The sequence below is a fragment of the Mobula hypostoma genome, chromosome 14, assembly GCF_963921235.1.
Source record: "Mobula hypostoma chromosome 14, sMobHyp1.1, whole genome shotgun sequence".
Taxonomy (NCBI): Eukaryota; Metazoa; Chordata; class Chondrichthyes; order Myliobatiformes; family Myliobatidae; genus Mobula; species Mobula hypostoma.
The window spans coordinates 43,793,149-44,338,167 of record NC_086110.1 but is presented as its reverse complement, the minus strand read 5'-3'; the positions used below and the strand labels follow the sequence as shown (position 1 = coordinate 44,338,167).

The 545,019-nt window shown below is 41.0% G+C and overlaps 8 protein-coding genes across 18 annotated transcripts; 6 read left to right on the top strand and 2 right to left on the bottom strand.

Annotated features, from left to right (window-relative positions):
* The first annotated feature begins 63,416 nt into the window (after positions 1-63,416).
* Positions 63,417-104,282, top strand: dpep1 (dipeptidase 1). Of its 6 annotated transcripts, none has more exons than XM_063067470.1 (11): positions 63,417-63,494; positions 75,827-75,942; positions 80,663-80,789; positions 82,275-82,407; positions 86,388-86,538; positions 91,343-91,412; positions 92,274-92,450; positions 94,486-94,570; positions 97,093-97,168; positions 98,847-98,988; positions 103,789-104,282. In XM_063067470.1, the coding sequence occupies exons 2-11, from the start codon at positions 75,839-75,841 to the stop codon at positions 103,954-103,956; spliced, it is 1,233 nt and encodes a 410-aa protein (XP_062923540.1). In that variant the 5' UTR covers positions 63,417-63,494; positions 75,827-75,838; the 3' UTR covers positions 103,957-104,282. The 6 variants fall into 6 exon arrangements, with proteins under 6 accessions (XP_062923540.1, XP_062923541.1, XP_062923538.1 ...); XM_063067471.1 differs by lacking the exon at positions 63,417-63,494 and adding an exon at positions 68,109-68,192; XM_063067468.1 differs by lacking the exon at positions 63,417-63,494 and adding an exon at positions 68,341-68,404.
* A 7,426-nt stretch (positions 104,283-111,708) lies between these two features.
* nip7 (NIP7 nucleolar pre-rRNA processing protein) lies at positions 111,709-124,842 on the bottom strand. The gene is made up of 5 exons (XM_063067038.1): positions 124,732-124,842; positions 124,285-124,371; positions 114,137-114,275; positions 113,503-113,643; positions 111,709-112,540 (listed from the first exon to the last, which is right to left on the bottom strand). The coding sequence occupies exons 1-5, from the start codon at positions 124,797-124,799 to the stop codon at positions 112,421-112,423; spliced, it is 555 nt and encodes a 184-aa protein (XP_062923108.1). The 5' UTR covers positions 124,800-124,842; the 3' UTR covers positions 111,709-112,420.
* On the top strand, positions 124,838-175,860 carry znf276 (zinc finger protein 276). 3 transcript variants are annotated; one of them, XM_063067036.1, is made up of 12 exons: positions 124,838-124,925; positions 125,348-125,525; positions 140,369-140,687; positions 149,159-149,229; positions 156,041-156,592; positions 162,612-162,693; positions 164,055-164,138; positions 166,363-166,452; positions 167,362-167,437; positions 170,211-170,328; positions 170,901-171,000; positions 175,598-175,860. In XM_063067036.1, the coding sequence occupies exons 2-12, from the start codon at positions 125,366-125,368 to the stop codon at positions 175,845-175,847; spliced, it is 1,902 nt and encodes a 633-aa protein (XP_062923106.1). In that variant the 5' UTR covers positions 124,838-124,925; positions 125,348-125,365; the 3' UTR covers positions 175,848-175,860. The 3 variants fall into 3 exon arrangements, with proteins under 3 accessions (XP_062923106.1, XP_062923105.1, XP_062923104.1); XM_063067035.1 differs by having other exon boundaries at positions 124,861-124,929; XM_063067034.1 differs by lacking the exon at positions 124,838-124,925 and having other exon boundaries at positions 125,244-125,525.
* Positions 171,495-300,105, bottom strand: LOC134356239 (Fanconi anemia group A protein-like). 2 transcript variants are annotated; one of them, XM_063067032.1, is made up of 45 exons: positions 300,019-300,104; positions 299,653-299,725; positions 293,288-293,397; positions 292,942-293,023; positions 292,284-292,426; positions 290,905-291,000; positions 281,319-281,392; positions 275,122-275,234; positions 273,180-273,262; positions 270,869-270,902; positions 263,084-263,153; positions 255,883-255,995; positions 254,413-254,489; positions 250,100-250,241; positions 247,254-247,387; positions 243,070-243,180; positions 242,002-242,097; positions 241,699-241,758; positions 239,863-239,951; positions 231,444-231,504; positions 231,254-231,303; positions 225,745-225,821; positions 224,206-224,313; positions 220,002-220,135; positions 217,791-217,861; positions 215,272-215,371; positions 214,397-214,581; positions 213,656-213,770; positions 210,970-211,140; positions 210,385-210,458; positions 209,552-209,680; positions 208,642-208,732; positions 207,760-207,929; positions 206,201-206,306; positions 203,788-203,847; positions 198,372-198,476; positions 194,072-194,184; positions 192,384-192,525; positions 186,749-186,811; positions 186,002-186,107; positions 182,417-182,492; positions 181,915-182,062; positions 179,887-179,979; positions 178,703-178,834; positions 171,495-175,230 (listed from the first exon to the last, which is right to left on the bottom strand). In XM_063067032.1, exons 2-44 carry the CDS (start codon positions 299,717-299,719, stop codon positions 178,724-178,726), a joined length of 4,353 nt encoding a protein of 1,450 aa, XP_062923102.1. In that variant the 5' UTR covers positions 299,720-299,725; positions 300,019-300,104; the 3' UTR covers positions 171,495-175,230; positions 178,703-178,723. The 2 variants fall into 2 exon arrangements, with proteins under 2 accessions (XP_062923102.1, XP_062923103.1); XM_063067033.1 differs by lacking the exon at positions 171,495-175,230 and having other exon boundaries at positions 299,653-299,720; positions 300,019-300,105.
* Positions 300,106-300,408: 303 nt separating this feature from the next.
* On the top strand, positions 300,409-404,476 carry spire2 (spire-type actin nucleation factor 2). 3 transcript variants are annotated; one of them, XM_063067031.1, is made up of 16 exons: positions 300,409-300,426; positions 312,819-313,250; positions 327,938-327,981; positions 344,714-345,067; positions 354,262-354,339; positions 362,664-362,828; positions 365,974-366,060; positions 370,067-370,193; positions 378,360-378,535; positions 380,575-380,788; positions 382,935-383,005; positions 388,724-388,861; positions 389,686-389,753; positions 390,421-390,448; positions 399,804-399,919; positions 401,616-404,476. In XM_063067031.1, the coding sequence occupies exons 2-16, from the start codon at positions 312,965-312,967 to the stop codon at positions 401,818-401,820; spliced, it is 2,157 nt and encodes a 718-aa protein (XP_062923101.1). In that variant the 5' UTR covers positions 300,409-300,426; positions 312,819-312,964; the 3' UTR covers positions 401,821-404,476. The 3 variants fall into 3 exon arrangements, with proteins under 3 accessions (XP_062923101.1, XP_062923100.1, XP_062923099.1); XM_063067030.1 differs by having other exon boundaries at positions 382,878-383,005; XM_063067029.1 differs by having other exon boundaries at positions 382,875-383,005.
* A 21,690-nt stretch (positions 404,477-426,166) lies between these two features.
* tcf25 (transcription factor 25 (basic helix-loop-helix)) lies at positions 426,167-471,161 on the top strand. The gene is made up of 18 exons (XM_063067028.1): positions 426,167-426,608; positions 429,444-429,629; positions 430,533-430,604; positions 430,839-430,957; positions 431,489-431,554; positions 432,001-432,083; positions 435,000-435,130; positions 435,748-435,847; positions 439,143-439,236; positions 444,905-444,997; positions 445,377-445,482; positions 448,158-448,317; positions 451,570-451,657; positions 453,472-453,630; positions 457,312-457,402; positions 458,807-458,886; positions 463,931-464,003; positions 465,766-471,161. The coding sequence occupies exons 1-18, from the start codon at positions 426,438-426,440 to the stop codon at positions 465,928-465,930; spliced, it is 2,037 nt and encodes a 678-aa protein (XP_062923098.1). The 5' UTR covers positions 426,167-426,437; the 3' UTR covers positions 465,931-471,161.
* An 11,588-nt stretch (positions 471,162-482,749) lies between these two features.
* LOC134356236 (microtubule-associated proteins 1A/1B light chain 3B) lies at positions 482,750-501,582 on the top strand. Its single transcript, XM_063067027.1, has 4 exons — positions 482,750-482,939; positions 493,603-493,658; positions 497,826-497,932; positions 499,376-501,582. The coding sequence occupies exons 1-4, from the start codon at positions 482,900-482,902 to the stop codon at positions 499,548-499,550; spliced, it is 378 nt and encodes a 125-aa protein (XP_062923097.1). The 5' UTR covers positions 482,750-482,899; the 3' UTR covers positions 499,551-501,582.
* Positions 501,583-511,718: 10,136 nt separating this feature from the next.
* Positions 511,719-523,453, top strand: LOC134356384 (thyrotropin-releasing hormone receptor-like). Its single transcript, XM_063067318.1, has 3 exons — positions 511,719-512,056; positions 519,244-520,003; positions 523,046-523,453. The coding sequence occupies exons 1-3, from the start codon at positions 511,719-511,721 to the stop codon at positions 523,451-523,453; spliced, it is 1,506 nt and encodes a 501-aa protein (XP_062923388.1).
* Positions 523,454-545,019: the final 21,566 nt, after the last annotated feature.

The window sequence follows — 545,019 nt, the reverse complement described above, 5'->3', positions numbered from 1 at the left end:
TTGCCGACTTTTACAGAAAGTCCATCAGGAACTTCAGCTCAGTGGTGAAATCCGCAGACCCTTTTGCTTGGACTACCAAAGTGGAGGCTGCTTTGCAGAATACAAGCCAGCGTCTTTTGACAACTCCCATTGTGGTGTCGGCTAATCCTGACCTTCATCGTGGAGGTGGATACAGGTGTCCTCCGCTTTTCGAACGTTCGCTTTACGAAACCTCGCTGTTACGAAAGACCTACATTAGTTACCTGTTTTCCCTAACAGAAGGTGTTTTCACTGTTACGAAAAAAGGCAGCGCGCCCCAGCAGCCAAGCCCTTCGCCAGGAACTGCATTCTAGCCGCCATTGTAAGGGTGTTACACTTAGCGTAAAACCAGACATAATTAAGCATTTCGATCGTGGTGAACGAAGTAAGGACAAAGTGAGTTTGGCTTGTGGAAGTTGATGAAGATGATGTGAAGAGCTTTTGGCATCCCGTGACCAAGAACTGATAGATGAAGAGCTGATGCAATTGGAAGAGGAAAGGATAACAATCGAAACCGAATGCAGTAGCGAACTGATCGAAAGTGAAGTCGTCCAGGAACTGAACATGAAGCAACTGCGTGAGATGATAGAAAAATGCACGAGGATAAGCAGTCAAGCATACTGTCGTTTTTCAAGCCTTCCACATCAGCCACAGCAGACGACGAAACTTGACCTTCGACATCGAGGCAGGCAGACATAGAAGAAGATGACCTGCCTGCCCTGATGGGAACAGACGACGATGAGATGACACCCCAGTGTCCCACCACCCCAACCCCCAGGCCACGGACCAATACATTGCCGCGGAGAATACAGCCGTAGCCGGGACGCACCCAACACATCTTTAAGAAAAAAGCCGATATAATCAAGCTAATTAATTAGGTGCCGTCCGGCATGTAATCAATTAGCTTGTTTACTTCAGCTTTTTTCTTAAAGATGTGCTGGGTGCGTCCTGGCTACCGCTGTACTGCTGCATGCTTCGCGGATCGGTATCGGTTCACTGCTCGGAGGTTGGGGACCACTGCACCACCCCAACCTCTGACGACTCAGCCTAACATACCATCATCAGTGCGCTCGGCGCTGTCCCAATTCCCGTAAATGATACTACACTGTACATACATTATTTTTACTTTATATAGGCTGTGTATTTTTATGTGTTATTTGATATGATTTGGCAGCTTCATAGCTTAAAGGTTACCGGAGAGAGTGTTTCTGCCGAGAGCGCTTGCGCTGCGTTTCTGCCGAGAACGCTTCCCCTGAGAGTGCTGCCGTGAGATTTTCACTGCGCTAGACAGTGCTGCAGAGAAGTATTTCTACTTTATATAGGCTGTGCATTTATCATATCATTCCTGCTTTTACTATATGTTACTGTTATTTTAGGTTTTATGTGTTATTTGGCATGATTTGGTAGGTTATTTTTGGGTCTGCGAACGCTCACAAATTTTTCCCATATAAATAAATGGTAATTGCGTCTTCACTCTACGACATTCCGGCTTACGAACTGTTTCATAGGAACGCTCTACCTTCGGATGGCAGGGGAAACCTGTATCAGAGTGGGTGCAGTATTGTCTCAACGGACAATAAGCTGCACCCATGTGTGTTCTTCTCTAGGCACCTGTACCTGGCGTAGTAATTGTGGATCGCTTTTTGAAAGCCTGTAAAGGGGAAGGGCTCCTGTTATGATACACACCCAAACGTGCCAGCCTCTGGGACTAAGACGCTCTGATTCTCCGGAGTATGGATAACTGGCATGGTCCCTTTAAAGATTCAGACGTATTCCGCTAATTGGTGGCAGTGTTTGGCGCCAAGATTTGGATATTCAAAGAGCACTTGAGCTCCGGTTCGGTGCTCAATCATCAGCTCAACTTTGACTTAGTCTATGATTGTGTTTAGGATTTCTGACTCATTTCGATTCTCATCCAGCATCTCGTCAAGAACCTGCTCTTGTCTCAGTTTTGAAACCGGATCTCAATTCTAGTCTTAGTTACTCCAGCACTTAGATCTTTACCATCCTCCCATAGGCCTCTCATCACAGTGGCCTTACTGTCAGATTGAACCAGTCTGGTGTTTGTCCTCTCACCTTTCTCATTAACAATGAATTTTTTGTCGATAGAGCTACCACTCATTGAATGTTTTTTTTGATTCTCTGTAAACTCTAGAGACTGTTGTGCATGAAGATCCCAGGAGATCAGTGACAAGTATGTGAAGAGCAAGAGGATAAGACGTGAGAGAATAGGACCAATCGAGTGTGACAGTGGAAAAGTGTGTATGGAACCGGAGGAAATGGCAGAGGTACTTAATGAATACTTTGCTTCAGTATTCACTACGGAAAAGGACCTTGGCGATTGTAGGGATGACTTGCAGTGGACTGAAAAGCTTAAGAATGTAGATATTAAGAAGGAGGATGTGCTGGAGCTTTTGGAAAGCATCAAGCTGGATAAGTCACTGGGACCAGATGCGATGTACCTCAGGCTACTGTGGGAAGCAAGGGAGGAGATTGCTGAGCCTCTGGCAATGATCTTTGCATCATCAATGCGGACAGGAGAGGTTCCGGAGGATTGGAGGGTTGCGGATGTTGTTCCCTTATTCAAGAAAGGGAGTGGAGATATCCCAGGAAATTATAGGCCAGTGAGTCTTACTTCAGTGGTTGGTAAGTTGATGGAGAAGATCCTGAGAGGCAGGATTTATGAACATTTGGAGAGGTATAACATGATTAGGAATAGTCAGCATGGCTTTGTCGAAGGCAGGTCGTGCCTTACGAGCCTGATTGAATTTTTTGAGGATGTGACGAAGCACATTGATGAAGGTAGAGCCATAGATGTAGTGTATATAGATTTTAGCAAGGCATTTGACAAGGTACCCCATGCAAGGCTTATTGAGAAAGTAAGGAGGCATGGAATCCAAGGGGACATTGCTTTGTGGATCCAGAACTGGCTTGCCCCCAGAAGGCAAAGAGTGGTTGTAGATGGGTTATATTCTGCAAGGAAGCCAGAGACCGGTGGTGTGCCTTAGGGATCTGTTCTGGGACTCCTACTCTTTGTGATTTTCATAAATGACCTGGATGAGGAAGTGGCGGGATGGGTTAGTAAATTCGCTGATGACACAAAGGTTGGGTATGTTGTGGATAGAGTGGAGGACAGTCAGAGGTTACAATGGGGCATTGATAGGATGCAAAACTGGGCTGAGAAGTGGCAGATGGAGTTCAACCCAAATAAGTGTGAGGTGGTTCATTTTGGTAGGTCAAATTTGATGGCAGAAAATAGTATTAATGGTAAGACTCTTGGCAATGCGGAGGATCAGAGGGATCTTGGGGTCCGAGTCCATAGGACACTCAAAGCTGCTGCGCAGGTTGACTCTGTGATTAAGAAGGCATACGGTGCATTGTCCTTCATCAATCATGGGATTGAGTTTAAGAGCCAAGAGTTAATGTTGCAGCTATATAGGACTCTGGTCAGACCCCACTTGGAGTACTGTGCTCAGTTCTGGTCACCTCACTACAGGAAGGATATGGAAACTATAGAAAGGGTGCAGAGGAGATTTACAAGCATGTTGCGTAGATTGGGGAGCATGCCTTATGAAAATAGGTTGCGTGAACTTGGCCTTTTCTCCTTGGAGTGATGGAGGATGAGCGGTGACTTGATAGAGGTGTATAAGATAATGAGAGGCATTGACGTGTGGATAGTCAGAGGCTTTTCCCCAGGGCTGAAATGGCTAGCACAGGAGGGCATAGTTTTAAGGTGCTTGGAAGTAGGTACAGAGGAGATGTCAGGGGTAAGTTTTTTACACAGAGAGTGTTGAGTGCATGGAATGGGCTGCTGGCGGCGGTGGTGGAGGCAGATACAATAGGGTCTTTTAAGAGACTCCTGGATGGCTACATGGAGCTTAGAAAAATAGAGTGCTATGGGTAAAGCCTAGGTAGTTCTAAGGTAGGGACATGTTAGGCACAGCTTTGTGGGCCAAAGGGCCTGTATGGTGCTGTATGTTTTTCTATGTTTCTGCGTTTCTAAGCTTTCTAGGTAAGATACTCAAACCATCCTGTCTGGCACCAACAACCGTTCCACTGTCAAAGTCCCTTAGATCACATTTCTTTCCCATTCTGATGTTTGGTCTGAACAACAACTGAACCTCTTGACCATGTCTGTATGCTTTTATGCGTTGAGTTGCTGCCACTTGATTGGCTGATTAGATACTTGTGTTAGCGAGCAGGTGCACCTGATAAAGTGGCCACTGAGTGTAGTTCTTTGCAGTAGTCACGTATCGCAAGGGTGCTGAATGATTAAATGGTGCGTGGAACACAAGAAATTAACAACGGAAAGCTTTTCTATTTGTATCGTAGAACAGCTTGTTGCTACGTAGCCAGCAAGTAAACCTCCAAAGGAGCATGCAGCCAACTCTACTCTGAGTACCAGCTCATTGAAAGAGGGGAAGTAAAACCAGAATGCCTTTTAACTAATGTTTGTTGCTAAGGGTCGCCTAAACCTTTGCAGTTGAATGGTCTCTAAATCGGAAGACAGAAAGGGGAAGCAGGGAATAGATGTATCCTATTCACAGTCTGTTAACATTAACCTCATATTCATATGGGCCTTACAAAGCCCTAACACCATCCCGCCCCACCAACATCCAGAGGTATGAGCAGCAATAAATTGAGACTGAGTTTTGCAAAGAAGAAACTATTGACCACATTCCTCTTAATCGGTTATTATATGAATCTGCAGGGTAGTGTTTAAGACATATTAAGTTGTGGAAGTGTTTAAGATAAATAGTAAAGAGGGTTGAAGTATAAACGTTGAGTTATCCTTTGTCTGATGCACTGTTGACCTGAGGAGAAGGGTCCACAAGCTTTAACTTATCAGACAAGGAATTAATGTTAGCACTTGAGACTCATCTAAATAGTTCTAGATTTCATAACAAGTTTTTATTCATAGACGATGAGGCAATTTACACTCGCTTACCCAAAGTAATAAGACAGGATCATTTTACACTCTAAATTTCTCCTGTGTTTGCTATTTGGGAAAGATGAGAGCATGGCCAAATAATGTTAATGATCAACACAAGAAAATCTGCAGATGCCAGAAACCCAAGCAACACACAAGAAAGGCTAGACGAACTCAGCAGTCCAGGCAGCATCAATGGAAAAGTGTAAAACAGTCAAAGTTTTGGGCCCGTCGTGATGAAGGATCTCAGCCCGAAACATTGACTGTTTTCTCTTTTCCATAGATGCTGCCTGGCTTGCTGAGTTCCTCCAGCATTTTGTGAATGTTAATGATAGCAATTTCTGATTCATTGTAGTAGGAAAAGGCCTACTGGTTTTGGTATATCTACAGAATTTTCCATGCATATTAGGACACCATAAGTTTAAAAAAATGATGGCTTTGAGAAAAACTGTTTATTTGTGATCATAACAATTATGGCAAAGTGGGACAGGGCAAATTAACACTTGAATCCTGAGCAGGAAGTGCATCCTAGGTTTCATTTATAGAACAAATTTATTCATTCTGGAACCGTGGTTATGTCCTAAAGTTTCTATAACTTCCTTCAGCTAATATGAAAAACACTCAATGCTCAAGTACAAGTTTAATTGTCATTCAACTATAAGCGAATACCCATGAATTCAGCCAAATGAAATGGCATTCCTCTGGGGCCAAGGTACAAAACACAATACCAGCAGTCATACACAGCACAAGGCACGTCTATCACATATAAGATAACAGTAAACATACAGTCACAAAAAATATAATATAGCCCAAGTCCCTGAGTTGATGGCTTTCGGCAGGAACAAGGTTGCAGCAGTCTGCAGACAAACGCGATCTAGCTTCTTTCCACCGGGCGAACGCTGCAGGGTAGAACCAAAGCCAGAGTAGTCACCACGCCACACCACACCACCTCAGGCATCACCTCTCCTGTGTGACTGCAGCAGGTGACACCCCTGCATAAGGCCCAATCCACTATACAATACAATTCAACTAGCAAAGCTACTGACCCAGCTGGAGACCACTGTGCCAGAACTGCTTCTTAAACTCCGGACCACACCTGAACCCGACCAACGAGGCCCACCACGTTCCCGGAGACCCGCGGTCTGCTACCGTGCTGGAGCGCTTGGAGACGCGGCTCATTCCGACCAGTACCTCTCCGGAGCAGACGACCACACAGAAGTGATGGCGGAGACCTCAAGGTGCCCCAGACGCTTCCCCGGAGCGACAACCGTAAAGCCCCATTGGTGGCCATCCACAGCTGCCAGAAGTGAGGCCTCCGCCACCAACCTCAGAAATCGAGCTCGAGGCTCGACTGGAGCGGAGGCCTCCGCAACCGTGACTCGGCTTAAGGACTTGTTTCAGCCAGGAGCCCGATCCTCCGGGATTAAGTGTCGGCTTCAGGGCCCGACCCAATCGACAGCCAGGGCCCCCAACAGCTGGAAGTGGCAGCGGAGCCTCGCCCGTTACTCGGCCCAACCTGGAGCGTCCAATGACGCGACCCGCCGAACGATTACCGCGGGACGCGTCCACCTACCTCAAAGAGCTGACAACATACTGCATCGATGAAGACCCGGAAAGATGCACTACTTACCGAGGAAGCGTGGGAAAAGAGCTGGGCTGCTCGTCAGATTGAAGCTGAGGGACCCCTATGCCCACCATCCGAACAAGGTGGATGATCTTAAAGGGAGACTCAGCTACTGCAGGGAGATGCAGAACTGCTGTGTATTCTGTTTCACCGAGACCTGGCTCTCCCCTGCCACCTCCGATTGTGCCATATGAACGGAGCAATTTTCGATCCATCGGATGGACTGCACAGCGTCTTCGGGCAAGACGAGTGGAGGTGGTGTCTGCCTACTGATCAACACTGCGTGGTGCTCAGACACAGTGGCACTGACAAGCTCCTGCAGCCCGGACCTGGAACACCTGTCGGTGAAGTGTCATCCCTACTATCTGCCACAGGAATTCACCTTGGTCATACTGACAGCGGTCTACGTTCCAGCCCAGGCGGATGTGGAGTGTGCTCTGAACATACTGTATGCCAACATCAGTGAACTTGAGACCAGGTATCCAGAGGCTTTGCTCATTACAACCGGGGACTTTAACCAGGCCAACCTCAGAAAGGCGCTGCCAAAGTTATACCAACATGTCTCCTGCCCAGGTATAGTTGAGGAATCCAGGGAGTGTGAAGCGCAGAATCAAATATTGCTGTGATGATTGTACATTCTAGTACCAATTGTTTGGCGACAATAAAGTATAAAGAGTATGTGGGAATAAATTGCTTCTGGATTTCCTTCTCTGAGAAAGGGTCATAGCCGCAATGCCTTTGGCCTAGGCTAAATTGAGGAAAACAATATATAAATAAACACAATTTGCTGTCTTCCTAGCATTCCATAGTGTTGCATTTACGTGTCAACTCTCGATATCAAGGCATTGCACTCATTAAGAGCAGTATCCAAGAAATGCTTTCTTTAACCTTAAATTGGTGCCAAGCTGTTCATCATATTTTCACAACATTAATGAGTTGTCATGATTTTGACAAGAGTTATCACCTTGTCTGATGGAATTTGTGCTATACTATGATAAAGCAATCATTTCATCTGAGTGTTATTTGCTGACTAAGGGCTCCTACTTTGAAGATTATCTGTAGAGATAACAGTGCATTAAACATTACCCTTGCAACTTAATCCTCATTAAACAGTCTTCTAGTATTTTGATCTGTACTTATAAAACCATAAACTTCTCTTTTGTTCACCTGGCAACATGCCCTTTTTGATGAAGGTTGCAGAAAGCCTCCTTGCTCCTTATTAAAATAACAGAATAAGACCATTAATGCCCAGTAGAGTAGACAAGGGTTTGGTTTAACACTGCATGTAAAAGTGGTAGTGTAGTGGTTAGTGTAATGTTTTACAGCGATCGGGGTTCAGTTCACTCTGCTCATTGTGTGTTCTCCCCTTGATTGTGTTGGTTTCCTCCAACTGCTGCGGTTTCTTCCCACATTCCAAAGACTTATATGGGATAGGGTTAGCTAGCTGTTTGCCTAGTAGAAGTTTGGCAACTCTTGCCGTCTGCCCCCAGCACACAATCGGGCTGTGTTGGTTGTTGACAAAAACAATGCATTTCACTGTATGTTTCGATATTTCAATGTACATGTGACAAATACAGTTAATCTTTAAAATAAATATAATTCTTGTCTCACATCTTTAGCAGCATGTCTATTTTTCATTGCTAGGAGCTCAGTCTGGAGCAGAGGTTCCCAAACTTTTTGATGCCATCAACCCCTACCATTAATCGAGGGGTCCACGGACCCCTGGCCTAGAGTTTTTTTTTTGTTGCTGTCTCTGGAATGGGATTTGAACTTGGAGCCTTCTTATTGAGGGAAAAATGTGCTACCAATTGATTCATTGAAACGTGAAGACACTAGATTCAGTTAAAATCACAGCAATAATTGGTAATATTATAGAATTGGTTGGAAAGTGTCCCGAGCTGGTCATTGAATTGGACAGAGAGTTGAAGAAGGACATTTCAAAAATGTGACAAGAAGCCTGGTTAGGGGGTGAATTTTTCAAAAGTTTTAAAGGAAGGGGAATGAAGAAAAAGTTTAAGGACAGTCTTTTATATCTCAAGGCAAGACAGCTAAAGGCACCTATGCTGAAAATGTGGCAAGGAGACCCCTTGAGTGTATTAGAGGCTAGAATTGGATACATCTATTTGTGGAAAGTGGTATTTTGGGTGGTGATTATAGAGGTGTGGCCAGACAAGGCTGGAGAGCTAATCATAGCATTTTACAACAAAAGAGTTGGTGGTTAAACAGGTGAACAAACACAATAGTGACAGGATACAAGACCTTGTGTGTTTAAAAAGTGGACAGTGTGGTTTTAGATGAGTATGGAGAATGGAAGATGTGATGCTGGCCTGGAGAATTTTGAAATACATCTGGAAGTTAACAAAAGCATGACTGAGGGTTTCATCAGCAGATAAGCAGAGAGATGATCTGAACAGGTGATGGTCAGATTTCCTTCTGTGCACTATGTTTCTAAGTTGTTGCTAGATATCTTGCATATAGAACTTACAGTATCATCCTTCAAATGTATCCGCAATGCAAGCAACATATGCAAGTTTTTAACTGGTTCTTGGGAAATTCACATCAACTAAGTAACGCTTGTTTCTTTAAACGTAAACAACAGGAATTCTGCAGATGCTGAAAATTCAAGCAACACACATCAAAGTTGCTGGTGAACGCAGCAGGCCAGGCAGCATCTCTAGGAAGAGGTACAGTCGACGTTTCAGGCCGAGACCCTTCGTCAGGACTAACTGAAGGAAGAGTGAGTAAGAGATTTGAAAGTGGGAGGGGGAGGGGGAGGGGGGGATCCAAAATGATAGGAGAAGACAGGAGGGGGAGGGATGGAGCCAAGAGCTGGACAGGTGATTGGCAAAAGGGATATGAGAGGATCATGGGACAGGAGGCCCAGGGAGAAAGACAAAAGGCGGGGGGAACCCAGAGGATGGGCAAGGGGTATAGTCAGAGGGAGAAAAAGAGTGACAGAAAGAATGTGTGTATAAAAATAAATAACGGATGGGGTACGAGGGGGAGGTGGGGCTTCCTCCCTTACCACCATTCAGGGCCCCAGACAGTCCTTCCAGGTGAGGCGACACTTCGCCTGTGAGTCGGCTGGGATGATATACTGCGTCCGGTGCTCCCGATGTGGCCTTCTATATATTGGCGAGACCGGACGCAGACTGGGAGACTGCTTTGCTAAACACCTACACTCTGTCCGCCAGAGAAAGCAGGATCTCCCAGTGGCCACACATTTTAATTCCACATCCCATTCCCATTCTGACATGTCTATCCACGGCCTCCTCTACTGAAAGGATGAAGCCACACTCAGGTTGGAGGAACAACACCTTATATTCCGTCTGGGTAGCCTCCAACCTGATGGCATGAACATCGACTTCTCTAACTTCCGCTAAGGCCCCACCTCCCCCTCGTACCCCATCTGTTACTTATTTTTATGCACACATTCTTTCTCTCACTCTCCTGTTTCTCCCTCTGTCCCTCTGAATATACCTCTTGTCCATCCTCTGGGTCCTCCCCCCCGTCTTTCTTCCCGGACCTCCTGTCCCATGTTCCTCTCATATCCTCTTTTGCCTGTCACCTGTCCAGCTCTTGGCTCCATCCCTCCCCCTCCTGTCTTCTCCTATCATTTTGGATCTCCCCCTCCCCCTCCAACTTTCAAATCCCTTACTCACTCTTCCTTCAGTTAGTCCTGACGAAGGGTCTCGGCCTGAAACGTCGACTGCACCTCTTCCTACAGATGCTGCCTGGCCTGCTGCGTTCACCAGCAACTTTGATGTGTGAACACTTGTTTCTTCCTGCTTACTTCCATTTCTAAGCTCTCAGCCTCGTTGCCATGTTCTCAGCCTTACTGTAGCTGCCTTATTTGATTGAGTCATAAAGAAATCAAATGTAATCAAATTATTTGCCATCCCTTCTTTTTGTTGGGGCATGTTCTGGTTACATGATTGTTCTGTGATGCACTTGGTTAAAGACAATATATAATGCATGTGTTTTAATTTATCCCTAGGGCTGGCACAGTGCTGGTAGTGTTGGTGCTTCATAGCTCCAATGAACCAACTTCTGGTGCTGCCTGGGTGGAGTTTGCATGTTCCCTCCTTGACTGCCGTGTTTTTGATTTCTCCCACATCCCAAATACTTGAGATAAATCGGTTATTGTAAATTATTCCTAGTGAGGGTAAGTGGTGAGCATACCAGGGTTTCAGGGAAATAAGTGGGGGTATTTTGAGTCATGAGATTGCTCTGAGGGGCACAGACACAATCAGCAAAATAACATCCTTTCTGTTAAGAAAATACGAATATATAAACTTGCGTTTCATTGCCTTCTGGGACTGTCACCGGACCCAGAAATCTTTGGGCCTAACAGCATAGTGTTGATGCCCAGGGACATCTGTTTGGAACCTCCAATGCCAGCCCTGGCACGAGAGAATTTGGACCGTGTGTTTTTATTAGCATTTCAAAGGTGTATACCTCAATGCTGTTACTTTTATAGAACAGTACAGCACATTACAGGCCCTTCGGCCCACAATGTTGTGCTGACCCTCAAACCTTGCCTCCCATATAACCCCCCACCTTAAATTCCTCCATATACCTGTCTAGTAGTCTCTTAAACTTCACGAGTGTATCTGCCTCCACCACTGACTCAGGCAGTGCATTCCATGCACCAACCACTCTCTGAGTAAAAAACCTTCCTCTAATATCCCCCTTGAACTTCCCACCCCTTACCTTAAAGCCATGTCCCCTTGTATTGAGCAGTGGTGCCCTGGGGAAGAGGCGCTAGCTATCCACTCTATCTATTCCTCTTATTATCTTGTACCTCATGTACCTGTCATGTCTCCTCTCATCCTCCTTCTCTCCAAAGAGTAAAGCCCTAGCTCCCTTAATCTCTGATCATAATGCATACTCTCTAAACCAGGCAGCATCCTGGTAAATCTCCTCTGTACCCTTTCCAATGCTTCCACATCCTTCCTATAGTGAGGCAACCAGAACTGGACGCAGTACTCCAAGTGTGGCCTAACCAGAGTTTTATAGAGCTGCATCATTACATCGCGACTCTTAAACTCTATCCCTTGACTTATGAAAGCTAACACCCCATAAGCTTTCTTAACTACCCTATCTACCTGTGAGGCTACTTTCAGGGAGCTGTGGACATGTACTCCCAGATCCCTCTGCTCCTCCACACTACCAAGTATCCTGCCATTTACTTTGTACTCTGCCTTGGAGTTTGTCCTTCCAAAGTGTACCACCTCACACTTCTCCAGGTTGAACTCCATCTGCCACTTCTCAGCCTACTTCTGTCTCTCTGCAATCTTCGACAATCCTCTACACTATCTACAACACCGCCAACCTTTGTGTCGTCTGCAAACTTGCCAACCCACCCTTCTACCCCCACATCCAGGTCGTTAATAAAAATCACGAAAAGTAGAGGTCCCAGAACAGGACCTTGTGGGACACCACTAGTCACAATCCTCCAATCTGAATGTACTCCCTCCTCCATGACCCTCTGCCTTCTGCAGGCAAGCCAATTCTGAATCCACCTGGACAAACTTCCATGGATCCCATGCCTTCTGACTTTCTGAATAAGCCTACCGTGTGAAACCTTGTCAAATGCCTTACTAAAATCCATATAGATCACATCCACTGCACTACCATCATCTATATGCCTGGTCACTTCCTCAAAGAACTCTATCAGGCTTGTTAGACACGATCTGCCCTTCACAAAGCCATGCTGACTGTCCCTGATCAGACCATGATTCTCTATATGCCCATTGATCCTATCTCTAAGAATCTTTTCCAACAGCTTTCCCACCACAGATGTAAGGCTCACTGGTCTGTAATTACCCGGACTATCCCTACTACCTTTTTTGAACAAGGGGACAACATTCGCCTCCCTCCAATCCTCCGGTACCATTCCCGTGGACAATGAGGACATTAAGATCCTAGCCCGAGGCTCAGCAATCTCTTCCCTCGCCTCGTGGAGCAGCCTGGGGAATATTCCATCAGGCCCTGGGGACTTATCTGCCCTAATGTATTTTAACAACTCCAACACCTCCTCTCCCTTAATATCAACATGCTCCAGAACATCAACCTCACTCATATTGTCCTCACCATCATCGTTCCCTCTCATTGGTGAATACCGAAGAGAAGTATTCATTGAGGACCTCTCTCACTTCCACAGCCTCCAGGCACATCCTCCCACCTTTATTTCTAATCGGTCCTACCTTCACTCCTGTCATCCTTTTTTTCTTCACATAATTGAAGAATGCCTTGGGGTTTTCCTTTACCCTACTTGCCAAGGCCTTCTCATGCCCCCTTCTTGCTCTTCTCAGCCCCTTCTTAAGCTCCTTTCTTGCTTTCCTATATTCCTCAATAGACCCATCTGATCCTTGCTTCCTAAACCTCATGTATGCTGCCTTCTTCCACCTGACTAGATTTTCCACCTCACTTGTCACCCATGGTTCCTTCACCCTACCATTCTTTATCTTCCTCACCGGGACAAATTTATCCCTAACATCCTGCAAGAGATCTCTAAACATCGACCACATGTCCGTAGTACATTTCCCTGCAAAAACATCATCCCAATTCACACCCGCAAGTTCTAGCCTTATAGCCTCATAATTTTCCCTTCCCCAATTAAAAATTTTCCTGTCCTCTCTGATTCTATCCTTTTCCATGATAATGCTAAAGGCCAGGGAGCGGTGGTCACTGTCCCCCAGATGTTCACCCACTGAGAGATCTGTAACCTGACCCGGTTCATTAACTAGTACTAGATCTAGTATGGCATTCCCCCTAGTCGGCCTGTCCACATACTGTGACAGGAATCCGTCCTGGACACACTTAACAAACTCTGCCCCATCTAAACCCTTGGAACTAATTAGGTGCCAATCAATATTAGGGAAGTTAAAGTCACCCATGATAACAACCCTGTTATTTTTGCACCTTTCCAAAATCTGCCTCCCAATCTGCTCCTCTGTATCTCTGCTGCTACCAGGGGGCCTATAGAATACCCCCAATAGAGTAACTGCTCCCTTCCTGTTCCTGACTTCCACCCATACTGACTCAAAAGAGGATCCTGCTACATTACCCACCATTTCTGTAGCTGTAATAGTATCCCTGACCATTAATGCCACCCCTCCTCCTTTTTTCCCCCCTCTCTATCCCTTTTAAAGCACTGAAATCCAGGAATATTGAGAATCCATTCCTGCCCTGGTGCCAGCCAAGTCTCTGTAATGGCCACTGCATCATAATTCCATGTATGTATCCAAGCTCTCAGTTCATCACCTTTATTCCTGATGCTTCTTGCATTGAGGTACACACATTTCAGCCCTTCTACCTTACTACTTTTACACCGTTTATTCTGCTTCTCTTTCCTCAAAGCCTCTCTATATATCAGATCTGGCTCTACTCCATGTACTTCTTTCACTGCTCTATTGCTCTGGGTCCCATCCTCCTTGCAAATTAGTTTAAACCCTCCCGAACCATGCTAGTAAACCTACCTGCATATAGACTGCAAAATGCCCATGCAGAAAGGCAACGAAGACCAGAATGGCCCTTTCAGGATCAGAACTATTCTGTAGGACTGACTGTGCTAAACTTTAGGCACTCTGTGCTTTTACCCACAGTGGTGTTAGCTGGCACTTACATCCACAGTGATTAAGTGTTTTGAGCGGCTGGTGTTGAATAAATCAACTCCTGTCTGAGTGGCAACTCGGACCCGCTCCAATTTGCCTAGCAAAGCAACAGGTCCACAGCAGATGCCATCTCACTGGCTCTTCACACAACCCTGGAACATCTGGACAGTAAAGATGCAAACATTAGGATGCTCTTTATCAATTACAGCTCAACATTTAACACCATCATTCCCTCAAATCTAATCAGTAAACTCCAAGACCTGGGCTTGAGTATGCCCTTGTGCAATTGGATCCTGGAATTCCTCACTCACAGACCCCAGTCAGTTCAGATTGGTAGAAGCATCTCCTCCACAATCTCCATCAGCAGAGCAGCAGCACAGGGATGAGTCCTTAGCCCCCTGCTCTACTCACTTTACACCTATGTGTGTATGGCTAAGTACAACTCAAATACCTTATACGAGTCTGCTGACGGTACCACTGTGTGGCTGTATAAAGGTGGTGATGAGTCAGCATACAGGAGGGATATTGAAAACTTGGCTGAGTGATGTAATCTCACTCAATGTCAATAAGACCAAGGAACTGATTGTAGACTTCAGGAAAGGGAAACTAAAGGTCCATGAGCCAGTACTCTTCAGAGGATCAGAGGTGGAGAGGGTCAGTAACTTTAAATTCCCGGGTGTCACTATCTCAGAGGACCTGTCCTGGACCCATCATATAAATATAATTGCAAATAAAGCATGACAGCACCTTTACATCCTCAGGAGTCTGCAGAGATTTGGCATGTCATCAAAAACCTTGGCAAACTTCTATAGATGTGTGGTGTAAAGTGCGCTGACTGGCTGAATTGCGGCCTGGTATGAGAACACCAATGCCTTTGAGAAGAAAATCCTACAAAGAGTAGTGGATTCAGCCCAGTACATCACAGGTAAAGCTCTCCCATGAAATATTGCCGTAGAAAAGCAGCATCCATCACCAAAGATCCTCACCACCCAGGCAATTCTCTTTTCTCGCTGCTGCCATCAGGTAGAAGGTAAAGGTGCCTCAGGACTCACACCATCAGGTTCAAGAACAGGTACTACCCCTCAACCACCGGGCTCTTGAACAAAAGGGGATAACTACACTCATTCTATTTCTGGTTGCTCCCACAACCTATGGTCTCACTTTAAGGATTCTTTATCTTGTTAGTTCATGGTCTCATTACTTATTGCTATTTATTTATATTTGCATTTGCACAGTTTGTTTTTCACTGATCCTGTTTACAGTTACTGTTCTATAGACTTGCTAACTATTTCCGCAGAGAAAATAATCTCATGGTTGAATGTGGTGACGTATGTACTCTGATGATAAATTTTACTTTGAACTTTGAATCTAACTGTTAGCTCATGACCACTGACTTTCCTGTGCTAAGATTAATTATAAAGTTGGCTGCAACTTTTCAAAGCCAACTGGAAGGACTAAAATAGCCTTCCACCACTTCGATCTGTATATCTGCTCTTTCTGTTTGTACCCAACAAACAAATAAAATGTCTTGAAAGACACAAGACAATGATAAGCAGCTGGGTTTCAGCCCAAAACAATAACTGTACTTTTTTCCCATAGATGCTGCCTGGCCTGCTGAATTCCTCCAGCATTTTGTGTGTGTTGCTCGGATTTCCAGCATCTACAGATTTTCTCTTGTCTGCTATCTTCATGGACACTTTACCTGAAGCCCAAAGCTATTTACAAACATTTCCTCTGGAAAAGCTTTCTTGGGAGTCTATCTCCCTGATTTTTGAGTTTATATTACAGCTTAGATTTATTTCCTGTTGTAGTACAGTATTAAAAATGTCTGGTATCTTCCAATACCAGACAAGGTTGGAATTGAGAACTACAATGATCAAAGTTTTAATAGAAGGGAAGGTGCATTGAAAGTAGCTGTAGAGGAAGTTCTTCTCTCAGAGGACCATTTCTCTTTGGAATTTGCTAGTCAAGGGAGCTGTAGAGATTCTGTCATTCTACATTGAAGGCTTAGGGTAATCATGGGTTATGAGGATTGAACAGAAAACTGAAGCCAAGATCAGATGTATTATGTTCTTATCGAATGGCAGAACAGGCTCATGAGGCCAAACAACCTACTCCTGTGCTCAGTCCTTTTGCTCTTGTACTTCTAATTTAGCTTAGGATACGCCAGTATAATAACACTTATGCATTAAAATGTACACCATGTTAATTGAGCCAGTAGGAATAACACTGACTTGAACCAATATCAGCTGAGAAGCTGCTACAACAGTACATCTTACACAACTGTAGATTAAAGTGAGAGATTTTACAGTAAAGCAAGAAAGATTACCAAAATGGACTAAAGGCAAGAACATAACAGTAGGAGTATTTTGCTCCCTGTGTTTTCCATTAGTCAGAGGAGGCTGACAGCAGATTAGGGTCATTCAGGACTTGGGCATGGCCAGGAACAGAAAGAGGCAGTAGTCTTATTAACCTGTACATAGAGAAGCTGCTTGGCATTGAACAATATCCATCAATCTCACATGACGGCTTTCTTCAGTTCCGATATCTGTGTTGTAAGCAAGTTTACAGAGTTTACCTCATCAGCAGCCTCTTCCCTTTTTGCAGCATTGTCATTTTTTGGGGAAAGTACTTGTAAATTTAAAAGGTACTGAGCTTCCCTTAAGGTATGACTAAGTAATCACCTGACGACTGTATCTCATTTGAACAGCTTCTCCTTTACAAGGGAGTAATTAAGAAATTTTCCAGTGTACTCCCGCCCTTTATGATAATGACTCAAATGTTCTGAAGCTACAGCTTTAGGTGAGACTACATAAAATTAACATCTACAAGTAAAAGGCAAGTTTCAGTTTTAACGCTTGATTAGAACTTATTTTAGATCGTTATAGTTGGCTCCAGTTATCTTTGAATAATGCGGGGATGGCAGTTATGAAAGTTTGCTAATTCATTGAAGGAAACTAAATTCACATTGTCAGCTGATATCACTTCTGATAAGTTCTTGAGTTATTTTCTGCAGACTTTAATAAGTTTCACTGCACATAAAGATATTGGTTGGAAGTCAGTAGCAGACACGATCTAATCTCGCTTGCATTGCATTGTAACTGAGGGACAAGGCTCAATGAACTGCCATAGAATGAAGCTAGCTTTCAACATACCTTACAGTAGGGATGATGTTATCTTGCTGATGTGCGCCACACATATCACTAAAAAAAATTGCCTTTCCTGTAAAGAATTCGCAGTGTCACTTAGAAGATATTATAAACATAAAAACACAGAAATCTACAGCACATTACAGGCCCTTCAGCCCACAATGTTGTGTTGACCATGTACCTACTCTAGAAACTGCCCAGAATTACCCTACCACATAGCCTTCTATTTTTCTAAGCTCCATGTACCTATCTAAGAGTTTCTTAAAAGACCCTATTTTATCCGCCTTTACTACCTTTGCTGACAGTGTATTCCGTGCACCCACCAATCTCTGTGTGAAAAACTTGCCTCTGAAATTCCCCTACTACCTACTTCCAAGCATTGTAAACTATGCCCACTCGTGGTAGCCGTTTCAGCCCTGGGGAAAAGCCTTTGGCTATCCACACAATCAATGCCTCTCATCATCTTATACACCTCTATTGGGTCACCTCTCATCCTCTGTTGCTCCAAGGAGAAAAGGCCAAGGTCACTCAACCTACTGTCGTAAGGTATGCTCCCCAATCCAGGTAACATCATTATAAATCGCCTCTGCACCCTCTCTATAGTATCCACGTCCTTCCTGTAATGAGGTGACCAGAACTGAACACAGTACTCCAGGTAGGGTCTAAACAAGGTCTTATATAACTGTAACATTACCTCATGACTCTTGAACTCAATCCCATGCTTGATGAAGACCATACACCTTCTTAACAAAACTGTCAACCTGCGCAGCAGCTTTAAGTGTCCTATGGACATGGATCCCAAGATCTCACTGATCCTCCACACTGCCAAGAGTCTTACCATTAATATTATATTCTATCCTCAAATTTGACCTACCAAAATGAACCACTTCAGACTTATCTTGGTTGAATTCCATTTGCTACTTCTCAGCCCAGCTCTGCATCCTATCGATATCACACTGCAACCTCTGACAACCCTCCAGACTATCCACAACACTCCCAACTTTTGTATCATCAGAAGACTTACTACCCACCCCTCTACTTCCTCATCCAGGTCATTTATAAAAATCACAGAGAGGAGGGGTCCCAGAACAGATCCCTGAGGCACACCAATGGTCACCGTCCAGCATGCAGAATATGACCCATCCACAAACACCCTTTACTTTCTGTGGACAAGCCAATTCTGGATCCACAAAGCAAGGTCTCCTTGGACCCCATGCCTCATTACTTTCTGAATGAGCCTCACATGGGGAACCTTATCAAATGCCATACTGAAATCTATATACACTACATCCACTGCTCTCCCTTCAGCAATGTACTTTGTTACATCCTCAAAGAATTTAATCAGGTTCGTAAGGCATGACCTGCCCTTGACAAAGCCATGCTGACTGTCCCTAATCAGGTTATGTCTCAAAGATGTGGGATAATGTCTTGTGGTTGTATGAGACTAAAGTGGAACTTTTTGGCCAGTAAGCGGCATGTGTGGTGTAAATCTAATACCTGTACTGCACATCAGCCAGGTTATACCATCCCTACTGTAAAGTATAGTGGAAGTAGCATCGTACTGTGGGAATGCTTTTCGGCAACATGGACTGAAAATCTGATCACAATTGACAGATGAATGCTGTTAAATGCAGAGAAATCCTGGATAAAATCTACTAGTCTCTGCCAGAAACCTTAAACTGGGGCTGAAGTTCGTCTTAAAGCAGGACAATGACATAGAGCACACCACTAGATCAACCATGGAGTGGCTTCAAAAGAAGAAAATTCATGTCCTTGAGTGGTCTAGTCAGAGTCCTGACCTTAAACCGATCGAACACCTCTGGCAAGACCTCAAGACTGGTGTCCACTGCCACTCACTCCCCAACTAACCAGTCACAGCTTGAGCAATCTTGGAAGGGGGAATGGGCAAGTCTCGCTGTATCAAATTTGTAAAGCTGATAGAGACTTATCCAAAAAGACTACTGGCTGTAATATTTGTAAGAGGTAGTTCAACTAAGTGCTGAGCAAAGGAGAATGAATATTTTTGAACTGCTGACATTTCAGTTTTGTGAATTTTTAGTTTTTCATGTTTTATAATTCTCCCATTTTGGGGGCTCAAATGTGAAAAGAGGAGCATGGGATTCACAAGTAAAGAATTTAATTTAAATTGATCAAAATCCCTAGTTGTAATACTCACTCATGTGAGCATATAAGGGTTGGGGGCTGAATACCTTTTCAGTGCACTGTATTCCAGCACGAAGGTTTGCTGGTGTAATGCCCTGGTTAAGATTTCTACTGCTCTGCTGTAGATATTTCATTTTTGCAGCTTTCTGTAAAACCAGTGTGTCCTGCTGGTTGGATGTTTTGATTTCAACTAAGGACAAGGAGCCATGTTGTTCAGCTTAGGAACGTTGTGCCAGCCAATCAGGATGGTGGGTTCAGGAGTAAGTTCTAGAGAGAGCTGAGTGGTGAGAGAATTGTGACCGACAGTGGTCGGGGTTGTGGTCTTTTGTCAGGAGATGTAGAGAGGAGAGTATCTGGGAGGAAGTCTGATCCTAATATCCAGTCGTTTCTTCTGAGCAAGAAACTGCAAAGGGTGGGGACAGGCAAATCCACTGTCCCCTGGACTCTGTGGTGTATCAGGGATGGGCAGGAATCGGAGTACAGAGGACTGGTGGACAAGTTTATGGAGTGGTGCGGAAGGAATCACCCGCTCCTGAATGTGACCAAAACAGGGAGGTGGTGATGGACTTTAGGAGGATGAGGACTGTGATGAGTCCTGTATACATTCTGGGAGAAATTATTGCAGTGGCGGTGGAATACAAATACTTGGGTGTTCACCACGACAACAGACTTGAATGGAAAACCAATACCAAGGCTGTTAACAAGAAAGGGATGAGCAGACTCTATTTCCTAAGGAAGCTGAGATCCTTCAGTGTGTGCAGCAGGATGCCAGAGGTCTCTTACCAGTCTGTTGTAGTGAGTGCAGTCTTCTTCGCTGCTTTATGCTGGGGGAGCAGCATCGGTGCTGGTGACACAAAAAAACTAAATAAACTCATCAAAAAGGCTGGATCCATCCTTGGCTACTACCCGGACTGTTTTGAGTTAGTGGTGGAGAGGAGGGCACTAAACAAATTGTTATCCATTATGGACAATCAGGCACATCCTCAGCATTTTCAACAGTTCATCCCTGCGCGACAGGAGATCACACATCACAGTGCAATAGCCTCTGTTTTATTGTTTTGTACATTATTTTTCCACATTGGTAAATTATTCCCACTTGGGATCAATAAAGTTGTTGTTCCTCCTGCTTCCTCCTCCCATGAGAAGATTACATGCGGGTGGTTTAACTAGAGTTGCAAGGGATGGGAACCAGAGCACAAGAACAAATAGTGAAGTGGTTGTGGAGAAAGATGTTACACCTGCATGCAGTCAGGAATCAAAATGTGGGAGTAATGTTCTAAGCTGCATAAATATCAATGCAAGGAGCATTATGGGAAAGGCAGATGAGCTTAGAGCATGGATCAGCACATGGAATTATGAGACTTGGTTTAAGGAGGGGTAGGACTAGCAGCACAGTGTCCCAGACTTTTGTTTTAGAACTGATAGAGCAGGAGGAATTAAATGGGGAAGGTAGGAATTACTAACCAAGGAAAATGTCATGGCAGTGGTCAGTTAGGAGAGACTGGAGTGCTCAGCTGGCGAGGATTTATGGGATAAGATGTGAGGAATGAGAAAGATATGATCACATTAGCGGGTTTATATTATAGACCAACAGTCTGGGATATTCTAAAAGGACTAGTTGTAAAATAATTCATTAAATGTGTTCAGGAAGGTTTCTTTAATCTGTACATAGAAGTCCCAATGAGAGAGTGTGCAATATTTGATCTGCTAATCGGGAATGGGACAGGGGAGGTGACAGAAGTTTGTGTAGGGGAACACTTTGCTCCTGGTGATCATCATGCCAGTAATTTCAAGGTAATTAAGGATAGGTTTAGTCCTCAGGTTGAGATCCGAATTTGGTGGTATTAGAAATGTACTGGCAAGTGTGGATTGGGAAAGGCTATTTTCTGGCAAAGGTGTACTAGGTAACTGGCCTTGTAAAGTGAAATTTTGAAAATACAAAGCTTGTATGTGCCTGTCAGAATAAAAGGTAAAGATAGAAAGTGTCAGGAACTTGGGTTTTCAAGAGATATTGAGGCCCTGCTTAAGAAAAAAAGAGGTGCATAGCAGGTATAGGCAGGTAGGAAGAAATGAGGTATATATGGAGTATAAGAAATGTAAGAAAACATTTAATAAATAAATCATGAGGGCTAAAAGAAGGCATGAAGTTGCCCAGGCAGGCAAGATGAAGGAGAATCCTAAGGGATTCTACAGATATGTTAACAGCAAAAGGATTACAAGGGACAAAATTGATCCTCTGGAATATCAGAATGGTAATCCATGTGTAGAGCCAAAAGAGATGGGGGAAATCTGAAATAATTTTTCTTGCATTTGTGTTTACTCAGGAACACAGAGTCTATAGAAGTGAGGCAAAGTGACATCACCTTCATGGACCCTATACAGATTACAGACGAGGAGGTGTTCACTATCCTCCGGGGCCTGACAAGGTGTTCCCTCGGACCGTTTGGGAGGCAAGTGCAGAAATTGCCAAGGGCCCTAGCGGGGATATTTAAATCATCCTTACAGGAGACGTAGCAGAGGATTGAAGGATAGCTAATGTTGTTCTGCTGTTTAAGAAAAGGCTCTAAATATAAACCAGGAAATTTTATGCTGCTGAGTCTGACATCAGTAGTGGGAAAGGTATTGGAAGGTATTCTAAGGGACCAGTTATGTAAGTATTTGGATAGGCATGGACATATCAAGGACAGTCAGAATGGCTTCATGCGTGTAAGTCCTGTCTAACCAATCTTATAGAGTTTTTCCGAGCTTGTCTTTCTGACTGGAGGCCTGTGACTGGTGGAGTGCTGCAGGGATCGGTGCTGGATCCATTGTGTTTGTCATTTATGTCAAAGATTATGTGGTTAACTGGATCAGCAAATTTGTGGATGACACTAAGATTGAGGTGAAGCTTTGACATTGTGTGCTGATCAGAACTGCTCAGAACTTGGTTCAACCAAAATTCTATACTGCTGCAGTACGACTTCCCAATTTTTATTCTTAATGCATCATTGAAGGAGAGCTCTGAGGTCTCTGTAAATTTACTGCATAATTGACCTTCTAAAATTCTTCACCTTGTACTTGCCATTTCTTTGCCAAAATTTGTTAAGATCTCTGTCAGAAACTTGTTAAAATTATTGACTTTCTGACCATATTTTAAAGTAGCCCTCAACTGCCAGTTCAGCTAAACATGGATGACTCTACAAGTATTTTGTCAGTGTTTTGCCAATATTCAATCCTCTGTACTATCTATCCCTGAAGGTTCTTGCAGTCTTTGATCTTAAATTTAGTTTGCTTCATCTCAATTGCTGAAGGTTCAATTGACAAGTTCCACATACTTTATACTATCTGGGGAAAAAAATGAGTTGTTTCTGATTTATCAGATTTACATTATAGTCTTGGCTTTGGTTTTCCCCACAGGTGAAACAATCTTTGTTGTTTGTTCCCTATTAAACCCACTTGGTAATTTTTAAAAATTCTAGAAATCAACATTCAGCCTGTTGGAAAAAGACTTACACCCTTCTCAGTTCTTTTTGGCTGTTTAAGCCTTTGAGTGCTGGTATACATATTCAACCAGCTTTGTTAGGAATATTGTCATTATCCAACGTCATTTGTTGTAACACATTATTCAAAGGGGGAACCACCTGTGATGAAAATAATTCCTCTTGCATTGTATTTCCTCCATTAAACAACAGAAATACATTGTTAACTTCTCTTTTGCTGATATTCACATTCTGTATGTCAAAAGGGTGGATAAATTCCAGAAATACAAAGAGAAATTTCTTGCCCTGTTTGTTTTCCTCAGTAAGAAAGGAGACCGTGCTGGAATATATTTTCAGGGAATGGAGTGAGGAGAAAGTTTCAAGGGCAGTAACTGAAAAACGGTAATCACAGTGTCAATGCATCTGTAATTATGGTGAAAATCCAAATGGAGAGGACTAATTTCTGGTGGGTTGAAAGGTTGCCAGTCTTGGTGCAATTAGAGGCTGTTAGATGGAAATGTAAATATGCATTGGGAGGCCTTTAAACAGCTCAGCTGTGGAGTGGATATATTTTCACAAGAAGACAAATATTGATTTGATATCTATAAAGAGCTAATAGTGAAAGAGGAAAGGGTGTTTGCTGATAAACATTGAGATAGTAATTTCAGAGAAACAAACCACTGTATACAGAAAAGTAGAGCAATCGTATGGGTCCTGTTTGATCATATTCTGGAATAGAGGAAGCTGTCATGATTCAGGAGCTGATTATTTAGTCAACTGTACTTTCTACAAATATTGATGCAACTGAAGGAGTAGTCAACCACTGAATACTATACAAAAGAAAGTATCAATATTAAAACAACAGTTATCCTTTACAACTAAAACTCCAAATAGAACGTAAGCTGAAGAAGAAATCTTCAATATCTCTAGGGCCAGGCCTCCCGCCTTGATTCAGCCCGTACTTGACCTTTCCAATTTGGCTCGGTGGTTAGATGGGTCAAACCTCAGGTCTCTCCTCAGTCTTGGGCCTGGGCCTCCACTGAACTCACCTCAGTTCTGCTGCATCAAATTGCCTCCAAGTCCACTCCACTAATGGCCAAACATTGGCTCATTCCCCGCTCTCAGACTGGGCCCTGCCCCCTCAATTACATTACAACTGTCCTGCACCTTCGAGACTTCAGTTCATTATTCAAAAGTGCCAGGTCGTGCAGGCAGTTCAAAAGCCCAACTCCGAAAGGGAAGTCACAGGTAATGATTGCAGTGTTCCCATCTGATAAATGTGGAATAGCAGCAGATTACTGGAAAATACTCTAAACAATACCTAGGGTTTTGATGTAATTTCCATTATTATCATTTACAGCGCTTTCCAATGACTGATGATTGGCCTTTGTGTTGAAAGTTCCTTGAGTTCTCTTATTTCTCTTTCCCTCTCACCTTACATAGCAGAGTCATATTTGCCACCTTCCAGTCTGCAAGAAGCATTCCAGAATTTATTGAATTTGGAAGATAATAACCAGATAATCTACTATCTCTGTAGGTAACTTTCAGTATTCTGAGACATAAATCATCAGAATCTTGACATTTATGAGTTTTCAGTGTCTATTACCCTGGTAGTATTTTTTTTAACTATTTCTGATTTCTGTTACTGTATTTCACAAAGGCAGACAGAAGTTATTTGTTTATTTTCTCTGTCACATCCTTCTTCCCATTGTATACTCCCCTGTCTCCACAAGGGACCCTTGCATATACTGTTCTTTTCCTTTAAATTTATGCAAAGGATCTCTTCCAGTCTGATTTTTATGTTTCTTGCTGTTGCTGAGCAACTTGGCAAGAAAGGGTGATTATCTTATGACTTCTGATCTACATTGTCCTCCTCCCCAGCTGTCTTCTAATTTCATCATTTAATCATGCTGGTGCAAGTATCAGATGATAGTGTCTGATTTGCTCTGTAGTAAAATAGCACACTAACAGCTTTAACTATACAATCTGCCCCAATAAATTCATGGCAAAGAGATAAAATGTTTTAAGACCAAGAAAAATATACAAGACCTTCAGTGATGACGTTTTATTGTGGCACGCTGTGAGAGGGAAAGAGAAATCTTCTCTTTGGTTGCAATTTCTTCGCATTTATTCTACACTACTTTAGCTCTGAGAATTATTAACCACCAAGTATTAAAAACAAGGCGGTAACTGTGACCAGTGGTGATGTTTTGCAGATATCTCACAAAACTGCTAGATATTCTGGTAGATATACTTCTGAACTGTGATCCCTGCAGTCCGCAGCCCTTTTAAAGATGTTCTTTTGAGCCAACTAAATGATCTGATGTTTTTGCAATTTACTGAGGGATTCGGTGAGTCTTGAGAGTACAGGGACAGCTGGGGCAGCTATCGCTGGGGGTGGGCGCTGCATTGAGGCCTGATGGCGGAAGACAAACACCTGATCTGCTCCATTACTCGGCGCCCATTAAAGCGTTGAGCAAGATTTCAATAATCCGGGCTGAAAATCAACAGGTGTTCAGTGCTGTCTGCCTGAATTTGACCAGTCTTCCTCTTTTCCCACTATTACCATTGGGCAGAAGGTGAAGGAGTCCTGTGTCCCATTCTGCCAGGTTTGGGAGCAGTATTGCCCTGCAGCCAGCCTCCCACATGGACTGGCTTCACTCACCTCCGCGCAGAATGGGCTCCACAGCTGTAGACTAACTTTTAGGGATCTACATTTCAAGTTCCATGTGTTTTTGTTTACTTTTTTAAATTATACGCTTGATTTCATCAAGGCGTCAAGGCGAAAGACAAACTGGTATTCAGCTCACTGCTTCGTGAGGTTTACTCATTTCAGTGCTGAATTAACTCTGAAGCTGTGGCCTGCAACCATCAGCACTCATCCCAGTGCGAAACTAGCTGCGTGGCTACAGCCTACAGCAATTGAGCTTCTGAACTGGCTTCATTCGCTTCAGCTCGATAGCTGCAGGCCTCTGCCCACATCCACAGAGCCAGTTCAGCACTATTGCCAATCCAGGAGTCCGATGGCTGCAGGCCACATCCACAGAGCCAGCCCAGGAGCCCAGTGGCTGCAGGCCCCAGCCATGGAGCCTGTTCAATGCTACAGCCAATCCAGGAGCCTGATGGCTGCAGGCCACAGCCATGGAGCCAGCCCAGGAGCCCAGTGGCTGCAGGCCCCAGCCATGGAGCCTGTTCAATGCTACAGCCGATCCAGGAGCCCGATGGCTGCAGGCCACAGCCATGGAGCCAGCCCAGGAGCCCAGTGGCTGCAGGCCCCAACCATGGAGCCTGTTCAATGCTACAGCCGATCCAGGAGCCCGATGGCTGCAGGCCACAGCCATGGAGCCAGCCCAGGAGCCCGATGGCTGCAGGCCCCAGCCATGAAGCCAGCCCAGGAGCCCGATGGCTGCAGGCCCCAGCCATGGAGCCAGCCCAGGAGCCCGGTGGTTGTAAGGCCACAGCTACAGAGTCAGTTCAGCATTGAGCGAGTGAAGTCTCACGGAGCAGTGAGCTAAGCACTGGTTCATCCCTTGACCTTGGCCTTGGCTCCTTGACCTTTTAATCTGGCTTGGCAGTTAAATTGATTTATTAGATTCATTACCTGCTTTCGGGCCTGGGCCCTGCTGTTTCAATCCAGCCCCAGGTCCGCTCCAGCAATGGTCAACGCAGCGGCACCTGCATTCTCAGGAGCCCAGTTCACCGAATACTTCAGGATACCACAAAAGCACTAGGTCGTTCATCCGGTTCAAAAGCACACTCCCAAAGGGAAATTACAGGCTGTAGATCGCAGTATTCTTACTCCAGAAAAAGTACATTTGTTAGAGCGGTTAGTAGTTCTGTTTGCTGCCCACAAAATGCCACCGTGTTTTGCCAGTGCCATCTTGGAACCAATGTTCTAAGATTCTAGAATTATTCCTATGGATTAGAGGTAGCAAAACAGGGAGCCACTGACGTATTAACTGAGTATCACTGGGAGGAAGATGCTGGAATCTATAATGACAGATGTGACAACAGAACGGCTACAAAAGAGTGATAGAGTTGATCAACCTGATCGGCAATGGAATTGATCAGCGTCCATTTCGAGAGGACTAGAATATAGAAGCAAGGATGAACTTTTGAGGCTTTATAAAGCATCAGTGATACTATGGAATACTTGGAACAATTTTGGGCATCATATCTAAGGAAGGATGGCTTGGACCTGGAAGTGGTCAAGAGAAGATTCACAAGAATGATATCAGGAATGGAGTACTTAACATGGAGAGTATTTGATATCTCTGGACATGTACTCAATGGAGTTCAGAAGGATGAGGGAGAAATCTCGTTGAAACCTATCAAATTTTAAAGACCTGGATAGGGTGGACAGGGAGAAGATGTTTCCATTAGCTGGAGAGTCTTGAATTGATTCAAGGTTCAAAAAACTTTATTGTCATTCTAACCGTACATCAGCTCTGCAGGGCAGAATGAGACAACGTTTCTCAGGAGCAGTGCAATCATAACATAACAAACGCAACACTAAATAATAAACATAACAATAAATAGTAAAACACAACAGCCACATGTCAGTTAAAATCAGTTATAAGTGTCCAGTGCAAGTTAAAAGTGTCCAAAGCAGAGTCAGGTAGAGCAGCTACTTAGCAGTCTGACTGCCTGTGGGAGGAAGCTGTTTAGCAGCCTTGTGGTTTTAGTTTTGATGCTCCTGTAACGTTTGCCTGATGGCAGAAGAACAAACAATTCATGGAGAGGGTGTGAGGGGTCTTTTATGATGTACCGTGTCTTCTGGAGGCATCGACTCTGAAAGAGGTTTTGGACAGAAGGTAGGAAGACCCCAATAACCTTGAGGGCAGAGCCTCACAATGAAGAGACCACCATTAAACTGAGATGAAGGTGTCAGAGGGTGGTGAATATACTGAATTCATTGACACATAGGGCTGTGGAGGCCAAGTCATTGGGTGATTTCATTTAAAGCAGAGAATGATAGGTTCTTATTGGTATGGGGGTGGGGAGTTGAGGGTTGTGAGGAGAAGGCAGAAGAATGAGGGTTAAAAGAAAATCAGCCACGATTGAATAGTGGAGCAATTTCGATGAGTCAAATGGCCTAATTCAGCTCCTATTTCTTATGGTCTCATGGAAAAGGAAATTGTATTTGATTGACCTTTTAGAGCTTTTGAAGATGTGACGTCAGATAGGTAAGGAGCAGTCAGGGACATTATGTACTTTCAGATGAGTTTCAGTGTGGTCTACGCGGGAGGATAGAGCACTTGGGGTTTCAGTAATATTTGGTATGGATTGGAAGTTGGCTACAAATAGAAAGTAAAGATAAATAAACATACACTTGGAAAGAGGGAGTGATTAGTGTTCATGTGTGGGAGATTGTCTCACAAATTTGATTAAATGGTTGAAGTAACTCAGAAAGTTGATGAGGGCAGGGCAGTAGATGTAGTCTGTGTGATAATATTTCGAAAGGCAGGCTGCTTATGGGCAGTTAGATCATGTGGAGAGTCAACTATTTGGATACAGAATTGGCTTGACGTTAGGACACCAAGGGTGAGGGTGGAAGATTGTTTTTTGGACTGGAGGCCTATGATTAGTGGTGTTCCCCACGGACTGATGCATGCTCCATTACTTTCTGTCACGATTTGTATGAGAATGTGTCATAAGAAAACTAAACTGAGGTAAAAGATCCTCTGTCACATAGATCAATGGCACTGCAGACTCAAAGGATCAGATGACCTCCTCCTACTCCTATGTCGTTACGTGGATTTCTTATAACTCTCTTTCAGCCTAGCTAAATAAATTCTTGTTAACTAAGGAAGCAAAATTATTCTCACCTGATGACCTTTAAAGGTCTGTCACAAAGTTCATCAAATACGATTTAATTTTAGTTGTTATTAATTTTAATTCACTACCAATTATATAAATAAATAAATATTAAATTTTATTATTGGACTCTGAAGTTAATCACTAATATCTTTTACTTTGTACTTTTTTATCCACAGTTTAATTATCTACGTTACTATATGTTCTTTCTTCTTTCTTTATCTTTACAACATCCTGGTTACGCCATGTGTGAAACATGTGGTAGGACTAATCAAAATAGGACATACATGGTAAATGGTAGGGCATTGAAGAATGCAGTAGAACAGAGGGATCTAGGAATAATGGTGCATCGTTCCCTGAAGGTGGAATCTCATGTGGTGAAGAAAGCTTTTGGTATGCTGGCCTTTATAAATCAGAACATTGAGTATAGGACACAAACACAAGGAAATCTGCAGATGCTGGAATTTCGAGCAACACACATAAAAGTTGCTGGTGAACACAGCAGGCCAGACAGCATCTCTAGGAAGAGGTACAGTCGACGTTTCGGGCCGAGACCCTTTGTCAGGACTAACTGAAAGAAGAGCTAGTAAGAGATTTGAAAGTGGGAGGGGAAGGGGGAGATCCAAAATGACAGGAGAAGACAGGAGGGGGAGGGATGGAGCCAAGAGCTGGACAGTTGATTGGCAAAAGGGATATGAGAGGATCATGGGACAGGAGGCCCAGGGAGAAAGAAAAGGAGGAGGGGGGAAGCCCAGAGGATGGGCAAGAGGTATAGTGAGAGGGACAGAGGGAGAAAAAGGAGAGAGAGAAAAAGAAAGTGTGTATATGAATAAATAAATAACAGATGGGGTATGAGGGGGAGGTGGGGCATTAGCGGAAGTTTGAAAAGTCAATGTTCATGCCATCAGGTTGGAGGCTACCCAGACGGAATATATCCGCCAGAGAAAGCAGGATCTCCCAGTGGCCACCCATTTTAATTCCACATCCCATTCCCATTCTGATATGTCTATCAACAGCCTCCTCTACTGTAAAGATGAAGCCACACTCAGGTTGGAGGAACAACACCTTATATTCCATCTGGGTAGCCTCCAAACTGATGGCATGAACATTGACTTCTCAAACTTCTGCTAATGCCCCACCTCCCCCTCGTCCCCCCTCCATTATTTATTAATATACACGCTTTCTTTTTCTCTCTCTCCTTTTTCTCCCTCTGTCCCTCTCACTATACCCCTTGCCCATCCTCTGGGCTTCCCCCTCCCCCTTTTCTTTCTCCCTAGGCCTCCTGTCCCATGATCCTCTCATATCCCTTTTGCCAATCAACTGTCCAGCTCTTGGCTCCATCCCTCCCCCTCCTGTCTTCTCCTATCATTTTGGATCTCCCCCTCCCCCTCCCACTTTCAAATCTCTTACTAGCTCTTCTTTCAGTTAGTCCTGACGAAGGGTCTCGGCCCGAAACATCGACTGTATCTCTTCATTGAGTATAGGAGTTGGGATGTAATGTTGAAATTGTACAAGGCATTGGTAAGGACAAATTTGGAGTATTGTGTACAGTTCTGGTCACTGAATTATAGGAAAGATGTCAATAAAATTGAGAGAGTACAGAGAAGATTTACCAGAATGTTACCTGGGTTTCATCTTCTAAGTTACAGAGAAAGGTTGAACAAATTGGGTCTTTATTCTTTGGAGTGTAGAAGGTTGAGGGGGGACTTGATAGAGGTATTTAAAATTATGAGGGGAATAGATAGAGTTGACGTGGATAGGCTTTTTCCATTGAGAGAGGGGGAGTTTCAAACAAGAGGACATGAGTTGAGAGTTAAAGGGCAAAAGTTTAGGGGTAACATGAGGGGGAGCTTCCTTACTCAGAGAGTGTTAGCTGTGTGGAACAAACTTCCAGCAGAAGTGGTTGAGGCAGGTTCGATATTGTCATTTAAAGTTAAATTGGATAGATATATGGACAGGAAAGGAATGGAGGGTTATGGGCTGAATGCAGGTCGGTGGGACTAGGTGAGAGTAAGCGTTTGGCACGGACTAGAAGGGCCAAGATGGCCTGTTACTGTGCTGTAATTGTTATACAGTTATATGGTTATATAAATTTGTATGATTGTACCTCCTTTATCTCCACTTGTATTACCCTTTTTGTCCTCTCTTTATATTTTATAACTCTGAATTATTACCTTGAACATTGAGCAAGTTTGAATCACAACTAACTTGATATTCTGACCCCTCAAGGTTCAGTTTACTTCTACCAGTACTTTCTCCACTGACCTTTGATGGAAAGTATTTTTCGGCTCAATATGTGTATATTATTGAATGTTGTCATATTCGGTCCCTTTCCCAGCCTGGTATATTTTGGAATAGTTGAAGGTATCCACGAATATGATGAGGCATTGCTGAAATGATGAAGTCACTAAACTAGCAGGTGAGATAGGCACGAACAAAACATACCAAAGACAAAGTACAAATCCAACAATGGCACAATGGAGTTTCAATTGAATTCAAAACCTGGATGTTTTATATTTTGGAAACGGGCTTCTCTTAATAACAATGATCACAAAAGTACTGTATTAAAAAAATCATCTGGCGTCCTTCTGACGGAGGAAATCCTTCATCCTTGCCTGGTCTCACTTGTCTGTTTTGTGTAGGGTGTTTGGCAAAGTTCCCCATGTTAGACTCATTCAGATGGTCAGGCAGCATGGGATCTAGGGAAAGTTGGCTGCATTGATTCAGAATTGGCTTGCACGCAGAAGCGGAGGGTGCAGTAGATGGAATATATCTACCTTTAGAGTGGTGAGCAGTGATGTTCCGTAGGGATCTGTTCTGGGACCCCTGCTCTTCATGGTTTTTATAAATGGCTTACACGAGGAAATGGATGGGTGGGTTAATAAGTTTTCAAATGACATAAACGTTGGTGGTTTTGTGGACAGTGTAGGAGATTGTCGTATGTTAAAAAGGTACATTGACACGATGCAAAGCTGGGCTGAGAAATGCCAGATGGAGTTCAATCCACAACAGGGTGAAGTGATACTCTTTGAAAGCTTCAATCTAAAGGTGGGATACAAGGTAAATGGCAGGATTCTTAGCAGCATAGAGGAGCAGAGGAATCTGAGGGTCCAATTCCATAATATCTCTCAATCTGGAGCATTATGGTCAGTTCTGGTTGTATTGTTATTGGAAGGCTGTGGAAGGTTTAGACAGGCTGCAGAGAAGATTTACCAGGATGCTGCCTGAGTTCAAGAGCATGTCTTATGAAGAAAGGTTGAAAGAGCTAGGATTTTTCTCTTTAGAACAAAGAAGGATGAGAGGTGACTTGGTGGAGGTGTGTAAGAGGCCTAGACAGAGTAGACAGCCAGTGCCCTTTCCCCCAAGGTAAGAGCAGCTAATATGAGTGGACAAACTTTTATGGTGATTGAAGGTAAGTATAGGTGTGATGTCAGAGGAAGGTGTTTTATACAGAGTTGGAAGTGCATGGAACTCACCGCTGGGGTGGTGGTAGAAGCAGATACATTAGAGTAGGGGTTTCCAACCCTTCCCAACATGGACCTCTACCTCTAACCAAGGAGTCCATTGTCTCCAGGTAGGGAACTCCTGCATTAGGGACATTTAAGACATTCTTGGATAGGAAGCAAAATGGATCGCTATGTGGGAGGTAGTGGTTAGTTTGATCTTGGAGTAGGTTCAAAGGTTCGCACAACATGCTAGGCTAAAGGGCCTGTACTGTCCTATTGTCAATGCCCTTCTCAGCTACAGTGGCTGAAGACTGACGTCTTGAGAGGAAGCCAAGATTGAAGAAAGTTCTAATAAAAAGGGCATCAGTCTGTAAGGTCAGCCTTCTTTCAGATATTACCAGGACTGGAGGGCTAGAGTAACGAGGAGAGACTGGACGATCTGGGGCAGTAGGAGGCTGAGAGGGTGACCTTATAGAGGTATATGAAATCATGGCGGACATTGATAAGGTGAATGATCATGATCTTTCCCCAAGGTAGAGGAAAACTAGGGGCATAGGTTTTGAGAGGAGAAGCATTTAAAGGGGACTTGAGGGGCATTTATTTCACACGGAAGATGGTAGGTATGTGGAATAAGCTGCCAGCATCTCCTGTAGAGACAGGTGCACTGAAGACGTCCCCAGACCATAATTCCTGCTACTGACCTCAATGGCTCTAACAACCTGGAGCAGATCCAGAATCCAGGCTCCACCACCATCAGTGTAAGTTCCAACGAGCTTGAACACTTTCAAAGTGCCAACTGTGCAACCCCCAACTCCAAATCCAGCCTTGACCGACAGCACCACCAGGCTGGGTCTTTGCAAGCTGCCGCTGGAACCCCCAACTCCCCTTCCCCCAACCACCACTCTGCAATCCCATGTCTCTCAGGTCCCACTGGCAGCTCTTGGGTCCTCAGAGACTCTATCTTCTTCTTACCCCATCTTCCCTAAACACCCCAAACCTCCCCTCCCCTCAGACACTGCCAATCCTCTTTCCCCCTCTGATCCTAGCACTCATCTCTCACCATCCCCTCCGACCTTCTCCTCTCTGAGGTAGAGCGTTCTGTCCTCAGTAAGGGCCTCACCTTAGAGAGTTCTACACCCACTACAACGCTGAGCTCTTCTTTCGCCGCCTTCATCTCTGGGCCTATTTCTTTGGCAAGGACTCTCCACCCTGCACCGATGACCCCTTCTCCTGTCTTCAGCCCTCCTCCTCTTCCTGGACACACCGCCCTGGTCTTCTGCCTGCTCTGGATGTTTTCAGTGCCAGCTGCCAATGGGACATCAACCGTCTCAACTTCACCACTCCCCTCTCTAAATCCAAACTCACTCCTACCCAGTGCTCTGCTCTCCACTCCCTCTGCACTAATCCTGACCTAACCATCAAGCCTGCAGATAAGGGGGTACTGTAGTAGTCTGGCGGACTGACCTTGCTGAGGCCCGGCGACAACTTTCAGACACCTCCTCTTACTTACCCCTCAAAAAGGGGTTTCCACTAAGGAGCACCAGGCCACTGACTCCCACACCATCACTCACCTTATTAGCACTGGGGATCTCCCATCCACTGCCACCAACCTCATTGTTCCCACACTCTGCACCTCCTGTTTCTACCTGCTACCCAAGATCCACAAACCCACCTGTGCAGGTAGGCCCATTGTTTCAGCTTGTTCCTGCCCCACTGAATTCATATCTGAATACCTCGACTCAGTTTCATCCCCCCTAGTTCAGTCCCTTCCTACCTACATGCATGACACTTCACACGCTCTGAATCTTTTCAAGGATTTCAAGTTCCCTGGCCCCGATCATCTTACTTTCACTATGGATGTCCAGTCCCTATACACCTCCATCCCCCACCAGAAAGGCCTTAAAGCTCTCCATTTCTTTCTGGACACCAGACTAAACTGCCATCACTCTCTTCCATCTGGTGGAACTTGTCTTCACTCTAAATTTCTCCTTCTGCTCCTCCGACTTCAGCAGAAGGTATAGCCATGGACACTCGCATGAGTCCCCGCTGTGCCTGCCTGTTTGTTGGCTACGTATAACAGCCTATGTTTCAAGCCGACATGGGTATCACTCCCCAACTTTTCCTATGCTGCATCGTCCACTTCATTGGTGCTACTTCCTGCACCCATGCTGAGCTTGCTGACTTCATCAACATCGCCTCCAACCTCCACCCTGCCCTCAAATTTACCTGGTCCATTTCTGAGACCTCCCTCCCCTCTCTTGATCTCTCTGTCCCTGTCTCTGGAGACAGCTTATCTACTGATGCCTGTTACAAACCCACCTACTCTCACAGCTACCTGGGCAAACATCAGAGGTGCAAAGGGACTTAGGAGTCCTCATGCTAGACTCTCAAAAGGTTATTTCACAGGTTGAATCTGTGGTAAAGAAGGCAAAAGCAAGGTTGACATTTATTTCAAGGGGAATAGAATATAAAAACACGGAGATAATGCTGAAGCTTTATAAGACACTAGTCGGGACGTATTTGAAATATTGACAAGAGTTTTATGCCCCTTATCTCAGAAAGAATGTGTTGTCATTGGCAGGAGTCCAGAGGAGGTTCATGAGGATGATTCAGGGAATGAAAGGGTTAACATGTGAGGAGCGTTTAGCAGCTTCGGGCCTGTACTCACTGGAATTTAGAAGAATGCATGGGGATCTCACTGAAACATACCGATGTTGGAAGGACTAGATAAGGTGTTAGTGGAGAGAATGTTTCCTCTGGTGGGGGTGTCCAGACCTAGAAGGCTGAGCTTCAAAATTGAGGGGCGATCTTTTAGAACAGAAGTAAGGAGGAATTTTTTTAGCCGAAGAGTGGTGAATCTGTGGAATGCTCTGCCACAGACTAGGGTGGAGGCCAAGCAGAAATTGATAGATTCCTGATTGGTTGGGGCATCAAGGGATATGGTGAGAGGGCAGGTGTATTGGATTGAATGGGATTCAGAATCAGCCATGATGGAATGGCAGAGCAGACTCAATGGGCTGAATAGCCTAATTCTACTCCAATGTCCTATGGTCTTATGCAATATACCTCTTCCCACTCTGTCAATTGTAAAAACACCATTCCTTTCTCTCAGTTCCTCCATCTCCGCCACATCTACTCTCAGGATGAGGCTTTTCATTCCAGAACTAAGGAGATATCCTTAGAAAGGGACTTCCCTTCCTCCACCATCAATGCTCCCCTCAACCACATCTTTTCCATTTTTCACACATTTGTCCTCACACCACTCTACCAGGGATAAGGTTCCTCTTGTCCTCAACTACCACACGACCAGCCTCTGCGTCCAGCACATAATTCTCTGTAGCTTCTGCTACCTCCAACGGGATCCCACCACTAAGCACATCATTCCCTCCCCCACCCCCACTTTCTGCTTTCTGCAGGGATCACTTCCTACGCGAATCCCTTGTCAATTCACCCCTCCTCACTGATCTCCCTCCTGGCACCTATCCTTGCAAGTGGAACAAATGCTACACCTCATCCCTCACTACCATTCAGGGCCCCAAACAGTCCTTGCAGGTAAGGTGATGTTTCACCTGTGAGTCTGTTGGGGCCATCTACAGTGTCCAGTACTCCCAGTGTGGCCTCCTGCATATTGGTGAGACCCGACGTAGATTGGAAGACTGCTTCGCCAAGTCCCTACACTCTGTCCGGCAGAAAAAGTGTGATCTCCCAGTGGTCACCCATTTTAATTCCACTTCCCATTCCCATTCTGACATGTCAGTCCATGGTCTCCTGTACTGTCACGATGAGACCACACTCTGGTTGGAGGAGCAACACCTTATATTCTGTCTGGGTAAACCTCCAATCTGAAGATATGAACATTGATTTCTTGAACTTCCAGTAATGCTCCTCCCCTCCTTCACCATTCCCCACTCCCATTCCTCTCTCTCACCTTATCTCCTTACTTGCCTATCACCTCCCTCTCCTGCTCCTCCCCTTTTTTTTCACTTCCATGGCCTTATGTCCTCTCCTATCAGATTCCCTCTTCTCCAACCCTGTATCTCTTTCACCAATCAACTTCTCGGCTCTTTACTTCACTCCTCACCCTCCCCCTGGTTTCACCTCTCACCTTGTGGTTCTTTCTTCCCCCCCACCCCCACCTTCTTACTCTGACTCCTCAACTTTTTTTCCAGTCCTGATGAAAGGTCTCAGCCTGAAACGTCAACTGTACTCTTTTCTGTAGGTGCCGCCTGGCCTGCTGAGTTCCTCTGGCATTTTGTGTGTGTTGCTTGGACTTCCAGCGTCTGCAGATTTTCTCTTGTTTGTGGGTGCACTGTGTTTGTTTGCAGACAACAGCCAAAACATCCAGATCTGAAGATTGGAGACTGTTGCGCCTTTGCACCTACATATCAATAAAATAAAAGCACGCAGACGGGAGATGGCTTTAACTGGTGTATTCACGTTGCAGCGAGAGAGAGAGAGAGTACAGTGTGCATGCATAGAACACAAATCAATGAGCACAGGTAAGTTATCAGTCCATGTGTAATGCTAAGGAGAGTCATTGCTGTAGAGAACTAGAGAACATGCATTACACTTCCTCGCCTTGAGATTAATGTAACATAAAACTGTATATGTACAAAACATTCAATTTCCCTTTCACAGACCATAGACCCTGCTGTACTGACTGTACACCCATGATTGTGTAGCCAAGTTTCCATTGAACTCAATATATAAGTTTGCTGATGACACCACAATTGTAGTCTGTATCTCGGGTAATGATGAGTTTGAGTATAGAGAGAAAATTAAGAACCTGGTGGCATGGTGCGAAGACAATAATCTATCCCTTAACGTCAGCAAGATGAAGGAATTGGTTGTTGACTTCAGAAGGAGTAGCAGACTGCACGACTCCATTTGCATTGGTGGTGAGCAAGTGGAACAGGTCAAAAGCTTTAAGTTCATCAGAGTCAATATCACAAGTGACCTGACTTGCTCCAACCAAGCAGAGTCCACTGCCAAGAAGGCCCACCAGCGCCTTTACTTCCTGAGAAAGCTAAAGAAATTTAGCCTGTCCCCTAAAACCCTCACTAATTTTTATAGATGCACTGTAAAAAGTATTCTTCTAGGGTGCATCACAACCTGGTATGGAAGTTGTCCTGTCCAAGACCAGAAGAAGCTGCAGAAGATCATGAACACAGCCCAGCACATCACACAAACCAATCTTCCGTCCTTGGACTCACTTTACACCGCACGCTGTCGGAGTAGTGCTGCCAGGATAATTAAGGACACACTTTTCGTCCCACTTCCCTCTGGGAGAAGGCTCAGGAGCTTGAAGACTCGTACGGCCAGATTTGGGAACAGCTTCTTTCCAACTGTGAGAGGACTGCTGAACGGATCCTGACCCGGATCTGGGCCGTACCCTCCAAATATCCGGACCTGCCTCTCGGTTTTCTGGCCTACCTTACTTTCCATTTTCTATTTTCTATTTATGATTTATAATTTAAATTTTTAATATTTGCTATTAATTTGTACTCCAGGGAGCGGGAAGTGCAAAATCAAATATCGCTGTGATGATTGTATGTTCTAGTATCAACTGTTTGGTGACAATGAAGTATAAAAGTATAAAGTATTCAAATCAACATGCTTTCACAATAACAGTCCCTAACTAGCTTCACTATACTAGAGATTCAGTCTTGTGCAAGGTGCTCTGTTTCTTTCAGGATAGCACCTCTGGATCTATGGAGTAACATCAGGTTTGGTAGCTGTCTTATCAATGATATGGTGCTTGTTGCGCCCCTGGACCTGTGGAGTGGCATCAGGCTTGGCAGGTGTCTTGTCTAAGACAACATTCTCGGTTGCCGGTGTCACGTTGCTGTCATGATCTTCACTGAGAGGAAAGTCCAGTGGCTGTAATGTGTTCATCTTGTTGGATGCACTTGACTCAGGTGTGCTCATCAGTTGAAGGTCCAGTATCTGGTCCACATGATGTCTCCATGTATGATCTCCAACATCCACTGTGTGTATCAGTGGTCCAGTTGTTGGAGCTATCCTACCAGGGTCCACTTGTGTTCTTGGTAATTATGTGCTATAACTTCCTGTCCAACCTTGAGTTTCCTTGCTGCTTCACTTGGCAGCTGGCTGAACCGTTTATTCTGCACTTCCCTCCATAGTTCTGGTTTCAGGAGGGGTATGAAAGAGCTCAGTTTCCTGCTTATGAACAACATTGCAGGTGCTTGATTTGAACAGAGGTCCGAAACACAAAAAGGAAGTTGTCTAGCTTATGCTGTAGAGAAATGTCCTCCTTGTCCAATGTTTTAATAGACTTCTTGAATGTCTGAATAAACCTTCAGCTAATCTGCTTGTTGCTGGGTGGTGAGGGGCTGACGTGAAGTATCTGATGCTATTTTTCTTCACGAATAGTCTGAATTCTTCTGACGTGTATTGTGGTCTGTTGTCACTCACAATTTGTTCTGGTAAGCCATTTCTGGCGAAGATATTGCTCAGAGCAGAAACAGACTTTCCTGATGTGGTTGACTTCATTGGTGTGACCTCCGAACACTTTGAATGAGCATACACAGCTCATCAGAAACATGGAGTCCATGAATAGCCCAGCAAAGACGATATGCACTCTTTGCCATGGTGATGATGGCCACTCCTCTGGGCGAGATTCTTCATCTTGACGCTCTGGTATGCAGTTTTAGAGGGAAGCACAACACGAGATCCACACATCAGCATACCTTGATGTTCTAACAGTTGGTCTCATCTCACTGAGAACTCTGGAAGCATCGGGTTGCCATGAGCTGGTGATCCTTGCGTGATGATGTCATAGACTTTTGACAATGTTGGATCATTCCTTGTTTCTCTTTGTATTTCAGAATTTGTTACTGGCAACTGGTCCACCAATGCTCTATGGAACACCGCGATGCGTCACAGTATGAAGACTTTTCTTCTTCAGCTGCCAACAGTGGAAGATGTGACAAGCCATCAGTGTTGCTGTGTTGCTTGGTGCCCTTGAACTCTGTCATAAGAGTGGGCTCCTAGGAATAGTGCCCAACGTTGTAACCAGGTGGCAGACATCACTGGAATTACCTTCCCGGGATTGAAGATGAACACAAGGGGCTGGTGCTCTGTCACTAGAGTAAACTTTTGTCCATAGAGGTAGTGGCGGAACTTTGTTATTCCCCATACTGGACTGAAGGCTTCTCAGTCAATCTGTGCGTAGTTAAGTTCTGTGCTTGTCAGTGATCTTGAAGCAAACGCAATCGGACGTTCAGATCTATCTTTCATAATGTGCGACAAAACGGCTCCAATGCCATCGCACGCCAGTCTGATGAGCAGGAAAAGGTCATGATGGGTGAGCAGTTCATCTGACGTTATTAGATTCTTTGTTTCCTTGAGCGCTCTTTCACATCTTTCTGACCATTCCCACTTTGCTCCAGTCTGCAACGATGTGTTCAATGGGTGTAGCACTGTAGCAATGTTTGGGAGAAACCGCAAGACCATAAGACATAGGAGCAGAATTAGGCCATCTGGCCCATCGAGTCTGCTCCGCCATTTAATCATGGCCAATCCTTTTTTCCTATCTCCTCCTCAATCCCACTTCCCTGCCTTCTCCTTGTAACCTTTGATGCCATGTCCAATCAAGAACCCATCAATCTCTGCCTTAAATACACCCAACGACCTGGCCTCCACAGCTGCATGTAGCAACAAAATCCACAAATTCACCATCCTTGGCTAAAGAAATTTCTCTGCTTCTCTGTTTTGAAAGGGTGCCCCTCTATCCTGAGGCTGTGCCCTCTTGTCCTAGACTCACTCACCATGGGAAATATCCTTTCACATCTACTCTGTCTAGGCCTTTCAACATTCAAAAGGTTTCAATGAGATCCCACTCCCTCATCCTCCTGAATTCCAGTGAGTACAGACCCAGAGCCATCAAACGTTCCTCATATGATAACCCTTTCTTTCCTGGAACTGTCCTTGTGAACCTCCTCTGGACCCCCTCCAGTGCCAGCACATCTTTTCTAAACTACAACCGGTGATAGTAGTTTACAGGGCTCAATTATGACCTGAGTTGTAACACATTTTCCCATTTGGGTGCCTATAGCACTGCTTCAGTCTTCTCTTGTGACGTATGTAAGCCATGCTTGTCAATGACATGTCCACAATATGAGAATTCATTCACAAAAAACTCACATTTCTCTCTCTTTGCACACAGACCATACTCACTCAGCCTGGTAAGCACTTTACCCAGGTTCCAGAGGTGCTCGTCCTTATTCTTGCCAGCCATGATGGTAACATTGTGTTCCCGGGTCCATTGCTCTTTGCCAAATTGCTGGAGCTGATGCAACGCCAAAGACGAGATGCTTATACTGGAACAGTCCCTTGTGAGTGTTGGTTGTGAGGGACTTCCTGCTTGATTCCTCAATCTCCATTTGCAGACAGGCTTCTGACAAGTCAATCTTTGAAAACACCTCCTCCTGTGCCGGCCCCTCCCCCACCAAAGATGCAAAAATATCTTCTATTTGTGACAGGGGATACTGTCCAGTACATAGCACCAGGGGTGATGCTTACTTTAAAATCCCCACATATCAAACGGCTCCAGCCTTCCCTTTCTTGATCACCGGGACAATGGGCATGGCCCAATTGCTCCACTCAACCTTGGAGAGAACTCCGGATACCTCCAAACTCTGAAATTTAGCATCCAGTTTAGGACATAGTGCGTGAGGCACTGGATGCACTTTATAGAATCCTGGTGTTTCCGCTTCATCCAGTTCATTTCTGGCCTTCGTTTCTTTGAGCTTACCAGGCCCCTTCTCAAACACCTTCTCATTAATATTAAGCAGCTGTGACGGTCTCTGGTTAGTGCTACTGTTTGGGCTGCGTTTGCCTGTTGATGACATATTGAGAGCTTTGATTGTGTGCCAGTCTAGTTGGATTTTTCTCAACCATTCAAATCCGAAAAGTGCTGACCGCCCACTTTTCAACACATAAAGCTCTAACTGTTGTGTTTTCCATCCGTATGTCACATTCACTTTCAGTTTGCCTTTGGGAGACCCTTTTTCACCTCTGTAGCTCTTTAATCAGTCTGTTGTAGTTAGTCTCTGAAATGATAGACAAAGTCATCCCTGTGTCCAGTTCCATTTTCAGGCATATCTACTGTGATCCATATGATTTTGTGATCTGCTTCAGTAATACTATCAGTTCTAGGCATAACAGCTCACCTTTGTCAAACTCTGTGTTGTTTGATTCTGTTGCACATTCAGTTGCTTTATGCATTTGCTTAGTTTTGAGTTTGAAACTTTTCATGGAGTGTTTTTTCTCTTAGTTCTTTTTGTCTGTCATGTACACTCTCTCTATGTGACCTTGTCTGTGACACTTTTCAAACTTTTTGTTTGAACCAATAGTCATTTGCATCATGGGCGGAGTTGCCATATCAATAATATTTTTGGCTTTTTGCACCATTCAGGGGCACTTTATGCATTTCACATTCTCAACTCTTTTTCTGAAGTTCTGCTGCATCCTTTTCTGCAGTCTCTAATGATATTGCAATGGTCAATGCCCATTCTAGGGATAGGTCTCTTTCTGACAGTAGTCTCTTTTGAGTGCTTTGACTATGCATACCACATAAAAGTCTGTCCCATCTGAAAGTCTGTCTCTAAAGTCAAAGTACTGGGAAAATTTGCACAGTTCTGCAATGTATTCAGAAATGCTTTCACTGTTTGATTGGTTCCTTTTGTGAAATCTAAATATCTCGGCTATTAACAGTGGGTTAGGGCTCATGTGATTTTGTAAAATTGTAACAATTTTGTCGAATGCCTTACTTGTTGGCTTTGCAGGAGTTACTAAGTTTTGTAGGAGTCTGATCATTTTAGCACCCATTAAGCTAAGAAGCATGCATACTTTCTTTTCCTCATCCAGCTTGTTCGTCTTACAATACAGTTCAACCCTCTTGATATATGACTCCCAGCCTTCATTAGCGCTATCAAATTCATCAACATTCCCGTCAAAATTTCTTGCCATGCTAGTTTCAGTTTAACTTTGCTAGTTGTGCATCTTTCACTGTGAACTATGCAATTGCTCATGCGTCCCTTTGTTAGCATCCATGACGGCTCTCTCCGTAGTGTTTAACCCTTTCCTCTCTCTGTCTCGTCCCATAATCATCCCGTAACTGTTGGTGCATTCTTAATATTTGTTGACATTCAGGTATGTACTCATTGCCAATTAGTTGTATCTTTCCAACTACATATCAATTAAATAAAAACACGCACAGGGAAGATGGCTTTAACTGGTGATTTCACATTGTAGAGAGAGAGAGAGAGAAGATCAATGTGCCTGCATAGACAACCAATCAATGCACATAGGTGAGTTATCTGTCCATATATAGTGCTAAGGGGAGTCATTTGCTGTAAAAGAAGTAGATCCGTACATTATAGTAACCAACAACCTACATCTACTTTTTTCTACAGATAGAATTAGAACCTGTCACCAAAAAAAGCAGGAGCCACAATCTTGTTTCTTTTCCTATTCTCAAATCTCCTGTGCATCCGTGCTTTTAATCTCAACTTTTTGTACGAAGTGTAGACTCACCCTGTCTTCCTTACTTTGATTTTGCTTTGAAAACATTTACTGAAACATTAAGAGCGATGGCTGCTATTTAGAGAGCAAATCCTGCTACCTGGAGTTCCCCCAGTCTGCTGTTAACCTGACCCAGGCCCTCCAGAGTGGATATGTTCAGTGATCGAACCTTCAGGCTTATATTTTACCAATTCTTGCCTTTCTCTTTTGCAGCTACAGAGTTTTCAGAGTGTCCATGGAAGAAAGCCATTCTTAATGACCCTATTCTGATTTTGCTGTTTCTATATGCTTCTCTCTGAAGACTGCTGCTATAATTTTTATTGCAAATAATTTCTGCCCTTGTCCCAAATATTGTGTTGTTACCAGGAGGAGAGCAGTAGCTATTACTCAGCCTGTACTCACTCTTCAGTGCGTCATGATTTACACTTTTTTTTGCAGGGTGTCCTTACATCACATGATGCTGAAACGCTGGCTTCACAAGCAGGGGTAGGGGGTAAACACAGTGATCACTGAAAAATAAATCAACCGTGTGAGGTTACGGATGTGAATATATGAGCATAAGTGCCTGTACACAGACACACACACACACACACACACACACACACACACACATACGAACACACATATATGAAAACACACACACACACACACACACACACTCACATATACATACACAGACACACACACACACACACTGACACATGCACACCAGACACACAGACACACACACACACACATACATACACACTGACACATGCACACCAGACACACGCACAGCATAACATTAAGGATGTACACATGACCTTCTTAAAAACTGGTAACCCCTCGTGCAAGCCCTTTTTGTTTGTTGTCCTCAGGAAGCAATTCCCTGGTTGTACTACAAATTCCTTTGTACTGTACTTGGAGAGTAATGAATTACAGGTATTTGACTGCAGTGGACTTTCAGACACAGCTGGAAAATCCCGCAATTGCTCTGAACCTTTATGGTGGATTATTATCTAAAGCTGGTAGTAGTTGCACTCATCGCCTAGTTACCTGTACTCTACACAACGGGATCATGACCTTTTGAAGCTGCAGCTCAGACACATAGGGTTGCTTCTGGTGGTGGGTAATGGGAAGTGATTTTACCAAGTAATTCCATACACGTAAGTTCCTGCACTTTAATGTCAGCATTGACCCATCAACTAGAGTGTTAGGAAGAGTTCAAATGAAAACTGGTGTTCCCCATCGGGAAGGATTGAAATTAAAAGAAGTAGGTTACAAATATTTTCACATTCCAAATGGTGATCACCTCAAGATTAACGTCCCACAAGTTTGATCAAGTTGCCAAGGAAATGACATGCAGGCAATAATATTACAAAGACCGCTTTGTGGAAGTGAAATTTATCTTGCACTGAGCTAAAAAAAGAATTCAGAGTCCTATAAACCCTTAGGAAATGAAAAATAACATGTGATATATGATGTAAAAAGCAAGTAAAAGGTAAGCATTTTCATGCAACAGGTCCTTTTATCTAAAATCGGTCAGATATAACGATGATTGATGGAAGGAAAACACTGACGCACCAGGCTATCCTTATTTTGTGATTTGTGCAAACTTACTTCCTTCCATTTTTTGCATTAAGTAGTTCACTTAGGTATTTGGAGGAAATGCTTACCAAATAAGAAACCTGTAACATATCTTACATTTGCACGCAGCTTTATGATCCCCACCACATTTCCCGCACCACCAAAGGAAGCACTTGAGATATTGGGTGCAGTGATTAGCAAGCAAGGAACGGCCTACTCTGAAGCCTTTCAAATCATTGTTGAGGCCTTCTGTCAGCCATGTTTGTAGAGATCTTTGCCCAGTCATCGTCATCATCTCACCTGCAGCACAAGGGGTGCCAGCACACCTGACCACTAGTATACGATGATTAGGAATGCCTACCTTTCCATCCCTTGACCACAAAAAATCCGATCAGCTGGTGGCTGACTTTCTACCTGCGTTCAGGCAGAGGCTAAAGAGCAAAGGTCCAGAGTTAAGGATAACAAAGAGGTGGTCATGGGAGGCAAAGAAGCAGTTATGGGATTGCTTTGAGATGGTGGAGTGGGCAGTGTTCAAGGACTCATTAGAGGATCTGAATGAATATGTCACAGTTGTCACGGACTTCTTAAAACCAGTCGTAAATGAGTGCATCCTCACAAAATCAGAGCCTTCCCCAACCAGACACCCTGGATGAACCAAGGGATCTTCAATCTGCTGAGAGCCTGATCAGTGGCTTTCAGGTCTGGGACCAAGTAAAATACAGGAGACCCAGGTACGACCTCCGGAAAGCCATCTCACATGTGAAATGTCCATTCCGGATTATGTGGGTAATGTCAGGATGCTGTTCATCAACTATAGCTCAGCAGTTAACACCATCATTCCCACAATCCTGATTGATAAGTTACAGAACCTGGGCCTCTGTACCTCCCTCTGCAATTGCATCCTCAACTTCCAACTGGAAGATCACAATCTGTGCAGATTGGTGATAATATCTCCTCCTCGCTGACGATCAACACTGGTGCACCTCAGGGGTGTGTGCTTAGCCCACTGCTCTACTCTCTATATACCCATCACTGTGTGGCTAGATAGCTCAAATGCCATTATAAATTTGCTGATGATACAAACATTGTTAGTAGAATCTCAGATGGAGACAAGAGGGCGTATAGGAGCGAGATACCAACTAGTGGAGCGGTGACATAGCAACAATGTTCACTCAACGTCAGTAAGACAAAAGATCTGATTGTGGACGTAACATAGAACATAGAACATAGAAAACTACAGTACATTACAGGCCCTTCGTCCCACAATGTTGTGCCGACCAGGTAACCTAGTCTAGAGACTGCCTGGAATTTCTCTAGTGCGTAGCCCTCCATTTTTCTAAGCTCCATGTACTTATCTGAGAGGCTCTTAAAAGACCCTATTGTATTCATTATTGTATGAGATGAAAATGAATGACTTCCAGAAGGGCAAGATGAGGGAACACAAACATATCCTCATAGAGGGATCAGAAGTGCAGAGAGTGAGCAGTTTCAAGTTCCTGTGTGCTAAGATCTCTGAGGACCTAGCCTGGTCCCAATATATCGATGCAGTTATAAAGAAGGCAAGACAGTGACTATACTTCATTAGGAGTCTGAAAAGATTTGGTATGTTAACAAAAACACTCTAAAACTTCTATAGATGTACCGTGGATAGCATTTTGACAGGCTGCATCACTATCTGGTATGGAGGGGTGGGGCTACTACACAGGACTGAAAAAAGCTGTACTAGCCTACAAAGTACCCAGGATATCTTCAAGGAGCGGTGTCTCAGAAAGGCAGCATTTATTATTAAGGACCCCCAGTACCCAGGGTATGCCTTTTCTCACTGTTACCATAAGGTAGGAGGTACAGAATCCTGAAGGCACACACTCAGTGATTCAGGAACAGCTTCTTCCCCTCTGCCATCTGATTCCTAAATGGACATTGAACCCATGAACACCACCTCACTTTTTTAATATATATTTCTGTTTTTGCACAATTTTAATCTATTCAATATGCATGTACTGTAATTGATTGATTGATATATTTATTTATCTTCTATATTATATACTGCTGCTGCTAAGTTAACAAATTTCACGACACGTGCCGGTGATAGTAAACCCGATTCTGTTTCTGATATAAAGACATGGATTGAGAATTGATTGGTAGAAAGCAAGGTAGGAGTAAATGGGCCTTTCACACGAAGGCAGATTGTATCAGCTTAGCTCTAACAATTCACATAATATATGGATAATTTGAATAAAATGAACAGAACATTGAATCTCTACATAAAGCTGGAAGGTATTCTGAGGAATATGCCTCAAAATTTGACTAAAAATAATTATTTTTTGGAATATGTCTTTCCCCATCTTTCTCTCCCCTCCTCCTCCCCCTCCCCGTTCCCCTCCTCTCTCCCTTCCCCCTCTGACCCTCTCTCCCCATGTCCTCTCCTCCCTTCCCCTCTCCCCTCTTTCTCTATCTCTCTCTCTCTCTCTCTCTCTCTCTCTATCCACCGCCCCCCCCCCCACCCCGCTGTCTCCTCTCCCTCCTGTCCATTAAGGTAATTCTGTGTGTAACTGTGAGCTTTTCAATAGAGCCTTTTGGCACTACATTCTTCTGTCCGTGTTTTGCATCTCCAAGCTGTTCAATTGGTATGAAAGAGCATCCATTGTGCAGCCCTAAGTGAGCTGTGGCATAGTCTAGAGAGCAAGAAGAGATAAAGAATTATTGATGTTTTGAATGGAAACACTCATCAGGATTGTTGAAGTTTTGGGTCCGTGAAGGTAACAGCTTGCTCTCCATGAATCCTCTGTGATCTAACCTTCCAATCAGCCTGCCATGCAGACCTTGTCAAGTTTTGTAAGATATGACCTCTCATGCACAAAACCATGCTGACTATTCCTGTTCAGGCCTTGACTATCCAAGTAATGGTAAATCATGTCCCTCAGAATTCCCTCCAACTAACTTCTCTACATCTGACATCAGGCTCCCCGTCTTGACCTTGCTACCATTTCTGAACAATGGAAGCTCATTAACCACCCTTCAGTCTTCTGGAAGTTCACCAATGGCTAATGACAATGGAAGTATCTCTACAAGGGCCTCTGCAATTTCTTCCCTGAATTCCCATAAGGTTTGAAGGTACATTGAGCTAGGCCCTGGGGATTTGCTCACTCTAATGCATTTCAAAGCTGCAATTACATCCTTCCTTGTAACGCGCATATATTCCAAGACCTTAATACTCATTGCCCTCATTTATTTACATCCTTGATATCCTTCTTAGTAAACATCAAGGAGAAATCGATTTTAAAAATCTTGGTTCTTCTCCTGCAGCCCCATGTGTAGATGGCCCTGAAGGCCTTTAAGAGGACCCAGTCTTGTCCTAGTCATGGTTACTGTTGAACTCATGAGTAAGTTCCTCCATCTATTGCATGAAGAAACTGCACCAATTCTGCCCCATCCAGGCCCTTTGCACTTTGGGTGGCCCAGTCAATACTGGGGAAATTGAAATCCATCTCCAGCCCTACCCCAATTTCATGCTATGGAGTTTCTTGACATCTAAACACTTGAAGTGAATGGTTTGGTTTGAGGTGTTCCCCGATCTTGGCAATGTACTTGCAAGTAAATCACCAAGACCAGAGAACAACTCAACCCACCATCAACCACTTGAGCAAAGCATTTTACAAATTATGTTCTGTTCATTGAGTGGTTATTTGTTGGTAGGAAAGGCCACTCACTGTTCTGAAAAATACTTTGAACCCAGCTTTATTATTTCACCCTTTTATGGCTTGCTAGAGTAAAGGAACTATTGATCATGCAGTTCTGTTGTGGTCTGTTGTGACATTCTAGTGTCTCATTGCTGTTTTTCTTTTAGCTCAACTCCAGGTTTTATGAATTGAATCCAAATTTACATTTTGATGGACTTTGGATTTGGCACATAGGAAGAAATTTGTACAATGGAATCCGTTGACATCTCTCAGAGAGCTGTAAGGCCCTGACTGATAGAATCTTCCCCACCAACTGGATAAAGAAGTCTATTGATGTCAGTAACTTGACTGCCTTCACAGAGAAATGGACGAAAGGTTCACTAGTTTGCATGACATTGACGCCAAGTTTGGGTTCCTTCTGGATGTCAAGGGACTGTGTTACGGCGCCGACAGTAACGACCTAAAGAAGAAGTGTGAAAATTTGGGCGAATTGTACAGCTCTGATGTTGATGGACAGCAGCTATATGAAGAAATTTTGGATTGCAGAATGTTGCTATCAAGGCGGGTCAACATGAAAATATCAAGACCTGAAGAGCTTCCTGAATTGAATGGTTCAGTATGGAGATGAGAGCATCTTCCCTATCTTTGCATTACTATTCAGATAATGCTAACCATCGCAGTTTCCATTGCCAGCTGTGAGAGATCATTCAGCAAGTTAAAACTAATACTTTCATATTTGAGAGCCTCCATGGGTCAAGGCAGACTCTGTGATCTTACTCTGCTGAGTGTAGAAAGAGAAGAAGCTGAAAAAACAGACTTTGATCACATCGTAGACCAATTTACATCAGTGAAAGCAAGGAAGGTGCAGTTATAATTTTCGTGTCATGCCATAATTTGTTAGTTAAAAGATTAACAAGCTTGACTCAAATTTTTGAGCTGATACTACGTAAAGTTATGTAAAAGATGGGTGTCAGGTGTTTGGACAGGGGCGCAATTTCAGTGCTTGCCGTAGGCCCTATTTTCCGTAGATATGCCCTTGTGCCAGGTATCGTGCCTTTTCTTCCTCATGTGACCAGGTATTCTGCCTTTTCTTCTGTACAGACCTTGAAGCTCTCCTTACATCTGTGCAGTTTTTTTTTCTTTTCCTCCTCAGAGCAGAGTTGGTAGAACACAAAGCAGAAGCAAAAATTCAGACCACCGGCCATCTGTCAACTGATAGCTGCAGAAGAGGAAGCACCAGACCTCAATAGAGATCTGATTGCTTGAATATTGAAGAAGGAGAGATGGAGACCAGGTGACTGTAATCCTGGGCCTTGACTAGTCCTAAAAAGCTGATAAATTTTACTTAGAATATGAATTTATAGACACAGAAGCTTCAGACTTCCTTTTTGTATTCAACTCGTACAGAAGGAATTTCCTAACAGTGGTGTTCACATCATATATGTTCACTAAATACAGTGTTGGAATTGTATTCATCAATACTCATTCTTATCAATGCCATGTCATCAGTGAGTGAAATATGATTATGTTTATGATATTGTGATTCCTATTAACACTCTAAGAGGCTGATTAGCTTGTTAAGTCCATGCTAGAAAATTACAATCACTACAATCGCATTCTCCCACTTCCGTCATTGTAACTTGCTCTCTCATGCTCATATCTTCATCAACACCCCACCCACCTACAACTGGTGCAATTTACTATAGCCAAACAAACTATCAACCAACGTCTGTGGAAAGAAACTGGAGCATTTAAAGTAATGCAAGAAGAACATGCAAACTCCACGTAGACAGCATTGGTTGTCAGGATTGAAAGTGGATTGCCAGAACGATGAGGCGGAATCACCACCTCTGCACCATTGTACAACAGTGAACAGCCAAGGCCAGGTTACTGTATACTGGATGACGGAATTGCTGACTTTGTGGTCAAGCTTGCGGATGATACAAAGATAGGTGAAGGGGCAGGTAGTGTTGAGGAAGGAGGGAGTCTGCAGAAGGACTTAGACAGATTGGGAGAATGGGCAATGAACTGGCAAGTGGAATATAGTGTAGGAAAGTATACGGTTTTGCACTTTGATAGAAGGAATAAAAGCATAGACTATTTTCTAAATGGGGAGAAATTTCTAAAATCACAGATACAAAGAGACTTGTGCAGGATACTTTAAAGGTTAACTTGAGATGGTGGTAAGGAAGGCAAATGCAATGTTACCATTCATTTCGAGAGGACTAGAATAGAAAAGCAAAGCTGGAATGCGGAGTCTATATAGGGTATTGGTCAGACTGCACTTGTAGTATTCAAGCAGTTTTAGGCCCCTTATCTAAGAAAGAAAGTTCTGGCATTGAAAAGAGTCCAGTTTACAAGAATGATCATGGAATGAAAGGATTAACATATCAGGAGTGTTTGATGGTTCTGCACCTGTACTCACTGGAGCTAAGAAGAATGAGGAGAGATCTCATTGAAACCTATCGAATATTGAAAGGCACACATGGAGTGAACATGGAGAGGGTACTTCCCCTAGCGGGGGATTCTAGGACTAGCCTCAGAATAAAAGGACATCCCGTTAGAATAGAGACAAAGAGCAACTTCATTATCCAGAGGGTGGTGAATCTGTGCAATTCATTGCCATGGAAATCTGTGGAGGCGAAGTCAATGGATATACTTAACGTAGAGGTTGATAGGTTGTTGATTATTAAGGGCGTCAAAGGTTCCAGGGAGAAGGCAGGAGAACAGAGTTGAGAGGGATAATAAATCAGCCATTGTGGAATGGTGGAGCAGACTTGATGGGCCAAATGGCCTAATTCTGCACTTATGCCTTATGGTCTAATTGAAGTTGAAGCTGCGGTACGAGGTTATTGGCAGGATTCTTAGCACTATGGAGGAACAGAGTCCAATTCCACAGATTTCTCATAGTTGACTTGCAAGATGATAAGATGGTTGACAAGGTGTGTGGTGTGCTGGTATGCATTAATCAGGGAGTGGTTTTCAAGAGCTGTGAGGTAATGCTGCAGCTCTATAAAAGTCTGGTTAGAATACATTTCAAGTGTTTGGTCACCTCATTATGGGGAGGGCATGGAAGCTTGAGAGAGACTGTGGAGGAAATTTACCAGAATGCTGTCTGAATTAGAGAGCAAGTGTTACGCAGAAAGGTTGAGTGAGCTAGGGAGTTTTTAAAAACATAGAAACATAGAAAATAGGTGCAGGAGTAGGCCATTCGGCCCTTCGAGCCTGCACCGCCATTCAGTATGATCATGGCTGATCATCCAACTCAAAACCCTGTACCAACCTTCCCTCCATACCCCCTGATCCCTTTAGCCACAAGGGCCATATCTAACTCCCTCTTAAATATAGCCAATGAACTGGCCTCAACTGTCTCCTGTGGCAGAGAATTCCACAGATTCACCACTCTCTGTGTGAAGAAATTTTCCTAATCTCGGTCCTAAAAGGCTTCCCCTTTATCCTCAAATTGTGACCCCTCATTCTGGAGTGAAGGAAGGTAAGAGGCAACTCAATAAAGGCATATAAAACTATGGGAGGCATAGAGTGGACAGCCTGCCCCCTTTTTCTAGCACAGCAATGACGAGTAGCAGAGGACATCTGTTTAATGTCAGTGGACGAAAGTTTAGGAGAGATATCAGAGGTAGATATTTTGCACAGAGTGGTGGATTCTGGGAAGCACTGCTGGGGTTGATGGTAAAGGCTGATATAATAGGGACATTTAAGAGGCTCTGAGGATGTAAGATAAATGAAGATTATGGGCTGCGTAAGAGAGAAGGCTTAGATTGACAGTGGAGTTGGTTTCTGCAGGTTGACACGACACTGTGAGCTGAAGACCCATATGGTGTTTTCTAGTTTATCTAGAAAGATAAAGAGATCCCTGAGGGAGTAACTTACGAGACCCCAGCAATGCTACAAGGCTGAGTATACTGTAAAGCAAGAAATAATGGGGTCTTGTAAGATGGTACGGCAATGAACTTAATTACCGTGTAGATAGGATAAATCAATTTGACAATCATGAGGGTAATTTCATGGAACATATTTAAGGATGATTCCTAACAGCAATACTCTGAAGAATCAAACCGGAGGGAGGGGGGCATATTTTAGATTGATTATCTAACAGTTAAGGATCCCAGGAATGAATGGTGGGGGGCTTTCAAATTCAGTTAAAGAGTGAGAGATTTGGGTCTGAAACTGGTGTTTTAAATGCAAAGGCAGATTGGATTAACATATCAGGTGTGTTTGATGGTTCTGCACCTGTACTCACTGGAGTTTAGAAGAATGAGGAGAGATCTCATTGAAACCTATCGAATATTGAAAGGCACACATGGAGTGAACATGGAGAGGATACTTCCCCTAGCGGGGGATTCTAGGACTAGCCTCAGAATAAAAGGACATCCCGTTAGAATAGAGACAAAGAGCAACTTCATTATCCAGAGGGTGGTGAATCTGTGCAATTCATTGCCATGGAAATCTGTGGAGGTGAAGTCAATGGATATACTTAACGTGGAGGTTGATAGGTTGTTGATTAGTAAGGGCATCAAAGGTTCCAGGGAGAAGGCAGGAGAACAGAGTTGAGAGGGATAATAAATCAGCCATTGTGGAATGGTGGAGCAGACTTGATGGGCCAAATGGCCTAATTCTGCACTTATGCCTTATGGTCTAATTGAAGTTGAAGCTGCGGTACGAGGTTATTGGCAGGATTCTTAGCACTATGGAGGAACAGAGTCCAATTCCACAGATTTCTCATAGTTGACTTGCAAGATGATAAGATGGTTGACAAGGTGTGTGGTGTGCTGGTATGCATTAATCAGGGAATGGTTTTCAAGAGCTGTGAGGTAATGCTGCAGCTCTATAAAAGTCTGGTTAGAATACATTTCAAGTGTTTGGTCACCTCATTATGGGGAGGGCATGGAAGCTTGAGAGAGACTGTGGAGGAAATTTACCAGAATGCTGCCTGAATTAGAGAGCAAGTGTTACGCAGAAAGGTTGAGTGAGCTAGGGAGTTTTTAAAAACATAGAAACATAGAAAATAGGTGCAGGAGTAGGCCATTCGGCCCTTCGAGCCTGCACCGCCATTCAGTATGATCATGGCTGATCATCCAACTCAGAACCCTGTACCAGCCTTCCCTCCATACCCCCTGATCCCTTTAGCCACAAGGGCCATATCTAACTCCCTCTTAAATATAGCCAATGAACTGGCCTCAACTGTTTCCTGTGGCAGAGAATTCCACAGATTCACCACTCTCTGTATGAAGAGGTTTTCCCTATTCTCGGTCCTAAAAGGCTTTTCCTTTATCCTCAAACTGTGACCCCTCGTTCTGGAGTGAAGGAAGGTAAGAGGCAACTCAATAAAGGCATATAAAACTATGGGAGGCATAGAGTGGACAGCCTGCCCCCTTTTTCCAGCACAGCAATGACGAGTAGCAGAGGACATCTGTTTAATGTCAGTGGACGAAAATTTAGGAGAGATATCAGAGGTAGATATTTTGCACAGAGTGGTGGATTCTGGGAAGCACTGCTGGGGTTGATGGTAAAGGCTGATATAATAGGGACATTTAAGAGGCTCTGAGGATGTAAGATAAATGAAGATTATGGGCTGCGTAAGAGAGAAGGCTTAGATTGACAGTGGAGTTGGTTTCTACAGGTTGACACGACACTGTGAGCTGAAGATCCATATGGTGTTTTCTAGTTTACTCATTTCCAGATGTTAGTTTTCTCTGGATTAATAATTATCAGAATTTCTAGTTCCTACGCTAAAAGATGATGAATTTAAAACGCTAGTGTCTAAAAGATAATGTAAAAGAGACCCAGCCAGTGCTGCATAGGTGTTTGAGGCTCCAAAGGCACTCCAGCGTTTCCTTGGAGTGATTGGTGCTTGGAGTATAGGCAGAGCGCTTTGGTGAGATAAGACTGACGGCGAGGGTAGTCCGAAGGAGCAACTCAGCAGCTGACTGGGGAGTAGCAGGGCAGCAGCAGCAGGTATTCAGGACCATGACATCAGAATTGAAAAAGCAGCATTGACACAAGGGAAAGGAGCTATCTCGTGAGAAGCTGGTGAGCTAATAACCTTCAAGTTTTAACTTTCTTCCAGCTACATTAGTAATTAGCGTGTTAATTTAACTACCAGAACCTGGTAGGGTGGGTCCTGAGGCTCTTGTACCTTTTTCCTGTTGGCAGCAGTGAGAAGAGAGTGTGTTCTGGATGACGGGGGTCCCTGATGATAATTGCTGCATTTCATGTAGATGTGCTCGGTGGTTGTGTGGGTTTTACCATATCCACTATTTTTTGCAGGGTTTTTCATTCAAGGGCATTAGTGTTTCCATACCAGGCTGTTATGCAGCCAATCATTATGCTCTCCACTACGTATCTATAAAAATCTGTCAAAGTTTTAGATGTCAGGCTGAATCACTGCAAACTCCTAAGGAATTAGAGACGCTTCTATGTTTTCTTCGTAATTGCACTTACATGCTGGGCCTAGGACAGGCCCACTGAAGTAGTAACACCTGGGAATTTAGGGAATTTAAAGAATTTAAAGATAACCAGTGCCTCTTCCCCAGGGCATCATTGCTCAATACAAGAGGACATGGCTTTAAGATAAGGGGTGAGAAGTTCAAGGGAGATATTAGAGGAAGGTATTTTACTCAGACAGTGTTTGCTGCGTGGAATGCACTGCCTGAGTCAGTGGTGGAGGCAGATACACTAGAGAAATTTAAGAGACTACTAGACAAGTATATGGAGGACTTCAAGGTGGGGGGTTATATGGGAGGTAGGATTTGAGGGTCGGCACAACATCGTGGGCCAAAGTGCCTGTAATGTGCTGTACTATTCTATGTTCTATGTTCTATGTTCTCCACCTCTGATCCTCCTGTGAGGAGTGGCTCATTGACTCTAGTTTCCTTCTCCTGACGTCTATAATCAGCTCCTTGATTTTGCTGACATTGAATAAGAGGTTGTTGTTATGACACCACTCAGTTAGATTTTCAGTCTCCCTCCTATAAGCTGATTCATCACCACCTTTGATTCAGCCTGCAACAGCGGTGTGATCAGCAAACTTGAATATGGCTTTGGAGCTGTGCTTGGCCACACAGTCATAAGTGTAACTGTTCCTGAACCTTGTAGTGTGGGTCCTGAGGCTCTTGTACCTTCTTCCCGATGGCAGCAGTGAGCAGGGGAGTAAGCACACAGCCTGTGCTGATGGAGATCGCAGAGGAGATGTTGTTGCTGATCTGCGTTGACTGGGGTCTGCAAGTGAGGAAATCCAGGATCCAATTGCAGAAGGATGTACTGAGGGCAAGGTCTTGCAGCTAATTGATCAGTTTTGAGGGGATGATGATATTAAGAGGCTGTGCTGTAGTTGATAAAGAGCATCCTGGTGTATGGATCTTTGCTGCCCAGATGTTCCAGGATTGAGTGAAAAGCCAATGACAGGGCATCTGCTGTGGACCTGTTGCTCCAGTAGGTAAATGGGAGTGGATCTACAGCTTCTCAGGCTGAAGTTGATATGTTTCATTACCAACCTCTCAAAACACTTCATCACTGTGGATGTAAGTTCTACTGGGCAAAAGTCATTGTGGCAGGTCACCACTCTCTTCCTCGGCATCATTATAACTGACGTTTGCTTGAAGCGAGAGATTAAAGATCTCAGTGAACGCACTAGCCAGTTGATCAGCACAGGTCAGTTGATCAGTACTTGGCCTGGTAACCATCTGGGCCAGGTGCATTTGCCAGAATGTCAGAAAATATAGAAAATATCATATCTTCATTGTATTATATAGAATGGCATCAGAAGCACATAAGACTGATTTGAAAGAAGTATTATTGAAATTGGGGAAAGAGGAAACTAGTTCTGCAAGGTGGAAAAAGGGATGAGATTCTGCAGGCAGAATTCACTGGGGCAGAAAAGGGACATCAAAGACACTAATTGTTGGATTGCAGCCATTATCACAGGGTGGTCAATACAGAAATATGTAGGCCTGGAGAATGCCTGCCTGAAGAAATGATGTCAGAAGTATGGCTTTAGGTTACCGAGGAATTGGGACCTCTACAAACCAGACATGCAGCAACAGGGTATTTGCTGGTGCTGCTAACAATGTTTAAACTCAGTTGACACAGGGATAGGAACCTAATGATAGAAGCAATAGGGAGAAAAGCTGAGCTGGACAGAGATAAATGGAGGGTAAAGGCAACTGTGCAAGGCAAGGCACAATAATTAGAATGTGTCAGCAAGTGGCAGAGCCTGCAAGCGTAGGAGTGAATCAGCAGAGGATGTGAAGGAAGAATGATCAGATAAAATTTTAAAACTCTTTATTAGAATGCAAGTATAATTAATACAAGATATATGGGTTGTCAGCACAAATAGAAGCGGATAATCTTGGATTGATATCCATTCCAGAGATGTACTTGCTAGGTTACAAGCTGAATATTCCAAGGTATTTGACATTTTGGTAGGGTAAGCAGAAAGGAAGTAGTACTGGCGTTGGTCTGTTAGTAAAGAGCAAGTTTACTGTGGTAGTGATAAATGGTACTGGTTCCAGTCCAGAGTGTAGACTCAGTTTGCATGGAGTCAAGGAATAAGAAAGATAAAGAGATCCCTGAGGGAGTAACTTACGAGACCCCAGCAATGCTACAAGGCTGAGTATACTGTAAAGCAAGAAATAATGGGGTCTTGTAAGATGGTACGGCAATGAACTTAATTACCGTGTAGATAGGATAAATCAATTTGACAATCATGAGGGTAACTTCATGGAACATATTTAAGGATGATTCCTAACAGCAATACTCTGAAGAATCAAACCGGAGGGAGACGGGCATATTTTAGATTGCTTATCTAACAGTTAAGGATCCCAGGAATGAATAGTGGGGGGCTTTCAAATTCAGTTAAAGAGTGAGAGATTTGGGTCTGAAACTGGTGTTGTAAATGCAAAGGCCGATTGGATTAAAATATCAGGTGTGTTTGATGGTTCTGCACCTGTACTCACTGGAGCTAAGAAGAATGAGGAGAGATCTCATTGAAACCTATCGAATATTGAAAGGCACACATGGAGTGAACATGGAGAGGATACTTCCCCTAGCGGGGGATTCTAGGACTAGCCTCAGAATAAAAGGACATCCCGTTAGAATAGAGACAAAGAGCAACTTCATTATCCAGAGGGTGGTGAATCTGTGCAATTCATTGCCATGGAAATCTGTGGAGGTGAAGTCAATGGATATACTTAACGTGGAGGTTGATAGGTTGTTGATTATTAAGGGCGTCAAAGGTTCCAGGGAGAAGGCAGGAGAACAGAGTTGAGAGGGATAATAAATCAGCCATTGTGGAATGGTGGAGCAGACCTGATGGGCCAAATGGCCTAATTCTACTCTTATGCCTTATGGTCTAATTGAAGTTGAAGCTGGGGTACAAGGTTATTGGCAGGATTCTTAGCAATATGGAGGAACAGAGTCCAATTCCACAGATTTCTCATAGTTGACTTGCAAGATGATAAGATGGTTGACAAGGTGTGTGGTGTGCTGGTATGCATTAATCAGGGAGTGGTTTTCAAGAGCTGTGAGGTAATGCTGCAGCTCTATAAAAGTCTGGTTAGAATACATTTCAAGTGTTTGGTCACCTCATTATGGGGAGGGCATGGAAGCTTGAGAGAGACTGTGGAGGAAATTTACCAGAATGCTGTCTGAATTAGAGAGCAAGTGTTACGCAGAAAGGTTGAGTGAGCTAGGGAGTTTTTAAAAACATAGAAACATAGAAAATAGGTGCAGGAGTAGGCCATTCGGCCCTTCGAGCCTGCTCCGCCATTCAGTATGATCATGGCTGATCATCCAACTCAAAACCCTGTACCAGCCTTCCCTCCATACCCCCTGATCCCTTTAGCCACAAGGGCCATATCTAACTCCCTCTTAAATATAGCCAATGAACTGGCCTCAACTGTCTCCTGTGGCAGAGAATTCCACAGATTCACCACTCTCTGTGTGAAGAAATTTTCCTAATCTCGGTCCTAAAAGGCTTCCCCTTTGTCCTCAAATTGTGACCCCTCATTCTGGAGTGAAGGAAGGTAAGAGGCAACTCAATAAAGGCGTATAAAACTATGGGAGGCATAGAGTGGACAGCCTGCCCCCTTTTTCTAGCACAGCAATGACGAGTAGCAGAGGACATCTGTTTAATGTCAGTGGACGAAAGTTTAGGAGAGATATCAGAGGTAGATATTTTGCACAGAGTGGTGGATTCTGGGAAGCACTGCTGGGGTTGATGGTAAAGGCTGATATAATAGGGACATTTAAGAGGCTCTGAGGATGTAAGATAAATGAAGATTATGGGCTGCGTAAGAGAGAAGGCTTAGATTGACAGTGGAGTTGGTTTCTACAGGTTGACACGACACTGTGAGCTGAAGACCCATATGGTGTTTTCTAGTTTACTCATTTCCAGATGTTAGTTTTCTCTGGATTAATAATTATCAGAATTTCTAGTTCCTACGCTAAAAGATGATGAATTTAAAATGCTAGTGTCTAAAAGATAATGTAAAAGAGACCCAGCCAGTGCTGCATAGGTGTTTGAGGCTCCAAAGGCACTCCAGCGTTTCCTTGGAGTGATTGGTGCTTGGAGTATAGGCAGAGCGCTTTGGTGAGATAAGACTGACGGCGAGGGTAGTCCGAAGGAGCAACTCAGCAGCTGACTGGGGAGTAGCAGGGCAGCAGCAGCAGGTATTCAGGACCATGACATCAGAATTGAAAAAGCAGCATTGACACAAGGGAAAGGAGCTATCTCGTGAGAAGCTGGTGAGCTAATAACCTTCAAGTTTTAACTTTCTTCCAGCTACATTAGTAATTAGCGTGTTAATTTAACTACCAGAACCTGGTAGGGTGGGTCCTGAGGCTCTTGTACCTTTTTCCTGTTGGCAGCAGTGAGAAGAGAGTATGTTCTGGATGACGGGGGTCCCTGATGATAATTGCTGCATTTCATGTAGATGTGCTCAGTGGTTGTGTGGGTTTTACCATATCCACTATTTTTTGCAGGGTTTTTCATTCAAGGGCATTAGTGTTTCCATACCAGGCTGTTATGCAGCCAATCATTATGCTCTCCACTACGTATCTATAAAAATCTGTCAAAGTTTTAGATGTCAGGCTGAATCACTGCAAACTCCTAAGGAATTAGAGACGCTTCTATGTTTTCTTCGTAATTGCACTTACGTGCTGGGCCTAGGACAGGCCCACTGAAGTAGTAACACCTGGGAATTTAGGGAATTTAAAGAATTTAAAGATAACCAGTGCCTCTTCCCCAGGGCACCATTGCTCAATACAAGAGGACATGGCTTTAAGATAAGGGGTGAGAAGTTCAAGGGAGATATTAGAGGAAGGTATTTTACTCAGACAGTGTTTGCTGCGTGGAATGCACTGCCTGAGTCAGTGGTGGAGGCAGATACACTAGAGAAATTTAAGAGACTACTAGACAAGTATATGGAGGACTTCAAGGTGGGGGGTTATATGGGAGGTAGGATTTGAGGTCGGCACAACATCGTGGGCCAAAGTGCCTGTAATGTGCTGTACTATTCTATGTTCTATGTTCTATGTTCTCCACCTCTGATCCTCCTGTGAGGAGTGGCTCATTGACTCTAGTTTCCTTCTCCTGACATCTATAATCAGCTCCTTGATTTTGCTGACATTGAATAAGAGGTTGTTGTTATGACACCACTCAGTTAGATTTTCAGTCTCCCTCCTATAAGCTGATTCATCACCACCTTTGATTCAGCCTGCAACAGTGGTGTGATCAGCAAACTTGAATATGGCTTTGGAGCTGTGCTTGGCCACACAGTCATAAGTGTAATTGTTCCTGTACCTTGTAGTGTGGGTCCTGAGGCTCTTGTACCTTCTTCCCGATGGCAGCAGTGAGCAGGGGAGTAAGCACACAGCCTGTGCTGATGGAGATCGCAGAGGAGATGTTGTTGTTGATCTGCGTTGACTGGGGTCTGCAAGTGAGGAAATCCAGGATCCAATTGCAGAAGGATGTACTGAGGGCAAGGTCTTGCAGCTAATTGATCAGTTTTGAGGGGATGATGATATTAAGAGGCTGTGCTGTAGTTGATAAAGAGCATCCTGGTGTATGGATCTTTGCTGCCCAGATGTTCCAGGATTGAGTGAAAAGCCAATGACAGGGCATCTGCTGTGGACCTGTTGCTCCAGTAGGTAAATGGGAGTGGATCTACAGCTTCTCAGGCTGAAGTTGATATGTTTCATTACCAACCTCTCAAAACACTTCATCACTGTGGATGTAAGTTCTACTGGGCAAAAGTCATTGTGGCAGGTCACCACTCTCTTCCTCGGCATCATTATAACTGACGTTTGCTTGAAGCGAGAGATTAAAGATCTCAGTGAACGCACTAGCCAGTTGATCAGCACAGGTCAGTTGATCAGTACTTGGCCTGGTAACCATCTGGGCCAGGTGCATTTGCCAGAATGTCAGAAAATATAGAAAATATCATATCTTCATTGTATTATATAGAATGGCATCAGAAGCACATAAGACTGATTTGAAAGAAGTATTATTGAAATTGGGGAAAGAGGAAACTAGTTCTGCAAGGTGGAAAAAGGGATGAGATTCTGCAGGCAGAATTCACTGGGGCAGAAAAGGGACATCAAAGACACTAATTGTTGGATTGCAGCCATTATCACAGGGTGGTCAATACAGAAATATGTAGGCCTGGAGAATGCCTGCCTGAAGAAATGATGTCAGAAGTATGGCTTTAGGTTACCGAGGAATTGGGACCTCTACAAACCAGACATGCAGCAACAGGGTATTTGCTGGTGCTGCTAACAATGTTTAAACTCAGTTGACACAGGGATAGGAACCTAATGATAGAAGCAATAGGGAGAAAAGCTGAGCTGGACAGAGATAAATGGAGGGTAAAGGCAACTGTGCAAGGCAAGGCACAATAATTAGAATGTGTCAGCAAGTGGCAGAGCCTGCAAGCGTAGGAGTGAATCAGCAGAGGATGTGAAGGAAGAATGATCAGATAAAATTTTAAAACTCTTTATTAGAATGCAAGTATAATTAATACAAGATATATGGGTTGTCAGCACAAATAGAAGCGGATAATCTTGGATTGATATCCATTCCAGAGATGTACTTGCTAGGTTACAAGCTGAATATTCCAAGGTATTTGACATTTTGGTAGGGTAAGCAGAAAGGAAGTAGTACTGGCGTTGGTCTGTTAGTAAAGAGCAAGTTTACTGTGGTAGTGATAAATGGTACTGGTTCCAGTCCAGAGTGTAGACTCAGTTTGCATGGAGTCAAGGAATAAGAAAGATAAAGAGATCCCTGAGGGAGTAACTTACGAGACCCCAGCAATGCTACAAGGCTGAGTATACTGTAAAGCAAGAAATAATGGGGTCTTGTAAGATGGTACGGCAATGAACTTAATTACCGTGTAGATAGGATAAATCAATTTGACAATCATGAGGGTAACTTCATGGAACATATTTAAGGATGATTCCTAACAGCAATACTCTGAAGAATCAAACCGGAGGGAGACGGGCATATTTTAGATTGCTTATCTAACAGTTAAGGATCCCAGGAATGAATAGTGGGGGGCTTTCAAATTCAGTTAAAGAGTGAGAGATTTGGGTCTGAAACTGGTGTTGTAAATGCAAAGGCCGATTGGATTAAAATATCAGGTGTGTTTGATGGTTCTGCACCTGTACTCACTGGAGCTAAGAAGAATGAGGAGAGATCTCATTGAAACCTATCGAATATTGAAAGGCACACATGGAGTGAACATGGAGAGGATACTTCCCCTAGCGGGGGATTCTAGGACTAGCCTCAGAATAAAAGGACATCCCGTTAGAATAGAGACAAAGAGCAACTTCATTATCCAGAGGGTGGTGAATCTGTGCAATTCATTGCCATGGAAATCTGTGGAGGTGAAGTCAATGGATATACTTAACGTGGAGGTTGATAGGTTGTTGATTATTAAGGGCGTCAAAGGTTCCAGGGAGAAGGCAGGAGAACAGAGTTGAGAGGGATAATAAATCAGCCATTGTGGAATGGTGGAGCAGACCTGATGGGCCAAATGGCCTAATTCTACTCTTATGCCTTATGGTCTAATTGAAGTTGAAGCTGGGGTACAAGGTTATTGGCAGGATTCTTAGCAATATGGAGGAACAGAGTCCAATTCCACAGATTTCTCATAGTTGACTTGCAAGATGATAAGATGGTTGAGAAGGTGTGTGGTGTGCTGGTATGCATTAATCAGGGAGTGGTTTTCAAGAGCTGTGAGGTAATGCTGCAGCTCTATAAAAGTCTGGTTAGAATACATTTCAAGTGTTTGGTCACCTCATTATGGGGAGGGCATGGAAGCTTGAGAGAGACTGTGGAGGAAATTTACCAGAATGCTGTCTGAATTAGAGAGCAAGTGTTACGCAGAAAGGTTGAGTGAGCTAGGGAGTTTTTAAAAACATAGAAACATAGAAAATAGGTGCAGGAGTAGGCCATTCGGCCCTTCGAGCCTGCTCCGCCATTCAGTATGATCATGGCTGATCATCCAACTCAAAACCCTGTACCAGCCTTCCCTCCATACCCCCTGATCCCTTTAGCCACAAGGGCCATATCTAACTCCCTCTTAAATATAGCCAATGAACTGGCCTCAACTGTCTCCTGTGGCAGAGAATTCCACAGATTCACCACTCTCTGTGTGAAGAAATTTTCCTAATCTCGGTCCTAAAAGGCTTCCCCTTTGTCCTCAAATTGTGACCCCTCATTCTGGAGTGAAGGAAGGTAAGAGGCAACTCAATAAAGGCGTATAAAACTATGGGAGGCATAGAGTGGACAGCCTGCCCCCTTTTTCTAGCACAGCAATGACGAGTAGCAGAGGACATCTGTTTAATGTCAGTGGACGAAAGTTTAGGAGAGATATCAGAGGTAGATATTTTGCACAGAGTGGTGGATTCTGGGAAGCACTGCTGGGGTTGATGGTAAAGGCTGATATAATAGGGACATTTAAGAGGCTCTGAGGATGTAAGATAAATGAAGATTATGGGCTGCGTAAGAGAGAAGGCTTAGATTGACAGTGGAGTTGGTTTCTACAGGTTGACACGACACTGTGAGCTGAAGACCCATATGGTGTTTTCTAGTTTACTCATTTCCAGATGTTAGTTTTCTCTGGATTAATAATTATCAGAATTTCTAGTTCCTACGCTAAAAGATGATGAATTTAAAATGCTAGTGTCTAAAAGATAATGTAAAAGAGACCCAGCCAGTGCTGCATAGGTGTTTGAGGCTCCAAAGGCACTCCAGCGTTTCCTTGGAGTGATTGGTGCTTGGAGTATAGGCAGAGCGCTTTGGTGAGATAAGACTGACGGCGAGGGTAGTCCGAAGGAGCAACTCAGCAGCTGACTGGGGAGTAGCAGGGCAGCAGCAGCAGGTATTCAGGACCATGACATCAGAATTGAAAAAGCAGCATTGACACAAGGGAAAGGAGCTATCTCGTGAGAAGCTGGTGAGCTAATAACCTTCAAGTTTTAACTTTCTTCCAGCTACATTAGTAATTAGCGTGTTAATTTAACTACCAGAACCTGGTAGGGTGGGTCCTGAGGCTCTTGTACCTTTTTCCTGTTGGCAGCAGTGAGAAGAGAGTATGTTCTGGATGACGGGGGTCCCTGATGATAATTGCTGCATTTCATGTAGATGTGCTCAGTGGTTGTGTGGGTTTTACCATATCCACTATTTTTTGCAGGGTTTTTCATTCAAGGGCATTAGTGTTTCCATACCAGGCTGTTATGCAGCCAATCATTATGCTCTCCACTACGTATCTATAAAAATCTGTCAAAGTTTTAGATGTCAGGCTGAATCACTGCAAACTCCTAAGGAATTAGAGACGCTTCTATGTTTTCTTCGTAATTGCACTTACGTGCTGGGCCTAGGACAGGCCCACTGAAGTAGTAACACCTGGGAATTTAGGGAATTTAAAGAATTTAAAGATAACCAGTGCCTCTTCCCCAGGGCACCATTGCTCAATACAAGAGGACATGGCTTTAAGATAAGGGGTGAGAAGTTCAAGGGAGATATTAGAGGAAGGTATTTTACTCAGACAGTGTTTGCTGCGTGGAATGCACTGCCTGAGTCAGTGGTGGAGGCAGATACACTAGAGAAATTTAAGAGACTACTAGACAAGTATATGGAGGACTTCAAGGTGGGGGGTTATATGGGAGGTAGGATTTGAGGTCGGCACAACATCGTGGGCCAAAGTGCCTGTAATGTGCTGTACTATTCTATGTTCTATGTTCTATGTTCTCCACCTCTGATCCTCCTGTGAGGAGTGGCTCATTGACTCTAGTTTCCTTCTCCTGACATCTATAATCAGCTCCTTGATTTTGCTGACATTGAATAAGAGGTTGTTGTTATGACACCACTCAGTTAGATTTTCAGTCTCCCTCCTATAAGCTGATTCATCACCACCTTTGATTCAGCCTGCAACAGTGGTGTGATCAGCAAACTTGAATATGGCTTTGGAGCTGTGCTTGGCCACACAGTCATAAGTGTAATTGTTCCTGTACCTTGTAGTGTGGGTCCTGAGGCTCTTGTACCTTCTTCCCGATGGCAGCAGTGAGCAGGGGAGTAAGCACACAGCCTGTGCTGATGGAGATCGCAGAGGAGATGTTGTTGTTGATCTGCGTTGACTGGGGTCTGCAAGTGAGGAAATCCAGGATCCAATTGCAGAAGGATGTACTGAGGGCAAGGTCTTGCAGCTAATTGATCAGTTTTGAGGGGATGATGATATTAAGAGGCTGTGCTGTAGTTGATAAAGAGCATCCTGGTGTATGGATCTGTGCTGCCCAGATGTTCCAGGATTGAGTGAAAAGCCAATGACAGGGCATCTGCTGTGGACCTGTTGCTCCAGTAGGTAAATGGGAGTGGATCTACAGCTTCTCAGGCTGAAGTTGATATGTTTCATTACCAACCTCTCAAAACACTTCATCACTGTGGATGTAAGTTCTACTGGGCAAAAGTCATTGTGGCAGGTCACCACTCTCTTCCTCGGCATCATTATAACTGACGTTTGCTTGAAGCGAGAGATTAAAGATCTCAGTGAACGCACTAGCCAGTTGATCAGCACAGGTCAGTTGATCAGTACTTGGCCTGGTAACCATCTGGGCCAGGTGCGTTTGCCAGAATGTCAGAAAATATAGAAAATATCATATCTTCATTGTATTATATGGAATGGCATCAGAAGCACATAAGACTGATTTGAAAGAAGTATTATTGAAATTGGGGAAAGAGGAAACTAGTTCTGCAAGGTGGAAAAAGGGATGAGATTCTGCAGGCAGAATTCACTGGGGCAGAAAAGGGACATCAAAGACACTAATTGTTGGATTGCAGCCATTATCACAGGGTGGTCAATACAGAAATATGTAGGCCTGGAGAATGCCTGCCTGAACAAAAGATGTCAGAAGTATGGCTTTAGGTTACCGAGGAATTGGGACCTCTACAAACCAGACATGTAGCAACAGGGTATTTGCTGGTGCTGCTAACAATGTTTAAACTCAGTTGACACAGGGATAGGAACCTAATGATAGAAGCAATAGGGAGAAAAGCTGAGCTGGACAGAGATAAATGGAGGGTAAAGGCAACTGTGCAAGGCAAGGCACAATAATTAGAATGTGTCAGCAAGTGGCAGAGCCTGCAAGCGTAGGAGTGAATCAGCAGAGGATGTGAAGGAAGAATGATCAGATAAAATTTTAAAACTCTTTATTAGAATGCAAGTATAATTAATACAAGATATATGGGTTGTCAGCACAAATAGAAGCGGATAATCTTGGATTGATATCCATTCCAGAGATGTACTTGCTAGGTTACAAGCTGAATATTCCAAGGTATTTGACATTTTGGTAGGGTAAGCAGAAAGGAAGTAGTACTGGCGTTGGTCTGTTAGTAAAGAGCAAGTTTACTGTGGTAGTGATAAATGGTACTGGTTCCAGTCCAGAGTGTAGACTCAGTTTGCATGGAGTCAAGGAATAAGAAAGATAAAGAGATCCCTGAGGGAGTAACTTACGAGACCCCAGCAATGCTACAAGGCTGAGTATACTGTAAAGCAAGAAATAATGGGGTCTTGTAAGATGGTACGGCAATGAACTTAATTACCGTGTAGATAGGATAAATCAATTTGACAATCATGAGGGTAACTTCATGGAACATATTTAAGGATGATTCCTAACAGCAATACTCTGAAGAATCAAACCGGAGGGAGACGGGCATATTTTAGATTGATTATCTAACAGTTAAGGATCCCAGGAATGAATGGTGGGGGGCTTTCAAATTCAGTTAAAGAGTGAGAGATTTGGGTCTGAAACTGGTGTTTTAAATGCAAAGGCCAATTGGATTAACATATCAGGTGTGTTTGATGGTTCTGCACCTGTACTCACTGGAGCTAAGAAGAATGAGGAGAGATCTCATTGAAACCTATCGAATATTGAAAGGCACACCTGGAGTGAACATGGAGAGGGTACTTCCCCTAGCGGGGGATTCTAGGACTAGCCTCAGAATAAAAGGACATCCCGTTAGAATAGAGACAAAGAGCAACTTCATTATCCAGAGGGTGGTGAATCTGTGCAATTCATTGCCATGGAAATCTGTGGAGGTGAAGTCAATGGATATACTTAACGTGGAGGTTGATAGGTTGTTGATTAGTAAGGGCATCAAAGGTTCCAGGGAGAAGGCAGGAGAACAGAGTTGAGAGGGATAATAAATCAGCCATTGTGGAATGGTGGAGCAGACTTGATGGACCAAATGGCCTAATTCTGCACTTATGCCTTATGGTCTAATTGAAGATGAAGCTGCGGTACGAGGTTATTGGCAGGATTCTTAGCACTATGGAGGAACAGAGTCCAATTCCACAGATTTCTCATAGTTGACTTGCAAGATGATAAGATGGTTGAGAAGGTGTGTGGTGTGCTGGTATGCATTAATCAGGGAATGGTTTTCAAGAGCTGTGAGGTAATACTGCAGCTCTATAAAAGTCTGGTTAGAATACATTTCAAGTGTTTGGTCACCTCATTATGGGGAGGGCATGGAAGCTTGAGAGAGACTGTGGAGGAAATTTACCAGAATGCTGTCTGAATTAGAGAGCAAGTGTTACGCAGAAAGGTTGAGTGAGCTAGGGAGTTTTTAAAAACATAGAAACATAGAAAATAGGTGCAGGAGTAGGCCATTCGGCCCTTCGAGCCTGCTCCGCCATTCAGTATGATCATGGCTGATCATCCAACTCAAAACCCTGTACCAGCCTTCCCTCCATACCCCCTGATCCCTTTAGCCACAAGGGCCATATCTAACTCCCTATTAAATATAGCCAATGAACTGGCCTCAACTGTTTCCTGTGGCAGAGAATTCCACAGATTCACCACTCCCTGTGTGAAGAAGTTTTTCCTATTCTCGGTCCTAAAAGGCTTTCCCTTTATCCTCAAATTGTGACCCCTCGTTCTGGAGTGAAGGAAGGTAAGAGGCAACTCAATAAAGGCATATAAAACTATGGGAGGCATAGAGTGGACAGCCTGCCCCCTTTTTCCAGCACAGCAATGACGAGTAGCAGAGGACATCTGTTTAATATTAGTGGACGAAAGTTTAGGGAGATGTCAGAGGTAGATAGTTTGCACAGAGTGGCGGATTCTGGGAAGCACTGCTGGGGTTGATGGTAATAGGGACATTTAAGAGACTCTTAGGATGTAAGATAAATGAAGATTATGGGCTGCGTAAGAGAGAAGGCTTAGATTGACAGTGGAGTTGGTTTCTACAGGTTGACACGACACTGTGAGCTGAAGACCCATATGGTGTTTTCTAGTTTACTCATTTCCAGATGTTAGTTTTCTCTGGATTAATAATTAACAGAATTTATAGTCCCTACGCTAAAAGATGATGAATTTAAAATGCTAGTGTCAAAAAGATAATGTAAAAGAGACCCAGCCAGTGCTGCATAGGTGTTTGAGGCTCCAAAGGCACTCCAGCGTTTCCTTGAGTGATTGGTGCTTGGAGTATAGGCAGAGGCTTTGGTGAGATAAGACTGATGGCGAGGGTAGTCCGAAGGAGCAACTCAGCAGCCGACTGGGGAGTAGCAGGGCAGCAGCAGCAGGTATTCGGGACCATGACATCAGAATTGAAAAAGCAGCATTGACACAAGGGAAAGGAGCTATCTCGTGAGAAGCTGGTGAGCTAATAACCTTCAAGTTTTAACTTTCTTCCAGCTACATTAGTAATTAGCGTGTTAATTTAACTACCAGAACCTGGTAGGGTGGGTCCTGAGGCTCTTGTACCTTCTTCCCGATGGCAGCAGTGAGCAGGGGAGTAAGCACACAGCCTGTGCTGATGGAGATCGCAGAGGAGATGTTGTTGCTGATCTGCGTTGACTGGGGTCTGCAAGTGAGGAAATCCAGGATCCAATTGCAGAAGGATGTACTGAGGGCAAGGTCTTGCAGCTAATTGATCAGTTTTGAGGGGATGATGATATTAAGAGGCTGTGCTGTAGTTGATAAAGAGCATCCTGGTGTATGGATCTTTGCTGCCCAGATGTTCCAGGATTGAGTGAAAAGCCAATGACAGGGCATCTGCTGTGGACCTGTTGCTCCAGTAGGTAAATGGGAGTGGATCTACAGCTTCTCAGGCTGAAGTTGATATGTTTCATTACCAACCTCTCAAAACACTTCATCACTGTGGATGTAAGTTCTACTGGGCAAAAGTCATTGTGGCAGGTCACCACTCTCTTCCTCGGCATCATTATAACTGACGTTTGCTTGAAGCGAGAGATTAAAGATCTCAGTGAACGCACTAGCCAGTTGATCAGCACAGGTCAGTTGATCAGTACTTGGCCTGGTAACCATCTGGGCCAGGTGCGTTTGCCAGAATGTCAGAAAATATAGAAAATATCATATCTTCATTGTATTATATGGAATGGCATCAGAAGCACATAAGACTGATTTGAAAGAAGTATTATTGAAATTGGGGATAGAAGAAACTAGTTCTGCAAGGTGGAAAAAGGGATTAGATTCTGCTGGCAGAGTTCAATGGGGCAGAAAAGGGACATCAAAGACACTAATTGTTGGATTGCAGCCATTATCACACGGTGGTCAATACAGAAATATGCAGGCCTGGAGAATGCCTGCCTGAAGAAATGATGTCAGAAGAACGCAGACATCCCAGCTCTCCCGAGAGTTCCGGGAGTCCCCCGCATATCGATAGCAGCTCCCTGATGCCCGCAAATTATATACAACATCCCGGAGATTGATTTTTTAGAGAGGGAGAGGGAAAAAAAAAGAAAGAAAATGAATGAATCCTGCTTGATCTCTCTTTGTGCTAAGTAGACCTATCAGTTTTCTCTGTGGGCGGGCTTTACAGTCGACCTCTCTCTCTCTTCCATATTCCATCAGTTCAGTTACTGCCGTCTGTAATGATGCTGAAATGATCCGGACGACTGTCGGTGTTAAAGTACAAAAGCCTGGGGAAGAAATTCGCAAGGCTGGCGGTGACAACCTGACGACACGAGGCTGTCCTATACGGGCGGGGCACGTTGGTGTCTTAAAGAGGATTAGAGCCAGGTTTAATTTGGAGCGAAATTCCAAAACATCCGCTAAAACATCCTTAAAAACGCGCTCGCAGCAGGCAAATTCTTCAGAGTTTTTTACCTGAAACACTTCACTTACAGGTACATCGAAGCCTGCGATGGGCTGGGTTTAAGCGCAGCCGTCTTCAGAAGATAAACCGATTTTAATAAAAACCCGGCCCCCACTGAGGTTTCGTCATTAGGACAGTGAACTGTTTATCACCTGTGCTGCGCTCTTTATATGCATTTTGAATTACACTTTGTTCAGTAATATATTGTTTTATTTGGTGTGCGTGATATATGTATTGTGGCTACACCGCGGACCGGACAGAGGTTGTTTCGTTTGTGGACAATCAGCCAGATGACAATAAACTTGAACTTGAAGATACAGAACTTCTAAATCACTCATTTAAAATCCCCCATTTCAATGTAAAAAAGTAAGTTCTGATCCCGACTATTTCAGGCAATATGTGTGTGTGACTACGGACGTATATGCGATCGGACATTGTCCAAATGGACGTTAAGCGGCGCACATCTGTAATAAGGATACACCTTATGCTTTTATTTCTTTTAGGGACCACAACATTTTAGGGAGGTTAAGTGCAGGGAAAACTGCTCAAGTATTTCAGTTCTTTTCCACAGAAAACCAAGGTCTGACAGAGAAGGTCACCAGAGCTGAGGTGTACTTTATATCTTTCATCATTGAGCATAACCTGCCATTCCAGATGTGTAAGCACACAGGCAAGCAATTCAAGAAAATGTTTCCTGATTCAGAAATAGCAAAAAACTATGCCTGCTCGTCAACCAAGACAGCAGCTATTAGAAGGAGGCGGAACCATGAGGGAGGTGATAAGCAGCTGGGGGAGGGGGCAGAGTGAAATAGGGGTAGGCGGAGTGATCCTGCCTATCCCCTCCCTGCTTCCCCTCCTCCACCCCTTTATCTTTCCCCTTACTGGTTTTTCACCTGGAACCCACCAGCCCTCTCTTTCCCACCCTCCCCCACCTTCTTTATAGGGCCTCTGCCCCCTCCCTCTTCAGTCCTGACGAAGGGTTCCAGCCCGAAACGTTGACTGTTCGTTTCCGCGGATGCTGCCCGACCTGCTGAGTTCCTCCAGCGTGTTGTGAGTTCAGCAGAGTAAGTGAAGGAAGAATGATAAAACAAAATTTTAAAACTCTTTATTAGAATGCAAGTGGAATTAATACAAGATATATGGGTTGTCAGCACAAGTAGAAGATAATCTTGGATTGATATCCATTCCAGAGATGTACTTGCTAGGTTACAAGCTGAATATTCCAAGGTATTTGACATTTTGGTAGGGTAAGCAGAAAGGAAGTAGTACTGGCGTTGGTCTGTTAGTAAAGAGCAAGTTTACTGTGGTAGTGATAAATGGTACTGGTTCCAGTCCAGAGTGTAGACTCAGTTTGCATGGAGTCAAGGAATAAGAAAGATAAAGAGATCCCTGAGGGAGTAACTTACGAGACCCCAGCAATGCTACAAGGCTGAGTATACTGTAAAGCAAGAAATAATGGGGTCTTGTAAGATGGTACGGCAATGAACTTAATTACCGTGTAGATAGGATAAATCAATTTGACAATCATGAGGGTAACTTCATGGAACATATTTAAGGATGATTCCTAACAGCAATACTCTGAAGAATCAAACCGGAGGGAGACGGGCATATTTTAGATTGCTTATCTAACAGTTAAGGATCCCAGGAATGAATAGTGGGGGGCTTTCAAATTCAGTTAAAGAGTGAGAGATTTGGGTCTGAAACTGGTGTTGTAAATGCAAAGGCCGATTGGATTAAAATATCAGGTGTGTTTGATGGTTCTGCACCTGTACTCACTGGAGCTAAGAAGAATGAGGAGAGATCTCATTGAAACCTATCGAATATTGAAAGGCACACATGGAGTGAACATGGAGAGGATACTTCCCCTAGCGGGGGATTCTAGGACTAGCCTCAGAATAAAAGGACATCCCGTTAGAATAGAGACAAAGAGCAACTTCATTATCCAGAGGGTGGTGAATCTGTGCAATTCATTGCCATGGAAATCTGTGGAGGTGAAGTCAATGGATATACTTAACGTGGAGGTTGATAGGTTGTTGATTATTAAGGGCGTCAAAGGTTCCAGGGAGAAGGCAGGAGAACAGAGTTGAGAGGGATAATAAATCAGCCATTGTGGAATGGTGGAGCAGACCTGATGGGCCAAATGGCCTAATTCTACTCTTATGCCTTATGGTCTAATTGAAGTTGAAGCTGGGGTACAAGGTTATTGGCAGGATTCTTAGAACTATGGAGAAACAGAGTCCAATTCCACAGATTTCTCATAGTTGACTTGCAAGATGATAAGATGGTTGAGAAGGTGTGTGGTGTGCTGGTATGCATTAATCAGGGAATGGTTTTCAAGAGCTGTGAGGTAATGCTGCAGCTCTATAAAAGTCTGGTTAGAATACATTTCAAGTGTTTGGTCACCTCATTATGGGGAGGGCATGGAAGCTTGAGAGAGACTGTGGAGGAAATTTACCAGAATGCTGTCTGAATTAGAGAGCAAGTGTTACGCAGAAAGGTTGAGTGAGCTAGGGAGTTTTTAAAAACATAGAAACATAGAAAATAGGTGCAGGAGTAGGCCATTCGGCCCTTCGAGCCTGCTCCGCCATTCAGTATGATCATGGCTGATCATCCAACTCAGAACCCTGTACCAGCCTTCCCTCCATACCCCCTGATCCCTTTAGCCACAAGGGCCATATCTAACTTCCTCTTAAATATAGCCAATGAACTGGCCTCAACTGTTTCCTGTGGCAGAGAATTCCACAGATTCACCACTCTCTGTGTGAAGAGGTTTTCCCTATTCTCGGTCCTAAAAGGCTTTCCCTTTATCCTCAAACTGTGACCCCTCGTTCTGGAGTGAAGGAAGGTAAGAGGCAACTCAATAAAGGCATATAAAACTATGGGAGGCAATAAGTGGACAGCCTGCCCCCTTTTTCTAGCACAGCAATGACGAGTAGCAGAGGACATCTGTTTAATGTCAGTGGACGAAAGTTTAGGAGAGATGTCAGAGGTAGTTATTTTGCACAGAGTGGCGGATTCTGGGGTGCACTGCTAGGGTTGATGGTAAAGGCTGATATAATAGGGACATTTAAGAGACTCTTAGGATGTAAGATAAATGAAGATTATGGGCTGCATAAGAGAGAAGGCTTAGATTGATAGTGGAGTTGGTTTCTACAGGTTGACACGACACTGTGAGCTGAAGACCCATATGGTGTTTTCTAGTTTACTCATTTCCAGATGTTAGTTTTTCTGGATTCATAATTAACAGAATTTCTAGTTCCTACGCTAAAAGATGATGAATTTAAAATGCTAGTGTCTAAAAGATAATGTAAAAGAGACCCAGCCAGTGCTGCATAGGTGTTTGAGGCTCCAAAGGCACTCCAGCATTTCCTTGGAGTGATTGGTGCTTGGAGTATAGGCAGAGGCTTTGGTGAGATAAGACTGACGGCGAGGGTAGTCCGAAGGAGCAACTCAGCAGCTGACTGGGGAGTAGCAGGGCAGCAGCAGCAGGTATTCGGGACCATGACATCAGAATTCAAAAAGCAGCATTGACACAAGGGAAAGGAGCTATCTCGTGAGAAGCTGGTGAGCTAATAACCTTCAAGTTTTAACTTTCTTCCAGCTACATTAGTAATTAGCGTGTTAATTTAACTACCAGAACCTGGTAGGGTGGGTCCTGAGGCTCTTGTACCTTTTTCCTGATGGCAGCAGTGAGAAGAGAGTGTGTTCTGGATGACGGGGGTCCCTGATGATAGTTGCTGCATTTCATGTAGATGTGCTCAGTGGTTGTGTGGGTTTTACCATATCCACTATTTTTTGCAGGGTTTTTCATTCAAGGGCATTAGTGTTTCCATACCAGGCTGTGATGCAGCCAATCATTATGCTCTCCACTACGTATCTATAAAAATCTGTCAAAGTTTTAGATGTCAGGCTGAATCACTGCAAACTCCTAAGGAATTAGAGACGCTTCTATGTTTTCTTCGTAATTGCACTTACGTGCTGGGCCTAGGACAGGCCCACCGAAGTAATAACACCTGAGAATTTAAAGAATTTAAAGATAGCCAGCGCCTCTTCCCCAGTGCACTGCTCAATACAAGAGGACATGGCTTTAAGATAAGGGGTGAGAAGTTCAAAGGGGATATTAGAGGAAGGTTTTTTACTCAGAGAGTGGTTGGTGCGTGGAATGCACTGCCTGAGTCAATGGTGGAGGCAGATACACTAGTGAAATTTAAGAGACTACTAGACAAGTATATGAAGGAATTGAAGGTGGGGGGGTTATATGGGAGGTAGGGTTTGTGGGTCGGCACAACATTGTGGGCCGAAGGGCCTGTAATGTGCTGTACTATTCTATGTTCTATGTTCTATATTCTCCACCTCTGATCCTCCTCTGAGGAGTGGCTCATTGACTCTAGTTTCCTCCTCCTGACGTCTATAATCAGCTCCTTGATTTTGCTGACATTGAATAAGAGTTTGTTGTTATGACACCACTGGGGGTGGGCATATTTTAGATTGTATAATGATACTGGATTAATTGATTATCTAATGGTTAAGGATCCCAGGGAAAAATGGTGGTGGGCTTTCAAATTTAGTTTAAGGTTGAGAGATTTGGGTCTGAAACTGATGTTTTAAATGTAAAGGTCAGATTCCATGGTATGAGAGCAGAGATGTATAAAATAAACTAGGGACAAACATATATCAGGGGTTCCCAACCTTTATAATGCCATGGACAACTACCATTAACCGAGGAGTCTGTGTTGGAACCCCTGAGGTGGATAAAGGGTAAGAGTGGAGGTTAGCAAAGGCAAGTAATTTGAGTATATATTGTATTATATTTTATCAATGAAGAGATATTGCAGTGAAGAAGAATGGCACTTTCAGAACAATGCACCTCCTATGATAGCTGACCTGCTGAGCGTTTCCAGTATTTTCTGGTTGTATTTCAGATTTCCTGCATTTGAAATATTTCTTGACTTTCATATAACAGACATGGATGAATAAAGTTGGAAATGAAAGATTTCAAGAAAGTGTTTCTTAAGGTACCACATAAATGGTTACACAACGAGACGGGAGTTCGCAGGTTGGGTTTGCATTGATAAGGGAATTAGCTCATAGACAGAAAATGGAGAATCTAGATAAGTGGGTTATTGTTTATTTTTGAGCTGCCCTTCACTAATTAGTGGGATACCTCGGGGATCAGTACTGTGATCTTGACTGTTTAAAGTCTACATTAATTACTTGGATAAAGGAACTGAGTGCACTGTAGCCAAATTTGCTAATGACAGAAAGGTAGGGAGGACAGGATGATAACAGCAAAGTGATATGGAGAAGATGAATAAATGAGCAGGTAGACTACAATAGGAAAAGATGTGAGGTTAGCCACTTTGGATGGTAAGAATGAGAAGGCAAGTTATTATTGAAATGGAGCCGGTCTCCTAGTGTATGAAACACAGAGAGTTGGCATGCAAGTTGAGGAAGTAATAAGGAATGTTGATTACAAAGGGGATGGGATTCTGATGCAATCTTACTGACACTGGAGAGTCTGCACATTTATGTATGCATGTTTACAGATATCTGCTTGCATTGGGTGCAGTGCAGAGAATATTCACCAGGTTGATTCCCAGGATAAAGATATTGATGCGTGAAGAAAGATTGAGAATGTTGAACCTGTACTTACTTGAGAAAGGAGATCATATAATATTCTGGGAGGGATTAGCAGGGCTAGTATGATAGAAGTTGTGTTTCCTAAAGGAGATATCTACATATGGAAGGCTTAATTTCAGAATAAGGGATTTATTTATTTAGATATGCTATAGCAACAAGACTTTTTTGCCCAATTACACCTCATGTGACCAATTAGCCTAATGACCCATATCCCTTTGGAATGTGGGAAAATCCGACGCACCAAAGGAAACCCACATGGTCTCGGGGAGAAGGTACAAACTACTTACAGACAGCAACAGAATTATGCATTTATAATACAATTGACAAGGGATTTCATTTTCCAGAAATGTGTTATTATGTTGCATTCTTTACCTAGAGAGCTCTGGGGTGATAGATCAGCCATGGCAGGGCAGGCTTGAAAGGACCAACCGTCTGACTCCCGTTGTTGTTTCTTACATTCTAATGTTATATCTCCGATATGCAAAGTAAGAGGAAGAAAACTGAATTTCACACGAAGTTACATCTCATCCACAGAAATCACAGAAGATGTGGATTGCTTTTTTTCTGTTGAGTGTTTGTGCACTCTGCTCTGCAGATCGGTATAGACAACGGGCAGAGGAGCTAATGAAACAAACTCCTCTTATTGATGGGTGAGTAAAACAAATTTCTATATGACGTTGCAAAGTTGTCACATGTAGATTTTCTCAATTGACATTAAAGTAGATCCATGAAATCACACATGAGGCAGTTAGGTTTATGGTGGATTCTCAAAGTTCAAAGTAAATTTTATTATCATGTCACCATATATAACCCTGAGATGTATTTTCCTGTGGGCATACTCAGCAAATCTGTAGATTAGTAACTATAACGGGATCAGTGAAAGATGCAGAAGGCAAAAAACTGTGCAAATCCAAACATAAATAAATAGCCAGAACATGGAGAAAAAGTGAGAAAAAAAGCCCTTGAAAATTCTGTGGCTTTCAGGAAAATTTTTTGCAAAGTTTGGTCTCTTTTTGTTGATATATCTTCTTACATCTGTACACACATTTCTCAATATTGTCCCCAATGCACAAAAGTAATTTCCAGTGTCAGAAATTACACCACAGAATTTCCTGAAGCATCAATAACAGACTCTGCTCTGCACTATGTTGTGTTTTCCTCTGTTCTCACTGAAGACGTGCCATAGAAATGGGGAATGCATACTGTATGCAAAAGGGCTGAATTTCATAGTGACTATTCAAATGTTAATGTGAACTTTATCCTGGCTGTAGGAATCTTATCTTGGATCAGACAAGTGTCTGGTCATAACAGAGATCCTTGAAGATGTGGGACAAATTTTTTTTTAAAAGCTTTCTGCTTTTATACTGTTTGAGAGCAGGAATATAGCAGACCTGAAATCAGGTCATGTGTAGTCACAGTGGGATTTCATGGTGTCAGATAACCTGGATGATTTCAGTTTGGTTGGGCTGATAGAACAACTTTTATTCCCTTGATAAACAGAGGAAGGTAATTCATATACATATGGAAATTGGAATCAAATAATATGGATGAGGCATCAGTACAATTAATTTCTCTGATGAATCCTGATGAAGGATCTTGGCCAAAAACGTTGACTGTTCATTAATCTCCATTGATCTTGCCTGCCCTGCTGAGCATTAGCTGCCTTAATGACTATCGTCCAGTAGCAGTCACATCTATGGTGATGAAATGCTTTGAGAGGTTGGTTATAGCTAGAATCAACTCCTGCTTCAGCACTGACTTGGACCCACTGCAATTTGCCTATCGCCATAATAGGTTTATGGCAGATGCATTCTCAATGGCTCTTCACACGGCCTTGGATCACCTGGACAATATTAACACCTGTGTTAGGATACTGTTCATTGACTATAGTTCAGCTTTTAACAACATCATTCCCACAGTCCTGAACAATAAGCTACGGAACCTGGGCCTCTGTACCTCCCTCTGCAACTGGATCCTTGACTTCCTAACCAGAAGACCACAATCTGTGCAGATTGGTGATAATATCTCCTCCTTGCTGACGACCAACACTGGTGTGCCTCAGGGGTGTGTGCTTAGCCCACTGCTCTATTCTCTCTACACCCATGACTGTGCTGCTAGATATGGCTCAAATTCCATCTGCAAATTTGCTGATGATATGATTGTTAGCAGAATCTCAGATGGAGACGAGAGACGTGCAGCAGTGAGATATAGCTGTTAGTTGAGTGGTGTCGCAACAGCAGTCTTTCACTCAACATCAGTAAAACCGAAGAGCGATTATGGACTTTAGTCAGACAAGGGAACACGAACCAATTCTCATAGAGGGATCAGAAATGCAGAGTGTGAGCAATTTCAAGTTCCTGGGTGTCAAGATCTCTGAGAATCTAATCTGGTCCCAACATATCCATGTAGTTATAAAGAAGGCAAGACAGCGGCTATATTTCATTAGGAGTTTGAGGAAATTTGGTTTGTCACCAAAATCTCTCAAAAACTTCCACAAATATATCATGGAGACTATCCTGACAGGCTGCATCACTGTCTGGTATGATGGGGGGGGCGGGGGTACTGTACAGGATCGAAAGAAGCTATAGAAAGTTGTAAAATTAGTCAGCTCCATTATGGGTACTAGCCTCTGTAGTATTCAAAACATCTTCAAGAGGTTTTGTCTCAGTCGGGCGTCCATCATTAAGGAGCCCCATCACCCAGTACATGCCCTCTTCTCATTGTTACCATCAGAAAGGAGGTGCAGAAACACTCAGCGATTCAGGAACAGCTTCTTCCCCTCCCTGCCATCCGATTCCTAAATGGAAATCGAACCTATGAACACTACCTCACTTTTTATTATATTATTTCCGGTTTTGCACTATTTTTAATTTAGCTATTTTATATATATACTTACTGTGAGTGAGTCGCTCATTTATTTATTTATTTTCTATATTATCGTGTATTGCTTTATACTGCTGACGTAAATCAACAAATTTCATGATGTATGCCTGTGAGATTAAACCTGATTCTGATTTCCTCCAGCATTTTCTGTGTTACTCTGGATTTCCAGCATCTGCAGAATCTTTTGTGTTGATTCATTTCCCTGTCCGTCTGGACCTTAACCAATTTCTCCTGCTGCTCACTGACCAAGCAAAGTCCCAATGAAGGGTGTTGACCCGTATTATCAAATTCCTATTCCCCTCCATAGATGATGCCTGACTGGCTGAGTTCCTTCAGCATCTTGTGTGGTGCTCAAGATTTCCAGCATCTGCAGAATCTCTTGTGTTTATGTATAGTTGAAGCTATTTTCAATGACAGAAGGATGTCTACTGCAGACTGGGAAAAAAATGGAGCATATTTTGTTATTCATTTTCTTGGTAGGAATGCTAAACATTGAGAAGGTGATGGTGAGACATTTACTTGCACTGCTATCTTCCTTCTGGTGCTTTTGGGCTGGGAATTCAAGATTTAGACCAATGATGAGGAAGGGATGAGATGTTTCCTAATCAGGATGGTATGTAACTTGGAAGAGCCACCTTCAGGAAATGGTCCTTCTGTGCCCGAATCCCTCGTCCCACTTGGCAGCAGAGTTCACAAGATTGGAGGTGCTTTTTGAAGTAACTTGGATTTTGCAGATGGTACTCATTGTATCCACAATACGCCAGTGGTGGAGTAAATGAACATTTAGAAAGGTGAATCGAATGTCTACGTGATGTCATTTTATCACCCTTTGGATTTGCCTTGTCAATAGAAAAAAGGCTTAGGGACATCAGAAAATGAGTCATTCAGCACTGGATTCTCAACCTTGTATGGTTAAAGCAACCAAGTTTCCGGACAATAATGATCTCTAAGATGTTGCTAATATAGGATTTGGGGATTCCCACTGAAGGTCAAGGTTTATGTGAGAAGGATGTTGTCTGCCTCTCTTGTGCTGTGAATTTTTCTTACCGCCTATCAGTCAGATGTTACCTTGGTTATGCTACATGCAAGTATGGGCTCCTTCATTTTCTGAGGAATTGCAAGTAAAATTACCCATGTGCAACCATCAGTAAAAATCCCCACTTTGACCTTATGAATAAAGAAAGTTTGTTGAAGTCATTGGAGATGGCTCGGCCCGAGGAATTTCTGTGGTGATGCCCCAGGGGTTTTGGGAATATAGTTGATGGGGCAGTGAGTTCCAACACCAATAGTTTGCAACTTAACCTTTTTGAGAAAGAGTTTAATGGAATGACAGGAAGGAAATTTATTTCCAAGCATTTGGAGATGGTCGCTCTCTCTTGGGTCATCCAGTATCATTTCATGGCCGCTGACGTTCTTTGTGGCAGGTCGAGCCCGATGGCATTTTCATAGAATCATTGCTGATCAACAGAATGGGGAAAATGGCCGCTTTCTCAGTCGAAGGCTTTGGGCTGGTCCCACAGAAGGCTTTTTGATTTAAGCTACAGCCTTGCTTTCTCATTGAATATTTTCTAAACTTGGAGGTCTGGGTTTAAGCACTCTTAAGACTGTTGGGTGGGGTGTACTCAATAGAGGAGCTGCAATTCCATGTGGATTTTGAAGGCTCTGGGTTGAGGTTGATTTCAGTGTCCTGAGGGAGAGTGCTGCTTAACCATATTAACATGCAGTATTCAGCGAGCAGATCGGGACCATGTCTGTCACCTTGCCATCAACTCCCCAGTGCTTACAAATGATGTTACTTGTTGCCCTTGTCTCAACTTGTAGTCCTACAAGGTTGCCAAGGAAAGATCGAACATCACACCAAAGTACTTCGGAAGAACAAGGTTCTAGCCTTGTCCATTATGTGTTTTTGCCAGGTGACTCAAGATTGCTGTGGTTCTAATGGAGCTTCCATTGCTGGAAGTAACCGGAGAGCATCCAGAAAATTGTCCTGACAAAGTGAATGAGCAGCCAATGCTGATTCATGGCAGCGAAATTAATATAGTTCCTTGGCTTTGTGGCTTGGATATTAACAAAACAGAAACTTCAGAGGCTCAACACTAACGAAAAGTGACACTGTGATAGAGTTTGTGCACTTTATATGATAATACCATCTTGTTTTCCAGCAAATAAAATGGTTTATCCTGTTTTCAGATCTTGTATTGTTGAATGGATTAGGTGAGAGCAAGCACAAAAATAATAGCTTCTCCACAGCTTTGTAAAGCACTTCCCCATGATAATCTTTCTTAGAATTGCACTTCAAAGCTCAAAGGTAAAAAGTTTCTGAAACATAAAAATCATGATTCATTCAAATGGTTTATCAAAATAAATTAGAAATTATACAGATTTGTACAGTCCCCTATATGTGAGGAATTCTGAGGGAAATGCAAGCTGGTGTGTCAGAACTCATTTTGTTTTTTGACATTTAAATGTTTTTCTTTCCAAAACTAGACACAATGATCTCCCCTGGCAACTTCTACTGAGCTTTCACAACCAACTAAGCAAAGTGGATCTGAACCAGCTAAATGAAACCCACACTAACATCCCCAAATTGAGAAAAGGTCTTGTTGGAGGACAGGTATTTAATTTACCTATTAATTGAATTGTGCGTTAATTTTCAGCATTCAATTCCAGATTGTATTGAAGAAAAATAAATTGAATGCAGCAAAGTGGGTAAGTATGATGAAAGCTCTTCAGTAGCAGGGAGGATATTGAAAACATGGATTAAGTGAAGAAAACAGCCATTTCTGAGATGTAATAAAGCATTAGATCTATATCAGGCAGGGAGAAAGGTAGAGCACCAAATATATTTTCTTCTGGTTATCCTCAAACTTAATAGATTATCTCATCAATGAATTTTTTCTAAGCAATCACTCATCATGTCTACCATTTAGGCAAACTCATGCAAAATTGCTGTTTACTGCAAACTAAAATCAGAGCCTTGGATGTTTTATTAATATCATTGTCAGCTATAAGTATTTCTCTTGAGAAGCATTTCATTGAATCATAATTTCGCATTTATTTCAGATGAGTGTACATTTGCCAGGTTCCATCCCAAATAATCTCAAAAATGTACATTTTTATAGCATTCTTAACAGTAAAAACAATGTAAGGGAAAAATAATACATGATAAACAAAGAGAATAAGCAACTACAAATACCGATCATGACTAGAAATCAAAATGCTCCAAGTTAGCAGACTAATAAAGTGCCTTACAGATCATCAAACTGTCTATAGTACTGGAAATTATTACAATCTCTCTCTGCATCTGTTGGGACTATCATTTATGGCATTTGAATTGTGTAAATGTTACTGGAAGATATTGCAGGATACCAGGAAAGTAAGCAGGAAGATAATTAGATGGAGTTTCGCATCAAGTGGAAGAAAGTGCTTTCTGCCAATTGAATCTCTGAACCTTTTAGTTGAAGAGAAGGAAACCTTGTAAAATAGTGGCACATGTCTGCTAACATGACGGAACAGAGGTTGCACTATCTCATATAATCTAGCTGAAGATTTCATATCCAACCCTCATGTCTCCTTTAAGAGTTGTAGAAACGTGACTCACCTCAAAATCTGCTAGAGATGTCTGAATATCAAAGAAACATCCACACACCTTTCCTAACCTAAACTAATCTCTATTATCCCAGAGCCTGACATGGAGAGCATGGTGTCAAGCCTACATTTGGATGTAATATCAACATTGTTTGGGCATAGCTGCTAATCAGATTTCAAATGATTTTTTTAAAGGTTACCCAGAATCTGCACAATCGTGCGAGGATCAGACATAAACAAGGAGCAGGGAATAGGACTGATTAGGTTGTTCCATTGAGAGCTTGTTATTGATTTGATTGGGTTAATAAGGTTCTAAAAGATAAGAGATCGAGGAACGGCCTTTCATCACATCCGCCCTTTTTATTCCAATTTATCATGCACAATATGCCCTGAAAAATAATTGCATGTATTTATTTTCTTGACACTGTTCTGTGACTGTCAATGCATTAGATTGTTCTTATACAGTAGCTTTAATTTTTCAAGTTCTAACTTGGAAATTCTGTTGTTCCAGTTTTGGGCTGCATATACGCCATGTAACACCCAGTACAAGGATACTGTGAGGCAAACCCTGGAACAAATTGATGTCATAAAGAGAATGTGTGTGAAGTATCCTGAAACTTTCCAATGTGTAGTTTCAAGCAAGGGTAAGTAATTTCTAATATTTGCTGCCAACAGTTACAATTAATCTGGCAACATGTTATGATGGTGCTTTCCTACTTAAACCTAACACTATTCTCTACCACGTCCTCTGATAGGGAATCATGGATTTACAATGGCAGAGGCCCAAATCCTTCCCCTCAACACAGCAGTCTTCTGTATATTCACTTGTATGATTCAAATCTCATGAAGTAGTTCAAAACTTTATGTTCTTGTTGTACAAACTAAGCAATGGAAACAAGCAAAAGTACTGGAGGAAGTCATCAAGTCAGGCAGCAACTATAGCAAGAATATGGACTTGATCCAGTTCAGTTCATATAACGTGCCTTGACCCAAAGCATCCACTGTCCACATCCCTCCATTGATGCTGCTTGACCTGCTGAGTTCCTCCAGTGCTCCGTGCGTTGCTTTAGATTCCAGCATCAGCTGTCCTGTGTCTACACTGAGCAAAGGAACCTTTACTGCTGAAGATCTAGCATCGTCCCAGAGTATTGACCAGCAGCAGTATGGTCAATGAGAAAATGCAATGCAGGTTATGATGGTGGACAGACAGCAGAGAGTATGTAATTTGCAGACAAAATAGATTCCTTTAAGGTACAAATGCCCAATAGAAAAATTCAATTGTGGAAAAATTAAAAATAACATTACATCCAGCAAAAAAGATTATGAAGTTGCCTAAGACCAGGGCTGTTGATGTAATAGGCCTTTATTCAGAACAAACAGATACACAGAAGGGACATGGTGGGAGACTCTTAGCAGAATCTCCTGTAAGATTTCTCAGAAGAAAGTAAAAGTTTAAGGGCACTTAGACAGCTCCTATTCCCAGAACTCCCATTGAAGTTGCTTCACAATCTCTAACATACTTTCCTCTGGATAGAAATCTGTCCCAGAGAGGTAAGTCTCTGAAGGTTTCTTGTTAAAAGGGCAGCAATGGCCCTTCAGTAAAAAATTGCCGCATCACCTTCCTCCACTGATGCACTATCAATTACTCCAAAAGACTGGAAGTAGAGTAAATACTGAAAGGCTTTTATTAACAGTAAAATGGACCCACGTCCATGCTGAATATATGTCCCAGACTGAGGGAGGAGCAGTGACACAATTGCCTTTATTCTGGGGTCTGTGGGAGGAGCCACAGGAGCAGTCAGCAGAGGGGCGTGTCCAGGCACGTCCAGACAGGTAACCCAGTTACAACCTATATACATGGCTTACCACATCCACCCCCATGGGTTACTACAAGAACATATCCCTATATGAAGAATGCAAGTAGAGAAATATCTCAAATCTAGCATGTTGCTCTAGGGGTTCGAAGACATTCTCTTCTGGGAAACACTCCTGGTTCTCTTTCAGTTTTTTTTGTGGATATACTTCACCTGCGAATCTGCTAGGGTTGTCTATTGTGTCTGGTGCTTCCTATGCGGCCTCCTCTACTTTGCTGAAACTGTCATAAATTGTCCTCCCCCTTCCTTCTTCTATTCCCCTCTCTGACCCCTTACCTCTTCTCACTTGCCTATCACCTCCCCCTGAGTCCTCTCCTACTTCCCTTCATCCTATGATCCACTCTCCTCTCCCATCAGATTCCTTCTTCTCCAGCCCTTCATCTTTCCAACCCACCTGACATCACCTATCACCTAGCTTGTCCTTCTTCCCCTCTCCCCACTTTTTTTTATTCCAGCATCTTCCCATTTCTTCAGTCCAGAAGAAGGGTCCTGACATGAAACGTCGATTGTTTATTAATTTCCACAGACACTGCCTGACCTGCTGAGTTCCTACAGAATTTTGTGTGTGTGACTACTATCTTTTTGCTTTCTTTGATGGGGAACACCAACCATGAGTGAAAAATAGCAATAGATTTTGCTGCTAGACTATCTGTCTCAATTATTTTTCTCACAAGTAATACTGTCAGAAGGATTTTTTCCCCCTTTTCCAATTCCTTATTAAGGTCTTTTTGATAACATTAAGGTATTTTATTCTTTTTCAGAACTGAGGTTTGTGAAATTAAATATTCGGCCTTCAAAATGGAAAGGGTGGTTTATTGGGAAATTGTGGCCAGATTGCTTGGGATTTTCTATTCACTGTGGTCAGCATCTGTCATCTTGATTATTTCTAACTTCCATATTGTGATGTAGGAGTGAGGAAAACACCTGAGATTTGTGATTAGTCATCTAAAGTGTACAAAGATTCACAGAGGTACATTAGAAAATGTGAGTATGTGAGGTTAAGGCAGAAAACAGTTATGAAATCAAACAGTACAATAAATGAATATTACATAAAAATATTTTACCTTGGTTTTGTGGTTCGGATCAGGGATGGGATTAGTGCACTGAAGCATGAATGAGAGGAAGAAATGGCTTAGGAATGAATGGTGTGTGAAAGGCAATGGCTTCACAATTGTATCTGTATTTTGAAATTAATACATCAACTCCATTTTACAGCCTGATCCCCATGTGCCTCAATTCCTGGCATATCCAGAAATCTATCAATCTCTGTTTTGAATGAAACCAACAACTTCTTTACAACTCCTCCCTTGGAGTGTCAGACACCCTGAGCCAATAGGCTGGTCCTGGACTTATTTCCTGGCATAATTTACATATTACTATTTAATTATTTATGGTTTTATTACTATTTAATTATTTATGGTGCAGCTGTAACAATAACCAATTTCCCTCGGGATCAGTAAAGTATGACTATGACTATGACTATAACTAGGCACCCAGAACCCACCAGACTAGAGAATAGCCAAGATTCCTCAGCTACTAGGTGAATTACTTGTCAACTCAGTCCTATCCTATAAACTCTGGTTTCATACTTCTCATCAAGGGGAAACATCCTGTCTCTATTCAGCCCTATAAGAGTTTTCTACATTTCAATGAGATCTCTCAAACTTCTAGACAACATAGGCCTGGTCTGCTCAGTCTCTCATCGTGCATATTCATCATCCCTGGAACCACCCTAGTGAATCTAGGGCAAGTCGAATCATGTTTTGCGGTTTGGAGACTAAACTGGGTCATAATTCTCCACGTGATGTCTCACCAAGGCCTGACATTATTTTCGTGCAATACATTTACTTTTATACTCAAATCATCTTGAAACAAAGACCAACATACCATTTGCCTATCTATTAGTTTGATGCATCTGCATGCTGGCTTTCAGTGACTTGTTTACAAGCACATCTGGGTTCCAATCTCTCACCAAGTAAAACAAAATAATTTGCTGTTTTGTGTATGAGTAAACAACTTCATTTTCCCCCGCAATATATTACACCTGTCATGTTCTTGCCTACTTACTCAGCTCATCTGTATCTTTACATCCTCCTCCTTATTCACAATGCCACCTAGTTTTATATCATCCGTACACTTGCTATTGCTACTGTGGTAAACCATATATATGTTGTAACTGGGTTAACTGTCTGGACATGCCCCTCTGCTGACTGCCCCTGTGGTTCCTCCCACAGATCCTGAACAAAGGTGATTTCGCCCTGCTCCTCCCCCTCAGTCCGGGGGGCAGACACTCAGCATGGAAGTCGTATTGTACAGCGAATAAAAGCCTTTCAGTATTTACCCTACTTCAGTCTTTTGGAGTTATTGAAGGTGCTTCAGCTACATTGATATCAATTATATACTGTTTTCTCAAGGCATTCTGCAGTTGTTTGTTTAATTCTGGCACCGCCTGTAAGGAGTTTGTACGTTCTGCCCGTGGGTTTCCTCCAGGTGCTCTGGTTGCCTCCCACTGTCCAAAGACGTGCTCGTTAGTAGGTTAATGGTCATTGTAAATTGCCCTGTGATTAGGCTAATGTTAAATAGCAGGGCTGCCGGGCAGTGCCACCCTTTGGGTCAGACAGTCCTGTTCCGTGCTGAATTTCTAAACATAAAATTAAATAAGGATGTCTTATAAGTATACATGTGTTAAGTGAACTCTGTTTGAATCCAAGTAAATGATTATACAAATCTTTGAACTCCTTTCTTGACAGAAATACGCGAAGCTTTCAAAATTGGTAAACTGGCCAGTTTAATAGGCATAGAGGGCGGACATTCCATTGACAGCAGCATGGCTACACTACGCCTCTTCTTCGAGCTGGGCGTACGTTACATGACCCTCTCACACAGCTGCAATACGCCATGGTAAGATGAAATTAATTCAATTCTTCCTTCGTTTAAGTAATCAGTATTATTTTTATGCATATTGAACACCACTGTAATTTCAGCATGAATGAAATTACAACAGTAAAGCAGACAGGGCAAAATAAAACATATAACATTTTTAGGACTTACCAATTTTGTACCAGGAAATAAAGCTGAGTCTCAGGATCATTATTTATGGAGGCATTTTTAGAATTTTTATCGGGCGCAGGTGAAGCGCAGAAGACTTAAAAGGACAGAATCCTGCTTCGGGTTTAATTCGGAGAAGGAAGTCTGAGAATCGGAGCGGGAATGCGGAGGAGGACATTTTAGAATTTTTCGTTTTTTTTCCATCGGCATTCAGAGAGGCGGGACTGCACAGGCGTGTGATGTCGGGCAGTGAAGCGCGGAAGATTTAAAAGGAACAGAGCCTTATACAGTGGGCAGCGTAGTTTGCGGGCGGCAGAGTGAGCCGGGAGCAGAGTGAAGGCTTAAGGGCTTTGGTTCAACAGGCTTAGGCGGAAATGGGCGAGGTGAGGAAGGTTTGGTATTCATTTTTTGTTGTTTTTTGAGGAGAGGGGCAGTATGAGTGTGAGGGCAGTTTGTTGTTCTCGGTGCCGGATGTGGGAGGCCCTGGAGTCTCCAAGCCTCCCGGACGTCCACATCTGCGCCAGGTGCGCCGAGATGCAGCTCCTAAGGGACCGCGTTAGGGAACTGGAGCTGCAGCTCGATGACCTTCGTCTGGTCAGGGAGAGTGAGGAGTTGATAGAGAGGAGTTACAGGCAGGTGGTCGCACCGGGGCCACGGGAGGCAGACAAGTGGGTCACGGTTAGGAGGGGGAAGGGGAAGAGTCAGGTAATAGAGAGTACCCCGGTGGCTGTGCCCCTTGACAATAGGTACTCCTGTTTGAGTACTGTTGGGTGGGACAGCTTACCCGGGGGAAGAGACAGTGGCCGTGCCTCCAGCACAGAGTCTGGCCCTGTAGCTCAGAAGGGTAGGGCAAGGAAGAGGAGGGCAGTTGTGATAGGGGACTCGATAGTAAAGGGGTCAGTAGGTGATTCTGTGGACGCAGTCCAGAGACCCGGATGGTAGTTTGCCTCCCTGGTGCCAGGGTCCAGGATATTTCTGATCGCAACCAAGATATCCTGAAGTGGGAGGGTGAGGAGCCAGAGGTCGTGGTACATATAGGTACCAATGACATAGGTAGGAAAAGGGAAGAGGTCCTGAAAGGAGAATATAGGAAGGGAGTTGAGAAAAAGGACCGCAAAGGTAGTAATCTCGGGATTACTGCCTGTGCCACGCGACAGTGAGAGTAGGAATGCAATGAGGTGGAGGATAAATGCGTGGCTGAGGGATTGTAGCAGGGGGCAGGGATTCAAGTTTTTGGGTCATTGGGACCTCTTTTGGCGCAGGTGTGGCCTGTACAAAAAGGACGGGTTACGCTTGAATCCTAGGGGGACCAATATCTTGGCGGGGAGATTTGCGAGGGCTACTGAGGTGACTTTAAACTAGAATGGTTGGGGGGTGGGAATCAAATTAAAGAGACTAGGAGAGAGGAGGTTAGTTCACAACAGAGGGATGGGAACAAGTGCAGAGAGACAGAGGGGTGTAAAATGAGGGTAGAAGCAAAAAGTAGTAAGGTGAAAAGTAAAAGTGGCAGGCCAGCAAATCCAAGGCAAAAATCAAAAAGGGCCACTTTTCAACATAATTGTTATAAGGGCTAAGTGTGTTGTAAAAGCGAGCCTGAAGGCTTTGTGTGTCAATGCAAGGAGCATTCGTAACAAGGTGGATGAATTAAAAGTGCAGATTGTTATTAATGAATATGATATAGTTGGGATCACAGAGACATGGCTCCAGGGTGACCAAGGATGAGAGCTCAACGTTCAGGGATATTCAATATTCAGGAGGGATAGACATGAAAGAAAAGGAGGTGGGGTAGTATTGTTGGTTAGAGAGGAGATTAATGCAATAGAAAGGAAGGACATTAGCCAGGAGGATGTGGAATCGATATGGGTAGAGCTGCATAACACTAAGGGGCAGAAAACGCTGGTGGGAGTTTTGTACAGGCCACCTAACAGTAGTAGTGAGGTTGGGGATGGTATTAAACAGGAAATTAGAAATGCGTGCAATAAAGGAACAGCAGTTATAATGAGTGACTTCAATCTACATATAGATTGGGTGAACCAAATTGGTAAGGGTGTTGAGGAAGAGGATTTCTTGGAATGTATACGGGATGGTTTTGAACCAACATGTCGAAGAACCAACTAGAGAGCAGGCTATTCTAGACTGGGTATTGAGCAATGAGGAAGGGATAATTAGCAATCTCGTCGTGAGAGGCCCCTTGGGTAAGAGTGACGATAATATGGTGGAATTCTTCATTAAGATGGAGAGTGACATAGTTAATTCAGAAACAAAGGTTCTGAACTTAAAGAAGGGTAACTTTGAAGGTATGAGACGTGAATTAGCTAAGATAGACTGGCAAATGACACTTAAAGGGTTGACGGTGGATATGCAATGGCAAGCATTTAAAGATCACATGGATGAACTACAACAATTGTTCATCCCAGTTTGGCAAAAGAATAAATCAGGGAAAGTAGTGCACCCGTGGCTGACAAGGGAAATTAGGGATAGTATCAATTCCAAAGAAGAAGCATACAAATTAGCCAGAAAAAGTGGCTCACCTGAGGACTGGGAGAAATTCAGATTCCAGCAGAGGAGGACAAAGGGCTTAATTAGGAAAGGGAAAAAAGATTATGAGAGAAAACTGGCAGGGAACATAAAAACTGACTGTAAAAACTTTTATAGATATGTGAAAAGAAAAAGATTGGTTAAGACAAATGTAGGTCCCCTACAGACAGAAGCAGGTGAATTGATTATGGGGAGCAAGGACATGGCAGACCGATTGAATAACTACTTTGGTTCTGTCTTCACTAAGGAGGACATAAATAATCTTCCGCAAATAGTAGGGGACAGAGGGTCCAATGAGGTGGAGGAATTGAGGGAAATACATGTTAGTAGGGAAGTGGTGTTAGGAAAATTGAAGGGATTAAAGGCAGATAAATCCCCAGGGTCAGATGGTCTGCATCCCAGAGTGCTTAAGGAAGTAGCCCAAGAAATAGTGGATGCATTAGTGATAATTTTTCAAAACTCTTTAGATTCTGGACTAGATCCTGAGGATTGGAGGGTGGCTAATGTAACCCCACTTTTTAAAAAAGGAGGGAGAGAGAAACCAGGGAATTATAGACCGGTTAGCCTAACATCGGTGGTGGGGAAAATGCTAGAGTGAGTTGTCAAAGATGTGATAACAGCACATTTGGAAAGCGGTGAAATCATCGGACAAAGTCAGCATGGATTTGTGAAAGGAAAATCATGTCTGACGAATCTCATAGAATTTTTTGAGGATGTAACTAGTAGAGTGGATAGGGGAGAACCAGTGGATGTGGTATATTTGGATTTTCAAAAGACTTTTGACAAGGTCCCACACAGGAGATTAGTGTGCAAACTTAAAGCACACAGTATTGGGGATATGGTATTGATGTAGATAGAGAATTGGTTGGCAGACAGGAAGCAAAGAGTGGGAATAAACGGGACCTTTTCAGAATGGCAGGCAGTGACTAGTGGGGTACCACAAGGCTCAGTGCTGGGACCCCAGTTGTTCACAATATATATTAATGACTTAGATGAAGGAATTAAATGCAGCATCTCCAAGTTTGCAGATGACACAAAGCTGGGTGACAGTGTTAGCTGTGAGGAGGATGCTAAGACGATGCAGGGTGACTTGGATAGCTGAGGTGAGTGGGCAAATTCATGGCAGATGCAATTTAATGTGGATAAATATGAGGTTATCCACTTTGGTGGCAAAAACAGGAAAACAGATTATTATCTGAACGGTGGCCGATTAGGAAAAGGGGAGGTGCAACGAGACCTGGGTGTCATTATACACCAGTCATTGAAAGTGGGCATGCAGGTACAGCAGGCGGTGAAAAAGGCGAATGGTATGCTGGCATTCATAGCAAGAGGATTCGAGTACAGGAGCAGGGAGGTACTACTGCAGTTGTACAAGGCCTTGGTGAGAGCACACCTGGAGTATTGTGTGCAGTTTTGGTCCCCTAATCTGAGGAAAGACATCCTTGCCATAGAGGGAGTACAAAGAAGGTTCACCAGATTGATTCCTGGGATGGTAGGACTTTCATATGATGAAAGACTGGATCGACTAGGCTTATACTCATTGGAATTTAGAAGATTGAGGGGAGATCTTATTGAAACGTATAAAATCCTAAAAGGATTGGACAGGCTAGATGCAGGAAGATTGTTCCCGATGTTGGGGAAGTCCAGAATGAGGGGTCACAGTTTGAGGATAAAGGGAAAGCCTTTTAGGACCGAGATGAGGAAAAACTTCTTCACACAGAGAGTGGTGAATCTGTGGAATTCTCTGCCACAGGAAACAGTTGAGGCCAGTTCATTGGCTATATTTAAGAGGGAGTTAGATATGGCCCTTGTGGCTAAAGGGATCGGGGGTATGGAGGGAAGGCTGGTACAGGGTTCTGAGTTGGATGATCAGCCATGATCATACTGAATGGCGGTGTAGGCTTGAAGGGCCGAATGGCCTACTCCTGCACCTATTTTCTATGTTTCTATGTTTCTATTGCCTATTGTAGACAATGCCAAATTATATTAAATGTTACCTTGTTTGTTTAAACCTGTTTGAGTCTATGAAAAGCAATTGCTATAAAGATTGACTTCACAAGGGCCAACTTGCTTGATTTTAACACTTCAGAAATTATAACAGAGCTTTTCAATGTTTCAGGGTTGATAACTGGCTTGTGGATACAGGTGAAGACCCAGCAGGCAGTAATGGACTGTCGGACTACGGAAAGGTTTGTATCTGCCATGTATGTGAAGGGTGTTTAAGCTAAAAATCTCTATGTTATACAATGCAAAACTTCATTAATTGTAAGTCTAAAATCTAATCTAGTTTACACATTGATGGAATTTTCCCAAAATATAAAGGGCAAAGTCTGCAGTGGAGATGAGCAAATTCATTGGTCATTTCATACAAACACTCTCCTTCAAACACATTGCCTGTCATGCTACTAAGACCAAAGTGAGAAGTGTTTTCAGATTCCTCTAACTGCAGAACCTGAAAAATCTGGCAAATAGTTAAAGTCATTTTGTATTCACAAGAAGGAACAACACTGAGCAGTTTTCTGAAAAAATATTCTATGGAAATATTGTTTTGTTTAATCCCTGGAATTTTTTTTAAAAACTTCAAAATTATAAACATTCACTTAATTTTTTGGGGGGCATGGATGATGCTTCATCTATTGACTCTCCTTGGTTATCGAAGATTATCAGGAATGTGTTTCTTGTAGTTCTGTCAAGGCGTTGCTAGTGGATCTTAAACTGGGGAAAACTTGGGGGAAATGTGCTGTTGTCTTGAGGCAAAGGCCTTCATGTAGAGTTATAGAACTCCTTAATTCAAGGCATTTGAGCTAAATTATTTACAGTTCTTCATTATTTTGGCGACAGTGGAACAGTTATGGTCACACAGACTAATATCCAGGGATGTCATGACTACAAAAAAGCTCCTATTTATTCATTGGATAAGCATTAAATGGGTATGGAACTAGTGGAACATTACAAGTTATCCGAATAACATAAGCTTTTAAAATAATTTCATAATATTTTGGCATGTTTTGAGTGAAATGTTGAAATTATTCTTTTTCATTGTATTGAAGAAAATTATTGGAGAAATGAACCGATTGGGAATGATCATTGATTTAGCACACACTTCCGTCAAGACAATGAATGATGTCCTGAAAATTTCAAAGGCTCCTGTCATATTTAGTCATTCAAGTGCCTATGCCATGTGTAAACATAGACGCAATGTACCAGATGACATTTTGAGAAAAGTGGTAAGATTTTGATCATGCTTTATGCAGATTTTGAAGGATCCTGTCATGTATTTACTGTTGATAAAGCTGCTGTAAAATTGTGAAGAAATCCTCCCCCTCCCTAGCCCTCATTAGAAAAATGCAGGTGCACAGAAGATTTGCAAGTGCTTTTTCAAATATATTTATAACTTGGAGTATTTTGAACATAATTTGTTTGATAAGAAAAAACTTTCATATTCTAAATGTTTTCATGAAATTATTGTTTTCATGTTAATACAGTATTTTAAGCCTTAAGTCTGCAGCATTCAAGTCCTGGCCCTGGCGGCATTCTAGCACCAAGTCAAGTCCTGGCCCTGGCGGCATTCTAGCACTAAGTCAAGTCCTGGCCCTGGCGGCTTCCCAGTTCTGAGTCAAGTCCTGGCCCTGGTGGTCTGTGATTCCTGTCCTACCCCCTTGTCTGAATCCCTTCTCTGCCCCTCTCGCCTCTAGCCCTCGTCTGCAGCTCCGCCTGCGCTTCGGTCTAGTTCCATCGCCAGAGCTAGATAGGTACTGTCTGGTGTTCATTCGTGTTGGTCTTGTCTTGTGTTGTCCTCGCCTCCGTGGGGTAGGTCAGGCCGTCTAGCCGTTGACCCGCGGGGGGTCATGTTCTGTCTTGTCTTGTTCTCACCTCCGTGGGGTAAGTCAGGCCGTCTTGCCATTGCCCCGCGGAGGGTCATGAGTCCCAGCCCTATGTCCTGTACCCAAGGAGGGGTCCCGGCTCCGTGTTCTGTGTATGTATCTATGGTTCCATGTACCTGCTCTCCCGAGACCGAGGCTTTGTTTTCCATGTTCCTCCTCTCCCTAGCCCATGTCACGTCCATGCCTGGTTCTGGGGTCCGAGCCCGAGGCAAGATCCAGGTACTGGGTCCTTGCCCAGTCTCTGGCTCGGAGTCCATACCCTAGCCTCTTCATGTCTCCTCTAGTTCTGGGAGCCGATTCCGAGTCCTAGCCCAGACCCTGGGTCCCAGCCTAGTCGTAGTCCTCAGTCCTTGTCCAGTTCGCTACTCCTGCTCCTGCCTAGCTCTCCTGATATCGAACAATAAACTAAATTTAATTAACCCCACAAGATGTGTCTTGCATTTGGGTCCACCCTTGCTCCCAATGCCCCCGCCATTGTGACAGAGCTCCTGTATTCAGAAAAGCTAAGTCAGTCCACATACAGCCCAAGACATGGATCCTCAAAGAACTACTTCAATCTGGCTCAAAAATATACAGACAAGATGGGAAGAGCAGAAATGCTTGCCCCAATCCCTCAATCACAACATTGATTGTGCCAATCCTAGTAAACTATCTGAGGGAAGTAAGCAGATTCCTCTGATATTTAAATGGAGTAAGTTCATGTCAGTCAGAGTTTAGCAGAAAGGCAGAATATGCTAGCAATGTTTAATCCTGTTCATCAGCTCCTTAAAGTTTATAAAAATCCACATGTAAGACAATGCAATTGAGCAGATGTAATATTTATGGGACCGGAGTTTCATTTTTTATTTAAATGATAGGACTGCTTATGTTTGATTATGCCAACATTTTGAATAACTAAGCGATATTGCTGTGCAGAGTTATTCTGGAAAGTGCTGAGCTCTTCATTTCGTGACACCTTGGGTGGGTGTTAAGAGGGTCTCAAGTATTTACTCATTAAAAGGATGTGAAAAATAGAATGATATTTGCTACAGGATGCAGTTGAGTTTCACAATGAAAGTTTAATTTGTTACCGTGAGACTGAGGACACAGCCTCATGCTCAGAAAAAATAGCTAAGGTTTGTATAATAAATACATTTTATTTCAGTAACTTAACAAATTGCTTTTTATTTTCAATATATCAAATGCTGGGTTGGTTATATTTCAGGGTTAATCATTGCATCAGTTTTTTAAAATACAATGCAATTATCATTTTAATGGGCCATGTACATTTGAAGCAATTCTGAAATGTGTATAAAATTTTTTTAAAGTATATTATTGGTTGTCCAGAGAGCACCAATAAACCAGCTAAAACATTTCTCTGAATGAATTGATCTCACAGAGTGAGAAGAATGGTATCGTAATGGTGAACTTCTTCAACGACTATGTTACTTGCAAGCCTACAGCTAACCTATTAGATGTGGCAGGTTAGTATCAGCAGCATTCACAAGCCAAACTGATGTTGGTATTCTGTTCTATAGTGCAACATTTTAACATGTCATATGAAGGAACTTCTTCAAAAGCAGGGTCAAATATTTTGTGTGAATATTCTGCGCGTCCATTTGATCCAATTCCATCCCCAGCACACCTCTTCCATTAAATAATTTTAACACAGATAAAAGGTGAAGAGCAAGGTCACAGTGGAATCAAAGAGTTCTTTGGTCCAGAGCTTCAAAACAATTCCATCATCCATCCAGTTGGCCATAACTTGTCTTTAACAGAATTTCACTGCATTTGTATAATTCTTTTGATTAACATTTATTGCAAGAAGACACTGACTTCAAGTTTGTTATGGTAGTTTGTGAGTTAACAGGAAGTATCACTGTTTTGTTAGAGAATACATGTATTAGTGTGAAGATCCAAATTTAGAGACTTAATTGGGTTCTGTTGTGTTTACTTATCTGATAGAGCAGAGGAAAATGTGCTGCTATTCTGGGTCATAACTGATGTCCAACAATGCTTAGTGTGCACAATAGCATAACAGCAGTAGATAAACACAGTCTTACACCACAGAAACGGGTCCTTCAGCAACTCATCCATGCGAACTAAGCTTCACATCTAAATTAGTACAATATGCCTCTAAAGCTTTCCTATACATGTACCAGTCCAGATGTCTTTTATTATTATATGCCTGCATCAACCATTTCCTCTGGCAGCTTGTTCCATATAGTGCCACTCTCTGTGTGGAAAAAGTTGGCCCTTAAGTTCCTTTTAAATTTTATCCTCTCTCTCCTTAAACCTATACCCTGTAGTCTTGATTCTTCAACCACTAGAAGAAGCATTCTCCCTATCTATGCCCCTTGGGACTTTATACACTTCGATAAGATCATCCCTTAGTCTCCTACGCTCCAAGAAATAAAATCCTAGCCTGTCCAATAACCAAGTCCCTTGAGTCCTGACAACATTCTTGTAATTTAAAGCACTCTTTCCATATTAATATCAACTTTCCTATAGCAGGGTGAGTAAAACTGAACACAGTAGTCCAAGTATACTCAATTGCAACATAACTTCCTAACTTGTATACTCAGTGCCTTGACTTATGAAGACTAATGTGCCAAAAGCAGCCGACATCACCCTCTCCTACCTCTGATGCTATAGTACTGTGCAAAAGTTTTAGGCGCGCATGCGCGTACACACACACTACACACACACACACACACACACACACACACACACATATATATATTGCTTGGGTGTTTAAGACTTTTGCACTACTGTATTTGTCAACATGGAGTGGAGAGTGAGTTTGTAAATCTGGCGGGAGCAAGGGATGTCGGGAATGTTAAGTTTGGAGCGCCACGGGAAGGGTGTGGGTGGGTCAGGTGGCAGAGAAGGAGTGGCAGGGATGGGTGCAGACGCACTTATCCCTGGGACACCAGACAAAGTCATTTGATTCCAAACAATTGGTTTACTGATTATTATAGAACCTCCCTGGTACTTCCCGCTCCCTCCCCTTTCCCTTCCTCTTTTCCGAACCACGATTCCCTCTCCCTGCCCCTTTCCCACTCAATCCACAAGAGACCCATGTCAGAATCGGGTTTATTATCACTCACATATGTCTTGACACTTGTTTTTAGTTTTGCAGCAGCTGTACAGTGCAATACATAAAATTACTTCAGTATTGTACAAAATTCTCAGGGCACCCTAGCTATATATATTGTTCTTAAGACTTTTTCACAGTACCGTATACACGTACTCCTAGGTCCCACTATTAAACAAAACTCCCCAAGACCATAATATTAACTGTGAAGAGAGGTAAACTCTGTGTATACATACACCCCTAATAAGAAATTAGGACAGGAATGCTGGTATTGGATTATTCTGTGGCCTAAACAGCATCCCTGGTTGGTTTGGAGCAACCACTGTACAGAATCAGGAAAAAAAACTGCAGAGGGTTGTAAATTCAGCCAGCTCCATGATGGGCACTAACCTCCCCACTATCGAAGACATCTTCAAAAGGCGATACCTCAAAAAGGCAGCGTCCATCGTTAAGGATCTCCAGCCCCCAGGACATTTCCACCTTCTCATTACTACCATCAGGGAGGAGGTAGAGGAGTCTGAAGACACACACCCAACATTTTGGGAACTGCTTCTTCGCCTTCACCATCAATGAACACTACCTCACTATTTCTGCTCTCTTTTTCCACTACTTATTTATGTGTTCCTTTGTCATTTATAGTATATTTTATGTATTGCACTGTATAGCTGTTGCAAACAACAAATTTCACGACATATGTCAATGATAATAAAGCTGATTTGGATCCTGAAATTACTTCTGGAGCCACCAACTAAAATTGAAACATTTTAAATCTAACCTACCTGATGGTGTCTGAATTCACCCCCACTATGTCAGGAAGAGAACTATAATACTACCAAATTAAGTATTGTAAAACAGTGCAATGAAATTTCAATATCCGTTTTAATTCGTATCTTTCAAATCATCCTGTAGATCATTTTGACCACATTAAAAACGTTGCTGGTTACAAAGCTGTGGGATTTGGTGGTGATTATGATGGCGTTCACAGGTAATATTCTGTACCTACCTAAGTTTGATTTGCAGTAATCCGTTAACCAAGAGAAATCTATACTATTCTGGTCTGTATCTTTGGAGAAGCAATGTAAAATTGGTTTTTAAGTTGCCTGATCTTCTTGAAGAAACATTTGTATGTAAAACCAGTGATTGAAAATCTTTTTGGTGTTCATAGTTTTTCGTTATTTTATTCAAATGCTTTTGTTAAGGAATTAGTGTAACACAGATGCCAGAAATTGAATACAGAATTTGAGTGATGCTGCATTGTGCAGTGATCCCATTCCTTGAAGCCACTGGTTGCAAGAATCAACGATGGTACAATGTTAAATATGTAGGTATGTTTGGAGTGCCTAAGGCTGTTAAATAGCCATCTGCACCACTCAAAATAATTTAGCACACCTACTCCTGCACCAGATAATATCAAGGTTCCTACCCTAAAAGAGAACTCGTAGCTGTTGGGCAGGTTGGGTGCATTCATGCAACTTAAAATGGCTGTAGTTAGGTCCTGGAAGAAGAGTATGTGTGCCCCCTACTCTTCCTAGCTTCAGACCCTGAGGTTTTGCAAGTGTATCAAAAGAACATTCAGGTTAAAAATGAAGAGGAGGTGACAGGAAGTAAAAACAGAGATGTTCTGTGGGTGTGATCTGCCCACAGAACACAGCACATTTGCAAAAACTCTCATGATCTTACAGGAAATGTTAAGGCACAGTAGGTGTTCTGAAACTTTTAGTTGTACCTCACAGATACAATTGGGCACAACATTCACACCTCCACTAACACAAATGGACACTGATCCCACTTTAGGAGCTGTGCTTCAATTGCTTTCTCACCCTTCCGATTGCCTTCCCACTGATCAACCCACACACTTGTACACAGGCACTTAACAAAGTAGCAACTCAGCTGGGATAACTGGCTGTCATCGCAGTTGAACGAGTTCTGAAGCGGAGGTAGTGTGCCACATCGTTGCACCTGGCACCTCACATTACAAGCTGCTAAACTGCAATAAGGCTTGAACAAGCCAGGTCACAGGTCCATGCTTCATGTAGAGAGACAGCAGGCATATGCTATGTCTGACCATAGCACATAGAACATAGAACATAGAAGGGATAGGCAAAATATTGTTTTAGTTTCCCAGTAGGAGTGATTGCACATCAGTTAAACACAGTTGGTGTGCCATTATGGTATATTACCTCGCAGAATGCACTCATTGCCTATAATGTGCATTCTTAGGAATCTCTGGACACTTGGCTTAGTTCCGAGAGAGCATCCAGAGAGACCATTCATCCGCAACCTAGCAAGATCCTTCTGCTCTGCCTGTTTCTCCTCCTCATGCATTGGCCAAGACAAGGACTGAGCTCTCTGTTGGTGAGCATTTACAGGAGGCAGTGCCTGACATCTTTCTGCAGGGTATTCTTGGAATTATGTAAGGAATGGAATTACCTCTTGAAATTCTCCCTGGAACTCCCGATGATCTCAAGAAGGTCCATGGGGATGAAATTTGTAAATAAAATACTTCTCTTTGAGATGCTATAGAATTGATGGCCTGAATGGCCACCTGTATTGCAACAATTCTTGTGACTTATTATTTCAGAGCCGTGGACAGTAAGTAAGGAATTATTTGAATCAACATTATCAAACAGAAGAGTTACAGATTATAAATTTTCTCTTTGAAGAGTTCCTGAAGGTCTGGATAATGTGTCCTACTATCCTGATTTAGTAGCTGAACTACTGCGGAGAAATTGGACTGATGAAGAAGTGACAGCAGCCCTTGGAGAAAATTTTCTACGGGTTTTTCAGCAAATAGAGGAAGTAGCGGTAGGTGGAAAAGCAAGTACCTGGCCCCTTTTCTGAGAAATGTGTGTGTAAAATACCTTCAATTTTGCCAACTGTTGTTTCACCTGTTCCTCACACCCAGCTAAAACTAGAGGGATAAATATGCAAACTTTGCAATTGTTTTTTGTTTTCATCCAAAACCTTCGCTTAAAACAAGTCACTGCGGACCAGACAATTTCCTTCAGTTCTCCGTTGGAGTGTTGCCAACTTGCACAGAACCTGGATTGCCTACATAACATATTGAAATCAAAGTGAAGAGAATTACAACCAAGGAAATGTGTGAAGTTGGGATACTGGGATACAGCTCCAATGATTGTGCTTCAATCCTGACCTCAGGTGCTGGCTTTTGTATGTTTTCCCTGTGACCACATAGGTTTCCCCCCAATGTAGGCTTCCCAGGCTGAGCCAGTATTTAATTGCTCATCCCTAAAGGCTCTTGAGAAGCTGGAGGTGAGCAGCTTTCTTAAAACTGCTGCTGTCCTTGAGGTTTCTTCCCCTAATCCATATAATTGTGGGTTAGTAGAGGAATTGGTCACTGTAAATATTCTTAAAGGTTAAGTGAGTGATAGAATCTGGGGGTGGGGTAGAGTTGATGGAAATGTGGGGAGAATAAAATGGAGTTGTGTAGGATTAGTGCAGATGGGTGTCTATGCTTAGAGCAGACTATGCTCTGTCTATCTCTCTACCTCTATGAAATAATTCCAAGGTATGTGACAACCTGTGAGAACGAGTTCCACCTCTCCTTTTCCCTTTTTCTAAAACTGTCATGTCCATGCATTGGAAGCAGAAATATTATATTAAGGTGAAAACATGAGGAAAAGTTGAGCAGTTGACCGTGTGAGGAGAGGTAATCTTATAGAAAGACAGAAGATCCCTGAAGGTTAGATGCCGAGAGGGCATTTCCGCCAGGAAGGGAGCTGGATCTGAGCAACCTTCTACACCTTACACTTGCGAATCACTGCCATTTCTACTCACTGAGCTATTTCTCACTGTTTATGCTTATTCACAGAACTTTTCATTCTTTATTCTCACTCAAAAACCTCATGCTCTTTATGCACACTCACAGATCTTTCATTCTTTATGTTTAGAAGTCACCCACTCCTTAAAACTCATTACATCCCGCTCGTACCACTGAAACTCATTACATCCCGCTGGTGCCACTGAAACTCATTACATCCCGCTGGTGCCACTGAAACTCATTACATACCGCTGGTACCACTGAAACTCATTACATCCCGCTGGTGCCACTGAAACTCATTGCATCCCGCTGGTGCCACTGAAACTCATTGTATCCCGCTGGTACCACTGAAACTCATTACATCCCGCTCGTAGCATTGAAACTTATTGCATCCCGCTGGTGCCACTGAAACTCATTGTATCCCGCTGGTGCCACTGAAACTCATTGTATCCCGCTCGTAGCATTGAAACTCATTACATCCCGCTCGTACCACTGAAATTATTGCATCCCGCTCATACCACTGAAACTCATCGCATCCCGCTCATACCACTGAAACTCATCGCATCCCGCTCGTACCACTGAAACTCATCGCATCCCGCTCGTACCATTGAAACTCATCGCATCCCGCTCGTACCACTGAAACTCATTGCATCCCACTCGTACCATTGAAACTCATTACATCCCGCTCGTACCACTGAAACTCATTGCATCCCACTCGTACCAGTGAAACTCATTGCATCCCGCTCGTACCACTGAAACTCATTACATCCCGCTCGTACCACTGAAACTCATTGCATCCCGCTCGTACCACTGAAACTCATTGCATCCCACTCGTACCAGTGAAACTCATTGCATCCCGCTCGTACCACTGAAACTCATCGCATCCCGCTCGTACCACTGAAACTCATCGCATCCCGCTCGTACCATTGAAACTCATCGCATCCCGCTCGTACCACTGAAACTCATTGCATCCCACTCGTACCATTGAAACTCATTACATCCCGCTCGTACCACTGAAACTCATTGCATCCCACTCGTACCAGTGAAACTCATTGCATCCCGCTTGTACCACTGAAACTCATTACATCCCGCTCGTACCACTGAAACTCATTGCATCCCGCTGGTGCCACTGAAACTCATTGTATCCCGCTCGTAGCATTGAAACTCATTACATCCCGCTCGTACCACTGAAATTATTGCATCCCGCTCGTACCACTGAAACTCATCGCATCCCGCTCGTACCACTGAAACTCATCGCATCCCGCTCGTACCACTGAAACTCATCGCATCCCGCTCGTACCACTGAAACTCATCGCATCCCGCTCGTACCATTGAAACTCATTACATCCCACTCGTACCACTGAAACTCATTGCATCCCACTCGTACCAGTGAAACTCATTGCATCCCGCTCGTACCACTGAAACTCATTACATCCCGCTCATACCATTGAAAGATTTCCCACACTTCCTGCTGATTTAGTGAGCTCCTGCTCTTTACATTCAGCAATCTCAGTTCTTCTGATTTTCACTTTGTCGGTTGTCCAACGTATCCAACAATGACAGGAGACCTGTGCGGGAGAGTTTTTAAAGTGGAAAAACCATTGCACTGTGGCAACTCCACTCTCTCAACCTAGAAATCTGGGTCCAGTGGTACAAGTAATTACATTCAGACTGAGGTCTTTCTTGGTTGTAGTGGATGACCTATCTCACTGGGATTTGAGGACCCAGCTACCTTCAATAGGTTTAGCGCACCTGTTGAAGTGGTGTACCAGGATATGGCTGCTGTCACATGCAAACAATTACTTGGGACCACAGGTGAGAGGTGAGTATGTGGTGGGGCCCACAGCTGAGTGAGCTGCTCCAGAATGGACATTGCAAGTCCCTTCGCTCAAGGTACTACCCCTCCCTGGATACCCTATTCACCCTGATTTTCACTTTAATTCTATTCTATTTAGGTATTAAATCAGTTTTAGTTTATTTAAAATTGATTATTCTATCTGTACTTTTTTCCTTTAATGTTCTTCATCGATTTCATCAGTTCATTTTATTTCAGTGTTGCCCTCCATTGTGGAGGGAGACCCTCTTTGTATCAGCTAAATTCTTTTTTGAATGGGAGCAGATCTAGATAATTTTTTATGCAAGTCAGGCCTCTTTGCTAAACAATTATTTTTAGATCAAATTATCCCTTAAAAAGTGTTGGTGCGTGGCCAAGTGGTTAAGGCGTTTGTCTAGTGATTTGAAGGTCGCTAGTTCGAGCCTTGGCTGAGGCAGCGTGTTGTGTCCTTGAGCAAGGCACTTAACCACACATTGCTCTGCGATGACACCGGTGCCAAGCTGTATGGGTCCTAATGACCTTCCCTTGGACAACATCGGTGGTATGGAGAGGGGAGACTTGCAGCATGGGCAACTGCTGGTCTTCCATATAACCTTGCCCAGGCCTTGGAAACCTTCCAAGGTGCAAATCCATTGTTTCACAAGACTAACGGATGCCTATATAAATCCCTTAAATATATAACATCAATTGTTTTCACATTTGGTGTCCTGGTAATACATAATTATCCTACATAAAGAACATGGTCTGAAATCTGTGGTTGTAAGATGGCGAGACACGTTGCGTTTACCATTGCCAATCACAGTTTAAGACTGACAATAACTTCTGATATCTATTAATATGGTGTTAAAAGCAGAATACTTGTAAGTCATTTTTAATGATTCCTTTTGATACCCATGCTATTGCCATAACTGCAGGTGCAATCAATGCAGAAACATTTATTCAATGTGAATTTCAAATTTCTACCGAGTACTCCATTTTATTTAGAAGAAGCTGAATTTCTAATGGTGCTCTGTCATAATTATTGTCGGGTAGCCTTCCACATTTTGAAAAAAATATTTTATAAATGTGGGGTCTCAATAATATCAAATAATGTGTCAATATTTATTACTTTTTATTGAATGATATTCAAGCCTTTTGCTTTTGTAATCCCATTGGTCTATACCAGTTTTTTTAGTAACTTACTGTGCACGTGAATTGCTTTTTGATTCTGGGTTGATGTGTATGAAAATCCCCTGAACTGATTCACTGGCTTGTTTCTCCAATAGTGGATGGTACAAATCCCCTACAGACCGTGCCAAAGTTTGATTGGTAAAAGAACCATATAAATCTGGGACGTGGGGCTCACTCAATCATTGTGGAAAGCTTATCTCAATGTCAGCAGCAAGTATTTTCGTTCAAATATCAGTGCCATTGTGATGATTTTGTGCCTTCTGTAAAACAAAGGAATGTCAACCTAAATTTATTAATACAATTGAAGATCCTTGATTCATATGTTAAATAATAAATTTCATACCATTTTAAAACGCTGCATATGGATTTTAGTGGTTAAATTACTGGACTAGATAGTTTTAACTATTGGCACAGATTTGTATCCCACCCTACATTTACTGGGGAACTTTAATTTGAGTAATTTGGATATTTTAAAATGTAGGTCTCAGTAATGGGTTGTTATTAAATACCATAAACTCCACGCATGCCATTCAGGGAGGGAACTCTGTCATCTGGCTTGAATTGTACAATCTATTAATGGGTTTGATTCTTTGATTCTTAAGTCAGACACATGAATGGGTTGGACCATCCAGGCCGGATGGCAGATTCTCAGTTCAGGGGAAATGGACAATAAACAGTCGTACTGGCAAAATACTATGAATGAATGTACAGTAGTTAAAACAGGAACTCATCAGCAACATCACTTCCAAACATCATTAGTTCAATGTGCTAATAAGACTGGAGGAGTTAAAATAAACATCTGTTTCTGTTCCTTTTCTAGAAGAACTCAACCTCTCCTGCAGAAGATGAGCCCATTCCATATGATCAGGTTCGGAATCAATGCAGGACTGGCTATGGTTACGGCGATCAAAACAATAATGGAAATCCACTGGTCTTGATGCCTGCAGTTATCACAGCAGCTTCTCTCACCTACCATTTATTAGTGTAAGGGCCAAGCAAGATAAAAGGAAGCTGCAGCCCCTGAGCAGAACACTCATTCAATAAAGACAACTTGGCTAAAAGGAAAAAATGTAGTAGAATTTTTGCTAGGTTTCTTCTCATCTTTCTGCAGAACTAGCAAAGATCCTGAGGATATGGGCATAATTGTCTATTTCTGCTCTTTTAACAGAACTCTTCAGTGTTAACGTCATGCACAAGTACACCTTTGCCTATAATATATCGCTTTAACACACAACCTAAACCAGCACCCAATGTTGTACTGTTAACCATTCTTAGAAGCCATTAAGTTTATAAGTAAGAACTCAAACTCCAAATTAAAATACAGTTTATACCTGAAGCAAAATTGAGGTGCTTCTTTGTACAAAATAAGTTTGTATTTTAAATATTCAAAACACATCATTGCCATATTATATACAATTCAATGCACTAGTATGTTTGGCGTTGCATAAGCTGTCTATCTATTGATAGATAGGTTGCTGCCTGCTGTTTTGAATCAGATTATTTCATGAGAAATTCATGAAAAAAAATTAAAACATATGAACAGGTCATTTAACTTAACAACTCCATGTTGATATACTTTCAGTCGCCATTCCCTGAACTGTCAATCTGATCTACTCTCAAATGTTAGCTTCAGCTTTGCATTAACTCACTCTAGTAATCAGAGTGAAGCCCTTGACCATGGATATTGCATTGAAGTTGGCTCTGTGATACGCAAGCCAGGGTTGTATGATATGGAGAACAAGCTGTTGCCTATGCAGCAAGCTCCCCCTCTCCACACAGTTGACGAATCCAAAGGAATGGCAGAGACTGATAGTTTGGCACTAGCAACATCACAGGAGTTGCCATTCAGTATTGAACTCAAAGTAGGGCAGCCTTAGGAATCCGGGCCGGGTTTTTCCTCAGGGTTTACTCCCGAAGCCTTCCCCATGAGTGGGTATAGCCACAAGACAGAGGAGGCTTAACATTAGAGTTTTCATTCTCCGAGATAATCTGCCAACCAAGGCTGCCTGAAGCAACTGTGTTTAAGGTGCCAGTAATCTGCCTTTGCCCCTTCTTTTAGGAGAACTACACAGGAGGGCCAGGAGCTGGACTTGGTGGTCAGAGGCTATTTGAGATGCACGCCATTTACTGTTGTTGTTTCAAATGGCAGGTGTTTTTCTCTTTACACTTCTAATTGATTTTTGTCAAGCCACTCCTCCTGAAGTGTGGGCCAGAAGAGGCAGATGCGAGTCTGTCCATTTAGGATACCATTGGGAGCATTTAATAGGGAGTGAGAACTTATCCCCACTATGCCCCTGCTATGACAACCTTAAGGAGCCCCAGTAATCAGAATTGTCTGTGTAAAATAAACTCTGCCTCAGCTATTACTGCTGAATTTATTTAATCTTTGGTCTTTGAATCCTCATTCCCGATCTTTCTTTACCAGGGGCTATCTGTTGCCTAACATCCTTCCATTATATCCTCAGGTTACCTGATCTAACATAGAATAGTACAGCACAGTACAGGCCCTTCAGCCCACATTGTTGTGCCGACCCTCAAACCCTGCCTCCCATATAACCCCCCCCACCTTAAATTTCTCCATATACCTGTCTAGTAGCCTCTTAAATTTCACTAGTGTATCTGCCTCCACCACTGACTCAGGCAGTGCATTCCATGCACCAACCACTCTCTGAGTAAAAAAACCTTCCTCTAATATCCCCCTTGAACTTCCCACCCCTTACCTTAAAGCCATGTCCCCTTGTATTGAGCAGTGGTGCCCTGGGGAAGAGGCGCTGGCTGTCCACTCTATCTATTCCTCTTAATATCTTGTATACCTCTATCATGTCTCCTCTCATCCTGCTTCTCTCCAAAAAATAAAACCCTAGTTCCCTTAATCTCTGATCATAATCCATACTCTCTAAACCAGGCAGCATCCTGGTAAATCTCCTCTGTACCCTTTCCAATGCTTCCACGTCCTTCCTATAGTGAGGCGACCAGAACTGGACGCAGTACTCCAAGTGTGGCCTAACCAGAGTTTTATAGAGCTGCATCATTACATCGCAACTCTTAAACTCTATCCCTCGACTTATGAAAGCTAACACCCCATAAGTTTTCTTAACCACCCTACCAGTGAGGCAACTTCCAGGGATCTGTGGACATGTACCCCCAGATCCTTCTGCTCCTCCACATTATCCTGCCATTTACTTTGTACTCTGCCTTGGAGTTTGTCCTTCCAAAGCGTCCCACCTCACACTTCTTCGGGTTGAATTCCATCTGCCACTTCTGCAACCTATCAATGTCTCTCTGCAATCTTCAACAATCCTCTACACTATCTACACCACCACCACCCTTTGTGTCGTCTGCAAACTTGCCAACCCACCCTTCTATCCCCACATTCAGGTCGTTAATAAAAATCACGAAAAGTAGAGGTCCCAGAGCAGATCCTTGTGGGACACCACTAGTCACAACCCTCCAATCCGAATGTACTCCCTCCACCATGACCCTCTGCCTTCTGCAGGCAAGCCAATTCTGAATCCACCTGACCAACCTATATTTTTCATGTCTTTCTTTTGTATTTCCAGTGGCCTTGGCCTTGGCGAATGTAGACTCTAACATTAAATATATATTCAAAATCTATTAAAATTAATCACTTATTTAAACTAGTTAAATGTCCTGAAAAAATCTAGAAAAACCTAAATATCTTAGTAAACAAAGTCCATTAAATGCATATAATTCAGACTGACCACGTTCAGGGATGCAGTGATCAAAAAGCAAAGTCTGTAAATATGGAAGTCTGAAATAAAACCCAAACTGCTGTAAATACTCAGCAGCAAAGGCAACGCCTCTGGGGGATTATTCTGAAGAATGATCATTGAACTGGCACTTTTAGCTGTTTCTCCCTTCACAAGTCATAGTCATAGTCATACTTTATTAATCCCAGGGGAAATTGGTTTTCGTTACAGTTGCTCCATAAATAATAAATAGTAATAGAACCATTAATTGTTAGATAGTAATATGTAAATTATGCCAGTAAATTATGAAATGAGTCCAGGACCAGCCTATTAGCTCAGGATGTCTGACCCTCCAAGGGAGGAGTTGTAAAGTTTGATGGCCACAGGCAGGAATGACTTCCTATGATGCTCAGTGCTGCTTCTCGGTGGAATGAGTCTCTGGCTGAATGTAATCCTGTGCCCACCCAGTACATTATGTAGTGGATGGGAGACATTGACCAAGATGGCATGCAACTTAGACAGCATCCTCTTTTCAGACACCACCGTTAGAGAGTCCAGTTCCATCCCCACAACATCACTGGCCTTACGGATGAGTTTGTTGATTCTGTTGGTGTCTGCTACCCTCAGCCTGCTGCCCCAGCACACAACAGCAAACATGATAGCACTGGCCACCACAGACTCGTAGAACATCCTCAGCATCGTCTGGCAGATGTTAAATGACCTCAAGTCTCCTCAGGAAATAGAGATGGCTCTGACCCTTCTTGTAGACAGCCTCAGTGTTCTTTGACCAGTCCAGTTTATTGTCAATTCATATCACCAGGTATTTGTAATCCTCCACCATGTCCACACTGACCCCCCTGGATGGAAACGGGGGTCACCGGTACCTTAGCTCTCCTCAGGTCTACCACCAGCTCCTTAGTCTTTTTCACATTAAGCTGCAGATAATTCTGCTCACATCATGTGACAAAGTTTCCTACCGTAGCCCTGTACTCAGCCTCATCTCCCTTGCTGATGCATCCAACTATGGCAGAGTCATCCGAAAACTTCTGAAGATGACAAGACTCTGTGCAGTAGTTGAAGTCTGAAGTGTAAATGGTGAAGAGAAAGGGAGACAAGACAGTTCCCTGTGGAGCCCCAGTGCTGCTGATCACTCTGTCGGACACACAGTGTTGCAAGCACACATACTGTGGTCTGCCAGTCAGGTAATCAAGAATCCATGATACCAGGGAAGCATCCACCTGCATCGCTATCAGCTTCTCCCCCAGCAGAGCAGGGCGGATGGTGTTGAATGCACTGGAGAAGTCAAAAAACATGACCCTCACAGTGCTCGCTGGCTTGTCCAGGTGGGCGTAGACACGGTTCAGCAGGAAGACGATGGCATCCTCAACTCCTAGTTGGGGCTGGTAGGCGAACTGGAGGGGATCTAAGTGTGGCCTGACTATAGGCAGGAGCAGCTCCAGAACAAGTCTCTCCAGGGTCTTCATGATGTGGGAGGTCAATGCCACCGGTCTGTAGTCATTGAGGCCACTGGGGCACGGCGTCTTTGGCACAGGGACGAGGCAGGACGTCTTCCACAGCACAGGAACCCTCCGGAGCCTCAGGCTCAGGTTGAATACATGGCGAAGTACTCCACATAGCTGAGGGGCACAGGCTTTGAGCACCCTGGTACTGACACCATCCGGTCCTGCAGCCTTGCTTGGGTTGAGACGTTTCAGCTGTCTTCTCACCTGTTCAGCTGTGAAGCCCACCGTGGTGGTTTCGTGTGGGGAAGTGGTATAGTCATGAGAGCAGGGTGGGGTCTGTGAGGAGGGGTAGGAGGGGAGAGTGGAATATGTGTTGGTTGGGGGCCGACAGCAGATGGCTCATGTGTGGGATGGGCAGGGGCCACAATGTCAAAATGTCAAAAGTGGTGTTTGATCAGATGAATAAGCTATTTTCTGTTTTTATTAATGTAAGTTGGATAAAGCATAACTTCTGGTTAATTACAAGACATTGCTGCTGCCTGTCTGGACTTCACAATAATTACTATAGAGAATCTATCTAGAAGTTTAGAATTTCAAACGTGTGAATCCCAAGTTTACTCATATTTGTGATGGATACACTGATAATCTTATGTGGAACTGTTACACTGCCCAAAAAAATTAAGGCCATTTAAATTTGACCCTGGCTATAGCGCTTCTGCAAAGTATATAGAAGTTTACAAAAGTAGTCTGGAGCCCTCATGTGGTAGAAGGCTGAAATGTTTTAAAATCATTTACAATATTACAGTACAAAAAAAACCTAGTTTAGAAATATTAGTCAAAATGATGCAGTTACTCACTAGGAGTGCCATTCACTGAGTTATTCTTGTGAATGGCACTTGAACTTTCTTACATCCATTTTTATACGATTCTTTTCATTATCAACTGGTTCTGTGCCTACACTTTCTACAATAATATCTCTTTAATCTTGCTTGCTTCCAATCGCTCTGGGATTGATTCGCTTTCAGTTTCTGAATCTAGTCCACCTCTCTTATTCATTTCTGAGACTAATAAGGTTGTTCTACCTGCAGTTTAGAACCTTTAATCCTTGTTCTCTTCTGTAATTATGCTATACTCAGAATCAGAATCAGGTTTATTATCACCGGCATGTGACGTGAAATTTCTTAACAGCAGCAGTTCAATGCAATACATAATATAGATGAGAAAAAAAAATAAGTTACAGTATATGTATATTGGATAGATTAAAAAGGTGCAAAAAACAAATACTCTATATTTTAGAAAGTGAGGTAGTGTCCGAGTCCATTTAGGAATCAGATGGCAGAGGGGACATGGGTTAAGGGTGAGGGGGGAAAAGTTTAAAGGGAACATTAGCGGGGGCTTCTTCACACAGAGAGTGCTGGGAGTATAGAATGAGCTGCCAGACGAGGTGGTAAATGCGGGTTCTTTTTTAACATTTAAGAATAAATTGGACAGATACATGGATGGGAGGTGTATGGAGGGATATGGTCCGTGTGCAGGTCAGTGGGACTAGGCAGAAAATGGTTCGGCACAGCCAAGAAGGACCAAAGGGCCTGTTTCTGTGCTGTAGTTTCTATGGTTCTATGGTTCTATGGGACGAAGCTGTTCCTGAATTGCTGAGTGTGTGCCTTCAGGCTTCTGTACCTCCTACCTGACGGTAACAGTGAGAAAAGGACATGCCCTGGTTGCTGGAGGTCCTTAATAATGGACACTGCCTTTCTGAGACACCGCTCCCTGAAGACGTCCTGGATACTTTGTAGGCTAGTACCCAAGACGGAGCTGACTAGCCCACCCCCCCCCCACCACATACCAGACAGTGATACAGCCTGTCAGAATGCTCTCCAAGGTACATCCATAAAAGTTTTTGAGTGTATTTGTTGACATGCCAAATCTCTTCAAACTCCTAATGAAGCCGCTGTCTTGCCTTCTTTATAACTACATTGATGTATTGGGATCAGATTAGTGTTCAGAGATCTTGACACCTGGGAACTTGAAACTACTCACTCTCATACCTGAATTATGATCACTGCCATAAAAAATTGTTCTCCCATTGATTCTCCAGTTAATTTTCCTAGTTTGGTGCCTAAATCCAAATTACAACTCCAATACCTATTGTTGGGCTTATTACCTGTAAACATTTTCCTGAATGTAATTTAGGAGTTCCATGTCTTCTGTGCTCTTCATACTGTCTGACCAAGGTAATATCAGGGCAATTGAAATCTTTCAGCATTCCTGCCATTGTGTTTTGGCACATTTGCTCTTCCACCTCAGATTTTGAGATCTATAGAATACTTCCAATGGTGTGATTTCTCTTTTACTGTTGTTTCGTTCAACTCATATAGGTTTATTTGATGAACCTTCCGACACCCCTTCTCCCTGAAAATGGCCATTGCAAATAGTTAAAGTGGTAAAGAAGGTGTATGGTATGCGTGCCCTCACTGGTTGGGGAACCAAGTAAATGAATAAGGAAATCATGCCACAGCCAAACACTCTTCAGTCAGGCTGCACTTAAAGAGTACTGTGTGCTGTTCTGGTCACCCCATTACAGGAATGATGTGAAAGCTTTTGGAAATTGTCCAGAAGTTTGCCAGAATACTGCCTAGATTAGATGATATGATGTATAAGCGGAAGTTGGGACACATTTGTTTTTTTTTTCTCTCTGAACTGTTGGAAGCTGAGGGGAGACTTGATAAAAGTTAGGAGAAGCACACAGTCAGAATCTTTTTCCCTGTGTAGAAATGTCAAATACTAGAAGACATACATTTAACGTGAGAGGGAGAAAGTTTAAGGGAGATGTGCAGGGCATATTTTTTAAACACAGATTATAGGTACCTGGCTCTCAGAGATAGTGGTAGAAGAGATATGATAGTAGTGTTTGAAAAGCTTTTAGATGAATGTGCAAGGCTAGATGGATATGGAGCATGTGCAGGCGGAAGGGATTTAGTTTAATTTGGCATCATGTTTGCCGCAGACATCCTGGGATGTAGGACCTTGTTTTAGGCTGAATATTCCATGTTCTCAAAGCTGCAATTAATTTCTTTAACCAGGATTTACGACCATGCTCCCTCTTATTATTGTATGGAGGCTGTACAGCAAAAGTTCACTAGATTGCTTCTTGGATGAAAGGGTTGATGTCTGACATCTAAACAGCTCTCTCCAACTATACTCCCTCTACAGCTTCTGTTCTATCCTCCTTCCCTTTACTGATAGGCATTTCTTAAGTCATAGAAGGGATTGCATAATGCCTTTCAGGTGCTGCTTCAAACTGATGTGATGCACTGGCCTAGTTTGCTGCACTTCTCACTGGATCCCTCGTCCCCCATCAACATTCAGCACAAATTCCAGTTAGAGTGCAAAATACCCAAACCAGCTACTGTTCTGTACGTCTGACAAGAAACCCCAGACCCTCCTACAATGTCAACTTTTGCTGTGTGGGCGTACTTTATCAACTAACAACATTATTGGAACAGGATCTGAAAGGTATAATATGGTTCTTACTTCAAAAATAGAAATTTACAGTAAAAATCAACATTCATTAATACCTTTATTATTCTCAGTATGTAAATGTCAGTGTGATATTGGCATTTTTTGTGCATTCTGCATTGTCAGGGCAAACCAGACAAGGACAGCAATAACAGGATAGTTTCACAATACACCGGGACAGAGTTGATTATCGATGACATTTAATATTTTGGTGTTCAGTGAAACTCAATAGAAAGGGAAATTTAGTTCACCTTCTTAACTGGATTTTGTTCCACCTGTCAAGCTCCAGCTAATATTTATTGTAAAAGTAAGATCTAAAAATCAGTTCCGATCACAAAATCTTCATTCATTTAACGTTTCAATCACAGTGATGAGAACAATGATCCTTTATGTATAATAAAATATGTAATCAAATTAGGACTCTGGTGCTTTCCAACTAGAATAGATGATAATTCAAACCAACATTATCTGAAAGATGATTTTAGGACGCAAGGAACAGTTTAAAGCCAAACAAAAAAAATCTAAAAAGTTTTAATTTCCAATAATACTTGTATACCTGTTAACAACCTTTAAAGTTCTGAAGAACAACTTGCTAGACTTACAAAATATAACTTAGACTTACAAAATATAACTTGCAATACTCTTGCAAGTTGATATTGTTCAGAAATTCATATCTTACATTTTCTTCAGAGAACACTAGAAGAAAAACAGAGGTCTATTCATAAGCTTAGTTCAATATTAATAGTTTTTTTTGGTGAATTTATGTCAAAGTATCTTCATGTCGAATATATTCACCAATATCAGCTTGATGAAACACAACGATTGCCATTGGGTCTACTTTCCGACACTCCTGAGTTGATTTTGCAGCAACTCCAAAACCCTTTAGGAACAGATAAAGAACAGTTTACAGAATGTGAAACTGGAAATGAACTTCAACATAGTTTATCAAGCAAATTGAATTATGCAATCTACACTGAAGGAACCTTTTTCAGACTCATTTCATTTAGCAGGTATTAACTTTAATGTGATTCAACAGATTCCCTTTGACTACCATTGCTGCTCCATATGAAATGAATACTGATAAAAATTTTCCATGTTACGGAAGTTACTGTAAAAGTGCTGTATTAACCACTTTGGTTCATGGATTTCTACTTAAACTAAAAAGAGAAAGGAAGAACACTAAACATCTTTAAATACCAGATACGTTTTTTTAAGAAATCCAAACTATTGAATTAGACCTTGATTACTATCAATGATTGAAAGCCAGAGGACAAAGATTAAATGTAAGTGCCAATAACGTTGAATAGCATTGCACAGTGGTGATACTTATAGTAGAGAAAAAAAAGACAAGGCTGAAAGTGAAAACAAATAGATAAATACCTTTAAAATAAGTACAAAAGGGATTATATTAACAAATAAAATAAATAAAACCCTCAGTCTTGCTAAAATACACCCACACAAATTCAGAATCTAGGGAAGAAACAGCAGAGACGTGGCTACAAATATTTAATGATTTGTTATAAAAAGATCTCTGCCAGAGGTTTGGTCAATAACTAACATAATGACTAGTTTTCGGGATGAGATCTAGAATAAACTTAAGGATTTTTAGCATTTTTTCCACTTCATTTTAGAATTCCAGAATCTGCAGTCTTCTGATTTTGTGTATTAAAAATACCACAGAAATTTATCATCTCAGCTCAATCAAAAGTGCTGATACATGTCAATGCATCCGTTGTGAGTAAATGTTGCTATTATGGTACCAATGTTTATTGAACAGCCTCCCCTTAGCATAGAGTATTGTTATATTTCAATAGTTAACAGCCAAGGAGTCCTTTCTCTTACCAATGGAACATCAGCCATGGAGTATACCACTACACCTTGGTACTGAGCTGTATTTTCCGTAATTCGACCCAAACCAGATTTCAATATATGATTTCCATACAAGAAAGATTGTTCTGAGCCAGGTTTCACCCACACTTTGTACTGAAATTAAACAAAAACATGATTACTTTGAATACCTGAACAATGATGAATGCTGTTCTTCAATGTATCACTTAAAAAAAACCATAAACACAATTCAGTGATCATGTGAAAGAGTGAAAGGTGAGGTTTAAGGAGAATATGAGCGGAGGCTTCTTCACTCAGAGGGTCATGAGAGTGTAGAACAAGTGGTGCACACAAGCTCAATTTCAATGTTTAAGAGAAGTGTGGATAGGTACATGGATGGTGGGGATACGGAGGGTTATGGTCCCGATGCAGGTTGATGGGAGTAGCAGTTTAAATGGTTTGGCATGGCCTAGATGGGCCGAAGGGGCAGCTTATGTTCTGTACTTCTCTATGACTATACCAGTAAAGTCACAAATCTTTATTTTCAAATAACAATCCTAATATTTAATAAAGACATTGTTCCATATTAAAATAACATAAATTTCCCTCATTATGCGCAATGATGCTTCAATCCAGTGCAAGAACCTACCTTAGCATAAGGAGCCAGATAGTCAAGTGCCGTAATATGAAGACGGAATTTTGAAGTTTTGGTGAATTTCCCAAAGCAGCTTCCAAGTGAAACAAGTTTATCTCGAGAAATATTTGTTGCCAATTTCAGAATTTTCTCACTGCAACAGAGAAGCCACATTGTCAGATACATCCTAAAAAAAAATCATTTTATACGGCTGCTGCTATTTCTTCATTGAAGTTTCCTTAATTATGTGGATACTTTTTCACAAATATCAATCTCATTCTTCAGAAGTATTTGTTACAAGGAGTTCCCTTGTAACCCATTGGGATTCTTTAGTCATCATACCATTCTCTCCACCTCCTTCTATTATGCTTAACTTGAAATTATTAAAACTCACAGCAAGAAGAAAATCATTTGGCCAATTGTATTCAGCTATGCCCAAGCAATAGTCCATTTCTAAGTTCTTGGTCTGATGTTACATAGGTTATGGCACCTTCAGATGCTTAACCAACTCCTTTATTTTGAAATATGATATTCTTAGACAGCAGTTGCAGATGCCTGTCATTCTTCATGCAAAACGGTTCTCCCATCTCTAATCCTACCAATTACTTTGTACCTTTGCCCAACCCTCACCAATGGACGAATTAAGATGATCTCATTCAACCCATCAAGGATTCTATTTTGATTATATCTCCCATCATTCTGTTTCATATGAAAGTAAGCCTTATCAGGTCGGTAATATCCTCATAAATCTCTGTGGCCATCACATATTTTCTGTAAAATGGTAACTGGAACAACATGAAGCAACAAATGTTTGCTGGAGGAACGGAACAAGGAAGTGTTCCAGATTGAAATTCTGCATCAGATTGGTTATTGCTCCAGATTCTCATGTCTACAGTTTCAGAACAATGAAAAGCATTTCAACTTCAACCTATATTATGAGTTATGGATTCAAAGAGATTTGCTACGTCACCAAAAGTCTCTTACAAATCTGTAAAGATGTACAGTGAAGAGCACTCTGATTAGCGGCATTACAGCCTGGTATGGAGGCTCCAATACACAGGACTGCAAAGGGCTGTAGACTCCCCATTATCAAGGACATCTTCAAGAGGTAGCAGTAAAAACTAAGGACCCCCACCAGCAAGGGGGAGGAGGTACAGGACATTGAAGACCCACACTCAATGATTCAGAAACAGCTTCTTTCCCTCTGCCATCAAATTTTTGACTGCTACACAAAACCATGAGCACTATGTTATTAGCCATTTTTGTAATTTATAGTAACTTTGTTTTTGCATTGTACAGCTGCCATAAAACTACAAATTTCATGCCAAGACACTGATAATAAATCTAATTCTGATATGTTTTTCCAGTCCTTATTTTCTGTGTGTCAAAAAATATCCCAATTATCTTCTTAACCACCTTATCTACCCTTTTTTGCTTCCCCTCACACACGCATACCAGGTACATAAGAAGATTAGGAAGATCTCTTGTCCTCTATCCATATCTGTGCTCTTCTATTGATCATATATTCCCTTGTCGTTTGCCTTATTCAAATATTTCAAACCTTTCAGGATTAAATTCCAATTAATACTTTGTCAATGTCTTGTATCCATAACACATGATTCTCTTCCCCACTTTATACAGCACCTTAAGGTCCTTGATTTTATTTTTTCAAATTTATGCATATATCCTCTTTGTCCTGATTTCCTTATTAATTTCACCTCTGCACTATTTATACCTCTACAGCCTTCATGATTTATTGTACCAGACCAACCAGTTCGAACAGACACTCAGTTGCTCACAGAAACCAAAACGAATCAGAAGTAATACAGATGACCTCCAACTCAAAAGGATAAACTGGATTTCCCATAGTCCTAAGCTCTGTTATCTTTCACAACTTTTCCTTTTCTGTTCTACTCCTCCATGCTTTCCCAACAGTCACACAGACTTTTGCAAAGCCTTTGACACAGTATCACTTAGAAGTTAGACCACATGGGATCCAGGTGGACTAGCCAATTGGATATGAGATTTGGCCTAATGGCTGGAGACAGTCTATTGAGCTGGTAAAGGGTGGTGACAGAGGTATTTTTCCACTGGAGGCCTGTGGTTAGGTGTGAAGCAGGAATTGGCGCTGAGTCTGCCATTTCTTATGATTTTGTGCTACCAATTTGGATGAGTCATATGGTAAGGCCCTGATGACTGTTGTAGAAGAGATCTAGGGGTGCAGCTAGATCATACCTTGAAATCAGTGACACAGATGAATGGGGTATTAAAGACTGTTTGAAATGCTGGTCTTCATCAGCGAAGATGTTGACAACAGGAAATGGGACATCATGCTATAGCTATGCAAGACACTGATAAATTTACATTTGAAATACTACACACAATTCCATCACCCTGATTTAGGAAGGATGTCAATAAACTGGAAAGGGTGCAAAAAGCCTTGAGGTTGTTACAAGGACCGGAGGATTTTAGTCAGAGGGAGAGTATGGATAGGCCAGGATATTTATCCCTTGATCATTGAAGGATGACCTTATGGAGGTTTATAAAATTATAGAGGCATATATAAAGTGAATAGTCATCGACTTTTCCTCAGGATAGGAAAATCCAAAGCTAATAAGCAAACATTTAAAGTGAGCAAAGAACAATTTAAAAAGCACTGGAGAAACGTTTTCACAGAGAGGGTGGGGCATATATATAGAACAAGGTACCAGAGGAAATGATAGAGGTAGGTACAATTATGGCATTTAAAAGACATTTAGAGAGATAAAAGTGTAGGGGAGGCTTAGAACATAGAACAGTACAACTCAAGAACAGGCCCTTCGGCTCAGCCTAACTAATTTCTTCTGCCTATACAATGTCCATATCCTTCCATTTTTCTCACATTCATGTGCCTATTTAAATGTCTCTTAGAAGTCTCTAATGTTTCTGCCTCTACCAGCACAGCAGGCAGTGTATTCCAGGCACCCACTACTCTTGTGGAAAAAAAAACTTGCCCTCACACCTCCTTTGAAATTATACCCTCTCACTTTAAATGCATGCCCTCTGGTATTAGACACCCGAACACTAGGGAAAAAAGATACAGTCTGTCTTCTCTGTCTATGCCTCTCATAATCTTATAAACCTGAAAAAATCTCCCCTCACCCTCTGAAGCTCCAGAGAAATCAACCCAAATCCGATCCATTCTTATATCTAATCCAGGCAGCATTCTGGTAAATCTCTTCTGCAATCTCTCCAAATCCTCAACATTCTTTCTATAATGGGGAGACCAGAACTGTACACAATATTCCAGATGCAGCCTAATTAGTTTTATAAAGCTGCAACATAATTTCCTCAATTTTGAGCTCAATGCCTCTACTAATAAAGGCAAGCATGCCATATGCCTTTTTAACTATCCTAACAACCTGTTAGCCACTTTCAGGGAGCTATGAATTTGGACCCCAAGATCCCTCTGCTTTTCAACATTGTTAAGGATCTTGCTCTCAAAAGTGTAGTTTCCTTGCATTTGACCTTCTCCAGTGCAAATCTTCACATTTGGCTGTGTTAAACTCCATCTGCCATTTCTGCAAATGATCTAGAGCAGTGGTCCCCAACCACCGGGCTGCAGAGCACGCGCTACCGGGCCGCGAGGAAGCGATATGATTTGGTCAGCCGCACCTTTCCTCATTCCCTGTCACGGCCACTGATCAGCCATTACGCATGCGAGGTCATGACCTGCACGTCACCCGTGTCAGGGCGGGAAGGCGATCAACTCCTCGAGCTTGCAAATGACGACGGGCTGAAAAGTATGTTTGACATAACATCTCTGTCGGCATTTTGGTTCAAAGTCAAGGCTAAATATCCTGAGATAGCCACGAAAGCACTGAAAACGTTGCTTTCACTTCCAACATTTTTCTGCTAAGCGGAGTTTTCTGCAATGAATGCAACGAAAACTAAATTGCGGAATAGACTGGACATAGGGAACCCCCTTCGAGTATCGATGTCTCCAATCACCCCTTGATAGGATGGTGTTGTTGCAGGGAAACAAGCCCAGGGCTCCCGCTGATTCAGTGATATTGGTGTGTTGCAATGATTTTATATATTCATATGGGGAAAATATGTGCTGTGCGTTTAATATCCAAATATTACTTAAAATGTTTTGATGCTATTGGCTTATAAGTGACCTATATAACCATATAACAATTACAGCACGGAAACAGGCCCTTCTAGTCCCTGCTGAACGCTACTCTCACCTAGTCCTGCCGACCTGCACTCAGCACATAACCCTCCATTCCTTTCCTGTCCATATACCTACCCAATTTTTCTTTAAATGATCATATCGAACCTACTTCTGCCACTTCTACTGGAAGTTCGTTCAACACTTCAAGCTCCCCTGTCCTCCCCTGATAATTGACTTACCATTATATCCATGCAAGAAAAATATGCGCTGTGTGTTTAATATTAAATTCGTTAGATAAAACATTTTAGAAACAAAATTGAGTGTATTACCCACTTATCACCTATATTCCAGTAGTGATTAACACCCCCCCCAAACAGAATCGCCAAAAAGGATTTGCTTGGGGCGGGGGGGGTGGGAATCGGCAGGTCACGACGCGCATTGGTGCCCGCGCAAGGCTTCATGGTCATTGTAGTCTTTTGGGTAAACAATGCATTTGACTGCTACTCTTGTTCGTTGGCAACCCTACCCACCCCCCCCACCCCCCCGGTCAGCCGGTCCGCAAGAATATTGTCAATATTAAACCGGTCCGCAGTGCAAAAAAGGTTGGGGACCCCTGATCTACAGTATATCCTGTTGTATTTTTTGCCAGTCTTGTATGCTATCCACAACATCAATCTTTGTATCATCTACAAACTTACTAATCCACACATCTGACTTTTCATCCAGATCATTTCTATACCTCACAAACAGCAGAAGTCCCAGTACAGATCCTAAAGAGCACCACTAATCACAGACCTCCAACTAGAACAAGTCTCCGTCCTCTATGGGCAAGCCAGTTCAGAATCCAAAAAAGCCAATTCACCATGGATCCCATGCACCTTAATCTTCTGGATGAGCCTCCCATGAGGAACCTTGTCAAACACCTTACTAAAATCCACATAGACAACATCCACAGCTCTGCCTTCATCAAACACCTTACTAAAATCCATGTAGACAACATCCATAGCTCTGCCTTCATCAAACACCTTACTAAAATCCATGTAGACAACATCCATAGCTCTGCCTTCATCAAACACCTTACTAAAATCCATGTAAACAACATCCATAGCTCTGCCTTCATCAAACACCTTACTAAAATTCACATAGACAACATCCACAGCTCTGCCTTCATCAAACACCTTACTAAAATCCATGTAGACAACATCCATAGCTCTGCCTTCATCAAACACCTTACTAAAATCCACATAGACAACATTCATAGCTCTGCCTTCATCAAACACTCTTGTCACCTCAACAAAAAACTCAATTAGGTTAGTAAGACATGGCTTGCCTTGTACAAAGCCATGTTGGCTCTCTCTAATTAGACCACTTTCTCCAAATGCCTCTAAGAATTCTTTTCTGTACCATGACGTGAACTCACCAGTCCATTTTTTCCAGGGTTATCCCTGGTTCCCTTCCTGAATAATAGAACAACATTAGATACCCACCAACCCTACAGGACCTTGCCTGTGGCTAGAAAGGACACAAAGTTATTGGTCAAGGCTCCAGCAATCTCTTCGCTTGCCTCTCAATAACCTGGGGTATATCCCATCAAGCTCTGGGGACTTACACACCTTAATGCTCGTTAAATGACCCAACACTGCCTCCTCCTTTACCTAGCAATGCCCTAGCATATCAATGCGCTCAGCACTGACTTCCCTATCCTCTACGTCCTTCTTGGTAAATACTGATGTAAAGTACTCACTAAGGACCTCACCCGCATCCTCTGCATCCAAGCAAATCCTCCCCTAGTTATCCCCTTGCTCTTGATGTATAGAATGCCTTGGAACTTTCTTTAATCTTACTCACCAAAGGATATTTCATAGCCCCTCACGGCTTTCCTAATTCCTTTCCTGGCTACTTTATAATCCTCATGGGCCCTGCTCGATTCCAGCTTCCTATTGTGGCTATTTGGGCGCCGTGGCAGTGTAGCAGTTAGTAGGACACTATTACAGCCCGTTCCCTCTAAGCTACATAGATATACAGCCGCACACAGACTTTGCTGTAGTGCAGCTGGAATTTTATATGTTAAAATAATTGTGAAATACCCTGTAATTAACTGTTAATCAATATGATCTATAAATTTTCTAATATACACACCACAACCTTTGCTTTGAAACATTTTAGAGCTTCAGCGTATTTACATTGTCAATGTTTTAAGTTTTAAAACTGTTACAAATTGTAACAATAAACAAACGAATTGAGGTCAGTAGCTCATTTTTAATAACCAGCCGGCTGCTGAATGCCGACGCCGTATAAATTTAAAAGTTTATGAAACATTAAAGATTTTCGTTGTACTGTACAGGTGTCTCCTGCTTTACGAAAGTTCGCATTACCCCACTTCGCTTTTATGAAAAAAGGTGCCCACTTTAAACTTGTGTTTACCCCAAGAAGGACTACCATGACCATGAAGCCTTGCACGGGCAGGTGTGTGCGCGTGCGTGTATGTGCCGATTTTTTTTCTACAAATCGCTTTTTTGGCTAAATCTTCCCCATTCTGGTAAGTGAAACTACACTGTACATACATTATTTCTACTTTATATAGAAAAAAAGCACCCGCTTTAAACTTGTGTTTACCCCGAGAAAGACCACCATGATCGTGAAGCCTTGTGCGGGCAGGTGTGTGTGCATACGTGTATGTGCCGATTTTTTAGGTTTTATGTGCTATTTGGTAGGTTATTTTTTGGGTCTGGGAACGGTCAGAAATTTTTCCCATATAAATTAATGGTAATTGCTTCTTCGCTTTACGCCATTTCGGCTTACGAAAGGTTTCATAGGAACACTCTACTTTCGATAGTGGAGGAAACCTGTATTTCATTCTATCCAATTAATAAATACAATCGAAAGTGTGTGATTTTTCAATTTTCATTCTAAATTCCGGCGGGAGAAGATGGCAGCACGCCGTGCGTGCAGAGCTCTCCGGTGAAAAATGATGTTGTATCTGTTAAATAGGGCCGTGGACAATTCTGATTTGATGGAGAATGGACGTGAAATCACAGAGGAACATCTGGAGAAATTTCTGAAACGCCCGTCCGCTGCTGTCGTTACTGTGTGGTTGGGAATCTTTCGGAGGGTAGGCCTCAAAATCCCCGGCCTTGCCTGCTTTTGGCGACCGAGAAAGAGGTCGAATCGCTCGGACAGAGATGGCGCTCAGTACTCGGTGTCAGAGAGCTGATCAGAGCTCGAAGTTTTCGGATGACTCAGAGTCGGATTGTGGTCGGCATGGCAGGAAGAGTTTTTCTTCCCTCTCCCATCTGCATGAGATGTGGGACATTTGAGAAACTGAACTTTACTGTGCTCACAGACTTTCTTCATCAAGTTATGGTATTGTTGCACTGTTGTAACTATATGTATAATTATGTCATTTTGTCAGTTTTTTCAGTCTTGGTTTGTCCTGTGTTTTGTGATATCACACCGGAGGAAATAATGTATCATTTCTTAATGCATGCATTACTAAATGACAATAAAAGGGGACTATGTGTCTTCATAATCTAAAAAAATGTTCACAGTATGCATATTACAAAACAAAACATTTAAAGTGCCCCTCAGTTTTCGGGCCCTGTAGAAAGTTCCCGCTCAGAGGAATGGTTGGTTCGCGCAGCTGTGTAAAGGGAGCACTGATCACCGCTCGGGGTGCTCCAGAGTTTGGAGTTCAATTCAGGCAGCACCTGCAAGGAGTTTGTATGTTCTCTCCGTGAACATGTGGGTCTCTTCTGGTGCACTGTTTTCCTCCCACAGTACAAACACCTGCTATTTAATAGGTGGATTGGTCATTGTAAATCCTCCTGTGAATAGGCTAGTGCTAAGTAAGTGCATTACTGAGTGGTGCAGTTCAGCCAGCCAGTTCCGCACCATACCTCTAAACAAGTAAACTTAACATACTTTTCCTTTTCCTTCTTGATGAAATTCATTACCCTCGACATCCAAGGTCCTTTTACCTTGCCTTCCTTGTCCCTCTCTCTGACCAGAACATACCTGCCCTGTACTCTATGCAGTTGATCTTTAAACACCCTCCATATGTCAGATGTGGACTTGCCCAAAAGCAGCTGTTCCCGCCTAATGCCCATGTAATTTGCCCTGCTCCAATTTAATACTCTCCCATATAAACCTTCTGCCCTCAAAAGGTCTAAGTTTATATTTGAGAAGTAAAAGTTCCTATGACAAAAACCCTACTGTTTTTACACCTTTTCTTAATCTGCCTACATATCTGTTCTTTAATGTCCCAGTGGCTGTTGGGGGTGGGGGTGGGTCTATAGTACAATCCCATCAGTGATTGCACCCTTCCTATTTTTGAGTTCTACCCATACAGACTCAGTAGACGAGCCCTCCATTATGTCCCCTGAGCGCCGCTGTGATATTGTCCCTGATTAGTAGTGCAACTCCACCCCCTCTTTTACCTCACTCGCTATCTTTCCTAAAACATCAAAATCCTGGGACATCAAGCACCCATTCCAGTCCCTCTCTCAACCAAATCTCTGTAATACCGCAACACCATAGTTCCATGTACTGATCCATGCTCTAAGTTCATCACATTTACCCATACCACTCCTAGCATGGAAATAAATACACATTTCTAACTATACATCCCGTTTTTACTGCCACCCCCCCCCCCCCATCACCTACCTTCTTCTCCATCCCTCCACTTTCTGACCTGGTGCTCTGGTTCCCATTCCTGCTAAGCTAGTTTAAACCCTCCTGAGTAGCACAAGTGAACCTCCCAGCCAGTCTATCGGTTCCTCTTCAGTTTAGATGCAACCTGTCCCAAAAAGGTTCCAATTATCCAAAAACCAGAAACTCTGCCTCCTGCACAAGTTCCTCAGTCACTTATTCACCTGTACTGTCCTGTTCTTCAGCCTCTTTCCAGAATCCTTATACTCTCCGTGCAGGACCTCTCCCCCACCTTTCTACACAATGTAAAACACGAACTCTGGCTGCACAACCTCCTAACTGAGAATATTCTGCAGCCGCTCTGAGACATCCTGGATCCTAGCACCTGGGAGGCAAAACACCATCTTGGCCTCTCTTTTATGGCCTAGAATCTCATATCCAACCTCCCCCCTCCCCCACCGCCTCCAGCTATCAAGTCTCCAATCACTATTGCTCTACCTGACTTTACACTTCCCAACTGAGCCCCAGAGCTGGCCACAGTGCCATTGGCCTGGCTGCTGCTGCGCCCTGATATCTGATATGTCATTCTCCCTCTCCAGCCCAGCGGTATCCAAAGGTATGTACTTGTTGCTATGGGGAATGGCCAAAGGGGGACCCTGCATTGCCTGCTCACTTCCCTTACCTCTCCTGGTGGTCACCCGCCACATCAGTGAAAGTTTCATCTGGGAGGTTTTCAGCCTCCAGGATGGTCCCGAGTTTCTAGACCTTGTCAGTCAGAAGCTTAAGTTAGGTTCACTTCCTGCAGGTGTACTCATCAGGAAGACTATTAGATATCCTGCAATCACACATCTTACAAGAGGAACATTCCACTGCCCTAACTACCATCTTTCCTATACTTGTTATATCTTTGACTCTAACCTCTTAAGCTGAACAATAAATGATTCCAAACGACTCAGCACCCTTAGCCTCCACCTATCCTCGCTGAAGCCTGACCACTCTAACACTAGCCCACTCCAACAATGGCCACTCTGCTTAAACCTTGTCTTTTTTCGGCCCTTGCTTAGTTACTAATAACCCAAACAAACTCCCACTCCGCAGACAAGTCCTGACAGGTCCTGCTCGCTTTTTAAAACTGGTGAATACAGCACACAAGGAACTATCTCCAATTACACAGTGACCTTCTGCTCTGCAGACAAGTCTCAATGGGTCCTGCTCACTTTTTAAAAGTGGCATGTAAAATCCACGAGGAATTGCCTGCAATTCCCTCCGCAGACTTACAAGAATATGAGCTAAAGAATGTGCTCCTATGCTGTATAACTGTGTCAGTAAACACATAGGAGTAAATACATATTGCACTCACCTTACATAATAAACACGATTGTTGTGTAAGCGGAAGCAATACGTTCCATCAGGTCTATCAACCAGCAGTTTAATATTCTCTCCAATACTGCAAAAGCCAAAATTTCTAAAGTGAATCATTAAACTCAGCCCACAGCTGAACCTATTGAAGACATTGTTTTACTTTCCATCCCAAGCCCAGTTTGTCTCTACTCATTCCATAACCCTCCCCGTACCATCGTTCCCAAAACCAACGCCAACCCATCACCAGCCCCCCGTGTTCCCTCCTCACCTCCCACTGCAAACTCACTGTTTGCACATATACCCGAATACAACAAGCCACCCTCGCCCCAATTTCCCCTCATCAGTGCCGGCTCCTCTTCACGCAGCCCCAGCCCCAGCACATCCTCACACCGCTAAACCCCCCGTCACGGTCGATCCCGCTTCCCGACAGACTACAGTCACTCACTATTTGGCCAATTTCTCGAACAGGAGCCGCGTCTCCTCATCCGTCAGTGGCCGCATCTCCGACAGCATGCGCCCGGCGCCCCGGAACCGGAACCGCTCGTAACTCGGGGCAACACCAAGTCGGCCCGCGCCCAGTCATTGCAAACCTCGGGAAATAACCAGAAAATTACATTTTCAATTTAAAATGTCGTGAATGTAGGTACGGTACTGAATTCGGATTTTACCTCCCTCAAGAACGAATTCTATAAAATAAAAATAAGCGAATTTTAATAATTTAAAGGATACATTATTGGCGGAAAGTGTTAATGAAATGTAACAATATCGTAATTAATTATGGAGAACAAATATGCTTTTCCATGCAATTTTTCCGTGCAGTTGTTGCAAAACTTCTGAATACTTTCAGGCTATTGTGATTTTATTTGTAATTTCAAGTTCCTGGCACCCACGGTTTAATTATAGTCGGAGTTCCACCCTCTTTACTCCCGGAACTGTTTACTCGGCATCAACGTGTAGTAGGGACAGTGCACCTCGCGGTTTCCCCTTCGTGCCGTTTCCGGTTGTTTACAGTTCGTTTTGGCGAAGCATTTTTAGTGAAAGAAAATGTTTGTGATTTAAAGTTTGCACTCCAGAAGAGGATGAAACGGAACAAACGCGGGCGCTTCGTGTCTTCCGCCATGGCACAGAAGATGGAAAGGCTGTCGGAGGCTCAGCGGCAGCGATGGACCGGCGGCAGGCAGCGACGGGCTGAGGGAGAGGCGGAGCCAGCGGCCGCTGTCACGGTGCAAGCCGAGCCAGGTCAGTGTCAGACGTGGGGCCGGCTCCCCGGGGCCCAGACCTTTCCGTCTCACGTACTGCTCCAGTGACAGCCTCATCATTCGCCTTCACAATCCGCGTCGACTTGAGTCCAATAATTCCAAAACCTGTGGTAGTTTGGTTGCAGTGAAACCCCCGAACTATTCCGCCCATACTTCAATGCAGTTTTGTTGGAATCCCTGTTTTGCTCATGCAATGGTAAACTGACGGCCGCTTGTCCATCTGGGTCTATGTGCAAATTCGCGTGGCATTGTTTAAGATACTGAGTGGATAGGGTTTGATATCACTGGTATGATAGTATATATTCATACAGTATACCGGGCAGTTCCTGTACTACGTAGTATTACCTGGTAGTGATTAGTTCATGTATAATTAAGCCCCTGAAACAGACCGGCATTGCAGTTGCTAACCATGAGATAGCCAATGCTTTAAGCTGCTTATTCCCCACCAATATTCAAACATTTCTACTTGCTCACTAATGCAGAGTTCCATCGCCAACAACAATAGTTGGGATGTCAGCAGCAAAATATTAAATGCTCTGGAAACTTCATTAAGTGTGATTTTGGCAAGTCCCGAAGCTGAGAAAGCTGCCATATGGATAAGGACCATGGAGCAATTCAAGAAATAAAACTGTCAATGTTCATCAATAATGTAAAGGTCTAGACAGGATAGAGTGAAAGGAGTAGATGGGATACAGTTTCTCAAATATGTTCAGGAAAGTTTCTTCCATCAGTATGTAGAAGTCCTAACCAGAAGTGTGCGATACTGGACCTGCTATTAGGGAATAAGACATGGAAAGGTGACGGAAGTTTGTGTAGGTGAATACTTTGCATCCAGTGATCATGAGCCGTTAGCTTCAAAGTAAATATGCAAAAAGTTAGGTCTGGTCCATGGGTTTTGATTCTAAATTGGAGAAAGGCCAATTTTGATGGTATCGGAAAGGAATTGGCAACTGTGGATTGGGACAATCTGTTTCTGGTGAAGGTGTACTTGGTAAATGGGAGGCCTTCAAAAATGAAATTTTGAGAGTACAAAACTTGTATATGTCTGTCAGAAAAAATAGGTGAAGATAACAAGTGTGGGGAACCTTGGTCTTCAAGAGATGTTGAAGCACTGGTTTCTAAAAAAAAAAAGGTGTATAGCAAGTATAGACAAGTAGGAACAAATGAGGTGCTTATGGAGTATAAGAGATATAAGATTAGATTATGAGGACACACAGTCCTCTTTTATTGTAATTTAGTGATGCATGCATTAAGAAATAATACAATTTGTTCCTCCAGAATGATATCACAGAAACACAAGACAAACTAAGACTTAGAAAAAATTTGACAAAAACCACATAATTATAACATATAGTTACAACAGTGCAAAGCAATACAACAACTTGATGAAGAACAGACCATGGGCACGTGAAAAAAGAAGTCTCAAAGTCTCTCGAAAGTCCCATCATCTCACGCAGACGGTTGAAGGGAGAAACACCCTTCCATGAGCTTCCAGTGCCGCAAATTTGCCGATGCAGCATCCTGGAAGCACCCCGACCACAGTCCGACTCTGAGACCGTCCGAAAACTTTGAGCCTCCGACCAACCCTCTGACACCGAGCACCATCTCTGCCAAGCGCTTCGACCCCAACCCCGGTGACAGGCAGTAGGCAAAGCCGAACACTTAAGAAAGAAATCACAGGGGCTTACAGAAGGCATGAGGTTGCACTAGCAGACAAGGTGAAGGAGAATCCTAAGGGATTCTACAGATATGTTAAGAGCTAAAAGATTGCAAGGGACAGAATTGGTCCTCTGGAGGACCAGGATAGTAATCCGTGTGTGGGAGATCTTAAATGAATTCTTTGCATCTGTATTTACTCAGGAGACGACCACAAAGTCTGTAGAAGTGAGGCAAAGTGGCATCAACTTCATTAACCCTGTACAGAAGATATTTGCTACCCTGAGGCAAATCAGGGTGGATAAATCTTCAGGGCCTGACAAGGTGTTCTTTCGGATCCTATGGGAGGAAATTGCTGGGGCCCTAGCAGAGATATTTAACTCATCCTTAGCAACAGGAGAAGTACAAAGTATTGCAGGATACGCAATTTTGTTTTGCTGTTTGAAAAAGGCTCTAAACATAAATAGGAAATTATAGGCTGGTGAGTCTGACATCAGTTGTGGAAAACTTGCTGGAAGGTATTCTAAGGGACCAGCTATATAAGTATTTGGATAGACATGGATTGATTAGAAATAGTCAGCATGGATTTGTGCATGGTAGGTAATGTCTAATCAGTCTTATAGAGCTTTTCGAGGAAGTTACCAGTAAAGTTGATGTAGGTAAGGCAGTGGACTTGACATGCACTTTAGTAATGCATTTGACAAGGTTGCTGGTCAAGAAGATTTAGTCACTCAGCATTCAGGATGAGGTTGTAAATTGGATTAGACATTGGCTTTGTGGGAGAAGCAGAGAGTGGTAGTAGAGGGTTGCCTTTCTGATCGGAGGCTTGTGACTAGTGGTGCGTCTCAGGGATCAGTGTTGGGTCCTTTGTTGTGTGTCATCTTTATCAGCGATGTGGATGATAACTCGATCAGCAAATTTGCAGTTGTCACCAAGATTTGGGTTGCAGTGTACTGTGAGGGAGGCTGACATGCTTCGCAGAGGGATCTGCACCTGCTGGAAAAGTGGGCTGCAAAATGGCAGATGGAAATTACAGTGAACAGTAGAGCACTGACAAGTATGGTAGAACAAAGGGATTTGGGAAAACAGGTCCGTAATTCGTTAAAAGTGGCATTACAGGTAGGGTCATTAAGAAAGCTTTTGGTACTTCGGCCTTCATATGTCAATGTATTGAGTTCAGGAGATGGAATGTTATGTTGAAGTTGTAAAAGACATTGGTGAGGCCTAATTTGGAATATTGTGTGCAGTTTTGGTCAGCTATCTATTGGAAAAATGTAAACAAGGTTGAAAGAGTACAGAAAAAATTTACAAGGGTGTTGCTGGGTTCGGAGGAACTAAGTTACAAGGAAAAATTGAATAAGTTAGGACTGTATTCTTTAGAATGTAGAAGATTGAGAGGAGATTTGATAGTGGTATACAAAATTATGAGGGGTATAGATAGGTTAAAAGCAAGCAGGCTTTTTCTGCTGAGGTTGGGTGGGACTACACTAGAAGTCATGTGTCAGGGTGAACGGTGAGAAGTTCAAAGGGAACATGAAGGGAAACGTCCTCACTCAGAGGGTCATGAAGGAGTTGCCAGCAGAAGTGGTGCATGCGAGCTTGATTTCAGCATTTGAGGGAGTATACATGGATAGTAGGGGTGTGGAAGGCTACGGTCCCGGTGCAGGAGTAGGAAGTCTAAATGGTTTCAGCATGGACTAGATAGGCTGAAGGGCCTGTTTCTCTGCTGTACTTTTCGATGACTCTATGACTGTACTGACTGTGGTCTCCTGATAAGCAAGGTGAGGATCCAGTTCCAGAGAGAAGTACGGAGGCCCGGGAATTGAAGGTTGTTGATTAGTGCTAAGGGGGTGATGGTGTTGAACACTGAATTGTAGTTGATAAACAGCAGCCTGATGTATGTTTTTGCAGAATTCCCAACTGACAGAATGATTTATTTGGTACATGTGAACCTGTATTTCCTGGTTCTCATTTTGATAAGTGAAATGTGTTCCAAGGCAGCAGTGCTTGTTCAAAATACTGTGTAATGCTTGCTGAACACTTATCTTCTAATGAAGAGATCCTATAAGATACCAATTATTCCTTATTGACTTGTGCTGTCATTTTGCAGACACTTCTGGTAATTTTGTTGTTTTAGCGCTCTTTAGTATTTGGTTGAAGGGAAATATCTTAATTGGAAATGCATCTTATTGTGATTGTCATTGGACTACTTTATAAAGTTGAGTCCATTCAGTAATTCTGTGCAGCAGTTATCTTGCAGTAATATATGCAACTTTTATAATTTGATGCAATAATATTAAAATAATTAAATAACATTGTAATTTTGCAGGCACCTCCAAGGGTTGCTTCAATTTACAGATGAGTTAAGATTTAGCAAATGGAATTTAACATGGAAAAATCTGAAACTGTCCATTTGGCAGGAAAGGAGGAGATTATAGGACCTTAAGACCATAAGATATAGGAGCAGAATTACACCATATGACCCATCAAGTCTGCTCCACCATTTCATCATGGCTGATCCAATTTTTGCCTCAGCCCCAATCAAGAATCTATCAGCCTCTGCCTTAAATATACATAAATACTTGGCCTCCACAGCTACCTGTGGCAAAGAATTCCACAGATTCACTACTCTCTGGCTAAAGAAATTCCTCCTCATCACCGTCCTAAAAGAACACCATCTATTTTGAGATTGTATTCTCTGGTCTTAGACTCTCCGCCACAGGAACATCCTCTCCACTTCCACTCTATCAAGACCTTTCACCATTCAATGGATTTCAGTTAGGTCACCCCTCGTTCTTATAAATTATAGTGAATGCAAGCCCAGAGCCATCAAATGGTGTTCATATGACAAGCCCTTTAATCTTAGAATTAGTTTCATGAACCTCCTTTGAACCCTTGCAAATTCAGCACATTCTTTCAAAGATAGGAGCCCAAAACAGCTTACGATACTCCAAGTGAGGCCTCACCAGTGCTTTATAAAGTATCAACATTACATCTTTGCTGTTATATTCTAGTCCTCTTGAAGTGAGTTCTTACATTGCATTTGCCTTCCTCGCCACAGACTAAACCTGCAAATTAATCTTTAGGGAATCCTTCACAAGGACTCCCAAATCCCTTTGCCCTCAGATTTTTGTATTTTCGCTGCATTTAGAAAATAGTCAACCCTTTCAATTCTTCTACCCCAAGTTCATGACCATATACTTTCCGACACTGTATTCCATCTGCCACTTCTTTGCCCATTTTCCTAATCTAAATCCTTCTGTAGCCTCTGTATTTCCTCAAAACTACCTGCCACTCCACCTATCTTCATAGCGTCTGTAAACTTTGCAACAAAGCCATCAATTCCATCATCCAAAATCATTGACATATAACGTAAAAAGAAGCGATCTGAACGTAAAACCCCTGTGGAACACCAGTAGTCACCGGCAGCCAGCCCAGAAAAGGCTCCCTTTATTCCCACTCTTTGACTCCTGTCAATCAGCCACAGATCTATCCATGCTAGAGTCTTTCCTGTAATACCATGGGCTCATAGCTTGTTAAGCAGATTCGTGTGGCACTTTGTCAAAGGCCTTCTGGAAATCTAAGTACGCAACATCAACCGATTCTCCTTTGTTTATTCTGCTTGTTATTTCTTCAAAGAATTCCAACAGATTCTGCCAGGCAAGATTTTCCTTTGAGAAACCATGCTGACTGTGGCCTACTTTATCATGGGCCTTCAACCACATCCCTAATAATCAACTCCAATATCTTCCCAACCACTGAATTCAGACTAACTGGCCTATAGTTTTCTTTCGTCTGCCTCCCTCCCTTCTTGAAGAATGGAGTGAGATTTTCAATTTTCAAATCTTCCAAACCATTACAGAATCTTGTGATTCTTAAGAGATAATTACTAATGCCTCCACAGTCTCTTCAGCCACCTCTTTCAGAACCCTGGGATGTACACAATCTGATCCAGGTGTCTTATCTACTTTCAGTTTCCCAAGAATCTTCTCTCTAGTTATGGTAACTTTATGCACTTCATAACCCCGACACCTGGAACTTCCACCATGCTGCTAGTGTCTTCCGTAGTGAAGCCTGATGCAAAATGTTTATTCATTTCATCCACCATTTCCTTCTCCCCCATTACTATCTTTCCAACTTCATTTTCCAGTGGTCCGATATCCATTCTCACCTCTATTTTACACTTTATATATCCGAAGAAACTTTTGTATCCCCTTTAATATTATTGGCTAGCTTACTTTTGTATTCCATCTTTACCTTAATGATTTTTTTAGTTGTCTTCTATTGGCATTTAAATGCTTCCCAATCCCCTAACTTCCCACTTAGTTTTGCTCTTATTACATGCCCTCTCTTTGGCTTTTTGTTGGCTTTGACTTCCCTTGTTAGCACATGGTTGTGTTATCTTGCCTTTAGAATACTTCTTCCTTTTTGGGATGTATATATCCTATACCTTCCAAATTGCTTCCAGAATTTCCAGCCATTGCGGCTCTTCCTTCATCCCTGCCAGTGTTCTTTTCCAATCAATTCTAGCTAACTACTCTCTTGTGCCTTTGTAATTCCCTTTACTCTACTGTAATACTGATACACCTGACTTTAGATTCTCCTTCTCAGATTTCAGGGTGAATTTGATCATATTCTGATCACTTGCCCCTAAGGATTCTTTAACCTTAAGTCTCTAATCAATTCCGATTCATTGCATAACACCCAATCCGAGCTGTTCCCCAAAAGGGCTCAACCGTGGTTTACTCTAAAAAACCATATCATAGCACTCTAGAAAATTCCTGCTTTTGGAATCCCACACCAATCTGATTTTCCCAATCTACCTACATATTGAAATCCCCCATGACTGTTATAACATTGCTCTTTTGGCATGCATTTTCTATCTCCCATTGTAACTTGTAGACCACATTATAAATTATCTGAGATTGCAGAGGGATCTGGTTCTTCTAACAAACGAAGTTTAAAGTACATATCTTATCGAAGTACGTATACCATATAAAACCTTGAGACTTACCTTCTTGCAGACAGCCTCAAAACAAAGAAATGCAATGGAATCCACAAAAAGCAACACACGACAAAGACCAACAAACATATAATGTGTGAAAAAGAACATATCATTAGTAAAAAAACAGTAAAAAAATGATCCATAGAACATGAACTGCAGAGTGCCTGAAATTAAGTCCACAGCTACAGAGTTAGTTCAGTGCTGGGACGATGAAGCCGGTCCAGGAGCACAATGGCTGTGGGGCAACAACTGCTCCCAAACCTGAATGTGTGGGATCCAAAACATCTGCACTTCCTGCCCAATGGTAGTGGCAAGATGAGAGGGAGAACACAGGCACACGGAATGGGCTTAGATGGGGGATCTTGCCTGACATAGAGAAGTGAGCTGAACACTAGTTTGTTTTCTGCTTTAATCTGGCCTGAAGTCCACTCCAGTGATGGAAGCTGTAGCAGTGGCCGTACTGGCATTCTGGAGAGTCAAGTTTGCCAAATCCTTCAGGAGATAGTAAAATTTCTAGTTTATTTAGACCGTTCAAAAATACTTTTCTTAAAGGGAAGTTGCAGATTGCAGTGATCGTAGTCCAGAAGATAATTTAGTAGAATAGCTTGTAGTTTTGTGAGCACAACGTTGCCGTATATCACCAGCGCCACCTTCACTCATTTATTTATTGACATACAGTGCAGAATAGGCCCTTCCAGCCCCTCGAGCAACCCAGCAACCCCCCCATTTTTTTTTTAATCCTAGCCTAATCATGGGACAATTTACAATGATCAATTAACTTACCAACTGTTAAATCTTTGGCCTGTGGGAGGAAGTCAGAGCACCAGGAGAAAACCCATGCAGTCATGGGGACAATATACAAAATCCTTACAGGCAGTGGCGGGAATTGAACCCAGGTTGATGGGACTGTAAAGCATTGTGCTAACCATGCTGCCCCTGAGAAAGACTAGTAAGCAAGTAATTGAGGAAAGCTGATAAAATTGTGAGGGAATAGAAAAGTCGGTTGGCTCTGCTTGAATGTATATGTTGGCAGTGATGAAACCATAAATACTGGTTACTTATTTAACAAAACATATATATTGGCTGGCAGTAGCAGTTTACTGGACATACCCAGAATGAATGGATTCTCTTATGAGGAATGATTAGGTTTCCATTTGCCAGAGTTCAAAAGATTGAGAGGGAATATTGCTTATGCACCTAAGATCCTTAGAGATCTTAATATGGTGCATGTGGAGTGTTATTTTCCTCTTGTGGGAAAATCTAGAGCTCTGTGTCATTATTTAAAAATAAGAGGTCTTCATAGAAACATAGAAAATAGGTACAGGAGTAGGCCATTCGGCCCTTCGAGCCTGCACCGCCATTCAGTATGAGCATGGCTGATCATCCAACTCAGGACCCTGTACCAGCCTTCCCCATACCCCCGATCCCTTTAGCCACAAGGGCCATATCTAACTCCCTCTTAAATATAGCCAATGAACTGGCCTCAACTGAAGATGAGAGGGAAATGAAAATTGCTCTCAAGAACTCATCTTTGAAGCTCTCTTCCTCAAAGGATTAAGGAAACAGAGTCTTTAATTTTTTTTATCATTGTGTTATATATATTTACTAAGTAAAGGGGTGGAAGATTGGGTTGTAGAATTGGGGTTGTGATCAGACCAGCCATCGTCCTTGAATGGTAGAGCAGTATTAGGTTTTGTGCCCTAAATCGCTTCCTAATTCAAATCTTTATCTTGTAGCTAAATCACAGTTGACTTGCTATTGCCTTGCCACCTATCCATTGAAAGTCTAGGCCATCAAAACTAGCTGTTGGATGTGGGACATTCTCATTCTGTGCCATTGAAACTATACAAGTGAACACAATAAATAAATGTTCTTATTGATCAACTCTAATCCTCACTGAAATTCATTTCTGATTTACAGAATTATCAGTTTACAGACTATTTTCAAGAATGGAGCCCTTGGGTATCCCAGGGACTGCTTGTATTTATCTTTATTTAATACAGTGTCAAAACATTATCAAAAGTAGACCGGTCCAGATGAATGTTTCAACCCAAAATATTGGCTGTCCATTTCCCACCACATATACTGTTTGACCCACCAGGAGCTTGTTATTTTTGCTCTAGATTCCAGCATCTGCATTTTCTTACGCCTTGAAATTTAAATGCAAGGTAGAATGAAGGGGGAAAATGGGGTGAAACCAGGCTGAAAAGGGTTTGGTCACAGAGTACTACAGCACAGAAACAGACCCAGCCTGTGCGGAGCTATTAATCTGCCGAGTTCCATCGACCTGCACCTGGACCACGTCTCTCCATGCCCGTTCCATTCAAATTTCTCTTAAATGTCAAAATCGAACTCATATCTGCTGGCAGCTCATTTCACACTCACACCACCCTCTGAATGAAGAAGTTCCCCCTCATGTTCCCCACAAACATTTCACCTCTTATCCTTAACCTAGGACTTCTAGTTGTAGTCTCACTCAACCTCAGTGGAAAAAGCCTGCTTGCATTTATCCTGTTGCGTTTACCCTATCTATTTATCTATCTTCACCTCTTATTCTCCTACGCTGTAGGGAATAATGTCCTAACCTATTCAACCTCTGCCTAATACTCAGGTCCTGGCACCAACCTTGTGCATTATCTCTGCACTCTTTCAACCTTGTTGATATCTTTCCGGTAGGTTGCTGACCAGAACTGTTCACAGTATTCCAAATTAGGCCTCACCACCGTCTTATACAACTTCAACATAACATTCCATTTCCTGTACTGTCATAAATCAATGTGCCAAAAGCTTTCTTTATGACCCTATCTACCTGTGATTTTGAATTTGAAGCATTTAGAAATATTTTTCTTTTAACATTTTTCCAATGATGCTATAACCATTAAAAGTTGGAATGTCATACTGAATGGGTACCTTGAGTAAGATCCTTAGATCTACAGGTAGTTTTTATATACGAGTTGTCCCTTGAAGTTGCTCATACAGCTGCTTTCTGATTTTTTTTACATTTAATTCCTCCCTGCTGGATGTTGCTCTCTAAACATATAAACTTATCTTTAATACAGTGCTGTTAATTAAACTGCAAATTAGAGGCAAATACCAGGAAATAGTGTACATTTATTAAGACAATTATAAAGAGAAAATGTGACATGATAAATGTCACAGGAATCGGCAGGTTGAAGCTTGTGAAGTTGTTGAGACATGTTTAAGGAAGTATGTTTCTTAAATAATGTTTAGAGTACTGATTTTAATTTCACCCTAAAGGATACACAGCTTCTCCTTTTATTGTTAATGTGTACTAATTTCAGGGCTTAATTCAGATTATTCTTGTGCTGCCTTTGCTATATATTCTAGGGGGCTTTAAATGACTGAACATTCACCTTTCTTTTGAAGTTGGTTAACATTTTGTAGACTTTTATCTGTTGGTTGAGAATGCACTTGGAAAAACAGCATGAAATTGTTGGCTTACCAAAATTAATCAACGTTTTAAGATTTCCCTATACATGTATAGCTACATTGGGATTGAACAAATAATTAAATACAATTCCAAAAGTGTTCTCCTTCATTATTCTGAGGAAAGGTCTTCCATTAATTCTGTTTCTCTTCCCACAGATGCAGCCTGACTTACTAAGTATTTTCAGTGTTTTGAGTTTTTGTTTTAGCTAATCATTTAGTAGTTCCGTTCCCTTCAAAATTGCTTCCAGATTGTTTCCTGTGATGGCTATTCATTTTTCCATTTCTTTTTTAACTTCCTAAAAATATGATAGATTTTAATGGTTTTTAATATTTTTCTATCTTTGTGAATGGAGGGCACATGACCAAGCTTTCAAAGTCTGACACCTCAGTAACCTAGAGCAGCATGGTAGCGTAGCGGAGCGGTTAGTGCATCACTGTACAGCAGGCAGCTGTAAAATCGAGGTTCAGTTCCCACTACTGTATGTAAGGAGTTGGATCGTTCTCTCTCTGACTGCTTGGGTTTCCTCTGGGTGCTCAGGTTTCCTTCCACATTCCAAAGACGTATGGTATGGGTTAGTGAGTTGCGGGCATGCTATGTTAAGTGTGGCAACACTTGTGAGCTGCCCAGCACAATCTTCACCGATTTGATTTGATGCAAAATGAATAAATTTTATTTGCTTTCAATGTGCATGTGACAAATAAAGCTAATCTTTTAGCCCTCAAGACATTTCTTGAAGCTGGGCTCAACTTCTGTTGTGAAGGAAAAACTCAATTTCACAGAATGTTACCGGCAGTAGCCAGCTCTGCGAAATAAGTTGCAACTCTGGGTAGGGGAGTAGCATGGCAGGCAACCAGGGTGGACTGGACAGTGTAGTTGTACGTGATATCTTGTGTACTGATGTAGTTTATCATGTGTTGTGGAAAGTATAATGTTGCACCGTAGCTGTCACGTAGAGGCCTGGATAAGATGACAGTGCAGATTAGGTAAGATAGGCTGATCCAGTGATGTCATGTGCATGGTAGGCATTCATTACATTGTGTCTACCAACTTGTTCACATTTACTACTTCCCATGTCTCAATAGGGTATAAATATCCAGCGGTTATTTGTAGTCTTTTATTTTTGGGGTACAACAAATTAAATCATGGTGCATAATGGATTACTGACACTCAGGTGGATTGCAGGCTGTGCACATGTTTGTCTCTTTGCAGCTTGTTCTTCAAAGCCTGCCAAGTCAAGGACACCTTTCTGCTAATCTCCATAAATTCCTTAAGTTCTGCAATATTTCAAGAACTGCTTTAGTCTAATTCTGCATTAGAGTTAGGGTATGTATCATTCTACTCCCTTTGCCCTACTTTTGGGGTTTGTGCCTTCACTTGTCTTTATTTCTGTTAATGAGACGTGACCGTTGCTAATCATTCTACTTGTGCTGACAAGGTGTTAGGGAGACGCTTTCTTGAGCTGCTTTTGACAGTTTAGTTTAATCGAGTGTTTTGTGAAGCCATTTGAGGGAATACTTAACAAATGAATTTCATTAGTGTTGGATTGGAATTGAAAATAAACTGGATTGGATAAGGGTGATTGATGTCCTTATGTTAAAAGCTTTAGTGAATTATTTGTGATTTTTACATACATTCTGATAGCTTCATTGCCACATTATTTTTATTTCTAGATTTTTAAAAACAGAATTCTAATTCCTAAACCACCATGGGCATAAAAATAATTTGGATGTGTGGCCCTGCACTTTTAACTGTTGTATGATTGGAAATAATTTTGTAGGAAAATAGTAAAAATATAGTTAATTTTCAAGATTGTGTAGCCTGACACTCAATGTCTCCATGTATAATTGTAGTTAGTATTTGAATATTTAACATGGGATTTAATTTGTAGGGTATTGAATATATTGATTATCAGGGACGAGATGTTGTATGGGTCAAAAGCATTACATATCCAGCATTAATATGGGCTATAAAATTATTTCATGATAATTATGTTGTTAAACAGATGACCACATCAGTTGAAATTCCCAGCATTTTAAGTACAGAGAACATTCGTAGCTAGAAACACTGAATGTATCAGGCAGAATCTGTAGAAAGAGAAACTCAGTTAACATTTCAAATCAAAGAGGCTATATCAGAACTGGTAAAGTGAGAAAGCAGAAAGATGGGATTTGGAATGGATAAGACAGTAGGAATACATCCAGTAGAATGAAGCCAAGATTCCCATGTTAATGAAGAGATCTGGTTGATAGATTGGTCAGGGCATTTAGAGAGAGCGAGAGAACACAAAGGAATATGTTAAAGTTGTGATGTGCATGTCAGAATTGTTGATGACATAGAATTGAAAGGAAAGATGCTAGAAATTTCAGCATGACAAGTTGGATCTGAGGAAAGAAGAAAACTAAATTAATATTACAGACTGATCACCTTACAGTAGAACTGGACAATTCTGATATGGAAAAAACAGATTTTCTGAAATTGTTGAACTCAACACTGAGTCTCAAAGGTTGCATTGTAGCCAGACAAAAGGTGATCAATCTGCTAGTCCAACTTTGCATTTGGCCCTGTTAGAACAGTTCATCAGGTCACAGGCCAGAGGGATGGAGAATTAAATTGATGGGAATTGGAAACTCGGGGCTCTCAAGCAGACAAACTGGAGATGCTCTGCAAACCAGACACCATTTTGCAATTCCTGTGCATCACATTGTGAACCCCATACACAATAACCTAGATTGGAAGAATCAAAAACATCAGAATCTTCTAGGAAACCCCAGGCTCATCACAGTTATTCCCTTTGACTTATTCATCCCATCTTCTTACCCTCTGCAACTTAAAACCAGTTTGTTTTCTCATTTACTCACTTCTTTAACCTGAAATGTTAACCCTGTTTCTTTTTCCACAGATGCTGTCTGACCTGCTGTTTGTTTTTAACATTATGTGATATTATTTCAGATTTCGAGCATCTACAGTTTTTAAATTATTTTAACCATTATTAGATTGTTTGTTATCAAACAAAGCAGAAAATGGGCTGATAATAAATTTTAGCATCGCGTCTTCATATACATGAGTAAACTGGGTCTAGTTATGTTCAGCTAAATTAGAAAACAAATACTTTTATCTTAGTAAGCCTCTGAAATACTTCCAGCTTTCAGCCAGTGCATCACTGGTTTAAATATTTCTGAATTGGTTCTTGGGCCTGGAGCTTGTACATTCATTGTTTAGTCATACTACAATGTCTTGTAAGTGGTTTATTTAGACCGTATAATGCTGAAAGAGACAATGAAGCACTGAGATACTAACATCACTGAAAAGTGTGTAAAATTAATGAATAAACATCTTCATATTCTGTAATTCTTTTTTCAGGATTAGTCATTGCAATTCTGACCTCTAAAAATCAATGCTAAATTAGTAGAGTTTTAATACATTAAAAAATACATCCTTTTTAACTAATCAAACCTCTTCTCTACAATCAAAAAAAATTACCATTATTTCAATGATTGCATTAGTTTAATGCAGATACACTCATTAAGTACATTATGTACTTGGATACTTTGAAATGATGCCTTTTGGTCTGTTATATTGAGAACTATAGTGAAAATGGAAAAAAAAACTGCAGATGCTAGAAATCTAAAGGGAAAACAGAAAATGGTTGAAATACTTAGCTCTTGAGGCCACATGTATGGGAAAAGAGACCGAGTTAACATTTCAGGTTGAAGACCCATCTTCAGAACTGGGTAGGAAAGAAAATCAGCTTGTTAAATTGCAGGCAGGGTGGGGTACGAAAGATGTGTAACCTGAGGTGATGATGGGGATAGGTTATAAAGAAAATAATCTGTATAATGAATGGCTGCAGTTTAAGGATAAGGACTTGAACAAGAGAACATCGGCACAGAAATGTAGGAGTTGCAAGATGTCAAGCTGGAAGCCGTGCCTGATCAGAATCGCTGGGCATGTCCTCCACACTCCCAAAGCAAAACAAGGGGGTTTGGGAGGAGATTTAAGGTTCAGCTTAAAACCATTTTCTTCCCTTCCTGTTGTGCATTTCACAACCCCTACATTTTGCCTGTTTTTGTCTATTTTTCACATTCTAACAGCTCCCATTCATTTATTAAACTTGTTTACAGCTTATGTGCATTGTCACCCTGGTTTTACCCTATCAGAGACATCCCGCTTCCCCTAACCCCCCTTCAGTTTAATGAACTTCTTTTGTCCCTTTCCCAATACTGACGAAGAGTCTTCGACCTGAAATGTTGGCCTTGTTTCTCTTCCCACAGATGTGGCCTCACCTTCTGAGTATTTCCAGCTTTTCTGTTTTTATTAGAGTAATACTTCTCATGATATTTTCCATTCTATGTCCAGATGGAGAAGTGTCCTAGTATAATAATTTAACAGCTAATGAGAATTAATTGAGGTCCTTTTTAAGACATTCTTGATTTGTTGTATTATTTTCCATTCTTTCTGCACGGGCAGCGAGATTAATTGTCTTTTTATTTCTTAATCTTCTAAATTAAGCCATGTGCTTCTTAAAACCAGAGCTCAGAATTTTAATTAGCTTTCTAAAGTAACAATTGCAGATTTCATAAACACTCATAGCCTTTAATCTTGCAGTGCTAAGTGAAATATAAAGAAGAATCTTGAATAATAGATTCCCAGTGATGTTTGCATTCACTGACATTCTGGTTAACTTTTATATTTGTTTCCTATTTCTCATTAGCGGCAACTCTTGTTATGACCACCAGCTACTGCCGTCTGTGCCATGGAAAGTTTTCCTCCAGGAGCCTACGTAATGTTTTTGCAAAAGTTCCTCTGATTGAAACAAGTCCAGAGAGACAGCGCAGAGCACAACAGACATTCTGTGCTGATTTTCAGAAGCTAGTTGGTGTTGTGGTGAGGCAGGATCCCACTTTGCCACAGTATATCTGTAGGAACTGTCATGCTCAGTTTTATAAATGTTGGACTATCTTGAAAAACTTCATTCAAAAAGTGAATACTTCACCAGTAACTTCAGTACCACATGGACAAAAGGCTAGCAGGTACTCAAATCATTGATTTAAGTTGACTGTATTATACTGTCTAACATTTATTATATATGCAAAATATTCAGGTACTTGATGTAATCAGAAACCAAAACCAAAAAAAATTAAAATTATTTAAAGATATTATTCAGCAGCTTTGACATCAATGTATTGGTGATCTGTGGGTGGGAATAATTAATTTTTTTAGCTTAAGGTTGTGTAAGATGCTGCAGGTCATTAGTGAAGCTGAAACTTTAATGTTGTCGCCTAACCTCTCAGCTAGAATTTACTCACTAAATTTGGCTATTTCTGTAAACTGCAACTGGATAATTCTCAGTGATGTCACTATTCCACTAATTCTAGTATTTTCCCGATTTCATCACTCCAGTGCTGACAATCATGTTTTTTGTTGAAGCTCTGAGCGCTGGAATTCCTGTTTGACATCCCACTGCCTTCCTATCTTTTTGTTTTCTTTTATGACATTCCTTAAAATCTACCTCTTTGATTAAGCTTTCAGTAGATCTCCCTAATATCCCCTTTATGTGCCTTGATTTCATGTTTTTTTTATTTGTTCTTAAAGCTCTTTCAGATTTTGAACTGTTCACGGTGGCCTAAAGATGGCAGGACAAGTTGATATGGAGATTAGGGAAGTATGTGCATTACTCATGTTTGTCAGTAAAGCAAAAGGGATGTAAGCAATTGGAATGCTGTATTCAATTCATTCCACCACACTTTAGCATGGATGTTGGGGTCCTGGAAACAAGCACCAGTAAAGCTTTGATAATCCAGCATTTACTTGTTCAAAAATCTTGATGGTTCAGCATCTGGTTCATAAGTTAGTACTATGTCTGAACTGGAGGTCCAGTGTATAAGTGAATTGTGCAGTCTGAACTGAGCTGAGTTTGGGACTGCTGTCCCTTTAAACTCAGCTGGAAAACAGTTGATATTACTGTGTCACATGTTAGAGTAGTAACCAACATTTCGATGACAAACTCTGCCATCTTCATCAGGGATGATGCCTGGCGTGTCTAGCCGATGGTATTTATACCCTTGTAGTCCATCCCTCCTGATTGGTTAGTCCTCATTCAATCAGGTGTCCGCACCCCCACCATATTTACAATTGAGTTCCAGTTCCTTCTTAGAGCGAGATCTTCATCTTTGTTAAATCTTTTCCTCTAGTTTTACTTCAATGGCTTCCTTTACCGGGCGGCCCCAAAAGCCATTGACGTAGCACGGTAGTTTTGTACTGTCAAAGTCAATCCTGTTCTGCTACCACCGTTTCTCTGAGTAAACCAAATGGATACATCTCTTGCGCTCCTTGACGGGGGTTTCCACCGTGCATCCCGTCTGGCTGGTATACGCTGCTCAGCATTCACAGGGAATCCTGTAAACGCCAGCCGACCTGGGTTCCAGGTCATCCTTGACCTGCATAAACTGTGTCTGAACATACCTGAAGAAGCATTTGGGGTGTAAGGGCCATGAACACTGAGCCCTTTCCTCAACGTCCTGCATGTAGAAATTAGCAACAGCCAGTGACAAGGGCAATCCCAAGGCCACGCCGTACATTTGTTCATAATAGTTCCCCTTACAGAGGAAGTACATCGATGCAAGGGTATGTTCAAAAGGGTTAGTGGTACCCTTATCAAGCCTAGTCTGCGGGAGGACCATGCTGTCCCTAATGGGAACTCTCATGGACAGGGACACCATGTCAAAGCTAGCCATTATGTCCTCCAGGTTCAGCTGAATGTTGGTTTTAATGAAGTCAGTCAAATTCGTGATTGATGCTCACAGCCCCCAAGTAAGGGAGACAGCATGGTTGTTAAATCTTAGCAAAGTAGTAAGTCTGAGAATCTATGCCACTGATGTTAAGCCTAGGGGGGATTCCTCCTTGTGTATCTTGGGAAGCCTGTAAAGTCTTGGTGGTATCAGTGCCTGTGGCATGTATCTTGCATACATCTGCTGCAGTTGGGATTTTTTCAGTAAAGCTGAGGTCATCCTCAGTTGAATTTGTGGGTTCCTGCTGTAGAACTCTCTAGGTGGGATCGTACGGAATCTGTTGGACTTTCCTATGGTATTCATCCTAGGACATAAGGACTGTTGCATTTCCTTTGCTGATAAAATCATGATGGCTGGGTTTCACCGTACGTAATGACTACAAGGTGAAGGAAATCAGTTGGGCTCTTAAAAGGACTGACAGGAAACCTAACAATGAGGAGGAACCTGTTGCTACCGCCTCTCTTCCTTGTATTTCCACAGTTTATGGAAGGATCACCAGGATCCGGAAGAAGTACTGGATTAATTTATCCACAAACTGGTACAAAAGCTCAGATCACAGCTTATGCAGGTCAAAGATGACTGGGATCCGGGTCAAAGATGACTGGAGCCCAGGTCAGCTGGCGTTTACAGGATTCACTGTGAATGCAGAGCAGCGTATATCGGCCAGACAGGACTCACAGTGTAAACCCACATCAAGGAGCACAGGAGCTGTATCCGTTTGGGTTACCTGGAGAAACTGTCAGTAGCAGAACACTGCATTTGCAATGACCATAGGATTGACTTCAATGGCATAAAACTACTACGCTATGCCAATGGCTTTTGGGACTGCCTGGTAAAGGAAGCTATTGAAGTAAAACTCGAGGAAAAGTATTTTAACAAAGATGAAGGTCTCACTCTAAGAAATGGAACTTGATTGTAAGCAAGGTGGGAGAGTGGAAACCTGATTGGATAAGGACTAACCAATCAGGAGGGACAGACTACGGGCATATAAGTACCACTGGACTAGACATGCCCAGGCATCATCCCTGATGAAGATGGCAGAGTCTGTTATCGAAACGTTGGTTACAATCGATACCTGTACCCAGCTGGAAGCCCAAGAAGAGTTTATTCATCATATACACTGGGAAAGCACTAGATCCTCTTTCATGTTAGAGTAGTGTTTGAGTATTTATAGAGGTAATATCCAATAGACTGCTATAGCTACTTGTCTGGTACCTACATTGCCTCCTAAGTACCAAATTATTGGAATTTTACTGTAGTCTGTATTACTGGGATAGAACCAGACATGAAGGAATTCTCTTGAGAGGAGAACTGGAGATTTGCTAATTAGTTCCTTAAATGAGGTCTATTGTAAAATTGTTAGCAATCTTTCAGAAACAAGTTGAGAGAAACTATTTTTAATCACATGCCTCTTAAAAGTACAGCACAACACAATCCAGTCCCATTGTCCATCCTCTGCACTATCAGTAGACAGAACCAGCTTCCTTTTCACTTTCCATTAAAGATTTCTCAATCTTGTATTTATTAACCTTCATGCTTTGCAGAGAGGAAATTTTGTGTCTTAATGGCATATAAATACAAGTTTTTTTGGATATTTAAGTAGATGCTAGGTTAAAATTATATCAGTTTTGAGGCCATGAGGGTTTTCATTTTATTACTTTGAAGGTAAGCATTACAGTGCAGCAAACACCTTGAATTTAATTATCTTTTAACAATAGTTGTTTGGACACAAATAGACCGGGGTAAACTGCATTTTTTTTGGCTTAGCTGGATTCTTGTTATTCATTGATGTGATAAGGGAATCAGCTGCTAGGATTTATTGTCCATCCCACTTGTTCTTTACTGGCAGCAAGTTTTGATGAGTGGTTTTCATAGAACTAAATGCCTTATTAATAGTCACATCCAGGCAAAACTGTTGAAGGGTGGCATATTTTCTTCCTGAAATATATTAATTTATCAAGTGGATTTTTTTGACAGTTTGGTTGTTTCATAATCATTTTTATTGTGACTATAATTTTAAATTCTATAGTAGTAATGTTTTTCTTATGGTGTAACTAAATTTCCATAAAACCATAAGATATACTGTAGGAGCAGAATTAGGCCATCTTGCCAATTGCGTCTGCTCCGCTATTTCACCATGACTGATCCATTTCTCCTCTAAGCTCCAGTCTCCTGCCTTCTCCCTGTATCCCTTCATGCCCTGACCAGTCAAGAATCTGTCAATCTCTGCCTTAAATATATATAAATACTTGGCCTCCACAGTGCCCGTGGCATAGAATTCTGCAGATTCGCTACTCTGGCTGAAGAAATTCCTCCTCATCTCTGTTCTAAAAGGACACCCCTCTATCCTGAGGCTGTGTCCTCTGGTCTTAGACTCTCCCACCATAGGAAACATCCTCTCCACGTCCACTCTGTCAAGGCCTTTCACCATTCAATGGGTTTCAATTAGGTCAACCCTCATTCTTCTGAATTCCAGTGAATACAGACCTGGAACTATCAAATACTCTTCATATGACAAGCTATTCAATTCTAGAATCAATTTTGTAAATCTCCTTTTAACACTCTCCAGTTTCAGCACATACTTTCACAGATGAAGAGCCTCCAAATGAGGCCTCACCAATGCTTTAATAAAGCCTCAACATTGTATCCTTGCTTTAATATTCTAGTCCTCCTGAAGTGAATGATAACATCACATTTGCCTTCCTCACCACAGACTCAACCTGAAAATTAAATTCCAGGGAATCCTGCACAAGGCCTCCCAAGTCCCTTCCTGCCTCTCTCCATTTAGAAAATAGTCTAACCCAATTCTTCTACTAAGGTGCTTGACCATATACTTCCCGATGCTGTATTCCATCAGCCACTTTTTTGCCCATTCTCCTAATCTGTCTAAGTCCTTCTGTAGCTTCTCTACTTCCTGAAAACTACCTACCCCTCCATCAATTTTCATATCGTCTGCAAACTTTGCAACAAAGCCATCAATTCCATCATTCAAATCATTGACATATAATGCAAAAAGCAGTCCCAACACAGACTTCTGTGGAACACCACTAGTCACTGGCAGCCAACCAGAAAGGGCTCCCTTTATACCCACTCTTTGCCTCCTGCCAATCAGCCACTGCCTTATCCATGTTGGAATCTTTCCTGTAAGACAATAGGCTCATAACTTGTTAAGCAGCATCATGTGTGGCATCTTGTCAAAGGCCTTCTGAAAATCCAAGTACACAACATACACTGATTCTTCTTTATCTATCCTTCTTGTTATTTCTTCAAAGAATTTCAACAGATATGTCAGGTAAGATTTTTCCTTGAGGAAACCATGCCTAACTATGGCTTATTTTATCGTGTGCCACCAAGTACCCTGAAACCGTATCCTTAACAATTGACGCCAACATCTTCCCAATCACTGAGGTCAAATTAACTGACCTGTAATTTCCATTCTTCTGCCTCTCTCCTTTCTTGAAGAGTTCCGGAACCATTCCAGAATCTAGTGATTCTTGAAAGATCTTTACTAATGCCTCCACGATCTCTTCAGCCACCTCATTCAGAACCCTGAGGTGTACACCATCTGGTTCAGGTAACTTGTCTGCCTTATGACCTTTCAGTTTCCCAAGAACCTTCTCTTTGTAATGGTAACTACACACATATCATGATCCTGACATCTAGAACTTCCACCATGCTAGTAGTGTCTTCTACAATGAAGACTGATGCAAAATAGTTATTCAGTTCATCTGCCATTTCCATGTTCCCCAGTACTACCTCTCCAGCATCATTTTCCAGCTCTTGCCTCTTTTACACTTTATTTATCTGAAGAAACTTTTGGTATCCTCTTCAATATTATTGGCTAACTTACTCCGTATTCCATCTTTACCTTAATGACATTTTTAGTTGCCTTCTACTGATTTTTAAAAATATCCCAATCCTCTAGCTTCCCACTGATTTTTGCTCTATTATATGTCCGCTCTTGGGCTTTGACTTCTCTTGTTAACCATGATTGTGTCATGCCTTTAGAATACTTCTTCCTTTTTGGGATATATATATACCCTGTGCCTTCCAAATTGCTTCCAGAATGCCCGCCGTTGCTGCTCTGCTGTCATCCCCAGCAGTGTTCTTTTCCAATCAATTCTGGCCAGCTCCTCTCTTGTGTCTCTGTAATGACTGTTACTCCACTGTAATACTGATACATCTGACTTTAGCTTCTCCTTCTCAAATTTCAGGGTGAATTCGATCATATTATGATCACTTTCTCCTAAGGGTTCTTTTACCTTAAGATCTCTAATCAATTCCAGTTCATTGCACAACACTCAATCCAGAATAGCTGATCCCCTAATGGGCTCAACCACAAGCTGCTCTAAGAAGCCATCTCATTGGTGTTCTAGAAATAGCCCATCTTGGGATCCAGGACCAACCTGATTTTCCCAATCTACCTGCATATTGAAACCCCCCAATGACTATTGGAACATTGCCCTTTTGCATGCATTTTCTATCTCTCTTTGTAATTGTAGACCATATCCTTACTACTGTTTGGGCGTCTGTATACAACTCCTATCAGGGTCTTTTTATCCTTGCAGTTCCTTAGTTCTATCCTCAATGACTCAGCACCTTTTGACCCTGTCACCTCTTTCTAATAATTTGATTTCATTTTTTACCAATAGAGCAACACCACCCCCTCTGCCCATTTTCCTGCCCTTTTGATACAATGTATATCCTTGAATATTAAGCTCCCAGCTGTAATCTTGTTTCAGCCATGATTCAGTGATGCCTATAACATCATACACACCAATCTACAACTGTGCTACAAGTTCATATACCTTATTCTGTGTACTGCGCGCATTCAAGTAGTCACCCTTTTTGATTTTGTGTGCCTTTTACATTGCAACTCATCCTGTTGACTGCAATTTCATCCTATCCTCAGCCTGTCCTTACGAGGAGTCTCACTACACATTGCCTTTGTTTGTAAGCCAACTACAGTTTCCATCCCCCTGCCACATTAGTTTAAACCCTCCTGAACAATTCTAGCCAACCTGCCTGCAAGGATATTGGACCCCCTCGGGTTCAGGTGTAACTCATCCCTTTTGTACAGGTCATACCTTCCCCAGAAGAGATTCTAATGATACATAATTCTGAACCCCTGCCCCTTCACCAGTTCCTCAGCCATGCACTCAACTGCCAAATCATCCTATTCTTGCCCTCACCTGTGCATGGCACAGGCGGCAACTGGAGACTACTATTCTGGAGGTCCTGTTTTTCAGCTTTCTTCCTAGCTCCCTAAGATCTCTCTTTAGGACTTCCTCACCTTGTTTACCTATGTCTTTGGTGCCAATGTTTACCAAGATTTCTGACCGCTCACCTTTGCCTTTCAGAATGCCCCGGACACGATCCGAGACATCCCTGATATTAGCACCAGGGAGGCAACATACCATTAAGTGTCTTTATCGCGCCCACAGAATCTTGTCTCTCTTCTTCTGATTATGGAATCTCCTATCAACACTACAGTCCTCTTTATCTCTCTGTCCTTCTGAGCCACAGCACCAGACTCTGTGCCAGAGACCCGGTCAGTGTGACTCCAGTAGGTTGTCCCTCTCAGTAGGATCTAAAGTTATATATTTTTTATTGAGGGAAACAGCCACAGGTGCACTCTGCACTGGCTGTGCATTTCCCCTCCTGACAGTCATCCAGTTACCTACCTCCTGCAATCTAGGGTGACTACCTCCCTGGAACTCCTGTCTGTCACCTCCTCATTCTCCTGTATGAATTGAAGGTTACGGAGCTGCAGCTCCAGTTCCTTAATGCATTCTCTCAGGAGCTGCAGCTCAGTGCAGATGTTTATCTGGGAGACTGGAGGTCTCCCAGACTTCCCACATCCCACACACTGTACAAAACACTGTCCCTGGAGCCAGTCTCACTAAACTATGCCCTAATAGATGAGGAATGCACAAATAAGAACTGAAAGTGAGAAACTTGCCAGACACTTTATCTTGCCTAAGCCAGATGTGCCAAAGCCATTCTAAACACTGGCACACTCACAACACGTGGCCGCACCACTTGCACTTGAGTTATTCTTACTGGCCCTCTGTGATGAATCCCTCATTGATTGGTTGCTTCTTTACTCAGAGAAACTGCTGCTAAGCTCTGCCTTTTAAACCTTGTGTACCGACCCTACTGAAAGGTAGCTCTTTTTACGCACTTCCTCTTGCTGATTGGTCACTCCTCAACTTTGAGATACTGCTGTGAAGCACTGCCTTTTAAATCTTGATCGCACGCCTGATTGAAAGGTAGCTCTTTTTGTGCTCTGCCTCTTGCTGAATGGTCGCTCAACCCAGACAAGCTGCCGTGAGGCTCTGCCTTTTAAATTTTGATCGCGGTCCTGATTGAAAGGTAGCTCTTCTTACACACCCCCTGCTGTTGATTGCTCAACTCACAGAAAACTGCCGCAAAGCTCTGGCTTTTAAATCTTGAACGCAGACCTGACTGAGAGGTAGCTTTTTATGCTCTGCCTGTTGCTGATTGGTTGCTCCTCAATTCTGAGAAACTGCTGCAAAGCTTTGACTTTTAAATCTTGATTGCGATCTTGAAAAGTAGCTCTTTTTAAGCACGCCCTGACAGTGATTGCCCAACTCCTTTATACTCCAAGCTGCTAGATATTTTAATAGCTCAAGAGACTTTTCACTGTTACTTTTATATAATGCATTTTGTTCTAAATTTTGTTATTGTAGATGTGTTGCAACAACTGAACCATCATCAACACAATCACTTTCAAAATCTCCATTAATCAATTCTGTATCTGGTAAGTGAACTGCAATGCATTCACTGTGCTCCAAATATACTCTGTTTGGAATTGTTTCACATGTGAGAACAGCGTCAATTTGCATTTATTTGGCACTTTTATCATATAAGATGTCCTTGGATGATATGCAGGAATATAATTGAAAAGAGATTGATACTGAGCCCAAAAGGATAAGCTTTCCTAGAGGTAATTTTAATGAGGAGAAGTGCAGGGAAAGAATTCCAAAGCTGGGTGCTTAGATGGCTGAAAGCATGGGTGCCTTAGGGTGAATTTAAATACATGGATTCTGGTTAATTGGGTCATTGGTTAATCGGGACAGCTGCTTATTTGGGACAATTCTTAAGGAACAAAAACTAATTGAGAAAATAGATGGGATTCCCTTCGTTTATTTGGGACACTATATGACTTGGTTGGAACAGGAGACCATTGCCAAAGTTTCTAATTAGCATCAGTTGTGTGTACCTGTGTGGCCATTAAACACTACACTGTGCTTAGAGTGAACAGTTTTTAAATGGTGTCAGTTACGAGTTTTTGCATTCAAAAAGCAGTGATTTTTATCACCGATAATTGGTGAGAAATAAGCAGTAAGACAATTCAGAACTGTTTTGCTCACTGCAGTTTCAAACATTTGGGTTTGGCGTGCCAGAACCAGCTGTGAGTGAAAATGAAATAATTTCACTACTTCAAGTTAGGAACTTTGAAGTATTTGAAGGTGTCAACAATCATTTTTGATGTTACAATAAAAGTGGAGATTTGGAGGATACAATCATCAAAAGGATTGTATGGAAGCAGTTTATTGTCTGCACTAGGTGCCTGCGCTGATTTTGTTCATTTACAATCAATCAAAAGAATTCAGCAGCGTACACTGGATGAATTCCTCCATCGATACTTATTAGAAACTACAGTTTTATAGTACTATAGTAGTATTGGTAGTGTTAAAATTTGCTCTGTATTTCTTTTCAATAATAATTTGTTACTCAGTTAAAAATGATAGCTTGTCTTTTTTATACATTTTTAACTATTTCCAAGTAATCATCTAATTGGGGCAGCTTCTTAATTGGGCAAATATGCACTGGTCCCAGTTAATCAGAATCCACTGTAATTGTACACAAGAGAGTTGATTTGTAGGAGCATTAAATTCTCTGAAGGTTATAAATATTGGGGAGAATGTTGCCATTAGAGGGATTTAATATCAATATGAGAATTTTAAATTCATGGGATTGATGGACTCAGAATCAATGTCTTCTTTAGGGACTCCCTCAGAATCGAGGACAAGTTCCTTCCACTGTTATTCAGTGAGTTTTAAGGTGAATGATGAGTTCTGTACTGGTCCTGCATATTCCTCCACAGGTGAGGCTGGTGGTGCACAACGGGGTGGATGGATGGGATGTTTGGGCTATTTTTATTCATTCAAGGAATGTGGGCTTCACAGATGAACATAATACTCTCCTTCCAAGGTTTGCACTTGACTTCCACATGCTTCTGTATGGGAAATTTGAGATGCTTTGTGCCTTTCCGAATGCTCCCTCGTCTCCATTTTTAGTGATCATAGGCTAGTGAATCCTGTGAGTTCATGGGTGATTTCAAAGTACAAAGTACATTTATTTTCAAAGTACATATGTCACTATATACAACCTTGAGAGAGAAAAATATAAATAAAGCAGTAAGTATCAAAAACATGAGATGAAGAGTCCTTGAAAGTGAGTGCAGTTGGGTGGGAACAGTTCAGTTTTATCCTTTCAAGGCGAGTTTGAGATAATTTTGAAGCATTTTCTTTGTCCTTCTGGAAATCCTTACTGAGTCAAGAGTTGGAGTATTTTTCTTGTTTTGGGAACTTGGTGTCAGGTATACCTTCATTGCGGCCTGTTATCAGTGGAGTGTGATCAGAGTCTTAATGTTGATGTAGACTAGCAAGAAGGTGGTAATTTTGGTTTTGGATTTGAAAACACCTGTTTATTGGCTAGTTGCTGGATCTCCTGCACTCTTTCCACCCACCATCGTTTGTTTGAGTCGTTAGATTTTTGGTTTGGCCTTGGCTTTAAGAATTCTTTTTTAGTCATTTTTCATTTCTGCAGATCTAATGAGGTCCTTCAGGTGAAGATACTCCCTCAGAAGGGAGTTTTGGGATTAGGATTCATTGATATTAAAAGACCAGTGATATAATTTCCAAATTACAAGGGATCCATAGGCATTGAAGTTCCCATGCACCTGCTGCCTTTCTCCTTTTTGCAGGTGTAAGCACGAGTTTGAGAGTTACTGCTGAATAACCAAAGTTCATTTTGCAAATGGTACACACTACAACCACTCCATATCGATAGTGGAAGGACTAAGTTTTAGGATGCCTGCCTATGTATTTTTTCCCCTTTGAGCTCGTTCAGTTCAAGGCAGCCTTACACTTAGACCATAAGATATAGGAGCAGAATTAGCTATTCAGCCCTTCAAGTCCGCTCCGCCATTTCATCAAGGCTGATCCTGGATCCTATTCAACCTCATACACACGCCATCTCACCATATCCCTTGATGCCCTGAGCAATCAGGAATCTATCAACTTCAGTTTTAAATATACCCACAGACTTTGCCTCAACTACAGTCTATGGGAGAGCATTCCACAGATTCACCACTCTTTTGGCTAAAAAAATAAATTACTCCTTACTTCTGTTCTAAAAGGTCACCCCTCAGTTTTGAGGCTGTGCCTTCTAGTTCTAGATACCCACACCAGAAGAAACATTCTCACCACATCCACCTTATCTAGTCCTTTCAACATTCGGTAGGTCTCAATGAGATCCCCCCGCATTCTTCTAAATTCCAGTGAGTACAGACCCAGAGCTGCCAAATGGGCCTCATATGTTAACCCTTTCATTTCTGGAATCATCCTCGTGAATCTCTTCTGGACTCTCTCCAATGACAATACATCCTTTCTGAGATAAGGAGCCCAAAACTGTTGCCATACTCCAAGTGTGGCCTAATTAGTGTCTTATAAAGGCTCAGCATTATCTCAGCAACACACACAAAATGCTGGAGGAACTAAGCAGGCCAGGCATCTGAGTACAGTCAACATTTCTGGCCGAAACCCTTCGGCAGGACTGCTGTTGACCCGAAACGTCAACTGTACCTTTTTCCATAGATGCTGCCTGGCCCCCGAGTTCCTCCAGAATTTTGTGTGTGTGTGTTGCTTGGATTTCCAGCATCTGCAGATTTTCTCTTGTTTCTCAGCATTATCTCCTTGCTTTTATATTCTTTTCCCTTTGAAAGAAATGCCAACATTGCACTTGCCTTCTTTACCAGACTCTACCTATGAATTAACCTTCTGGGAGTTTTGCACGAAGACTCCCATGTCCCCTTGCACCTCTGATGTTGGAATGTTCTTCCCATTTAGATAATAGTCTGCGCTATTGTTCCTTTTACCAAAATGCATTATCTACATTTCCCAACACATTATTCCATCTGCCACTTTTTTGCCCATCCTTTCAATTTGTCTAAGTCCTGCTGCAATCACGTTGCTTCCTCAGCACCTCCTACCCCTCCACCTACCTTCATATCACTTGCAAACTTTGCCATAAAGCCATCAATTCCATTATCCAAATTATTGAACAACAATGTGAAAAGTAGCGGTCCCAATACTGACCCCTGAGGAACACCACTAGTCACTGGCAGCCAGCCAGAAAAGTCCCCTTTTATTCCCACTCGCTGTATCCATGCCAGTATGTTTCCTGTAACACTATAGGATTTTATCTTCTTAAGCAGCCTCATGTGAGTTACCTTATCAAATTCCTTCTGAAAATCTAAGTAAATGACATCCACTACTTCTCCTTTGTCCATCCTGCTTGTTACTAGAAAGAATTCCAACAGATTTGTCAGGCAAGATTTCCCTTGACAGAAACCATGCTGACTTTGACTTATTTTGTCATTGGTCTCCAAGTACCCCGAATTCTCGTCCTTTGTAATGAACTCCAACACTTTCCCAACCACTGAGGTTAGGCTAACTGGCCTATAATTTCCTCTCTTTTGTCTTCCTCCCTTCTTAAAGAGTGGAGTGACATTTGCTATCTCCAGTCCTCTGGGACTATGCTAGAATCAAGTGATTCTTGAATGATCATGACCAATGCATCTGTTATCTCTTCAATGTCTCTCAGGACTTTGGAGTATAGTCTATCTGATCCAGATGACTTATCCACCTTAAGACCTTCCAGTTTGCCTAGCACTTTTTCCTTTGTAATGGCACTCACTCTTGCTCCTTGGCACTCACGGGCTTTTGGCATACAGCTAGTGTCTTCCACAGTAAAGACTGAAGCAAAGTACTAATTAAGTTCATCTGCCATTTCTTTGTTTCCCATTACTACCTCAACAGCATCATTTTCCAGTGGTCCCATATCAACTCTTGCCTCCCTTTCACTCTCTATATAACTGAAAAACTTGTAGTGTCCTACATTATGTTATTGGCTGGTCTGCCCTTATATTTAATCTTTTCCTTTCTTACAGCTTTTTTAGTTGCTTTTGTTGGATTTTAAAATCTTCCCAATCATCCAACTTCCCACTCACTTTTGCTACTTTATATGCCCTTTCCTTGGGTTTAATGCAGTCCTTATTTTCCCTTGTCAGCCACGGTTACCCAGCCTTGCCATCTGAGAACTACTTATGTGGGACATATCTATCTTGCGCCTTGTGAACTATTCCCAGAAACTTCAGCCTCCTCTGTTCTGCCGTCATCCCCGCCTGTATCCCCCTTCAACCTACTTGGGCAAGTTCCTCTCTCATGCCTCTGTAATTCCCTTTATTCCATTGCGATACTGATACATGTGACTTGTGTTTCTCCCTGTCAAAATGCAGTATCACTGCCTCCTAAGGATTCCTTTATGTTAAGCTCCCTAATAAAATCTCGGTTATTACACCCCATCCAATCTAAGATGGCCTTTCCCCTAGTAGGCTCGAGCACAAGCTGCTCTAAAAAGCCATCTCATAGGCATTCAACAAATTCCCTCTCTTGTGATCTGACGTCAACCTGATTTTTCCAATCCCATTGCACATTGAAACCCCCCTATTACAATTGTGACATTACCCTTATTTCATTGCTTTCCAGCTCCCTTTGCAATCTCAACCCTTGGCTACTATTTGGAGGCTTATATATGATTCCCATAATGGTTTTTTCACCCTTTCAGTTTCTTAATTCCACCCACTAAACTTGTAGTGTCCTGCTTTATATTACTGGCTAGTTTGCCCTCATATTTCATCTTTTCCTTTCTTATAGCTTTTTTAGTTCCTTTTGTTGGATTTTAAAAACTTCCCAATCATTCAGCTTCCCATTCACTTTGTCACCTCTTTCTAAAGATGTAATTCCATCTCTTACCAATAGAGCCACACCATCACTTGTGCCTTCCTGTCTGTCCTTTCGATAGAAAATATATCCTCTGATGTTAAACTTCCACTATGGCCTTCTTTCAGCCACGACTCAGTGATGCCGCAGCGTCATACCGGCCAATCTCTAATTGCGCCACAAATTCAACCACCTTATTCCAGATGCTAGGTGTATTTACATACAGCACCTTCAGTCCTGCATTCTTTCCTCATATAAATGTTGCCTCTGTGGTACAACTTAACTCTTTGCTCTGTCTGCAGTTTTACCTAATCATTGGCTTGTCCTTTCTTACATTCATATTACATAATACATCATCTACTTGTAAGCCTGCTGGCTCATCCTCAGTTCTTATTGGTTCCCATCCCCTTGCAAATAATTAGCTCCTGAATCTCCTGGTTATTGTCCACAAACCAGTCTTGTGTTTTCTGGTGGAGCACTTATCAGGGTACTCAAGAATACACCAGGTAGTTTGGGCATTACCAAACTGTTTGTGAGATGCTGGCTGAGCAGCAGGCTCTCTGCAGGCTCACTGGAGCCCTTGATATTGATTTTCTCATGTGAGTGTTTCTGTTGCCACTCTTCGTTAGCATCCAGTTAATAGGGATGAGACACCAGAAAATATTTTTTTTTTAAATTGCAGAGTCTGAAAACCTGAACTGAAAAAAAAAAGAATATACACAGAGAAATAAAATACACCGGCTGAGCCTGTGTCACAGATGGATGACTGGAGACAGAAAATTCAAGTTAACTGAAGTTGTAGATTGCAATATTGAGTCTAGAAGGTACAATGAGCCCAGAAAGAAGATGAGTGCCATTCACCAAGTTTGTGTTTCGCCGCATTGTAATGGCACAGGAGACCACAGACTGATAGATCTGTGTGTGATGGAAATTAAAGTAGCAAATAACAGGAATCTGAGGCTCACCCCTGTTCAGTGATCGTAGGTGCTCCTCAAAGCCGTCACCCATTCTGATGATCTACCTTATCTATGCCTCCCATAATTTTATGCAGTGACCAGAACTGCATATCAAATTCCAAATGTGGCCTAACCAATGTTTTATATATGTGACTTCCCAGCTCTAGTGGTCAACACCCTGATTGATGAAGTTCATGTGCAAAGTACAACAATTTTAGCTCTATACAGTTTTCAGTGATGAATGTATAGAATTCTTTTGAAATGTATTTGAAAACTGGAAAATTTTTAATGTTTTAAGTAGAACCAAACATTGAGATTTTCTTTAAGATATGTTCAAACATTAAACATTGCTATTTCTGATGTGTTGATGTACAATTTATAAAATGGAAAAGTGACTAGATTTCATTAAGGTCATAAATAATGATAACTTGCTAAAACAGTAAGGTTATATCTTATTTATTGATCTGTCTTTTTAATAGTTTTTTATATTGATGCAAACTGAGAAATCTACGGTAGATTAACTGAATCTTTTTATTATTTGTAGGTGACTTTAAACGGATGTTAAATGATGGTGTCTTAATCGCAAGCCCACAGTGTCTACAAATTTTGGTCACTTGGGCTCACCATCACGGTAGCAGCTGTGGGTCCCAACCACATGTACAGAGTGTCTTATCTGCAGAGTATCGAGGAGTGGTTGGAGCTGTCTGGGGCTGTCCAGAGGGCCACAGTTACATCCTGGACATGCATTCAAATCATAATATTGTTTTGAATGAGGGACAGTGCCCATCCAATAGAAATAAAGACTCAAGGAAGGAAGTTCTTGGTAGTTCAATAACCGTTTCACCTCAGAATGGAACAGGTACTGCACATGGTGAGGGTGAAAATGTTGTGAAGCATCAGTCTGTCCCAGTGTTATTTTGGTCATCAGACTTTCAGCCTTGCACATTCAGTAGAGCTACTTCGCAGTCAATGGAAGTGGATAACTCAAAATATCCATTGAAGAAGGATATGCCCTTGCTCTCAGATCCTGAATATACAGAGTGCTCTTGGGAAAAAGTTCAGATACAGGATGCAAATAGGCTATTAAATGCTAAAGGTAAGAAATTAACTTTATTGTCAAATTATGAGGTTGTATTTTTTACAATAATTCAAAAAATGAATACAGGTTGAGTACCTCTTATCCAAAATGCTTGGGGCTGGAAGTGTTTTGGATTTTGGATCTTGGAATATATATTGAGATAGCTTGGGAGTTCCATCATTTCGGACTGTGAATTTATGTTCATTACATATGTGAAGTCGCTTCTCAGAACTGTCCACGGTGCACAGAGACCTGCGCATCACCTGGGAGCTTTCTCCGTGCCTTGTGGAATTTTCTATTTGTGTTGTCAGCCCCGGGAAAAAAAAATCAGATTTTGGAAGTTTTCAGATGAAGACATTTTGGATAAGGAGTAGTCAACCTGTATTACTAACTGAAGAAACAGGAATACGTTGTAATCTTTTGTAGTAATGTTTATTGAGTGATAAATGTTAACAGGGTACCTGAGAGAAGTCATACTGATGGGCTTTTGTATGTGCTAATGAAACAGAGTCATAGAATCATACTGCCCTGAAGTAGATGCTTTAGCCAAACATATTCATCCCAGCTATCAAGTGCCTATCAATACTAATCCTATTTGCCAGCACTTGTTCACTATGCCTCGATGATTCAAGTGTCATCAAAGCCAATTTTGGATGTATTTTGTCAACATGCTCCTTCGGATCAGTTTCCCATGTGGGAACTTTTCAAAGTTCTCTCTGAAGTCTACATGGACGATATCAACTGCACTGACTTTATTTTGCGGCCTCTTCAAAAATTTCAGTCAAGTTTGTCAAATGTGATATTCCTCCTAACCAAACCATGCTATTTTTTCTTTAATTAATCATGATCTTTTTTCCATTAACTTCCCTACAATTAACGCTTCACCCACAGGCCTGTAATTAATCTGATTTATTCCTAATATTCTTGAGTACAGGTACAATATTGCTGTCCTTCAGTCAGCTGGTGCTTTGCTTGTGGCTAGGATAGATGAGAATATCTCTCAGTAAGCCCCAGGAATCTACTCATTCTTGAGTAGCCTGGCATGCATCTCACCGGGTGTGGGGACTTACCCTTTAAAACAGCTTAATCATAATATAAAAATAGGTATTTTATATAACATGTTCTAGAATTTCTCTGACACCACTCAAGCCCCACCCCCAAATCCTCAAAAACAAAACATTTGCCTTGGTGAATACAGATGAGAAATATTCATGTAGGATTTCACCTACATCCATTGGTTCTGTGCACATTTTAGTTCCTAATTTGTGGTTATCCTCCTGCTAATGTAATCATAGGGTCACAGCCATAGCGAGAGTGTGGCAAGTCCTTTTGGCCCACAGAGTCCCTGTTGAGCATCAGTATCCATTTACACTGATGCTATCATAACCCATTTTATCCAAGGAAACTGGAGTGCTTGGAGGAAACCCATGTGGTCACCAGGAGAGCATGCATTCTCCACGTAGACAACACCAGAAGTCAGGATTAAGCCCAGGCAGCAGAGCTGCCAGCTGCACCACTCTTGTTTATAAAACGCTTTGAAGATTGTATTTAATCTTGATTATACAGTTGCATGATTTCAGTATATTACAACAAGCTATATTACCAACATTACTTTCTCAGGCTACCTCAATATAAAAAGTAAAAAGATAGTACCTTAATTAATGAAGGTCAAAATTTTAATTATTAGACAAAAAATCCAAACATTATCTACTCAGTTTAATTTGTAAACTATAAGCCTACATTATGCGTTTGCCATTTTCTTAACAAGTGATCATGGAATCCCATTCTCAAAATACCAATAACAATTTCTACTCACAAATTGATATTGAATTATTTTGCATAAATCGGAATTTCAAGCTGTGTGTGTATCCAAAACCAATGAAATGTCTGATTGATTTTATGTGCCTTGGCTCCATGGTAGCAATGTTGCTTTCAGACTGAAAATTGTGAATTTTAACTCTACAGCTCAGCAACATATCCAGACGGCACCTACACACAGTGAGATTGCTATACAGGTTTCCCCCGCCATCCGAAGGTAGAGCGTTCCGCTGAAACAGTTCGTAAGCCGGAAGGTCGTAAAGCGAAGAAGCAATTACCATTTATTTATATGGGGAAAAGTTTGTGAGCGTTCGCAGACCCAAAAATAACCTACCAAATCATGCCAAATAACACACAAAACCTAAAATAACAGTAACATATAGTAAAAGGAGGAATGATATGATAAATACACAGCCTATATAAAGTAGAAATACTTCTCTACAATCATTGCCTGCACTGTTCTCCGTAGCGAAAATCTCACGCAAGCGCTCTCGGCAAAAACACGGCGCAAGGGCTCTCCAGTAACCTTTAAGCTATGAAGCTGCCAAATCATACCAAATAACACATAAAAATACACAGCTGATATAAAGTAGAAATAATGTATGTACAGTGTAGTAACACTTACGGGAATCGGGAAGATAGCGCCGAGCACACTGATGATGGTGTGTTAAGCTGAGTCGTCGGAGGCTGGGGTGGTGCAGTGGCTCCCACCCTCAGGGCCGCCGACCGATACCGATCCGCGAAGCATGCAGCGATGCAGTGGTGGCCGGGACGCACCCAGCACATCTTTAAGAAAAAAGCCGAAATAAACAAGCTAATTAATTCGGTGCCGCCCGGCATGTAAATGTCGGCCCAGATCAGCGGCGATGCTATTGGCAATCGCCTCTGATCGGGGCCGACATTTACGTGCCGGGCGGCACCTAATTAATTAGCTTGTTTATTTCAGCTTTTTTCTTAAAAATGCGTTGGGTGCCTCCTGGCTACTGCTGCATTCTCTGCGAATTGGTGTCTGTCCGCGGCCAGGTGGTGTGGTGGGACACTGGGGTGTCATCTTATCGTCAGTCAGGGCAGGCAGGTCATCTTCTATGTCTGCCTGCCTCGATGTCGAAGGTCGAGGTTCGTCGTCTGCTGTGGCTAATGTGGAAGGCTTGCTTGACTGCTAGCCTCGCGCATTTTTCTATCATGTAGTTCTTTGTAAGCACTCAAACCATCCTGCAAATATGCCCTAAACTTACGTACCCTTTCACAATTAAAGTCGTACTTTATCATTGCAGCGAAAATTTCACGGAGTTGCTTCACGTTCTGTTCCTGGATGACTTCACTTTCACTACTGCATTCAATTTCGATTGTTATCCTTTCCTCTTCCAATTGCAGCAATTCTTCATCTATCAGTTCTTGGTCATGGGATTCCAAAACCTCTTCAACATCATCTTCATCAACCTCCACAAGCCAAATTCACTTTGTCCTTGCTTCATTCACCACGATCGAAACACTTAATTATGTCTAGTTTTATGCTAAGTGTAACACCCTTACAAACTCTTTTAGGCTTTTCCGATAACTTAGAACTCATCTTGCAAACGGCTGCTCAAAATAAATTGACGTAAAGCACAGATGCTCATGGGCACGTGTTTAAGCAATGCCGGCTAGAATGCCGTTCCGAATCCGGGGGAGGAGCGGCTGCTTAGGGCGCGTGCTGCTTTTTTTCGTAACAGTGAAAACACCTTCTGTTAGCGGAAACAGGTAACTAATGTAGGTTTTTCGTAACAGTGAGGTTTCGTAAAGCAAACGTTCGAAAAGCGGGGGACACCTGTAACATTGAAGTACCAAATCTTCAGTTGAGTTATTATTCTTGCTAAGTAGCAGGAAGGATAAATTGCAACACCAAACTTTCAGACTTCTTCCTACTGTGGAAATACCACTTCCACTTTCAGTGATGGAGATTCAGTTCAGAATACCATGCTGCAGTATTACTTTAGAAACTCCTTTTAAATGGAATTGGAAGTAAATCTCAGTATCAAAACACCTGAGTATTGAGAATTGCTTAGTGACTTTCAGAATATAGTCCCATATAGATCACGTTTAATACAGCGTTTCACATGCTATAACATTTGAGCTCATTAGACCTTTCGAAATGGATATCATACTTCTATAGAAAGGAGTGTTTGTTGCTAGCACAATCCGGTCAGATAGCATTGGGAAGACTGAGCAATAATAGGTTATCATTTAAGAAACTTCAAGGAACCTGGGTACTGTTGTCAGCTGTTTGTTCTAATATTCACAATACTGGACAGAATGTCTTGAACTTTTAAGAGATTATGTAGGGACAATTGATAAGGATGTATAAAGGGTAATAAAAATAGAAACTGCTGGCAATCCTCAGCAGGTCAGGCAGCAGCTGTGGAAAGAAAAACTAAGTTTATTCTTCATGAACTCTGTCAGAATTGAAAAAGATTGAAAACAGGCTAGCTTTCAGTTGCAGAATATGTGGGGAAGTGATAGATAGAACAAAGGATGGGTAGGCTGAATGAGTAGGGCTAGGGTTGCTGTGATGAAAAATGTTAATTGGTTTATCTGATTAATGAAGACAATTAGACATAAAGACAATAAAAGGATATCCATAAGCTATGACATTCAGGATAAAGAGGAGGGAAATTCCCCATAGATCAGGCAGTGTCAGTGGAAAGAGAAAAACTGAGTTATTATTACAGAGAGATGACTTATAGGAGAATTGTCCAAAAGAAGTGAATTATCAGTTTGGGATCAAATTCTGAAGGCTTCAACATGCCCCGATGGAAGGTGAGATGCTGGGATTCAGTAGGGCTGCTTTGGAGTAGTATGGGAAGTTACAAATGGAAAGGTCAGAATGAGTGGGATGGAGAAGTAAAGTGACAGGGAACTGCAAGCTCAGGGCTGCCCTGCATTCATACTGGAGTTAACTCACAAAGTACTCCCCTATCTTCATTTGGTTCCCCTATTGTAAAGGAGACCACATCACTAACACAGAATGCAATGCGCTTCATTGGAACAATTGCAAATCAATTGTTTTACCTAAGAGGACTTTTTAGGTGCCTAGATAGTTGGAAGTGAGGAGATCAGTTGAATCCCTTGCAGTTGCATGTGAAAGGGCCCTGTGAAGGGGGTGTTTGGGAGATTCTAACCTCTTTGTAGCTTAAAACTAATTAACTTTCTCTCTGTATTCTTCTTCCTGAAATATTAATTCTATTCTTCTTTCCAGATGGTGATTGATGCGATGAGCATCTCCAGCTTTTTTTCGTATTTATTTCAGATTGAAGGCACTTGCTGTTCTGTATTGGGCTAGATTAATTACTTTGGTTTTTTTGAGGAAATTGGTGTGGAGATGAAAGGTTATATTTTGCAAATTAACCAAGTCGTGGGGAAAAACTCAATGCATAAAATCATGCGGACATGATCAAGAGGTTCGATTGCTGTTCAGACCAAACATCAGAACAGGGAAGAAATATGATCTAAATGACTTTGAATGTGGAATGATTGTTGATGTCAGGTAGGGTGGTTTGAGTATGCCAGAAACTTCTGATCCTGGGATTTTCACGCACAATAGTGTCTACAGTTTAGAGAACAGTGTGATAAACAAAAAAAAATCCACTGAGCGTCAATTCTATGGGTGGAAAATACCCTGTTAATGAGAGAGGTCATAGGAGAATGCTCATACTGGTTCAAGCTGACAGGCAGGTGACAGTAACTTAAATAACTATGCATTGTAACAGTAGCATGCAGAAGAACATCTTTGAACAGATGTCGAACCTTGAAGTAGATGGGCTACAGCAGCAGAAGACCACAAACGTACACTTGACCTAATAAAGTGGCCACAGAGTATATATGAAGTAAGTGAAGAGTTGAGACAAATTTAGGGAAGAGTAGATTGACCCTGAAATCTGGGAATGATAAACTCAGTATGTTGATTTTTAACTAGAAGCTTCTCTTTGTTAGTGAACATTGGCCCAAAAGTTCTACCAATGTGCTGTTTGTTTCAGTAATGTATGGGATCCATGACCTCCGTGGTTTCCACAGAACCAAACAACAGAGAAAGTGTTACTGTATTAAACTGATTCTAATTAAAAACGAGCAAGATGATGTTACCCAGATTAAGACCTGATTAATAGTATGATTTGTTATTGAAAAAGTTTGCTGAATTGGTCCTCTCACAGTCTACATATCCTTTTCTCCCCTCTTGCTTTAGATCCAGTTAACTGCAATGAAGCATCTTGTTCTATAACAGATGGCGTTGTGGACGGATTAGAGTCCAGTGATCTTTCAGATAGGTAGGGCTTTATAAAATTTAATGGTGTGTGTATAACTGATCAATATTTAATTGAAATATTTCAACCTAACAATGATATGTTGTAATTGACATTAGCATAATCAACTTTGTTAGTGCGCCAACATTGTCAAAAATTTTAGGTACATCTTGTGCATTTTCTAACATAAAGATTTAAATTTAAGACGTATTGTAAAATTGAGTTTTCTAACAAATTTGGCCTAGAGTTCTGTTGGAAGTAGAGGTATTAAGTATCATGGCTAAAGACGATATAGCAATATTACGTAGTGAAACCAGTTGTAAATATTTTTTTTATTTCAAAATATACTTTATTCAAAAATAAATATATACAATAAACCATTCAATAACTTTTCATCCCTTACATACGTTTCCATTATAGTCAGTCCATATTCATATTTATAGCCACCCACGTGGCACTCCAGTAGTTCAGCTTACCATATCATTGTTGAGGGGTATACTCCCCGCCCACCAACCCCTCCCACTCCCACGGGTGGAGAAACCTATACTGTGGTCCTTCCCCACCGGGCTCTTGCGGTGGCTGCACCGAGTTTCAGTGCGTCCCTCAGCACGTACTCCTGCAGCCGAGAATGTGCCAGTCGGCAGCATTCTCCCACGGACATCTCCATGTGCTGGAAGATCATCAAGTTTCGGGCTGACCAAAGAGCGTCTTTCACCGAGTTGATTATCTGCCAGCAGCACCGGATGTTGGTCTCCGTGTGCGTCCCTGGGAACAGCCCGTAGATCAGAGAGTCCTCTGTTACGCAGCTGCTGGGGATAAAATGTGACTCTAGCCCGTCCATCCTCCTCCACACCTAAATGGTTGCTTGACTGGAAGTTATATATGTACTTTTTTTTCTTTAATACCCTAATTTATTTGCTTCAGTTCTAAATAGGCTCTATCCTTTAAGATGTTATGATTTCTACAATAGGTTATTATAAATCTTTTATTTTCATTAGTTTTTCACTCTTGCATTATTTTACATAGTATTGTTCCCAATCTCTGATTTAAAGCTTCAGAATGTGGAATTTTAAAAGCTTAATTGTTCCTCAGCTTGTCCTTTTCCACATTGTTTATTGTAGCAGTTTCCCCTCTAATCTAAGTTTGGTAATTGGATTTTTCACGTTCTGTGATCCAACAAATAGAGTAAAGATTAGAAGCAAACAATTTCCAGTTCCAAGGTTACGATTCTTTTGAACTTGTTTTATTAATTATCTATTCAATAATCAGCTGAAACGTTGAGTACAATGTCTGAATACTAAATATTTAAGGAAAAAAGAATATTACTTTATATTTTTGTTCTATCAATTGTACTATTTCAACTATTTAAAACTTGTGTTTTTCAGGTATCTGTCAAGTGAGGATGATGGAGAAATAAAAGTTAAGAATGGTTCTTCAGATGAGTCTTTTCAACCATATTGGGAGAAGAAGTGAGTACTTGTGAATCACCAAAGAATCAGCCTTTTAACTGAATAAACTGTAACATGGGTTTGAACAAATGTTTATCTGCATATTGTTGAATTATACTTGAATCTGATAATTTAAGTCAAGAGTGTTTATAATTTATGCCTGAAATCATTTAATGATGCACCTGGCTTTGACATAGGCATTATATTAATCATCTTATCTGGCTTATCTTAATAAAGTTGCATTTTTCACTGTCTCTTGACTGTTCAGTTTTTCTTTGCAATTTATAGATTCAGTTCTGCTTGAAAACACTTTGGTGGCAAAAATAGGAAAACAGATTATTATCTGAATGGTGGCCGATTAGGAAAAGGGGAGGTGCAACGAGACCTGGGTGTCATTATACACCAGTCATTGAAAGTGGGCATGCAGGTACAGCAGGCGGTGAAAAAGGCGAACGGTATGCTGGCATTTATAGCGAGAGGATTCGAGTACAGGAGCAGGGAGGTACTACTGCAGTTGTACAAGGCCTTGGTGAGACCACACCTGGAGTATTGTGTGCAGTTTTGGTCCCCTAATCTGAGGAAAGACATCTTTGCCATAGAGGGAGTACAAAGAAGGTTCACCAGATTGATTCCTGGGATGGCAGGTCTTTCATATGAAGAAAGACTGGATGAACTGGGCTTGTACTCGTTGGAATTTAGAAGATTGAGGGGGGATCTGATTGAAACGTATAAGATCCTAAAGGGATTGGACAGGCTAGATGCGGGAAGATTGTTCCCGATGTTGGGGAGGTCTAGAACGAGGGGTCACAGTTTGAGGATAGAGGGGAAGCCTTTTAGGACCGAGGTTAGGAAAAACTTCTTCACACAGAGAGTGGTGAATCTGTGGAATTCTCTGCCACAGCAAACTGTTGAGGCCAGTTCATTAGCTATGTTTAAAAGGAAGTTAGATATGGCCCTTGTGGCTACAGGGGTCAGGGGGTATGGAGGGAAGGCTGGGTTCTGAGTTGGATGATCAGCCATGATCATAATAAATGGCGGTGCAGGCTCGAAGGGCCGAATGGCCTACTCCTGCACCTATTTTCTATGTTTCTATGTTTCTATGAATAATTGATGCAATATTTGACTAATTGCTTTACCCATGATTCCAAGTATTCAGAAATACGGCCCTTACTCTAGTGGTGCAGAAACTCATTTATATTTCAAATGACATCAGTTTTAATTATGTTTTTCAATGTTGCATTACTGATAGAATCACAATATTAACGACTTAACTGAAAAATCCTCAAATCAAAGGAAATTCAGGTTTCTAGCAACACGCACACAAAATGCTGGTGGAACGCAGCAGGCCAGGCAGCATCGATAGGAAGAGGTACAGTTGACGTTTCGGGCCGGGACCCTTCGTCAACTGTACCTCTTCCTATAGTTGATGCCTGGCCTGCTGCGTTCCACCAGCATTTTGTGTGTGTTGCTTGAAGTTCCAGCATCTACAGATTTCCTGGTGTTCAGGTTTCTAGGATTATTTTCCAATGATAGTAATTATGTTAGGAATTTATTAAAGCAATATTCAACTTTGTAACTGTGTTAGAGTTTATAGATGTAATGTCCTGATACCAAAAAACGTAAACATTTTACAAAAAATCTGATAAATCTGGTATTCTTTGGGCCATACTTGAAGACATGACAGATTTGCTGTTGATGCTGACAAATGTGGCTAGAAATACAAATGTGGCTAGAAATGTTGTGTTGAGTGATCAGTGTGTGACAGAAACTGAAATGGAGAATGATGGCAGTTGTTTCGATTTCTCAATGTCCCTTGCAGTAATAGATTTTCTATTAGCCTTCAACACAATTAAAATTATTGTCAATACAACTAACTGAACGCTTGTGAAATGAAAATTTAATTTGCTTCCTTCAAATTAAAATTGGAGGTGAAACATCATAGTTGGCACTTATCAACCAAAACTAAATGTTGTGACTTCTCATTTGCTGAAAAAGGCACATTACTGCCAGTTCAGTTACCTCTGTGAATATTGATTCTAATATCACTGAACAGACGGCGTTACAGTTGAATATGCTTTTAATTATCGGTTTAGTTAAGTATGAAATTACTCTGCTAACAACATTTTATTGTCATTTTTGTAATCATTAATACTTACCTTCATAAGCAGAATATTCCAAACTAGAATAGTTTTTTTTTAAAAAAAACCGCATGACAGATAATTAAGACTACTTTTTATTTTTGCAGTAAGTTACCAGTTAAGAAATGCAGCACTAAGGATGTGAAGAAAACACCTGGACAAAAACGTGGCCGGAAACCAAAATCAAACTCAGAAAGGTACTAATATTAAACATTCTGCTAGTATTCAGTTTTACTCCTAGACATTGGCACCCTCTAATATTCTAGATTCTGGATACCTAAAGCATATGTCTTATGTTAGCAGTGGGAAAATGCTTTAATAATTCAGTTATTCTGCATTTGAAATGAGCAAGAGAGTTGAGATTATATTGTTTATTTATGGAATTGTTAACAACAGTATAATATGATAAAGATAATGCAAATTTCAAACGAGAAGATGTCAGGGGTAAGTTTTTTTACGCAGAGAGTGGTGAGTGTGTGGAATGGGCTGCCAGCAGTGGTGTTCGGTGTTGGAGGCGAATACGATAAGATCTTTTAAGAGACTCCTGGATGGATGCACGGAGCTTAGAAAAATAGAGGGCTTTGGGTAAGCCGAGGTGGTTGTAAGGTAAGGACCCGTTTGGCACAGCTTTGTGGGCCGAAGGGCCTGTATTGTGCTGTAGGTTTTCTATGTTAATTCTAAAAGATGTATTGAAGTGTACATTTTTGAGATGCATGCTATAAAAATTTATTTTCTAATGATTACACTAGTTTTTTTTAAAATTTGGAACTTGCTTCCTATTTACTTGTGTTATTAACCCAAACAGCTATGTACATTTTTTTAAAAAAGGCTAATCGAAAGAAGCTTCAAATATCTGTTGAACTCCTGTTCCTGACAGGGGCAACTAATATAAAGGGAAAAGCAGCAGAAAAAATTATATTTAATTACATACATAATTAAATAGAACATGCCATTATAAGTATCTTAAAATATTTTGAACAATCTTAAAAGTCACCAAATCAACACTGTGTCAGTGATTACTGAATTACAAGAAATCAGATACTAGACAGTATGGTAGCTCCATACATTTGTTGTGTGATTACATAGAATGTATTGGTATTTTTCAGGGAAGATTTTCCCACCATGTACCGATGTCAATATAAGGGTTGCTGTGCAGTTTACAGAGGAGTTGATGGACTTAAGGTAAAGTTAAGATCAAGATTAAGTAGAAATTTAAAAATAGAATGAAGGCTTTTTAATGTCAACATGGCCTCTTGGGTCACTGGAATTTCATTCAACTGATTGTGATTTAAGGCCCATATCAGGCCTTGAGTATGTAATCTTGACTGAGTCTCCACACAATATTGAAACTGGTATTTGCTTATAAACACCTACTGAATGGGTCAATCCATTCCAATCACAGTAATGAAATTCTGATCGGCTTTTGAGCAATTGGAAACAATGGATGAGATCTTAGGCCCTCACTTCTATATCTGCTGTCAGATTGTTAGGGCTATGGGATCGTATTAATGTGGATGAAGAGAAAGGATTCCATCTGGGCCCCCAAGCGAGTGAAAGGCATCTAGGGGGTGAGCCCAGGACGCCGGGATTTACTGCTGAACCCTCCAGAGGTGTCGTGGGCCTATCAGCAAAACACTGAGGAAAGAGGGCACCCACTTGATAACCCAGAAGATGCCACCACTCACTTGACCACCCCACAGAGTCTAGGCAGCATGTCTCAGGAGTGCAAATAAGGGATATTAACATCTAGTCCTACATAACATACCTTATTTGTGAGTAACCTCTAGTACTCCTCTCCTGCAGTTAGATGATATTTCTAAAGAACAGTTATGCAAACATTGTATAACAAGGGTACGGTAAATCTGTACCATAAACAGGGATACAAAATGCAAATAAAACCATAGTCCATTTGGCATCTCTGCTTTTTATAGTTCCAGTGATAGCCACTAGCTACCAACTGCCTTGGATGGTGGGGAAAGTATGAAGCCAGTTAATTTCTCCATTGTGAGAATGCAGTAATCAAAAGCAATCCACGCATGTTTTGCCAAAGTGTAATATATGAGGCATGCAATTGGTGCTCAGGTTTTTCCCTTTTCTGATAAAAATTTTAATCGTCTGACAACTCAAGATTGGTAATGCCAGGCAGACAGATTTTTAGGGTTATAGGATGTTCCTATTAATACCCCAACTCACTTTTCATTAAACTTTATTAAGATTTTGCAGTGGACCTGGTAGCATGGGAATAGGAGCCCTGGTGAGTGTCAATGGAATACTGGAATGAGGCTCTGGTGTGCTTAAGGGAAATGGAAACAAGGCTCCAGTATGTTTAAAGAGGATCTCAGAAACCAGAACTTCAGGGAGTTTAAGGAGAGAACAGCAAATGGGGTTCTATTAAGTTTAAAGGCAATTTAGGAAACAGCACACCAGTGAGTTTCAAGGGATTGTGAGGAAAAGGTTCCCATTGAGTTTCAAGCAAGCATGAGAAACTGTCCCAGTGAGTTTAAAGGCTGCATGGGAAACATTACCTGGTGAGCCAGATGCTGAATCATTAGGTTTTCTGAATAACCAGATAGGGGATTACCAGAGTTCTGTTCCCTTTGACCTGATCATGAAAGACTTATCAATTGAAGATGTTTCCTTCTCTTCACTGAAATGAATGAAACATTCATTGTAATCAACTAAAAGAAATTCCTCATTTTAGCAAAGGTTTATTAAGTAAATGGTCACTAACCAGGGACAACTGTAAGTGTTCAATATATTTTTGAATTCATTATTTTCAATTAATCTTTTTTGTTTTAAATTAGAAAGTGAACTTGCATGCAAAATAGTGTATTAGTGTAACAGCAAAACAAAGATTTTTTTTCTCTTTTAGTCTAAAATTAAATTTTAGTAGGAGTTGGAAGAAAATTCAAGATCAGGTAAGTACTTATAAAGCTATGTGGGGTAGAGTTATTTCAAATGGTAGATTAATCTGTCTTTCTCCCCATATTTTGTTGAATAAAAATGATGGCTCCACTCATTTTTATTGATTCAAACATATTTACTGGGTCTCTCAAACCGTTACATTAATTGATGTGCTTACATTCTCCTTGTCAATGGTTGTAAAGCACAGGATGACTGTAGAAAATTTCCTAGCAAGAGTGAAGTTTGGGCTTTGACCAATGTTGAATTGGGCTGCATTATTTTTATATATATTTTCACAATTTCAGATTTTGAAAAAGGAAATGATGGAAAGCTTTCCTGCAACAAATTTCAAAATAAATTGTTTAGTTTTTGCTCAAAAGATGTACAAAATAAGATAATTATTTTCTGAAATTTGTATGTAATATAGAAACAAACAAATGCTGTATGCCTGTCTTTCCGTATTAACCACAAAATACGTGCTAATGACATATTCAAGATGTGGTTATTTGATATTCCATTTATTGATTGCAGTTTCTCAGGCACAACATCAGAATCAGGTTTATTTTCGTTGTTTTGCGGCAGCAGTACAGTGCAGGACCATAAAATTACTTTAAAAAAAATCTAAAGGGAAACAAGGAAGGTTCATAGACCATTCATAAACATGATGGCAGAGGAGAAGAAGCTATTCCTAAAATATGAAAAGTTGTTTCACAACCAGAATATTCCTTGGTTAAATAGCAGCAAAAAGTGACTAAGTAGGTTACTATCCATCATGTTTCTAGATCCCTTTCACAAGTTTATTACAGAATTTAATATTTGTTAGTGAAAAGTACAATTAAGATTAAATGCTCTTTATTTCCTGTCTGGTACTTGCCTGTAATACCTCATCTTTTATAGGTGGAAAGAAAAAATGACTTAAATATATGCAACTTTAATGAGGAGGTGTGATGAAGTAGATGAAGATCTGTGGTAGTCTATGGTGGTGCATCTAATAGGGAAACAAATCTAATTAAAAGTACAAGTTATAATAAGAAAAAATATTCGATTTTAGAAACACATAAAAGAGCATCATGAAGAGGTGCGTGAACGACCTTGTCCCCATCCAGGATGTAACAAGGTGTTTCTGATTGATCGCTATCTGCAGCGCCATGTAAAGCTGATACATACAGGTAAGTGCTCTATCAATGCATTAAATAGGCATTTGAATGATGTCTTCTATCTCCATTAGCTATTGTGTCTTTTGTCTTCTGGTAGATTTTCTCGACTGCCTAAGAGTATCCATAATTTCTTTAGTGTAACTTATCTGTGGGCAGAAAATTAGGAAGAATGCCAGCTGAGCATGGTGTTAGCTCAGTGAAATAGCACTGCATTTAATTTCGATTTATACATTCGTATATTGGAGATTGTAGAGTCAAAATTTTTCCTTCTCCCTCCCCTATTGTAACTGTGGAAAGAAAGAAATAGCTACTGGAAATGCTGCTAAAAAAGAAATAGGTGCTTATTTTGTGTTAAAAATTCTTGGCTTATTTAGTATTTACCTCACATTAAGAGCAGTACGTTTTTACATCATCACAAACCTTGATTCTCAATAACTTCACTTACAGAAGGTATAAAATGAAGGGAAAAAGACAGCTCTTAATTTCATGTGGAAATACTAGCTTTCATCTCAAAGGACCGTGCCTTTACATTCTGTAGTAGTTTCAAATTCGCATTAAAGTATTTCTCTTTTTCAACATTTCAGAAGAAAGAAACTACATTTGTGATGAATGTGGACAGACTTTCAAACAGAGGAAGCATCTGTCGGTTCACCAAATGCGCCACTCTGGAGCAAAACCATTACAGTAAGTACCAGGGAATCATTGTGAGATGAAACAGGCTGGAATAGGGGTTAAAATGTCAATGTTGCATGGTGATTCTTCAGCAATGAATATAATGAGATAATCCTCAATCCAATCTTAAGGTAACTGGAGTCAAGTATAGGGGGTATGTCAGAGGTAAGCTCTTCGTACAATAAGTGGTCAGTGCATAGAATGCCCTGCCAGGGTGGGTGGTAGAGACACATATACTCTACTAGGGGCACTTAAGAAACTGTTATAGGCACATGGACTGTAGAAAAAAATGGGGGGCTATGTGGGAAGGGTGGGTTAGATTGATCTTAGATTAGGTTAAAAGGTCAGCACAATATTGTGGGCTGAAAGGCCTGTACTGTGCTGAAATGTTCTATGTTCTGAATTTCCTGGAATATGGAGGTAAACAGTTATAAAATGTACAGAAGAGAAACTTTGATATTTCAAGCAGTGGAGGAATATGGTACTCCCTAGTTTTTTCAGTGGTTCCATCAACAATTATTTTGTCCAATTGTTCATTCATTAGATGGCAGTGAAGAATAAAATTATTTGTACTCCTGGAAATTATTTCCAGGACCTCGTTCCAATACCTAGATAAGGTACAGGAGATACTCTGCTAGAAAATTGCAGACATATACCTCAATCACAATATTTTTGATTTCTGAAAGCAATTTAAGCCAAAAATATTTTTTTCCTCTACTGCTGTAAGTATCACAAAGGAGGAAATGGAAGAATTGCTAACTTATTCCTTTCTGCTTCAAAATTATTTAAGGCAGAGATACCTACTGGGCAGAATAGTTCAGTATCAGTTATCATAAAATATTATATATTCACTTCCTGTTCACTGTCTACACCTCGGACTTCAGATACAACTCAGAGTCCTGCCACCTGCAGAAGTTTTTGGATGATTCAGCAGCTGTGGGCTGTATCAGCCGGGGCCAAGAGGCTGAGTACAGAAGAGTGGTGGTCAACTTTGTTGGATGGTGTGGACTGAATCACCTGCAGCTCAACAGCACTAGGACAAAAGAGTTGGTGGACTTCAGGAAGGTGAAAACACTATGCATTCCCATCTCCATCAAAGAAAGGAGGTAGAAGTCATCCGGGACTACAAATACCAATAAACTGGACTGGACTAAATATATAGAGGCTCTGTACAAGGAGGGACGGAGCCGACTGTACTTCCTAAGGAGGCTCTGGTCATTCATCGTTTGCAGGACTATGCGATATTCTAAGTCTCAGTGGTGGCCAGCATTCTATACTACACTGTAGTCTGCTGGGGCAGCAGGGTGAGAGCAGCCAACACCAAGAAGATCGATAAGCTTGTCAGGAAGGCTTGGTTCAGTTCTGGGGGTGGAACTAGAATCCTTGGTGGTTGTGTCTGAGAGGAGGATGCTGAAAAAGCTACCGAGCATTATGGACAATCCCTCTCACCCTTCATGACATACTGGACAAGCAGAGGAGCACTTCTACTGACAGACTGATTCCACCAAAGTGCAAAACTGAATGCCACAGGAGATCCTTTCTCCCTGTGGTTATAAGACTGTACAACACCTCCGCCTTTAGTATATAAGTCTATAGTTTCATTGCACATCTTTATTTTGCACAATTATTTTTTAATGGGCATTTTGTATTTTAAAGTATATATTTCTGACTAAGCAACCTTGCAACATAATCTCCTCTGGGATGAATAAAGTTTTATCTCAGCTTATCTTATAGTGCCAGCGACCCAGGTTCAATTCTGCCGTTGTCTGTAAGGAACTTGCACCTTCTCCCTGTGACCTTGTAGGTTTCCTCCAGGTGGTCTAGTTTCCTCCCATGTTCCAAAGATGTACAGATTAGTAGGTTAATTAGTCAAGTGGATGTAATTGGGTGACACCGGCTAGTAGGGCCTGTTACTGTAAATAATAAAATATATTTATTTTCAAGGACAGGAGCGTACAATTGAATGTGACTCCCAGTGGTGCCAGAAAAGAGAGGGTAGCTGAAGAAGGTTTCTGATGTAGACAGGCTAGAATTTAAAGACAGTGACTCGGAGTTGAAAATAGGAAAGAGACTATAGGGGATGTGTGGAAGTGAAGTTCTGAGCAGAGGAGAGCTTTGGTGAGTTGATGAGGTGGGTAATGCTCAATGGAAAGTAAATAGCTCAGTCATCCAAAAAAAAACTATCATCTTACCAAAAACTATGCAGATCAAAAGCAGGAACACAAGGTGATTAAAATTGTATCCCCCAATCTTGTATGTCCATTACTTAATTCACAAATTGAACACACATGTAGCTAAATCTGAATTGTCAGTTAGCTATAGTAAAAAGCAAGGAAGAGCCTCAATGAGCATTAGAATAGTTGAAGCTTAAGGTGTTCAGTTATGGATTAGAGATTCTACAGAAGACTAATCAAGAATTAGCAGTGTTTTATAACTTGTTCAGGCGACAAAGCCTTTAGTTATGACAATTTGAGGGCCTGTTTTGATAAAATAGACTCAATTTTGCTTTCTTTGAATGATACCAATTTATTTTATTAGTACGAGCTTTTATATTATCAAGACATTAGAGCTAGAACATAAATACCAATGACTCTTGCTTAAATTAAGAGTAGTTCTTTTTCTTCCATTAAGAATCAGAATGGTACCTCTGTTCAGCAGCGACATGGAACAAAGGAATTGTGTATTGCCTCAACTGTATTTAAGAAAATGTACATTAAAAATGTGAGGAATCAACTCTATTACAAGACCTTTGCTATAAAAACCATCACAAAACAGATTACTTTATTATTTAGCTCATTATTATTTGTTTAGCATGCAGTGTGTAAATTAATTGCTTTATTATCTATGCAGCTGTGGCTGGCAGCACTTCAAAAGCAATTCCTCAGTTTGTTGACCATGCCAGCATCAGAATCATATTAATATCACTGGCATATATCATGGCATGTTTTGCAGCAGCAGTACAGTGTCATATATAGAAAACTAAATTATAATACATATATATACTGTGGATTCCAGTTAACTGGTATACATCAGGATCAGTCCATTTTGGCCCAATTAAATGGCTGCCACAATTAGCCAAAGTTTCATGGAAATAGATAAAAATGTATAAAAAAAATAAACTACCATTTAATTAAGTAACAAATTGTGTATTTAAATGAAATACAGAACAAATTAAAACACTACTACTACTACTACAGTGCTATGAAACTGGATTAGTTCCTAATTGTTATTGGTGGAGAAATTCATCCAGTGTGCCTGTGCACTGCTGTATTCTTTTGATTAACTGTAAATGAACAAAATCAGTTCAGACTAGTGTAGAAATGCACTGCCTTCATTCAATGATGTCGACAGTTGCATCCCCCAAATCTTCATTGTAACATTCAAGATGATTATCAATATCTTCAAATTTTTTGTAGTTCCTAACTTGTTGAAGTAGTGAAGTGATTTTATTTCAACTCCTAGCTGTTTCTGGTATCTCCAAGCCAGAATGCTTGAAATCACAGTGAGCAAAACAGTTCTGAATTGATCTATTGCTTATTTCTCACCAACTACCAGTAATAAAAATTACTGTTCTTTGAACAAGCATATGTAACTGATGCTATTTAAAAACTGATCGCTCTAAACAGGTGTAGTGTCCAATGTCCACACATCTGACAATATTAGAAATTATTCGGCAACTGTCTCCTGCCCCAGTTAAGCGGCATAGTGTCCCAAATAAACAAAGGGGATCATGGCCTTTTCTGCTTTTTTCAGGTACTGCATTTTAAAAATGTCCTTTTGTTGTGGAGGCTAATGCCAATGATGGATCTGGCTGAATTTGCACAAGATTGGAAAGAGCTGCAGAAAGTTGCTGTGGCCCCTCCGTACTAGTCGGTGATACAACCAGTTAGAATGCTCTTCATGGTACATCTGTAAAAATTTGCTAGAGTATTTGTTGATGTACCAAATCTCCTCAAACTCCGAATGAAATAATAACCTCTGTCGTGCCTTCATCATAATTGCATTAATATGTCGGGCCCAGGATAGATCTTCAGAGATGTTGACACCCAGGAACTTGAAACTGCTCACCCTCTCCACTGCTGATTCCTTGATGAGGACTGGTATGTGTTCCCTTGGCTTCCTCTTCCTGAAACCCATAATCTAACACCTTGGTCTTACTGATGTTGAGCACAAGGTTGTTGTTGTGGTGACACCACTCAACCAGCTGATCTATCTCACTCCTGTACGCCTCCTTGTCACCATCTGAAATTTTGCCAAAAATAGTTGTGTTATTAGCAAACATTTGAATTGTCTAGCCTCACAATCACAGGTATAGAGAGAGTTGAGCACTGGAGGTGCATCGGTGTTGATTGCCAGCAAGGAGAAGATGGTATTTCCGATCCACACTGACTGGGGTTCCCAATGAGTGAGTAGTGTATAAATTAATTACTTTGACCATGCCAGATTATGAATCAGGGACAACAGATTATAGATTTTGATTCTGTACTTCTAGCTTAAGTAAGGCAAGGAACATAATAGAGAGTTTCCTGTGGAATTTGATAAAGTGTGAATAGCCAGATTAGTATTTGGGAGCCTAATTTAACTTGTTTTTTTCACTTTGTGTCTGTAGGTGTGAAGTCTGTGGTTTCCAATGCAGGCAGAGAGCATCCCTGAAATACCATATGACCAAGCACAAGGCAGAAGCTGAACTTGATTTTGCTTGTGACCAGTGTGGGAAGCGGTTTGAGAAGGCCCACAATTTAAATGTTCATATGTCTATGGTTCATCCCTTGACTCAGAACACAGATAAAAACAAACCAGTTGAAACTGAATCAAGTCAGCTAAGTATAGAAACATTCATTGAACAGGAACCCAGTTAACAAATATTCATCAGCTTAATGGTGAGTCAGAAGAAACTTCTTCAAAATTTGCACCTGTCTCGGTATCAGGAAGATCTTCACCAGAAGAGGATCAAGATGAATAAATGCAATATTGTGCTGGTTTGGTAAAGTTTAATTACAAAAGATTTCTCTGTTACATTGCTTTTTAAAATAGCTTATTTCTACTGTTTGGAAAAGTGCCAAATATGTTTAACAAGCTAGCAGCTTAACTTATAAAATCTAGAAATATATACTGTATGTTGATATCTAGTCTTGTGTAACTAGTACAAGTTGTTATACTTATTGAATGGGGTACATCATTGGTACTCCTATTCAGGTTACATATACTCAGTGGCCACTTTATTAGGTACACATGTACACCTTGCTTGTTAATACAAATATCTAATCAGCCAATCATGTGGCAGCAACTCAATGCATAATAGTTTGTGGACCTGGTCAAGAGGTTCAGTTATTGTTCAAACCAAACATCAAAATGGGGAAGAAATGTTGACCTGAGTGTCTTTGACCATAGATACTCAAGCCACTGCACTAGCACTTAGAAATTGCTGACTACCTGGGATTTTCACAATGGCCTCTATCTAGACTTTACAGTGAATGGTGTGAAAAACAAAAACAAAATCCAGTGAGCAGCAGTTGTGTGGGTGAAAACACCTTGTTAATGAGAGAGGTCAGAGGGGACTGGCCACACTGGTCCAAGCTGACAGGATGGCGACAATAACTCAAATCATCACGCAGTACAACAGAAGATCATCTCTGGACACACAACATGTTGACCCTTGAAGTGGATGGGCTACAGCAGCAGAAGACTACACCGGGTTCCACTCCTGTACCAAATAAAGTGGCTGCAGAGTATAGATTTTAGAGTGATACAGCTTTGATCAGAGTTCACGGAGGTTCTCATGCCCTTTTATGAATGCAATTTAAGTTTGAATAAAGATTATTTTCTTAGGTTATTGAGTATTAGATTTGTGAAAATGTTTTGTAAAGCTCTTAGATGACCCAACAATAGCAAATAGATTTAAAAAGAGGAAGATGATTAAAAAGAATTGGATTATTAATCAATATGAATTCATGAATTCAAAACTGATAACCAGTGTTGGAGTAAGTGCTCACTGATACTGATTCATCTTCAGGGTTTCCACAGGTACATTTTAGAGAAGTTTGAATTTTTGCTTTTGCTCTATCCCCTGCCACTTCCTCCCACATGTTCATCCAACCTAAAATATTCTAAACAAGTGCAGAAAGTTTTGCCTTGCTCATGTGAATTACTCTCTCAGCACCTGTCACTTAATATATACTTTTGAATTATTTTTTTAAACAAAATTAACTTTTTATTAGTTTTCATTTGACATCTGCAGGAAAGTTCCTAATTAGTGTAATTTTTATTTTAAAATATTACATTAGGAACTCCAGAATGGTTGTGTATTTCTAACTAATTTAAAAGTTGCATTTATATTTATTTTCTAATATGGAGCCTTAAGTTACAATACTGTTAAGGTAATAATGGTTATGAATTACTTTCTAATATTGACAACCAAGTAACAAAATAAATTCTATAAAATTATTTATTAAAAAAAGTATATTAGTTTAATATGCAGTAACCTGTTCATGGTACTTATAGCACTGTCTTTTTAGCTTGAAAATTACTAATAAAGCAGAAAATTACCCAAGTCTCAAATCCATGACCATTTTACAGAACTAAAAAATAAGCAATTAGTACAGTTGTAAGGTAAATCATATTTAATTTATATCTGAAACAGACATCTTTAACCTCATCAAATAAATGAATAATTTGTATTGTCTGCCTGTCCATCCAATTGTTATGATGCCAACTATAGACAATACATGAAAATGACTGCTTTTACTGTAACTTTAAAACCAATATTTGTAAAGTATACAGAAGTTGTATAAAAAGTACCATGCAGCCCAGCAATGTAATATTCTAATCATCAGTATAAAACAGTTGATTGCATTGCTTCCACCTTGAAAGAAGTATCTAGTAGAGTGACATTAAATACCTTCTACGCTATGTTTCAAATTCAAAATATCGGGAAACAAGCTATATAAAGTCAAACAAAGCACAAAAATGAATTTCATAAGACAATTTATCATCAATTACTCTACCTCAGATAAAGGAAGAATCTCATTAGTAGTACCTTTCAAAAAAAAATTGCTATACAATCAAATAACCACAGGAGGTCAGCTATCATTCTTGGCAAAGGAAAACTTTTAATGTTTCAGGTCACTGGCCTTTCATCACAACTAGGGAAATATTATACACCTGAATCATTAACTTCTTTTTCTGTCTCACTATAGATGCTGTCTGGTCTGCTGAACAGGTTCCTGTTTTTGTTTCAGATTACCAGTGCCTAGATAATTTTACTTTTGGTTTCTTGTATGGTAGGCTAGTTGGTGAAATCTGGTTTAGTTTGATTACTATCTTTACAAGTGAGAATGGTTGGACCCTCTTATGTCTCAATACATTTTTCAGACACTTTCAAAGAAATGACAGTATTTAATAAAGCAGTCAAGTGCTTAAATAAATGGTTAATGTTGCTGTATATATTATTTTGGTATGTTCAAAGTAAAACCAAAGTTAGTTAATAAAATTTATTACAGGAGATTCTACAATTTTGTATACCTCATTAATTGAAAAGTTGTGTAGAATGGCAAACAGATGCTATTTTACTATTCAGTATACACTATATTGGCAATTAATGCAAATGAAATTGTCCATAACTTATTTCAGAGGCCTTTTGTTTTTGTTCATTGTTTCACTATTGACTGGAAAGCCACAATGTTGACAGTGTATCTCTTCTCTGTAGTTTACTCACTTTCTGCTCCAAGTAAATCAATCATTCTAAAAGAATTGGTTCAGAATAGACTCCATCACCAAAGCAAAGCTGCAGCTGGTGGTCAAGCGAAGCTTTCAGCTCTGGGTCAATGAACTTGCAAGCAACCTGCAGCTAAAGAAATAGAACATTTTTCATTTTAAAACATTTAGTAAAATGCATATGCATTTGAAGTACTAGCATGTAAAATGAGTGAAACAGTATCTTAACCCTTGTTGGTAATGTGATGGCAACCTGAATTTTGATTTCATTACATTTTTAATCTATAGAAAGCATTTCAGAAATATTGGATAGTGACAGCTTCATAGCATAAGCAGCAATAATTAACAGATTCAAGGCCATCTGACTGCTCTTCCTGATCAGCAGCAGAGGATCTCCTGAGCTAAACCAGTGACTGATTTAATTGTGGTCTAAGGGAGGCTTATCATGGTAATCTGCCTTTGCACTCTGAAGCTGAGGGCAGGAGATCAATAGGAGCAAGACCTTTCAAGTGCTGAAGAAGTCTGTGACCTCAAACACTTAATTGTTTTTCTTCTCACAATATTTCTTCATTTAATTAATGCTTCCAGTGTTGTTTTCGTTATAGGACTTTGGATTAAGGAAAAATAAACAGGCAGGAACATTTCATCTCCTTGTGTGAGCTGGTAGTCATATACTGAAGGGTTGCAAGTATTTTGAGTTTACGGTGGTAATATCCCATCATTATAACAGCATTTTTTTTAGTTCTGCGATTTTGTATGAGCAAATCAAGAACACAAACAACTGGACTGGAATCAGACAAATATTTAGCTAGTTTAAGATGGCTTGTCATTGAATCATTTCCTGCAGGCCTCTTAATAAACTTAGTTGAATGTAAGGTGAGAACTTGCATATGAACTGTTTATCATTCTAACATTAATCTTTGAACATTAGAAAGAAAACATTTTGAGTTTTTTTTCTATTAGGGCTTGTGTAAATGTCATTGCTGCCTTTTACCCATTGTCAATCCTACTCTCAGAATCAGGTGATCCTTATTCATTATGTTTAGAAGTAATACCAATGCACCCTTTTCAATTACTGTATTTTACTTTATTTTTCTTAAAATACAATTATGTTTTTTAAAGTATGAGAGTATTTATTGAACCCTATGCTATAAAATCATAATGAATTTTGTTAGAATATCTTACTTTATTGCGCTGTGAAAGAATTTGACTGGAACATCTTGGAATTATTCGAAGGAGGAACTGACGTCCGATTGTTATCAATTCCAAAGGATCTGACTGGAAAAGCAAGCAAAGATTATTAATTATTGATAAAATCCAAAACCCAATAGTTTACTCAGGTTGATTTTTCTCATGTTTTCCTCTCTGAATAGCAACACTTTGTTACCATCTGAAATAAAATAACTCCTTTAATCAATAGTACATTCTGAATTTCCTGTTACCAAACAAAAAACTCTACTATTGTTCAGAGTTAGACTCTTGATTGAACAGAGGCAAGATAATTCACAGCAGAAACACATTTATGACTGTTCTGAATTATCGTGGGTAGTTAATAAGGGTCTTTGAGTGGTTGTAAGTGGTACCTCAGAACAGATTGGCAAACTAATTTGGAGAATAATCCAAAAACTGGACATTGTTCTTAAAATGGGTTTAAGATTAAGGCTGGCAGAGGTTGAACAAGAAACTCCCAAAGAAAAGTTAAAATGCAACAAAGTAACCAAAACTGGAACTTGGTCTATGTTCTAAAGCCATTCAAAATAAGATGAGACTTATCAAGCACAAAGTGTCTATTCTAATTGAAACTGATAGAATATTCATGACTTGAATCTGCTGCTACTGAATTCAAGTAACAATGGGCAGATTGCTGCAGACACCATTAGCTAGTGCTGGTTTCAAATGAAACAAGTAATATTAAAATAATGTCACCCAGTATTATTATAACAAAGGTAAGAGTAAATCAAATACAATGATTTTGAAAAAATATTGATAGTAATGAACTGTGTTTAAAAAAAAAAGATTTTTCCTAATTTCAGCAAGAGAGATTGAACTGTAAACTTTGTGGGCTCAAACTGGAAAGTAGCTATTTGGGAGAAAGATATTTCCTATCAATATACTACTAAAACTCTCATGCTCTGTCTGTCTGTTTGTGACCTCCAATTAGCACAAACGGTGCATTACAGCGGCACTTTTTTTTGGCAAAATTGAATTAATATGTGCTAACTTACAGGATGCAGGTAAAGTTCAGGGTTATATATTCATATAAAATTACTCATTCACCAAAATAAACAGGCTCCCTTTTAACCCGAGACCCAACTGGCCATCATGGAAATCGGGACGCGACAGCCCGACGCACACGCACGGCCAGTCTCAACAGTGACACCTACTGGAGCAGAAGGGCAGGGCAGCTCTATTTCGAGGGGTCACATTCTGCTAACCACCATCAGCACGTGCAGGATTGGGACAGATCTAACTGCCACCCATCAATAAGAGATAATTAAATCTTATTGTAATGACGTACTTCGAGACACCCATAAAACCCTTTGCTGCAGTCAAAGGGCAGCGGTGACTATATCACGTCCATTTAGGAGAGCGCCAACCACATCAAGAATAATCAGCATCCTTTGGTGTTACTGCTTTGTATCTTCTATCCAGCATTAGGGTAAAAAAAAATGGTCAGCCTAATTATGCCACGTGGAAAGGGAAGGGGGACATTATGGTCAAGAGATGACCCCAAACGTCGGGAAGCAGCAAGGAAAGGGAGAGAACAAGAATCGGATGAGGCCAGGGCCACACGACTCCAGGATCAAAGAGTCAGGACAAAAAAAAGATGAGAAAAGAAGAGACAGAGGAGGAGAGGCACGCATGTCTCCAGGATCAGAGACAAACAACAAACAGCTGAAGACATGGGGGATGAAAGGGCTGCATGTCTCCAGAATGACAACAAGAGGCACAAGGGTGGCAGATAAACCAGAAATAATGCCATCAAAAGTGTCCTTCATTAAATGAGGAGCAGCTATATTTGCTTTGCTACACATCATTCTTCTTTAATAAACTGAGGTTTTCTACTTCAGTTTCCAAAGCAAAGCGATACCAGTAGTATTCAGGAAAACTTAATGTTCATTTTGGTCACATCAGACTGCACTACCCTTTCTCAAAGGGTGCCCCAATGGGTCACCCCGTTGTCTAGTTTCTGTTAATCATCAAGGAAGTTACCTGCAAGTCGCACTGATCCGAGGCTGAGATTACTTCTCCATCGAGGAAGAGCTTGATGATTGCCGAGTACACAGTGATAGCCACTAAAAGAAAATCTGGGTGCTTGATGACAGAAGAAAGAAGCTTTGGATCCAGAGCAGGAATAAAACTATTGGAAAAATTGAGAAATATTTAAGGCACTAGGCATTACAACAACTCTACTTCCTGATGCAAGATAAGGTCAACGGAAGAAGAGTCAAGGAAACAGTTATTACAAGCCAGAAGATCCTAATTTGATGCTTCATTCAAATTATTTTGCATGCAAAGCAGAAAAATTGCCAGTTGTGTGTAAAGGCATATCTGCAAAGCAGCTGCAGATTTATATTGTTTGTAAACACGTAATTTATATCCCAAGTCTTAAAGCTTTAAATTTTAAATCAAGTCATTAGGGATTAAGCTTGAGTTTCTCTTTAACAAAAAATGAAGATCTTTTCATAGATAGCTCATGTTATAGACATCATACCTATAGAAGACAACAGGAAGAAGCTTTATTTCCATATCTGACATCATACTGTATAGGAACTGATGAGGATTGTGACCTGTTGCAGGAAGAATAGGTACAAGCTATATTCAGGTGGCTTTTATGGCCAAATGCAGACCAATACATTAACAATAAATATTACCGTTCATTGATTAATGGAAAATCTCAATAATTTGTTCATCCAGTTGATAATAAGCACATTCTAAACACAACTGCCAATTGAACTTTATAATATATTCATGTGACAGAATACCAAAACTGAATTCATCTCAAGAAGATACACTTTTCCACACTTGTAAACATGGTGGGTTACTACCTGTTTCATCTACTTCAGTATATTGCTGGAAGGTAGAAATGGACATTTGCATATCTCATCAGTGGAATGGAATATATGCCAGAGTAGAAGCTTTGGTAATGTATTTGCTAGTTTCTTCAGGAGGGGGAGATGATGTTCAAAACCACTTATTCAGCTAAATGTCTCCCAGAATTTAGATGCCTCAACAGGTTTCTGGGATGGGTATTGGTAGAAAGAGATGTCCATCATACTACTTGTCCACTTACAATTGGATAGGCAAGTTAAGGAACACATTTTAATTAGTAACTAAAATACGGTATTTTCCAAATGGCTTTCCATAGGCAGCATAATACAATCTAAGAGGAGTCACATAGGTGGATCCCATACAAATTTAACACATTGACCAGGTCAAGATGACTACTACTGTAAGATGGTGAGACTGAGATGCTCGTGCTCTTGTTCCATATGTAGCTCCTATATTTTACTCTGAATCTACAGCACAGAAGAAAGCCACTCCTGTGCAACTAATCCATCCTGGCATTCATACTCCACTCATAACTTCTGTTTTTTTCTCATCCAAATCTGTGGTTAGCCCTCATGGGATCCAATATTTTCCGCTAACCACTAATGTTAAAGGACTGCCCTATAATTCCCTAGATATAGGAAAATGGGGCAGGGGCATGGAAAATTATAGAGCTACTACAAGCAGAGAAAAGAGGGACATGAAATACTAATAATCAAGATGCAGGAAAATCCCACAGCATTTGCTAATTACATTAAAAGACAAGAGGGGGGTAACTAAGGCAACAGTAGGAATCAAATGAACAATTTGTGCTAGGTACTGGAGGATGTAAATGAAGTCTTAGTAAACACAAATGAGAAGCACTTGTTCAATGGATCTCATTGAAACCTATCAAATATTGAAGGACCATGATAGAGTACATGTGGAGAACATGCTTCCTATAGTTGGAGTCCAGGACCAGAGGGCATAGCCTCAAAATTAAGGGACATTCATTTAGAACTGACATGAGGAGGAATTTCTTTAGCCAGGGGGCAGTGAATCTTTGGAATTCATTGCCACAGACAGCCGTGTAACCAAGTTACTGGATATATTTAAAGTGGAGGTCAACAGATTCCATTCTTGATTAGTCAGGGTTCAACAGTTATGGTGAGAAGGCAGGAGAAGGGATAATAAATCAACCATAATGGATTGGTGGAACAGACTCAGTGGGACAAATGGCCTTATTCTGTTCCTGTATCTTATCATCTTAAGAGAAAGGGCATTGTAGTTGAAGATGGTGAAGTTCTAGACTGCATTATTAAAAATGAAAATGTTTTCAATGGCCTATTATGCTTAATGTGGCTAATTTTTAGCACATAAGTTACATCCTAGATTACCAAAAGAAGCAAGACAAGATAGCTGGTGCCCTGATAAATTATTTAATTCTTGATTGGAGGACAGAAAATGTGCCATCCTTGAGGTGCAGAAGAAGTAAGCCAGATAATTATAGATCTGTGAGTCTAATATCAGTAGTAGGGATGTTCGTGGGTAAAAATTCTGAGGGTTAGGATTAATCTACACTTGGGAAAAACAGGAATTAGTCAAAGATAGTCAACATGGCTATGTTAAGGGGAGATCCTGCCTGACCAACTTGAGTGAATTTTTTTTGAAGAGGTAATCAAATTTACAGCTGAAGACATGGACTTATTTAAATGAACAAGGGAGGTTGTCAAATGTTTTAATTAAATTGATCTACCAAAGTCTATCAGAACCCATGGGATCAAAGACATGTTAGAAGATTGGGATCAAACTTGACTTATTAACACAAGGCAGAAGGTTTCCATGACTGAATGCCTGGGATTGATACCAGGGTCCTTAATGATCTATATATGAATCTAGGAGGTACATCGTTTGTAGGTGACACAGGATTTGGTGATAGAAGGATAGCCACAGAACAATTGATAGGATGGATAAAGCAATGGCAGATGAACTTTAATTCTGATGTGTGAGGTGATATACCTCAGGAGAATAAGTAAGAATAGGATCTAAACAAGGAATGGTGGGGCACAAGAATTGAAAAACAGATGGACCTCGTGTACAAATCCAGGTATCCCAGAAATTGGCAGCACAGGTAAATCAGCTGATTCAGGTAGCTTATGGGATTCTTGCCTCTATTTAACTTGGTACATAGAAGAAAGAGCAGAGAGGTTATTGGACATCATCATAAAATACTGGTTTGACCACAGATGAAGCTACACTCTGGTCCATTTTACATTCCTGATTTCCTTTCTCAGCTTTCTCCAACCTATTAATCTGCTTCTCATTATACTTGCATTTTTCTTGGTTACCATTCTAAAGGGTTTTGTAGTCACTTCTCTTTAGGTGTCTCTTCACATCAATTTATCTGGAATACCTCATTACTGTTATTAGATCCAATAGCCATATCTACGTGTTGGGCACTTTGCACATGGTGTAGGACACCCATTCATTTATTCCATTTTGATCCAATTAATATTGCAGAGGCTGAACTCCTCCAACTATTGTAATATTTTACTCACTTTTATGATAAGCCTATTTTCATCCTCCACCCACCCTCCCCCAAAACTATTTCTAATTGCCAGTTCTAATTTTCCTGTACGCACGGCTTCAAGTAATTCCCACCAAGTCTAGATCCACCTTATGCCTGATAGTGTGACTATGTCAGTAATAAGGTAGTTTAACTCATTCCGCTCACTCCATTAAGGGCAGTAGCCTCACCACAGTTGAGGACCTCTCAGGAAGGAAGTACAGGAGCCTGAAGACGCATACTCAACGTTTTAGGAACAGCTTCTTTCCCTCTGCCATCAAATTTCTAAATTGACTATGAACCCGTAAGCACTTAACACACTTGTTGCTCTGTGTGCACGACCATTCATTTCTATATTTCTTATTGTAACTTATAATAGTATTATGTATCGCACTGTACTACTTCAAAACAACAAACTTGGCAACACATAGTGATATGAAACTTGATTCAAGTTCCTGCTCTGGAACTGTATTGGCTTCATTACTATCAATATATTCCTGTATTTTTGTTCTTTCCTATAGTTCTTTTTCTTATTTTTTGTCTATTTAAGCTGCTTACATTTTTTTAATGCCTCATGTAATTATATTCTCATAGTTGTGATAAATCTCACCTCTGTTCTGTTGAGGTGATCTGCATTGAGATAAAATCATAACCTTACAAATCACAATGGTTAAAAATACACCAAATCAAAATGAAACAACTTACCCTGGTTTGTCATCGAAAATATATTAAGCCAGGATTTGTTCTGTTCTTCCAGAACCATGATCACATCAGTGCATGCTTTTAATGTAACAGTTATATCAGAGGTTTCCTTTTAAAATAAAAAGTAATGAAATTGTCAGTCACTTAATAATGTTAAAGAATCAGTACCAAAGGGATTCAAAAGAAATTATAACTAATCTATTTAAATGGAATGTACATTAAAATACACTAAAGTATTCCTTATTGCAAAATATGTTAATGACTAAAAAGAGTGAAATATTTCAAGGTTATAAAACTCCAAATGCACACAAGTTTTGAGGCATCCTCAGCTAAATAATTGCAAATGGAATCAGTTGCCTTTAGCAAGTCTGGGTTTATTTTGACTCAGGCCCATCACTGGGCAGGCTAGACAAACACGGGCCATGCTAGCAATGAATTTCATGTATGGACACCATCTTTGCAAACATACTGTACTCTAATTGCATAGATGATGATCGGGCTGTAAATTTAAATACAAACACACTACAGTACAATATTTCCTCAGTAATATACTGTCAAATACATCAACTTTCAGTTCTGATGAAAAGGTCATCGACCTGCAACTTTAACTGATTCTAACTGATCTGAGTATTTCCAGCATTCATATTTCAAATTTACAACATCTGCATGGTTTTTTTTGATGTTTGCAAAACACTTTCACCTTTAATTTAACATTGAACCTAACTTGTATAGACTGTGCAACACATTTACCTTTGGTTGCAGTAGTGAAGAGACCAAATCCATCAAAATGAGATACAGGACAGAAATCTGGAACTGAGACAAAGTGAAATATCTGTTTAACACAACGTAGTTTTGTATAACAGTTTCAGGTTCTCTTCATATTGAAATTCAGTAATTTAAATTTTTCCTGTTGAGCACGAGGGTAGCACAAGATGGAAGGAAGGTTTGGTTGTCTGTGAAAAGGTGGCAATGAGATCCTGCTTTGAAAGTTCTTCAGGAGTGTTGTGGGGTAGGGAGTTCCAGGATCAGTAATACATTTCCAAATCAGGATGGCACTGGGGTCAGACATCATCAAAACACAGTTCACACAAAATCGTACACTAATCTCAGTCTTATTCTCCCCACACACCCACCAGCTCCCAGAGCTACCACTCATCTATGGTCTGTCAGCACAACCAAACCATCACAAGTCTTTGGGAGGTGATGAAGCAGGAGGACACACTAGCAGTCAGACACCACCAGAGGTCAGGGTTGAGCCTGGGTTGCAGGAGCTGTGAGGCAGCAGTGTTACTAGCAGCAACAATTATGCCTCTCCTGTCCGCTGCCCAGGTCTGCAGCTCGCAGGGCAATCTGCAAGTTGCTGTATTATCAATGTAGTGTCCTTGTCCTTTTTAGGAGCTGTGTGTTTGGGAGATGTTGTCAAATTAGCCTTGGTGAGTAATTGCACCGCATGTTGTAGGTGGTACATGCTGCAGCCGCTGTGGCAGTGCTGACGGGAGTGAATGGTTGGGGTGATTGACATTGTGCAATTGCATCGAGCCTTGAGAATTGTTGGCACTGCACTCAACCAGGAAAGCATGCAGTATTCCATCACGCTCTGAACATGTATTTGGTAGACTGGGGAAAGACATTGATTGCCTTTACAGCCATAGTTATCTCAATGCTGCTACAAATCAAGGCTTCATTTACAGAGGACCATTAAGTGATATTCAACATGGAGTATTGATTCATTAACTGAGAGAAAATGGTAGGTGCTAATCAGGAGGAGGTTGCCATGAAATTAAATAAGAGCTGTAAAACAACGTTCAGGACTCTGAGAGCCAGTCCCTGGGTTGATATCTGGTTTTACTACTTCTCTGTTTAAATGTAGCAGTAATAGTATAACTGAGTTACTTGCTAGGTCGCTTTAGAGTGTATTTAAATATCAACCACCCATGTCATCCAGAACCAGGAAGAATAGCAAGTTTCCCTCCTTGAGCACATTAGTGAACAGTAGAAACTCCTTAATTAGTGAGTCTTCCATAGTTATGTCAATCACATCTTAGTCATTCTGCATACTGTGGCATTAACTATAGTACTCTTGTAGTAATAGTGATCTTATTTTAAGCCTTCCATTGTACTACTGGCACAAAACTACAGTTTGTGATGCATGCCAGTGATAATAAACCCGGTTCTAATTCCAAGGTGTTCACCACGAGGTACAAATTGCTCTGAGCTTTCAAGAACCACTAAGGGGCAGTAGATTTCCATGCATTTTCACATTTCCCAAAAACATTAATAGAAGACTGGGAGCTTGAATGAACACCACTCCTTTGAATCAATATTCCAAATGAACACTTATGAAAGAAATCAGGAGGTCTAATAGAAGGCAGGAAGTTGCCCTAAGGAAAATCCTAAGGGATTCTACAGATATGTTAGGAGCAAAAGGATTGCCAAGGACAAAACTGGTCGGCTGGAAGATCAGACTGGAGCCAAAAGAGACTTGGGAGGGGAGAGATCCTAAATGGCTTTTTGCATCTGTATTTACTCAGGAGACAGGCAGTCTACAGCAATGAGGCAAAGCATCAACTTCATGGACCCTACACATATTATACAGGAGGAGGTGTTTGTTGTCTTAAGGCAAATTAGGGTGGATAAATCCCCACAGCCTGACAATGCATTCCCTCAGATCCTGTGAGAGGCAAGTGTAGAAATTACCAGGGCCCTAGCAGAGATATTTAAATCATCCTTAGTGAGAGGTGAGGTACCAGATGATTGAAGGATGGATAATGTTTTTCTGCTGTTTAAGAAAGGTTCTAAAATAAACCAGGAAATTATGGGCCGGTGAGCCTGACTTCAATAGTAAGAAAGTTACTAGAAGGTATCCTAAAGGACAGAATATATGAGAATTTGGATAGACATAGACTGATTAGGGATAGTCAGCATAGCTTGGTGCACGGTAGGTTGTGTCCAACCAATTATAGAGTTTTTCGAGGAAGTTACCAGGAAAGTTGATGAAAGCAAGACAGTGATTATTGTCTACATGGACTTTAGCAAGGCACTTGACAAAGTCCCACATGGGAGGTTGTTAAAGAAGGTTCAGTCGCTCGACATTCAAGTTGAGATGATAATAAATTGGAATTGATATTGGTTTTGTGGGAGAAACCAGAGAGTGGTAGTAGATAGGTGTCTCTCTGACTGGAGGCCTGCAGTTAGTGGAGTGCCACTGGGATCAGTACTGGGTCCATTCTTGTTTCTCATCTATATTGTTGATCTGAATAATAATGTGGTTAACTAGATCAGCAAATTTGTGGATGACACCAAGATTGGGGATGTAGAAGACAGCAGGGAAGACTGTTAGAGCTTGCAGCGGGATTTGGACCACCTGGAAAAATGGGCTGAAAATGGCAGATGGAATTCAATGCAGGCCATTGTGAGGATTTGCACTTCAGTAGGGCCAACCAGGGCAGTTCTTACACAGTGCTCCAGTTCTTACACAGTGAATGGTAGGGCACTGAGGAGTGCGGTAAACAAAGGGATCTGGGAATACAGGTCCATAATTCATTGAAAGTGGTGTCACAGGTTGATAGGGTCATTAGCACATTGGCCTTCATAGATCAAAGTATTGAGTACTGGAGATGGGATGTTATATTCAAGTTATAGAAAACCTTGGTGAGGCCTAATTTGGAGTATCGTGTGCAGATTTGGTTACTTACTTATAGGAAAGATGTAAATAAGGTTGAAAGAGTACAGAAAAATTTACAAGAATGTTGCTGGTACTGGAGGACCTGAGTTATAGTAGAAGATTGAATAGGTTAGGACTTTTTCCTTGAAATGTAGAAGATTGAGGGGAGATCTGAATGAGGTATACAAGGTTCTGAGGGGTATAGATAGAATATATGCAAGTAGAATCAGAATCAGGTTTATTATCACCGGCATATGGCATGAAATTTGTTAACTTAGCAGCAGCAGTTCAATGCAATACATAATCTAGCAGAGAAAAAAAAATAAATGAAATAAAAATAATAATAATAAACAACTAAATCAATTATGTATATTGAATAATCTTTAAAAATGTGCAAAAACAGAATTACTGTATATTAAAAAAAACTGAGGTAGTATCCAAAGATTCAATGTCCATTTTGGAATAGGATGGCAGAGGGGAAGAAGCCGGTCCTGAATCAAGTGTGTGCCTTCAGGCTTCTGTATCTCCTATCTGATGGTACCAGTGAGAAAAGGGCATGTCCTGGGTGCTGGGGGTCCTTAATAATGGACGCTGCTTTTCTGAGACACCGCTCCCGAAAGATGTCCGGGGTACTTTGTAGGCTACTACCCAAGATGGAGCTGACTAGATTTACAACATTCTGTAGCTTCCTTCGGTCCTGTGCAGTAGCCCCTCCGTACCAGACAGTGATGCAGCCTGTCAGAATGCGCTCCACGGCACAGCTATAGAAGTTTATGAGTGTATTTGTTGACATGCCAAATCTCTTCAAACTCCAAATAAAGTACAGACACAACCTTGCCTTCTTTATAACTAAATCGATATGTTGGGAGCAGGTTAGATCCTCAAAGATCTTGACACCCAGGAACTTGAAGCTGCTCACTCTCTCCATTTCTGATCCCTCTACGAGGATTGGAATGTGCTCTTTCGTCTTACCCTTCCTGAAGTCCACAATCAGCTCTTTCGTCTTACTGACATTGAGTGCCAGGTTGTTGCTGTGGCACCATTCCACTAGATGGCATATCTCACTCCTGTACGCCCTCTCGTCACCACCTGAGATTCTACCACCAATGGTTGTATCATCAGCAAATTTATAGATGCTATTTGAGCTATGCCTAGCCACACAATCACGTGTATACAGAGAATAGAGTAGTGGGCTAAGCACACACCCCTGAGGTGCGCCAGTGTTGATCGACAGCGAGGAGGATATGTTATCAACAATCCGTACAGATTGTAGTCTTCCGGTTAGGAAGTCGAGGATCCAGTTGCCGAGGGAGGTACAGAGGCCCAGGTTCAGCAAGTTCTCAAGCAGGGTTAAAGATGAAAGATTTAAGAGGTACATGAGAAGAAACTTCTACATTCAGAGGGTCGTGAGTACGGAATGAGCTGCAAACACAGGTGGTGCATGCGAGCTCAATTTCAATGTTCAAGAGAAGTTTGGACATGTACATGGACAGTAGGGGTATAGAGGGCTATGGTCCCGGTGCAGGTCGATGGGAGTAGGCAATTTAAATGGTCCGGCATGGATTAGATAGACCAAAGGGCCAGTTTCTGTGCTGTACTTTTCTATAACACAATGACACTAAAAATTAATGGAAAATATGAAAGTAAACAATGAACAGATTACTTGATAATAACAATATGCATCTTCTTACACAGGAGGAAACGTAACAACAGGGACAGCTTTCAGAGATTAGTATCCTGTTTCGAGAACACCATCACAGGAATGAGAAATCCGGTGACACTGAGGGTGTGGGCAGAAACATCTGGACTGAGTTGAAACCATAGCAGAGTATTCAGAATACAAAAATAATGTAATAATGGAGAAGCTTAAATACTAGAAGGAAGTATTTAAAACTTTCTCTGTACTTTTCAAAATAAATTTTAAGCCTAACCCTTTGTCTGCTTTATTCGATATTGTTGCAGAAAAAGATATTCTGGAGATATCTGATTTGCACATTTTGGCTTTCATTTCTCATAGCTAGGAGGGCGCTCTTGCTTAAATGGAAGGATGGCGTTCTGCCTACTCACGCTCAATGGTTATGTGATGTTTTGTCATGTTTAAATTTAGAAAAGATCCGTTGTTCAATTTCTGAATCTAGCCAAGACTTTCACACATTGTGGGGACCATTTTTGAACTATTTTCAAAACCTTTGATTTGGTGTTGGCTAATAACATATTTCACTATATGATAAGGATTTTTTTCCTTCTTTCTTTCTTTACCAAGCAGCTTCGATCTTGGTAGTGGGTTTAGATTTTTTTTCTGTATAATAATAAAATTATCATATTTCAATATTATGAGTTAATTTAATTTACATGAATATAGAGTAATGAGGTTGCAAATGTGATTCAAATATGTATTGGTATTATTTTAGCTTTTTTGACTTATATACTTGTACTCTGTATTCTTTATGTAGAAATTAATAATAAAAATACTGAAAAAGAAAGAATACAATCTTATAAAACACTATGCCTTAAATGTAGCTAGGGTTCAATAGGATAATCTCTGATAATGTAACCAGTAAACCCAAATGGAAGCAAGTTAAACCAGATTAATAAGCAAATATTGTGGTGTAACATTTGTTCATTGTTTTTATAAGATTCGTGCTTTTATTCATTAACCTTTTTGATGTATTTTTCAAAAGAGGCATAACTCATCAAATTGAAAGGAAAATAAAAGATTACCATTTCATTTTCAGCACAGATCTCTCTTGTTGCTGTCTGCAACATCTTCAGGCCATTTTCCCTCCGCAGGGTGAAGTATAAAAAAGCACCCAGCACCCATGAAGGACAGGCTGGAGGATTTTCCAATTTCCCCAAAAGTAACCTGCAACAATTTAAATATAAATTAAACTTACCAATTTCCCTTCATTAATCTTTTTACCTGTCTGACAATAAATGTAACCTGCAAGGGAACCCTCAGATTGCTCAACTAGTTTCTGCTGTATCAAAGTTTTATTCATATACGCCTAAGATTTATCAATTTTAAGAGCTAAAATAGTAAACCTTATTAACTGAAGAATCACAAGATAGGAAGTCCACATGCAAAGCAATTCAAAATCAGCGATGGATAAATCAGCCACAACCAATCGTAGTAGACAATCTTAATTATAATTCCACTTTCACTGTTGGAATTATTAAAATCATGCTTTTGCCTAGTTAATTCTCTGCCTGTCCCCTATAGCTGCATGCTCTCCACTGAGTTCTGATTTCATGATGTACATTTGCTTTCCTTTACTAACCTGCAGTCAATTTTTGAAACCAAGTTCAAAATTTACACTTCAAGCAGGATGCCTGCCTCATTAAATCCCATGCATCTTCTCCAGGACACCAGTTTCAACACTTGACAACTGCTCGGTGCAAAATTTTAAATTAACTAGGGATCAAACCCGTGACTGCACTGGTTTGTGCAGGTTGTCTAATAAATGCCGTGGAAATTCGGAGAAATCAATAAATTGGGTACCATTTCAATTTAGGTTTTGTCAGCAAGTCTTGGTATGATCTACTTTTATTTCTTTTGCACACTTGAGATCACCAGGCAAGGAAGACTTCTTCATTCTTCTCAAATATCATTAAGGAATGGGTTTGAGCCCAGTCTCTAGGGAGATGCTTAAATACAAGTCTGAGGTACCAGGACTTTTTGCCTCCTCTTGAAAGCCACATCAAAGAAGAATTTAATTATTCCATAATGCTAACTTTAAAATGGCCATTTTCTCTTTGTATGCATTTAAAAAATATTAGAATTCAGTTGTAAGAAATATTGAATCGCCAGAGCCAGAAACCAGGGTCGCAAGCAACAGCTTAATTTTTTTGCTTGATTTAAAACCATGCATCTCCATGGGTTGTTGCTGATAATGATGCAGCAACAAACTTCAAACTTGAAAAAATATCCTTTTCCCCATTTCACAGTGGTATATTAATTTTTACTGACTAATTATCAAAACTGCATGAATGCCTTATAATTTCAGGTGGAAAATACAACAACTATGAATGGAACTTGTAAACTCTTTCCTCAAAAATTGTCACGGGAGACTATGTAAAAATCGAACAAATAGCACTTGATGAAGTTAACCCCAAGCCAACAACAGAGCATCTTCACCGGAAAGACCACAGCAATTCAAAGCAGTGGCTCATCGCTACCTCAAGAACAATTAGAAATGGCAATTAATGCTGGCATTCCTAGTTGCACCCAGGTCCTCAAAATAAATGTTAAAAAAATTAAGAGAAACTGAGCAATAGTTTAATATTTTTCACTCATTTGCTGACAAGAGTATTCATACTATTCCAGAGCTTCAAGGAGAACCTACAGGTGTTCAAACTAAACAGTTTTCTTTATGCCGTTATTTATTTCATTCACCTTTTTCCTGCATTACCTGTTTGCCCAGCACTGGCTGTCAACCATCCTCTGCAGTTCTCTGGGAAACGAGGAATCACTAATCCGTTTCCATTGTGTGGAAAGAACAGGCTCCAATCTCACCCACCAGCACTTCATGGACAGGAAGCAAAAGACTGACATTAGTGACAAGGTTAGGCTTAGTGCCCAGTATAAGGCTACATGTTCTGAGATGTCAAATATAATTAGAAGCTAAAATCATGATTGAGCCAAATGAATGCATGGCCTATAGCAGATATTAAGCTATTGGACATGACTAATCATAGGAGCTCTGATTTCTAAACTTGAAGAAATTTCTACATTAGTAATGTTGTAAATCCATCAAATAAGACTCCGGAACTATACTTGCATCTAAATTTCTAAAGTATTTTTCTTACCTAGACTATAAGAAAAGGTCTATTTCTTATATAGACCATAAGATATCTTTAAAATATTCAGAAATAATTTTAACACATTTGAAAGCAGAAATGGGATACTATAATGGTTAACCCTTCTTGACACAATCTTTGCATGTATATCTCTGCTGTTTAGAGAAAGGGTAGTGTTAAGATCATAACAAATTTCTGGAGCACAATAAAACTTGCTTTTTTATTTTGATATCTTCCTCCCACCATTAAATATGGAAAACTAACTACTATTATGCTATGGATTTTTAAAAATTGTGAATATTCTTCTAATCATATGAAGTAAAAAGATACTTCTAAAGCAGTAGCTTTATTTTCTCTCAATGTCACCAATATTGGGATTTTTCAGTTTGGAGCCTTTGGAGATGACCTTGGTTTCATAGAAACATAGAAAATAGGTGCAGGAGTAGGCCATTCGGCCCTTCGAGCCTGCACCGCCATTCAGTATGATCATGGCTGATCATCCAACTCAGAACCCTGTACCAGCCTTCCCTCCATACCCCCTGATCCCTTTAGCCACAAGGGCCATATCTAACTCCCTCTTAAATATAGCCAATGAACTGGCCTCAACTGTTTCCTGTGGCAGAGAATTCCACAGATTCACCACTCTCTGTGTGAAGAAGTTTTTCCTAATCTCGGTCCTAAAAGGCTTCCCCTTTATCCTCAAACTGCGACCCCTCGTTCTGGACTTCCCCAACATCGGGAACAATCTTCCTGCATCTAGCCTGTCCAATCCCTTTAGGATTTTATACATTTCAATCAGATCCCCCCCTCAATCTTCTAAATTCCAATGAGTACAAGCCTAGTTCATCCAGTCCTTCTTCATATGAAAGTCCTGCCATCCCAGGAATCAATCTGGTAAACCTTCTTTGTACTCCCTCTATGGCAAGGATGTCTTTCCTCAGATTAGGGGACCAAAACTGCACACAATACTCCAGGTGTGGTCTCACCAAGGCCTTGTACAACTGCAGTAGTACCTCCCTGCTCCTGTACTCGAATCCTCTCGCTATAAATGCCAGCATACCATTCGCCTTTTTCACCGCCTGCTGTACCTGCATGCCCACTTTCAATGACTGGTGTATAATGACACCCAGGTCTCGTTGCACCTCCCCTCTTCCTAATCGGCCACCATTCAGATAATAATCTGTTTTCCTGTTTTTGCCACCAAAGTGGATAACTTCACATTTATCCACATTAAATTGCATCTGCCATGAATTTGCTCACTCACCTAACCTATCCAAGTCACCCTGCATCCTCTTAGCATCCTCCTCACAGCTAAGACTGCCGCCCAGCTTCGTGTCATCCGCAAACTTGGAGATGCTGCCTTTAATTCCCTCATCCAAGTCATTAATATATATTGGAAACAACTGGGGTCCCAGCACTGAGCCTTGCGGTACCCCACTAGTCACTGCCTGCCATTCTGAAAAGGTCCCGTTTATTCCCACTCTTTGCTTCCTGTCTGCCAACCAAGTCTCTATCCACATCAATACCTTACCCCCAATACCATGTGCTTTAAGTTTGCACACTAATCTCCTGTGTGGGACCTTGTCAAAAGCCTTTTGAAAATCCAAATATACCACATCCACTGGTTCTCCCCTATCCACTCTACTAGTTACATCCTCAAAAAATTCAATGAGATTCGTCAGACATGATTTTCCTTTCACAAATCCACGCTGACTTTGTCCGATCATTTCACCGCTTTCCAAGTGTGCTGTTATCACGTCTTTGATAACTGACTCTAGCAGATTCCCCACCACCGATGTTAGGCTAACCGGTCTATAATTCCCTGGTTTCTCTCTCCCTCCTTTTTTAAAAAGTGGGGTTACATTAGCCACCCTCCAATCCTCAGGAACTAGTCCAGAATCTAAAGTGTTTTGAAAAATTATCACTAATGCATCCACTACTTCTTGGGCTACTTCCTTAAGCACTCTGGGATGCAAACCATCTGGCCCTGGGGATTTACCTGCCTTTAATCCCTTCAATTTTCCTAACACCACTTCCCTACTAACATGTATTTCCCTCAGTTCCTCCATCTCACTGGACCCTCTGTCCCCTACTATTTCCAGAAGATTATTTATGTCCTGCTTAGTGAAGACAGAACCAAAGTAATTATTCAATTGCTCTGCCATGTCCTTGCTCCCCATAATCAATTCACCTGTTTCTGTCTGTAGGGGACCTACATTTGTCTTAACCAATCTTTTTCTTTTCACATATCTATAAAAGCTTTTACAGTCAGTTTTTATGTTCCCTGCCAGTTTTCTCTTATAATCTTTTTTCCCCTTCCTAATTAAGCCCTTTGTCCTCCTCTGCTGGACTCTGAATTTCTCCCAGTCCTCAGGTGAGGCACTTTTTAATTTGTATGCTTCTTCTTTGGAATTGATACTATCCCTAATTTCCCTTGTCAGCCACGGGTGCACTACCTTCCTTGATTTATTCTTTTGCCAAACTGGGATGAACAATTGTTGTAGTTCATCCATGCGATCTTTAAATGCTTGCCATTGCATATCCACCGCCAACCCTTTAAGTGTCATTTGCCAGTCAATCTTAGCTAATTCACGTCTCATACCTTCAAAGTTACCCTTCTTTAAGTTCAGAACCTTTGTTTCTGAATTAACTATGTCACTCTCCATCTTACATCATACATCAAGCACAGACTCAATCATTGAAAGAAGGAAATGGACTGAACTTCCATTTCATATTGAACTTTATACAAATGCGACTATAATTGTTGATCAAGTTAGATATAGGAGAAGTCATTTTTAAAGGCTAAGGGACCTGATATTCAAATATTTATTTGAATAAAGGAAACACATCAGCACAACCATGGGCAGCTGCTATGAACTTGATCAAAGGCCAACAGCAGTTACAGGCTGAGTTTAACGTTAGGGTTAGAGTGTATGACCATTATGTTGAAACTTTACTCAATATTTACCCATTTCATCTCTTGTAGCTCATAGGTGCCTGCACTTAAAGAGCCTGTTAACATTCTGCCGTCTCCCAGCACCATTACACCATTTTAAAGAAAATGCCTCATGTAGTTTCCTGCTTGATTTCCTTGCCACTACTGGGAGGCAAGACTCAGCTTCAGACATGCCTGTTTGGATCCAGAGTTCACTAATTCACAACAAAACTATCCCCACCAAATCGATGAAGTTCAGCCACAGATAATAATTGTGAACATTTTTGCTCCATTAAAAAAGAACTGATTTTACAGCAAATCTCAACAGACTACGTAATGAGGATACTAAGCTCCTAAAGAAGCTTAGCAAGTAACTCAGACTAGGCATCCCAATCTGAAAATATCATAAAACAATTATCTAGACTTTGCAAGTTTATAATCACATCAACCAATTTCGTGCTGACTATTCAGTAACAGTGCAGTAGTTGGCTTGTGGCCAAGTGGTTAAGGCGTTTGTCTAGTGATTTGAAGGTCGCTAGTTCGAGCCTTGGCTGTGTGTGTCCTTGGGCAAGGCACTTAACCACATATTGCTCGGCGACGACAGTGGTGCCAAGCTGTATGGGTCCTAATGCCCTTCCCTTGGTCAACATCAGTGTCGTGGAGAGGGGAGACTTGCAGCATGGGCAACTGCCGGTCTTCCATACAACCTTGCCCAGGCCTGCGCCCTGGAAACCTTCCAAGGCGCAAATCCATGGTCTGATGAGACTAACGGATGCCTATATAGTTAACTGGGTCATTACTTATGACAATTAAGTGAGTTTTGATTAGATGAAGTAGCCCAAGATCTTGAATGTCTATTCTCCATTGGAAAGAAATATGAACTCATGGAAGGTGACAAATAAAGGTCATGGCTGAGGCAAACACAAAGTATTCTAATGTTTGGCTAAAAATGTCAAGACATACAGAGTAGTCATTACCATTGCAGATAGCATGAGCAGAGGACAATGTGCTTTGCTATCATCTAGAATGCCAGCAACAGCACTACTGGGCTCTTCACAGTTCACCGAAGCACTAAGCAAACCCTGAAACAGAAAATTCTGTTAGTTATTCTCCACATCACCAACAAGAGGAAGAGAACAAGTTTTAACACAAGAGGGTTTTTCCTCAACAAAAGGCATTAAGGAAAATTGGTGCAAAGGCTGATGAACAGAACAGCTTCAATGTGCTAAATGCTCTACTCAGCTCCTGCACCCTAATTAATTTATACAGAAGTACAAAGGTGCACCACACTGATACTTGACGTTGCTTATCTCAAGCAAACGAATGACTCACATACATTCAGTTTAATCTGTATTACCACATGCCACCAGTGATGACTCAGCCTCGTCATTATTTTAACAACAACATCTAACAGTGTTTGTGAACAGACAGTCCAGAAACTTCACTGAAGCACAGTGGTCCAAGCAAACGATATGCTGCTATCCAAGTTGGGTATCTGCATCTCTTACAGACAAAATTCCTTTAAATCCCACAATTGACAGTTCATCAATATCGGAAATCAAATACTCAAGTCTTACACGTGGAGACAAAAAAATCACCAAAAATCATGCTCTTCTTTATTTGTTCTTAATGTACAAGGTGATAAACACATAACACGGCCAACAAGTTAATGTTGATCTTATGACAGCATGAACTAATTACAGTCCCAAGTCAATGTGGCACCATGGACCTCGATGCTACAGCCCAGCTTCAGCCTGACAAGACCCCACTGTACCCACTGGTGTAGGTTGTCCAATTGGGTCCTCTCTCATTGGATGCTGAGTACTCTGCCATAAATGTTGGGAGATGTCTTTGTTGAGAGCAAAGTGTCATTCAAATAGGAGTACCTGAGAAAGTATGCCATTTAAAAATAAAAGGAGGTCAGGCAGGGATGGGATTGCAGCTTAGGCTCAGGTGCCTTTTGGGAAAGGGAGTCAGTGAGTTAAATGGGAAGAGAAGTGGGATAGGGGAAAGAAAGAAATGCACACGAGGGCTCTACATGGGGATCAAAGTTTAAAAGGCAGATTCCTGTGGTGGTCTCGCAATGTTGGTGGAATGCTGCAAATTTGTTTGATATCACTTTTTAACGTCTGAAGAGCTGGCTAGTATCAACAGGAGGATGGAGCTGAAATTGCTTTAAAGCTCTGTGAACAATCCCACTAGAATAGAAGAAACAGGTACAGAAATGTTAGAGATTCAAGAGACTGTGGATGCTGGAATCTGGACCAACACACAAAAAAAAACTATAGATGAGAAAATCTGCAGATGCTGGAAATTCAAGGAACACACACAAAACGCTGGAGGAACTTGACAGACCAGGAAGCATCAATGGTGGATTTTTGAAATGGACAGTCAACGTTTTGGGTCAAGACCCTTGTCTGGGAAGAGACATCCTATTCAGAGGTAAAAGCAGAAATCCTAATAATCACACACTCAGGTGGTTAGCGGTTTAAAGTGATTCTGAAGATGAGGAATTTGAAATCAAAGAAACACGTACATACAAGGAAAGTAATGGACTAAACAATTCCCTGTAAAATCAAAGCAATTTCAGAGAGGTATGGAAAGAAATATATGACAAGTTCCCTCAAAGGATGACCAGGAGCAACACCTCCAGAGAATAATCATCATAGAAGATACTGAATCAGGAACAGAAAACTCCGACTGGATTAGTCTAGAGTGGGTAATATTTGAATATAAGTAGTGGAAGCTGGAAGTTGTCAAATAAGAGGTGTGTAACTAAAACAATTGTGCACCAAAGTCTTGTTTGAAATTACATAATAAATGTTTGAGTTATCTACACTAATTATGATCAATAAAGAATAATTAAAGTATAATTATTAGGCAAAATCATTGTCTGGTGTGGTTTATTGGGGGCTGCGTCTAACTGAAAAACACAAATCAATGCAAGGTTATCAAACAGTCCTACTTTTGGTTAGTTTTATTTTTTAAGTTTATTTTACTCATTTCCTTTCAATGAGGCCTCACAATGTTTCTCCTTTTACAGATGTTTGAACTGAGTCACTGTCTCCTCTCTCCCCAGTAAACAATAGCAATTCCCTTCACAGAACAGTCACGAGATCAAGGCCACTTGAACCACTGTAGTTTTTTTCCATCCAAAAAACAAAGATTTAATCCTCCAATCCATCATCTTACCCACAGTTTAGTTAGCCAAGGATATTTGTTTGCCCCTAACCTTTCCAGTTTTTGAAAATCCAAATACTACATCTTAACCATCTCTAAAAGATATCTCCCTAGAATACTTAGTCGTCAACTTAGCTATTGCATTCATGTCTTTGTAGTCTGTAAAGTTCAAATAATTTATTTTTATCTGCCATCAACTTATCTGTTGTGTTGCGAATACTTCTCATATTTACATACAAACTGAATCCTTCTAGAGATTATAGATAAGCGATTACATGTTTTATGATTGTTATTCACACATAAACCTCAAGGACAAAATAAACGTTTGATCGACTCCCATTTTTTCAATTTTTCTGACTTCCACCCAACTTGCATTTCATTTTTCTTCTACTCTCTCACATTCAGATGACACTGTAATTTGCTCAATGTTTACTCACATTACTGTATCTAGAAACACCCACAAAGACAACAGAGCAATGACAAAAAAACCAACAGAAATAATGCTCAAAGCTCTAAGTACAAGGAAGGCAGCAGTAATCCAGACCATGAAATCATAGCTAATGACATCATCATGCCCTGTTGCCATGATTGTGCTTTAATATTCAAAGTTCAAAGTAAATGTATTATCGAAGTACATATGTGTCACCAAATACAACTCAGAGATTCATTTTCATGCAGGAATACTCAATAAACCCACAATAGAATACTAATGATAATAAAATCAATGAAAGCATATTGAAATAACACAGTCTGACTTTCTAAGGTCAAAAGTGTGAATGCTCACAATGTTCTGTTCTCAGCTCATGCTTGTAGAAGTAAAACCTGGACAATATTCAGGAAGGGATGATGACTGGCAAGATAGCATTCAGAAAATGACCACTTCCACAAGACAAAGTCTAAAACTTGTCCTTAACATTCAATGGCACTGACATCACTGAGTCCTCTTGCATCAGTGTTCTCACAGGGTATACTGACAGGGCACTCAACCGGCAACCACAGATATATTGTGGTGACAACAGGTAAGAGGACAGGTATCCTAAGCATACAAGACCGTGTGCTTAGCCCCTGCTCTACTTGATTTATATCTGTGACTGTGTGGCTAAGCACAGCGCTAATGACATATTTCAGTTTGCTGACAACAACATTGTTGTTGGCCTAACTTTCAGGCCCCAGCTAGTTCAGGTTGGCAACAACATCTTCTCAACAATTACTATGAGCACAAGTGCTGTAGGTGACTACAGGAGGAGGAAGCTGCAGGTCCACGAGCCAGTCCCCATGAGGGGGTCAGAGGTGGAGGGGTCAGTAACTTTAAGTTCTTTGGCATTATGACATTATGATTTCAAAGGATCTGTCCTGGGTACAGCGTGTAAGTGTTATTACAACGAAGGAACAACAACACCTCTACTTTCATAGTCACTTGCTTAGATTCCACATGTCATCTGAAACTTTGACAAACTTCTACAGATGTACAGTGGAGAATACACTGACTGGTTGCATCACAGCCTGGTATGGAAACACTAATGCCCTTGAATGGAAAAGATCACTAAAAAAGAGTGGATATGGCCCAGTCCATCACCTGTCAGCAAAACCAAAGAACTGATTATTGACTAAAGGAGGAAGGAGTCAGAGGTCCATGAGTCATTAGGGAATCAGATGTAGAGAGGATCAGATACTTTAAATTCCTTGGCATTACCACATCAGAGAATCTGTTCTGGGACCAGCACAGCACGTAAGTGCTATCATAAAGAACACACAACAGTGCCTCTACTTTCTTATAAAGTTGCGTAATTTTGTCATGTCATGTAAAACTTTGACAAGTGGAGAAGGAGGTGCACAGTGGAGAATATCCTGACTGGGCTGGTATGGAAACACCAACAGAAACTCTACATAGAGTGGTGAATACAGCTCGGTACACCACAGTCAAATCCCTCCGCATCACTGAGCACATTTACAATGAGCGCTGCCACAAGAAAGCAGCATTCAACATAAAGGACACCCATCATCCAGGCCATGCTCTCTTCTCCCGACTGCCATTAGGGCAGGAGACATAGGAGCCTCGGGTCCCACACCACCAGGTTTAGAACAATTACTCCCCTACAACCATCATGGATAACCTCACTCACTTCAGAACTGGACTCTACCACCTACAGACTCACTTCCAAGACTCTACAACTCAAGTTCTCTGTATTATTTATTTACTTTTTTTATTATTTGCACAATTTGTCTACTTTTGCACATTGGTTGCTTGTCAGTCTGTATGGATAGAATTTCTGTAAAAGCTATTGTATTTTATTTTCCTGTAAATGAAAAAATAAATCTTAAGATAGTATATAGTGACATATCTGTACTTTGATAATACATTTACTTTAATTTTGATCCTACAAGCGGCTCCTCATGTTCCTAAGCCTTTCAAACACCAATAACCATTACTCGAGAGTGTGATAGAGGGCTCCTCACCTTGCCTGGAAGAGTGCAGTTCTTCCAATATATCTCTCAAGGAGCTCAACACATCCAAAACAAACAGCTCATTTGGTTGGCACCTCAAAAGTATCATTGCCTCCCATCACTACAACACAGTAACTATGTCCCAACTGCAGTCACCCATCCAGGTTACTCCAACACATGGAATGTCTTTCACCAAAGACAAGGGTGTAAGTGCCAGAGTGCTCCATCACCTCCAGGTTCTTCTCCAAGTTGTACACTTGAATCGAAAATACATGGTCAGTTTGGCATTGTTATTGGATCAAAACTCTGAAATGTCCTAGCAACTAATGTCCTGACAAAGACCACGGCAATTCATAGCAGTTGATCCCCACCTTCTCAAGAGCAACTAAGGATGGACAACAAATTCCAGCCTTGCCAGTAATGCCCATGTTCCATCCAGTAAAAATAAACTAACATCAATTAAAGAAATGAGCATGAAGCTACCAGAACTTACATGTAAACTTCTTCAGCCAATAAACGAAGTACCCTCACTGAACAACGTAGGTAATTGTTCATTACACAGTTGTGCAGCAAGATCCATTATAATATCAAACTCGATAGGACAGCTCAATATGGACAGTAAATGATAGGCTGGATAGTAATCATTATGCAATACAGTTATTCTAAGGAATATTATGTCACAGCCTCATTCTGTATCTTACAGAGTAAATTGAGGTAGTAGATTTGTTACATATATTGAACAGGAGGGTAATGAACTGGATTCCTTACTCTGAAGAAGTGTAAAGTAATATCAAAAGAAAGAGCCAACTCCTTGGAGTAACCATTCCGCTGAAAAACAAAGAAAAAGGTAACTGAGTTTGCAACCTTAATGAACACCAATTAAAAGATTATTAATATGAACCCTACATGTAATGCTTCCTGGTCTGGAACCAAGAAACTCGAGACAAAACCATTAAGCAGTTTTCAATAGATTAATGCTTCATCTTGCAGGGATGGTAACCAAAGGATGCATTATGAAGGTAAGCTGGACTCAGCTTTGAGATAAGGTAATTATACAACGAGACTGAGCAGTTCTGACGCATGGTCTCGGACCCAAAACATTAACCATCTTTCTTTGCGAAAGTGCTGCCTGACCTGCTGAGTCATTTCCAGCATTTTCGGTTTTTATTACAGATTTCCAGAACTACAACATTCCATTTTCATTCTATATTTCTACTGGTTAAAAGATTGACAAGGTAGATATCCGAAGGTAATCAATGTAATACATATTCAGTATATTTTCCACAGCATACATAAGCAACAAATAGAGGAAGTCTGAGAATTTCTTGAAAATAACATTAAAATATTTTTAAAATCCCTTTTTAAAAAAACAGGACTAACAACTTTATCCAGATTACGTGATCCCATTGTCAGAAAAAGATAACGTTACTGATAGGAACAAATAAAACTACAGTGAGGGTACTGAAGCTTCAATGCACTCTTGACATGGATATTGTGCAACACCCAGACTATGAATAACGTAAACGATAACATGGCTACAAACTTACTCAAACAAGAGAAAATCTGCAGATGCTCTACAAACTTTCCATCTGTTTTATTTTTTCCAATTGCACCTCCTATTTTAGTACATTTGTACATATTAACATACAAATTAGGTGCAAGAGTGGGCGACTTGAGTCACTGCTCCATCATTCAATACAATTATGGCTAACCTTAGGCTGTATTCTCACCTACCCCAGTACCTTTTTACCCATTTGCTCACCAAGATTCTACCCAATTCAGTCTGAAAATATTTAAAGATTGCTTCCACTGCCCCTTGACAAAGACATTCATGACAAGTGGGCAACTCCTTATTTTCACACATTACTTTTGTACATTGTGCCATGGGTGCCTACACATTGCTAATCCAGCTCCTCAGACTGCACTTTGCAGACCATTGTCCCTTTCTCAAAATGCTCAGAAGTACAAATAAATAGAAAGTGTGGTGTCAAATAAGGGCAAAATGTAGGACTTCCAATGGCTGGTTCGTTCCTTCTGTACACCCAGTCTAATTACCTGTCCTGTTGTTTCTGACTTGACATTTATACTCAGTGGGCACTTTACTGGCTACATCCTGTATCTAATAAAGTGCCTAGTGAGTTATGTTTGTGGTCTTCTGCTGCTACGGCCTGGCCTCTTCAAGAATCGACATGTTGTGCATTCTGCGATGCTCTTCTGCACACCACTGTCGTGATACATGGTTATTTAAGTTACTGTCACCTTCCTGTCAGCTTGAACCAGTCTGGGCATTCTCCTCTGACCTCTCTCACTAACAAAGTGTTTTTGCCCAAAGAGCTGCCACTCACTTGATGTTTTTTTTTGTTTACACACCATTCTCTGTAAACTCTAGAGACTGTAGAGTGTGATAGGCAGGATCCGCAGTTTCTGAGATACTCAAACCACCCGGTCTGGCACCAGTGATCATTCATTCCACAGCTAAAGTCACTTAAATCACATTTCCTCCCCATGTTAATTTTGGTCCGAACCATGTCTACATGCTTTTATTCACTGAGCTGCTGCCACATGATTGCCTGATTAGGTAATTGCATTAATGAGCAGCTGTAGAGGTGTACCTAATAAAGTGGCGACTGAGTGAATTTCCAAAAGAGGGTTTTCCCTTTCATATGGAATCAGGATGCAAAGCTGCACCATTCTTCAGGAAAGACAAAAATGAGTCCCAGTGCTTGTTTTAGATAACTGCACCCTTAGCCTTAAAACTGCATTAAACCACAAGTGTGTTGGATATATTTAGGCGTGTTGAGAGCACAGTATAGAACTATGAGAAACTAAAGCCTCACCCCCTGTTTATCAGCTGGAATACTTACTGTAATTTATGGATTTTATTATGTATTGCAATACACTTCTGCCACAAAACAAATTTTACAACATATGCCAGTGATATTAAATCTAATTCTGATGCAGCTGTAGCCCATTCATTGTGACCCTCAGAGGACTAAAAGTTCCAACCATAAATGTCAAAATCAGCAACTGACTGACACCTTAACAGGAATTCTCTCTATTACTGAGCAATGCATTTTAAATACATTCCTGCCGATTATCATCAATTACGCCATAAACCTCTTGTGTGTATATTTATAAATTAACGCAATTGGTTAGCTATAGTTTTCTAAACCAGACTTACCAGTTCTCTATTTGTAAACTGGAAGAATTCCCCACATTCCAGAATTGTTTTCGGGCCATCCGTGCAAGTTCTGAACAGCACAACAGGAGGAAGTGCCAATAGAATTCTAATCATGCCAGAAAAAGGCAGAATCTTGTGTGAGAAACAATAGTGTTCACCTTTTGTTTTATTAAGCTAATTACTATGTTACTGAAGGTAAAATCATGCATATCCAGCATAAAACTGGGCAACACAGGGTAAAATTACCTGGTTTCAACCCTTGTGTTTCTGTATAGTTACCCTCTCTCACTTGTTTATGTCAAACTCCCCCAGTTCTTAAGGATGAAATAGAGCAGTGTTCCCATTTCTATCTAATATTATATGCCCTCTTTTCCGAAAAGGATATGTGTAACTGTCAGATGAAATCAGCATCTGGTTCAGACGTGTTGTTTTTACAGCTTAGCATTTGTTAGCATTCCCTGGCCAGACTCGTGTGAAGAATAATTTTTTTTTAAGGAGCTCTAAAGATTGGCTGGCTGAAGTATTACTTCAGCATTGAGTGAACACATAGAGGGCAAACGAATAGTGCTGCACAGCATACAGAAATCCTTTAAAGACTAATGTATCCAGAACCTCCCACCTCCTATTTGTACAGTCGATGCAGATTGTGACTGCAGGGATAAGGTGATCCAGACTGAAACCTGCTTATGGGTTTGATGTTTAAACAAGTACAAAATTTATTGTTCAAGTTAAACTAAACAGTTAGTGGGAATAGACTAGCAGAATAAGACTCAAGGCAGTAGCCATTTTATTGCAATGGTGAGCGGTAATCACCTGATTAAGCTTTTCTATGTAACCCACGAACTAGACATTTTCTGACATTTAAAGCAGCTTTTACGATTTGAAAGGAAGAAGTTGTGATTAAAGTGTATGGTTTAATTAGGTATTCATTGGATGGTTTGGCATCTCACTTCCTTTTGGGCAAAATTGATTCTTTTTCTCTGGAGTGGTGAAGCTGAGGGGAGATCTAATAGAACTTTATAAGATTATGAAAGGAGTAGATAGACAGCCGGTATATTTTTCCCCAAGGTTAAAAGAATAATAATGCATTTAAGATGATAGGGAGAAAGTTCAAAGAATGTGTGGGGCAAGTTGTTTTTTTTTTAGAAACACAGCGGTGAGTGCCTGGGATGATATAACAGTGATGTTCACGGGACTCTTAAATAGGCAGATGAATGTGCAGCAAATGTAAGTATATGGTTTTGTACAGGCTGAGGGATTTGATTACTCATTTCATTAGTTTGGCACAACATTGTGGACCAAAGGGCTTGTCCCAGTGCTGGACTGTACTATATTCCCTGTGCTCTCACTAGTTTGGAGTTTTCATGATTACAGTTAAGATTATGAACAATTAATAAACAGCTCAACTTAAAAGCTCTCCTTGACCCTTTAGAATTATGTGTTAGTTACATAGTAGTAGAAAATAGAAAAGGCTCATGATTTCAATACTCAATGTTAGTAGCATATAATTTTTTAACTGTGTGACAATTGCTTTTAAAGATCTTCATTCTTGCTCTTACCTAACAAATAGATGCAGTTCAGCCTGGTGCTCTAACTGCTGGCTCAACATCAGCAATTCCACTTTTGCTTTTCTATCCCGAAACACATCCAGGAGAAAATGACCACGTTCAGGTGATAAATTTTTGCCGGGTGCTTTTGCCCATAGCCTTTCCAGATCAAACACAATTTCCTGCAATCAAATGCAACAAACTGAACATACTGTTTAAAAAAATATCTCCCCCAAATACCACCTAAAACCCTAAATATTTTAGTCTATAAAAACAGGGCTGTAAATCCTTGGAATTCACTATCCTAGAGTTAGTAGCCAGTCATTGATGGCTCAAGGCCAAGTCCACGCTTTCAACATTGGGAAGATCAGAGCATATGGACCTCAGGCAAGAGAGCAGATTAAAACACAACCATCAGCTTTAATAAATTATAACACAGCAGCCTATTCCCACTTATGTTTCTTATGTTCTTGTAAATTCAAATTTTTAAAAAACCATTCTTTTTAATACCAAATTTACTAAATAATTTATGAAATCTGACAGATAAGATCAATGGTTTATCAAGTTGCTGAAATGCAGAAAGCCCATGAGTGAAGAGGTCTAGGTGTATTATGTCTAAACCCAATAAATTTAATATTTGAATTTGTGACAATTTAATTACTGTCCTCTCATTACCACAGAGCCCTGGGCTCCGCCTGCAACTCTTAGAAAACTTACCAAAAAGAAGCAAATTAACCAAACAGATTTTCTGCAGCACGAAGGACATGCAAACATGAAAGTCAGTAATAATTAAAGGCATTCAAAGGTAAAATATTAAATATTTATAGAACAGCACAGAATTAGGACTGAAATTAATCCAATCGTCAGTGTTAGTGCTATGAAAGGAATATTTACCTGCAGGAGACAGATAACATTTTCATAACCCGATCTATTGATTGAAGGAAGTTCTGTACAAGCAAATCCTTTGAAGTTTTGAACTTTGGCTCTGCAAGTAATCATAAAACTACATCCAGTAATGAAAGCTATAGACCACATGAAGACCCACATTTATTAACCGGATTGATGCTGAAAGTGATGCCCTGCAATCTTGTAAACTATGCTTATTGCACTCAGAGGTTGAACTCTCAAAGATCTGTCTCTATACTATTGATTCAGGACTTTCAAATCACTTTGTTCTTCTTGGTTTCTCCAATGAGATGTGTGGCCAAGGGGTGAATGGGAACACAAGAAAACAGAAGCAGGAGCAGGCCATCAGGCCCCTGAAGCCTGTCCCACATTCAATATGATCAAAGGCTAAACTGTACTGCCCTTAACTGATTTTCTGTAGCAGTCCTTATAAGCCTCAATTCTTTGACTTTTCAAGTGCTGGATGAAAGGGAAGTGGAAAAATGAAGAGTACTTCCCCCAGTCCAGGATTATTGTACACCTTGAAAGTTTTAATAGATCAATTAGACAACATATCAGCAGCTCCATGGACAACATCTTTCATGGTGGTAATAGGAGGCATAGTTAAGGCTATTTGAACTGAACATGCTTCAGACACGTGCACCTATCAACTTGTGTTCATATCACATTACCTTCCGGTCATGAAAGTGAACTTCAACAAGTCAGAGAAAAGAGCTGCCGGTGCTCCAAGTTAGTAACCCCTGTATCATTAGGAAAAAGTGGCACATGCCAACAAGGGTCAGTCCATGGTCGAGATTTTTGAGGGAATGAAGATAAGACAAAGTGAAAAGTGAAAGGTTAGGGCATTATAAACCAAAGGCAATGTAATCTGATCATGTAACAAATTATGGAAATTTACCTTTTATTGAAATCCATTAATGCATTAATAATAATCCTACACGCAGTCACTAGATCTCCTCCACAGCCCCCTGCTGTAAGAGGAGATGGCAGATAATGTTGGTAACAGGCCCAATGTTGATATTCTTGTCTGTAAATGAAGCATAGAATCTTTCATGTTCCTGGTCTCTTGCCAATTTCCAGTCTAACTGACACTCAACAATCACTGGAAAAAGGAAAACTCAGCAATGACATTTCCAATTTAACAATGCAATCCTTTGTAAGTAATCATTGATATTCAATAGATAAGCAGAAAATATGTGGAACCTGGAAGTAGATGACATTTTAACGATATTCATCCCTATTAAAATGTACCAGTCATTATAAAATCAAGTCTATAACAATGTTTTAACTATATTTAGAATGAATCAATGATAAGGTATAACATCCTTTTATGCAGGGAGGTTAAAACAGTAAATTATTAATTCCAGTGGAGACATACAGCTGCCTTCTTTAAAAGCTGATTTATTTCCAAAATAAACACATAGTAGTTTATTTTCTTTCTAGCTAATCCTCCTTTCCCACCCTCACTTCTATTCTATCGCCTTACCCAATCTTTTCTTGTCCTAAAGAAGGGTCTCAGCCTTCTTTATTGTTTATTCATTTCCATAGATGCTGCCTGACCTGCTGAGTTCCTCTAACATTCTGTATGTGTTGCTCTGGACTTCCAGCATCTGCAGAACCTCATGTTTATAGTTTACTGTATTTTCTAATAGGGAATCGGGGTTATTTACTACTCAACATACTGGGGGAAAGCATTTTCCATATTTACATTAGAATCAATAAAATATTTACCTGTCTACATTGCTTAATAGATCTCCATGTGGCTGAATTTCCAGTTCAGACATCAACCAATCATAAAATGTTAGCTATAGAAGAAGAGGTAATTGATCCTTTTAATTTCAATGACATAAAAGATGCAATTTCCTGATATTATACTAAAATGCACAATTACACAGGCCATGTTTTGAACTTTTCAACAGAACTGAACATGAATCAAGTGAATTTAATTACCAGGGTAGGTAAGTGTTCCTGTAATACAATGGAACTTGAGCTATTTACCATTTTCAGTTCAGTAAATTTTCTTCAAGATTTTACTTTCCTTAAACATATGGTAATAATATGACACCTTGGGACTTAATTTAGTGTAAAGCTACTGGATATTAATATACTGAGAGCTTACTTTGAACCTTCGTTGAGTTGGCGTGCCTTACAGATTGTCAATACGCTATCAGGCTACTATACCAGTATTTAAACATTGAACTGCGATGTTTTAAATTTAAAATGTACTAATGTAAAGTGAAATTGTGTTCAATTGTAGTTTAAGGATATTTATACAGCTAATCAAAGGCAGTCTGAAAAGCTACATATTTCAGTTACCTGGAAGTTTTTCATCTGTGCAAGCTCCTTGAATGTACGGTGCTTAAATACTGAAAATGCTGCAGAGGTCCAGTTTAAATTAAGACCAACAAGATTATTCCAGGTAAATTCTACTACCCCTCCGTGTTCTCTTCTAGACTTTGGAATCAGTCGAGGAACTATATACAGCAGCTAAAAGACAAAAACAACTCAGATGTGAAGGAAGGCTAGTCTTTGCACCAGGTCTAACAGTGGGGTTATTGCACCCACAGTTGTTCTGACTGGAGAACAAGTAGCAGCATTCACACATGTGCAGTGCAATGCAGGGATCCACAAATCATCATCAGATGAGCAGTGGAACAAAATCATCCTCACCAAACTGACACATCATTGATATTAAGCATTGAAACAAATGAAGCAATAACTGGCTCATTAGCTACCGAAAAAACACAGTACATAGACTTAGGGCTGGTGTAATCAGAAAATGACTCAATGCATGAAGAACTTTAACTGTTGTCCACAACTCTGACTTTAAATAATTAATGGTCATTTAGGGAATCAAGGATTTAGTGCAGGGGAAGTGGTGCCAAAGTGAAAGATCTTATGATCTTATTAAATGATGGAGAAGGTGACTTAAGCAACTCCTCCTTCTGTTCCTTATGTTAAATTTTAATGCGATGCTTCATTCTTTCAAAAATTTTAACTTTTCTATACACATCTAAAAATGTTGTTCCCAAATCAATTAACACGCTTGATCCCACCTATTTCAAAGTTGCTGGTGAACGCAGCAGGCCAGGCAGCATCTATAGGAAGAGGCGCAGTCGACGTTTCAGGCCAAGACCCTTCGTCAGGACTAACTGAAGGAAGAGTGAGTAAGGGATTTGAAAGCTGGAGGGGGAGGGGGAGATGCAAAATGATAGGAGAAGACAGGAGGGGGAGTGATAGAGCCGAGAGCTGGACAGGTGATAGGCAAAAGGGGATACGAGAGGATCATGGGACAGGAGGTCCGGGAAGAAAGACGGGGGGGGGGACCCAGAGGATGGGCAAGAGGTATATTCAGAGGGACAGAGGGAGAAAAAGGAGAGTGAGAGAAAGAATGTGTGCATAAAAAAGAGTAACAGATGGGGTACGAGGGGGAGGTGGGGCCTAGCGGAAGTTAGAGAAGTCAATGCTCATGCCATCAGGTTGGAGGCTGCCCATACGGAATATAAGGTGTTGTTCCTCCAACCTGAGTGTGGCTTCATCTTTACAGTAGAGGAGGCCGTGGATAGACATGTCAGAATGGGAATGGGATGTGGAATTAAAATGTGTGGCCACTGGGAGATCCTGCTTTCTCTGGCGGACAGAGCGTAGATGTTCAGCAAAGCGGTCTCCCAGTCTGCGTCGGGTCTCACCAATATATAAAAGGCCACATCGGGAGCACCGGACGCAGTATATCACCCCAGTCGACTCACAGGAAACAGTCCTTCCAGGTGAGGCATCACTTCACCTGTGAGTCGACTGGGGTGATATACTGCGTCCGGTGCTCCCGATGTGGCCTTTTATATATTGGTGAGACCCGACGCAGACTGGGAGACCGCTTTGCTGAACATCTACGCTCTGTCCGCCAGAGAAAGCAGGATCTCCCAGTGGCCACACATTTTAATTCCACATCCCATTCCCATTCTGACATGTCTATCCACGGCCTCCTCTACTGTAAAGATGAAGCCACACTCAGGTTGGAGGAACAACACCTTATATTCCGTATGGGTAGCCTCCAACCTGATGGCATGAACATTGACTTCTCTAACTTCCGCTAGGCCCCACCTCCCCCTCGTACCCCATCTGTTACTCTTTTTTATGCACACATTCTTTCTCTCACTCTCCTTTTTCTCCCTCTGTCCCTCTGAATATACCTCTTGCCCATCCTCTGGGTCACCCCCCCCCCGTCTTTCTTCCCGGACCTCCTGTCCCATGATCCTCTCGTATCCCCTTCTGCCTATCACCTGTCCAGCTCTCGGCTCCATCCCTCCCCCTCCTGTCTTCTCCTATCATTTTGCATCTCCCCCTCCCCCTCCAGCTTTCAAATCCCTTACTCACTCTTCCTTCAGTTAGTCCTGATGAAGGGTCTCGGCCTGAAACGTCCACTGCGCCTCTTCCTATAGATGCTGCCTGGCCTGCTGTGTTCACCAGCAACTTTGATGTATGTTGCTTGAATTTCCAGCATCTGCAGAATTCCTGTTGATCCCACCTGTTCTTCTCTCATGTAACTTTACTCTCTATTATTTCGCATTGAATTAAATATTTTAATTATAAACTTCCTGGTTTCAAATCTATACAAAAGTCACTGAGGATTTTTCAGCCAGGCTGGTTAAAAATCTGCTATTGCTCGTCTTGTCACAGGTGACACAGCTACTCTGAAATGGGTCTCTAATTATTCAGCAACTCACACCAAGTGTTTTGGGAAGCCACTTATGGTAAAAGCAAGTATGTTTTTAAAAATACTCTGCTGAACACAATATCCAGCCAAGTTGGCTTAACCTTTATAAATAGTATTACAAGTAGCCATTGTAACTCCTAACGGTTAGGAGTTAAACTCAGACAGTACAGACAATGATTCTTTTATTAACATAAAGGATAAATCAAACTTCCAAATTAGGATGCAATTATCTCTTTGTGAAGTTGGCCAAAGAGTTACAGCAATAAACTCGCTCACAAAATGTTTCACCTTTTGCACGAACCCAGAAGGAACAAATTGTGTTACGACATCGAGTGAGGACGAGGATGATGATGATGATGATGACGACAAGCAGATCGCATAAACCACCGCTACTGTACAAAACCTGCCAGAAAAAAATATATGACTTCATTCACAGATGAGAAAGGACGTGCAGTAATGCATGCACTGTGTAGAGTGGCTGGGATCGGTATCATAATCTGATCCATCTGTTAACCACTTGACTCTGCAAGGGAAAGAGATGATTTACAATCCACAGCCACTGCCAATTCTCAGATGGAATTAAAGAAAAACTATTTACAGTAAGCATAAATTCAATGTGAAGGAATGGGAACATTACTGACAAGGACAACATTTATTGCCCCTTCCCTACTGCCCTCCAGAGGCTATGGTGAGTCAACTGAACCACCACAGTCCTCCTGGTGGAGGTACTCATACTGGAGTTCAACCCAGTGACAATGGAGGGCCAGTGACATATTTTCCAATCAGGATGACGTTCAATTTGAACAGGAACCTGCAGACTTGTCCCTGTTTTATTGGTGGAGGTCATAGAATTGAGAGATGCTGTAGGGGTAACCCAGGGAGTAGCTTCACCATAAATAGTACACACTGCTGAGGCCATGCCAGTGATGGTGGGGATCACATGGTACCAATAAAGTCTGCTACACTTTTTCTCTTCCTTCATTGATGGATGCGACTGACACTTTACACCGGGTCTGTCTCTGCACTCACCTCAGGCAGAATGTCAAATTATCCCCAGTGCTACACACAAGGAACCGGTTTAGATAGCTAACAAACGGCACATCTTCTGTATCAGCTGATTGTGGGCTCTCCACTGAAATGCAGATCTGCAAGATGTGTATGTGAATGGTAAAGCCAGCCAGTCCTAGAATGTGAACATCACTGAGCGAAGAACCCTAGATACAAAGAAGAGATGATTTAAAAAATTTAGAGATGATAAAAAAAAATCTTGGAAATACTGAAGAGCATTTACAAACTAACAATTGGACCAAAATTATTTTCAAAATTCCTAAAAATTTAAACGCTAAGTCATTACTTTTCATCCTGTTGAAGGGGATATGATGTCTTGGGCTGCCTCAAAAACAGGGTAAACAGTTAATTATAACATAGAACAGTACAACACAGTACTGGCCCTTCAGCCCATGATGTTGTGCAACCTTTTACCCGACTCTAAGATCAATCTTCCTTCCTACATAACCCTCCATTTTTCTTTCAATCATCCATGTGCCTATCTAAGAGTTTCTTAAGTGTATCTGCCTCTATCACCACAACTGGCAGGGTGTTCCACATTCCCACCACTGGCTGTATGAAGAACTTACATCAGACATCCCCCTATACTTTCCTTCAATCACCTTTACATTATGCCCACTTGAATTAGCCACCTCCACCCTGGGGAAAGTCTCCTCTGCACCCTCTGAAGGTGAGGGCAAAACACACATTTAGTGGTATTCTTTGTCCCCTGTACTTTATGAACGTCAGGATAGAAAATATTCCATTTCCACCTCCAGTATGAAAATGACTCTCTACTAATCACCTTTCTTAACAATTCAGAACCTTTCAATACTCCCTATGTACCATCCTCTTACCTGAAGGGTGGTGAGCTGTAGGACTCTGAGAAGAACAGCACGTAGAAGTCTTTTGTGACCACACAACATTTTCACAAACAAAGATGCCCATTCACTTTGCCTATAAGCATAATGTAATACTTTTAAATATGCCCAATATTGACAGAAAGAGAAATTAAAAGCATGTCAGACTCTGCAAATGGTTCCAGGTTGTGCAAGTTCTGCAGGTCTTTAAGCATCTTCAGCAACCAACAAAGCTTTTTTTAAAAATCCCATTTGGACTTGAAACAGAACCAATTTGTACAAAACAGTTACAATATCCAGATAATTACCAGTGCCTCTTGAACATGAGATTATATTTTAAAAACCTAAGGCAGGTGTAGACTTGAGGCTTCTGGATCCTGCTCCATCTGATTTGGAGTTTTTTTTTAAGATTAAGAAATTTTTGCACGACAAGGGATTTTTATTTTCATTGACTTTATTTGGTTGGAGATGACATATTCATGTAAGACCACAAAAGATAGCAATAGAATTCGATTATTTGGCTCCATCAAGTCTGCCCTGCCATTTCATCATGGCTGATTCATTTTCTCGCTGAACCCTATTCTCTTGCCTTCTCCCACAACCTTTCTCACCCCATCAATCTCTGCCTTAAATACATCAAATGACCTGGTCTACACAGCCGCCTGTGGCAACGAATTCCACAGATTCACCACCCTGTGGCTAAAGAAACTTCTCCTTATCGCCATTCTAAATGGATGTCCCTCTATTCTGAGGCTGTGCCCTCTGATCCTAGACACCCCTACTATAGGAAACATCCTCTTCACATCCTCTCTATCTAGGCCATTCAACATTCGATGGATTTCAATGAGATCCTTCCCTCACGTTTCTAGATTCCAGTGAGTACAGGCCCAGTGCCATTAAATGCTCCTCGTACGATAACCCTTCCATTCCCAGAATCATTCTTGTGAACCTCCTCTGAACCCTTTCCAATGACAGCATATCCTGTCATTTAGTGGACCCAAAACTGCTCACAATACTCCAATGGAGGCCCACTTGTTATTTCCTCAAAGAATTCCAACAGATTTGTCAGGCAAGACTTTCCCTTAAGGAAACTATGGTGACTTTGTCCTATTTTATCATGTGCCTTCAAGTACCCTGAAATTATCCTTAACAATCGACTCCAAAACCTTCCCATCCACTGAGGTCAGGCTAACTGACTTACAATTTCCTTTCTTCTGCCTCCCTCCCTTCTTGAAGAGTGGAGTAATATTTTTAATTTTCCAGTTCTCCAGAACCATGCCAGAATATAGTGAATCTTGAAAGATCATTACTAATGCCTCCACAATCTCTTCAACTACCTCTTTCAGAACCCTAGAGTGTGTCTATCTGGACATCCACAAGGTGACTTATCTACCTTCAGACCTTTCAGCTTCCCAAGCACCTTCTCCCTAGTTATAGCAATTGCATTCACTTCTGCCCCCAGACACTCTCGAACTTCCATCATATTGCTAGTGTCTTCCACAGTGAAGACTGATGCAAAATACTTATTCCATTTGTCCGTCATTTCCTTGTTCCTCTTTACTACCTCTCCAGCATCATTTTCCAGCAGTGAGATATCTACTCTCACCTCTGTTTTACTCTTTATATATCTGAAAAAACTTTTGGTATTGTTGTTATTACTATTTAGTTTGCCTTCATCTTTTATCTTTTCCCCTCTTATGGTTCTTTTAGTTGCCTTCTGTTGGCTTTTAAAAGCTTCTCAATCCTCCAACTTCCCACTAATTTTTGCTCTGCTGTATGCCCTCTCTTTTGCTTTTATGTTGTTTTTGACTTCCCTTGTCATCCACAGTTACATCATCCTGCCTTTAGAATACTACTTCTTCTTTGGGATGTATTTATCCGGCACCTTCCAAATTGCTCATAGAAACTCCACCATTGCTCTTCTGCCGTCTGTCTTGCTAGTGTCCCCTTCCATTCAACTTTGGCCAGCTCTTCTCTCATGCCTCCATAACTCCCTTTACTCCACTGTAATATTAATACATCTGACTTCAGCTTCTCCCCCTCAAATTACAGGGTGAAGTCTATCTTATTATGATCACTGCCTCCTAAGTGTTCCTTTAACTTAAGCTCCCTAATCAAATCCAGTTCATTACAAAACACCCAATCCAGAATAGCTTTTCCCCTTGTGGGCTCAACCATAAGTTGCTCTAAAAAGCCATCTTCTAGGTATTCTACAAATTCTCTCTCTTGGGATCAGCACCAATTAGAATTTTGCCAGTCTATCTGCATATGGAATTACTCCATCACTATCATAACATTGCCCTTTTCACACGCATTTTCTTCTCCTGTTGTAATCTGTAGTCCATATAGGCAAACAGCACTACACATAAATAGATTTTTCTTTCTGCTCCAGCTAAACCTGTTAATCTACATTATCAGACCAATGCCCACCTTCTAATGACTAACAGACAAGGCATTTGTAGACATTTAAGTTCCTTATACAAGTTCCTCTCATGAAAATCACAGTAGTTGCTTACCTCTGTGATGGATTGAAACTTGAAGTTGTAAGAAAGATCTGACAAAAACTCTTCAATAGGAGGTCTCTGACCTACAAAATAGGCATTACACATTGCCTGAATTAGATTATATTTTAAAGTACTGTACATAGCAGTTGTAATTCGTGCTCCCACATAGAGCTAATCCAGTTTTTTATCCAATCATACAGTTAATTAATTTCTATTAAAGTACAGATTTTTAAATACATTGGTGCATCCAGAGAATTTGAAATATTCACACCAATGCAGTAACAATTTGCGAAGGGGGCTGTGTTTGAATTCAAACATAATAAAAATCAGACCCTGTCAAACTGGTCAATCCATAGTTTTTCCCCATTCCCCAAAAGTAGCTTTTATCTGTCCCCGTTGATATGAGAAACATCAATGTCACTACACTGCTCATTCTACTTTCTAAATAGATACTGACCCAGTTTCCTTTTAAATATTTGGACCAACCAATTAATAAACCATTTTATTCTGGCAATTTGTTCCATATAGATGGTGGGAAAATATCTACTACTGGTTTGTGGTTACAGACATTCCTCTGAAGCTCTCCGAAAAATCCTCTCGATTTTCTTTGTTTCCAAATCATCCCAATCTTTCTACATGATTGAAGCCACTGTAAGGAGTGTTATTGTTGATCGTCTATGAATTCTTTCTAATGTATTCTTTGAGATAGAATGAGCTTGTCATCCTGTGTGGCTGGTTTTCTAATCACAGTGAGCTGCCTGGTAACTACCACACCAAGAATGCATGAATGTGATGATGTCAGCTATTCAGGAATCAGTTCTACATTACAAACACTTCTGTGCTTGGGCTGCACTGCTCAATTAACCTGGAAGAAATCAAATCACTGGATCGATTTATAGTATATTATAAGATATTATTTAATAATATCCTATACCATTATTGTTATAATAATGATATATTATAAACATCTTATATTCAGATACAAGATGATTTTATTCATTGACAAATACTATTCAATATATGACTAAAGTTAATGCCCAGTTCTCTTCCTTTACAAGTCATGCTAATAGCCAAACTTTGTGATGCACTCTTCATGCTTACTCTCACAATAAAAACACCTTCAGTACCCCTCAATTGGTCCAGTGGACATCACTGTCTACTGCATCTGGATCAAATTATTTATGAAACTGTGCAGTGACCACCAGGAAAGAACAATTTAGTTTGTTCAGCCTATCTGATAAAAACTAGTGATGGCCACTGATGATGCCTTACAATTACATCCACTGCCTGTCTAGTGCAGGAAGGAATAAAAGCTGATAAACCTGGAAACAAAGTAAGGTATCGGTTGGAGTGAATGAGGAAGAAAGGAAACTAGAAAAATGTACTTTCTGCTCACTTAAGATTCACAAATTAATCCAAGAGACCAGTAATTAGTGCTATTATCTATCTAGCTTCTGTACAGGGAGATATACAGCCCCCCACAAACTGAACCCACTCCCACTTCAGATGGCTCAAATATGTCAAAAAGAGAACAAGAAGTAAAACTTAGGAGTCCAGAACAAGGGGGATAGCTTGCATTCAGCCACAAAGATTAGATTATCAACAAGATGAGGCAGGTTCTTTTAATGCTAGTTAGGTAATATGGGTGGTGTGGTGAGAACACACAGAAGGTGTGTTTCTGCCCTCATTCCTCACTTGTCCACAATATCTTTGCTCTCAGACCATTTTTGTTTACAGCAAGAGTGACAAAGTGAAAATCAAACTGGCACGTAAAGTGATGAAACAACACAAAGTTTGGACAGAGTCCAAGTTTAGGTATTTGGCCCTGATTCAACAAATAAAATAACAGAATAAATTACCCTTATCAGATCATTTTGTAACACTGTAAGAATTAAACACTGAACAATTTCTCTCATGCACATACACACGCCTTCTCTGCACACAGACACACCTAAAAGGTGCACACACACCCAGCTAGAATTGCTCACAAAATCTGATCAACACATAGAATATCTCACGAACCATTAAGACCATAAGACATTGGAGCAGAATTTAGGCTATTCGGCCCAGCGAGTCTGCTCCACCATTCAATCATGGCTGATTTATTTTCCCTCACAACCCCATTCTCCTTCCTTCCCCCAGTAACGTCTGACACCCTTCCTGATCAAGAGTCAACCAACTACACTTTAATTAATTCAAAATCAGATCCAAAAGAATACTTACCTCTAATTCCAGAGGCCCCAATTTATCCCTAACAGTATTTAGTTGGATTGGTTTATCCACTGCAGTGTAATCATCACCATCATCTATCATAGTTTTCAATTGACCAGAGATTACAGCAATCTGAGCAGAAACATCTGGAAAAGATTACACATCATTACCATAAGCAGATATGCAGAACACCATTTGCATCTTAAGTGAAGATAGACTGGTCCAATTTCACCAGTAAATACTGGCAAATATGGGAATCATTCCTCCCTGCCCCTGGGGTCAGCAAGCAATCCAACAGTACCTGCCCTTACTTCGTACCACATTAAAACCTGCCACAGGATCTACCAGTCCATTCAACTATTTGGTGATTTACACAGTGGGGTGGACAGTTAAGAATAAAGACAAGTATTTTTAATTACTTATATTTGCTTTAAATTTTCCAATTATTTAAAATAAGTATTTTCCCCAATTGTTCATTTCTCATTGAATAACTGTGAATGTCCTGGACATCTAGAAGCATGGACAAATTGACAACCCGCAAAAGTTTGACTGGAGACCTTGTTGTCAGTCAGAAGTTTACAAAGGGCAGAGGGACTTCAACCTTGACAGCGACATGTTCAAATATGGACACGATTTTCTTTTACTTCGGCTATGTTATACCTCGATCTTGGGAAACGATTACTTTTCTTTTAAATCCTTGTGTTCTCTGTCCAAAACAAGATATCAGATTCCAAAAGAACTTTGCTGTGTGCAAAGAACCTTGCAAAGATCAGAGGTTTATGAAATACCTTATTATTTCTTTTATTTTCATTAAGAACATGACTACATCATACTTCTTTTGTTTTGGGAATTTAAAAAAATTAAAAGTTTTACGCAGGAAACCCTTACATCACTGACCTAACGGGAGAACCAGCTGACTGCTCCTTTATTAGGTAGCCCTCTCTGGAAGTACATTCCTGCACCAGAGCCTTCAATATGGATACATGAAAATCATTCCACCATTTAAAAGCAAAGTTGTTCATGATATCCTGAAGAAATGACAAAATCTCATTGGTGACCTCTGCAAGATGTGCTTCTAGTTTCAATGAAGGTCAAAGTTGCAACTAAAAGCTCCCAAGCTATGGCAAAAGGATAGGAAACAAGTAATTAAGACTGAGTTCAAAAAGTTCATAAAATGATTTGACTTGAAAGATATGGAAAACCCAAGTCAAATTTCCCAATGGGCACAGTCTCACAGGAAATGATTGCTAGTTTGAACTTGGGTTAACTTGCTTTAATGTGGAATTCTCAGAGTTACGGAGCAGAGGGTTCTGGGCATCCTCATGCATGGTTGGCAAAAGGGTACAGCACCATGATATTAGAAAAGCTAATAGATTGTTATCATTTGTTGCTAAAGCAACTGAATGCAAAAGTATGAAGGGAAGGTAGCGTTCCATTATGCAAAGCATTGGTAAGATCACATCTGGAATACTGTGCACAGTATTGTTCTCCTTATCCAAGGAAGGACGTTAATGCTTTGGAATTTTTAACAAATTAATACTTGGATTGATCGGGTTGCCTTTTGAAGTAGGACCTAGGCTGAGTAGACTGAGCTTGTTTCCACAGGAGTTTTAAAGACAGAGAGGGGACTTGACTGAAATATACAAGATTCCAGCATTATAGGGTGACAAGGTGACGAAAACACTGGCCTTCATTTGTCAGGCATTGAGTATAGGATTTGGGACATTATATTGCAGTCGTTTAAGTCACACTTGGAGTACTCTGCATAGTTTTGGTCACCTGTTAAAGGAAGGAAATGGTTAAATTAGAAAAGATTTATGACAATGAAGACATTAAGACCAGAGTTATAGGAGAAATTGGCCAGGTTTGGTTTTATTTCTTGGAACCTAGGACAATGAGAAGAGACCTCATCAAAGTGTACAAAATTATGAGAGCTATACATAAGGTCTTTTCTCCAGGGTCATCATCACCAGGTGCTGTGCCCAGTTTGAGCTTTGACTGCCATGGCCCACACACTCCTGTTTCGGGTCAAGTGGATCAATTCATTGGTATTCATTTCCAGTTCTCTGGGGGCTGTCTCCATCATCATTTGTCTTTGTCTTCCTCTTGCTTTCTTCCCTTCAATCTTTCCCATAATTACCGTGCATTCTAACTCCTCTTTCCTAATCACATGTCCAATGAAGTTACGTTGCCTTTTCATGATCTCATACATTATTTCTCTTTTTGTGTTTGCTCTGTTCATGACATCCTCATTAGATATTCGTTTCGTCCATGATATTCTTTGCACCCTCCTCAAAAACCACATTTCTGCTGCTTCAATTCATTTCCTCATGTCACTAGATATTGTCCAACATTCTGAGCCATATAACATAGCTGGATAAACGTAACATTTCAGTTCTCTGAGGCGGGTTGTCATGCCTAGTTTAGTATTGGTCAGTATACTCTTCATTCTCGGAAAGGTTTCTTTTGCCATCCTTATTCTTCTTTTGATGTCCATGTCGCACCTGCCACCTGATGTCACCCAGCTTCCTAAGTAGCAAAGGTTCTGTACTTGTTTTATGTCTTCCCCGTTTATTCTCAGCCTGCAGATAGGATTCTCCTTCTTTTTGGATATCACCATACATTCTGTCTTTTTACAGTTGATAGATAGATCCTGTCTCATAAATGTCATTGACTAAATCAGTAAGTTTGTCAATTCCACATCTTCAAGGGAGACAATTTGTTCTATTACTAATTCATCAGGACCTGCTGCCTTTCCTTTCTTCATCTTATTTATTGCATTACAAACTTCAGATTTTAAAATAAACCTTTCTCCAGGGTAGGAGAGTTCAAAAGTAGGGGCTTAGGTTTAAGGATGAGAAGGGAAAAATACAAGGGTGTGAGGGCTAATTTTTTTTCCAGTCAAAGGGTAGTGAGTACTATATCTGGAATGAGCTGTCTAAAGAACTAGTTGAGGTAAGTACAAGGTTAACATTTAAGAAGCTCTAGGTTATGTACGTGGGTGGATGGGGCAGAACAGCCTGGAGGGATACAGGAAACATGCAGGAAATATGGACTAGTTGGGTAGGCATCATGGTTGGCATGGACTGGTTGTGCTGTATTGCTCAATGACTCAATTTGAATGGTAATGACAAGGTAACTATGTAGCGCAAGTATTGTAGAAAAATCTGGAAACAAATGTCATTGTTTAAAAATGGCAGGGGCGCAGGGAGTTCAACAGATGAGATGGGACACAAGTCTTTGTAACACTCTTCCTCAGAATGATTAAAATATCTTTAAGCCACATGGAGAGAAAGGATAAGCAAGGATGTGAAAGGTTACTGAGAATAGATAGGCATGCAGATTTGAGGTCACCAGCAGGTCAGCCACAATGAATGAAATGGCAGAGGTGTCTAAAGAAGCCAAATGGCCTGCCCTGCTTCTAAACATACATACATGATGTGAAAGGAGGGAGGAGAAGATGGCGGCGCGACGCAGCATGTGCGGCCGTTCCAAATGATATCGATTACATGTAACTAGGGGGCCGTGCACAATCTGGATTTGATGAATACAGCTGTGAGAAGCGCAGAGGAACACCTGGAGTAACTTCTGAAATGCCCGCTTTGCTGCTGTTGCTACTGTGCGATCGAGAATCTCCGGAGACGAAGGCCCCAAATCCTCGGCCTTGCCTATTGCCTGTTGCCGGGGCTGGGGTCGGAACACTCGGCAGAGATGGTGCTCGGTGTCAGAGAGGTGGTCGGAGGCTCAGAGCTTTCGGATGGACTCGGAGTCGGACTGTGGTTGGGTGCTTCCAGTATGCGGCATTGGCAAGTTGGCAGCACTGGAGGTTTACCGTCTGCGTGAGATGATGGGACTTTCGAGAGGCTTTGAGACCATTACCTTGCCATGATCTGTTCTCATCAATTATGGTATTGTTTGCACTTTTGTAACTATATGTCATAATTATGTGGTTTCTGTTAGTTTTTAAGTCGGTTTGTCATGTGTTTCCGTGATATCATTCTGGAAAAACATTGTATCATTTCTTAATGCATGTATTACTAAATGACAATAAAAGGGGACTGCGTGTCCTCATAATCCAAATTCCTCTTAAAATTACAAACATTATTAGTCATGAATTTTGATGAAGGTTAGAACAAGAAAGATCTGCCCTTACTTTCTCAAATTAGGTTACCATTATAAGATGGGCAGCATGATTCCATCAACACGCATCTCCTACCTTCACTTCTGTTTGGACTGGTGGCCACTCTCCTGAGCTCTTCCAGAGCAGCAGACAGGACATTGATTGGTTCCCTTGGATGCTCCATTTCCTCAGACGCTGAAACACCTAATTTCAAAATGATAAACAATTTTATGTAAAGTTATTTCATTTTAGGTTTAGATTATTGAAGTACAACAGTCTTCTTTTATTGCTTAAGCTAGTCAATATTACCCCTGTATATGACTTCTAAAGTATATATAAATAAATGTTCTTCGGCGTGTCTACACGTAACATTTAATATCTTTAACTAGAGACTTTTCATTTATAAAATGCACACACTAAAACTGTCCTATCGCCCGCTTATATAGATGGTGAGTGTTAAACTTCTACTCATACTTTATTAGAAAATCATAACCCTGTCCAAACACACAAAAATGATGGGTAAAAGGCCAGACTGAGAGGATGGAGTACAAAGAAAAGACAGAGGAAAAATAGGTGGGGAAAAGAGGGTCAGGATTAAGGGTAAGGGTAAAACCAAGGAGGTGGGAGTGTATATGTGCAGGAAAGTTGAGACATGAAAAAAAGAGTGCAAGGGGTAGTTTGGCTTTATTGAAAGTGAAAGAGAAAGACAGCAAGGAATTGATTCTATGAGGAGTATAGATATGGTAAATGCAAACAGGCTTTTGCCACTGCAGTTGGGTGGGGCCACAACTAGAGCTCATGGGTTAAGGGTGAAAGGTGAAAAGTTTAAGGGGAACACGAGGGGGAACTTCTTCACCTAGGTGGTCGCGAGAGTGCTGAAGGAGCTGCCAGTACAAGTGGTGCATGCAAGCTCAATTTCAATGTTTGAGAAGTATGGATAGGTACATGGATGGTAGGGGTATGGAGGGCTATGGTCCCAGTACAGGTTGATGCGGGGTAGGCAGTTTAAATGGTTTGGCTTGGACTGGATGGGCCAAAGGGCCTGTTGTGCTGTATTTTTCAATGACTCTAGAATATTGAATTGAAAATGGTGAAAAAATTGGGATTAGTAATGACTGCCTTTCTTCCCTCTAATCCCAGTCACCACCACAATGCATCCCCCACCATACAGAAAATTTGATCAGTGACAAAAGAACAAATGTGTCGGGCATGTTCTAACTGGCACATGATTCTATATTACAGCAAAATGCTTTTGATGTGGGGATGAATATACAGGGGTGCTATGAACAGAAAATAAGTAATTGTGTCCAAATGAAAAACAGACCATATGCATCACACGCACACACACTTCCTCTACACTTCTGTTTCATCCATTACAGACCAGCCTCTCCCCATTCTCCAGCTGCGGCTCACATGCTCCTTCCCAAAGCAAAACCACCACCCGATTGCTGCAACCTTCCCTCTTCTGGACTGCTCTCTGCCAATCTCCTTGCAACCCCCATCACCAAACAGGTGTGATCAGCAGCCATGTCATTCCTCAAACCTGTCCCAGAAAAGCTCAAGAAAATTGTCATTTGTCTTGTGCTGCCTGGTGTCAGAATATCACAGTGTCAGAGCTCTGCAGCCGGGCCTAACCTTCCAGCAGACGCTGTTTCTCCCTGTCGCAAGCATGAATGTAGCTTGTATACACGTTATCTGGTATTTTATCTGCTCTGATGGAGAAAAACAAAGGGGTTAATTAACCAGAAATTGCTGTAATCAAAAAAAAAACATGCAAATGACAATTATAACCTACTGTTACTCACTGAATGTTGTAATGAAAAGGTGCTTACCATAAACTATACATAAATAATACTTGGTGAAACAGTACGACAGCAGTTGAGATAATACCTGTTACTAAGATAGCATAATAGCTGTCTCAATAAATCAAACTTGGGGTAGTTTTATGGACTTCAAGAAAGGTTGAAACTAGGTAAACAAATTAAATAGAAAGCTACAGAAACACAGCACTGACCAGTTGGGCTAAAGCAAACATCTGTTTCCAATATCCTCAATAAAAGAAAGAACTATTAACAAAAGCAAATTACTGTTAACACTGGAAGTATTTATTAAACTACTGAAGAACATCAATGATCGAACTGCTTTAAAATACGAGGAACAGTAACATTCACGCTGTGTATCAGATAAAGGCATCCATCGATGAACAACAGATCTAGGGATACAATGAGATCAGCTGAATGGATGCTAACTCAGAAGTGATGCATGTTATGGGGCAACCTCACTAAACTTTGAACCAATCGCAAATCAGCCGTATAATCACTGAAAAACCAAATGATTGTAATGTGCATGTGATAACTATGAGGAAATTACCCCCAACAAATACAAGTAATATCTCACTCTTTTACTGTCATCAGCACATGTAGAACCAATGTAAGATAGGATCTAGAGATTCAGCAAGTTTTACTGGTCATTGCATTGGCCAATCAGATACTTGAATACAAGAGCAATCTAGTGTAGTCCGGGTGCTTCACCAGTAGCAGCTTTATGGGAAAGTGGCAAAGAGAAAGCCACTGTTGGAAAAAAAACTCACATGAAATCTCAGGTAGAGTTTGCCAGAAGGCATGTTAGAGACTCTGAAGTCAGCTGGAAGAAGGTTCTATGGCCTGATGAAACCAAAACTGAATATTTTGGCCAAAAGACTAAATGTTATGTTTGGTGTAAGATAAACACCACACATCATTAAAAACACACCATGTCTGCCGTGAGGTGGCTGCATCATGCTGTGGGGATAGTTCACTGCAGCAGGCCCTGGAAGGCTTGTGAAGATAGAGGGTAAAATGAATGCAGCAAAATACAGGGAAATCCTGGAGGAAAACCTGATGCAGTCTGCAAGAGAACTGCGACTTGTGAGACAATGACCCCAAGCACAAGGCCAAAGCTACAAGGGAATGGCTTAAAAACAACAAAGTTAATGCCCTGGAGAGGCCAAGTCAGAGTCTTGACCTCAATCCCATTGAGAATTTATGGCTGGACTTGAAAAGGGCTGTTCACTCATGATCCCCATGCAATCTAACAGAGCTTGTGCAGTTTTGTAAAGAAGAATGGGGGAAAAATAGCAGTGTCCAGATGTGCAAAGCTGATGGAGACCTATCCACACAGACTCAAGGCTGTTATTGCTGCCAAAGGTGCATCTACTAAATAGTGACTTGAGGGGGGTGAATACCTATGCAATCAATTATTTTGTGTTTAATATTTTTATTTTTATTTAATTTAGACCACTTTGTAGCAATCTGCTTACACTTTGACATGCCTATAAAAAGTATTCAACCCCCCCCCTGGAAGTTTTCATGTTTTATTGTTTTACAACATTGAATCACAGTGGCTTTAATTTGACTTTTTTGACACCGATCAACAGAAAAAAAACTCTTTTGAATCAAAGTGAAAACAGATCTCTACAAAGTGATCTAAATTAATTAAAACTATGAAACACAAAATAATTAACATACACACACACACACCTGTAGATAGGGTGCCTAAGGCTTTTCCACAGTACTGTATTTGTCAATGTGGAGCAAAGAGTGAGTTTCTAAATCTAGTGGGAGCAAAATATGTTGGGAATGGCTGTAGGGAGGGTGTGGAACAGGTGGCACAGGAGGAGTGCCAGGGGCATGGGTACGGCAGGTGCAGACACACCCAGCCCTGAGACACCAGGCAACGTCATTTGATTCCAAACAACTGGTTTATTGATCATTACAGAATGTCTCTTTAGTGCTTCTTGCTCCCTCCCCTCTCCCTTTTCGCAACCATGATTCCCCTCCCCATGCCTCCTCCCTACTCTCATCCATAATAGGGATCCAAATCAGAATCAGGTTTATCATCACTCACCTATGTCATGAAATTTGTTTGTTTTTTTGTGTGGTAGCAGTACATAAAAGTACTATATTAAAGTCTTAGATACCCTAGCTATATATATGTGCCTAAGACTTTTGCACAGTCCTGTATGTGTTTCTATCAAGGTAAATTCAGCTTCGCAAATTCTATTTTAAACACACAATATAGCAGTTATGAAAGTAAAATCATTCCCACAGTCAAAAGGCTTCCTTCCTTATTGTACATGTCATGTAATTCAATGAAGCCAACAGACTCTCACTAACTCAGGTGTTCTATTTATGTAGTACTGTACATACAATGCTTCCATCACCTTACACTTGTTATACCTTCTCCAGTGTTCTATTTATGTAGTACTGTACTGTACATACAACACTTCCATCACATTATGCTTGTTACAACTTCCCTTTCAAACTCTGCTGAAAAAAATCCCAAAGTGCATGAGGCATACATACCATGAAAGGAGTACTAAAACTGGAAGGGTTAGATAAGCATGAAACTTTCTTTACATTTATATGTTTTATCCTTAGGCAATCACTTGGAGTCAAGAATAAATTGTTTCCATTTCAGTTCCCAGGAGCAGAATAAGAAATTACTCCCAGACCCCAGCTGCCTACCCCCTTCAGTGCCGCCCCCTGATTGCCAATCACCCACCTCTGCCAATCCTCCCTCCAGCCCCAGAACTAGAAGGCACATCACTTGAAGCCTGCAGCCAAGCCTACACGCTCTCCACTGAACCATTTCTAAAATAACAGAGAAACCGACAACCTGCACCTGGTGGTGACTTCTGATGTAATTTCCCAGTTGATGGAGATTTCAGTTTGCAGAAGTATCTCACTTGTGCATCACCATCACATACAAACTCAGTGCCTTATAACTATCGGTGAAACGAAGCCAGAGAGATTCCATTTGGAAGCAGTCCCTTCACTCCACCAAATCCATGCCAAGCATCAAATTTAAACTAATCTTACATGTATTTTATCTTCTCCATACTCTACCTGGTCATTTGAATCTGTGGGGGACAAGTAACAATAAATAAAGTCCAGCCTAGCTAATGACACCCTCTTAATTAAAGCTGTCTTGGTTGGATTTGCACTCATATTTTCGGATCATTTATCCTGATCGATAGATTCTGGACCACTAATTAACCATTCTCCCATTAACTACTGAAAACAAAGACACTCAGCCATCTTCCCTGGAGACTCCTTTATTACTCATTCATCCCTTAGATGAGCTCATTTCCCAAATGTGGAATTTCCCCACACTTCTATTAATGACACAAGTAAACCCACCAATTCATACTGACTTACATGGGCAGACTTGTACCTTGTAGTCAAACCACAATTAAAAAAAAGGCAGGCAAAAGACAGTAAATTATAGGTCAGTTAGCCTGATTTCAGTGGTTGGGAAGATGTTGGAGTCCATTATTAAAGATGAGATTTCAGGATACTTGGAGGCACGCAATAAAATAGGCTAAAGTCAGCATGGTTTCCTTAAGGGGAATTCTTAAATCCTGACAAATCTTGAAATTATCAGGCTGCATTTGGAGTATTGTCAACAAGCTTTGGGCTCCATATCTCAGATAGAATGTATTGTCATTGGAGAGTCCAGAGAAGGTTCACAAGGATGATTCCAGGAATGATGGGGATAACATATGAGGAGTGTTTGGCAGCTTTGGGCCTGTACTCACTGGAATTTAGAAGAATGCGGGGGGATCTCATTGAAACCTACCAAATGTTGTAAGGACTAGATAGGGTGGATATGAAGAGGATGCTTCCTTTAGTGGTGGTATCCAGAACTGGAGGCCACAGCCTCAAAATTGAGGGGTGACCTTTTAGAACAGAGATAAGGAGTAATTTTTTTTTAAAGCAGAGAGTAGTGAATCTGTGGATTGCTCTGCCACAGACTGCAGTGGAGGCCAAGTCCGTGGTTAGTTTCCCGACTGGTCAGGGCATCAAGGGATATAGCGAGAAGGCAGGTGAATGGGGTTGAGTGGGATCCAGGATCAGCCATGATGGAAAGGCGGAGCAGACTCAAGGGCTGAATGGCCTAATTCTGCTCCTATGTCCTATGGTATTAACACCTTGTATTCCATCTAGGTACCCTCCAACCTGATAGCACGAACATCGATTTCTCCCTCCGTAACTTTTTTTCCTTCCCCGTTCTTCTGCTCCCCCTCTGGCTTCCTACCTCTTCTTCACACTTGCCTATCACCCATCCCTGATGCCCCTCCTTCTTCCCTTTCTCCCATGGTTCACTCTCCTCTCCCATCAGATTCTTCCTTTTCCATCCCTTTACTTTTCCACCCATCAGCTCCCAGCTTCTTACTTCATGTCCCCTATTCCATCCACTGAGCCTCAGCTATCACCTTCCTTCCTTCTTCCCCTCCCCACACCTTTTTATTCCAGAATCTCCCCCTTCCTTTCCAGTCCTGAGAAAAGGTCTCAGTCTGAAATGTCGGCTGTTTAATTATTTCTATGGATGGTATCTGACCAACTGAGTTCCTCCAGCATTTTGTGTGTATTGCCTTGGAGTACTGTGAGCAGTTTTTGGTCCTTTATTAAAGAAAGGATCTGCTGGCATTGGAGAAGGTCCAGAGGAAGTTCACAAGAATGACCCCGGGATTGCAAAGGGGAACGTATGAGGGCCGTTTGATGGCTCTGGGCCAGTACTCAATGAAATTTAGAAGAATGATAAGAGGGAGGACCTCAATGAATCCTATCGAATATTGAAAGGCCTAGATAGTGTGGTCATAGAATGGATGTTTCCTATTGTTGGGGAGTCTAGGATCGAGGTCACAGCCTCAGAATACAAGAAAGACCTTTTAGAACAGAGATGAGGAGGAATTTCTTCAGCCAAAGGGTGGTGGATCTGTGCAACTCATTGCCACAGATGGCTGTGGAGGCCAAGTCATTGGGTATATTTAAAGTGGAGGTTGATAGGTTCTTGATCAGTAAAGGAGTCAAAGGTCATGGGGAAAAGGCAGGAAAATGGGGTTGAGAGGGATAATAAATTAGCTGTGATAGTGTGGCAGAGATACTTGATGGGCTGAATGGCCTAATTCTGCTCCTATGTTTTCTAGCCTTATCTACTCAGCAATAAAAACTGCATTCATGCCCCACTATCTATTGGAGGCTACGAATGTTGGAATGAAGGCCTAAGAATGTAAGTGTTTCTTTCTTAGTAATTGCATTGTTCCTTTGAACATTCCAATCTGGATAATCACATCATTTAATGGTTTAGAGTAGTAACTTACTTCCTCAAGGAATCAATAAAGGCCATACGTGAATCCAGTGACTCTGGCAGCTATAAATAATGACAAAAGTCAATGATATTAAAATCAAACACTCCACATTTCATGCAGAAATTTTATGATTCAATTAATCTTTGGTCAAAATTAATTCTGTTTATCACAGCTCAATCTCAAAGATGCAAGAAATACAAACCACTCGAGGGGTAAGCAGTGCAGGCAAAAATCGTGTCAGATAATAAGGTCTTCGGAAAATGCTGCAAAACAAAGATAAAAGTAGGCCAGTTTGGGATTTTAAAATCAGAAATTTAACAGCAGTTATTTTGCTTTTCTAAAGTTAACGTATTTTCAATGATCAACAATAAAATAGTTTATGGAAGCGATAACTATTGAGGCCCTTGTTGAGGAGGAGGAGGAGAAGGTGCACAACAGGTATAGGCAGCAAGGAGCAAGTAAGACACTTAAGATCAGTGTGGTCATCTATACATGGAGCTGATTGCAAAGGGAAGACCTTAAATGGATTTTTTTTGCATTTGCATTTACTCAGGAGACAGACACTGAGTCTATAGAACTGAGGCAAAACAAGAGTGAGGTCATGGACCGCGTACAGATTACAGAAGAGGAGGTGCTTGCTGTGTTGAAGTAAGACAGGATGGAGAAGTCCCGAGGGCCTGACCTCGCGAGAGGCTAGTGCAGAAACTGCAGGGACCTTGGCAGTTATTTAAATACCCTTAGCCATGGGCAAGGTGCCAGAGGACTGAAGGATAGCTAATGCTGTGTTCCGTTGTTCAAGACAGGCTCTAAGAATAAGCTGGGAAATTAAAGGCCAGTGAGCCTGACATCAGCAGTGGGTAAATTATTGGAAGGTGTTCTGAGGGACCAGATTTCTGAGTAAGGTTTCCCCCGCCATCCAAAGGTACAGCGTTCCTATGAAACGGTTCGTAAGCTGAAATGTCATAAAGTGAAGAAGCAATTACCATTTATTTATATGGGAAAATTTTGTGAGCGTTCGCAGACCCAAATATAACCTACCAAATCATGCCAAATAACACATAAAACCTAAAATAACAGTAACATATAGTAAAAGCAGGAATGATATGATATATACACAGCCTATTTAAAGTAGAAATACTTTTCCACAATCATTACTAAACTGTTCTCTGTAGCGAAAATATCACGCAAGCGCTGTTGGCAAGAACACTTTGTTTGGCAATAACCTTTAAGCTATGAAGCTGCCAAATCACACCAAATAACACGTAAAAATACACAGCCTATATAAAGTAGAAATAATGTACGTACAGTGTAGTATCACTTACCAGAATCGGGACAACTCACGTTGTCCTTACTTCGTTCACCACGAATGATGGTGTGTTAGACTGAGTCGTCGCAGGTTGGGTGGTGCAGTGGCCCCCACCCTCCAGGCCGCCGAGCGATACATTGCCGCGAAGCATGCAGGAGTAGCCGGGAGGCACACAGCACATCTTTAAGAAAGAAGCCGAAACAAACATACTAATTAATTAGGTGCCGCCCGACACGTAATTGTCGGCCCAGATCAGTGCCGATTTCTGATTGAGTCGTCTCTGATCTTGGCCGACAATTACGTGTCAGCGGCACCTAATTAATTAGCATGTTTATTTTGGCTTTTTTCTTAAAGATGTGCTGTGTGTCTCCCGGCTACCGCTTCATTCTCTGCGAATCAGTATCTGTCCGTGGCCTGGGGGTTGGGGTGGTGGGACACTGTCCATTAGAGCAGGCAGCTCATCTTCTTCTATCTCTGCCCGCCTCGATGTCGAAGGTCGAGGTTTGTCGTCTGCTGTGGCTGATGTGGAAGGCTTGCTTGACTGCTGAGCCTCACGCATTTTTCTATCACACAGTTCTTTAATAAGGACTCAAACCATCCTGCAAATATCTCCTAAACTGACGTACCCTTTCAAAATTAAAGTCGTACTTTATCATTACTCATTCGGTTTCGATTGTTATCCTTTTTCCTTCCAATTGCATCAGCTCTTCATCTGTCAGTTCTTGTTGATAGGATGCCAAAACCTCTTCAACATCATGTTCGTCAGCTTCCACAAGCCAAACTCACATTGTCCTTACTTCGTTCACCACGATCAAAACGTTTAATTATGTCTAGTTTTACTGTAAGTGTAACACCCTTACGAGCTCTTTCAGGCTTTCCCGATACCATAGAACTTATCTTGCAAACGGCTGCTCACAGGCACGTGTTAAAGCAAAGCAGTTCCGAATCCGGAGGAGAGCGGCTGCTCGGGGCGCACCGCCCTTTAACTCGCACTGATTTTTTCGCGCACGGATTTTTTTTTTAAATCGCACGCTGAATTTTTTTTGGTAATAGTGAAAACACCTTCTGAAAGCGAAAACAGGGTACTAATGTAGGTCTTTCGTAACAGTAAGGTTTTGTAAAGCGAACGTTCGAAAAGCGGGGGACACCTGTATTGACAAGGCTTCATTATGGATAGTCAACATGGCTTTGTGTGTCGCAGGTTACGTCTAAACAATCTGTTAAGAATTGATCAAAGAGGTTAACAGGAAAGTTGATGAAGGAAAGGCAGAATATTTGTCCACATGGACTTCAAAGCCTTAGACAAAGTCCTGCATGATGTCAATACTGAGTCTGTTGTTGTTTGTCATCCATATCAATAATCTATTTGGATGATGTGACGAAAAACCAAGTTATCAGAAGATTGATGCTAATGAGAGAGAGATAAGTGAGACAATGGAGAAACATTCAAAATGCTAATAAGAGAGAAGAGAGAGATTAACGAGAAAGAAACATATTTCAGAATATTGACAGACCGGTTGCTTTGAACCTGAACTGTTTGAAGTTTGATGGACAGGCGATACCCCAGCAGGGGAATAAAGGGAACAGGTTCACTAAGGCACGACACACACCACGAGATCACGAGATAACGAGACCCTGGAAGAGCGGTGTGCCCCCACAAGTTGGTGCGAGTTGGAGGTCCGGTTCGGGGGAACCGACCATAGACTCACAGGGTGAAAGGGTACAATCAGCAGGAACCTGGTGTGTGTGTCCGCTCTTGCCTGGGTGCCGGGTTCACGGCAGAAGAACGGTCGTATCCGGAACGGAGGGGTCACAGTCGGTGACCACAGAAGTCACAAAAAGGGTCCGCCCGAAAGCCAACTGCGAAGAACATCAAAGGTCTACTGAATCAGATTTGCATATCTCTCTCTCTCCACAATGGCACAACAGCGATTACTGCGAACTGTACTAAGCTGAACTGAACTCTGCGTCACTTGAGACTGATCATTTTACTCCTAGACTGCGATAGAGCTTGGTTGATTCCTATTACCCTGGTTCTGTGTACATGTGTGTTTTATCATTGCCAACTTGTTGCATTTATATCCTTACGATTAGAGTACTGTAATACTTATTTCCTTAATAAAACTTTATTAGTTTCTGTTAAACCAAACTCCAACACGTGGTCCATTTCTGCTGGTTTGGCAACCCAGTTACGGGGTATGTAACATAAGTGGGGATCTCGTCCGCGATTTTGAACGCCAAATTTGGGACTGGGTAAATTGATTGGGTTAAAATTCCCGAAAGAAAGAAAGGGCAAATAGCAGAAATGGAGATTGAGGAATTTCTAAAGGCGCCAACCTTGGAGGCATTAGAGGATGCCAGGAAATCAGAATTGGCAACTGTGGCCAAACGGTTGAATCTTTTTAAGGGGAAGTTGACAATCAGAAGAGCGGAGATGCACAGAGCTATCATTGAGCATTATGTGTCTAAAGGTGTGTTTCCCCAAGGGGAGCTGGAGGTGGTATCTACGGGCAAACCTGGTGGAGAAGCAGTACAGCTGCAGATGGAAAAATTGAGACTCGAGCACAAGTTCCGGTTAAAACAGCTGGAACGAGAAGAGGGGGCAGGCAATTAGAACGAGAAGAGAGAATAAAACAGCTGGACCGAGAAGAGAGGGACAAGCAGTTAGAATGAGAATAGAGAGAGAAACAGAGGGAAAGGGAATTTGAGCTGGAGAAGTTAAGGATGACGCTAGCGCAGGGGCCCATGCCGAACCAAGGTGGAGGGTTCAGGGTGACCCAGGAGGTTAGGCTGGTTCCCCCATTTGAGGAGGCCAATGTTGATCAGTACTTTCTACATTTTGAAAAAGTTGCTGCAAGTCAGGACTGGCCGAGGGATAAGTGGGCTGTTTTGCTTCAGAGTGTACTTAAAGGAAAAGCCCAACAAGCTTACTCGGCATTGTCTGCAGATGCCCAGAGGTATGATGTGGTGAAAGAGGCGATACTCAGGATTTATGAGTTGGTCCCGGAGGCATACCAGCAGAGGTTCCAGAATGCAAGGAAGCAGTGGGGCCGCACGTATTTAGAGTTTGCCCGTGAGATGCAGATGTATTGTGAGCGTTGGTGCGCCTCAAAAGGGGTCAGTGGGGATTATGACAGATTGCTACAGCTAATACTGATTGAGCAGTTTAAAGGATGTGTCTCTGAAGGTATGAGGCCCTATCTAGATGAGAAAGAGGCAGAAACCTTAGCCGCAACTGCTAAGTTAGCGGATGATAAGCGTTAACGCACAAAGCGAAGTTTACCCCAAGTAAAAGCTACCAGAAGGGTAGTCAAGAGGGCAGAGAGAGTCCGCCAGAAAAGTCAGAAAGTAAGCCAGGGACTAGTGAGAAGGATAAGGAAGACCGGGAGCAGTTTGGTAGGAAGTCTCCTGGGGTCGTATGCTATAATTGTGGGAAAGCCGGTCACTTTGCATCCAGGTGCTTTGCCCCAAAGAAGGAGACGGTGAAAGGAAAAACGACGACTCCGACTGGCTGTATTGAGCTGGCGAACAAACCGCTAGGGGAGAAGAGGTCTGATAAGAGTTCAGGAAGGGCGCGAGAAGTTTATTTCGGCTGGATTGGTGTCGGTGAAGGACGGGTCAAACCCAGTTCCAGTGCGGATCTGGAGAGACACTGGAGCTTGTCAGTCACTGATCTTAAGGAGTATTTTAGACTTTAGTTCAGAGACCGAGACTGGGGAGGTCAGTGTGATAAAAGGCATTGGGAAAGGGACTGAAGCAGTACCTTTGCACCAGATACACCTAAAAAGTGACTTGGTCTCCGGGGCCAGTCACGATTGGGGTGAGGCCCGAACTACCGATGGAAGATGTGGAGGTCTTACTCGGTAATGACCTCGCCGGCAGAGAGGTGTACTCAGCAGTAAGATTGACAAGCCAGCCTGCCAGTATTGAGGCCCCGCCCATGGACTCACAGGTTTATCCCGTTTGCTCAGTGACTTGGTGCATGTCCCAGAAGAGAATGTAGATTTAGCTGAGATGTTTTGGGGGGGGGGGGCGGGTTTAGAAAGTTAGAAGAAGGGGCGTAGTGAAACGAAAGTTGAGATAGACTTATCATTAGCAAGGAAGGAGTTTATACAGGCACAGGAGCGAGACGAGGAGCTGATGGTTTTGGCGGAGACTGCTCTCTCTGAAGCAGAATTAAAAAGGGAGCCAGTGGGCTATTATGTGAAGGAGGGAGTACTAATGAGGAAATGGAGACCACGTACCTTGCCCGCAGATGAGGAATGGGGGATGGTACACCAGGTAGTAGTGCCGAAAATTTATAGGGGAGAGATTTTTAACCTGGCCCACAAAATACCCCTCGGTGGACATTTTGGGGTGAGGAAAACAGTCGATAGAATCATGAAAGAGTTTTACTGGCCGCACAGGAGGAAGGATGCTATTGACTATTGTAGACGTGAGCTAACATAGTTACAGACTATTGATATGTTAACAGCTTGACACGATAAGCGAGCAGACCTAGTCGGGTGTTATCATGAAAATTAATGAGGCTAGGGTGCCACCTGATAAGTGGAAAACCCATTTTGAAAAGATAAGTATGGTGCCGACCAGATGGGAGAACTCTATTGTTTTGGCCAACTTTGCTGATGAAGTCTCTCACTTAACCCCCGAACAGAGCAAGCCGCTGATAAAGCTAACTAACCGGCACTCAGACGTATGTCCAGATGTCCCGAGGCGATGCAAAGAGCAGGGACATGGTGTTGTTGTCACATCAGGTCAGCCTAGTAAGCAACACCCCTATAGGATGATTAATTCAGTGATAAAAGGGCTAAAGAACGCAGAAGCGTATATTGAGATTTAGTGGTCTGGAGTGACACATGAGAGGAGCACATTGTGGCAGTAGAGGAACTGTTTAAAAAGCTGGCTGAAGCCAGCCTGACAGTGAACCTCGCAAAAAGTGAATTCGACCACGCGAAGGTCACTTCTATGGGATTTGTGGTAGGACAGGGGCAGCTGGCTCCGATGCAGGCTAAGGTGCGGGCTATCTCTGAAGTCCCCACTCTGACAGACAAGAGAGCCCTGAGAAGATTCTTGGGTATGGTGGGGTACTGTCGGAAGTTTTGCAAGAACTTTGCGGATATTACCCTCCCTCTTACTAAGCTCTTGCCAAAGAATGCTAAATTTGTGTGGGACGAACTTTGTTATATTTGTCTGGGATGGAAACCACTGAGAATTTACACTGATCACAACCCATTAGTGTTTTTGGCCACTATGAAGGATAAAAACAAAAGGTTGCTACATTGGAGCCTGGTCTTAGAGGATATTAAAATAACACATATAAAAGGAACAGAAAATGTGATTGCGGACTGTCTGTCAAAGTGTTGACAACTTAAAGTTCTCTGTATTAGCCAAACAGCTGATGACCCTGTATATTAGTGTGTATCTAATAATGTATTCATGCCCATAATTTTTACTCCGGTAAAAATTCTTTGAAGGATAGGGGTGTGATGAAAAACCAAGTTATCAGAAGATTGATGCTAATGAGAGAGAGATAAGTGAGACAATGGAGAAACATTCAAAATGCTAATAAGAGAGGAGAGAGAGATTAACGAGAAAGAAACACATTTCAGAATATTGACAGACTGGTTGCTTTGAACCTAAACTGTTTGAAGTTTGATGGACAGGCGATACCCCAGCAGGGGAATAAAAAGAACAGGTTCGCTAAGGCACGACACACACCACGAGATCACGAGACAACGAGACCCTGGAAGAGCGGTGTGCCCCCACAAGTTGGTGCGAGTTGGAGGTCCGGTTTGGGGGAACCGACCATAGACTCACAGGGTGAAAGGGTACGATCGGCAGGAACCTGGTGTGTGTGTCTGCCCTTGCCTGGGTTCCAGGTTCACCGCGGAAGAACAGTCGTATCCGGAACGGAGGGATCACAGTCGGTGACCACAGAAGACATAAAAAGGGTCCACCCGAAAGCCAACTGCGAAGAACATCGAAGGTCTACTGAATCAGATTTGCATATATCTCTCTCTCTCTCTCTCTCTCTCTCCAACGGCACAACAGCAATTACTGCGAACTGTACTAAGCTGAACTGAACTCTGCGTCACTTGAGACTGATCATTTCACCCCTAGACTGCGATAGAGCTTGGTTGATTCCTATTACCCTAGTTCTGTGTACATGTGTGTTTTATTATTGCTAACCTGTTGCATTTACATCCTTATGATTAGAGTACTGTGATACTTATTTCCTTAATAAAACTTTATTAGTTTCTGTTAAACCAGACTCCAACACGTGCTCCATTTCTAATGGTTTGGCAACCCAGTTACGGGGTACGCAACAATGCTAAGATAGTACACCTAATTTTTGGATGACACCAAAATCAGGGGCATAGTGGATGGCAAGGAAGACTAACTTATATTTTATTTTATTAAATTAGGGAATAAAAAAGCTGTTAGAAATTTACAGCGGATGATGAATTGGTGTGAAATCTCCGTTAATTTCCCCTGGAGAGGTACAGACCCTCACACGATTCCTTCTGGCTAAAGGAGGACCCTGTCCACCACTGCAGTACCTGACTATTGGGACAACCTCTGAAATGGTTTATGGTTCATTATTAAATTATTAATTTATCCATTATTAAGGATCCTCACCATCTGGGACATACCCTCTTCTTGTTACCACCAGTAGAGAGGAGGTACAGAAGCCTGAAGACCCACACACAACAATTCAGAAACAGCATCTTCCCCTCCGCCATCAGATTTTTGAACTGTCCATGAACACCACCTCACCGTCCCTTTTTATTCGCACTATTTATTTATTTTTCTAAGTTCTATACCCCTGCACTGTGTTCAGCCTTCGCTGAAGATTCTCTGGCTACAATAGCTGTGAATTCAGGAGAGGCCTTGAAGTGATCTTGCCAATTGTAAACTGCAGAAGGATTACATATTGTGGTCATGGAATATGTTATTGGTAACTTTTGCTAGAACTTTCTCTTGCATTATCACAAGAATAGTTGTGTAAGAGGCGAGAGAAATAAATCTCAGAATTTGTGCAGCTTTTTTGTGGCGGGAGGTTGGACAGTGCTAGTTGAGTCATTAAAAAGATTAAGGGCAGGTCGCCCAGGAAACGGAGAGCTTAGTTTATTGTCATTAACGTATGGGCCAGGCAGGCAAATTGAGTGGTTAACTTTTAAATGAGATTGAGTTCTACTGAAGTGAAAAGTGTTTGAAAATTACTTTCCTCATACCCTGTTGCAGCAAGTGAGCAACACTGTACAATCAATTCTTCCATATGGACCTCATCACCTGAACACTAGGCATACTGTACCTTGCCTCCATTACGCTAGCTGGGATTCTTCCCGCGTTTTCAAATATTAGTATAGCTTTTTCAACATCCTGCAGAGCTTGACACTGAGGCTAAAGAAAGATTTAAACAAAATTAATCAAAGCACAAAGCAGAATAAATTTTTTCTGATGGACAGTTACTACAACAATAGCATATAGATTTATTTGGTCTAACAAGCCAGATTTCCCCCGTGAGTGAATTTATTTTCCTATGTGTAAAATTTGTCGGAAGGATTGATTTTAAGAGCAGGGAGGTAATGCTGCAACTGTCAGGGTACTGGAGTTCTGTGTGCAGTTCTAGTCTGCTTATTTGAGGAAAGACATACTAGCTTTGGAGATGACGCAGAGGAGATTCACCAGGTTGATCTTGAAGATGAGGGGGGTATGAGGAGAGATCGAGTCACCTGGACTATACTCAGTGGAATTCAGGGGATCTTATAAAAGCATACAAAATTATGAAAGAGATAGATGAGATAGAGGTAGGGAAGTTTCCACTGGTGAAACTAGGCCTATGGGACAACCTCAAGACATGGAGGCACAGACTTAGGACAGAGATGAAAAAAAAACTGCTTTTCCCAGAGTGGTGAATCTTTGTAAATCTCTGCCCATGGAAGCAGTAAAGGCACACTGTTAGAAAGATTTTTTTTCCATAGCAGGGTAATTAAGAGTTATGGGAAAAATGCAGGTAGGAGAAGCTGAATAAATGACCAGACCAGCCATGTGTTTTTTGAAACTGTGATAAAATTCTTTGAAGACTCAAATACTTCATTTAGTAATCGACTCAAGATTATTAGACATGGCACTGCTTATTTGGCAGAATTATTCACAAAGTTTAATGAGATCAATCAATTGCAAGGAAATGATGTGAATCTTATCAAAGACATATCAGCAGTCTCCATGTTTCTGTCTAAATTAACCCTATTTAAGTACAACATTGGCCACCACGACCCTTTTCAATTTCTGAGCACCTCTTGATTTAGAAGAGAAAGAAAGAATACCAGATGTTGATCTTCAAGTATACTGGGCCCAACTGGGTGAGCTACATAAAGACATGTCAGAAATTTCAAGATCTCCTCTCAATCCAAATTCCAGATTGGGTAATAAATCCATTCCTGAACAATTGTAATGAGGAATTAACAGGATGGATGAAGGAAAAACTGACCTTGCTACAAAATGACATTGAACTACAGTCAAAGTTCAAAAAACTTGTATGAAGACTTTTGATTGCAGAAATAAATTTCTGAATACTATTTTGGACTGTGAAAAAAGGTCAAGATGTTTCTTTATTGCCTTTCCAGTGCAGTCGCACAACTTCTTTCATAGCAACAAAACCGACTAAAAATTACTGAAACTGGGCCTGGGGAATCTGAGACTCCTGAATGACAGTCATCCTGATGTTGAGAAGCTGATATCACTGCACCAAGCCCATCCATTTCATTGAAAGGTGAAAATGCAATGAACTAGTGAATACTGAGACTACTAACGCATGCTCTAAAATTGTTGACGAAAATTCTTGACGAAAATTCTTTTTACCGTAATTAAATCCATAAGTAATTTTATTTGTAGCTTTAAATAGATTTGAGTACTTTTTGCAAATGTTTGAAACTGCCTTGGTTTTGCAATTCCTATTTTCTTTCACTGTGCATCGTAAATCAAAATTCTTTATACTTTTAAGTGATGGCTGGAAAGGGAGAGGGGTTTGCTGGGGATGAGGTCTGGGGACCAAGGGGGTTTGAGAACCACTGTGGCACATAATAATACACAGCTGTTTCTTTGATTTAATAGTGATAAATCGGTGTCTGTCTTTTTCTGTACTGACCTTGGGGGGACAGTGTGCTGTTGACAGATCCTCATATAGACCAATATCCTCAACTGACACCTAGAAACAGAGATGCACAGAAATCAGATAGAATAAAGTTCAGATGTATTATTCAGCAATTTCTTAAAATAACTGATACTAATTATGTGTACCAACAATTTTGACATTAATACTTTTCATAATTTAAAGGGGAAAAACTGAAGTATTAACCACATTCAGCAGGGTTACTTTACTGTGTGAAACATGAATAATTGCTCTTCAGTCCTGTTATGGACTCAGAAAGGACTTAATTTTGTCACCAACCTGGAGATCTGCTAGTCTCGTTTTAGCCAGTGAGATGTACTCCAGAAGTAGAGCTCGATACTTTGAAGGGACATATGGGGGGTGCAAAATATGAACCTGTGTGAGAGAGAGAGAGAGGGGAGAACAGGAGTAAGACACAGAGGACAGGGTCAATATGGGAGATGGGAAGGGGGACTCAGCACAGAGATGGTGGGGCATGGAGGGGGGGAGGAAACAAGGGGACTTGAGGGGGTGGGCAGAAAGGGAAGGGGAAAGTCGGGAGAAGGAGTAGGGGTGGTGGAGGGGGAGGTGGTGGAAGGGGTGGAGCGACAGAAGGGGATATAATCCCATAGACAAACACAGACTGATTGACAAAGTAGTACATCAGAACTGACCTATTTCTGCTTATCATTTTGGCTCAGTTTTCTGTTGCTGTAACAACAGCTCGACCTACTGAGCATGTCTCATCTCCTTGGTATCATGCTCAAAGCAGCATTGTGGGCTTGTAACTACCAGTTCATTTGGTTTTACCATATTAGCAACAGTCCCTCTGCTCTACCCATCAGCCCCACTTCTTCTGTGCTTTAGAAACCTGACTTGTTTTTCCTCCTCTTTCTCAGTTCTGTGACTGAAGCCAGGACCTGAAATTTTAAAATTTCTCTTTTAAGAGAACCTGCCTGACTTGCTGAGTGTTTCTAGCATTTTCTTTTCCTAAAGAACTAATCAAAAACAGACTATTCAGTCAATCTGGAGAGAGAAACAAAGTCGGTGTTTCAGGTTAAAGATCACTAAAAAGAAACGGAAGAACAATAAGAGAACAAGAGAGAGGCAGATCTTTGCCATTACAGGCATTCTCTTTGTCACCTCCCCACTGCCTCTCTGCAACTTACACAAGAATGCTCACTTTGCCAGTTCTGATGCAGGGTCCCAGGACAAAAAGTTCACTGTTTCTCTCTGATGCCGCTTGACTTCAGCATTCCCGGTTTTCGTTTTAGATTTCCAGCATGTGTAGAGTTTTCCAAAGAACTTAGCAGTACTGATACATCAAACCTCAGGCTGCCTGCAGCCATCATTAGTAAATTTGCTTACCTTTAAGTATTGTGTTGATTCAAATGGCACCAGGTCAGTCAGGAATTTCAGCAGAAAAATTAGAGCCTTCTTACTATTACCATGGTAACCATTCGCAGACCCAAAGGAATTCTATTGAAAGGAAAACTTTTGGGATTAAGGCCATTTTATCAAAAGGTTATCAGTTTCTGACTAGAGCAGTGTTATAAAATCCTTAAGGAGCTACCTCATTTTCCAGTCTGATACCTCTTAAATCCTCTGCACTCTTCCATAAACTATGAAAAACGTATTTGACAAATATGCTTGTTCGAAAAGTACACAAATTAATAGAGGGGTTCATTTGTGCCATTATATACCAGTGTTAATCGCTGTGGTCAATTAGCAGTCATCATTCATATTTTAACACAACTGTAAAATGCCAAAGGTAATTTGAATGATCAATAAAGTTCAAAAGGAAATATTGCATATTCTGTCTGTAAAAGTATGTCGTCAAAACTGGATTATGAACAGCTTATGTATTCATCTATGAAGCTCAGAACATTGTTTTTTTTTTAAACCTAAAGATGAGAATGTAACCGAGCATTAGTAGCACTTTACTCCCCACAGCATAATTTTATTGATACAAATGTCTTACTGTCTTTTGAACAATTATCTAATAAATATAACTTATCAAGAATACATTTTTTTAGATATTTACAAGTTAGAAATTTCCTAAGTACTATACTTTCTTCTTTTCCAATGCTTCCTCCTATATATATTTTAGATTCGATAATTAACCTTAATCCATGTCAGAAAGGTGCATCGGCTATGATTTATAATATTATTATGAAACTTAGGAAAGCTCCATTTGATAAGATTAGGGTAGATTGGGAACAGGAATTGGGGCTTACCATTTCTGTGGATGATTGGGGGCAGATTTTACAATTAGTTAATACTTCCTCTATTTGTGCTAAACATTCCCTAATTCAATTTAAAGTGGTTCATAGAGCACATATGTCCAAAGATAAGTTAGCGCGTTTTTACTCGCATATTAATCCTTTCTGTGATAGATGTTCGGGGCAGATAGCCTCTTTAACTCATATGTTTTGGTCTTGCCCTACTTTGGAAACTTTTTGGAGAGATATTTTCAATATTATTTCTAAGGTATTAAATATAGATATCTCTCCTCACCCTATTACTGCTATCTTTGGACTACCTAAAATTTCTAGTAATCTTTCCCCTTCAGCCCGTAGAATGATTGCATTTCTTACTTTAATGGCGAAAAGATGTATTTTACAACATTGGAAAGAGCTTAATGCTCCAACTACCTTTTTTTGGTTTTCTCAGACGATTTTATGTTTGAATTTGGAGAAAATTAGAAGTAACCTTTATGATTCTTCATTTAAATTTGAACAGATTTGGGGACCTTTTATTCGATATTTTCATTTAATGTAATATTTACCCTTCTTGTTTTTTTTTCACTGTTTTAATGGAGGTCGGGATTGAGGACGTGATTTTAAGTTTAACTCTGTTTGGTTTCAAGTTAGCCCATTGCTTTGCTTTGCTTTTAGTTAGTTGCACGGTGGGTTTTTTTTGGGGGGTTTTTTTTTCTTTTTTTTTCCATTGATATATATAAAATCTAGTATACTATTATGTTATCTTGGTTTCTTATGCTTAAATTACATTGTTTGTAGTATTTTCTTTTTGGTATTGTTATCTTTTGGAATTTTATTATACTTTAACATTGTATTAATGTTTATATGGCTTACCTTTTTTGTATACTTACTCAATAAAAAGATTTAAAAAGAAAGAAAGAACAAATGTCTTACTGCCCTACAGAACCTATCCACTTAGAACTCTAGATATTCTTGTGGTCTTTAGCCAGAGGGTGGTGAATTTGTGGGATTTATTAACACAGGCAGCTGTGGAGGCCAGGTCATTGGGTGTACTTAAGGCTGAGCTTGACAGGTTCTTGATTGGACACAGCATCAAAGCTTACAGGGTGAAGGCCGGGGAGTGGGGCAGATGAGGAGAAAAAAGGATCTGCCATGACTGAATGGCAGGGCAGACTCGACAGGCCAAATAGCCTAATTCTGCTCCTATGTCTTATGGTCTTAACAACAGACATCAATAAAAGATACCTCTGGCAGTCTTCAAGTATTACGTTTGTCAAGTTGAAGCCTTACACATTGAATCAACACAAGCCATGCATGAAGTTAGATTGCAGAAGTCTGGGGATGATGGAGGTGAGAGAAACAGCCAGGGTTCCTGCTGACAGATATTTAGTGAAATAATACTTGAATAAACCTCATCAGGGAATGAGTACAGTACAGAAGTTGACTTGTCTCAGATGCTCTCCCCAGGTATAGCCACCTATCGGTGACTTTCAACTTCAATCTTTGCAAATAACCAAAAGTATTTAGTGTCCCCATTAAAAAGTCCACGAGTCAATTTATTTGTATTTTTTTAAAATACAAGATGGCCCTAATGACATAGGTCTTTACTGCCACTTTATTCACCATTCCCTGTCATAGACTTGCTCCACGATACATTTACCATTCATATCTGCATGCAGCAACTGCAGCTAAAAATGCATGCCACAAACTGCTTTACATTCATATAATACAAAAGACTAGATATATAATCTTAGAATGAAACTCCTGCTACAGGATAAAGGGAGCTGGGTGATCCAAATCATCATTCCACTGCACAGGAGAGCTTTACAGCATAACAACAAAAAACTAATAAATTAAACATTCCCCACCTAAGAACATTCGAAGAATTTAATTTAGATCATGCTGCTTCCAGGTTCTTTCCCACAGATGGAACCTAACTGGAATAATTAAATTGGAAGATTCGAGTACATAATTGAGTCCCAGTGAGACCCCTGTCCTTCCACATTCACTGTGGGGGTAGAGATACATTAAACCAGGGAAAGTGAAGAAAACCATTATACTAGGTGGAGAATTCTAGTTTAGGATTAAAAATAACATTTCATCCATCATAACGTAATACAAATACACAACGTTCTGAACATCTGCAGAGAGTGGAGAGGAATACAAAGAGAACAACAGTATAAAGACAATAATTTTGCCAAAGTAATTTATAGAACTTTGCTGTAGCAATGTCAGATGGTTTTCCAATTAGGACAAGATGAATACTACTGCTTACAGTAAATCGGAAGGTTAAAAGCCATTTAATCTGGCAATTGTTCATCTGTTATGATTCTTTAGTGTAGCCAACTGTCCACTAATTGCCTATGTTTGAATAATATAATGACATACAGAATAGAAATTACATAACCTTTGGTGCTTTTTAAGACCACAGCTTTCAAGTGCAGCCAATTACATCTCTTCATTCCACTTCAGCAATGGAACCCAGACAAGCAATTCCTTACTTAGGATATTAGTAGATAAAAACCAAATAGCAATTTTAAAGTTTCTCTTTGAAATCTATTCTTTGAACAAATGATAAGAAAGAATGGTCCATTCATTGCATTCAGATTCAAAACCTTATCTGAACACAAAAGGTCCAGAGCTTGGGTCCCAAATAGTTATTTATGCCCTACTTGGGAAGCTTTAAATAAGATCTGGAACAGCACAAAGGTTGCTGGAACAGATTATCCAGGCTTGCTTTTCCAGGGCCGATTGAATAATGAGGGATAATGAAGAAATCGGGACACATTTGTTTTAAATCGACATGAGCACATGCAAAATCATGGGGGAGTCCTCAATTGTCTTGCCCAATAAAGCTAACTTGCTTTTCCAAAGTACTCCTTTCTCACTTTGTCCTTTAACTTTTTATGGAAACATACAAGTTGTCACATCAATAATTACTTCAAAAGTTTCCAGTTCACATGAGTAAGATAATATTGTTAATATACAGTTTTAAAATGTTAATAAAACGGGCAGGATTGATATAGAATCAGCTGTAGATGAAAGTCAGAGATACAAAGTAATTAATAGAAGGGTCAGAGGAGGGCTAATTTTCCTCACTATGAAGAGGGTGTCTGAATTTCTCTGCTTAGGCTGTAGAAGCCGATCGTCTCCTCACCTTTAAATAATACTTGGAAAGCCATGGCATTGGACAATTCTTTCTCAATTAGCTTCCTTCTGAGTCTTACTGTGAATCAATTATTGTCTTTATACTGTAGGTAAAGGGGATGTGCTTTTCCTTTAAAACACGGCACATGTTGTTGTATGTTTTGTCTAAACATCCAGCCTCACCTTGAACCATTCTGAATAGCTGATAAAAACTGCTGGTCCCTCCAGTGCAGCCTGTCGTACAAGTAGGAATGCAGTGATTATGCTCTCCAATTCATAATTCTCAAAGGAATTAAGCAGTAGGCTAGCCAGCAGTTCTGGGAAAAGACGAAAGATTTAGTCCTCAGTAAAAAATCTGACCTGCTGAAATTAAGAGTGATCCATAATGATTAAAGTACTTGTCTTCTGCTGCTGAAAGACTGTGAACCCTTCAGTTGTCACTGAATGTACGCCTCTGGATCTATCCTAGGATTTCAGATGCTTTCAGAGAATCTCAGCTTTTGTTCAAAACTACATTTTCATCTCAGGTGGTACACTAAGGCAGCTTCTTTACCATACAACATACAGAAAGATGCAAAACAAATACTTATTCTCTGATGAAACAAGGATTGGAATGTAAATTAGACAGCAGTATTTTTGAAGGCAGAGCTATATTTATTTGCTTAAAGGAGTGAGCTAGGTGATTGGCTTCAAAATGGTGAACCAAAGCCTCTGAACTTTGAGGCTCAGAGAACGGAGATGGGCACTTTACCCTGTGGTTTGCTGATCATAATCTGACATCCTTGGATTAAAGCACTAAATGGCAGGAAATCAATAAACAGCAAAACCACATAGCTGATTGCGGACATATGTCTCGTGATTACAGTCAAATCAATACAGTCCAATATTTTCTAAGATAAAATAGAATTTGATCCTTCACAGCAAGGTTACCTCATCTGATACACTGACAGCCCAATTCCAGAGGAATTAAATTAACTGTTCACAGCATGTCAAAAGTTAATTAACGTGTATTTCAGCATTTGTGCATTAACAGTACAGTAGTCAATAGAAATCCTGCATTAATTGTTCACTCCACTGTTTAAGTTAAACTTCTTTCAGTTTAATCAACATTAATTAATGTGAAAGCTATGAAGGATACAGGTGTTATTGGATGGAGTGGAATACAGGTCTCCACAGTATTTATAACAGAGAACTACAGGGGAAAATATTTTTACTAATTTACCATAAGCATCATCCCAAGAGATTAGCTAATAGTTTATTAAATTTGAGTTTGCAATCCCAATTCCCCAGTACACTGGATACAAAGTTTAATACTGCAGCTACATCTTTTTTTTAAAAAGTGGTACATTTTCACTATATACTTTGTATTCTCTTGTTTGGTGCTGTTACCTCCTTGACTGTTACTAGAAACAGATTGATGGACTTCAACTACATTCTTTGCCTATATTTTCTTTAACCACTTATTTATCTTCAAGGATTTCTTGCCAGTCACCAATTGCCCTTCCTCAGAGCGACTTGCCAGGTTATTTCAAGAGCATTTACAAGTCAACCACATGAGCAAGTCTAGAGTTACATAGGACAGATGAAAGCATCACAGATTTTCTCCCCTGCTAGATACCAGTAAATCAGATGGTTGTGGTCATATTTTCATTTTTTAAATATCTGAATTCAATTTTAACATCTGACATGGTGGGATTTCAACCTGGATCACTGAATCATCAGTCTTGGCCTCCATTGCCCAGTAATCCAGGCCACATTTAATCAAAACAAACAAAACAAGACAAACACTTTATGAGGCAGTATCACATGATGTACATAATCAGAATCAGGTATAATATCATTGGCAAGTGTTGTGAAATTTGTTAACTTAGTGGCAGCAGTACAATGAAATACATGATAATATAGAGAAATTAAGTAAATCAATTACAGTAGGTATATGTATATTAGTTAGATTAAAAAGTGCTAAACCAGAAGCAATATATATTTTTTAATAAATGAGGTAGTGTTCATAGGTTCAATGTCCACTTAGGATTCGTATGGCAGAGGGGAAGAAGCTGTTCCTGAATCACTGAGTGTATGCCTTTAGGCTTCTGGACCTGCTTCCTGGCGGTAACAATGAGAAGAGGGCATGTCCTAGGTGACGGGGGTCCTTAACGATGGACGCCACCTTTCTGAGATACTGCTCCTTAAAGATGTCTTGGATACTGCAGAGGCTAGTATCCAAGATGGAACTGACTAATTTTACAAAATTCTGTAGCTCCTTTTAATCCTTTGCAGTAGCCCCCCACATATTAGACAGTGATGCAACCCGTTAGAATGTTCTCCACAGTATAGCTATAGAAGTTTTTTGACTGTCTTAGGTAACAAACCAAATCTCCTCAAACTCCTAATGAAATACAGCCACTGTCTTGCCTTCTTTATAGCTGCATTGATATGTTGAGACTAAATTAGATACTCAGAGATCTTGATACCTAGGAACTAGAAATTGCTCACTCTCTCCACTTCTAATCCCTCTACAAGGATTGGTTCGTGTTCCCTTGTCCTACCTTTCTGAAGTCCACAATCAGCTCTTTCATCTTGACACTGGGTGCAAGGTTGTTGCTGCGACACCACTCAACTAGCTGGCATATCTCACTCCTATACGCCCTCTCATCTCCATCTGAGATCCTACCAACAACGGTTGTATCATCAGCAAATTTCTAGATGGTATTTGAGCTATGCCTGGCCACACAGTCATGGGTATAGGAGTAGAGCAGTGGGCTAAGCACACACCCCTGAGGTGTGCCAGTGTTGATCTCAGCGAGGACGAGGTATTAATAATAATCCTTACAGATTGTGGTCTTCCAGTTAGAAAGTCAAGGATCCAAATGCAGAGGGAGGTACAGAGGCCTAGGTTCTGTAGCTTATCAATCAGGACTGTAGGAACAACGATATTAAACACTGAGCAACAGTCAATGAACAGACAGCATCCTAACATAGGTGTCAGGACCAATTTATACTACTACCATCTTACCCAAGTCATTTCTTACCTTTCAATAGCTTTTGGGTCTGTGGTTGGCAGATCAACAAGGTAGAAGCACAGGACAGTATATTCTGCCAGTTCACCTCGTGGGTCTCCAGAACCTGCCGAAGATGAATGACCAACTCCTCTGCACTGAATAGCACAAAGAGCTGCAGAGCAAGAAACAAGTTAAGCACATTCAATGTTGATCCACAAAACTGACACACAAATTGAAATGGGCTTGCAAAATTTCAATATTATTACTGTTCATAGTATCTATGGAATAGAAGATACAAGAAAAAGGTATGGAATATATATCAGAAAGTAAAAGGCAAAGCTTCAGCTATCCAACAATTACATATTGTAATCGCACAATGAAACATATTGACTAGAGGCTTTTCCTGGTTTCAGAAATTAAGGAAGAAAGGTACTGAACTAGCCAGGGTAGTAAATGTATTAGTGATTGACTGACTGGAAGACACAGATTTATTCTTTGTTTAATCTTCCTGGAGAGATGGAAAAAGGGGGATAAAATGACCCTAGTAAAAGTGCAGAATATTAATGTCTATTTAACTACCTTGGACCAGACATTAGGAATACAGCATTTTGACCCAAAGTAACACCAGTCCGAGATGTCCAGAGACCAATACAGAGAAATTACTGAGGCAAAGTATTACAGCTTGCCCCCTTTTACAAAAGTTCTGAGATAATAGTCTGGTGAATCAAGCCAAGTCCAAACTGCTTGGTCAATTTGAGTTTATATCCCAGCATTGTTAACTTATGAGGCATTTAAACCTGAAATTGAAATCAGTCATAACATTATATTTTCTGCTGATACGTTTTTTTGATACTTCTGCCCTTACACAATAATTATTCTTCCACGTCAAATACAAATGATATTGACCGTGCACTGATGATGGCTTCTCGATTGGAGCTGAAACATCTGCAAACATATTGCCAAGCTTGGCAAATAACCAGACTTCCAGATTTGGCAATCATAACTATCTTGTAACCATAGTAATTCACTTGGGACATACGTACTTATCCTCAATCTGCTCATTAGCTTATTTCATACAAATAAATCTTGAACTGCTTCACTTACATGGACGTAAGCATTGGATGTGGCAGTGTAATGGTTTGATTAAAGTACTTGGCCTGTTGCTAAAATGTTGCTATGCTTAAGACCAGTAAATTTAAAGGATTGTAAATGTTCAGAATAACACAGAAAACACTGGAGGAGCTCAGGGGATTTGGGCGGCATCTATGGAAGGAATGAACAGTCAACATTTTGGGACAAGGCCTGTCATGTGGAAAATTTGAAGGGGAAAATATGTTTTTATTAAAATTGCTTTGAAGAGCTTTGGAGTAAAAGCCATCTACACTAACCCTTTCTTAAAAAGAAAAGAAGCACAAATAGTGAAAATAATGAACTAATAATGAACAGGATCTTTAAATTATGTTTCAAAGCCAAAAATAATTTGTCAATCTGCTTCAGGTCATCAGGTATATTCTCATCTCCATTGCAGTGGATGGCCATACCAAATACTTGTTGGGCGTTGCCTCGGTCCAGTTACTTCAATATCACATCCAGAACAGAGAAGAAGCTGAAGCTTTGCTCATTGTTTAAAAAAAAGCAGAACAAAGCTTCAAGAGCAAACTTACATCATAGAATCAAAGAATAAAGATTCAGTAAACAGGAAGTTCAATTGTTATTTAGACAGTAAATTTTACAAAGTGGAATTTACCTTTTAGTTTTATATTGTACTTCAACAATGCTTTACAAATCTAGTCTATACCGAACCATTAACCTGCCTAGTTCCATTGACCTGCACCAGGTCACAGTCTTCCATACCCCTCTCATCCATGTACCTAACCAAATTTCTCTTTAAGTGTTGAAATGGACCCTGCACCCACCACTTGTGCTGGCAACCTGTTCCACACTCTCACCACCCTCTGAGTGAAGAAGTTCCCTCTCATGTTCCCCTTAAACACTTCACCTTTCACTCTTAACCCATGACCTCTAGTTGTAGTTTCACCCAACCTTAGTGGAAAAAGCCTGCTTGCATTTACCCAATCAATACCCCTCACAATATTGAATACTTCTATCAAACCTCCTCTCAATTATCTACATTCCAAGGAATAAAATCCTAATCTATTCAACCTTTCCTTACAACTCAGGTCCTCTCATCCCAGCAATATCCTTGTAAATTTTCTTTGCACTCTTTTAATTTTACTTACATCTTTCCTGTTGGTAGGTGACCAAAACTACACACAATACTCCAAATTAGGCCTCACCAATCTCTTATACAACTTCAAGATGTCTTCCATCTCCTGTACTCAATACTTTGATTTATGAAGGCCAACGTGCCAAAACCTCTCTTTACAACCATTCTACCTGTGACATCATTTTCAAGGAATTATAGATCTGCATTCCCAGATCCCTCTGTTCTACCGAACTCCTCGGTCCCCTATCATTCACCATGTAAGACCCACCCTGACTGGTCCTCCCAAAGTATAACACCTCAAGCTTATCTGCATTAAATTCCATCTGCCATTTTCTCATCTTGTTACTTGTAGAAGCACCATCCCCTTCTCTCAATTCCTCTATCTTTACCGTATCTGCACTCAGGATAAAGCTTTTCATTCTAGAATGAAGGAGAGGTCCATTCGTCCCTCCCCTCTGATCTCCTTCCTGGCACTTATCCTTGCAAGCTGAACAAGTGCTGCACCTGCCCCCACATCTCCTCCTTCACTACTGAACAGTCGTTCCAGGTAAGGCAACATTCACCTGTCAGTCTGTTGAGGTCATGTACTGTGTCTGGTGCTCCCGATGTGGCCTCCCGTATATCAGTGAGACCCGACGTAGATTAGGAGACTGCTTCGCAAGCACCTACGCTCCGTCTGCCAGAAAATGCGGGATCTCCCAGTGCCCACCCATTTCAACTCTACTTCCCATTCCAACAGGTCCATCCATGGCGTCCTCAGCCGCCATGATGAGGCAACACATAGGTTGGAGGAACAACACCTTATATTCTGTTTGGGATGGCATGAACATCAATCTCTCGAACTTCCAGTAATGCGAACCTCCCTTCACCATTTCCTATCCCCTTTTCCCTCTCTCACCTTAACTCCTTGCCCACTAATTGCCTCCCTCTAGTGCTCCTCCCGCCTTTTCTTTCTTCCATGGCCTTCTGTCTCTTTCACCAATCAACTTCCCAGCTCTTTACTTCATCCCTCCCCCTTCAGCTTTCACCCATCTCCTGGTGTTTCTCCCTCCCCTCCCCCCACCTTTTAAATCTACTCCACAGCTTTTATTCTCCAGTCCTGCCAAAGGGTTTTGGCCCGAAACGTTGACTGTACTCTTTTCCATAGATGCTGCCTGGCCTGCTGAGTTCCTCCAGCATTTTGTGTGTGTTGCTTGGATTTCCAGCATCTGCAGATTTTTTCATTTGCCATTTTTCAGCCCATTTTTTCAGATCCCGCTGCAAGCCATGACAGAGAGACAATCACCTACAACCACTCTCTGGCTTCTTCCGTGAAACCAATGTCTAATCCAATTTACTACCTCAACATGAATGCCAAGCAACTGAACCTTTTGACCAACCTCCCATGCGAGACGTTATCAAAGGCCTTGCTAAAGTCCATTTAGATAACATCCACTGCTTTTGCTTCATCAACTTTCCTCGTAACTTCCTCAAAAATCTCTGTAAGATTGGTTAGACACAACCTTCCATGCACAAAGCCACGTTGACTATCCCTAATCAGTCCCTGTCTGGTCTCCTTGAATGCTTTCCAATAACTTTCCCACAACTGAGTCAGACTCACCAACCTATAATTTTCTGTCTTATTCCTAGAGCCTTCCTTAAACAACGAAGGACATTAGCTATCCTCCAATCCTCCGGTGCCTTACTCATGGCTAAGGATGTTTTCAATTATCCTCTGCTAGGGACCTGCAATTTCTGCAGAAGATCTGAAGGAACACTTTGCTGGGCTCTCAGGATTTATCCACTCTAATTTGCCCCAAGGCAGTAAACACCTCCTCCTCTGTAATCTGTATAACCTTGCTGCTGCATTTCCTCACATCTATAGACCTTTGAGATACCCGAAAATATTCAAATAATGTTTGCAATGGGGGACTGTTTAGGTGTAAATGGTTGCTCTCCATCTGCTGCAGATCACATACAGTGCATTTTTATAATGCTCCAGATTTGTTAGACCATTCTTTCTTAATACTTTCCATAAATTAACCAAAAAGTACAATTATTTATTCCTTGTATTTGAAATAATTTCACTTTCTCATACATGTAACGAATTTTAAAAATAGTCATCATAGTTAATTACCTTCCTGTACAATGTTGTTAGAATAGTCTTCGTTTTCGCAAAGCACCATTCTCCTTGCATGCGAATAGCATCTGATGCTTAAAAACAGATGAAATATTAAAGATTTATGTAATGTTTTCTTCTGGCCAAATCATTATTTAGAACCAATTCCTTCAGTATCCTAGGTAAGATCCATGAATCAGAATTCACCATTTTGTCCATGCTCTTTCTAAAGAAGAAGTGAACGGTTCAGCTTTATGATCAGCCATGTCACCCAAGGTAAAGAACCAAAGGTTCACAAATCCATTTTCAGAAATGAAGTTACGAGTAAGGGGGATTGAACTGTTCATCCATCAGGGACTGCTAAGAGTGAGCAATGTCAGACAAGTCCTTTTTGGGGCAGCCAAAATCAGCCTTATTATGAGAGACACGAAGACAGGAACCATTATCATCCATAGGTCAGTATCACAGTGTCAGCTCTAGTTAAACATCATCTAGTCAACAGTGATAATGTCAATTGCAAGTGATTTCTTTTTTTTCCAGTTGTATTGTTCCCAAAATTCAGTAACAATACTGAAAAACCAGGTGCAGCTGTAACAGAAATGCCATGGCATTACATTGAGACAATGGTGTTTAAATAAAAACACAGTATTTCTAACCTTGAATGCCTTTACTGGCATTGATACAAAGTCCTATCAATGAAATGACATTACAGAATACTACCTATGTCATCATGAGAAAGGAACACAAGCAGAAAAAAAATGAACATTGTATCTGTACAATAGATCTAATTTTTTTTAATGTAAAACTATTTTAGTAATGCTAAAGAATGGCAGCAACACCATAAATGAACTGTTGAGGTAAGATACAAAATTACAGTAATAATACAGGATGAACATATGTAACAATTTAGGTTTTTCCACCAGAATTTTACTAGCCATTTCAATTCTTTGTAAATCTATGATTTATTCCAATCAACCTGTATATCCTGTATCAACGTTTGACCAACATGCTTCTGGCTTTGCCAAAGAGTCAGCAAAATGGCTGCCCCATAGTGACAAATGAATATCCCAGAAAAAATATACGATTTCTACAGCAAGTCATCTTTGATCCATAGGAATTGCCCAAGGAAAAAAAGTGTTTTCAAGAGCCTTTTTTTAAACATTCAATAAATTGTTTAAAAAATTTTGAATGGATAGTCAATAACATTGAAAATACTTGATAACTTTTAAAGACAACAAAGCTGGGATCATCACTATGTTACCTGCCAGCTGTTTCATGTGTAAGGCTTGTTAAAGCTCAGTGTGTGACCCCACTGCACTAAGATAGTTCCATGAAGACCCAACAAGGAAGCTTTCACCAAAGTTCTTCTTTACAAGAACACTTAAGATCACTACAGGACAAGTGTATATTTCAGTAGAGTGCTGCATGTGGCAAAATAAGGGCCAATATAATACAAGTTTAGCACTTTCAAAAACTTCTAGTCTTTACCTTCAAGCACGGGATTAAAGGTGAGAATCTGAGTTAGTGTGTAGTAGAAGAACTGCTTTAACAAATCCAGTGACACTATACCATGGAACAATGTCACATCAAACACATTCAACCTAAGAAACAAAATCAGAACAAATTATTAATGTTTCAAAGTAGTTTTGGTTTCGTATTTAAAATATATATTTATAAACCAAAGCATCACAAGGCTTTTCTAATTCAGAGACCAGGACAACAGGAATATCTAATTATACAGTGATACATGTCCAAACAAATAAAGAGATTTTACATGTTAAATAGAAGAACAGTAACTCTTTTTGAAAAATATGAATGTATTTGTGAACTAAGTTGTAATCCTTGTAGCTGAATAATGCCCAGGTAAAACATACTCTAGTCACAAAATAGAATTTGGACAGAAACAAGTAAAATTCTTGGCCAATCTTGAATATTATGACCCAAGCCAATTCAAATAATAATCATTCCTAAGACTGAATTTATATTTCCTGTATTTCATTTTCATTGAGAAGGGAAAAATATCTTTGCTGTAGTTATCAACACATAACCAACATCTAGATACTAAATATCTCACATAGTCACCAAGGACAATAAATGAATTTTTGATTCAATATGGAATACACACACCACAACAAGAACAACTAAATTATATAAAGATTTTTAAAAAGAACAAAATTTCTCAGTTAAACAAAGAAAAAACATTGCTAGTAACCCAGAGTGATTACTGTATATTGGAAAATTTTATTTCCCTTTCTCCTACTGGATTTTTATTCCACTGAGGATCCTTCCCCCCTCCCCCCGCCTCAGACTCCAATGTAAATCTTTCCCAAATAAGACAAGCGTAACACATAAAACTTGTTTGCAGGGACTGATTTTTTTAAAATTGCAGATCTTATTTGCTGACAGAACAGACAAATTGTGAAACCCAATTTCCCCTGAAACTCTGCTCTTCAAAATGGCCAATAACACTGGACAACAAGGATTCTGCTTCCTGAATACATTTTGGTGTATCTTATGGACTTTGGGCTGCTGAAATGAAAATCACCATGAAATGTCCGATCATGCGCCATTTATTGAACTCACCTATATTTGTTATTTCAATTTATATTTCAAGTCAATTAAAATGTTGCCCATAATGTAAGCTGAAAAGTTTTCTATCTTGTCCAGGCATGCTTGGGCATGCTTAGACAGGGCGGTTGCTGCAGGACAGGACAAATTTTATGAAGGGCTTCAAAAGCATCGTGAACACTCCGTTCTATGCATTGCATTTACATGTATATCGGTTTGCGATCACCATGCACGTGCTCTATGCACATAGCATTTTGTGTGTGTTCACTATAATAAAGTAATCATATTTTCAGGAGTATTTGTGATAGCAAAATGTCTTGCCAATGTTACAACAGCTATGGTACTTTCTGTTATATTTGTTGCAAGTATACATTCAAATCTCAAAGGTGGAGCATGACTCTTCTTATTAAGAAAGCCTATCTGCGGGCCGGCTGGTGGTGCAATGACATCGATGCCAGACCCGGGAGCGGAGGTTCCCAGGTTCGAAACCAGTCGGGTCCGCTCCCAAGTACGCTTTCCATCCGTGCTGGGTTGAGTGTCGAGATCGCAAGTCGACCTCGTAAAACTAAAGGGAAAAACACTGTGAAAATGTCTGTGTGAGGAGTGGCGTATCACACAGTCTCTCTCTCTCTGCACCTTGTAAAAGCCATGAAAAAGACATCATCATGGACGCACTCTCAGACTCGCACGCCGCAGGCACACGCAAAAAAAAAGCCTATGAGCTCTACTTGGTGTGTAAAATTGGTGACTAAGACAAAGCCTGGGCTTCTCATATTTGTTGTGAGAAGATCTTAGAGCTTGCCTCAGAGGTACTCAGAAGTCAATGCCATTCACTCTCCCAATGATATGGCAAGAACAGAAAGATCATGTGATAGACTGCTGCTTTTGGCAAACCAGTGTGTTTGATTTCTTTGCTAAAAACAAGAAATCCATTGACTACTCCAATCTCCCTTCAGTCATGAGACCTGTGTGGCATGATGATAGTCTTTCAGTAGCGAAGCCAACAGGGACAGAGTCCAGAGAAGACAAACGAAGATGCCATGATGCATGAGTCAGGAATGGAAAGCAACGGTGATACTTATACAGATTTTGAACCCTTTCTGTTGAGTGAGCATCACCTGATAACTCAATCTGAGTTAAGTAACCTAGTCAGAGACTTAGGTTTGTCAAAGGCAAAAGCAGAATTACTGGGTTCAAGACTGCTAGGATGGAATCTGCTGACACCAGGTACAAAAGTTTCTGTGAAGGATTTAGGTATTTGAGACAGCCATTACCCAGAATAAATGATGCCAAGATTAAGGAAGGCATTTTGTTGGTCCACGAATCAAACAGGTCATAAATAACAGGCAATTTGAAGAACTTCTAGTGGAATTGAAGAAAAATTGCATGGAAGGTATTCAAGGATGTCATTGAATTTTTTTTTTTTTTTTTTTGAGAACTACAGAGTACCAAGCTACCTGCAGCTGCTGGAAAATATTCTTGGCAGAGTGCTTAGAGGATGTGCAGACCAGCTAGCTGAGATTCTCACTAACATCTTCAACATCTCCCTGACATCTTCAACATCTCCCTGAGCAGCACTGACGTTCCTACGTGCTTCAAGGCCACCACCATCGTCCCTGTGCCAAAGATGTCTTCAGTGTCCTGCCTCAATGACTACCTTCCCATCGCACTCACATCCATCATCATGAAGTGTTTCGAGAGGCTTGTCACGAAGCACATCAAGACCCTGCTGCCCCACTGCAGTTCGCATATCTCCCGACCGTTCAACAGACGACGCCATTGCCATCATCCTCCACCTGGCCCTAACCCACCTGGACAAAAAAAGACACTTACGTTCAAATGCTGTTCATAGACTTCAGTTCAGCATTCGATACAATCATTCCTCAGAAACTGATTGGAAAGCTGAGCCTACAGGGCCTGAACACCTCCCTCTACAAATGGATCCTAGACTTCCTGACTGGGAGACCCCAGTCAGTCCGGATTGGAAGCAGCATCTCCAACACCATCACACTGAGCACGGGGGCCCCCCAGGGCTGTGTGCTCAGTCCACTGCTGTTCACTCTGCTGACCCATAGCTGTGTTGCAACACACAGCTCGAACCACATCATTAAGTTCGCTGATGACACGACCGTGGTGGGTCTCATCAGCAAGAACAATGAGTCAGCATACAGAGGGGAGATGCAGCGGTTAACGGATTGGTGCAGAGCCAACAACCTGTCTCTGAATGTGAACAGAAGAGATGGTTGTTGACTTCAGGAGGACACGGAACGACCACACTCCGCTGAACATTGACGACTCCTCTGTAGAGATCAATAAGAGAGCACCAAATTTCTTGGAGTTCACCTGACAGAGAATCTCACCTGGTCCCTCAACACCAGCTCCATAGCAAAGGCGGCCCAGCACCATCTCTACTTTCTGCGAAGGCTGAGAAAAATCCGTCTCCCAACCCCCATCCTCACCACATTCTACAGAGGTTGTATTGAGAGCATCCTGAGCAACTGCATCACTGCCTGGTTCGGAAATTGCACCGTCTCGAATCGCAAGACCCTGCAGCGGATAGTGAGGTCAGCTGAGATGATCATCAGGGTCTCTCTTCCCGTCATTAGAGACATTTACACCACACGCTGCATATGTAGAGCAAACAGCATTATGAAGGACTCCACGCACACTTCGTACGAACTCTTCTCCCTCCTGCCATCTGGCAAAAGGCACCGAAGTATTCGGGTTCTCACGACCAGACTATGTAACAGTTTCTTCCCCCAAATCATCAGACTCCCCAATACCCAGAGCCTGGACTGACACCAACCTACTGCCCTCCACTGTGCATATTGTCTTGTTTATTATTTATTATAATGCCTGCACTATTTTGTGCACTTTATGCAGTCCTGGGTAGGTCTGAGTTCCGGCGCAGTTTTGTGTTGTTTCTTTTTTTACGTAGATCAGTGTAGCTTTTGTATTGTTCATGTAGCACCATGGTCCTGAAAAACGTTGTCTCGTTTTTACTATGTACTGTACCAGAAGTTATGGTCGAAGTGACAATAAAAGTGACTTGACTTGACTTTGACATTCTTCAAGCACACAAAACCATGAAATGCAACAAAGATTCATTTTCTGCATTCCCATTTAGACTTTGACCTTGCAAATGTTGGCACCGTCAGTGACGAGCACAGTGAAAGGTTTTACTAGGACATCGCAGTATGGAGTAACAGTATCAGGGCGACTGGAATTCATCGATGCTGGCTGATTATTGTTGGACACTTAAAGTGAGAAGCCTCAGATAATGAATGCAAATGAAAGTCATAGACAAAACATTTTTAGCTTAGTTGAATTATTGCAAAGCTTCAGCACTGTTATGCAATTAAATGCATTATATTGAATAAAAGTCAATTTCTTGGTTCTCCAAATTCCAAAATGATACAAATAGTCTGAAATTATATTTGTGTTCAGCATCACGCAGTCGATCATAACCAAAAAAAATTTCTGAGGAAGCAACACTTTCAAAACAATTTGCTGTCCAGTGTAATCAGAGTAAGCTTACAAAGTTCAATATAGTTTACTCTAGTACCTCATCCCATATACACACCATCATCTGTGTGAAAAATTTGCCCTTCCCTCTTAAATCTTTCCCCTCTCCACTCAAATGTATGCCCTCTATTTTGGACTCCTTAGCCCAAGTACAAGCATGTGGCTATTCACAACTTCATATGCTCCTCATGATCTTACAAACCTCTGGAAGGTCACCTTCAACCTCCTACTCTCCTGGATAAAAAGTCCAGGCTATTTAAGTCTCTCCTGATGACTAAAGCCTGCAAGTCCCAGAACATCCTCATAAGAATGTTTTGCACTCTTTCCAGTTAATGACATCTTCCTATAACAAGACCATCAGAACTGCACACAATACTCCAAATGTACTGTGGTTGGTTGCACCACAGGCTGGTATGGAAACACCAATACCTTTAAAAGGTATATCCTACAAAAAGTAATAGATTCAGCTCTGTACGTCACGGGTAAAGCCTTCCCCACCATTGAGCACATCTACGTGAAACACTGTCGTAGGAAAGCAGTATCCATCATCAGAGATTCTCACTACCCAGGCCATGCTCTCTTCTTGCTGCTGTCATCAGATAGAAAGTACCAGTGCCACAGGACTCACACCACCAGGTTTAAGAACAGTTACTACCCCTCAATCATCAGACTGTTGAATAAAAGGGGATAATTACACTTAACTCCACTTGCCCCAAGTACATGGGTTGGGACGTTATGTTGAAGTTGTACAAGACATTGGTGGTGCTCAATTTGGAGTATTGTGTGTAGTTCTGGTCACCTACCTACAGAAAAGATATCAATAAGTTTGATAAAGTATGGAGAAAATTTACAAGTATGTTGGGAGGAGTTGAGGACCTGAATTATAGGGAAAGGTTGAATAGGTTGAGACTTTATTTCCTGGAGCGCAGGGGAATGAGGGGAGATTTGATAGAGGCTTACACAAATTATGAGGGGTACAGAAAGGGTACCCCTCAAGCAGACTTTTTCCACTTTGGTTGAGTGAGGATTAGAACTAGAGGTCATAGGCTAAAGGTGAAAGGTGAAATATTTAAGGGGAACCTGAGAGACAACTTCTTCACTTGAGGGCGGTGTGAATGTGAAACAAGCTGCCAAAGGAAGTATTGGATGCAGGTTCAATTTCAACACTTAAGAGAAATTTGGCCAAGTATATGGATGTCTATGGTCCAGGTGCAGGTCAATAACACTAGGCAGAATAGAAGTTTGGCACTACTACATGAGCTGAAGGTCCTGTTTCTGTACTGTACTGCCCTATGACTCTAAATAACACAGGAGTATCCACAACATCCCCAGTTTACAGTTAGGGTCTCTTCATAACTTGAACAATTCATAAATTGTACATCTACCACAAACTGAGCTCCCAGGTGGCAAAGGATGCCTATAGCCTGAAGCAGCCATCAAACCTATACTATGGGTCTCCAAAATGCTTGTCTGTATATACAAGCAGTACATATCAAACATTCACAAACTGGGGAGTCCCTGTAATCTGATCCCACTTATGCCACCTGTTACCATGCAAGCAGAAAATCCTCTATTCTTTACATCTCACCCCTCTCTTTTCTGCTATTCAAAGCTGATTTATTTTCTCTTGCCCAGTGCTGAGGAAAGGCTCTGGATCCAAAACGTTAACTGAAAATCATTTGTCCACTCACATCTTTGCAATCATTAAGTTAGATCATGGGTGACCTTTAATCTGTGCGCCACTTTCCTGTACAACTTTAATCCCTTAATATCCAAAATTCTATCAATCAGCAATTCAGATTTTAGGCTGGAAGCCTTCCAAACAGATTACATCATCCAGATCAACTAACTGTCAAGGTGACATTCCGGGCCACATGCTCAGCTCAACACATTAGATCACTCAATGCCATAGCAATTCCTGTTGGGTGTTGCAAACAGATGCATCTGGATTATCATTATATTTATGCTAACAGTACACACAGATGCAGCATTTTTGCATGTGCAGTAAATTAAGACTAATGCAAGTTGCCAGCTTTATAGATGAGCCTTGTTATGACACAAAAATTATTTCAAACTTTGTGAGGTAAAGGATTGTTATTAACACCCAATTTCCATATCGGTCTCTGCAGGATAATTTTAAATCAAATTCAATAATTGAAGACCCAATCGGTGATGACACAGCTAAGACAACACTCAAGGCAATATCACTGATGTCAGTACCCCAGGCCAAGGTGGCTCCATTAGCTACAGCCTCCTTGCTAATAGTCTGCTGTTCTTTTTAAAATTTCTGTCCAAGCATATGCATCTACAGGTATCAGAACAAAATGGAATCGGCCTCCATGATCATGTCCTCTGCAGTAAACTAATTGGACATGATCACTATTGCTAACTATTGCTGTCCTTGAAGCCTTAGCTCAGGGAGACAGTCAACACATTGCGGAAACAACCGGGGAGAAACAAAAATTTAAAAATAAAGCTTGAGCAAAGGACATTTTATTTCAACCATGAACCTTGCAGCTTTCAGCCAGTCTTCCAGTTCTGAGACACTTTCTTCCAGTGTTGACAAGATCAAAGGATGGCTGAGATTTGAACATACCAGAACAGAGTTGCTTTCTGCACAGAGGGGTCGTCTTTTTCTACTTCCTTACACACATTATCCAGTAACCCTGGAAAGAGAAAAAAAATTCTAAAAATAGCTTGGAAAAGGATACATGTGTATGAAACATGCAGACTTCCACCATTCCTCATAGCAACAACAGTCAACAATAACTTGCGTATACCTTGATATAAAAATCACCAAAGCAGCCACAAAAGTAAAATTCAACAGCACACAGTGCAACAAGGAAAGCATTAGCAGTAGCAAGCAAGAACTTCATGAAAGAGCTGGATTTGAAGTAAGAAGAGGTGGTGGACAGACTTAAGTAGAACATTACAGAGGATTGCTATTAGATGGCTGAGGTTGTCAACAATAAGATGGAGGGAGTGATGTATGCACGGCAACACACACAATTGCTGGAGGAACTCGGTAGGTCAGGCAGCATCTATTGAAAAGAATACTTTATACTTTATTGTCGCCAAACCATTGATACTAGAATGTACAATCATCATAGCGATATTTGATTCTGTGCTTCCCACTCCCTGGATTACAAATTGATAGAAAATATTAAAAATTTAAATTATAAATCATAAATAGAAAATAAAAAAATGTAAGTAAGGCAGTGCCAAAAAACCAAGAGGCAGGTCCGGATATTTGGAGGGCACGGCCCAGATCCGGGTCAGGATTCGTTCAGCAGTCTTATCACAGTTGGAAAGAAGCTGTTCCCAAATCTGGCCATACAAGTCTTCAAGCTCCTGAGCCTTCTCCCGGAGGGAAGAGGGACGAAAAGTGTGTTGACTGGGTGGGTCGTGTCCTTGATTATCCAGGCAGCACTGCTCCAACAGCGTGCGGTGTAAAGTGAGTCCAAGGACGGAAGATTGGTTTGTGAGATGTGCTGCGCTGTGTTCACGATCTTCTGCAGCTTCATCCAGTCTTGGACAGGACAACATCCATACCAGGTTGTGATGCACCCTAGAAGAATGCTTTCTACGGTGCATCTATAAAAATTAGTGAGGGTTTTAGGGGACAGGCCAAATTTCTTTCGTTTTCTCAGGAAGTAAAGGCGCTGGTGGGCCTTCTTGGCAGTGAACTCTGCTTGGTTGGTCCAAGTCAGGTCATTTGTGATATTGACCCCGAGGAACTTAAAGCTTTTGACCTGTTCCACTTGCGCACCACTGATGTAAATTGGGTCGTGCGGTCCGCTACTCCTTCTGAAGTCAACAACCAATTCCTTCGTCTTGCTGACATTGAGGGATAGGTTATTGTCTTCGCACCATCCCACCAGGTTCTTAATTTCCTCTCTGTACTCAAACTCATTACCCGAGATACGGCCTATAATTGTTGTGTCATCAGCAAACTTATATATTGAGTTCGATGGAAACTTGCTACACAATCATGGGTGTACAGTGAGTACAGCAGGGGGCTGAGTACACAGCCTTGTGGGGCACCGGTGCTCAGAGTGATTGTAGAGGAGAGCTTGTCCCCTGTTTTTACAGCCTGGGTCCTGTCTGTGAGGAAGTTGATGATCCAGCTGCAGATCTGAGTGCTAAGGCCCAGGTTCCAGAGCTTAGGAATCAGTTTATTTGGAATGATGGTATTAAAGGCAGAGCTGTAGTCAATGAAAAGGAGCCTTACATATGCGTCTTTATTCTCCAGGTGTTCTAAGGAGGAATGTAGGGCCAGAGAGATGGCATCTGCCGTTGACCTGTTGCTCCAGTAGGCGAATTGCAAAGCATCGAGGTTGACCAGTAGGCTGAAGTTGATGTGTGCCATAACCAATCTCTCGAAGCACTTCATAGCAATTGATGTCAGAGCCACAGGTCAAAAGTCATTCAGGCATGCCACCTTGCTCTTCTTTAGCACTGGGATTATCATTGCCTTCTTAAAACACGAGGGGATCTTAGACTGAAGCAAGGAGCAAGCAGTTGAAGATGTCAGCAAACACTCCAGCTAGCTCGCTTGCACAGGCCCGGAGAACACATCCTGGGACGCCATCTGGGCCCATTGCCTTCCTTGGATTTATCTTCAGGAAGGCCCTTCTAATGTCCTCCTTGGTGACGATGAATCTCGATGCCACCAGGTCTGGTTCCTACAGTGTGGGAATCTAGGACCAGAGGGAACAGCCTCAGAATAAAAGGGCATCCCCTTAAAACAATGATGAGGAGGGATTTCTTTGGCCAGAAGGTGAGAGTCTCTGGAATTCATTACCATGACAGCTGTGAAGGTCATGAATTGTTTATTGAATAAACAATCAATGTTTTGGGACGAGACCTTTCTTCAGGACTAAGAAGGAATGGGGCAAGATGCCAGAATAAAAAGGAGGGGGGAGGACAAGGAGACTAGCTTGAAGGTGATAGGTGAAGTCGGGGGGGGGGGGCGGGGAGGAAGGAAGGATAGGGACTGGAGGAGAAAGAATCTGATAGGAGAGGAGAGTGGACCATAGGAAAAAAGGAAGGAGGAGGGAACCCAGGAGAAGTAATAGGTAGATGAGAAGAAGCAAAAGGTTGGAGTGATGATGTATACACTGATGGAGTGGGGATGTATACACTGTGGAGTGGGAGAGGAAGGAATTCAGAGGGCAAGGAATTGTAAGATACGAGAAATTTATGGAGAGACAAGGGCCAGAAGACACAAGAACAGAATTAGGTCATTCAACTAATCAAATCTGCTCTGCCATTTAATCATGGCTAATTCATTTTCCTTCTCAACCCCATTTTTCCTGCCTTCTCCCCATAACATTTGAAACCCTTACTTATGAAGAAGATATTCACCTCCACTTTAAATACCTATATACCCAATGATGTAACCTTCACAGTCGTCATAGTAATGAATTCCAGAGATTCATACCTTCTGGCCAAAGAAATCCCTCCTCATCATTGTTCTAAGGGGATGTCCTTTTATTCTGGGGCTGTGCCCTCTGGTCCTAGATTCCCACACTGTAGGAAACATCCTCTCCAGTTCCATTCCACCTAGGTCTTTCAATTTTCAACAGGCTTCAATAAAATTCCTCCTCGTTTTTCTAGTGAGTACAGGCCCAGAACCATCAAATGCTCCTCATATGTCAACCCTTTCATAAGACCATAAGACATAGGTGCAGAATTAGGCCATTCAGACAATTGAGTCTTCTCCACCATTCCATCATGGCTGATTTATTATTCCTCTCAACCCCATTCTCCTACCTTCTCCCTGTAACTTTTAATACCCTGATTAATCAAGAACCTATTAGCCTCCGCCTTAAATATACCCAATGAACTGGTCTGCACAGCTGTCTGATTCTGGAAAATTCATGACCACAATAAGCTCTGTTCTAAATGGATATCCTTCAATTCTGAGGCTGTGCCTTTGGGTCCTCGACTCCCTCACTATAGGAAACATCCTCCCCACATCCACTCTATCCAGGCTTTTCAATATTCAATGAGATCATTCTTCTAAACTCCAGTGAGTACAGGCCCAGGATCATTCTCATAAACTTTCTTCAAACTCTTTCTAATGTGAGCACATGCTTCCTTAGATATGAGGTCCAAAACTTACAATAGTCAAATTGTGGTTTGACCAAGACCTTATAGAGCCTCAACATTACATCCTCGTCTATGTATTCCAGTCCCCTCGAAGTACACACTAACTTTGCTAGATACTAGATGAATTTTTTTTAACATGCACAGACTGAATACACAGACAGGGATACTGGCAAGGAGAATCATAACATCATGTTTATGAAGAAAAAGCATTTCAGGATGTCTATTGTATATATTTCTCTGACATTAAATTTGATCTTTGAACACCATCTCATTGACAAAGTAAAATATATCTTATAATCCCAAATAACCTTCCTTATTGGTCAATGAACAATCCAATGCTTAGTGAATTTTGCTTCACAAAGGTACAAAATACCCATGTGATTAACGGGGGGGGGTGAAGGAGGAGAGGGGGGAGGGAGGAGGGGGAGGACGAGGAGGAGGAGGAGGACGAGGAGGAGGAGGACGAGGAGGAACCACCTTTTCCCTCCACCCGATACCTCAACTCCTTTTCTGTGCAGTTCCCCATCGTCCTTAAAAAAATAGCTACCTTCAATTTAAGTAATAATGAACTAATCTCCACAAGAATCTCTGAGGCAGATTCACCTGGCTAAGGATTGTGAATAGTTGGAAATCTGTATCCAGAAGCGTAGTAAAGTCTGAGTCACTGAATATATTCTAGATAATAATTGATGGGTTTTTATAAATATTATGTATATTAAAGAATGTCAGGATAGTGCAGGAAGGTGATGCTGAGGATGCAAATCAGCCATGATCTTAATGAATGATTGAACGCCAGGAGGGGGTGGTAGTTGAACATCCTTTCCTGCTTCAATTTCAAAGATTTCAAAGTACTAAATACAATTATTATCAAAGAATATATATTACATAACTTATAATTACACAATTATAAATCTCTGATGCTCTTTCAGCAAATAGGAAGGACAAGTTACAGAAGATCAAGAATTGACCTCAATTTGAATACTTTGGCTGAGCTGAAACTTATTACTGACAGGAACCTGGTGAGTTGGTCTTTAATGGACAACAGAATAAATGAACGGTGCAGCAGCAGTTGGATTGAGGCAAGGGTGGATGTGCACAACACTACATGACAAAAATTGTCTGCTTTCATGGAATATGCAAGAAATTCAACTTGAAGTTAAGTAGATCACTGAAGAATTAGATTGACTAATTGGAATGTGAGCACCTGAATGTAAAAGAGCTGATTTTATAGAGCACTGCAGCACAGGAACAGGTGCTTTGGCCCATCCAGTCTGTGCCAAGATGTTATTCTGCCTAGTTCCATCGACCTACATTTGGGCCATAGTCCTCTATAACCCTCTTATCCATGTATGTATCCAAACTTCCCTTTAATGTTGCATTGCTTCTGCTGGGAGCTTGTTCCACATTCACCACACCCTGTGAGTGAAGGAGTTCCTCTTACATATTTCATCTTTCACCCTTAACCTATGACCTATAGCTCTAATCCCACCCAACCTCAGTGTTAAAAGCCTGTTTACATTAACCTTATCTATATCTCTCTTAAATTTGTATACCTCAAATCTCCCCTCGTTCACTAATGCTTCAGGAAATAAAGTCCTAACCAATTCAAACTTTCAAGATCCTTCAGGTCCTCAAGTCTCAGCAACACGTACTTCAATCTTGTTGCTATCCTTCCTGTAGGTAAGTGAGCAGAACTGAACACAATATTCCAAGATAGGCATCACCAACAATTTTTACAACTTCAACGTAACATCCCAATTCCTGTACTGAAGACTTTGATTTATGGAAGCCAATGTGTTAAAAGCTCTCTTAATGACCCTATCTACCTGTGACACCACTTTCAAGGAATTATGGTTCTGTATTCCCAGATCCCTCTGTTCTACTGCACTCCTCAGTGCCCTACTGTTCACTTTGCAAGTCCCACCCTGGTTTGTCCTTCCAAAATGCACTACCTCAAGTTTGTCTCCATTAAATTCCATCTGTCATTTTTCAGCCCATTTTTTCCAGCTGGTTCAGTTCCCATTGCAAGCTTTGATAGACTTCCCCGCTGTCACAATCTTCATGTCATTGACAAACTGCTGATCCCATTTACCACATTATCACCCAAGTCACTAATATATTTAACAAACAACAACGGATCCAGCACCAAACCGTATGCCACACCTAGTCAGAGGCTTCAAGTCAGAGAAGCAACCCCCTACTGTCACACTCATGCTTCTTCTGCAAAGCCAACGTCAAATCCAATTTATTACCTCATCCTGAATGCCAAGCAGCTGAAACTTCTTCACCAGCCTCCCATGCGGGACCTTGTCAAAAGCCTTGCTAAAGTTCACGTAGATAACATCTACTAACATTCCTTCATCTATATTCCTGATAAGCTCTTGAAAAGCTCTATTAGATTGGTCAGACGTGACCCACCACACATAAAGCCATGTTGACTATCCATAATCAGGCCTTATCTATCCAAATATTTATATATCTGGTCTCTTAGAACACCTTCCAATAATTTATTTACTACTAACGTCAGGCTCACCAACCTATAATTTCCTGACTTATTCTTAAAGTCTGTGCTGAACAAAAGAAAAACATTAGCTATCTAGTCCTCCAGCACCTAACCCATGCTAAGGTCACTTTAAATCAGTCTGCTAGGGCTCCTGCAAACTTACAGAAACTTTTGAATTTTGATGTCAATTTCAATTTCAAAATAACAAATTACACCTCATATTCTTCGCCAGCTTGGTATCAGCTCATCCCTCTGCAATTGGACCTTGGACTTCCTAACTAACAGACCCCAATCAGTTAAGTTAGACAACTTCTCCACCTCCACTCTCACCCTGAACACCAGCATGCCTCAAGGCTGTGTGCTAAGCCATCTTCTGTACTCTCTTTTCAACTATGACTGCGTTCCTGTATATGGTTCTAACTCCATAATCAAGTTCTCAGACGACACCACAGTGGTTGGTCTGATCAGAGGGGATGACGAGACTGCCTACAGGGACAAGGTCCAGCACCTGGCCGTGTGGTGTGCCGACAACAACCTGGCCCTTAACACCCAGAAGATCAAGGAGATCATTGTGGACTTCAGGCATGCTAGGAGCCACACTCACGTCCCCATCTACATCAACGGAGCTGTATAACAAGCTTCAAATTCCTTGATGTCCACATTTCCAAGGATCTCACCTGGTCCCTGAACTCCTCCATCCTGGCCAAAAAGGCACAATAGCGCCTTTATTTCCTGCAGAGCATCAAGAAAGCTCATCTCTGTCCCAGGATACTGACGGACTTTTACCGCTGTACCACTGGGAGCATACTCACCAACTGCATCTCAGTGTGGTATGGCAATTGTCCCGTATCGGACCGCAAAGCACTCTAGCGTGTGGTGAAAACTGCCCAGTGGATTATCGACACCCAATTACTCACCATTGAGAAAGTCTACGATAAACGCTGCCTGAGCAGGGCGACAAGCATTATCAAGGATGCATCTCAACCTAACCATGGACTTTTTACTCTCCTTCCATCCGGTTGGCGCTACAGGAGCCTCCACTCCCGCACCAGCAGACACAGGAAGAGCTTCTTCCCTGAGGCTGTGACGCTGGTGAACCTCACATCACAGCGCTAAGCAGTATTGCACCCCTATTGTAGTGTCTCAGTACTTTTATATTTGTCACTTACTTTTTATTCGCGGTTATTTTGTAAATAACACTACTCTTTGCATTTCTGGTTAGATGCTAACTGCATTTCATTGTCTTTGTATCTGTACTCAGCACAATGACAATAAAGTTGAATCTAATCTAATCTAATTCTGCTTGTGTAGTTTACAACCTAATGGAATTAATATTGGATTTTCCAATTTTATGTCATCCACAACCCTGACACTCTTCTCCCACGCACTCATCTATCCACATAGTTTTATTCTTCTTTTCCTTACCTTTCTCATCTCCTCCCTTCTCTCACACCAGGTGCCATGTGCGCATCCTCCCCTCCTCATCTAGTTCTTCCTTTCACCTACCAGCCTCTGTCCCACCCCTTCCAAAGTCTGCTATACAGGGGTAAACATTCCTCTTCCCTCAGTCCCAATGCAGGGTCTCGACCTGAAACATCAGCGTCCACCTTCTTCTTCTATGGACTTTGCCTGAATTGCTGAGTTATTCCAGTTTAATATTAACAATGGATTAGTAGCACTGAAAACAAGATATTTTACAATCAGTAATTTAGTCAGTAAGCATCTTAAAAACACAATATATGCTAGATAACAATTTCTACTTACATGAAAGCATTCTGTTCAACACCTCAAAACAAATCTGCAAGAGGAGAATTAAACTATTTCAGTAAGGTGAGTTAATTGCAAAATTTAAACTTATTCCAAAAATTTGCAATCACTCTGCTGATGACATCACTTTTTGATTATATGTGTGTTATACATGTGATTACATTTCCATGTAGGAACAAAAAGTGACTGGACAGACAATTTCTCTTAAAAATGACTTCTTCGACCCAAGGAATGAAGGACATAGAACCCAGGAATATCCACATCCCACGTGCTAACAGGAACCAAGGGAAGTTTTTTTTGTTAACTACATAACATTTGAGACCCAAATGTCAACTGCAAGAAGAGTCACCACCACAAAAAAATGCACCCAGATTTACTCTTTAAAAGAACCTTCTTGCAGGACATATTTTTCTCTGTACCCAACGGCTAGCCAACATTTCGCAATAATACTTCATCATTTCATCCCTTAACAAAAATAATGATACAGATGACCAAAGATGATAGACATAATCTGTCTTACATCTGACTCTCAGTGTCATCGCTTTCACAGATAAACATAGAAAAAATGTTCATACTATAAATAAGACTAGTGCAAATTGTTCCTACTGTACATACTTTCTGTTTCAAGCTTTAAATCGCTTGATAATGTAATGTTTCATCAAATCTTGCAGCACAGTTCTTGAAACATGTACACTAAGATAATATTTTGTCTGTGGGTGATAATTTGAAGTATAATTTCAGAATAGCCACAACAATCAGATTTCAACAATATCTTAAATTGCTTCTGTTAATTCATTCATCTCAAAGCACAAGACACTGTGACACAGATTGAAAAAATTCCTTTTATACAGGAATGCTTAATAAAATAAAATGTAGTTATTGATTTTTTTTGGGAATGTTCCAATTTTTAGAGTCTAAATCCATTGCATGACTGTGACCGAAGCTTCATTGATGCAAAGATCATATTTTCCATGATTATTACCTTTGTTAAAGAGGACAGATAATTTTAAAAATATATAAAAATGGCAATTTTATAATACAAAGATTCTTGTTTATATTGAACTATGACTTCCATTTATACAGAATACAGTAACAGAAAATATTGGCTCTTTTTAACAAGCAACAGCCAATTAGCATACTGAACAACTAAGCTTTAACCCTCTGTATGGTTTATGCACTAAATTCACACAGAGCGTCATCTGAGGTGGTCCTGAAGCACAGGGTGCAGTACTGAAATAAATCTTCAGCTGAAATTTTGATCATCAACTTTGATCAGGTACTTTTGTGCAATACACTTCAATTGTGAGTCTATCAGGGTCATCTACTTTATCCGGCGTGTCCACCTGTACATCAGTGACACCTGACACGTATTGGGGAACTGCATTGTTGAGCACCTTCACTCTGTCTGCCACAAAAGGCAGGATCTCATGGTGGCGAGCAATTTCAATTCAACTTCCCATTCACATTGTGACATGTCTGTCCATAGTCTCCTCTACTGCCATAATGAGGCCAGATTCAGGTTGGAGGAACAACACCTCATATTCCATCTGGGTATTCTCCAGCCTGATGGTGTTAACATTGATTTCACTAACTTGTGGTAATTTCTCCCCCTCCTCATTCTCTCTCTGCTTTCCCCATTCTGGCTCCCCTCTTATCCCTCTCTCTTCTCCTCACCTGCCCATTACCCTCTGGGTCCCTTCCTCCTCCCCTTTCTTCCATGATCCAATCTCCTATTAGACTCCTTCATCAGCCCTTTACCTCTTCCTCTACCTCCCAGCTTCTTACTTCAACCTCCCTTCCCCCATCCACACTCCTCCCCCGTCACCTGGTCTCACCTATCACCTGCCTTCTTGTACTCCTTTCCCTCCACCTACCACTTATTCTGGCTTCTGCCCCCTTTTTTCCAGTCCTGATTAAGGGTCTCAGTCCAATCGATTGCCTGTTCAATCCCCTCCATTGATGCTGTTGGACCTGCTAAGTTCTGCCAGCATTTTTTGGGCATTTCTCCCTGACTATGCTTTCTTTTTCTCCACCATAATCCTTTGCCCACAACTTTCTGTGGGATCTCCCACTACAAAGGGAAGATATGAGGATTATTTGCATGCAAGGCTGGATATGCTGAAAACAATGTTTTAGCATTAGGTATGATGGAATAAGAAGCTCTCATTGTCTCATAGCAATGTGCCAAGAATCTACCTCCTTTCCACATAACGTCTCTTCAACACATTTATGAATTTCTAGATTTTCAGCTTACACCACAGAACTTAGTTACAGACTCCAGGTTCCATCATGTCCGTGTCATTCTCACCTGCTTAAACTGCAGAGATTTAGAGTCAGACTCCAAATTATTTGATTCCATATATCCATTTCTAACTAATTCAGTGACGATATCTGAAAAGACAAAGTATGTTTTGGCAAGCATGACGGGCTGTGAACAGAATCAGAACAAACAGAAGGTAGACAAACGCTCAAAATCAGAGTTGCTGGAAACATACAGCAAGCACATTAGCATCAGAAGAGAAAAAGTGGAACTGTGTGAGCTGTGAATTCTCCACCTGGTCAGAACTGTTCGTTGCCTTTTCTGTTATTCACTTAGTAAGCAGTGAGTTAATTCTTAAATACAAGAAAATCACAGGGCTCTGCAGAGAGTGGTGCAGCACATCTGTGGATGTGAACTTCCCACTATTCAGGACATTTACAGCAACAGGTGCATAAAAAGGGCTTGAAGGATCACTGGGGACCCTAGTCACCCAACCACAAACTGTTCTAGCTGCTACTATCTGGGAAACAGTACTGCAGCACAAAACCCAAGACCAGCAGCTTCTTCCACCAGGCCATCAGACTGATTAATTCACACTAACACAATTGTACTTCTAAGCTATATTGACTGTTCTGTTGTATAACTTACTGTAAATACCATTTGTTACGAATTACAATAATTTATACATTGCACATTCAGATGAAGATGTAACGAAGATTTTTTTCTCCTCACATATGTGAAGGATGTAAGAAATAAAGTCAATTCAATTCACTTCAGAAGTCTACAGATGCTGGAAATCTAAAGCAACACACACAAAATGCTGGAGGAACTCAGCAGGACAGACAGCATCGATGGAAAAGAGTAAACAGTTGATATGGAGGAGATGGAACTACATGAGAGAGAAAAAAAGACAAGAAATGCTAGTACCATGTAGACTCTGAAAATAAGAAACTAAGTAAATGGTTGAATTATTCAGTGGGTATTGCACTATCTGTGAAGAGATAAAACCCTCAGAATTAACATTACAAAGTAATGACTTTTTGGCAGAACTGGCTTGTTCTGGCTAAAACAGGAAAGGCTGCCAACCTAAAATTATTGGATTCAATGTCAATCCCCAAGAACTGCAATGTACAGGTCCAAAGATGAAACATTTTTCATAGAGTTCGATTCAAGATTCATTGGATCAACATAGGAGGACAAAGAAGGAGAGAAGTCTGATGGAAGTGGAATGGAGAATTAAAAGCAGCCAGTAACTCATGGCCATAAAGATGTTTTTGCACAGCAGTCACTCCACCCACATTTTGTTTGTGCAGACCATTATTGCAATGTAAAATTTACAATGCTTTCTGTAACAATCTTACCAATGGGAACTTGTGCAAGAATTCACTGCAAAGTCTAACTAGTTATTGACAAATAAAATAATACAAAAACCAAGATTACATAAGTATAATTACAGAAAACTTATTGGTATGCCTTTTGCATTGCAGAGCTAGGGAACCAAGCAGCAGAGGATTTCAGCTGTTTCTTGGCAAGTGGGCTGAAGCATCAAGTCTGGGTTTGCAGCAAATCTTCCTTTGAACTAAAAGACATATCCATCTTTATATTGTAATCACACCCTAAGGTTAAAGAGCACTTTGGGAAATTATTTCTGCTTTTATTGCTTCAACTGTACAACTAAATTACCAGTAGTATCAATTCAATAAAAATCCATGGAACTTTTATAGGAAACAGCATTTTCTTCAGAGTATATAGTGATCCCTAACTTTTTGGTGCCCACTGCTAAAACACCACAGGATTCAGCACCTCCAGAAGAAATCACAACTTGAATTAAAAGGAAAGGCAAATTGGTTAAGACAAACTAAAATACAATGATGATTAAAGTATTACTTAATGTAGCTAAAGCATTCAGAATAAAAGTTATGTTTTGCTAAACTAATTAAGACAGTTCAGGTTTAAATTAGTGTGTGTTAATATTTCACCTTTTTCCTACCTGACAGTATTTGACTCTGTATATTTTGATGCTGGGGATGATCTTCAGTCACTGAGCAAAGGAGACACAAGTTGTCGAAAAGCCAGCATACAACAGAAGTTACATCAGGATTACTGTTTACAGAGCAGATAGGTCAGAATTACTCTCCTCCAATCGAGTTCAGATGTATCATTTTAAATATCCTCAAAAATTTTAGATTAATACTGCAAAATTATTCAATGAATTTGCTGGGGAGGGATGGGTGGTGGGGGGAATAAAGTGCATTAAAAATGCACTGGATGCCAACATAACATTCATTCCCTTTTTCCTTCTCATGGCTAAAAGCAGTTTCATAGATCACTGCAGCTACTTGCATGTACCACCAAACCAGGCTGAAGTCAAAGATATACGCACCACAACTGTCTGTGTGAACATCCCAAAAAATATTACAACAGTGACAGCAGTAATATTTTTAAAAAACTACCTCGTGCACGTAGAAGACAAATGGAAAGAAATGGTGGAGGTGGCAGGAAAAAATGAAGTTGAAAATAATCTAGAAGACTTATAACCAATACTTCTTGACACTGACTGGTTAAAGTTTATTGGAAACTAGGATGGTGTACAGTAAGTGCTTCTAAAAAAAAAAAAATGTTAGTCCCTGGGACCAAAAGGGAAAGAACATAAAAACATAGAACAGTAAAGCACAGGAACAGATCCTTCAGCCCACAGTGTTGTGCTGAACCAGCTAACAAGTAAATCAAAAACAACCCAAAAACTAAAACCCATCCATCTACTCAATGTCCATATCCCTCCATCTTCCTCACATTCATGTGCATTCCTGGCATCCACCACTCTGAGTAAAAAACTTACCGCTGACATCCCCCTTGATCCTCATCTTCAATGCAAGCCCTCTGGTATTAGATACTTCTACTCTGAGAAACAGATACTCGCTGTCTACTCTGTCTATGCCCTTCATAATCTTCTAAACCTCTATCAGATCTCCCCTCAGCCTCTGCCACTCCAGAGAAAACAGCCCAAGCTTGTCCAGCCTCTCATGCCAGCACATGTCCTCTAAACCAGGCAGCATCCTGGTAATCTTCTTCTGCACCCTCTCCAAGGCCTCAACATCCTTCCTACAGTGGGACAACCAGAACTGCATCCAATACTCCAGATATGGGTGGGCTAACCAGAGTTTTATAAATTTGCAACTGCTTTACTTTTGAACTCAATGGCTCAATTAATTAAAGCAAGCATTTCATTAGCCACCTTAACCACCTGTGTAGCCACTTTCATAGAGTTATGAACTATGAACTTGAACCCCAAGATCTCTCTGATCAGCAACACTGTTAAGGGTTTTGCCCTTAACATGGCTAAAGCCCTCCCAATGACTAAGCACATCTACATGAAACGTTGCCGTAGAAAAGCAGCATCCATCATCAAAGATCCTCACCACCCAGGCCATGATCTCTTCTCGCTGCAGCCATCAGGTAGTAAGTACAGGTGCCTCAGGAGTTGTACCACCAGGTTCAAGAACAGTTGCTACCCCTCAACCATAAGGCTCTTGGACAGAATGGAATAACTACACTTATTCTAATTTCTGGTGTTCCCACAATTGATGGTCTCACTTTAAGGGCTCTCTATCTTGTTATTTAATTTCATATTATTTCATACTCATTATTTATTGCTATTTACTTGTATTTCCATTTGCACAGTTTGTTGCTCATTGAATCTGTTTAACAGTTACTGTCCTTTAGATTTGCTGAAAAAGAATCTCAGGGTTGTATGTGGTGACATGTATGTATTCTGATATAATAAATTTTACTTTGAACTTCTGTCTCCTTGTATTTTCCCTACCAAGGTGCAATAACTCACACTTATCTGAGTTAAACTCCATCTACCATTCCTCTGCTCATATCTGCAACTAATCTGTTGTATATTGCACTGTATTTTTTCCAGTCTTCTACGCTATCCACAACTCTACCAATCTTGGTATCATCTGCTAACTTACTAACTCATCCATCTACATTTTCACCCAGGTCATTTATATACATTTTCACAAACAGCAGCAGTCCCAGCATGGATCCCCGCAGAACACCACTCGTTACAGACCTCCAGCTCGATAAAGTCCCTTCTATGTGCAAGCCAGTTCACCACAAATCCCATGCGTCTTAATCTTCTGGATTAGCCACCCATGAGGGAATTTGACAAATGTATTACTAAAATCCATGTGAGCAACATCCACTGCCCTACTTTCATCAATCTCTCTTGTCACCTTCTCAAAAGACCTTAGATTACCATGGTAAGCAAAGGAAGAGAGTGGCATTGACAATGATCTTCCCGTCTTCCCTGGCCACAAGAGGAGTACTAGAGGATTTGCCTCTAGTAGTAGGGTACTCTGTTGTTCCAAAAGGTAACAGAGATAATCCTGGGATTAAGGTCCAGTGAGTCTTACGTCAGTGGTGGACAAACTAATTGAGACAATTCTTAGGGACAGGTTTTGCAAGCATTGGAGAAGCATAGTCTTATTAGGGATGGTCCACATGGCTTTGTTGGGGGGAGGGGGCAAGATCATGCCCTCATGAGTTTGATTTCAGTTTTTCAAGGAAGTGACAAAATAAATTAATGAAAGTAGAATGGAGTGTATGGATTTTAGTAAGGCGTTTGAAACGGTTGCCCATGGTAGTTTCATCTAGAAAGTCATGACGCAAGGGATCCATGGAAATTTGGTTGCGTGGATTCAGAATTGGCTTGCCCACAGAAGGCAGAGAGCAGTAGTAGATGAAGCATACTCTGCTTGAAATTCGGTGACCAGTGATGTTCTCCAGGAATGTGTTCTGGGACAACTACTCTTTGTGGTGCTGATAAATGACTTTGATGAGGAAGGTGAAGGGTGGATTAGTAAATCTGCAGATGACTTGAAGGTTGATGGTGTTGTGGACAGTGTAGAAGGTTGTCGTAGTTTACAACAGGATGCAGAGCTGGGCAGAGTAGTGGCAAATGTAGTTCAATTTGGAAAAATGTGAGGTGATGCACTTTAGAAGATATAACTAGAAGGCAGTGAACAAGGGTAATGGCAGGATTCCTAGCAACGTGAAGGAACAGAGGAATCTTGGAGTCCCAGTCCATTGATTCCTCAAGGATGTTGTGCAAGTTGATAGGATGGTTATGAAAGTGTATGGTGTGCAGGCCTTCATTAGATGGAGGACTGAATTCAAGAGCCATGAGGTTATGTTGCAACTCTATAAAATTCGGGTTAGACTACACTTACAGATTAAAATTAGCTTTATTTGTCACAAGTATATTGAAACAAACAATCAAATGTGTTGTTTGCATCAATTGCGCCAATGACCAACAGTGCTATGACGTGCTGGGGCCCAATGCTTCCAGCATCAACATATCATCCCTAAAGTTACTAACCCATACATCTTTGGAATATGGGAGGAATCCGGAGGTCCGAAGGAACCCATGCAGTCATGGTGAGAACATACAAACAGAATGGGAATTGAATCCCCATCACTGGTGCTGCAAAGCATTACACTGACTACTACGCTACCATGGCAACCCTTTATCAATTTACTTTGTCACTTTCTTGAAAGGCTCAATCAGGCTTGTAAAGCATGATCTCACAAAGCCATGCTGATTATCCCCAAGTACAGTTCTGGTCACCTCATTATAAAAAGGATTTGGAAGCTTTAGAGTGGGTGCAGCGGAGATTTACCAAGAATCTGCCTGGATCAGAGAACATGTTTTAAGAGGAAAGGTTAAGAGAATTAGAGGTTTTCTCTTTGGAGTGAAGGAGGATGTGAGGTGTCTTAGTAGAGGTGTATAACATTATACGAGGCATAGATAGCGAGGATGGCTAACACCTTTATCCCAGGTTAACCATGGCCAATGCCAGAGGACATCTGATTAAAGGCATGAGGAGCAAAGCTTAAGGAAATGCCAGAGGCAGTATCGATATAAAAAAAAGTGAAGGGTACAGACAGAGGCTGACATACAGGAACATTTAGGAGATTTTTAGATAAGCAAGTAGATGTAAGGAAAATGGATGGTCATGTTATGGTAGGAGGAAAGGGTTATATTGATTGCGGAGTAGGTTTATATAGGTCAGCATAACACCATAAGCCAAAGGCCCATAGAAGAGTACAGTATGGATGTATAGTTAAATTGAGGAAATCAAAAATCAAGAAATCCTTTCAATGACACTCCAATATTATAAGATTTTTTAATTTTTTCAATGTTTTTGCAGGCATTTGTTTCCATCTCTAATTGAGGAGAGGGTGGTGAGCCACCTTGAAACACTGTCAGCTTCTGCTGATGGTGTTCCCTCAGTGCTGTTGGATAGGGAGACTTAGACCCTGTGGCAATGACGAATTTGTGAGATAAAATAAAATACCAATAATCAACTATCCAATTATTTGGAAATCTCATAATTTGTTTTGGCATTGGGCTCACCAGGCAATGATTCCTGTAAAACACAGGAAGACCCACACTTTTGGCACCATACTTTTCCTGGGTAAACTGAAAATAACGATATTAATGCAATTTGAAACGTTATCACACCAGGACATCTGCCCACTTTCATTATTTGGGACTGTTACGTACCCCGTAACTGGGTTGCCAAACCAGCAGAAATGGATCACTCAGTTGGAGTCTGGAGTACTAGAACTAAGAAAGTTTTATTAAAGAAACAAGCAACACAGTAATCGAAAGGATAATAAATGCAACAATTCAACAATGATAACCACACATGTGCACAGAATTAAGATAACAGCATCAATCAAGCTCTATCGTTGTCTAGGGGTAAATGACCAATTTCAAAATGACTCAAAGTTCAGTCCAGTTAGTAGTTCAGTTCGCAGTAATCGTTGCCATGGCGATGGACAAGGTGGGGGAAGAGTGACAGAGAGAACAGGAACAACTGATCATTCAGAACGGCTTCACTCACAGACCAGCGGGATGGCTCACAAACAGCATTTGGGCGGGTCCTTGGTGATGTCACCTGAGGTCACCGACTGTGACCCCTCCTCCAGATGTGGTCGATCCTCTGCAGTGAACCCGGCACCCAGGCAAGGGCGGACACACACCGGGTTCCCGCTGATCGTACCTTTCCACCCTTGTCGTTGTCTGGTACTTCTCATCCACTCGTGAGAGGCGCACCGCTTCCAGGGTCTCGTTACCTCGGGTGGCGTGTGTCTCCTGTCTTAGCGAACCTGTCCCTTTTTATCCCCCTGCTGGGGTATCGCCTGTCCATCACTTCAAACAGTTCAGGGTTCAAAGGGGGGAGCCGCTCCAGACAGCTCTCTCTCCCACATCCCTTCATTACACATCTCCAGACGCTGCTCCATTGTTCCTTATCTCTCCTTCCCCTGAGGGCAGGTGGCAGACCAACTGCTGATGCCACTGATGCTAGCCCAGGCCAGCAAACATCTTAATTTTATGTGTATTCTCGTAACAGGACAAAGATTTGCAAGAGTAGCACAAGTCCAAAGCAAAGCTGATTTAACCTTCTGCTGTATCACGTACGTTAAACCAGAACATTGAGACATCATGAGTACAAACTCAATAAAAAACAAAGCCATTTGAATTGGAGCAAAAAGAAAGTAGTCCTCCAAAACTGAATCATATCAAAAAAAACTCCACCACAAGAATACGAGGATTACATCAATTAAATATTGCTTTTTTTTTTAGCATGTCACACCAGACAGTCAGCCATTCTTGTCTGGCGCGTGGTGTCAGGATTGGTCTCCTTTCGGATTAACTGGGTCACGATATGAACGTTCCTGACTCAACCTTTTATTTTTTTAAATGAGGCCGAGTGGCTAGCTCGACGCTCAAGCCGGCACGGATGGAAAGCGTGCTCGGGGGGTGGCCTGACTTGGATTCGAACTCGGGAGCCTTCGCTCCAGAGTCCAATGCTGGTGCTGTTGCGCCACCAGCCAGCCTAGTGTGATCACATAACAAATTCTGAAAGAAGGGGAAAGATCATGTGTAAAGGGAGAGTATATGTCAAATAATGAGCAATGAAGGATCATCTGTCCTTTCACCTACATTAACTGATAGTCTTACTCTTACCAAGCTCAATTTTTGCTCAGCAGTGTAATCCTTAAACAATGCACAGAATACCATATGGCAATCAACTGCTCTCGATATTTACCACTGTTTTGCCAAACTGTGAATGGAACACAAAACATTATCAACATCTTCAGTGAACATACCTTGTTACGAGCTCTTCAAGGCTCACAATATTTTCTTTCTGCAAATGCCAAACAACTTCCAGCATGGGTGTTTCCTTCAAGAAAAACAGCAATTATATAATCTCAAAAAATGCATTAATCAGAATCAAAAGTGTTTATTATTGTCAGTGAACATTATATATAGTGCAGACTTTATGAATCTCTGCAAAAGACGGGTATCTACATTTCTCAGTCTCAAAACCATTCACAGCATGCAGTGCCTTTTGCCTACAAGGAAACTTTTCAAAGCTCAGCTTGAGAATGAATTCAAATGAAAAATATTTTTAGCCTGGAAATCTAAAAGGAAACAGAAAATGCTACAAAGACACAGCAAGTCATGGTGTTAACTGTTTTCTATAATAAATCAGAAAAATCAAAGTAAACTGCAGGTGTGAGAAATATAAAGAAAACAGAAAATGTTGGAAATAATTAGCAGGTCTGACTGCACCAGAACCAGCAAAGGCTCTTCAGCCTGACACAGTAACTCTCGTTTCTCTTCCCATGGGAATGGCCTGACCAGCTGAGTATTTCTAACACGGAGATGTCCTCCTCCTTCAAAGTATGTGGTTTCCCTTCCTCCACTACTGATGCTGCCCTCACCCACACCTCCTCCATTTCCTGGATATCTGCCCTTATCCCATCATGTAGCTGTCCTAACAAGGATAGAGTTCCTCTTGTCCTTACCAACCACCCCATGAGCCTCCACATCTAGCACATCATTCTCCACAACTTCCACCATCTTCCACCCGGTCCTACCACCAAACACATCCTTAACTCCCCTCCCCCAGCTTTCCGCAGGGATCACTTTCTCAGTGATTCTCTTGTCTTTTCGTCCCTCCCCACTAATCTCTCTCCGAGTACTTACCTCTGCAAGTGGAATAAATGCCACACCTGCCCATTCACTTCCTCCCTCATCTTCATTCAGGGCCCAAACAGCCCATCCCGGTGAGGCAACCCTTCAAGTGTAAGTCTGTTGGGGTCACCTATTGTATCCGGTGCTCCCAATGTGACTGCCTCTATATTGGTGAGACCTGATGTAGATTGGGAGACCACTTTGTCAAGTGTCTTCTCTCCATCCACACAAGAAAGATTTCCTGGTGGACAACCATTTTAATTCCAGTCCCAATTCTCATTACAACATGTTGCTCCATAGTCTACTCTATTGCCACGACGACAGCACTCTCAGATTGGAGGAGTAACATGTGTAGCCTTCAAACTGATGGCATGAACATTGATTTCTCTAACTTCCAGTAGTTTTTCCCCCTTCCACCTTCCTTCTTCCATTCCCAACTCTGGTTTCCCTCTCACCTGCCTTTCACCTCCTTTCTCCCATGGTCCACTCTCCTCTCCTTTCAGATTCTGTCTTCTTCAGCCCTTTTCCTTTTCCACATCACATCTCAGCTTCTTTCTTCAACTCCCTTCCCCAGCCACCTAGCTTCACCTATAACCTGCTAGCTTGTAATCCTTGCCCTCCACCCCCCCACCTTATTCTGGTTCCCCCCCCCTTCCTCTCCAGTTCTGTTAAAAGGTCTGTTTATTCCTTTCCATGGATGCTGCCTGACCTACCGAGTTGGGGGGGGGGGGGTGTGTGTGTGTGTGTGTGTGTGTGTGTGTTTTTCCAGCATCCACAGAATGCCTTTGTTTATTATCTCTAACACTTTCTTTTCTTATAGAATTAATTCAACAGGCATTCCCAGTTACAGACCATCTGTACAATTTCCACGACCTTTCCTGATGGCGTTGTCTCTTCCAACAATCTTAAATTTGTAAAACTCCTCCAGTGTTCAACAAAGAAAATATTGCAGGCTGCAAAATTGATATCCCCTAAAGCCAAGATTCCCTCTTCATTCTAATCTGAACTATTAATAATATTATGTGACCTAAATTCATATTCCTTTGAGGAATTCCACCAATTATTGTTACCTTTACTCACTCAACTATTACACCATGAAGAGGCTCTGAGTATTGATCAAACTACATTTACAGTTTAAAGGTAATGCCTAATTATCCACTTTACATATAATAGTTTTTTTAATTGGACTATACAAAGAAATATTTTCTATGTTACTATGATTCTCGAGGGAAATGTGGAATTTTCAGTACCATTCTGCTCCTTACATTAAATTGCATAATTCAGTATATAGGTAGTATATTTTATAAACTGATGAAGATATGTCCTGATGCAGAGCTTCAACACAAAGAGAAACAATTCCATTCTCTCCACCAAACACTACTCAACCTACTGAGTTCCTCCAGCACATTGCATGATGCTCTAGACTCCAGCTTCTGTAGTCTCTTGTGTCTAAGCAAGATTAGTAATAGTACTAAAAAAAAAGTGCAGATATTCCCAGTCATATCTCAAAAAGACAGGCTCAGCAGGTCAGGCATTTCTTTAACCATCAGAGCTGCTTGACCTGCTGAGTGCCTCCAGTATTGTTGTTTGTCTCCAGTATTTTCTGTTTTTCCAACTAGTATGTGGTTGGAAACACTATGCATTGAGGCCAGCCTTGGTCAGATATTCTCTGCTAACAAAAATCTAATCAAAACTTTAGATAAAGATTTAAAGAAGCTGCAGAGGGTTGTGAACTTACTCGGCTCCATCTTGAGTACTAACCTACAAAGTACTGAGGACATCTTCAAGGTGCGGGTCTCAGAAAGTCAGCATCCATTATTAAGAACCTCGGGGACTTCCGGTAGCGCTCATGGAGTGAAGTCACGTTCTTGACTCGCTCCATTACCTCTGAGTTTTTTTCTCTATGATCAGCTATACTTTAATTAACCATTAAGGTATTAACTCTTACTATACTTTGAATTAAATTGAACTCTCCGATAACTGGATGCGTCTTAGATCTGCTATGTCTAAGAACGGGAAAAACGGCAAGGATGGTAAACCTCCAGTTAAACCGAAAGGTATGGATTTTCCTCCGACTGAATCACCGGTGACTTTGAAAGCTATATCGGAGTTAATTCAGAGGGAAATTTCAACCTCTGTTAGGGAGATGATTCGTACGGAAATTGCAGACTCTGTTAAAGACCTGATTCATACGGAAATCTCAATTAATCTCCAGAAAATTGCCGATTCAATTGATCAGATGCAAACATCTATTGCGGAACATCAGTCGGCTATATCTGATCTTCAAAAATTCGCGCAACAAAGTGAGCTTAAGATTGGGAAAATCGAAGAAACAATTAATGTAATGAAGAAGAAACTTGACTTTCTGACTTTTAAAAACTCTGACTTGGAATCTAGAATGCGACGGCAGAATTTACGAATGATTGGGGTGCGTGAAGCTGTTGAATCTAACAACCCCATGAAGTATTTTTCTCAACTTTTAAAAGATGCATTCCCTACTGTATTTCCTGACCAACCACCGCTACTGGATCGTGTTCACAGAGTCCCATCACACTCGTCTAGGTCAGATAGACCTAGGCATGTTGTCTTACGTTTTCATTACTTTCAAGACAAGGAGAGACTGTTTCGATTCGCTCGATCTAAAGGTTTCATTGATTTTTCGGATCTTAAGTTCCGATTCGTGGAAGATTTCAGTAAACCAATCTGGGATCAACGGGTTCGCTACAGATCTGTGATGTCGGAATTCTATAAGATGGATTTAAGACCAGCGCTGCTGTACCCTGCACGTCTAAGGATTCGCATGTCAGATGGAGTCCTTCGTTTTTTTGATTCTCCATCGGATGCCCAGAGTTATCTGGATCAACTTTCACCTTCAACATCTTAATTGTTATTTTTTTTTAAACTATCTCCGTTGATCGGAGGCTGTGAATTGGTTGGTTTTAACTTTTTCGTGCCCTATTTGGGCAGAAAAGTTTATTTTTGATTTCTTAATATGGTTGCTAAACTTTCTTTTTAGCTGCGTCATTTCTTTCTTTTCCCAGGGGATTCTGGGTGGTTACTTCCTTATTGTCATTTTACGTATTTCCTGTGTGGCCTTAAATTTTGTAGTTTTTTAAAATTTTATTTTGTTTTGCTTTTTATAACTAGTTTATGGTAATAATCTTATTTTTTCTTGTTGTTGTTTTGTTTATTCATGGGTTTGGGGTTTATTGTGGTTTTTTTTAATATATATTTTCTGGCTTTTGTTCTGTTGTGTGTGTATTTTAATTGAGTTACCTTTTTTTCTCTACTTTTTTTACTGTTTTACAATTAGCTGATCTTTTTCATATTTATACCTTTTTTTTAGGGGAGCGTATACCGGAAGTCATGGGGGTAGTTTTAGCGCTTGCTTCTTTCAGGCGGGTCTGCTTTAGATTTTGCCTTGGGGTTTTGGGGTGGGGGGTGGTGGGAGGGGCTTCACGTTTTAGTTTTTTTCTCTTTGGGCTATATACATTATTGAAGTACTCGTTGCGTCCTTTTTCCCGGTATCTTTTGTATGTTCTGTTTCCTCTCCGGGTTCGTGGGTCGAGCCTATCGTCAATCCTCCTTGCTGTGGGTTGACTTTAGGATTTATGGAGTCTATTATTAATTTTGTCTCCTGGAATACTAACGGTCTTAATCATCCTATTAAAAGGAAAAAAGTTTTTAAAGTGTTCCGGAGACTTAAAGCACAAATTTTGTTTTTACAAGAGACCCATGTACGGAGGGGGGACAGACTACGTTTTTTTAAATTCTGGAAGGATCAACAATTTCATTCGAACTCCAATGCTAAGATTCGAGGCGTCTCTATTTTTATAGATTCCTCAGTTACTTTTATACAACAGGATATTTTTTCTGATCCGAATGGTAGATTTTTATTGGTTAGTGGTTTACTATTTAATAAAAAAGTAGTTTTGGTTAATGTTTATGCTCCTAATATGGACTGTCCAGAATTTTATAAATCATTATTTAATCAGTTTCCGAATTTGAACGAGTTTTCATTGATCTGGGGCGGAGATCTTAATACCTGTTTGTCTCCAGCCTTGGACCGTTCGGCTCCTTTACGGACTTTACCTAATAAATCTGCAACTTTGATTAACTCTTTCCTTTCTGATTCTGGGTCGACGGACATTTGGCGTTTTCTGCATCCTCAGGAAAAAGATTTTTCTTTCTTTTCACATGTTCATCATTCCTATTCAAGAATTGATTATTTTTTTATTGATTCTCGTCTTATTTCTTCAGTGATTAAATGTGATTATGATTCTATAACCATTTCGGATCATGCTCCACTTAAGCTTTCTATTAAAATTATGGCCAATATACAAAATAATAGACAATGGCGTTTTAATTCGCTGTTGCTTCAGGACTCGGACTTTGTTAACTTTATGAATGAACAGATTGAGCTTTTTTTTACAATTAACCATACAGAGGATATTTCGGTTAACACTCTTTGGGACACTTTTAAAGCCTATATTCGTGGTCAGATTATCTCGTATTCTGCTGCTTTGAGGAAGAAGCAGAAGCAGGAGGAGATGGTAATTGTGGACAAGATTAAAGAAATTGATAAGAAATATGTTATGGCTCCTTCTGAGGAGTTATACAAACAAAGAACTGAACTTCAAATGGAACACAGTTTACTACTCTCGTCCTCGATTGTAAACCAATTAAAGAAAACAAGAAGTGAATTTTATGTTCACAGTGACAAAATTGGCAAGCTGCTGGCTAATCAATTGAAATCTAATTATGTTAAATCTCAAATCAATCAGATTTATAACCAAAATGATCGATTGATACTGGATCATGTGGGGATTAATCAAACCTTTTGTGATTTTTATTCTTCTTTATATCAATCAGAGTCTCCTCGAGATTCTAAACATATGAATGATTTTTTAGATAATTTAGACTTCCCTCAGATTTCACAGGATATGTCTTCTATATTAGATACTTCCATTACTATGGATGAGATTAAGAATGTTATTCTTTCTATGAATTTGGGGAAAGCTCCTGGCCCGGATGGGTTTACCGTTGAATTTTATAAATGTTTTGCTTCTTTATTGATTCCTTGGCTCTGTAGGGTTTTTGAGGCTTCTCTGAAACTTGGTAAACTTCCTGAATCTTTTAATAGAGCGTCAATTTCTTTAATATTAAAGAAGGATAAAGACCCTGCTCAATGTACATCTTATAGACCAATATCTCTATTAAATGTTGATTCTAAAGTTTTTTCTAAGTTATTAGCAAATAGACTAGAAAAAGTACTTCCTTCTATTATTTCGGAAGACCAAACGGGTTTTATTAAAGGTCGTTACTCTTTTTATAATATTCGTACATTGTTAAATATCGTTTATACTCCCTCACAAAATGTTCCTGAGTGTGTTATTTCTTTAGACGCCGAGAAAGCTTTTGATAGAGTAGAATGGCCTTATTTATTTAAGGTGCTTGAAATGTTTAACTTTAGCTTGAAATTTATATCCTGGATTAAACTGTTATATCATTCCCCTGTAGCCTCGGTCCGTACTAACTCTTTAAACTCACCTTTTTTTCCTCTTTTTCGAGGTACTCGACAAGGTTGTCCTCTTAGTCCCCTATTATTTGATATTGCATTAGAACCTCTTGCAATTGCTATTCGAGAATCATCAAATATTACTGGGATAACTCGGGGATTAAAGTCCCATAAATTATCACTCTATGCTGTTGATTTACTTTTATATATTTCTAATCCTGAGAAATCCATTCCTGCTGTTTTAGAGTTATTAGCACAATTTGGTTCTTTTTCAGGTTATAAATTAAATCTTAGTAAGAGTGAACTCTTTCCGATTAATAAACATCTTCCCTTATATTATAAATTTCCATTTAAATTGATTGATAACTATTTTTCTTATCTTGGGATTAAAATTACTTGTAAATATAAAGATTTATTTAAGATTAACTTTCTACCATTAATAGACCATATTACTCAACTTTCATCTAAATGGTTTCCTTTATATTTAACTTTGATTGGTCGTATTAATGCAGTTAAGATGTTTTTTTTGCCAAAATTTTTATATGTGTTTCAGGCATTACCAATTTTTGTTCCAAAATCTTTCTTTGATAAAGTTGACTCTAAAATTTCTTCATTTATTTGGCAGAATAAAAATCCGAGACTGGGTAAAATACATTTACAGAAAGCTAAGAGAGATGGAGGTTTAGCATTACCTAACTTTAGATTCTATTATTGGGCAATTAATATTCGACATATGAAATTTTGGTTACTTGATCAGGATATACTATCTATTCCTAAATGGGTAGCATTGGAACTACAATCTGTTCAGGGCTATACACTTGGCTCTATTTTAGGTTCCTCTCTCCCTTTTGATTCGAAACGCCTTAAGCAGGTGTCTAACCCGATAGTTAAATATGCTTTGCGTATTTGGTTTCAATTCAGAAAATTTTTTGATCTTAATCAATTCGGGTTAGCGATTCCTATTTTAGGTAACATTTTTTCCTCCCTCTTTTACGGATCGCGCTTTTCAAACTTGGAAGACTAAGGGTATTTTATGGTTTTTGGATTTATTTTTAGATGGTTCCCTTATGTCTTTTGAACAACTATCTAACAAATATAATTTATCAAGAATACATTTTTTTAGATATTTACAAGTTAGAAATTTCCTAAGTACTATACTTTCTTCCTTTCCAATGCTTCCTCCTACATATATTTTAGATTCGATAATTAACCTTAATCCATGTCAGAAAGGTGCATCGGCTATGATTTATAATATTATTATGAAACTTAGGAAAGCTCCATTTGATAAGATTAGGGTAGATTGGGAACAGGAATTGGGGCTTACCATTTCTGTGGATGATTGGGGGCAGATTTTACAATTAGTTAATACTTCCTCTATTTGCGCTAAACATTCTCTAATTCAATTTAAAGTTGTTCATAGAGCACATATGTCCAAAGATAAGTTAGCGCGTTTTTACTTGCATATTAATCCTTTTTGTGATAGATGTTCGGGGCAGATAGCCTCTTTAACTCATATGTTTTGGTCTTGCCCTACTTTGGAAACTTTTTGGAGAGACATTTTTAATATTATTTCTAAGGTGTTAAATATAGATATCTCTCCTCACCCTATTACTGCTATCTTTGGACTACCTAAAATTTCTAGTAATCTTTCCCCTTCAGCCCGTAGAATGATTGCATTTCTTACTTTAATGGCGAAAAGATGTATTTTACAACATTGGAAAGAGCTTAATGCTCCAACTACCTTTTTTTGGTTCTCCCAGACGATATTATGTTTGAATCTGGAGAAAATTAGAAGTAACCTTTATGATTCTTCATTTAAATTTGAACAGATTTGGGGATCTTTTATTCGATATTTTCATTTAATGTAATATATACCCTTGTTTTTTTTCACTGTTTTTAATGGAGGTGGGGATTGAGGACGTGATTTTAAGTTTAACTCTGTTTGGTTTCAAGTTAGCCCATTGCTTTGCTTTGCTTTTAGTTAGTTGCACGGTGGGTTGTTTTTTTGGGGTTTTTTTTTCTTTTTTTCTATCGATATATATATAAAATTTAGTATACTATTATGTTATCTTGGTTTCTTATGTTTAAATTACATTGTTTGTAGTATTTTTTTTCGGTATTGATACCTTCTGTAATTTTATTACATTTTAACATTGTATTAATGTTTATATGGCTTACCTTTTGGTATACTTATTCAATAAAAAGATTTAAAAAGAAAGAAAGAAAGAACCTCCAGCACCCAGGGCATGCCCTGTTCTCACTGTTACCATCAGGCAGGAGGTACAGAATCCTGAAGGCACACACTCAGCGATTCAGGAATAGCTTCTTCCCCTCTGCTATCCAATTCCTAAATGGGCATTGAACCGGTGAACACTACCTCACTTTTTCAATATATATTATTTCAGGTTTTTGCACAATTTTTAATCTATTCAATATACGTATACTGTAATTGATTTCCTTATTTATTATATTTTTTTCTTCTTCTTCTTTATAATGTATTGCATTGAACTGCTGTTGCTAAGTTAACAAATTTCATGACACATGCCGGTGATAATAAACCCAATTCTGATATCTTCATACATTCCCGTAAACTATTACAATGCAGCAGTCCATGTTCACAAATCAAATGCCTACGTGTTATTTGACAACATTCAGAGTTGGCCCAATGTATGGTGCATTTGCTTCTTAAGTCAATGAACATCACTCTAGCCTGTGTTTACCATTTAATAGCCAAATCCCTCACCCTCCATATCCTGTAAATAACCATTGTTATTATCCATAAATTGTCCTCCTCCCAAGTCTCCAAATGGTTCCTATTATTCACAAGATACAAGTCAAGAGAATGATAGACCATCCTCTTTAAGCGGGTAACTACAACTTCAATAACACTCAAAAGGCAGAGGACAGAGGAGCATGCTTGATTTGCACACCACCTATTATTCCGAATTTTCATGCCCTCAATTACTAGTCCACTGTGGCTGCATTGAGGATCATTCACAAAAACACTATGACAACATCACCATTTCTTAGGTAATACTACAATGGAATAGAATTGAGGTTACATATAACCTAATTTATTTTTTTTTTATTAATACAATAAATCAGATATTCTTCCAACCTCAGATTCACTCTTTCTACATAAGAATACAGCTTTAGTTGTGACCACATAATGAAAGAGCACGGATTATTTTTCTTACCCTTGCTTTCCAAATTTCCTCACTAAATTGCAGTCGGTTGAGCATACTGGTGGACAACAGTTCTTGTAAAGTTTGCAGCAAACAGACAAGCTTACTCTGTAACAGAATGAATGAAGTCAGGGTTACTTAGTAGTGGTAACAAGAAATGAAAATAAGCATGTTTCAGCTTGGCTCTATCAGAAAAAAAGCCCCATTTTATTATTTTGCTTAATGAATTGTGAACAGTTCTACTTTTCATTATTTGTGATTGATTCTAACTACTCATTTTGATATTTCGGAAACTGAGACTGATCATTCCATCCCTTCCAAAATTAAAATATAAAATAAGTAAAATCACAGTAAATACATCTTCCCCTTTTGGTTAATTTCTGTACTTAACAAGCCAAAACTGTCTCTCTTTTTATACAAAAGATTGTTGAGGTATGATCACTCTGCATGTTAAAAACACACCACCTTTGACAGCCTCAGAAAACCACTTCCATTTCCCTTATCAGACAACCTGTGCCTTTAGAGCAAAGCATAAACAGCTTTCTATTAAAGCTTTCTACAAACAGGTTGCTGCTCAAACTTACTTCATGTAAAATAGACAGCCAATCAATAAAATAACTTTTACTCCATTAGAGAGATTCAATCCTCAGTCTGTAATATGTTACATATACAGGACCAATTAACAACTAAATTACTCATGATTCAAAAGAAAGCATCTGAGATGATGTAATATCAAAATCAACAAACTGCAGATGGTAGAAAAATTTGAAATAAAATGAAAAAAATGCTGTAAACACTCAGCAGATCAGGCAGCATCTGTGGAAGATGAAACAAAGTTAATGTTTAAGATCAAAGTGTAATGATAACCCTGTCTCTTTTTCCTCAGATGCTACCTGACTGTGAACAGGAATTTCTTTTTTATTTGAGAACAATATGGCCCTGGAGTCTGAACATCAGAAAATCATACAAACTAATCTTTGGCAAAACAGTGGGACCATCTAAAATTTTCCCCTTTCCTAATTTGTTTCCCAAGTCAATCACAATGCAGTTTTTCAACACAAATTATGGCAATTTCAGATCCACAGATTGCTTAAGAGATAACTATAGATTGTAATGAAGGATACTTTCCTCTCAGCTGCATTCGTTACTGTTACTTCCATTCTGGTATTGCAGTAAAAGCTCCATTATCCAACAACGGCCCACACACCCTATCATGGATGTGCCCAATATCAGTGCAGATAATCCCTCGGTACTATGCCCCACATCAGCAATAATACACCTATTACTGACTCAGCCAGTTTATCAGGGGTGCCAATTTCTAGAGCTTGCCGCTTAATGTAATGCTGATAACCAAGATTCTAAAGTACCCCCGCCAAAGAAAATACACCTACTCGCTGGATGGAATCCAACATAACTGATTTTCTGGGTGTATCCGCAAACCATGCTATCTGCTGAATTTTCTCCACACATGCTCTGGCAGACAAAAGCCCAGAAGGAAGGTCCATCAGTAAAGCTTGCTCTTGTATCACTGAAGCTGGAAAGAAATAACAGAATTTTTTTAAAACTCTTTTAAGTTGCTTAAATGACTGAAATGTTAGTTTTTTTTTAAAAATCTGTAATAAACAGCATCAAATAATCAACAATATCATCCACCTTGTCCATAAGTACTTTTAATTGGGCTGCCCAGTGGTTCAAATGTTCAAGAACTGATGGTCAGGGTGTAAATCAGTGAGAAGTTTCTCCAGTGTCATTTAACAGTGGAATTCAGCCATTCTGAATGCAGCAAGAATTCAGATTGAGACTGCAGTGGGATCAGCGCTCCTCTTGTCAGAGCAGAAACGATGATTAACAATTTAATTTTAGTGGTTGATGATGTTCACCAAGTATAATATCGAGGAATAACATGTACCCTGTCACAGAGCTGTTATTTTACGTCCATACACCCCATACTCCACTGGGTGTGAACAAATAAAGAGAAATCTTGACTGAAATTATTCATGGAGACATAAAAAGAAAAGCCTTCTCTGAGTGATTATACCTTGAACTTACCTATAAACGAACCTGTGGCAGGACAGTCAGCATTACGATCATCACCACCATTACATAAGCGTTTGCTCTCCGACCCAGAAACCTGTAAAACAAATTATGTGTTATTTTCAAAGTGATATCCCCTTTCTTATAAATAGAATATTCTATCTTCACATGTAAAAGAAAAACTGCTCACTCCCATAACACATGCAAAATGTTCAACATGTCAGGCACCATCAATGGAGGGAAACGAACAGTCGACATGTCATACAGAGACCCTTCATCGGGACTGGTGCTTCTGTTCACTCTCGTGTACTTCTTTCCTAATTTACCAGCTCAGATTTCCTTAGTTAGTCAAGTTTGTTACCTCAAGGAGCAGATCACTAAGGTTCTGATGGTGCCTCATGAACTGAATCACAGTCTCTTGCAGGAGGGGTTCTGGAGGGCATCTCTTTCGTTGTCTGCTTAATCTTGAACCTGAAGAAAGGTATGGTGAAATCCCCAGAAGTCATTTAATGACAACATGAACAAATCAGAGTAATCCCCAAGTTACAAGACAGAGTACACAGTAGTTAATTCCTCAGCTTCCTTCATTCCCTACGAATCCCAGAGAGATTGTCCTCTTTTGAGGGCATCCATTTGTTATGATTATTGAAACAAAACTCTCCCACAAATCAATATTAGTAAAATATTTAAAATGTAATGCTTGGTTCCAAAAGTGTACACTCATAATTAACAAAGGAATTTACAGCATCAATCTATAAATAGCAGCAATTTATCATAGTATTCCCAGCTATCAGAATTATTCATGCAAATAGTATTAGAATTTCATACCCACCATAAGGTATTATTGCATTTATCTTAATTGCCATTTAAATAACTATTTGTATGAATATATGACTAGCATTTAAATCAGAATTTGACTTATAGAAGGTGTGGCTTTTCCAAGATCTTGATAAAATAGAGTGGATTGTATTTCTCTCTTTCTTGATCACTGAACGTTTTGTGTCTTACACCCACGACATTTATAGATATGGTTATTGAATTTATCTGCAGCCATGAATTGTCACTCAGCACGTTTCTATAAACAATCATGTTATAATTAAGAAACAGCATGTATAGTGACTTGGCTTGTGCATAAATATTGGTCACGTTCAAGGGATAAGCCTACAACTGCTGTACTGTAAGACAAAACACCGTATTCTCTTATCACAGATATTACCTGTATGACACCCAGTGACCTATTAGAATCATGAAGTCACAAAGAACAGAAACAGGCTATTCAGCCCAACTGATCCATGCCAACCAAGATGCCAGCATTTGGCTTGTAATCATTTAAGCCCTTCCAATCCATGTAAAGTACCTGTCTGGCTGCCTTTTAAAACATGTTATTTTCCTTGCCTCAATCACTTTCTCTAGCAGCTGATTCCATTCAGATACTACCCTGTGTGTAAAAGAAAAGGAACCTCCCCCCCATATTCCTCTTACATCTCTCCCCGCTCAACTTAAATTTATGCATTCTAGTTCTTGATTCTCCAACTCTGGGAAAATGACCAAGTGCATTAATCCTACCCATGCACCTCAGGGGACTGATCACCTTTCAGGCTCCTACACTCCAAGGGACGAAGTCCTAGTCTAACCAACCTCTCCCCATAACTCAGCTCCTCAAGGTCTCAAAGCATCCTTGTAAATCTTTTCTGCACTCTTTCTGGTTTAATAACATCTTTCTAATAGCAGGGTGACAAAAACTTAACATAATACTCTGAGTGCAATCTTACCAGTGTCTTGCAGAGCCACACCGTGACCTCCCACCGTTTATACTCAATGCTCGGACTTATGAAGATTCCAAGAGCTGGGCCTCAATACCTCCGTGTGCAACCAGATCCTGGATTTCCTCACTTGCCAACCCCAGTCAGTTCGAATTGGCAAAAGCACCTCCTCCACAATCTCCATCAGCACAGGAGCACTGTGGGCATTGTGTACTTGGCCCCCTGCTCTACTCACTGTACACCCATGACAGTGTACAACTCCAACACCATGTACAAGTTTGCTGATGACACCACTGTTATGAGCTGTATCAAAGGTGGTGATGGATCAGCATACAGAAGAGAGATTGAAAATTTGACTGAGTGGTGTAATAACAACAACCTCTCACTCAATGTCAATACGACCAGGGAGCTGATTGTAGATTTCAGAAGATGGAAACCAGAGGTCCATGAGCTAGTACTCATCAGAAAATCAGAGATGGAGAGGGTCAGTAACTTAAAATTCCTGGGTGTCACTATCTCAGAGGAACAGCTATGGATCCATCATATAAAAATAATTGCAAATTATAGAATTCATGGGAAATTGACACCAGTATTAAGGAGGGAGCTGTACCAATGGGACGGGCTCCACCTGATCCATGATGGGACCTGGATCCTGGCAAATCGCATTAACTAGGGCTGTGGATAGGGCTTTAAACTAAATAGTAGGTATGAAGTATGGATAAAGTAAAAAAGAAAAAATGTAGAAAATAAAGAACAAAAGATAAAAAAAGAGAAAAGGAAGAGTGGAGTGAAGAAAAGTCAAGTGCAAAAGAGTAAAAGATTACAAGATTTTAAAAGAACGATGAGTGTAGGGGCACTTTATTTGAATGCCCGTAGTATTCAAAATAAGGTCAGTGAACTTGTGGCTCAAATCAGTACAAAGAGATATGATTTAGGGGCCATTACAGAGACGTGGCTGCAGGGTGGAGAGGATTGAGAATTAAATATCCAAGGATATCAGGTATTATGGAAGGATAGGCAGGAAGGTAAGGGAGGTGAGATAGCGCTTTTAATTAAAGATGAGATCAGGACGATAGTGAGAGATGATATAAGATCAAAGGAGCAGAATGTTGAATCCATCTGGGTAGAGATTAGAAATAGTAAAGAGAAAAAGAAAATCCTCCGCAACTTCCGCCACCTTCAACAGGACCCCACCACTAAGCACATCTTTCCCTCTCCACCCCTCTCCGCTTTCCGCAGGGATCAAACCCTCCGCGGCTCACTTGTCCGTACGTCCATCCCCACGGATCTCCCACGCGGCAGTTATCCCTGTAAGCGTAAGTTCTACACCTGTCCCTACACCTCCTCTCTTGCCACCATTCAGGGCCCCAAACAGTCCTTCCAGGTGAGGCAACACTTCACTTGCGAATCTGTTGGGGTCATCTATTGCATCCGGTGCGGCCTCCTCTACATCGGTGAAACCCGACGCAGATTGGGGGACCGCTTCGTCGAGCACCTCCACTCCATCCACTACAACAGACAGGATCTCCCGGTAGCCACCCACTTCAACTCTGCTTCCCATTCCCATTCAGATATGTCCATACAAGGTCTCCTCTACTGCCATGATGAGGCTAAACTCAGGTTGGAGAAGCAACACCTCATATACCGTCTAGGTAGTCTCCAGCCCCTTGGTATGAATATAGAATTCTCCAAGTTCTGGTAATTCCCTCCCCCTCCATCCCTATTTCACATCACCTCCCTCATAGTTCCGCCTCCTTCTACTACTGCACATTGTTCTCCTGCCAATCACCCCCCCACCCCTTTGTCTTTCAAATTACTGTTTTTTTCAACTACCAGCATTCTTCAAACCCTCCCCAAAGTTCTTCCTTCAGTCCTGACGAAGGGTTTCTGCCCGAAACGTCGACTAATCTTTTCAAGTGATGCTGACTGACCTGCTGAGTTCCTCCAGCGCATTGTGAGTGTTCCTTTGACAATAGCATCTACAGATTACTTTGTGTTTTTGGAGAAAAAAAAATCACTGGTGGGAGTTGTCTATCGAACACCGAATAATAACGTTAGTGGCACAGGCAATAAACAGAGAAATATCTAGGCACATAAGAATGGAACAGCAGTTCTCATGGGGTACTTTAACTTGCATGTAGATTGGGTGAATCAAGTTGGTCGAGGCAGTCTTGAGTAGGATTTCATAGAATGCATCTGTGATGGCTTTCTTGAACAGCATGTTACTGAATCTACAAAGGATTGTACTATCTTAGAACTGGTCCTGTGCAATGAAACAGGTAAAATTAGTGATTTCGTAGCCTCAAGATTCGGGGAAGTAGATTTAGGACGGAGATGAGGAGGAACTGCTTTTCCTAGAGAGTGGTGAATCTGTGGAATTCTCTGCCCAATGAAGCAGTGGAAGCTACCTCAGTAAGTATGTTTAAGACAAGACTGATTTTTGCATAGTAGGGAAATTAAGGCAGGTAGGTGGAGATGAGTCCATGGCCATATCAGCCATGATCTTATTGAATGGCAGAGCAGGCTCGACGGGCCAGATGGCCTACTCCTGATCCTATTTCTTATGCTCTTTTGTTCCTATGTTCAAAGAAAGCATCTACTTCCTCAGGAGTCTGCAGATATTCAGCATGTCATCAAAAACCTTGGCAAAGTTCTATAGATGTGTGGTGGAAAGTGTACTGACTGACTGCTTTATGGTCCGGTATGGGAACACCAATGCCTTTGAGTGGAAAATCCTACAAAAGGTAATAAATTTGACCCAGCACATCACAGATAAAGTCTTCCCAGCCATTGAGCACATCGACATGAAATGTTGCAGCAGAAAAGCAGCATCCAGCAAAGATCCTCACCACCCACGCGATACTCTTTTCTCGCTGTTGCCATCAGGTAGAAGATACAAGAGCCTCAAGACTCGCACCAGCAGGTTCAAGAAAAGTTGCTACCCCTCAACCACCAGGCTCTTGAACAAAAGGAGATAACTACAATCATTCTTTTCTGTTGTTCCCACAACTGATGGTCTCACTTAAAGGACTCTCAATCTTATTTCATGCTTCGTTATATTTTGTTATTCATGTATATCTGCATTTGTTGCAGATTGATCCTGCTTACAATTATTGCTCTATAGATTTGCTAAGTATGCCCGCAGAAAAAAAGGATCGCAGGGTTGTATGTGGTGACATATACGCAAGTACTCTGATCATAAATTTTACTTTTAAAATCAGCATGCCAAAGGCCCTATCCTGTCTAGCTGTGACTCCACTTTCAGGGAACTGTGTTTTGGTACCCCCAACCTTCCTTTGTCCTGCAACACTCCGCAGGGCCCTGCCATTCACCATCAAAGTTCTGTACTCATTTTGTCTTCCAAACTGCAACACCTCACTTTAAATTCAATTGCATTTGTCATTCCTCAGTCTACTTAATCAGTTGATCAGGTGTTGCATTTAACACCATCATTCCCACAGACCTGACTGAAAAGCTACAAAATCTGGGCCATCAGGTAGGAGGTACAGAAGCCTGAAGGCACACACTCAGCTATTCAGGAACAGATTCTTCCCCTTTGCCATCCGATTTCGGAATGGATATGGAACTTCTGAACACTACCTCACTTTTTTTTTTATTCTGTTTTTGCACTATTTTTAATCTATTTAATATACATACATATACTTACTATAATTAATTTGCTTATTTATTCTTTCTACATTATCACATATTGCATTGTACTGCTGCTGCTAAGTTAACAAATTTCACGACATATGCCGGTGGTATCAAACCTGATACTGATTCTAATTTATAAACACTTTCTATACAAAATCAGTCTATACCAGTCATCCTACCTCTCCCGAAAGTTCTGGGAGTCTCCTGCATATTGATAGCGGCTCCCTGACGCCCGCAAATTATATACAATATCCCGGAAATCAATTTTTTTTGAGGGGGGGAGGGAGAGGGAGCGACTGACGTAGCGAGAGAGTAAGAGAGAGAGCATCCTGATTGGTCTCTCTTTGTGCTAAGTAGAGCAATCAGTTTTCTCTGTGGGCAGGATTTACAGTCGACCTCCCTCCCTTTCATTGTCCATCAGTTAGTTTAGTGCTCTGCAGCGCCGTGGCAGAGTGTTCCAAAAAAATATAAAACGTACTTCACCCCAGACTACACTAAAGTGTACTCCTGCCTAATAGGGGTCAAAAATAATGACAGTGTTGCTCACTGCACTGTTTGCAACAGTGACTTTTCTATTGCCCATGGTGGGTTAAATGACTGAAAAAGACATGTTGAGGTGAGTTTAACAGGTGTCATCCATTCATTAGCATAGCTAACGTTATTTAAACTAGCTGGCTAACTGCTAAGGAGCTACTCTATTGATGTCCTACGTGATAAGGGCAAACTCCCTGTAGACTTGCTTAAAGTTGTAATGGAATTTTAAAAAAATGACTCCATGATAATATAAGTATATATTTTAAGGTCACATTTTCTGCATAAGACAATAAGATACACCTTATGTTTTCACAGTACAAGGAAAGTTTGCAAAAGAAATAGAAAAGCTATTAGCATTGAGACTGCCAACAAAATACTCAACAAGGAATATATATTTATGTGTGTGTAAATAGTTTCAATATGTGATCAAATAAATTGTTGTGTTCTTTCATAATCAAATGTCCTGTATACATACACCCTTGGAGGTCGACCGGGAGGGGGGGGGGTACTAATTCCCTGAAATAAGTTTTTGCAGGGTGAGATGTCTGCTATACAAATTAGCAGAATACAAAGCTAGTATAGACAAAATGTACAATGCTTCTCTGCTTCACCTAACAGATACCAAGCAATATTTAGCAAAATAAGTCTTGCTTTAATTCAACTGAGAACTTAAAACAAAAACAAAAGAATCACGTTGATTATAATTTCAAGATTACAACTTCCAGCACCTGCAGATTTCCTCGTGTTTGCGATTATAATTTCGAGATCGACTTACCCAGTAACTGAGAAAGTGTTTTTCTCTGAGTAACACCAGTACGGCAGTGCGAAGGAGTGCTGTCCATTCTGAACTTTGTAAAAAAAAGAACAATATTATTGTGTATAAAACATACATTAAATTCACAGGTTTCTTTAATCCCTACAATCTAGTTCATTCCATCTCCACAGTTTAACGGTTATCTTTCAGATGTTAGCACATTAACTATTACATACAGCTCACTGATTATTCCAAACAGCTAAATGTTTCATGACAATAGTAACTACATCACCATGCATCAAATATGTATAAACTGATATAGCAGTTCGGATAATACCTCCATTACAATTATACGAACATTGCAATATATCATTAATATAAACTTACAGCCTTCTTTAATTAAAAACGTTATCTGCTAGAGTACATCAAGAGCTAACTAGCAGCATGTTTAAAGTTGTCACCGCAGTCCCTACCCAACTACCACGCATGCGTATTGCCTCTCATGCTCAATTTCATTTCCGTCTCCCCGCTGATCCCGCGCTACAACGTGATTGGTCTCCTGTTCTCCGGAAGTCATTGTTTATTTGTGGATGCCGTTTGATTGATGGGTTCCGTCAGCTGTTTTGACTGCCTCCTCGCAGTTAAATGTAGACAGGTGCTTACTGTAGCTGCTAATTCAGATATTTCTTGGAAAGACTTTCTTTAGAGTAAGGTGAATGAGTGCTAAAGTTTTTTTTTGTCTTTCCTAACTTCAAACGTTAGCTACGGCTTATAATGGAAAGAAAATGTAAGCATGTGAGTTGTATTTGCTCTCTCTTAAGTGCTGTTATAAATGTGTTATTTGATAGTATTTCCAAAATAATAGGTGGATCTCGGCGTTATTCACTTAGTTTATCCAGCAACAATGCTGTCCCTATTCATGGATGTTGTAGCAGGGGTGCTGTGTTTTTGCATAAATATTCACTCTCTGTGCAAGGATAGAATTAACTGTCCAGAATGTGTTTTTTTACCTGAAGGCTCTCAATTTTTAAAAAAAATCTTTTTTTCTTGTCTTATTTTCAAAGCGTTGCTGATTATGGTTTTTTTTAAAGCCTTGCCAACACTAATAAATTTCAAGGGATGGTGAGATTAAAGAAAGTCAAAAGGGAAACTGCCTGGCTGGGTTTTATTTCTGATAGGGTGAGAAATCTTATTTGTGACATGATAGAGGTCACAGAGCATAAGAAACAGGCTCTTCAGTTCATCTTGTCTGTTCCAGTCTGACTTTCTGCCTAGTCCCATCAACCTGTATCTAGGCTATAAGTAACCATGTGTTTATGTGAATTGTCCCTAACAAATCAGAAACAAGACATAGAGGTATTTGCAATAGATTGAGCTGACCCTGCTCAGCTATTGATAAGGATTATGATGAATTTCTGTATCAGCTTCTTAAATTGATAAGAATGATGGATTCTTATTCTGAGACTCTGCTCTCTAGTTCTTGTCTCTCCAACTTGTCAACACATAACTATTTAAGGCTTCCAAGAATTTTCTATTTGAGAAAAGTAATGCTAATATCTTGCTATCAAATTGATTATTTTACACTTCCCCAAACTTTACCATATCTTGTATTTTATCTTATTGCTTAATCAGTCTCCTTTTGTGGCTTCTGTGCGTTTTCCCAATTTGCTTTTATTGCTGCCTTTGTATTGGTATTGCTTTCCATAAGACATTGGAGCAGAATTAGGCCATTTGGCCCATCAAGACTGCTGTGCTATTCTATCATAGTTGATCCTTCCCCCCCCCCCACCCCGACCCAGCCCCACTCACTGGCCTTCTCCCCATAACCATTGATGCCATGGCTGATCAAGAACTATCATTCTCTGCCTTAAATACACCCAATGACCTGGACTCCACAGATGCCTGTGGTAACAAATTCCACAAATCCACCACCCTTTGACTAAAGAAATATCTCAGTCTCTATTTTAAATACACCCCTCTGTCCTGAGGCTGTGGCCTCCTGTCCTGGACTCCCCACCATGGGAAACATCCTTTCCATATCTACTCTGTCTAGGCCTTTCAACATTTGAAAGGTTTCACTGAAATTTTTTCTCTCCCCCCTTCCCCACCCCAACCCATCAATCCTTCTAAATTCCAGTGAGTACCACCCAGAGCCATCAAATGTTGCTCGTATGATAACCCTTTTATTCCCAGAATCATTTTTGTGAACCCCTTCTGAACCTGCTCCGATGCTAGAATATTTATTTATTTGAGGTGTCCAAAACTCTTTATCTGTTCCAATCTCATGAATCACCCTACAAGGCATGTTTGGGGAAAATTATAATAATTGTAGGGGCCATGAGGGAGAAGTGTTATGCTGTGCTGCGTGAAGGGAATGGGAGTATCTTCTGAGGACGTAGACTATCCAGGCTCAAAGGGCCATTTTGTGACTTGACCCAAGTAGCAGCTAGGCTGCTTGCCAAATAAGGTACAAAATTGATTTCCATTTCTCCTCTAAAATCAAAAAAAAAATTTAATCTAAACTGTTTAAAACAAAACAGTAAATGTTGGAAACAGATTACCAGTGTCAGTTTTCTAATGAGGGAAAATGAGCCTTTGAGGATAATTTTGATTTTTTTTTTAAGCCTTGTATGCCAGTAGTTTTGCCTCGTCCATAGAAGAAAACTAGATTTTTTTATTTGTAAAAAGGGGAATGGTTATTTATAAACTTTTTCCTTTCCATATCCATGTGTAAAGGCCTGCTGTAAGGTTTCATTACGTGTGCTTGCATCTAAGCCCATTGATCTAAAGTATCAAATCCTGATATCAATTTACCTTGATGTTATAAAGATCATTGTTTGTACAAGTAATGCCAATAGGTTTAAAATGGGCAGTAGGTAAATGTATTTTCATGAATGCAACTGAGGCACTGTAGTAAATAAGTCAGAAAACATTGTATGGATATTTTAGAAATAACTGAAATCGAGATTAGTAGGCAGCCATCGATCCCAGGGGATCATGGGTTTGCATCTTTGGTGGACTTTCTCCTCTCCAGGGCGTAAGCCTGGACGGGAAGATTTGAAGAACTGACTGTTGCCCATGCAATGGGTTCCCTCTCTCCACGTCACTGATGTAGTCCAAGGGAAGGGCATGTGCTGATACAGCTTGGCACCAGTGTCAACGCAGAGGTTGCCAGAGTGAAGTTGTAAAGAACATCAAACTGCCTTGGGGACCCTGGCTCAGGATTTCTTCCTCGGGGTTTACTCCCGAAGCCTTTCCCATGGATGGGTATGGCCACGAGGCAGCAGAGGTTTAAAATCAGAGTTTTCCTTCTCCAAGGCTGACGAGCCCCCCCTTCCTGAAGCAACTGGTTTTGAGGCGCCAGTGGTCCGCCTTTGCCCCTTCTCTTGTCAGTAGAAAGTTCCATCGGGCCTAGTAGCTAAACCACACGTGAAGGCCAAGAGGTGGACTAGGTTGTCAGAGGCTGCTTGGAGCACTATAGATAGTGGGAGCTTATCCCGACTACCACCCTTGGCTATGACAATCTTAGGAACCAAATTAAGATTAGTGCATGAGAAACTCAGATGGGCAAATATTTATCAAAAAGGCACAGCATTAAATTTATGAATTGCTGACAGTTGAGCCTGATGTTAACAGTAGGCAAAAAATCAAAAGATTTAGTGGCAAAACAGAAAAATTATGGGCCTCAAACTGTGGAAGGAGGTCAGTAAAGATTTTCGAGAATAGAGCTCATCTGGTGGTTGTATTAGCTGATCAGTGACAGATAACTCAGTAGATCCCTGAATTTGAAAATAACCTGTACATAGTTACTCAAGAAGTTGTTTCAGAAGACAGGAGGATTTGTAAGTTGATATTAGTCCCTTGGGCTATTGATCCTAATTCTTTGTTTGTTTTTCAGCTGTCACTGATGGTTTCAATAAGCTATCTCTAAAACTCGTATTCCACATGTTGCCCCATGGTGTTTGTTCATTTTGTGCATTAATCAACCTTTTCCACATTAGTCCAGACCTTAAATATTTTTGGTTTGGTTTGCTGTGTCCTTACTGTTTGCACATTGGGAGGAGTGTAAATGCACTGCCTCGTGTTGTGGTGGCTAGTTGTTCAATAGTAATCTTCTAAAGGCAACTGGAAGTGTTCTCAAAGAGCAAAGCTGCAGGGAAATGTCATTAAGTTGTTAAAAGAGTGGGCAGGCACACAGAAGAAATTACTGCCTCTAAGTCTGCATTTTTTTTTAAGAGCCCAGTGAGAGGCTGTTAAAGATTTGTATAACAAGATAGGACCGGAAACAAGTGTGGATCAGCAATGTCATGACAAATGGAGAATAGAATAGAGGTGGCTTTTTTATTTTTTAGATGAGTTGAACTACATGCAGAATGAGGGTAGATTGGAAATCAATGAGTTGGTCATTGACAAGGTTTGTATGAGAATTTTAAAGGTGGGCAGAGTGGACTGTATCCATGATGACAAAGATGTGAGTGAGAAGAAATGGTGTGGATGTTAATGGGAAGTTACAATTGCAATTCCTGTCCTGAATGTGTTCCTGATGTAAAGAATAGTTTTGGGAATGCATGGGAGCTTTGTAGTTAATGTTGCAAAGAGAATGCTAACTGAAGGCATTGTCTTTTGATGATGGGAATTGTCCAGGAAATTCAAAGCTGAATCAGTGCTGTCTTGATGAAGGGTCTCAGGTGGAAATGTTGACTGATTACTCTTTCCCATAGGTGCTGCCTGGCTTGCTGAGTTCCTCCTGTACATATCTGTGTGTGCTTGGGAGCTCAGTTGATCAATGTGATATAGGCAACCCCTCTACCAGATTGATGAGACCAGGGCTATCAAAGAATAAAAAGGGGGAATATTGAACCTTGCTTTTTTTTTTTAATTTTTATTTGGATAAGGAATTCACAAATATCATGTACTTTTTTCACACGTATAACCTTTTCCATTTTTTTATATGTATAAAACTACAATTATTTATACATTCTTAAGTACACATTGAGATGATATAAAAGGAAAATAAACATTTAAATAGATAATTATGTACTGTGGTAAATCTAACCTATTAGGCTAAGTAATGAAATTAGTTGTTAAGAAAAATGGTAATAATAGTTTCCATACAACCCTTCTGGACCATTTTCACTGGTCCAAAATGTTGCATACAAGCCTATATACCAACCATTGTAGGTGTTTATATCCTAATTTGTTCATGCTTGCTTCTGCCCGCAGACATAATTATCCAATCCCTATGTACTTATTTACTTAATTTTTTCATTTTTTTATCCCTTTCCCAAATCTTTCCCTTTACTTGTGTTAATTCTCTATTTTCCAAAAAAAACCAAAAAAAACCCAAACATTTAGACTAGGGGTGCTTACGTTAGCAATATTACTGTGTTGATGAGAAGAGCAATATAAATCATTAGGAGAGTTATCTAAAGTCTGCTCGCATTGGGGTTATATATTCAATCCATTTATTCCAGATTTGATAAAATTTTTCTTTTTGAGTTCTCAGGGAGTAAGTCAACTTTTCCATTTTAAATATTTCCAAGATAATTTCGTACCAATCTTCTAATGTAGGTGGTATTGGATTTAGCCATTTTCTAGTGATTGATTTCTTACTTGCCGCTAAGAGGGCCTGCAGCAACTTTATATCTTCCTTCTGTTCAAGGAACAATACATGCCTCAAATAGAGCGTCTCAAAGTTCAGAGGTATCTGGGACCTAAGTACCTTAACTAATGTTCTATGAATACCTTCCCAAAATAGACTTAATTTAGGGCAATCCCAGAAAATATGAAAATGATTTGCCTCCTTGGAGCCGCACCTTCTCCAACACATCACATTTGTATCTTTATATTTTTCCTGATATGGGGTCTTGAAGTATCTTATAATGTTTTTCCAACAATGTTCTCTCCAAGTCAAAGATTAGTCGAGGACCATTGAAAGCTGCAGATTTTCCCCCAAGCCTCCTCTGAAAGTACCAACCCTGCTTCTTTCTCCCACTTCTCTTTAATATACAGTGTATTTACATTTTTAGCAGGGGAGAGTGCATTATATAGGCGAGAAACTGATTTACTAGGTATTGAACTGCAAGCCGAATTGAACCTTGCTTTAAAAGGCTTTGTAGATCATGAGTGTCATAAGTCACATCAGAACTGATTTTAGTATGCTTGGACTCAAATTAAACCAATTTTAACTGATTGTGTGGAACTGGACATAAGCTAGTATCAAATACTAAGTTTTGCAAACAAATTTGGGAAAGGTCTGGCTTCAAACTACCTGCAGCTCGTGCAAAGATAGAAATAATAAAACCACATGAATTTGAAAACACTTAATTTGTGAATTTCAATTCCTTTTCCCATTAATAAGCATTCTCAAATCTCTCTAATACAGATACTTGTCAGTCAATTAAAGGAGGTTATGTTGGAATTTCTCGCTCCCTTCAGTCATTCACCCCACCTCTTTAATGCAATGATTTTTCACGTCGTATAGCCATTTGTAATAGACATCCAAAGTATCCTGATGAGCTGTTCATTCTGTAACTGGGCAGCCTGCAGAATGGAATTAGGAATTAGTTGCTGTAAAAGTTAAATTAAGCATTTTGCAATAAATAATTGTTTGTAATTGCCAGCTCAAAGCCTGACTTGTGCTTGTCATGTTAGGGCCTGTTATAGCCAAGGTGGTTACAGCAATTCATGTTATAGTCCCTTATTTTCTAGTGATGTCAATGAGGCCATTTGGTCCATCATACAGCTCCAGCTCTCAAAATATTCCCATATCACACTCTCCACTTATTTTCCAGCAACTTATCACCTCTTCACTCCCCATGACGATCCCTACTCACCTGCACTGGGAGTGGTTTACAGTATCCAGTTGACCTATCAACATGTGTTTGGGGTGTGGAAGGAGCCCGCATGGTCGGGAGAACAAGCGCAGCATCCTACTTCAGGGTGGATGCAAGTCACTGGAGCTGTGTGGTAACAGCACCATCAGTTGCAACCACTTCTACTGCCCCCGTAACTAATACGTAACCCAATGTTTCTACAAAAATATTTGTTCTTACTGTTAAACTCTTTTGATTGTTTTACTTATTCTGATAATTAAATTCTTAAAAATATCTTTAATTGCTTGGAATTGCAATAAGCAACTTGACTGTCTTTTTTTTCCCCTCCTTGTCCCCTTCACAGTGGCATTCAGAGATCAGATATAAAACAAATTGCATATTTGATACTTAAGGGTTTCTGCAAAGCAATAAATTGATTTCTAACTTCTGTCCATTAAAACTATTAGTCCCTCAGTCCAGCTGCTACTGGTTCAGTTTCTGTACCCATTCTGAGAAGGGTGCTGAACCAATGTTGCAGCTGGGTGAGGAAGCAATGGCTTTAATAGATCAATTAGTATAGCTGTCAGATATTATTTAATTTGCTTTGTACCTAGTCTGGTACGTGACTCTTGGCCTTGAATTGTTTACCCATCAGTCTATTTGCAACACAACATCATCATCCCTGTTCTCAACTGCTGAAGCAGCTTGCTATCCCAGAATCTGGAGTGAAAGGATGACACTCAACATATGTTATTATAAACTAATGTCTTCACTTTTTTACATTTCCTTCAATTTCACGATGAATGAGCTCGGAGATTTCTTTGCCTTTGAGCCTGAGAAGGTGTAGTCTGCTGCTGTTCTTGCTTCTCCTACATCACCCAACAGGCCAGGCTGCTACCACTCCAAACTGCTCTAGCCATGAACTCCATCTCCTACCATCTCTCTTGGCCTCTGTCTTGCCTATGAAGCCTCACCTCTTGCTCCTTTGAACATAATCCTGTAAAGTTGTTGATTACAATTCCTCCCTGGTCTCCCTGTCCACGAAATACGAGCATTTCAGTACACACTCCAAAAATAGTGACTCCTCTGCCCTGTAAACTAATGCCCATTCTTCCATTCCTTTCCCAATTATGAAATATCCACTCAAGCCTAGCCAGCACTCCTTGCTTTGAGCTCTTTAGTCAAACCTTTGCCCATGCATAGAAGGGAAATATCGGTATTCAATGTCATTAAAGCATCTAGTGCAGATTTGATGAAGGTACCTCGATGAGATCATACCTACCAGGTTCCTCTTTTGCCTCTCTAGTCATAAACAAGGAATTACTCATAATGGCCACATTACACCTTTTCCCAGATCAACAAGCAATGTGCTGGAAGAACGCAGTGTGTCATGCAGCATCTGTGTGAGGAAAAACAATTATCTGCTTTGGATAGATATGGGAGAGGTGAGGGACAGTTGGAACCAGATGGGGTTTGGGGGAGGGGGCCTGAGAGTGAAGTGGGTGGATGGAGCCAGGAGAGGTGAAGGGAGTGAAGATGGTTGAATGGCTGAGGGTTGGAGAGTGGGAAAGGGAGGGAAATGGGAGGATTGGGGGGGTGGAAACAAAGGAAAAGTGGGGTAGTTGTCTAAAATTGGAAAATGCTATTGGGCTGTAGACTACCCAGGCAGAATACAAAATGTTGCTCCTCCAGTCTGCATTGGGTTTCATTCAGCCAATCAAGAAAGCAAAGGGTGGACAGATCACTGGGAATAGGAAGGAGAGTTGAATTGGTCTGTAACTGGGAGTTCAGGATGGTCTCTGCAGAATGAACATGGGTGATCTGTGAAACAGTCTTCAAGTCTTGTTGTTCCAAATTCCAGCATCTGCATTCTCTTGTTCCTCGTTACACATTTTTCTGTCGTGGTCTCCGTTTCACAATCCAAAAACATGATGGTTCCATATATATTTCTGATGACATTTGGCTTTTTCCTCACTACTATTTCTGCCCTCCATTCTCTAAGTTGTCAGACTGTGTGTCTAACGGTCTTGGAGAGACTTTGAGGTCTATTAAATGACATCTTTGTTGCTGTTCTCCAGGAATGGCCTATAACTGATATGTGACAGGAATTAGATCTTTGTGCTTGACATTAGAAATATCTTCTCTCTTCTGGCAGATTGTCAGATGGACTTGTGGCATTTATAGCCTGATTAGCAGTCATGAATCATCTTCATTTTGAATGTGTTCCAATTGATACTGTTCTACTAGTTTGATGACTAGGGATAAATTATAAGAGCTGTAAAGAAAATGTTTTCAGAGTTAGTGAATTTGAATTAAAAACATAGCTCCCTTTATGCGTAGTATTTCAGCCTGACACAATGGGATAAAATTACATTTCATCTGAACTGGGGACATTAGGAAGGCTGTTGACAGGGTAGAGAGCTCAAGGATATATTGTATGCCTGCATTATTGTTGCAGCAAAATGATTTGCTGCATTATGACACTGCAAAGTAAGAGTAAACAGATTAGCTGCAAAACTCAGGAAGTGGATTACACAGGAGCAGCTAAAGTAAAATTACAGGAGATTGATTTTTTTGGAATCTGTCTAGGAATTTATCAGCAACGTAGGCAAAATGAAACAGAAAATTATTGCCATACTGATAGCAATGTATAAAACTTTATGAAGTGGTGATCAACTAAACTACTCTCATGTGACCATCGTTCGTGATATCATCGTGCAAAAAGCACAATTGTGTCCGCAGTCCAAACGGCTAAATGTACGAAGCTGTTCTGAGTGCTGAGAAGTGACGTGATAATATTGTTATGCATCTATGCCAAATCATCTGCATACTTTGTCTTATTACTTAAATTGTGATAACATCTGATTTTTAACTTTGGCCCCATAAAGATAGACAAGAAGAGGTGGCTAAATTCTGAAGTAGTCAGGAAATACAGTATAGTAATACCAAATTAAATGAGTTTGTCCTTTACCCTCTGCAGTAGTTTTTGAAGTCGAGCTTAGTTTGAAAATTTTGGCCATTATTAGGTTGTAAACATTACATCTGAGGATGAATGCATTCCTCTAGAACTGCACGTTTATTGTGAAAGGAAACAAAACTACTGCAATTAATGTGAATGCCTGATTCATCTGGTCAATTCCCCAAAGCAATACTAGATGCATTCTATTTCTTCTGACTGGGACACTGGGGTAATCATGACAAGGAAATGGTGAGTTGACTAAGATAGCCCAATGTAGCCTGGGGATACACCCATTTATTAATGCTCTGCAAACTGAGAAATCCTTGTGTAACTGCTGGAGAAGGGTATGGCACATTATAAATGCAGTGCTGTGAAATTTAATGTATTGCTGCAATATGTGACCTTAAGTTTTCCAAAAATTCCTGCCAGTACTAAACTTGGCAAGAGCATGTGCACTAGAAGCTTTGTGTGATATCTATCATAAATAAACTGCTATGTATCAATCAACTGGGCACAATTTTACATTTCCGATAATCTTTAAGTAAAGAATTTATTGTAGTTAATATTGTCATCTCTCTTTTGTACCTATGCAACAAAATAAACAAGCTTCTGATGTCAAACAGAACAATGCAAAACAAAACCAGCTAATTTGCAAATGGCAAAGTATTTAAACAGCCTGCACTAAACTTATCCAGCTTGCACTTTGTACTACTATGCTATGACCTGCACTGTCACTAACATTCACTTTTACTTGCTGGCTCGGAACTCCTCCATGGCTACAGCTGATGCTTCCTTGAGAAATCACAATATAGTAGTCTCCAATCTATAAAATCTTCTTAAATTGTTTTACTTCTATAGGTAATGGATGTGATGTTTCTACAATTTATCCCAACCTCTAAATTATAATTTTAAGGAAAGCCAATTAAACCATGACAAAGTTGGGAACACACACAAAATGCTGGAGGAACTCAGTGGACCAGGCAGCACCTATAGAAAAGAGAAAACCGTCAACATTTCAGGTCAAGGCCCTTCATCAGGACTGGGGGGGGGGGAAGATAGAGGGGGGGAGAGGAAGAAGTACAAGATGATAGGTGAAACTGGGAGGATATGGAGGGGTGAAGTAAAGAGCTAGGAAGTTGATAGGTGAAAGATAAAAGGGGGGATCTGATTGTAAAGAGTAGAAGACCATGGGAGCGAGGGAAGGGGAAGGAGCATCAGAGGGAAGTGATTGGGTAGGTTAGGAGAAGGTGAAAAAGGGAAACAGGAATGGAAGAATGGTGAAGGGGGAGGGCAGGAGACAATTACCAGAAGTTCAAGGAAATCTATGTTTATGCCATCAGGTTGGAGGCTGCCCAGACAGAAAACAAGATGTTGCTCCTCCAACCAGAGTGTGGCCTCATCACAGGAGGAGAGGAGGCCATAGTCTTCCATGTTGGAATGGGAATGGTCTTTGGTATCATTTTCTTTGATCTGCTGGGCAGTACTTGATAGTTATTTGCTGCCACGTTTTCAGAAGTACATGCTGCAAGGGTCTATGTGGACTTCTGAATCAAAGGGGCTTGATATTGGCAGTTCATAAATACAAGAGAGTCTGCGGATGCTGGAAATCCAGAGCAACACACAAAATGCTGGAGGAACTCAGCAGGTCGGGCAGCATCTATGAAAATAAGTAAGTCGCCGTCTTGGGCTGACATACATCTACAGGACTGGAAATGAAGGGGGTAGACACCAGCATAATAAGGTGAGAGGAAGCATGCACCATTGCTGAGTTCATCAATTTCATCAACTTTGCTTCCAACTTCTACCTTGCCCTCTAATTTATTTGGTCCATTTCTGACACTTCCCTCCCCTTTTTCAATCTGTCTCCATCTCTGGAGAAAAACTGTTCACCAGCATCTTTTATAAACCTATCAATTCCCATGCCCATCATGACTATACCTCTTCCCATCCTATCTTAGGAAAAAAATGCTATTCCTTTTTTTTTTCAGTTCCACTATCTTCACTATGTATGTTCCTAGGATGATGCTTTCCTTTCTCCTTCAAGGAACAAGGTCTTTCCTCCTTCTACCATTGACCCTGTCCTCACCTGCATCTCCTCCATTTCTCGAACATCCACGCTCGCCCCACCTTCCCACCGCCTCAACAGGGATAGAGTTCAACTTGTCCTCACTTACCACCACCCCCCCCCCGAGCCTTTGCATCCAACACATCATTCTCCACAATGTCTGCCATCTTCAGTGGGATCCTACCAGAAACCACATCTTGAACCGCTCTCTGCAGGGATTGTTCCATCATGATTTCCTTGTCCATTCGTCTTTCCCCACTAATCTCCTTGCAAGCAACAGAAATGCCCCACCTGCCCATTCACCTCCTCCCATGCCTCCAGTCAAGACCCCAAACAGTCCTTCCAGGTGAGGCAACACTTCATCTGTGAATCTGTTGGGGTCATCTACTGCATCCGGTGCTCTCAATGCTCTCCACTACATATTGGTGAGATCGGATGTAATTTAGGGACCTCATTAAGCAACTACACTCTGTGCCAAAGGCAGAAGTTCCCAGTGGCCAACCATTTTAATTCCTATCCCCATTCCCTTTCTGACATGTTGGTCCATGGCTGCCTTTATTGCCTCAAAGAGGCCACTTTGAGGGTGGAGGAGCAATGCATTGTATTCCATCTACTGAATGTATCCTCCAAATTGATGGCATGAACATCCAATTTCCCCTTCTAGTATTCTTTTCCTTATCCCCTCTCCCTTCCCTCTTCTACTCCCCACTCTGGCCTCTATCTCTTCTCCTCACCTCCCCCTACTGCCCCTCCTTCTTCCCTTTCTCTCATGGTCCACTCTCTTCTATCTCATTCTTTCTTTACCAGCCCCTTTTTTTTAAAAAAAAGGGCCTTTCCCACCCACTGGCTTCACCTATCACATTCCAGCTAATCCATCCCCTACCCCACCCAACCACCTTTTTAAAAAAAAATTCTGGTGTCTTTCCCCTTCTCTTCCAGTCCTGAAGAAGGGTCCCGGTCTGAAACGTCGACTGTTTATTCATTTCCAGAGACGTTGCCTGATCTGCCGAGTTCCAACAGCACTGGGTATGCGTTAATGTTGGAAGCGCCAATGTTTGGTATCATTTGTCGCCAATGAGAGACAGTCCCTGCCTGGATGTTGCTCGGTATTTGCGCCGTGGATTAAAAGGATGCCGCATGTACCATATATTAGGCGGCATGCCATCAAAGCGATGCTTACTGCTGAACAAAAAAAGATTCTGACGAGTCGAGCAGTCAACGCCCAAGTTACCGGTTTGGGGAATACTTTCTAAAAGCCAGTTTGTTCCGATCTGAGCCGCCTGTGCTGCCTTTCACTGATTACTCTTGTCCTTTTGGCTTTTCTCCTCCCATTCCGCTGGGTGTTTAGGAGGCTGGGCTGGCCCGGCCCAGAGCGGGACGATCACATGGTGCCTGCTGATTGACACTGGAGCTGCGGACTGAGGCTGCCTGCGACTCGCTGTTGTGGAAACCCAGAGAAACGCTGAGCAGTGGAAATGAGAAGGCGAAGGAGAGATGGCCCGGTCAGCTAGTGATGGGGAATCCGAGCAGCAGGTAGCCGGCTCCAACGACGTGCTGGAGCTGCAGGTTTTATCCTTGGATGAGATCCTGAGAGCCTACGAACAGCCGATCAATGAAGAACAAGCTTGGGCGGTGTGTTACCAATGCTGCCGATCCCTGCACAGAGACTGGCCCCGGGAACAGGTGCGCGTCGGCCGCGTCCGGGAGCTCGCAGCTATCCTTCTGCATCGGGATGGCACCGTGTCCCTCTGCGAAGAGCAGAAGAGGCCCTCACATGCAGGTAGGGACCAAACCAGGCCGGGTACTCGGTTACACCAGCAGGTAACCACATCACACCGGCCGATTAAATGTCGACTCCTATTACTTTGATATTGTTCCACGTACCACAATTAAAGCTAAAATCCAATCGATCAGAGAAACTAGCCATGCCACAAAAACTGCTAAGGAGAACCCAGTTTTTAGCGACTTGCTTCATCCACCCTGGAGATGCTATCCATCTCCCAACATAGCTTGGGGTTATAATTTCGCCTCGTTAACGTACACATGAAATGGATACCCTGCGCAGTACTTTGTAATAGAGCTTCAAAAAGTGCAGTCGCCGAGTAAAACACCGATTCTTCACCAGTTCCATGTGTAGAACCAAGCAAAAACTAAATATTGCCTTAGCACATCAGCGTGTTTGTGTCAAACATAATGTAATAAAATGTATCTTTTGTAAATCGTTTTCAAACCTGAGGTTCGAGTGTTTTTACCTGGATGGATTTATGAATACCGAGGTACAAATTGACTTTTAATATGAATTACTTTTGAAATCCATATGCCAAAATCGTTTCAGCTTTTCAAATTCTAAATTCTATAAATCCTAGGCAGAGGATTAATTACATAAAAAATCTTCTAACTTCATTTGTCTTAATTACGCCACTTTTTTTGCAGTAGGTTTTATATATACATACACACACATTATATTCTACCAACTTGTTTTAATCTTTCAATTTAAAGTTTGTTAAATGCTTCAAGGGATTTTAGAATATTCTGCCTGAATAACTGGATCAGGTGGAGAACTGATGGAACAAGAACTAATTATATAAGATTTTGAGTTATTCTGAAGGCATTTACAGAGCAATTATTTAGTCATAACTTTTTCATGCTTTTGAATAGTACCTTCTGATTTCCTGAATGGATCACAACTTGCATTCTATTACTAACAGCACGATGTTTTGGATGTTAGAAACGGAGGATAAAATGAAGGCAGTTTACTGTATTACATATAGGGTTCACTCTTTCAGCAGAAGAGCAGTGCTGCCCGGTGCGGGATGACTGTTATTACTTCATGCTTTTAATTGACAATGACTTGTTTTGAGGCTTTTGTCACTGCCACTTTGGGGGGGGGGGGGGAATAACCGCCAAGAGGCACGTAGGAATTGTGCATTGAACTTGGCCTCAGAATGGATTCCTCGCAGATAGTCGCCCTTTCTAACTCCAACAAATTATCGATGCTGATTGTCAAGAATGCCAGCTCCTCAGTGTAATGGAAATTCGGGGACCTGTCTTTCCTCTTGCAGCCAATTCAGGGGTGGTGTTGTCAGAGAACTGTTGGATTGTTGCCTCTTATTTATGGTAGCTGTGTGTCTAAGAATGAGAGGGAAATATGTAGATTCTGTCCCTTGGAAAATGCAAAGCAATTGGAATTCTACTTCACTCTTAATTTTTTTTTATTTTCCTGACATGTAACATCTACATTCTGCCACCTGCTGTATGAAATTGTCCAGCATTTTTGTTTCCTTCAGCTCCTGTCAGTGAATCTGAAAAGGGTTAAGGTTGTGATTTTTATGGCATGATTCAGAGACCCGTATTGATTCCTTGACATCCTGGTTCAAGAGTACTGGCTGGGATTAAGTTAGTTCTAATAAATGTGGAGCTGGGAGGATTTCAGAACTCTGTTCACTCACCTCCAGGAGTTTACAAAATGGAACAATACTGAGATTTCATCCACATGAGTGTATTTTGATTTGTTTTGTCTTTTACAATAGTTACTATGTATTGCAATGCACTGCTGCCACAAAACAACACATTTCATTATGTATGCCAGTGGTATTAAGACCATTAGACATGAGAGCTGAATTAATCCATTTGGCCCAAGCTGCTCTGCCATTCCATCATGCCTGATTTATTATCCCTCTCAACCCAATTCTCCTGCCTTTTCCCCTGTAACTTTTGAGCATATGATTGATTTTTTTTTAGTCCTCCAATGGCCAGTTTTGCTAAATTTGTAAACAGAATGGATGTTGCTTTCAGTTGCTTATTTACATGGGAAACTTGAACTAGTATGTTACAACAAAAATATTGGATTACAACTTTTGGGTGCTCATGGTATCCACTACTATATTGTACAAACTAATTAATTTTTATTTACTTTTCTATTTAAAACTATATGCACAAAACATCTGTTAGACCATAAGACATTGGAGCAGTATTGGGCCATTCAGCCCATCGAGTCTGCCCCACCATTCCATCACAGCTGATCCTGGATTCCACTCAACCCCATTCACCTGCCTTCTCGCCATTTGCTTTGATGCCACTGACCGATCAGGAAACTATCAACTTCCGCTTTAAATATACCTACGGACTTAGCTTCCACCATAGTCTGTGGTAGAGCATTCCACAGATTCACCACTGATTTAGGAAAAAAAATCCTCCTTACCTCTTCTAAAAGATTGCTACTCAATTTTGAGGCTGTGTCCTTTAGTTCTGGATACTCCCACCAGAGGAAACATCCTCTCCACATCCACCTTCTCTAGTCCTTAATACATTTGGTAGATTTCAATGAGATTCTTCCCCCTCCCCCACTGCCACCACATTCTTCTAAATTCCAGTGAGTACAGGCCCAAAGCTGCCAAACGCTCCTCTGATGTTAACACCTTCATTCCCAGAATCATCCTTGTGTACCTCCTCTGGACTGTCTCCAATGACAATATATCCTTTGCAGGATACGGGGCCCAAAACTATTGACAATACTCCCAGTGTGGCCTGGCTAGTTCTTATAAAGCACTAGTATTATCTCTTTGCTTTCGTATTCTATTTCCCTTGAAATAAATGCCAACATTACATTTGCCTCTTTACCACAGACTCAATCTGTGAATTAACCTTCTGGGAGTCTTGCACAAGGACTCCGAAGTCCCTTTGCATCTCTGATGTTTGAATTTTCTCCCCATTTAGCTAATAGTCTGCACTATTGTTTCTTTTACCAACATGCATTATCATACATTTCCCAACACTGTATTCCATCTGCCACTTTTTTGCTCATTCTTCCAAATTGTCTTAGTCCTGCTGCAATCGCATTGCTTCCTTAGCACTACCTACCCCTCAACATATCTTTGTATCATCTGCAAACTTTGCCACAAAGCCATCAATTCCACTATCTAAATCACTGACAAATAATGTAAAAAGTAGCGGTCTCAATACTGACCCCTGAAGAACACCACTAGTCACTGGCAGCCAAACAGAAAAAGCCCCCTTTATTCTCACTCACTTCCTCCTGCCTGTCAGCCATTCCTCTATCCATGCCAGTATCTTTCCTGTAACATTGTAGGATTTTTAAACCAGTTCCATACTTGATTCTTAAAAATATTTTTAGAATGATGAGTTATTTTGGGCTAGCAAAAGATTATTTTAAGATTTTAGGAGCTTTTGCAACTTCACTGAGACCTTGATGTAATTTTTCTACTGTCAACGAGAAGTATTGAATAAAGCCAGCCTGATCTCAACAGCCAATCTAAATATCAATCACTGAAAGTCTTATCCTTGAAGATCCATATCTTCAGTAATGTAAACATTTTCATAGTATGATTGATCCAATCAATTAGAAAGATTGTGATTTGTTTAAGTTTTTGAAAATTTCTGTAAATTTTAATGTATTTTCTTAAATTAAGAACAAGTGCAGAAGTCCTGATTATATAGCATGAAAACAGACCCTTTGGTATTTGTACTTCTCCAGTCCTGAAGGAAAGTCTCTGCCTGGAACGTCAACTGTTTATTCATCTCCATACATGCTTCCTGACCTGCTGAGCTGCCCCCCCCCCCCCGCCCCCAGCATTTGTGTTCCTTTGGCATTCATGCTGACCATAGTAAACCTACCTAAACTAATCCAATTTGCCTGCAGTTGGTCCATATCCCTCCAAACTTTTTCAATTCACACATGCATCTCATGTCTTTTAAATATTTAATTGCACCTGTCTCTGGCAACTCATTCCATATACCCATTGCTTTCTGTGTGGAAATACCTGCCCCTCAGATCCCTTCTCCCCTTAAATCTCTGCCCTCCAGTTTTGGATTCCTTTACCCTGGGAAATAAACTCTGACTGTCTGCCCTATCTATAGGTTTTTATAAACCTCTATAAAGTCATCTTTGAGCCTCTTTCACTCCAGGGAAAATGGTCCCTGTCTATGCAGTCTTTTATAAGTGCAGAGTAGCAACATCTCTGCACTTTCGCCGGCTTAGTCACATCCTTATGGTGACCAGAACCGCCTCCTACCTGTCAGCCATTCCTCTATCCATGTCAGAATCTTTCCTGTAATGCCATAGGATTTTTAAACCAGTTCCGTACTTGGTATACAGTCTTGCCAATGTCTTATACAGCTGTGACACAATGTCAAACTCCTGTACTCAAAATGCCGATCAATGAAAGAAACATGCCAAGTGCTGCCTTTGCTACCCTATCTACTACTTTCAGGGAACTATGTTTGTATCCCTAACTCCCTCAGTTTAGCCATACCCCCCCCCCCCCCCAGGGCCATGGCATTTACTGTGTCACCCTACCCTGCTTTCAGTTCCCAAAAGGTATCACTTCCCAACTTGTCTGAGTTAAATTCCACCTGCTTTTCCCTTGCCCACTTTTCCCATTGTCCTAGATCCTGTTGTGAACCACCTTCACTGTTCACTATACCACCAATTTTGGTGTCATCTGCAAACTTACTAACCATGCTACCATATTCCCATGAAAATCATGAATAAATGAGAATAAAGATTTATCCTAAAAGCGAGATTATAATTTGGATATGTATTCTTTATTGTGCACAAAAGTTCTCCTGACGTGGCAACAGTGGTTCATCACCTTCACCGTACGTGGTAGTTGGGAGTCACTTGTTAACATCCTAAGCCATTTAAGAGTAAAGTTTGAAAATTTGACTGATTTCTGCAACTATTTCTGAAATAAAATGTATTAGATTGCCTTGTTCCTATACTTTTTGTGTCATCGTTTAGGTGTTTTGTATCATTTACTCCAGTATCAAATCTATTTGAAGTTTATATAAGGAGATCCAAATCTTGTTGGAAAGCAGCTACCAATCAGGGACATTTTTCAACACCTGCAGTGATTGTATGATTTGTTTATGAAAGCAACAGTATTTGTTATGAAATCTGAATTGCAGTACAATACAGAAACCTGTTTGCAGACTTACTGGGGTGCACATGTAAAACCTCAGTGCAGACAAACTAAACAGTGAAAAACATAATAACTATTGCCTGTCAATCGATAAGTTTCTTTGTCAAGTAACCTGTGTGTCCTCACTATTTATCAGACACTTAAACTTATATAAACAAATCTAAAATAGCAATTTTACTTCCTGTCCGAACCCAGAAAATCTTTGTTTTGAGTCTCGGTTTGGATTAAATTAGCATTCATGAAATGATGGACATCTGGGACAGTTACATTCGTGACATCAGACAACTTTGATCTTGGTGCTAGTAAAACCTGTTTTCCTACAAGCCTTTTACATTCTTACATGCCTTTCATATAGAAAAACTTGTTTGCTAATTTTATTTTAATTAAAGAACTACTGTGCAAAGTTTATTCATGATTAATTGTAAATAATAAAGCCCTTAGTCATAGTATTTTAAACCCTAGGAAGTAGCAGCTTCTTAAATCAACGCTTGGGTTGGACTATTATTGACTGGGTACTTGCAGTAATAAAAATGGCAAAACTATTATTATTATTATTATTATTATTATTATTCTGTGCAACTGGTGACTACTTGGGATCAGAACTGAAGGAAATCATTTAAGTATTCATAAAATTGCCCCATTATACAATATCCTAAAAAATTGTACTTAATTCTGAGGTTTTGGCCCAAAATGTTGACTAGTTTTTTCTATAGATGCTGCCTGGTCTGCTGAAATCCAGTAGCGCACTGTGCTGGAAGGAGAAATGAAGTTAACAGAGGAAGGGAAAGAGATGAAACAATTAACTAAACTGCAAATTAAATAGCAATAAGCAGCCTGCTGTCAATCCTGTTGCTCTGCATTTAAGAACAGAGCAAACCAGATTATATTGCATTAAATCTAATCCATGAAGTAGAAAGATTGAAACTTTAACTGAAGTTAGTAGTCAATTGTTGCTTGACTTTAAGAGGCAGCTAACGTGCATGGAAGCATTTTTTTTTAATTTACCCATGGCTCCAGAAGATGTTTGTTGTGCTGGAAATTTGTACAAGTTCCAAAACCTAAATTGATGCTACAGTGTAGATTGTGAAAGGCTGAGGATGCAAAGCCATATACTGACCAGCAGAGATGAGGCAAGATCCTCCACAGATTTGACTGGTGATTCGGCAGTAAAGAAGAAAATTAAGAGAAAGGGGATTAGGAAAAGAAGAATTCCCGCAAAAGAAATTCTTAATGTACACATTAACCTCCAATGAGACTGTAATGGGTTGAATAAATAACATTTGAATAGGAATATCAATCACCCCCCCCCCACCCCCTTGCAGAGGAAATTGTACTGCCTGGATTATAGAGCACGTCTTACAGAATAGGTTTAACAAGCCAGGGCTTTACTCTTTGGAGTGAAGGAGAATGAAAGGTGAATTGAGAGGACTACAACATAAGAGACAGTAGACATGGGGGCATAATTTTAAGATTATTAAAATAAAGATGAACATTAGCTCTATTTGTCACTTGTACACCAAAACATTGAAACTTACAGTGAAATGAGTTGTTTTATGTCAATTCAAATCGGTGAGGATTGTGATGAGTAGCCTGCAAATATCACCACATTTCTGGTGCCAGCGTATCATGCTTACCACTCAGTAACCCTAACCATGTGTCTTTGGAATATGGGAGGAAACTGAGTATCCAGACGAAACTGGCACAGTGACAGGGAGAATGTACAAACTCCTACAGGCAGTGGCAAGGATTAGATCCTTCTGGCTCTGTAAAGTGATGCAGTGACTGCTATGCTATCGTGCCACTTTTTTTATATATATAAAAAAAAAAAATTTTTTTTTTTAAAAAAAAAGAACAAAAATAAATTGGCTTGGAGGACAGTATGAGGGATGTCAGGGGTGCATGGAATGCACTGCCAGGGAAGGTGAGAGTGAGGTACATTGAGGATATTCAAGTGATTCTTTAATGGACATTTCGATGAAATAATGGAGGGCTGGCTGTGCTGGAGGGAGGGAATAGATTGATTTTATAGCAAGTTAAGATATTGTAGGTCAAAGGGCCCATACTCTGCTGTATTGTTCTACAGAGCTGTCCACTTAATCTGTGCACTGGAGCTAGCTCTAGAAACTACACCTTCAAGGCAGACTGAAGTCATTGGCTGTGTGGATTAATTAAGAAACCTGCGTGGAATTATAGACAAAATGTACCTAGAAAATCTACAGGCTCTTCGGCCCATAGTGCTGTACCAAACATGTACTTTAGAAATTACCTAGGGTTACCTATGGCCCTCTATTTCTAAGCTCCATGTATTAAAAACTTGCCCCTGACATCTCCTCTGTACCTACTTCAAAGCATCTTAAAACTGTGCCCTCTTGTGTTAGCCATTTCAGCCCTCAGGATAAAGCCTCTGACTATCCATGCAATCAGTACCTACCTAAACTTAGTTTTTAAAGTATTGGAGGATTAACAGGGAACTGCAGTTGATGTGGACTTATGAAAAGATATTAAATAAGTTGCCATACCAGGGGCGGGGAACTAAGTCATACAAGGTGTGTTTAGAATATGGAATGTTCTGCCACAGCTTCTATTGTGATAAATTCAAAACAAAGTTCGATAGGTAATTGGAAGGAAACAAAATTGCAGGGCTATGGGGGAAAAGATGTGGAACTGGCTAGATTGCTTTAGATTAGCTGCTACAGACTTGATGATGTGAATGGCCTTCTATAAATGCAGTAATAATTGGATTTTTGTCGGTTGCTTTTTCCCCTAAAGTCAGCAGAAAATGAAAATGCTTCATCACTGAATGCAGATTCTGGACTCAATAAAAATCCTTGGCTTGAATCCTAAATGTAGTTGTCATATTTCAAAGATCAGAATTACAATGGGATAACCTTGTAGTGATTCTTTGTATCTTCATTCTTTTAAAATGAGAAACTATTAGAAGTTATTTGAGAAAAAGTAAACAGTCGACATTTCAGACCCTTCATCAGGACTCGAAAGGGAATTGAGAAGTCAGAGTAAGAAGTTGTGTGTGGGGCGGCGGGGGGGGGAAGAAATGCAAGGTGGTAGGTGATAGGTGAAACCAGGGAAGGTGGGGGGGGGCAGTGAAGTGAAGAGCTGGGAAGTTGATTGGTGAAAAAGATTAAAACCATAAGACATTGGAGCAGAATTAGGCTATTTGGCCCATTCAGTTTGCTGCACCATTTCATCATGGCTGATCCTTTTCTTCTCTTTTTCCCCCCCCACCACCACCACATTTTCTGGCCTTCTCCTCGTAACCTTTGATGCCATATTCAATCAAGAACCTATCAATCTCTGCCTTAAATACACCCAATGACCTGACCTTTGCAGCTGCCTTTGGTAACAAATTGCACAAATTCACCACCCTCTGGCTGAAGAAATTTCTCCGCATCTGTTTTAAATGGATATCCCTCTATCCTGTGGCTATGCCCTCTTGTCCTAGATGGTCCCTGCTCCCACTGTGGGGAAATGTCCTTCCACAGTGAGTACAGACCGAGAGCAATGGAATGTTGCTCGTATGATAACCCTTTCATTCCCGGAATCATCCTTGTGAATCTCCTTAGAATCCTCTCCAATGACAGCACATAGTTTCTCAAATGAGGAGCCCAAAACTGTTCACGATACTCAAGGTAAGGCCTCACCAGTGTCTTATAAAGCCTCAGCATCACACCCTTGCTCTTGTATCCTTGGTCTCTTGATATGAATACTAATATTGCATTTGCCTTCCCCACCACAGACTCTTCCTGCAAGTTAACCTTTAGGTTGTCCTGCACGAGGACTACCAAAACCCTTTCCATCTTTGGATTTTCTCCTCATTTAGAAAATAGTCTGCACATTTATTTCTATAATCAAAGTGCATGATCATGCGTTTTACAACATTGTATTCATTTACACGTGGCCAAGTGGTTAAGGTGTTCGACTAGAGATCTGAAGGTTGTGAGTTCGAGCCCCAGCCGAGGCAGCGTGTTGTGTCCTTGAGCAAGGCACTTAATCACACATTGCTCTGCAATGACACTGGTGCCAAGCTGTATGGGTCCTAATGCCCTTCCCTTGGACAACATCGGTGTCATGGAGAGGGGAGATTTGCAGCATAGGCAACTGCCAGTCTTCCATACAACCTTGCCCAGGCCTGCGCCCTGGAGAGTGAAGACTTTCCAGGTGTAAATCCATGGTCTCGCAAGACCAACAGATGCCTTACTTTGTTCATTTACCACTTTCTTATCCATTCTCCTAATCTGTACAAACCCTTCTGCAGCCTACCTATTTCCTCGACACCACCTGACCCTCCATCAATCTTCATATCATCTGCAAACTTGGCAACAAATACAGCTATTCCATCATCTACAAAGTTTGTAAATCATTGATATACAGCATAAAAAGAAGCATTTGCAACACCACCCCCTGCAGAACGCCATTAGTCACCGGCAGCCAACCAGAAAAGGATCTTTTTATTCCCACTCGCTGCCTCCTACCAATCAGCCAATGCCCTAACCATGCCAGTAACTTTCCTGTAATACCATGGGCTCTTAAATTGGTAAGCAACCTTGTGTGTGGCACCTTGTTAAAGGTCTTCTAAAAGTCCAAATATACAACATCCACTGCATCCCCTTTATCTATCCTACTTGTAATCTTCTCAAAAAATTCCAGCAGGTTCATCAGGCAGGATTTTCCACATGGAAGCCATGCTGACTTTGTTTGATCTTGTCCTGTATTCATAACCTCATCCTTAACAATTGATTCCAGCATCTTCCCAACCACTGAGGTCAGGCTAACTGTCTATAATTTCCTTTCTGCTACTTTTCTCCTTAAAGGGAGGTGTGATATTTGGCATGGTTCAAGGGGAATAGAAAATTGCAGAGTCCAATGATTTTTGAAAGATTATTACTAATGCCTCCACAATCTCTACTGCTACCTCGTTCAGAACTCTAGGGTGCATTTCATCTGGTCTGGGTGACTTGTGTACCCTTAGGTCGTTAAGGTTTTTGAGTACCTTCTCCCTTGTAATAGTAACTGCACTCACTTTTCTTCCCTCACACCCTTCAACATCTAGCATACTGTTAGTGTCTCCCACAGTCATTTAGTTCATCTGCCATTTCCTGTTATTTCTCTGGCCTCATTTTCTAGCGGTCCTATATACACTGTCATTGCTTTTTTTTTACATACTTGAAAAAGCTTTTACTGTCCACTTTGATACTGTTTGCTTTCATATTTCACCTTTTCCCATCTACTGATTCTTTTCTCTGTAGGTTTTTAAAAGCTTCCTAATCCTCTGGCTGCCCACTAATTTTTGCTTTGTATGCCCTCTCTTGCTTTTACATTAGCTTTGACTTTCCTTGACAGCCATGGTTGAACTATTTTGCCATTTGAGTATCTGATTTTGGAATATATCTATCCTGCACCTTCCTCAGTAGTCTCCCATGAATATCATAACATTGCCCTTTTGATATGCCTTTTCTATTTCCTGCTGTAATCTGTGGTCCACATCCCAGCTACTATTGGGAAGCTTGTATATAACTGGGTTCTTTTACCCTTGCAGTTTCTTAACTCGATCCACAAGGATTCAACATCTTCCAATCCCAGGTCTCATCTTTCTACTGAATTGATGCTATTCTTCACCAGCAGAGCCACCCCTGCCCCCCCCCCCCAGTCTACCTTCCTATCCCTCCGATACAGCATGTAACCTTGGATTTTCAGCTCCTAACTACAAACCATCCTTCAGCCACATACCTGACAGTCTATAAACAGATGAGGGGGAATCTGCTTGTAGAGGACAGAAGATGATGGAAGAAAGGGGAGGAGGAGAAACACCAGAGGGGGGTGATGGGCAGGTAAGGAGATAAGGTGAGAGGGAAACGGGACAGAGGAATGGTGAAGTTGGGGGGGGGTGGGGCGGTGTTGGCAATTACTAGAAGTTTGAGAGATCAGTGTACATGCCATTAGCTTGGAGGATACCCAGATGGAAGATGAGGTGCTGTTCCTTCAACTTGAGCGTGGCCTTATCGTGTCAGTGAAGGAGGCAACAGACAGACATGTCTGAGTGGGAAGTGGAATTGAAACGGGTGGCTACCAGGAGATCCTGGTTTTTCTGGTGGATGGAACATAGGTGTTTGGTGAAACAGTCTCCCAATCTATGTCAGGTCTTACCAATATACAGAAGGCCACACTGGAAACATTAGATACAATAGATGACCCCAACAAACTCTCAGGTGAAGTGTCACCTCATCTAAAAGGACCAGTTGGGGCCTTGAATGGTAGTGAGGGAGGAGGTGTGGCACTTGTTCCACTTCCAAGGGTAAGTTCCAGGAGGCAGATCAGTGAGGAGGGATGAGGGGGACAAAGGAGTCGTATACAGCCAATCCCTGCGGAAAGTGTGGTGGGAGGGAGGGGAGAAAGGTGTGCTTGGTGGGATCCTAGTGGAGATGCTGGACATGGAGGCTGGTGGACTGGTAGGTGAGGACAAGAGGAACCCTATCCTTAGTGTGGCAGTGGGAGGATGGAGTGAGGGCAGGTGTGCATAAGATGGAAGAGATGTGACTGAAGTCAGTGTTGATAGTGGAAGGATTTCCATCATCTGCAGATTTTCTTGTGTTTGAGATATTACTTATGCTCCATAATCAGACTCTCTTTATAAAACATGGGAAGCAACCTCTTCCTGTCAGTCACATGTACAGCCTAGTGTCACTTTATGGGCATGCAATCAATCTATGAATATAAATTATCCTGTATTTTTATTCATTGTGTTTTATTATTATTATTATTATTAAATAACTAAATTATTGTGTTCTTTATCTTCACAATTTTTTTGATCCAGAGTAACAATTATTTCATTCTCCTTGCTCTTGTGTACAGGAAATGGCATTAAACAATTTTGAATCTTATATTTGTATGGCATAACTGAAGAGTAGAAAGTAAATCATGTTCCTTGGTTAGTGTAATCTGTTAAAATGATGAAAATTGAATGTTAATTGTAATTCAGAAATCACAAACGGATTTCAGAGATTGATTTTTGTTTAAAAATTGCTACTGGGAGAAGATTTAAAATTTGGTCTGAGTTGCAAAGATAATCATTCATAGTGAAAGTGTGTGTGAGCTGCTCTGACTGGAATTTGACCTCTAATTGTGGCCAATGTCAGGGTTAAACTTGAGCAATTGTAAATTGCAGTTCATCTCATTTGTACTTTGCATTTCTAGAATGTTGTTACAATACGTAATAACTAAATCAGGTGAGAATAGGAAACAGTGGCATCTTGTGTAGATGTGAAGTAAGCATCATGTGCCTTACTGCTGGATAGAAAGAACTGCACACTTTGAAGCTCCCTGTGTCTTGTCAGTATTATGGTTAGATTTCACCAAGAATGGTCCAAGATTTGCTTCCAAACTATACTGTATTGGCACAATGGATAATTTTCAGTTCTGACATAGTTTGGGGGTGGGGTGGGGAGAGAGCTGATTGCTGGAGTATCAGCATTACACGTAAATATAACATCTCATAGGACTCTTGTGTAAATTGTCCATGGTTGCAAAGTAAAAGCAGTGGGGGGGGGGTGGGTGAATCTTGAAAATCAAGTCTTCAGAAAACATACTGTGATTTTCATGGCTGAGTGCAGTGGGAGTGAAGGAAGTTGGGGGGGGGGGAGGGAGAGGAGAAGAGCTTCCAAGTGCAGGGTCCCAGGGGATTGAGTTTCTTGCCATTGAACCCATTTTCAGAAATTGGCAGCTCAAACTCAGAGCAGGTTTCGGAGGCGGCACGTGGGTTGCGATGAGACAAAATCTTTTGCATCCTGCATAGCGTTGATGGAGGGGTTCCTTTCAGGCTATTAACTTTCTAGAATGGAATGTACAAGCAGTGAATGAAAAAAGAAACTAATTTTACCCAGAAAATAGGCTTTGATACATCTGGCACATCCACTAACCTAAGTTCAAGATGCCTTATTTGTGGAAATCATTCTGAAAGCCATTGTTGAGTTCCATGGAGATGGAACCAAATGTACAAGGAATTCATTCCTTTGCCAGATGCAGATCAACAGTGTTGTAGATTGCTGCTTTATTTGTGCAGGTGCCCATGTCAAGCTGTTCATTTACTAACTTTAGTAAGAATGGTCACTGTCAGGAGAATTTTTGAATGCTGGGAAAACGCTATGCCTGGTATTCCAGGGTGGTGGTGGTTTTGGTTTTCCAATTATTGTGGTGGAAGACGTCTCTAGGCTGGCTTGCAAAATTGGAATTCATTTGGAGGGATTTCTGAATTTTCCGACGATATGCCTGTGTCACTTCTGAGGACAGTACAGGCCATTTCCAGTAAAGAATGGACCCTGTTTTCAACATCCCCAAGTTGATTTTGTCCATCAGTCAGAAAATATATTTATATAAAAAAAAACCCTCACTCAATATGGGAACCATAACTCCACAATATTCTAAGAAATGGCATTAAAGGACTCGTTTAAAAAAACAATTACAGAGGGAGGGTGAGGGGTAGAATAAACTGGTTCAGTTGTTCATTAGAATGAATGTATAACTTTTGAACTGAATTGTATTAGGAGAGCTTGTGCATACCTTTGAGTGCCCATAAGTAAAGTAGGGCATTCATAACCCGGGTGCAATTTGTGTGTTCTGAATGTACTGTAAGATGGCTGTAAAGTTATGTACAAGGATCAAACATGGTGTTAAAAAAGGTTAAGAAAATTGAGGTTAATTTCTTATTCATTGAAAAGCCAAGTATTGGGAGAGCTCAAAGTTGGGAAGAAATTGAGTAACTCTTGCTAATTTGGCAACTTTGATTGTGGTCACACCTAATACACATGAAATAGTAAGATTGTATAAGACAATGTAATTTCAATCAGATAGTCAGTGATGAACAATATATTTTACCAACTTTGCAGGACCCAAATGCAAAGTTGTTTAGGTACACTTTTTAATCTTAGTTTGTTGTGCACTTATGTGAAGCTGGATTTACGTGAGATGGAAGTAGTTGGCATCAAGTACTGGAAAATCGTCAAAGATGTTCTAGCCCACCAAAGACACAATTTTGCAGCCACGATAACCTCCTTATCAGTGCACTAGCTTTTGGAGGACAATTCCATCATAAGGTGAAATTGAAAATGTCCAGATTTGCCTTCACACTGTCCAAGATGGTGTGTCTTGGAGAGAAGGTAAAAGCCAATTATTTGAAATCAAAGGAACTGCAAATCAAAGGATGCTGAAATGTGAAGCAAAAACAAGTTCTTGGAAATGCTGACTATGCTGGGCCACATATGTAAATTAAAACATATTATTTTGTGTTGAAAGACTTCTATTCCGTATTAGAAGAGTTGAGAAAATCAGCTTGTGTTGTGGAGAGGGTGGGGCAAATATGGGTAAGACAAAGAGCCCATATATGATGGGATGAAGACAGTTACCATGATGATGAAGCCATCAAATTAATGTAACAATGTCTGAATTACTACTGAATCATGTCCTGCTTTTTTTTTTAAAAAATGGTGTTTGTAATCTTTTTTCCATTTTATTTTAGATCCAAAGAAGAAAATATCCCCTCCATTATGTACAGAAAGACAGGTAAGTGTCTGTCCATAACACAAGATCAAACAATGTACTATATGTTGCCGTTCGTTCACTTGGCAGGTATTCTGTTTCAAATGGTGATTTAGAATTGATGGAAAATGAACAGGAGAATTTTATAATGAATTGGGGCAATGGTACTACTATTCCTTGGTATCATGAACTTAATATCAGTATCTCTTGCACACTAGAGGAAACCAGTTCTGTGGCTAACATTCTTGCTTTTGAGTTAGATGCTGATGTACTTAAGCCATTTGAGAGAGTTGATTGTTATCATGGCTGACAGTTCAGAGTTGCTACCTCTGTTCCAATAAATGACAAACCTTACAAGGAGGAAAGGTGAGAAGTATTTGATCAAGAATCTAAAGACAAGTGATGGCATCGTTGAAATACCATCTCCTGCTTAATGGCCTTTGAAGCAGATGTAATGATACGTGAGATAGTTAGTGGGGTGACTTTATAATAATGACATACGGCATGGAAACAAACTATTCAGCCCATCTGGTCTATGTTAACCAGTGAGCACTTCTCGGAGTTAATCCCACCTTCCAGCACTTGGCCCTTTGCCTTCTATGCCTTGGCAATTCAGTGCTTGTTTAAACACTTAAATGCTATTAGTGACTCTGCTGCCACTTGGGTAGTTATTCTAGCTACTCCCCGCTCTCTGGGTGAAAAGGGTCCCCCTCGGATCCCAGGGGAAGATTATATGGAAGTTAACTAATTGGTAAAATGTGTTCAGATGGTGAATGAGTTTACGAAGAGCAGAATGGATTAAGTTTAAAGGCAGATGCCGGTGGGGGGTGGGGGGGGAGGAATGGAAAGTGGTGCCCAACAAAGATGGATGCTGAAACTGCTGATTTCAATTCACAGAAAATATATGGATTTAGGAAGATAACCACAGTCTCACACCGAATTGTTGGTGTGTGGCAGTTAATGTAGACAAGGAAGGCAGTAACTAGAAAAAACACAAGATTGCAAAGTTCTGTAAATATTTAACTGGCAACAAGCCTTAAAATTGGTAATTGTGAAGTGTCACATTTTAGTAGAAAAGGTAGAGGCCAAAATCTCCACAGGAAATTTGTTTAAATGAAGTGAAGGAGTAAAAGAATCATTCATTTGTTGCTTGCTGCTGTCATTTAAGTAAGGAAATTAGACTTGTGCTCAAACTTTCTACAAAGGGACTTGAACCCGATGTCTAAAGTTAACAGTCCAGCGCAGTACTAAGTGAATGCAATGTTATTTCCTTCCTCAGTAAGCTTATGAATCGTATGGAACATTATTTGAAGTCATGGATGATATTCTCATAATTCTGACCAAATGTACCCACATTCAGCATTGTTAAGTAGATTGTCTGGTCTTCAGCATACTGCTGATTGGGTGACTTGGCCCAACACAAATTGGCTGCCACTTTTATCTTTTCTAATGGTAATTAGTTTTCAAAAAGTACTGGCCTGGATGAAGTAAAGCTAAATGCTGGAGGACCTTGGGGTCAGGCCAGGGCTGGATTAAGCTAGTGCGGGGCCTGTAGCATATGTTATAAAGGAGCCCTAAATTTTTTAAAATGCACATAAGTATTAAATCATAAATTATTTACTTAATAAAGTAACTCAATTTTTTCATTTGCTATACAGCCAGATAATATGACAAATGTCTGACACTTCAGTAATAGTATTACATGTCAAAAATAACAAAACTACAATTTAAAAGTTGCATTTTCTAGATTTAGCATGAGCAAATTTGTTGATGATACTGGGAATGTCTATTTCACGCAGAAGTTCACGTTCAATGCTCATTGGAGTGAGATTGGTCAATCTGTTTTGACCCATAGTGCTCCTTAGTTCATTTTTAATCCTTTTCAGTTTGGAAAATGAGTGTTCTCCACTGCAGTTAGTAACCATGAGTGACAAATAGATGCGCAAGGCATTTTCTACATTTGGAAAGCATGACTCCAAGAAATTGTCAGTTATCAAACAGTACAACTGTAAGTCTACAAGATCTTGTTTGGTGCCAATATGAGAAGCAAGATCAGTTTTCAACAGTTCAGTAAACTGCACAATTCTTCACTAAGACTTTCTTCCAGATCTTCCGGATATGATTTAATAAGATTTGATGACTCTTTACGATCTCTTCAGGTGTAAACTACTGTAACTGATGAAGGAATCCAAAAACACCATTCACCTTTAGATAAGCTTTCTGCCTTTTTGACAACACACACAAAATGCTGGAGGAACACAGCAGGCCAGGCAGCATCTGTGGAAAAGAGTGAGCAGTCGATGTTTCGGGCTGAGACCCTTCATCAGGACGGGGGAAAAAAGATGAGAGGTTAAAGTAAGAAGGTGGGAGGAGGGGAGGAAGAACTGCAAGGTGATAGATGAAACTGAGAGGGGGAGGGGTGAAGTAAAGACCTGGGAAGTTGATTGGTGAAAGAGTTAAAGGGCTGGAGAAGGGGGAATCTGATAGGAATGGAAGATAGGGAAGGGGGAGGAGCACGAGAAGGGATGGGCAGGTAAGCAGATGAGGTGACAGGGCTAAACAGGAATGGTGAAGGAGGGGAGGGCTGGGGGGCAGTTACTAGAAGTTTGAGAAACTGATGTTTATGCCATCAGTTTGGGGCCTACCCAGATGGTACATGAGGTGTTGCTCCAACCTGAGTGTGGCCTCATGTCGATAGTAGAGGAGGCCATGGATTGACATATCAGAATAACAATGGGAAGTGGAATTAAGATAGGTGGCGACTGGGAGATCCCACTTTTTCTGGCAGATGGAGCATAGGTGCTCGACAAAACAGTCTTCCAATCTACATTTGGTCTCACCGATTATACAGGAGGCCACACCGGGAGAACCAGATACAGTAGATGACCCCAACAGACTCGCTGGTGAAGTGTCGCCTCACCTGGGAGGACAGTTTGGGGCCTTTAATGGTAGTGAGGGAGGAGGTATAGGGGTAGGTGTGGCACTTGTTCCACTTGAAGGACAAGTACCAGGAGTGAGATCGGGGGAGGGGGGGAGGGATGAGTGGTGGAGGGGGGAAGATGTGCTTGGTGGTGAGATCCAGTTTGAGATGGCAGAAGCTATGAAGAGTTGTGCTGGACGCAGAGGCTATTGGGGTGGTAGATGAGGACAAGAGGGACCCTATCCCTGGTATGGCGGTGGGAGGTTGGGATGAGAGCAGACGTGCAGAAAATGGAAGAGATGTGTGTGAGGGAGGCACTGATGGTGGAGGAAGGGAAACTTGTTGTGAAGGAGGAGGAGGATATCTCTTTCATTCTGGAATGAAAACATTCTGAGAACAGATGTGACGGAGATGGAGGAACTGGGAGAAGGGAGTGGCATTTTTACAAGTGACAAGTTGGGAAGAGGAATAGTCCAGGTAACTGGGAGAATCAGTGGTTTATAAGAGATCAGTAGACAGACTGTCTCCAGGCTGGTTTATAAAAGAGATCAGTAGATAGACAGTCTCCAGGGTTGGAGACAGATCAAGAAAGAGAAGGAAGGTGTCAGAAATGGACCAAGTAAATTTGAGGGCAGGGTGGAAGTTGGAGGCGAAGTTGATGAGTTCTATATGGGTGCAGGAAGCAGCGCCAGTGCAGTCACTGATGTGTAGGAAGAGTTGAGGAATGATGCTGGTGTAGGCCTGGAACATAGACTATTCCACATAGCTGATGAGAGGGCAGGCATAGCTAGGCCCCATGGGAGTGGCCATGGTTATACCTTTGGTTTGAAGGAAGTGGCCCCACCTTCTTACTCTGACTTCTCTTCCTTTGCAGTCCTGATGAAGGGTCTCACCCCGAAATGTCGACTGTTTACTCTTTTCCATAGATGCTGCTTGGCCTGCTGAGTTCCTCCAGCATTTTGTGTGTTGCATGGGATTTTCAGCAGCGGTATATTTTCCTATGTTTGAGAGGTGCTGCTGTGCTTTCTGTGTAATGAGTTGTGTGCTGTTCTCAGGGCAGATCCTCTGATGTGTTGACATATGGAATTTAAAGCTACTGACCCAATCCACCTCCAGTCTCCTAATGAGGTCTGACTCATGGAACGCTGGTTTTTTCCTCCTGTAGCTGATAATCAACTGTTTGATTCTGCTGATGTTGAAAGAGAAGTTGTTGTACCACAGCCAAATTTTCAATCTCCCTCCTATGTGCCTATTCGTCACCACTGTTGACTCTGCCAACAGTGAATTTATATGCTGTTGACATGTATTCCGTGCTTTTTTTTTTAAAAAAAGGGGCAATTAGTTCCTTAGTTATAGTTGGAATATTAACTATCTGTAAACAGACATATGATACTTGCTCTGTATGTCTGTGTGTTAAAATCTCATTGGACAGCAAAATCAAATACCGTGCTAGCTTCTCACGCAATCTACCAGGTTCACAAATGATTTGAAAATTACATTTTGTATCCAGGCTTTAGAATCTCAAAAAAAAATGTAGTTAATGTGTGTTCGTTGTAAATCAACCTGAATCACTTTGTATATTTATTTAATGTGTCTAAATGTATTCTGAAGACACTACGGAGAAGATCTAACCAACTCTATGATAAGCAAATGAAATAATGTTCATGGTGGGGAGAATATTGTTTATGACAAGCCATATAATTCTCATTAAATTGCATGATGGATTGGAATGCAATTTAGCACAAAGGAATGTTACAGCACTTGCTCATTTGCATATTGATCTCTTTAGTTGCGTTGCTTAAGCAAAATTTTAAAATGTTATCAGTAGAATAACGTTGGAACTGAGAAAACAGGTTATGGTATATTACTGTGTTCTGGACTTGCACAGTAATATCTGTCAACAAACTTCATTGGTTCAGAGTGTACTGGGGAAAAATTCCTCAAAGGTCCAGAGATCTTTTGTCCAGAGGTGAAAATACAGGTATCCACTGACTAAAGTTCTCTACTGACAAGCAATTAGTTCACTGAACCAGACCAGAATCCTGTTGATCATTGAATGGTCCTCATTTTGCTGATGTGGGACTAAAACATTTATAATGAGTCTAGTTTGATGAACACTGTTTCTTAGAACCTTTGAACTGTCCCCTCCCCCTCACTTCACCTTCCTATCTGTTCTCTCGCTCCACCCAATCTTGCTAGGTCCATTATGTTTCCTTTTGATTTGTATTGATTGATGTATTGCCAACTTCCTCAACAGCCTATGAAATATAAGCTGCAACTGCACTGCATTTCCTGCTCTGAGATCCGTCTCTGCCAGGTGCAAGTAACACCACTTTCTGTAAAGAGAGGCAAAAATTATGGGATCAAGGACAAAGAGCTAACCGTTCATTTTGTGTGAATTTTTAAAAATCTCTTCAACTGTTGCATTTTGTGGAGGAAGAAATGCTCAGCTGGAACCTGATATTTTTAACCGTTTTATTATTGAACTGCCTAGCCTCCTGTGGGACAGAGATTGTGTGCTGTTCAATAGAATCATCTCGTATATCACTCCAGTTCTTTCACTGAGTGGCTTCCCTTCAATAAGAGGAGATCAACCCATCCTCCTTCACTGATGCCTTTTTGTGTATGCCACACTTCATGATTTCCAAGGATCAAGACAATTGAATCAGTGACTGGAAACCAGCTAAAAGCAATGTTTTACCCTGTTGCATTATTGTGAGAGGATTCTTCCAGCAGCTGTGTTAGAATGTCAAGTTTTAAAAATTAACATTAGATGGTTTTTTTTATTTGAATTAGCACATTTCTTTGTTTCACATCAGAAATCTGAATTAATCTCGGTAGGGGTGAAAAGTGTATTGAATAAGAAAACAAAGCAAATGCTAGAAATTTCAAAACTTAAGGCCCTGGGCCTTTAATCAGAACTGAAATATTGACTGTTTATCTTTCTACAGATGCTGCCTGACTGTCTCATTTTCTCTTTTTATGGAAGATACTCATTTTTTAGTGGAACGTAAGCTTTGAGTTCCCTTGTCTACAGTAGCTCATCTTGGAAGCATTATAAAGGCACTGATCAATGGAAGCCCATCACTAGAATTGTAGTTCTTGAAGGGTAGATGTGGAGAGAATGTTCTCTCATGTGGAAGAATCTAAAGCTTGGGGCCGTTCTTCAAAAATCAGTGGTCATCCATTTGAGGCGGAGATGAGAATTTTGTTTTGTCACCCAAGGTTGTGAATCTTGAAACTCCACCCCTCAAAGGGCACTGGAACACTTACTTTTACGACAGTAGATTTTTGATGTGAGGGGATGAAGGTTGGAGGAGCGCCGGAGCTGAGGTTACAAACAGTTTAGTCATTAACTATCGGATGGTAGAGTGGATTTAAATGGCTAAATAACCCCCCTTCTAATCATGTGTTCTTGAATTGGGGAACAGATTGAAGGGTCAAAACCCATATAGAATTCACAGCAAGGCTGGAATTAAAAAATGAAAACTTTTTTATATCTACCTTTTGTAGAAAACAACTGAGAAATGGAATAAAAGTTCATCTAGCCATTAATAGCAGTGCAGAAGATTCAAATGCAAGACAAGGCTGAAGAATTCAACTCTGATATTCAAAAGTAATTTTACTCCTTTTGGAAAGGGACTGTATTGGAACTGGAAAATTCTCCTTAGTTTGACAATGATTCCCTCAACATTTTCTTTCAGCTCCTCCCACTTTCTCCAAACTGATGTAGCCACAGGCACCAGCGTGGGCCCCAGCTATACCTGCCTATTCGTCAGCTATGTGGAACAGGCCATGTTCCAAGCCTTCTCCAGTAATGTTTCCCAAATCTTTCTGCACCGACATTGACAGCTGCATTGCTTCTGCCTTATGTACAGTACCTATACTGAGCTTGTCAATTTCATCAGCTTTGCCTCCCATTTCCACCCTGCCCTTAAATTCTCTCGGTTCATTTCTGACACCTGTCTCCCCTTCCTCGATCTGTGTCTGTCCTGTTTATGGGGGGGAAAAAACCTATTCCCTTTTCTCCATTACTTTATCTCCACCACATCTGTTCCCAGGATGAGGCTTTCTTTTCTTGGACATCGGATATCTTCCTTCAAGGAATAGGTTTTCCCTTCCTACACTATTGATGCTGCCCTGGCCCGCTGCATCTCCATTTTCCTGGATATCCACACTCTCCCCACCTTCCCGCTGCCTTAACAGGGATAGAGTTCCTCTTGTCCATGCCTACCGCCCCACGAGCCTCCCCATTCAACACATTCTCCACAACTTCTGCCATCTTCAACAGGGCACTACCATCAAATGCATCTTTACCTGCCCCCACTGTCTACTTTTTGCAGGGATCGCTCCCTCCGTGATTCCCTTGTCCATTTGTTCCTCCCCACTAGTCTCCCTCCTGTCACTTAACTCTGCAAGTGACTGAAGTGTCAAACCTGCCCATTCACCTCCTGTCTCACCTCCATTCAGGGCCCCAAACAGTCCTTCCAGGTGAGGCAACACTTCACCTGTTAATCTGTTGTCATGTATTCTCTCTGGCGCTCACAATGTGGCTTTCTCTACATTAAGACCCAATGTAGATTGGAGGACCACTTTGTCGAGCTCCATCCACAAAAAGTGGGATTTCCTGGTGGCCAACCACTTTAATTTATATCCATCCCCATTCCAAATCTGATATGTCATTGGCCACTCTTGGGTTGGAGGAGCAACAGCTCATATTGCCTATCAATTTTGTTTGTACAAATAGGAAGAAAAATAGTCATGCAATTTAATCATGAAGCTGCAATTGTTTTTGAAATCCAAAATTTAAAAAAAACGAAAGTGCTAGAAAGTTGACAAATCAGGCAGCAACTGCAGAAAGATTTTTTTTTCAAATTGAAGACTCCTGGGCAGAACTGGAAAAGTGAGAAAATATATTCTTTTGTTTTCCCTCTAATTACCCTGTCTAATCTATAAACATCAGGATCTCCTGGGCAACCTGTAAACCTAATTAAAGATAACCTGCTTCGCTAGCCATGTCTCTCTGCCCTCTTCTTTCAGTCCTGATGTTTTTAACACTTAAGCATCCTTCCACATGTGCTGTCTGATCATGTGATTTGTTGCCCACTTAAACTGAGGAAGGGTCAGAAAAAGATGTCTATTCAGTTGGTACAAATTGTGACTATGTCATCAAGAACCAGTGGAGTGGTCATGTTGTTTGGATGAAAGACCGAACGTCTGCGGAAACAAATCTTCCACTCCCAGCTTAAAGAAGGCAAATGTAAAAGAGGTGGACAACAGAAGAGATTCAAAGATGTCTTAAAGGCCAACATGAAGAAATGTAACATCAACATCAACAATTGGGAAACCAATACCAAGGACGGGAAACTCATCCATCATCCGAGAAGGAACAGCCATCATCCGAGAAGGAACAGCAACTTTCGAAGCCAACAGGTGTGCAGAATTAGAAGAAGAGAAGAAAATGAAAAGAAAGGCAGCAACAACCAAAGCCCGATCAGCCATCTGGAACTACCTGCCCTGAATGCGGAAGAATTTTGAAAGCCAAGATTGGACTCATAAGCTATTTGAGAGCCCATAAGTAGATCAACAGAATGAAGACCATCATCCTCAACCTCGAGGGATAGCCACGACGATGATCCAAATAAAGTTAAATTAAACAATTTAATCTTTAATTTTTCATTGAGAAGTCGTATTGTTAGCCTGCTAGCTAAAAATAGAAGCTGTAGCTATTTAAGGATGTGAACAGGTGTGTTGTGTGTAGTTGTTTTCATTTTATGTTGACATTACGACAGATGTCAGAATCTGGGTCTAGTGTTTCAACGCCAGCCAGCTTTAGCAATAGGTTAAAAGTTGAAAAGGATTCTCTCAATCCAGACCATGCCATCTTCTCATTACTAACATTCAAAGGAACCTGAAGACCATACTCAATGTTTTATGAACAGCTACATCCCCTTCACCATCATACTCCTGAACATCCATGAACCCATAAGCACAAACTCATTATTGTTCTTTTACATGGTTTTTTTTCGTTTCCTTAAAATGTTATTTTTCAACTTTTGCCAAGTTATCTGTGTTGTTCTGAGTCAACGTTTAAAGACTATTAACATGCCCTGAATAATTTTCATAACTTTAGATGCAGTCAATTTAAGCTTATTCTCGAGCCAGTCTATGGTCCACAGCAAGTAATGGAATACTTGGGTCTGCATTATGTGTGTTCCACCTATCCCTGATAAGTGAAGTTGTTTGCCATCAACTTTGAATGTATTATTTACTTAAAGTATGCTTGAAGTATTTGATGTACAAAGAGTTTACTAGTTGCTTCTGGTACCACAGGCAAAACAAAATCTCATCAGTGACATTAATCTAAATTGAAGTGATATTCATCCCTACACATTTGAACTGCAGATCAGAATCAAGTTTATTATAGAAACATAGAAAACCTACAGCACAATACAGGCCGTTTGCCCACAAAGCTGTGCCGAACATGTCCTTACCTTAGAACTACCTAGGCTTATCCATAGTCCTCTATTTTCCTAAGCTCCATGTATCCATCCAGGAGTCTCTTAAAAGACCCTATTGTTTCTGCCGCCTCCACCACCATCGCCAGCAGCCCATTCCACGTACTCACCACTTCAAGCACTTTGAAACTATGCTCTCTCGTGCTAGCCATTTCAGCCCTGGGAAAAAGCCTCTGACTATCCACATGATCAATACCTTTCATTATCTTGTAGACCTCTATCAGGTCACCTCTCATCTTCTGTCGCTTCAAGGAGAAAAGGCCGAGTTCGCTCAACCTATTCTCATAAGGCATGCTCCCCAATCTAGGCAACATCCTTGTAAATCTCCTCTGCACCCTTTCTATGGTTTCCGCGTCCTTCCTGTAGTGAGACGACCAGAACTGAGCACAGTACTCCAAGTGGGGTCTGACCAGGATCCTATAGAGCTGCAGCATTACCTCTTGTCTCTTAAACTCAATCCCACGATTGATGAAGGCCAATGCACTGCATGCCATCTTAACCACAGAGTCAACCTGCGTAGCAGCTTTGAGTGTCTTATGGACTCGGACCCCAAGATCCCTCTGATCCTCCATACTGTCAAGAGTCTTGCCATTAATGCTATATTCTAACATCATATTTGACCTACCAAAATCAACCATCTCACACTTGTCTGGGTTGAACTCCATCTGCCACTTCTCAGCCCAGTTTTGCATCCTATCAATGTCCTGGTGTAACCTTTGACAGCCTTCACACTATCCATGATACCCCCAACCTTTGTTATCAGCAAATTTACTGATCCCTCCACTTCCTCATCCAGGTCATTTATAAAAATAACAAAGAGTAGGGGTCCCAGAACAGATCCCTGAGGCACACCACTGGCCACCAGCCTCCATGCAGAATATGACCTGTCCAAAACCACTCTTTGCCTTCTGTGGGCAAGCCAGTTCTGGATCCACAAAGCAATGTCCCCGTGGATCCCATGCCTGCTTACTTGCTTAATAAGCCGTGCATGGGGTACTTTATCAAATGCCTTGCTACAATCCATATACACTACATCTACTGCTCTTCCTTCATCAACGTGTTTAGTCACATCCTCAAAAAATTGAGACAGGCTCGTAAGGCACAACCTGCCTTTGACAAAGCCATGCTGACTATTCCTAAACATATTACATCTCTCCAAACATTCATAAATCCTGCCTCTCAGGATCTTCTCCATCAACTTGCCAACCACTGAAGTAAGACTCACTGGTCTATAATTTCCTGGGCTATCCCTACTCCCTTTCTTGAATAAGGGAACAACATCTGCAACCCTCCAGTCCTCCGGAACCTCTTCCATCCTCATTGAAGATGCAAAGATCATCGCCAGAGGCTCAGCAATCTCCTCCCTTCCCACAGTAGCCTGGGGTACATCTGTTCCGTTCCTGGTGACTTATCCAACTTGATGGTTTCCAAAAGTTCCAGCACATCCTCTTCGTTAATATCTACATGCTCAAGCTTTTCAATCCACTGCAAGTCATCCCTACGATCGCCAAGATCCTTTTCTGTAGTGAATACTGAAGCAAAGTATTCATTAAGTACCTCTGCCATTTCCTCCAGTTCCATACACACTTTTCCACTGTCACACTTGATTGGTCCTATTCTCTCATATCTTATCCTCTTACTCTTCACATACTTGTAGAATGCCTTGGGGTTTTCCTTAATCCTGTCCGCCAAGCCCTTCTCTTGGCCTTTTCTGGCTCTCCTAATTTCATTCTTGAGCTGCTTCCTGTTAGCCTTATAATCTTCTAGATCTTTATCATTACCTAGTTTTTTAACCTTTCGTAAGCTCTTTTCTTCTTGACTAGATTTACGACAGCCTTTGTATACGACGGTTCCTGTACCATACCTGCCTCATTGGAACATATCTACACAGAACCCCACGCAAATATCCCCTGAACATTTGCCACATTTCCTCCGTACGTTTCCCTGAGAGCATCTGTTTCCAATTTGTGCTTCCAAGTTCCTGCCTGATAGCTTCATATTTCCCTTTACTTCAATTAAATGTTTCCCTAACTTGTCTCTTCCTATCCCTCTCCAATGCTGTGGTAAAGGAGATAGAATTGTGATCACTGTCTCCAAACTGCTCTCCCACTGACACCTGATACCTGAACAGGTTCACTTCCCAATACCAGATTACATACAGCCTCTCCTCTTGTAGGCTTATCTACATACTGTGTTAAGAAACCTTCCTGAACACACCTAACAAACTCCACCCCATCTGAACCCCTCACTCGAAGGAAATGCCAATCAATATTTGGGAAATTAAAATCTCTCACCACAACAAGCCTATTATTATTACTCCTTTCCAGAATCTGTTTCGCTATCTGCTCCTTTATGTCCCTGTTACTATTGGGTGGTGTGTATGTGTATACCTATAGAGTTATTGACCCCTTCCTATTCCTAACTTCCACCCACAGAGACTCTGTAGACAACCCCTTGTGACTTCCTCCTTTTCTGCAGCCGCGACACTATCACTGATCAGAAGTGCCATGCCCCACCTCTTTTGCCTCCCCACCCCCTGTCCTTTCTGAAACATCTAAAGCCTGGCACTTGAAGTAGCCATTCCTGCCCCTGCACCATCCAAGTCTCTGTAATGGCCACAACATCATAGCTCCAAGTGCTGATCCACGCTCTAAGCTCATCCGCTTTATTCATAATACTCCTCACATTAAGACAGACACATCTCAAACTATCGGTCTGAGTGCGTCCCTTCTCTATAACCTGCTTTTCCTCCCTTTCACACTGTCTCCAAGCTTTCTCTATTTGTGAGCCAACCTCCCTTTCCTCCATCACTTCAGTTCGGTTCCCACCCCCCCCCCCCCGCCCCAGCAATTCTAGTTTAAACTTTCCCCAATTATCACCGGCATGTGATGTGAAATTTGTTAACTTTACAGCAGCAATTCAATGCAATACATAATCTAGCAGAGAGGAAAAAAATAAAGATAAAACACAAATAATTAAATCAATTGTGAATATTGAATAGATTTTTAAAAAACATACAAAAACAGAAATGCTGTATATTTTTTAAAGTGAGGTAGTGTGCCTATTGGTTTTTCAGTTATTTTAAATCTTCAGCTATGAATTGCATGCTTATTTGTAAGCAGTAGTAAACTTGAGCTGCCTTAGTTTAGACCCTGCATAGGACAGACACGCAGCAGGATCTCTGTGCAGCTTTTCTGCTTCATCATGACTTGGGTACACAGAGGAATCAGTTTTAAATAAGCAGATGGAATTCCCACTAAAGTCATTGTGACTGTATCCATGTAGTTTTCACCTGACACTAATGTGAGTTATGCATAGTTTTATTGACTCTGTGTTTGTATTTATTGTACATGAGTTGTGTCATAACAACCTCTTGTGCAATGTCAGCAAGACCAAGGAACTGACTGCAGACTTCAGGAGAGGGAAACCAGAGGTCCATGAACCAGTTCTCATCGGAGGTGGAGAGGGTCAGCAACTTTAAATTCCTAGATGTCAGTTTTTGAGAGGTCCTGTCCTGGACCCATCACAATTGCAAAGAAAGCACAACAGCGTCTCTGCTTCCTCATGAGTCTGTGGAGGTTCAGCATATTATCAAAAACCTTGACAAACCTCTATAGATGTGTTGTGGAAAGTGTGCTTACTGGCTGTGCTGGGGCCTGGTATGGGAACACCCAATGCCTTTGAGTGGAAAATCCGACAAAAAGCAGTGGATTTGGCCCGGTACGTCACGGGTAACACCCTGCCAACCATTGAGCACATCTACATGAAACATTGCTGTAGAAAAGCAGCATTCATCATCAAAGGTCCTCACCACCCAGGCGATGTACTTTTCTCACTGCTGCCATCAGGAAGAAGGTACAAGAGCCTCAGGACTCTCACCACCAGGTTCAAGAACAGTTACTACTGCTGTGACGAAAAACCAAGTTATCAGAAGATTGATGCTGATGAGAGAGATAAGAGACAAAGAGAGAAGCATTCAAAATGTTAATGAGAGAGAAGAGAGATTAACGAAAAGAGACACAGTTCCAAGTATTGACAGACCGGTTGCTTTGAACCTGAACTGTTTGAAGTTTGATGGACAGGCGATACCCCAGCAGGGGGATAAAAGGAACAGGTTCGCTAAGGCAAGACACATCACGAGATAACGAGACCCTGGAAGTGCGGTGTGTCCCCACAAGTTGGTGCGAGTTTGGAGGTCTGGTCGCGGGACCGACCATAGACGCACAGGGTGAAAAGGTACGATCGGCAGGAACCTGGTGTGTGTGTCCGCCCTTGCCTGGCTGCCGGGTTCACCGTGGAAGAACGATCATATCCAGAACAGAGGGGTCACAGTCAGTGACCTCAGAAGACATTAAAAGGGCTCGCCCGAAAGCTAACTGCGAGGAACATCAAAGGTCTGTTTGAATCAGAAATTGCATATTCGCTTGCTCTCTCTCCAACGGCACAACAGCGATGGCTGCGAACTGAACTCTGTGGCACTTGAGACTGATCATTTTACCCCTAGACTGCAATAGAGCTTGATTGATTCTTATTATCCTAGTTCTGTGTACATGTGTGTTTTATCATTGCTAACCTGTTGCATTTATATCCTTACGATTAGAGTACTGTGTTACTTATTTCTTTAATAAAACTTTCTTAGTTCCAGTAATCCAGACTCCAACTAAGTGGTCCATTTCTGCTGGTTTGGCAACCCAGTTACAGGGTACGTAACACTGCTCAACCATCAGGCTCTTGAACAAAAGAGAATAATTTCACTCGTCTGTTGAGATGTTCCCACAACCAGTGATCTCAATTTAAGGATTCTTTATCTTGTTACTTCATGCTCCCATTATTTATATTTGCATTTACAGTTTGTCTTCTGTGCTCTTGCTCTTTAATTGATCCTGTTTACAGTTACTGTTCCAAAGGTTTGCTGAGTATGCCCATGGGAAAATGAATCTCAGGGTTGTATGTGGTGACATGTTTGTGCTCTGATAGTAAATTTTACTTTGACTTTGTAAATGACTTTCTTGTGCTGAAAGAGGGAGCTTTCACTTTAAAATTTAACAGTGGACAATGGAATAAACTTTTTTCATACTTCTTAAACATCTAAGATTCTAACGGGTATTTGAAAGGGTGGATGCTGAAGAGTTTTCCCTGATGTGGAAATTGAGAATTAAGAATCATTGTTCAGGAAAAGGGAGTTATCTTATTACAGTTTGAGATGAGAAGGAATTAATTTGCTTGAGGTCATGAATCCTTGGAATGCTCTACCTAGAAAACTATGTAGGATGAACTTGGAGAGGAAACAGTTTGGCATTCGAAGGGAATAAACAAAACCAGACAGCAAGGTGGATCTGAGGCCAGGATTAGCTCGGCCATGATTCTTTTCTGTGGTGGAACAGACTGGTGGTGTTCGGCAGCTCTCACAACATCTTTTTCCTGTAATTGGGACGCTACAAGGGGAAATGAATGAAAGGCTTTAAAGTATTAATGACAATGTAGAAAATGCTGGTCCGAATGGATGATGAACCTGTGTATCCTCCCTCACTTAATTTTTTATTGCTCATTTTGCACTCCTTAATTTAATTATATTATATGTAATTTATAGTTCTATGTATTGCACTGTACTGCTGCTGCAAAACAACAAATTCCACTACATATGCCAGTGGTATTAAACCTGATTCTGATTTGTCAAAAAAGAAACAGAACTATTACCAGCCACTGTACTAGAAGAAATTTTCATAACTTTGAAATGACAATGTAATAAAATATAAACTTGAAAAATAGCACAATCAAATTTCTGACTATAAATCTTGTAAATGGTATGTAAATATTAGCAGAGATAAAAAATGTCTCTTACAGATCATGAACTGAGAAACTCCCATTTTATGGCAACATCGACTTATGTTTATATAGTCTGTTTAACCTAATGAAATGTTGTAAGGCTCTTTAAAGTGTTACATACCCCGTAACTGGGTTGCCAAACCAGCAGAAATGGATCACTCAGTTAGAGTCTGGATTACTAGAACTAAGAAAGTTTTATTAAAGAAACAAGCAACACAGTACTCTAATCAAAAGGATAATGAATGCAACAGTTCAGCAATGATAAACATACATGTACACAGGATTAAGATAACAGGATCAATCAAGCTCCATCGTTGTCTAGGGGTAAATGACCAGTTTCAAAGTGACGCAAAGTTCAGTTCAGTTCGCAGTAATCGCTGCCGTGGCGATGGACAGTGGGGGGAAGGAGAGAGAGCAAAACGAATGAATATTCAAACGGCTTCCACACAGGCCTTTGCAGTCAGCTTTCGGGCGAGTCCTTTGTGATGTCATCTGAGGTCACCGACCGTGACCCCCTCTGTTTCCAGATACGGTCGTTTCTCTGCGGTGAACCTGGCACCCAGGCAAGGGTCGACACACACCAGGTTCCCGCCGATCGTGCCTTTCCACCCTGAGCGTCTATGGCTTGATCCCGTGATCAGCCGTCCAAAAACTTCCCACCGACTTGTGAGAGACGCTTCCAGGGTCTCATTACCTCGGGTGTCGTGTGTGTCCTGCCTTAGCGAACCTGTCCTGTTTTATCCCCCTGCTGGGGTATCGCTTGTCCATCACTTCAAACAGTTCAGGGTTCAAAGGGGGAGCCGATCTTGACAGCTCTCCTTCCTTCATTAACATCTCCAAATGCTGCTCCATTGTTTTCCTTATCTCCCCTCTCCCCTCTCCCCTCTCCCCTCTCCCCTCTCCCCTCTCCCCTCTCCCCTCTCCCCTCTCCCCTCCCTCTCCCCTCTCCCCTCTCCCCTCTCCCCTCTCCCTCTCCCCCTCTCCCCTCTCCCCTCTCCCCTCTCCCCCTCTCCCCTCTCCCCTCTCCCCTCTCCCCTCTCCCCTCTCCCCTCTCTCTCCCCTCTCCCCCCTCTCCCCCTCTCCCCTCTCCCCTCTCCCCTCTCCCCTCTCCCCTCTCCCCTCTCCCCTCTCCCCCTCTCCCCTCTCCCCTCTCCCCTCTCCCCTCTCCCCTCTCCCCTCTCCCCTCTCTCCCTCTCCCTCTCCTCCCCTCTCCCCTCTCCCCTCTCTCCCTCTCCCCTCTCCCCTCTCCCCTCTCCCCTCTCCCCTCTCCCCTCGACTTGGCAGACCAACTGGTGCCAGCCCAGGCCAGCTAACATCTTAATTTATGTGTAGTCTTGTCACAAAAGGAATACAATTTTTAAAACTGCTTTTAAAATTTAAGAATCTAATCCTACTGTTGCAATTTTATTTTTGGAGTGAGTGAGTAAAGTTCTTGTGAACTCCAATTCCTTGATTTCTTTTCACAATTTTCTTTTCTCCCTTGTTTTCCCAGATGGTGCAGTCCCTTGGATTTGCTATTTACCGAGCTCTGGATTGGGGTTTGGATGAGAATGAAGAGCGGGAGTTGAGCCAACAACTGGAACAGCTTATTGACCAGATGGCCAACAATGACTCTGAAGGCAGCAATGGCACAGCTGACGAAGGGTACAGCGGGCAGGATGAGGAGGAGGAGAGTGACGGCTCACCACGTTCTGTCAGTACTTTTGAACAAGTTATGAAGGCATGCACTAAACATTTGTTGGACCAAAGTGAGGCAGATGCACATTTTCAAGCTGTCTGCAAGGCTTTATTTGTGGAAACATTGGAATTACAAACATTCCTAGTGAAAATTAAGGAAGCTAAAGAGGTAAGATTAGTTTTTTAGTTGAGTATGGTGGATATTTCAGTAGTTCTTGGGATGCAAGAGTACTTCACCTGCAAACAATTTGTTTCAGTATAATGCTATCACACTTTGCGTTTGGGCTTGGGAGGAATACTCTTGGACACAAAGGATCAGTGTTATTTCCCCAAGTTCTGCAAGAGTTCAAATATCTTGCCTGTACTTGTTATTAGGATTCCTGTTATTGATCATTAGAAAAGCAGAGAAGGTTATTATGTTAATGTACATACTGCGCAGCTCCTGCAAAGAAAGGTCAACCACTGGTCACCCCTTTTAAAAATAATTAAATAGGTAACAGAGGTTTATGATTTGTTTTCAGTTCTGTTCATCTGTTAAATGCCAAGTTGCACAATAATTTGGAGGGCTCTCTTGACTGCTTGGGAGCTGAAATTGTGTTAGGAACGTGATAGTTTGTTGATGAGCCTTCGAGCAATGCTTAAGGTGGTGTGTCGGAACAGGTTTGAACGTTCTTTTCAGAGACCTGATGGTTTTTGTTCTGCCTTTTGAGGGTTAATGGAGAATGACATTGAAGCTGCTCAGGTCACGCTTTTCAAAAAATTAATTGTTCGCCGGATGTGAACGTTTGTTTTCAAGGCCAGTATTTGTCATCTGTGCCTAATTGCTTCCAGAATGAGGAAACCAGTTGGTAGTCAACCACCATTTAATGCATCTCGATTGCACATTAGGTGGAGTGAATGACCTGCCTGAGGTTTCTAACCACTTCTTTGTAATTTGTGTGATTATTCATCCAGAGACTAGTGCAGTAACAGATTTTATTTCCTTGAATTTAATTTCCCCCAGCTGTTTGGGATTAAATGGTGGCTGCTGGTCCCGTAACTAAATATGCAGCACCATTTCCAAATGGTTCCTTCTTGAATTCAAGCCCGTGTAGGGTCCAAAGATGATGTACTTGTAATAGACGTTGATCTTACCTGCCCCTTCTCCAAACTTTACACCACCTCTATTTCCTGTATCCAGTTAGTACACCATTCTGGACATCACAAGGAATAGCGATTCAAGGTGTGTATGTCTGCCACTCCTTGCTATGGTATGTAGCTAATTCAGTGCTTCAAGCAGTTTGGCTACCCATATGCCATCATCAATGCAGCAAACACCTAAAATCTTTTAGAGACATGAAATGCTTGGGGACTATCAAAAAAAAATGCCAGTAGGATGTAATTGTGGAAAAACTTGCATTTGATTTGCTGTTCAAAATACACATTACACACAATTCCCAGCAGATATTTGGTCATACCTGTATTCACGCCTACCAGATGAAAGGAAACCTTTCAAACCAGAACTCTAGAAACAAAATAGGACACCTCTTGTGTAAACACCATAAAAATGTTAATAGTTTTCAACTGGTGTGCTTATAACACATTAGTAATCATAATTTAAGGCTTGGCTATTTCATTGTGGTGATATTACTGCAGTTATCTAGTCAACATTGGCACCATTGGTGGACCCATTACAATAGTACATAGCACACCCAGAAAATCCAAGTTGACTAGTGCATTCTTTCCATACGAATAGTATTAATCGGATCACATATCCACCTCAGTGTTTACTGTTTTGCAATGCAAAAGCTGCTAGTATTTCAGTCTGTAAAGTAGTGTTCTATAGGCCAGGCTGAACAACGCTGAGTTCATCCACCTTGAATTTCCACATTCAGACTTAAAAATAGTTTCACTCCCTCAGCTTTAGCCTCCCATGAAAGCATCTTTATATTTCTTTAATATAATGCGAGAGATGTTAGCTACCTTGCTCATACGTAAGTGCTTTTCAGTACATGGTGGAGAGCCATTGCCTGGGCATGTCAGTCTGTGTAAAGAAGGCATTACCATAGAGAGAAATCTCAGGTTTGTAACCCAACAACAAAATGCTTTTCTACTCGGGATGGTAGTAACTGGGAATGGAATTACGGGTGATATTAAAGACTTTTACCCTGATTTTTTTTTTCACCAGTGATAAATGGGAGATACCAAAGAAGGATTGTAGCTTGTCGTAGTGCATTTTGTAGTGACACTTCATGCAACAGCTATGTGCTGATCATGGAGGGAGTGAGTAATTAAAATGGTGATTATGAAACCAATGCCCCAAATTTGCTTCCGTCTTGTTGGAGGCCTGCTGCTGAATTTTGAAATGTAGTTAGAAATTCCGTGGAGAGATGGAGATAGGTCACTACTTCTACCAGTCTTCTGTCCTTTTACCTTTTTTTTGCTACTTGTCACTTTGACTATTGCCCATGCTCTTTTTGCAGGGGTTCCCAACCTGGGTCCACAGACCCTCGTTTAATGGTAAGGCTACTTGGCACTCAAAAGTTTGCGATCCCCTGCTCTACCGCATGTGAGGACAAAACGCCGTCAGTTGAGCACTTGTAACTAAACACTATACTATGCAGTCATTTAATTATCATCCCCTTTTTTTAAAATCTACTGATATGGTGTTTGAAGAAGCACCTCTAATTGGTTGAGGCCTAGCAAGCTTGTCCCAGGGAACCCCTGAAACTGACATGATTGACCTCCAGTGATCAGTCATCTGCCTTTATCCAGTAGAGTTCACTGCTCTTTATATCCAATAATCAGATATTATCACGGGCAATCACTTTCACCTCCCTTCAGTTTATTGCTGCTGTTTACACAAGAGCTCTAAAGGAATCGTGAAGCCAAGCCCTTTGAAACCTAAGCTGAACATTCATGAGCAGATTATCACTGTTTAATAGCACTAATTGATAAACTGATTATCCCAAGTGAATTTGTCCTTTTTTTAAAAAAATAGGCAAGTTTCCAAATTGCCAAATGTACATGGGGTGATTGATAAGTTCATGGCCTAAGGTAGAAGGAGTCAATTTTAGAAAACCTAGCACATTTATTTTTCAACATAGTCCCCTCCTACATTTACACATTTATTCCGGCGGTCATGGAGCATACGGATCCTTTCTTTGTAGAAGAGGTCCACAGCAGGGGTGATTGATAAGTTCGTGACCTAAGGTAGAAGGAAATCAGTTATTAACTTCAAATTTTCTGCATTATCACTCAGAGTTGAGCTGCACGTGCATGTAACAAGAGCATCTTGGACCTCCAGGTGGTCCACAGCAGGGGTGATTGATAAGTTTGTGGCCTACAGTAGAAGGAGATGAGTTATACAGCTCTCATTACATGCAAGTGCAGTTCAACTCTGAGTGAAAATGCAGAAAGTTTGAAGTAATAACTCATCTAAGAACTTATCAATCACCCCTGCTGTGGACCACTTCTGGAGGTCCAAGATGCTGACTTCTACAAAGAAGGGATCCGTATGCTCCACGACCGCTGGACTAAGTGTGTAAATGTAGGAAAAATAAATGTGCTAGGTTTTCTAAAACTGACTCCTTCCACCTTAGGCCACAAACTTATCAATCACCCCTCGGATGCTGTTATAGGTGAACTGAAGTAGTTTGATCAATGACGCAGCCATTTCTGACCATAAGCATTCAGCAGTACAGTCAGCATCATAATGAGCACCATAATCTTTGCTGTTTAATAGCCTTGGTATTCTTTTAGTGTGAAGGTAACTCATTGTAGGAAACAGGCTTCTGTGAAGATGGGAGCTTGGGAGGGGGCTGTGATGCAAGATTCGTTTGGCAGTTGTAGCTGAAATGCTTGAAATGTTGTATCTTTGTCGTTTACGTGTGAGCTAGGCCCCAATGTTGCTGTGAACAGGAACATTCATGAAGTTTCATCTTCTACTACTCCCCATTTCTCTCTCTTTTCCCCCCCCCCCGCCACTGTGATTGCTGTGTCACTGTCTTTAGGGCTTGTCCCATTGAAGGAAAAGAACATTGGGTGTGGATGATGTTCAAAGTCTGAAATGTTGACGGAAAGACATCCACAAGAACAGCTGTCTACGTGGTGAACAGATCAATGTTAATTCCTCATTGCACAACAATTTTAGACTGAGTAGTCTTTTTGGAGAGCGTCTGAAGGTCCAACCACGTTGGCATGGATCTGGAATCTCAGTGGGCTGTTTAGTAAGGGGCGTTAATGAATCAAGTGAATTTTTACAAGAAATAAGTTTTATCACCAAAAGAGAAGTGCCTTTATCTTACAACTATTTATAGAATACTATAGTGATCTTGTATTCAATTGTAGGTTATTTTTATTACCTGAACATTAATTCTCAGCTGCTGTGGTCAGTATGATCGTCAGGTTAGTTCAAACAGTTAAGTTACTTGTTCAATAAAATCACTATAAATACTACATGCCAATTCTGACAGCTGGCTTTGTGGGTCACACTCTTAGTCTCAATTTCTGTGGCTAGTTCAAGTCACTCCTCTAAGCACCATTTAATAAATGAAAGAGAAGTGATGTGATGAATACGGACAGCCTAATTTGAATAGATGACATAAATAGATTTTGCAAATTGATAATGTTGAAGAAAAAATCTCCTGGTGTTAATATGCCATGTGTCCTGGGACCAGCACGAAAGTGTCTTCACAATGAAGGCACTACAGCGCCTTACTTACAAGTTTGCATAGATTCAGCATGTCACCGAAATCTTGACAAATTTCTATAATTGTACAGTGGAAGCTATGCTAGCTGATTGCTTCACGGCCTAGTATGGAAACACCATAGTCCAGAAACAGAAGACTACCGACGGTGGTTGATACAGCCCAGTCCATCGCAGGCAAAGCCCTCCCTACCATTGAGTACATCTACATAGAGTTCTGCGGCAAGAAAGCAGCATCCATTGTCAAAGCTCCCCACCATCTAAGCCATGCCCTCTTCCCGCTTGGAGCAGGAGGTACAGAAGCCTTGCCAGTCCACACCACCAGGTTCAGGAATAGTTGTAGGAGTAATGTGTGCCAGCAGTCCAATAGCAATTGATTTGTCGGAGTGCATCCCCCAGGAACAGTCCACAGAGCGTGAAGTCTGTTGTTGGGCAACTACACAGATGATCTCTGTATCACCAACCTAAAATCCAGGAGATGAATGACCGTCTCATTATGTCCCATGGCCACTTACAACATGGTAAATTATCAGGGGCACTTCAAGGTTGAAAAATGGATGGGAGAAACAACAGGAGAATATTTAAGGAAACCAACTTTTCAGTAATCGGAGCAAGGAAGTTTTAGAGAAAGTTATGGCAATGAGTTCCAGAGCATTGTGAGGAAGTGGTGGTAAGCTCTACAAACTTTCTGGATACCTTCAAACAAATGAAAGATACTAATTTCTTGGGTTTCCAAACTTGTTTGTTCCAATGAAGTGTTGCTGTTGCTCTTAACTACTTTTGCAATAGCAGCAGTTGAATAAGAATGTTTGGAACCCAGCTTGTTAAATTTTTAAGTGGACTTACTCTATCTAATCAATTGTTCCTCCTGGAGATTTCCTCTCAGTGATATTTGAATTTCAATGAGGAGCAATGTAAAGGCATTAGAAAAATAATTGTAAATTATTGGCAATCCAATTTTCCTTATCTCCATGTCATTACCCATAAAACCAATGGCTTGATAGGGATGTCTAATATTTCTACATGGTTGCTGTATTTAAATTATTAGCAGCATTAGAGCAAACTGCAACTCTTATGATTCTATAACCACCAGACGCAAAATTGACAACAGATCATTTATGTTAATAACTCTAAATAAGACTTGCAAAATAAATATACATAGAGTAAATGTAAAGAGATAAAATTATTCTGCTAAGGAAGTTAAACAACACTGTGTAAACTGTATTCTGTGTTAATTACGTTCTTTTCATCCAGCCCATCGAGCTCATGCATGTTGCCTGTAAATTAAAGCCACAGTAGTCGGGAGTTGTGGGTTTTGCAATATCACTTGTGGTAAAAGTAGAGGTTTCTTTCATTAATTTATTTTGGGGATCTGGACATCACTGACAAGCCAGCTTTTATTGTCCATCCTTCATTTCTCTTGAAGATGCCGATGAGTCTGCTGCACTCCTTTTAGTGAAGGTATTAATCGTACGTTTGTGTATGGAGTTCAGGTCCGGAGATGAAGAATGACAAATAAATTTCCAAGCTCGGATTATGTGCGACTTGGAGGGAAACCTACAAGTGGTGGTGGCATTTCTAAGTATCTGCTGCTCTTGCCTTTCTTGGCAGTAGGTATTGCTTTCTTTTTATTCATAAAAGACCACAGGACATAGGAGCAGAATTAGACGATTTAGCCCATTGTGTCTACCCCACCATTCAATCATGACTGATTTATTTACCTTCTCAATCCCATTCTTTTTCATTCTCAGTGTAACCATTGACACCCTTACTAATCAAGATCCTATCAACCCAATAAGTATATCCAGTGACTTGACCTCCACAGCCATCTGGGGTAATAAATTCCACAGATTCACCACCCTCTAGCAAAAGAAATTCCTCCACATTTCAGTTCTAAAGGGATGTCCTTGTATTCTGTGCTGTCTGGCCCTAGATTCTCCCACTATTGGAAACATCCTCTCCACATCCACTCTATTCAGGCCTTTCAATGTTTACTAGGTTTCAATGAGATCCCCACTCATTCTTCTAAACTCTGGTGAGTACAGACCCAGAGCCATCAAACTCTCTTGGTATTAACTTTCATTCCTGGCATCATTCTTGTGAACCTCTTCTGCACCCTCTCCAATGCCAGCACATCCTCTTAAAGATGTGGGACCCAAAACTGTTTGCAATAGTCTAACTACAGTCTGACCACTCTGTAGATGGTGCACATTGTGGGCCCCTGTTAAAGAAAATAAATATTAAGGATGGTGGCTAGTGTACTCATTAAATGGATTGCTTTTTCCTGGATGCTGTTAAGTTTGAGTGGTGGGCAGTGTATTCGTTCAGCCAAACAAAGAATATTCCATCACACTCCTAATCTATCCTGAAGGGTTAAATGGCTTTGAGGTGTGAGAGGGTGATTCACTCACTACAGGACTCTGAGCTTCTGATCTGCTTTAGTAACCACTGAGTTTCTGATGACCCCCCCCCCCCCCCCACCAAGCCTATGCTGCCTTTGAATGATGACTTGGCCTTCCTTCAACCTAGTGTGCACTAGGAATGGGCCTATGGTGGACACATTAGAATTGTCATATAGATGTAAAATGGAGCTATATTTCAGAGAGTGCCAGAGTTGAGAAGGATTGCTACACTCTTTTCAGGATTGACAGTTGCAGACTTTGCAAGATCAAAGTGAAGACCTTTTATTGTGATTGATCTGCTCCCGGATTTCACCCTTAAAATTGCTGCATGGCAAATATCATGTCACGATGGACAGAATCTATACTGTGGCTCAGAAAAGTGCTCTTTTCTTGCTGGGAGGAGGTAGTTGAAGAAAACCCTTGGCAGTGACATTCCTTATTGGAGACATCAGGGAGGCCTCTCTGATTTCCAGAATTGGATTTATCTTACAGGGTTAAGACAAATCCAATTACAGGGTTACTAACATTCTCAGATGAGGGATATGAGGCTGTGAATTCTTGCTAGTTTTTCTCCCAATTTTACAGCAACAGCACGCAAGCCATCTTGTTACTTTGGCTCTTGGTTGAGATGTGGCCGTTTCAGCTTCTTGCTGGGATGGCAGTAGGGTTGGATCAGATGGTGAGTTTTTTTGGAGCAGGGTCATATACGCACGGGACAGGTTGAAAAGTTCTTTCACCTCTATGCCTGTGAGCTCTCCTTGGTTTTACAAGACAAACTGATCAGCCTTTAGCCTTCACTGCTGAGCCAAGCTCATTCCATCCTGGTCACCAATCTGTAGAATATGGACAATTCTAGCAGACAGTCACAAACTGAGACTGGACTCTGGATCATTGATTTTCTACCCCCACCACTGAGAACGGGCATGACTCTATCCAGGCATGGACCTGAGTCCTCAGCACAACAAAATAAAGGTCTGCGATGAGCCATGGGGAAGTTGGTTCACTTTCCATATCTTAGGAATGGTAACATAATGTGTATGAAAATTCCTTCCATTTCACAAACTGAGAAAAATAACCTTTTCGGCACCACCTTTCTCTATGAATGTCTCATCTAAAAATACCACAAACAGGGATTCTAACCGCCCTGTCCTGCCCAACTTTGACCCATTTTCAGCAATATAGTGTTATTGTTCCATGGCTCAGTACCCTCAACTTGTTTACTTCCTCATGCCTTTGACAAGGACCATGACCACCATTATTTTCCATGGTCTAAACTTTGGTTTCTCTTCCTTTGAACTGTAAGATTAATTATTCATATTTGATTTCAAACTTTACTTTCCCCCTTTTTTAAATTTGTGCTCAGCCTCTTGTTCCCTTGCCAATGTACTTTTAATATTCACTGACAATACAAGCCAACCTGTTTGTGGGCATATTGGTCCCATCTCTGTTTCATTGTAACCTACCTATCCTAAACAGATTCCACCTACTCCAGGGCTGGTTCAAGTTTCCCAGGAACATCAAGGCCTCTTCAGCCATGTGTGTATATTTACACCATTCTCCTATTTCTATACTAACACATGGCATTAGAATCCAGACATCATATTTTGAGATTCTGTTTTCTCATCTTTGGTTAACTCAAAGCAAGCCTGCAGGATTTAATCCCTTTTTCTGCATGTGTTGTTGCTATTCATTTTAAAAATAAAATCTGTTACTTGTCACTGCAGCCATTCAATGATATCCTTATCCCTGGCATCAGGGTGGTAACACATCCTCCTTTCATCTCTCTTAATATGCAAAACAAATGTGTAGGAACAGTTTTACTAATCATGAGTGGGAATTTACTAATCGTGAGTGTTTCCTGGTTTTCAGGGGAAAGCAGAATATCTAGAGATTCCAGAATGGAGTTTTGTTCTGGACTTAAACTCCAAAAGACTAAAATAAGTCTAAATGCATCTTAAAATTCAGTGGCCTTGATCTAAATTATGAAATACTATCTATCATTTTCATTCTGGAATCATTTTCTGTTGAGTTTGATTTATTGATAGTTTTTCAGGGAGATGTTGTAATGAATTATTTATCATTACTAATCATCACTATTATTTATAAGCCTCTTGAGTCTGCTCCATGCTTAAATAAGATCACTGCTCATTTAATGTTGACCTCAACATCACCTTACAGCACTCTCCCCGTATCCTTCCTCTGACTCCCATGTACTTTAAAAGTATTACTGTGGAATTTCTTTGTACCCATGTTCTAACTTGTGTTGTATTACAGTTGCTGAAGAAGATGCAGACTGGAGAGTCACAGCAGATCCCACTGGTGGAATTGGACAACCTCAACCACACAGACTGGGTGAGTTTTTTATTTGTGGATTTCAAAACTGAACATTTCAAGATCCAGATTTTTACTTCATTTGGTCAGATGACATTTCCTTTCTGAAACTTGCAAGTAAAATCTATCATTCGCACAAGTCTAAGGTTTCCTATAAATTTACATTGAATGCAGTAGTTATCTGATACTAAACTTTCTCCTTAATCCTTGTGATAAAGTCAGACAGATGTGAACTGGAGTTTAGGTCCAAAGCGGTTGAAGAAATCTGATATTTTTGAGGCATTTAACTCTACAACAGTATTTCACTAATTTTATCACTGTCTGTTTAAAAAGGTATTTGGATTATTAATTGGGGAAGCAGATGGACTTTATTCTGATTTATTTGTCTTTTTGGAACCATGTTGTAAATCTTAACCAAATTTGTCCCAATGATACTCAATTTAATCTCATCATTTTCAGTTTTCCCAGCCTAAAACATCTCTCCACCAAGTCTAAAATCAGGTGCAGTGCACCATCACTGTTGTATTTGATCTTTCTTGTTGGACAAGCTAAACTTTTAAGTTTCCTAGCAATTTATGAAATTTAATACAGATTAGGACTATTGATTGGGTTAGTGGGTATGAGGTGGGCAGAGAGGAGCCTTTTTCTGTACTGTTAGAGAAATAAAAGTAGGAGAGAACAAAGGCAACACTCGGAGCATGAATATATTCAATAAAATCATGAAATTAAGAGCAACTGCACTACTCAGCAAGTTTAAGTTTCAATTGAAAGAAAAAGAAGGGGTTAATGTTGCAGATCACTAATACGTCATCAGCAGTGGGAAACACTCTTGCCATGCTTACAGACTGAGTATGCCCAGGTCCCAACAAAATATGTAACTGATCTTCTACTTCTCCTCCATTTTCCTTCTGTATCCCCTGATCCAATGACCCTCTTCCTCAATATATCAGTTTCCTTCAGTGTTCAGGAAACTATCGGTCTTTGGCTTGTACGTATATCCACTCACCCAGGCACAGAAGTCCAAAGGTTCACAACCACTGAGCTGCAGAGGTTTCTTTTCAGGCTAGTTATTCAGAGGTAGTTAAATTGTTAATGATGTCCTTGATTCTACCAAGTTACTAGGAAGAGTCCCACCTCTTCTTTTTGGGAAGGAACACTATCATCTGTTTGGTTTGGCCTATGTACAAGTGCAGAACCAAAGCAATGTGACAAAATCTCGACTGCTCACTGAAATGACTTAGCATTTTTGCCAAGAAGATGACTCAACTCCATTTAAGGCAAACTAGCTGTTTGCATTCAATAAGTAACATTTCTCTGTGTGTCAAGCTAAATCATTGCCACTCAGATCTGCATTTCATTACACCTGTACTTTCTAGGTGGAAACACCAGGGAAGTCCATGCAGACTTTCTAAGGAATGTATATTATCCAATGGCCTCGTTAATGGGCACACATGGGACAGATTTGTCAGAGTTTATTGTACTGTATATGGGTTTGTTGCATAGCTTTTTGTCAAGGGTAACATCTGCAAGTGCTTGGTCTGCAGATAATTTTATTTTCCAGCTAAATAACGCAGCACAGATACTAGTTTAATCTGCTTTATGGAGGAATGTGACTTGAAGAAACAAACAACTGTATTGGCTCAAGTTTGAAAATAAAAAATGTATTTTTAAAAATCAGGTATCTGATCTGAATTTTACACATTTCCCTCCCATTGGTCAGGGATGGGTATCAATTTGAATTTGCTGTGTCAGCCAATTTTGAATGTACTGTACGAAATTTACTTTCCTGAATTAACTTAATTTGTCCTAAATGTACTGTCCTGAATGAACTAATTAATAAGCTTTGTTACGTACCCTGTAACTGGGTTGCCAAACCAGCAGAAATGGATCACTCAGTTGGAGTCTGGAGTACTAGAACTAAGAAAGTTTTATTAAAGAAACAAGCAACACAGTACTCTAATCAAAAGGATAATAAATGCAACAGTTCAGCAATGATAAACACACATGTACACCGAATTAAGATAACAGGATCAATCAAGCTCTATCGTTGTCTAGGGGTAAATGACCAGTTTCAAAGTGACACCAAGTTCAGTTCAATTTAGTTCAGTTCAGTTCGCAGTAATCGCTGCTGTGGCGATGGACAGTGGGGGGAAGGAGAGAGAGAGCAAAACGAATGAATATTCAAGGCTTCTACACAGACCTTCGCAGTCAGCTTTCGGGCGAGTCCTTTGTGATGTCATCTGAGGTCACTGACCATGACCCCCTCCGTTTCCAGATACAATCGTTTCTCTGCAGTGAACCTGGCACCCAGGCAAGGGTGCACACACACCAGGTTCCCGCCGATCATGCCTTTCCACCCTGTGCGTCTATGGCCTGGTCCCGCAACCGGCCTTCCAAAACTTCCCACCGACTTGTGAGTGACGCACCGCTTCCAGGGTCTCATTACCTCGGGTGTCGTGTGTGTCGCCTTAGCGAACCCGTCCTTTTTTATCCCCCTGCTGGGGTATCGCCTGTCCATCACTTCAAACAGTTCAGGGTTCAAAGGGGGGAGCTGATCTTGACAGCTCTTTCCTTCATTAACATCTCCAAATGCTGCTCCATTGTTTTCCTTATCTCTCTCTCTCCTGAAGACAGGTGGCAGACCAACTGCTGAACCCACTGGTGCCAGCACAGGGCAGCTAACATCTTAATCTATGTGTATTCTTGTCACACTCCTCCTCTTCCCCCCCCCCCCAAGGATTTTTACCGGGGTAAAAATTACAAACATGAATACATCATTTGATACACACAAATATACATCTTTATCAGCTATTTGGCTAATACAGCGAATTTGAAGTTGTCAACACCTGACAGACAGTCAGCCATCACATTTTCTGTTCCTTTTATATGTGTTATTAATAATCCCTTAGACCAGGCTCCAACTTAGCAAACTTCACAGTGGCCAAAAACACTGATGAATTGCCATCAATGTAACCTCTCACTGGGTTTCATCCCGGACCACAATAACAAGGGTCGTCCCATTCCGACTTAGTTTACTCTCGCAAGGGCTTAGTAGGAGGGGGAGGGGTAGTAACCGCAGAGTTATTGCAAAACTTCCTACAGTACCCCACCATCTCCAAGAGCCTTCTGGGGGCCCTCTTGTCTGTCGGGGTTGGGATGTCAGAGATAGCCTGCACTTTAGCTTGCATCGCTGCCAGCTGCCCCTGTGTCACCACTGTTCCCAGGTAAGTGACCTTCGTGTGGCTGAACTCATTTTTTCCAAGGTTCACTATCAAGCTGGCTTCAGACAGCCGTATTACATCGCCAACACACCTGTGTTCGTCAGCCCTTTCGTCACCGAATTACTCATTCTATAGGAATGTTGCTCGCTAGGCTGACCTAGTGTAACAAGCACCACCCAACGTCCCAGTTCTTTGCATCGCCTCGGGACAATCAAACACACGTGTGTGAGTCGTTTAATTACTTCTCCTAAAGAGTCGCTTTGTTCGGGGATTAAGGGAGAGACCTTATCAGCAGAGCTGGTCAGAACAATAGCCTTCTCCCATCTGGTCGATACCATACTCATCTTTTCAAAATGTTTTTTTTCTCTTATCAGGGGGACCCTAGCTTCATTGATTTCCACGCTAACACCGACTAGGTTTGTTAGCATATCAAAAGCCTGTGACCGTCTCAGTTCACGTCGGTCATAATCAATAACATCCTTCCTCCTGGGCAGCTGGTAAACCTCTTTCATGATTCCACCAACTGTTTCCTCCAGCATCGCAAAATGTCCACCGGGAGGTACCTTGGGGGCCAGGTTAAAAATCTCATCCCCATAACTCTTTTGCACCACCCCCCATTCCTCATCTGCAGGTACCGTACTTGGTTTCCCTTTCTTCCTTAGCACTTCCTCCTCCACACAATAGCCTACTGGTTCCCTTGTTAATTCTGCGCCAGAGAGAGCTGTCTCTGCCAAAACCATCAGCCCCTCGTCTCGCTCCTGCGCCTGCACAAATTCTTTCCTGGCTAATGCTACGTCTGTCTCAGCTCCCTCACTACCTCTTGTTTCACTATACTCCTTCTTTTCACTTTCTATCCCCTTCTCGTACAAGGCTGGCAGAAACGTCTCAGCTAAATTTACTACCGCGGTCCCGTGATGAACCTGTGAGTCCATGGGTGGGGCCTTAATGCTGGCAGGCTGACCTGTCAATCTCATGGCTGGGAACACGATTCCCCCCGCGAGGTCATTACTGAGCAAGACTTCCACGCCTTTCATCGGTAATTCGGACCTCACCCCGATCGTGACTAGTCCAGAGACCAGGTTGCTTTGTAAGTGTATCTGGTGCAAAGGGACGGCCTCTGTCCCTTCCCCAATACCTTTGACCTTGACCTCCCCAGTCTGGGTCTCTGAGCTAGACTCTAATACACTCTTCAGTATCAGTGACTGACACGCTCCCGTGTCTCTCCAGATCCGCACTGGAACTGGTTTTAACCCCTCCTTCACCGACACCAATCCGGCCGAGATAAACTTCTCGCGCCCTTCCTGAACTTTGGCAGACCTGTCCTCTCCTAGCGGTTCGTTTACCAGCTCAATACAGCCAGTCAAAATCGCCGTTCTTCCTTTTCCCGTCTCCTTCTTTGGGGCAAAGCACCTGGACGCAAAGTGTCCAACTTTCCCGCAATTATAACAGACGACCCCAGGAGACTTCCTACCAGACTGCTCCCGGTCTACCTTATCCTTCTCACTAGTCCCCGGCTTACTTTCTGACTTTTCTGGCGGACTCTCCCCGCTGTCCTGACTACCCTTCTGGTAGCCTTTACTCGGGGCAAACTTCATTTTATGCGTCAACGCATACTCATCCGCTAACTTAGCAGTTGCGGCTAACGTGGCTGCCTCTTTCTCATCGAGGTAGGGTCTCATACCCTCAGGGACACAACCTTTAAACTGCTCAATCAGGATCAGCTGTAGCAGTCTGTCATAATCCCCCTCTACCCCCTTCGAGGCGCACCAACGCTCACAATATGTCTGCATCTCACGGGCAAACTCCAAATACGTGCAGTCCCACTGCTTCCTCGCATTCTGGAACCTCTGCCGGTATGCCTCCGGGACCAACTCATAAATCCTGAGGATGGCCTCTTTCACCACCTCATATCTCTGGGCATCTTCTGCGGACAAAGCTGAGTAAGCTTGTTGGGCTTTCCCTTTCAGTACACTCTGAAGCAAAACAGCCCACTTATGCCTCGGCCAGTCCTGACTTGGTAGCAACTTTTTTGAAATGGAGAAAGTACCGATCCACGTCGGTATCGTCAAATGGGGGAACCAGCCTAACCTCCTGGGTCGCCCAGAACCCTCCACCTTGGTTCGGCACGGGCCCCTGCTCCGCCCTTATCCTTAACTTCTCCAACTCGAATTCCCTTTCCCTCTGCCTCTCTCTCTCTTCTCGCTCCCATTGCCTCTCTTTCCCTTCTCTCCCCAACTGTCTGTCCCTCGCTTTCTCTTCTCGCTCCAACTGCCGTACCTGGAACTCGTGCTCGTGTCTCAGTTTTTCAAGCTGCACCTGTACCGCGTCTCCAGCAGGTTTTTCAATAGACACCACCTCCAGCTTGCCTTGGGGAAACACACCTTTAGGTACAAAGTGCTCTACGATAGCTCTGTGTATCTCCTCTCTCCTCATTGTCGACTTCCCCTGAGCAAGATTCAACCGTTTGGCCACAGCTACCAATTCCGATTTCCTGGCATCCTCTAATGCCTCCAAGGTTGGCGCCTTTATAAATTCCTCAGCCTCCATTTCTGCTGTTTGTCTTTTCTTTCTTTCGGGAATTTTGACCCAATCAATTTACTCCGTCCCAAATTTAGCGTTCAAAATCGTGGACGAGAACCCCACTTATGTTATGTACCCCGTAACTGGGTTGCCAAACCAGCAGAAATGGATCACTCAGTTGGAGTCTGGATTACTAGAACTAAGAAAGTTTTATTAAAGAAACAAGCAACACAGTACTCTAATCAAAAGGATAATAAATGCAACAGTTCAGCAATGATAAACACACATGTACACCGAATTAAGATAACAGGATCAATCAAGCTCTATCGTTGTCTGGGGTAAATGACAAGTTTCAAAGCGATGCCAAGTTCAGTTCAATTTAGTTCAGTTCAGTTCGCAGTAATCGCTGCCGTGGCGATGGACAGTGGGGGGAAGGAGAGAGCGAGCAAAACGAATGAATATTCGAGGCTTCCACACAGACCTTCGCAGTCAGCTTTCGGGCGAGTCCTTTGTGATGTCATCTGAGGTCACCGACCGTGACCCCTCCGTTTCCAGATATGATCGTTTCCCTGCGGTAAACCCGGCACCCAGGCAAAGGTGGACACACACCAGGTTCCCGGCGATCGTGCCTTTCCACCCTGTGCGTCTATGGCCTGGTCCCGCAACCGGCCTTTCAAAACTTCCCACCGACTTGTGAGAGACACATCACTTCCAGGGTCTCGTTACCTCGGGTGTCGTGTGTGTCGCCTTAGCGAACCTGTCCCTTTTTATCCCCCCTGCTGGGGTATTGCCTGTCCATCACTTCAAACAGTTCAGGGTTCAAAGGAGGGAGCCGCTCTTGACAGCTCTCTTTCCTTCATTAACATCTCCAAATGCTGCTCCATTGTTTTCCTTATCTCTCTCTCTCTTCTGAAGACAGGTGGCAGACCAACTGCTGATCCCACTGGTGCCAGCACAGGGCAGCTAACATCTTAATCTATGTGTATTCTTGTCACAGCTTCAAGACCTTGGCTTTCATACTTCCTTGCACAATTGAATCCTCTATTTCCTCACTAACAGACCCCAGTCAGTTCGAATTGGCAACATGTCCTCCACAATCTCCATCAGCACAGGTGCGCCACAAGGCTGTGTGCCTCGTCCCCTGGCCTGCTCATTTTGTGCTTGTGACTGTGTGGCTAAGTACAGCTCTAATGCCATATTCAAGTTTGCTGATGACACCACTGTTGCAGGCTGAATCAAGGTGGTGACAAGTCAGCATATAGAAGGGAGATTGAAAATCTGGCTGAGTGGTGCCATAACAACAACCTCTCACTCAATGCCAGCAAGACCAAGGAGCTGAATATTGACTTCAGGACAAGAAAACCAGTCCTCATCAGAAGATCCGAGGTGGAGAGGGTTAGCGACTTTAAAATCCTCAATTATTATTTCAAGGACCTGTCCTTGGCCCAGCACACGTGCAATTAGAAAGAAAACATGGCAGCACCTCTTCTTTCTTAGGAGTTTGCAAAGATTTGGCATGACATCTAAAATTTTGACAAACTTCTGCAGATGTGTGGAGGAGAGTATATTGACTGGCTGCATCATAGCCTGGTGTGGAAACACCAATGCCCTTGAATGGAAAATCTTACAAAAGGTAGTGAATATGCCACAGTCCCTCATGGATAAAGCCCTCCCCACCATTGAACATATCCACATGAAGCATTGTTGCAGGAAAGCTGCATCCATCATCGGGGACTTGCACCATCCAGATTATGTTCTCTTGCTGCTGCCATCAGGAAGAATGTGTAGGAGCCTCAGGACTCCAGCAGGTTCAGGATCTCTCAACCATCAGGCTCTTGAACCAGAGGGGATAACTTCGCTTGCCCCTTCACTGAATTGTTCCCACAGCCTATGGACTCATTTTTAAGGACTCTCCAACCCATGTTCACTGTATTTAATGCTGATTTATTTATTATTTGTTTTGTATTTGCACAGTTTGTTGACTTTTTGAATGCCAATGTTGGTGCGCTCTTTCATTGTATCTATTGTTCTATTATGGATTTATTGAGTATGCCTGCAAGAAAATGAATCTCAGGGTTGTATATGGTTACGTTGATAATAAATTTTGAACTTCACCGTTTTAGGAACAGATTGAATTTATCGCTAGGGTTTGTTTACTTTCCACTACTGCAAGGCAGTGCTTTACTTTGACTTTCCCTGTGTCCATTCAGTACACTTTAACCACAGTCACTGTGTACATCTTTTGTTAGTTTACTGACCTGGGAGGCTGCAAGTGTTGTGGGGCATGAAGTGAAGTGGGTATTGTCATATAAACACTGGAAACTCAGCAGCGCAGGCAGCACCTGTTTTTAAAAAAACACGGGTAATAATCTGGGCCTAAGCCCCTTTGTCAGAACTGGGAAAGTGAGAAAACAAGATGGTTTTAAATAGTGGAGAAAACAGGAGTTATGGATTGGACAAAGGACTGTCTCTGGGGTACATCAGATCACCATGTGGATAAGATGTAAAAGTTATTCAGCTAAGGGTTTAAATGGGGCAAATGACCCCTATTCCAAAGGTTCCCAAGTTGAAATGTTTGGGAATTGTTCCCTTTTGTTGTTATAGGCTCGTCTTTGGGTACAGCTGATGCGAGACCTCCGCCATGGTGTAAAACTTAAGAAAGTTGAAGAAAAGCAGTACAACCCCCTTCCCACAGAATACCAACTTACGCCATTTGAGATGTTAATGCAGGACATTAAAGCACGGAAATATAAACTACGCAAAGTCATGGTAAGATTAAAATATTAACATGGTAACACAGACCTGGTTTTCACTCCGATATGGTCAAATCAGGTGCTGTACTGGAAATCAGCAGATCATTGGAAAACAGTCCAGGGATTCCAGTTGCAGTTTGGAGAGCACTCGTCCTACAATTTTTTTAATTCTGCGTTATAAAATGGTTAACATTTCTAAATAGCTCCGGTGCTGTAAAATCTTGATATGCTGCTACTGTCCTGAATTTATGCATGTTTAATATTTAAAACTTTTATTTATGGGAAAGTATAAGACTATAAAGGTTTCTGCAGTCTTAATGGCCTTGGAACAAGTGGCTTTTAGCTTATCTACCACTTTAATTCATTATGTAATGATTCCAAATGACTAGCTTCAAGTATTACTATCTTTTGAATACAATAATTCTTTAAATTGTTTTTAAACATACCTTTTAAAGTGTCCGGTCTCCAGAATTCATGCCATTATGAGTATGTTATCGATGATAACTTTTCTGGATTTGTACTCTTTTTGTGAGATCATTTGTTGGAACACTGCCTTTATTTGTATTTGAGTCTGATTTCTGGTATTATCAAGGTTTTAAAGGTGATGATGTGTGTGCCATAACGTGATTTTAATGTTGGAGATTGATATGGACATTGAGGATCACAGGCCCTGTTTGTGTGCTGTATAACCCTGACTCTGCATTCTTCCTAATGTACCCTGTCTGCTTGGTTCACTGGGTATCACTCTTGTCCATGTGTCAAAAGGTTTCAAACCTTATATTGGACTGACATTCCATTACCAAGAGAAGATCTAGTTATCGGAGACATGGACTTTTGGAACAAATTGAAACCTAAGTTCTATTTTCCTTTTTAACTTACAGACTTGCTGTGACACAGAGGCTATTTGACCCTTTTCTCTCTCACATGCAGATACTTCTGCCACATACCTTCAGGGAGGAATAATTTACGGTAGCCAGTTAACCTACCAGCACACCTTTGAGCTGTTTGGTTTGGGGATGAGCAGGAGAAGTGAGAGAATCTCGCAAAAACACATGTAGTCACTCCACACAGACAGCACCAAGGTCAGGATAAAGCTCCATCCCTGGAGATGTGAGATAGCAGTGGTGATCACTGTCAAATATATTGCCTGTTTCTGTGGTTAACATGTATATGGCAATTTTCAAGGAGGTCCACTAAATTTTGCTTGTCCTAGTTGACGTTCAACACCAGTATGCCCACTAACAACTGACACCACTGGAAAATTAATTGTTTTTCATCTTGCTGCCCAAACAGCATGGTCCAATGCACTATATTCTAACATAAGATTCACCCCAAAATAATTAATTGTATGAGTCACTTTTACATCATCCTGAAACAGTTTAGATTTTTCAGATACGGTAAAGCTCTAGTCATCTACTAAACGTGGGTTTTTAAATCCTGATGGTTTGGCACCAGGTTCATCAAGTAACATTTCCCACAGTCCACTGAGATTCATCTGGGCTCCCTTAAAACTCACTGGAGCTGTGGTTCCTAGGCACCCTTGAAACTTGGTTTAATGGAACATTCATTATACTGTTGTATAAACAAAGGGTGAATTAAAATGTGAGTGTATTAATAGGTATATTATCCAATGGTCTGGTAAGTGGGACAGATTTATCAGAGTTTATTGTACTGTATATGGTTTTGTTGCATAGTTTTTTTGTCAAGGGTAACATCTGCAAGTGCTTGGTCTGCAGATAATTTTAATTTCTAGCTAAATAACGCAGCACAGATTCTTCAATATCCAAACACTGTTCAAGACTGCACTCCCATCTAGCCTTTGATCTGAGTATTCCTGATTATTCAAGCAAAACTTTGTCTGGATTTTTGTTAAATTTTGAGGCACAAGAAATCTTGTATGTAGAATTTTGTCAACAGCCTTCCAACAAAGTAAATTATTTTTGAAAGGAATATAGCACAGGCTTCATGTATTTTTAAATGATGCTGAACAGTTAGCTGAACACCTCCCCTCATTTCCCCTCAGTCTGGAAATGTTTTCTTTAATGTACTCGTGTAGTTTGTATTTTCTGTTATTATCTTAACATTGACCTAAAAGAGAACCATTAACTCTGTTAATTAACATTTTTGAATAGATATCTGGCTGCAGAGCCAAAACAAAATAACAATGCTAAAAGTGTAGTGAACACACCGCATGTAGTAACTTTAGTTTTAAATTCCTGAAAACAAAAAAAACAAGTGGCATACAAATGTCTTTATCTTCACATTTTCTGTGCTATTTGTTTGATTCTTTCCTTTGTGATACTCGGGTACATTTGCAGTAAGCTCAGTATCTGCTTTTGTTTATATCTAGAAATATTAGTTTGATATTTGAGCATAAATTTGTTAATTAAATTATAGCAGATTAAAATGAAAATTTATTTTGAGCAATATATTGCTCATAATACACTAAATATTCTTTCTTCAAATTCTGATGAAATCTTAGTGACCTGAAGCATTAATTCAGCTTCTCTGAATTCTGCTTCACTGCATACTGCCTAGCCTGTCCAGTATTTAAAGCATTTTTCTAATTTTTCATTTTCAATTTTTTTTTGTTTTTGTATTTCTACTCACATAAAGAATGGTATTGTGTAGAGGGAAATTATATAGACTTCTGTCAATATGTAATAAATTTTAAATTGCTGCATATTACTTCACAGTTCCATCATTATCACATTTTTCAGCATAAAGAACACTGATATTGGAAAGATTGTATATCATTTTCAAGTAATATTGGATCCTGCATATACTTGCTATTGATTTTTTTTCCTCCCACTGATCCTTGGATTTAGAAAAACATCTACAATTATACTATGTGTAGTCATTCAGAAATGCTTTTCCCTTCATATGTTGTGTTCTGCTCAAAGCAATTAGGTAAATTATAAGTTAACACAGTATATAATGTGCATTTAGTAATAGAATAAATACAATAAAATGCTTTTTCCAGCTTAAATTATGGCATGGTTTGCACTGTTCTTCTGGACATGAGATGAAAAATTAAGCAATTGTAGGCCTGTCATAATGGTCAGGGTTGCTGATTTGTTTAGATGCTTCCTTTGTTGCTATGATATTCCTTAGTAGTCTAGATCACTTAATAACTCGATGAGAATTCCATTTGTTTGCAGGTTGATGGTGACATCCCACCATGCGTGAAGAAAAATGCCCATGAGCTCATTCTTGAGTTTATAAGATCACGGCCTCCATTAAAACCGGTAGGATCGATTAGTCTTTATCTTTTAACTTGCATTGTTTGTGTCTTTTTTTTCCCTCTCATGATTTTGTTTTTCCCTCATATTTTATTTGCTAGTCACGGTAGGTTTGGTGAAGACGGTTGAGCCCGTTGCCCCACATCAGTTTGTTTTCCAAATCTACACACGCAAAACGCTGGAGGAACTCAGCAGGTCAGGCAGCATCCCTGGAAATTAATAAATGGTCGCTATTCAAAGGCTCATTTATTATCAAAGCACATATCCATATACAACTCTGAAATCTGTATTCTCCAGATAACCATCTGTATTCTCCAGATAACCAAGAAAGAACATGAAAGTCGTTCAGAGAGAAACATAACCCACTCCCCCATACAAAAAAGAACAGCATCCTGATTATTACACCCTCTGCAGAAAACCCCTGCCCCCCACAAAAAAACAAACAGAATATTAACCCCCAAACTCCCTCCAGTTGCACAACAAAACGGAAAAGGAATGTGCGATTTTTTTTTTATGTCTGGAAAAAGTCCACAGTCCATAAATGCAGAACCACGATATCATCCTATGATATCACCAGTATTCTTCGAAAGAGAAGAGGGGGACACCACACGAGGCAGAGAGGCCTACCTGCCTGCCACAGCAAGCCACACAGCGATGGGCTACTCACAGACTCCTGCAGCAACTATCAAAATCAGGCAGTCGGCACTGAAATCCTTGCTCACCTTCCGCATTTGCCTCGATGTCACAAAATGCCTTAACACTTTGCTCGGTGATTAATGGACACTTTAAATGGCGAGATGGAGTCGAACATCGGCTCGCGCCCATCTCGAAATTTCTTCGCATCAGAGCCGTCCGAGTACACACTCACTTACCGGAAACGCCTTGGAGACAGCAAAGGCTGGATCACTCAAACAATCTCCAATCTGTAAATCACAGGCTCTAGCAGTCCTAGAAACACATTTAAGGTGAAAAACAGGCATAAAAGAAATAAGATATTTTTGTGAGCTGTCCGGAAGATGTCGACCAAAGGAGCATTGTACACTGGCAGCACCTTGACTGGAATTTTTCAGGCCAAGACCCTTCATCATGACTGAGAAGGAAGGGGGAAGATGCCACAATAAAAAGGTGGAGGCAGCGGAAGAAGGCTAGGTAGAAAGTGATAGGTGAAGCTAGGTGGGCGGGAAAGTTCAGGGGCTGGAGTGGAAGGAATCTGATGGGAAAGGAGAGTAGCAGAAAGGGATGGGTGGGCACCTTGGGGAAGTAATAGGCAGGTGAGAAGTAAAAGGTCTGAGTGAGAAATAGAGAAAAGGGAGAGTAAAATTTGTTTATTGGTAAGAGAAATCAATATTCCATCTGCTTTCTCCTTCTGTATTCTCTGGCTTGCCACTTTCCATCAGTTGTTAGACTGCCTTGGGACATAGTTATTCTAGTACTTGCTTAACCAATGCAGTCTCCAACCTATTTGACTATTAACATCTATCACCACTGGAAAACATTGTAATGTATATCTGGGTATTATCTTCAAATACAACTAATTGTCGATGTGTATCATGTCTCTACTGCTCCACCTTAAGGATTTTGTGATCTCTGACTTGGACTAATTACATGCATTTAATTAACTAAAATGAAAATTGCTGATTTTTTTGGACCTTTGAAGTCTATGTACTTCATATTTTGAGACTTTGACATTTAAAAGAATTCTACTGCAGATGCTATGTTTTAAAGCCAGCACAGAGTAACTGTTGATCATGTCATGTGTACGTCAGATCTAAAGCAGAGTTCTGAGGCATCACTGCAGTTTCCGATAATTTCATCTTATTCTCCATTTGCAATTGACTCAGACTTTGCATCCAACAATAGCGAACAGGATGCGCTGCTCATTACGGTTGATTTGTCCAGAGGCTCTCTATAGGTTTTTTTGCACTGAGGGCAGCACTGTAGCATTGTGGAGGCCAGCATCCAGTGTTTAATTCCCACAGCCATCTGTATTATTAGGCCATTTTCTGATTTATTTATTATTCCCTCCCACATCTGATACCAAGAGATGGGATAGTGAGATGATACAGAGATTAGACTGTATTGGGAAAGAAAGTACAAATTAAATTTAAAGGATTTTGGAATATTGGGAGAAAGACAAATGTGGACAACCTTAAGTACATATCATTAAAATTATTTTCTTTAGTTTAATATTTTCATGTCTATACAAGTGATCTAAACAAATGAAAGCTTCTAGGGTGCAACACAACCTGGTATGGAAGTTGTCCTGTCCAAGATTGGAAGAAGCTGCAGAAGATCGTGAACACGGCGCAACACATCACACAAACCAATCTTCCGTCCTTGGACTCACTTTACACCGCACACTGTCGGAGCAGTGCTGCCCGGATAATCAAGGACACAACCCACCCAGCCAACAGACTTTTCATCTCTTCCCTCTGGGAGAAGGCTCAGGAGCTTGAAGACTCATACGGCCAGATCTGGGAACAGCTGCTTTCCAACTGTGATAAGACTGCTGAATGGATCCTGACCCGGATCTGGGCCATACCCTCCAAATATCCGGACCTGCCTCTCGGTTTTTTTGCACTACCTTACTTCCCATTTTTCTATTTTCTATTTATGATTTAATATTTACTATCGATTTGTAATCCAGGGAGCGGGAAGCGCAGAATCAAATATTGCTGTGATGATTGTATGTTCTAGTATCAATTGTTTGGCGACAATGAAGTATAAAGTATTAAAGGTAGTCTAATTTGTGTATCTTTAGTGTTGTAGCATTCTGTCCAGCCCATAGATATCATATTTTCCTTGGATTTACTGGCTACTTGTGGGTTCAATATTGTGGGCATCAAAATGCTGTTGCTTGCAAAATTTAATCCAATTGTCTCAGAAAAGATTCCCATCAAACAATCTTTTAGTGATAGAAAAATTACAATAAGTATTTTTCTTGCAGTGTAGTGCTTACTTGGTTGAAGTCGTATGTTTAAGTTTCAAAGATGCATCCTCTTCACTTCACCTCACCCCTTTTAAGAGGTTGGACAAACTGTTTTCTAGGCATTGAAAGCATGATTTGAGGGCTGAGATTATTCAACTATAGTAATTATAGGAAACGTTATAATTGTGTATTTGGTATCCGGTGAATTTGGCCTCATTCACTTTCAATTTGACACCAGGACTGCAGTGCCTAACCTGGCTTTTGTAGTTGGCTTTTATTTGCCTTTCTAAAGAAATGATCCATTGCAGCAGTTGTGCTGCATCTTCTGCAAAACAATAACTGGAGTCGACTCTGCGCACCTTTTGTCTACTTGCTAAGATAAACCTAGCCTCTTAGAATAGATGTGGGTGAGTTAGATTGAGTATGTATAAAATTGTACAGGTTCACACAAGGGTGCTTTAGTTCCTTTCAGATACCCATCTGTGATTGGCATGCCAAGTTTTGAAGAAAATTTAAACATGTCACTAATCAAACAATGTACACTGTGGAGGGAAAGAAATAGTCAATGATAGTGGAAATGAAAAGGTGTTAAAGCTTCACACTCATTGGCCAAGTAAATGGAGTAAAAGACAGTGGAGAGGCCTGTGACTTGCACTATTATGTTATCTTAACTAGGCCTGCAGGTGTGATAGTATTTATTTATTGAGATGCAGTGCCCTCGAGCCACATCGCCCAGCAACCCTCTGATTTAACCCTAGCCCAATCATGGGGTAATTTGCTATAACTCATTAACCTATTAACCGATAAATCTTTGGACTGTGGGAGGAAACCAGAGCACTTGGAAGAAACCGCGTGGTGATTGGGGAGAACGTACATATCCCTTACAGACAGCAGTGGGTCTGAACCTTCCCATGTCACCTCCCTGAAATCAATTTGAAATTAATGTGTTGGGCATGATATTCTGCATCAGCCTATGGAATATGAAAATTGTGGATTAAGTTCTTGTAAATTACTCAAGTTCCCTTAATTCTTCAACCACTGCTCTTTCTGGGTGAATAAATGCCTTGAACTATTTGTTTGCAGGTCTCTGAAAGGAATCTACGGCCCAAACCTCAAAAGCCACGCAGTTTACATGAGCGGATCTTGGAAGAGATAAAGTCAGAAAGAAAACTTCGACCAGTGCCAACTATTGGTGGAAAGAAAAACAAAGGTAAGTCAGGTTTACCATAATTAAGGGATACTGGAGTGCGTCATCAAGTTCCTCACCCTCTCTCCTGCCATTTTAACTAGCATCTTGCCTGCCTGTGAGCCATATCACGTTATACAATAAAATCTGTCCATCTCAATCTTCAGCAATTCTATTAACCAAATATTAAAAGCCTCCTGGGAAGAGCATTCCACCTTTCAACTCACTTTGTGTAGGAAAAGTTTGCTATTTTCAAAGCTCTGAATAGAACACAGTAATGCTGGTGGTGTTGGGTTTCTGAATGGCAACACTGGCCGCGAGCATTAAAACCGATACAAAATTGACCAGGTAATATGGAACTGCTGTCAGATTAAAGGGACCATGACTGGAAATTTAGAGCCAGGTTTATTATCAATAACGGTGGTGAAATTTGTAGTAGAGGCAGTACAATGCAACTGATCTTGAAGAAATTACCGTAAGTTTAAAATAATGAGTGCAAAAGGTAGTGTTCATGGCTCCAGGGACTAGTCATAAAACTGACGGCAGAGGGGAAGAAGCTGTTCCTGAGACATTGAATGTGGGTCTTCAGGCTTGTGCACCATCTCCCCAATGGTAGTAAAGAGAAGAGGGCATGTCCCAGAGGGTGAGGGTTGGTAATGATGGATGCTGCCTTCTTGAGGTGCTGCGTTATGAAGCTGTCCTTGATAAAGGGGAGGATTGTACCCATGCTGGAGCTGGCTGAATCTACAGTCTTCTGGAGCCTCCCTACCCACTTCAGTCAGATTAGTGCGAACTGTTCTCGGTGGGACACAACGGTATTTTGTACCGGGTCAGACATGCCACAGAACATGAAGTCCCATTGATCAGTGCTGTTTCATTAAATCATTTTTATTACCTTTAAGTTTTATTGTAAATCAAAAACATCCTTTCCAGACGCATCAGTATTTGGTATTTCAACTGCTCTGCATACTACCATGAAAACTACAGTTATGGACACAGCTCAGCACATCTTGGAAACCAGTCTCTTCCTGTGGACTTCTGTCCACTTGAGTGAATATCCCCAATTCCAATTTTACTATTCATTTTATTAATCAAGTTAAATAGTTCCAAACTGAGGCATGTAAGGTATTTAGGTCAGTTATATCAATTCCAGAAGCATCATCCAATCTCCTTGGTTTCCTACAACGTTTGTCCTCAGTGTCAGATTTCATTGTTTCTCACATAGCCTTGCTGTAACTGCAGAGCCAGCACTGTCCTGACCTTGTCAATATTCTCAGTGATTCATAGAACATAGAAACTACAAAAACCATATCAATGAACCTACTATTCAGCTCACTTTGAAGGAGTCTCTGGGAAAGGGGTTAGGCATCTATAACCTTTATTCTTCTATTACCATCAGCCTCAATGATTACCTTCATATCCACTGAAGTTAATTCATATTATTTAATTAAATAGGTTTAACTTCAATATGGAATTTACTTTTGTGTGAGGACCTCATGATCTCACAGTACAGGCATTGCTCTCCTCTATACTGTCTATACTTCTCACTCCCTCAGTAAAGCAGCCAACACAATCAAAAACCCCATCCACTTCGAGCATACTGTCTTGTCTGCTCTTCCATTGGGCAGAAGATACAAAAGCCTGAAAGCACGTAACAATAGACTCAAGGAAAATTTCTACCCCACTAATATAAGGCTATTAAATGGTTCCCTAGTACAGTAAGATAGACTCTTGACCTCACAGTCTACCTTGTTGTGATCTTGCACTTTATTATGTACCTACACTACACTTTCTCTGCAGCTGTTACATTTTATTCTGCACCACGGTCGATGCAGCTCGACAAACCAGTGACTACCAGAGGTGCAGTACCCATGGTTGACCACGACCGACGGAGGACAGACACAGAGTCACATTAAACCATTAGACTATTCACACTGTCTAATGATTTAATACGTATGAACAGTATGCAGGGGCAAGCTTTTCACTGCATCTCGGCACATGTGACATTACTAAACCAATTCCAATTTTAATCCAGGTTGGTTTTGTAGTTTCAAATAAACTATTAAACCAAAAACACTGTTGAATAATGAGCACTGTTAATTTCCTGCTCACTTCAGATAAGGAAGTATGAAAGATGAAGCCGCACTTCTAGGACTAGTACTGTTATCCTTTTCATTTATAGCTGCACATTGCATTTCTCAATTTCATGTTGTATATATCAAATACAAGTTAGGATTTGTTGGTCGAAGTCTGGGGTAATAGGTCACTACTGTTTCGTGGGGTGGGGGAGGAGTATTTGCAGATCAGAACTTGGAAATAGCAGAAACCTATGGTCCATCAGGCTCAGTGATTCTTGACCCTATACACTTCTAACCTGGACTATTTACAGGAAACATTTCAACAATATACTCAAAATTCACTGGAAGGATAAGTGAAGCAAAGTCAGTGTCTGCACCGGCCAACAACCCCTGCGCTAAGGTCCTAGTTGCCCTGAGTGAAATACCTTGGTCTTGCCACACAGTTCTTGTGGCAGAGTTCAGACTCCAGAGCAAGCTGTCTCTTCCGAGCTTTGTCATGGGAAAAGATTAAGCAGGGAAAAGTATTTTAGATGCGCTCAGAGCTTTCCTGAAGAAATGAAACGTGCATTGACTCTAGGGAACCACTGTTCTGCTCAGAGTGGGGAAGTAAGACTCAGGGTGCTACTAAGAATCTCAAGAAACACGTAGAAGCCCTTCAGAAGTGACAGGAGTATCTCGTGTCGCAACCTACCCACTCTCCTGCCCCACCTATCTTAAGAGTGGATTGTTTGGAATGCAGCACTCCTGTCATCGGGAGCAGAAGCAAAGCACCCTTAATCCTGAAGAGGGAAAGAGAAGCGCTGTGATCTGTGTCCTCAGGAATTTGTGACCTCAGGACTTCATTTGGTTATCATGATATTTGCAAATGTTGAGGAGAGCAATGCCTGTACTGTGAGATCATGAGTTCCTCACGCAAAAGTAAATTCCATATTGAAGTTAAACCTATTTAATTAAATAATATGAATTAACTTCGGTGGATATGAAGGTAATCATTGAGGCTGATGGTAATAGAAGAATAAAGGTTATAGATGCCTAACCCCTTTCCCAGAGACTCCTTCAAGGTGAGCTGAATAGTAGGTTCATTGAAATGGTTTTTGTAGTTTCTATGTTCTATGAATCACTGAGAATATTGACAAGGTCAGGACAGTGCTGGCTCTGCAGTTACAGCAAGGCTATGTGAGAAACAATGAAATCTGACACTGAGGACAAACGTTGTAGGAAACCAAGGAGATTGGATGATGCTTCTGGAATTGATATAACTGACCTAAATACCTTACATGCCTCAGTTTGGAACTATTTAACTTGATTAATAAAATGAATAGTAAAATTGGAATTGGGGATATTCACTCAAGTGGACAGACTTTATTTTTCTGCCCGAGTTAGTATTTGCATGTTCTTGAGATCTCCTGCTCAGTTTCCAGAACATATCACCATGATGAGCTTTGGTGTCAGTGATAACCTGTGTTAAATTTCATCACCTTATTTCTATTTTCCTACTCGATTCTGACAGGGAAGATGAAGCCCCACTAAAAGACCCAAACTTGCACATTATTGAAAATACAGATGACCCCCACAGAGTTTGCATTCCTAGAAAGCCATTGAGTTGAATAAAAGTATATTTTGGGTTTATTTTACATCTCATAAATTCTGTGGGATTGACTCATTCTATATTTGTATTTGGAAGTGATTTATGAATTCTGTAAGAGTAAGTTTCTGTAACCTGAACCACTATAACATGGAGGTCACTATAAAAACATTGTAATTTGTTATTGATTGGTACATATTTAATCTTGTTTTCTAAGAATTAAAATAAATGATGTGAACATAGGCCTGTGCTCAGCAATACTCTGTGCTGGCTTAAGCTTGTTAATGATTAAAGTTATGGAACACTACAGCACAGAAACAGGCCCTTTGGCCCACCTGTCTGTGCATGACTAATAATTTGCCTAGGCCATTTACCTGCTCTTGGACTAAAGCATTCCATACCCATCCAGGCACCTGCCCACATTTGTCTTCACTGGTGAAATCGAGCCCACGTCCAGTGCTTCCAGCAGCTTGTTCCACACTCTCACCATCCTCTGAGTGAAGAAGTTCCCCTTGAACATTTCATCTTTCATCCTTAATCTGTGACCTCCAGTTGTAGTCTTGCCCAAACTCCATTGGGGGAAAAAAACCTGCTTGCATTTAGCCTAACTACACCCCTCATCATTTTGGAAATATCTATCAAATCTCCCATCATTATCCTACTCTCTAAGGAATGAAGTCCCCACTTATTCAACCTTTCCCTATAGATCAGTTCCACAAGTCCCAGCAACGTCCTTGTACATTTCCTCTACACTCTTTTGATCTTATTGACATCTTTTATGTAGGTAGGTGACTGGAGCAGTACACAATGCTATGAATTAGGCCTCAGCAACTTTGTACATTTTCAACATAACATCTCAACTACTGTACTCAATACATTGATTTATGAAGGCCAATGTGCCAAAAGCTCTCGTTATGACACAACTTGTGATGTTACTTGCAAGGAATTACCGATCTGTACTCGAATTCTTCTGTTCTACCATGCTCCTCAGTGCCCTACCACTCGCCATGTAATACCTACCTTGGTGTGTCCTCCCAAAGTGCAACGCCTCACACACTTGTTTGCATTAAAATCCATCTGCCACTTTTCAGCCCATTTTTCCATTGGTCTAGATCCCGCTGCAGGATTGGATAGTCTTCCTCGCTGACCTTGATCCCAATTTTGGTATCATTTGCATATTTGCTGATCTAATTTACTACATTATCATCCAGATCATTGCTATAGATGACAAACAACAGTGGACCCAGCACTGATTCCTGTGGCACTCCACTAGTTACAGGCCTCCAATCAGAGAGGCAAATATCTACATCCACTCTCTGGCTTCTCCCACAATATCTAATCCAATTTACTACCTCATCCTGAATGCCAAGCAAGTCAACCTTCTTGACCAACCTGCCCTGTGGGACCTTGTCAAAGGTCTTGCCTAAAGTCCATGCAGGCAACATCCACTGCCTCGCGTTCATCAGCTTTTTTGGTAATGTTCGCAGAAAAACTGAGATTGGTTAGACACAACGTACCATCCACAAAGCCATGTTGACTATTCCTAATTGGTCCCTGTCTATCCAGTCCCTTAGAATAACTTCTAACAATCTGCCCACTACTGATGTTGGTCTCAATGGCCTATAATATTCTGGCTTATTTAAAGAGTTTTTTTAAACAATGAAACAACTTTGGCTATTCTTCAATCTTCTGTCACCTCACCTGTAGCAAAGGAAGTTTTAAATATCTCTGCTAGGGGCCCCTGCAATTTCTGCACTAGCCTCCCAAAAAGTCTGAGGGAACACCTTGTCAAGCCTTGGGGATTTATCCACTTTAATTTGCCTCGACAGCAAACACCACCTCTGTAAACTGTAAATGGTCCATGACCTTGCTGCTGTGTTTCCTCACTTCAATAGACTCTGTCTGTCTCCCAAGTAAACACAGAGGCAAAAAATACTTTTAAGATTCCCCTCGTCTCTTTTGGCTCCGTGTATAGATGATCGCCGTGATCTTCAAGAGGAACAATTGTTCTTTGCTATCCTGTGCTCTTTGTCAGTAGAAGCCCTGGGGATTCTCATTCACCTTGTCTGCCGGAACAACTTCATATCTTCTTTTAGCCCATCTGATTTCCTTTTTGTGTTCTTTTGCATTTCCTATACTGCTCAAGTATCTATATTTTCTTTCTTCCTGCCTATACCTGCTATACACTTTTTTTCTTAACTAGGAAACCTGTTATCTTTACCTTTCCTTCTGACAAAAATATACAAGCTGTACTTTCACCTTTGAAGGCTTCCCACTTAACAAGCACACCTTTGCCAGAAAACAACCTATCCCAATCCACACTTGCCTGAACCTTTCTGATACCATCAGAATTAGCCTTTCTCTAATTTAGAGTCTCAACCTGAGGACCAGACCTATCTCTTTCCATATTTACTTTGAAACTAATGGCTTTGTGATCTCTAGATGCAAAGTATTCCCCTGCACAAACTTCTGTCACCTGCCCTGTCTCATTCCCTAACAGCAGATCCAGTATCACATGCTGTCTTGTTGGGATTTCTATGTACTGATTAAGGAAGCTTTCCTGAACACATCCAGCCCTTTACAGCATGGGAGTCCCTGTCAATATTTGAAAAGTTAGAATCACCTAATATCACAACCTTATTTTTCTTGCAACAATCTGCAATTTCTCTACAAATTTGCTCCTCTAAATCCCACAGACTGCTGGGTGGTTTATTATATCCCATTAATGAGGTCATATATTTCTTATTCCTTTGTTCCACCCATAACACTTCAGTAGACAAGTTCTCCAGTCTGTCCTAATTGAGCACTGACCTGATATTTTCCGTGACTAGTAATGCCACCCCTCGCCCTTTATTTCCTCCCACTCGATCATGTTTAAAACAGAACCCCGGAACGCTGAGCTGCCAGTCTCACTAATAACTACAATGTCATAATTCCATGTCGATCCGTGCCCTGAGCTTATCTGCCTTTCCTACAGTATTCCTTACGTTGAAATGTACACACTCAGAACACTAGTCCCTCCATGCTCAACCTCTCGATTCTTGTTTTTGTATGTAGGCTTGCATCTTTCCCCACAGCCGTTCCACCATCTACTCCGATTCCTATTCCCGCCCCCCCACACAAATCCAGCTTTAACTCCACCCCCCCCCCCCCCCATGCAGCAGTAGCAAACCTTACCATAAGGATATCTGACCCCCTCAGTTCGGGTGCGAACTGTCCCATCTGTATAGGGCCCATTTTCTCTGAAAGAGAGCCCAATGGTCCAAAAATCTGAAGCCCTCCATCCTGCACCATCTCCTTAGCCACATGTTAAACTGTATCTTCCTCACAAGCATGTAGCGTGGGTAGCAATCCTGAGGTTACAACCATGGAGGCCCTGTCCTTTAACATAGCACCTCGCTCCTTGATCTCATTTTGCAGGACCTCATTGCCCTTCCTACTGATGTCACTGGTACCTATGTGGACCATGACCTCTGGCTGCTCGCACTCTCACTTAAGAATGCAGTGGACTCAATCCGAGATGTCCCCGACTCTCACACCTGGAAGGCAACTTGCCATCTGGGAATCTCGTTATTGTCAACATAACCTCCTGTCTGTTCTCCTAACCATTGAACCCCCTATCACTACAGCTTGCCTCTTCTTCCCCCCCCCACCCCCAACCCACTTCCCTTCTGAACCACAGAGCCAGACTCAGTCCTAGAGACTTGACCACTGTGGCTTTCCTCTGCTAGGTTACCTGTTATTGAGGGGAATTGGCACACGAATATTCTGAAGTGGCTTCCTATCCCCTTAACCCCTCCTGACAGTCACCTGTGTCCTGCACTTTGGGTGTAATTACCTCTCTGCATGTCCTGTTGATCAACGACTTAGCCTTCCAAATGATCTGCAGTTCATCCAGCTCAGAATCCTTGACAGTCTGTTGTTTTTTTTTAAAAATAAAAATCAAACTCCAGATGGATGCTCTTCTTGCAGGTGTGGTCGTCAGGGACACCAGCGGTCTCCCTGACTTCTTGCATCCTGCAAGAGGAGCATTCCTCTCCTGTCTGGCATCCCCACTGCTCTAACTGTGCACTGATAAAGAAAGAACATTTAAAAGAAAAAAATTACCTACTGCCTTTGCCTCTACGAGCCAAATCCTTAACCTAAATCAGCCATGATGAAATGGCAGAGCAGACTCAATGGGCTGAATGGCCTAATTCAGCACCTATGTCTTATGGTCTCCCCACACTAACAATGGCCCACTCTTAGTGACTGCTCTGCTTAAACCTATCTTTTTATTGGCCTATGCCAAGTGCCTAATTATGCACAATCTAACGTCTCCTCAGGAGCTGTAGTGCACAGAATGTCCTGACTGCCCCCATTGTCTGTTAAACTCCCTCTCCCGCTACACATAATCTAACGTCTCCTTAGGAACAGTGGTGCGTAGAATGTCCCGACTGCCACCACTCCTTTTGAAATCCTTCTCCTGCCTCGCACAATCCAATGTCATTGTTTACGTTGTAGTTAGAAGTTCATTGCTTTCTGCAGAGATGATATTTGGATCATTGCCATGTCTGGTACATGCCTGCACCGATGAGCTGAAGTCAACTTCGTGCATGGACCTCTCAGTTCCTGAGGCAATGGGAAGTGCGCAGAGACCTAGACCCAAGGTTCTACTTAAAGCACCAACACTGGCTGAAATGGATGAAATGTGCATTTCAGAGGTAGGGATGTAACCTCATTTACTGAGTAGAAACTGATATTTGCAACCATTTGAGAAGGGCTAAGTCTATTTTGCTATCAACGTGCATGCCCAAAATGGGCAAAATCAGCACATTTGTGCATTTATTGAATAGACAAAATTCACATTTGTTAACTGTTGAGTTACTGTGCAATCCCAGAAACAAAGAAGATTTTTCTTCTCACTTTGGGTTTTGCTGATTCACAGTGCTGTGCAAAACCCTTAGGCACATATATATAGCTAGGGTGCCTAACACTTTTGCATAGTACTGTATTTGTCAACGTGGAGTGGAGAGCGAGTTTGCTAATCTGGCGGGAGCAAAGGACGTTGGGAAAGGTGAGTGTGGAACACCACAGGAGGGTGGTGGGACGGGTGGCTGAGAGGGAATGCCAGGGGTGGGTGGGGTGGCATGGGTGGAGTCACACCCAGCTCTGGGACATAATTTGATTCGAAACAGTCGGTTTATTGATCATTACAGAATGTCTCTGGTGCTTCCTGCTCCCTCCCCCTTTCCCAACCATGATTCCCCTCTTCCTGCCCCCTTCCCACTCAATCCACAAGAGACCCATGTCAGAATCAGGTTTATTATCACTCACACGTCATGACACTTGTTTTGCGGCAGCGGTACGGAGCAATACATAAAATTACTTCAGTGCTATTGCACAGTACTGTATCTTATAATTTTTAAACTGGCTCTTGTTCTTAACCTGTTTTAGTAGGATTAGATTTCCTGTTCTCTAGATTAGTTGTGAATGTCTCTATATAATGAATAACACATCCACTAAAGTGTACCATCATTAAATGTCTCCCTTTCATTTGTTAACATTTTTCATTGTTCACTTGCTAGTTTAAGATGCATCTGCCAAGCACAAATGTTGATTAATTTTTAATGAAGATTGTAATGTAAAACTTTTAGACAGCATGCTTTCTCAGCAACATTAGTTCTGTTTTATTTCTTTGCACACTGGTTGGAAATCAGCCTATTTTAGGAATTGCTACTTTATTGATCAGTGAGCATCTGAACCTAGTTCAGGAGGACAGTGTTAAATGTTTGGAAGCCAAAAAAATCTGAGGATGATGGAAAAATAAAATTAAAACAGAGAATGCTGGAATTTCTTTATAGGACAGACCACATCTGTGGAAAGAGAAACAGAGTTGATATTTCAAGTTGAAGACCCTTCATCAACTGGAAGGAGACAAAAGTAGCTCATAAGATGCAGGATAGGGAGGAATGTCTTTGATTTAATGCAATTGGGTGACATGGGGATAAATTGTAAATAAGATTATTTAGTCAGTGACTGAATGAGAGTAAGTAGAGAGAAAACACAGGAGGAGTTTGAAAATGCAAAGCAGGAGTGCAAGTCTAGCAGGTCAGGTTGAGGATATCCTCTTCTCCCAGAAAGGGGTGGGGGTGGGGGGGGTGGAAAACAAACATGCTGAACCAGTATCACAAATAGGCAACTGTTATACACTGAGATGGCAAGTTACCTGAAATTGTAGGATTCAGTGTTGAGTCCAGAAGTCTGCAACCTGCCCAAGTGAAAGATGACCTCAGGATTGCATTGAGCTTCATTGTAATTGGAAAAACTGAATACTGAATTCTACAAACACGAGGAATTCTGCAGATGCTTGAAATTCAAGCAACACACATCAAAGTTGCTGGTGAACACAGCAGGTCAGGCAGCATCTCTAGGAAGAGGTACAGTCGATGTTTCAGGACGAAGGGTCTCTGCCTGAAATGTCGACTGTACCTCTTCCTAGAGATGCTGCACTGAATTCTACAACTTTGGTTTTGCACTGCCATGATGGTGAGAAAGTGAGGGTCCATTGACTTTTTCAGGAATGCTTGAGAGCAGAAATGGCCAGTGTCAAACAACTTGTATAAATCCACTAAGATTTGGCACATGATGATGATGTTTATCTGATATTTTTGTTTCCTTTGTTGTGTGAGGGTAATGATCTCCACGTCTTGTGTAGAAGTGAATGATACACATATCAGATGCAATTGTGTTATTTTAAAAGGAAGAAGATTCACCAAGTGGAGAAATGCAAAGGGTTGCCGGCTCCCCAGTTCCTCTGAAACGTGATCGCTCATTCTCAGAACGTGATCTCATCCAGCTGCAGGCTGAATTTGCCTTGTCTCATTCGGACTCAGACTCTCTCTCAACAGAGGATTCCCACACAAGGTTACGTTCAGGGACTGAATCCGTAACCAGAGCTGTGTCTGAGCATAAAGGTGAGTTAATGGAATATCTCTTTCCATTTTCCTCTTGAGGCTGTATAATCATTAGACAATATGTATGGACTAGACTGAATAAATCTTAGTACATCAGTACTTGCTGACAGTAAAATGGAACTGGTTAAAGACAGAATTGTTTTCATTAAAAACAAATTGCCTGTGAGAAGGTGAAGTGATTCTATACTTTTGTTTTTACATGGATAAACTTGTAATACTTGTTTAAAAACTTGGTTCCTGACCAAAGGTTCACAATGTCATTGAGCAGTTCTTTAACTTCAACTTTCTGGTTTTGATTTCAACAATTAGGATCCCATATTTGTAAATTTCGCACCTTGTAACAGAAAAGAAGATTGTTATTTGGAGTGACTAGTGCGTCAGTTGGTCCTTCTATCAGTTTTCCCTTTCCCTGTAGATATACTGCCATTTGAAACTTTGATGCAGTGAGCATCCGATCAGAATCGGGTTTATTATCACTTTTTCATATGACGTGAGATTTGTTGTTTTGTGGCATAAGTACAGTGCAAAGACATAAAATTACTATAAATTACAAATTAAGTAAGTGGGTTTGTGGACTGTTCAGAAATCTTAGAGAAGCTGCTTCTGAATCATTGAGTGTGGGTCGTCAGGCTCCTGTACCTCAGTAACGAGAACAGGGCATGTCCCAGATGGTGGGAATTTATGTCATTTTTATTTTCAACGATTGCTTTATTTTGTAGTTACTCAGTACATTTATGTAAAAAAGATTTAAAATTTGCAACAGCCTCATGACCATCAAAAATATTTTACAACCAGTTAAGCAAACGTATGGAATGCTTGCCTTCCTTGGTCAGAGCGGAGAAAAGCAGAGAGGTTATGGGGCAGCTGTAGATGTGCTTGTGATGTATTGGGCTGAGGCCACTACTCTCTGAAGCTTCTTGCATTCCCATGTATTTGGTTTGCCGTACCAGACCATAATGAAACCAGTCAGGATACCTTCAACATCTGTAGAGGTTTGTTAGTGTGGTGACATGCTGAACCTCCTAAGAAAGTAAAAGATACTGGCATGCCTTTCTTGTGTTTGCTAGGCCCAGGACCCAAGTCATCTGATATGCTAATGCTCAGAAATTTAAAGCTGCTGACTCCTCCACTGATCCATCAATGTAGACCAGCACGTTTGCTCCCCTCCCCCACTTCCCTTCCTGGATTCAACAATTAGCTCTTTAGTTTTGCTGACAGTGAGCGATAGATTGATGTTGTGATATCGAGAATCTATCCTCACTCTGGTAAGTTGAATCAATACCACTTGTGATTCGTCCAACAATAATGTCATCGGCAAAGTTGAAGATGGTATTGGAGCTGTGCTATGGCATTGAAGGTTATATGCCAAGTGCTCATAATATGGATAGGTACTTGATGGTTGGCATGGAAACAGCGGGCTGATAGCTTGTTTTTATACTTCGATTCTATCTAAGACACTTTTGAAATATCACAATTATAATGTAGAAAATTAGATTTGTGGGTTTATCACTTACAATCAGAATAATGGAACAGCTAGTGAAAGATGAGCGAATTATAATTTTAAATCCTTTTTCAAAGACAAAGTTGCATGGCCAGAAAGTAGATTTTCTGTTTGTGTTTGTATCCACTGTTGTATGACAATTGAGCTGTCCTAAAATCCTCTGTGACAACCAAATTGTTCATGTAATCAGAAGATGTTATGACCATTGATATAAATACTATTGAGTAGATTCTCTTTCATTAGCTAAAAGTGGCTGAGCCTGGCAGTTCGAGCATGTTCAGCTTTCTCATTCCTTATCCAAAACATTAATTCCCCTGGATCATGAAAGATAAATTTAACCAGGGTCTCCATGTTTAATTGCTGCCCAAGTAAATCCTGCTATATCTGTGGGTATAGAATGAAATTGTTTAGACTTGGATATTGCTCTTGTAGGGTGAGTTACTCTGACTCTGGAATTGCTTATGAGGATGTGATGATGTGTGAAAGGGATCAGTGGATTTCAGGGAACTACTATGTGTGCAAACTGGCTTTGTTCTTCCTCTCTAAAGGACTGGATTCCAAACATGTGTTTGTTTATACTTTCAGCAGATCATAACGAGGAGGTATGGTCTATGGAGGCTCATAGAACTCGTTCTTCTTCTGCAGGGGGAGGGATCCTGCGTACTTCAAGGAGTATTTCTGAGAACCGTTCAAATTTTTCCAAATGCTCGTTGATGGTAAGTGCCTGTTGAAACTTGTATATAAGCTTTTAAGTTTCATACTTAAATAGTGTAAAATGTTTATTTTCAAAAGCTCCATAAAATAAGCAAATCTCTTGTGGGGGGGGGGGAATACATTCATATAGGTTTTCCTATACTTACTGGTTATTAATGGAACACGAAAAATGGGAGGAGCAGGGTAGGCCATTCATCCCCTTAACCCTGCTCTGCCATCCGGTATGATCATTGCACATCATCCATCTCAACATCATATTATGCTCCTCTCCTCTGTGCCATTTCTTTGCTTCATCTGTCTGTCCATTAGATATTCAGTGACATGGCCCTTTGGTAATGGATTCCATAGGTTCACCAACCTTTGAGTAAAGATGTTTCACTCCTATCACTCTTGAGTCCCAAATTCAAAGGTTGAGATCCTGAGTTCTCAAACCCCACCTATGTGAAATATGTTCCCCACATCTGTTTTGTCCACCAGTAAGAGATTCAGTAATTTCACAGATCCCATTTTATGGGATGTAGTTTCCCACACCCCAGTTTGTCCAGCCCTGTCAGAATTTCAGTAGTTCTGATTCCTATTCATCATTCTTTGAGTCCTAAACTTGGTCATCTTGACTTCTTCTCAAACAGTAACTCTGTCATCGCAGGAATAGCTGGTAACTCTCACCACACTTTATGGCAAGTACATGCCTTCTTGGAGAAGGAGATTGGAACTCCATAAGTGGACTTGCCAAGCCACTGAATAGCTGTATTAGGACATCCTTCTGTACTGGGATCTCCTTGTCATGAAGGAAAATGTACCATTTGTCACCTAACTACTTGCTGCATCTGCCTGTGTGTTTTCAGTAACATGTGTATCAGAACACCCATGTTTCTTTGCACATCAACATTTCCCAGTCTTGCATCATTTCAATTACACACTGCCTTTGATTTTCCTGCCAAACGGAATAAGTCTACATGTTTACTGTATCTGCCATGGTTTTATGTATTTGCCCAGTCTGTGTCCTCCTCACAATGTGCAAACCCATCCAGTTTGGTGTCATTGACAAAGTTCAAAGCATGATATTGGATTCTGTCATTCAAGTCATTGATTGCATTTAACACACATCAAAGTTGCTGGTGAATGCAGCAGGCCAGGCAGCATCTCTAGGAAGAGGTGCAGTCAACGTTTCAGGCCGAGACCCTTCGTCAGGACTAACTGAAGGAAGAGTGAGTAAGAGATTTGAAAGTGGGAGGGGGAGGGGGAGATCCAAAATGATAGGAGAAGACAGGAGGGGGAGGGATGGAGCCAAGAGCTGGACAGGTGATTGGCAAAAGGGATATGAGAGGATCATGGGACAAGAGGCCCAGGGAGAAAGACGGTTGGGGGGTGGGGGAGAACCCAGAGGATGGGCAAGGGGTATAGTCAGAGGGACAAAGGGAGAAAAAGGAGAGTGAGAGAAAGAATGTGTGTATAAAAATAAATAACGGATGTGGTACGAGGGGAAGGTGGGGCATTAGCGGAAGTTAGAGAAGTCGATGTTCATGCCATCAGGTTGGAGGCTACCCAGACGGAATATAAGGTGTTGTTCCTTCAACCCGAGTGTGGCTTCATCTTTACAGTAGAGGAGGCTGTGGATAGACATGTCGGAATGGGAATGGGATGTGGAATTAAAATGTGTGGCCACAGGGAGATCCTGCTTTCTCTGGCGGACAGAGTGTAGGTGTTTAGCAAAGCAGTCTCCCAGTCTGCGTCCGGTCTCGCCAATATATAGAAAGCCACATCGGGAGCACCGGACACAGTATATCACCCCAGCCAACTCACAGGTGAAGTGTCGCCTCACCTGGAAGGACTGTCTGGGGCCCTGAATGGTGGTAAGGGAGGAAGCCCCACCTCCCCCTCGTACCCCATCCGTTATTTATTTTTATACACACATTCTTTCTGTCACTCGTTTTCTCCCTCTGTCCCTCTGACTATACCCCTTGCCCATCCTCTGGGTTCCCCCCGCCTTTTGTCTTCTCCCTGGGCCTCCTGTCCCATGATCCTCTCATATCCCCTTTGCCAATCACCTGTCCAGCTCTTGGCTCCATCCCTCCCCCTCCTGTCTTCTCCTATCATTTTGGATCTCCCCCTCCCCCTCCCACTTTCAAATCTCTTACTAACTCTTCCTTCAGTTAGTCCTGACGAAGGGTCTCGGCCTGAAACATCGACTGTACCTCTTCCTAGAGATGCTACCTGGCCTGCTGCGTTCACCAGCAACTTTGATGTGTGTTGCTTGAATTTCCAGCATCTGCAGAATTCCTGTTGATTGATTGCATTTAACTACTTTTGTTAGCCGTAGATTTTTTTTTTGTATTTTTACACCAGGCCAGAATGTGTAACTATTGCAGTTCTTGCATTTGTTCCTTATTGTCAATTCATCGTAGTGTTTTCTGATAAAAGCAGCCAAATGATAATAGCCAAATCGTTCCTTGTATTTCCAAGATACTTTTGTTTACATTTAGAACACCAGTTTCACACTAACTATTTTCTATCTTAATGAAGAATCCTGTCAAGTTATGGTTACCCTACCTTACTCTACAATGAAAGACTATTAACTAACCATTTCTCAATATACAATCAAAATTCAATTTTTTAAAAATAGGTCTGTTTTCTGTTTGGATGCTTGATGTTCACACGCTAGGAATTCTTGAAATATCAATGCTATTTTGTTTTTGCCAATCTACAGTTGCTGTTTTTGGTATTTGCTGCCTGCATCTTTAACTGGTTGATGCCATCCCCTACATTACCAGTATTACTGGGAGCCTGCAGACAACTCCCACCAATGCACAGTTAATATCAGTTCCACCAAAACTGATTCTATCATTTTATGAACTAATATCCTTAGAATTGCACAAACCTTCATTTTCTAAGAAAACTATCCCAACTCTTTTTCCACTCTCCTCACCTCTAAATATAGAATATTCTTGGATACTCAAAACACAGCCTTGATCACACTGTGGCCATGTCCCTTAATGACAGTCAAATTATGTCTATTTATACCTACTTCCCTGGTAATGTGTCCAATTAGTTGCCTTGTGTATCTTGTACCTCAGAGCTGTTTCTCTTCCACTTTGCTTATCTGGTTCTTTGTTGATCACAAGCAAGAGAAAATCTGCAGATGCTGGAAATCCAAGCAACACACACAAAGTGCTGGAGGAACTCAATGAGCCAGGCAGCTAGGAAAAGAGTGCAGTTGACATTTCAGGCTGAAACCCTTCAGCAGCACTGATGTTGACTGTACTCTTTTTTTCCCAGATGCTGCCTGGCCTGCTGAGTTCCTCCAGCATTTTGTGTGTACTGCTTATTTGTTGATTTGATTTGTGTTATCTGATTATCCTTGCCACCACCATATTCCTGTTCATCTTCCCTGTAACTCCATGTAGAAATCTGATCTCTGCAACCGACGCTCCGCTTCCCCGACTGCTATTCACTTCATAGCCTTTTTGCCTGTAGTGCTTTGAATTGCTCACACTCTGGTTCCAACATAGCTCAAGTGCATTTGTCCCAATGGAATAGCTGTCTTTCCCAGTACTGTTGCTAATTCCCCACAAATTGAAACACTCTGCTTCTACTCCACTGTTGGAGCCAAGCATTCACTTTCCTGAGAGAGAATGAGTGGCAGCCTTTCAGGTCAGTATCTGCTCTTCTGTGAAAATAAAAACGAAGCATAGTTTTGGGGTAATGACCTTAATCAGAACTCGTAAGTGTCATTGACTTGAAATGTTGCCATAGATATTGCATCAACTGCTGAGTGCTTCCAGCATTTTCTGTTTTCAAATTTCAAAGTAAATTTATTATCAAAGTACATTTATGTCACCATATACAATCCTGTTATTCATATTCTTGCAGTCATACTCAAATCTAATAACCCTAAGAGAATCAATCACAGATCACACCAACTGGATGGACAACCAGTGTGCAAAAGACGACAAACTGTGCAAATACAAAATGAAAGAAAAAGTAATAACAAATAAGCAATAAACATCGAGAACATGAGATAGAGTATTTGAAAGTGAGTCTAGAAGTTGTGAGAACATTTCAGTGATGGGGCGAGTGAAGTTATTCCCTTTGATGGTTGAAGGGTAATAATTGTTTCTGAACCTGGTAGTGTGAATCCTGAGGCTCTTGTAACTTTCTGATGGCGGTAGCAGCAAGAAGAAAGCAGGTCCTGTGGGTGGGGTGGGGGGGTGCTGGAGGTGGGTGGGTGGGTCCCTGATGATGGATGCTGCTTTCCTGCAACAATGCTCCTTGTAGATGTGCTCAATGGTGGAGAGGACTTTATCTGTGATGGACTGGGCCATATCCACTAATTTTTCTCGGATTTTTCCATTCAATGCATTGGTGTTTCCATTCCAGGCTGTGATGCAGCCAGTCAATATATTCTCCAGAATATAGAGGTTTGTCAAAGTTTCAGATATCATGCAAATCTTCACAAATTTCTAATGAAGTAGAGGTGCTGCTGTACTTGCTTCATCATTGTACTTGCGTCCTGGGCCCAGGACAGATCCCCGGAAATGATGACATAGAGGAAGTTGATTTCCACCTCTGATATTAAAGGAGGAATTTTCTTTCCTCCTCTAAATATGTTCTTTGCAGTTTAATCCTAACCTTTCCCATCACTGCTGATATCTTTAGGGTCTCTGCTCCTGTTTGCTTCCTTGCCCTCTCCCCGCCTGTTTTGCGTGTGGTTAATGGTTTCAATGGGGAACTGCCTGTGTGCATATATTCAAATGGAACCAATGGATTCAGAAAATTTGCAAGGGTTCTCCAATATTGCTTTTGGGATTTACCTCTCGGATTCTGCACTGTCCAGATCTGAAACAATGTAATGGGGATGAGAGGACTGCAGACGTGCAGGCAAAGGGAAATAAAGTTCTGCCATTTTTAATTTTAATTTTTAAACATCTCTCAATGTCAAAGGCATTTAAGAACTAGAATCCACGGCAATGTTCGACAGCTGGCAAGTCTCCATCCTGAGCTGACTTCAGTCTAAGTTTATCATGGGCATTCTGGAGGCAGGATTTTAGCCCTGCACCACCTGAGGCTTGGTCACAGTCGGGGCCACTCTGTCTGATTTGGGTGCAGAAGTTGGTGAAACTGAACCTCGGGATCCAGCCCAGGTAAATGCAGGTGATCATTGACCATGGCTGACAATTTCAGACAGCAGGATGTCATGCAAGATATGGCCCATTATTTTTGTCCTTTTTTTTTAAAAGAAAAAGTGAATTTAAACCCCTGAATAAATCAGAAACAGCATAGGTGTTGCTGAGTCATATATGATACAGGCGACCCTCCCCCAAGTTACAGCTGTTTGGGGAATGAAAACTCACTCTTACAGAATTCACAAATCACTACCCAAAATTCTGAGATGCAGAATAAAATTCTGAGAATGAATTTGTGAAAACAGTACAAATTTGTGGAAACACAGATAATGCAGCTTCACATTACAGGGAATCTTGATTTTTGCAATCTTGACTTTGTTTTTCTAGGATTGCAACCCCACCCTGTGACAAAGGGTTCACATGGAAATGTGTGCACGATGTGGGCACCGCCTCTCCTGTAGCTATCAAATCCTCTATTCTTAACTATGTAATCAATACTGGGAGTTACTCTTTCTAGGAATCTCGGTACATTCTGTACTTGTAACATCCAGACAGATTATGGCAGGGAGACTCAGACTGGAATCTGTTTCTGTACAGGAGGAGTTCAGTCACCCTGTAGAAAGTCTGGCACTGACTGTGGAAGAAATAATTAATGTTCGAAAAGTCTTGGTTAAAGCTGAAATGGAAAAGTTTCTGCAAAACAAAGATCTCTACAATGGCCTGAAAAAGGGGAAGGTTTGTATCTTTCATGTTTGCTCAATGATCATCATTCAGTTCCTACTGGCTATTATCTGTTACTACTTTCTGCTAAAACAATGTCCCTAAGCAGTCATTCATCACCAGTTTTTATGCAGGCTTTAGAAGAAGCCAGGTGGCTCTCTGTGTGACTTTACAAATTCAGTTTTGCTGTAGCCAGTGAGCAGTACACATCAATCCTGGAGCCAGCTAGCACTCCCTGAGGGTGTGAATCCGGGAGCGTCCCCACAGATCCCGAGGGTATAAATCAGAGAGCGTTCAATCCCATGCGTACCCACACATCCTGAGCATGTGACGCTGGGAGCATTCAGGCACATCCTGAGGCTCCAAGTCCTGCATGTACTCCGCTATCACATGTACTGGACCAATATCCAGAAACTAAAAATTAACTTGAGAATCTCTTTCACACATTGTGATCTGTAATTTTGTTAAAGAACTTCCCTGCATTTATCGAAACCGAACTAATAAACTGTTACAGGAAATGGAAATAGTGGGAATTTTATTAATTTAGAATTGTTACTAGAAACCTGTATTTTCAATGTTCCTGTTTTGCTTGAGTTCTCAGCTTGTTTAACTCTCACAGCACGACTCTGGCAGCATCAAGCAAATAAAGTGACATGTGACTTTGCTTACCATGTCAAACCAAAGGCAACATTAACCTTTGTGCACCAGAACAGATAAAACATTTATGTACAGAGGAAAATATGCCCTCATGAACTCATCCATCCATGCAAAGTATTCCATTGTACTGTATATGGTGATTTTGGTTTTGGGGATTGTGATGTTCTGCCTTTGCCCTGCAGGTATGCTGCTGCTGTAAAACTAAGTTCCCCATGTTATCGTGGCCTTCAACATGTCTCTTTTGTAAAAGGTAACCGACTGGCAATAACTATTTTACTCTGGAATCTCTTACTGTGAGTGTGCTGATTAGCATTTTCATCAAAATATCAGAGGGGACCACCAGTATTCCAGTTAATCAGCTGATTCATTGGTGACAAAAGATGTCCCAGACTGGTGGTTTTTTCCCCAAAGTAAAGCTGTGGGAAACAGATGGATTTAAACTCCCTTCCTGGTGTATTTCAGAGAGAACCTTTGTGCATTCTACAAATAATAAAAAACATAAATACTAGCTAATTCTCCAAATTGCAAAGTACACAAAATATTTAAAGTGTATTTAATACCATCTGATGTTCTTCTGTATTAAAAATGTTATATAAGAGCTATTTGTTCATGTTTTTACATCAGTGTAGATTGAATGATAGTTTAATTTTGACAAATGTATTCAATACCAAAATTTGCAGATATTTGTCATGTTACTACAATTTAACAAAATCTTTCAGCTTAATCTTTCTGCATTTTGAACAAAATACACTGACTTTGTATAAAAAAGGCAAACTTAATAAAAAAAATTATTGAAAGAAACATTAAAAACAAATCCAAAGATTTTAGTAGTTATGGAACACTAGTTTAAATATTTAATTTTCCAGCACTGCACACATTTTCTTACTGTCCAATCCCTTGTATTTTATTTCTCTTAGATCTGTCTGTGGTTCCTGCAGTTTGAAGGTAAGAACTGCTTCAATTGATTGGAATCTTACCTCGCAAATGTGATAAACGAAGTTTCAATTCTCTTTTTACCTGATAAATTGCTGCTGGTTAGGTGTTTTACCAAATCTACAGATTGGCTTAAGACATTATAACATATAATTATTTAAAAAAAAAACTATTAAGATGAAAAAGAATACCACTGTATCGAGTACAGGAATTGTTCATTTATAACCAAACTGGCAGAGAACTGAGTATCACCACTGAGCTGTCTAACTGAAGAAAGCATAGCAAGCATTTCTCATAGTAGCTATGATCATGCAACAGGTGACAATGTTCCTATTTGTATTGTGTATTCATGTGGCAATGGATGTTAAAGCAAAATGAGTCAACAGCAATAGACTTCACATGAATTGATTTAATATAATCTCAAAGTTGTTACTATAGTTAAATGTTACTGATGGTTGAAATAAGCAAAACCCTTCACTCACTGGTTGTGCATTGCTTTTTTTAAAACGCAGTGTTTACATTTGTATCTGTCCAGGAAATCACCCCATCCATGAAAGGGCAATTTTGCCTGAGCAGCTGAGTTTGAATGTTCCTCAACATAATGACCCCCCACACCTCGAATGTATTTGCTTGGGAGAAGTAGAGTGATTTTAAATTAGTGTTGTTGCATGGTATAGGATTGATATTTTGACCAAGTTGTAAAAGCACAGCAAGAACAGACACCAATGACCAGAGAAAGCAGGATCTCCCAGTGGCCACACATTTTAATTCCACATCCCATTCCCATTCTGACATGTCTATCCACAGCCTCCTCTACTGTAAAGATGAAGCCACACTCAGGTTGGAGGAACAACACCTTGTATACCGTCTGGGTAGCTTCCAACCTGATGGCATGAACATCGACTTCTCTAACTTCCGCTAATGCCCCACCTCCCCCTCGTACCCCATCTGTTACTTATTTTTATACACACATTCTTTCTCTCACTCTCCTTTTTCTCCCTCTGAATATACCCCTTGCCCATCCTTTGGGTCCCCCCCCCACCTTGTCTTTCTTCCCGGACCTCCTGTCCCATGATCCTCTCGTATCCCTTTGGCCTATCACCTGTCCAGCTCTTGGCTCCATCCCTCCCCCTCCTCCTATCATTTTGGATCTCCCCCTCCCCCTCCAACTTTCAAATCCCTTACTCACTCTTCCTTCAGTTAGTCCTGACGAAGGGTCTCGGCCTGAAACATCAACTGCACCTCTTCCTAGAGATGCTGCCTGGCCTGCTGCGTTCACCAGCAACTTTTATGTGTGTTACATGATATATGCAGAACTGAATTGAGCAGCATTTCTGTCCTCACTAATCTGATGTGAAAAGTAATCGTATACATTGTTAGAGGATAGTAATTGCCTATCATATCAGTTAGTGTGGGCATGTGGCCAAGTGGTTAAGGCATTCGACTAGTGACCTGAAGGTCGTGAGTTCGAGCCCCAGCCAAGGCAGCGTGTTCTGTCCTTGAGCAAGGCACTTAACCACACAGTGCTCTGCGACAACACTGGTGCCTAGCTGTATCGGCCCTTGCCCTTCCCTTGGACAACATTGGTGTCTTGGAGAGGGGAGACTTGTAGCATGGGCAACTGCCAGTCTTCCATACAACCTTGCCCAGGCCCGCGCCCTGGAGAGTGAAGACTCTCTCCATGGTCTCGCAAGACTAATAGATGCCTTTATATCAGTTACATTGATGGACTGCAGGTAAAATGGGCCAACTAGAGAGGTAGATAACTGACGGATTAAAGAATCAGACAAATTGCACAGGACTGAAGAACCTGCTATATGTCAGTGGGATAAATAATAGATAGGTACAGTGGCGAGCAAAAGTTTGGGCACCCCTGGTCAAAATTTCTGTTACTGTGAGTAGTTAAGTGAGTAGAAGATGAACTGATCTCCAAAAGTCATAAAGTTAAAGATGAAACATTCTTTTCAATATTTTAAGCAAGATTACTGTATTATTTTTGTCTTGTACAATTTTAGAGTGGGGGGGTGGAGAAGGAAAGGAGCACCATGCAAAGGTTTGGGCACCCCAAGAGATTTGAACTCGCAGATAACTTTCACCAAGGTCTCAGGCCTTAATTAGTTTGTTAGGGCTATGGCTTGTTTAGTTATCTTTAGGAAAGGCTAGGTGATGCAAATTTCAAAGCTTTATAAATACCCTGACTCCTCAAACTTTGTCCCAACAATCAGCAGCCATGGGCTCCTCTAAGCAGCTGCCTAGCACTCTGAAAATTAAAATAAATGATGCCCACAAAGCAGGAGAAGGCTATAAGAAGATAGCAAAGTGTTTTCAGGTAGCCGTTTCCTGAGTTTGTAATGTAATTAAGAAATGGCAGTTTATAGGAACGGTGGAGGTCAAGTTGAGGTCTGAAAGACCAAGAAAACTTTTAAGAGAACTGCTTGTAGGATTGCTAGAAAGGCAAACCAAAACCCCTGTTTGACTGCAAAAGACCTTCAGGAAGATTTAGCAGACTCTGGAGTGGTGGTGCACTGTTCTACTGTGCAGCGACACATGCACAAATAAGACCTTCATGGAAGAGTCATCAGAAGAAAACCTTTCCTGCATCCTCACCACAAAATTCAGCGTCAGAAGTTTGCAAAGGAACATCTAAACAAGCCTCTCACATAAAAATTGCTGGTGAACACAGCAGGCCAGGCAGCATCTATAGGAAGAAGTACAGTCAACGTTTCGGGCCGAGACCCTTTGTCAGGACCTCTTCCTATAGATGCTGCCTGGCCTGCTGCGTTCACCAGCAATTTTTATGTGTGTTGCTTGAAATTCCAGCATCTGCAGATTTCCTCGTATTTGCGTATCTAAACAAGCCTGATGCATTTTGGAAACAAGTCCTGTGGACTAATGAAGTTAAAACAGAACTTTTTGGCCGCAATGAGCAAAGGTATGTTTGGAGAAAAAAAGGGTGCAGAATTTCATGAAAAGAACACCTCTCCAACTTTTAAGCATGGAGGTGGATCGATCATGCTTTGGGCTTGTTGTAGCCAGTGGCACGGGGAACATTTCGCTGGGAGAGAGAAGAATGAATTCAATTAAATACCAGCAAATTCTGGAAGCAAACATCACACCGCCTGTTCTTTTAAAAAAAAAGCTGGAGATGTAAAGAGGATGGCTTCTACAACAAGATAATGATCCTAAACACACTTTAAAATCCACAATGGACTACCTCAAGAGGTGCAAGCTGAAGGTTTTGCCATGGCCCTCACAGTCCCCCGACCTAAACATTGAGGATCTGTGGATAGACCTCAAAAGAGCAGTGCGTGCGGGATAGCCCAAGAATCTCACAGAACTAGAAGCCTTTTGCAAGAAAGAATGGGTGAAAATCCCCCAAACAAGAATTGAAGACTTTTAGCTGGCTACAGAAAGCATTTACAAGCTGTGATACTTCCCAAGTGGGTGTTACTAAGTACTGACCATGCAGGGTGCCCAAACTTTTGCTTCGGGCCCTTTTCCTTTGTTATTTTGAAACTGTAAAAGATGGAAATAAAAAAAGTAATCTTGCTTAAAATCTTTAACTTCATGCCTTTTGGAAATCAGGTAATCTTTTACTTGCTTAGCTATTCACAGTAACAAAAATTTTGACCAGGGTGCCCAAACTTTTGCATGCCACTGTAGATCACAAGACAAAGGAGCAGAAGTAGGCCATTCGGCCCATTGAGTCTGCTCCGCCATTCCACCATGAGCTAAACTATTCTCCCATCTCATTCCAATTTCTGGCTTTTTCCCCATATCTCTTGATACCCTGACTAATTTGATACCTATCAATCTCCTCCTTAAATACCCTCAATGATTGTGTCTCCACAGCTGTATGTGGCAACGAATTCCATAAATCCACGACCTTCTGGCTAAAAAAATTTCTCCTCATCTCTGTTTTAAATGGGTACTCTCTAATTCTAACAGTGTGGCCTCTTGTCCTGGACTCACCCACCAAGGGAAACAGCTTTCCACATCTACTGTCCAACCCTTTCAACATTCGAAATGTTTCTATGAGATCCCCTCTCATTCTATATTCTAATTAATACAGTCCAAGAACCGACAAACGCTCCTCATATGTTAGCCCCTGCATTCCAGGAATCATCCTCGTAAATCTGTTCTGAACTCTCTCCAACATCAGAACATCCCTTCTAAGATAGGGGGCCCAAAACTGCACACAGTATTCCAAATGAGGTCTCGCCAGTGCCCCATTGAGCCTCATCAACACCTCCTTACTCTTATACACTATTGCTCTTGAAATTAATGCCAGCATAGCATTCACTTTCCTTACTGCCGATCCAACCTGGTGGTTAACCTTTAGGGTATCTTGCACGAGGACCTCCAAGACACTTTGCATTTCTGATTTTTGAATTTTCTCCTCATCTAAATAATAATCTGCCAGATTATTTCTTCTTCCAAAATGTACAACTGTACATTTCTCAACATTGTATCTCATCTGCCATTTCTTTGCCCACTCTCCTAAACTGACCAAGTCTCTCTGCAACCTTTCCATTTCTTCAACACTTCCTGCTCCTCCACCTATTTTGGTGTCATCCGCAAACTTAGCCACAAAACCATTTAATCCATAATCTAAATCATCGATATACATCGTAAAAAGAAGCGGCCCCAACACCGACCCCTGTGGAACACCACTAGTAACAGGCAACCAATCAGAATAGGATCCCTTTATTCCCACCCTTTGCTTTCTGCCTATCAGCCAATGCTTCACCCGTTCCAATATCTTTCCTGTAATTCCATGGGCTCTCATCTTATTAAGCAGCCTCTTATGCGGCACCTTATTGAAGGCCTTTTGAAAATCCAAATACACAACATCCACAGCCTCTCCCTTGTCAATCTTATTTGAGATTATCTCAAAAAATTCCAATAGGTTGGTGAGGCAGGATCTTCCCTTCATGAAACCATGCTGGCTTGGGCCTATCTTGTCATGCACCTCGAGGTATTTCATAACCTCGTCCTTGAGGATTGACTCCAATAACTGTTCAACTACCGATGTCAGACTAATAGGTCTGTAATTTTCTTTTTGCTGCCTCCCTCCTTTATTAAACAGCGGAACTACGTTTGTGACCTTCCAGTCCTCCAGAACCATGCTAGTCTATTGATTCCTGGAAGATCATTTCCAATGCCTCCACAGTCTCCAAAGCCACCTCCTTCAAAACCCGTGGGTGCACATCATCCGGTCCGGGAGACTTATCTATTCTGAGTCCATTTAGCTTCCCAAGCACTTTCTCTCTAGTAATCTTGACTATCTAATTCTGTTCCCTGAGACCTCTGGCTATCAGATATGTTGCTAGTGTCTTCCACTGTGAAGACTGATGCAAAATACTCGATTTAGTTCCTCTGCCATCTCTTTGTTACCCATTATAATTTCTCCAGCATCATTTTCAATCAGACCTATATCAACCCATGTCACTCTTTTACTCTTCATATATTTTATAAAAATCTTAGTATCCTTTTTAATGTTAATTGCCAACTTCCTTTCATAATTCAAACATCCCATCTCTCCCGGAAGTTCCAGGAGTCTCCCGCATATTAATAGTGGCTCCCTGATGCCCGCAAATTATATACAATATCACAGAAATCAATTTGATTGAGAGTGAGAGAAAGCAAGAGAGAGAGCGAGTGCAAGCAAGCGAGAGCGAAAGTGAGAGCGCTTGAGAGAGCGCGAGCGACCACGAGAGAGAGAGAGAGAACGCGCGCACACCATGGCAGAGTGTTCCAAAAAAACATAAATAATACGTCACCCCGGACTACACTAAAGTGTACCTCTGCCTAATAGGGGTCAAAATAATGACAGTGTTGCTCGCTGCACTGTTTGCAACAGTGACTTTTCTATTGCCCATGGTGGGTTAAGACTGTAAAAGACATGTTGAGGTGAGTTTAACAGGTGTCATTCGTTCATTAGCATAGCTAACGTTATTTAAACTAGCTGGCTAGCTGCTAAGGAGCTACTCTATTGCAGACATCCCACCTCTCCCGGAAGTCTCCCGCAAATTGATGGTGCTACCTCCCTGAAATGAGTTTTTGCGGGGTGGGATGTCTGATAATTCATCTTTTCTTTCCTAATAACTTATTTTCCTTCTGTAAGTTTTTAAAAGTTGCCCAGTCCTCAGTTTTCCCACTAATTTTTGCTTCCTTGTATGCCGTCTCTTTTGCTTTTATTTTGGCCTTAACCTCACTTGTTAGCCATATTTTGCCATTTTTCCACTCATGATTTTCTTTTTTCTTGGAATATATTTTTCCTGCACTTTCCTTATTTCTTGTAGGAATTTCATCCAATTCTGCTCTACCGTCCCTCCATCTAGCTTACTTTTCCAATCTACTTGGGCCAGTTCCTCTCTCATACCACTGTAATTTCCTTTTTTCCACTGAAATATCGATACACCTGATATCAGCTTCTCCTTTTCAAATTTGAAACTGAGTTCAATCATATTATGATCACTACTTCCAAGGGGTTCCATTACCTCCAGCTCCCTAATTGCCTCAGGTTCATTACACTGCATCCAGTCCAAAACGGCTGATCTTCTGGTGGGCTTGTGGACAAGCTGGTCCAAAAAGCCATCCTGTAGGCATTCTACAAACTCCCTCTCCTGAGATCCAGTACCTTCTTGACTTTCCCAATCCACTTTCATATTAAAATCCCCCATAATTATCTTGGCATTTTCCTTCTGACATGCTTTTTCTATTTCCAGCTGTAACTTGTAGTCCACATCCCGGCTGCTGTTTGGAGGCCTGTATATAACTGCTATTAGTGTCTTTTTACCCTTGCCATTTCTTAACTCGACCCATAAGGATTCTACCTCTTCTGATCCTATGTCACTTCTTTCTATCGATTTGATATCGTTGCTTACCATCAGGGCCACACCACCCCCTTTACCTACCTTCCTATCTTTCCTATACACTGTGTATCCTTGGGTATTCAGCTCCCAATCATATCCATCGTTTAGTCATAACCCAGTGATGGCCACAATGTCATATCTTTTAACCTGTAGTTGTACAACAAAGTCATCTACTTTATTTCTAATGCTGCGTGCATTTAAGTACAGTGTATTTAGATCAGTATCTGTTACCGATTTTGCTGTTTCTATCGCACAGCAAATTATCCTGTCTATTCACCTGCCTGTCCTTCTTGCCATCTTTACTGCACAGTATCTTTGACTTATTTCTATTTTCCTCTTCCTCAACCCTAACACCCTGGTTTCCTTTCCCCTGCCAACTTGGTTTATACCCTTCCTAACAGCTATATTAAACAATCCCACCAGGATATTAGTACCCTTTGAGTTCAGGTGTAACCCATTGTTCTTGTATAAGTCATACCTCCCCAAAAAAGATCCCAATGATTTAAGAATTTAAAGCCCTGCCCCCTGCACCAGTTACTTAGCCACACATTCATCTGCTTAATTCTGCTATTCTTACCTTCATTAGCGCGTGGCTCAGGCAGTAATCCTGAGATTATTACTTTGGAGGTTGGCTTTTCAATTTTCTTCCTAGCTCCCAATAATCTTCCTTCAGTACCTCTTTTTCTGTCTATGTCGTTGGTACCAACATGTACCAAGACTTCTAGCTGCTTGCCCTCTCTCCTCAGAATACTCTGGACCCGATCTGAGACATCCCGTACCCTGGCACCAGGGAGGCAACACACCATCCAGGTATCCTTGTCCAGCTCGCAGAATCTCTTGTCTGTTCCCCTCACTATGGAATCCCCTGTAACTACTGCATTTCTCCTTGCTCTCTTGATCACGGCACTGGGCAGAATGCCAGAGTCCTGTTCGCTGTGGTCTTCCTCTGTCAGGTCAACCTCTCCAACAGTACCTAAAACGATATATCGATTTCTGAGGGGGACTGTCACTGAGGTGCTGTCCACTATCTCTCTACAGGTATTATCAATCATCTCCTCACTTTCCCTAATTAGCTGAAGGTCATCAAGTTGCAGCTCCAGATCCCTAACACTGTCCTTGTTAAGGAGCCTCATCTCAATGCACCTGGTGCAGATGTAATCCTTGGGGAGACTGGGAGTCTTCCAGGGTCCCCACATCTGGCACTCCAAGCACAACACTAATCCTGGATGCATACTTTTAATGCTACTGTTATTACTAAATAAATAAACCTGTAACTTACCCCTTTACTATGAGACTCAACGGTCGCAGAAAGCCTCTTCCCGTTTCCGCCTAACCCTCTCACTCCGCTACCCGCTGGATATGGCGGTGTACTTTTTTTTTAAGCCTTCCATGCACTGAGGTCACGTGCCTGCGCAGACCTGGCCTTGCCTCACTGGGAGCAAGCTCCTCTGCTTGCTGAAGCCTCTCGAGCCAAAGCCTTGCTACTCTGTCTCCCACTACTCTGACGCCCGCTCCATTAATCTGCTCGCTTTTTAAACTTTCCCACTGCTCTCACAGGCCGACCTTCATGAGCTTGCGCAGTCGTGCCCCGTTCAAACTGCTGAAGAAATGACCGCCCCTTCTCAATCTGCTTGCTTTTTAAACTCTCCCGCTGTCTCACGGGCCAACTTTCACGCGCTTGTGCAGTCGTGCCCCATTCAAACTGCCGAAGAAATGACCCTTTATTCAGATTTAGATGTACTTTATTCAGTCCAAAGGAAATTGGTGTCACAATAGCATTACAAGTGCTCAGATATAAATATTAGAGAAGTAGAAAGAATAAAAAATAAGTTACCAGAAACAGTCTAACAGGAGGGGTTCATCCCCTCTCCGGCTGTAGGATGACTCATATAAAGCCTGATGGTCAAGGGTAAGAATGACCTCGTATAGTGCTCTTTGGAGTAGCATTGTTGTCTATTACTAAAAGTGCTCCTCTGTTCAGCCAAGGTGTTGTGCTGAGGGTCAGAAACATTGTCCAAAATTGCCAGGATTTTCAGTAGGGTCCTTTTGTTGTACCACAGCCTCCGATGTGTCCAGTTTGACTCCTATAACAGAGCCAGGCTTTCTAATCAGTTTATTGAGCTGACGGATGTGATTGAGGGAATTCAATGGGGATGTTCTGGATCATTTCCAATTAAGAGAGTATAGATAGGTGGAAATAGCTTCTACTGATGCTCGAATGCTCCTGAGAACACTTTCAATCTTTCTGGTCAGAATAGACTGCAGGATATGAGATGAGTAAGAAGTTTAAGTAATAGCACTAATCTGGAACTTGCTTCAGTGAATTGGAGTTTATTGAAATGAAAAGTTACGTGACAGATTAATTTGCATATCTATGAGGAAGGAGTAGGAGAATGTGATTCTTCCACTTCAGATATGTACTGACGTAATGAACTGGATGGCTTCCAACTGTATCATAAGCAGTCTATAATTCCATACATTTTCTACAGATTAAGATACCTTCCAAGAAACCTGCCCATATACCAGTCTACACTCTGGGTTTTGAGAATACTCAAGGAGCCCGTCAGACACAATCTTCCCAGGCAAAAGCACTCTTCCAATCTCAGTAAGTATATTGGATTGCACGATGTTCGATGTTGACGTTTTCCTTTAACTGAACTGGCATTTGGCAACATAATGAGAATAACACGACTACTACAATTACTTTCATGTGTTTGAATCAATTGCCAGCAATAATGCAGCTTGCTTTAAGTCGGGGGTTCCCCGCTTGGGAACACTTGCTTTGTTGGAAGACGCAAGATATGGAAATTGTACCGTCCCTTGAAGAGTGAGAGGATACAGAAGTTGCTGACTACCAACAGATGAAAGGGGCTGTATAGATGATGCTTATTGATACTGAATGTCCACATATATTTGTATCAATTATATCAGTGCTGCTAGGTTTATGACTGGTAATTGCTTTGAGTCCAGAATTTCAGAGAATTAAGATTAAGTAACTGCTAAGAATCTTGTTTTTCAAAATTATGTTTTGCTTCAGTAACTTTGTCGGGGAGGATTGGGCAGAATAAGCAGCCATAGGTCAAACTCACTTTTAAAGCAGCTGGGATTTCCTAGTAGCACAAACGGCTTAAAAGGCAGAGCAGCCCAGACACAAAATCTACAGTAGATCTGTGGTGGGAGCGACTGAAAATTCGTCATTATGGGGTGCTAAAACAGGGAATCTTTGAATAATACAACTAGGCTGCTTAGAAAGAGTCCACAAAGCTAATCCAAAGCTCGCTTTTGTTGTAAGGGACAACCATGGGAGATTTGGGAAAAGAATAGGGGAAATACTGAAGGCATTAATGCAGTGGTGAGACAAAGAGGAGGATGTGTACAACAGGTTGGAATCATTAGAATAAAAGTTCATATAGGTAGCTAAAAGTGGGGGAAGAAAAGAATAATGAGTTTACATCACTGGTGCTGAGATCAAGAGGGTTGAAAGCTTCAAGTTTTTAAGGAGTGACCATTATCAATAGCCTGTCCCAGTCCAACCACATAGACACCACAGCCAAGGAAGCTCATTAGCACCTCAACTCCCTCAGGAGGTTAAAGAAACTTGGCATGTGTCTTTTGACTATCATCAGTTTTATAGATGCACCATAGAAGGCATCCTATCCAGATGGTATAGCAACCACCCTGTCCAAGAGTGCAAGAAACTGCAGAGAGTTGTGGACTCTGTTCTTCTCGCTGCCCTGGTAAAACAGCCGGCATAATCAAAGGCCCCACCCACCCAGACCTTCTCTCTCCCTCTCCACCCCATTAGGCAGAAGATACCGCAGCCCAAAAGCATGTAACGCTCTATTCTGCATTCTGTTGTTTTCCCTTGTACTACAAAGCATTGTTGTAATGCAGTGATCTGCATGGATGGCATGCAAAAGTTTTTCAATAATAAACCAATAATAAATACAAATACAAAGTGACATTGGTACAAAGTGAAGGGAACACTAAAAGTAATTTTAGACAAGTCTTCGGGGTCAGCAGGGACAGTACAGGATTAGGAACTAGATATTTTTCTGTGTATGCAGATCCAAATCAACATTTATATGTACAGGTGGAAAATGTGTAAGTACTGTGTGATTATTTACTACAGGAAATTAATTTTTCTCAGTGATTGCACATGGTTCAAACTTTGACAAATGTGTGTTCTCTTGCATTTCTGAATTTTTAATATCAGTAAAAAAAATTATTCATGTATAAATGCCACCAATGGGATATCCTAATGTTCAGTACTCAAGACCCTTTGAATGATTTTATTACAGGTCCTTGAGGAATATCAGTAACCGGTCGGTAGAACAGGAATTCCCACACCTTTATGCACATGGCTGTAGCTTCAAGGATATTTGTGCTGAATGCACAAAATTTGTTGCTGATGTCATTAATTCAAGCAGAATAAGTATGGACCTTCTGAACAACACTCCTTCAAGGAGAATTCAGTCTATGTACTCGTGCTCCACCAGATCTTGAGAGAAGTACAAGAAGCAACAACTGGCTGACATCATGTAGTCCTTGGACAAAGTTGTCAGCAGTCACACTGCATGAGCTATTGTTAATCCCTAAACCAACTGAATGTGATATTTCGAGGCTGTGCCCAACTCATTCTGACCAACTACAAACATGACACATAGTAACCAGGAAAGATACAAAAGAACTGGAGTTTATAGAGGTCATGTTTAACATTTTCATGGTAAAACTCTTTTCACATTGAGGCAAGGTAGTTGTCACACAGTTGATGTGCTTTATAGCCTTCTATGAATTCTTGGAGATTAGGCCTTTAACTTTTGAGATGGTGGCAAACTCAATTTTCATTCTTGCTGTTAACCAGCTATAAAAGCTGATTAGGTAGAGGAGAGATATTCAAATTCAATACTTGAAATACTTCCACGTTGACACGTCGAGAGACTGAGTCAGGTTGGAATGTAGACCATTGGAAATCTATTTTATTCTTATTTTAACTACAATTAAATTCCATTCCTTTCTCAGTTTTTGTTTTCTTGCTACTATCTCCGGAAGACTAGATCACTAATAGTTCTGTTCCCTTGCAAATGAAACGTGTACTGCTGACATTTAAATTCTGGGACTTTATTTTGCGCTAAACTAGTGAGTGTTTTCAGCCCACACTCAAAATTAGCACAGCAACAGATTAAATACAGATTTTACTTCAAGTGCAATTTTTGAATTATTGACCTTGCCATGTGCACTGCTGTGGTTGTGCATGAAGCCTATCACAATATAAAACAAAGCATCAGAGTTGACACTGCTTTAGGGCAGCTCAAATGATTTTTTTTTAATGTTCTTGATTCTGTTGCACTTTACTGAATAGAATAAACAAGTCGCTTTGAACCAGAGCAGTATCAAAGGCATAAATGATGGTTGTCAGAGTCCAATAACTGTACAGTATGTTTTAAAACGTTCATTCTGGAGCTAAAATATTTTGTATTAGGTGTATTGATAATGTAAAAAATAATGTATATACAAAGATATGGCATCTGAAAAGCTCAACTGGCACTACAAGATAATTTAATAAATGATTAAGCATGCAATATTCAGCATTTGATTGCTTAATCATTTAAGTTTCAATTTCTTTATCCCATATCTTTAATAATTCAAATAATTAAAATGAAGAGTTTTGAATAAAGTGAGGTTTGCATACAACAACCATGTTTAATATTAACTGTTGTGGAGATTATTTTTCATCACTGTATATTTGGACCATACACAGATAGTGAATGTCTAGGTAGAATATTGAAAGCCCAAGTATTCTCATAATCTCATCTTTCCATTACCTGGCATTACCTGAATCCAGTAAACAAGCAAATGCCAATTAAAAAAAAAAGCACCAACCGAACCACAAATGGTTTAGACATCAGCACTGAGTTTTGGATTAAAGTAATTCAAGGACATTAGAGTTTATATCATGTTAAACAGTCCATTTAGATTATTTTGTAACACTAAAATGAGCATTTTACATCTCGAGCATCATATTATGCTCCTTTCATATTTCTGAAATTCTGACTTATCAAACACACATTACCAGCGAAATACAGGTTAAAGGCAGACTGCTGCTGACAGTTGCACATATTCTAAAGAAAACTCCACATTTTAAAGCTGTTACATTTTTAAACTTAATGTATAACAATGGGGAGAAAAAGGCAGCTAGTTATTTTAACTCTTTCAGAGATCATTTATAGTTTCTGTACCTTTATGGTATCATTGCTAATACTCACAACATGCTTGTTTTTAAAAAGCTACTTTTTGTCTGACTTTTAATTGATATCCATGAAGTGGAATTAAAGTGCACAGCAATGTGTTTATTAGATAGCATTACAGAGGCCAGCCAGATAACTAGCTAAAAGGACATTTAATTTTGTTTATTCTCAAGACTTGATAAATAAAGTAATGGAACCAATTACCACAAACCACTTTGAATTTCAGCTTGCTTTCCTAATCATCACACCATCTTACTTATATCTGGATACTGCCTTTGATATTGCTCTGGTATAATGCTTCTTATTAGCTTTTCTGCATGATTAAAAAGTTTGACCAGGGTGGCCCAGAAAGATATGCCAGCAGAATTAATGAGCTTGGTAGTTTTTGTTATGAAACTGTTGACAAAGTCACTGTGGTCATCTGATCACCTTCTGCTGGATATGATGCATGCCGTAGAACAGCCACCAAGAAGTGCAATGGCAAATCGATATCATGCCTTCAGGAAACATCTCCACAAGACAGGACCTATCATGGGATTGGAGAAATAAAGTCTTGATCCTTACTTCAAAATCTCTCAGCATTTAGAGGTCAATCTCTGGCTAACTGATAATATGCATAAAATCTGCAATTCTCATCCAGGTATCTATTCAAAGCAATACACTAACAATTTCAGAAATCATAAGCATCTTTTTTTAATATGAATAAAGCTATTCATCAATACACCTTCGTTACTGATGGAATGTGTGTTGTGTGTACAGTGACTGTTTTTTTCAGTCAAATAGCATGTTAAATAATATATGAAAATAAACATTTTTAAGGACTGTACAACACAATGTAAAATGTATTTGGTAAATATGTTTCCTTGTAAATAGAAGTTATATTTACTGCAAAATTAAATAAATTGTGCAAACTATCCAGAAATCCTGTCTTTTAATTCATAATTGTAAGCAAATATTTGGGGAGTGTATTGATTATATCTTTGCATTTGTACTTGATTCTTAAAAGCTATAGATGCTAGAAATACAAAGTAAAATCTACAAAATTAGGCAATGTCAGTTGATAAAAGGTTAACATTTCAGGCCAATGAAAAGGGATTATTGATCTGAAATGGTTGTTCTGTTTCTCTTTTGGTGAATGCTGCCTTATTTGCTGAGTATTTTGAACCCCTCCAGGTATTTTTCATGTTTGAAATGTAAACCATGGGTTAAAATCAGTTAAGGCATGACAATTTTAAGAGCTTTTGGGTATATAAACATTTTAAATTCTGATATAGAATATCTAGTCTAAATTAACGCATAGTCAGTCAGTTTTTAAATGAGAAAAAAATCTTTTCTTCACACTAGTTACATATATACCTTTGTTTCAATTAATTTCTACCTTTTTAATATAATGTTTATCTTGAATTTTGACCTACATGCTATTGCAGATATTCTTTGTTCTTTCCATCTCTTCTTCTGTTCCCCCCCCACAAGATACAGCACACTTGTCCTTGAAACAAAGCATTAATCTATCCTTCTCTCTCTTCTGATACTGTCTGGCCTGCAGAGTTCCTTTGATTTTGTTTTGGATTTCCAGCATTTGCAGTTTACTGCTCCATAGAAATAGCCTTTTTGAAATATGGGCTGAGGGAATGACCCACATCTTTGTTTGTTGCTTTTCACTTGTTTTTCTTGTACACTAATAATCAGTTGTGCCTTTGAAGAGCTGAAGATAAATCCATTCAATCCTGGCAATGTCAGCCCACAGCTCCAACAACTTGCTTGGTATCACTACCCAAGTCAATGTAATTTCCCAACTCCCTTCCAATTCCCAATTTATCAGTATAGCTGAGATATTGCTTACAGTATACACTTTACAGATGCAAGATGCCTATTTATTTGGTTGCCGTGTTCCCATATTTCAGTATTTATTCCCCAGCCTCACTTTCTACACTCAACATTCAATTATTAACCTAAGTTTTCTATAGTTAAGTTTTCATATTTCTGGCTAATTTTCCTTCCCTATGTGTAATAAACTGACCTGAAAGGCAATTAATTTATTCATCATCATTTCTAAGTTTACTGTTCTTGATGATAGCAACATAGATTTGGTTAAAATATAACATTTCTGCCTGATTCCTGAATATTTCTATTCTACGTCAGCAGTATTGCCATTACAGGTAAAACAATATTTTAGACATTGAGTATTTCATATGAGAATTTTACAGAGCAGAATTTGTTATGCTGGTGTATGCATGCAATAACTGAGACCAGTTGTACTTGAGGGAAGGTACTCCTATGAACCCACTGTTTAACCCTGCTTCATTCACAGTGTATCAATGCTTGACCAGTAAGGAGCGGTTTCATACAAATGGACATATCTGGCAAAGGTGCCTTAATGTTATTCTGGACCCACTGCATTTGATACTGCAGAATGATGTTTCTATAAAAGCCATTTGTCTAGGAAAACAAAACTGACAACTTTTTGTGATGCACCAGCATTAAATTTCCTTTCTTTTTCAATATTTTTATTGATTTCTTACATAAAAGAATAGAGTACAGTAAGATATATAATATATATCGATTACAATTATTGGAATCACAAATATAGTTTCATTACCCCATATCTGTATACATTAAATTTAAACATAATATTGAAAAGATTTTTATTATACAAAAAAAATCCAGACCCACTACCAGGGAAAAAAAACAACTGATTGGTTTAAAAAAAAATCCTTATCATATAATAAAACATATTGTTAGCCAATATCTGTGCTTAATAGCAAATCAAAGATTTTGAAAATAATTCAAAAAATGTCCCCATAATGTTAAAAAATCTTGTCTAGGTTCAGAAATTGAACACCAAATCTTCTCTAAATTTAAACATGACATAACATCATTTAACCAATGAGTATAAGTAGGCGGAGGCATCCTTCCACAAGCAACAATGCCCTCCTGGCTATAAGAGACATAAAGGCCAAAATATGTAAATTATGTGACTCCAAAATAATATCGTTTCCTCCAACAATACCAAATAAGGCAGTCAAAGGATTAGGTTTAAAATTTACTTTAAAAAGCACCAAAAAAGTTTGGAACACTTCCTTCCAATATTTTTCAAGACTCGGACAAGTCCAAAACATATGGATTAGTGAAGGTTCTCGATTGTTACATCTATCACAATAGGGAGATACATCCGAATAAAAACGAGAGAGCTTATCTTTAGTCATGTGGGCCTTATGAACCACATTAAATTGTAGAAGGGAATGACAGGCATATAGCGATGAGGTATTAACCAATTTAAAAATTTCATTCTAAGTATCCTCAGAAATTGGAATCTGTAAATTTTGTTCCCAGAGATTTTTAATTTTGTCTAAAGGAATATTTCTCATTCCCAACAACATACCATAAATATTAGATATAGATCCGTTATGGAAGGGTTTCAATTTAAAAATTGTATCAAGTAAATTCTTATCTGGACTCTTAGGAAATGTATGTACTGGAGAATGCAAAAAGTATCTAATTTGTAAATATCGAAAGAAGTGGGTTTTGGGTAGGCTATACTTAGCTGGCAATTGTTCAGATGAAGAGAGACCACCTCCAACAAACATATCCTGAAAACATTTAATACCCAATCTATTCCACTCTTTAAAAACTACATCAGTCATAGAAGGTTTTAAAAAAATAGAAGAAATGGGATTTAAAAGTGAAAAACTCAATAAACCAAAATATTTTCTAAATTGTACTCAAATCCTCAAGGTGTGTTTAACTACAAAATTATCAGTTAAATTACTTAAAGATAAAGGAATTGAGGATCCAAGAAGAGAAATGATAGAAAATTTATTAACAGAATTAGCTTCTAAAGAAACTCAGACTGGACAGTCCTCTGGATTAATATAATATAACCAAAATGTAAGATACTGTATGTTGAATGCCCAGTAATAAAACCTAAAATTGGGTAAAGCTAAACCTCCATTCTTTTCAGCTTTTTGAAGATGAACTTTATTTAACCGAGAAATTTTATTTTTCCATATATACGAAGGTGTAATAGAATCAAGAGAATCAAAAAAGGATTTAGGAATAAAAACAGGTACGGCCTGAAATAAATATAAAAATGTAGGCAAAATATTCATTTTGATAGAATTAATTTGCCCAATCAATGATAAAGAGAGGGGTGACCAATTTGATAGTGCCTTCTTAACATAATTCAGAAGTGTAAAAAAAATTTCTTTCAGAAGGAATTTATAATTCCTGGTAATTGTTATGCCCAAATAAGTAAATTGATTTCTTGCAATTTTAAAGGAAGGTTAGAGTTAACTAATGCCAAATTATTCAAAGAAAAATGTTCACTCTTACGAAAGTTTATATTCTGAAAACTGATTAAAGCAGGAAAGTAAAGAAAGTATGGAAGGTAAAGAAGATTCCACATTAGAAATGTAGGCAAAAGGTCATCAGCATAAAGAGAAACTTTGTGAGTATTACCCCTCCTTAAAATACCAGTGATATCATTAGATTCCCGGAAAGCAATAGCTAAAGGTTCTAAGACCAAATCAAAAAGCAAAGGACTCAAAGGACAACCTTGTCTGGTTCCACGTTGAAGTTTAAATGGCTCAGAATTCTGAGAGTTAGTAAGAACGTGAGCGGAGGGAGACAGAAAAAGTAATTTAATCCATTGAATAAAATCAGGCCCAAAGTTAAATTTTTCTGAAGTTTAAAATGAATAATTCCATTCAACCCGATCAAAGGCTTTCTCAGCATCTAAGGATATCACACATTCCGATATCTCTTTAGAAGGAGAATAAATAATATTCAATAAACGACGAATAAAGTGGAAGTATCGATTTTTGATAAATCCAGTCTGATCATCAGAAATAATAGATGGCAAAATATTTTCAATCCTACAAGCCAAAAGTTTAGATAAAATTTTAGTATCAACATTAAGTAAGGAAATTGGTCTATAAGAAGAACATTCAGTTGGATCTGGCAAAAGGCATCATAGTATTCGGGCTCTCATGACCAGACTATGTAACAGTTTCCTCCCCCAAGCCATCAAACTCTTCGATACCCAGAGCCTGGACTGACACCAACCTACTGCCCTCTACTGTGCATATTATCTCGTTTATTATTTATTGTAATGCCTGCACTGTTTTGTGCACTTTATACAGACCTGCATAGGTCTGTAGTCTAGTATAGTTTTGTGTTGTTTTACGTAGTTCAGTGTAGTTTTTGTATTATTCATGTAACACCATGGTCCTGCAAAACATTGTCTCGTTTTTACTGTGTACTGTACCAGAAGTTATGGTCAAAATGACAACAAAAAGTGACTTGACTTGACTTCATGTAGATTATTTCTTCTGTTTCTATTTTCTAAGTCGATAATCACCTGTCTTAATATTTCATTAACCTTTAACTGTTTATCACAGACCTGTTCCAGATCGTCAATCTTCGCGTTGAACGCCATCAAGATATCTTCGTTCTCTTTTATCTGTTTATCGTGTTCTCTTAAAGTTTTTTGAATAGCATCCAATTTTCCATCCATCCATTTAAATTCAGCGCTGAGTTGCTGTAACTCCACCGAAAGTTCATTTTTATGTTGCTGAAGTGTCCCCATAATAGATTCCAAAGTTACCAGAGGGTCCTCTTCTTTTTTAGTAGCTTTAGCACAACTCATCATAAAGCAGTATTGCGTTTAAAAGTAAGTTTTCAAAACAAGTTGGAAGCAGTAAATTAAAAAGAGTAGGAGCACCTATAAAAGCGCTGCTACTCCATCAACAGCCAGTAGCTTCTCCAAACTTCCTATAAGTCCTTCTCCTCTACTGTCAGTGTCTTGTCAGCCTTCCCTGCCATAAAGTGGCAAAACAACATTTATTGCATCTGTTCTGCATCACCTCATGTATAGATTTGCTTGTACACCTTTTCAGGTGGCAGATAAGAGCCAACTGCACCGGTGAAGACCTGTATCGTTGTTCCAAGAATTTTCATATTCCTTCCTGTTACAGTTTCACTTCCAAACAAGCTTTCATTTAGAACTAATGGCAAGCTGCGCAAACTGAAACAACTATACTCTAGAACTAAATTTCAGAAGCTGATTGCAGCAGACAAGTGATGCTTGTGTCTGGCTGAACGCAGAGGCTGTGCTCCAAACCATTGAAGGATTAGATTATTAGATTATGAGGACACGCAGTCCTCTTTTATTGTCATTTAGTAATGCATGCATTAAGAAATGATACAATATTCCTCCGGTGTGATATCATAGAAACACAGGACAGACCAAGACTGAAAAACTGACAAAAACCACATAATTATAACATATAGTTACAACAGTGCAAGCAATACCATAACTTGATGAAGAACATGCCATGCACACAGTAAAAAAAAGTTCAAAGTCTCTCGAAAGTCCCACATCTCACGCAGACGGGAGAAGGATGAAAACTCTCCCTGCCATGTCTGACCACAGTCCGACTCTGAGTCGTCCAAAAACTTCGAGCCTCCGACCAGCCCTCCAGCACCAAGCACCGAGCACCATCTCTGCCAAGCGCTCCAACCCCAGCCCCGGCCGCCAGCAGCAGTCAAAGCCAAGGATTTTGGGGCCTTCCCTCCAGATATAAGAGGATGAAGGTTTACACTCAATGTCTGCAGGTTCAAGGCTCTCTATCAAGCTGAACCTACAGCACAGTGCTGCTCTCTAACAATGAAGGCTTGCAATACTCCAGAAATCGTGAACCACTTTCCATGCCTCTTAGGTAAGGCGATACTGATAATAAGATCCACTACTGCTTTCAAGGTGCCAATACAGCTTTTGGCCAACTGAAGTCTTGAAGGGCATGAAATTAATGGTCAACTATGCAGCAGTGATTTCGTGCCCACTCTCCCATTTGTTCCTAAGATAACTATAGAAGTCTCTGCAAAATGCATCAGATTCACTGGAAGGATGCGTGAACAAATGCCGGTGTCCTCTCACAAACCAACAGACTTAGTAATGAGGTCCAAGTTACACTCAATCAGCTGCACTGGGCAGGCCACATCATTCACAAACCCAACACCAGACAGCCGAAGCACACAGTCTTTTCTGAAATCTGACATAGGAGGAATTACCACAGAGGAAAAGATTCAAGAATGTGGTCGAAGCCTCCTTGAAGAAGGGCAATATTCTTATTCACTCATAGCGATCAATGGAGCATTCAGGATCATATTAAGACCCCCTGAGTCCATGCAGCAGGACCCATGGAAGTGTCAGAGAGACTGCAACACCGAACAAAACATCTGCTGACCCAGACACTCACCCTGCTCCGTTTGCTGAAGTGTCTCCAACTCTTTTGCAGGCTGCTTTGACTTTTTCAGAAGCTGCATGCCCTTCCCTTCTTTTGATGCACCTATTTCATTATTTTTAATAACCATTTAGTAACACCTTCCCAAACATGGTGCTGTGTTCGAGATCACCTCCTGTATATGCTTTGTTTCATTTAAAGAGGAGGTTTGCAGAGGCCTTAGAATGGTGAATGAAGGAGGGAAAACAGTATCCAGAGTTTATAACTGAAAAATTATCAGTGATAGTAGAGGAGGATGTAAGAATTGTTACTACATTTTTTATCCTTGTTTCTTACATTCTGAAATTAAATGAAATTTCACAGTTAAGAGACTAGGAACCATCATTTTTATTCAAGACATCTACGGTTCAAGATACAAATCCAGTACTATCAGTGGTTGCACCCATTCTGATCTTGATTAAAGATGATCTTGCCTGTGATGTACAGTCATATTTAGAAGAATTATTGGACCATAAGATACAGGAGCAGAATTAGGCCATTTGGCCCATTGAATCTGCTCTCCCATTTCATCATGGATGATCCATTTTTCCTCTCAGCTCCAATCTCCGTCTCCTCCCCACCCCTGTATCCTGTCCTGCCCTAACCAATCAAGAATCCATCAAACTTTGCTTTAAGTATATATTAAGAATTGGCCTCCACAGCTACCTGTGGCAAAGAATTCCACAGATTCACCACTCTGGCTTAAAAAAATTCCTCCCCAACTCTGTTTTAAAAAGGATGCTGCTCTATTCTGAGGCTGAGTCCTCTGGTCTTAGACTCTCCACATCCACTCCATTAAGGTCTTTCACTACTTGATTGGTTTCAATGAGGTCACCCCTCATTCTTCAGAATTCTAGTGAATACAGGCCCAAAGCCATCAAAGGCTCTTCATATGACAAGCCATTCAATCCTGGAATCATTTTTGTGAACTTCATTTGCACCCTCTCCCGTTTCAGCACATCTAAGATGAGGGCCCAAATCTGCTCACAATACTCCAAGTGAGGCCCCACCAGTGCTTTATAAAGTTTCTACATTACATCCTTGCTTTTATATTCTAGTCCTCTTGAAATGAATGCTAACATTGCGTTTGCCTTCCTCACCACCGACTCAACCTGCAAATTAATCATAAGGGAATCCTGCACGAGGACTGCTAAGTCCCTTCGCACCTCAGTTTTTTGTATTTTCCCTCCAACCAAAGTGCATGACCATACACTTCCTGACACTGTATTCCATCTGCCTCTTCTTTGCCCATTCTCCTAATCTGTCCAGGTCCTTCTGTAGCCTCTCTACTTCCTCAAAACTACCTGTCCCTCCACCTCTCTTCATATCGTCTTCAAGCTTTGCAACAAAGCTATCAATTCCATCATCCACATTATTAACATATGTAATCCCCTGTTTCATAATTTTTACTGTTATGCTGTATGTATTTCATTTTGTGCAGTTCTGTAAGAGCTGTTTGTTCTGCTTTCAGCCGGTTTGGGTTATTGTTGAAGTTAAGGGATGATGTGGAATGTGTGCCATCCAATTAGCGGGAGGTTTTCTAGGTGAGGGACAATAAGATTGGTCTTGTGCTGTTGTTTGAGAGGAGATGGAGAGAGAAGATGCTGGAGAGAACCGGTCGTATCATACGATCCGGTGGGAGACCTGTTTGTTCGAGATAGATTGCGAGCGACGTTCAGAAAGTGGTGTGGGCATTCACGTTGACTGAGGACCCAGTGTGTGAGTCACAGAGAAGTTCAAGGTGAGCTCCAATTTGTGCACATTTATTTAATTAGAATGGGCCCTTCTCTTTCTGTTATTCTTTACTAACCCTTCAGTTAAGATTTATAAATATAATTCCTTTAATCGTATGCAGTGTTCTGTCCATTATTTTGTGGCATTAATTTGTAACAGGGTAACGAATGACCCAGCATCCACACAAACTGAGGTTTGGGGTGGGATCCAGTGAACCTCAATCTCTGAAGTTTGGCAGGTCGGAGGTCGTCTTCCCTAGACTTACGCAGCCAAGGAAACAGGGTGTTTCACATGTAATGTAAAAAGAATTGGTCCCAACACAGATCCCTGTGGAACACCACTAGTCACTGGCAGCCAGCCCAGAAAAGGCTTTCTTCATTCCCTCTCTTTGCCTCCTGTCAATCAGTCACTGCTTTAGCAATGCTAGAATCTTTCCTGTAATTTATGGGCTCCTAGCTTGTTAAGCAGCTTCGTGTGGCACCTTGTCAAAGGCCTTTTCAAAATCCAGGTACACAACATCAACTGATTCTCCTTTGTCTATCCTGCTTGTTATTTCTTCAAAGAATTCCAACAAATTTGTCAGGCAAATCACACTGACTCTTAGTATTCTGAGAGCTTATCCTTAATAATTGACTCCAACATCTTCCCAGCCACTGAGGTCAGACTAACTAGCCTATAGTTTCCTTTCTTCTGTCTCTCTCCCTCTTAGAGACCGGAGTGACATTTGCAATTTTCCAGTCTTCCAGAACAATTCCAGAATCTAGTCCAGGTGACTTATCTACCTTCATACCTTTCAGTTTCCCAATGAAGCTTCTCTCTAGTTATGATAACTTCACACAATTCATGCCCCGACACCTGGAATTTCCACCATACTACTAGTGTCTTCCACAGTGAAGACTGATGCAAAGTACTTATTCAGTTTATCCGTTATTTCATTGTACCCCATTACTATAGATATAGAGAATCAGGTTTATTATCACCAGCATGTGTCATGACATTTGTTAACTTAGCAGCAGCAGTTCAATCAATAAATTATATAGAAGAGAAAATAAATATAATAATAAATAATTTACAGTATACACTTAGATTAAAAATCATGCAAAAAAACAGAAATACTATATATTTTAAAAATTGAGGTAGTGTTCAAGGATTCAATGTCCATTTAGGAATCGGATGGCAGAGGGGAAGAAGCTGTACCTGAATCGCTGATTATGTGCCTTCAGGCTTCTGTTTCTCCTACCTGATGGTGACAATGAGAAAACAGTATTCCCTGAGTGCTGAAGGTCCTTAATAATGGACACTGCCTTCCTGAGACACCACTCCTTGAAGATGTCCTGGGTACTTTGTAGGCTAGTACCCAAGATGGAGCTGACTAAATTTACAACCCTCTGCAGCTTCTTTCCATGCTGTGCAGTACCAACCCCCTCATACCAGACAGTGATGCAGCCTGTCAGAATGCTCTCCACGATACATCCATAGAAGTTTTTGAGTGTATTTGTTAACATACCAAATCTCTTCAAACTCCTAATATAGTTGCAGTCTTGCCTTCTTTACAACTGCATCAATATGTTGGGACCAGGTTAGATCCTCAGATCCTCGATCTGAGATCCTTGATATATCGAGACCAGGTTATTACCTCTCCAGCATCATTTTCTAGAGGTCGAATATCCACTCTTGCCTTGCTTTTACACTTCATGTATCTGAAGGTATCCTCTTTAATACTATTGGCGAGTTTACTTTTGTATCTCATCTTTACCTTAATGACCTTTTTGGTTCCTCCTGTTAGTTTTTAAAAGCTTCCCAATCCTCTAACTTCCCATTTATTTTTGCTCTACTATATGCCCTCTCTTTGGCTTTTATGGTGGCTTTAAGTTCTCTTGTTAGCCACAGTTGTGTCATCTTTCCTTCAGAATACTTCTTCCTCTTTGGGGTGTATATATCCTGTGCCTTCTGAAATGCCCCCGGAGATTCCAGCCATTGGTGTTCTGCCATCATCTCCGCCAGTGTTCTTTTCCAAACAATTCTGACCAACTCCTCTCTTCTTTTTGTAATTTATTTTTTATTGAGTTTCATCATCAAACATTTCCATAAGATGTATTTCAGATACCGTACATATATATCATATAACCATATTTGTCACAAATCTCCACATAATATTTATCTGAGGTATACACTTATAGAAAGAAGAGGAAAGAAAGAACAATCGAAAGAAGAAAACTATGTACAGAGTAGGAAGTGATTTTTTTTACAACATATTCATTGATTGTGAGAATAAAATCAGGCCTATGAGGTGTTATGTAGTTAAACCATTTTTTCCAGTATGAATAAAACTGTTCCAACTTATGATTAACAGATGTTGTTATCTTCTCTATTTTGTAAATGTCCATTGTAATTTCCCTCCATACATTTAAAGTTGGGCTCTCCTGTGATAACCATTTCCTGGTAAGGGTCTTTTTACCAGCCACCAGCAGTACATTCATTAAATATTTATATTTATCTCTTTTCAACTATTCTTGAGGTATATACCCAAAATATATGCTCTTACTCTCTAAGTGTATTTATCTGTTAGTTTATCATTGAAATTTGCAGAATATAACTTAATCGATGTACTCCCTGAACAAATAAGAACCAAGAAGAGTGAATAATAAAAAGAAAGGTAAGGAAGGTGTGTTTCCAAGGCTGCGGTCGCTAGATGACCCTGGGTTAGGCTAGAAGAAAAGTCTAGCCGTGGGGGATAGCCCCTCCTACCTGTGGGTTGAGGGCCCCAGCTGCAGTACCTATAAAAGTAAGTAAAAAAAAACTATGTCCATTACACAGAAATGATTTCCCTGTGTATTCCTCCCATGTATATATTCTCATTTAGGTGGGGACAGAGGAATGAATAAATGAATTTTTAAAAAATTGAGTAATATAAAATCCACATTATAACACGTATTTCTCAAGATAGGTATATCAGTCTATTTTTGCTTCCTTTTAGTTTATCAGCACTTTTAAAGTTAGTCAAACCTTATGACTCTTCTGGAGGAGGTGAGGGCTGCCCTCGGAGAACTGACAGTCTCTTCCTAATATCCTTCTCTCGTCCTGCTCCCGTCTCCTGCTTTCTAGGTTCTCTTACTATTTCCCAAGCAGATTGGGATAACTGCTCAGCCAGACTTTCCCGTGGTTTGACCACACTAATGGGCAGTCCTCTATTCTTCATGTCTGTAGTCGCCTCTTCCACCGTCTGATATAGTCGTATCCCTTCTTGGTAAAATACCCTCAGTTTAGCAGGGTACGGAGTTTGGAATTTAATCTTTTCTTGCTTTAATATTCGTTTCGCTTCGGAATATTTCTTCCGTTTCTGTAGGACCGCCGGGGGGTAATCATGATCGAAGTATATAACGTTCTGTTCAAAAAAACACTCTTCTTACCCCAGGCCCTTTGTAGAATCTCCGCCTTGCTCTTGAATCGAAGGAATCTAAGTACTATGGAGCACGGTTTACCTTCTCTGTCTCTGGGAGGCCACTGGATGAGGGAACGATGCATCCTTTCAATTTCAATCTCTGCAGTCTGAGGAATCTCCAGCACTTCCTGCAGCAGCTTGTCTACAAAGTCCATCATCAACAATCCCTCTGCTCCTTTGGGAACATTATAAATCCTGATATTTTTCTGTAGCGATCTTCCCTCCTGGTCAAGCAATTTACTTTCCTGTTGATTTAATATTTTTATCGTCTTACTTAGTATCTGTTCCATGTTTTGCACATGATCTTCCACCTTCTCAATTCGAGTCTCTGCCAACGCTATTTTCTGATTGACATTGGCGAGTCCTGCCTTTATATCATTGAATTGCTGTTTTATATCTTTTTGGACTTCCCTTATCTCTTCCAAAATCCTTATCATATTTGCCGCTTTGCCTGCACTAGGCCCAGCGTCAGCCTCGCCGCCGTGTGCACATGCAGGAGAGCTGCTCGTTGTACCTCTCTCTTCCATAGGCTCTGCAGTGCTGCCTTTTTTATCTCCATTCTTTTCCCCCATTCTTGCCTCCCTTATCAATACAGATATTTTTGAAAGATCTTATATTTGATGGATTTGTTACGTACCCCGTAACTGGGTTGCCAAACCAGCAGAAATGGACCACTTAGTTGGAGTCTGGATTACTGGAACTAAGAAAGTTTTATTAAAGAAATAAGTAACACAGTACTCTAACAGTAAGGATATAAATGCAACAGGTTAGCAATGAATAAACACACATGTACACAGAACTAGGATAATAGGATCTATCAAGCTCTATCGCAGTCTAGGGGTAAAATGATCAGTCTCAAGTGACACAGAGTTCAGTTCAGTTTCAATTCGCAGTAATCGCTGTCGTGCCGTTGGGGAGAGAGAGAGAGCGCGAATGCTGATATTCAAATCGGATTCAACAGACTTTTGATATTCCTCGCAGTTAGCTTTCGGCGCGAGCCCTTTTTAATGTCTTCTGAGGTCACCGACTGTGACCCCTCCGTTCCGGATACAATCGTTCTTCTGCGGTGAACCCAGCACCCAGGCAAGGGTGGACACACACACCAGGTTTCCCCCGATCATACCTTCTCACTCTGTGCGTCTATGGTTGGTCCCGCTATAAGACCTCCAAAATTGCCACCAACTTGTGGGGGCACACTGCTTTTCCAGGGTCTCGTTATCTCATGGTGTCGTGGTGTGTCGCTTGCCTTAGCGAACCTGTTCCTTTTATCCCCCTGCTGGGGTATCGCCTGTCCATCAAACTTCAAACAGTTCAGGTTCAAAGCAACCGGTCTCTGACAATACTCGGAACTGTGTCTCCTTTCGTAATCTCTCTCGTCTCTCTCTTATTAGCATTTTGAATGTTTCCCCCATTTGTCTCTTTCTTATCTCTCTTATCGGCATCAATCTTCTGATAACTTGGTCACAGATTAAATGGGCAAAATATGCGTTTTTCCAGAGGAGCTGTTGATTTAAGCTGCCATTCTGAACAATGACGTCACTGGAATCAACTCCTCTCTCATGCCTCAAATCCCTTTACTCCACTGTAATACTGATACATCTATCTTTGGCTTCTCCTTCTTTAATTTCAGGGTGAATTTGATTATTTTACCTTAATCTCTCTAATCAATTCTGGTTCAACACCCAATCCAGAGTAGCTGATTCTCCAGTGGGTTCCATTATGAGCTGCTCTAAAAATCCATGTTGTAGGCACTCTAGAACTTCATCCTCCTGTGATCCAGCACCAACCTGATTTTCCCAATCTACCTCCATATTTAAGTCCTCCATGACTATCGATGTGCATTTTCTATCTCCTGTGGTAATTTGTAGATCACATCCTTACTACTGTTTTGGGGTCTGTATACAACCCCCATCAGGGTCTTTTTACCCTCATAGTTCCTTAGCTCTATCCATAATGATTCAACATCTTCCAGCCCTACATCACCTCTTTCTTAGGATTTGATTTTCTTTTTTACCAATAGAGCAATGCTGCCCCCTGTGCCTTCCTGCCTGTCCTTTCAATGCAATGTGTATCCTTGGACATTAAGCTCCCATCTATAATCTTCCTTCAGCCATGATTCCGTGATGCCTACATCATACCTGTCAACCATGCTATGTTCATCTACCTTATTCCATATATTGTGCGCATTCAAATATAACATGTTCAGTCCTGTATTCACCCTTTTTGATTTTGTCCACTTTTTACATTTCAACTCATCCTGTTAACTGCAAGTTTGCCTTATCAACAGCCTCTCCTCACTAGACATTTCCTCTGTTTGTAAGCCAGCTACCTCATCTCCAGCACTATTATCCACCTTTTCTACGATACCCCTTTCATTGAGATATAGGCAGCTCAGAACACTAGTTGCACCATGCTCAACCTTTTGATTCCTAACATTGTCTGAGGTCTTATCAATATCTGCCTTCACAGCCGCTCCACTAACTCTTCTGGCACCCTGGTTCCCCTCCCCCTGCAACTCTAGTTTAAACCACACAGTGAAGCATTAACAAACCTTCCCACTAGGAGATTAGTTCCTCTTCATTTCGGATGCAAACAGGCCCCACCTTCTCTGGAAGAGAGCTCAATGATTCAAAAATCGTATGCCCTTCCTCCTACACCAACTCCCTAGCCACGTTTTAAGCTGTATAATCTTCCTAGCTCTACTCTCACTAGCACTTGGCATGGGTCGCAATCCTGAGATCACAACCCTGGAGATCCTGCCCTTTAACATAGCACCTAACTCCTTGAACTTCCTATGGAGAACATCATCACTTATCCTACCCATGTCATTGGTACCTACATAGACCACAACTTCTGGTTGTTCACCCTCCACTAAAGCTGAGGACTCGATCTGAGATATCCCTAACCCTGGCACTCGTGAGTCAACATACCATCTGGGAATCTCATTCTCACCAACAGAACCTCCTGTCCATTCCCCTAATTAATGAAGCCCCTATCACCACAGCGTGCCTCCTCTCCCGTTTCCCTTCTGAGTCACAGAGGCAGAATCAGTGCCAGAGATCTGCCACTGTGACGTTCCTCTGTTAGGTCATCACTCTCGACAGTATCCAAAGCAGTCTACCAGTTGTTGAGGGGGATGGTCACAGGAGTACTCTGCACTGGCTCCTTAACCCTTTTCCCCATCCTGACTGTCACCTAGTTTCCTGTGTCCTGCGCCTTGGGTGTAACTACCTCTCCGTATGTCCTATCTAGCACTCCTTCAGCCTCATTCAACTTCGGTTAGGTTCTCTGATCTTGGCAATTTACTTGCAAACAGTTCATCACCAAACAAGGAGGCATCATCAGTGCGCTGTTAATTGTGGTGTGTCCTCCGACGTTGCCGATGGGTTTCGTGGTGAACTTCGTGCATTGCGGTCTGGAATTTTGCCTGCATTGGCTCATAAATGTGATTAAGGTCTGCATGCTTGTGGAAAACCATGCTTCTTGGAATTCTCTTGCGTGCCACATGTTTGCTTGTGCCATGACTATCAATGATGCCCAGTCGAATTTGTCCCCTTGGTCTTCATGGAAAGAAACCAGTGAGAGTTGGTCCTGCCACTTCACATCAGTTGATGTTCGTAAACTTGCTACTGTGTAGCAAACAGTGTTGACATTTAACACATGAGTAAACAGACAAGGGGCTAGGCAATCCCATTTAGTTGTTAATTGTCTTGCTGCTACCAGAATAAGGAGATAGTGTGAGGAGTTGTTAATGACAGAGCTGATGCCCAGATTCTGATATTACAGTTGGGACAACGCTTACAGCTGCCCCAGCCTGGATGCTGGCAACTAGCATATTCCCAGCTGCAATATTACATGCAATTTCAATGCCACCACTATAAAGTTCTGTGACCACACAACTATTAATGAACACAGTTATGTGCTGTGTAAATACTTCTCAAAGACTTCAATGATGCATTGTTTAAGGAAGAACCATGAGTGGTGAAAATGCATTGTAAGGAATGTATTGAATTGCTTGTATAATACACGTCTTTGTCATGGTCTGGTCTGTGAAATCTGCATTCCGGTTCACGGTCCAGTTCAGCGATCCTTATTCCAGGTTTTCCCGTTTTCCCTTCTTCCATTGGGTGCCTTAATTAAGGCAGCTGATTCTCGTTTTGGGCTGGCGCATAATACCTCTGCAAACCAAGGATTCCCGGGCTGGACTGTTCCCTTCCCCTCACCATCTGAATCCCTGGCAGTTTATTGCAACAGTTACTTCGGCACTAACCTTTGTTTGTAATCTTCGTCTGTTACCTTCCCTGCATCTTCACCTGTATCGCCATCTAGTTCAACCGCTGGAGTGAGACTGGAGTCTTGCCACGCCAAGATAAGGAACTATCTATCGTTGAGTTTGGAACTATCTCTTTGTGTCAAGTGCAATAGGAATTGATGTAAAAGGTGAGGGGAGTAATAGATTAAAAGCATTATATATGGGACCGGCTGGTGGCACAATGGCATCAGCACGGACCCGGGAGTGGAGGTTCCCAGGTTCGAAACCAGTCGGGTCCACCCCCAAGTACGCTTTCCACCCATGCTGGGTTGAGTGTCGAGATCGCAACGCGACCTCGTAAAATAAAGGGAAAATACTGTGAAAATGTCTGCGTGAGGAGTGGCGCACCACACGGTCTCTCCCTCGCTCTGCGCCTTGTAAAAGCCATGAAAAAGACATCATCATGGACGCACACACGCACACGCCGACACACCAAAAAAATGTATTATATATGAATGCACGAAGTATAAAAAATAAAGTGGATGAGCTTGAGGCTCAGTTGGAAAATGGCAAGTATGATGTTGTAGGAGTAACAGAGACATGGCTGCAAGAGGACCAGGGCTGGGAAATGAATATTCAAGGGTATACGTCCTATCGAAAGGACAGACTGATGGGCAGAGGGGGTGGAGTGGCTCTGTTGGTGAGGAATGAAATTCAGTCCCTTGCAAGGGGCGACATAGAATCAGGAGATGTAGAGTCAGTATGGATAGAACTGAGAAATTGTAAGGGCAAAAAGACTCTAACGGGAGTTATCTACAAGCCCCCAAACAGTAGTCTGGATATAGGGCACAAGTTGAATCAAGAGTTAAAATTGGCATGTCGCCAAGGTAATGCTACGGTTGTTATGGGAGATTTCAACATGCAGGTAGACTGGGAAAATCAGGTTGGTACTGGACCCCAAGAAAGGGAGTTTGTGGAATGCCTCAGAGATGGATTCTTAGAGCAAATTGTACTAGAGCCAACCAGGGAGAAGGCAATGCTTGATTTAGTGTTGTGTAATGAACCGGATTTGATAAGAGAACTCGAGGTAAAAGAGCCATTAGGAGGTAGTGACCATAATATGATAAGTTTCAATCTACAATTTGAGAGGAAGAAGAGCAAATCGGAAGTGTCAGTATTACAATTGAACAAAGGGGACTATGGAGCCATGAGGGAGGAGCTGGCCAAAGTTGACTGGAAGGGTACCCTAGCAGGGATGACAGTGCAACAACAATGGCAGGTGTTTCTGGGAATAATACAGAAGGTGCAGGATCAGTTCATTCCAAAGAGGAAGAAAGATTCTAAGGGGAGTAAGTGGTATCCATGGCTGACAAGGGAAGTCAAGGACAGTATAAAAATAAAAGAGAAGTATAACATAGCAAAGATGAGTGGGAAGCCAGAGGATTGGGAAACTTTTAAAGAGCAACAGAAAATAACTAAAAAGGACCCGGATCTGGGCCGTATCCTTCAAATATCCGGACCTGCCTCTCGGTTTTTTTGCACTACTTTACTTTCCATTTTTCTATTTTCTATTTATGATTTATAATTTAAATTTTTTATATTTACTATTGATTTGTAATCCAGGGAGCGGGAAGTGCTGAATCAAATATCGCTGTGATGATTGTACGTTCTAGTATCAATTGTTTGGCAACAATAAAGTATAAAGTATAAAGGCAATACGGGGAGAAAAGATGAGGTACAAAGGTAAGCTAGACAAGAATATAAAGGAGGATAGTAAAAGCTTCTTTAGGTATGTGAAGAAGAAAAAAATAGTTAAGACCAAAGTTGGGCCCTTGAAGACAGAAACTGGTGAAATAATTATGGGGAACAAGGAAATGGCAGATGAGTTGAACAGGTACTTTGGATCTGTCTTCACTAGGGAAGACACAATCCCCCAGATGTAATCGTGGCCAGAGGACCTAGGGTAACGGAAGAACTGGATGAAATTCATATTAGGCAGAAAATGGTGTTGGGTAGACTGATGGGACTGAAGGCTGATAAATCCCCAGGGCCTGATGGTCTGCATCCCAGGGTACTTAAGGAGGTGGCTCTAGAAATCATGGACGCATTGGTAATCATTTTCCAATGTTCTATAGATTCAGGATCAGTTCCTGCAGATTAGAGGGTAGGTAATGTTATCCCACTTTTTAAGAAAGGAGAGAGAGAGAAAGCAGGGAATTATAGATCAGTTAGCCTGACATTAGTGGTGGGGAAGATGCCGGAGTCAATTATAAAAGATGAAATAGCGGCACATTTGGATAGCAGTAACAGGATCTGTCCGAGTCAGTATGGATTTACAAAGGGGAAATCATGCCTGACTAATCTTCTGGAATTTTTTGAAGATGTATCTATGAAAATAGGCAAGGGAGAGCCAGTGGATGTAGTGTACCTGGACTTTCAGAAAGCCTTTGATAAGGTTCCACATAGGAGGTGAGTGGGCAAAATTAGAGCACATGGTATTTGGGGCAGGGTACTGACATGGATTGAAAATTGGTTGGCAGACAGGAAACAAAGAGTAGGGACTAACAGGTCCCTTTCACAATGGCAGACAGTGACTAGTGGGGTACCGTAAGGCTCAGTGCTGGGACCACAGCTATTTACAATATACATTAATGATTTAGATGAAGGGATTAAAAGTAGCATTAGCAAATTTGTAGATGACACAAAGCTGGGTGGCAGTGTGAAATGTGAGGAGGATGTTATGAGAATGCAGGGTGACTTAGACAGGTTGGGTGAGTGGGCAGATGCATGGCAGATGCAGTTTAATGTGGATAAAAGTGAGGTTTTACCACTTTGGTGGCAAGAACAGGAAGGCAGATTACTATCTGAATGGTGTCAAGTTAGGAAAAGGGGAAGTACAACGAGATCTGGGTGTCCTTGTTCATCAGTCACTGAAAGTAAGCATGCAGGTACAGCAGGCAGTGAAGAAAGCTAATGGCATGTAGGCCTTCATAACAAGCGGAGTTGAGTATAGGAGCAAAGAGGTCCTTCTGCAGCTGTACAGGGCCCTGGTGAGACCACACCTGGAGTACTGCGTGCAGTTTTGGTCTCCAAATTTGAGGAAGGACATTCTTGCTATTGAGGGAGTGCAGCGTAGGTTCACGTGGTTAAATCCCGGGATGGCGGGACTGTCATATGTTGAAAGACTGGAGTGACTGGGCTTGTATACAGTGGAATTTAGAAGGATGAGAGGGGATCTGATTGAAACATGTAAGATTATTAAGGGATTGGACACGCTAGAGGCAGGAATCACGTTCCTGATGCTGGGGGAGTCCAGAACCAGAGGCCACAGTTTAAGAATAAGGGGTAGGCCATTTAGAACGGAGTTGAGGAAAAACTTTTTCACACAGAGAGTTGTGGATCTTTGGAATGCTCTGCTTCAGAGGGCAGTGGAGGGCAATTCTCCAGATGCTTTCAAAAAAGAGTTAGGTAGAGCTCTTAAAGATAGCGGAGTCAAGGGATATGAAAGATAGCGGAGTCAAGGGATATGGGAAGAAGGCAGGAACGGGGTACTGATTGTGGATGATCAGCCATGATAACAGTGAATGGCGGTGCTGGATCAAAGGGCCGAATAGCTACTCCTGCACCCATTGTCTATTGTGTCCCTGTGGTTAGTGTCTGTGTCAAAGGAAAGTCCCGGCCCTAAGTCCTGTTCCCAAGGAGGGGTCCTGGCTCTGTTTTCCGTGTTCCTGTTCTCCAAGTCCAAGGCTTTGTGTTCCTGTGCTAGATCGTTCCCATCCGAATCCTCAGCAGTTTACCTTGGCAGTCATCCTGGCCCTGCGTCCAAGGAAGGGTCCCGGCCCTGCGTCCTAGAAAGGGTCCTGGCCCTGCACTCCAAGGAGGAGTCCCAGCTCTGTACCCAAGAGCCTAACCAAGCCGAGCCAATCCCAGTCCAAGAGCCACGTCCTGCTGTGGAGTGCCTCATCCAGTCCACGTCCAAGGCTCTAAGTGTCCAGTCCTGTAGCCACGTCTTGTCCTCGCCTAGATCCAGGGTCTGAGCCCAAGTCAAGACCCAGGTTCTGGGTCCTTGTTCAGTCTCTGGCTCAGAGTCCTAGCCCAGGCTCCTAGTTCCAAGTTCTTTGTCCTGGTCCCACTTTCCTAGTCTTAGTCCTAGCCCAGGCCCGATGTCTTTGTCTCGTCCAGGGCCTGTCCATGTCCAGTGTCGTTTCTTCCTGACTCCCCTTGCTTTCTTGATAAACCTGTCCTGTTCCTAGTACTTCAGTGTCCCAGCATGTGAAGACAGACTCCGGTGGATTGAGCGGACGAGACCGATGGAAGGTCCAATGGTCAAGAAGGCGGTCTCTGCAAGCGTCGTGGAACGTGTAGAGCAGGACAAGACACAGAAGATGTCCTGGTCATCCACTGCACCTAGTCCCATCTCCTGCTGTCTCGACTCTGTCTTGCCACTGGATCCGGATGGGAATTGGGAAGAGAGAGTGAGGCTGACGCTGCGCAACTCTTCCTCACTTAAATCCAAGTCACACGCTAGTCTCGACACCATCAATAATGGTGTCGAGGTCCTCATCGATGTACGATGGACGAACAACAACAACTTCAGTGTCTGTGTCTTGCATTGGGGTCTGCTCCCAATGCCCCCTTATAAAAGTATCGGTATAACTAAAGATCCTCGACTTCCTAACCAGAAGACCACAGTAGCTGTGGATTGGAAATAACATCTCCACCTCGCAGACACTGGTGCACCTCAGTGATATATGCTTAGCCCACTGCTCTATCTACTCTCTTTACAGCTATGGCTATGTAGCTCCATATAGCTCAAATTCCACCTTTACATTTGCTGATGATACAACCATTCTTGGCAGAACCTCAGATGGCGGCGAGAGGGCGTCCAGAAGCGAGATAGACCAGCTAGTTGGTGGTGCCGCACCAACAGCCCCAGCGCAGCGTCGGTAAGACTGGCTGCATTACCGTCTGGTACCGGGTGGGGAGGGGGACATCACCGAGGACCTCCTCCAGGACACGCCTACTTCTCGTTGTTACCGTCGGGAAGAATGGGCATTGAACCCACGAGCACTAACTCACCACTTTTTCCCTCTTTTTTTGCACTACTTATTTAAATTAACGTATATATATTCGCAATTGTCTTTTTTCTTCTCTCTCTCTCTCTCTCTCACACACACACGTATCGCATCGTACTGCTGCCGCAAAGTTAACCAATTTGCCGGTAATAGTAAACCTGATTCTGATTTTGTGGAGGGTGGGAATCTGCCCAAACACGTGCACAGGCACTCATAAGGAAGGAATACCTGGAATGAGCTGCTGGAGGATATGGTTGAGGCAGATACAATAACAATTTTTAAAGAGATACTTGTACATGATATGAACAGTTTAGCGGCTAAACTTTAGCAGGATATGGGCTAAACATGGCAAATGGCTTTAACGGGAATCTTTGGTCGGTATGGACCATTTTCCGTGATGTTCTGACTCCATGAAACTACTTGTTTTGCGTTTTTAGCGTTGTAAGTATTCAAAAAGATGACGGGAAAATATTGCTGAGGGAACAGAAACTGTAGAGATAATTCACAAACCTGACCAGAACTTCATCTACATCAAAAGGTCATTTTGCTGTATTGTTTTCGTGAAGTAAAAAGAAAAAATGGGGAAATATTCAGATCAGCGGCGCCCGCGATCAGTGAGAAACATTTCAGTTCAATGATATTTTGAGTTGCATTTGACATTTGGGGACAAAACGAAAGAAAAAGAGAAAGGAGCTGTGCTCTGGTTTTTATCGAGTTTCCGGATAAGAAAAAGGCGGGGTTCCAATCACCTCAGTGGGCTCCCTCCCCTCGAGGTAAACGTTTCATGTTATCACCTTCCACGGAGCCTGCCGCCGGTCTGGGTGCTACCACCTCTGGATCCCATCGCGTATCGAATTTCTCCACCCATCCGCCGCATTTCGGATGGGACTGTGCGGCCACCGTTGCCGCTGACGAGCCGGGAAGGGAAGATGGCGTAAACCCGATCTGTTGTGCCAGTCTACGGTCCGGGTCGAAGCTCTTTACACGCCAGGGACACCGGCACACGGTTCTAGACCGGGGCCCCGTAAACCCGGCGGACACCAGAAAACGGTGCAGGACCGGCAGCGCGACAAGCCCCGGCACAGCACGATGTCCTCACGGAGCCTGCGGAAGTTGCGCGGGGAACGGGTACAGGAGCCACTGTGCCTCCCTGTGGAGCGGGGAGAGGAGGAAGAGGAGCTGCCGCTGGAGCACACCCCGCTCCGCAAACAGCGGCGGAAAAAGAAACAGAAGGCGGCGGCTGGCGACTTGTACCGAGCGGTGAGTGGAAGCGGGCTAGATATGGTCGGAATTGCGGGGTCTAGAACGGAGAATAGAAGTTATTGTTGGGGTATCGGTTAAATGGACCTGTTTCTTCGGTGGTACTGTCTTGAGAATTGTAGCTTAAAGGTTTGAGAATCAAGAGGCAAATCATCCATTTGTGGGACGTCCACTCTTTGAGCTGCTACGATTTTCACGTTACTGTCCAGTTGAAATTCCCTGGTCAATATTGATTCTCAGGGTGCAAGGGTGAGGACTTGGGTTTTACCAGGACTTACTGACGCCACACTCGGCCAAAGGTTGGTTCGATTTCAAGGTCAGTTACGTCTCATTTCTGGAATTCGGTTTTTTTTTGGTTCATGTTTGGACCAATTGTGAATGGATTTGGAGTCCATTGATGCAGGCTAAAGCCAAACTGGGAATTTGTGTGTAGGTCATTTGTGAGAAAATGCCACTTCATAAGTGAGTGATAGAGACTGATACAGTGGTAATTAGCCAAACTGGATTTACTCTGTACTTTTTCTGGGCTGGACGTAGCTGGGTAGCTTTCCATATTGTTCAGTCGGTATCAGTGTTGTAAGTGGAACGGATTGATCAAATCAATTCAAACTGAGGTGCAACTGGATCTGGAATGAAAAGCTGCACTGATAAAGCTGCTTTGTCATCTAGTCCCATGCATTTTGCTGTTTCAAATATGTCGCATTCTTGATGTCATGTGATGTGAATCGAATTGTCTAAAGCATGAATTCCCTGATGACGTGGATCTTGGAAGAAGCTCTGGCTGACCACAATTGCAAATGCCCTCAGCCGTGGCTGTCGTGTTAAGCTCCACCACCACTGATGATGGGAATGTTGCTGGGTACTCCTCCCATCAGTACTTTAATAGGCCACCATTTAGGGCTGGATAAGGCTGCAGTCCATTTAGAGATGCGACTTGGAATGGACCCCTCTAGTCCTTCGAGCTGCACTGTCCAACAACGCCAATTTAACCCTAACCTGACCACAGGACAGTTTACAATGGTCAGTGAAACTATCCTGTATGCATTTGGGCTGTGGGAGGAAACGGGTGGGCGCGGGGGGAGAGGATGTACAGAGACGCCTTACTGAGGATGCTGGGACTGAACTCCAAACTCCGATGCCCTGAGCTGTAATAACATCGCACCAACCCCTATGCTGCTGTGGTGCTTATATACATCTTCCCTCTGGTCTGCTTAGCCTAGGATCGCTTAGCTCAGTCTACTTCATTATTCACTACACTTCTAGTTGCCCCAACTGTGCCTGCTTGCCTTCCTCATTGAACTGAGAGATATTGCTAGACCATGAGGTTACAGGCAGATAACAAACGGAAGAACTGCAGTTGCTGGAAATCTGAAATAAGAACAGAAAATGATGGAGCATTCAGGAGAGAGAAATAGATTTTGAAGATCATTCATCATAACTGGAAAAAAGTATCAATTAAAAAGATCAATTTTAAGTTGGAGAAGAGAGAGAGGTGGGGAGAATAAAGGGGAGGTCTTTGTCAGCAGAATGAATGGCATAAGTGGTCATGTTGCTGAAAGAAGGTGATGAACATGTCTGGAGGAGATTTAAACAGGACAAGAGATAAAATGCTAAAATAGGAGTACTATTTTCATTCCTGGGATGAAGGAGTTGTGCTTTCAGAGGCCCTTTGGTGCTCTCAATCAATGCCATGTGTCAGGAACCCATCCACCCTAGTCCCTTGTTAATCCTATTTTATTCTCTTCCATTCCTAACAACTGTTCCCACTACCACCCCAAAGATTCTACCACTCACCTATACACTGAAGTCATTTTACAGTGGCCACCTAACCTTCCATTCTATAGGTTGTCAGAAGGAAGCCCACACACTCACGGGGGAAATGCAAATTCCGTTCAGACTGTAGTGGAGCTCTGAAGCAGCAGGTCTACCAGCCATGGCACCATGAGGAAAGATAGTGCAAGGTGGCTTGATTTCTTTTGAAGTGTAGAAGAATAAATTTCTTCAGCTATTTACCAGAATAGATGAGTGAGGATATAACCCCCAGAGACAAAGGACATCTACTTAAGACTGAGATGATGAAAAATTTCCTCTCTCAGGTTGTGAAATTTTGTTTAAGATAATAAGAGGCTTTATTTATGCTATATGTTAGACTTAGCTTGGAGCATTGTTTCAAGATTGCCACTAACTGAAAAGTCCTGAAGAATAAATTTGGAATAGGGTTGCTAGCAGCTTGTTAAAAAGTGGCTATCTGCAGCAAATATTGAATTGACTTGTTTCTGACAAACAGGATGTCAAAAAAAGCCCAAATTAATTTCACAATACTTGTTAATAATTATTAAAGTCTAATTATGGACGTAATTAGCCAACTCTTACTGTTGCCATGTCCTTCTACATTTGGAGGCTTATTTCAGTTTGTTCTTGTAAATAAATCAAATTGCAACTTTGAGTTGATACAATCAGGAATACATTCATCTGACTTTGGAATCTGTTCCTGAATACTCGGTTTACATTTCACCAACTGTAGTTTGTCACTAATTGAAGCCTACAGTACATTGTGAGCAACTGAGGCATTAAAATTCAGGACCTTAAGAGAAATAATGCGGTAAAAGGACTTGGCTGCTGTTTGGCTAGCATGGGAAGTGGCCTAAAATTGCAGACTGGACTGTGTGATTCTGGCCCATTAAACCCGGTGACCATGAATGCAGCAAATGTAGGTCTTGCTCTTAGAAATGTATTTATCATTTAAGTAAAGTGGAAATCATCAGTATACCATATACTTGGAATGGGAAGATCAACATATCTCTCGAATTAAATTTTCAGTTTTTATTTCTGTAGCTTAGTGAAATTGATGTTGAGAAAGATGAAGCTTTTGAGGAACATTCAACAGAAGAACCAAATAAAATAAACTTGACGCTCGAGGACACTTTGCCTGAGGTAGATGATCAAACTGAAGCTACAGAAGAAAATAAAGAACTAGACAAGAAAACTGATCAATTAGAAAATAAACTTGATGCCTCACAGGTAAATTCTTGCATTGAATTGTGCTACAATTTAATACATTTATTGTGGATGTGTGCTTTGCTCTTTATTTGTGATTTCTAAAGGAGATGTAGGGATTATATTAGATTATGAAGACATGCCGGCCTCTTTTATTGTCATTTAGTAATGCATGCATTAAGAAATGATACAATATTTCCTCTGGTGTGATATCACAAAACACCTTTGTGGTGTTCACCTTTGTAGAAGCACAGCTGTTACTGCAAAATAGCTTAAATATAATTGAATTCACTCTTTATGGTACACAAGATCAAAATGCTCTTTCTCGGTTTTCATTTTTGCAATTTTAATTGTAGCTGATGGATGCTTATGTATATTCTGGTACATTGTTGTGATGTTGGCGCGTGGTCAAGTGGTTAAGGCGTTATTCTAGCGATCTGAAGGTTGCTAGTTCGAGCCTTGGCTGAGGCAGCGTGTTGTGTCCTTGAACAAGGCACTTAACTACACATTGCTCTGCGACGACACTGGTGCCACACTGTATGGGTCCTAATGCCCTTCCCTTGGACAACGTCGGTGCTGTGGAGAGGGGAGACTTGCAGCATTGGCAACTGCTGGTCTTCCATACAACCTTGCCCAGGCCTGCGCCCTGGAAATCTTCGAAGGCGCAAATCCATGGTCTCATGAGACTAACAGATGCCTATTGTTCTGATATCCTGCAATATAATTAGCCCAGCCAGGTCATTGGTCAAGTAATTCCCATCTAGAAAGAGGTGAGAATTGTAAATAAATTTTATTTCCTTGTAAATATTTGTATTATATTACAAATATATTTCAACCCATCCCTTTTGCTATTTAAATGGCTGAATTCCTGAGTTGTATTAAAGAGATGGATCATATTTTTCAAGAAAGTTTTTTTTTGGTTCCTAGCCAAATTCCAACAACAAACCAAAACGGAAAAAAAAGAAAAAGAAAAGCCGGAATAATGGCCCTAATCCCCAGGTGAGAAACTTGTACTACAATTCTGTTACTACAAATAACCAATTTCTGTAAAAACTTATTAAGTGTTTCATCAAAAGGATAGAGACAACTTCTTGATCAAAATTAATCTATTCTGATCCTAGTTATCTTCAATGAGGTGCCAGATCTGAATGGTCCTCCTTTCTGTTTACATTTTTTTAAAGTTTTGTTGACCAGAATATGCATACTTATAAAAGTGTTTGATCTGTTTCTCAGGAAAGTGCTGCTGATGACATTGATAGCATTCTGCAAGAAATTCAGGGGCCCAACGGTTTCCATTACCAAACTCGCAGTCTTAGTGCAGAAACAAGACCACTGTTGTGTGTTGAACATAGGTAAGAAATGAAAACATCTTTTATCATATGGGGTCTGTAGGCTTAATTTTCATCTGCTAACATTTTGATAGATTAGAAGCATCAAGTTTTGTCTTGCCATGTCTCTTAATAAAATTACTGCTGATGGTCAGATTGTTTCATTAAATTTGGCTATAGGCTAATTCAGGCTTACTTGTCATGGAATTATTGATTCAAGGTTTGGCATTTGTGGAGATTGAGCACAAATCTAAGTTTGCACTGCCATGCAGTACTGGGAAAAGTTTACAACAGGACATCATGCACTTACTCAGATTGCTCTATCAAACACACCTCACTATTTGAAGAAGACGAGAACCATTATTAATATTTATCTTTCAACTAGTACTCAGATTATTTTCTATGTTCATAAGATAGAATTTCTATGTGAAATTTTCCTAAATTAAACTTTTTAAAAATTAATGATCAGTGAGCACCTACAGTATTCTGAACTCATAAATATTTCTAACCTGGTGTTTTACAGTATTATTTTATTAAGTTGTAAATTTGTTTTAGGAATCTGAATCCAGAGACTGAACTGAAGAGGTATTTTGGGGCCCGAGCTGTGCTTGGAGAACAAAGGTTAGCTCGTGAATTAGATAAGTATTTTCAATTAACTGATGGCCATTATCTTAAATCTATTTAAGTTGTGGCAGAGTAAGATATAATCATACTTTACCCATTGAAGTAATATTTATGGTCTACTCCATACACCTTTGAGTAGTTCGGATAAATGGCAAAATTGAGGTTTTGGGTTCCGCATGAGTTGTCTTGGAGTCTCTGTACTATTTGTCCAAGAGTTCTTCAGAACTTGAAGCTTTCTGCACTTACTTTTTTTCAATTGAGCTTTTAAACTTTTTAGGGCAACGCACAAAATGCTGGAGGAACTCAGCAGGCCTGGCAGCACCTATGGACTTCTCTATAGAAGCTGCCTGGCCTGCTGTGTTCCTCCAGCATTTTGTGTGTGTTGCTTCGGATTTCCAGCATCTGCAGATTTTCTCATGTTTGTTTTAAACTTTTTATATCAGATTAAGGCAGCGGCATCGCCAGTTGCACAGGAGTACATGGCTCACAACACAAAAAGATGGTTGGCCACGGTTTGTTAAAACAGGTACATATAGATGCCTAATAACTCTTAGTACAAAGTGTCTGGTTTAATTGCTCCAATGCCTTCATAATGCAGCAATGTTTTGAGCTAATTCAGCAAGGGGATGTTAAAACAGTAACATGCAATGATAGACACTATTGGGGGGGGGGGAGGAAACCCAACACTTTCAGGATAATGCAAGATTTCCTGGTCAGTAGCATTTGCTGCTGACTTTAATGTAAAACATTAACGTGATCTTTCCTGTATCAATCAGGCTAAACGATGGAAGATGTTTTTGTTTGGGTTCTTTGATACCATGCTTTGTGTGGCCATCAAAATAACATCATATGAAATGAATCAGGACCCTCCAACAAAATCACAAAGGTTCAGAGTAACATACATCAAAGTTGCTGGTGAACGCAGCAGGCCAAGCAGCATCTATAGGAAGAGGCGCAGTCGACGTTTCAGGCCGAGACCCTTCGTCAGGACTAACTGAAGGAAGAGTGAGTAAGGGATTTGAAAGCTGGAGGGGGAGGGGGAGATGCAAAATGATAGGAGAAGACAGGAGGGGGAGGGATAGAGCCGAGAGCTGGACAGGTGATAGGCAAAAGGAGATACGAGAGGATCATGGGACAGGAGGTCTGGGAAGAAAGACGGGGGGGGGTGACCCAGAGGATGGGCAAGAGGTATATTCAGAGGGACAGAGGGAGAAAAAGGAGAGTGAGAGAAAGAATGTGTGCATAAAAATGAGTAACAGCTGGGGTACGAGGGGGAGGTGGGGCCTAGCGGAAGTTAGAGAAGTCAATGTTCATGCCATCAGGTTGGAGGCTACCCAGACGGAATATAAGGTGTTGTTCCTCCAACCTGAGTGTGGCTTCATCTTTACAGTAGAGGAGGCCGTGGATAGACATGTCAGAATGGGAATGGGATGTGGAATTAAAATGTGTGGCCACTGGGAGATCCTGCTTTCTCTGGCGGACAGAGCGTAGATGTTCAGCAAAGCGGTCTCCCAGTCTGCGTCGGGTCTCACCAATATATAAAAGGCCACATCGGGAGCACCGGACGCAGTATATCACCCCAGTCGACTCACAGGTGAAGTGATGCCTCACCTGGAAGGACTGTTTGGGGCCCTGAATGGTGGTAAGGGAGGAAGTGTAAGGGCATGTGTAGCACTTGTTCCGCTAACACGGACAAGTGCCAGGAGGGAGATCAGTGGGGAGGGATGGGGGGGACGAATGGACAAGGGAGTTGTGTAGGGAGCGATCCCTGTGGAATGCAGAGAGAGCGGGGGAGGGAAAGTAGAGGGGGGAGGGAATGCAGAGAGAGTGGGAGCGGGATCCCACCACTAAGCACATCTTTCCCTCCCCCCCTCTCTCTGCATTCCGCAGGGATCGCTCCCTACACAACTCCCTTGTCCATTCGTCCCCCCCATCCCTCCCCACTGATCTCCCTCCTGGCACTTATCCGTGTAAGCGGAACAAGTGCTACACATGCCCTTACACTTCCTCCCTTACCACCATTCAGGGCCCCAAACAGTCCTTCCAGGTGAGGCATCACTTCACCTGTGAGTCGACTGGGGTGATATACTGCGTCTGGTGCTCCCGATGTGGCCTTTTATATATTGGTGAGACCCGACGCAGACTGGGAGACCGCTTTGCTGAACATCTACGCTCTGTCTGCCAGAGAAAGCAGGATCTCCCAGTGGCCACACATTTTAATTCCACATCCCATTCCCATTCTGACATGTCTATCCACGGCCTCCTCTACTGTAAAGATGAAGCCACACTCAGGTTGGAGGAACAACACCTTATATTCCGTCTGGGTAGCCTCCAACCTGATGGCATGAACATTGACTTCTCTAACTTCCGCTAGGCCCCACCTCCCCCTCGTACCCCAGCTGTTACTCATTTTTATGCACACATTCTTTCTCTCACTCTCCTTTTTCTCCCTCTGTCCCTCTGAATATACCTCTTGCCCATCCTCTGGGTCACCCCCCCCCGTCTTTCTTCCCGGACCTCCTGTCCCATGATCCTCTCGTATACCCTTTTGCCTATCACCTGTCCAGCTCTTGGCTCTATCCCTCCCCCTCCTGTCTTCTCCTATCATTTTGCATCTCCCCCTCCCCCTCCAGCTTTCAAATCCCTTACTCACTCTTCCTTCAGTTAGTCCTGACGAAGGGTCTCGGCCTGAAACGTCGATTGCGCCTCTTCCTATAGATGCTGCTTGGCCTGCTGCATTCACCAGCAACTTTGATGTATGTTGCTTGAATTTCCAGCATCTGCAGAATTCCTGTTGTTAAGGTTCAGAGTGTTTGGATCATGAACTTTTAAAAGACATTTTTTAAAAAGCCTAAAAATCTATTACGAGATTTAGATACCATATTTCAAAAATATTTTAAACACAGTAACTCATGATAAAGTCTTTTGTAATGACTTTGTAAATCAACAAGTTATCTTGGTCCCTTGCAACAATTCTGACATTAAAGTCTTTACTGTCTATGGGAAAAATCTCATTGTATCTCCTTAGACCTAGAGCAAAATCTTTAGCCAGCTTATTTCCATTACTAATTATTAGTCATTATAAATTCTTGCTTGTTGAATTCTGTATTGATTACTGTACATTACAACATTTAAAAAAAAAGAATGTGTGAAAATTCCATCAGTAACTTCAGGATTCCCATGTCACGGCAGGAATACAATGAAATTCTGGAGCTTCTATCACTTCCCTTAAATAATAAAAGCAACGTTGATGGTTTTAATGTCGGTGCACCTACAAAATCTGGCCAATGCTTTATGTTTGGTTAATCCTTCCTCTCTTCTTTATATCTCATACACAAAGGTTTTATTTTAACAACATATGAAGTGCATCGTATTTTATGTTGTTTTACTATTATCTTTGGCTTCCAAAGTTGGTATTCAACTTCTGCTTTGCAATGTACAGGAATTTCTATGCAATTGTTGGAGACAAAGGGAGGAGCCCAATATTTCACCTTTGAACACAGCCGTGATTATCAGCAGACTCAGTTCAAGTTCTTAGATGCCGTCAATTCTATGGATCCAAATAACATTTTGGTAAGCTGTGAAATGACTAGTAAAAAGTTAATTACGTGCCAATTAAGTCGCTTGTTCAATGTAAGAATGGAAAACCAATTATAATTAACTTCTTAGTTAAAGCATCCTTTGTGGACCAAATTCATGTATCCATTAATTTTTAAAGCAAATTGTGCAGTAATATTTTGTAAATAGATTGTTTTGTAAATCTGAAGTTCCTCTAGTCAAAATATCCTTATGTTTTGCGCATAGTTCTGGCAAGTCATAGAGACGTACAGCCCAGAAACAGGCCTTTTGGCCATCTTGTCCATGCTGAATTAGTAGTAGTATCTAATCAATAAGGCCTATATAATTTTACCTATTTCACGTAGGCCCACATTGTGTTTTTTTTTAAGAATGAAATCTATAAACCTTTGAAATTGCAAAGATTTGAGTATCTTCCATTCTTGTCCTACATTTTGCATCCCTGTTCTTTGTTCATGATGTATGACATTCATTAAAATGGACACGAGCTGGATTCACCACTAAATCAAGTTATCATTAACAATGGCATTTTATACCCTGGAATTCTTATAAATAGAAGTTGCAAACCTTTATCAATATATTTAATCACCTGATTTACTCTCCCCCAACTCAAGGTTCTGCTCCAGGTCAACCCGCATCATATTGACTCATTATTGCAATTGAGTGACATATGTCAGATGCAAGAGGATCACGAAATGGCACGTGACTTAATTGGTAAGAATCCCTCCTCAATTTCTGAGTAGAGCAGTAAGCGCATATCCATTGAAATATTTAGTCCATTGCCATCATCAGTAATTTTTCCTTTTTTTCTAACAAATTGTGACCCAGCACTTGAGTCTGACCTGCAGTATCAAGAACCTATCTCAGACTGTTTCTTAGGATCATTTCCTTCCTTAGCATTTTCCGTTTAAAGTGGAGTTGGAACGAGTTGCTTATTTGAATTTCAAATATACAAAGATAATTATTAGCTTAGTTGTCTTCTAAATTTTGTAATGTTATAAATGATGGGGAATAACTTTGCTGCATGTGATGTAACTTGGATAAGTTTATTTCTTCCCAAATTATTGGAAAATTTTGATGTTTTAAGCTGTAGTTGATCATTACAAATGGACAATTCAAATGCCTAAAGTTGCTTTTCTTTAATAAATTAATGTAATCACTGTTTAAAGTGTATGTCAATCAGAATCTGTTTTAATATCACTGGCATACAATATGCCTTGAAATTTGTTTTGTGGCAGCAGTACGTTTCAATACATAACAAAAAACTATAAATTACAATAGGAAGTATATATTAAAAATAAATAAGTAGGGCAAAAACAGAGCATAGAAAAAATGATGTGTTGTTCATAGATTCATTGTCCGTTCAGAACTCTGGCAGCAGAGGGGCAAGGGGTATAGTGAGGGGGACAGAGGGAGAAAAAGGAGAGTGAGAGAAAGAATGTGTGTATATAAATAAAAAACGGATGGGGTAGGAGGGGGAGGTGGGGCATTAGTGGAAGTTTGAGAAGTCAATGTTCATGCCATCAGGTTGGAGGCTACCCAGAAGGAATATGAAGTGTTTTGTTTCTCCAACCTGAGTGTGGCTTCATCTTTACAGTAGAGGAGGCCGTGGATAGACATGTCAGAATGGGAATGGAACGTGCAATTAAAATGTGTGGCCGCTGGGAGATCCTGCTTTCTCTGGAGGACAGAGCGTAGGTGTTCAGCAAAGCAGTCTCCCAGTCTGCGTCAGGTCTCGCCAATATATAAAAGGCCACATCGGGAGCACCGGACGCAGTATATCACCCCAGCCGACTCACAGGTGAAGTGTCGCCTCACCTGGAAGGACTGTCTGGGGCCCTGAATGGTGGTAAGGGAGGAAGTGTAAGGGCATGTGTAGCACTTGTTCTGCTTACAAGGATAAGTGCCAGGAGGGAGATCGGTGGGGAGGGATGGGGGGGACGAATGGACAAGGGAGTCACATTGGGAGCGATCCCTGCGGAAAGCAGAGTGGGGGGAGGGACAGATGTGCTTAGTGGTGGGATCCCGTTGGAGGTGGCAGAAGTTATGGAGAATTATATGTTGGACCCGGAGGCTGGTGGGGTAGTAGGTGAGGACAAGGGGAACCCTATTCCTAGTGGGGTGGCAGGAGGATGGAGTGAGAGCAGATGTGCAATGGGGGAGATGCATTTGAGAGCAGAGTTGATGGTGGAAGAAGGGAAGCCCCTTTCTTTAAAAAGGACATCTCCTCGCCCTGGAATGAAAAGCCTCATCCTGAGAGTAGATGCAGCGGAGACAGAGGAATTGCGAGAAGGGGATGGCATTTTTGCAAGAGACAGGGTAGGAAGAGGAATAGGCCAGACAGCTGTGAGAGTCAGTAGGCTCATAGTAGACATCAGTAGACTCCCATGTCCTTTCGTCCCCCCCATCCCTCCCCACCGATCTCCCTCCTGGCACTTATCCTTGTAAGCGGAACAAATGCTACACATACCCTTACACTTCCTCCCTTACCACCATTCAGGGCCCCAGACAGTCCTTCCAGGTGAGGCGACACTTCACCTGTGAGTCGGCTGGGGTGATATACTGCGTCTGGTGCTCCCGATATGGCCTTCTATATATTGGCTAGACCCAACGCAGACTGGGAGATCATTTCGCTGAACACCTACACTCTGTCTTTAAGAGGTTGGTTATGACTAGACTGAACTCCTGCCTCAGCAAGGACCTGGATCCATTGCAATTTGCCTATCGTCACAATAGATCAATGGCAGATGCAATCTCAATGGCTCTCCACATGGCTTTAGACCACCTAGACAACACAAACACCTACGTCAGGATGCTGTTCATCAACTATAGCTCAGCATTTAATACCATCATTCCCACAATCCTGATCAAGAAGTTGCAGAACCTGGGCCTCTGTACCTCCCTCTGCAATTGGATCCTCGACTTCCTAACCAGAAGATCACAGTCTGTGCGGATTGTGATAACATATCCTCCTCACTGACGATCAGCACTGGCACACCTCGGGTGTGTGCTTAGCCCACTGCTCTACTCTCTGTATACACATGACTCTGTGGCTAGGCATAGCTCAAATACCATCTACAACTTTGCTGACGATACAACCATTCTTGGTAGAATCTCAGGTGGTGAAGAGAGGGCATACAGGAGTGAGATACGCCAACTAGTGGGAAGGTGCCGCAGCAACAACCTGGCACTCAATGTCAGTAAGACGAAAGAGCTGATTGTGGACTGCAGGAAGGGTAAGATGAAGGAACACATACCAATCTGCATAGAGGGATCAGAAGTGGAGAGAGTGAGCAGCTTCAAGTTCCTCGGTATCAAGATCTCTGAGGATCTAACCTGGTCCCAACATAACAACGTAGTCATAAAGAAGGCAAGACAGTGGCTATACTTTATTAGGAGTTTGAAGAGATTTGGCATGTCAACAAATACACATATAAAGTTCTATAGTTGTACCATGGAGAGCATTCTGACTGGCTGCATCACTGTCTGGTATGGAGGGGCTACTGCACAGGACCGAAAGAAGCTGCAGAAGGTTGTAAATCTAGTCAGCCTACAAAGTGCCAAGCCATCTTTCGGGAGCGGTGTCTCAGAAAGGCAGCATCCATTATTATGGACCTCCAGCACCCAGGGCATGCCCTTTTCTCACTGTTACCATCAGGTAGGAGGTACAGAAACCTGAAGGCACACACTCAGCGATTCAGGAACAGCTTCTTCCCCTCTGCCATCCGATTCCTAAATGGGCATTGAAGGTTTGGACACTACCTCACTTTTAATATACGGTATTTCTGTTTTTGCACATTTAAAAAAATCTATTCAATATACATATTTGATTTGTTTATTGTTATCCTTTATTTATTATTTTTTCCCTGCTAAGTTATGTATTGCTTTGAACTGCTGCTGCTGTTAACAAGTTTCATGACACATGCCAGTGATAATAAACCTGTAAATCTATATTTGAAAAGCTGAGATGTTTTATCAAGCTTTTCTTCTATCTCTCTCCTCAATTTAGAAAAAGCACTTTACTGTTTTGAAAGTGCATTTCACCCTTCATTTAGCTTGACCAGTGGAAATAGCCGATTGGATTATCGACGAGCTGAAAATAGGTATGTATAATTCTTGCTCACACGTCATATTTAATCTTTAAATTTCTGTGGTGGGTAAGGGTCTTGTTTTGTGCTGTTGTCTTGTGTTGTTCTGCTGGATTTGTGGGCATGCTGTGTTGTTCCTGGAATATGTGGTATCCCATCCTTGGGTGTGTTGGTTGAAAATGCAAAATACACATTTTACTGTATGCTTCGATGTACAAAACTGAAACTGGATCAAAGTAGCAGGCGGTTGATCTGTCTAGAGCGGAGTGGGCAATATCACCACCCCCTGGGGGCAGTGGGAGTTTCTAACAAGGCATTGGGGGCTGCTTGGTAGTAAAGAGGGAAGCTCAGGGATTACAGACTTAATTTAAGAAAGGAATTACTTATTATAAGCGGTTGATGCTCAGTGCCTCATAATTGATCAAAACGATCATGTAATTACCTCATTTCCCACTTACCCAGCATTCTTTTTAACTTTGCTCAAAGCGTGTTATAATTGTTGAAAAGCAATGTAATACTTCTGTATTTAACACCTCACGAGGAAACTGGACTGAAGAAATCGTGTTATTTCCAGGCCTGGCCCTCGCATTATTGCCATTCACTATTATAGTACAGTGTTAGCTAATGCTATTCCCGTACTCTAATCACACTGTGACGCATTTCCTGTGAAATTAGGGTAAGGCGTTCAGTGAGGTAAAATAATCTGCCATTTCGAATGGTCTTGACTGCATTTCTCTGGCTTATTACCCAACTGAGCTATTGCTTTCCCCTTTATTGGTTGTAGCTCTTGCGTTGGCATTAAAACAATAGGCAATTGACTGTGGTTGTTAATCTGTAACGAAGATGGCAGAAACAGACCAAACGAAATAGAAGTGTAGACAGTATGGTGTGAAGTGTCTGAAATATGGATTTATACCAGCACCAAGCAGCCAATTATCAGTTATGTGAAAAGCTTTTTTCAAGTGAGGCAATGAAACTATTCTGTCTCCCTGAACATTTGAAGAGAATACACTCTGGCAAAACAAACAAGAGCTTGGCTTATTTTCAGTCATTTTGTGAAAGCTTTCAGGAACAGCAAAATATGCTTGTCAGCACTTCACAAGAAAATAGTGATGGTTTATGTGCTTCATACAGCATTTCATTGCTAAGTCTGGTAAGCCCCCCATACAGTTGGAGAAGAATGGATTCTGCCAGCAGTAAGGGAAGTTCTGAGTACAGATTTGCATAAGTCACCAGACCATGATTAAAGTATTTCCACTTAGCAACACCTCTGTTCAAAGGCGAATAGATGAAATGTCTGAGAATGTGGAAGACACATTGTGCAACATACTTAGGTCAACAGAATTCATTCTGTAGTTGTATGAGTCAACTAAGGGTAGAAAGACCCTAATGGGAGTTATCTACAGGCCCCCAAACAGTAGTCTGGATGTAGGGTGTAAGTTGAATCAACAGTTAAAATTGGCATGTTGCAAAGGTAATGCTACAGTTGTTATGGGGGACTACAACATGCAGGTAGACTGGAGGAATCAGGTTGGTGCTGGACCCCAAGAAAGGGAGTTTGTGGAGTCCCTCTGAGATGGATTCTTAGAACAGCTTGTACTGGAGCCTACCAGAGAGAACGCAATTCTAGATTTAGTGTTGTGCAATGAACCGGATTTGATCAGGGACCTCGAGGTAAAGGAGCCATTAGGAGGTAGTGACCATAATATGATAAATTTTAATCTACAGTTTGAGAGGGAGAAGGGAAATTTGGAAGTGCCAGTAGTACAGTTGAACAAAGGGAACTATGGTGCTATGAGGGAGGAGCTGGCCAAAGTTCAATGGAACAATACCCTAGCAGGGATGACGGTGGAACAGCAATGGCAAGTGTTTCTGGGAATAATGCAGAAGGTGCAGGATCAGTTCGTTCCAAAGAGGAAGAAAGATCCTAAGGGGAGGCCGTGGCTGACAAGGGAAGTAATGGACAGTATAAAAATAAAAGAGAAGTATAACATAGCAAAGACTGGTGGGAAGCCGGAGGATTGGGAAACTTTTAAAGAGCAACAGAAGGTAACTAAAAGGGCAATATGCGGAGAAAAAATAAGGAACGAGGGTAAACTAGCCAAGAATATAAAGGAGGATAGTAAAAGCTGCTTTAAGTATGTGAAAAGGAAAAAATAGTTAAGACCAAAATTGGGCCCTTGAAGACAGAAACGAGTGAATTTATTATGGGGAACAAGGAAATGGCAGATGAGTTGAACAGGTTCTTTGGATCTGTCTTCACTAGGGAAGACACAAGCAATCTCCCAGATGTGATAGTGGCCAAAGGACCTAGGGTAATGGATGAATTGAAGGAAATTTATATTATGCAGGAAATGGTGTTGGAGAGGCTGTTGGGTCTGAAGGCTGATAAGTCCCTGGGACCTGATGGTCTGCATCCCAGGGTACTTAAGGAGGTGGCTTTAGAAATCGTGGATGCATTGGAAATCATTTTCCAGTGTTCTATAGATTCAGGATCAGTTCCTGTGGATTGGAGGGTGGCTAATGTTGTCCCTCTCTTCAAGAAGGGAGGATGAGAGAAAACAGGGAATTATAGACCGGTTAGCCTGACGTTGGTGGTGGGAAAGATGCTGGAGTCAATTATAAAAGATGAAATTATGACACATCTGGATAGCAGTAACAGGATCGGTCTGAGTCAGCATGGATTTGCGAAGGGGAAGTCGTGCTTGACTGATCTTCTGGAATTTTTTTGAGGATGTAACTATGAAAATGGACAAGGGAGAGCCAGAGGATGTAGTGTACCTGGACTTTCAGAAAGCCTTTGATAAAGTCCCACATAGGAGATCAGTGGGCAAAATTAGGGCACATGGTATTGGGGGCAGGGTACTGACATGGATTGAAAATTGGCTGGCTGACAGGAAACAAAGAGTAGCGATTAATGGGTCCCTTTTGGTATGGCAGGTGGTGACCAGTGGGGTATCGCAGGGTTCAGTGCTGGGACCGCAGCTGTTTACAATATATATTAATGATTTAGATGAGGGAATTAAAAGTAACATTAGCAAATTTGCCGATGACACAAAGCTGGGTGGCAGTGTGAAATGTGAGGAGGATGTTATGAGAATGCAGGGTGACTTGGACAGGCTGGGTAAGTGGGCACATGCATGGCAGATGCAGTTTAATGTGGATAAATGTGAGATTATCCACTTTGGTGCTAAGAACAGGAAGGCAGGTTATTATCTAAATGGAGTCAAGTTAGGAAAAGGGGAACTACAACGAGATCTAGGTGTTCTTATACATCAGTCACTGAAAGCAAGCATGCAAGTACAGCAGGCTGTGAAGAAAGCTAATGGCATGCTGGCCTTCATAACAAGGGGAATTGAGTATAAGAGCAAAGAGGTCCTTCTGCAGCTGTGCAGGGCCCTGGTGAGACCACACCTGGAGTACTGTGTGCAGTTTTGGTCTCCAAATTTGAGGAAGGACATTCTTGCTATTGAGGGAGTGCAGCATAGGTTCACAAGGTTAATTCCCAGGATGGCAGGACTGTCATATGCCGAAAGATTGGAGCGACTGGGCTTGTATACTCTGGAATTTAGAAGGCTGAGAGGGTATCTTATTGAAACATATAAGATTATTAATAGATTGGACACGCTGGAGGCAGGAACCATGTTCCTGCTGATGGGTGAGTCCAGAACCAGAGGCCACAGTTTGAGAATAAGGGGTAGGCCATTTAGAACGGAGTTGAGAATAAACTTTTTCACCCAGAGAGTGGTGGATGTATGGAATGCTCTGCCCCAGAAGGCTGTGGAGGCCAAGTCTCTGGATTCTTTCAAGAAAGAGATGAATAGAGCTCTTAAAGATAGCGGAATCAAAGGTTATGGGGATAAGGCAGGAATTGGATACTGATTGTGGATGATCAGTCATGATCACAGTGAATGGCGGTGCTGGCTCGAAGGGCCGAATGGCCTACTCCTGCACCTATTGTCTATTATTGTCTATTGCCAGGCAAGGAATCTTTGCTTCTTGGTAATGTTCACTTCATCAAAGATGAAAGCATGCTTCGAAAGTTGTTATTTGCAAGGGGACTAGAAGCAGATACGAAAGAGTCAATATTTCAGGTTGTTGCACAATTTTTCAAAGAGAAGTACATTATGCTCACCAGCATTCTTGTTGTGCAACAGATGGGGCACCATCAATGAAGGGACTTCATGGGGTTATTACTTTCTTGAAAAAAAGCTATAACTAATATATTTCTCATTTACTGTATAATTCACAGATAACATCTTGTTAAAAATAAATGTAAATGATTAGCCTACACAGATCATTAAATACTGTTATCACAGCCATAAATAAAATTAAGTCTCATCCTCTCAATTTTTGGCTACTTCAAGAACTGTGTATCAAGAATGATGAACAGTTTGAACATTTGCTGTTACACAGAGATGGCTCTTGGAAGGAAACTGCTTGAGATGCTTTTATGCCCTTTTTGAAACTGTTAGAATTTTTTGTAGACTTCATTCAGTAGACAACTCAGAGTATTAGGTACGGTATTGCTTATTTCATGGAATTGTTAACAAAGTTTATTGAAATCAGTCTTTAATTACAAGGAAATTATGTGAATCTTATCAGTCAAATCAGTTGTCTCCACTTTTCTGCCCAAGTTATTTAAGTGGAACATTGGCTGTCATGACCTTTTCCAATTTCTGAGCCTCTCTGAGTTGGAAGAGAAAGGAAGAATATCATGTGACCTTCAACTGTATTGTGCCCACCTGGGTGAGCTGCATAAAGACATGTCAGAGAGATTTCAGGATCTTCTCTCAATCCAAATTTCAGTCATTCCTGAACACTTCCAATGAGGAATTAACAGGAAAGATAGAGAAGCAACTGATCTCACTACAAAATAGCTTTGAGCTGAAGGTAAGGTTAAAGAATATCATATCAAGAGTTTTGGTTGCAAAAAGAAATTTCTGGACACTATCCTGCACTGTGGAAAAAGGCAAAGATTTTTTTTTTTGCCTTTCCAACATCATATTTACTGGAGTGCAGTTTGAGTGTAGTGACCTTCTTTCATAGCAATGAAACAGTCTGTATTACTGAACGTGGGGATCTGAGACGACTCCTGAGTGATATTCAGCCTGATGTTCAGAAGCTGATATCACTGCACCAAGTCCGTCCATCTCATTGAAAGGTGAAACAGCAATGAAGTAGTGAACAGTGAGACTACTAATGTATGCACTAAGATTGTTGATGAAAATTGTTTTACTATCATTAAATGAAGAAATAATTTTATTTGTAGATTTAAATGTGTTTGAATAAATTTTGCAATTATTTATCACTGCTTTGAATTTTCAGTTGCTATTTTCTTTCACTGTGCATCGTAAATCAAAATTCTCTGTAAATTTTATGTAATGGCCAGAAAGGGAGAGGGGGCGCTGGGGATGTGGCCTGGGAGTCAAGGCAAGGGGCAGTAACCTAAAAAAATTTGGGAACTACTATTCTAAGTTTAACAGCATTTTTTTGCACTTCTTCCAATTTAGTGTATTATAATTAGTGTTCTCAAAGTGATCACCTCCGTTCTGAATAACTGCATGACTGCTGTTTTCCTCCAGCAGATTTTATTGTTGCATCACTGCTTTACAGTTCAATTCTCTAGGTCACTCTGAGCTCCCAGTTTAATACAGATTCTCCCCTCTCTATACGTATATAGGTCGTTCTTCCTTGCACTATACAAGCATATGATATTTTTGGAGAAAAGAGGCTGTCCTCGCACAGCACTGGAGTTTTGTAAACTTATCCGCAGGTAGGAATCCTGAGTCATTTGTTGATTTGTGTGCCCTGTGATAACTTTGTAATCCTTTTCAGGATGAAATATTAATTGAGGGAAAGGATAACCAAACAAAGTTTATTTTAGGATAGAGCAAATATAAAACTCTACAGAATTACTCGTCTCCTGTAATCATTTTATTCCGCAGTACTAAATTGTGTTCAATGGCATCAAACTGGGAAGCAAATTAACTTTAATTGTCACATAATAAGTCAATCTGTTGTGATTTAAATGAATGAGTACATTGCTGGGAAACATTAATGGGCACTACTTATGAACAATTACCAGGAATTATGGCTTCAGTATGTTGCACTGAATCAGAATAAAGTCTAATTCACAATACCCATTTCCACAGTCTGGACCCTGAGAGAGATCCACTATGTGCTCTGTTGATGATCGATGTACTAGCATTGCGGGCACGAGAGTATGCTTTTCTGATTCGGCTCTATGAGGAATGGGAGGTGAGAATTTTTAACTATTCATTTGCTTGTTACAAATTTGGTATATTAGAAATAACAAAAATCAGGTTATGAGACTGGAGTGGTTTGGCAAACTGTTTTAACTTTTATTTCACTGAACTACCTTATGTCTGATCAAGAGGTTGACTGTGTTTAAGTGCAATTCTGTGGATGCTATGCAGCCCTGTTGGTTAGTTGCCAGGATATGAGCGTCGGCAGAATTCTGAATACTTGGAGTATTACAGATGGTTTTATTCTGCCTTCACACAGCATTTACTTTTCACTCCCTAGTTAGCATGAGCATAGAACAGTACAGGCCCTTCAGCCCACGATGTATTGATGACCTTTTAGCCTAGTTTAAGCTCAAGTTAACCCTTCCCTCCCACATAGGCCTCTATTTTTCTATGATCTATGTGTCTATATAAGATATCCCTAAAAAGTCCGCCTCTGTCACCATTCCCGACAGCACGTTCCATACACCCTCTATTCCTAAAAACTTGCCTTGACATCTCCCACCCCCCCCCCCATACTTTCCTCCCATCACTTCAAAATTATGCTCCCTCGAATTAGCCATTCCCACCCTGGAAAGAAGTCTCTGGCTGTCCACTTGATCTGTGCCTCTTATTATCTTGTACACTTCTATTGTCCACATGACTACTGTCCAGTGGCCCTGACCTCATACATCATGAAGACCCTAGAGAAGCTGGTCCTGACTCTCTTCCAACCCCTGGTCAGATCAGCCCTCAATCCCCTGCAGTTTGCCTGCCAGGAGCACACTGGAGCCAACGATGCTGTCATCTACCTGGTGAACAGAGCCTACTCCCATTTGGGTAAGCAGGGCAGCACTGTGAGGATCATGTTTTATTTTGATTTCTCAGATGCTTTCCATACTAAAGCATGCTGAAGGAAAAGCTCTGTTCAGGGCAGGCTGGCACTTCCATTGTATCCTGGACTACCTGACTGGCAAACCACAGTTTGTGTGGCTTCAGAGCTGTGTGTCAGACATGGCTGTAAGCATCACTGGGGCCCCACAGGGGACTGTATTGGTTCCCTTCCTGTTTACCCTGTGAACCTCAGACTTTAGATACAACACTGAATTATGTCATCTGCAGAAATTCTCTGATGACTCAGCAATAGTTGAGTGTATAAAAGGAGGATGGGAGGATGATTACAGGGCCCTGGTGAAGTACTTTGTCACATGATGCAAGCTAAACCATCTGCAGTTCAACATCAGTAAGATAGACGGTGATGGACTTTAGGAAGACGAAGCCTGCACTGCTTCCTGTTAATATTGATGGTGAGGACGCGGATGTGGTGAGGACCTACAAGTACCTGGGGGTGCACCTGGATGATAGACTTGAGTGGAGCACCAACACAGAGGCTGCGTACAAGAAGGACCAGAATCACCTGTTCCTGAGGAGACAGGTCCTCTGCAGTATGCAAGCCTCTCCTTCACATGTTCTACCAGCCTCTCGTAGCCAGTACAATCTTCAGTGTGGTGTCGTGCTGGGGCAATGGCATCAACATGGGTGATTAGGAAGGAGTCAACCTGGACACACTGGGGGCTGTGGTAGCACAAAGGACCCTATGGAAAATCATGGCAATTTTGGACAATGTTTCTTACCCTCTGCATACCATCTTGGCTGAACAGAGGACCACTTTTAGTAACAGACTAAAACAACTGTGCTGCTCCAAAGAGCACTATATGAGGTCATTCTTGCCCTTGGCCATTAGGCTCTATAATGAGTCAACCTATAACTGGGGAAGTGATGATTCCCTCCTGTTAGTTTGTTTGAGACAACTTATTTTTTATTCTTTCTTTCTTCTAATATTTGTATATCTGTGCATTTGTAATGCTACTGTGACACTGTAATTCCTTTGGGATCTATCTATCAGTCAAGTCACCTCTCATCCTCCTTTGCTCCAAGGAGAAAAGCCTTAGCTTGCTCAACCTATCCTCATAAAACATGCTCTTCCAATCCAGGCAGCTTCCTGATAAATCTCTGCATCCTCTTCCACGTCCTTCCTATTATGAAGATTGTGAATAATAGGTAACTTTTTATACCCAGCTATTTCACCCTATTCTTAACTCAGAAAAGAATGAAAAAGGATCTAGTGTTTTCCCGGCATACATGACGGATAAACTGTTCTCAGCTTCCAGCTGGGTACAGGTATCGATTTTAATTGGTGTTCCACTGATGAAGATGGCAGAGCCTGTCAGTTAAAATTGATAACTGTACTCGGCTGGAAGCCCAGGAAGAGTGTATTCGTCAGGTAAGAATGCTTTGTAGAACTCTTGCTCCATTTAGAAACAAGGCACTTGAGCAGAGCAGAAAGATGCTAAACAGAACAAGTTGAATGCTTGAACTTAACTTTGTACCAACAATAATTTCACAAGAACAACATAGGTATAGATACAAGTCATGTGTTGCAGCTTAATTAACTTGCATATACTGTATAACAATGTTTTGCCCAGTGAATGGAAGCTTACAGCATTGTTTGTTATAATGTACTGATGTATGTAGTGTTTTAGGATTGGAAGATCATGAGCATTAGTCTAGTTAAGGACATTGTCCTAATTAAAACAACAGATCAGCATTGAGGCCTAGTGACTACAGAAAAAGTAAATTAACCTCAGAATTAGTAGTAATCTCGTATTTCTTTCTGCTGTCTCTCAGTTCCATTTGAATCTGTCTCAGCTTCCAAATTTTGCATTCTCCATTCCACTGGCCTATTATCATCTTAGTCAACAGGAAGATCTTTCAGAAGTGGAGTCCGCTCAAAAGCTGGAACGAGCTAACCATCTGATACAAAAGGCTCTCATTGTGTTTCCAAGTGGTAAGTAGCCTTAATACTTCAACAGAGGATTTGTTTAGCAGTGAAATCTTTCTTTATCATGTCTGTGTTTGTTTTGAAGAAAGACTTGTGACAAATTACAGACATTATGTATGCATGCCAGTCTTCAACACTTGTTGTTTTAAATGGTGAGCAGAAAGATTTGGAGTGAAAATATCTATCGTTTGTTTATATAGAGCTCAGTATTCATAGAAAGACAGGATGAAAGTGAATTTTGTTCGGAAATTAGTAGGTTGGTATTTTCTTTATTATCACTATCATATGCATTTTGTAAATGTGAATGTGAGTCTGGGGGGAAAAAAAATCACCTATTTTCTTCCACCTACCCAAAAAAAAAGACCTGGAGATCTATTCTGGGACTTTGCTTCTGTTTACAATCATTTGATTACACCCTGAGTTGACTAAACTACAGATTGTTTTCATTGCTAATTGCTAAGAAAAAATAGGAGAGTAAAGCATCACCATTAAATGACCTCAGCAAGTAGGATCAAGGAGAGCACTAAAACATTTTTACATCAATAAGAAGCAAGAAGCTAGCTAAGGAAAGAGCAAGACAGTGAGGCACCAAGGTGTAATCGATGAGCCAGGGAATACAGAAAGACCGTGAATGAACAGTTCTCATCATTAATCTCCAGAGAGGTGGACATGGAGGCTGGAGAGGTGAGGGAGCGTACACTAATATTCACAGTCAACGTGGACAAAGTGGGCTGAAGTTGCCTGTTTCTGTGCTGTACAATTTTACTAATTTGCAATTATAATGGGGAAAATGTCTGTTTTGCATCTACCACCTTATAATGCAATTACCATTGACATTTCAGAATTACAGCACAAATGAACTTTAGAACTGTAATGTATTGCTACTTCAAGGGTTCTTGCAGTGAGGTAGGCAGGATGGACCTCACATACACAGATACAGAATTGCTGAATCTAATGGAATGCTAACTAGAGACTACATTTAAAACGATGGACATGTGAACATTTGACATTCATTGATATTTCATACTCCATTAATAGAACTGATTTTCAGTTGAATAAAATTCAAAATATTTTAATTAAAACAATGTTTGACCTAACACCAATTTAGTGGTCAGTTTCTGCAAGTGATTTCTTCTGAAAATTTCTGAAGGGAAGCCTTAGTTTATGTTTACTGTTTGGGTCATTAAAGGAGGGTGTGTGTGGCCTCCGTCGGTCGTGGTCGACCATGGGTACTGCGCCTCTGGTAGTCACTGGGAGTGACCTCTCCAGGGCGCAAGCCAGGGCAGAATTGATGCAGAGATCCGTCTGTTGCCCATGCAGTGGGACCCCCCCCCCCCCATGCTGCTGACAGGTCCAAAGGAATGACGGAAGTCGATACAGTTTGGTGCTAGCAGCATCACTGGAGTTGCCGTGCCGGTGCTGGGTACAGCAGTCAGCTGCCTTTGGGACTCCAACTCCGGATTTTTCCTCGGGGTTTACTCCCAAAGCCTTTCCCGTGAGCGGGTATGGCTGTAAGGCAGCGGAGGTTTGAAATCGTTGTTTCCCTCTCCTAGATGAGCTACCCTCCGTGGTTAATGAGCCCCATCTGCCCGGAGCAACTGGTTTTATGGCGCCAGTGGCCTGCCTTTGCCCCTTCTCCTGTCAGTGAGAACAGCTCCGCCGGGCATAAGAACTATGCCACACGTGAAGGCCAGGAGTTGGACTTGGTTGTCAGAGGCTGTTTGAGACGCATGCCATGAAGAGCAATTGTGTAGCAGTGGGAGCTCATCCCCACTACCACCCTTGAGCTATGACTACCTTTGGAGCCTAAGGAGGGTAATACAATGCTTAGTGGGCCCTTTAATGGAAAACGATTCCAATTAATGTCAGCTTTAGGAAGAGCAATTTTGGTAATGTAGAGGTTTCATAAATTTTTTGACAAAATCATTGCTGTAAATAAACTGAGAATAGTGAATAACTTTTTAGGAAGTTTCATTAACTTCCTAAAAAAACAGATTTTTCACATGAATTAGAATGTGATGATCAGATCTTTTAGAAGCCAAAGATGTTGGTATTCAGAAGTACCTTAATGCCATTATAGATGAAACACTGAAAGTTAACAAAAATGTATAGCAAGTTATTGGAAAGACAAATGGTATGTTGACCTTTATTGCAAGGGAATTTTGCAAGAGGAAAGTAGTCTTAATTCAAGTATATAGGACTTTGGTGAGATAGCATCTAATATATTGTGTAGAGGTTTTAGAAATTAGAGATTAGCTTTTTTTGTCAGATGTACATGGAAATATACAGTGAAATGTGTCATTTGCATCAGTGACCAGCACAGTCCGGGGATGTGCTGGGGGGGCAGTATGAAAGAGTCGCCACTCTTCCAGTACTAACATCTTACCAACTCTAACCTGTACATCTTTGGAATGTCTGAGGAAACTGGAGCACCCAGAAGAAACGTGGTCACGGGGAGAACATACAAAGTCCTTACAGACATGTGGTCACGGGCAGAACATACAAACTCCTTACAGACAGCGATGGAAGTTGAACCCCGATCACTAGCACTGTAAGGTGTTGCATTAACTGTTACGCTATCATGCTGCCCTGTTTCCTATCTAAGGAACGATAAACATGATGAAGATTCACTAGATTGATGGGATATTGTCCTATGATGAGATGTTAAGCAGACTGGAGTCACACATTCTAAGGTATTTAGAAGAACGAGAGAGGGTCTTAATTAAACATACAACATTTTTGTAGTACTTGATAGTGTGGATTAGGTAACGATGCGTTTCCTGGTTGGATTGTCTAGAACCATTGTTCATACTTTGACCTTGAGGGCAGTGAATCTTTGCGATTCCTTACCCAGGAATGTTGTAGAGGCTCAATCTCTGAATTCATTCTCAACTAAAATTAGTAGATTTCTATATATTAAGGGAATCAAAGTATGTGGAGTTAAAGTAAAATGAGGGTGCCATGATCTCCGTGAATCACAGAACAGACACCAAAGCCCTTTGGCATTGAGCAGACCAGGCACTAAAGACCATTGGCACAGAGCAGGTACTGAAGACCACTGGCATTTATCATGTTAAAGACCAGTAGTGTTGTTTAATCTTCTCTCTTTGCACTTAATAGTCACAAACAACCATGTCATATTTATTTTACTGTTTGCCATTTCTGCTATAAGTGTGTGTAAAACCATCTTCTTCATAGAGAATAATGTCCTGTCTGAAATATATACTGTATGTAACAACTCTTTACTTTCACTTGCAGTACTGATGCCGTTACTGGAGAAGTGCAGTGTGCAGGCAGACCAGGCTGTGCTAGCTCATAGATTTTTTGGATTTGAAGTACAAACAAGGTATTTATCATGGGGGGCGGGGGGAAACAAATTTACATTACAAAGCCAGTGATGTTGGTGTACTTTCAGTGGACACGTTATTAGGTACACCTGTACACCTTGTGAATGCAAATATCTAATCAGCCAATCGTGGTAGCAATGCAATGCATAAAAGCATGCAGACATGATCAAGATCCTCAGACAAAACATCAGAATGGGGAAGAAATGTGATCTAAGTGACTTTGACCGTGGAAGATTGTAGGTGCCACGCAGGGTGTTTTGAGTATCTCAGAAACTGCTGATCTCCGGGAAGTTTCACACACAACAGCCTTCTACATTTTACAGAGAATGATATGAAATACAAAAAAACAGCCAGTGGGCAACAGTTCTGGGGGTGAAAATGTCTTGCTAATGAGAGAAGTCAGCAGAGAATGGCCAGATTGGTTCAAGCTGATCGAAAGGTATCAGTAACTCAAATAACCACACATAACTACAGTGGTGTGCAAAAGAGCATCTCTGAATGCAAGTCACGTTGAACCTTGGAGTCGATGGGTTACAGCAGCGGAAGACCACACTGGCTTCCAACTCCTATCAGCTAAGAACAAGAAACTGAGGCTACAGTTGGCACAGGTTCCTCTTAACTGGACTTTGAAGATTGGCCTGACGAATCTCAACTTCTGCTGCGACATGCAGGTAGTAGGGTTATAATTTGGCATTAAACCATGATTCCATGGATCCATCCTGCCTTGTGTCGATAGTTCAGGCTGGTGGCAGAGAATGATTTTTTTGGCACACGTCATCTCAAGCTGGTTCCACAAACATAACGATGAGTTGAGTGCAGTTCAGTAGCCTCCACAGTTACCAGATCTCAATCCAACAGAGCACCGTCAGGATGTTGTGGAATGGGAGATTCGCAGCATGAATGTGTAGCTGAAAAATGTACAGCAGCTGTGTGATGCTATCATGTCAACTTGGACCAGAATTTCTAAGGAATGTTTCCAGAGCCTTGTAGAATCCATGTCATGAAGAATTCAGTCTGTTCTGGGGGCGGGGGGGAGCAGAGGGAGGGGGTCATACACATTACTAGAAAGATGCACCTAATAATGTGGCCACTGAGTGTATACAGTTAAACTCTGATAATCCACTGTCCAACCATTCAGGAATACGGATGATTTGTAATCAGGCTAATGTTTGGAATTCCCACTAACTAGATCCCCAGTTCCATTGTTCCCTGTACACTCAGCAGGGCCCCATTTCCATTCACCACATCCCCTTGAAACTTCCCAGTTCACTGACATGTTACTGTCTAACTGCTTTTCAAGTGAATTGAAAGTTTGTAATTTATCAGATAATAATTCTGTTAGTCCAGCACTACCAGGGTCCCAAGTGTGCTAAAGGTTTACTGTATAATTCGTAATGACTTGAAATGCTTTTATCCAAGAGTTTAACTTGCATATCTTGCGCACTGAATCCTCTTATGTAAATACTGTCTGAATGTTTATGTTGTACATTATCTCAAACTTGTCAAGCCAGAAGAATAATAATTAAAATAGATACTCTATTTTCCAAATAGCTGTAGTACACACATTTGATATAAGCCACATTTGGTGTAACTGGCCCACTCTCAAACCATATCTTCACTGCTGATGTGAGGCATTGAGGACTAAAAAATTTAGATTGTGGAACCTTCCTTTGGGGAAGATGTATTAAAACTTTGGAGGCAATGATTTCATTAAAGTTGTTAATAATCTTCACGTGGCAGTACTTACCAGTACCCACACTGGTACATCGATGTGTGGTCCTCTTTTTCACATATTCCTTTCCCACCCCTTCAGGCAGCCAAGTGCGCTGAAGCAGTTAGTAACACTATTTGTTGGAAGAAATTGGATGCTCTGGAAAGATGCAGGAATCATGGCATGGCTGGAAGAGAATGTAAAAGAAGTTTTAAGAAGAGTAGACGCAAAAGATCCTCTTGTACAAGAGTCTGAGAACAAGTAAGTGTACATTACAAACAAAATATAATACATTTCCAATGAAACAATAGAAAGATGTAAACAAGAGAGAGTCTGCAGATGCTGGAAATCCAAAGCAACACACACAAAATACTGGAGGAACACATCAGGCCAGGCATCGTCTAAGGAAATGAGTAAACAGTTCACATTTTGGGCCAGGACTCTTCTGCAGGACTGGAAAGGAAGGGGGAAGACGTCAGAATAAAATGGTGGGGAGAGGAATGAGGTTAGCTAGAAGATGATAGGTGAAGCCCGGTGAGTGGGAAAGGTAAAGGACTGTAGAGGAAGGAATCTGATGATAGAGGAGAGTGGACCATAGGAGAAAGGGAAGGAGGAGGAGACCCTGGGGATGGGGAAGGGGGTGGGGGGGAACATCAGGTAGAGGAGATATGCAGGTGAGAAGAAGCAAGAGGAATAGAAGGAGGGTTCATGCCCTTCAGTTGGAGGCTACCCAGATGGAATATAAGGTGTTCCTCCTCTACCCTGATGATGGAGAGAAGACCATGGACTGACATTTTAGAATGAGAATTGGAATTAAGATGTTTAGCCACTGGAAAGTTCCACTTTTGGTGGGTAGAGCAGAGGTGCTCGACAAAGTAGTCCCCTAATTTACGATGGGTCTCACCAATGTAGAGGAGTCCACATCGGGAGCACTGGACACAATAGACAACCTCAACAGATTCACAGGTGTAGTGTTGCTTCACCTGGAAGGACTGTTTAGGGCCCTGAATGGAGGTGAGGGAAGAGGTAAATGGGCAGGTGTAGTACTTTGGCTGCTTGCAGGGCTAAGTGCTGGGAGGAAGATTACTGGGGAGGGACGAATGGACAAGGGAATCACAGGGAGTAATCCCTGCGTAAAGTGGGGGGGGAGGAGGTAAGGATATGTTTGGTGGTAGAATCCCTTTGGAGATGACGGATGTTGTGCAGAATAATGTGTTGGATGCAGATCTCATGGGGTTGTAGTTAGGAACAATAGGAACTCTATCATTAAGGTGGTGGGAAGATGGAGTGAGTGCAGACTTTCGGGAAATGGAGGCGATATGGATAAGAGCAGCATCATTGGTGGGGGAATCTGGATCAGCAAATTTGCGGATAACACCAAGATTGCAGATGTAGTGGACGTTGAGGAAGGCTATCATGGCTTGCAGAGGGTCTGGATCAGTTGGAAAAAGGGGTTGAAAAATGGCATATGGAATTCAATACAGACAAGTGTGAGGTGTTGTACTTCAGTTGGACCAACCAGGGTAGGTCTTACACAGTGAACAGTAGGGAACTGAGGAGTGTGGTAGAACAAAGGGATCTAGCAGTATGGGTGCATAATTCATTGAAGGTGGTGTCACAGGAAGATAATGTCGTAAAGAAAGCTTTTGACGCATTGGCCTTCGTAAATCAAAGTATTGAGTACAGGAGATGGGATGTTCTGTTGAAGTTGTATAAGACATTGATGAGCCCTAATTTGGAGTATTGTGTGTAGTTTTGGTCACCTACCTACGGGAAAGGTGTAAGTAAGATTGAAAGAGTACAAAGAAAATGTACAAGGATGTTGCCAGGTCTGGAGGACCTGAGTTATAAGGAAAGATTGAATAGGTTAGGACTTTATTGTTTAGAACGTAGAAGACTGAGAGGAGATTTGATAGAGGTATTCAAAATTATGAAGGGTGTAGATAGGGTAAATGCAAACAGGTTTTTCCCACTGAGGTTGGTGGGCCTACAACTAGAGGTCATGGGTTAAGGGTGAAAGGTGAACATTTTTTAGTGGAACATGAGGGGAAACCTCTTCACTCAGAGGGTCATGAGGTAGTGAAATGAGCTGCCAGCACAAGTGGTGCATGTAAGCTCAATTTCAATGTTTAAGGGAAGTTTGGATAGGTACATGGATGGTAGGGGTATGGAGGGCTTTTGTTCTGGCGCAGGTTGATGGGAGAAGGCAGTTTAAATAGTTTTGGCATGGACTAGATTGGCTGAAGGGCCCATTTCTGTGCTGTTTTTTTCTCTGATTGTATGACTCTACGGGAAACCCGCTCTAAAGAAGGAATTCATCTCTGATGTCCTAGAAAGGAAAGCTGCATCCTGAGAACAGATGTGGTGGAGATGAAGGAACTGAGAAAAGGGAATAGCATTATTACAGGACACTGGTTGGTAAGAGATATAATCAAGATAAGTGGGAATCGGTAGGTTTATAAAAGATGTCGTTCGACAGTTTGCCTCCAGAGGTGGAAACAGGGTGATTGTGGAAGGGGAGGGAATTGTCAGTAATAGACCCAAGTGAACTTAAAGGCTTGGTGGAAATTAGAGGCAAAGTTGATGAAATTGTCGAGCTCAGCATGGGTGCATGAAGTAGCACTAATGCCGTCGTCAGTGTCGCGGAGGAAAAGTTGGGGAGCATTACTGGGGAAGGCTTGGAACATAGATTGTTCTATTTCGCCAACAAAGAGGCAGGCATAGCTGGGGCCCATGCGAGTGCCCATGAGTCTAAACGAGTTTAGAGAAAGTGGGGGGAGCGGAAGGAAAAACGACCAGTTCTGCCAAAAAATGTACTTTTTTTTTCAAATGTGAGCACTGCGGTTAAGTCAGTGACTTAAAAACCCAAATGTTACATTTATCAAAAGCTGGACAGATCTTCGCTTTTATTCCACTCTGCATATAATTCTGTTAATATGTCTATTGTAAACTGTAATCTTTTTTCAGCTGGTCTCTTAATCCTTTCTTCTCTGATATTCAGTCATATTTAATCTATCCATCTATCTGTACGATGCCAGATCTATAGTTTTTCTTCACCAATGTTTGAGGAATTGTACTTGTCCACAGAAAAGTGATTTATGAGCTAATTTCTTCCTAATTTCTGTGTTTAATCTATTATAATACAATTTTTTTTTTCTGTTTGGCAAGAACATGGGTTAACAATCATGTTACAATTAAGCACTGATCCCTGCTGTGTACAACTGGTCATGGACTTCCAATCAGAAAGCGTACTTCTGCCATTACCCTTTGCCTTTTGTCATCAAATCAATTTTGAATGCTATTATCCAACTCATCACAAGTTTTCCATGCAAGACCTTGTGAAATGCTTTGCTAAGTTGGCCATTTTCATCAGTCTCTGTTGCCTCCTCAAGTTAGTGAGACTGAATTTCCTGGAACAAATCTGACAGTCCCTATGCAGTCCCTTGCTTTCCAAATGTACATAAGTTCTGTCTCTTCGAATTTTCTCCAATAATTTTCCTTCCATGGATACAAGGCTTACTTGGCTTATCGTTGCTGCCCTTCTTCAATAAAGGAACATTAGCTTTCCTCTAGTTTTCTAGGATCTTGCCTCTGACTAACAAAGATGCAAAATCTCCGTCAGACCCTCACCAGTCTCCTGCCTTATTTCCCACAGCATTTATGCTATTCCTACAATAGTCTCTTTTATTCTTCTCACACTCCTAATGATATTCAGATCACTTACACACTAGGGGCAATTTTACAGTAGCCAATTAATCTACCAACCATCAGGTCAGTGAAATGGGGAGAGGGGGTGAATTTAGAGGATTTGGAAGATACACACATGGTCACAGAGTGAACATGCAAATCCACACGACCACACTGGAGGTCAGTAATTTGGAATGTGGAAATGAAAGTATTTTTTTCCATGGAGATTTTACGTGTCAATTTTTCCCTTTCCAGGAGAAGAATTAGATACCAGAATGTACCCAGGAACATCTACCGTCACATTATTCTATCTGAAATAAAGGAGGCTATTGCAACTCTTCCACCTGTGAGTGACTGGGAAGAAATTCTCCACATTTATCATCCATAAATATGCTGCATATTTTTGTTTAGTCAAAATAAGTTGTAAATATATCATCCCTAGCTTATATATGGTTGAAATTATAAACCTTATCCGTGTACATGTGTATTTTTGTCAACCTTGCCATAAGGAGTAGGGTGAGAAGAACTGGAAGATCAAAAGTAGTGAGTACTTTGTAAGGTTTCTTTTATTAAGCAGTTAGCAAGGTAATTGGCAAAATATGCATTGTAGAAGAAGGACAAGATTTTCCTTTATGGTGGTGGAAATTAGAGTCAGAACATGGAGACAATACTATTCTTTGTAGAAATGGTGGATTCGAACAGAATATTTTGAGTTGTTGCAAAATCTCTGGTTTATTCATGTATTAAAAACTATAACTTAAACACTGGTATTGTTTTATGGCAATAATTTATAATTTTATATTTAAAAAAACCTTCATCCTGTCTTAAAGCAAATGCAGAAAAGTTAGGGTTTTGGAACTGAACATTTCTTATTCACTTCCTTTATTTTTCCTAGTTTTGGATGTTGTGTTTCACAAAATGCTGAATTGCCAGACAATTAAAAATGTTCAGAGGGTTGTTAGATGTAAGACAATTAATTTGTCCAGAAGCCAAACTTGATAGCAGATTACTTGATTGAGATCCTTCAGCATCAAAGACTCACCAGTTATCTTGGTCTGTAGACATGGGCAAAATTGGTGAGATTGTAACACAGCATTTGTGATCAGTGGCAAGGTAGCAATATTTGCTACTAACTTGCTGAAAAATTCACCTTGTGTAGATCCCCTGACAAAATTGTAGATGAGAAAGGAGCTGGCCAGATTCTTGAATGTGAGACCATACATACCTGGATGGGAGAGCCGGAATAGGCCTGCCCACAATACTTTGATCAGCTAAACCACATCTCTTACAGCTGGCTATCAAATCTTAAGAAAACATTGAATATCTTTGACATCCATATAGCCTCAAAATCTCTTGGAAACAATTAACTTTTTAACTATTAAAATCGTTTCAATTTAGAAGACTAACAATTACATTTAAACACAAGCAGAGAACCATATTCCATTTCAATTATTCTACTTAAGTGAAATTGGTGGAGAATAATTCTCTGCAAGAGAATTATTATGGTCTGTTGTCCATAATAATGTCACTGAACGTCTGTCAGTGAGTTTGAAATTTCCATGTTTTCCCATGTGTATGTGAAAATTTTCAGTTCGCTGGCACAAAAGCATAAAAATACCTTTGTTGTTTACAGAATGCAGATTCTCAGAGTGCACATCTATCATCTTGCTTGGTAATTCATAAGAGCATCCCTACATCACAATCGATTAATATGTGTATTAAAATTTGATTCTCCCTTTTTCTTTTGCAGGAAGTAACTGCTCAACCAGTGATGGGTTATGATCCACTTCCTCCATTAGATGGCATCATCACATATACCAGACCTGAAAGGTATGGATCATTGACATTCTTTAGTCAAACCAAGTTAATCAGATTGTGTGTTAAGATAAACACATTTATTTACCTGCTTTTTAGATGTAACATCGGACATGTTTGTGATTGTTTGCCAGATGAGTTCCATGTATGTAGTGCAGTTTTCCTCATCCCCCTTTTACCCCTCTACCATTGTGCCCTCTAGTTGTTTACTTCTCCAAAGGGCAATCGTTCCTACCCATTCACCTTGTAAAAGAACTTGAATTTAATAAATCTCTATTTAAAATTTCCAGCCTCAAACTCCAGTCTTTTTAATCTTCCTTCAGGTAGATCATCTGGCCCAAAGAGCATCAGTATAAGTATCTAGTACCCTCTCTATCGCACCATCTTTCCTGTGATGTGGTGTCTAGAACTGTATAGAACCATGCAGGGACACGATTAGTACTTTATGTAGTTGTAGCATTGGTTGACCAGTCATTGAGGCAGATGACCTTTTGGCTGTTATGCTGAAGACCTGCTGTCCAGGACTAGCCTTCTAGCAGGTTAAACTTCCCAATATTGTGGAAAATTGGGTGGGTACATCCTGTTCACAAAAGGCAGGAAGCAGCAAATTATCACCTCGTCATTCTACTCTCAATAATCAACAATGATTGAAAGAGTCAACAGTGTGATAAAGCTGCATTTGTTGGCCACAGTGCTGCTCATCAGTGCCCAGTTTGGGTTTTGCCAGGAACACTCAATTCCAGGCGTTATTAAATAGCTGAATTCCAGAGCAGTAAGAATATCTTTCTTTGACATTTTTTAGTGAGGCACTATGAAGCCTTGGATATGGAAGAAATGAAAAGCTGTTAGCTGAATAGAGTTACTTTTACTTTTCTTCATTTTGTGTGATTTATTATTAAGAGGTTGGTTATCACAGCCCCAGGATATTACTGCAGAAGTAATTTCCTTAGAACAGTGTCCTTACCCAACAAAGACTATTTCATCATAAGGTCAGACGTGAGTATGTGTGCTGATAATTGCACAATCATCAATTCCATTTGCAACTTCTCTACAACAGGGATAATTTATACCCGAATTTAACAAAACTTTGACAACACTCCGGTATGGATTGATAAGTGGCAAGTAACATTCACACCACAGATGACCTTGTCAGTCACTGTCACTGTCCTTACCACTATTAAATTCTGCACCGTCAACATCCTTGTACTTATCATAACCTCAACAGAACCAGCCACAAAAATGTTGGTTACAGGAGAGTGTCAGGACAAGGTATCCTATGGTGAGTGACTCGCCTCCTGCCTTCCCAAAATTTTTGCACCATTTTGTAAGCTCCAACAATGCTCAATATGTATTGATCTGTCTGGCATATTATATTAGCTCAAATCTGTATTGTCATGACTATAGTGCCATGCTATCATGTTTCTTTCAATAGACCCATCTGCTAATTATATCTGATAATTAAGTTTAAAACCATGGGAATTCCAGTTAAAATCAATGTTTGGATTAAAAAATGTGTTTGTATGCTAGAAGTAATGGTTAATTATTGAAATTGAGCTTGAGTAGAAGTGCCTCTCAGAAACTCTTCTCTGCTACTTCTGGGGTGGGAGGAAGTGTCAGCCTTACAAGTTAGTGACCCATAGATTGGTGTTGGCACAAATTCATAATCAGGATTTTCTTGCAAATTAGTCAGATTTGCAGAGAATAGCAGATTATTCCACAAATTATTGATGAAAATTAATATGCTCCAAAATCAAATCTTTTGTTTTCACTTGAAGTGGTTGCAATGGATGATTTACCCCCGAATGGGACAGCACATTTTATTCACAGGCTATTAAGGAAATTATTTGTACTTTGCAGACATTTTCTGATCCCATCGTCTTTGGTTATTGACAAACCACTTTGGATTTGTTGGCTTTTAGGTCATCTGTAGTTTCTATTTCACGTAGCATCTGTATATTTGAGAGGACTCAAGAACTACATCTTGCTAAATTTTTTTTATCTTCTACTATTTTACAACTTCAAATGCATTATATTTTGATAAGCCACCTGTTACAATACAAGACTAATTTTGTGCTGTTGTATGCAACTTCAATAACTGTATTTCCTTCTAACAGCCATTCATTTTTTTGTAAAATCCATGTATTTCTTCCCAAGGTTTTCTCAATCCCAAAGCTAATATTTTTCCCCAGAACTCTGACACGAGAGATTATCTCAGAAATTCTTCTCTGCTACTTCTGGGGTGGGAGGAAATGTCAGCCTTACAAGTTAGTGACCCATACAGTCTAGGTGTCGTCTGGCCATGGCTGTATTATAACAGCTTTCTCTTTTTCTTTTTTAAATCTTTTTATTGAATAAGTATACAAAAAGGTAAGCCATATAGGCACTAATACACTGTTAGAATATAATAAAATTACAGGAGATATTAATACAGAAAAAAAATGATACAAACAATTTAATTTAAACATAACATACTAAGGTAACATAATAGTATACTAATTTATATATATATATATCAATAGAGAAAAGGAAAAAAAACCCACCGTGCAACTAAACTAAAAGCAAAGCAATGGGCTAACTTGGAACCAAGTAGAGTTAAAGAACTTAAAATCATGTCCTCAAACCTGACCTCCATTAAAAACAGTAAAAAAAAAACAAGAAGGGTATATAAATATGGAGCAAAAAAGAGAAGAAAAAAAAATTACATTAAATGAAAATATTGAATAAAAGATCTCCAGGTCTGTTCAAATTTAAGTGAGGAATCATAAAGATTGCTTCTAATTTTCTCCAAATTCAAGCATAATATTGTCTGAGAAAACCAAAAAAAGGTAGTTGGAGCATTAAGCTCTTTCCAATGTTGTAAGGTACATCTTTTCGCTATTAAAGTAAGAAATGCAATCATTCTACGGGCTGAAGGACAAAGATTACTGGAAATTTTAGGTAGTCCAAAGATAGCAGTAATAGGGTGAGGAGAGATATCTATATTCAATACCTTTGAGATAATATTAAAAATGTCTCTCCAAAAAGTTTCCAGAGTAGGACAAGACCTAAACATATAAGTTAGAGGCTATCTGCCCTGGACATCTATCACAAAAAGGATTAATATGAGAATAAAAGCAAGCTAATTTATCTTTGGACATATGTGCTCTATGAACAACTTTAAATTGAATTAGGGAATGTTTAGCACAGATAGAGGAAGTATTGACTAATTGTAAAATCTGCCCCCAGTCATCCACGGAAATGATAGAACCCAATTCCTGTTCCCAATCTACCCTAATCTTATCAAATGGAGCTTTCCTAAGTTTCATAATAATATTATAAATCATAGCCGATGCACCTTTCTGACATGGATTAAGGTTAATTTTAGTATCTAAAATATATGTAGGAGGAAGCATTGGAAAGGAAGAAAGTATAGTACTTAGGAAATTTCTAACTTGTAGATATCTAAAAAAATGTATTCTTGATAAATTATATTTATTAGATAATTGTTCAAAAGACATAAGGGAACCATCTAAAAATAAATCCAAAAACCGTGAAATACCCTTAGTCTTCCAAATTTGAAAAGCACGATCCGTAAAAGAGGGAGGAAAAAATGTTACCTAAAATAGGAATCGCTAGCCCAAATTGGTTAAGATCAAAAAATTTTCTGAATTGAAACCAAATACGTAGGGTATATTTAACTATCGGGTTAGAGACCTGTTTGAGGCGTTTCAAATCAAAAGGAAGAGAGGAACCTAAAATAGAGCCAAGTGTATAGCCCTGAACAGATTGTAATTCCGATGCTACCCATTTAGGAATGGATAGTATATCCTGGTCAAGTAACCAAAATTTCATATGTCGAATATTAATTGCCAATAGTAGAATCTAAAGTTAGGTAATGCTAAACCTCCATCTCTCTTAGCTTTCTGTTAATGTATTTTACCCAGTCTCGGGTTTTTATTTTGCCAAATAAATGAAGAAATTTTTGAGTCAACTTTATCAAAAAAAGATTTTGGAACAAAAATTGGTAATGCCTGAAATGGCTTTCTCTTACAGACATGGTTTGTTTTGTTGTTAACTGCTGTTACATAGCAGCTGGGTATATTAACCATGAAACTTACTAAATTTTTGTCAACATCTATAACGCCCATTTTCTTCCTGCTTTCTGTAATTTTCACTTTTATGAAATTTCATCTGCTGCAATCTCAGTTCCATGACACTTTTGTCAAATACATTTTGCAACCTGTACATTTGCTGCTCACCTCTTTACTACCAGTTTATCACTCCTTGAAAATTTGATCAATTAGCAAAATGATACTGGAAAGCCCTGAGATATCTATAAGCTTTAAGAAACAAAATCTATAAATAGAATATTATGTGGAAAAATACCACACAAGCTTGTATTTTGGAGAGTTGGAGCCTGGGTCAGATTAACTAAGATCTTATTCAGTGGAGTAGCAGGCGCAGGAGGCAATGTGATCCATGCCACATATTTTCGTAGATGATTTAATTAAGAAAGAAACTGCTACAATTTCAAGCTAGGAAACTATGGTAAGTAGGATTGGTACGAGGCCCCTACTATTTCTAATCAAAGTAATTACTAACAAAAATAATTAACCTAGCTAAATTGGAGGGAATGTACGTATGAAGCTCCTGTTTTTTCAAACACCTTATGTTCTTACAGGGTCTTTTAAGAGACTCCTGGATAGGTACATGGAGCTTAGAAAAATAGAGGGCTATGGGTAACCCTGGGTAATTTCTAAAGTAAGTACATGTTCAGCACAACATTGTAGGCTGAAGGGCCTGTATTGTGCTGTAGGTTTTCTATGTTTCTGTGGAATAGTATGTTTTTGTGTTATGCATGGCAAAGTTGGGTTTTGTTGATTTATAAAAATAATGAAACAAAATTTAAATGATTATCCTTTTATGATTTTATGAGAATTGTCTATAAGCTTGTGAAGTCAAGATTATAAATACAGAGGAGAGATTTTACTCAAATAGTTAATTTATGCATTTTTATTTACTTTTCGTATTTTAATCTAACTGAGTTTTGAGTTTGTTCAATCAGTGGTTAATCTTTCAGGGTAAATCAAGCAACAGATGAAAATACTCTGTCCCTGTTCTTTCGATCTTTGTTGCCAAATTTTAATCTTCAGGTATGTGTGAATTATAGGGAGGATGTGAATGATGGGGATATTTTTAAAAAACTGTATATAAATATTTAAATATGAATTTAAACAGAACACTACAGAAAAGTATCTCGCCATTTGGGACATGTTGTCTTCTCATTATTACTATTAAGGAGGTACATGAGTTTTGAAGACCCACATTAAACCATTTAGGAACAGCTTCTTCCCCTATACTATCAGAATTCTAAATGCCCATGAACACTAAGCCATTATTCCTTTGCACTATTTATTTACAGTATTTTGTAATTTACGGTAATTTTATGTCTATGCACCCTAATGCTGCCACAAGACAACAAATTTCATGTCATTTAAGCCAGTGATAATAAACCTATTTCTGATTTGGGAAAGCATAGTGGAATTACAGGTATGTTGCACTGCAGAAATGTATCCTGTTGTAGCAGACCATGTGTACCATGTTCTAAACTGTAACCTGACTTAGAAGTTGGAAGCGAGTGTAATAGAGCAACGGTCCCCAACAACCGGGCCTCAAAGCATGTGCCACCGGGCCGCGAGGAAACGGTATGAGTCAGATGCACCTTTCCTCATTCCCTGTCACGCACTGTTGGACTTGAACATAGGGTTGCCATCTGTCCCGTATTTGCCAGGACATCCCGTATATTGGGCTATACATATATATATGTCCTGACGAAGGGTCTCGGCCTGAAACGTCGACTGCACCTCTTCCTAGAGATGCTGCCTGGCCTGCTGCGTCCTCCAGCAACTTTGATGTGTGTTGCTTGAATTTCCAGCATCTGCAGAATTCCTGTTGTTTCCGTATATTGGGCTAAATTGGTTTGTTCTATATGGGACCGCCCTTGTCCTGTATTTCCCCCACTAAGGTAGAGCATTCCTATGAAACCTTTCGTGCTGAAATGGCATAAAGCAAAGAAGCAATTACCATTAATTTATATGGGAAAATTTTTTTGAGCATTCCTGACTCAAAAAATAACCTACCAAATAACACATAAAACCAAAAATAACACTAAAATATAGTAAAAGCAGGAATGATATGGTAAATACACAGCCTATATAAAGTAGAAATAATGTATCTACAGTATTGTCAGGAAGATTAAGCCAAAACCGATTTGTGGAAAAAAAAATTGGCACGTACGCTCATGCGCACATCACATATGCGTACGCCACGCATGCGCACGCAGGTGCCCACGCAAAGCTTCATGGTCGTGGTGGTCTTTTTGGGGTAAAGTGTCCCGGGATTTGACTGCTAATTTTGTCCTTTATTTGGGAGTGAGAAAGTTGGCAACCCTAACTGTAAAAGACATGTTGAGATGAGTTTAACCCTACTTGAACATCCTCAACCCCCCCCCCCCGCCCCAGTTGGCTGGTCCGCAAGAATATTGTCAATATTAAAGTGGTCCACGGTGCAAAAAGGTTGGGGACCTCTGTAATAGAGTGCTTGATGCTGTGAAATGGTGTCTATATTTTATTTCACGAAAATTTATCTGGAATCACTAATACTTAATCACATGGCTTTAAGTCTGGGGTAAACATATTAAATTCTCTCAGGGCTCAAAAGTTTTGACTTTGCTGTTTGACAACAGAAAGCAGAAATACCGCAAAATGTTTTGTCAGCTTCGAAGCATGATCAGGTTCAGAAAAAAATTGCAAGCATTTACTGTAGACTGAACTGAAGTTGCATTCTGCTACCAAGCTTTTACGACTGTTGTTATTTCATTTTATTCTCTTAAGCATTGATGTGTGAATTTTTCAGGAGGACCGAAGACAGCAAGTGGAAGGTGAGGGTGCGGAAGTCCAACATGAACTGAATCAGGGAGTAAATCGTCTTATGGCTGCAATGAGAGATTTGTTGGCAAATATCCGATTTCAGGAACCACCGCAGGAGGAACATCAAGATGGTGATGGAGAATGGGACTGAAATTCCATGTATTAAATCTGCAGTGAACTTTAATCTACAATGGTAACAATAGCACATTCTATGACTGCTAACAAAGATTCATCACCATTGATATAGACATTAAAAGATGAAGCAAATATACTTAGTTTTACGAATATTATTGATAGTACTTTTCAGTGCTAACACTGTTCAGTTTCAATAAATTTCAGAGAAGAGAAAAAAATACATAGCAACTCTTTTTAAAAATTGAGAAAATTAGACTTGTAGTTTGAAAAGATATTAGTAAGTAATCAGGGTTTTTAAGATCATCTTCATCGAGGAGAGTTCATGATACTGCCTAAAATTTCAGCTGATAAGAACAGTTGATTTTTTGTACTAATTGCAGTCCTATAATGCACATGGAAATAAGTAATTAAGCAAATGGTCTAAAATTTACAGCAGTGCTGTAAAATGAAAAAGAATGCAGTTAATATAAGAGTTCATAGCTTGGATTTGCAGAAGGAAATAACTGTCTGATTTGCCTAGGTATATATTTAAACACTACCATTTACTGCAAATGTAGTGTTGTACCTCCATTTGGAAGATTTAGGAAGAAGCCGAACCACAGATATTTCAGTAAGTTTGAAGAATGAACGTGAACTGATGGTATGTGGGGCTTTATTGGAGCTTGTGATGTAAACGTGATGGAAGAATACATTTAAGGAGCTGAATCTATTGATGCAAGACCAGGAAAATTAGAAGTTAACAACTATATTTGAGGCCTCTTGCTTTCACAAATTCAACCTACTGATTTTATAAAACAGACACTATAATTCAAGTTGCATTTCAAATACACAATTTTAAATATTATATTCACATTACCAGAAAAAAATTGTAAGCATAGATAGCTTTAACTGAGCACTCTGCTGAAAAAGTGAAGAATAATTTACATTCTGTACCATATTTACTATATATAAACAGCTATTCCAAATTGGAAAACAGTAAAACTATTTTGGATATTTCAAAATTGAAATAATTTTTGGAAATGAAAATCTGAATAAGAGGAGACATTCAAATTTTTGTCTTGGCTTTCATGTTCATTTTAGCTTGCAACACACTAGTTGCTTTAGCATCACGCAATGTATTGTATCATCATTCCTAAAGTATTTGAATGCTACTAAATTGAAATGCACAAGAGACGTGTAGGTTTTTGTATGTATTCATGAAACTTATTTTCTATTCCCGAAACAAAAAGAGTAATATTCAACCGACAAAAATATAATAATGTGTGCAACATTGTTAACATTAAAAGAAAGCATTTTGGCTGTTAGATTTTCTACATTATATGTCATAATGGAGAAATTCTGATAGCAATTTCTAGAGTACATGCACAATTCAATACAGAATTAAAGTAGCCATTGATAATTTCCTGCTACCCCTCAGGTCTGCTATCTTGTAACCTTCTGCAGTGTAATTTGCAAAACACAGTGAACTAATAATATCTTAAGGTATAATGTCATAGACTTGCACCCCTACACTAATCCCACCCTTCCCCCCCCCCGCATTCCCATCAAATCCCCACAGATTTTTACTGTCAATTACAGAAACAATTTACAATGCACACTTAGAATACTGACCCACAGTATCTCATTAATCCAGTTGTGACCAAACCAGTGTGGGCTTTCTCTAATTAATCCATATTTCACTAAGTGACTGCTAATTCTCTTCATGATTGTTTCAAGACAAACTTCACCACTAAAGTCAAATTGGCTGGTATGCATTTACTGGGTTTATCATTGTACTGTCTTTTGAACAACCGTGTAACATTTTCTACTTACCAGACTTTGACTACCATCCCAGTATCTGTAAGTGCTAAGATGATAATATTCAGTACTTCTGGAACATACTGAAGAACACAGAATGCATCATTCTAATATAGCTAACCTTTTGTGTACCTTCTCTTTATGAATTTTTAGCCCATCCATAATCCTAACTGCATCTTATTTTGGTGAGACTTCAGAAGCATTTTCTTCCTTGGCAAAAACTGATGCAGGATATCTAAATTGTTCCCTCTTCCTGATTAATAATCTATACTCTACTTTGTAGTCTCTGATTGCCTTTGCTATACTTCTTGCAGCCTTTCTTTTCCTGTTCACATGCCTATGGAATATTTTTAAATTCCCTTATTTTCTTTGCTGTAGGTTTCTTCTCATGCTTTCTCTTGGTCTTTATTTCCTTATTTCACTTATCAGAACTGTGCGTAAACAATCTAGTTTTCACTAATGTTAACAACTTAACATTTGTCATTTGACTTCTTTTATCTTGCTGGATTTTATTCTCAATCATTTTGATCATCCAGGGACCAGACATTTTTAATGTCCCTTCATTGCTACCATGAACGGATACACTCAGACCTTATCTGAAAGCTCTCCATCTTCAAAGACTTGCAATTGACAGTTGTATTTGGCAAGTTCAATTCCAACTTTCCTGTGCCAGTCTTGTTCTCAGTATGTTGTATATCAGTGATTTAGATGATGCAATAGATGGCTTTGTTGCCAAGTTTGCGGATGATATGAAGATTTGTGGAGGGGCAGGTGGTGTTGAGGAAACAGGAAGGCTGCAGAAGGACCTAGACAGATTAGGGGAATGGGCAAGGAAGTGGCAAATGAAATACAAAGTTTTAAAATGCATGGTGATGCACTTTGGTAATAGAAATAAATGTGCTATTTTCTAACTGGGCAGAAAATCCAAAAATCTGAGATATAAAGGGACTTGGTAGTCCTCCTAAAGGTTGACTTGCAGGTTGAGGCAGTGGTGAGGAAGGAAAATGTAATATTAACATCTATTCCAAGAGGTCTTGAGTACAAGAGCAGGGATGTGATGCTGAGGCTTTATAAGGCACTGGTGAGGCCTCACCTTGAGTATTGTATACAGTTTTGGGCTCCTCATCTAAGAAAAGATGTGCTAACAGTGGAGAGGGTCCAGAGGTTATTCTTAAGGATGATTCTGGGAATGAAAGTGTGATGGCTGTGGATTTGTACTCGCTGGAATTTAGAAGGATGAGGGAGGATCTCTTTGAAACCTTTTGAACGTTGAAAGGCCTAGACAGAGTAGATGTGGAAAGGGTGCTTTCCATGGTAGGAGTCTAGGACAAGCGGGCACAGCCTCGAGATAGAGGGGCGTCCATATAAAACAGATGCGGAGAAATTTTTTCAGCTAGAGGGTGGTGAATTTGTGGAATCTGTTGCCACGTGCGGCTGTGGAAGCCAGGTTGTTGGGTGCATTTAAGGCAGAGATTGATAGGTTCTTGATTGGGTACGGCGTTAAAGGTTAGGGGGAGAAGGACAGGGAATGGGGTTGAGGGGGTTGAGGGGGTAAAAAAGAATCGGCTATGATTGAATGATGAAGCAGAGTCGAAGGGCCGAATGGCCTAATTCTGCTCCTATGTCTTATATTCTCTAATTTAATTTTTTATATATAGATATCTTGGCATGATCTGTATCCTCTTCTATAGCTGTCTTAAACATTGTATTATGATCATGTTTTCAGGGTATTCCCTACAGACATTTGCTCCATTTCACCTGGTCAATTTCCCTAAAAAAAAGTACTTTCACTGCCTCTCCTTTCTCTCTTGTATTTCCTGAATATCTTGTATCAAGGAATATTGAGAACTAATTCCTTTTTATTGTAATTGCTACCATAGTATTCTCTCAGCAATTGGGAGCCATGGGGTTTCTCTTTGCATGACTCTTATTGGAGAATTGTTCAAAAAAAAGTTACTGTACATCATACACTGATTTTCTATGCATAAGCCTTTAAAATAAATTACCGAACTATATCTCCACTCCTTACTCATTTAAATAATATTTTACATGGCAGTTCTACATTATGAAAGTAAGTGGTATGTATTAATTAAAATACAGCAGAATAAATTATTTTAATGTCTATGCTCATTATCAGAATTATGTACAAAATTTTCAGATTATTTCTGCTGTTCAGCCTACAACTGCTCTGCCCTTGTACATAAATTTTTAAATAGTTTTCACTCATTTTGCACATCACTTGAAATAAAATTATTCTTTGTGTTACTGTCATAAAATCAAATTGCTAAAATTCTTAGAAATTTTTGCCTGTTGAATGTGTATTGCAGATCTATAAATAGATGCAGTACTGTAGTAATCCCAACTGGTTAATTGCACGGTGACTCAACCAGCCTGTTGAGTATACTACTTGAGTTTACCAAGTATGCATGTAAGGGTACCTTAGACCTTGGACCCCTTGGGTCTGGTCCTGTCTTTGAAAAAAACTCCCTATTTCTACTGGTATTATTTATCTCTTGATCTTTCTAGTATGTTTGTTTTTGAGGTCAGTTGTAAGCAGCAACACTTTAGTGCTGAATACAAAATTTAAAGACGGATATAGACCAGATTTGTACTAAATGTACTTAGAACTTGTGTCATCTGTTCTCTCTGTTTGTATTTTAATACCAAACCATGCCTGGATTGCAAGGAGAATGTTATTCCTTTGGGCTTGGTATGAATAAAAGCTAAGATGCTTGAGGAAATTTAGGGATCTGTTGTTTAATCAGTTAGACAAGGCAATACTTGGGAACAACTATAATGATTTCCAGTAAAGAATATTGGAGTTTTCTAATTTGCTTTTGAAAAGATAGTGAATGAGAGAAATCTGATAAGTTAATTTATAAATTATCTGAGTCAGAGTTGTCCAGCACAGAAAAAAGTGCTTTTCAGGCCAACCATATCACAACATCTGTTGCACCCATCTATTTCCATTTCACAAAGTTTAGGAAGATTTTCTAGAAAACAAAATCCCCTGGATGTAAGGGTAATATACTACAATGGATTGTAAATGGGCTGATGGTTTATAGTCAAAGTGGTTATTAGTGGATTTGCTAATCATGAACACAAGATTCTGCAGATGCTGATGATCCAGAGTAACACACACAAAAATGCTGCAGGAACTTAGTAGATCAGCAGCATCTATGGAGATGAATAACAGCATGAACATCAGTTTCTCAAATCTCTGGTAATTTCTACCTCCTTCCTCTTCTCTCTTGCTTCATTTCTTATTCTGACTCACTTCTTACCCCATTCTCTTTACCTGCCTATAACCTCTCTCTGGTGCCCCTCTTCCTTCCCTTTCTCCAGTGGTCCATTCTCCTCTCAAGTCAGATTTCTTCTTCTTTAGCTCTTTACCCTTTTCACCTATCACCTCACAGCTTCCCACTCCAGCCTCCCTCCCCTACCCACCCCACTTCTTAACCTGGCTTCACCTATCACCTGCCAGTTTGTACTCCTTCCTGTCTCCCCCACCTTCTTATTCTGCCACCTTCCCCTTCCTTTCCAGTCCTGACAAAGGTGTCTCAGCTCAAAATGTCATTTGTGTATTCCTCTCCATAGATACTGTCTGACCTGCTGAGTTCCACCAGCATTTGTGTGTGTGTGTTTTTTTTGTCTGGGAATAAATAATGTATTATCCAACAAAAATTGGCACCAAGGTTTGTGCTGCTTATCAACGTTCTATGTCTTGAAGGGTCTTTTAATTCTGACAGCACATTGGAGAACATGAGTTCTAAAACTAATAATAGGTGTTAAAGGATTGTAGCCAATGTTGAAAAATAAACATTAATTGAAGATTAATGTCATTCATGTAAACAGGTTGAATGCTAAATATACAAATACTCAAGGGCAAAGAATTAAGGTGAATGATAAGAAATCTTGGTGTTTTGGTGCACGAGTCCCTGTTGGTTCCTGACCAATACTATGAAATTGTAATTAAAGCAAATAAAGTTCAAGCTTGTATTTACAGGACAGATCAGTATAAAATAAAACTTCTTTTGCTGCTTGTAGTAAACAAAGTAAAGTTCAAAGTTCAAATTAAATTTATTAACCAAGTACATATATGTCACCATATAAAACCCTGAGATTCATTTTCTTGCAGGCATAACCAGTAAATCCATAATAGAATAATAGTCATAATAGAATCAATGAAAGACCAAACCAGCTTGGGCATTTAACCAATGTGCAAAAGACAAACTGTGCAAATACAAAAAGGAAATTTTAATAAATAAAGCAATAAATATCGAGAACATGGAAGCTCAAAGTACATTTATTACCAAGGTATTTTTACATTGTACAACCTTGCGACGTGTTTCCTTGCAGGCAGCCACAGAACAAGAAACCCAAAAGAACCCAGTTTAAAAAAACTGATAAATACCCAATGTGCAGAGAGAAAGAGGGAAAAAAACAAATCATGTAAACAATAAAAATAAGCAAATATCATTCAGGTCAGAAGTGAGACCTCAGACACAAAGCCCAGAACCAGCCACAGCCTTGGCCTCAGGTCAGCACATAGCAGAGCCTGCAGACACAAAGCCCAGAGCAGAGTAAATGTCGTGGAGCAGTGAACAGAACCAGCTCGACCCGTGCCTCTGGTCCCAATACCTTGCCTTTTCAGTCCATCTGGCCTGGCACTGTTTAAATCGTCCAAACATCGGGTCGTTCCTCGTTCTAGGACCCAAGCCCTGCTGTTTCATTACACTCTGGGCCTGGGCCTGGGCCTGGGCCCTGCCACCACTTTTCAATTCATACGCAGCCTTTCCAAATCGACCCGCTGCCGGAATCAATCAAACTTCGCTCTCTGTTTAGGTAGATGGGCACTGAATCTGCCTCTTTACTGCTCCAACTTTCCACCTCTCCACTTGCCCCAACTTTGTTCCTAATATGCTTCACCCTCACCCTGATTTCTCTCCACTCGCACTGACTTTTTGTTCCAAATATGCTTCGACCTCACTCTGACCTCCTCTAACTCGCTCCACCTTTGCTTCACTCCCGCACACTTCGACCCTCTCCTCACCCACGCATTCACTTGTTCCCCCATCATTTGCGCTGATTTGTTTATCATAAGTATTTAGTTATATTTCTTGTTTTGTTAACCACCAGTAAGTTGTTGCTTGCCTTCAGCAGCGCCATCTTAAACCGGAAGGATGAAGAGTCCTTGAAAGAGTCCATGGGTTATGGGAACGTTTTAATGATACAGTACAGTGAAGTTGATGAAGTTATCTCCCTTTGATTCAAGAACCTGATGGTTGAAGGGTAATAACTATTCCTGAATGTGGTGGTGCGAGTCCTGAACCTCCTGTACATTCTTCCTGATGCAGCAGTGAGAAGGGAGCATGGCCTGGGTGGTGGGGGTCCCTGATGATGGATGCTGCTTTCCTGCAATAATGTTTCATGTAGATGTGCTCAATGGTGGGGAGGGCTTTAACTGTGATAGACTGGGCTGTATCCACTACTTTAATAAATCTTAATTAGAACACCTTTTGGAGCTTCAATGGTGGGTATTTTATTCTGAAACCCATCACCCCTTTAAGCACATTAGCTGTCAACAGATCGTTTCTCTCCCAAGAATGGGGTCTTTGGAGTTTCTTGCAACATTTCTGCAGCTCTGGGTTTTTTGCAAGGTGGGGTGCTAGCCCCTTCTCCTTTTGCAGCCAAGCTTGGAAACGTAATGGTGGATATATTAGCATGTTTTGAAAAGAATACAGGATGGCCTTCAGATTAATTTCAATTTCAATTACTCATGTAGTTTACAAGGAGTTTTAATCCATATAATTTAAAGTGATAGATTGAGATTTATTAGCACAAACAGATAATTAGATTATACTTATGGAGGCGAATTATTAGGACAGACAAAAATCATTTGAGCAGAATTAGATGTTGAGATATTAGAAATTAACAAATCCAAATTATGAATAAACTCTCCTCAGTCTTCCAGCTGGGTACAGGTATTGATTTTAACCAACGTTTTGATGACAATCCCTGTCATGTTTGTCATTGAAATGTCAGTTACAGTCGATACTTGTACCCGGTTGGAAGCCAGAGGAAGAGTTTATTCGTCATATACACCAGGAAAACACTAGTTCCTTTTTCAAAACTAAATCAGTAATGTAGCGGAATAAGAGTAATTGGCATTCAAATTAGTATAATTAAGCAGGCAACAAAAATGTATCATCCCCGGGTCACTCCCTCTCAATTAAACTAAACTAACTGACCAGGACAAAGCATGAATACGTAACTATATTCATTTGCTTCTACCATGCCCTGACCCATGTCACAGATTACCATGATCCATAATTAATGTGCAACACAAAATACAATAGAGACGGATAGAAAATAGATACTGTACATGGCTCCTACATCCCAGGCCCTTGCTATTAAACTATAATTACAACTACTTACTACTAAAATTGGTAACATTTTTGCAAATGTCTTCCTCCTCCTACCAGTCGTCATGCCATAGTCATCTAGGCCGGAGGTTACCAGCATTTAGTTCAGTACAGAGTGATCTTTACCACCTCTATGCCTGCCTCTTCATTAGCTATGTAGAACAGTCCATATTCCAAGCCTTCCCCAGTAATACTCCCCAACTCTTCCTCTGCTATGACGACTGCATTGGTGTTGCTTCATGTAAGTAAGTAAGTAAGTCAAGTCAAAGACATGAAGTTTCTAGAGCTGTAGTTCTTCAAACCTCTGCTTCCTGTAGAAGAAAGATCTTGGTTATAGGTCTGTCCAGAAAGCTGGTCTTGATCTTGATGTGTCCCTTCCCCACAAAACCTCTTCTGACTGCAAAGACTTGGATGATTCTTCTGACGATCCCTGTACTTTGAGGTACTGTGTTGTCAACTATAAGCACAATGTCTCCTAGGAAGAAATTGAAATTGCATTTTTATACTGACCATTTCTGACATTCCTGTATCTATGGTAAGTACTCCTTGATTCACCATTTCCAAAACAAGTTTGACATGTATTGGACCTGCTTCCATCTACGATGAGCGTAAATGTATTCCTTTTGGAATTCTTCTGCTTGTAAGGATGGTGAGGTCTTTGGGAGCAACAGATGGTTTGGTGTTAGTGCTCCCAAATTATTGGGATCAAAGGATGCTTTCGCAATTGGACGACCATTAATAATAGCCTTTATCTCACAGAGGAATGTGGGAGGAACCCTCTTTGTTAAGATTCTGCAAACACGAGGAAATCTGCAGATACTGTAAATTCAAGCAACACACACAAAATTCTGGTGGAACGCAGCAGGCCAGGCAGCATCTATAGGAAGAGGTACCGTCGACGTTTTGGGCTGAGACCCTTCTCTCTCCAAAGAATACCCTTGTTCTTCAGCCTAGTGAGACTGAGCAAGAGGGATATAACTACTTCCTCTTCGAACTAAGAAACAAGCAGGTTTTTAAATCTAAGAATCCAGGCCACTGTCTTCTTCAAACGGGTTCAAGATGAGAAGTGATGGATTATATGTGTTGCAATGTCCATCACTTCAGTCTACATAGCATTCATTGTAATACTTCTCTTGACTTTTAGAACATCTACAAGGAGTTCTCCAGAACAGTTGGGATTCACTGTGCATTCCCTTTCAGGCTGAAGAAGATACTGAGGCCCTGACACCCATGACTCATTGTTTAGGAATGTTTCCACCTTCAACCCTCTAGAGGCTAAACCTGCTGGGTTGCTTGAAATGTTTACATGCTTCCATTGAGATGCCTGTAAGACCTTAAGAATTTCGGAAGCTCTGCTTACAGCGTAGGTTTGTGAGTTGAAAGCCACGTTTAGCACAAATGGATGCAAGGTCATGATAGACACCACTTCTCTCTCAGAAGACACTGGCACAAAGCAGTCATCAACAGAGAAACAATGCAAAACCTTATCTACCTTCTCACAGCTGAACTGTTCTTTCTTGTCTTCTGTGCATTCCCTAAGAGTGAAGTTGGCACAGCTCGGTGATGAAATTGCTCCAAAGAGATGTACCACCATTCTGAAGGCCACCATATCTTGGCTGAGGTGACCATCAGGTCCTCAGCAGATTTGCATTTTCTGTTGGTACTTTAATCTGCATGAAACATTGATTCAATATCCGCCATGGTCTCCACTGGTTCTTTTCCGAATGTGGTAATGACTCCAGTCAATGAGCTAGTAAGATCTGGTCCCTGTAAAAGCTGAGCATTAAGTGATAGTCCCGGAAATGTTGCTCCACAGTCAAAGACAGCATAAAGTTTCCCCTTTCTGGTGGTGGTAAATACCATGATGTAGAATGTACCAGGTGTTCCCATCACTGCATTCCAGGTCCTCTGCTGGCATTCCTTCGGCATAACTTTTGGAGATGACATCCTACATGAAAGCTCTGTGTGGTCAGTGTGAAATGAAAAGTCCTTCTTAGATTTCATTCTTAGATTTAGAGCATGCTCTCTGCAGTCTTCCTGTTCTTTGGCATGTTAAGCTCCTTTCTCAAAGGTAGTGGCTATCCACCAATTTGCAGAATTCGTAGCCAGCTCCATGAACTTGTGTTTTTCCCTTGACAAACCAGGTTATTCAGCCTGACTGCATTCAGGAAAGTCTGCCTTGAACTGCTGCTGCCTAATCTCAGGTAAGTTCAAAACTAAAACTGAGATCCCATCAACTGTCAGCTCAGGCTGTGCACGGTCTCTCCCATCACCATTCTCTCTCTTCAGTGGTCCATTCACAGTCCAACTCTACATTGTTCTAATTGCATTGGGTCCGTCATTAACAGTGTAAATCACTAGCAGTAGCTCCAATGCTTTAGGCACATTTGCTCCTAGCAGCAGCTCACTTCCTGGATCAATCCCTCATAAATGGACATGTCTCAGGTGAGACCATCTCTGGAGATCCCTCTGTCATGGAATGTTTCCTCCATGGACTAGCATACTTTCCTGCATATAGATGTTGGGTAGTTCCAATTCTACACAGAACCTTCTCTTGACCCATGGTGCATAACAGAATGCATGTCCTTTTTTCATGTGAGGTTGAGCTTGTTCATGAGGTCCACTGTCTTGTTTACCCTTCTTAGACTTCACTTGTACTGGAATTATCACTATGCCCCCTTTCCTTCAGCTGAGAGCACAATTCCAATGTTTGTTTACCCTCACAGAACAGACAAACTCTTAGCTGATGAGACCATTTCCTTTCTATTAGTTCCAGATTCAGTTTTAGCTTTACCTCTCATGGTGGCCACAGTACTGACAAAGCTGCTTCCTTTAGCCATAGAACAAAATTGTGACTTAGTTTTGTTCCCACCTTTCCTCACTACAGGTTATGCAGCATCCTGTACATTCCCAAACACGGGGTCTGATGCAATCTTTACTTGCCTTTCAATAAAATCACCAATGTCAGTGAAAGTAATCTTATAGTTGTACCTTTCTTGCAGTTCACACACAACCATTCTCCATTTCTCCCTGCATATAGGGACATTTCTTTACGACAATTGACATATTGGCAGGCATATCCAGCTCTCGCATGTACTGCACTTCTTCCATGGCATTGCAACTGCCTCTAAGAAAAAGACTGTAGTCCCCAAGAGATTTCACATCTTTAGGTGCCCAAGAAAGAGATTTTTGCGTGCCAGCAGATGCAATTTTCTGTTCATTACCAAATGTACCTGAATATAGCCTTAGCTCAGGGTCAACATGCTGGCAACCTCTGTCAAGTTCTTCAGGGTGACCTTTAGTGTGCTGTTCAAGGAAATGGGGGCAGTTACTATGGCTATCAGTCTTGCCTTCAACACTATTTTGAAAATCCTTCATGAATGCTTGATACTGTAATGGATTGTCATTGAAGATTTAAATCTCTCTTTTAGGTGAAGATGAAATGTTTCGTTGTTGTGCCAATAAGGTTATTTCATTTTGCTTCCTCATAACATCAATAATACTATTTTCAGTTCTATCATCTGAAATAAAAGTGTTTCCATTCTGTAAGTGGAAGTCCCCATGTCCCCTTTGAGCTGTTGGATATGACATAGATTCAGAGTGCCTCATTAGTGCAGGCTGGGAGTAAACACCCTGAACTACCTTTTGGACGTCTTGTACATGTATGTCAAACACTTGAGCAACAAATGAATCAACATTGGCATTGACTGTTTTCCTTTCTGCCTTTCCAATATAGGAGCTCACACTGTGGAACTGTCTTGCTGGAGCACTTTTAGTACTCACCAAACTTGAAGCCCTTAGCGCATTAACTTTGGCCACCTGAGTGGCAATTTCCTCCTGCAACTTGAGCTGCTACTTCCTTTTCTGTAACTGTTCCTCTTGCTCTGTAATGCAGCTATATCAGCCTCTATTTTAATACATACAGAGGAGGTATTAGGTAGAGAAGATTTTTCTTCCTGCGGCAGAGCTTCGAGTGCTGACATTTGACACACTCATTCGGTTTCACATCATCTTTTGGATCATCTATTATATGCATATTCAAAACATGCCTTGGAATTTGAGAAACATCATCTGATGGAAGTTGAGACACCTATTCAATTGTTGCCGCAACATGACCTTCAATGTAACATGTTTGGATCAACTACTGTTTCACATCCTCTAGGAAAACACTGCTCAAGCCATCAATGTTCAAAACACATTCATTCTATTTTTACTTGTTCATAATGAAATTAGCATGCAATGTTGCTTAGCAACAGCTTCACAGAGATTAGTCAAGTCCTCAAGATGAGATTGTATTTGTAAGGCATTTTCCTTATTTTCCATAAGATCCTTAAATGATGGTATTAAACCTTTAATTTTGTTCACATTTGTTTTAATCTTATTTTGGAGATTTTCAATTTTACTCACTAAAGCTTTAGCAGGAAGTATAATTTCTCTTTTGTCAACCCCACCTTCAGGGTTGCTGATATCAGTGCATAAACCAGACCAAACGAAGTGTGCAATTCAAACACTGGCAATCAGGAGAATACTTCAGCACTTCAATGAAACAAAGCAGTGAACCCTCAGGCAAACACAATGTAATCGAGTATTGGTCTACAATGGACAGGAAGTGTTGACCATTCATAACTGTTCAAACTACAAATGTATAGCATGAATCAGCAAAAGGTGGCAGATAATCCTACTGCAAGCTTCTCCAGTTTCGCCAACTGGTCTGAGGCAATCCTTTGCCATTGGCTGGTGTTTATTCGGTATAGCTTTTTTTTTGTTGTCAAAATGTAGCTTTTAATTAAAAAAACCATAACTGCTGAGAGACTGAGTACAGGAATTGATACTGCGCTTCCAAATAGCTGAGTTCCAAGTTGAAAAAGTGTGTTTAATCCTTTATTACGAAACCAGTGAAGATGAATAATCTTATATATATTAGAAGTTAACAAAACTAAATTAGCAAATGGCAGAATAAGAATAATTAGTGGAATTATGTGGTCAACAAAAAAAATATCTACCTCACTCTCTCTCTAATCTAATTAGGACAAAGCAAGAATATGTAACTATACTCATTTGCTTTCAGCATGCCCCAACCCATGTGACAAATTACTGTGACCCATAATGAATTTACAACACAAATAACAATACAGACAAAAAAAAGATATGCGGCTCCAATGCTTGGTTAAAATGCTTTAAAATACTGTTTCATTACATGAGGTGAAAGTGTGAAAGATCACAATTGAAGTTGAACATTTAACATACACGTGTCTGCCTGCACTGTATATCAATGGAATTACCAGGTGAACAGGATTAAATTCAAGGATATTCTCAAAACTACCTTGGAAAGAGAGAATGGGGGATCTTGGACCTTACTCCAGATGGAAAAGGAGCATTTTGGATGGCACTAAGTTAGACCTTGAGTCCATGTATTTAGAACACACAGAAACCCAATGTAAAAGGCAGAAGGAATGCAGCATTCTCCTCTATTACCCGCCAGCCATTCCACATATCAGACACATCCTTGTTTGCTTAAAAATTCAAGTACATTCATTATCAAAGAATGTGTAAATTATACAACCCTGAGATTTGCTTGCTCATGGGTAGCCACAAATCAAGAAACCCAAAAGAACTAATCAAGAATAAAAGTAAAAGACCAACACTTGATGTACAGGAGAAAGGAAAAAAATACAAATCATGCAAACATTTGAAGTGAAGAACAGCATTCCAAACCAAAATTGAGATCTCAGATCCAAAGCCCGGTGCAGGCTCAAAGTCTTGCTCATCAGTTCATCATATCAGCCGGCACAGAGCACAGAAGCCAGGGCAGTATTTATAGACTCAACGCCATGGAGGTGATCATCATGGAGAATGAACAAAATCCGCTCTCGGCTGAACAACACCGTCTTTTTGGTCTATCTGGGCTGGCGTTTAAATTGACCAAACAGCGGAACAATGAAGGGCTCCGTATCGTGCACAGAGGAGTGAAGATCGCAGAGAGCACACGAAATCTGCTCTTGCCTCCAATCTTGGCCACCGTTTAAATTGTCTAAACAGCATATCTTACCTCACACTCGGACCCAAGCTCCAGGCCTAGACCATGCAGCCCAGTGACTTGCTCCGGGTCCAGATTTTGTCGCCCAGCTGCCCTCAAGCTTTTCAAATCAGCTTGGGGCCCAGAGTGGTCCAACCTTGCACCCAGTCCAGTTGTATAGGGACCGAATCTCCTCGGCCTGGATCCCGACTTCTCCTTTCAGCACCCAAAGTGATTCAACCTTGCTTCCAGGCCATCTGTATGGGTATCAGAACTCCATCTGCAATCTGTTCAGAGGAAAACATCAAACTGCCCTCTAGCAAAAAAAACCCAGATTATGTAAGTGGCAAAAAAAAGAGTGAAAAATGAAGAACATAAAACACAAAATCAAATGAGTTCATCTCAGTTTGGTTCAACCTAACGCTGTGTTGTTCATTATCTGCACACCGCTCTAATCAAAATTGCCTGAAATAGCAACAAAAAAGGAATGACCAGAAACTCTTCATAATATAAACTACAGAGTTTAATCCACACCCTTGCCCAAGACCCAGGGCTCCAGCACAACCCTCCAGCAGCATCAAGCAAGAGGAAGAGAGAGACCATTGGGACGCAGGGACCTTCCTCCAGGAGCAGAGAGCAAGAGGCTGGTAGATGGCAGTGAACATCCACTCTCTCCTCAATCTTCCTCAATGCTTTATCAGTGAGATTGCCGAGAAATGAAGTCGACTGTGGGCTCAGGCCCCATCTCCAGACTTCCTGGCCTCCGGGCCACATACCTCACCAAGCAGTCTTGGAGACGGCAAAGAACCAGATCGCCCAACCGGGCTGAAGGCACACCGCCAAAATGTAGATCACAGGCTCCAACAGTACCAGAACCACATTTGAAAGAAAAAGTTGTAAAACGAAGTGACAGACTTAGTTTTGTGAACTGTCTGGAGGATGTCCCATTTGGTAGCATTTTTGGCTGGCACCATCTTCTTCCATTTTTAATCTGTATGAACAGTACACAAGATGAGCTTTTCACGGTACCTCCATATATATGACAATAATAAACCAATTCCAATCTATTGTTCTCTGTTTTAATACAATTAATGAATGATCATCCAGTGTAGAGAATTCGAAAATTCCACCACCACCTGAGTGGAGGGATTTCTCATTACAATCCTAAGTAATTTACAATTGTAACTCCCAGTTCTCAGCAACTCAGCTAGGTGAAATATCCAAACCTTATTCACCCTGTGCAAACTTACAGTATCTTGAAGCATCTAGTCTACATGAAAGATTATACCTCTCCTTAAGGATCATCGGAACTAGTATTATATTTTGTTTATACACACACCGCCGTGGCAATTTTTTTTCTATGTTAGGAATGTTTCAGATCAATGCACTTCCATTACGGTTCAAAGGTTAGGAATTAAAGTTGCAGAGAAGGCGGAGAAGTGGCGACCAGAAAAGTCTCTCGATTCATCCTGTCTTCTCCCCAACCGCCCTCTTCCTGCAACTTAAAACTACTTACAACTTTTGCGTGTTCTGATAAAGAAATCAATCTGAGATATTAATTTAAGTTTCTCGTTAAGAATGTTCGAATATAGTGATAATTTCAGTATTTTTTATCGTGACTGTGATTATAGTGGAGTATTACAGTTTTGTACTAGCCTTTAAAGCGCCCTAACGTATGGAATTAGTGAATATTGCCGTGGATTTGCGACAGTTATGGCTAGAATAAACACTTTAAATCGGCAGTTGCAGATTTAAGAACTGTTATACAAGCGGTAGAGTGAAAAACAAACTACTGGAGGAACTTATCTGTGGGGTGTTGGGGGGATGGAATTTGGATCGAGACCTTGTTACGTATCTACAGCCTCCTGCTTTTTTTGAGTCTGCCTTGTTTTACTAAAATGATAAACGGTGCTTCTTGAATTTAACGTCTGAGAGGCTGCACTTATAATATATGGCAACTCAATACCCGCTAACTAAACAGAATAGGCTATTAAAATCATTCCTGATGTAGGGTCTCAGCCCAAAATGTCGACTGTTTACTCTTTTCCAGAGATGCTACCTGGCCTGCTGAGTTCCTCCAGCATCTTGTTTGGATTTCCAGCAACTGCAGGTTTTCTTGTGTTCTAGTATAGTACTGCATGTATAGTTTTGAAGTTATAATCTTGATTCTTTTTTTTAGAAATTTTAACAAATCAATGAAGAAATTCCCACGATTGAGAATAAATCCTGAATTCCATTGGTAATTTCCAGCGCGACTTTCCGCTCTGCCGCAGTTCCTAGAAACTCCGCCCTGCTTGCGACACCCACTTGTTTACCTCCGGAATCCATGAAATTATCCCATTTACTGTTATGAAAACCCAACCAGCCAATCACTGACCTTAATGGCTTCTCTGGGATGCGACTGCGACCAATTAAGAAAATCACCAGATAGATTTGGGTCTGTTATAAAACACTGACCAATCAGAAGCCCAATGCTATTTTGAAAAGGGGAGGGCTTCAAAGCGCACGAATGTTTGGCTGATTGTGATGTCGATCAGCGGCTGAGCCAGTGGGCTGAGCCAGCGCCCGGAGGGCGGGACAAGTCGGCCGTTAAATGTGGACGCTCTGAGTCAGCTGACTGACTGTTTGAGGACTCGCTGCGGCTGGTTGTTATTGGGTGTGTTTTGTTTGTGGTGTGTATATATAAAGTAAACATCCCGTGGCGTGTCACGTCGCTGCCATCGAGGAAGGAGAGCGCTTTAGTTAATATGCCGTCAGAGAAATCCTTCAAACAGAGGAGGACTTTTGGTAGGTACGGGAAGGGCCTGGTACATAGCGATGAAAGGATTGGGCGTAGGGTTGGCTCCGACGGGTGAAGCGACCAGGCTGGGCCCCTGAATCCTGGCGGCCTTGGCTGGCCGTGTCTACCATGTGTCTTTTTTATTTGCGCGGTGTGCGTGGCGGGATCCGCAAATCCGGAAATTGCACCCCATTTTCAGATGGGGTTTGGGGAATGTGCTGGCTCTCATGTCCAGACCGTGAGAGTCTTGCAAGTTGTGTAGGACTCGCGTGGACGGGATGTTTTGTAATCAGGGAATCAATCAAATTATGGTACTTACATCTAGTAATATTTTCATTCTACTGATTAAGTCTTGGTTTCGTTTTCCACTTCAGAGACATCCAGCACAGGATGGGGCCGACCATCAAGTGCCTATTTACACGAGTCTCCTTTGTTATCAAGATATCTTTATTGAAGCCTCATTAAAACCCAGTCTCTTGAGATTATGCATTAATGGAAGCTATTTTGGTAAATTCCTTATGGTTTGAAATAGTCAATAACGTCAAAGTGTTATTCCCCTCCACGTTACACATGACTAGGGAAACGCGTTGTCTCACTATGGAGGCTATATTTGAGGGCAATAGAAGTATGAAAGTGAAATATAGCAAATAAAGCAGGCACAGATTTTTCTTCCTTCCCTACTTTTTAGAAATTTTGTATTATGGTTTTTTAAAATGGTTACCCAACTGCCAAGTCATGTAACGTGACTCCATGACAAAATCCAAAACGGTAAGTCGTAAAAAATAATTTTTTAAGAAATGTCGCAGAGAAAATTGGCATTTGGGGATAAAAATCCAGAATTTGGATTTGGCAACCCGAGTCATAGATATAAATGGTGAGGTAGTGATGCATATGTAAACAAGCGGAGTTTAATTTGGGTGGTATGTGATTCACAAGTGAGACAAGCACTGTTTAGATGTGATCATCTGATGTCTGCTGCCCTCAAATCTTCAGAATTGTCTGTAATGGAAGTAAATCAGCTGAAAAGGCAAAATACTGCAGATACTGGAAACTAAAACAAATGTTGGGAATACTCACAAGATCTTATAGCACTTATGGAGAAGTCACTGATGAGAAAGAATCTCAACCTGGAATGGTCATTATTTTTCTGTCCACTGATTCTGCCTTACCTGCTGAACATTGCTACTTCTAATATATATTTCAACCTTACTTGTAAAGCCCGAAGTTCACTTGGTAGTCAAATTCAGTGCAGTGGAGAGCAAGCTAGTTATGTTACAGCATACAGTGAAAATAATTGGGGTATGTTCCTGTAAAAAGAAATGTAGATGAGACTAGTCTTGCCAATGTTTGGATTAAATTTCTGCTCACAATATTAAAGAAATAATATGGTAAATTCTAGCTGGTGGAATGGTTGAGAAGTGATGACATTGAACTGTGTATCACTAATATGCATGAGGAAACAGATACTGTTTATCCTATTACATGGCTGTCCAGTGGAATCCATTTTCACTCTGTTAATCAGAATTATATGGAAGTTGAACAGACTCTGCTATAAGTGAAGTAGAAATGTAACTCATTTTCAGTTTTTAAAAAAAGCTAGATCGATTGCTAGCTTGGAAAAGGTAATCTTCTTGATTTAAATGCTTTTTTAATGCATGGGCAGTGGAATTGATGTTCTTGTTGCCATTTGAGTGATTTGCTTTTTTTGCATGTGGGGAGGGTGATGTTTTTCTTTGAGCAGGTTTCATGGCTGTCTGGAGAAGACATCTTGGTTGCATACTGCATACAATACATACTTTGATAATGTAGTTGGAACTTTGACTTTTCCAAAATATGCATTCCATCCTTTCTTTATTCTACCTAGTTTCTTGTAATATTTTAAGTTTTATTTGCAGTTTTAAAAAAAGTCATTAAAGCCATGGTTATAGATATCCTGTATTATTTAGATATTGATTTAACAACCATCTTGGGAAATGGCAATTATAGAACTCATTTTGTTCAGTTAGAAAGGATTAATTGATTTAGTTGTGAGGTGGGGGGACTTTTGAGTAACCATTATGATGGGATTTTATTTTGAGTCTAACTGATGTGACTTAACTGGGATAGTTTCCTTTGTTTAGGTTTAAAAATATTAGAAAGGTTTGAGGGAGATGTTGGCTGTTGTTGACTGGGTATGAAAGAGAATGGCTGATAACCCAAATAATAGTAGTCATTTTTGCCTGCCAGGAGAATTTAAGGTTAGTACCAAGTCCAAGGAAGAGATTTAAAGGAAGATGCATTTCGATCAAAGTGGCACTGAGCTGCGATCCTGTTGAGATTGTAGCTTAGATTTAGTAGATTTTTTTTTAAGTTTGTAGGAATGGCTTTGGGATAGAGGGGAGTTAAGTGTCACATTAAGATTTAGGAACAGGGATGTGGAGGAGTTAGAAATCAGGTCTATGTTCTGCACTCTTGTGTTCAAAGTCCAGCAATGTGGATGGGTGACAAAGAACATCTGCAGTCTAGGCCTCTGCTTCATGCTCAAAGACCAGCAAAGGACATCTGTGGATGTCAGTCGCTCCCTGGTCTGTGGTTCCTGGAACTGGATGTGTGTGAGCAGGAGACCCAAGGGCTGGTTAGTCAGTGTGTCTGGAGGTCTAGTCCAGGGGTTGATATCGGTTCAGAGTCCGAAGGTTAATCATAAGTTGAAGCCCAATGGCTGAAGACTATAGGCTTGTTCTGGAGGGGGAGGACTGTCCAGTTGGGTGGGTTGGGGAGGGAGGAAAGAGGCTTGTTTAGTTGCGTGTGTTCTGTTGTTGAGCTGAGTATTGTAGGCATGCTATGTTGGTGTTGGAATGTGTGGTGACACATGTGGCTGCCTCCAGCACGTCCTTGGGTATATTGGTTGTTGACACAAATGACACAGCTCACTGTTAACATGTATATGTGATAGATAAATCTAAAATCTCCCGCAATAGCCGTAGGCTTGAGGATTGGAATCGTGTTTTTAAAAAAAATTGGCAAGGAAGCTCATTCCCCTCATGTTTCCTTTAAACATTTCACCTTTTACCCTTTACTGATAACCTCTGGTTTCAGCTTCACTCAACCTCAGGAAAAAAGCTTGCTTGCATTTACCCTATATATATCTCATTTTGTATACCTCTAACAAATCTCTCCTCATTCTAATATGCTTTAGGGAATGAAGTCCTCTAGTACTGGCAATATCCTTGTTCCTGTGAAACGGAGACACCTCATTTTCCCTTGGGGGGGGGGAGAGAGAGAGCCTGTAGTATGTTGAATTACCGGATGAGCGAGTAGTCTTTGGGATACTGGAAGTCTTTGTCTTTGATGCTTTGCTGCATGTTTGCTCTGTGGAGGGTTGTCAATGCTTTTTTTGCTGGTGGGGGAGTGGGGATCATTGCTGCTTATGCGTGGGTGGGGGGCTTTGGGGTTCTAACATTTAACTGTCATTTATTCTTTGAAGCACTCCTGTTTTTGTGATGGTCTCTGACATTAAATGCACTTTTTAAACATTTGAATAAGATTGGAAAAAGTGGAGCAAAGAAAATTTGCCTCTCCTGTAGGAAGGTGACCAAAACTGGACATAATACTCTAAACCAGGCCTCACCAGCATCTTGTGCAACTTCAGCATAACATCCCGACTCTACTCAATAGGCAGGCCAATGTACCAGCAGTTCTCTTGATGATCCTATATACCTGTGGTGTCACTTTCAAGGAATTGTGGATTTGTATGTTTCTAGATCCCTCTTCTACCCTACTCCTCAGTGTCCGACTAAAAGGTTTGTTCTCCCAAAGTGCAACCCCTCACACTTGTCTACATTAAATTCCCTCTACCATGTTTCAGCCCATTTTTCCGGCTGGTTCAGAACTTTGATAGTCTTCTTTGCTAACCCGGAATCCTGGTGTCATCAGCAAATTTGCTGATCCAGTTACTACATTATCATCCAGTTAATATTCTGATCCATGTGGCACACCATTAGTCACAGGTCTTCAGTCAGAGAGACAACCATCTACTACCACTCTGGCCTCTCCCTTGAAGCCAATGTTTAATCCAGTTTGCTACCTTATCTTGAATAACAAACAACTGAACCTTCTTGACCATCTTCCCATGTAGGACCTTGTTAAAGGCTGTGCTCAAATCCACATTGATAACATCCACAGCCTTGCCTTCATTAACTTTCCTGGCAACGTGCTTGAAAAATTCTAAGATTGGTTAGACACTATCTACCATGCACAAAATCCTGTTGACTATCTGTAATCAGTCCTTGTCTATACAAAGACTTGGACAGTGCTTTGTAAAAAAAACTATTCAGCTCCCAACTGTTTGCTCACATAAATGAATATTACAACCATAGCTTTTGATCAATTTAACTGATAATTTGTGAATCAGATGTTCCTTTTTCCACAGTAGAGCACAAAAAACAGGGAAAATTATAGAGATTTAAAAAAAAACTAAAAATTTAGAAAACGAGATGTCAGAAGTTCAGAAGTATTCACCCCTGTTTGCTCAGTACTTGGTTGAACCACCTCTCACAGTTTCTATAGCCAGTATTTTTTGATAAGTCTCTGTTAGCTTTCCACGATGTGATGGAGCAAAATTGCCCATTATTCCTTGTAAAATTGCTCAAACTGTTCCGGGTTAGTTGGGGAGTGGTGGTGTACGGCAAATTTGATTTCTTGCCAGAGATGTTTGATTGAGTTAAGCTCAAGACTCTGGGCCACTCAATAACATCAGTTTTCTTCATTTGAAGATGCTCTGGCAGTGTGCTTTGGGCCGTTGCCCTGCTGAAAGACTAACTTCCTCTCCAATTTAAGCTTTTTGGCAGGCAAGCAGGTTTTATCCATGATTTGTCTGTTTAGCAGCATCCATCTTCCTATGAATCCTGACCCTGCTGCTGAAAAGCATCCCCATAGCATGATACTGCCTCATTTTTACAGTAGGGATAATGTTACCTGGCTGATGTGCAGTATTAGATTTGTGCCATACATGCCGCTTAGTGTTGAAGCCAGAAAGTTTCACCTCAGTAGCTTTCAGTAGATGCACTTAATGTCAAATGTATACAATATACAACCTGAAATTGTTTCTTCGCAGACATCCATGAGGACAGGAATGTCCCAAAGAATGACAGTTAAAATGTTGAACCTCAAAGCTCCCAACCCGCCATGTACAAGCTGAGGCAAGGCAATGACCTCCTCCCACCCCCACCAGCACCCTCCACCGAGCACTCAGGTGTGCAACAAAGAGTCAATAAAGACACTGACTTGCAGTACCCCAAAAACTTGGCACCAGAAAGGTGCAGCTCTCCACAGGCACAATCCCTGGCAGCTCATCTTCTGTTCCCAATGTTCTGTGTTCTCCTGCAATGCTTCAGTCAGGGGCACTGGCCTTGAATCAGCACATCCCTAGAGCCACAAAATCCCAGAACCCTGGAAGTTCGTCTTCCGGGTTGTATAATTGGGATATCAAAAAGCGGCTGGTCATGAGGCCCTGAGAGTGCATCCCATTCCCACAAAGAACTGGTCAGAGGTTAACTCCAGGTCGGGTCTTCAAAAGAACCCTCCCCACTCTGAAAAGGGGAAAAAGGTCTATCAAAGATAGAAATAAAGCTGTTCCCTAAGATGCAAGCAAATGAATCGCCTTTTAGTGCCACCTTAGTCTCATCTGACCACAAGACCTTCCACATCTTTATAGTAACTTCTATGTGATGCTTGCAAAATCTTTAAGGGCAGGGATATGTTTTTTTTTTAAGCCAGGGCTGCTTCCTTGCCATTCTTCCCTAAATACCCTTTTGGTACAAGGCCTTACAGATTATGGAGCCTGGAACTTCATCTCCAGTTGCAGCACTGACTTCTGCAGCTCGCTCAGTGACTGGTCTCACAGTAGTCTCTTACAAGTGCAACAAAGTTCAGATGGGCAGGTTGACCTAGGCAGTGCAGCTGTGGTTTTTTTCCCCCACTTTTTCATGATTGCACTGGGCTCTGTGGTATGTTCAATGCCTTTTGAGAATGTCTTGTATCATTCCTGAGATTTGTGCTTTGTTAATTATTTCCTGACTTACCTTGAATGCTCTTTTGTCTTTGTTTTGATTTGGTCTGTTGAAGATCTACCATACTGCTGGACTTTATAGAGGTCCTATTTTCAATGAATTAATAATTAATACTCCCTTATAGAAGGAGGGGGATATTAATAATTCATTGAAAATGGATGATCCTCCAATTTTCTGCATCAAGAAATTGGGTGAGTTGGTAAGTTAATGTACAGGATTGCATCTGAGGAAAGTTAGCATTGTAATAGCAAAGGGGATGAATACTTTTCCAGCTTCTGTTTTGGTTTTAATTTTTAGTAAATTGACAGGTTTTGGAACAACTTTGATATAATGCACAATGTTTTGTATATTAGCTCAAATTCTACTTTAATATATTTTAAATTTAGAAAATGAGATGATAAAATGTGAAAATAGTTGTGGGAGCTGAATACTTTTTCAAGGTACTGTATATTTGGTCCCTAAGAATACTTTCCAATGACTTGCCCATTATTGATGTCACCTGGCTGCTTCTTGGAGCCTCTCTCAAAGAACGAAACAACGTTTAGCTATCCTCCAATCCTTTGGCACCTCATCTGTGGCTAAGGGTGTTTTAAATAGCTCTGCTGAGGTACCCTGCAATTTCTGCACGATCTCGCCACAAGATCCAAGGGAACGTCTTGTCAAGCTCTGGGGATTTCTCCACTAACTTACCTCAAGACTGCAAACACCTCCTCTGCAATCTGTAAGGTTCATAACCTCACTGCTGTTTTGTCTCTCTTCTATAGACTGTCCTCCTGAGTAAACACATGCAAACAAATTCATTTATGATCTTGCCCATCTTTTAGCTCCATCCATTGATGACAATTCTGATCTTCAAGAGGATCAATTTTGTCCCATGGTATCCTTTTGTTCTTGATATATCTGTTGAAGCCCTTGGGATTCTTCACCACCTCTGCTAAGCAACCTCGTATCTTTAGCCTTCCTGATTTTGTCCTTAAGTATTCTCTTGCATTTCTTGTACTCCTTAACTAGGGCTTCAATATTTCTCAAACCAAGTTTCCCTAATCATGTTATCCTTGTCTTATTCTGACATAAATATACAAACTCTCAATTTCACTTTTGAAGCCCTTGCCCTTGCCAAACACACCTTTGCCAGAAAACAACTTGTCTCCGTTCACACTTGCCAGATCTTTGCTGGTGTCATCAAAATCTCTCCCAATTTAGAATCTTAATCTGAAGACCATACCATAATTATCCTGAAACTAGTTGTATTCTGATCACTAAAGGCAGTGTTCCTCCTGCACAAACTTCTATCACCTGCCCTGTCTTGGTAAAGCAGGATCACCTTCCCCTCTGCCATGTCTGATTTCTGAATGGACATTGAACCTATGAACAAAACCCTTTTTTGATTTTGCACTAATTTAACTATTTAATATACAATTACATAATATAATTTAGTTATGTATTACACTATACTGCTCACACAAAGTGAACAATTTCAGAACGTGCTGGTGATATTAAACCTGATTCTGATAAGGTAGGAACAATAACATTTTTTTAAAATGGATAAGTTCATGGATGGGAAAGGTTTAGAGCAGGGGTTCACAGCTGTTTATTTTTAAGCCATAGACTACTACCATTAGCCGAGAGGTCTGTGGACCCAGGTTGAGAACCCCTGAGGTCCTTTATGGGTCAAAAGCAGGCAGTTGCAGCTGACAATTCAAAGATGGACACTGATTGTCATCGACAAGTTGGTGACTGCATTGCATTGTTGTGCTTCCAGGTGTTGAAATCCAAGCAAAAACGAATCTAAAACAGATTTATTTGTTTTTTTTTCATTCTGTAGGTTGGCTAAAATAGTTTGCAAGTGTAGTTCAACTTCCTAGCTTCCTCACTCTTTGTTTGGTAACTGTCTTTGCCCAGTTGTTTAATACACACAATCCTAGAATTATCTTGTTTTCTTGCTCTTCCATCCCAGCAGAAAAACACTTAAAAACAGATGCAGAGAAATTTCTTTAGCCAGAGGGTGGTAAATTTGTGGAATTTGTTACCGTAGGCAGCTGTGGAGGCCAGGCCATTGGATGTATTTAAGGAGGAGATAGCTTCTTGATTGGCCACAGCATCAAAGGCTACCATAATTGAATGCGGAGCAGACTCAATGGGCCAAATGGCCTAATTCTGCTTCTGTCTTGTGGTAAGTTTTCAGGAAGTCATACCTGCTGCACTCTTGACTTACCTATCCATCAGATCTGACTTGCATCAAAAAGCCCAAAACAGTCTTTTTTTAAAAAAAAGTTTAATATTGCAGCATTCTGGATGCCAGAATTTAGCTTCATCTCCTTTATTGCTAATAATTTGCAGTTAAAGCTGTTGTACTTGAGTACTTCCCTGATCAATTAACTGTTTTATTCCCAATTCCTCATCCCTGAAGAATGTCTCCAGTTTAATTTTAATCCTCACCTCTGTATTTTGCTGTTGGAAAGAATCCTTCTTGTTGTCTAAGGTCTTTGTGTTGGACTTATTTAAAAATCTCTGCTTGTACTGTTTCGGGTTTCTCCTTTAGCTTGTATCTCGAAATTTCTTTCTTTAAGAGTTATTTGGGTACTCAATGTGAGTAACTTCACAGTAAATGTGAATGAAATATACTTCAGTTTAAAAAATGATTTTGTTGTGTCCCTTCCATGAACTCTGCACTTCTCACTGCTTCGGTAAAGCAGCCAGCATAATCAAAGACCCCACTCTGGTCAATTTCATCCTACCCTTCTATTTGGCAGAAGATGTATGTACCACTAGGCTCAAGAACACTTCTACCCTTCTGTTATATGGCTATTTAATGTTCCCTAGTATGATAAAATGGACTCGACTTCACAATCTACTTTGATCTTGCACCTATGTTTACTTCCACTGTACTTTCTCTGTAGCTGTTACACTTTATTCTAAATTCTATTATAGTACCTTGCTGTACCTCATTGTGCTGTGTAATGATTTGATCTGTATGAACAATATGCAAGGCAATCTTTTCACTATATTTTAGTGTATGACAATAAAGCAATTTCCAATTGAAGAACACGAGATTCTGCAGGTGCTGGAAATTCAGAGCATCTCACAGTGCTAGAGAGACTCAGCAGGTCAGGCAGCATCTATTGAAATAAACAAACAGTTGACATTTTGGGCCAAGACCCTGCTTCAGGACTGGAAAGGAAGGGGGAAGAAGCCAATTCAATACTTTTGGCATTACTATCTGATAGCATATCTAGTCATGGTTGTGATATTTACCATTTTTAACAAACTTAAAATGAGTTGATATAGTAAAGAAACTTTTAATTGGTGCATTAATGACTGACAGCTCATAGTTGTAATTGTAACTGCCTTCACTGTTACCTAGAAGATTTGTTCTACATAATCTTAACTGCTCAATCTAAACTGGTTGCTTTTTCTTTTAGTTCATTTGTTTGTTTTGGTAGAAGAAAATCTTGAAGCTGTAGACTCCAAATTAACTTGCTAGTGTTCTGAATTCTATTACTGAACATGGTTCTATGTAAACTGTCTGTAGTTTTTAGATGGGGGGAGCTATTATTCTTTGAGTGAAAATAGTGTTTTTCTTTGCATTGCATATTTTCCTTGCATTCCTGATGCAGTATCATGCTAATCAAGAGTTTTTTTTTTAAGAGGCTAAAATGAATTACTTCACAGAATCCCTCAGGTTTTTATATTACCAGATTTTGGTTTGGATTTGCCTCTGGTTTAAATTTGCATGTTGCAACTTGAATTGTTCAGAATTAATGCCATTCAGCGTTCTGAAGATTTTTGGATTGACATAAAAGCCATCCCGCAAGACTGTTCCTTAATCAAATTCTCTGCCCCCCTGCTTTTGGGTAGGAGGGGGCAGAGACTGGTATTTTTAAACTATTGCTTTCATTTGTGTCTAAGGATATCGTTTACTTTATCTCTAGTATGTCTACTTGGGAATCAATTTTTGGTGCAACAGGGAAACTTTTTTGAGTTTTGATATTTATTGGGATTGTTACTGCTAATATTTTAAAAATTGCATATACAAATAGTGGTCTTTTTGTGTGTATGGGGGAAATTGCATGTTTGATCATCCAGCTCCTATGTGTATAGCTAAAAATGAATCATTACATATGGTTTTTAATCCTTTTCTTAGTTTTGCTTCACAAAGTAAGGTTGAAATTTTTGAACATGCTCTATAAGAGGGGAAATCTTTGTGGAAAATGTGTTTAAAGTTCAAAGAAAATTTCAATCAAAGGAAAGTTAAATCACTCTGTACAACCCTGAGATTCATTTTCTTGTGGGCATATTCAATAAATCCATAATAGAATAATAATGAACTTAAGTGTTCAGACAGTGTGGAAAAATACTACAAACTGTGCAAATACAAAAAAAAAATCAGACATGAGATGAGAGTACTTGAAAGTCAGTCCATAGAATGTTGGAACATTCCAATGATGGGGCAAGTGAAGTTACCCCCTTTGGTTCAAGAACCTGATGGTTGAAGGTTAATAACTGTTTCTGAACCTGGTAGTGTGTGTCTTAAGGTTCCTGTACCTTCCTGATTTCTTAATTATTTTTCATAAAATCCCTGTGAGAATTCCACAGTTTTACATAAAATTAATCTGTTTTGCAGAGCAGAGAGTGGAAGATGTGCATCTTATTCGAGAGCAGCATCCCAACAAAATTCCAGTGAGTACACTAGCAGTTGAAATTTTTTTTAAATTTCAAAATAGTATATGACAAGAATTGGGGAGATCGGACAAATTGGGAAGATGCTTTCCAGCTGTTGGTTTAATCTCCTGCTGCCCCCAGTGCCTTCCTGATTCTTGTGTCTTCTCATGGTAGCTGCTGGCTAACGGAACTAAACTTGACTTTTGTGGGATGTCTATAATAGCACTTGCCCTTCGCAGCCAAGTGCCTTCCAACATCCTCCTTACTGCAGGAACTTTATTGAACAAGCCACAGGCATTTTGTAACAATTGGAAAAAATGTGCAAATAATTAAAATTGATAGCTTTGAATATTCATTGAGAACCATCTTTTCCTGAAAATGGATAAAAATGAACAAATCACTTTTTCAATCAGTATCTGATAGAACTGATGTTTTTGTGTGCACTGCAGAAATACACTAGGGAGTTCAGATGTGCTGCCATCTAAGCTCTGCACAGACAGTTACTTGCATGCAAAAAGGCACATGGTTTAAAGTCTGGAAGTTCATTGCACAGCTGTCTTTTTGCTGTCAATTCAATAACAAGATGTACAGACCTTCAAACAGAAGCCAGAATGGGCTACCAATTGCAACGGGGATAGAAAATGCATGTCAAAAAGGCAATGTTGCAATAGTTGCGGGGATTTTAATATGCAGGTAGATTGGGAAAGTCAGGTTGATGCTGATTTTGGAGTCCAAGGTAATTTGTAGAATGCCTACAAGATGGCTTTTTAGAGCAGCTTGTGTTTGAACCCACTAGGGGTTCAGCCATTCTGGAATTGTGCAATGAACTGGATTTGATTAGGGAGCTTAAGGTAAAAGACCCCTTAGGAGATGCTGATCATAATCTGATAGAATTTACTCTGCAATATGAGAGGGAGAAGCTAAAGTCAGATTTCTCAGCCTTGCACTGGAGTAAAGCCAATTACAAAGGCACGAGAGAGGAGCTGGCCAAAGTTGATGGCAGAGCAGCAATGGCTGGAGTTTCTGGGAGCAATTCAGAAGGTGTAGTGTATATAATCCCAAAGAAGATGGCTTAAAAAGGCAGGATGACATAACCATGGCTGCCAAGAGAAGTCAAAGCCAACATAATGGCAAAAGAAAGGGCATATAATAGACCAAAAATTGGTAGGAAGTTAGAGGATTCAGAAGATTTTTAAAAACTGACAGAAGGCAACTAAACAAGCTGTAAGGAGCAAAAAGGTGAAATATGAAGGTAATCGAGCCAGTAATATCGAGAATACCAAATGCTTTTTTTTTCCAGATAGAGAGTAAGAGGTGAGAATGGATATCAGACCACTGGAAAGTGATGCTGGATAGGTATAATGGGGGAGCAAGGAAATGGCAAATGAACTGAATGAGTATCTTGCATCAGTCTTCACTAGCAGTATGCCAGAAGCTTGAGAATGTCGGGGGCAGGAGTGAATGCGATTGTTATTACTAGGAAGAAGGTGCTTGAAGCTGAAAGGTCTGAAGATGGACAAGTCACCTGAACCAGATGGCCTTCACCCAGGGTTCTGAAAGAGGTGGCTGCAGAGATTGTGGAGGCATTAGTAATGATCTTTCAAGAATCACTAGATTCTGGTGTGGTTCTGGAGGATTGGAAAATTGCAAATGTCACTCACTCTTCAAGAAGGGAGAAAGGCAGAAGAAAGGAAACTATAGGCCAGTTAATCTGACCTCACTGGTTATGAAGATGTTGGGAGTAGATTATCAAGGATGAGGTCTTGGGGTACTTGGAGGGACGTGATAAAATAGGCTGTAGTCAGCATGGTTTCCTCAAGGAAAAGTCTTGCCTGACATGTCTGTTAGAATTCTTTGATGAAATAACAAGCAGGGTAGATAAAGTGGATGTTGTGTACTTGGATTTTCAAAAGGCCTTTTAGAAGGTGCCCCAAGGCTGCTTGCAAAATTAGAGCACATGGTATTACAGGAAAGATGTTAGTATGGGTAGATTGACAGGAGGCAATGAATGAGACTAAAGGGAGTCTCTTCAGTTTGGCTGCCAGTGACTAGTGGTGTTGCACAAGTGTCTGTTGGGGCTGCTTCTTTTTACAATGTATGTCAGTGATTTGAATGACGGAATTGATTGCTTTATGGACAATATAGAAGATAGGTGAAGGAGCAGGGAAGCTGCAGAAGGACGTGGCCAGATTAGGAGAATGGGCAAAGAAGTGGCAGGTGGAATACACTGTCAGGAAGTGTCTTAGTCATGCACTTTGGTAGAAGTAATAAAGGTGTAGACTATTTTTTAAGCAGGGAGAAGTTTCAAAAATCAGTGGTGCAAAGGGACTTGAGTCCTCATGGAAGATTCCCTAATGGTTAACTTGCAGGTTGAGTCAGTGAGGATGCCAAATGCAACGTTGGCATTCATTTTGAGAGGACTAGAATATAGAAACAAGGATAGAATAGTGAGGCTTTATATGGCACCGGTGAGGGTTCACTTGGAGTATTGTGAGCAGTTTGGATCCCTTATCTAAGAAAGGCTGTACTGGCATTGGAGAGAGTTCAAAGGAGGTTCACAAAAATGATTCTCTGATCATATGAGGAGTGTTTAATGGCTCTGGGCTTTAGGGTGGTGGAGGGGGGGAAATCTCATTAAAATCTATCAAATGTTTGGAAAGCTTGGATAAGAGTGGATGTTTGTTTCCTATAGTGGGTAGTCTAGGACCAGACAACACAACCTGAATCTGGAATTTGTTGCTGCAAGCAGCTGTTGAGGCTAGGTCATTGAGTATACTTAAGGCAGAGTTTGATTGATTCTTTAAGTCAAGACGTGAAAGCTTACAGGGAGAAGGCAGGAGAATGAGGTTGAGAAAGAAATGGATCTGCCTTGATCAAATGGAGCCACACTGCCCAGCAGTCCCCAGATTTAACCCTAGACTAATCACAGGACCATTTACAATGACCAATTAACCTATCAACTAGTATGTCTTTGTATTGTGGGAGGAAACCAGAGCACCCAGAGGAAACCCATGTGGTCGCGGGGAGAACATACAAACTCCTTGTACGCAACAACAGGAAATGAACCCAGGTTGCCAGTACTGTAAAGTGTTGTGCTAGCCACTGCACTACCTTGCTACCTCAGTCACTCCTCTATATTGAGTACCAGTGATGGCCTCCTTGCAGCTGCAGTATAGAACTGATTTGAGTGCTGGTACAACACTAGCTCGCCCTCTATCTCCTTTGCATTCAACATTGAAAAGTGCAAAAGCACATGACACAATTTTACTCTTGAGCAAGTACTACCATCTTCAATAGTGTAATACTAGCTTGATTTGACACTAGTGTCAGTTTTGATTATGTCCTTGCCCTCAAAAAAGGAACTTGAATTTGTAACTTATACAGTGATTTCATGTGACCGTTCAGTGCTACAGCCTGAATGAGGGAATGAGGCAAGAGGGAGGAGAAGATGGCGGCGCAACGCAGCTCACAGCGGCCACTCCGGTGGTGATGTCTGTTATTTGTCGAGTAGGGTGCCATGCACAATCCTGATTTGATGAAGATGGACATGAAAGCACGGAGGAACATCTGGTGAAACTTCTGAAATGCCTGCTTTGCTGCTGCTGCTACTGCTACTGTGTGGTCCAGAATCTCTGAAGGAGAAGGCCCCGAGTCCTCGGCTTTGTTGGTTGCTTGGCGGTCGGGGCAGGGTCGAAGCGCTCGGCAGAGGATGGTGCTCGGAGGGGCTGGTCAGAGGCTTGAAGTTTTTGGATGGACTCGGAGTCCGCTGCGGTCGGGTGCTTCCAGTGGTGCTGCATCAGCAAGTTGGCGGCGCTTGGAGGTTCATGGCAGGGAGAGTTTCTCCTTTCTGCCGCCTGCGTGAGATGATGAGTCTATCGGGACTTTGAGACTTTCTTTACCTTGCCCATGGTCTACCCTTTATCAAATTATGGTATTGCTTTGCACTGTTGTAACTATATGTTATAATTATGTGGTCTTTGTCAGTTTTAGTCTTGGTTTGTCCTGTGTTTTCTTGTATCATTCTGGAGGAACATTGTGTCATTTTTTTAATGCATGCATTTCTAAATGACAATAAACGAGGACTGAGTGTCCTCATAATCTAATCTAATTTGCAGCCTTCTATATCATGAAACAGTGACTAATATCTAATAAATATATAGCTGATGTATCTTTTTTAATTTTCAGGTCATAATTGAAAGATACAAGGGAGAAAAGCAATTGCCTTTGTTGGATAAAACCAAATTTCTTGTCCCTGACCATGTAAACATGAGTGAACTGATCAAAATCATACGGTATGCATTTTATATAAACGGTCATTGAGTGTGTTGGTCCTTTGTATTCAAACATTTTGATTAGTGCATAAAGCCATCAATTGTTTTTAATCAAAATCTTATCTGTAAAGTTAATGAAGTTTCTGTGGCTTCTAAATCACTTTAGAGGTTTTATGCACCATTGTCACCTGGGCTGATTTGCTATTATACATCTTGCTCCAGAAATTTTGAACTTTGTTTTAAATTTTTGTGTATTTAACCTGCTCTATATGTTCCTCTACTTTTTAAAATGTACAGATATTGCAAATGTGAAATGCTGAAGTATGCTCTCAAAATGTAGGTCTTTGAGAATTGAATGGCTGATTAATAGGCTGTCAGTTAAATGAGCAGATGGGTGAATAGGGTTTGGTGTGAGTAGAATTTTGGGCAGTGATTTTGATGGGCAAGGTTTAAAGAGGGCTGTATGAAATGGGCCAACTATGAATCATTTGGTGCAGTTGGTCAATAATATTAAGGTATATGAATTTTGATAGCAGTTCTATTCAGACAGAGAAGTTGAAGTGTATTTTGGACTGTTATAAAGATGAAAGTGGGTGGTCTTTATGGATAGATGGCTTGAAGCTCATCAGAGTCAAGTATAATGTCAAGGTTGCAGTCTAGTTCTCTGAGACAGATGACTGTCCAATGTCCAGGGAATGAGTTGGGTAGAAGACAAATGGTTTGTGTCATTTCAGTTAATTAAGGGGAGTTTTAGTGTGAAAATTGGAACTAGCAATCTGAAAGCTTTTACTAAAGGTCTGCTTTTAAAAGATGTTGCACTGGGAGCAGCATTGGAAAAGAAGTGGCAAGACAAGTAATTCTCAGTGGGATGTGAGGGATCTCTAGTATGGTCCCACCTAGTTGGATAGTAGAAGAGGTGTTGAAAGCTGATGTGATTAGTAGATATTTGAGAAAGGTTATAAAGTTTATGGAATGATGGTGTTTTTTTTGGCTCAGTTCAGTAGCAGAGTTTAATACTTGCAGTATTATGGTGCAAATCTAATTAGAAGCATACAAATGAGATTCCAGCAAAGACCTGAGGACCTTTTTTGTCCAAGATAGTGTTTGGGGTTATGGTGGCGGGGGAGTGAGCATGAGTTGTATTATACTACAGTGAAAGACATGGTAGATATCTTTGACTTTATGCCGGTGCTTACCAGTAACAGTAAAACTGGGTGACTTCTCATTCAGCCTTGTCATTCAGCAAGCTGAGGTTGGTTATGCCAATTTAAACAGATGAAAATTACTAACTTTACAGTGAGTTACTGTTTTTTTTGTAATAATTACCTGATTGCAAAGTGCTTCATGCTAAATAAAGTAATGAAAATTATAATGTTCATAAATGTTAATATTTTAATGTCTTCATCAGTAAATTTGCTACCCAAGTTTGGTAAGAATCTGAAATGTTATTTCTAACTCTTTTAGGAGACGCCTGCAATTAAATTCAAATCAGGCTTTTTTCCTGTTGGTAAATGGGCACAGCATGGTCAGTGTTTCCACACCTATATCTGAAGTGTATGAACGTGAGAAGGATGAAGATGGTTTCCTCTACATGGTCTATGCATCCCAGGAAACCTTTGGAATGGGCACTACACTGTAACTGTAATTTGGTCTACAGTACCTCCCTCAATATTCCTGTAGGTTCCCTGCCACAAAGCATTGCAAAACATACGGCAGCTTATTCAGCTCCTTCAAGAATGAGGAGGTATCACAGTTAATTGGAATTAAAAAGCTGGTAGTGTAACTGCAGTACTTTGCTTGTTAGGCTCTCAAAATTGTACTGTATTCTTGTAAAAGCTGTCCATAGTCATTTTACGCCAAATTCAAATTGCATTCAGCGATCATCAGGTATCTTTTATTAACTACAGACTGAAGTAATTTGAGTGACTTCTCAAAAGCAAAATAACTAAACAGATTTTGCTTTGAAATGATCAGGAATTGTCTAAAACTCAATAGTGCTTCAAATGTGAATTACTGAAGAGCATTTAAGTGGCTTGTTCATAAAATAGATTATTTCTAACTAATCGTTATTCTCTGTCCACCTACATTCAATCTCTTTGGTAAGTGATTTTAAGTGGCAGTGGAAATGTTTCAACTAGAGAAGTTATGGCTTTTTTTTTGAAGGAAGGGCAGCCAAGAATTAATGCTATTGGATTCAGACATAGAAAAGAAGAGTTTCTCAATTTTAGTCTTTCACAATTTTCTTAAGGAAATTATTGCAGTATAACCATTTCTCATTTAAAAATGAAATTTGCTTCACTTCTGAATAGCTGTTTGTCAATTCAAAGTTGTTTCTCACGTACTCGATCTCCAGCTATGGATACTCTTGCTAAGATTTAGTGACAGTTGAATAGAGGTTGAACTTGATAAATCTGCATTCTAAATATATCCAGACTGTCTGTATTGAAACTGTGGTAAAGCACCAGAATAAAAATTGAACCAACTTTAAAAGTGCATCATATACAGTATAGTCTGCAGAAATAGGGATACAAATAATAAACAACCATTCCGTTACATCTTCTGTAATGTTTTTTAAACAATTAAGTTTTTGCTTGAAGATTAATTTAGCCCTCCATTTTGATTGCATGAATGTTCTTTGTCATAAATTTGTCATCTGTCCACTTTTTTCTTTGATATTGAGTATATAGTGTAACCAGGCATCCTAATTAACTTTACATACTAGTCGTAACTTTGTTTCTCTCCTTTTATGTGCATCTAAATATTGTTTCCTAATGGTAAGTAATTTTAATTAGTATCTTTACAGTGTATTTAAAGAACATTATTTTGAATTTCTTAGATGAGTAGTCCTGGAAATTTAAGAATATGAAATTTAAAATGTGCATACCTTTTATTTGTTAATGTGTAAATACTGAAGGCAGACTTTCTTGATTCACTGCTTTTGCTGCATATGTTAATACCTGAAATAGTAATTACCTGCTTTATATATCCTCGTCACCTTGCTGTAAGGAATTGCAGGCACAAAATCATTACGAAGGTTATTATTAAAATGTATAGGCTACATTATTGCCAAGAATTGTATCTTTTAGTTGTAAAGTAAGCCATTAGTACTGTTGACATTTGAGGAACATTGACTGCATTCTGAAATTCTTTGTATAATGCTGCAAATTATTCAAGCTGTTCCAAATGGTTAAATGTTCAGTATTTATTAGAATATTTAGACCTGTTACTGACTCTCGTTCTAAAATATCTCAAAACATAAAGCATTTAATTATTGCCATATTTCTCTCTCACCCATTATATTCCATTGTTATCACCTGCTGTCTCCACTGTGAACTTCATCCTGATTTTTGTTTGGTGTTTCTGAAAACAGAATGTGAAAAAAATCCAAAAATGTTCAACAGTGCCTTGGTTTTAGTTTTAACTGTCATTTTGTTTTACATAAATTAAAGTACTTCAATGACACTTGACCTAATGTATATTTTCAATAGTACATAAACAGATTTGTGTAATTTGTAAATTAGAACTTTTTTTATTGTATTATTTTGGATCTGCTGTTGAGAAACCAGAACTGACAACTTGTAAATATACTGTGTATGATATACTGAGTATGAACTGCGTGCCTGAATGGAGAGATGCATTTGCCCTTTTCGAATAAATGAGAACAAAGTAAAATCTTGGTTTGCTTTCTTCAGCAATGCTATTAATAGTAAACACAGTAAAATATCAATTAACAATTGCCACTGATACAACAAATGGAATTTAATCCCAGCGAGTGCAGGGTAAGTCAAATGGGGGTAATACTAAAGAATATTGATCAACAGCAGAACACTAGGGTTCAATCAACTCCATAGCCTGCGGAAAGTAGCAACAAAAGTAGGTAGTGGAAAAGAAAGCATAGTATTCCCTTCATAGGACAGTATCAAATATAAAATTTCAGATCCTATGCTGTAGCTTCACAAAATATTGATTAGAGTACATTTGGAATATTGTGTACCGTTCTTGTCACCATGCTATAGGGGCAATGATGTGGTTACATTGTAGCGGGTGTAGAGAAGATTCACTGGAATGTTGGCTGGATTGGAGAACTTGAGTTTTAAGGAGAGATTGGATAAGATGGGTTAATTTTCCTGGAGCACCAGAGGCTGAGGAATGAATTTTTACAAGTGTATTTGTATTTATCCATTTTTGTTTTTTTTTAAAAAAACACCAAAGCTAAATATTGCACTGCAGGCACTTTTGTGATAATTCATGATTAGCCTGTATTAGCCTACCATGAATATTTTATGAATGTTTCATTTCAATATTCACCAGTGAGACTGTGACAAATGTGAGGTCAGCATAGAATAGAATAATATACTGGAATATGTCAAGGTTAAGAAAGATGCTCTTTTGGAACTAGGGTGGGACAGAATATATCCCAGGTTACTATGAGAAATCAAAGTAAAATTTACTATCAGAGTAATGCATGTCACCACATGCATCCATGAAGTTCTTTTTCTGCAGGCATACTTGGCAAATCTATAGAACAGGATCAATGGACAACAAACTGCAAATGCATATATAAATAAATAATCATTAATTAACATGATGAAAGTCCTTAGTGTAGTTATCCCCTTTTGTTCAAGAGCCTGGTGGTTGAGGGGTAGTAACTGTTCTGGAACCTGGTGGGTAAGAGTCCTGAGGCACTTGTACTTTCTTCCTGATGGCAGCAGCGAGAAAAGAAAGTGGCCTTGATGGTAAAGATTTTTGATAAATAAATGCTGCTTTCCTATGGCAACATTTCATGTAGCTGTACTCAATGGCTGGGAGGGCTTTACCTGTGATTACTGGGCTGAATCCACTACCTTTTGTAGGATTTTCTGCTCAGACATTGGTGTTCTGGAAACAGACACTAATGCAGTCAGTCAGCACACTTTCCACCACACATCTATAGAAGTTAGCCAAAGCTTTTGATAACATACTGAATCTTCAGACTCCTGAGGAAGTAGAGGTGCTTCTGTGCTTTCTTTGCAATTATGTTTACAGGAAGGGGCCAGGACAGGTCTTCTGAGGTAGTAACACCCAGGACTCTAAATTTACTAACCCTCTTTACCTCTGATTACTGGCTCATGAACCTCTGGTTTCCCTCTTCCTGAGGTCTACAATCAGTTTCTTGGTCATGTGTGTGGGTGTGGGGGGAGTGGTGGAATTGCTGCACTATTAGCAATGGTCTTTGCATCCTCTGGCCACAAGAGTAGTACCAGAAGGTTGGTGGGTGGCAAATGTTATTCTTTTGTACAATATGGATAATCAGGCTATTACTGGAAATTACAGACCAGGGTTAAGCAAAGAAACTACTGGAGAGGGTTCTTAGAGATGGGATTTACAAGCCTTTGAAGATGCATAGTATGATTAGCAATAATCAGCATGACTTTGTGAGGGGAAAGTTGTGTCTTGTGAGCCTGATTGACGACTTTGAGCAAGTAACAAAGCAAATTGATGAAGATAGAGCAGTGGATGTGATATATATGTAAGATGTTTGACAAGGTTCTCCATGGTAGGCTCACTTAAAGATAAGTCATGAGGCATAGGGTCCAGGAAAACTTGGCTCTGTGGATTCAGAACTGGCATACCCACAAGATAAAGGATAGTAGTAGATGGAGCATATTCTGCCTGGAGGTTGGTGACCAGTGGTGTTCTGGGACCCTGATCTTTGTAGTTTTTATAAATGACTCTGAGGAAATGGAAAGTTGGTTAGTAAGTCTGCAGTTGGTGTGGATGGTGTAGAAGGTTGACGTAGGTTACAATGGGACATGATAAGATTATAGAGCTGGGGTGAGACATTGCAGATGGAGTTCAACTGATACATTTATAAGTCAAACTTGAAGGCAGAGTATAGAGTTAGTGGTAGGATTCTTGGCAGTGTGGAAGAACTGCCTTCTTGGGATCCACGTCAACAGATCTTTCGAAGTTGCCATGCAAGTTGATAGGGTGCTTAAGAAGCCCTGTTGTGTGTTGCCCCTCTTTAGTTGGAGAGTTGAGTTCAAATGCTGTGAGGATATGTTGCAGCTCTATATTTAGAGTAATGTGTTCAGTTCAGGTCATCTCATTTTAGGAAGGATGTTGAAGCTTTGGAGAGGGTTCAGAAGAGATCTGCCAGGATGCTGCCTAGATTAGAGAACCTGTTTATGAGGGAAGGTTGAGTGACCCAGACTTTTCTCTTTGGCGTGGAGGAGAAGAAGAGTTGACTTGATGTATAAGATTGTAAGAAACATAAATAGTGGACAGCCAGCATAATTTTTCCCAGGGTGGTAATGGCTGATGTGAGAGGGCATACTTTTGAAATGGTTAGAGGAAAGTTACAAGGGGATGTCAGATTTTTTTTTAACACAGTAATCAGTGAATAGAATGCGCTGCTCAGGGTGGTGGTGGAGGCAGACACATTAGGAATATTTGGGAGACTTTGATAAGGCACATAAATGAAAGAAAAATGGTGGGCTATGTGGGAGGGAAGAGTTGGATTGATCTTGGAGTGGGTTAAAAGATTAGCACAACATTGTGGGCAGAAGGGCCTCTACTAATCTCTATATTAGTATGCTTCTTTCCACATTTGTTTTCGAATAGCCAATTTAGCAAGTGACTGTGAAGCAGTTCTTAAGAACTAAGTAAGAGCATAACATCATAGATGGTTTTATGTGTTCTGATGAAGGGTCTCAGCTCAAAATATCAACTGTTTATTCCACTCCATAGATGCAGCCTCACTTGAGTTCCTCCAGCATTTTGTGTGTACTGTATTGTGTAATTTCCCCTCAAGTCTGCCCCGTCATTCAATATTAACATGGCTGATCTGCCTATACTTGTGCCGTTTCCCCATAGCCTTCAATTCACTGATCTTACAAAAATTTACCCATTTCTACTTTACATACTCTCAATCATCTGGTATCCGCAAGCCTCTAGTGCAGAGAAATTACCCTGCCCAAGTGGAGAACTTCCTACATAAATCGTTTTTAAATGACTGTCCCCTCTTGAGATTCTTTCACTGGTACAGGGGTTCTCAACCTTTTTTTTATGCCACGGACCAATACCATTAAGCAAGGGGCCTGTGGACCCTGCACTAGTGGAAACGTTTCAACACCTGACCTACCATGCCCTATGAAGATCTTCTATGTTTCCATGAGATCATCCCTCATACTTCTAAAGCTCCAAAGAATAAAGATACAATCCCTGTAGCTTTTTGTGATAGGGCAACACTCTCATCCCAGGTAGTAAGTAAACTAATGAATCTATTGGGTCACTTCCTATGCCAGTGTAATAAAGGGACCAAAATTGTTCACCGTACTCCAGATGTGAACTTGCCAACTACCTGTATCATTGTAACATACTTCACTGTTGCTCAATTTGCAATAAAGCCCAAATGTGATATACCTTCCTCACCATTTACTGTACCTGTCTTCTTTTCTGATTTGTGCTCAAGAACCCTAATGTAGTTTGTTCAACTGAAATCTAACCTGCTTTTGGATTCCTTTAGATCTGAACTACAGTTGACTTTGTCTTATTCCCGTTTCTATAGTCTGCAATTTTTTCTAAGTACTTACATTGTGCAAGGTGAAATTTCTGTAAGTAAAATTATATGTTGGAGATAATGCTGTTTTTGTTATCTAGAATCAAAGCATTTGTAAGGTTATGTTCAAATCATGAGAATTTATACATTTTAAAAATAATACTGAATCTGCATCAGTTTATCTAATGGAAATGAAGACAATCTCTACATTAAGTATGGAACACAGGTAAGAAGTAATGACTGGGACCTCTCCCCACAGTTCTGGAACTCAGTACCATCAAATACCAAAATTACTTGGAAAGGCAGCAACAGATGCCAAACCTCCCACAAAATAGGCATTCCTTATCTGTGAATGTCTGCTCTGCAGTGGTTGTTGGAGTTTAAAAATCAAAACTGGTGCTTTTCTTTATTGTGTACTTATAGTGCATCTTAAAGATGTGTAACAACTGTTCAATTATCCACTGACCATAGAATAAAGTTTGACCTATTGTCTTATGATGAACACTATTTTAGTAAAATTTTTACAACAATTTAATGCATGTGTCTTTCAATGTATAACATAGACGTTGCAATTTCTACCATTGGTCTCCTGATTGGCCATGCTCAACACATTAATTGCTGCTTTACATTTGCACAAATTTAATAGAATGGTCATGACAGAGCCAAAACCTGAGATCACGGCACAAAGTCATGATCAAGCTGAGGAGTGCTCTATTTAGACTGCACATGTGATCATTGAAACACAAATATTAGAACGTTTTCATCAAGAAATTCAGTAGTGAAAGGTCCTTCTCAATGGGTCTTCGAATGGACTGATTGGCCATCTGTAAATATCCAGTGACCCTGTGACAGTAACCTGCTAATAAATTGTCAGATGGGCTTCAAATGATCTATTTTATTCTTGGGTGTGATACTGAGAAAATGCTCTGCATAACTCTTTTGTGTGAGTTATGAAATAAAGTTCTGCCTCCCTGCTCAAGAAGAAATGGAATCTCCAGCCACTATTCAAAGGACAGGTGTTTCTGGGCTTGTTCTGTTTTCCTCTGCATTACTAAAAACTCATCTGCTGTAACATTTTGGTCAGATCAACACGATCACAGAAAGCACAACCCATTAAAAGAAATAACCCACCAACATAATTCCTGACAGAAGATGGCACTGTTGAAGTACTATTCCCTTGTAGGTATAAGTTTTAAATTGATGCATAATTTCATATATCATTTAGTAAATTAACTTGAACCTTATGGGTGGGGTGGTGGGGGATGATGTGCTGAAAATCCATTTGCATTCAACACATTCGAATCACATTTGATAAGTATATTTTTATTCCAGCAATCCCCTTCGCAATTGTGACTACACTTGAAAATTAATTAATTGGCTATGCAGTGCTTTGGAATGTCTTGAGATCATTAAAGGTGTTATAATAACGGCAAGTATAGGAGCTAATTATCTATTTTCTGTCCGTTGGTGGCACGTATCTATTTTCCACCTATATGGTATTTTGTGGCATGTTTATTATGGTAATCTTGTCACGTGGGTTGGGGCATGGTAGAATCAAATGAGTGGAGTCCCGTATTCTCGTTTTGTTAGTTGTTTAGTCTAGTTGGTTAGAGGCAGCAGGAATGATTTTTTTGTTGACTGCTAACTTTGCTTAATTATGCTTCAATATACTAACTAGATTGTTAATTGGAACGTAATGGGACTGCTATTCAATTGCTTAAACACACTAGTTATGCTAGCTTTGTTATTTGGCAAACTAGATCGCTAATTGGAACGTTATTAGAACACTTAGTCGTACGAAATCTGATATCACTATTAGACCGCAAGTTACACCATTATTTTGCTAATTTAATTTTGGTAGTTTTTTTATCACTACCAGATCGCCTTTGCTTGTTTCATAATAAAGGATTGAATGGACATTTTTGAGATTTGGAAATTCCTTATTTGGAAGTGCGTCATACAGTGACGAGTACCCTGTCTTAGTCTCTCAGGGGTTTTGGTTTTTGTTCAAGTAACTGCTACATTTTGTTAACAAAAAAAAAATTATACAAGGTAAACACCAGTCTACAGCAAAGAATTGCCTTGGACCCATTGACGAAATTGAAATCGCACCACTGAGAACAGCACATTGGAAATAGGAGCAATTTACACTAGGGTTATCTACGACCTCTTGTTGGTTCATGCTGTGTATTTATGGTTTGAACACAGTTTTGAATGGTCAGCACTGCCCATCCATTGGGATTGTTGCTCGGTGTTTGCCTAAGTGTTTGTCGCTTTGTTGAAATATTCTGGTTATCGACATTTTAATTGAAGGCTGTTTGGTGTGCTGGCAATTTGTTTGTCGACTACTTCTACTAAATCGAATATTGCTGGTGCTGGTGGCAAACAAAGAGTTAATTACGAGTTGCACAACTAGAGAAAGTAACATGAGTGCATCGAAGCATGGAATTGGCACCAACAACACTCCAGTAGGGGCTTGCAAAAGAGAAATTAAAGCTAAAGCTTTAATTAAAGTTAATCCAATTGAAAGTCTTCAAAGAGAGTATGAAACAAATGTGAACAAAATTAAAGGTTTAATACCATGAATTAATGTTCTTTTGAAAATTAAAGAAAATACCTTACAAGTGCGATCTCCATCTTGAGGACTTGACTATTCTTTGTGAAGCTTTTGCTGAGCAGCATCACATGCTAATCTCATTACTTCCCAAGACCGAACAAGAAAAAACAGAGCCCATGTTTTTAAACTTTGATTCCTACTGTAGTGCATTCATAGAGGTTAAAAAGCAATGGTTGACCCAACATAATATTGAAGATCATGTTGCTGCAACAAGCTGACAATGTTTCTCAAATTCCAAGACAAGATTTGATTAAGCATAGAGCAGGTGACCCACAGGATAACCAAGCGATAATGTGTCTAATGGCATCTTCTGTATCTACTACCTCCTCTGAATAGTGGTCTGTAAACCTTAAGAAAGGCACAACCGTAAGGTTACTTTCACTAATGTTGTTGATTTAAAAGAAAGACGAGTAAAGATTGCTACACACCCATTTTGGGAATATACAGGATGTTAAAATACCAGCCTAAGCAAAGGTGTAAACAAAACTAAGTCACAATTTCATTCTAAGGCTAAAGAAAGCAACTTTGCCACTATTATAGCCACTGTGAGAAGTAAAGCTAAAAGTGAACCTGGAACTAATGGAAGGAGAATGGTCTCATCAGCCAAAAGGGTTTGTCTGTTCTGCGAGGGCAAGCATACATTGGATTCATACCCTCAGCTGGAGAAAAGGGCTCATAGTGAGAAGATTGCCTTCCTAAAAGAAAATGGTGTCTGCTTTGGTTGTTTGTGTAGAGGGCACATCAGCAAGGATTGTAGGAAGTGTCTTTCATGCAAGCAATGCATTGGCAAACACAACAAGCCATCAGACACAGTAGTGAGCAGTGTCCTCGTACCTAATGGCCTTACAGGGGCTGATGATCATGATTGTAAACTTCCCACATAGTTCCAGTACAAGTGAAGTCCAAGAAAGGTAACAAAACGGTGGTTACTTATGCTTTCCTAGGTCAAAGGAGCACAGCAGTGTTCTGCACAGTGAGCCTCGTGAGCAAGCTCAGCCTCACAGGAAATAGGACATGCTTTCTCTTATGCACTATGGGTTAGGAGAAGGTCATGAGTAGCAACATTGTTTGGCGGCTGGCTTAGATGAACTATTAGATACACTATTGTAAAGTAAGTAACATCTATATGCAGAAAAGTAGTCCTACCCATAGAAGGACCATTCCATGCCAGAGGTATCTCCAGGGATGGTCTGCCCTGAAACATGTCCATTTGTGAGGGATTGATTCAGAAATTGAGCTGCTGATAGGGACAAATGAACTTCAGCATTGGAGCCATTGCAAGTGATTGCAGTGTTAATGATGGACCCTATGCAATTAGAACAATGTTGGGTTAGACTGTGAATGGACCACTGAAAGGAGACCATGGTGTTTGGAGAAACTGTGCTCAGCTTGAGCTGACAGTTAACATGATTTCAGTTTTGAACTTGGATGAGCTTTGGTAGCAGCAGTTCAAGGCAGACTTCCCTGAATGCAGTCAGGATGAACAACTTGATTTGTCAAGAGAAGAACACAATTTCATGGAGCTGGTTACAAATTTCGCAAAACTAGTGGTTGGGCACTACCAGATTGGTTTACCTTTGAGAAAGAAGGAGGTTAACATGCTAAATAATAAGAAAATTGCTGAAAAGTGTGCTCTAAATCTAAGGAAGAGGATTAGGAAGGATTTTTCATTTCACACGGACTACACAGCTTTCATGTAGGATGTCATCTCCAACAGTTATGCTGGAAGAGTATCAGCAGAGGATCTGGAATGCAGTGATGGGAAAGCCTGGTACATTCCACATTATGGTGTTTACCACACCAGCAAAGGGAAACTTTGTGTTGTATTTGACTGCGGAACGATTTTTTCAGGGAATATCATTTAATACTCAGCTTTTACAAGGACCAGATCTTACTTGCTGACTGACTGGAGTCATAACCAGATTCATAAAAGAACCAGGGTGATCATGGCAGATATTGATTCAATGTTTCATTGAGTTAAAGTACCAGCAGAAGATGCAGATCTGCTAAGGTTTCTCTGGTGGCCTGATGATGACCTCAGCCAAGGTATGGTGGGCATTAGAATGATGGTACATCTCTTTGGAGCAATTTCATTACCAAGTTGTGCCACCTTCACTCTTAGGGAATGCACAGAAGACAAGAAAGAACAGTTCAGCCACAAAACGGTGGATAAGGTTTGCATTGCTTCTATGTTGATATCTGCCTTATGTCACTGTTCTCCAAGGAAGAAGTGGTGTCTCTATCATGACCTTGTATCCATTTGTGGTAAAGGCAGCTTTTGGCTCCCAAAGTGGATAAGCAACAGACGTTGTGTGCTAGCTGAGATACCAGAAGAGCAAAGAGTGAAAGACATGAAGGATTTGGATTTCGGTCAAGATATACCTTCTGTGTAGAGAGTACTACGTGTGGGGTGGTGTATTCAGTCTGATACTTCCATGCTTAAGATCACAATCCAAGATAGACCACTCAGCACTCCTCAGTTAGTTCCATCTATGATCCCTTAGGAATCTTGGGTCTGGTGGTCCTATCTGCTAAGACAATGCTACCAGAACTATGTAAGCGAGGGCTTGGCTAGGATAACACTATACCAACGTTAGTTGCTCATGAGTGGACAAGCTGGCTGGAAGAACACTGCCAGATGGAAGACTTCAAGATTGTTAGATGTTTGAAACCCTGGATTTTGGAGAAGTTACTGCTGCACAGTTACACTGCTTTACAGATGCAAACAAAGATGGCTATGGACCTACTTATTGTACAACATGCACTCACAGGTGCACAGTGCTCTTATCATAGGAGGATCTAGGGTAGCTCTGTTGAAGTAAGTTTCTGTCCCTCATATGGAGCTCATTACTGCTACAATGGTAAGCCCTATGGACACATTGTGGAGGAAGGAGTTGCATATGCAGCTTCATGACTCAGGGTTTTGGACTGATTGTACTTCTGTGCCGAAGTATATCAGGAATGAAACTTCAAGGTTCCAAACTTTTGTTGCAAACAATTTCAGGAATTCTGAGGTCTCACAATCTTCTCAATGGAGCTATGTAAACACTTAAGGCAACCCGGCAGATGTAGCCTCTAGAAAGTTGAAGGTGAAAGCATTACTGAAGAATGAGACATGGATGTCGGGGCCTCAGTATCTTCTTCAGTCTGAAAATGAATAGTCTGTGAAACCTGATTGTTCTAGAGAATTTCTGCTACATGATCTGGAAGTCAAGAGGAGTGCTATAATAAATGCCATGCAGATTGAAGAGGAGGTGGATGCAGTAACATGTATAATCCATCACTTCTTGTCTTGGATTCTTTTGATGAAGACAGTGACCAGGATTCTTAGATTTCAGAACACGCTCTTGCTTTTTAGTCAGAAAAGGAAGCAGGTAAACATCGCTCTTGCTCAGTCTGACTTAGATGAAGAACAACAAGGGTATTCCTTGGAGAGAGAGAGAGATTGAGAAGGCCAAAGGTTAGATCAGCCGAGATTGTCTCACAGTGGAAAAGCTCAGAGAGGTTGAAATGAAGATGATTTGCTTTTGCCAAGGAAAGAGATTGCCAGACGAATTCTCAATCTTGCAAAGGGAAGAAAGTGTGAAAAGGAACAGGCATATTTTCAAGCTCAGTCCAGTACTTGAAGATGGTGTCTTAGTAAGGCAGCCATGCCTGAAGAGTCTAAACATCCTGTTATACGGGCAAAGGATCTTCATATCTCAGACATCATTCTGAGGCATGTACATCAAGAGGTGGGACATTGTGGCTGTAACCATATGTTACCCAGGTTGCACCAAATGTACTGGATTCCTGGTGCTAGTACAGCTATAAGACGAATCCCGTCTAAGTGTGTTGTTTGCCGATGGACGCACGCAGCTCCAGGATGCCAGCCCATGGCAGATCTACCTCTGGACAAGGTCTCTCCCAAAGAACCTCCATTTACACGTGTGAGTGTGGACTACTTTGTACCTTTTGAGGTGAAGAGCAGAAGTGGAACAGTGAAGAGGTAAGGAGTCACATTTCCCTGTCTAACTAGACAAACTGTTCACATTGAAGTGCCATCTCCAGACACAGATTCCTTTGTTAATGCACTTCGACGCTTTACAGCAAGCTGAGGATAGGTTTGCGAACAGTGCTCTGATAATGTGACAAACTTTGCTGGAGCTGAGTGAGTTCTGAGAAGCCACAGGGAAGTGGCGTTATTCACAGATCAGTGATGTCCTTCTTCAAAAAGTAATTATGTGGATTCTTAACCCTCCGGCTGGTTCACATCATAGAGGAATGTGGGAGAGATTGAGCTGGTCAGTGCAAAAGGTCCTCTGTTCCACCATGAAGGTACAGAATCTTGACAAGTAGGGTTTCCACATAGTCCTTTGTGAAGTGGAGGCTATTATCAATGATCTTCTAATTGCTAAAGCATCCTATGATTTCCAATGATCTGGAAACACTAACACCAACCATCTGTTGCTTCTGAAGACCTCACCATTCTTACCACCAAGAGAGCTCTAAAAGGAAGACACTTAATGCTCATCATAGACAGAAGGAGGTCCAATACATGTCAAACTTGTGGGTCAAGGAGTATTTACCACAGGAAAATCGGAAATGGTCAGGTATAAAACGCAACTTCTTCCCAGGAGACATTGTGCTTATAGTTTAAGACCCAGCACCTCAAAACTCATGGATCATGGAAAGAGTCATTCAAGTCTGTCCAGGCAGAAAAGGATTTGTGCAGCAGGTGCGCACCAAGACCAAGACCAGCTGTCTGGACAGACCTATAACCACGATCTGTCTTCTACAGGAGGCAGAGGTTTGAAGGGCTCCAGTTCCAGAAGCTTCATGACTTTGACTTGGCAGAGAGTGATGGGAAAGATCACTCTGTACTGGGCTAAGTGCTGGTAACCTCTGGCCAAGATGACCGTTACATTGACTTATTATCAGTATAATAATTAAGGAGCTGGGATGTCAGAACCATATATCTATTTTCTGGCTATATCGCATTTTGTGGCACGTTTATTATGGTAATCTGTCACATGGGTTGGTGCGTGCTGGAAGCAAATGAGTATAGTTAGGTATTCCTGTTTCATTTTATTTTTTTACTTATTGAGATACAGCGTGAAATAGTCCCTTCCAGTCCTTTGAGCCATGTCACCCAGCAATGCCTGGATTTAATCCTAATCAGGGGACAATTTACAATGACCAATTAACCTACCAGCTGGACTGTGGACTGTGAGAGGAAACTGGAGCATCTGGAAGAAACACACACAGTCACGAGGAGAACGTACAAACTCCTTACAGGCACTGGCAGGAATTGAACCCAGGTCACTGGTACTGTAAAAGGTTGTGCTAACCATTACACTACCACGCCGCCCCAGGATTTTTGCTAAATATTTATTATATAAATAATAACCTGTCTGTGAAAGACAACATATCATAGCAAGCCAGGGCATAATCAGGGGCCAATCATTTTTAGTTATCTGATTTAGTTGAACTTAATCAGTTTATAGTTGTTTAGTTTAGTCTAGTTGGTTAGAGGTAGCCAGAAATGATACATTTTTGTTTGCTAACTACGCTTAATACACGAAATAGATCATTAAATGGAACGTTATTGGACAGCTATTCAGTGGCGTAAATATGCCAGTTAGTTACACTGTCTTTGTTATTTCACTAACTAGATCACTAATTGGAATGCTATTAGAATGCCTAGTTATGCTATTTGAACACTAATATCACTATCAGACCGCAAGTTAGACCGTTATATCGCGAATTTAATTTTTTTAGTTTTTTTATTGCTGCAAAATCATTCATCTTTGCTGGCTTCATAATTAAGGATTGAAAGTACTTTTCTCGATTTGGAAATTCATTATTTGGATGCACGTCACACAGTGTCAAGTACCCTGGCATAGTCTCTCAGCGATTTTGGTTTGTTTTCAAGTAACCACACAGGAAGTCTTCAATTAAATATTTTTGAAGTATGTTTACAATTCTAATGCAATCAGTTTGCAAAGAAAGATCTCAGGATCAGATAGGCAGTGTTTTAATGATGATAGCTGAGTGTTGGATATTGTGCAAAAAACTGAAAGAATTCTTCTGCTTTTCTCTTTGAATTATGCCATTGCATCTTCCACATCCTGTTGATAAAGACAGGTGGGACCTTGGGTTAATACTGCTTCTGATATGACACCTTGGTTGGTACAGTATTGTACTGCACAGAATTTGTTTCTGAAGTAGGATGCAATTCCACTATCTTTTAAAAAAATGATACCACTGATTTAAGCTTGTTGTCAGTTCATAATACCAGCAAGAAGCCAGTGCTGATGCTCTGGAGTTCTGAAACAATTCTGATAGGAACTTTCTACATGAATTGGGCTCCAATATGGTCATTGCACAAATCAGGCTCTTACTAACAGCACATTTCACCCACAGAAACAAATCCTCACACTTTACCACAGTCAAACAAGTCATAATTGGATTGTATCTGAATTTCTCCAACATACAAAAACATTCAAAAGTTATTAACAATCTATTATAAAATTTAAAATCATTTTTTTAAATCCCATAAGATAATCAAATACATTTGAGTTAACTCAATTAATTGGAAAATGTAAATTTCATGAAACATACTTCTTTTCATTGAAGCCGTTCTTCTCTACCGAAATTAATGGGCTTGGTGAAGCATTGGATATTGTGCAAGATACTGAATTTGGCACAGGTACAACGGACAGATTTCTAGACATCACAGATAGAGAAGATAACAGCTCTGCCACAGGATTTAATTAGGAGTCTAAGGTCACCAAATGGGTATCTCTTAGGAGTTCACAACCAGAATTAAGTTCATTATCACTGATATATGTAATGAAATTTATTGTTTGTGGCATTAGTACAGTGTAAGATACTAAAAAATCAAGTTATAATAAATAAGAACAATGCAGTAATGTTCATGATTTCATGGACTGTTCGGAAATTTGATGGCGGGGAGGAAGAAGCTGTTCCTAAAACACTGAGTGTACATCTTCAGGTTCCCGTATTTCCTCCTTGATGGTAGTAATGAGAAGAGGGCATGTCTTGGGTGGAGGGGGTCCTTAATGATGGATGCCACCTTCTTGAGGCACCGCCTTCTGAAGCTGCCCTTGATGGTGGTAACGCCACTGGCTATGATGGAGCTGGCTGACTCTACAACCCTCTACATCCTCTTTTGATCTTGTGCATTGGAGCCTCCATAGCAGGCGGTGATGCAACCAGTCAGACCGATATCCACAATATACCTTTAGAAATTTGCTACAGTCTTTGTCAATATTTCAAATCTACTCAAATTCCTAATGAGGTATAGCTGCTGGCAATGCTGCTTCATGATGGTGTAAGTATGTTGGACCTAGGTTAGGTCCTCTGAGATACGGACAACCAGAAATTTGAAGCTGCTCACTCTTTCCACTGCTAATCCCTCAACGAGGACTGGTGTGTGTTCTCCTAACTTAAGATCACAATCAATTCTTTCATGTTATTAGCGTTGTATATAAGGTGGTTGTTGCAATACCACTCAACCAGCTGATTGATCTCTCTCCTGTATGCCTCTTGTCACCATCTGGGACTTCGCCAACTATAGGAGATTTCTGTGAGTATAATTGAATAGGTGTTTAATACAGTTCTTTTAACAAACTATAGAGTTATTACAGCTGTTTTTAAATAGAAAAAATTTTTTAATTCTGAGACACTAAACAGATTTTAATCAAAATTCATCTATTAGATTTTAAAATGTTCATTCTTTGTCTTCATTTCAACAAAATAATCTTTTTCTTCTCCTCTCTAGTAAAACCTAGAGCACATTTATTTTTAAAGATTATTTAAATAATTATTATTGATGAAGGGTGCAGGTGATTCTCTATACAGCACCCTATGCTGGAATTAAATCAGTGTGCAGCAATGGTGGACTGGAAGAAAGGAAGGTATTATGAGGTTTATATTTGATGGAGTATCTTTTGACTACAATTGAGGATTTGCAAGTTTGTCACTGTATTGATACCAGCATCTTGTGAAATTAGAGATAATTTTTTTTACCCTTCTGTCCTGTCTGCTCCTAGTTTAGCAGGATTAAACTAAGCACGCTAAGTTTATTAATGATTTTCCATCATTTGCTTAATATCGGATACTTGTCGATATTACACCACTGTTGTTGAAACTCCTGGGAATGCTTGGATGTGAAGTGTGCTCTGCTTAGCAAGAGGTCAGTAGGAGATCCTTTTCTCATCAAATGAATAACAAAGAATAGATTTGATTTTACAAGTAAAGCTTTGTTTTCAGCTTTCATTTGACTGTATAAGGGATTTCAGAACAGGAATGAATCACCAAAAAATATAGAACTAATAAAGAAAAAGATTTAATTTTAGAATGAGCTTTAAAGAATATAGAAGTTGTATTTTGACATTTAAATATCTTTATGACTTATAAAGATTCATTCAAATTTAAATAATAATTTATAAATTTCATTATATTAAATTAAAATTTAAAGTTAAATATTTAAATTCAAGTATTCCATGAAAGCACGTTACTGAAGTTGAACCTAGACAAAGCCAATATATTAATCTGATTAATTAGAAAAAAAGTTTGCAGAGTATAAAATCCACAAACTCTTCCTTACGATATCAGACCACTGACTTTTATTCGTTTCTCCTTCAACCTGTCTGTTTCATTCAATCTTGAAACAGTCTTTACTAAGTTTTCAAGAGGTTCTCCCTTTTTTTTTATTAAACTATTAAAGGTCACATTTTGATTAGACCAGGTTAGATAATTTTCATTTCACTAAAATGTTCTAACCTGTATCGAATTAAAATATCTAATTTAATCAAAGGCCTAATCCAAATCAATATGTCCTTATATCTGTACACCATGCAGTTAACATCCCAGAACACTGAATTTTTCACAGAGTGCCTCAGTGTTTGCACAGCCATACCACAGTCTTTCCTTGGATCATCCAGGCACAAGACAGAGTTTATTGAAGATACTCTAGACAAACACCTCGAGTTATCTTCATCTTTTCCTTAGTTATTGCCCACTAATGTCTTCTAATTTGCTCACTCCATTCTGTGCCACACTGAGTTGATGTGTATTTAATGGGAAGATTCTTGGAGGAATTTGGTTTCATAAGTAAACAACAAAAACAACTTTACAGCTGCACACCAGGAATTCCTCATTAAAACATTGTTTTGGGGTTTGGAGACAGTTTCCTAGGAAAGCTTTAAAATTTTATGAATGATCAGAATTGAATCACATGCTTAAGTATACACATTCTGATAGCTAGAATCTACAAATAATTATTTTCTCAGCTGTAGCAATGTAGCAGTAAAGGTGCATTTTATTACAGTATTATAGAATCATGCACATTTTGAAAGGTACAAATCAAAAAGGTTAAATACCTTATTAAAGAAACAACTTATGTATCTGTAACTGTTAAGCTAATGTAATTGTGTAACTCTTAAGGCTTTTCATGGTCTTTGAAAAGACTGGAAAGATACATATTAAGATTAATTAGTCAAAAGTCAATCTTCATTACTGCTTTCATGCTATAGTTTAAGATAATTCATAAATAGTTGAAAAGAATGGTATCTGTTGAGGTATCATGAAATTATTTGCAAAATTAAGTGAAAAAACAAAGAGGAAGCTTCAACAAATTCAACAGGTTAATTTAACACTGGGAGAAATATCTCCAAAGATTTTTCAAAGCAGCTACGTAGTCTATGTATGATGATTTGTGGCTATATATTATAATAACAGGCAATATATTAACCACGAAAGAATTTTTTAAAAAATAATAACTGGACATCTGGTGCTAAAGGGAGTGCAGTTTGAGGTTAGTGGGCACTGGGCGAGAAGACTGTTGAATTGTGTATAAGAATATAGCACGGTAACCATGGGAGCATATAAGCAGTGTAGCTATGGTTACAAATATAAATTCAGATAAAAAGATCACGTGACTAGTGACTGATTGAAGGGGACTATATCAACCCACTTCTGAGCAGGTTGCCTACAATATTCTAAGAAGCCTTCTACAGGGGGCTCTGCAGTATTTCTTCACACCATCCTGCCTCATCAGGTACTGAAATCACAGCCCTTCTCAGAAAGGAACTGTTACTAATGCAGTGGATCATATTTTAAGGTAGGATAATGACTTAGAAAATTATTGTTTTCTCAAGTATGTTTGAAAGAAACAAATTATAACTCTTTTGTTTTAAGCCAAGTTTATGCTTTAGAATTTTGAAAATTTAGATAAAATTAGCTCTATGATTATCAGTACCAGCTTAATTTGAACATTACATGGTGTTTGTAAAGCAAAAAGGATGACCTTTGGGGATGATTAACATTTCCAGATGTGGTGGGATTTGACCTCAGTGCAGAAAGAAGTTGATAATCAGGATTATTAACTGACTTAATTTGTACTTGTTTTAAATATGATTAAATCAACTGTCAATAATACAGTATGTAGTGCCTGAAAATGATAGTATGCTAAAGTTATTATTTTGGATCATTTACAAATCATATATATGTTTGATATAATAGTTGACTAATTTTTCATATATTATAGAAAGCATCAATCATAAATTCACTTTCGTAAACCAGAAACAGAACAATTGCACTGAACATTTCAAAGGGATAAAATAACTCAGCTGAAGATGAAGTTAGAATATTTTTTATATATTATGTTATTGGCACAAGTAACTATTTAATTCATCCACCTGATAAATGTATAATATTTCTTCAAGAAAAAAATATGATAATATGTTAAAATGGATTGCAAAATCATAAGGACTGAAAAGTTCTGAAAGTTAATTGTTCTGTAGAGCTTTAAAAATTGAATCATTCTTAAGTTATTTGCAAGGAATTAAGTTCTCATGCTTTTTAAAAAAAAAATGAAGGCCTTCTAAAAGCTTGTTTTTAATTCTATTTGGTCTTAAATAATCAGCCTGCATTTTCTATGTTTTCTAACAATTTTGAGATGGTGTTTGCGGATGATAATAGAGCTTTTGATAGATTACATGGGAGAGTGTAAATAATCAAAGCACTTTATCTTTCAGCACATTAATACTCTGTCTTGTTCCAGAAGCATCGTCATCCAAGTTAAACCCTGTATCTCTTAAGCTTGGGGAACAAAACATATCTTTCCACTATGAAAAATGTGAGTACGTTTCTGATGTCCACTAATAGCTCCCTGGCAAATCCAGCTTCAGCTGGGACGGACTTGGTTTACAAATCCACAGAGTACAAGGCTGCCTCAGTGCTGTTGGTTTCGACAATATGTGGAACTGGAATCATCGGGAATATTATGGTGGTGCTGGTGGTCATGACCACCAGGCGCATGAGAACTCCAACTAACTATTACCTGGTCAGCCTTGCCATGGCTGATCTGATGGTCCTAGTGGCAGCAGGTTTACCTAATATTTCTGACAGTCTGATTGATGAATGGATCTATGGGCATGTAGGCTGCATGGGTATCACCTACCTACAATACCTGGGCATCAATGCATCATCATGTTCCATTACAGCATTCACTGTGGAACGATACATCGCCATCTGCCACCCAATGAAAGCACAGTCCATATGCACAGTCTCCAGAGCCAAGAAAATCGTAACGTTTCTTTGGGTAATTACCTCCTTCTATTGCATGCTGTGGTTTTTCTTGGTAGATCTCAACATCAACAGCAGGCAGAACGCTGAATGTGGCTACAAAGTCTCCAGGAATCTGTACTTGCCCATCTACTTCATCGATTTCACCATCTTCTATGTGATCCCTTTGATTGTGGCCTCAGTGCTGTACGGTCTGATTGGCCGGGTCCTGTTCCTCAGTCCCATTCCAAGCCAAGTTAATACAGGCCCTGAGCAACGGAACGAGCGTCGTGGGTCAGAGCAAATCGGCTCCCACACTGCTAGCCGAACAAGCAAGGGATCGATCTCATCCAGGAAGCAGGTAAAGCTGGGAGAACTGGCAAAATTCTGGTTTAGATTTAGTAAAGTGGAAAGAACTAGCTTTAGTTATGACCGTCAACGAGGATGGGAGGTAGATGAAGACAGACAGGATAGAGCGTCAGGAAAACTGCCAGAAGGTTGGTGGGCAATAAAGAAGGACTAGTACCAGCAAGTGTGGTGATTTTTCAAGAATTGCAGTACTGTGCAAAAGTCTTAGGCACATATATAAGACTTTTTGCACAGTACTGTATTTGTCAACATGGAGCAGAGAGCGAGCTTGTAACTCTGGTGGGAGCAAAGGATGTTGGAATAGTGAGGGCGGAGTGCCGCAGGAGTGGTCTGGGACAGGTGGCAGAGGCGGAGTGGTGGGGTGAGGGTTGGCATGGGTGCAGACACACCCGGCCCTAAGATGCCAGGCAAGCTCACTTGATTTCAAACAGCTGGTTTATTGATAAACCTTTCCCTTTTCCCATCCATGATTTTCCTCTCACTGTCCCCTTCCCACTCTCAATCCATAACAGGGACCCATATCAGAATCAGGTTTATCATCACTCCCATGTCACGGTTTTTTTTTGCACCAGCAATACAGTGCAATACATAAAATTACTAGAGTACTATGCAAAAGTTTTAGGCACCCTTGTTATATATAGATGTGCCAAAGATTTTTGCACAATACTCTATGTCATACAAAAGCTGTAAGAAGGGAAACAATAAAATATGAGGGCAAACAGGCCAATAATATAAAGCAGGGTAATGTTTTTTCAGTTATATAAAGAACAAAAGAGAGGTAAGAGTTGATATTGGACCACTGGAAAATGGATGCTGGTGAGATAGTAATGGGGGAAAAAGAAATGGCAAATGAACTTGATAAATACTTTGCTTCAGTCTTTACTGTGGAAAACTGTGATTGAATGGTGGAGCGGACTCGATGGGCCGAATGGCCTACTTCTGCTCCTATGTCTTATGGTCTTATGGTCTTATGGAAGGTTTTCCCATTAAAATCTGTTCTTCATCAGCTCCGAGTTTTAGAATTTTTGGGTTTTATCAAATTACCTCCATTCTGTGAGCAAAAGGTCCCAACTCAATAAGTGCTAAACATAATTGTAGATTCTGTTACTGTTTTTCTAGTTTAGAAACATAGAAACATAGAAACATAGAAAATAGGTGCAGGAGTAGGCCATTCGGCCCTTCGAGCCTGCACCGCCATTTATTATGATCATGGCTGATCATCCAACTCAGAACCCAGCCTTCCCTCCATACCGCGTGACCCCTGTAGCCACAAGGGCCATATCTAACTTCCTTTTAAACATAGCTAATGAACTGGCCTCAACAGTTTGCTGTGGCAGAGAATTCCACAGATTCACCACTCTCTGTGTGAAGAAGTTTTTCCTAACCTCGGTCCTAAAAGGCTTCCCCTCTATCCTCAAACTGTGACCCCTCGTTCTAGACCTCCCCAACATCGGGAACAATCTTCCCGCATCTAGCCTGTCCAATCCCTTTAGGATCTTATACGTTTCAATCAGATCCCCCCTCAATCTTCTAAATTCCAACGAGTACAAGCCCAGTTCATCCAGTCTTTCTTCATATGAAAGACCTGCCATCCCAGGAATCAATCTGGTGAACCTTCTTTGTACTCCCTCTATGGCAAGGATGTCTTTCCTCAGATTAGGGGACCAAAACTGCACACAATACTCCAGGTGTGGTCTCACCAAGGCCTTGTACAACTGCAGTAGTACCTCCCTGCTCCTGTAGTTTGAATTAAGTTCTAATTTTTGAGTGAATTTTAGTGCCAACAAGATGCAAATTGTTCCTGATAGAAAATGAAACTAGGGTGTAATATGCGACAGTAAAAATGAACAGAATATTTTGGAGGATTTTGGGAGAATCTGTCTGTTGCCTCATGTTTGCTTGGAGATGAAATAGTTTTAAATTAAAATCAAACATCCATATAAAAATAGATAGGGTCAATGCTGATTACCACACAGCTGTTTACATTAATCTAATTTACCAACATTAGACCTGTTGCCTACCATACCTTAATAAATCAAGTGTTCATCCAGTTGCTTCTTAAATGGGCAGGAATTTCTGATGGTCCTAATAGCTGCAGGATTACCTTATATTTCTAGCAATCCGACTGAGGAGTGGATCTGTAGGCATGTAGGCCACAGATGGCTGTAGAGGCCAAGTCATTGGATATATTTAAAACGGAGGTTGATAAGGTCTTGATCAGTAAAGGCACCAAAGTTTACAGAGTAGAAGCAGGGGAATGGGGTTGAGAGGAAAAACAAATCAGCTATAATTAAATGGTAGAGCAGACTTGATGGGTCAAATAGTCTAATTTTACTCTTATGATTTATGCTCTTATGGTATTATGGTCATATATGTTGTGAGAGTGCATATTTCTAAGGGAGCGCGACATTATCCTCTGTGAAAAGTACTTAAAGTTTTCACCTGTTCACTTCTGAATTATTTGGGTCTTTACATTATTTAGAAATTCAAAAATATCCTTTCTCTATCTGCTTGTTGGGTATCCAATCTCCATTGGTTTACTCGACATCACCTCTAAAATCAGGAGGCTGCGTTGTAGGAAACTGACATTATATTAGTTAATTAGAATTCCAATTACTCTGCCTTGCTTCAGAATAATGGAAGAGTAGACTGTTTTACATGCCAGGAGATTCACAAATTTCCACTGGTTAAAGCTTCAGAGTCACCTTCTTGTCCTTTTTGCCCAGCTTAAGATAGTCAAAAGGAAGCACAGCATTAAAAAATCACCATTATGTTCCTGATTGGGGACAGAAAATGATGGAAAGCAAACTAATTAGTGTTGAAATCTTAATTAAAAAATCATTTTCAAATGATTACATTGAATTGAAATTCAATTAAGTCCTGCTCAAAGAGGTTTATAATGGATGGAAATTAGTGCTGCTTAATATCCAGTTCATGTAATTTAAGGAAGAGCAGAATGTGCATTCTGAAAGAAAATATATTCAAGATAATTTTAAATGGCTCAATTGAATGTCTGGATTTTGCTTCACTACAGGTCACTAAAATGCTTGTTGTGGTTGTTATTCTGTTTGCTGTACTCTGGATGCCATACAGAACAATAGTCGTCGTCAATTCCTTCATGGACAAGCAATTCGACAATGTTTGGTTCCTCTTATTCTGCAGGCTATGCATCTATACCAACAGTGCTATCAATCCTATCATTTATAATCTCATGTCTCAGAAATTCAGATCCGCTTTCAAAAGACTGAGCAACTGTAGCCAAGCTAACACACAGCAGCGACCACTGTACACAACTCCTCTTAATTACAGTGCGATGCAGAATACGGTCAAAGTTAATGGCAAGCAACACGGTGAAAAGCAGAATGATCGGGGGAAAAGTGACAACATAAAAATGGAATCTACTTCATCTACAATAGAAGATCAGATATACTCCAGTGTTTAAATTAAGACCTGTATTTAAACTAATTTGTTTCAAGATTAACAGAGTTGGCGAAAGGAGGGAAACTCTGCTCTGACAACACTCAAGCACATCGGCAGTGCTTGTACTTTGTCATGAATACATTTTGAAGACTTCACACAAATTACCATATTTAGAAATCAGTTGACACAATTTTAGTTCCTAGAATTCTCCACTGAACAACTTTGCAACTTTAGCTCGAAAGATTTTGCTCTCGGTTTGAGAACCAGGAGCAGCTGATTGGGACATTCCACCTTTCAGCATGCTAATTATTCTGAGTGGAACCCCCGCCCCCCCCACCCCCATTTAAAAATATCCCTCCCTCCAGATGCCAACATCACGACTTATCCCAGAGAGCACAGTGGTACGGCAGGTAGTTCAGATGCTGCACAGCACCAGCTGCCCAAGTTTGAACCTGACCTCCAGTGTGGAGTTTGCATGTTCTGCCTGCGACTGTGCGGGTTTCCACCAGCAGCATCCACACCCCAAAGCTATGCTGACCGAAAGGTTAATTGTCTGCTGTAAATTATCCCAAGTGTAGGTGAGTGCTGAAAAACGAGGGCACGGTTGATGGGAAAATGAGAGAAAATCAGGAATATTACAGGAAGATCAGTGGGCAAAGGAATTGTTGGGATTCCACTGAGAGAAACATTCAATTGACCAAATGGCTTCCTATGTTAATAATTCCTAGGGAACTCAGCTGCTTGTGTAACAGGAGGGAATGTTGGGAGGTGTATGTATTTGATAAAGAATTCAATTTTTCCTTCCAACCAGGTGTGCCTTAGACCTGGAATCCTATGGAAGTTCCACTTGCACTGTCCAGTAGCCTCATACACCTCACTAGGTGTACTGGCTTGCTGGGGATTACTGAGGCATGTCTGAGTAACACCCTGAATATCGACTACTCAAAATTCAGCATAGACAGTGACTTTGTCCCAAATTAGCTGGGCCAGCAGCAGTGCCTAGTCTTTCTGTTCATTTTTGCAGCATGCACTCTGCTGGGAAGCCCAAAAGTGTTCCAAGCCCAAAAGCTTAATCCTCATCTCAACGACTGGAATGAACTGCAGACCCTTACAGTAGAGGAGCTCATCTACATTGAACAATGAATTTCAGGCCCCAAGGAGTGGGAGTGATTGGATATTGGAAAAGCAGGGAGAGTTATGGTGGAGAGAAAGTTTGGTGGTCCACACGAATTCACAAATTTTATTTATTTATTAATGATACAGTGTAGATTAGGCCCTTCTGCCCCTCCAAGCCTGAGTAACCCTAACCTAATCATGGGGCAATTTATACTGACCAGTTAACCTACCCGGTGTGTCTTAAGACTGTGAGAGGAAACTGGAGCACCCGGGGAAAGCCCATGCATTCCATGGGGGAGGATGTACGGAGATTTCTTTTAGGATTGGACTCTGAAGTGCCCTGAGCAGTATTAGTGTCACACTAACCCCTGCACCACTAAAGATTTAATTTTAGATCTTTGTATTTAGTTGCCAGGCAAATGCTTGGAAAAGCAGTACTTTAATTCCTTAAAATTAGACCAAGCGATTAGCAAATGCTTGGAAAAGCAGTACTTTAATTCCTTAAAATTGAAAATTCCTTCAATTTCAGGTGATTGAAGTTATGTACAAGAGAGTGTGACAGCTCAGTTTCCTGAGTGATCTAAAGTTGGGCCTTTCTTTACTGATGGCTGAACTACTTGTTGTTTAGGGCTTAGGTCAAAGTCTTGTGGTCACCCAGTTACTACCCGTAGCCCTCCCATAGCTTAAGGATGTGCAAATTACACGGTATCTTATTTGTGAAATGTACAGTGTACAAAGGGCCATAACTTTAAGGTGTTGGGAGTAAAGTGTAGGTGGGATGTGAGAGGCAGCTTTTTATTTTACACAGAGAGGGGTAGGTGTGTGAAACACTCTGCCAGGAACGGTGATAGAGGCAGATAGAGAGGGACATGTAAGAGACATTTAAATAGGCACATGGATAAAAGCGAAAGGGAGGGCTATGTGGGAAGGGTTAGATTGATGTTGGAGTACATTAAGAGGTTCAAAGGACCTGTACTATGCTGTACTGTTCTTTGTATACTATAAGACAAGTCTTTCTTGATTCATTAATTATAGCAAACGAGGCTAATTTTGCAGGGGCTGAAACAGCTGGCTAAAGTTATGGGTAACAGATTGCCAGGTAAACAGGCTAGCAATTACAATTGCAACTTGCACACATTTCACTTTGTGTCCAATTTTAAGCCTGTCTTTCAGTTTCTCAATGCTTCACTTTCAGCACCACTGTTTATTAATTTAAAAACTGTGAATTTGAAGAGTGCATGTCTCAGTTTGAAGAGTCAGAGAGAGAGGGTAGAGGCCAGGGTTTGATTCCTGTCCTCGCCTGATTCTCTAACTCAGCCATTGTTTTGCAGGGGAAGAGTGATGAGGAGTAGGGGTAGGAGGCTGGAGAGTCGTGATGGAAGAGAATGCTTCACTGGCATAAATAAAGCAAAATGTGAGGAAGGTGAACCATCAGTTTAGAACAGCTTGAATGGACACCCAGCTTTTATGACCATTGGAATTGCAGGGGATGTAGCAGGAATTAGTGATGGCAGTGGGGAGGAAGTTTGAATTACTCCAGTGCAAAGTTGTTCCTCAAGGATACATAATCTTCGTTATAAATATTATTGTCCCTTTGGATATTGGAGATCAATTAATGGACAGTTAAGATACCTTAATATTAATTGTTTTCATTTAATTGTGTCCTTTATTCTTCAACACTCTAGTGGTTAAAATTCCTCCCTGTGCCTTTGTGGTGCATTGAGTGGCAACCTTGCCATTTCTTTACATTTTGCCTGTTTTACGAGGCTGAATTGCTAGTTCGACACTCAACCCAGCATAGGGTGGAACTCAAACAAGGAGCTGGCTGGATTCGAACCCGGGACCTCTTGTCCCAAAGTCCGGGTGCGGATGCCACTTCACCATCAGGACAGACCCTAATCGTTAAGCATATACCCCCCCCCCCCAACGCTGTGCCTCTTTTGCAGAGGTTTTCATCCTGCTGACTTCATATGCAATGTGGCGTGCTCTGGATTTTTGGATGGAACTTCTGTTCCATCATGAGATCTGTATATTCTTTGTAAATGTTACTGACTGTATATTCTGTGATCTTTATTGTGTATTCTCAGACAGATCGTAGCTATCAAATAGTTCAGGTGCTTGCCATCTGTTTAAACTACTCAGTTATTACTTCACCACATGTAAGAAGAGGTCTGCTTGATTAAATCCAGTTCACACAGCAATGCTTATGTGCTTTTAATAGTACACAATACGTAGATTATAGCAATGTTTGCAGCAAAATATCAGAATATAGATGTTATGTTATTGGCTCTGTTGCATGCATACAAATCAATGGAGAATGCTAGTGTGTAGGTTACTTTTGTTCTAAAGCTATTTAATTGTAAATCACAGTAAATAACATCTGATAAGTGGCATTGTGTGCAAGTGCATGAATAGTCGTGCAAAGTGCGATTAATATTGTAATATTCAAGGCATTGATAATGTGTTGACGTAATTACCCAATCTAGACAACATCTTACAGTCTAACATGGAGTAAGTTTTAACAGTAAAGATTCTGACCACATTTCCAGGATGCAGCTTGCCTTTATGTTTTTGGCAGGACAGGGCAGGCTGAATAAGAATGATTCACAGAACCAAGTCGCTTTAGAAGTATTTATTTTATTCATTGCTTATTCCTCCTTATGGGAAGTGAATGATTAAACTTTGGTATACAGAACAGTCATAGTCCTTCACAAATTTAGAGTATGAAACAAATTAAGACGTTTTAATCTTACGCTTTAAACCACTTATTACCGCATAGATTTTTAAAGCTGATCAAGCTAGCTTCCAGCACCTGCTTCCACCGTACCTTGTTAATCAGTTACAAGGTGTGATGAGAACATTAATTATTGATCTGATCTGGGGTCTTTATATGCTTCACGGGGCAGCTGAACAGGTGAAGCTGTTCACTGCAAATGCCGATCGACAATCGCTGCTTTAAATTGAGGCTAATACTGTAACTGCCTGTGCACCGTCTCCATGCTCCTAATCACATTGTTTTCACTAGAAACTGCTAAGGCAAAAAATTTTGTGGACTGATGAGTAAATTTTAATATATAAATGGAGTGACATAGTAGAGCTTTGGTGCCCTGTTAACTGTACAATGCAGAATGTTGCATTATTTACATCTATTTTCTGAGGCTTTCTTCTGTATGCTGATGTTAATTGTATGATTGAAAAACATAAATGGGTGTAGTTTAACCCAATAAATTATTTGTTCCAAATGTATCATTGGTTTCTACCTGACTTTAATTGGACCACTTTAAGACAACGAATTTGTACTGTGTTGTTGGAGGCATTATGTGATATGAATCCAGGTCTCTTAGGGAAAGGTAGACATGCATGTGATATTTTAGCTTTAAAAAAAAATTAAAAAACATATGCTAAAATTTTATTTGATCTAATGAATCTGATTTTGGTCCTATTTTTTAGAAGAATGATTCCCCAAGTGGAAATTGTTCTTCTAAGGAAACCACTTTCCCAACTAGTCACCTGCTTAAACCAGTTGGTGGAGGCTCTTGGAATAACAAAGTCCCAGGTTTAATGCCCAGTTGTGGTGATTTTGTATAAGGTTTTTAGCAGATAATTTCAAGTATACAATGGTGAATCATTGGTGATTCCAAACAATGTAAATCAATCCAGAATAAACATTTCTAACCACGACTCTACATTTTAATATCTCTTTCCAGACTTCTAAGCTTTGTTGCTAAACTGAGTTTCACCCACTTTTCCTATCTAAAAAAACTTAATACTTATTAAAAATATTTATAAGAATAAATTGTGCAATGCCTTTTCATTCTTACATTCATAGTCAATGCTTTCAGTACTGTTCTATTAAATTCCTTAAAACTAAAAGGACTGTTACCACTCATACGGCCCCCTTGGGTGACACACCACTGGAATAATTGAGGCCTTCCTCAGCCACCCAGCCTCTCTCTCTAGAGTAGCAGAAGAGCCTTCTTCTGTGGACCTTCCTCACCAAGCCATTGTGATGGCTGCACCAACCCTCGGCACATACTCGTTGTTGCTGAAGTGTTCAGGACAAGTAACAGGTGAGCCTGCACTACCAGTACAACTACACAGGTTGTAGTTGTACAGAGGGTGAATCTGATAAAAATTTTCAAGTCTCAGAATAACCCAATATAATAAATAGTATTTGAATTCACTTCCTAAGCAAGACTGAATTTTGCTTCTTTGCATCTATTTTGCTATTTTCTTTCATGATTGTGATGGCTAAAAGTTAGATGTTTCCAATTGTTTGTTTGATCTCTCTATGTACCTTATAGTTATGTATACATAACGTATACAAAATAATATTCCAATAAATATTTATAAAATAATATTTTAATATATACACATGAGTATGTACAGTATAGAGTATAGAATAGAACAATGTATGCAAAATCATTTTTAGGAAACATACTGACAGTGCATGTTAATGCTGATGTGCAGTTTACTCTTTGATAAAGTAAAACATAAAACTTCAACACTGTATCGTTAGTTATCTTAGTGAAACACTCGAGAGATAACCTACAACCCTATGCTTCACATAAGGTAAAAGCAAATCTCTGTGACCATTGGCAAATCGATGGTCACAATATCTTTTTTTTGTCATATAATCACAAATATTTTGTTACTAACAGTTGGCTGCTTGGAAATTACTTCTTGCTTTTCTTTGGTGTCTGAAATTTCATCTTACTTATTTTCTTCCCAAGGCTGAATGAAAATACGTTTGTTCAGTGCTGATGATTGCTATTTGAGTTCCTGCCTAATCCTTGGCTGAAATACGAAAAGGGAATTAAGGCAACAAGAAAGTAATAGTTCTGACAAAACAAATCTGGTTATACACAGCGAATAGCTGCACGAGAGGATCTTCTTAAAGATCTTTCAGAATTTGATAATGAGTAACATATTACGCTTGCTACACTGAAAGGAATATAATTCACTATGTGCAAATGGAAGTCAGCACCTTCATGAAACTTTTTATGAAATAATAGATTCCTTTGCAGAGGATTTGAAAGCAGAGAATAACGTATTTTGATTTTTGCCTGGTGAGTATGAAGTAGAAGCATAAAAGTCCTCTGGACTAGTTAACATCAGCAGGTCATACCTGCAGCAAGTATAACCAGAATTGTTACAGGCACATCCTGTTTTGAAAATCAATTTGCATAAGAGCAGTAGAAAAGGAACAGAGATGGCTGCTCAGCTCCTCAGTCCTGCCCTGCCATTTAACACTGTCATGGTGATCTACCCCCGGCCTCATCTCCTCTTCTATCCCTGATCTCCCCGAAGTGTATCTATTTCCTAGACCCCCAACTGCAGAGTTAAGTACCCTGCAGCAGTATCTGAGATCAGTGGCAGGACCAAATCACCCAGGAACTAGGAATGTGACATGGACACTGCTGTCCCATTGTCCCACTTCCTCTCTCCTTCCCTCTTGCTTTCACTCTCTAACATCTGCACTTCTGAATACACAAAAAATAAACACAGACACACACAGACACACACACACACACACACACACACACAGAGTAAATCCACTTTAGTGGCTTCATATGCTTGTAGGGCCAGGACTATGCAGGTAGGAAAAGGCACAATGCATGTCTTCTGAGTTTGTGTCTTTTTAACAGACTCTGGCCCTCACATGTTTAACCATTTACATGCCTTTTTTGTATTTTCCAACATCCTAGACAGCCCGTTGGGATCAAGGACAATCTGGTTTGCGGGATGTGAAGAGACTGATGGGGCTTTTGGGTGGTACACGTGATTATTATGAAGAACTCCATTTGTAGAGCTGCAATATTTGGTAATTTTTATTGGAAAGAAAAACTTATGGTGGCAGGGCTACAATGCCTCCCTGCTGCGATCTTTCACAGAGTTAGATTGCTTCTGGCACCAACTAATGCTGAAACCAACAGTCAGTCACATGACAGAATCCTTATTCCTACAGCCCAGGGAGCTGTAAATTCACGCTTAGCTTTCAGATAAGAACTGAAATATGAAATTACAATGTTTGTAATCTATATGTGAGGTAACTTTGAAAGAGTATGAGAACATGAAGTCAACGGTAGGTGAATCTAAAGGACTATGGAAAGGATGTGATTGCACTGAAGAGGGTGCAGAGGGGATTCACCAGAACGTTACCTGGGATGGACTGCTTCTGTTATGAGAAGAGAATGGCCAGTCTGCATGTGTTTTCCATGGAGCAGAGGACGGTGAGGTCCAGGCCAGTTCTGTGTGGGATAATGCATGCAACTCACACTAAATGCTGGGTCCCCCGGTGGCCACCCACTTCAATTCTACTTCGCATTCCCATTCCGACATGTCAGTCCATGGCCTCCTCTACAGTGTCAGTGAGGCTACACTTAGGTTGGAGGAGCAACACCTTATATTCTCCCTGGGTAGCTCCAAATGGATGGCATGAACATCAATTTCTCTGACTTCTGGTAATTGCCCCCTCCCCTCTCCTTCACCATTCCCATTCCCGTTTCCGTCTCTCACCTTATCGCCTTACCTGCCCATCACCTCCCTCTGGTGCTCCTCCCTCTTTTCTTTCTTCCATGGTCTTCTACCCGCTCCTATCAGATACCCCTTTCCTGAGCCCTTACTTTACCCAATACCTGCCACTTTGTACTTCTACCTCCCCTCCCCCCACCTTCTTACTGTGAATTCTTATCTTTTTTTTCTAGTCCCGATGAAGGGTCTCGGCCCAAAATGTCAAAGATTACTCTTTCCCATAGATGCTGCCTGACCTGCTGAGCTCCTCCAGCATTTTGTGTGTGTTGCCTGGATTTCCAGCATCTGCAGATTTTAATCATGTCCGTGTTGTATAGGGCTGTGATTCTACGATGGTTCTGATGGAGAAAAAAATCGCTAGCCTGTGTGTAAAGTGGTTTCTGTGAGCACAGGATTAGACCACATTTTTGGGGTCTGCACTCTTTAAAAACTGGGATGCGCTGGATACAACCCTCAATACAGAATGCAGAGAAAACTCTTTTTTGCCACAGGCTGTTTTTTGTCATCAGCAAATTGATACACACTTCAATTCCTGCAAGATACTGTACAAAAATAGATAACACTGCTGGTTGGAAGACTGTCTGGTTTAGATTGTAAAATTATTATACTTTTTTAATTTAACAAATTCGTCCCTAGATTTTTTTTCCCTCCCATGCATCTCTGCCATGTGACCTGCTGCCAGACTTACTCATCTTGAATTAACCGGTGAACTGCAAGAGGCCTGATTCATCTCTGTCTTTTCCTCTGTACCACGGGTAAGCAGTTGCTGTCTTTGGAAACACACTGCTGGAGCTCTTATCCCTTCTTCAATTAATACAGTATATAAAATGCATACATCAAAGTTGCTGGTGGACGCAGCAGGCCAAGCAGCATCTATAGGAAGAGGCGCAGTCGACGTTTCAGGCCTATTGCAATGGGAAATCAATACTTTCCATAGTGAAATCGGAGGGAAACCAATTCCGGCCACCTCCTTAGTGCAATGCAGGGGGTACTTTGATCAAGTTATTTTGAGGGCATTCGTTACTTGGTGCTCTGAGACAGTTAGGTTTACCATGTGAGAGCAACAGCACTGTTGAGATGTGTTAAGATTAGCAGTAAGAACTTGCAAATCACTTAGGATATAGGTGGAAATGCATGTGGAAGGATTTCCTCTCATTTGGATTTAACTGTCTTTCTGACTCTACTGATGAGTTAATCTATCATGCATCAAGCTTGTCTTATACATTGATGCTGAAGTGTTTCCCATACTTGCTGCTACATGAGAACAGTGTGCATTTTGCCGCAGACCTTTATTAATCAGAAATTGTTGGTTGCAGTGCACAGAATAACTTCCTTGTTGTTTGCTGTGGTATGAATAATAACGTAGGTGATCAACAGACTCCACAGTGACTAATTAACAGTGAAAGGAGAGTATAATCACTCATTTACAGACTAACAGGCTAGAACTGGGAACAGTCAGAATACCTGGCAGGACAACATGATGATTTTCCTTTTCTGAAATATGTACTACATTTTGCTAACAGACAATAGAAAACATTTAGAAAATTCTGCATCTTTATTTGCCGTGTACATTTTTCTAGTGAGCAAGTTTGAAGTATTACAATGTAAGCTATTAATCTTCCCTTCTTGATTACACACAGTATCGGATTCATAAATCTTACTTAGGTGAGATCATGAACAATTTTTGTCTCAGTTGTTAATCGTCCTCACACTTTGTTGCATGTATTGAATGGGGTTGTAGCTCCTCTTTAGTGAGAAGTACTGGACACACCTATCCTTGAAGTTCATATGAAATACGACTTTTTTCTAAGTGGATGTGTGAGCTTGGGGGCCCAACATGCTAAATTTTCAATCTGCATTAAAATCTTTAAGGACAAGCAAACCCTTACAGTGAAGCTGCAAACTGATATCAAGGTTCAAAATCAGCTTAATATCAAAGTAGATATACGTTACCAGGCACAGCTCCAAGATTCGTTTTCTTGCGGGTATACTTAGTACATCCAAGAAACAGAATAGAATAATAGATGCAATGAAAGACCGTGCCCAACAGAACGGCCAAACAACCAGTGTGCAAAAGACAATAAACTATGCAAATACAAAAGGAAAATAAATAAATAAACAAACGAACAATCAGTATCAAGAACATGAGATGAGATGATCAGTAAGCATTCCATCCATCGGATCAGTAACTGCCGTCACTGGTGGGTCACATTTTGCTGCAAAGAAAATTGGGATATTATACTGGATTTGAGAAGCAGACCGTTTTATAAATAGCCACATATGTGATTTCACAGCCTAAAAATTCATTTCTGGTGGGTATGTTATTGTGCACTTTGCTTTGAATTGAAGCGTGAAGTTAATCAATAAGATGTCAAGAAATGGAGGAGTCGAGGGCAGCAGAGATCAGAAATGCAAAATTGAATTTGAAGCATGCTATAAGAATCCAGTGTGAAGACTTAATCAGAAGTCTATTTTATATGACACTGTCCACCTCAGGGTAATCAAGTGGCACCAATACCTTCCAGGCAGCTCAGCCTTTGAGTGACTGGGATAGCAAACCAGCGTTAACACTGCCTGGGAGGCTATTTGCCTGCAGCATTCACAAGAACACAACAGAAGTAGAGGTGGATCCATCCACAATAGGAACGATTGCAATCTCTCACCTGAATTTTAAATGATAAACAATGTGCTGGAAATCATAAACACAAGAAAATCTGCAGATGCTGGGAATCCAGAGCAACACATACAAAATACTGGAGGAATTCAGCTGGTCAGGCCGCATCTGTGGATGGGAGTAAACAGTCAACGTTTCAGGCCGAGACCCTTCATCAGGACTGGATAGAAAGAGGAGATGTCAATGCTCCAAATGTTTGAAACATGACCTCCTAACTTTAATACTCAGTGAACCCACTAATTAAGGCAAATATATCGTACTCCTTCTTTACCATCCTATCTACTTGTGCTGCATCTTTCAGGGTGATATGGACTTGTACTTCAAGATCCTTCTGTACATTAATGCTCTTGCCATACTTTCCTCCTGCATTTGACCTCCCAGTGTGCAACTCCTCGCGTTTGTTCAGATTAAACTCCATCTGCCATTTCTCTGCCCACATTTCCAGCTAGCCTATATACTTCTGAATCCTTACAACCTTCAGTATCAAAAACTCCATCAGAACTTATGAACGAGTCCACCAATATTTTCATCCAAATCATTTATATAAATCGCAAACAACAGAAGTCCTAACAGTGATCCTGGCATGTCATTACAATACCCCTTACCATGGTAAGAACTTTTCTATTTATTGTATCCCACTAAATGTGATAAGTAGCTTTTTTATATTAAGATTTTAATGGGATAAGCAACCAATGGAGAACTGAATGTGCCCACAAATGAACATTGAGGTAAATTATTAGAGAGCAATTTCCTACATTTGCTGAAGGGTTTTGGCCCGAAACGTTGACTGTACTTTTTCCGTAGATGCTGCCTGGCCTGCTGAGTTCCTCCAGCATTTTGTGTGTGTTGCTGGGATTCCCAGCATCTGCAGATTTTCTCTTGTTCCTGCATTTGCCTTCCTGATGTGAAAACTCATTAATGTGGGGTGTATGAACCAATATTATCCAGCCATTAATATCAAGGACTAAATTTAACATCTGATTTAGTGGATAGGGGACATCATGCAAGAAATCCAAAAGCAAAAACTTTGCTTTAATATCCCCAAAAGTTTGTAAAGACAGTAGTTCCTTGTGAGGGCCTTCATTGTTACTGATTACCTGTTACTGATTAAAGATCAAGTCATTTTAATTATCACATGGGCATAAATGATTGCATCATGTTTGGGAACAAACTGTGGATTATTTAAAATTGAATTTTGTTTTGGCTCATTGACTAACTTCTTAATTTTTAAAAAATGTGATATTCCAAATCGGCCTCCAATTACAACAACACCCCAGCTTTCGTTTCCAATGATGTTAATGGAGATTAGTTGTTTAGACTTATTATTACAGTGCATGGAGCAAGATCACAAGTAGTAGGATTAAATGTTTTTACTAGGCAATGTTCAGCATGGGAACGACGAACCGGACCCGTCAAAACGAAACCATGTGCACTCGAAAGCCTGCTCAAAGAAAGAGAGAACCTTCTGCATGTATTCGATTCACCAACCAGCTGCCTGTGCACTTGCCACAGTCTTGCTATCGATCTGATATGGTTTATTGTGTCTGTACAACTACGTATCAATTAAATAAACGCATGCACATGGGAGGTGAGGTAACTCGTGTATTCTTGTTGCAGCGAGAGAGAGATCAAACAATGTACCTATATAGACAACCAATATCAACGTGTATAGCTAAGTTATCAGTCAATAATTAGTGCTAAGGGTGTCATTGCTCTAAAATAAATAGACCCTATACATTATACTTCATTCTCCCTCTAAATTAATATAACATAAAACTGTATATGTAACAAAACATTCAATTTCCCTTTAACAAAGCATATTCGAATAAACATACTTTCACAATAACGGTCCATAACTAACTTCACCATACTAAAGATTCAGTCTTTCCAATGGCACACTGTTTCTTTCAGGATAGCATCTTTGGACCTGTGGAGTGGCAACAGGTTTGGCAGCTGTCTTGTCAAAGACAGCCTTCTCTGTTATATTCCGTCTGGGTAGTACAACACCTTATATTCCCTCTGGGTAGCACTGTTTTGCTGAACACCTACGCTCTGTCGGCCAGAGAAAGCAGGATCTCCCAGAGGCCACACATTTTAATTCCACGTCCCATTCCCATTCTGATATGTCTATCCACGGCCTCCTCTACTGTCGAGATGAAGCCACACTCAGGTTGGAGGAACAACACCCTATATTCCGTCCGGGTAGCCTCCAACCTGATGGCCTGAACATTGACTTCTCTAACTTCTGTTAATGCCCCTCCTCCCCTTCTTACCCCACCTCTTATTTATTTATCTATCTATCTATCCTTTTTCTTCCTCTCCCTTCTTTCTCTCTGTCCCTCTCACAATATCTCCTTGCTTCCTCTGGGCTCCCCTCCCCCTTTCTTTCTCCCTAGGCCTCCTGTCCCATGATCCTCTCCCTTCTCCAGCCTTGTATCCCTTTTGCCAATCACCTGTCCAGCTCTTGGCTCCATCCCTCCCCCTCCTGTCTTCTCCTATCATTTCAGATCTCCCCATCGCCCTCCCACTTTCAAATCTCTTACTTACTCTTCTTTCAGTTAGTCCTGACCAAGGGTCTCGGCCCGAAACATCAACTGTACTTCTTCCTATAGATGCTGGCTGGCCTGCTGCGTTCACCAGCACTTTGTGTGTGTTTCTCTGTTACAGGTGTCACATTGCTGTCAGTGATATGATCATCACTGAGAGGTAAATCCAGTGGCTGTAACGTGTCTGTCTTGTTGGATACAGTCGACTCAGGTGTGTTCTTCGGCTGAGCACCCAGTACCTTGTCCACATGATGTCTCTGTGTATGGTCTTCAACATCCACTGTGTACATCAGTGGTCCAATTCTTATAGCTATCCTATCGGGTGTCCACTTGTCTTCTCAGTAAGCAAGCCTTAGGACTTCCTGTCCAATCTCAAAGTTCCTTGCTGATTTACTTGGCTACTGGCTGAACTGTTTATTCTGCACTTCCCTCCGTAGATCTGGTTTCAGGAGGTCTATACGAGATCTCAGATTCCCGCTCATAAACAGCATTGCAGGTGTTTGATTTGTCATCTCATGAACAAAGTTCTGATACACAAAAAGGAAGCTGTCCACCTTGTGCTGTAGAGAAATGTCCTCCTTGCCCATCACTTTAACGGACTTTTTGAATGTTTGTATAAACCTTTCAGCTAACCCATTCATTGCTGGGTGGTGAGGAGCTGACCTGAAATGTCTGATGCCATATTTCTTCATAAACAGTCAGAATTCTTCTGACAGGTATTGTGGTCTGTTGTCACTCACAATTAGTCCTGGTAAGCTATTTCTGATGAAGATATTCCTCAGTGTGGAACATTCTTATCTGATGTGGTTGACTTCATTGATATGATCTCTGGCCACTTCAAATGAGCATCCACAGCAATCAGGAACATGGAGTTCATGAATGGCCCAGCGAAGTCAATGCTTCCTCTTTGCCAATGGTGAAGACGGCCACTCCCACAGGTGTGACTGTGCCTGTTGGGGGTGCATTTTGAACCTTGTGGCATCCCGAACAGCTTTTGGTCAAGTTTTCAGTCTGTTTATCTATTCCCAGCCACCACATGTAGCTCCAGGTGAGACTCTTCATCTTGACTGTACCCAGGTGTTCTACATGCAGATTCTCTAACACTCTGGTGCACAGAACCACAACACGAGATCCACACATCAGCAGTCTTTGACATACTGCCAGTTGGTCTCGTCTTGCAGAGAATTCTGGAAACTTAGGATTATCACAAAGTGGCCATTCTTGCATGGTGATGTCATTCCTTGTTTCTCATTGTATTTCAGGACGTTACTGACAACTGCTCCACCAACATTGTGTGGGACCCGTCTGCTAGGTCCCAGTATGAAGACTTTTCTTCTTCAGTTGCCAACAGTGGAAGGTGTGCCAGGCTATCGGCATTGCTGTGTTGTTTGGTACCCTTGAACTCTATGTCATAAGAGTGGGCTCCTAGGAAAAGTGCTCAATGTTGTAACTGGGTAGCAGTCATCACTGGAATTCCCTTCCTGGGATTGAAAATAGACACCAGGGGCTGGTGGTCTGTCACCACAGTAAATTTCTGTCCATAGAGGTAGATGTGGAGCTTCTTGATTTCCCATACTACACTAAGGGCCTCTCAGTCGATCGATGTGTAGTTGTGTTCTGCCCTCGCGAGTGACCTTGAAGCAAATGTAATTGAACATTCAGATCCATCTTCCATAGTGCATGACAAAATGGCACCAATGCCATAAGGGGACACATCACACACCAGTCTGATAGACAGAGATGGGTCATAATGGGTGTTATTAGTCTCTTTATTTCTTTGAATGTTCTTTCACATCTTTCTGACCATTCCCACTTTGCTCCAGTCTGCAACAGAGCGTTCAATGGATGTAGCACTGTAACAATGTCTGGGAGGAATTGGTGGTAGTAGTTTACAAGGTCCAAGTATGACCTAAGTTGTGACATATTTTCCAGTTTGGGTACCAGTAGCACTGTTTCAATCTTCTCTTGTGACTTATGTAAGCCATGCTTGTCAATGACATGTCCACAATATGAGATTTCATTCTCACATTTCTTTCTCTTTGTGCGCAGATCATACTCACTCAGCCTGGTAAGCATTTTACTAAGGTTCTGGAGGTGCTCTTCAAGGTAACATTGTGTTCCTGGGATGTCCTGGAGCACTTGGTCCATTGCTCTTTCCCAAATTGCTGGAGCTGATGCAACGCTAAAGACGGGACAATTATACTGGAACAGTCCCTTGTGATTGTTAATTGTGAGGAACTTCCTGCTTGACTCCTCAATCTCATTTGCTGATAGGCTTCTGACAAGTCAATCTTTGAAAACCTCTCCCCACCCACCAAAGATGCAAAAATGTTTTCTCTTCATGGGAGGGGTACTGCGCAGTATGCAGCAAAGGGTTGATGCTCACTTTGAGCTCCCTGCATATGTGAACAGCTCCAGCCTTTTCTTTCCTGCTCACCGGGCCAATGGACATGGCCCAAACACTCCACTCAACCTTGGAGAGAATGCCAGGTGCCTCCAAGCTCTGACGTTTAGCATCCACTTTAGGATGTAATGCGTGAGGCACTGGACGTGCTTTATGGAATCTTGGTGTTGCTGCTTCATCCAGTTCAATTCTGGCCTTCATGCCTTTGAGTTTACCAATACCCTTCTCAAACACCTCATTCGCATTAAGTAGCTGTGACAGTCTCTGGGTGGCGCTATCATTTGGGCTGCAGTTGCCTGTTGATGTCACATTGAGAGCTTTGATTGTCTGCCAGCCTAGTTGGATTTTTCTCATCCATTCATGTCTGAAAAGTGCTGGCCCTCCACTTTTCAACATATAAAGCTCTAACTGCTGTATTTTGTCTCCATACATCACATTTACTTTCAGTTTGTCTTTGGGAGACACTCTTTCACCTGCATAGGTCTTTAGCAACACTGAGGGCTTTTCTAATGGTAGCTTAGAAAATAGTTTGTTGTAGTCAGCCTCTGAAATTATAGACAAAGCTGCATTTTCAGTTTTGCACCAGACACGTCTATTGTGATCCATATGATTTTGTGATTTGCTTCAGTAATGCTATGCAGTTCTTGGCATGACAGCACACCTTTGTCAGATTCTGTGTTGACTGATTCGTTTCACATTCAGTCACCTTATGCATTTGCTTAGTTTTGTGTTTGAAACTTTTCAACTGTGTGTGGTTTTTCTCTTTGGTTGCATTTTTTGTCTGACTTGAGCACACCCTCTATGTGACCTTGCCTGTGACGCTTGCTGCAAACTTCTTCTTTGAATCAACAATCATTTGCATCATGGGAGGATTTGCCACATTGAAAAACATTATTGGCTTTTGCACCATTCAGTGACATTTTGTGCATTACACATTCTAAACTCATATGCTGTAGTTTTGCTGCAGTCTCTAACGGTAATGCAATGGTAATTGCCCATTCTAAGATCAGGTCTCTTTCTGACAGTAACCTCTGTTGAGTGCTTTGACTCTGCATGCTACATACCAGCCCATCCCTTAATGCATTAGAAAGTCCATCTCTAAAGTCACAGTACTGGGAATGTTTGTGCAGGTCTGCGATGTATCCAGAAATGCTTTCATCCTTTGACTGGTTCCTTTTGAGAAATCTAAATCTCTCAGCTATTACCTATGGTTTAGAGCTCAAGTGATTTTATGAAGTTGTAACAATTTTGTTGAACATCTTGCTTGCTGGCTTTTCAGGAGTTACTATGTTGTGTAAGAGACTATATTCTAGCACCCATTAAGCCAAGAAGTGTGGAGACATTCTTTACCTCATCCACTTCGTTAGAACATAGAATAGTACAGCACAGTACAGGCCCTTCAGCCCACAATGTTGTGCCGACCCTCAAACCCTGCCTCCCATATAAGCCCCCACCTTAAATTCCTCCATATACCTGTCTAGTAGTCTCTTAAACTTCACTAGTGTATCTGCCTCCACCACTGACTCAGGCAGTGCATTCCACGCACCAACCACTCTCTGAGTAAAAAACCTTCCTCTAATATCCCCCTTGAACTTCCCACCCCTTACCTTAAAGCCATGTCCTCTTGTATTGAGCAGTGGTGCCCTGGGGAAGAGGCGCTGGCTATCCACTCTATCTATTCCTCTTATTATCTTGTACACCTCTATCATGTCTCCTCTCATCCTCCTTCTCTCCAAAGAGTAAAGCCCTAACTCCCTTAATCTCTGATCATAATGCATACTTTCTAAACCAGGCAGCATCCTGGTAGATCTCCTCTGTACCCTTTCCAATGCTTCCACATCCTTCCTATAGTGAGGCAACCAGAACTGGACACAGTACTCCAAGTGTGGCCTAACCAGAGTTCTATAGAGCTGCATCATTACATTGCGACTCTTAAACTCTATCCCTCGACCTATGAAAGCTAACATCCCATAAGCTTTCTTAACTACCCTATCCACCTGTGAGGCAACTTCCAGGGATCTGTGGACATGTACCCCGAGATCCCTCTGCTCCTCCACACTACCAAGTATCCTGCCATTTACTTTGTACTCTGTCTTGGAGTTTGTCCTTCCAAAGTGTACCACCTCACACTTCTCCGGGTTGAACTCCATCTGCCACTTCTCAGCCCACTTCTGCATCCTATCAATGTCTCTCTGCAATCTTTGACAATCCTCTACACTATCTACAACAGCACCAACCTTTGTGTCGTCTGCAAACTTGCCAACCCACCCTTCTACCCCCATATCCAGGTCATTAATAAAAATCACGAAAAGTAGAGGTCCCAGAACAGATCCTTGTGGGACACCACTAGTCACAATCCTCCAATCTGAATGTACTCCCTCCACCACCACCCTCTGCCTTCTGCAGGCAAGCCAATTCTGAATCCACCTGGCAAAATTTCCCTGGATCCCATGCCTTCTAACTTTCTGAATTAGCATATCAATACAGTTCAACCCTACCGACATATGATTCCCAGTCTTCATTAGCACTATCAAATTCTCCAACTTTCCTAAGGCTATCGTCACGTTATGTTTACTTTAGCTTTGCTTGTTGTGCATCTCTCACTGTGTACTATGCCGTTACTCATGCATCCCTTTGTTAGGATCCATGACCGCCTCATCTGTACTGTCTAACATAAGAGCATAAGAACATAAGAAATAGGAGCAGGAGTAGGCCATCCGGCCCATCGAGCCTGCCTCGCCATTCAATAAGATCATGGCTTATCTGTCCTTAAGTTCAGCTCCAATTTCTCTCCCTTCCTCTGAAGTCTGTCATCCCATAACTGTTGGTGCAGTTGGTGATATTTGCTGAGATTCAGGTTAGTGCTTGTCACCGATTTGTTGTGACATATCAATTAAATAAAGGTGTGCATGGGAGGTGACGTTAACACGTATTCACGGTGCAGCAAGACAGAGAGAACAATGCACAAGCATCGACAACAGATCAATGCGTATAGGTAAGTTATCAGTTTATAACTAATGCTAAGGGGATTCATTGCTCTAAATGAAAAAGATCATGTACATTACATGGGTCATTTATTTTTAATAACCTGCTATTTTCAAGACAATCACAAGAAGTCACACGTTGTCAGTGAAGTGCCCAACATTTACACATTGTACTTTTATACAGGAAAACATTCCAAGGTGCACCATAGAGGAAGAAAGTAATGGAAATAAGATAATGACTAAAAGTTAGAACAAAGTGATTCACTTTGAGAAAATTGTTGGAGTTAAGCTGGAGTTTACCAAGGAATTGCAGAGGGTGTGCAGTGTGTGCTGTGTGGGGGTGGGGGCAATATTGGATGGTGAGTATAGGAGGAAGAAAGATGCACAAGGCTAAAACTGGATAAACACAAGTAATTGGGTGGGTTACGAATGTCCAGAACTGTCTGATAACCAGTGAAAATGCCAGCAATTTCACCAACAAACACCAGTGTTTTAATGAGCAGGAAATCTGCTTTTTGATTGCATAACAAACTCTCTGAAGGTAATGACCCTCTTGGTCTTTCTCAAGATCATGCCATGGGATGTTTTTGTTCCACTTAGGAGAGCATTTCATCTAACGTTGGAGAAGGTGTCAGCTCAGGCTTCTGTGCTCAGTTCTCTAGGCTCAAACCTGAAATCTTGTTCAGAGGCAAAGAGCACTGCTGTGATCTGCTTTCATGTGTATCACTAGTAAAACACAATCGTTCACACAAAGACGAGTCTCCCCAGCTGCCACTTTGAGAACCGGACAGAGTGGCTGTGAAGGCTTCAAAGCTGAACTTCACATTCAGTAGCCCGGTTTGCCAGTCAAACCATCTAATCAGTGACTGGATAGAAATTTTTCACACGAGGGCTGTTTGTTTTGTGGCTCATCAGGCACTCTTGACTTAGGTCCTGGAGCAGGAAGACTTGGGTTGATATTTACAGTAGAGAATTCTTCACTGTGAATTGATATGACCTAATTACTTCAAGTGAATTATGTTGCCAAGCACATATAAATTACCAGTCACAATTATTCACAATTTTAAAAATCGAATATTGCCATTTGAAAGTGATCTGGACAGACACCAGACTGCTGATAAACTTTAGCATGTTTCTTTTCTTATACACTACCAGCATATTAATCATGATTAAAGATAATGATTAGCTTTATTTCTCACATGTATATCAAAACATTCAGTGAAACGAGCTTGTTGGCGACAACGACTGACATGGTCCAAGATTTGCTGGGGATCAAGTGGCACAATGCTTCTGTTGCCAACATAACATGTCCACAATTTACTAATCCCAACTCATGCATCTTTGGAATGAGGGAGGAAACCGGAGGAAACCTATGCAATTGTGAGGAGAACATCCAAACTCCTTTCATACAGCGGCCGGATTTGAATACTGGTACTGTAAAGCATTATGCTAACCACCATGCTACTGTGCTGACCCATTTGTGTGGACTGTTTCCTGCATGTGGTCCTCCGAAATGACTCAATTTATCACCCTTGCTCAGCGTGCAATAATGTTGTACATGACTGCAAATGATATTTTCAGCCCAAAACGTTGACTGTACTCTTTTCCATAGATGCTGCCTGGCCTGCTGAGTTCCTCCAGCATTTTGTGTGTGTTGCTTGGATTTCCAGTATTTTCTTTTGTTTATGATTGGATTACTGCAATTCATATATTCCTTTTATTTTGAAAGCTTATTACTGTATCACTTTTGTTTCATGGTTGTCAATGCTATTTACAGTAATTATTTTAATTAGTTTAAATTCCAGTATCAAATTATAGGTAGTTGCAAAATCCCAGAAAATATTATAAATGAAGTATTAAAAGTAATAAGCCTCTGAGGCTTGTGTCTTTATATCTTACTTTGTTTGTAGAAAACCCTTCCCAATTATCACCAGCATATAACATGTAGCACCAGAGGTCCCAACACAGCGGACCACTGCCATACTAAGATAAGGAATGCCTACCATTCCTTGCCCAGACCACATTTTGGTACATTGGATCGCCTGGCTGTCCTCCTCCTATCTGCATGTAGGCAGAGCCCAAGCAGCAGGTCTCCAGAGATTTGCACAACTGAGAGGTGGTCATGGGAGACAGAGGAACAATTACACAATTGCTTTGAGTCAGTGGACTGGGCCGTGTTCAAACACTCATCTAGCGATCTGAACGAATACCTGAGCTGTAGATGAGTGTGTCCCCACTAAATTATTCAGAGTCTTCTCCAATCAGAAGCCCTGGGGGAATCATAAGGTCTGAAATTTGCTGAGGGCCAGATCATAAGCATTCAAGTCTGGAGACCAAGAATGCTGCAAGAGTTGCAAGAGTTTCTTGTAGATCCCAGTCAGTTCAGATTGGCAAAAACACCTCCTCCACAATCTCCATCAGCACAGGAGCATCACAGGGATGTGTGCTTAGCCCCTGCTCTACTCACTTTACACCTATGACTGTGTGGCTACGTACAGCTCCAAAACCATGTATAAGCTTGCTGATGACACCACTGTTGTGGTCTGTATCCAGCATACAGGAGGGAGTTTGAAAACTTGACTAGGTGGTGTCATAACATCAACCTCTCACTCAGTGTCAGCAAGACCAAGGAACTGATTGTAGATTCCAGGAGAGGGAAACGGAAGTACCAGAGCCAGTCCTCATTGGAGGATCAGAGGTGGAGAGGGTCAGCAACTCTAAACTCCTGGGTGTTACTATTTCAGAGGGCCTGTCCTAGACCCAGCGTGTAAATGCAATTGCAAAGAAAGCATGGCAGTGCCTTTACTTTCTTAAAGAGTGGGTGGAGATTCTGCATGATATCAAAAACTTTGACAAGTTTCTATAGATGTGTAGTGGAGAGTGTATTGACTGGCTGCATCACGGCCTGGAATGGGAACACCAATACCTTTGAATGGAAAATCCTACATCACAGGTAAAGCCTTCCCAACCATTGAGTGCATCTACATGAAACGCCATTGTAGGAAAGCAGCATCCATCATCAGAGATCCTCACCACCCAGGCTATGCTCTTTTCTCACTGCTGCCATCAGGTACAAGGTATAAGTGCCCCAGGACTCACACCACCAGATTGAAGAACAGTTACCACCTCTCAACCATGAGGCTCTTGAACAAAAGGGGGTAACTACAGTCACTTTTGCCAATCCATTGAGATGTACCCACAACCAATGATCTCACTTTAAGGACTCTTTATCTTGTTATTTTATGTTCTCATTAATTATTGATACTTATTTATATTGTTTTTGCACAGTTCGTTGTCTTCTGCACTCTAGTTGATCTTTCATTGATCCTG

What these genes read in the sequence shown, in the direction of transcription:
- dpep1 (XM_063067468.1), top strand. Translation starts at nt 68,351, where the DNA reads ATGGAGATCGCAGAGGAGATGTTGTTGCTGATCTGCGTTGACTGGGGT. An exon ending in CAAACTCCTCTTATTGATGG is followed by an intron (nt 75,943 to 80,662) that starts GTGAGTAAAACA and finishes TTCCAAAACTAG; the next exon opens with ACACAATGATCTCCCCTGGC. An exon ending in GATTATGATGGCGTTCACAG is followed by an intron (nt 97,169 to 98,846) that starts GTAATATTCTGT and finishes TTCTCTTTGAAG; the next exon opens with AGTTCCTGAAGGTCTGGATA.
- nip7 (XM_063067038.1), bottom strand. Translation starts at nt 124,799, where the DNA reads ATGCTGTCGGAGATGCGGCCACTGACGGATGAGGAGACGCGGCTCCTG. An exon ending in TTCGAGAAATTGGCCAAATA is followed by an intron (nt 124,372 to 124,731) that starts GTGAGTGACTGT and finishes TGGCTTTTGCAG; the next exon opens with TATTGGAGAGAATATTAAAC. An exon ending in AATCGTGTTTATTATGTAAG is followed by an intron (nt 114,276 to 124,284) that starts GTGAGTGCAATA and finishes TCTCTGTTGCAG; the next exon opens with TGAGAAAATTCTGAAATTGG.
- znf276 (XM_063067036.1), top strand. Translation starts at nt 125,366, where the DNA reads ATGAAACGGAACAAACGCGGGCGCTTCGTGTCTTCCGCCATGGCACAG. An exon ending in CACGGTGCAAGCCGAGCCAG is followed by an intron (nt 125,526 to 140,368) that starts GTCAGTGTCAGA and finishes ATTTCTCATTAG; the next exon opens with CGGCAACTCTTGTTATGACC. An exon ending in TAGGCTATTAAATGCTAAAG is followed by an intron (nt 156,593 to 162,611) that starts GTAAGAAATTAA and finishes CTCTTGCTTTAG; the next exon opens with ATCCAGTTAACTGCAATGAA.
- LOC134356239 (XM_063067033.1), bottom strand. Translation starts at nt 299,719, where the DNA reads ATGGACAGCACTCCTTCGCACTGCCGTACTGGTGTTACTCAGAGAAAA. An exon ending in TTACTTTACACTTCTTCAGA is followed by an intron (nt 198,477 to 203,787) that starts GTAAGGAATCCA and finishes TTTCTGTTTCAG; the next exon opens with GGTTTGCTTAGTGCTTCGGT. An exon ending in TGCTCATGCTATCTGCAATG is followed by an intron (nt 194,185 to 198,371) that starts GTAATGACTACT and finishes CTGTCCATGAAG; the next exon opens with TGCTGGTGGGTGAGATTGGA.
- spire2 (XM_063067029.1), top strand. Translation starts at nt 312,965, where the DNA reads ATGGCCCGGTCAGCTAGTGATGGGGAATCCGAGCAGCAGGTAGCCGGC. An exon ending in CATTATGTACAGAAAGACAG is followed by an intron (nt 327,982 to 344,713) that starts GTAAGTGTCTGT and finishes TTGTTTTCCCAG; the next exon opens with ATGGTGCAGTCCCTTGGATT. An exon ending in ATGAAATGTGCATTTCAGAG is followed by an intron (nt 378,536 to 380,574) that starts GTAGGGATGTAA and finishes TTATTTTAAAAG; the next exon opens with GAAGAAGATTCACCAAGTGG.
- tcf25 (XM_063067028.1), top strand. Translation starts at nt 426,438, where the DNA reads ATGTCCTCACGGAGCCTGCGGAAGTTGCGCGGGGAACGGGTACAGGAG. An exon ending in ATAAACTTGATGCCTCACAG is followed by an intron (nt 429,630 to 430,532) that starts GTAAATTCTTGC and finishes TTTGGTTCCTAG; the next exon opens with CCAAATTCCAACAACAAACC. An exon ending in GCTGTGCTTGGAGAACAAAG is followed by an intron (nt 431,555 to 432,000) that starts GTTAGCTCGTGA and finishes TTTTTATATCAG; the next exon opens with ATTAAGGCAGCGGCATCGCC.
- LOC134356236 (XM_063067027.1), top strand. Translation starts at nt 482,900, where the DNA reads ATGCCGTCAGAGAAATCCTTCAAACAGAGGAGGACTTTTG. An exon ending in CAAACAGAGGAGGACTTTTG is followed by an intron (nt 482,940 to 493,602) that starts GTAGGTACGGGA and finishes TCTGTTTTGCAG; the next exon opens with AGCAGAGAGTGGAAGATGTG. An exon ending in GAACTGATCAAAATCATACG is followed by an intron (nt 497,933 to 499,375) that starts GTATGCATTTTA and finishes TAACTCTTTTAG; the next exon opens with GAGACGCCTGCAATTAAATT.
- LOC134356384 (XM_063067318.1), top strand. Translation starts at nt 511,719, where the DNA reads ATGCCTGAAGAGTCTAAACATCCTGTTATACGGGCAAAGGATCTTCAT. An exon ending in AGAAGTGGAACAGTGAAGAG is followed by an intron (nt 512,057 to 519,243) that starts GTAAGGAGTCAC and finishes GTCCACTAATAG; the next exon opens with CTCCCTGGCAAATCCAGCTT. An exon ending in CGATCTCATCCAGGAAGCAG is followed by an intron (nt 520,004 to 523,045) that starts GTAAAGCTGGGA and finishes GCTTCACTACAG; the next exon opens with GTCACTAAAATGCTTGTTGT.